This window comes from Homo sapiens, chromosome 6 (assembly GCF_000001405.40).
Source record: "Homo sapiens chromosome 6, GRCh38.p14 Primary Assembly".
NCBI classification, from domain to species: Eukaryota; Metazoa; Chordata; class Mammalia; order Primates; family Hominidae; genus Homo; species Homo sapiens.
The window spans coordinates 11,928,650-12,505,365 of record NC_000006.12 but is presented as its reverse complement, the minus strand read 5'-3'; the positions used below and the strand labels follow the sequence as shown (position 1 = coordinate 12,505,365).

The 576,716-nt window shown below is 39.6% G+C and overlaps 2 protein-coding genes, 4 long non-coding RNA genes and 2 pseudogenes across 29 annotated transcripts, besides 39 other annotated features; 3 read left to right on the top strand and 5 right to left on the bottom strand.

The window, feature by feature from the left end:
• Positions 10,492–10,991: an enhancer, noted in NCBI's record as "H3K4me1 hESC enhancer chr6:12494607-12495106 (GRCh37/hg19 assembly coordinates)". NCBI's record gives its function as "activates a minimal SCP1, AML or CMV promoter by ChIP-STARR-seq in naive H9 embryonic stem cells {active_cell/tissue: H9 hESC(naive)}" and the evidence as "EXISTENCE:reporter gene assay evidence [ECO:0000049][PMID:30033119]".
• Positions 20,712–21,911: an enhancer, noted in NCBI's record as "P300/CBP strongly-dependent group 1 enhancer chr6:12483687-12484886 (GRCh37/hg19 assembly coordinates)". NCBI's record gives its function as "activates an origin of replication core promoter dependent on BRD2, BRD4, P300/CBP, MED14 and CDK7 cofactors, with strong dependence on P300/CBP, by STARR-seq in HCT116 cells {active_cell/tissue: HCT116}" and the evidence as "EXISTENCE:reporter gene assay evidence [ECO:0000049][PMID:35650434]".
• Positions 21,593–21,672: an enhancer, noted in NCBI's record as "active region_24018". NCBI's record gives its function as "activates an Ori minimal core promoter by ATAC-STARR-seq in GM12878 lymphoblastoid cells {active_cell/tissue: GM12878}" and the evidence as "EXISTENCE:reporter gene assay evidence [ECO:0000049][PMID:35858748]".
• Positions 48,755–49,049: an enhancer, noted in NCBI's record as "tiled region #4078; K562 Activating DNase matched - State 3:PromF". NCBI's record gives its function as "activates a minimal TATA promoter and a strong SV40 promoter by Sharpr-MPRA in K562 cells {active_cell/tissue: K562}" and the evidence as "EXISTENCE:reporter gene assay evidence [ECO:0000049][PMID:27701403]".
• LOC105374931 (uncharacterized) lies at positions 97,438–109,892 on the bottom strand. Its single transcript, XR_926488.2, has 3 exons — positions 109,852–109,892; positions 106,633–106,745; positions 97,438–98,873 (listed from the first exon to the last, which is right to left on the bottom strand). It is a non-coding gene; the product is annotated as an uncharacterized LOC105374931 (long non-coding RNA).
• RN7SKP293 (RN7SK pseudogene 293) lies at positions 98,585–98,880 on the top strand (annotated as a pseudogene).
• Positions 121,664–121,743: an enhancer, noted in NCBI's record as "active region_24017". NCBI's record gives its function as "activates an Ori minimal core promoter by ATAC-STARR-seq in GM12878 lymphoblastoid cells {active_cell/tissue: GM12878}" and the evidence as "EXISTENCE:reporter gene assay evidence [ECO:0000049][PMID:35858748]".
• Positions 138,746–139,417: an enhancer, noted in NCBI's record as "H3K27ac hESC enhancer chr6:12366181-12366852 (GRCh37/hg19 assembly coordinates)". NCBI's record gives its function as "activates a minimal SCP1, AML or CMV promoter by ChIP-STARR-seq in primed H9 embryonic stem cells {active_cell/tissue: H9 hESC(primed)}" and the evidence as "EXISTENCE:reporter gene assay evidence [ECO:0000049][PMID:30033119]".
• Positions 139,443–139,643: a silencer, noted in NCBI's record as "peak5660 fragment used in MPRA reporter construct". NCBI's record gives its function as "represses an SCP1 promoter by STARR-seq MPRAs in K562 erythroleukemia cells {active_cell/tissue: K562}" and the evidence as "EXISTENCE:reporter gene assay evidence [ECO:0000049][PMID:32103011]".
• Positions 141,431–141,750: an enhancer, noted in NCBI's record as "active region_24016". NCBI's record gives its function as "activates an Ori minimal core promoter by ATAC-STARR-seq in GM12878 lymphoblastoid cells {active_cell/tissue: GM12878}" and the evidence as "EXISTENCE:reporter gene assay evidence [ECO:0000049][PMID:35858748]".
• On the bottom strand, positions 185,774–185,913 carry SUMO2P12 (SUMO2 pseudogene 12; annotated as a pseudogene).
• On the bottom strand, positions 208,172–274,850 carry EDN1 (endothelin 1). 5 transcript variants are annotated; one of them, NM_001416565.1, is made up of 8 exons: positions 274,692–274,850; positions 248,797–248,887; positions 244,009–244,152; positions 214,673–214,737; positions 212,857–213,025; positions 211,270–211,425; positions 210,962–211,105; positions 208,172–209,404 (listed from the first exon to the last, which is right to left on the bottom strand). In NM_001416565.1, the coding sequence occupies exons 4-8, from the start codon at positions 214,734–214,736 to the stop codon at positions 209,299–209,301; spliced, it is 639 nt and encodes a 212-aa protein (NP_001403494.1). In that variant the 5' UTR covers position 214,737; positions 244,009–244,152; positions 248,797–248,887; positions 274,692–274,850; the 3' UTR covers positions 208,172–209,298. The 5 variants fall into 5 exon arrangements, with proteins under 5 accessions (NP_001403494.1, NP_001403493.1, NP_001403492.1 ...); NM_001416564.1 differs by lacking the exons at positions 244,009–244,152; positions 248,797–248,887; positions 274,692–274,850 and adding an exon at positions 217,292–217,347; NM_001416563.1 differs by lacking the exons at positions 244,009–244,152; positions 248,797–248,887; positions 274,692–274,850 and adding an exon at positions 215,243–215,352.
• Positions 215,073–215,142: an enhancer, noted in NCBI's record as "active region_24015". NCBI's record gives its function as "activates an Ori minimal core promoter by ATAC-STARR-seq in GM12878 lymphoblastoid cells {active_cell/tissue: GM12878}" and the evidence as "EXISTENCE:reporter gene assay evidence [ECO:0000049][PMID:35858748]".
• Positions 215,153–215,252: an enhancer, noted in NCBI's record as "active region_24014". NCBI's record gives its function as "activates an Ori minimal core promoter by ATAC-STARR-seq in GM12878 lymphoblastoid cells {active_cell/tissue: GM12878}" and the evidence as "EXISTENCE:reporter gene assay evidence [ECO:0000049][PMID:35858748]".
• Positions 216,396–216,896: an enhancer, noted in NCBI's record as "H3K4me1 hESC enhancer chr6:12288703-12289203 (GRCh37/hg19 assembly coordinates)". NCBI's record gives its function as "activates a minimal SCP1, AML or CMV promoter by ChIP-STARR-seq in naive and primed H9 embryonic stem cells {active_cell/tissue: H9 hESC(naive and primed)}" and the evidence as "EXISTENCE:reporter gene assay evidence [ECO:0000049][PMID:30033119]".
• Positions 216,897–217,397: an enhancer, noted in NCBI's record as "H3K4me1 hESC enhancer chr6:12288202-12288702 (GRCh37/hg19 assembly coordinates)". NCBI's record gives its function as "activates a minimal SCP1, AML or CMV promoter by ChIP-STARR-seq in primed H9 embryonic stem cells {active_cell/tissue: H9 hESC(primed)}" and the evidence as "EXISTENCE:reporter gene assay evidence [ECO:0000049][PMID:30033119]".
• Positions 230,069–230,188: a silencer, noted in NCBI's record as "silent region_16922". NCBI's record gives its function as "represses an Ori minimal core promoter by ATAC-STARR-seq in GM12878 lymphoblastoid cells {active_cell/tissue: GM12878}" and the evidence as "EXISTENCE:reporter gene assay evidence [ECO:0000049][PMID:35858748]".
• Positions 239,990–263,919, top strand: LOC124901260 (uncharacterized). Its single transcript, XR_007059454.1, has 3 exons — positions 239,990–240,079; positions 250,318–250,362; positions 263,872–263,919. It is a non-coding gene; the product is annotated as an uncharacterized LOC124901260 (long non-coding RNA).
• Positions 274,851–293,317: 18,467 nt separating the features above from the next.
• Positions 293,318–497,673, bottom strand: HIVEP1 (HIVEP zinc finger 1). Of its 18 annotated transcripts, XR_007059258.1 has the most exons (12): positions 497,377–497,673; positions 496,709–497,087; positions 489,698–489,840; positions 484,948–485,118; positions 416,129–416,182; positions 379,496–385,476; positions 375,474–375,607; positions 374,424–374,599; positions 369,474–369,575; positions 325,693–325,785; positions 306,072–306,145; positions 293,318–293,432 (listed from the first exon to the last, which is right to left on the bottom strand). XR_007059258.1 is itself a non-coding variant. In XM_047418701.1 (10 exons), the coding sequence occupies exons 4-10, from the start codon at positions 485,012–485,014 to the stop codon at positions 340,905–340,907; spliced, it is 8,082 nt and encodes a 2,693-aa protein (XP_047274657.1). In that variant the 5' UTR covers positions 485,015–485,118; positions 489,698–489,840; positions 496,709–497,087; positions 497,377–497,673; the 3' UTR covers positions 340,367–340,904. The 18 variants fall into 18 exon arrangements, 15 of the variants coding, with proteins under 15 accessions (XP_047274657.1, XP_047274655.1, XP_011512850.1 ...); XR_007059259.1 differs by lacking the exons at positions 484,948–485,118; positions 496,709–497,087; positions 497,377–497,673 and adding an exon at positions 496,491–496,605; XR_007059260.1 differs by lacking the exons at positions 484,948–485,118; positions 496,709–497,087; positions 497,377–497,673 and adding an exon at positions 493,312–493,368.
• Positions 340,680–341,180: an enhancer, noted in NCBI's record as "H3K4me1 hESC enhancer chr6:12164419-12164919 (GRCh37/hg19 assembly coordinates)". NCBI's record gives its function as "activates a minimal SCP1, AML or CMV promoter by ChIP-STARR-seq in naive H9 embryonic stem cells {active_cell/tissue: H9 hESC(naive)}" and the evidence as "EXISTENCE:reporter gene assay evidence [ECO:0000049][PMID:30033119]".
• Positions 341,900–341,949: an enhancer, noted in NCBI's record as "active region_24013". NCBI's record gives its function as "activates an Ori minimal core promoter by ATAC-STARR-seq in GM12878 lymphoblastoid cells {active_cell/tissue: GM12878}" and the evidence as "EXISTENCE:reporter gene assay evidence [ECO:0000049][PMID:35858748]".
• Positions 342,010–342,069: an enhancer, noted in NCBI's record as "active region_24012". NCBI's record gives its function as "activates an Ori minimal core promoter by ATAC-STARR-seq in GM12878 lymphoblastoid cells {active_cell/tissue: GM12878}" and the evidence as "EXISTENCE:reporter gene assay evidence [ECO:0000049][PMID:35858748]".
• Positions 366,680–366,759: an enhancer, noted in NCBI's record as "active region_24011". NCBI's record gives its function as "activates an Ori minimal core promoter by ATAC-STARR-seq in GM12878 lymphoblastoid cells {active_cell/tissue: GM12878}" and the evidence as "EXISTENCE:reporter gene assay evidence [ECO:0000049][PMID:35858748]".
• Positions 385,916–386,210: an enhancer, noted in NCBI's record as "tiled region #8641; HepG2 Activating non-DNase unmatched - State 23:Low". NCBI's record gives its function as "activates a minimal TATA promoter and a strong SV40 promoter by Sharpr-MPRA in HepG2 cells {active_cell/tissue: HepG2}" and the evidence as "EXISTENCE:reporter gene assay evidence [ECO:0000049][PMID:27701403]".
• Positions 385,968–386,077: an enhancer, noted in NCBI's record as "active region_24010". NCBI's record gives its function as "activates an Ori minimal core promoter by ATAC-STARR-seq in GM12878 lymphoblastoid cells {active_cell/tissue: GM12878}" and the evidence as "EXISTENCE:reporter gene assay evidence [ECO:0000049][PMID:35858748]".
• Positions 386,088–386,197: an enhancer, noted in NCBI's record as "active region_24009". NCBI's record gives its function as "activates an Ori minimal core promoter by ATAC-STARR-seq in GM12878 lymphoblastoid cells {active_cell/tissue: GM12878}" and the evidence as "EXISTENCE:reporter gene assay evidence [ECO:0000049][PMID:35858748]".
• Positions 386,228–386,277: an enhancer, noted in NCBI's record as "active region_24008". NCBI's record gives its function as "activates an Ori minimal core promoter by ATAC-STARR-seq in GM12878 lymphoblastoid cells {active_cell/tissue: GM12878}" and the evidence as "EXISTENCE:reporter gene assay evidence [ECO:0000049][PMID:35858748]".
• Positions 390,987–391,036: an enhancer, noted in NCBI's record as "active region_24007". NCBI's record gives its function as "activates an Ori minimal core promoter by ATAC-STARR-seq in GM12878 lymphoblastoid cells {active_cell/tissue: GM12878}" and the evidence as "EXISTENCE:reporter gene assay evidence [ECO:0000049][PMID:35858748]".
• Positions 405,537–406,036: an enhancer, noted in NCBI's record as "H3K4me1 hESC enhancer chr6:12099563-12100062 (GRCh37/hg19 assembly coordinates)". NCBI's record gives its function as "activates a minimal SCP1, AML or CMV promoter by ChIP-STARR-seq in primed H9 embryonic stem cells {active_cell/tissue: H9 hESC(primed)}" and the evidence as "EXISTENCE:reporter gene assay evidence [ECO:0000049][PMID:30033119]".
• Positions 453,091–453,170: an enhancer, noted in NCBI's record as "active region_24006". NCBI's record gives its function as "activates an Ori minimal core promoter by ATAC-STARR-seq in GM12878 lymphoblastoid cells {active_cell/tissue: GM12878}" and the evidence as "EXISTENCE:reporter gene assay evidence [ECO:0000049][PMID:35858748]".
• Positions 453,191–453,240: an enhancer, noted in NCBI's record as "active region_24005". NCBI's record gives its function as "activates an Ori minimal core promoter by ATAC-STARR-seq in GM12878 lymphoblastoid cells {active_cell/tissue: GM12878}" and the evidence as "EXISTENCE:reporter gene assay evidence [ECO:0000049][PMID:35858748]".
• Positions 453,271–453,540: an enhancer, noted in NCBI's record as "active region_24004". NCBI's record gives its function as "activates an Ori minimal core promoter by ATAC-STARR-seq in GM12878 lymphoblastoid cells {active_cell/tissue: GM12878}" and the evidence as "EXISTENCE:reporter gene assay evidence [ECO:0000049][PMID:35858748]".
• Positions 455,805–455,864: an enhancer, noted in NCBI's record as "active region_24003". NCBI's record gives its function as "activates an Ori minimal core promoter by ATAC-STARR-seq in GM12878 lymphoblastoid cells {active_cell/tissue: GM12878}" and the evidence as "EXISTENCE:reporter gene assay evidence [ECO:0000049][PMID:35858748]".
• Positions 457,267–457,376: an enhancer, noted in NCBI's record as "active region_24002". NCBI's record gives its function as "activates an Ori minimal core promoter by ATAC-STARR-seq in GM12878 lymphoblastoid cells {active_cell/tissue: GM12878}" and the evidence as "EXISTENCE:reporter gene assay evidence [ECO:0000049][PMID:35858748]".
• Positions 458,017–458,086: an enhancer, noted in NCBI's record as "active region_24001". NCBI's record gives its function as "activates an Ori minimal core promoter by ATAC-STARR-seq in GM12878 lymphoblastoid cells {active_cell/tissue: GM12878}" and the evidence as "EXISTENCE:reporter gene assay evidence [ECO:0000049][PMID:35858748]".
• Positions 468,065–468,564: an enhancer, noted in NCBI's record as "H3K27ac hESC enhancer chr6:12037035-12037534 (GRCh37/hg19 assembly coordinates)". NCBI's record gives its function as "activates a minimal SCP1, AML or CMV promoter by ChIP-STARR-seq in naive H9 embryonic stem cells {active_cell/tissue: H9 hESC(naive)}" and the evidence as "EXISTENCE:reporter gene assay evidence [ECO:0000049][PMID:30033119]".
• Positions 468,565–469,066: an enhancer, noted in NCBI's record as "H3K27ac hESC enhancer chr6:12036533-12037034 (GRCh37/hg19 assembly coordinates)". NCBI's record gives its function as "activates a minimal SCP1, AML or CMV promoter by ChIP-STARR-seq in naive H9 embryonic stem cells {active_cell/tissue: H9 hESC(naive)}" and the evidence as "EXISTENCE:reporter gene assay evidence [ECO:0000049][PMID:30033119]".
• Positions 470,676–470,970: a silencer, noted in NCBI's record as "tiled region #4667; K562 Repressive DNase matched - State 5:Enh". NCBI's record gives its function as "represses a minimal TATA promoter and a strong SV40 promoter by Sharpr-MPRA in K562 cells {active_cell/tissue: K562}" and the evidence as "EXISTENCE:reporter gene assay evidence [ECO:0000049][PMID:27701403]".
• Positions 492,900–493,039: a silencer, noted in NCBI's record as "silent region_16921". NCBI's record gives its function as "represses an Ori minimal core promoter by ATAC-STARR-seq in GM12878 lymphoblastoid cells {active_cell/tissue: GM12878}" and the evidence as "EXISTENCE:reporter gene assay evidence [ECO:0000049][PMID:35858748]".
• Positions 493,220–494,129: a silencer, noted in NCBI's record as "silent region_16920". NCBI's record gives its function as "represses an Ori minimal core promoter by ATAC-STARR-seq in GM12878 lymphoblastoid cells {active_cell/tissue: GM12878}" and the evidence as "EXISTENCE:reporter gene assay evidence [ECO:0000049][PMID:35858748]".
• Positions 494,459–495,003: an enhancer, noted in NCBI's record as "H3K27ac hESC enhancer chr6:12010596-12011140 (GRCh37/hg19 assembly coordinates)". NCBI's record gives its function as "activates a minimal SCP1, AML or CMV promoter by ChIP-STARR-seq in naive H9 embryonic stem cells {active_cell/tissue: H9 hESC(naive)}" and the evidence as "EXISTENCE:reporter gene assay evidence [ECO:0000049][PMID:30033119]".
• Positions 496,077–496,196: a silencer, noted in NCBI's record as "silent region_16919". NCBI's record gives its function as "represses an Ori minimal core promoter by ATAC-STARR-seq in GM12878 lymphoblastoid cells {active_cell/tissue: GM12878}" and the evidence as "EXISTENCE:reporter gene assay evidence [ECO:0000049][PMID:35858748]".
• A 6,448-nt stretch (positions 497,674–504,121) lies between the features above and the next one.
• On the top strand, positions 504,122–515,023 carry LOC101928253 (uncharacterized). The gene is made up of 3 exons (NR_125853.1): positions 504,122–504,204; positions 513,328–513,451; positions 514,846–515,023. It is a non-coding gene; the product is annotated as an uncharacterized LOC101928253 (long non-coding RNA).
• Positions 526,683–526,912: an enhancer, noted in NCBI's record as "active region_24000". NCBI's record gives its function as "activates an Ori minimal core promoter by ATAC-STARR-seq in GM12878 lymphoblastoid cells {active_cell/tissue: GM12878}" and the evidence as "EXISTENCE:reporter gene assay evidence [ECO:0000049][PMID:35858748]".
• On the bottom strand, positions 544,364–571,336 carry LOC107986570 (uncharacterized). Of its 3 annotated transcripts, none has more exons than XR_001743976.2 (4): positions 570,975–571,336; positions 553,713–553,831; positions 548,602–548,685; positions 544,364–544,810 (listed from the first exon to the last, which is right to left on the bottom strand). It is a non-coding gene; the product is annotated as an uncharacterized LOC107986570 (long non-coding RNA). The 3 variants fall into 3 exon arrangements; XR_001743975.2 differs by lacking the exon at positions 570,975–571,336 and adding an exon at positions 560,955–561,320; XR_001743977.2 differs by lacking the exons at positions 544,364–544,810; positions 548,602–548,685; positions 570,975–571,336 and adding exons at positions 551,249–551,880; positions 560,955–561,326.
• Positions 566,754–566,813: an enhancer, noted in NCBI's record as "active region_23999". NCBI's record gives its function as "activates an Ori minimal core promoter by ATAC-STARR-seq in GM12878 lymphoblastoid cells {active_cell/tissue: GM12878}" and the evidence as "EXISTENCE:reporter gene assay evidence [ECO:0000049][PMID:35858748]".
• Positions 569,515–569,737: a silencer, noted in NCBI's record as "fragment chr6:11935862-11936084 (GRCh37/hg19 assembly coordinates)". NCBI's record gives its function as "represses an EF-1alpha promoter that drives an FKBP-Casp9 reporter gene in an ReSE screen in phorbol 12-myristate 13-acetate-treated (for megakaryocytic differentiation) K562 erythroleukemia cells {active_cell/tissue: K562(+PMA)}" and the evidence as "EXISTENCE:reporter gene assay evidence [ECO:0000049][PMID:32094911]".
• Positions 571,337–576,716: the final 5,380 nt, after the last annotated feature.

The window sequence follows — 576,716 nt, the reverse complement described above, 5'->3', positions numbered from 1 at the left end:
ATCTCGTCTCATCTGGGTTGTCTCGTCCCTTTTGTACACCCCTACTTGGAAATACTTGGAAATTCTATTGGAAGTTGAGAATAAAGGGCTCTTTATCTTCAAACATGATTTCCCTATTTATTATGCACTTTTTCTTTCCTTTGTTTCCAATCAAAATTCTGAGTTTCTCTCTGTTTATCTGTGAATCCCATGGCCTCAGACTTTAAAAATGGACTAAATAGTTAGAAAATTTGAATTTAGGGCTGATTCGATTCAGAAACCAAGTAAGCATTGTCTCCAAACATGAAGCCATGTTTCTTTGTAACCAAGGCTGCCTGTTTAGCTGGAATTTCTGTCTAAGATCACCCCTGGGTAACTAACAATTGAAACCTACAACGTTTTTGAAGATCAACTTTCCTCACTCAATGTATTGAAATTTTCAAATGTTCTCTTTGACAAGAGAAAAATAGCTTCAGATTTCATATTTGTACTAATGTGTTTCTAATTAATTGATTTTAATTTGATTCTCTGTGTTTTCTTCTTTGTAAGCTAATTCTGCTGTTTTCATACATGTTTTAGATAATGGCCTTACTTTTGTTTGCCTGCCTACAACAGAAATATCAGAAAGAAGAAAATCATCATTAGCATTAAATCATGGTCAAGCCAGAGAGTTCATGTAATATGGGGGTTTTATGGTTCACTGAATACAATCTCATCTCAAATTCATTTTCCAGTTGGTCTTGAATTTTCGAAAAGTCTAGAAGTGCAGCTGCGTTGTAGGTCATCATTCTATGCAGTAGTCATAATCAAGCTAGACACTAGGGGGCTGTGTGGAGTGAGGTGGTGGTAAGCTTAGTCTCCTGAATCAGGTTGACCAGGGTTAGCATATCTGCACTTACACTGTTGTCTCTGTGACCTTGTGTAAAGCACTGAACTTATCTGAGCCTCAGCATTCTCATCTGTTAAATGGAAAAAAAAAATGTGTATTCTGTCTCTATTAAAGGGCATTTACTGAAATCACCATCTTCACATAATGATAATAAGTGCTGTGTAAAAAGAGAAAAGCATCTTGTGGGTAATGCTTGATTAAATCCAATTAAAGTTAAACGGGGCTTTTTATTGCAGACGTTCCTGATGCATTACTGCATAAGATAAACCTCCACTGGAGGTATGAATTACATAGCATTGTCCAGACTTATTGGGAGACTCACAGAATACATGTTGGGAAGAGCTTATAGGCTTCCTAACACTGATGTGATCATTAAGCATAATTATGTACATTAAATGCTTATCTCAATATCTGCTGCATATCAATGCAGGCCGACATTTACTGAGCATTTCCTGTGTGCCACATGTCATCTCATTGCATAATCATGGCAATCTCGTGAGGCAGGTACCCTCATTCTCATCTTACAGGTAAGAAAACTGAGCCTTGGCGATGTTGACCAACTGCCCAGGGTCATATGGCAAGACAGTGTCAAACATGGAGCTTTTTGACTCCCCAGAGTCTGTCTGATACACTTTAATAAATGCTGTTCCCGGGTGGGTGTGTGGCTCACCCCTGTAATCCCAGCACTTTGGGAGTCCGAGGTGGGTGGATCACCTGAGGTGAGGAGTTGGAGACCAGCCTGTTCAATGTTGTGTGACCCCATCTCTACTAAGAATACAAAAATTAGCCAGGCATGGTGGTGTGTCCCTGTAATCCCAGCTACTTGGGAGGCTGAGGCAGGAGAATTGCTTGAACCTGCGGGGCGGAGGCTGCAGTGAGTCGAGATCGCGCCAATGCACTCCAGCCTGGGTGACAGAGCGAGACTGCATCTCAAAAATAAATGAATAAATAAATAAAAATAAATGCTGTTCTCAGTCTCTTCTTTTCCTTAGCTATCCCTGGGACAACTGTTACATTCTAATGCAAGCTATTAGCAGGACAGGCATCAAAGACAAAGATTCCCCTTAAGAGTACTATCTTGCTTTATAGCTTATCCAGAAATATTGCTAGACAATTCCAGGCCCCACATTCATTTCGTCATTCTTCCCTTCAACAAAGACATAGTAAGTAAGAACTTACTGTGTACGGGTCACTTCTCTAGGTAACGGAAATACGACAGTGAATAAAGCAGACAAAAACCCTTGCTCTCATGGAGTGCATACTCTCCTGTGAGAAAACAGACAAAAACAAGTAACTAAGTAAAACAAACAAACAGAAGTCATGGTAATAAGTGCAATGCAGAAAAATAAAGGAGGAAAAAGGAAAGAGAGTGACTTTGGTAGTGGGGAGAGGTTGGTGGCTGCACTTCTAAATAGGGTTATGCCAGAAGGCCTGGCTGAGATGGTGCCCTCTGGGCAAAGACTTGGAGGAAGGGAGCAAGGGATGGATCCAGATGGTATCTGGGCAGAATGTTTCAGGCTAAAGAAAGAGCAAGTGGAAAAATCCCAAGGTAGGGATGTGCCTGGTGTCTTCAGAGAATTGCGACATGCTCTCTTTTTTCCTATTTTTTTTTTTTTAGAAAAATCAACTTTTATTTTAGATGCAGTGAGTATATGTGCAGATTTGTTACATGGATATATTGCACCCAGGTAGTGAGCATAGTACCCAATAGGTAGTTTTACAACCCATGCCCTCCTCTCTCGCTCCCCATCTATTCATCCCTAGTATTTTTTGTTCCCATTTTTATGTCCCTGAGTACCCAATGTTAAGCTCCCACTTTTTTTAAGTGAGAACACATGATATATTTTGTTTTCTCTTCCTATGTTAATTTGCTTAGTATTCTGGCCTCCAGCTTCATCCATGTTTCTGCAAAAGACACGATTTCATTCTTTGTTATGGCCACGTAGCTTTCTGTGGTGTATATGTACCATATTTTCTTTATCCAATCCACCTTTAATGGGCACCTAGGTCAATCCCATGTCTTTGATATTGTGAATAATATGGCAATGAGCATACACGTGCACCTGTCTTTTTGATATGATAATCTATTTTCCTTTGAGTATATACCCAATAATGGGATTTCTAGGTTGAATGGTAAATCTGTTTTAAGTTCCTTGTGAAATCTCCAAATCACTTTCTACTGTGGCTGAATTAATTTACATTCCCACCAGCAGTGTATAAACTTTCTCTTTTCTCCATAGCCTTACCAGCATCTGTTGTTTTGGGGCTTTTTAATAATAGGTATTCTGACTGGTGTGAGATGGTATGTCATCATAGTTCTAATTTGCATTTCTCTGATGATTAGTGATACTGAGCATTTATTCATATGCTTCTTGGCTGCTTGTATGTTCTTTTAAGAAGTGTTTGTTCATATCCTTTGCCTACTTTTTAATGGGATTGTTTTTCGCTTGTTCCATTGTTGAAGTTCCTTATAGATTCTGGTTATTAGACCTTTGTCAGTGCATAGCTTGTGACACTTTTCTCTCATTCTGTAGGTTGTCTGTTTACTCTGTTGATAATTTCTTTTGCTGTGCAGAAGCTCTTTCTTTTAATTAGGTTCCACATGTCAATTTTTGTTTTTGTTGCAATTGCTCGTGGGGAATTTGTCAAAATTCTTTGCCAAGATCAATTTGTTGAAAAGGGTATTTTCTGTTTACTTCTAGGATTTTTATAGTTTAAAGTCTTGCATTTAAATCTTTAATCCATGTTAAGTTTTGTACACAGTGAAAAGTAGGGGTCTAGTTTTATTCTTCTGCATATGGCTAGCCAGCTATCCTAGCACCATTTATTGAACAGGGAGTCCTTTACCCATTGTTTGTTTTTGTTGGTCTTGTGGAAGATGGTTGTAGGTGTGTGGCTTTATTTCTGAGGTTTTTTTTTTTTTTTTTTTTTTTCTGTTCCATTGGTCTATGTGTCTGTTTTTGTTCCAGAACCATGCTGTTTTGGTTACTGTAGACTTATAGTGTGGTTTAAAGTTGACTAGTGTGATATTTCTGGCTTTGTCCTCTTTGCTTAAGATTGTTTTGGCTAATTTAGGGTTATTTTTGGTTCCATGTGAATTTTAAAAGAGTTTTTTTTTTCTTTCTAATTCCATGAAGAAAGATGTTGATAGTTTGATAGGAATAGCATTGAATCTGTAAATTGCTTTGGGAAGTATGGCCATTTTAATGATATTGATTCTTCCAATCCATGAGTATTTTTCCTACTTTTGATATGAAGAAGATGCAAAGACAGATGGGTATAAACTCACTATTCAGCCCATCTCCTAGGCGTACCTTCCTATGCTGCTTGGAAAAGAAAGAATCATGCCATAGAGTTTATTCCTTACCCAGAGGAGAGATCTTTCATGGGAATATAAATTTTAAAACTAACGAAGAAAATAAATTTACAACACAAGACAATTTTGTCATATATTTTTGAAAGTGATTTTGCTTTTGAAGGTTTCTGGTAGGCCCTGAGTTATTTCAAGAGAATTTGCTAAAGTTCATGGTAATTAATAAAAGATAATTTATAATAGTATTTGGAAAACTCTTAAGCAGGCTGCAAATATAAGGGATTATTTTCATTATTAAAGAAATGGACTTTTAAAAATTGCTTGCAAAGTTTCCCCAGCTACGAATTATGAATATATATATTCATAATTCAAATATATATATATATTTGTGTGTTACCATAAATTTTTTATTTTTATTTTTATTTATTTTTAACTTTTAGGTTCAGGAGTACATATGCAGGTTTGTTATACAGGTAAGCTTGTGTCATGGGGGTTTGTTGTACAGATTATTTCCTCACTCAGGCATTAAGCCTAGTACCCAATAGCTATTTTTCCTGATCCTCTCCCTCCTCCCCACCTCCACTCTCATAGTAGACCTCAGTGTTTGTTGTTTCCCTCTTTGTGTCCATGTATTCTCATCATTTAGCTCCCATTTATAAGTGAGAACGTGCAATATTTGGTTTTCTGTTCCTGCGTCAGTTTGCTAGGGATAATGGCCTCTAGCCCCATCCATGTTTCTGCAAAGGACATGATCTTGTTCTTCTTTATGGCTACATAGTATTCCAAGATGTATATGCAGCACGTTTTCTTTATCCAGTCTACCACTGATAGGCATTTAGGTTGATTCTATGTCTTTGCTATTGTGAATAGTGCTGCAGTGAACATAGGTGTGCATGTTTTTTACAACAGAATGATTTATATTCCTTTGGGTATATACCCAGTAATGGAATTGCTGGGTCAAATGGTAGCTCTGTTTTTAGCTCTTTGAGGAATCACCACACTACTTTTCACAATGTTTGAACTAATTTACACTCCTGTCAACAATGTATTAGCATTCCCTTTTCTCTGCAACCTTGCCAGCATCTGTTATTTTTGACTTTTTATTAATAGCCATTCTGACTGGTGTGAGATGGTATCTCATTGTGGTTTTGATTTGCATTTCCCTAATGATTAGTGATATTGAACTTTTCTTCATATGCTTGTTGGCCGCAAGTATGTCTTTTTTTTGAAAATGTCTGTTCGTGTTCTTTGCCCACTTTTTAATGGGGTTGTTTATTTTTTTGTAAATTTAAGTTCCTGACAGATGTTTGATATTAGACCTTAGTCAGATGAATTGTTTGCAAATATTTTCACCCATTCTGTAGGTTGTCTGTTTACTCTGTTGATAGCTTCTCTTGCTCTGCAGAAGCTCTTTAGTTTAATTTGATTCCATTTGTCAATTTTTGCTTTTGTTGCAATTGCTTTTGACAATTGCAAAATTGTGTCTTCATCATGACATCTTTGCCAGTTCTCTATGTCCAAAATTGTATTGCCTAGGTTGTCTTCCAGGGTTTTTAATAGTTTGGGGTTTTACATTTAAGTCTTTAATCCATCTTGAGTTGATTTTTCTATACGGTGCAGGGAAGGAGTTCAGTTTCAATCTTCTGCATATGGCTTGCCAGTTATCCCTGCACCATTTATTGAATAGAGAGTCCTTTCCCCATTTCTTTTTTATCAATGGACTTATTTCTGGGAAATTCTGTTCCACTGGTCTATGTTTCTCTTTTTGTACCAGTACCATGCTGTTTTGGTTACTATAGCCCTGTAGTATAGTTTGAAGTCAGGTAGTGTGATGCCTCCTGCTTTGTTGTTTTCGCTTAGAATTCCTTTGGCTATTCAGGCTCTTTTTTGGTTCCATATGAATTTTAGAATAGTTTTTTCTAGTTCTGTGAGGAATGTCATTGGTAGTTTGATAGTAATAGCACTGAATCTGTAAATTGCTTTGAGCAGTATGGCTATTTCAACAATATTGATTCTTCCCACTCATGAGCATAGAATGTTTTTCAATTTGTTTGTGTCTTATCTGATTTCTTTGAGCAGTGACTTATAATTCTCGTTGTAGAGACCTTTCACCTCCCTGGTTAGCTGTATTCCTAAGTATTTTATATTTTTTGTGGCTATTGTGAATGGGATTGCCTTCCTGATTTGGCTCTCAGCTTGGCTGTTGTTGATGTATAGGAATGCTAGTAATTTTTGTACATGAATTTTGTATGCTGAAACTTAAGTTGTTATCAGATGTAGGATCTTTTGAGCAGAGATGATGGGATTTCTCGATATAGAACCATGTCATCTGCAAACAGGAATAGTTTGATTTCCTTTCATCCTACTTGGATGCCCTTTATTTCTTCTCTTGTCTGATTGCTCTGGCCAGGACTTCCAATACTATGTTGAATAAGAGTGGTGAGAGAGGGCAACCTCATCTTGTGCCAGTTTTCAAGGGGAATGCTTCCAGCTTTTGCCATTCAGTATGATGTTTGCTGTGGGTTTGTCATAGGTGTGTCTTATTATTTTGTGCTATGTTCCTTCAATGCCTAGTTTGTTGAGGGTTTTTAACATAAAAGGATGTTAAATTTTACCAAAAGCCTATTCTGCATCTAGTGAGGTGATCATGTGGTTTTTGTCCTTAATTCTGTATATGTGATGAATCACATTTATTGGTTTGTGTTTGTTGAACCAACCTTGTGTCCCAGGGATAAAGTCTACTTGATTGTGGTGGATGAGCTTTTTAATGTGCTGCTGCATTCAGTTTGCTCATATTTTTTTGAGGATTTTTGCATCTATATTCATCAAGGATATCGGCCTGAAGTTTTCTTTGTTGTTATGTCCCTGCCAGGTTTTGATATCAGAATGATGCTGGCCTGACAGAACGAGTTGGGGAAGAGTCCTTCCTCATTATTATTATTTATTTATTTTTGGAATAGTTTCAGTAGGAATGGTGCCAGCTCTTCTTTGTTCATCTGGCAGAATTTGGCTGTGAATCTGTCTGGTCCAGGGCTTCTTTTTGTTGGTAGGCTATTTATTATGAATTCAATTTCGGAGCTCATTACTGGTCCGTTCAAGGATTCGATTTCTTCTTTGTTCAGTCTTGGGAGGGGGTGTATGTGTCCAGGAATTTATCCATTTCTTCAAGATTTTGTAGTTTGTGTGCATATAGGTGTTCATAATAGTTTCTGTTGGTTATTTGTATTTCTGTGAGGTCAGTGGTAATTCTAATTGTTTTTTTAAATCTCTCTTTTCTTCTATATTAGTCTAGCTAGCAGCCTATTTTTCTTATTAATTTTTTTCAAAAAGCCAGCTCCTGGTTTCATTGATTTTTTGAGTGGTGTTTTATGTCTCAGTCTCCTTCAGTTCAGCTCTCATTTTGATTATATCTTGTATTCATCTACCTTCGGGGTTGGTTTGCTCTTGTTTCTCTAGTTTTTAGTTGTGATGTTTGATTATTAATTTGATACCTTCTAACTTTTTAATATGGGCCTTTAGTACTATAAATTTTCCTCCTAATAGTGCCTTAGCTGTGTTCCAGAGATTCTGGTATGTTGTTTACCCAAAAGTCATCCAGGAGCAGAATATTTAATTTCCATGTAAAAGTATGGTTTTTAACAATTTTCTTCATATTGAGTTCTATTGTTACTGTGCTGTGGTCCAAGAGTGTGGATGATATAATGTATATTCTGTTGTTTTGGGGTGGAGAGTTCTGTAGATCTCTCCAGATATCAGATCCATTTGGTCCAGTGTTGAGTTCAGGTTCTGAATATCTTTGTTAATTTTCTGCCTCAGTAATCTATCTAATACTGTCAGTGAAGTGTTGAAGGTTCAAACTGTAATTGTGTGGGAGTCTAAGTCTCTTTGAAGGCCTCTAGGAAACTTGCTTTATGAATCTGGGTGCTCCTGTGTTGGGTGCATATGTATTTAGGATAATTAGGTCTTCTCGTTGAAATGAACTATTTACCATTATGTAGTGCCCTTCTCTCTCTCTCTCTCTCTCTCTCTCTATATATATATATATATATATATTTTTTTTTTTTTTTTTTTTTTTTTTTTTTTTAGTGGAGACAGGGTTTTACCCTGTTAGCCAGTATGGTCTCGATCTCCTGACCTTGTGATCTGCTCGCCTTGGCCAGGTGTGAGCCACCACACCTGGCCCTTTCTTTGTCTTTTTTGTTCTTTGTTGGTTTAAGCCTGTTTTGTCTGAAATTAGGATGGCAACCCCTGCTCTTTTCAGTTTTCCATTTGCTTGGTAGATTTTTCTCTATCCCTTTATTTTGAGCCTATAGGCCTCATTGCATGTGCGATGGGTCTCTTGAAGAAAGTATACCATTGGGTTTTTATTCTTTATCCAGCTTGCTACACTGTGCCTTTTAAATGGGGCATTTAGCCTATTTGCATTCAAGGTTAGTATTGATATGTGCAGATTTGATCCTGTCATTGTGATTTTAGCTGTTTATTATGCTGAGTTGTTTGTGTGGTTGCTTTATAGTGTCACTGGTCTGTGTGCTTAAGTGTGTTTTTGTAGTGGCTAGTAATAGTCTTTCCTTTCCACATTTTGTGCTTCTTTAAGAGCTCTTCTCAGGCAAGTCTAGTGGTAACAAATTCCCTCAGCATTTGCTTGTCTGAAAAGGATCTTATTTCTTTTTTGCTTATGAAGCTTAGTTTGGCCGGATATAGAATTCTTGGTTGGAGTTTCTGTTTTTAAAGAATTTTGGATATAGGCCCCTAATCTCTTTTGGTCTGCAGGGTTTCTGCTGAGAGGTCTGCTGTTAGTCTAATGAGCTTCCGTTTGTAGGTGACCTGTCCTTTCTCTCTAGCTGCTTTTAACATTTTTTTCTTGCATTTAGACCTTGGAGAATCTTATAATTATGAGTCTTGGGGGTGACCTTCTCATGAAGTATTTTGCTTGGGTTGTCTGCATTTCCTGAATTTTAAGTTTGGCCTCTGTAGCTAGGTTGGGGAAGTTCTCATGGACGACATCCTGAAACATGTTTTCCAAGTTTCTTCCATTCTCCCCATCTCTTTCAGGGACATCAGTAAGCACAGATTCAGTCTCTTTACATAATTCCATAATTCTTGAAATTCTCGAAGGTTTTGTTCATTCTTTTTCATTCTTTTCTTGAAAATTCTTGTCTGACTGCCTTATTCCAGAAAGCCAGTCTTCAAGCTCTGAGATTCTTTCCTCAGCTTGGTCTATTCTGCTGTTAATATTTGCAATTGTATTTTGAAATTCTTGTAGAGTGTTTTTCAGCTCTTTAAGGGGTCAGTTACATATTTTTCTATGTTGGCTATTTTGTCTGTTAGCTTCTGTGTGGTTTTACTGTGATTCTTTTTTTTTTTTTTTTTTTGAGATGGAGTCTCTCTCCCATCACACAGGCTGGAGTGCAGTGGCATGATCTCGGCTCAGTGCAACTTCCACCTCCCAGATTCAAGTGATTCTCCTTCCTCAGTCTCCCGAGTAGCTGAGATTACAGGCGTGCACCACCAAGCCCAGCAAATTTTTGTATTTTTAGTAGAGACACGGTTTCACCATGTTGGCCAGGCTGGTCTTGAACTCCTGACCTCAGGTGATCCACCCACCTCAGCCTCCCAAAGCGCTAGGATTACAGATGTGAGCCACCACGCCCAACTCTTATTGTGATTTTTAACTTCCTTGGATTGAATTTCAACATTCTCCTGAATCTCAGTGATTTTCATTCCTGTCCATAATCTGAGTTCTGTTTCTGTCATTTCAGCCATCTCAGCCCAGTTAAGAAAACTTGCTGAAGAACTAGTGCAGTTGTTTGGAGGAAAGAAGATATGGTGACTTTTTAAGTTGTCAGAGTTCTAGCACTGATTCTTTCTCATCTTTCTGGGCTGATATTTCTTCAGTCCTTGAAGTTGCTCAACTTTGGATGAGTTTTCTGGGTTTTTTAAAATCCTATTTGATGATCTTGGAGTTTGTGGTGTAAGGTGGATTCAGTTGACTGGCTTCCTTACTGGAAGATATTAGGGGATCAAGGCTCAGCTCAGGACTCCTGTACTGCATGCTCTAACTCTGGGAGCCTGGTATTAGGCCCTGGATTTGATCTCTGGCTCCTCAAGGTTAGGAACCTGCTGTGCTGGAGGGGCTAAGGTGCTCTTGGACTGCTGGTCACAACATTCTGATGGGTGGTGCCAGCTAAAGCACTTTGTAAGGCGGTGGCAGCAGGATCCATTCTTGTTTACATGTGCCAGCAGCAGTGGTAGTGGCAGTGTCACAGGGTGCGTGCTTGCATGCTTGTTGGCTGCAGCAGGGGGCTACCCAGGGCCAGGGTGCTGGCCTCCACGTGGGCCTTCCCAACAGTAGTGGTGGCAATAAGGCTCAGGGGGAGTGGGGACCCCCCCAGCAACTGTGCACACATTCACATCAGTGCAGTGGTGGTGTTAGCACAAGGGCAGGGTGCTGGTGGGTGTAGGACTGTGTGCACCCTTTGTGCTCATTCACATGAGTGGTAGTGGCCACTCTGGGCTGGGGGCAGGTCCACTGTTCTCCTTGCCTGATTTCCCACTAGCAGCTCCAGCGCAGAGTGAAGTGCTGGCAAGGGTGGGGCTAGAGGGCTCCATGACTGCCAATGTGCCCATGACAATGGTGGTATGGCGAGAGGAAGGAGGGCGGGGTGCATTCGCACTTGCAGCAGTGGCTTGGCAGGGTGCACATGCACCCACACACTGGCAGGGAAGGGAAAGGTAGGGCCACCCACACATGTGTGCTGGGAAAGCAATATAGGGGGTGGCCTTGGGCGAGTGTCTGTAGGCAAGGTGGCATGAAGGAGGCTGCAGTGGGGGCGGGGCGCAGGTAGGCTGGTTCCTGTCCACTGGGGCCACTCTACTGGAGTACTCTGCTGGTCGGGGACACAGTCCACCAGGGCAGGAACTATGATGTGGGACCCCAGGAGGTATCTGGGGGCTGCATTGCAAGCAGGCATGGCCAGGCTGGGGCTCCAGAAGACACCAGCAGACTGAGGGGTGCTCAGATCAGACTGGCTTCTTCTCATGGGCAAGATCGCCCTGCAGCACACAGAGCAGACAGTTTTCCTAGGGTTAAAGTCTCCTACAGGAGCAAGTCAAGCCTAGTGGGGCAGGCATCTCTGGACGTCCTCCACTACCAAATACTGTGGGCTCCACCATGGCTGGAGTTCTGCCCTTACAACTTCTCTAAGCAGCTTTCCCTGCCAACTCAAGAGTCTGTGGTGGTTGAGGGGTCTCCTCCAGTAGGGATTCAAGAGGCCTGTGGTGAAAGCTGGTTGCTCCTTGCCAGTTAACTCACCCCCTCCGCAGGAATTGTTGGGGGCTAGGAATAGTCCCAGTGCATGGCAGCTCTGTGTGGGGTTCTCAGCTTCCTCCCTCTCCAGCCCAGCTTCTGTGTCTTCCCTCCAACTGTTCTCAATGCCTTCCCTCTGAAGATCTGCTAGGAGTGTGCCAGTCTTCCCAATGTCTAGTCTCTTGGAGAGAGATGTTCCTTCCAACTGCATCTATGTGGGAGGAACGCGGGAGGAACATCCCCCACTGAGGGAGCGGGACATCGGGAAGACTGGCACACTCCTAGTAGATCTTTTTAAATTCTCAGCATTTATTAGCATTTTAAGGATGCCTTCTGCCTTCATTTTATCTTAAACAAAAATATTTCAATTGTTTATCTTTAACCAATGCTCTGTTTACCATAAGCATAAATTCTCACATGACTGTGACTAAATTAATGAAGCCTAAGGGCATTCTCTTTTTGTATTTTCATCAACTTCTGTTGGGGCATAAACTGGTACAACCTTTCTATTTAGCAGTTTGGCAATACATATCAATAGCTCCAAAAAGTTACACCTTTGACCTAATGATTTCACTCCTAAGAATCTCAATGAAATTATAAGTAACAAGGAAAGAGGTTTGTTTGAAAAGATGTTTCACACAAAAGTATTTATAATAAGAAACACTAGGGAGGCCAAGGAGGGTGGATCATCTGAGGTCAGGAGTTCGAGACCAGCCTGACCAACATGGTGAAACCCCGTTTCTACTAAAAATACAAAAATTAGCTGGGAGTGGTGGCAGGCACCTGCAATCTCAGCTACTTGGGAGGCTGAGGCAGGAGAATCACTTGAACCCAGGAGGCGGAGGTTACAGTGAGCTGAAGTCGCACCATTACACTCCAGCCTAGGCAACAAGAGCAAAACTCTGTCTCAAAAAAAAAGAAAAAAAAAAAAGAAAGAAAGAAAGAAAGAAAGAAAAAAACCCACTGCAAACAACCTTTATGTGTCAATTTAATAAAGATCACTCTTTATAAAAGTGATCTTTACATAGAGTTTTAATAACCTAGTAACCTGCTTATGGTATTAAAGTTAAGTGTAATAAAAGCAGGATGCAAAATTGTGGATAAATGTGGTCTAGAACAGGCAAAAATAAAATACATAACAAAATATAGCAAAATATTAGCAGTGACTGAATCTGGGTGTGGAGATATGTTATTCTTGCATCTTTACAGTTATTTACTGATTGTAGCAATAAGACATTCAACAAAGGTACTCATCTCACCCTCTTCTACTTTGATGCTCTCAGTAATGTTTCACAATTGTTGACATAATCAAATATTAAAAATTCTTTTCTCTGAGTCATGTCAACAAGGAATGACATCAATAATGTCTTAGCAAACAAGGAAGCCAATAATCCAGTGTCATGATTAAAAAGCTGAAAACCTTGACCATAAAAGAACCTTTGCATTGGCCGAGTGCGGTGGCTCATGCCTGTAATCCCAGCACTTTGGGAGTCCGAGGAGGGCGAATCACAAGGTCAGGAGATCGAGACCATGCTGGCTAACACAGTGAAACCCCATCTCTACTAAAAATACAAAAAATTAGTGGGATGTGGTGGCATGCGCCTGTGGTCACAGCTACTCGGGAGGCTGAGGCAGGAGAATCACTTGAACCCAGGAGGCGGAAGTTGCAGTGAGCTGAGATCGTGCCACTGCACTCCAGACTGGGCGACAGAGTGAGACTCCATCTCAAAAAAATAAATAAATAAAATAAAATAAAATAAAAAAAGAACCTTTGCATTATAACTTAAAGAATCTCTCAATGTACATATTTCCATATCAGCATGTGCTCAGACGGTGTGTTTTGAGAGATTTGTGTCTTAAATGGCCTCCTGGATTTCTGACCTAACTTTCCTGTCCTTTTCGGAGCTGCTGAAGAGGATAAACTTTAAAATGAAACACACATACCTCCCTAATTATGTTTGCTATTACAACGTGACTTGTGAAAACTTTGGGGAAGTATATTGTAATAGACCAGCTAGCTATTGTACTTGAAGTATATAATTTGTAATTAGCAAATATGTTCTGAACTAACTGAGTAAACCACTTCTTTGCATATTCAAAGAAAGATCCCTTTTAAGGCGACTGAGTGCTAGTTTCCATGGAAGATCTCATTGAGGGGAGCCTGGAGGTCTCAGGATCTCTCATGAGGTCTCATGCTGGAGGCATGAAGATCTCAAGACTGTAAACAGTCACTGGCAACTCTTCACCTGATTTTGCTTCAACCTCCAAGCATCTGACCTTTATTATGAATATTCATTCATACCATTGTCTCAATATTGGAATGCCCCATCATTCTTTGCCAATATCTCTGCTTACATCTTGTGTTTCCAGTGAACAGAAAGCATGAACAAGAAAATGCACATGGAAACATGAAAATGTTTCCTCATTCTTTGCACACTCTGGCATGTCTTTCCATTGTTTTGTCTACTCTTGGAGAGCATCTGAACTGTAGGAGTCTTAGGAGGCCACTAGAAATTGGCTTCAACTGCATAGTAACTAGTTAGGCTTTGCTGTGCTTCACAGTCAGCCTAGAATGTTCTTGGGGCAGAGTGGTCCCATTGAATGACCAAGGCTGAAATGGCCACATTGTTAGCAACAACTTCTTCTCTGCCAATTTGTCATTTTTTACCACTTACTGGAGTCATGACAAATGTATCTGAGTCTCCCCCACCAGAAATAGAAGCCGCAATGTGAGTCACCCAGCCAAGCCTGTGCAATAGACATTAATTTATATGTCTTAAACAGTACTTGCCACATGTCTTCAAAAAAAATCCACTATTCAGTTCTTATCTGGAAAACTACAGAAATAGAAGTTTTGTTTCCTGTTATTGCAGGGCTCGTGGAGTTGGAGAAATGCTCTTGATTTCCTTTCATAAAGTTTTCTTTCTGAAACAATCAGTACTGTAGTAAACACTGACCCAAAAAAGAGGGTTCATTTCATGAATTTCCAGTAATGCCTGTGCTCAGAGTATTGTTTTTGTCATAACAGATATGAAAGTTTAATGATTAATGTCCCAGAGATATTTCATTTGTTTCAATTGCTGATACATTCACCAAAGATTTCCCATATCCAGGGGGCTGCTATGTTACAGGGGAAGTAAGTGGGCAGAGCCACAGTTTCTGATCCCACTCACTCCAAGCTGAAATTAATCAGTTTAGAAATGACATAACTAAATTTTATTGCAATGGGAGGTTAATCCTCAGGTACGAACTTCTGACAGTCTTAAACACTGAGGAATTTTAGTCTTTCCCTGCTGTTTTTCATCTTGGTAGGGATTATGACCTCTGCGTCATTCTATGATTTCCTTGGGACTCAGTCTGAGCTTTCTCTTTTGGTCTCTTGAGTCTCTAAAAAAGTCTTATTAATCCTAATCCAAAACTCAGGCCCCAGATTATATTTTAGGCCTAATTTGCTCTTAGTGTCTCTTAGTTGACTTGGCAGGGTTTCATGGTTCTACTAGATTTCAAATCTGTTGAGGAGCTGCAAAGGCTAAACCTCCATCTTGACTGACACCATCTGGATTTCAAGCTTCCTCAGTTCCAATTATTCTTCTTCCTCTGCCCAGGCTTAATGCTGAGATTTTTTAATGAGTGCTTCAACAAAGCCCTGCCCCTCTGCATTCAGCTAATTTCCAGTTCTCCTGAGAGCCAGTCTATGTCTTTCTCCATGGTTTCACCAAAATCTTTTCTTTTACTTTTAATATTGCTTCCATGGTCACATTTGCATCCAAATGTGACTTTCTTACACTGTGGTTAATATGTGTCAGCAATGCAGCTCAAAGGACAAGAAAACATTAAAGACAACAGCCATTTTACTGGGAAAAAAATCCTACACATTTCTTCCCTTCAGTTCTCATGTTTACAATGTGGAACATTCCTTCCACTGCTAACATTCTAATTTTCATATCACAATTAGCTTGTCTTGTCCACAGGTGCTGATATTCTGAAGCCGATAAAGTCCATCTTGCTCTTGCTCATCTTACATGTCATTTCTAGAATCTTGGGCCCTGACCTTTCTTCCAGGGAGCCCCTGTCTTGATAACTGGCTCAGTAATACAATGTTTCTGGGAGTAGGGTCTTCCCTGGACCTCATGAAAACTGCCTGAACACTGCCAAGCCCACAATATGGGTCTGGGTCCTTTTCACAGCTCCACATCCCAGGCACAACACCCTGATGGCCAGGCTGGAACTCTCTCCCTCAACATCATTCCCTTTTGCAGAAGTGTACTGCCAGCTGGCTGGGACTCCTTCACATCACCTATGGCCGTCTCTGCCCACCTGACACTTGGGCTTACCCAGGGGCATGTTCAGTCTTCAGAGGCGGACTCTCTGCCTTCAGTCCGAGTGCCAACCGAGTCCTGATTTGTAAAAGTTCTGTCTTGGCTATGCTATTTACGTACAGAATGTGATATTAGCCAAATTTCTTTACCTCTTGCATCTTGGTTTTCCCTTCTATGTAAAATGTAGGCTGTGCTGAGTGCTGAAAGGTCTCCGTTAGGGATGATGATTCAGATGTGTGTAAGTTCTACCAGAATCTGTGGCCTGGAACCAAGGTCATGCCTTTATAGATAGAGGAACCTATATCTCCAGGTACAAGGGCACAGTGGCATAAAATTCTCCCACTGATGAGCCATGGCCCCACAACTTCCATCATTAATCTCTCTGGGGTAAGGCTATGGTACCCAAATACTCATCTTTAGCAAGTGCTGCTTTGGATAAAGCATTAAATGATCTCTGGCTAATTTAGGACATTTCAGTGAGTTTTCAAAACACGATGTAATTTTTTTAATTTAAGAGAGTTTCTTGTAATATGAAACTAAACCCTTTTCAAATATTTTGGTATTAAAATATCTTCTCTTTTATAATGCATTCATGGTATTAAATGGTAGTTTTGTTGTGGCTTTTTAAGGTCCTTAACTTGGCAAAATAAAATGGTTAAAAAACCCCAATTTTTTCCTTAATCTTCCCTCCTTTTTTCTTCCTCTCCTCCCTTTCCTTCCTCAGCATCTCTGAAGCCAGCACTGCTACCCTGATCCTCCTCCTCCCTTTTCTTCTTCTTCTTCCTCCTCCTCTTCCTCTTCTTCTTCCTCTTGTTCTCTTTCTCTCTCTCTCTCCCCACCCCCAGCCCTTTCTTTCTCTCTCCTGTACAAATTCCAAAGTTTGGAAGCCATAAGATTGAGGTCTGATTATTCTTAAAATGTCAGTAGTATCTTACCTTGTTACAAATAATGCTCATTTTAGTTGATATTAGTCATTGATTTCCCTGAAGGTCTTTCGGGTTTAAAGCATAGGGTAGGTCATTTTGGGAGAGAGTGAGGGGTAGAATGTTCATGCCATTGTTTAGCTGTGGGACATCAGGGTCAAATGGCTTGGGAAGTGTAAGTGCTCTCATGGACAGTGTTAGAAAGGAAAAGAAAACAGGACCACAAAAATAAGAGATAAAAACCCCAAACCCAAATATAACCGAGTCCACAGTGTCACTCAGGACCAGATCACCCAGTAAAAGTGCAGTGAAATTGCTTGAAATGGAGTGTGTTTAAAATCTAATCCCCAGCTCCACTTTCCAATTGACATTAAGATTTATGCAAGCTTCCTGTGGGATGCTCTACTTCTTGGAGCACCAAGACACTTTGGGTCTCTTTCAATTAATGCCTCATCAAGGTGTTTCCACATATGCAGAGGACATATTTTTTCTTGTGTGTCTGATAGATATTGCCTTAGAAAACAAACTCTCCCTGAATCTTCAATGATACTTTTCAGTCCAAGTGATCCCTAAGTCCCCACTAGCCTTAGGAATGAACACTTGATTCAATTCTGGCCACCCAGCTTGCTGGCCACTAAGATTGATTTAGGCATGGACATATGATTCAGACCAGCCTAATCAGAGCCCTTTCTTGGCCCTTGCCAGAGCTATTGGAAGAGATGGTCCTTCTTTCTTTGAGATCACAAGTTCGGAGATCTATGTCGGCTCAGGGTTGCTGGGGACCTGCCTGTGAATACAGGAGAATAGAGGCATACACTGCTGAAGACCGCCTTCAAATCCGAGGGTACAATCACGTGTAGACTTCCAAAACATTCTTCTTCTGTTTGCTCTTGTTATTTTGGCTTAAGCTGGATTGATTTAGGTTTCTGTCATTTGCATCCAAAAGTCTCCAGGAATCTACAGTATTTAGTATGAGAGTCTTTCCTGTGAGGGCCTTCTTGCCTTAGGACAGTTGATCTGAGGTCCCTGGGATTCCTGGAGCATTCTTGACCAGCTTGCTTCTGTCTGCATCTTCAGGATACTAACCTTCTTGAAATCCCATCAGGAAAAAAGGCTGGGGAATGAAGTGGAAAGAAACAGCTCTCTTTCCAGGGACGCTTTCCATCTTGGTTGGCATCTGGTTTAACTAGGAAGGAGGGCCTTGCTAGGCCAGTATCTCAGAGGACATGTTAAAAAAAATTGGCCCTGTGGAACCCTCATGACAAAGACTCAGAATGGACTGTTAATTTTTTCTTCTGCTTCTCTCTGGAATTATTTATATTTCACTAAGAAATGACAGCTGAGCTATTCTCTTCTAAGTGCCAAATCCTCCACTGAAATGTGCCAAGCCAGCTCACTGGACATTTCACTCAGAAGGCCAAGAAGCCATCGTGGGAGAAAAGACCCTGTTCTAACAGAATTGAAAGCTGGAGCAGTGCTTTTCCCACTGACTGTTGTCTTTCAGTAAACAGAGAGGAGGGAAGTAGACCACAGATGACTTGCCTGCTAGGGAGCTGGAAGACATTGTTGCTGCCTGCCTGAATGCATTCTGGTGGATCTTTATTGGCTGTTTCATCTTGGAAAGAGTAAGTCTTAACCACAATAAAATTTTGTCCCACATCAAGGATTTCTTGAATGCTTTATCCAAGAAAAAAAAAAAGACAACAAGGAGAGAAAGGAACAAACAAAAAACACCCTGTAGGAAAAGGTGAACCGTAGGGCCTAACAGTCTGAATATTTTGTCTCGGTGTCAACCCCCAACATATGGTAATTTTCAATGACTGCCAGACGAAATGACGAACTTGGAGGTAGAAGGAAAGTTGTTTATTCATGTTAGCAATGTGTAGAAACCTGTTTACAGAAATTTTTTAAAGAAGGGTATTGGCTGTTTCAGCCAATACTTGGGTAGGAAAGCTACCATAATCCTGAAATCTAAAGCACAAACACAAATGCACAATCAAAATTAAACTTTACAATAAAATGTATAAATATACTTCCAAAGAGACTTAGCATTCTATTCACTCATACAAGGAAACTTTTGCTTGTATCTAAAATTATTTAGGATCTGGCCAACAATGTCACAATAAGAAGTTAGGAAGATAAAAATGAAAAAAAAAAAAGTAGAATTCTTAACAGCATGGCAAAGAGAGTGTTTTAAAATTAATATTAGGAAATGTATTATCTAAAATTTAAAAGCATAAAAGCATAATCCTTAAAATATCATACTGATTCACTCTGCTGCTAATTCCTAACATATATATATATCCATAATAGTAATGAATTAAAAGTAATAATTGTAGATCTAGATTAATTTGGACTCAGGTATATTTTTTATTGGATCTCCCAGGGCCAACTTTAACCTTCTGAATTGCATCCTAAGTAAATAGGACCAAGACTGAAATATCACACCTGAGCCTTGACAATCCAAACCTTCCTAGTAAAAGTTTGACTTTGGTATGTACATATCTTTGTTTCCCAGGGTTCAATTTCAACAGTATGGCCGATATCTTGCCAGTCTTCTTTCTTCCAGGCTAATTTTCATGAAGCTTGCTTACAATGAGAAGAGTGCTTTCTGCTGCAAGTCCTAAGAAGAGAGTGATGATGACAGGGTTGTATCTTCTCATCATCAAGCCACCACCCGGAGAGGGGAAAATAGTGAATCCAGACATTGTGCTTCCCTCCTCAGAATTCTCCTTGCATTGCATTTTTAAAAAATCTGGGAATCAGTAACCATTCCTCTCCCCAACATCCGTCCTCTTTAAACAACAACTGTGATTCAAGCTAACAATCTGTAAAGATGAAAATTGGAGGTTATTGAGGATTGATCCTAAAAAATATTTTTTTCTTTCAACTCTCAGAGGAGAGCTGTATGTTGTCTCCCTGCTTGTTTAACTGCTTTCTCCCTTTTGCCACGGAATTTGCAATATCTGTATGAAATATAGATTTTTTTCAATTATAAATATCGTTATGCATCTGAATCTTCAAACGTTGCTGCCCTTGACTGACTCACACACACCAGTGTTCTGCCTCTGGCTATGAAAGCTCTTCTACTTACGCCAAAGCCAAGAATGCAAGTAGAGAAATAGGAAAGAAGAATCCAGAAGCCTCATGTTACCCCCAAGATTGCTGACAGATTTTTGTTTGTTCGTTTGGTATGTATATGCAGATGTAGTTGTCTTTAACTTTATCATTGATTTCCATCGTTATTACAGTGTTGGGTGAGAGAACCTGTTTATGTTACCTGCGACATTATGAGAAATGCAGATGTAGGAAAATAAACGTATTTGGCTTAGTTTCACAAAGCAAATTTACCATGGCACATGCCTCAGCTAAACCTGTTTTCAGACTCTTCAAGTTCTTTTTTTCTGTCTTCTTTTTTTCTGTCTGTTCATCAAGAACAGACTCATGTGCCCCTTTCGGCCCGGGATTTGTAGTAGAATTCGATGAGGAAAGAAAGTTGATATAATTATGCATCGTTATCAAAATTATAGTCAATAAAACCTTTCAAGTAAGTGGGTAGTTAATTGAGATCTAGAAGGCATTTGGGCTTTCTGGCTTCACTGGCCAGCTTGCAGTCACCTGAGTGCACAGAAAACTGCTTGTTTTCTGGAATATTTTCATGGTTGTGAAAATTGATAATGTATCACTGTTAGGTCTGATTTTGTTTCCTGTCCAAAGAGGAAAGGTCATCCTCCTCCTTATTAAATTTTGAAAAATAAATAACCACAGCAGTATCTCAACAGACTCAATGTGTTTATTTTACACTACAAGAATGTGAAATAATTGGACAGTATGTCACAGGGGGAAGAAAACTAGGAGAGCAGCTTGCCGGGTTTAATAAATTAACTTTGGCTCTATTTGCTGAAAAGATGATTATTGACAGTTGCGTATCTTGTTTATGAGCACACACCTTAAACTTGATCAGGAGGAAAGAGAAAATACTCAAAATTCTTGCTGATGAAAGAGCTTTTCCCGGCTTAGGGCAATTGCTTCAAAGAAAAAGTACAAAGGTTTGAACTTCCCACCCATGTGTTATTGGACAGGGAAAAAGGAAACATTTCATAGAGATAAGCTACCGTTTTGAATATTGAAGGAATTTAAAAGCAAAAATATCAGTATTGACACAATTACAGATACCGGTCTTCTTTAGAAAACATGCACCACTTTTTTTCTTTGTGGCTTAAAGAAAAAATTAACTTCGTGAATACCAGTCATCTACATGCATTAAATATAAGACAGGAAAACTTCTCTCTGCTCTTATCGCAAGTTAAGAATATTTTCTTTTAAATGCGACTTACCTTTTAAGATGAGTGAGGCTGAGTAAGTAAGGAAATGTTAAGAGGTGACTTTAAAAGAAACTTAACCATGCAATCTCTTATAGGTGACTCAACCTGTGATGGAAGTTAATTGCTATTATTAATTATAATTATTATTTTAAGTCTATGTTTTGAGGAGCTTCCAGAACTTTCTAACTCTGACAGCACCTGTCAGTAGGGAGGTAATGGGAAGGAGCATGTACCCATGGTATGAAATGCTTCTGCTGCTTAAGTCACAAAGTCACAGGGGGAACCGGAAGTACCCACAATTTCTCCCCAAGAAGCATGCACTTCAGCGGTGAATACAGACTTAGTCACAGAAGAGAGGTGAGGTCAGCGAACGACAGCAGAAACAGGAATCCTCCAGATACCAGACCTATTACCCAGAAGGTGGTTTTCTGCCAAAAATATCAGCTTGTAGACTGCTTATCTGAAAGGAGAGCTGCTGCCCATAGGTGACATATGGCTTGAGGACCAAACTGGAAAGTGAAACCACTGCTTTAAGAAAAAGAGCCCAAGAACCCACGAGATGCTCTCCTCAGAGGAAGAAGCTTCTTGATTTCAGTCCAAATCCATAAAACACATGAGAATCTTGAATATGTTCTTATCCAAATCGGTCATTATTGATCATCAACTGTAGTCCTAACTGCTGTACAATACCATCTATTGCTTTTATATCTGAAGTTCTGCACATCTAACAAATTTTTTCCATTAAAAGACTGCTGTCATTCGAAGCATTTTATAATTTATGAAGCACTTTCACCAAAATAAATCTGTTCCTTTCTCAACCTTCCTTAAAAATCAAGTGACCTGAAGTTAGAGTTAGGGAATAGGCCTAGATCTAAGACCTGAGAGTTTGGCCCTTTCCAAAAAATGTCATATAGCCCAATGGCACGATAAGAAGAACAACAAAAACTGTAACAGTAATAATAGCTGCCACTTGGTACTTAGACCAGAGAAAGAAATTTCCTACAAACCTTACAAGCAAAATCCCATTTTGCAGAGGTGGAAAGTGTTGTTCACATATTCGTGTAGCTCTCCTAAGGTCTTGGATCCTAAAGAATGGCAAAGCTCAGAGAGTAAACCAGGTCATCTGTATCTAATTTGTTCCTCTTTTCGCTGCATAGACTGTCAGCTAGTGCAACTTAACATTTTCAGAGAAGAGAAATTTTCATAATTCTTGTCTGGCTATAAAAGGTTGAGAGAACATACTCCCAAGCTGGGATATTCCTCTTTGAGCACGTATTGATATTTTGTTATTATTATTACTTTTAAAAATAGCTCTTCATTTGGTTCTATAATCTGGTAATTAAGGTAAACAATACACTATGAGTAGTGTGAACTCTCATGAATACAAAGGAAGTGCACAATTTTACGCACTTTAAGATGAGATGTGGTAAAGAGATACAGATTTTAAAGACCATGAAAGCTAAAGCTGTAACTATGCAGAATGGTATTTCATTAGCAAATTAAAAGTTCTGCAGCTCGTTAACATCTTTGTTGATAGGTGGGCAAGAAATCAGGAACTTAGGGTGCTGATTAATTTATACACCTGTCATAGGAGCATGTAACCTTCTGCCACCATTGTAAGACAGGCAAGAATAAACTATAAAACAGTGGATGATACTGTTTCCTATCCCTCTTCTTAGAAATTATCCTAAGTAACCTTTGAAACAGCTTGTCCTATAGGGGGCCCCTCTGTGCCTGTGCATTCAGGATCACCTTTGTCTCTTCATTTCACTTTCCCTCATGTTTTGTTGTTCTGTTCAGTCTTCATGCCAACATCTTCAGGATTCTTGCTTTCTTCCCCATCACCCCTGTTGTTACAAACAACAGTATATAATCAGCTCTCACTCAGATGATCAAAATCTCACCTAGCCTGACTTCCTGCATCCCTCTTTGAAATGCATTCTGAAGATAACTGCTAAAATAATTTTCATCAAATGTAATTCACATCTTATTAGAAGCCAGCTCCAAAGATCCCAATAACTCCCCATCACACTTATGATGAAAGCTAAGTTCTAGATTGTGAGCTGGTTTCTTTCTGCCTTCTTCTCAATACTTGCTTCCCTCGCTGTCCTTATGCTTTTTTCCAATAACGCTTCCTTCAACAGCCTCACTCATGAAGCTCTGGTCCAAGTTGCTAATAAGGAATAAAAGGTCACTAATTAGAGCTTTGTTTGCCTCACTCTCTCTCCCCACCCCTCACTGGGGAAGATGCAGCCATCAGCTTTCTGCATGTCACACCATCCTCAATAAATCTATGACTTGTTCTCTTTCACCATCTGCTGTTCACCCTTTTTTACAATTTGAGTTACTGTTTCTTTTTTTTTTTTTTTCAGCTGCCAGGGTTTTGAAGCCTCCATAGCTTTAATAGAACATATGTTCATCATCATCAATTATTTTATGATTATTTCTTCTCTAAAGCTAATTCTATGCATGGTAGAAGCTCAATAACTATCTTTTGTATAATCCATAGGAAATTGAAAGTGCAGTAAAATCTCATCATTTGGATAACTAGGGTAAAGGTCAATCTGAATTAAAAGCTTAAATTGTAAAATCCAGCCATTGCTTTCAAGGAGATGTAGAATGGATTAAATAGGCCTATGGGACAATGTCAAAAGGCAATCCTTAGGATTTCTATTTTGGTGTAAAGGTTAAAAGGTACTTGCGAGGCTGAGATAGGAGGGTCACTTGAGCCCAGGAGTTCAAAGCTGCATTGAGCCATGATCATGCTACTGCACTTCAGCCTGGGTGACAGAGTGAGACTCTGTCATAAATAAATAAATAAATAAATAAATAAATAAATAAATAAATATTTTAAAAGAGTAAAGGGATTCGCAATTGGAATATTAGTTGAAATTAACCCTGGCATTTTAAAGTCCTGGAAGTATTTATTTTGATGCCTTGTTTATTCTGTTTATTTCTTTGGCAAATCTTTTCTTCCTAGATGGAGCAAAGGTGATTGCACAGCAATCTCTTTCTAAATAATCACAAGTGTCAATGGGGTGGAATAGAATCGTAGGGTTTCATTATCCAGGTCAGAAGGAGTACAAAGAAATATTTTCTATTGGATAAAACATCCACTTGCCATAATAGAATTCATAATAGCCCTGATTGATTTTAATGGCTGGACAACTTTCTTCTGCCTCTGACAACTGGTGAAATTACTTCATTAATTTTTATGGCCATGGCTTATAAATATTAATCTACAGCTCTGACACCCAAAAGTGTTCTCTGCTGTATGCAAAGGGATCCACATTTCCAAGCTGCTTCTCCAATTGTCCTTAAAACGCATACTGCATTATCTACCTCCTTACCTTTGCTTTAATCTGGAACACATCTGCTGCCATCTTGTTTTCATATCCAGTCTGTCTCTGCAACTCTCAAAAATAAATCAATTTCACTTTTTCCTTGAAACCTTCTATGATCTTCCCAGTCTCAAGTTCCAGCTCTCCTTCTGGGAGGTTTACAGTCCTAACTCTTGAGTTCTCAGCATTTACCTGCCTCCTGGTTATATTTTCCTGTGCACACAAATAAACTCTTTCCAAATGATTGTTAAGTCCTTCTTGAGGATGGAGAACTCCTTTGCTTTCTTTTTCTAGAATCACTGATTCATTCGATAGAAAACTGTTTTCCATGGCCTAGATTCATAGTAAACGAAGATGAAATATCTCTGTGGTTGCCTCAAGGACTTCACAGCCCATTTTAGAGATGAGTAAATTGAGGTTCAGAAAGATTAAGTTGACTATGATTGTGCAAATCTAAATGGGAGAGACCTGGGCATGAAAACGTGGCACTACTTGTTTTTATCAAAACTTTTTACCTTCCTTATGACCTTTACAACAGTTTTAATCTTATAACTCTGAGTCACTGCTTTTCCACCTCTAAATATCTTTATTCTTTTGTCTCTGTATTAGTTATTATGGCTGCTGTAACAAAGCACCTCAGACTGGGTGGCTTAAGCAACAAAAATTTATTTCTTCACATTTCTGGCTGGAAGTTCGAGAGCCAGGTGTCAGTGGGGTTGCTTTCTTCTGAGGTCTCTCTGGTCTCTGGGGTCTCTGGTGGATGCCATCTTCTCCCTGTGTCCTCACATGGTCTTTTTTCTGTGTGTGTCTGTGTCCTAATCTCCTCTTCTTATAAGGACAACATTCATATTGGATTAGGGCCCACCCTCATGACCTCATTTTAACTTAATTACTTCCATAAAGATCCTGTTACCAAATATGGTCACATTAGAGCCTCGACATATGAGTTTGGTGGGGGATGGAGGGAGTGGAAATTCCACCCATAACAGTCTCCTTTAAATTTATTTTTCTTCCCTTTACTCTGTGGTGGAGGCTTTCTGGAACTACTAAAATAAATGTAAGCTACACATATTGTGCCCCAAGTCAATTCAATATCAGGAGCCAACTTTCCTCAATAGGTTAATTTTTCTGAAGACAAAAACAGATTCTTCAGATCCTAATAGAAATAGCAGTACTGTTCCAGGTTTGAAATGTTCTCTGACATTTTAATGTCTACTGAGGTTCCACCCACTCTCTCTTTATATAATCTTTGATCCCTAGGAGCTGTGCCGCTACAATTTCTAGCACAGAGTGGACCCCAAAATGGAAGGAACCAAGTCATATGGGGTTTTGTTCAGAGCTAAGCCTTTGCTGGGATGTCTGGCAGTTGCAAAGACATGTCAGAAAATGTCTATTGGGTTACCTCAGTCTCCACTCAATCAGGCAGGGAAACAGAACATCTGGATCAATTACATGGAAACACACCCCACCCCAGAGACAGTCTTTTCTACTCAAGAGCTTTCCAACCAAATTGCGTTACAAATAGGTTTCACCCACAGGTGATGGTGGGCGAGCTCTGAGCACCAAGACCTGGATGCAATGCCATGGCTCTCTGGGTTTGAATAACAGACCGTAGGAGAGTTGGACTGTGCATACTTTTATTTGTCGCCCCACATAATCTCAAATCTCAAGACATGTGTGACTGATATACTTTCCTTTCACCTTAATTATCCATTATAACTTAGGGCGTAGATCTGTCTTTTTCTATCCAGTTGGCCTGTGTGACAGCTAAATATCACAAGATTAAAAAAGTGGGAGACACACATTGATCCAAACCACATCAGGTTGTCTAAAAGAGGAAGGAAATTGGGGCTGACTAAAACGTAAATCACAGGGGCTTGACAGAATCCCACAGGCACTGGCTCAGCCTCAGGATTATTCTCCAAGTCCTTTCACTTAATTTTCAATCAAATTACTGAATTTCTGGTAAAGTGATAATAAAAAAATGGAAGTATGGCCTTCATCCATCTATATATTCATTTAATCTAGCTATTCGTTCAACAAATAATTATTGAATGTTTACCATGTGCCTGACACTGTGCTTACAGAATTTGTGTTGATGTAAATTTTTTTTTTTATATTTTTTGAGACAGAGTCTTGCTCAGTCACCCAGGCTGGAGTGCAGTGGCGTGATCTCGGCTCACTGCAACCTCTGCCTCCTGGGTTCAAGTGATTCTCCTGCCTCAGCTTCCCGAGTAGCTGGGATTACAGGTGCACACCACCACGCCCAGCTAATTCTTGTATTTTTAGTGGAGATGGGGTTTCACCATGTTGGCCAGACTGATTTTGAACTCCTGACCTCAAATGATCCACCCACCTTGGCTTCCCAAAGTGCTGGGATTACAGGCATGAGCCACCGTGCCTGGCTGTGATGTAAATATTTTTATATTTGCCAAGGCCTAGGCTTCACTCTGATCTGAAACAATAAAGGAAAAAAATGCCATTTTTGAGATAGTAATAGCAAACACTTGCAGAGTACTTCCTATGTACCAGGTACTGTTCCAAACATGTTACACATATGAACTCATGTAGTCCACATAGCAGCCCTCTAGGGTAAAAATTACTATTAACTCCACTTTACGGTTGGGGAAACTGAGGCATAGGCAAGTGAAGTAAACTGCCCGTGGTCACACTGCTGATAAGTTAAAGGGATGATTTGGACCTAAACAGTTTGGCTCCAGGATCAATGCTTTTATTCTTCGTTAGGGAAAAACATCCTATTTACAAACCTTCAGGCACTTCGATGCCAAAATGTAATTTTATTGATTTGTTTATTCATTTATGTATATGTGGTCACTAGGTTGGGAGAAAAGTATAAGGGATAGCTTTCTAGCACATTCAAGTTATAGCATATAAGAATACACAGGTCGATATTAACAACAGCATGGATTACAAAAAGATATTGTCTAAACTTCTAAAAATGCCAAAGCCAAAGAGATACACATTTATCTCAATAAATAAATGGAACAGAATAAACTCAGTTTACTTTCAACAGGCTAGGTTTTAAAGTTCTATCAAATACTATAGGTCGGAAGCACAACCCACTGAAGCTTTTGCTATCTGAATAAATGTTGTATATCTAAGATTTATCAGGTTATTATCTTTCCTGGCTTGGGATTTGGAAATCATGAGTAAGAAAAATGAAAGAGATAAGAACATGCATTTTAGTAAGCAAGTATTTCTAGCTGTAAAAAGACAAAAACAACAATGACAAAACATTAGTCGATCGGTATTTATCTATCACTGAAAAAAACCTTCATTGAACCAATTCCTTTTCTTTCCATCCCACATTTCTGGGGTATCCTTTAACATCAGTGAACTTTAGAGACAACCTCCTACCAACCAGCTGTGTCTCACAATTGGCCAATGCTCAGCTCAAGAGCTTCTTTCTCAACAGAGGAAAACAAACAACCTTCCTTCTGATTATTCGCTTATTCTGGTATGTCTCCATTTGAATCAACACTTTAAAAAGAGAAATTTTATCTATTTTTCTTCTAAATCTTGTAATTGAATGTATTTTGCAAAGGCCTCCAACTGGTTTTCTACTTGATTTCCAACTTAATAACCTCAATTCAAATATTAATTTGTCACTTTAGAAAAAAGGGACATTTCTTTATATTATTTATATAATAATATATTTTATTTATATTATTATTATTGTATGATTATGTTTCTAAAAGTATTAACTGAGAAGGGAATTCTGCATCACATGAATTAAGACTATATATTTGAAAGTCAAATTCATATTCCAGTGTTACTTTGGGGGGACCTATTGCATTTAATTTATATTATTTGATATGACATGGACATTTGCCTAATAAAAATATGTGTGAATGAGAACAACTCATAATGCAGATCTCATGTTCTGCACATTTTGTGAACAGAGGTATTGGCTGCCTTTGGGACAATTGTTTCAACAATGTTTTATAGCAAATGGTCTTTGAAGACAGAGATGGTGCCTCCTTCTGGAACACAGTGCAAACATGTTTACTGCTCATTCTAGAAGACTCTGGTTACCTATCCTGGTTTACTTTCTTGTAATGCAACCCACTGTGTGTACAGATGTCACTTAGCTCTCTTTGCTCTGCACTGTGGCAATTGGGACTTTTGGATCTGGTACTGGAGAATTCTGATACTCTGCCTAGTGTTTTTGCTGTGAGTCAAAAAGTTCTTCATCTCTGAGCCAAGAGTCTTGTGTCTTCTGCCAACCTATGATTTGGATGTTTGTCCCTTCCAAACCTCATGTTGAAATTTAATCCCCAACATTGGAGGTGGGACCTTATGGGAGGTGTTTCAGTCATGGTGGTGAGTGCTAGATGAATGGTTGAATAAACAGGAAGGGCCTGGGTAGAGAGAGGGTGAATGAATTCTCACTCTCTTTGTTCCCTTGAGAGCTGGTTGTTAAAAAAAACCTGGTACCTCCCTACCCCTTTATTTCTCTTTCACTAAGTGATTTCTGCACGTTCTGGCCCCGCCTCATCTTCCACCATGAGTGGAAGAAGCCTGAGCTCTCACCAGATGCAGATGCCCAATCTTGAAGTTTCCAGTCATCAGAATTGTGAGCCAAATAAACCTTTTCTCTTTGTAAATTACTCAGCCTCAGGTATTTATAGCAACACAAAATGGACTAACACAGCCAGCATCCATGAAACTGTGGCAGGTTCACTTGTTAGCTTGCAAGGTGAAATATTACACTCTTCTTCACAGTTTTTGACACACAGAAGACATAAAATCGTATCATTTTGAAGAGGTGCTGTTAATAATGAACCAAACATAAACATTTCCTCTGAGATCTTATTTATAGATGCAATCTATTATTTGATCTGAAATCATATTTCACAGAAGAATGAATGTCTATTTATTTATTTATTTATTTATTTTTATTATTTTTTTTTTTTGAGACGGAGTCTCACTCTGTTGCCCAGGCTGGAGTGTAGTGGCGCAATCTTGGCTCACTGCAAGCTCTGCCTCCCGGGTTCATGTCATTCTCCTGCCTCAGCCTCCCAAGTAGCTGGGACTGCAGGTGCCCGCCACCACGCTCGGCTAATTTTTTGTATTTTTAGTAGAGACGGGGTTTCACCATGTTAGCCAGGATGGTCTCGATCTCCTGACCTCGTGATCCACCTGCTTCGGCCTCCCAAAGTGTGACTATGTCAATTTAGCAACTGATTTTTCATTCCCGAAACAGTAGTAAAATATCCCTGAAAACACAGTTATTTCTGGAGGTAACAGAGGGAAGCAGAGGATGACATAGTTTATAAAAGTTCTTTCTTACACATTGGCTTTAATATTCTGATGATAGATTTTCCAAAAGCAACATATCAGCCATAGACAATTCTAGACATCTTCAAGCTTGCGGAAGTTGCAAGAAACAGGAGCAGCCTACCTGTCCATCTTTTTCCAGGTTTCTGATCTTTGTATTAACATAAGTATGATTTAGATCAAATGTCAAAAGATAAAAAAGAAAAACAAAGGTGGAGTTTGGAGGACTTATTTAAACAGGTGAAATCATTTCTTCACATGGTAATTTGTTTTTTTTTTCAGACAGAGTTTTACTCTTGTTGCCCAGGCTGGAGTGCAGTGGTGTGATCTCGGCTCATTGCAACTCTGCCTCCTAGGTTCAAGCAATTCTCCTGCCTCAGCCTCCTGAGTAGCTGGAACTACAGGCACTCACCACCATGCCTGGATAATTTTTTGTATTTTTAGTAGAGACAGGGTTTCACCATGTTGGCCAGGCTGGTCTCGAACTCCTGATCTCAGGCTGGCCTCGGCCTCCCAAAGTGTTAGGATTACAGGCGTGAGCCATCTGATCTCTTGATTAGAAGATGCATACTTTTATGTGCAGCTGTTAATGATTGAGAGTGGCATGTATTAACTGAATCTCCCCTTTATAACCTGCCTTGCTCACACTGCAATCAACCTGTTAACCTTTGTCTTACTTGGCCAGCAAGAGAGGGTGGCCATAATCAGCACAGTGTCTGAGGTCACTTGGAAAGTTCCACTTTATTTTTTATTTTTTTAGACATAGGTCTCACCCAGGCTGGTATGCAATGGTGCGATCATAGCTCACTGCAACCTTGAACTTCTGAGTTCAAGTCAGCCTCCTGCCTCAGCTTCTCAAGCAGCTGGGACTACAGGCATATGTCATCATGTCTGGTGAATTTTTAAAATTCTTTTGTAGAGATGGGGTCTTGCTATGTTGCCCAGGTTGGTCTTGAACTCCTGGACTCAAGTGATCACCCGCCTTGGTCTCCCAAAGCACTGGGATGACAGTGAGCCACCATACCTAGCCAAGTTCCCCTTTAAGTAAATACAGTACTTCACGTGAGAGCAATAGTCCACTTTACCAATGTTACCTAACCTCTATCAGAATGTTTCCTTCTGTTCCTATTCTCTTTCAGTCTGGGAATTTATAACCATCTTAAGTCATTTCAGTAACCAAAATCTTCTGAGGAGGGCAAATGTCATAGAAATGAAAAATGACGTTCACATTATTCACTTCACTTGTTCAGGACTGACACAGACTCTGAGCCTCTCCTCTCTCTCCACCCAGCATGCCCCTTCTCTGACAAGCTGTGTCCTGGAAAGAACTGCCTCACCACTGTTTTCTTCATACATGTTGGAGAAACTCCAAAAATCAGGTCAGACAAATCAGCTCCAACATGTGGGGGCAAATAAGGTAACACTGAGTAATAAGGTGAAATTTACTGGCTCACTGCACCTACTTGGACAACGAGGACCTCGCTCACCACCCCAGATCTCTCCCAGTTATTTGTAGGGTTCCCTTGGTGGTCCTCCCATGTGCTCAGCAGCAGCCCTCCCTGCTCTTCCACACTGGTACATGTGATGCCCACTATTGCCTGCTTGTGCCTGTCAGTACCTGGATCCACTGCCAGAGTTTTGATCTTATGTGCTTCCCCAGCTGCAGACCTGTGGGGCACCCAAGCTGTGCTATTTGTACCCCAAGTGTACATGAGGGGAATGTCCCTTTCCCCATTCCCTCCCTGTCCCTACTGTGTCCTGTTCTTTGTCACTGAGGCCTCAAAGCAGCTCTGCACCAGCCTTTGTATATCTTAAAGTCTCCTCTTCCTATTTTTGTTCAGGTTCTCTTTCGAGAATCCTCTCACCTAGTCCATGGGCCAGGCTGGGGGACAAGCATGGCTTCTCCAAGTCTAGCTTTTCCCCACTTCTAACTTAAGCCTTTTTGTGCAAACCTCTTCCTCAAAGGCCCTTCTCTGCCATGGAGATTGACATGCAAATAAGCCTTGGGGCTGTTTCTCCACCACCTGTTCATCATTCTGATGTTAATTTGAGTTCAGTCTCCCTAAAACCTGAGACTGTGTTTTATAATTCTTTTGTATTTTTCACAATAATCACAGAACTGAGACTAGAAGTCAAACAACATGAGACCTAGTAAATAAATGCCTGTTGTCTGGTTATCTATACTAATCAATGCCTCTCGTGCTTGAACAATCAGGAACTGAACATCAAGGCAAGACTTAACTTATAAAAACTAATGGCCGGGCGCGGTGTCTCACGCCAGTAATCCCAGCACTTTGGGAGGCTGGGGCGGGTGGATCACCTGAGGTCAGGAGTTCGAGACCAGCCTGGCCAACATGGTGAAACCCAGTCTTTACTAAAAATACAAAAATTAGCCAGGCATGGTGGCGCATGCCTGTAGTCCCATTTAATCGGGAAGCTGAGGCAGGAGAATCACTTGAACCCGGGAGGTGGAAGTTGCAGTGAGCCAAGATCGCACCACTGCACTCCAGCCTGGGTGACAGAGTGAGACTCCATCTCAAAAACAACAACAACAACAACAAACTTATGTGCCCATCCACTGAGCAAACGAGAACTTCTGTGGATTGTTTTACCATTTCTAGGGAACACGACGAAACTTCGTTAATCAGTATGACACAGAGAACCCCTTAGTCAGTGACACAGGGACTGTGCTGCCAACTGGCTCGTATGATCTCAACAAGTTTTTGTCCCCAAGGCCAACTCATGTGACTCATCTGTGCTTATATCAGGCAAGGCATCCTGGTTTTGAAATACCTGCCTCTTCATGTATGGGCAGGCAATCACTGGTTGTCTCTCATTCCTCAAAACCACATCTTCACTGGGTGTTCAACAGTAAACATGGGCCAAAGAGGGCCTTCTAATGGAGGTTACATGGTTTCAGCTCCTTCAGGGCTTCTGCGCAGGGCAAGTAGCCAGTGAGTCAGGAAGTTGCTAAGGCAACAGCCAATGCTCTCTTTGGCCAGTCTGCTCTGCCTCAAGTCCAAGAGGGGTTATAAAAGACTTGCAGCTTAGAGAGTGAAGTCATACCCCTCCCTCCCTCTTTTTTTTTATTTTTATTTTTTCACTGTTAAAACTTCTTTAGTCATCCAAGAACATAGAAATCTGAGGAAAATGTTTTGGAGTTCTGCTCTGAATCGTCTGGAAATGGGAGAAGTGAAAACAAGGCATACTAAACAAGGTTACGTAGGTTTGGAAAGAGATAGGACAAAGACGCAGAGGAAAACTCCCCTAGCTCTGAGTCTTTGGGAACCCATGTCCGTGAGTTCATGGGAGTGATAAGAATTCCTTTGAAAGGTTTTTGGTAGTATAGTTCGTGCAGGAGAGCATTTCAATTTTGTTAAGTAAACACAGTAAAATAAAGAGAACATTAGAATAAAGCATGAAGACATCTCTTGAGCCCCCAGGTGACTGTGTAAAAAGAAAACTAAGAGCAAATCTAACTTTCCCAGTAGTCATGTAGAGAATGTCACGAAATCAAGATGATGCCAAAAGACTTAGTGCAACTTGCAGTTGTCAAACACTTGGATGTTTCACAGTGTGCAGAAAAATAGGTAATATCTAAGAGTCAGGTTTGTTTATAGAAATCGTTAAGAATTGTGCTACATAGGATTGCTAGGTGTTAAGTTACAGAGTCTTCTGTCTCATGGCATTTAACAAACTAGGACGAATGTTTTATCACTATAGTCCATAACTTAGCATGCATGTTATTTAACGGCTCTAATAGGCAAAACCCCCACTCAGAGACAATGCCCACTCACAGAAGGGCCATTGCTTCTCCTTTCCTGCTTCTCTTTCATCAAACCAAGGCTGACCATTTAGTTCTCACCAGTCCCCTTCTCCAGAGGGCGGACACATGAACAAGTCTGCACAGACGCTTTCCATAGCTGGGGCTTCCAGAAGGGTGCTTCCAATGAAGCCTTCCCCTTAAGAGGGTGCTCGCTGCCCTCCTTCTGTCACATCTCTTACCTCCTCTACTCTCTGGTTTGATAATACCCCCACCCCCACCCCCACAGATTGTTAGGTTACAACAATATAAAGTAAAATGTTCAAGAATTCATTCATTCAACAGTAATGCATGGAACACATGCTGCATTTCAGGCTCTATTACAGGCCCTGGGAATACACTAATGAACAACAGAGATAAAAGCCCTGACCCTGGGGAGATTTCTGTTGTCGGGGAAGACAGATAATACACAAAGAAGCAAACTATATGGAGGTGGTAACTGCTGTAGAGGAAAATAAACAAGGAAGGATGAGAGAGGGCACTGAGGAGGTCCAAACTTAAGTGGGTGGGTTTAGGGAAGGCCCCAGTCAGAAGGTTTCAGCTGGGCAGAGGCTCTCTGAAGGTGAGGGAGCAAGCCAGGTGTGAACTGGGGAAACATCCAGGGACTTGGAAGAGAAGAGTGAAGCCTGTGGCAGAAGGCGCCTGGCTGGTGCAGAGGCAGCCTGGAAACTGGAGAGGAGGGAATGGGGTAGGCTGGCAGCAGGGGATGAGGTCAGAGATGGAATGGGCTGGGAAGAAACAGGGGAGAGACGGTTTTCTCTCTCCTGCAGACCAGTGTCAGAGCTTCCATTACTAGCTCTTACAGAGAGGGAGACCGATTACTATTACTAATAACACCGCCAAATGCGCTAGTGACCTACCAGGAACATTGCTCTGCCTGCATTTTCTCACTTCATCCTCACAGTGACCATAGCAGTTGGCTATCATTACCTCTACTTCACAAAGGGGTAAACTGAGAGCCGAGAGGTTAAAGGGATTTGCTCAGGATCACTCGGTTTGTAAGGAGCTGACAGCAGGACATAAGCCTGTGTAGTTCTCAGGCCTGCTCTTGCTAAGGTCACAAATCAATGAGGAAAGAAGGCATATTTGGTAAACACTGGGACAATTAATTTGATATCTTAAAAATTCCACTTAGAACTTAACTCACAAAGGGACTAGAATAAATTCCAGATGTATTAAGAAATTAAATATAACCTAAAGGCTTCAAAAACTAGGAGAAAATAGGAGTGTATGTTTAGCAGATTGCAATGCAGAAAATACACTAAGAATAGACGTGATAGAAAATAATTAGAAAGAAAGAGTGTGATCAACCTAAGGACAGTTTGCTCTCTGGACCCATGGGTTTGCATTCATGACTTCAACCAACCACCAATCGAAAATATTCCAAAAAATTAAAAATAAAAACAGTAAAAATAAAAATAATATAAATAAGAAATATGCCGTAACAACTACTTATGTAACATTTACACTGTATTAGGTATTATAAGTAAGCTAGACATTATTGAAAGCATATGAGAGGATAGGCATAGATTGTATGTAAATACTACTTCATTTTACATAAGGGACTTCAGCATCTTTGAATTTTGATATCCACGGGGTCCTAGAACCAATCCCCTTTGGAACCCAAGTGATGGTTACATGCTGAAATTTTAAACTTCTCTTTAAACAAATTCAGATATCTATCAGAGGATTAGTTTATTGTTTTATTTATTATTATTATTTTTTTGAGATGGAGTTCCGCTCTGGAGTGCGGTGGCACAATCTCGGCTCACTGCAACCTCCACCTCCTGGGTTCAAGGGATTCTCATGCCTCAGCCTCCCGAGAAGCTGGGGTTACAGGTGCCCGTCACAATATCTGGCTAATTTTTTTGTTCTTTTACTAGAGACTGGGTTTCACCAGTTTGGCCAGGCTGGTCTCGAACCCCTGACCTCAGGTGATCCGCCCAGCTTGGCCTTTCAAAGTGTTGGGATTACAGGTGTGAGCCACTGCACCCGGCCACTTTATTTTATAAGGAATATGCATACGTTTATAAGGAATATATGTAAAAAGGGAAAAAATGATCTATATCACTAATCATCAGGGAAATGCAAATTAAAACCACAATGAGATATCACCTCACATCTGTTAGAACAGCTATTACCAAAAAGACCAAAGATACCAATGTTGTTGAGGATGTGGAGAAAAGAGAAATGTACACTGTTGGTGGCAATTTGGATTAATATGGGAATTATGAAAAACAGTATGGAAATTCCTCAAATAATTAAAAATACAACTATTATATGATCCAGCAATCCCACAAGCAGACATTTCTCCAAAGGAAAGAAAATTAGTGTATCAAAGAGACATCTGCACTTTGATGTTTTTTTGCAGCACTATTTACAATAGCCATGATATGGAATCAATCTAAGTATCAATCAATAGATAAATGGATAAAGAAAATGTGGTGTATATACACAATGGGATAACATTTAGTCATGAAAATAAGGAAATACTGTCATGAGTGACAACATGGATGACCCTGGAGGACATTAAATGAAATAAGCCAGATACATAAAGACAAATGCTGCATGACCTCACTTATATGTGGAGTCTAAAAAAGTCAAAGTCATAAAAACAGAGAGTAAAATGGTGGTCACTAGAGTTTGGAGAACAGGGGTATGGGGAGATATTGGTCAAAGAACACAAAATTTTGGTTAAGAGGAGTAACATCAAGAGATCTATGGTATGTCATGTTGGACTATAGTTGATAAGAGTATCTTATATAGTTGAAAATTGCTAAGAGTAGATTTTAAGTGTTTGCACCACAAAAACATAAGTATGTGAGGTAATGCATATGATTTAGCCATTCCACAATGTGCACAAATATCGAAACATCATGTTGTATACCATAAATATATACAATATTTACTTGTCAATTTTAAAATATAAAAAATAAATATTTGCATATTGAACAAATGTGCAAACAAGGAAATATAAATGAAAATTCAATTAAAAATGTGCAAAGGGCATTAACAAAATTTTAAAGGGAATGGGGCAGGCATTTGGTTTGTGACATATAACTAGGTCACTAACATGATAACTAGGTTACAAACATAAAAAACCATTCAATCTCACTCACAGCCAAAGAAGGAATTAAAATATATTTTTTCTCCTATAAAACTAGTTTTTAAATGGTAATATTTAACAAATACTAACAAGGATGCCTAGAAGAAAGAACAGTTTAACTTCTGTTGTTGTCGCTAGTTATGTACCTTATTAAGGTCTGTGTTCCAGCCATAATCTCTCTTTGGCAGAGGTTTTGGCTTTTAGATTAAATGGAATTCGAAGTGACTGTTTTAGTCCACAAGAATGTTGGCTGTTGCAAAATCAGCACAACATAATAAAGTACACCTGGAGCTCTAGAAGGCCTTTTGCTGATGACTTCTCATGTCTGTGCTTATTTCTTCTTTCCTGGAGATAACATCCCGGGAGATAACAGGAAAGAAAAATCTTTGCAACCCACAAAATGGCTAGAGCTGACCACTTTACGTTTCCGAAGATGATTATTTCCTGTTTCAATCAGGGAGACCAAACAAGGAAGTTCCTTTAGATTGATGTGGATGGTTAGGACTTTCTACACATCTGTATCTCAATCTCATGTCTGTAAAGGCTCTGTGAATAGCACCAAGAGTTTTTTCCACTTGTAGTCAAATATATGACTTCCCTGCTCACTTAGCCTCCCCTGAGTCTGGAGAGTGATGCTGATAGAAAAATCACATGGCATGTCCCAAACGAGGCCATCCTGACCAAGAGTCCCACAGGAAATACCATTTCAGAAAAAAACAAAAAAAAACCTTTCCTTGCATAAACTGCTGCTCCTCCAATTTACACATGCAAGGGATTTTTTTACAGTGGTTTTGAAACATCACTTGGAATATCTTTATTATTCTGATGAACGATGTTTTGATCAGTCCTACTTACCACAAGCCAAGTTGACTTTGGCAAAAACAGCTTCTTGAGTTAAGATTGGGGCTGTTTGGGAAGCGTTTCCTAGAAACTTCTACAATTGACCATTTGGTTTTCATAATAAATAAGGGTGACCAACTTATTTTACCTAGTAAGATTTTTTTTTTTTTTTTTTTTTTTTTTGAGATGGAGTCTCGCTCTGTCGCCCAGGCTGGAGTGCAGTGACGCAATCTCGGCTCACTGCAAGCTCCGCCTCCCGGGTTCACGCCATTCTCCTGCCTCAGCCTCCCGAGTAGCTGGGACTACAGGCGCCCGCCACCTCGCCCGGCTAATTTTTTTGTATTTTTAGTAGAGACGGGATTTCACCGTGTTAGCCAGGACAGAATTGATCTCCTGAACTTGTGATCCGCCCACCTCGGCCTTCCAAAGTGCTGGGATTACAGGCGTGAGCCACCGCGCCCGGCCCCTAGTGAGATTTTAGTTTCTTATGAAATACATACTCAGTACATGGAGAAGTTAGTTTACTAGGAAAAGATACCTCCCAGACTTAAAGATAATTCACACATAACAAGCTTTTTGGATCCAAAGCCCTAATTTACAATTTGGATAAACTAGAGTGTTTCGAGGAAATAGAATTCAAAGATGTTTCCATACTTGGGTATAAGAAAACTCATCAGGAAAAAAATTGACACTAGATAATATGCCAAACAAAACAAAACTAAACAAAACAAAAACTCTGAAATTTCATAGCTTGATTTATTTTTTAAAATTATTATTCAAACTATTTTATGATAAATCAAAATGTAAATCTAAGCTTAGAATAAGTATCTTTTAAGGTGTTAAGACAAATAAAATATTGGTCCAAAAATTTCTTATTCTTGATCATGTATTTGTATATCAGATTATGTGATGCGAAATAAGATTTCAAATGACAGTTCCCACTCTGGCAATAGGAACGTCCCTGATTCATTTTACATTTTCCAAAAGCTAGGCTGGGGAGACAAGAATGGGGAAGAGAAAGATGGACATTTATTAAGTGCCTAATCTGTGTCAGGAACTATCACATACTTTCTTTCATTTTAAGCCTCTCAAAAATTTTGCAAGATATTTTTCTCATTTCACATGAAGGAATATTTTTCCTAAGATTACATATTTTATAGCCTAGGATTTTTAGACTCAAAGGTTTCATGCAATTTCCACTATCATAGTGTTTTATAAAGTAGTATATTCTGTTAGGCTATTAACATGTGTTTCACTGTATACTTAAAAAAAAAAAAAGATTCCATAGTTACATACATTTAGTAAAGAAAGTGAAATGAATCTCCGCCATCCGCCATCTCTAAGATTTCAATATACACATACAGATTCTGTGTGCTAATGAATGCTAAGCAACTGACTGTCTTATTTAAATCTTATTTGAATATATCCAAAATAACATTCCCTGACTCATAGCATTTGCTGATTGCCACATGCCTATTTCCATGGTGTAAATTCTCCTAACACAGCAGATTTCCAGAAATGTGGAGCTGGAAAGAGATGTGCACATTTGGTTCTGGTGAGCCAGTAGGAACCAATTCTAGCAGCCCACAGAGTCATTTTAGTATTTTATTCTACCTAAGAACACTTATTTCACTAGGCTTGGAATTCTACAGAACATATCTTGGGAAACAAGGAATTTTTAACAGGATTCTGACCCTCAGTTTACTACTTTTTTATAAACAAGATTCGAATTCAAATGTTGATTCATTTTCCATGCAAATATTATGCATACACAGTTGTTTAACTTTTTGAAAAAGTCCATTTCTAGGGAAAATGCTTCTTTTGATTTCTAGTATACATTTTCCATTATAATTGATAAGTTAAACTTTGGAAAACTCACACTTCTCCCTTGGACTAGAGTGAGGGATTGGTTGGTGATAGATTCTCTGTTTAACATCTGTAATTTCTTCGCAGAAGAGATGACTCTAACCTGTTCTTGAATCAGATTCAGTTAATTTCCAGTTCATTCGTTCATTCATGTATTCAGAAAAGACCTGTTAAGTGCCTACTATGTGTACATACTGTTTCAGGCATTTACAGTTATCACTGAGCAACACAGACAACATTCCTGCCCTCAGGAAGCCTATATTCTAATGGATGGAGGCAAACAATATACAATAAGCATAATTAATAAGTAAATTATATTGAATGTTTAAAAGGTGCTATGGGGAAAGAAGTAGATCACTTTAGGGAGGAATGGGAGTGCCGAGCATGTGCTGGGAAGCATGTGAGGTATTAAACAGAATGGTCTATTAAATGTCACTGAGAGATGACATTTGTATGAAGACTTGAAGGAGGTAAGGGAGTTAACCAAATGGATATTGGGGGTAGAATGTTCCAGGCAAAGGAATAGCTAGAGAAAAGTCCCTGAGGGAAAGAGTGTGTGGCCTCCAAAAATAGAAAGGAGGCTAGTGTGGCTAAAATGCATGGACAGAGTACAAGAAAGCGGAGACAGAGAAGAAACCCGGGTTATATGACATGGGACCTAGTAGGCCATTTTAAGGACTTTGGCTTTTATTCTTTGTAAAATGAAGATACACCATAAGTGACTGAGGAAAAGGGTGATGTGACCATCTCACATTTTAAAACATCACTCTGGATTCAATTTAGGGATTAAGGGTAGAATTTGGGAGGCTCTAGTGACAATCTAGGTGAGCGGATGGAGTCCAAACCAGTGGCCACAGTAGAGGTGGTGAGAAGTAGTCAGATCCCAGTATATTTTAAAGATGATTTCCTAAGTGATTGCTGTGAGAGAACGAAAAGTAAAGACGACTCCAAGGTTTTGGCTTTGAGCAACTGGAAGAACAAATTGCCATGGGAAAGGCTACAGGAAAAGCAGATCTCTGGGGATAGGGATAAGAGGCATTGGAATTTTAGTTTCAGACATATTGAATTTGAGATGCTAATTTGATGTCCAAGTGGAGATGTCCATTAGGCAGGTTGCTGCTTATGGGGGATTTATATTTAACAGTCACTCCCAGGGAGGTAGGAGAAGGTTGCTCCCAGAGATCTGGGTTCAAGTACCAGGCGCACCTTTTCTAGCTGTGGGACCTCAGAAGTATTTAATGGCTCTGAACCATATGTTTTTAACTGTAGATTGGAAAGAAGAATCTCTACCTTGCAGAATTTTCATAAAGGTTAGAGATAGCCAATAAAAAAGTACCATTTGGGGCATTCCATAAATTCTTGATGTCTCCCATATCATTAAAAGTGATCGAACCAAAAGAATCTCTCTTCTGGTAGAATGACACAATTTCAAGACATGTACATCAGGGGTATTCTTCACACAGAGAAAGATTCCAGCTCCTTCAAAGTCTGCCACACAACAAGGTGTTTACAAAATTAATCTGAGGTCTAGAGTCCAATTCCTTCACGTTTCAAGGGTAGGACCCTAGATAAGTCACATACCCTCTTTGAATCTCGGTTTCCTCATCTACAATATTGGAAACCAATGTTTTCCAATTGCTTAGTAAAATGAAATGGAATGAAGACAATGAGCAGAAGAAGTTCTGGCAGCCTTATTCAGAACTGGCATCTGGCTTTAGGCATTACCTCTATCCTTCTACGTTCTGAAAGAACCTGGAAATTGCCTTTGTGCTAAGTGGCTTTTGTGGGTAGGAAATGAAATTAGCTCTGAAGATGCTTTCTGAATGAATCCACCTGGTCACTTAGGGAAGGCTCTAGGTATCAAAGAAAGCCACTGATATCCAGATCCCTGGATATTATCAATATCAATGAGCCAGTTGTTCCTTTTGGAAGAGAATCCTTTCTTTTATTCTTTTTGCTGACAGTGTATACCTTTGTTAGATAAAGAGAATAGTATACATATTTCTGATTCAGATACTTTCACTGTTGTAGCTGTATGGCCTTAGGCTAATATTTTGCAGTATTTGTTATGATACATAAGAAATTTGAATTTATTTTATCTTTTGAGCTTCTATGACAAACACTACCTATGAGGTAAAATTTTACATTTTTTCATCAAAACTTTTACTGCCAAATACCAGGCTATTTCAGTTTTTAGAAGTTTCTGTATCTGTAGAACTCAAAGCTAATTCATCTGGCACAGACAATATAAAAGCAAATGCCATGCATCTTCCTTAAGTTTTGTATTTCCAATCATCGTTATTTCGCTATCACCTGAAATTGGTGGCCTGCTTTAGGTTGAATTGCCAACAGCAAATACTTATTTTAAAAGTTCTGGTTTTTTAGCATACCTTACACATAGTTGAGGCCTATGGCACTCATGGAGAAGAAGTGGAAGGTGAGGTAAAGTGGAAAAAAGAATTTACAGACAGGAAAGATAAGCTGGCTGAGAAAGTGTCATGAAGCGCTTGGCATATCTTGTTGAGTAAAATAAACATAAGAAACGTTTGAAGGTTGCTTACTTCCTAGTGGGAAATATCCAAGCTTTTTCACTCCCTTTCCTTATTAACGTGAATTTCTAAGAAACTAATGTGATTGTTTCCTGCTTTCCTCCAGTTATGTATTTGTGAGACCTCTGGCCCTCATTCAGGAGAGCAAAATTGCCACTTTCTAAAAATTACCCACAACTACTGCAGCTTTGACATTGTTAATTGTAGGGCCATGCATTAGAGTGAAAACAGTCTAATAGAAAATGAATCAACGCATGGCGATATTTTGATAAGATAGAATGGTGCCTAAAATTATGTTTTCAAAGAACCAGTGATTATATCAGAAGATGCCTAAAACAGATTAAATGAAAGTTGATATAAAATAATTAATATAAAATAATTTGGGCTGGGCGCAGTGGCTCAAGCCTGTAATCCCAGCACTTTGGGACGCTGAGGCGGGCAGATCTCCTGAGGTCAGGAGTTCAAGACCAGCCTGGCCAACATGGTGAAACCCCATCTCTACTAAAAATACAAAATTAGCTGGGCATGATGGCACGTGCCTGTAATACCAGCTACTCAGGAGGCTGAGGCAGGAGAATTGCTTGAACCCAGAAGGCGGAGGTTGCAGTGAGCTGAGATTATGCCATTGCACTCCAGCCTGGGCAAAAAGAGTGAAACTCCGTCTCAAAAACAAAAGAAAAAAAATTGAATTTTGGATTCATAGTTATGGCTCTATACATATGTATATATCATAAACATGTGTATAGATGTGTACATATAATAGGAACACATATGTACAAAAAAGTTCGGAAGCAAACTGACATGAATAACTTAATAGCTGTTTTTGCTGGGTTGTGGTATGAGAGGGACCTGCCACCATGCCTGGCTAATTTTTTTGTGTTTTCAGTGGAGACGGGGTTTCACTGTGTTAGCCAGGATGGTCTCAATCTCCTGACCTCGTGATCCGCCTGCCTCGGCCTCCCAAAGTGCTGGGATTACAGTCGTGAACCACTGCGCCCGGCCTAAATTGGCTAGTTTTAGGTCATTAAAAGGATCTAAATTGAGCATCAGGAAAGACTACAATGTTTCACAAACTAGAAAAAAAAATGTTTTCCAGGCTTTCAATGGCCACCATCTAAATCCTTCACACAAACACACTCACACACACTCACAACATACATAACCATATGCACTCACAAGGAAACAGCAATCCTTTATGCCAGGCATTCTCAAGCTCCTGTCTGTGGGCCAAATCCAGCCTAGCCCCTGTTGTTGTATGGTCTTATGAGATAAAAATGGATTTTACATTTTTAAGGTGTTGTCGAAGCAGGGCCCAGGGTTGGAGGGTGGGGCAAAGAAAAGTATGTGACAGAGACTGTATATGGCCCTAATATTCACTCCATGGCCTTTTGCAGGAAAAGTTTGCCAGTCCTTTCCCTATTTCCAAGTACAGTTCTGGAACTTCTGTAGCTCTTAGAAAAACCAGAAATACCCTTTGCCCTGGGCTTTGTTAAAAGGAAAGAATGTTGGGAGTTTATGGTATAATGTGAAGACAGTTCTTCATGTATTCCTATATCGTGACCTTTCAATTCTGAGAACTATAGAGGGCCTTCCTTAGATTAATAGAAAAAGAAAAAGCAATAAAGTGATCTGAATAGACATTTCTCAAAAGAAGACAAACAAATGGCTAATAAATATATGAAAAAATGTTCAACATTACTAATCATCAGGGGAATGCAAATCAAAACCACAATGAAGTATCATCTCACCCCAATTAGGGTGGCTATTATCAAAAGACAAAAGATAGCAAATGCTGGTGAGGATGCAGAGAAAAGGTAACTCATACACTGTTGGTGGGACTGTAAACTAGTAAAGCCACCATGGAAAATAGTATGGAGTTTCCTCAAAAAATTACAAATAGAACTACCATATGATCCAGAAATCCCACTACTGGGCACTTATCTGAAGGAAAGAAAATCAGTGTATCAAACAGACATCTGTACCCCCTTGTTTATTGCAGCACTATTTACAATAGTCAAGATATGGAATCAACCTAGGTGTCCAATAGCTGATGACTATAGTTATTCCAATACATACATAATGGACTACTATTCAACCATAAAAAAGAATGAAATCCTGTCATTTGTGGTAATATAAATGGAACTGGAGGAACTTATGTGAAGTGAAATAAGCCAGGAACAGAAAGTTAAACACCATGTGCTCTTACTCATATGTGGAAGCTAAAAAATGTTGATCTCATAGAAGTAAAAAGTAGAACAGAAGATATAAGAGACTGGGAAGGGTAGGGGGTAGGGGGATAGAGAGAGATTTGTTAAAGGATACGAAATTACAGATAGATGAGAGGAATAATTTCTAGCCTTCTACCGTACTGCAGAAGACTATAGCTAACAATAATATATAGTTTCAAAAAGCTAGAAGGAAACTATTGAATGTTCTCAAACCAAAAAATGATAAATGTTTGAGGTGATGGATATGCTAATTACCCTGATCCGATCATCATACTTTATGTGTATTGAAACATCACTATTACCCTAGGGAAATGTACAATTATTGTCTATTTTTAAAAATTTAAAAGTATTTAAGTTAAAATATGAGTTATTGACACATTTTAAGAAGCATTTTTTAATTATTTTAACATACATAAGATAATGGAGATAATTTTTGTAGGATGTTTCCAGATAGAGATTATGTTCATAACTGGAGAAAACTACACCTGATTAGCAGAATTGATTGTTTTCAAAAATTATTCCTTCTTTAAAAATTCTTCCTTTAAGGAGATTCACGATGATTTCAAACTATGCTACTCTTCAAGTTTATTTAGAAAACTTCATATGAATAGAGAGTGCAAAGTTAAACTGCAGCCAAACTGGAATTTCCATAATTGCCCAAGAAATGGAATTCAATGCAGAGGCCCACACAGAACATATTACACAAAGAACAGACAAGATAATTGCAGCAATGACTGGGAAGAACGAATATGCACATGTGGTACGAAGTGCAGGGGTGACAATCTGAATTACAAAATTGTGCTATAGATCAAAATAGAGTTAATATCCAAACAAACAGACAGACATTATTCTTTTCAGTGTGAGCAACATTTGGCTCCAAGCTAGAAGCAGGAAGCATGCACTCAGAGACAGATTATCTGTAACTTATTAAGAAGACTAAGATGTCTTCATTGACTCCTACCCTGACAGGAGAGAACATAGTTTAGGTGCCGATGACTAAATATTCTTAATCCTTGTCTCACTAAACAGTCACATCACCAGAACTGCCACACTGACAGACAAGGCGTTAGATTTCCCTATGCAAAGAAAAATTCCCCAACCAACTGCTGAAGGAAAGAAAAATAGGTACTAGCCCATTAAGCACACTCACATGCAACTTTATGGGAAACTGAAGAGAACAGAGACTAATCAATCAATCAAATCTAAAAGCATCCCTGAATACATCAGCATGATCAAGCAGCCGTGTTGGGAAGAGCACAGTTACACACTGGGAAGGGCAACCGATCCTCCTGCTAGGATTTTACCAACGAAATCCTTAGGCTGGGTTTGTATTACGCTACTGTGGATAACTTTGGGTTTTGATCCACACAGTTTAACATATGAATGCATGACTGAAGTGACAAATCAATTGGCAATCCAATCACTCATCCAGTAGTAATTCAGTAGAAATGGATTAAGGGAGGGTCTACCACATTCCAGGCACTACGCTGCAGTGTTAGGATTGCAGAGATGGGTGAGAAGAGCCCCTTCTCTTAGGAAGTTCACAGAATAATGTAAGGATGGTTGTGGACACAAATAGCCACCATCCTATATCAAAGTACTACAGAAGAGAATGCACAAAGTGCTGCATGATTATGGAACAAGAGGAGCAGAACCGCAAATTTTGGATGGGAACCTATAGGAAATTGAGTGGCTCAGTGGGTCTGAAGTTGTAATTGAGGTTTCTCTGGTGAACAAGGAACAAGTGTGGACTAAAATTGCATGGCAAGAGAAAGGGGTTAGCATATTCCTAGAGTAAATCACTGAGAATCACCTGTACCTTAAAAAGACCCAAGATAAATCGGTCTGGGCAGGGGTTTGGGGAAAGCATGACAGAGCACTATTTACAACTTAATGTTCAGTTTTCAATACAGAAATTGGCTGATTTCAAAATGGCTATTTTTTGAATAATCCTAATATTTCATGCTGTAGTCACATTGGTACAGGTGTTGATGCGTGCTGTGAAGTGTGTGGTCGATCTATACAGTGGTACATACTCTGCATATGTGTTGTGTTACTGTGTATGTTCATAAGAATATTTATGTACCTGAAAGTTAAGATCATATTTGCTTGCTCTAGGATCTGGGACAATGTTTTACCCTATGAGAAGATGTTGTTTGTTCCCATTATAATGGCCTTCTAAGTTAGACTGAATTAAAACTTATCTAAATTAGCATCTATGTGTGAGTGTTGCCCACGTGGCAGGTGAGACAGAGCTAATGTTTTCTGCTCCAGTTCCAGCTGGCAGACTGGGTTCCATAGGGGATACTGCATGTCTGTCATTGAAGGAGCATTTGAAATTAGGAGGAGGAAAAGTCTACGAAATGAGAAACTATGCTATACTGGAGAGCTAGTTTCCACACTGCCTGATTACCATGAAACTATGTCTTTCTACTCAGCACCACAGGACAAGATAAACGGTCCTCCAAGCCTGCTGAGAGGAGTCAGTGGAGCTGCACAAAGACCACAGAGATCTGAGAGTTGTGTGGCTGCTGCGGTCCTGAGACCATGTTGCTCTGTGTGGACTCTGCCACACAGACTGCAGAGCCAGGGGCTGCTCCATGGGGCCAGGAGTCAGTAAAAAACTAAAAACAATCAGGATGGCCCCGGAGAGAATTAGGAATGTGATGAGTAGAGTGTTTGGCACCGTAGCCCAGAGCTGAATCCCTCAGGGGCCATAAGTAGCAAAGCGAAGGAGCAGTCTTCCGTCGGAGAGGAGGGCTGTCCAAGGTGGACTCAGGACTGGCACAGAGCAACATGGGGCCTGAAGAAGGCACTACTCAATGCAGGCCTTAGCCCAGCACTTTTAATGATGGAAAGCATACAATTATATTGAAAATATCAGATTGTGAGCACATTCAAAAGGTACAGAGGGCTCAACATCAACGTAATAAGAACTAGAGAAGTACCTGAGAAAGTAGCAAGGCACAATCAAGGCAATGTCATCAAAGAAGCAGGCCAGGGGCTTAATATCTTGGTGCCATGGCAAGAATGATGCCATTCCTTAGTGAGGAGAAATAAGCGGGGAAGGAGGAAGCAAATGGAGGGGGAAAGAGAGGAGTAACAGGGAAGAGCACATGGGTATATGTCACAAGTCATTAGCTGGCATTAGCTACATCAATACATGGTATAAATCCTGCATCATAAGGACCAAAAATACTTGAATCAAGGACCTCATTGACAATTGGGCAGACAGGGCATGATGTGCACTGAGAGACTGCCATAGCAATGCCACCCAGCTACGAAGCTGATGGCATTAGAGTCTGAGCGGGTGGTACCTTTGTGCTGAAATGTTCAGTTCTACAGATGAGAAGCTCTCAAATCAAAGTCCAGATCTCACTCTAGCATAAAACCATGCTAAATGCTTACCTTCACAAGGATCTCAATTTCTTCTTTAAGGTAAAGGAGCAATTGGAAGGATGGTCCAGGGAAATAATGAGGTTCACACGGCAATGGGATTTAATCGAGGGAAAAATTAAAATGAACAACCTCTATAAGTAGGATTGTACTTAGCTGGAACCACTTAAAATGGATCACATATACACTAATCAATTACGATTCAAGGAGTCCAAAGTCATTTCATTCCCTGGAACCCTGACTTCTTCCAATATTTCATTGGAGAGATCCTGATGTAAGCATGGCCTTACTTTTAAACTAATTTACTCTGAAGATAGGGCACTATTTTTTTCAGCCCCAATCTGCAATTCACTTAGGCTCCTCATTACTTCTAGTCATGCAACTAAATTAAGTAGGGAAAAGAGTCTCCAAGCACGGACAGCAACTGATGGGAAGAATAATAGAATAGGGACCAGAAAGACAGCTTTGGTTAGGGTAGGAGTTGCAGTATTTTCCAAATCTGTCAGCCTCACAATGCAGTGTTTCAGTAGGGATTGAGTCATGACTCCATTTCAATTACTCCACAAAAGAAAGAAAATTGTACGTGACAGTACACCATGAACCTCTACAGCAGCTAAATCTGTGAATAGAGAGGGCTGGAGTTGTGTGCTCTATGGGTAATGTGGGAAAGGGCACCCCATTGTTTGAAATCCAGGCGTGCTGTATGTTGCTGTGTGTGTGTGTGTGTGTGTGTGTGAGAGAGAGAGAGAGAAGGAGGAGGAGGAGGAGGAGGGAGAAGAGGAAGAAGAGGAGGGAGAAGAGAGACAGAAGAGGGACAGAAACAGAGAGAAGAGAGTGGAGAGATGGCAGGGAGAGAGAAGATAGAGCAAAGACACAGACCCAGAAGTACAAACAATTCTGATGACATTGCGGATGGTGTATTGTCACTAATGATCTCTATGTCATCCTGCTAATTCAGGAGTAAATAATACTAATAGTAATAACATCATCATAATAATAATTATTAATATCTGAACAGAGACTAATGGCTGGACGTTGAAGAAATATAATTGTGAGACAGTGTCATTATATCTGATGAGGTAAGTGAAAAGCTGAAGGAATTAGGATATCCTCAGTCTGCATACTATAGAAGAGTTAGTTCTTTTGAAAGGATCGTCTAATTTAGGCAAATTCAATATACAAGTAAGATTTCTCATTTCTGAAACAATGCCTGGTAAGGAGTAGGTGCTCAATAAATATTTGTTATTTCATGATTCCTGCACTGGAGGGAGGCGTCAGCCTGAGTATCCCTGACTGGATAGAAATGCGCATGCTCAGGCCACATGCTTCCTGCTTAATCGCTCCCACACTATTTCTTTAGAAGCAAACTTGAACTCAGCCCAAGGGCGGACTTGCTCTTCTCAAGTAACAGTGACAGAGCTGGCAGGGCGCGGTGGCTCACGCCTGTAATCCCAACACTTTCGGAGGCCAAGGTGGGCGAATCACGAGGTTAGGCGTTTGTGACCAGCCTGACCAACATGGTGAAACCCCGTCTGTACTAAAAATACAAAAATTAGCTGGGTGTTGGCGCATGCCTGTAATCCCAGCTACTCAGGAGGCTGAGGCAGGAGAATCACTTGAACCCGGGGAGGCCGAGGTTGCAGTGGGCCGAGATCGTGCCACTGCACTCCAGTCTGGGTGACGGTGCAAGACTCAGTCTCAAAAAAAAAAAAAAAAAAAAGTGACAGAGATCATATTAGATGAAGTGAAACGTGACAAAGGAGACTTCAGACCCTTATTCAAGTCCCTGGAAAGTCCCTGAAAGAGAGCGCCTCAAACCTTGAGAGCAAAATACTCTTCCCAGCCCTGGTTTGTCCATTGACACCATGAGGCAGAGCTTCTCTCTTGACGTCTGAGCTTCTCCAAGGGCTTTTCTCTCTGTGCTCCAGGCATCTGACCACCAGCTTCCATGGTGAAAACAGACGAAGCTCTACTTGTTCACCAGATATTCCTTCTTTTCACTTAACTGTTTTGCTTTTTTTTTCCCCCAACTCCTGACTTTAAGCTGAAAAACTGAGCAATCCATGTGAAAAAGCTGAATATTCAATTATATGAAAAATAAAAAGCATAAAATAACTTCGCTATTAATTTGGATCTGACAGTGTGTATTTTCCACACTCTTCAGGTGCAGAAGAAGCCAGTGCTGTGCATGTGTCATCTGCTCCACACCCAGGTGCAGATGGGGACAAGTGTTAGGACTTTGAGGAACGTAACCATAGGTGACAGGATCATAAACCAGTAGTCCTAGAAAAGGTGGCAGGTGAACCTGAAAAGAAAACTGTAATGTTCTTCTAAAGGAAGGATTTTCTATGCATAAAACTACTGACAAAAGTCACAAGGAAGTATGAGATTTGACAACATGAAAAAATTAACCCAGAAAATATCATAACAAAATTAATAAGCAAAGAGTAGACTTTAAAAAGTGTAACAACATGAAAATTAGCCAGTAGCAATACCCTTGACACATAAAGGACACTTACAAATCAGTTTTTAATAAGTAACTGTGAAAGTACACAGGTAGAGAGATGAACAGAGAGAGAGAGACAGATTAATCTTAGATCTATCTATCTATCTATCTATCTATCTATCTATCTATCTATCTATGTATCATCTCTCTATTTGTCTACCTACCTACCTACCTACCCATTTTAGGCCATTTGGGATGCCATAACAAAATACCATAAACTGGGTAGCTTATAAAAACCAGAAATTTGTTTCCCACATTTCTGGAGGCTGGGAAATTCATGATCTTGATCCAAGGTCTTGGTTCCAGCAGATCTGGTGTCTGGTGAGGGACCACCTCCTCATAGATGGTATCTTTTCACTGTGTCCTCATGGTGAAAGGGGTAAACAAGCTCTCCAGGTTCTCTTTTATGAAGGCACTAATCCTATCCTCATCTTCTAACAAAGTCCTCATCTCCTAATACCATCAGCTTGAAGGCTGAGATTTTGACATATGAATTTGGAAATTGGGAAGATACAAACACTTAGACCCTAGCCCACTCACTCACTGTATCTATCTATCTATCTATCTATCTATCTATCTATCTATCTATCTATCTATCTATCATGTATGTATCTATCTATGTATCTATCTGTCTATCTATCATGTAAGAACGTATTATTGGCTGGAATAATGGAATCCAAACTGGAAGCAACCTCAGAGATCAACCCTAATATATATACTTGGTATTTTTCCTTCCCAGTCTTCCAAAATACCTCTCACACCTTCACCTTATTGTGGGAAGTCAGGGACCCCAAATGGAGGGACTGGCTGGAGCCACAGCAGAGGAACATAAATTGTGAAGATTTCATGGACATTTATCAGTTCCAAATAATACTTCTATAATTTCTTATGCCTGTCTTTACTCTAATCTCTTAATCCTGTTATCTTCGTAAGCTGAGGATGTACATCACCTCAGGACCACTGTGATAATTGTGTTAACTGTACAAACTGATTGTGAAACCTGTGTGTTTGAACAATATGAAATCAGTGCACCTTGAAAAAGAACAGAATAACAGGGATTTTTAGGGAACAAGAGAAGACAACCATAAGGTCTGACTACCTGCGGGGTCGGGCAAAAAGAGCCATGTTTTTCTTCTTGCAGAGAGCCTATAAACAGACGTGCAAGTAGGGAAGATATCGCTAAATTCTTTTCCTAGCAAGGAATATTAATATTAATATTAATATTAATTAAAGGAATGCATTCTTGGGGGGAGGTCTATAAACAGCCACTCTGGGAGTGTCTGTCTTATGCGGTTGAGATAAAGACTGAGATACGCCCTGCTCTCCTGTAGTACCCTCAGGCTTACTAGGGTGGGGAAAAAATTCTGCCCTGGTAAGTTTGTGGCCAGACTGGTTCTCTGCTCTTGAACCCTGTTTTCTGGTAAGGTGTTTATCTAGATAATACGTGCACCACTGAAGGTAGACCCTTATCAGTAGTTCTGCTTTTGCCCTTTGCCTTGTGATCTTTGTTCGACCCTTATCGGTAGTTCTGTTTTTGCCCTTTGTCCTGTTCCTTCAGAAGCATGTGATCTTTGTTCTGCTTTTTGCCCTTTGAAGCATGTGATCTTTGTCTATTATTACACCCCCTCCCCTTTTGAAACCCTTAATAAAAAGCTTGCTGGTTTGAGGCTCAGGTGGGCATCATGGTCCTACCAATATGTGATGTCACCCCCAGCCACCCAGCTGTAAAAATTCCTCTCTTTATACTGTCTCTCTTTATTTCTCAGCTGGCCAACACTTATGGAAAATAGAACCTACGTTGAAATACTGGGGGTGGGTTCCCCTGATATCACTTCTCTCTTCATACCACCCACATCCCCTCTTCCTGCCTCACACTCAGTGAACAACTTTGCCTCACACATTACAGAGGACACTGAAGGACTCAGAAGAGAGCTGTCACTCCTTTTCATCATCGCATCTCAAACTCTCTGCCTGTGCTTCTGGCAAGTCTGCCTTCGCCCCTGATCCAAGAGAGAGATGTGTGAAGGGATGTGCTGCAGAGGACCCAGGCTCCTGCTCTAGTCAAGGGGCAGCTCTTCTAGAGCCCAGCCCCTCCTGCCTACTCCAGGGAGTGGCTCTTGCACTTGAAACTTCTCTGCTGTAAAATCAACTTCTCCCAAAAAAGAAACCATGAGCTAGTGTTTTTTTATTTTTAAAAATATGCTTTAACCACTATCTCATCAAAACACTCATCTCTTGTCTTTTAGGAGCCCAGACTTTCCTGCTTTTCCATCTGACTCCTTTTCAGGCTCCCTCTTGTTCAGCCTCTAAAGGCAGGAGCACCCCAGGGCCAGGTGTTTGAAACTTTTCTTTTCCTAACCTTCTCCCAGGGGACCACATCCAGTGTCATGGCTTCAAATACCATCCGTTATGGGTTAAATTGTGTTCCTCAAAGGATGTTGAAGTTGTAAAACTTAATACCTGTGAATGTGACCTTATTTGGAAATAGGGTATTTGTTGATGTAATCAAGTTAAGATAAGGTCATGAGAGTGGACCCTTATTCAAAAAACTGGTCTCCTTACAAGAAGAGGAAAATTTGAACACAGAGACAGGAAGAGAGAAAATGGAGGTGGAAATTGGTCAAAAAATGCCAATTGGAAACTGGAGGTGAAAATTGGTCAAAAAATGCTAAGGAAGCTAAGAGAAAAGCATGGAACAGATTCCCCTTCTCAAGATGACTTGAGAGAGCATTGTCCTGCCAATACCTTGATTTTAGACTTCCAGCCTCCAGAACTGTGAGATAATAAATTTCTGCTGTTTGGGGTACTTCGTTATTATAGCCCTAAAAATCAATATGCAATCTATATACTATTAATTCTCAGATGTTATATCCAGCCTTGACTAACTCTGACTCTTTTTTTCTTTTCTTTTTATTTATTTTTATGGTTTTTTTTGGTTTTGTTTTGTTTGTTTTTTTTTTGTTTTTTTATATGGAGTCTCGCTCTGTCACCCGGGCTGGAGTGCAGTGGTGTGATTTCGGCTCACTGCAACCCCCATCTCCTGGGTTCAAGCAATTCTCCTGTCTCTGTCTCCCGAGTAGCTGGAATTACAGGCACGTGTCACAATTTTTGTATTTTCAGTAGAGATGGGGTTTCCCCATGTTGGCCAGGCTGGTCTCAAACTCCTGACCTCAGGTGATCCACCCGCCTCAGCCTCCCAAAGTGCTGGGATTACAGGGTGAGCCACTGCGCCTGGCCCTGAACTAACTCTTAACTCCACATTGCATATCCAATTGTCCACTTGGTATATATTTAAATTTCTGATTGGAATCTCAAAGCAGAAATCATGACTTCCATTCTGCAACCTGATTTCTTTCCAATTTTCCCTTATTAGTAAATAACCCATGATTCACCCACTTACTGATGATAACAACTTAGGAGTCATTCTTGATTCTCTCTTTCTTTTATTCTGTGTCCAATAAACACACAAGCAAGTCTTGTCAACTTTACTTCCCAAAGAGATTCCAGATGTGTCCACCTCCTTCCATCCTGACTGCTTCCACCCTATGAGGAACCATCAGCATCATCTCCTATCTGGACTCCTGCCACTGTGAACTAACTGGTGTTTCTGCTTTTGCTGTGGTTTGCCCTTAGAAACGGTGATTTTGAAAAATAAATAGTCCAGGTATAGTCCCTTCCCTGCTGAAAGCCTCCAGTCCAACCTCTCTACACTGTTTTTTTGTTTTTTGTTTTGTTTTGTTTTTGTTTTTGTTTTTGTTTTGAGACAGAGTTTTGCTCTTGTTGCCCAGGCTGGAGTGCAATGGTGCAATCTCTGCTCACTGCAACCTCCACCTCCTGGGTTCAAGCAATTCTCCTGCCTCAGCCTCCCAAGTGGCTGGGATTACAGGCATGCGCCACCACGTATGGCTAATTTTGTATTTCTTTTTTTCTTTTTTTACTAGAAACGGGGTTTCACCATGTTGGTCAGGCTGGTCTTGAACTCCTGACCTCAAGTGATCCACCCCCCTTGGCCTCCCAAAGTGCTGGGATTACAGGTGTGAGCCACTGTGCCTGGCCAATCTCTTTACACCGTTCTTTAAGACTCTACACGGCTCCTCCAAAATTCTCTGTTGTCATCTTGTGCCACACTCTTCTCTGCCCTGCCCTCTCCAGCCACACTTGCCCTATTTCTATTCAGCAAAACTCAAAGCTTTTCCTATTTTAAGGTCTATGCACTGACTTCTCCCTCTACCCAGCATGACTTCCCCCAGATTATTGCATGGCTGTCTCCTTATTATTCAGATTTCAATTAACAGTCTGTCAATTGTGTCATCCTGCTTTAATCATTGTCAAATCACTAGAACCAGCTAATAAGTTCTTATTTATCTCCTGTCTTCTTTTAATGTATTTTAAGTTGCATGAGATAAAATCTTATGTTGTCTTGTTCCTTGCTATATTCCTAGATTCTACAATAGTGTGTGGCCAAGAGTACTCACTAAGTAGCTTTTGTATGAATAAATTAATCCACTGCAGCCCCACTTCATTTTTTTTAACAGAAGAGAACATAGGAATAGTGAGTTCAATGCCTTTTCCAGGCTGTGCAGTAATGTTGCAGCCTTTCCTTTTGCAATTTGGTGCTCCCTCCAAAGACACACTTGTTATATCTGTCTGAAACTGGGAAGTCTGAATCTGTCCATTCAGTTAGTTCATCAATTAATCATTTACAGTGCAGTGCCTCCTATGCACCAGATGCTCTGCTCTGTGCAGAGAATATAAAGCTAAATCACTGAGGGCTCCCACCCTTAGGAGTTCAGACAGGTAAACTTCAATAACTATCAATATAAAATAAGTGATGTAGCGAAGGATACAGTTAAGTGCTGCAAGAGCAAAAATGATGCAATAAGAGAGTATTTCCTTCATGTGAGGATGATTAACTAAACCTATCCATAACATTTTGCACACAAAAATTTCTAAATGACTGTTATGACTAGTAAGTAGAAGAGTTTGTCACTCTCCTTCTTTTCATCTGAAGTAACTTTTCTGTCTATGGAGATCATTATCAGTAGGTAGATTCCCACTAATTTGGACAGTTCAGATAAAAATGGCAACAAATAAAATTTGAGTACTTTCTGTATCCTGGGGCCTGTACCTGTTCTTGGCATGCCCTGATATTTAATTCTCAAATGTCATAACTTTTCCTTTAAAAGAAAAAACCCACAAATTTCCTCCTGCCTTATACTGAACACAAACATTGTCAGGTAATAATGCAGGGAAGTATTCAACCATGTAATGATAAGAGGTGGGCTTAATGAGAACTCTGTTAGAGATACTGTTGCCTACAACACATCTATAAAAACCCATTTTTCACTTTGCGATTCCTGTCAATTCCCAGGGCTGCAAGAGGATGCCTGGAGACCTTGATACAAATCCATGTTAAGTCTCAACTTTCATTCTCACGTGGAGACTGTGTGAGTTTCCTATGGCTGCTGTAACAGATGATCACAAACTTGGTGCTTTAAACAACAGAGACTCAAGATCTCGTAGTTCTGGAGGGTAGGAGGACAGCACCAGTTTTACTAGGCTAAAATCAAGAGTCTGCAGAGGTTCTGGGGGAGAATCCATTCTTTGCCTCCTCCGGTATCTGATGGCTCCAGCATTCCTTGGCTGTGACCCCATCACTCCAGTCTCTGCCTCTATGATTACATTGCCTCTTCCTCTTCTGTCTGTCATCTTCTGCCTCTGTCTGATAAGAATGCTTGTGATTACATTTAGGCCAATCTGAAGAGATTTAACTTAGTCATGTCTTCAAAGTCTTTGCCATAGAAAATAACACTCGCTGGTCCCAACGATTAGGGCATAGGCACCTTTTGTAGGGGGTGGGGAAGGGGTCATTATTGAGCCTAGCAGAGAAACTATTGATTGTATCAGGTTAACCCTAGTAACAGGTGCTTCATTTTAGCCTGTTCTGTTCTGTTCATTTATAGTTCTAACCACAACTGTGTTACCTAATTTCTTGGTTATTTGTTTAATATCTCCCATCACTAAACTAAGTTTGTAAAAACAGAAAACACATTTGTCTTCCTGTCTGTTGCGTTTCGCACCATACCTCCATCATCACCCTCACTCCAGTCCACCACATTGAGTATCTGGCACATAATAGATACTCAATGAAATTTTTGAATGATAAAAAATCTTCATTTAAAAGATGAGGTTCAAGTGACCTGCTCAAGTGCATACAACTAGTAAGTGGCAAAGTGTGTCCCTGAGTTCCAAACCTATGAGCTCTATTTGCCTCCCTTGGTCTGGTTCTAACATTTTGATTGTCAAATATTATAACTTTTCCTTTAAAAGAAAAAAAAAAACAAATTTCCTCCTGCCTTATATTGAACACAAACATTGTCACGTAATAATGCAGGACAATATTTAACCAAATAATGAGAGGTAGGCTTAATGAGAACTCTGTTAGAGATACTGTTTCATATAAAACATATAAAAAACCCATTTTTTCACTTTGTAATTCCTGTCACTTCCCAGGGCTGCAAGAGGATGCCTGAAGACCTTGATACAAATCCATGTTAAGCCTCAAATTTCATTCTCAGAAGCTGATCCTTTGATATTTATTTATTTATTTTGAGACAGAGTCATGCTCTGTCACCAGGCTGGAGTGCAATGGTGTGATCTCGGCTCACTGTAACCTCCGCCTCCTGGGTTCAAGCAATTCTTCTGCCTCCGTCTCCCAGGTAGCTGGGACTACAGGCGTGTACCACCACACCCAGCTAATTTTTATATTTTTAGTAGAGACGGGTTTCACCATGTTGGCCAGGATGGTCTTGATCTTCTGACCTCAAGATCTGCCTGCCTCAGCCTCCCAAAGTGCTGGGATTACAGGCATGAGCCACCGCGCCTAGCCTGATATTTATTTTTTGAAGCTGTAAAACCACACCATCCTTAAAACAGAGTTGTAATAATTTAAAAAAATCTTTCTCTAAAGTGTCACAGGGGCTGGGTGCAGTGGCTCACACCTGTAATCCCAGCACTTTGAGAAGCTGAGGCAGGCAGATCACCTGAGGTCAGGAGTTCGAGACCAGCCTGGCCAATATGGCGAAACCACATCTCTACTACAAGTACAAAAAAATTAGCCTGGCATGGTGGCAGGTGCCTGTAATCCCAGCTACTCGGGAGGCTAAGGAAGGAGAATCACTTGAACCTGGGAGGCAGAGGCTGCAGTGAGCCAAGATCATGTCACTGCACTCCAGCCTGGGCCACAGAGCGAGACTCCATCTCAAAAATAAATAAGTAAATTAATTAATTAATTAATTAAATTAAATGTCACAGGTATTGTAAGACTGCTCGTGAAATCAGCCTAGCTAAAGCAAAATGAAAACTGTTTGATGGAAACAAAAAGCACTAGCTCTTTCTGTCAAGGTTCAGATCAGCATCTAGATCAACATCTATTCTGGTTCTCCTCTCTGCAGGCCATCCCTTTCAGAGAGGAAACCTGGCTACTATCAGGTGTGTGTAATATTCATTTCTCATATGTACTGCTGTCTCCAAGCATGAAAGGCCAGCTGCAGGGGTGGATGTTACTGGGGAATAGAGAGAGCTTGTCTGATATTTTCAAAGCTTGATTATAGTGTTTTTCTCCTGAGGCAAAACCTTGAGACTTAAAGATGCTAATATAGCTTTTTTTTTTTTTTGCCCTCTCCCTTCCCTAGTGGAAGAATACCACTTTATGATATTTTGAAAATAAAGTCCTCAAATAAAATGTGTTCACATGCCTGGTTATATAAAATATGTTCACATCTAAACAACACTAATTTAAAAATGAAGTCCCCTGGAACCTGAATTTGAGAACTGCCTAGACAAAGAGAAGCCCTTGAGAAAAAGGCCCCAGCAAGAATTTGAAAGGGCTTCTAGAAAGCACAGAAAATCCTGCAGAGGGAAAGGAAGAAGAGGCATTAGGAGGAAGAAAAAAGTCTTAAATTATTATTTCCTTCATAAAATTGAAGACACTTTTAAATTTTTCAAAGCAGGGAAGGCAAGTTCTTGACAGAAATGAGCAAATGCATGATGATGGATTCCCAGAGGATGGGAAGTAGGACCCATTACATCTTTTTCATGATGAGATGATTCTCCTCAGCTGCTTTGATTCAGCAGCTGCTTTTCTGGTGCTAATCACTAGGAGATGGAGAGAAGTGGATGAACTCAAAGGATTATTTAGGAAATATTTCAACAAAACATAGTGGTGGGTTGAATGTGGTAACACAGACAAATCAGCAGTAACTTCTTGGCTCACGTCATGAGCGTTATGTGGGTAGCAGCACCATGTATTGAGATGGAAAAATTGGAGATGGTGGATTTTGGTTTGTGGAGAAATCAAACTTAGAAAATTTTAAGTATGAGGTGACTAGAAGACATTTGAATGTGTAAGTCTATAACTCAAAATAGATGTGTGAAGTAGAGATGAAAATTGGGAACCGTCAACATTCCGCTGGTATTTATGTGTGTGGGAAGAGATGAGGTTGCCCAGGTAAGGAGCATACGCAGAGAAGAAGGTCCAGTCCACAGCCCCAAGGAACCCGATGTTTAGAAGTGAAACAGAGGAAATGCAGTCAGAAAAGGGGCTGGGAATGTTTTCAGAGGAGAGAGTGTGCTTTCCAGAGAAAAACAAGGAGAGTGTGTCTAGATGATCTCACTTGGGTTTGAGCTCTAGCTCTACCACTTAGCACCTTTGTTGTATGCTTGGCAGAATTATTTAACTTCTCTAAACTCAAAATCACTTTTGAATTTGGAGAAGTATCACACACATACTCACAAACCTCAAAGTGAGCCACTCATAGCTTCCTGAAGCACCTATGAAAGAGAGAGCAAATTTCTCTTTTGCTTTGATTAAAATAACATTTCTTAAAGTTTAAGGAAACTGATGAGACATCTATCTATCTGTCTATCTATCTATCTACCTACCTACCTACCTATCTCCATAGATGTTATGTAATGCTCACAAGAATTTTACTCCTGTTTTCAAGTGTTTGCTTTCTAAGGGAATGATTGACACATTTGCACAATAGGCAGAACAGGATAATGCAGAGATTGATTTATCTGTTCATACCTAAGAGTGATTCTCCTTACCTGAGGCACTTGAGAAATGGGGCTCACCTAATCTCAAAGAATTTCAAAAATTTCTTTGGAAAGACCAACTTGTCGGCCAAGGGGATGTCTCAATTGATTTTCAGTCAATTCCTATTTGAGAGGAGAAAATACGATGACTTTCCCTGTTACAGGGAAAATTCATCTAATTCGTTTCATCTTACATTATTTAGAGGAAAATGCAATGATGAAATTGTTTTGATCTCTGGGTATGTTTCCCAAAGCTTTTAAAATACACATTATTTGGGAGAATAAATTCACTGTCAAGAAAGAAATTTTAAATGTCCAATCCTTTAGGGTTGGATGATTTCTAACCTTGACCATGTTTTAGAATCACCCTTTGTATTGCATTTAACAAAACCCTTAGAGTCTTTTTAAAAACCCACTATGTTGCCTCTCTACAGTGTATTAGTTATATACATACTGCTTTAATTTATCAATATGTGTTGACTTGGACAATAATATAAGCAGCCAACAGTGGGTGATTACACACATTAATTTGTGTACATAGAATCTTGATTCTCTCAATAGTTCTCATTATGCACCCAGGATGGTTTTTAAAAGTCACTAAAGAAAGATAGTTTATCCTCACAGAGTTAGCAACAATTTATTTTTTAATATTAATGAAATTCATGTAAGTATCCTTAATGGCACATAAATTACACGTGCATGTCTTGATGGTGTTATAACTTAGATTCAATGTTCTGCTGGGACTCTCTGTACCTCATACATAATCATTTATACATTTCCTTTAAGGTAATATAAAGTTGAGTTTTCATTTTGTTTCTGAAAATAAAAAATGATGTATTCCCACATTCAGTTTTATTTTCTTAAGAGGCAATAATTCCCCATGGAGAAAACAGTGTATATTTGGTTTGGAGCAATTCAACTGATTTCTGAATTCTAAGTTTAGGAGAAATGAACACTCTTCTTAGTCTATAGTCATTTGATTGGGTGAGAGTCACTGATCTTGTATTAAAAGAAATACATTTGCAGGCATAACTGGCTAAAATAAACTAACAAATCCAAATTATGAATAAATGAAAAAATTCTTTCGACAAGGTTGAATTAGCAACCAACGAAGTAGATCAGAATTAAGGATGCTTTTCTTTAAATTAAATGCTACTCTCTCACTTGTACCTTGATTATCCAGGAGACAGTAAAGGTGGACACAATACAGGAAGATTGGGAGAAAAATTACACAGACCAGCCAAGTTACGCACCAGACTCTGAACACTCCAGCAAGGACGAATTCACTCCCACTTTATTGTTGGAATGCCTTGAAAACAGAAAAGTTCTTTTTTTTTTTTTGAAATGGAGTCTTGCCCTGTCGCCCAGGCTGGAGTGCAGTGCCGCGATCTCGGTTCATTGCAAGCTCCGCCTCCCGGGTTCAAGCAATTCTCCTGCCTCAGCCTCCCGAGTAGCTGAGACTACAGGCAAGCGCCACTACGCCCGGCTTATATTTTGTTTTTTCAGTAGAGACGATATTTCACTGCCAGGATGGTCTCGATCTGCTGACCTCGTGATCCGCCTGCCTCGGTCTCCCAAAGTGCTGGGATTACAGGCATGAGCCACCGCGCCCGGCCGAAAGCTCTTCTTTATAGTGGAGCAAAATTACTTCCCAGGACCTTCTAGACATTAGTTCTAATTCTTTGAAATAATAGTACCTACTACATGTTTTAATACCTGTCTTTTAATCTTCTCAAGGTAGGCACAATTATCCTCCCTTTATAGATCATGAAATTAAAATTCAGACAGGTTAAACAATTTGTCCAGCCCCACATGGCTAGAAAGTGATATGACAATAAACCCAGTTCTGACTTCTAGGCTCTTACTTTTTCCTTCTGTCCCCTGCTGCCTTTTTAAATCAAAAAAGCCACATAGAGTATTAACCCTTCTTCAATATATTGACCCACCATACTGTTCAGCATTTTACCTTCTTTTCATGTCTGCTGTCATCCATGAAAAATATTCTGAATTTACTCAGCCTTCCTTTCAATGACTCAAATTTGAATCTTCTAATCATTCTAGTTTCTCTTTTCTGGACACATTCCAAGTACTCAATTTCTTTGTAAAGCATGGCACCACCACAGCCCCAAGAATGATATGCGAAGGCAAATCTGGGAGGAACAAATATGTACCTTGTTATGAGTATTATGCTTCTTTGAATACAGCCCACATGTAAATCAGTGTGTACGAGAGTCTCTATCTTGTCTACAAGCATATTATACAAGTTTGTCAATATGCCTTGCTGAAACTCAATCAAGAATCAAATCGTTTTACAATCTCCTGGATATCCATCCCACACTAAGCTTATGAGCTCTATCATTATTAAAGAACATGTAAGTGGTTTTCAAGGTACCCCTTCCTGGCAATCAGGTAAGACTTATTTTCTTACTTGTCTTATCCCAGAGCATGTGCTGTGTCATTATACACAAATCGTTTTCCCCTTGGGGACAGTCACTTTCTAATGTAAGGGACAGCATACATTGTGCTGCTGATTATATAGATGGGAAAGATCAAACAAAGTGAGATGTTAAGTGGCAAAGCATTTCAGTAGCTGAGTCAACAATTCAAAGACTTTTGAACAAAAGAATATTATGGTGAGTTCTTTAACTTAGAAAAATGACTGATAGAAACAGAATTTATTGCTCTTAAGACATGATTTTTTTAGCTTGATCTGGAAGCCACAATCATACAAACATCAAAAGAATACTCCATACTCAAACAAGAGACACAGAAACAATTCTATTAAACAAGTCATTTGTTCACCCAGCAAACATTTTTGGAGAGAAAATAATTATTTTACTTATCCACAGAGGCTTAAGGAAAAGAGTAAGATTCTAGAGTGACATCTCATAAGTCAGAGCCAATTATTTTCAAACACTACCAATTCCAATGAGCTACAGTGAAGGTAATCTTGAATAAAGTTCAAGATTTCACTGTGTATGTTTGCAAATGATAGACATGACATACATAAGTCTTATGGGAGTTCAGATTCTAATAAGCTGGCACCCCAACCTGACAGCAACTCCTCTGAAGTCAATCTGTCTACGTAATGGACTTGGATGCCAGTTCCAAAATTCACACAGAAAATTCATCTGAGGAAGTTGTTCCCTGGAGACATCTTCTGTATTTACACTGGGTAAGACAATGTGTTTTAAAATCCATAGGAAAATCACAAGGGGAACAAAGACCACTCCCTTAAAAAAAATAAAAAGGAGTAAAAACAATCTAAGAATTAGATACCCTGTAGTCAATCATGCAAATGACTTTTTCTGAGTTAACGTGCTGCCTGTCAGCATCACCTCTCCCAACTACATTGTCTGAAAACTCAATCTGGCTGTTCTGTTCTAAATGAACAGGAAACTCTTCAACAGTATCCTCTATAGGATGTCTTGATAACATCAGTAAGCAGAGCTTTGGGCACACGCCTCTTGGTCACATACACACCCCAGATGAGAAGACTGAAATTCTTCTAGGTTCTCATAAGTAACAAAATGATAGCCTTCTTGGCCTCTGAATGCATGCGTGCGGGGGAGAAACTAGACTGTTATCACTGCAGTCAGAAGGAACAAAGTCATGAGAGACGTTAACAATTTGCAAAGTAGGGTGTGTCCACCATCCCACCCTTTCTGCCTGGCATCTGTTTCACCAGTCTCTCCCCTAGTGCAGGAGGGACCTGAAAGATACTTGAGAGACAATTCTTATTATTTATTTATCTAACAATGTCACAAAATAGTAAGTAGATATATTAACCACTACTAATTTTTAGAGAAATGCTTAAGCATTGAGGATCCCAGAAAGAAAAGTAGAAAAGCAAAATCCTGCAAATTACCCACAAATCACCACTAATTTTGAATACTACAAGCCTGTCTATTTTATTCCATTAAAGATGTGGCCAGGCGCGGTGGCTCACGCCTGTAATCCCAGCACTTTGGGAGGCCGAGGAGGGCGGATCACCTGGGGTCAGGAGTTCGAGTCCAGCTTGGCCAACATGGCAAAACCCCATCTCTACTAAAAATACAAAAAAAAAAAATTAGCTGGACATTGTGATGTGCACCTGTAATCCCAGCTACTTGGGAGGCTGAGACAGGAGAATCGCTTGAACCTGGGAGGCGGAGCTTGTAGTGAGCCAGGATCGCGCCACTGCACTCCAGCCTGGGTGACAGAGCAAGACTCTGTCTCAAAAAAAAAAAAGAAAGAAAATTAAAGCTCCGTGTGCTCTTATGCCTAAACTGAAGCATAAATAGAGAAGTATCATGGAAGTCAAACCTAAAGCCTGGCAGGTCCTTTGCTGGTAGGCATGTTTATATTTTGGTTCTGAGCAGTATTATCGTTTATACATAATAATAAATACACTAAAACATAAATTTTGATGAAAGATAATTAGCTAATGTTTAGGGCTATAAAATGACACCAAAATAAAAAATTCAAAGGGGTATTTATAGTGTCCTTCTGTTAGTTTCTTAGGGCTGCCCTAATAAACTACCACAGGCTGGGTCACTTAGAACACCAGAAGTCTACTTTCTCATAGTTCTAGAGGATAAAAGTCTGAAATCAAGGTGTTGGTAAAGACATCTGTTCTCTGGCAGCTCTAGGGAAGGAATCCTTCCTTTTCTCCTCTAGTTTCTGCTGCTGCCAGCAATCCTTGGTGCTACTTGGCTTATAGATGCATCACTCCGATCTCTTCTTCTAATTCTCATGGCCTTCCCCGTATGTCTGTGTCCAAATTCTCCTCCTCCTATAACAATACCAGTCACTGAATCAGAGCCAACATAATCCAAGGTGATCTCACTGTATTTCTGATTACATCTGCAAAGACTATTTCTGTAGGAGGTCACATTTACACGTTCTAGAGTTTAGGACTTCACAGTATCTTTTTGGGACACATGATTCAATCCATAACAGAACTCACTTAAACCACTGACTCACTCAACAAACTACAGCTAGCCATACTGATATGACTCTTGGGTGCTGAAGGGTGATAGAAACAGGGAAGAAGGCACATGGCTCACAGAGAACAGCCATGTCATAATGCGTATTTTTGTATCAGGACCATGGACAGTAGCTCATGTTCCTTCCACCACCTCCCCCATTTCACCCCAATATTGGTGATGCTTATGCTTATGGAGAGAAAGCCTCTACACTAAACTAGGCTTATTAAAAACTATTACTTGGTTGGTCTACTTTTTCTAAACATGTACTCTATAAATCAATTTATCTTACTCACTGTCACTTCGCCTGGTATGGTGAAAAAAGATTATGATAGTGGAAAACAGTTTACTGGCCTATAAAGGTTGCTGTTACCTTTCTTTAATCTAGGGTTCTATCTTCATTGCAAAGTCCTAAAACCTAAATACTTGGCTTAATAAATAATGATCCAGTGAAAGAAATGGCTTTTACCATTTAAACTCATCCAGAACTTATTTGTTCCTGAAAATAAATGAAATTGCTATAAGATACTTAAGCTATAAAAGTTATGTTGCATTTCTAAGATGAAGCATGTTAAAGCAATGTGTAAAGAAACATTAATGGGCTGGTATCAATATGTCATAAAGCCAGAATGGGAGGTTGGAAATGGAAAATGGGAAGGAAATGGATGGAGTGGCCATATCTAAGGGCTCAGGTAATGGACAGCTGTCTGTGTCCTTCTATGGAGCTTGAGCTTTTATCGCAGAAAATGGGGAACTATTGAGGAGTTTTAGGCATAGGAGTGATGTGGTTAAATTTGCATTTTATTTAGATGCTCTGTTGATTGTGTAAAGGATAATTTAGAGGTTGGTAAGACTAGAGGCAAAGCAAAGCTGTTAACTAGGGTGATGATACTGAAAACAGGAGAATGGAATGGACTTCAGAAATACCTAGGGGATGGAATCAGTAGGTCCATCCTAGTTACTGATTGCATAGAAGAGGTTTACATTTTGCCTTGGGTGATTAAGAAGAGAAATCTTCTTCAGGAGGTTGTGAATAATGAGTTTGTTTGCTGATACGTTAAATTTGAATTGCCTTTGGGAGTTCAAAATCTGTACTCTTAAAGTTACAATTATCTCAGAGGAATAAGCTCTGGTGTTCTATTGCATAGCAGGGCGACTATGGCTAACAGTCAGGTATTGTGTTTCACAAAATAGTTAGAAGAGAGGCATTTGGATGTTCTTACCACATAGAAATAATAAATACATGAAGTGATGAATACGCTACCCTGAGTTGATTATTTTACAACCTATATATGTATCAAAACATCACATTGTACCCCTATCAATATATACAATTAGAATGTGCCAATTAAAAAATTAAAAATCTGTACTATAGGTTCTATTAGAAAAGCATTGGCCCTGTTTCCTAAATCCCCGATATCAGCTTAAATCAATTCAAGCTATTCTTTCACTCTTGGGTTGTAACCTCTGTGAAAGTTGAGATCTGGTATCCCTTAGAGCCTGAGAAAATACTTGTTAACCATTTCTGTTACCAACCTCAAATTCTTAGGTCCGTTAGGTGGAGGGATTGAACAACTTATTTTCTAACACCTGGTAGCTTCTTATTGTCTTCAAGCCAAGAGGATCTTGTAGGTGTGCTTCCATCTAGGATAAGGACTTTCTTCTCAGGACTTTAGACAAAGAGAATGACTGGGGATGCTGGGTTTCTGTGGTTACTAAATTGCTGACAGCATTTAAAGGCATGTTTTTCTTGACACAATCTATATGCATGCAATGACTTGTCAGATCATCTGGTTGTTTCTGAATATCAGAGATTAGCATGCCTCTGACAGAGGGCAGGGTCTGGTGCCTTGCTGAGGAGGACTTAACAGCTTAAGATGGCAACCTACCCATTATCAGATTTAGATATGACAATCATGTGTTTTCCTGAAAGTCCCTACCCAAGGACCAGATATCTAAGACTCAATTCAGAGAGTCAAGGTTGCCATAACAAGACAGCTGGCTGTGTAGGTGGAGACCAGGCTTCCTGGTATTCCACATTCTCCACAAACTGGTGAAGGGTAATTGGAAGTGATAAGTGAATGGAGGCGATGTCTTTTTTAGATTTTCCCCAATTCTATAAAGTGAGAACAAAGGAATTAGAAATGAGTTTTCATAAAATTTTAGTATTAGAAGGCATCATGGAAACCATCTGGTTTTATAGCTTTCTTTTAAAGGCATGGAAAAGGACCCAGAAAAAACAAAATTAACAGTAGTTGCAATGTTCCAGTGAGAATCCAATTCCTTTGAGTTACAGAGCAGAGCTTTTTCAGCTGTATGTTACTTCCTACATCTTCTATTTCTTGGATTTGGATACAGGATGATATAGCCAGAAGTACCTCATTTGATTATTTTAACAAGTAATTATGCTCTGCCTTAAAAAATTTATTTGCAATAAGTTCTTAGTTTAGGGAAATCTTAGATATTGACTCAGCTTATTTATAAAAATCAGTTTTCCAGATAATTGAGGGTATAACTCGGTAAAAATTAAAAATTTTTCCTGTTTGATAATTTGATATGCAAATCTAAATTTTATTTAATTGTAATACATATTTTCATGCCTTCTTGGATCTAAGAGCTTATTCTGTGGAGAATGCTTATGTTTATGAAGTACCCATAGGTGACTTCTTTACCTCTGGTATTTGCACAGATATTTTTATTCTCAAGATACGAATGAGAAAACAAACAGAGAGTTTAAGTGACATCCAAGTGACAATGTTGGGGCTTAAGCTCCCATCTGTCATTCTATGGGAACTTGCTACTTCTATATGATGAACAGTTTACCTTTACTTGATGTCTTAGTTTTAATTCTGCAGTTATACCAACATGACCTTAGGACCTGCTGAGAGATGCAAAGATATTTAACACCGGTTTTTGTGCTTTTCAATATACTCATATAAGCTTTTAAATTAAATTTGCTATCTCTTTTTTTTTTCTTTGGGCAATTGCTTATTGCTGTTACTAGCATACTTGACTAATGCCCTTTCTTCAGTCACTGCTTCTGTTTTCTTCTTCAAAGCTGCTGTATTCAGGCCTGAACTGTATCCTTCCTCCTAAACTTATATGTGGAAGTTTTACCCCCAGTTCCTTAGCATATAACCATATTTGGAAATAAGGTCATTAAAGGGGTAATTAAATTAAAATGAGATCTTGAGAGTGGGCCCTAATGCAACATGACTAGTGTCCTTAATAAGAAGAGGAAATATAGATGCAGACATGTACATGCATAGAATAAATACCATATGAATACACAGGAAGAAGGCTGTCAAGGAAAATGGCCTCAGAGTGAAACCAACCCTGCAGACACCCTGATCTTGGGCCTCCAGCCTCCACAACTGGGAAGAAATTAATTTATATTGTTTAATTCACCCAGTCTATAGTATTTGTTAGAACAGCCTGGAGAAAACTAATACAAATAACAGATGAAGATAGCTAGTTTTTGGAAATGTGTGTGAACTAATAATGAACAGGTCTTGAAATGGGCTGGCCTCGAAGTCAAGTTCCTGGGCTTTAGTGCACAAACATTGTGATATTGCTTTTAGCCTGTGGCAATACCTTTTGCTTATTTTGTGTCTCTGGGTTATTTTCCGAATAAGAGGAGTTACAGAATAGGTGAGTTTCAGATAGCTAAAGTTATAGTTCTACAAACATTGAATCACAAAATATAAACCAAGTGGTCCTTTAAATAAAGAAGGAGTTTTTTACTTCACAAGAGTGTTTTTCTGACATGCTTTCTGGTTGCATTTAAAATGTAATTTAATTTCCTAAACCTTAATCTATCCATACTCTTTCAAGAACTTAACAGATGTAAATATCATAGCATATGCATCTATTTCATCTTTTATTTTCCTCTCCTAGGCTATATTGGTAGTTGCAAGTGTCATATTCCTATTATTCATAATGCCTGAGCTTCCAAACAAATGTTGAAATGGAATCTGTGGAAGTTCAGAATTGTTGACTAAAGTTCACCTGCAAATGAATTAGCTCTCCCTTTCCTCTTTGGGGCTGCTTCAGTGTTTTGGGTGGAAATTACAGACCTCTAAGCAGCAAGGGAAGAACAAATGCATTAAGTGTATTTCTGTGGTAGTGACACAGACCATTCAATAGAACCTAGCAAGCAGGAAAGACTGTATGGATTTCAAAAATAGCACCCATCTGTCTGAGAGCTGCTAAAAAATGAGTTTTCACCCTTGGAACCAAATAAGACTTAGGTTCTGGAAAAGCCATAGAGAAGTTCCTCAGAGAATTACAAAAACATGTACCTTTTTGCATTCCAAGAATAATAACCAGGCACAGGAGGACACACAGTGCCAAGTTTCAAATTCAAATCAAGCAGCACATGTTAAGAGTTGAAAGTTGAACTTTGGCCCTTCCCCAGCTGAATGCTGGTAAAACATAATACCTGGGTTCAAAGGTCAGCGCTTACAAAGGCATCTTGACAAGCCACCTTGGGCACCTTAGAATGCAACATAGAAACATCTATTCAAGGCATATATAACTTAGGGATAAATGAATAAAGAGTATAGTTTATGTGTTGTGTGTGTATGAATATATATACATAAAGATACATTTATAGAATTTAAAATCAAGGGGCAAACTTTAAGAAAACATTGGCTGGGTTTAACTAAGTCAAAGGCATTATTTTGCAGCAGGGAAGGGAATAGGTAACCCTAGGATGTTTTGTCAGAAATGAAATGCCATCATATTCATATTTCTGGCAACTAAAAAAAGGAAAATATCACATTTTTATGTCTGTTTTGAAAAGAACACGTGGTGAAATAGTATTCAGGATGTGGTTGTGGTTCCAAGTCATTTGCAAATCCAAACTTCCTTCAGTTTTGTTATCTCTCACCTTCATTTACAGAAATAGGAAGCACCATATCTATTTTATGAAGTGTTAAATTCACTGGTGATAAAATATCAGAATTTGCATGTTATGCCTAATGATTCAGTTTTTGATGTGGCAAACATCCAGATAAAAATTATCTGGTCATTTCATCGTGCTATGGAAAAGCAGAATGAACCGTCATTTTCTAATGAAATAACATGTGGGCACCCTTAAAGTCACCCTAGCAGACACCCTTAAAGGCAAACACACACACACAAATTCTCATGTCACCTACATAGTAATAACCTATATAAGAAGTTATAGCAAAGCACCAGGGAAACAGAACATCATCAAATGCAGTTCTTGCATTTAAAAACATCAGAGTCAACTATTAACATTCCTACAGAGACATTCATAATAGAAAAAGGATTATAATAAGGCAAGTGGTGAAAGTGTAAACAGCATTCATGCACTACGGGCTGAGTATCTAAACTCTCCCATCACTGGAAGTTTAGTCCATTGAGAATTTGCATGGCTTGGTAAAAGCCTGAAAACCTCCACTGATCTTATTTATCAGCGGAGCGAAATAGAGACTATAATCTGTTTTGTTCACCATAATATCTCCAGTATCTGGCACATCTGCTGGTACATAAGAGATCCACAATAAACATCACTGAATAAATGGAAATGCATCTTGGGACACAAAACACAGAGTTCAGTTATCAATACAGAGAAACCCAAATGTGATGTAAAATGGAATGGCCCATGAGATCCTGTCTCCATTGGGAGACAATTCTTCATTATCTCCCATATTTTGTTTCAGACCAAGCCCACCCAAAGAGATAGAATGTGGGCATCTACTGAGATCATAATAACTGAAAAATAATCATAGTAACTGAAAAAAAAAACATGAACCACCAATCTAAGAATCTCAGAGAACTGCAAAAAGAATAAATACAAAGCATCACACACATATACATGTATCTAAGCATACTATATTCAAACTTCTGAAACCAAAATTAAAAGCAAATCTGAAGGCAGTCAGAGAAAATGGACATACTACAAACAAAGAAACAAAGGTCAGAATCACCAGAGACTTCTTGTCAGAAAATATGTAAGCCAGGAAACAGTGGAATGACATCATTAAAAGGTTAAGAGTTTTTAAAAAAGGCCATCAATCTAGATTTCTTTAATCTGTAAAAATATATTTCAAACATGAAGGTAAAATAAATATTTGTGGGTAAGCAAAACTAAGAGAATTTATTTCCAGGAAACCTTGACTATAAGAAATATGAAAGGCAGTTATTGTGGCGGAATGAATATGATAGCAGACAGAAATTTAGATCTAAAAAATAAAAATTTCTAGGAATGATTAAATGGAGACTAATATAAAAGACATTAAACATTTTAATCACTGTAAAAGATGTTACTGTCTAGCTCAAAAATACTAGCAATGTACTTACGGGTTTACCCCGTAAGAAATACAAATATATGGCAACAATAGCACGAAGATGAGAAGTAGAATTCAAAATATATTGCTATAGAGAGTTCACATCTTACTTGAAGCTGAACAACCTTGATGGTAAATTTTAATTGATTAAATATGTATATTGTAAACCCTCAGGCAACTATTACTTATAATTTTTAAAAGATGTATAAATTATAAACCAATAGTGAAGATTAAAGTGAATTATAAAAATACTTAACCTAAAAGCAGGCTGTAAACCAGGAGAAAGGATAAAAAGAACAGATGAGATCACCGGAAAACAAATATCAAAGTAGGTGATTTAAACCCAATTATATCTGTAATTACATTAAATATAAATGGTTCAAACATAGCAATTAAAAGATACAGGTTGTCAGATTAGGTTTAAAAAAGTGAAACCTGACAAGAAACTAACTTTAAATATAAAGACAAATGGGTTAACAGTAAAAGATGGGAAAATATATACCATAATAATTCTAATCAAAAGAAATCTGGAGTGGCTGTACTAATATCAGACAAAGTAGATTTCTGAGTAAAGAATATTACAAGTAATATAGAAGGTCATTTCTTAATGATAAAAGGGTCAACTAATAACAAAGACCTAACACTCCTATTAGCAGAGCTTTAAAATATTTGAAGAAGACCTGATAGAACTACAAGGAGAAAAAGCCAAATACACAATTACAGTTGAAGACTCAATAGTTTACTCTGAGTAACTGATAAAAAAAAGTAGGAAGATAATATTCAGTAAGAATATAAAAGCCCTAAACATCACTATCAACCAAATTGACCTAGTTGATATCTGTAGAACATTTCACTCAGCAGCAGCAGAGTACACACTCCTTTCAAGTCATAAAATATAGACCACAGATCATATTCTGGGCCATTTAAGGAATGACCAAAACACATTCAAAGAAATTGAAAGCATACAATGTATGTTCTCTGATCACAATGGAATTAAACTAGAAATTAATAACAGGAAAATACCTGGAAAATCTCCAATTATTCAGAAGTTAAACAGCACTAAGTAGTTCATGGGTTAGTGTAGAATTCACAGAGGAAATGGAAAATATTTTGAATGAAATGAGAATAGTAACACAAGATATCAAATTGTGGAAAACGCAGGTAAAGCAATGCTTCAGGGAAATTTGTAGCATACATACATAAATGTTAGAAAAGAAGAAACATCTTTTCTTTCTTTTTTTCTCTTTTTTAACTTTTATCTTAAGCTCAGGGGTTCATGTGCAAATTTGTTACAAAGGTAAACTTGCATCATGGGGTTTATTGTACAGATTATCACCCAGGTAATTAAGCCTAGTACCCATTAGTTATTTTTCCTGATCCTCTCCCTCCTCCCAATGTCTGCTCTCTGATAGGTTCCTTTGTGTGTTGTTCCTCTCTATGTGTCCATGTGTTCTCATCATTTAGCCCCCACTTATAAGTGAGAAAATGTGGTATTAGGTTTTCTGTTTCTGCATTAGTTTGCTGAGGATAATGGCCTCCTGCTCCATCCATGTCCCTTCAAGGGACATCATCTTGTTCTTTTTTATGGCTGCATAGTATTCCATGGTATATATGTATCACATTTTCTTTATCCAGTCTATCACTAATAGGCATTTAGATTGGTTCCATGTCTTTTCTATTTTGAATAGTGCTGTAATAAACATATATATGCATGTGTCTTTATGATATAATGATTTATATTTCTTTGGGTATTTACCCAGTAATGGGATTGCTGGATTGAATGGTATTTCTGTCTTTAGGTCTCTGAGGAATCACCACACTGTAAACATCTTGAATCGAGGACCTAAGGTTCCACCAAAGAGGCTAAAATCAAGAGATTATACATTTCTGCTCCCTGTACTCCTGTCTAGCCAATACCCCTTTGCCCCTCCCAACTCCACATACAAGTAATTAATACAAAGCCAGAGCATTTTAAAATCAGTTTCCAAAAATTTATACATTCATTCCACCATAAGGCTAAGTTCTCCATTGTTATTAGGTTTTACTGAAATACTTTCTTCAAAGTAAACAAAGTAAGAAAAAAAATGCTTGAAATCACATGGATTCATTTGTCCTCAATGAGTCAAAGACTCAGCCACCAAAACATTTCTTATTTCAAGAAACATTCTCATTAGGCAGTTATCATAATTGGCCTAAGAATCTCATGCAGTTGAATCTAAGGCAATATAATATGTAGCCTAAGAATTGTGTTTGGTAGAGTGTTCTATAAATGTAGCTGTTACTAGTATTCATATAAGCACCATTTTTTTTCCTTTTTTAGTTTTAAGGTCTTTTTTTAAAAACTCGTATTTTAGGTTCAGGGGTATGTGTGAAGGTTTGTTATAAAGGTAAACTCATGTCATGGAGGTTTGTTGTACAGATTATTTCATCACCCAGGAATTAAGTCCAGTACCCAATAGTTATCTTTTCTGTTCCTCCCGCTTCCACTGACAGTAGTGGAAGAGAAAGGTAAATATAAATGCAAGGTTTATGTTTTTAATTTAATGTGCTGTGGAAAAAAAGAACCTTTACCATGCTGACTTGTTAAGTGAATGACATGAACTCTTGGGCATCTCTGCTCTTCTGTATAAGAAGTGTCATGCAACTCTGGATGGGACTGCTGGGCCTCTTGAAGCCATATTGCAAGTTCACCACCCAAGCCATTCCCAGCACTGTGCTCCTCTGAGTAAGTCTGGTGTACAATGTGGAGCATGTGAAGCCTGATTGTTCTAGGCACAAATTATAACTGCCTCCTCTTCAGTGGGAGAATTTAGAGTGGGCTTACAAGAAAAATAGGATCCAGCAAGAGTAAGTCTCTCTATGAATAATAGATAAAAGATTTTTTCAATAATCCCCAGAAACTGCCTGCTCTTTCCTCATCTGGCAACTTTGATTTGGGTTTATATGGATTTTATTAGTTTAAAATGTTATGCATACATAGAGCCCTAACTTGCCTTGTTATTTACTTCAAGTGCAGACCACATAGGTTTTGATGTATTATAAGTAATCCTATTATAATGTTTAGGTGGCCTGAGCTAACTTGAGCTTTCTGTCCAAACACATTACAGAAACAGCAATGCTTCCTTCCTCAGCAAATGCTTAAATGCTGATAGTGATGCCCGGGGCCAGACTCTTTGCTTGGGTGGTGAACTTGCAATATGGCTTCAAGAGGCCCAGCAGTCCCATCCAGAGTTGCATGACACTTCTTATACAGAAGAGCAGAGATGCCCAAGAGTTCATGTCATTCACTTAACAAGTCAGCATGGTAAAGGTTCTTTTTTTCCATAGCACATTAAATTAAAAACATAAACCTGGGGATTGCTGTTTGCAAAGTTCTGGTCTATATGCTGAGGGAATGTAAAGGCATAGTTTCTGTGCTCACAAAGCACACTAGTTTAGTTAAATAAACTAAACATGCAAACATAAAAAATTTAACTGACAATGCAGGGCAGTTCATAATAAACCCCAAACTAACAGTCTAGACAACGCATGTTGTAGATATTATAAGAAAAAAAAAAGAGAGAGAGAGAACTCTGAGTTGAAAAAGGCATCTCTCAAATGTCAAAATCAGAGTTGGACTTTTAAGATGGGAAGGCAGGGTTGAGAGGAATGTCCTGAAGCAAGGAGCATTTTCTCTAAGGAAAGGTATGGGAATGAGCTAGCCTAATTTATGTCAACTCTTCACATGCATTTCATAAACTTGCATGCCTTTCAGGTGCTTTGCATGCACCCCAGGTGTTTGCATACTTTCCAGGTACCTTTGCATACATTCCATTTGTTTGCCCACGTGTCAAACTCATTGTTTACATTCCATTCATAATATTTTACCTAATTAATGTATTTTATTTATATTCAGACTCATTACAAAGAAGGATTAGAAGCAGCTAACGTATATCATTTTATTTCGTACTCATCACAACACTGTATAGAACTATTATTCTCAAGTTTTTACAGATGAAGAAATTGAGGCTTGAAGAGATTTTCAAGTCACTTGCTCCAGGTCCCACAGAGCTGGAATTGGAATCCAGGTCTATCTGAGGCTAAACTGGATCTTCTGTGACAGTTAAGATATGCTTCCTTTTTTTTGTTTCTTTTTATTTTTATGGTTCTTTCCATCACACTGTGCTTGGAATAGAAACTAAAGCACAAATGACATTTGGGAGTGGTGAGAAATGAGTGACCATCCAGGATGGCACCAAGTTACAGATGCCCCTAAAGCCAGGTAGAGCAGTTTTCCTGTAAACGAAAGGAAATGGCACCCATTATTGACCTTCAGCAAGAAGATAACGTGATGCGAGTATTTTTAGGCAGATTGTGGAGATGGAGTCGGAGGCTGTAAAGAATAGTTGGATGGCGGAGAGAACCAATAGCAGGCTATGCAAAGACTAATAATAAAAATACCCGGTGCTGATAACAGTGCTTACAATGTGGCAGGGCTATCTCAAGTGTTTTACGTATATTAATTCATTTAATCCTCCAGCAACTCCATGAGATAGATATCATTACTCTATCCATTTGACAGATGAGAAAACCGAGACTGTGACAGATTATATAGCATGTTCACTATCGCATAGTAAAGAGTTATCTCATAGAACCCAGTTCAGAACCTGAGTTCTCAACTTCAATGCCATACTAACCAGGCATGGAGTATTAAAGTCCTGGGTCAAAGTAACAGCAGTGGACAGAGAAAGGTGAATATGGATGCAAGAAGCATTACAAAAGAAGAAGCTATGGATTTGAGTGGCCTATTGAATAAGCAATTGAGGGAAAGGAAGAATCAAAGGTAAGGCTTTGTTTCACAAAATGATTTCTCCTAGATGAAAACAGGCAAGGAATTTGAACTTTATTCTAAGCATAAGAGGAAACCACTGGAATATACTGAGTAGATGAATTACATGATTAAATTTAGATTTTAAAGGGGCCACTCTGGGGCCTGAGTATAAAATAGACTCAAGGAAGGCAAGGGCAGAGCAGAATAGTTGGGAGGTTTTTCTGATAGTGTCAAGGCAGACAACAGACAGCTGTTGACAGTGGTAGGAGTTTAGGCTGTGAGAGGTGGTCAGGTCTGGACACATACTGAAGGTGAGACTGTCAGGACCTGTGGATGGATGGGATGGGGAGTGTGAGAGAAAGAGCATCGAGAATAAATCCTAGGTTAGCAGTCTGAGCAAGTGAGCGAAGCAGCTGCTATTTCCTGAGATGGGAATTCAGTGGGTAGATCCGGTAAAGACTAAGTATCAGCCACCAGGTGTGACAATGACAAAGACAATGGGGACTTGGCAAGTATAATTACATTGGGACACGGGGAGGAATGTCTGACCGGAGCAGAATAAAAAGAGTTCAGGCATCACTACTTCCAGAAACTTTGCCTGAAGCCAAAGCTCCCATTTCTTTCTCCAACACACACATGTGCACACACATTTCACATATTCAGACACACATATTTACCATACCATAGCCACACACTTTATGCACACACACACACAGGCACACAGAAGGGTGTGCATGCACTTCATAGATTCAGGCACACATATATGCCACACCATATTCATACACTTTATGCACACACACACACACACACACACAAAAGAATGCGCACATACCCCACAGATCCATGCACACATATATTATATACCATATCATACCCACCCTCTTCATGCACACACAACCCCAAAGTGTGTGTATACACCTCACATATCCTACACACATATATCCCATACCATACCCACACACTTCTTGCACACATGCACAAACACACATTGTACACACACACACTCACACTTCACTCAGTACATATTAGGTGTCCCTCCACTGTGCTACCAGAGTTCCTAGTACATTTCTGCCCTTATTCACTATTGACTGCGGTTTGCACAACTCCAGGAAGACTGCAGCTCCCGAAAGCACCACTCACATAAACTGGAGTGTGACTGGTGCCATTGGAGTCAAGCTGCACACAAGTGGTTACCACATGACTATCTGTAGCTTCAGGACAGAGACTGTGTCTCCTTATATGCTCCTCCTATGGCCAATGTGGGAACCTAGTAGATAACCTGTACATAGCTGTTAAAAGAAGAAATTATGGCCTGGTGCGGTGGCTCATGCCTCTAATCCCAGCACTTTGGGAGGCCAAGGCGGGACTATCACTTGAGGTCAGGAGTTCCAGACCAGCCTGACCAACATGGTGAAACTCTGTCTCTACTAAAAATACAAAAAAGAAATTAGCCAGGCACAGTGGCAGGCACCTGTAATCCCAGCTAATTGGGAGGCTGAGGCAGGAGAATCGCTTGAACCTGGAAGGCAGAGTTTTCAGTGAGCCAAGATAGAGCCATTGCACTCCATCCTGGGTGACAGTGCGAGACTCTGTCTCAAGAAAAAAATTAATTAATTAATTAGTTACATTTAATAAGAAATTATGAGGAAAATTTGCCATAGTCCATCTTTCTCCCTCCACCCTGCCACCATTCCTGAAATGTAGATTCAAGAGTACGAACAATAACATCATAAAATGTGACAAACAAAAATACTTCCAACGCCATTTTTTCACGTACTGCTATGTTATAAGCACCTATTGCACGTTTTCACATAATGTTCTAAATTGACTACGAGTTGGAGTGGTGCTTGAGGATCAGTCATCTCAGAAATTCTGTTATGAATTCAAATCCAAATCTAACCAGATAAGACAAATACTACAGTGAAACATCCACCAGGGTTCAACGTGGATGCATTCAAACTTATTCACTGTAAAGCGAGTAATACTACACCAATTAACACTTTTGAATAATAAAAATGTAGGGTGAAGGGAGTGCATTTTTGTTACAGGAATTCCTCAGATGCCACAGACGAGGTACAGAAAAAATGATAAGGATGCACTCTACAAAGACTGGGTTGTGTGCACTCATAACAAATGCAACTATGTGATACGCAGCTCTTCTCAAACTTCTACATGCATACACATCCCCAGGGCTCTTGTTGAAATTCACATTTCCCTCTGTAGGTCTGGAGTGGGGCCTGAGATTCTGCATTTCTAACAAACTCCAAGGTAATATTGATGCTGCTGGTCCAGAGACCACAGTTGCAGTAGCCAGAGTTCATAGGATAGATTCTAAGTAAAGTTACTTCTCTGCTCTATATCTAAATTGAATTGACAAGTTTCATTACATGTAGAATCCATTTCTAGCTAACCAATGCTGATTTTGTGCATGTGGCATTACTTTACAGTCATCAACTTGGGTGAATGTGTGTTTTTGTGTGCAAGTGGAAGATTTAATTGAGTTAGCTCAAATGAGGCAAAGAGGTTTACTCTAAGTAAGCATGTTTGATAGAAAACAAAAAAAATAGCGAGCTGCAGTTCTTTCAGAATCTGTGGCACTGCCTTTGTAAAAGTGGTTTCTGGCCAGGACCACTCTAATCACATTTCATGCCTAATACTATAAGCATTTTTTCCTTTCTTAAGTTTATTTGGCAATGTAGACAGCCTCTCTAGTGAGATTTCCAGAGCTCCTTGGCTTCAGACAGCCAAAATCCTCTCTGATGTTGTGGTTATGTACCCAACTGAATTAAAACAGAATTTTATAAGGGGTGAGTAGAGACAGACTAAGGCAGAAACATGAAGCAAAGAAAGAGCTTGGGCTCATCAAAAGAGTGGGAACTGATCATTTGTCACGGCAGGATTGCTGCACCCAGCGGCTGCAGTGGCTGAGAAAGAAGTGAAAGGAAATGATCGTATGCAACGGTGATATTAATAATATCTACCTCACTGGGTTGCTCTGAGAATCAAACTTGGTGAAATTTTTGAAAATGTATTGAACACTTTAAAGGACTAGACAGATGTTTAGAGTTATTCTAAGGGCTTTGACATACTCTGGATGCTTCAACAGAGAGCAAGTCATAAAGCATGATCGTAAGACATATCTCAGTTTGGAAGACCTGGGATAACGCTACTCTGTCACTTAACCCTTTTTGAGCCCAAGGTTTCTCATATGTAGCATGAGAATATGAAATCAATAATGTGAAATATACACTTGATGTCATTTCTGTGTGCAGTCCTTAAAACAAACTCAGGAAGAGTCACCCCATGGCAGTCTGTTTGGTGGCAAGAAAGAGTCCCAGACTAATACGCACCTAACTAAATAGAGAGTGGGTGGCGTTTTTCTCACATGCCAGGAAATCGGGAGGGGAGGGTCAGTCACTGCTGGAGTCAACTCGGTTGCTCAGTAGTGTCTTCCCAGATGCGTTTGGCCGTCTTTAGCACATGGATTTTGTCCCCTGCTTGTCATCTCATGGTCACAACATGGTTGTCATGTTTTCGATATCACAGTTGCATTCAAGGAAGAGAGAAGGAAAAAATGGTTAAAACGTGTGTCTCCTTTTATCAGGAAAGTAAACATTTTCCGGAATTCTCCACCCCTTCATAGGATATAAGCAGACACCTACTTATATCCTATATCTCACTGGGTACCTACATCACTATTTACATCTATTTGCTACATGACATGGTCACCTCTAGCTGCAAGCCTGGCCTGTCTCTATTATAGAGTCTGTCAAAGCTAACTATGCTTTTCCCAGCCAGGCTTGGCACTAACTATGAGAAAAAAGGAGTGAGAGCAAGCGATAAATCAACACTGTCTGCTGCTGATGGGCAGCAATTATTCGCATTTTACTTTGAATGAAGGCCCCATGACATCGAGTGACTCACCTAAATTCACTGAATAGAGCTAGAAACAGAACCTGGTTTTTTGGACCACAGCAAGTTGATACTACATGGCCTTGCTCAAAATACGGCTTTAATTTTAACTTCTAATTTATGAGAGTGCTTTGCAACACATGTCTTTATTAGGTGATGATTTTATGTTTAATTTCTGCAAGAAATAGAGCAATAGAAATATACTGGGCTTAGTTGCAGTTATTTTTAGGACTTTGGCATGGTTCAATATTCCTCCAACACATATTTCATTAAAGAAACCCTAAGTAAATCATTTCGTTTTACATGGTCTGAAACTTTGCCCTCCAATGTACCCACTTCACCTAGGATGGTGCTTGGCATCTGATGAGTACTGAATAAGAATTTGTTAATCACTTGAATGGATGCAAACTAAAACCCAAATTTGACATGTTACCTTTCTTTTCTTGCTTAATATTTTTTTTCTTCTGAAAGATGTACATTCGTGCTGGAATCCCTCTTAGGCTTACCCTAAGGTGGTGGGTGTAAGAACACAGTGCCCCATCCCAACAGGTAGACCCTGGTCATGTTATAATTACACAGTGGCTCTCATTTAAGATGTGGCTGGTGCCATAAGGGACTGTGGTAGGCAACATGCACAATGGCCTAGGGAAGCTATGTACATCTCCTATGATGTTGGTTACCACTCATTGTGTTAAGCCAGATGCATCCGCTTCCCTGGTCTTGCCAGGCAATGCAGAATTCAAATGGCAACCAATTTCTTAGGAATAATGATTCTGATGACTCTGGTGTTCAAATTTCTTTTTCAAGCATTCATCCTTTCCACGTGTCTTTTCCAGCAAGTGACAGCCCTGGTTTGTAGAAAAGGAAACTGAAAGGCAAACTGAATTAGGATTAGCCACTCAAGAAAAATACTCAGAGTCTTCCCTTAAAAATATTTGATTTTCTTCCTCATTAATAAAGTGGCTGCATATTCTTTAAGAGGTAACTGCAGTTTGTATTAATCACTGACATTTTAAGGGCCCAGCCATGAGATAAATCATCTGTTCAAATAAAACAGAATAAAATAAAATAAGGAAATGTATTTATACATTGTATCAAATAAAAGACCATTCTAATAAATGGTCTACATAACATTCACTTAAAAATTGATCAGTGTAATACAAATGTTTTGGTCCCATTTAAGTAGATATAGTTGATGTTGAATCTTATTATAGAAAATAAACTCAAGCTACCAATAACAATTTTTATACTGTACCTTTCTCCACTGCAATATTCAACTTGTTTTTTTTCTTTAAATGTCAAATGTGGGACTATTTGTATAAAATTAAAGGATTTAGATTCTATCTTGCTTTTCTAAAAGTGAAACTTTATTGTGTGAAAAATCATACCTATTGTTTACCGGGGTGTCCTGGCTCTTAATTTTATCTGCTAATATTCTTCCTCCTTAACCCCACAAATACTGAGTTGCTTGAACATCTGTCATTTTTATGGATGAATATCTTGTTCCTGTATTTTATAGTTGGTAGTGAAACTTTACAAACTCTCCTAATTGTAAGTTCTTCAAGGGCAAGAACGATGACTTTAATTCCTGTATAAATGCCCCCACATCATCAAATAACAATCAACAACAAAAGATGCTGTTGACCAAATTACTCATCCAGGGGTCAAATTTTATATCTGTTTTCAGGATCCATGAAAATAATATTTATTTCAGCTTACTGAAGACGATTGATGAAAAATTCTTGAGCTGAAGTTTCTCCCCTTTCTGATGATCTGAATGTGGCATCTAGAATTAATAAAATTAATAAAGAAAGGTATTGCAAATAGCAGGTAATATGGCATTATGCAGACAGACATGTATGACTAATATTTCTTTAGTTTTTATTAGGTGGTTTTGCATTACTTCAATACAACCTTAACTCAGCCCATTCACAAATCCAGTTCCCTTTTCCTCTTGTTCAAAGATATAGAGGAAACAGAGACATCTAACTGGTTTTCTTAAGCAATTTATGAGAAAACAGTTATTGGGTTCCTAAAGACCCATTTGGCCTGCTTTCAGTTCAGACATTCTCCTTTTACATTCTTACTTCTCATTTTCTTATTCCTCCAAATTAAGTTCTGCATTCACCATGGGGCATCTAAGACTCATGTTGTCATGGCTCTCTGCTCATGTTTGGAAGCCAACTTTTAGATCCTTGATAAAAGGTGCTATCACATGCTCAAAATATTTTTCTTTTGTTACTAAGCAACACAAACAGAAATTGTTCCGAAGAGCTAGAAAGACTATAATATAAATGCATGAACAAACTCCATAGTAGAGAGAAAAAAGTCTAAGGATGGGCAGATCTGCTGCATTCAGGGTTCATTGAGAGTTCCAAATTCAATTTTAAAAAGGATTTAGGTATTAAAAAAACAAACAGGAAGTCACATTTTTGGCGAGTGCGAAGAAATCTAAATCCTGTGCAGTGGTCAAAAATCTGCATTCACAGCAACTGAATGGGCTCTAAACTTGGCAAACGTGCTCTCTGAGCCCCTTTTCAAACAGGGGAAAATGCTTTAAAAGGCTAAAAAACAAAGGCATCTTAAACGTTAAATGGATTTTTTTTCCAAAATAAAGACTTTGATGAGTTACGCTTAAAGGAATCAGAAACACATGGATTAAGCTTTACTTAAAACAAACATAGGTTTAAAATTGTGGAGAGAAAGCTATGAGCAAAGTCTGTTAAGAGCTTCCCTCAATCCCAAATATTTGCAAAAAGGATTGAGATTTTTCCCAACACACCACAAGTTTTCTAAGTCTAATTTGATGGTATAAGTCACTAGAAATTGTCATCCATCCACTATTTTTCTGGTTTAAATATAGCTGCCATTTTTGCTTGTCTTTCCCAGATTGTAACCAATTGTTCTCTGCAGCAAGCTAATGCTCCTTTACAAAAGCAGACTCAGAGCAGCAGGCAGACAGCTCCATGCTCTTAAAATTGAGGCAGGTTCTGTGCCTGCACAGCACCTGTGGGCATTACCAGGTACACCCTTCAGACATTGCTTCCAGAGCGGCCATGTTTTGATGCTTCTGATGCCTCTCCAACCACGCTGGCTAAATTGGTTTCATGTGCCATTCACTCTAGTTACGTGGAAAGCTGTTTTTTTTCTGGCAATGGGTGACATTTTCCTGGCCCAGCGATCACATGCCTAGGAGGTTTCTACTCTTGCACGAAGGCGCATTCTGGCCAAAGGAGCCTGGCTGACATGCTGGAGGCTTGAATCCTCCAGACAAACAGCACAGACAGAGAACAACTGGCGCCATGCTGCACATTCCTACCCATCTTCAGACTTCCCTGCACATTAAGACGAGTCAAAGGTCTTCCTTTTGTTTTCAACAAGTGATGTTAGGTCCCTAGGATCTAAATGCCGAGTAGAGCTCAACTCACTGAGGAAATGAGGGGACTGTAATACAGTCATCTATGTCAAATAACTAGAGTAGTGGGTCTCAAACTTGACTGCAGTGGGATTGCCTAAGAAGCTTAAAAACAATACTGATGACCTGTGCCCTTATGCCCCAGAGATTCTGACAGAGTTGGTCTGGGGTGTAGCCTGAACAATTGGATTTTTAAAAGCTATCCAGATGATTCTACTATGCAACTAAGGCTGAAAACCTCTCAACTAGGGTTCCAGGGCTTCTGATCACCATGAAGCTAAGTATTGGGATAGAAATATGATATTCAAAACTGGCTACATATTAATCACATGCAGAGATTTTTAAAATACTAATACCAATGCTCAGACCCCACTCCCAGAATTTTTGATTTAGTTACAACATTATTAATTGTGGTGTAAGCTCTGTTCTAGTATTCTAAGTGTGAGATGTATGTATATAGAGCTTTATATATATTCACATACAGAGAGATATGCCTTAATGCAGTCATCCCTTGGTATATACAGAAGACTGGTTCCAGGACCCCTGCATATACCAAAATCCATGTATGCTGAGGTTCCCCGCGTCAGCCCTGAGGAGCCCTAGTACACAAAACGTCTGCCCTCTGTATATAAGGGTTTTGCATCCCTCCAATATTGTATTTTCAATCCACACTTGGCTGAAAAAAATCTGCGTAAAAGTGGACCCGTGTAGTTCAAGCCTGTGTTGTTCAAGGGTCAATTGTATGTATCTTTGGAACAAGCCAATAAACTAGGTACTTGTGATAGCCATGTCCAAAACGGCTCCCAGTGATCCCTGCTTTCTGGTGCAAGGGTGTATTTCGCTCCCACACTGAACCAGAGTTGATCTGTGGGACCAGTGAAATACTGCAGAAGTGATGATGTGTGACCTCAAGGCTAAGCCACAGAAAGCATTACAATTGCCACCTTGGTCTCTTGGGTCACTTATTCTGGGGGAAGCCAGATGGCATGCGATGTGGACTCTCAAGCAGTCCTATCTCTATAGGCCTTTGTGGGGAGAAACTTAAGCTTCCTGCCAACAATAAGCCACATTTTGTCATTTATGTGAGTGAACCTTGGAAGTGGATTCTCCAGCCCTAGGTGAGCCATCAGATGACAGCAGCCCCAGCTCAGAGAAACCCCAAGCTGAAACTGCCTGACTAAGATGTTCCTGAATTCCTACCCAGAGAAACCAGGAGAGATCTTAAGCCACTATGGTTTCAGGTGATTTGTTACACAGCATTAATACAATACTATTATTATTCCCATTTTACAGTTGAGAAAACTGAGCCATGGAGAAGTTGAGTAAATTAAGATTACTCAGCTATAAAGAATATATTTGGGAATCAAAATTAGGTGGTTTGTCTCCAAAAATCTGTGTTCCTAAAAACTATGCAATAAAGTAACTCGTCTGTATTGTCATGTCCCAATTGGTAGAGAAGAAGTTACAACGGTGATGATAAGCCTAAGAAATTAGATTCATGCAAACACCTTTCAAGTTGTCTAAGTATTGCCAATTGTTTCAAAATTATTAGACCATCAAAATGCTATCCTTCTATTCCAGCCCTGAGGCTTTTTTTCACTGATATTCCAGAAACACAGACTATGGATTCTCTGCTATAGGTGGGTCTACAAATAGACTCTCATATCTCACATCACTTCTGCTTTAAGTTAAGCCTACATTCAGGTTTTTACCACCTTTGAAAACTAAGTGCCTGTTTATATCCTCAAGAAAATTTCCACATGGCATAGGAGAAGTCCAGGTGTTGAGGACACAGAAAAGCCTCTGTCTCTGCAGTTACCAGTTGTGTGACTTTGGACAAAGGATTTTATGCCCAGGTGCCATTCCCAGCAAATCTGATTAAACTGCTCTGGGATGAGGCCTAGGCACGGGCCTTTGTAAAGCTCTCTGAGTGATTCAGTGTGCAGCCAGCATTGCAAATTACTCATGTAATCTCTCGCAGTCTCGGTTTTCTCATTTGTTAAGTGGAGGCAGTACGACTGAGCCTGTGGTGGGTTTTTTTGTGTGTAAGGATTAAGGGTAAGCAATGAAGGCAAAGCTCCAAGTGTGGTGTTTGGCACATAGCTGGTACACAATGAATGCCATCCATCAGTATTTGTGGTTTGTTTTAAATGTTTAATGTATTACACAAAAGTATAATACTTACTCAGATGCAGCGATTGATTTGCTTTCCCTAGAGAATCCTTCTTTTATATTTAGAAATTCCTTCCTACCTGGAGAGCAAGTAAGTACACATCTAATTGTCTTCAAGTTTCTTATGATTTTATTTTTACACTCATCACATTTATCTGGAGTTTATCTTACTAAGTAATGTAAGATAGGGCTTGAGATGGATTTTTTTCCCCAAAGAGCTCAATTTTCCCCCAACAAGCATTGAATCCATTCCTTCCCTCATTGATTAGTGAGGACATCTTAGTTATTTATTAGAATTGTAGGCATATACTGTCATTTATTTCTGGTGTGACTACTCTCATAAATGGATTGCTTCTTTATATTTCTATTAGCTTTGTTTTAAATGCTTAATTATGAGGGTTTTGCAATGCCTTTAATATCTATTGGGTAAATTCAAATATTTATCTTTCTTCTTTTTCCAGAAGTGTTTTCAATATTCTTGATGGAGATACCTTTTAAAAATATCAGATTCTTAACCTCCCTTAAATCCTTCAGTATCTCCTCATCAACTAACTGAGTCACTAAACTTCTCCACTAAGGTAACCTAAATGGAAAGAAAAGTTAATTATTTACCCAGGATCAGGAGATACTGTACAAAGCAGGCCACCAGAAGACCAAGATAATACCTAGTGTTTCCTCTTTAAAATATAAGCAACTTTACAATCTATTTTTTAATACATCTACTTCTTTTTTTTTTCAAATAAAGTTTTTCAAATAAAATAGCACTTTACTAGAGATGACGTGTGTTTATTCTGTTGCTTTAAGTAGCACTTGTTCCCTGTGCCTACGTGCCTTGGGAGTAACCCAGTTTGAAAAGGAAGGACTTACTGCAAAAAAATGCAAGCATTGTGTCATGACATGCTGGGCCCATTTTTATTTAGCTCCTGTGTATCTTAAAGATTCTTTTTCTATCATACCTCAGATGTATCCAAAGCCACCACTACCGCACAACTTGCAGTGCCTTAATGATAGTGCTATGGATAATGATAGTGCTATGAAGTATGTGACACAATAGACAGCATCTTTTGACTTCTTCCTAAAAGCTATCTCATATACAAGGAATATTTTTTAAATGGCATGCCCTTTGAACCAGTAACTCCATTTCTATATATTTATTCTAAAATACTAGTCAAAAAAAGTAGACAAGTGTGTAACATGCATTAGGTCATGTGGTTGTTTGAAAATTAGTCCACAAATTCTTTGACACTCCTCTCTCAAAAGGTGGGGCCTAATTCTCTTTCCCTTGAGTGTAGGTCACAATAGCGACTTGCTTCTAATGATTTCAAAGTGGCAGAAGTGACGGTATGAGACTTTTGAGATTTCAAAAAGGCATTTCAACTTTCTCCTTGCTTTCTTTCTTAGGTCATGCTGAGACCAGCTGCCATGTTGGTAGGATGCTCAAGTAGCTCTAGAAAGAGATTCACCTGGCAAAGAACTTAAACTTCCTGCCAGGAACTAGTGCTGACTTGCTAGTCACATGAGCCATTATGTTGGAAGTGAATCTTTCTATCTCAATCAAGCCTTAGATGACTGCAGCCCCAGATGACTACTTGACCACAACCTCCTGAAACCTCAAACTAGAACCACCTAGCTAAACCTCTCCAGAATCCCTTACCCGCAGACACTATGTGAGATAATAAATGATTATTATTCTTTTAAGCAGCTGGTGGATTTTAGATACTGTGGTATGCAGCAATAGATCATGAATAGCATCTATTTCATTCTTCACAACCACCTAAGAGATAGTTAACATGATTAATTTCCCATTTTACAAAACAGGAAACTGAGGCACAAAAAGAAGAGTGGACTTGTCTAAGACACCCGCTTACCAGCACATGGAGTTAATATTTGAACCTTTACCCCAAAATACACTTTCTTCTATGCCTCTGTGCATTTTTACATGCTGAGTCTCCAGCCCAGCTAACTCCTCCATCATGGTTCAACCTGAACAAAGTATACAGAAAATGCAAAAGAAAAAGACTAAGATGACTGCACAAATGAGAATGAGATTTATTTGAAAAGTCAAAGCAGTTGTGCTATCAAAACTGAAAGCAGGCAAGTGAGAGTATACGCAGGCCCCATATGAAATTATAATGAATTGCTCCCACTATTAAGAACCTATTAGGTGCCTGGTACATGGTATATTTAGCACATGTAGTTCTTGCTGCAATCCCAGAGGATGCTTATTCTAACTACCTTCATATTACAAATGAGGACACTAAAAAATGTTAATATACTCCATATGCAAAGAACAAATAGATTTCATGCAAAGACTCTATTTAAGAAAAAATAATGAAGAACAATAGCAGAAGTGTCACAGAATACGTACTAAGCATTAATAAACATTATGGGGCAAAAAGGTTTCATATTAGTATTCAAGGTAATGAAAATTAAAGCAACAAATCCCACACTAGTCACATTAGCGGAGAATACTTCCTCCTTCCCAGCTTGATTGAAGCATAATTAACAAATAAAAATTGTGTATATTTAAGGTGTAAGATGTGATGTTTTTATATACATATTCATCGTGAGGTGACTACCACCACAATCAAGCAAATTAGCGTATTTTTCAGCTCAGTCACCATTTGTGTGTGTGGTGTGAGAATACTTAGGATCTACCCTCTTGCTAGGATACAGTTCTGGAAAAGACCCTTTTTAATATGTCAGTTCAAGCAACAAATTGCTACAACATCCATGGGAAGCAATTTGATAACATATACTAGGAATATTTCAAAATGTCATGTCCTATGAGCCTGTAACTCCATTTCTATTTACTTATTCTAAAATACTAGTCAAGGAAGTGGACAAATATTAACATATCAATATATTCAGTCTAACTGTATTTAGAATACAAGAACAGAAAAGAAAAAATAATGAAATATGAGCAAGTTAAATATTGAACAGAGAAATTCTAAAATAAATTACTGTGTCCATAAAGCAAGAATTATGTAACCCTTAAGTATAACATCTGCAAAAAAAACTATTGATAAAAGTATTGAAAATATTGAAAAATATTGAGAATTATTTTAATATATAATGACATTGCTGAATTTAACCAAATGGTTAATTCTACATTCCAGTTTATCTATATTTAGGGATCAAGAAAGGTGTATTAGTTTCCTAGGGCTATTGTAACAAAGTGCCACAAACTGGGTGCTTTAAAACCACAGAAATCTGTTCTCCCACAGTTCTGGAGGCTAGAAGTGTGAAATCAAGATGTCTGTTCAGATATCCTCTCTCTGAAGCCTCTAGGGGAAGGTCCTTCTTTGCCTCTTCCAGCTCCTGTTAGCCTCTGGCATTCCTTGGCTTGTGACAGCATCATCCAGTCTCTGCCTTCATCTTCGCTTGGGCTTCTCCCCATGTTTCTGTGTCTTCACATGGCTGTCTTAGAAGAACATCAGTCATGTTGAATCAAGAGCCCAGCCTATTCCAATATGACTTCATTTTCACTAATTACATCAGCAATGACCCAATTTCCATAGAAGGTCACATTCTGAGGTACTAGGGCTTAAGACTTCAACATATCTTTTTTTTTGTTTTAGGGGGGGTCATGTAATTCAACTCATAAGGAAAGAAAAGATATATGATACAAGGTTTGCTTGTAGATCTTGGGTCATTGAAGAGGTGTGATAATAGACGTCTGTCCAGAGATGTCCTCAGTTACCTCTTGCTCTGTGTGAATCTGGATGGCAGCTGGCCCAGCTATCAAAAGACATCTAGTTCCCTCGGTAAGAGTCAGGTATCAATAATTGTAGTGCAACTGGACCAGCATTTTGCCTTATTTGGAATACTCGGCATCTCTGCTTATTAACATTTGACCCCTCAGTTATTTAGATAAGAAAGTAGGACCATGAATCTACTTTAATTACAAATCAAGAAAAGGATCCATATTTCTGCCTCTTACCCTTGTAAAACATGAAAAATTAGCACACATTTCTAGTACCATTTTACATTGTGAACTTTCCTTCCACACTGAAAAACTCAGCAAACCTAGAACCTTTCACATAAAGGAAACCATTCTGTAAACTCATATCCTACTTAAAGGTGATGGGGTGGTTAAAAACACAAGCCCACCCCTTGTTCCCCTTCCAGAGAAGAGAGAAGATCTAAAGTTGTCAGTAGTCTGAAGGGCCCATCAACTGGCCCAGAATTTACAAGGATCAAAATGGGTATTATTTTTGGCTGCTGTGATGTGAATGTTTATCCATCACATACAAGGTTAAAATGACCTGTATATATTTTTGAGAATGCCAAGAATGATGGTCTGGGCTGAATAAGAATGAGGGCAATGTTTTACAAAACACACTGAGACCTGAAATTTGTAAAAGCTCTTTTCTTTAGAAGGCATAGCACAAGTGGAGGTTTTCAGATAAATCATCTTACTGAATCTTTTCAAGGTAATAGTGTGCCAAAGTAATCGGCAAATATTTACTGAGTTCCCCTACCAAGCGTAATAGTCATATATTCAGTATGCTGCATACTGAAGAAGTCAGGGAACTTATTCATGCACTTTACAGACTCTTCTTTCTAAATATTTGAAGAATTACTTTTTCATTGTGTCCTCTTGAGATTACTTTGCCTCCAGTATCCCCTGTTTTGGGTAATACAGACCCATCTCCCAGGCTCTCAAATGAAAAAGCTTGTACAAAAACTTCAGAGCTTCCAAGACCCTTTATGCTCAGGCCCCCACTTCACTCAGATGTCTCATTTCCTTCCTACCCCTTCTCCCCTCACGTGGATGCTACAATCTACAGAATGCTTTGCCATTTCTAAAATAGGCCATGCCCTATGCCCATGCCTCTTCCCAATCCCTCTGCTTAGAATAACCACCCTTTTTTATGCCCAAGGGGGAAAAAGCTTAACTATCCATTAAAATGCAACTTAAGTATTACATCTCTGTAAAACTTTTCTCCAGAATTAGTCATCATTTTTTTAAAATGTCATACATTTTAGAATATATCTAAGTAAAAAGGAAGTCTTCCATCAGTTTCTCTGATCTCCAGTCCCATTCCCAGGAGATAACTATTTTTGACCTTTTTGTGTTTAGATCTGTTGTTTATTGCCACATTTCTAAGTAAAGTTGATTTGTCAGCATTCAGCTTTTCTTTTTCATTTATCCAACTCGGTATTTACTCTGAAGACTTTGATACTATTACAACTTCTACTTCTTAGATTATTTCTTCCCCTCATTGTCTCTCTTCTCACTTTTGAAATGTTTACTAAACAGGTGTTGGATTTACTGAATTCATCTTTCAATTCTCATCATTTTTTAAATTTTGCACATTTCTATCTTCCTGTTTTTTCCAGTCCTTCTCTTAATTTTCAAAAATTTAATCATCATATTTTATTTTTCAAGGATACTTTTGTTTTCTGAGTGCTCCTTTTGGTCACAGCAGTATGTTCATATTTGAAGAATGCAGTATTATCCCCCTTCACTCTTAAAGTAAAATGCAAAAAGCAAAACCCTTTTCTATTATCTCTTTTTTCTATTATTTGTACCGTATATCATTTGTACCATTTGTTTTTATAAATATTTATTTTCTTGGTGTTGGTTTTCATTAATGTCTGGTGATGCTTGCTTATTTGATTACATTTTTTAAGAAAGATTATTTATTGTCTAACATTAGAAACCATGAATTTTCTTTGCCATTGTTTAAATATCTGTTTGAACTTATTATGAAATTTGTCAGTACTTTGTATCAACTGACTATCATAATAAATTGAGTGTATGTTTTTCGTATGATTGTGCGTTTTTGTTTGTTTGTTTGATTTTTGAGATGGAGTTTTGCTCTTGTTGCCTAGGCTGGTGGCGATGGCGCGCTCTCGGCTCACCACAACCTCTGCCTCCTGGGTTCAAGTGATTCTCCTGCCTCAGCCTCTAGAGTAGTTGGGACTACAGGCATGCGCCACCACTTCCAGTTAATTTTGTATTTTTAGTAGAGACAGGGTTTCTCCATGTTGGTCAGACTGGTCTTGAACTCCCATCCACAGGTGATCCTCCTGCCTCAGCCTCCCAAAGTGCTGGGATTACAGGTGTGAGCCATCGTGCCCGGCCCAACTGTATTTTTTTTTTTTTTTAATACAGGTTCTCGCTCTGTTGCCCAGGCTGGAATGCAGTGGTGCAATCATGGCTCACTGCAGCCTTGACCTCATGGGCCCAAGTGATCTTCTGGCCTCAGCCACCCAAGTGGTTGGGCCTACAGACACATTCCAGCTAATTTTTCATTTTTTATAGAGATGAGGTCTCACTATGTCGCTTAGGCTGGTCTTGAACTCCTGGGCTCAAGCAATCCCCTCTCCTTGTCCTCTCAAAGTGCTGGGATTATAGGTGTGAGTCACTGTGCCTGGCCCAAATATACTCTTACATAACATTTTTTGTGTTGTACTCATTTTATACTCTTATTTTCCCTCTGGATGATGAGCTCCTTGGAAGCAGAAACAGTGTCTTGTTTATCTTTTATAGCTACATTTTACATAGCACACTGAGACCTGAAAGTACATGGGCCATAGTTGAGACTTAATAAGTTAAAAACTATTGCAAATAATGAAGGAGAAATGAAATGAAATGACTGGATATAATTTTCCCACAAGCTTCCTATATGCACTAGGAAAAATACTTTTGGAAAATGAATTATACTAAATTCCAGATTGACTTGAAACTTACCTTTGATTATTCCTCTTTTCTCTGAATATTAGAAGACAAAATGTAGTTTAACTTAAATTACAATGATCCATATTCCGTATTGTCTTTCTGGAAGATATTTCTGGTGCTCTAATTAAAGTCTGTATTTTAAAAAAAATAGGTTTTAAAGTTCTTATATTTCTGTTGCAAAGAGAAAATCATTTGGCCAACGGCTTGCTTAAATTGGCATCTGATAGGATCAATAGTCAGAAAACATAACTTTAGAATGTCTGCTATTTTTTATGTTAGAAATATGAAAAATAAACACTTTTTAAAGCCTAATTTCACCTTACAATCTAATTCTTACATTGATTTTAGTGTATAACTCTTTCCAGATACATTCAGAAATATTTGGAGAAATTCCAAGGGTACAGTTTTCTCAATTATATAAATAATCTTCCCACCTGCCCCACCCAGCCTATTTTTAGAGGCTGAAGGTCATTTTTAATGGACACAAAGTCTCATGATTCAGAAAATCTACGCAAGTTATTTCCCCTTTGGTAAATGAGCCACCTTTCTCAACATTTCAAAAGAATTTATGATAATATATAGTTAGAATATTTTAAAATTTTGCTAAAAATATTGAAGCTCATTAAGAATACATAAAAAGAGGAAGTTAATATTAAATAGCAGTGCACTTGAAAGGACAGAACTTGGAACAGTCTTGCTTTAGCCATAAAACACCCCACTGTCCTGCCCTGGGTGAGGCCTTCATCTGTACTCTTTCAGTAGTCCGCAGGTAGATATCGCTGATACTAGTCCTGTCCCTTCCCACCCATGATCCCCTTAGTCCACAAGACTAACCTTTTTCTACTTGAAAAACTGAACTCTTTATGTGAAGGGTGAAGAAGTTGCAAAATACACCCAATACAAAAAGCTAAATCTAGCCGGGCATGGTGGCTCACGCCTGTAATCCCAATACTGTGGGAGGCTGAGACGGACGAATCATCTGAGGCCAGGAATTCGAGACCAGCTTGGCAAACATGGCGAAACCCCATCTCTACTAAAAATACAAAAAATTTAGCCAGGCGTGGTGGGTGGTTGCCTGTAGTCCCAGCTACTCTGGAGGCTGAGGCAGGAGAATCGCTTGAACCAGGGAGGTGGAGGTTGCAGTGACCTGAGATTGTGCCATTGCACTCTAGCCTGGCAAAAAGAGAGAAACTCTTGTCTCAAAACAAAACAAAACAAAACAAAACAAAAAAACTAAGTCTTAGTTCTAGACCAGTAGTTCTGAAACCTTAGCATGCATCAGAATCACCTGCAGGGCTTTTTAAAACACAGATTGTTGCCCCCTCCTTTGCCCTGAGTTTCTGATTCAGCGGGTCTGTGGTAGAGTCCAAGGATTTGCATTTCTAACACACTGTCAGCTAATGCTGTTGCTGGTGGTAGAAATCACATTCTGAAAACCAGTACATCGGAATTTTCAGTGCGACAGATTTGGACAAGAGCTGAGTTTGATTGAAACATTGCATCTGAGTTCTTTAAAAAAGTAATCAATTTCTGTTAGGCCATTGAATACGCAAGTTAAGAGCTAGAGAAAAGGGTCAGGTTTGGAGATAAAAAATTTGCACGCCAGCGTATAAGAAATACTATAAATGAAACCATGGAGATGGATAAGATTGTTTAGGAAAAATGTATACACCAAGAAGGAATGAAAGAGAAGAAAGCAAACTAATCTCCTGAAAAATCATTTTCATCATGTCAGTTTTTGAACAAAAATTATAATTGCTTCCCATTTTTGGCTTGGTGGTTCTCAAACCTTTTCATCTAATTCCTAGAGTTTGTAGTGTTCTCTGTAGATACAATAAAATGTTAAGTACTTAATTATGGTACGATATTAAGGACATTTGTGACTATAAAGTAATCATAGTTAATACCTAATTGATTGCTTCTTCTGTACCAAGCACTGTTCTAGTAACTACATAAAAACATAAATATAAATATAATAAATATACACGTGTAGTTCCATGAGATGGGTATTATTATTATTTTATCATCATTGTACCCATTTTGTATATGAGGAAACTGGGACCCAGGTAAATAAAATAACTTCCTCAAGGTGATATGCCTTTGAGAAGCAGACCTGGGATTCAGTCCCAATCTGCCTCTGACTCTAAGGTCTTTGTTCTTAGTCATTGCTCTGAACACTGCCATATCTGACTATAATAAATATGTGATAGATGTAATAAAATACTAGAGCCTGAAGCTCCAGTCTTCCTTAAAAACAAAGCAAAAAACAAGCTTTCAAATTCCAAATGATTGTTTGTCTCTTTCACTCCTAATGTCTTTTAGAATTAAGCTAGAAGCTGATCAGCAACAGTTATCAAAAGTTCAAGAAAAATTATGAGTTAAAAACAAAAATCCCAACACCACTTAGAATGAGATGACTTATTCCTAACTTACCTCCTAACTACTTCTATGATTAACTGAGACACCAAACAGATTATCTGATACTCTAGTGCAATACCTTGTCCAGCCTATCGTTCTCCAGGTTTCCTCAAAAGAACTTACGGGAGTTTAGGGGCCACCATATTGTGTCGCTCTTCTGTTTAAATTTCAGAGCCCACCATCACCTGACCACCCCTTGGCTACTGACTCACCTATGTCCACTATTCCCCAAGGGCACCACTGCTCCAGTCGGGAAGGATCCTTTTGTTTGTTTGTTTTTAATGTTGTTTCTGTTTGTTTAAGTGATTGTTTTTCACCAGCCTATACACATAGTGGCCTCTGTCCAGTGTTTGTTGATTTCATGGTTGTCCAGAATGAGGTTTATCTCAAAGATCGGTTCAGGTCCTACTTTCTCCTGGGCATTTCCCTGATGGCTCTGATTCCCAATTGTGTATCCCTTACTCCTAATATTGTTAGTCTGACTCACTCAAGTTCGCTCTTACTGGTTAATTAGGTCCCTTGCAGGGAGCCCTCTTTTCCTAGTAAGAAGGGAAGCTCGTTGAGGGTTTGCCCTAAGGCTCACTTCTTTATATACAAAGGAGTCATTAGCATCAGGCTGAGTACATGTCCTACAAATACATGTAAACGGTTTCATTTTCCCCAGGTGGATGAAGTTGGGTGCTTCCTGTACATTGATTTTGCTTCCTTCTGGCTCACCAAGAAAATCAAGACCAAAAAAGTGACTGAAACCCAATTACTTGGGGAACAGATGAAGTAAGTGGGAAGCACGTTTTATGAATTCTATTTAAAAGTTTAAAATAATTAACAGGTCAAGTGAAACTATCATTCTATCATGAAGCAAGTTCATAACCAACATTTGATTTCTAAAACATATTTTATATTGTTAAAAATATTTGCAAGAAAGAGAAATCTCTATATATGAGTGGCCCAGAGAAGCTGTTTTACTTTCAAAGTGAAAAGACTAGAATTTTGTTCATCTATTTAACTTTAACAGAATCTTAATTATGTTATGTCACTGAATCTGAATTATTTAAGGGTCACAGGAATTTTATGCTAATAGAAAATATGGCACATATGGTGAACAGAAAATGGAAGAACTTTATGTTTACCAAATGTTGCAAAATGCAGAAATTCAATCTAATCCCTAAAATTCCTCCTCATTATTCACATTGTATTAGAAGGAAACATACTAGCTATTTTCAACAATTTTAAAATGTTGCAATCATTGTCCCTTTGATGATTCTGACCTAGGGTTTCTAAGACATTAATTTGCCTCCTGCTGTTTCTTCTTATTTTGGCCATGATTTTGCTGAAAACAAGTGTAAACTGAAGGAATGAAATCAAGATGCTAAATAATTACAAAGACTCTTAAAACTGTGGGTTGTCAATAAATAACAGCCTTTCCCCATTATGTTTACCATTTGAAATTCTAACTATCCTTTTACTTTTTTTATTTTCTGAGAAACATAGAAAGCGGTAAAAGAAATTATTATTAATATATGATTAATATTAATATATGATTAAAAAGAAGCAGTAGAAACACATAGGTAAAAGAATTCTTCAAAGAGGACAGTTTAAATTCCACTTCTTTAAAGAAAGCTTTTAATATTGTAGTCTGGAATTTTCTCTCCTTAATCAGAACCCACAAATCACCTGCATAGAGTTTTAATCAACCATTTGGACTTTAAAAAGTAATTATCTATCGACCTACGACTTGTCTCCTCAATAGCTATTTCAGATTGAAGTGAGGTGCCTTTACCTTCTTGGTATCCAAAATATTTGTATCATGCCTTACACATTGCACACACATAATAAACAGAGTTGGTCAAAGAGTCATAAACAACAGTTTTGTTTCAGCAAACAAGCATTCCTACAGACTTGCATGGATGTTGAAATTTCTTTAATTTAATTATATTTTAAATATATAGGGATTTTTTTATTTAAAGGAGTTGGAGAAAAATTGGGTCTTAGAACAAGCGTTAAAAAAAGTCTAGTGTAGTTTCCAACTCACATAAACATATATCCTTCTAGAATGTTCTTGAAAATGGGAGTTGAGCCTCTGTTGAAAACTTCCAGCAGAGTAAACATAGCGATTACATCAGAGTCTGAAAAATTTCTGTCCTCTTTTTGTGACTCTTCTATAGAGCAAGGCATCATTTTCAATCTATCTTTTAAAAAACAATCTGGATTTCCTACATGTTTACTTAAATATATGTTATATTTAAATATAAATACATATTTGAAAACACAGACTACATTGTATCTGCTCGTGTACTTCTCACAGAGGTTTTCCTGAAACATTGAGACAGTGCAAAAGTCTTTCGAGCAGCCAGAGATTCATAGTTACCGGTTAGTAGTGTGAGAATGAGCCAGCTCTGAGACAATATCAATAATAATCCGGTAAGTGCCTGCAGCCTCTAGAAAATGAAGGAACAATGTCCTCCCTTGGCAAGGAGTCTAGGTTAGCCCCTTGGAGCCACAGGTAGAATGCAAATTTGGAAAATTATGCCGCCAATATGCTTCAGCTGTAGAAAAAATCTGTCGTAAGATGCTTATCAGACATCCTTTTATTGTCTCCCTAACAATGGAGAGCAGCTCCACAAGCAGTCGTTTCGCATGCTATTCTGAGCAGAACAGAGAACGCCAAATACTCCTAAGAAGAATACGGGCATGCACAATGGGAGGGTACCCAGGAGGAAGGTGATGCAGAGGTATGGGCGTCAGGATGAAACGCAGAGACAGTGATAAAGATGTTATGCAACTTGTGCCCATCTCATTTCCTCTATTCATTTTAAACCATTTCAAATAAGATCTACTTTAGATATGTAGTGCTAAAGACCATGACCCACCCCGAGAGTTTCTATTGTTGCTGTTAATGTGACGGCCAACAATTAGCTTCCAGGAACACTTGTAACAACCATAACTGATTTGTGACAACTTATAGAAAGATATAAAAGGGGGGCCAGGTGCGGTGGCTCACAGCTGTAATCCCAGCACTTTGGGAGGTCAAGGTGGGTGGATCGCCTGAGCTCAGGAGTTCGAGAATAGCCTGGGCAACATGGTGAAACCCCATCTCTACTAAAATACAAAAAATTAGCCGGGCGTGGTGGCTCGTGCCTGTAATCCCAGCTACTCAGGAGGCTGAGGCAGGAGAGTCTCTTGAACCCAGGAGGCGGAGGTTGCAGTGAGCCAAGATCGCACCACTGCACTCCCAGAAAGAATAAAGAACTCTCAAATCAGGAATGAATTTGGTTTTGATAGCAAAGGACCCATCTTCCCCGTTTGTTCTGATGCTGAAGGATTGGGTCCCTACCAGCTCCTTTGTAACAAGAAGCTCTTAATGCTGGGTTTGGCCTTGCTGGGGGTTTTCAGGTAGTATTGACCTGTCAGTCAACGCCAAACTTCATCCTAGCAAGGGAGAAATATGCTAAGCCACAATAATAACGCACTTTGGTGTTGTACCTTATTGCTACTACAGGTACTGGCGTGAACTTTAACTTTTCTTGCTGTATCTGTATTAAGAACTGTCACTCTCAGTGCTTACAGGATTAGGAAGAAAGGAAGTTATACATGGCTTCCAATTTAAAAATTTTAAGCAATTGGGCAAATGGAAAATATCTTTTTACTGTGTTTTATGGAGGAAATTTTACAGCTCTTTTCAAACAATATTTCTTCAACAAGGGACTGGGCTCCGAAGGTATAAAGATGAATAAGTTGGTAATATGCTTGAGAGGACTGATGTGTTTCCATGAGAAAGAGCCAACTTCAATGTAGTGTGGCAAGTACTGTGATAACAGATTTCCACCGGGAGCTGGGGGCGAAGGGAATGGCCAGGCTCAGGGAGGGAGAGCTGCACTGAGGGGTGACTTCCCATGCTGATGGCACCTCCCTTTCTCCATCCCTAAGAGGCAGGGTTAAAGGCAAGGAGGACAAAGATTCTAATAGGATATGTGGCAAATGTTTTACTTATTAAAACAGCATTTCTGCTCTTGGTCTTCACCATCCTTAGAATCAGTCTCTCACTGTCCTTTGCTCACAACTTATCTCCTTCCTTTTAGATTTCCCTCTTTGTGGATTACTTGTTGCTTTCTTGTCTCCCCATCTCGAGATAACCCTGAATTTAGAAGGTTGAGAAAAAATAAAACCACAAAAATACAGTGCTGTATCCAGGTGACTCAAACCAGCTCTGGTTAGTGCCTTAAAGATATCCTTTCTCTTGGGGTGTACATTTCTGTGCTTTTCTCACTAGTAATAGTGTGTGGTTGCTTGGAGATTTATTAGGGATGAGAAAGATGATTATGGTTGTAGATGGAGTGGGACAGGCCCTTAGATTTTGAAATATTGGCTGGCTCCTCTGAGATGTGACTTTCCATGTCCCAGGCACTGTTTCCAGGCATTGTTATATCTGTTGAAATTTTGTCACTGGAGTGAACATAAAAACAACCTTGTCTCAAATTCTAACTCTGATGATGTTTAATCCCATGGCATAGGCATGTAGAAAAAAAGGTCCCATTGGGACCCCATCAATAAATGCTGTTGTTTGTTTGTTCCCATCCACTTCAGGCACCAGATGAACAGCAGAAAAAATGCTGGGCTGCTGATCCTGGGTGGAGCAGACACATAGGTCCTTCCCCATCCATATCATGGCCCAGAAGCAGTCCATGCACATCCTACTTGGTCAAAGGAAGCAGAGGTAGAGGGTGCAGAAAGATGTTGGCACCATTCAAAGTTGACATTTCATAAAGAGATGGAGGATGTGAGGGTGATCTGGCTGTGACACTTGTCATCACATTGATCCCCAGGGTTGATTTGGCTGATCTGGCTGGCTAGGTGGGTGGCCCCTTCCTTCTACACAGCTCCATGTGCTGTGTGCTTGGTTGAAGAAGACGATCTTCCCCAATAGAGGAGGACCTTTCCTTGTTCACAGGTGTACAAGTAGCTCCTGCTAGAACTTCCAAACAAGGTTCATTTGTAGGAGAATATACAGCAGTCAAGACTCCCGGATTCCACATCCAGAATGAGGTGTTGCATTTGGCAGTTTCTGCTTTGAGAGAGAGACAGAGAGAGAAAGAGAGAGAGAGATTAGAGAAATGAGCTGCATCAAGGACATATCAGAGTGGAGATCCATGCAATCTGGTGTCAACACCATCCTGGGCTCCAGAAGGCACTGACATACCTGGCCTCTTTTCTTGAATACCATGTGATCCTCTCTCTCCTATTAGAATGTATATCCCTAGAATAACCCACATCTCAGCCCTTCCAACTACTCTCAGTAACTGAAGGTTAAGTCAATAACTAGGTAAGATGTTTGCACATACCTGTTACACCTTCTGTGCTGGCTTTAAGGGATACAAAGAGGATACAGGAGACTTCAGAAAGCTAAATCTAGCAAGATAGGCAGGCACATAAACATGGAATCACAATATTGAAGTGTTATCTGCACTAGGGCACTGCTATGGTTTAGATGTTTGTCCCCTCTAAACCTCATAATGAAATTTAATCTTCCAATGGGAGATGTTTGGGTCATGGGGACAGATCCCTTATGGGTAGATTAAGGCCCTCCCTTGATGTTGAGTGAGTACTCATGCTGATAGATACCAAGAGAGCTGGTTGTTTAAAAGAGCCTGACATCTCCCCGCTACCTCTTGATTCCTCTCTCACCATGTGATCTCCACACATGCAGGATCCCCTTTGCCTTTTACCATGAATGGAAGCAGCCTGATCCCTCACCAGATGCAGACGCCCAATCCTGAACTTCCCAGCCATCAGAATTGTGAGCCAAATAAACCTTTTTTAAAAATCAAGTACCCAGCCTGTAGAATTCATTTATAGCAACACTCAATTAACTAAGACAGACATCCTTTAGCAGAAGCAGCAGTGGCTAAAACATGTCTTGGTTCATTAGGATTTTGTGGATTAACATAATAATAGCATATTTACACGTCCTCAAAATGTATTCTTTCTTTTTCTCTCTCTTTCTTTCTCTCTTTTGTCATTTTCCTTTTTATCTTTTTTTTTCTTTGTAAGTATTGTATGCCAAGAGAAAATTTTGTTCTTTTTTAGAACAGTAGTTGAAATGATACAAACTAAAATTAATATATAAATGTACATGGCAAATCAAGCCAGTAAATTAAATGCGACTGTGTCCACATGTACTCTACTAGAGTAAGAGAACCTCTTCAAGGCCAAAGGGGCTCCTAGAGGTAGGTTCCTACCATGTGGGCCCCAAAATGCCCAAAGTGAGAAAAGAGGACCTGCTGCTTAATTTTTATCCTTTTGATTTTAAAACAATAGAAAACAAAAAGCCTCATCCTGTAGCACTATTCCAAAGTTAGGTCCCAATTCTGTACTCCTCAAGCCTCAGAAGTAAGCAGTAACTAGGCCTAAGAGTAATTTCTGTGTGTCGAGCCCTCTTCAAAGATTTTATACGTATACTATTACATTTAACCCTCCTATAAGATGGTGCTATTATTATTATTATATCCATTTTATGAATGAGGAAAACTGAGGCACAGTGAGTTTAGGTAACTTGCCTCAGTACTTCCCCAGGACAGTGTAGATAAAGGCATGATAGAAGCACTTCTGGATTGGCCCAGCTTCTCTGGGGAAAAAAAATCAGAGTTCTTTGTAGAAAGCCCTTCTACAGACAGCTGGAGGCAGCTGGTGATGGTTTACAGTTTGAATTCACACCTTGCAAAAATTCCCCCTGGAGTCAATCATATTTAAGGAAGTAGCAATCCTGTGATTTCAGGGAATTTGAGAAATCTTTCTAAATCCCGAAGTATTAACTAACTCCAGCCTTTCTAGGGGACATGATCATCTCTGCATCATTTGAGGAAAACATGAGAATGATCCTTCCATTTCAAAAGATAGTGGTCAACCTAAGTTTATCCTCAAATGTCAGGTGAAGATCCGTACCTTTACTGAGAGCAGGTTTGGGTAGGAGGAGCATCAAAAAATCTGGAAAAGACTGAAAAGGCTGCACAGAACAGACAAGACAGAAGGAGAGAGGGGGCCAGAAGACAAAATTCACAAATGTCCAAGGGTGCCAAGGCCTGACTCACTCTGACCAGGCAGTTTCAGCAGCCGTGGGGCCCCTGCAGAGAGCAGGAGCAACAGGGGCACCCTCAAGTCTGGTAGCCCTAATTAGCCTCAGAGCCTGGCCCTGACACCACACAGCTGGTGCCTCGGCCCATTGGCCCATTGTCCTCTCAGTGTCCATAAGACCATGAGGCCCCCAGACTACTGCTACTATTGTCATTATCCTCTGCCTCTGGAGGGAGACATGTAAATTGTCAGGGCCAGATGACATCTGACATGCCAAGCCATTTTTAAAGGGAGGAGGTTATACAAAGCCCTTTCAGATGCTGGAATTCATATCCTCCGCCCATTACATAAATCCCAGCTAATTCTTAAAGACTCCAAAGACTTGGGCACCACGGTGTCTGTCTAGTGGTTAGAATTCCTAGGTTTTCTCCTTGGGCCTAGTTAGGAATTTTCTCACAATCACGAATCCCCTGAAGATGGAGGCTATTAAAGAGGTTCCAACATCATCTCTTTGTTGGCAAAATCCTAAAGCTTCCCTTTTATTTCTGTGAAATACAGATGTGTAGGGAGCTGAAAAGGAAAGTTACTCCTCCGAGATGACAGATGGCTTGTTAAAGAACCAAGAAAATGAAAAATCAGCAGCAAAAAAAAGAAAAGCACTGGACTGGGATGTCCTCCACCACCAACCTTCCATTTCTGTCATGACTTAGACTATGAGCAGGGAGTGGGAGATGGAAAAGGACAAAAGAGCAAAAGGCAAATGGGGGAAAATGTCCTGGAGTTTTGCATATTTCTTCCAAAGCAGCCTTCTTAGCCTGCCCTCTGGCCCTGCAGTCTGAGTTCAGAAGTGCTGGGTGAGTCAGTGAATTAGGCTCTTGCTCATGTCCTGACTTCACATTGATCAAGAATGCCCTGAACTCACAGTGATTTAAAGTGTGAACCTGGGACATTGGTGGTCCTCAGAGAGCACTGATGCTAAAATGAGAGTCCTTTCCTAAATTCTTACAGGCAGATGGTGGTGCAAGGTTATCGATTTTACACAGGGCCACTTAGTACTAACCTGCCAAGTAAAGTCTTACAAGTTACACAGACTTCCTATTCATGAGCCAAGAAAAGCCACATGTTGGATTTTACTGAGGATTCTAATCCCATGCTCAACAAAAACTTGAGCTTCTTGGTGGCACTGCCCAGCTCCTGTGAAACCGGCATAGGCATCAAGATTTGGAATTCTGAAATTTTTGAGAAGGTGGCTTTCAGGTTAGTGCTTCAGCACTTTTGTCTTGATTGGGCAGTTTTTGATGGCTGTCATTCTTGCATTTTAATGACAAATTATTCTAGCTTCATTTATTAGTCTAGCTTCATTTATTAGCAATTTAGTTGGCCCCATAGTGTGTAGTGACGCACTTTTCCATGAAGTTTACTTTTGGCCTATAATTTCCCAATCACTAAACTAAGATATGTATGTGTTATGGTTCAAATATGAATCACCCACACTCTTGCACTAACACAAGTATAAGCTCCCAACATGTGCTTATAGCACTTCCAGGTGACATCTGCCATCTATATATGTGTTCCATTTAAGTAATTTTCAGCAAATTAACAAGATAAATATAAAAATACAACCGGGTGCTGTGGCTCACGCCTGTAATCCCAGCACTTTGGGAGGCTGAGGCAGGCAGATCACGAGGTCAGGAGATCGAGAAGACCATCCTGGCTAACACGGTGAAACCCTGTCTCTACTAAAAATACAAAAAAAATTAGCCGGGCGTGGCGGCGGGTGCCTGTAGTCCCAGCTACTCTGGAGGCTGAGGCAGGAGAATGGCGTGAACCCAGGAGGTGGAACTTGCAGTGTGCCGAGATCGTGCCACTGGACTCCAGCCTGGGTAACAGAGCAAGACTCTGTCTCAAAAATAAAAAATAAAAAATAAAAATAAAAATCCTACTGGGTTAGTTTCAGGTTTACATGACACAGCATCACAACGTGAAATCATGTGTATAAGCTCAGATGCTTTTCACATACATTGATTAGTGATTCTTATATATTGCCAATAAGTTTGCTGTAATGTGTTTGATCTTGTTTCTTTCCACTTTTATAAGACCAAGGTGTTCATTTTCCTAGTGGAAAGTGTGAATAGACAGACTGAGTAGGTCATGGACCTTTTTTCCTGCTTAACTTGGCCTTTGTCTAAAAAATGTTTGAGACTTATAAAGCACTGTAGAAGGTACCATTAAGAAAAAAATTTTGTGCTTGATGATACAATAGCCCAAGGGATTGAAAGTACTATATGTGATAAATCCTCAGACTATGTCTCTATCTCTGTCCCCTTCATTGTCACCACCATTAAAGGCCTGAAGTGCTATCCTACATCCTCAGCTTACTGGACTACCCCAGAGGCATATTGAGGGAGGAAATAAGACTTTAGCTTTAAATAATATTTTTAGTCTCATTATAGGAATAATGCATGTTCATATTCAAAACTTTGGAAAATAGAACAAAACTCTAAAGGCAAAAATATTAATGACCAAACATTCTATTGCTGACTCTTGATACATTGGGATATTTTATCTGAGTCCTTCTATTAAACAAATATAGGTATAAATATAGATTTTTGTTACAAAATAAGAATCATTTTGCACATGCTGTTTTGTAAGATACCTTCCTGAGCAACATATCCAGAACATTTCCCCAGGTTATTAGATGTTATTTTCTTGTAATATCATTTTTGTGGCTGTAAAATAAAATAAACTATGATATAAATATATCGGAGCTTATTTAAACAATTCTCTTGGGTACAGGATCTTGTCATTGTAAAAACAACTTTATGCCATTCTTGAAGCTAAATCCTTCCTCTCATCCAGGTTCTTTTTTTTAGTGATTAATTTCTAGGAGTGGAATCATTGGGTTGAAGGTCAAAAATAATTACTGGGCTTTTCAATCATATAATCAAGTGCCCTTCAGAAATGAAATCAGTCTCTTTTTGCATTTTCAAGAGAAAAATGGGATGTTGGGTGGCAGAAAGCCCAGTTTCCTGCCTCTCTTGGAAAGTCTGTCCTATGTCCAGGCTGAGTGAGAATTGGCTGGCTTGCTTTGTGAAGGCGACTCCAAATAGTCCTGCCATGACCTTGAACTATACGAACTGCCTTTACTTCATACCCATTGTTGAGAATCTAGAATACAGGGGAAGAGTACTGGGCTTGGAGACAGACTGTCTGAGTTCAAGTCCTGAGCCACATACTATCCATGTGAAAAACTGGGCAGCCTAATGCCTCTGGATTTATTTCCACGTCTGTAAAATGAAGGATTTGTTCTGGATGATCCCTATAACATCTTACAATTAACAAAATTAGTGATCTATTTTGTGTTTTAGACAAGCCATTGATCTATTCATCTGCACATGTAAACTTGTAGACTGGATGCTTAATCTCTGCAAAGTTTCAAATCTAGATCCCCTGAGGTTTGTTGACCATAAGAAAAGGCTCAAAATGAACTTCCATTAAAGAGGTGTTCTATATTTCATGAATGTCACATGAATTTAATCACTTCCAGTTGGCAATATTCACAAATAATAAAAGGCTTTTAGATGCCCATTTTATTTTATTTTTATTTATTTTATTTCCATAGGTTATCGGGGAACAGGTGGTGTTTGGTTACATGAGAAGGTTCTTTAGTGGTGATGTGTGAGATTTTGGTGCACCCATCACCTGAGCAGTATACACTGCACCCAATTTGTAGTATTTTATCCCTCACACCCTTCCCACCCTTTTCTCTGAGCCCCCAAAGCCCATTGTGTCATTCTTATGCCTTTGCATCCTCATAGTTTAGCTCCCACTTATCAGTGAGAACATACGATGCTTGGTTTTCCATTCCTGAGTTACTTCACTTAGAATAATAGTTTCCAATCTCATCTAGGTTGCTGTGAATGCCATTAATTCATTCCTTTTTATGGCTGAGTAGTATTCCATCATACATATACCACAGTTTTGTTATCCACTCATTGATTGATGGGCATTTGGGTTGGTTCCAGATTTTTGCAATTGTGAATTATGCTGTCAAAAACATGCATGTGCAAGTATCTTTTTCATATAATGACTTATTTTCCTCTGGGTAGATAACCGGTAGTGGAATTACTGGAATAAATGGTAGTTCTACTTTTAGTTCTTTAAGGAATCTCCATACTGTTTTCCATAGTGGTTGTACTAATTTACATTCCCACCAGCAGTGTAGAAGTGTTCCCTGATCACCACATCCATGCCAATATCTATTATTTTTTTGATTTTTTGATTATGGCCATTCTTGCAGGAGTAAGGAGGTATCACATTGTGGTTTTGATTTGCATTTCCCTGATCATTAGTGGTGTTGAGAATTTTTTCATATGTTTGTTGGACATTTGTATGTCTTCTTTTGAGAACTGTCTATTCATATTTGTTACAAATTCTGGATATTAATCCTTTGTCAGATGTATAGATTGTGAAGATTTTCTCCCACTCTGTGGGTTGTCTCTTTACTCTGCTGACTGTTCCTTTTGCCTTGGAAAAGCTCTTTAGTTTAATTAAGTCCCAGCTATTTATCTTTGTTTTTATTGCATTTGCTTTTGGGTTCTTGGTCATGAAATCCTTGCCTAAGCCAATGTCTAGAAGGTTTTCCAACGTTATCTTCTAGAATTTTTAGTTTCCAGATCTTAGATTTAAGTCGTTGGTCCATCTTGAGTTGATTTTTATATAAGGTGAGAGATGAGGATTCAGTTTCATTCTCCTACATGTGGCTTGCCAATTATCCCAGTACCATTTATTGAATAGGGTGTCCTTTCCCCACTTTATGTTTTTGTTTGCTTTGTTGAAGATCAGTTGGCTGTAAGTATTTGGGTTTATTTCTGGGTTCTCTACTCTGTTCCACTGGTCTATGTGCCTATTTTTGTACGAGTCCCATGCTGTTTTGGTGATTATGGCCTAACAATATAGTTTGAAATCAAGTAATGTAATGCCTCCAGATTTTTTTTTTTTTTTTTTTTTTTTTTGCTTAGTCTTGCTTTGGCTATGTGGGCCTTTTTTTGGTTCCATGTGAATTTTAGGATTGTTTTTTCTAGTTCTGTGAAGAATGATGGTGGTATTTTGATAGGGATTGCATTGAATTTGTAGATTGCTTTTGGCAGTATGGTCATTTTCTCAGTATTGATTCTACCCATCCATGAGCATGGGATGTGTTTCCATTTGTTTGTGTCATCTATGATTTCTTTCAGCAGTGTTTTGTAGTTTCACTTATAGAGGTCTTTCGCCTCCTTGGTTAGGTAGTCCTAAGTTTTTTTTGTTTTTTTGTTTTGTGTGTGTGTGTGTTTGTGTATGTGTGTGTGTGTATTTTGCAGCTATTGTAAAAGGGGTTGAGTTCTTGATTTGATTCTCAGCTTGGTCGCTGTTGGACACTCATTTTAAAAACAACTGCATAACCTATGTGCTGCTCCTCTGTCATGGGACACTCTAAAAGCTACTGCATGGAAACATGATGTTTTATGTTAGTCCTCAGAATCATGACCAGAAACAGAGGTGAGAAGCAGGATCCCATTCAGGGCAGTAAATTGTCCCAAGTCAGCAGTTCACTTACCTTGAACAGAGAGTGCCTGTTCTTTGGTTTTTCAACTGGAAAATAACCCATAAATGATGTAGTCTCTTAACCAGATTGAAGAGGCAGTTTGAAGGAATGCATATGAGCTGAGATCAACTTTTATTGTTTGCTATCTGTGCTAATTTATTATTCTCACCTGATTCATCATCATTTCTCAGGGGCAGGTGAGCACAGAGACTCAGCCTGCTCAGAGGTGAGCTCTGCATCGTTTCGTCAGCTGTCACACGGCTTGTCTTGCGCTTGGGCTTCCTAATTAGGAGAGTAAAAAACTATTTAATTTTCTTTCAACCATGAAAACTATCATTAATTGAGAGCTTACTATGTGCCAGAGACTGGGCTAAACACTTGACATACATTGGCTGATTTAGTTGTTAAAACAACTGTGTGTATGTACAAGTATCAGTTGTCAATTATAAATAAAATAAAATGTGTAAAATTGTGTTTGTAATTAACACCTAATAATTGTACATATTTATGGGGTACAGAGTGATGTTTTGGTACATGTATGCCTTATGTGATAATAAAATTGGAGTAATTAGCATAACCATCACCTCAAAATACTTGCCATTTCTTTGTGGTAAGAACATTCGAAATATTCTCCTCTAGCTATTTTGAAATATACAAGACGTTATTGTTAACTACAATGACGCTCCTGTGATATACAGCACCAGAACTTATTCCTCCTTTCTAACTGTAACTTGGGACCCATTGACCAACCTCTCTTCATTTCCCCCTCTTTCTTTCCCCTCCCCAGCCTCTGGTAACCAGTATTCTACTCTCCAGTTTTTGGAGATCAACTTTTTTAGATACTTGTCCTTCTGTGCTTGGCTTATGTCACTTAACATAATGTCCCTGTAGGTTCATCCATGTTGTTGCAAATGATAGGATTTCATTGTTCTTTATGGTGAATAATATTCCATTATGTGTATGTACTACATTTTTAAATTCATTCATCTATGGATGGACACTTGGGTTGATTTCATATCTCGGCTATTGTGTATGTGGCTGCAATAAACATGGGAGTGCAGATGTCTGTTCAACATACTGATTTTATTTCCCTTGGCTATAAACCCAATAGTGTGATTGTTGGCTCACATCGTAGTTCTATGTTTAATTTTTTGAGGAACCTCCATACGGTTGTACATATTTTCTGTACTAATTTACATTCCTACAACAGTGTTTAAGAGTTCCCTTTTCTCTGCATCTTCACCAGGATACGTTATTTTTTGTCTTTTTGATGACAACCATTCTCACTGGGGTAAAGTAGTATCTCATTGAGGTTTTGATTTACATTTCCCTGATGATTAGAGGTGTTGAAGATTTTTTTCATAGATACCTGTAGGTAATTCGTATGTCTCCTTTTGAGAAATGTCTCTTCAGATCTTTTGCCAATTTTTAAACCGAATATTTTTTCTATTGAATTGAGTTCCTTATATATTCTAGATGTTAACCTTTTGTCAGATGCATGATTTGCAAATATTTTCTCCCATTCTATAGGTTGTCTCTTCACTCTGTTAATTATTTTCTTTGCTGTGCAGCTTTTTAGTTTGACATAAACATGTTTGTCTATTTTTGCTTTCGTTGCCTGAGCTTTTCAGTTCTTATCCAAAAAAATCCTTGCTCAGAAAATTTTCATGAAGCAGTTCCCCCTAAAAAAACCAAAATCAAAAAACTCTGTGTGCAAAGTATGATTACCATAATTTTTTTTTTTTTGAGACAGAGTCTCACTCTATTGCCCAGGCTGGAGTGCAATGGCACAATCTCGGCTCACTGAAATCTTCACCTCCCAGGTTCAAGTGATTCTCCTGCCTCAGCCTCTCGAGTAGCTGGGATTACAGGCGCGCACCACCACGCCTGTGTTTTTAGTAGAGATGGGGTTTTACCTTGTTGGCCAGGCTGGTCTCGAACTCCTGACCTCGTGATCCGCCCACCTCAGCCTCTTAAAGTGCTGATATTACAGGCGTGAGCCACCGCGCCCAGTCTGATTACCATAATTTTAAAGATAAAGCAACTGATAGGTGTAGAAGGAGGCAAAGTAATTTTCTCAAAGTCAAACGTCTAGGGAACGGTAAAATTGGGCTCTAAATGCAGGCTTGTCTGTCTTCAAAGCCAATATTCAGTTTAATGAGATTTATTTTTTAAAAAAGGACTTTTAAGGAAACATGCTAGGAGTTCCCCAGTAGATGTTTGTATCTGCAATGAAACAGAATGTATTTTATTCACTCAAGATTACTAGATTTTCAATACTTATTACTCTGGTTTATCTATGCATTCTTGCTTTGCTTCAAGAAGATCAAAAACTCCCATTTACATATTAACGTATAAATATTTTGAACATTTAACCTAAAAGTAACATTTAATCCCTTAGCTCAATATTTTTAAAGTGTGTTACCTTTACAATCATTGAAAAATAAATTTTGTAGTGTGATTTAGTAAACACACCCCCACACATATAGTGGATAAGAAAAAGAATTTCATGAAACAGTATCTCTTCTTCTCATGTAAAATGTAGCCTATTTTCTATTCTCTTTAATTTCTTTCATTTTTTAATGCTGATTTCACGACCTTCCAATGGGACTTGTAGCTCAACACACTATACTATAAGAATTTGATCAGTAGAGGACATTTGCTCTAGGGTTAGTGGGTAATTGCTTCATCATCTTCATTCGCTCTTCTATTCCTCCTCTCTCTCGTGCTCGCCCATCAGAAGAGGAATCCAATGCTTCATATCAAATATTTTAATTTCTCAAAACTCTCCTTCATTTCCTACTCCAAGGGAAGTCTGCCCTCTAATGATGCAAAAGCACCATTGATTTCAAAGACTCATCTCTCAATAAATGAATGAAAGGGAAAATTTTGAAAGTCAAAGGATTGAAGGGACCTTAGAGTTCCTTTAATCTGAACTTCTTATTTAAAATTAATGGAAACTGAGGCACAAAGAGGCATCTGACACCTCATTTCTATGTGGGCTAGCAGCAGGTGAGACAGGGGTGACATCCACATCCCAACACGAATCAGCAGGACTGTACCTGGGACTCTGAAAACTGTCATTAACCCACAGCCCTGAGCAATGAGGATTGAGCAGGGCCTCTGCCAGGGCCTGGATTCAGTGGTAGAAATAAAATCAAATTCATATTTTAAGAAAGACCCATTAATTTAGACTCAAGGGAACAAAATAGGTGGATTAATATAACCTTGATTCTGAATATTTTGGCCAAAATCATATCAGATACTCTCCTAAGGGACTCCGAGGAATCAGTTGATACGTGGCTATGAAAACAATGACAAGAGAACATTTCTCTGTGTTTTAGAGAGGAAGGGCTGAAAAGGGGGCAGGGTAGAAGACAGAGCCTACCTTTCTTTGCCCTTCTACTCTCTGTTGCTGAAGCACCTGCCTCTCTTTCTTTGTCCTCTATAGTATTGATCACTGTATTATAATTGTCTACTTCTCTGTAGCCAAGTGACTACGTTATCTTGTGTGATGAAAACAATCAAGTCTATCTGCCTGAGAATTCTATCTTCAGTGTGTATTGAGCTTTTCCGCTGAATGAATTAATGAGTGACTGAATAAATGCATGACTAAATAATTGAGCATGCATACACTGTGCTAGGTGTATTTGGAAGAGTACTTCCACTTGCCTATTTCCTATCCACTTTTTAAGACCCAGCTTAAACATCATCTTTTATAGAAACTAATTTTCAAAATACCCAGAGAGAAGAAAAAATTATTCTACCGGGCTCTCTTTCTGCTCCATATGTCCTGCTTACAGCCAGTAGATTATTCAGGAATTTTTGACTTGCGTTCTACCTTTTAACGAATGTAGTAAAGTACTCATGGATGTAAGTGCTAGAGAGCTACCATTCAGAATGCAGCTCCAGGCTAATTTATTGACTCTGTTTTTTTTGTTTTGTTTTGTTTTGTTTTTTTGTTTGAGAGGGGGTCACTGGTTGCTAGGTGTCTGAGGATGGTGACATGGAGAATAATTTTTATGTACATGTATATACAATAGAAAATACCATTTAGGAGGAACAGCACTTGGTCTAACCCCTCAAAAACATAAAAATTTATCAAAACTCTCCTGGGATCAACCAAGGTGCTCTTACTTGTGATGGGAACAATGAACACTTTTAAAACAGATTTTATCAACTGTCATTCTAATACTCTTACGGGGACATAAAGGTATTTCTTAATAAGGGACATTTAACAGTACAATTCCTGCAAAACTGATTAAACCAAAAAATATTTCATTGTGTAGCATCTACAGTAAATCTTACCACCCTCTCTGCCCCTGCACAGCAAAAATAATCTATCCCTCCTCCCTGACAGAGCCTTAGAAAGGGAAAAGGAATTTGGTATTATCAATGTGCTGGTTTATCAGATATGAATTCATTTGTTTTTCTCAAAAAACAACTTATCAGCGTGAACAGAGCTGGCTGGCCCAAGTGTGAATTGTGCTCCAAATCCCCTTTCTGAGCTCCCCAGGGCTCAAGAATTTTTATCACCCAGTTTGTTTCCCCTGTTTGTGCTTTTTTAACCTCTTACCTATTGAGGTGACTTTCTGGGTCAGGATTCCTGTAAAGACACTAGGAATTAGCACTGCTGAAGGAAATATCCAGGTCCGGCTGCCTGATGGCCAGTCTGCCGGGTAGTATTTCAGCTCTGATGGGAGAACCCTGGACAGTTGGAAGTCAGATGAATTACCTGGAGATGGCCCCTCTTCATGCTGCCATTGTTTGTTTTCTCTATCTGGGCAGATTGGAAAATGTCCAATATGAAAGGCAGGGCTTGGGCCCAGCAGCCCTGTGCACTAAGTCAGCACACCAGGAGACAGAGAAAGGCTTCCTTCAGCCAAATCCCACTGCCTGCCTCACCTCACCTGGGAGGGCTTCTTCACATCCCACCATGGAGTGCCTTGGGGCTCATGAGCAGGGGACTCCTGGTCTCTGATGTCTGATATTGACTCATCTTGTCTGTGTTTTCAAGACATGCTCCCCTCTTGAAGCTTTTTGGCCACAGAATCACCTGTGGAATGTTGGATACCTATCTCCCTCACACAGATGTATGTGGGAAGGCTTAATTCAGAATGCCCCCCTTTTTTTTCTATCCCTTAAATAAAAAGCAAGCCAAAATAATTCAAATAAAAGAGACTGGAAGTACTCAGAAATCTCTCCAAAGGTAAAATGAATGATAAGTGTTGTCAATTGGGATTTCTAACTAGAAATATTGACAGAGAAGAATATAAGGCCTTCATTTTTTGTGTGTCTTTTGCTTTGGCTTCTATATATTACCCTAAATTGACATTTCTTTTAGTGTTTGTGAGACCTATATCCATACATACATGACACATCTTATGTGAGGGAGACCTGGAATTGAACCTGAGATAGGGTTGTCAGAAATTTTTGCAACTTACAGAAATTGTTTGTAGAATGGCACGGTATGGTTTGTAGTAAGAGTGTTGGTAAGGATCATAAAATTAGAAGGCTGCTGTTGTGTCTAAGGCTAGACTCATACTATCTAAGCAAGTTTGTTCAGCCTTTCTTATGAAAACTTCCCAAGGAAGTGACTCCATAACCTTCTGAATAAGGTCTTACAGCTGTATGGTGTCTGTGGAGAGCAGCTCAGCAAGGAAATCAAAGTCTAGGTCCCAACCAGCAAATCTGACAACTGTATGAGTCTGCACTCCTGGCTGAGGCAAGCATGAACCAGCTGTCAGGAGCCAGGTAGTCAAGGTAAAAGATCTGCAGCATATGGATTTAGCAGAGGTCAGAGCAAGGGAGAAACCAGGGATCCAAGGAGGTCAGTCATAGGTTATTGGGAAGACAGTTGTCTGAGGCCCAGGCACGGGAAATGCTGGAAAGCTAAGAAGAAATTCAGGTAAAACTACCTGCAAGTAGAAAATGATGCTGGAAACCTGATCCTTAGACAAGGGTCCATCACAAACCAAGGTTGCTTCTGTGGTCCTGGTTGTGGGCCTTCGATTAGGACAGGCAGGGAAGCATTTCACAATTGTCAGCCTGAACCAGTTGGAGCAGGAGCAGGAATCTAACTCTGAGCATTCTTACAAAGAGCAAACCTTACTGCAAAGAGGAAAACCACCTCGCCCCCGTAGGCCTTGCATGAGGACCTGCTCCTCGTTTTTTATTTCTCTAAGCTACCAAAGTCATTAACACCAAGTTATGCCTGCTTAGATTTTTCCAAGGTGGCTGCTGTCCAAGTGCATGACATCCTGCAGCTCCACGGAGCCTGGGAGACTGAGGAGCTCAACAGGGAAAGATTATCAAGCTCTCTTACAAAAGCAAAGCACCCCCCCCCACCACCCAAATTAAAATTCTGAATAGATTCGTTTGCTTGAAGTTCGTGTTTAAAGAAAGTTAAATTTCTAGTGAGGGCCAAGGTACCTCCTCTGCAAACATGGTAGAATTTAGTCTCCTCTTACTTGAAAGTTAAAAGACTGTGGTCATACAGTTATGAAGACGCATGTGTCTTCATGTGTATTTAAAATACCGTGATAGTACTCACCTCAGCAGCACATATACTAAAATACCATGATAATTCTTTACATTGCCAAAAATTAAATTGGTTACTTTTTGGCTCTTGCCATGCCATATATGGGGTAAAAATAATGAAATATCTCTGTATGTTTTCATTTTAACAGTTAAACTTTCATTTTCATTTTAAGTCACTAAAATATAAAGAAATCTTAATTATTTTCTATCATAGGTTCTGATTGAAGGAGAAACAATATTCATGTTCCATGTGTCAAGTATTAAGTAGTATGGCAACTTTTCCCTGTGATTTTTGAGGAACTTGAAAATTATTTAGAAATTTCCTACATGTCTTATGATAGATTCAGAAGCCTTCATAAACACTAATAATTAGCATTGCTAAGGTTTTCTGGTAGAACTTCAGCTCCAGTGGGGAAAAAGGGTCTACATGCTGCCATCATTTTCTTTATCTGGGAACAGTGGAGAATATCCAAAGCAAAAGGCAGGGCTTGGTCCCAGCAGCCCTGCGTGCTAAGTCAGCCTAGATAGATTCAACTACCACACTCTCATCACACACTCATTGGACCTATCACTTCCATGGCATGCACTGTGTCTATGTATGTCCTTAACTTGTGTCTCTAGCGTCTTGCCTGGAATTCATAAGTACCTGTTGATGATGGAATGAATTCTGTAATTGTACACAGTTCAACCTTGCCTATAGGATAAAGTCCAGATTCCTTTGGCATTGCAGACTTCCCAGTGTGACTCCAATCTCTTCTTCCACTCCTATTTCTCATCCATGTCCTTTATTTTTCTTCCTCTCCTAAACTGATCTCTTCACAATCCCAAGAACACATCTAATGTTCCTTCATCTCTAGGTTTTTTCTTCTATCACTAGGAGTACCTGCGAGTAATATCCTAACATCTTTTTGAGTTACTGAATTCCTACTAATTTGTTAATGTATAGTTCAAGTTCAACTTTTACCCTGAGGTCTTTCCTCTGCTGGACTTCATTAAAAGTTATCATCTGTACCACTTGCTTGACACTTACTATTCCACGTTTACGTCTTTATTAAACTATGCCTTGTCTACCCATTTACATTCTAAAGTTCTTAGAGACAGAGTCTATGTCTTTAATACTCATCTCTAATTCAATCTTTCATTTATTGATTGATTCTATCATTTAACTAAAAAACATTTATTGAGTATCTATCATGTACAAACACAAAGTTGTAAGGGAAGAAAGAGAAATTAAACATAGCTCTTACCTTCAAAGATATTAAAATTAGCAAGAAAACTCTTTCCACATAATAAATTTCAATATATAACAACTCATTATTGATGGATTACCATAGAAGGCAGTCATACTTCTCCATTAACACAGAATTTAAAGGGCTCTTGCATCAGAATTATGAAGGTATCATTACATTTAGGAATTTTTTTATTTAAAAAAATTCAAATACATGCATGATATCATACCAAGTTGAATTTCTGTCAATCCAACAATGCTATCAAAATAAAGATTGTATATCCTATAACTAGTGTCTCTACCTGAGAAAAATCAGAAACAGTAAAAAGTGATACCAATTATTTAGGAGCTCATTGATAACTTGGTTTTCTATAGGAGCTGCTGAAGAGTAAGATGCTGTTCAAGGGGTCTTCTGCGGGCAGAGGGAAAGTAACTGGTTTGTTTTTTGCAGTATCTCAGTTGTGTCCTGGAAATGTGGAACGTCAGGAATGTCCTGCAAGTTGTGTGTGCAACAGATGATAATTGGTGCATGACCCCTTTTCTGAAGGCCCGCCCTGCTGATGAAAGAGTGTTACTAATGGAATGGATAAAATAACTTAGGGCACCATGACTTTTTATTTCCCCCGTGACATTTCGGCCAGAATTACTTAGATTCATAAGAAAGAAAAAGACCTGTGCCATCAATTCCCTTCAGTGTGAGAAATTTCTGTGATGTTTGGTAATTACTTTGATTAGAATTCTGTAAAAGTTATTTGTCTTCTACCAATTAAACCCTGCTCTTCAGGCATTCCCTCGGTTAGCTCCCCTCCAAAAGATGGACAGACTGTTTTGTAAGAAGGAAATTATTCCCAACACTCACTGCTTTCTAAAGTGGATGTTACTCTAATGCTGTTTCTCCTCTCCACTCTTACCCACAAAATTGTCTTCTTTCCTCTATGAACTCACCCAGTCATGTTGCTCCCTGGATTATTCCATGGACTTTTAATTTTTCCAAAGATCTGGAGCCTCGATGATCCCATGGGTGAATTTCCTTTTTGTGACTTTTCCAAGATCAGGCAAGACTGGGCACATTCAGGTAGTATGGCCATAGACCCTTCTAGTGACTTTTCTATGCAGTAGAGTCAATGAAATCACTTCCTTAAATATGCTATTTTTAATTCCACTTCCTTGAACTTCCCTTTCTATGCATTTTCTATATAGAGTTCTTTCAATAATCTAAGAAAGAAATTTATCAAAAGAGAATTCCTCTAAATACATTTCCTAGGAATTTAAAGATGCATAGGTCTTCAAAATTAAATACTTTATGTGTTGAAAGCCCTAAATATTTCCACTGAAGTCTTCTGCCCTCTTCTTTTCTCCTGAAGTATTTTGCCCTTGATGTAGGTGCATCAAGATGATAATATTGAACACTTCCAAAAAGTCCTAGTCTTTGGGTAAAACAAACCTCTCTTTTCAAACGTTGTAAAACTATAATAGTTAAATTGTATAACAGTATAATACCAGACCATTCATTTGTTCATTTATTTAACAACTATTTATTAAGCCTGAGTAATGTGCCAGACGGTGTTTAGGCACTAGAAATGAAAATAAACAAAATTGCCTGCCCTCATAGAACACATGTTCTACTGGAAGATGACAGACATAAACCAGACAAAAGAAGTAGAGAGCATATTGCATGGCGATGAGTGCTTACAAGATAAATAAAGCAAGGGAAAAGGATAGAAGTTGTTTTGGTGGCCAATGAAGGCCTCACCAAGGAAGTAATAGTTGTTAAGAAAAGGTTTAATTAGGTCAGGGCTTCAACCCTGTGGAAATCTGGGAGCCTGAGAGAGGAGGGGCCTGACATATTAGAAAAGCAAAGGGCACAGGCAGAGGAAGCAGAGTCCTTGAAGCCCTGAGGAGGAGGCTGGGAAGAAGAGGCTGAAGTAGGAGGAGGAGAGGAGGCTGGGAGGGGGTGGGTGAGGAACAGCCTGCAGGGCTCTGAAGGCCATGGTAGGGATGTTGAGATGGGAAGACAGCACAAGGTGTGAAAGGGAGGTGTGACGTGGTTGGACTTCACAGAATTACAATGTTAGGATGAAGTTGGCTTGGCTTGTATTTTATTTTTTCTTAATTTTTTTAGATCACGGCCCATTATAGCCTAAACCTCTCTGGCTCACGTGATCCTCCCACCTCAGCCTCCTGAGTAGCTGGAACCACAGCTAATTTTTGTTTGTTTGTTTGTTTAGAGATAGAGTCTCACTATGTTGCCCTGCCTGGTCTTGAACTCCTGGGCTCAAGTGATCCTCCTGCCTTGGCCTCCCAAAGTGCTGGGATTATAGGCATGAGCTACCATGCCCAGCCTGGCATTTCAATTTAAAGGAGAACATAAGAATACAGATATTGAATTTAGAAAAGAATGAGAGGAAATACAAAGAAAATCAATTCTTTCTTATTCACGTGTAATGATTTAAAAATGTTCTGAATACACGTTTATCTAAGAATGTGCTGCCTTTCTTTTTCCTTTCAAAGACACTAACTCCAGCATCTTTTTTGGTCATGTGTTCAAAAATATTCAAGAAATACACATATGTAAAAACAGTTCATTATTTATAAATAATACACTTATATTTATATCATATATATAAGATATGCACAGAAAAATTGAAGTGTAAAAGGATAAAAGTAAAAAATATTTTTAAAGCGAATTTTTATTTATTGGTACCATTTTGTTAATGATTTTATTTTCTATTTATTAATGGCAGCACAATAGTTTTTAGAACCCACTGAAATATTGTTAATGTTTTAGATTCTTAACTTTTAAATGTCTTGCTAATTGTGTGATGGCTGCTATCTGAAAGCACAGATATATGTATATATCTTTAAGTGCAATTCATTCTCAACCATAATGACTTTAAATCCATATGTTAAATAGTTTTGTTTGATTATTTGGACTTCTTGTCTCATATGGGATTAAATATTCATTGTTTTTAGCTCCTAACTTGGTTGATGAGAGTTTCTACAGGGCACAGGAGAGCCATTGTTTCCCTTTCCCTTCGTCATCATTATTAGCGTCACCTTAGTGATCTCTTTGTAGCCATTTTTGTATGCCACTTAAACATTTTATGAGATTTAACTTAGTAATGCCAGATAGTATAACCTGTAATCCATGTAACCAGGCAAACACACATTACAGTATGTGCTACTCTGCTGATACCCAGCGGCCAAGTGATTGCCAAGCCCCGGCACATCTTTTCCTCAGAATCCCTCAGGGACCCTCTGTGATACAGCACCTTTTGTCATTCAGACACATGGCAACGGTGTTAAGACACAGAGGAAAGACCTATACAGTGCACTCTTTACCACTGTTCAGATGAAAAATCAATATAAACAGAAGCTCAATAGTTTTCTTCCTCTACCACCAAAAGACTGCCCTGCTTATCCACGAGGGTATGAATATCCCAATTTATAACCCTTTTGATAAGAGCAAAAGAGCTTCCAGAGGCAGAAGACTGGCTTGACTTCATTTCAGGAACGTAGACGACTTTATTGGACATCATGATATGGGACTGTGACTGAGGAAAGGTAATAGTGTAGAAACACTAGTCATGAAAGAGAGAAAAATAAGGGTACCATATTGGTTGGGAGTTGGGTGAGTGAAGGGAAGGGCTTTCAGAGTGTTAAGAAGATCTAACAGATGATTGTTGAAGGGAAAACACAGCAGGAAAAGTCATGAAAAGTAGGAGGCAAAGTTCCCAGGGCCTAAATCATGTGAGCATCAAGAATTCAGGAATGTCTGTGCATGTCTGAAGGACCAAGTGGTCTCAGGAAAGGCGCAGTGGCTAGAAACATGAAGGCTGAGGGCTGCAGCCCAGAAACAGAGCACAGCAATGGTACAGAGGACACTCCTTGACGTGCCAGGCCTGGCTCCTAATGGAAAGAGAAAGGCAAGGATGAGTGAGCTTCCTTGCGGCTCTACATTCAGTGTGAGTCAGGGCATGGCATTATCTTTAAGAATGTCCTTAGAAGAATGAGCCTGGTGAATGGGAACTAGGGGATCATGAAGAAATGGGAAATAAAATGCAGAGAAACCAAGAACTCAGCTCAGCTCAATGATCTAGGACAAAAGTATGAGTGTATTATCCATCCCCTTCAGTGAGCAGAATGGAAAGGCAGCTAGGACCACAATGATGTCATCACCAGTGCAGAAAGTGCATGGAAATGCCAACTCGGGGTGGAAGATGGCAGGGAGCGCTGGGGAAAGCAGAAAAGCCAGACCCCTCCCGGAAGCAGAAGAAGAAGAGTGCCATCTTGAGAGGTAGAGGGAAAGCGCCTTCTTGAGAGGTGGGAAGACACAGAAACGCCCCCTCACCCTCCCCCACCACCCCCCCCACACACACACACAAGGAAGGTTCACTAAGGAGCTTGGGATTCCAGTGATTCTTCTGCTGTGTACCAAACCATAGATGCATGTTTTATTGCTGTTATTTATCATGATCCCATTGCACCTCAGGCTGTTGTGATTCAGGAAACTTCTAGACTAAATATATCTGTTCAGGGGGTTGCTGTGGTTATTCTGGAAGATAGGCTAGTGGACAAACTTAATAAACAGGTAAGTGGCTCTCCTTTCCTTTATTAATTTAAATTTTATAAGAACAGATAGCACCTGCAGTCCACACTCGGTTTCAAAACCTTGATTAATGGTTAGAAGAATGTACCCTAGGTCCAACAGATATAAGATCAAACCTATTCACTAACCCTAAGACTGCGGCAAAGGTAACCTCTCTAATCCTTAATTTCTTCAATAGTGAAAAGGAAATCATAACATTATATACCTCTTAGAATAATTGGGAGTAATAAAAGATAGTATGCCTCCAGAATACCTACTATATTAACCCTTTGAAGCACATGGAGAGCTGGTAATTAAAATGGAGCAGCCCAGGCCTGGGGCTGCAGCTCGCACCTATAATTTCAGCACTTTGAGAGGCCAAAGGGGATGGATCACTTGAGCCTAAGAGTTCGAGACCAGCCTGGACAACATGGCAAAAGCCCTTCTGTTCAAAAAATACAAAAATTAGCCAGGCTTGGTGGCATGCACCTGTGGTCCAGCTACTTGGGAGGCTGAGGTGGGAGGATTGCTTGAACCCAGGAGGTGGAGGCTGCAGTGAGCCGGGAGCATGCCACTGCACTCCAGCCTGGGTGACAGAGTGAGACCTTATCTCAAAAAAAAATAAAAAATAAAAAATAAAAGGAAGCAGCCCAGATAAGGAGCAAATTTCCAAATATTGCCAATCAGATTCTATTCTGAGCTAAGTAAGGGCAACCCCAAAGAGTGAATGAAGCAGACAGAATGAGTTAGGAACTTTGGAAGTCTAAGATTGTGTGTCTGCTGAACGCAACACAAGATCCTCTACTGTGCCTGCTAAGCAGTCTAACCTAATCATCTTCAACGGAGACCTCTAAAATACCTCTCCTCTTTTCAACCCCTGTAACTGAAACATCCACAGATGGCTCTTTCACAAGGGCCAGCAGTGCAAAAGTGTTCCCTTTTCACCACATCCACACCAACATCTATTGTTTTTTGACTTTTTAATTACAGCCACTCTTGCAGGAGTAAGGACCCTTGCGATTACACTGAGCACAGTGGGGTAATCCAGGATAATCTTCCCATCAAGATGCTTTGCTTAGTCACATATACAAAGTTCTTTTCACCATATCAGATAACATACTTACAAGTTTCAGGGATTAGGATGTAGACATCTTTTGGGAAACGATTATTCTACCTACCACAATGCTATATAAATATTAGCTATTATATTACAGGTTACAATATAATATACAACTTGTCCTAATACTATTACACACAGAAATCCAAGATAAATGTCTTAATAATTAGAAGAAAATATTTTAAGGAATAGGAAATTGCATAATTTTGCCTTTGTGGCTGCTATACTAACTATTAAAGTTACCATATCAGAGAAGAAAGAAAAGAACAATCAAAGAAATCAGTATGTGTCATCATTTTGGACGACTGAATTCTGCCCATGAACAACTATATCCAAGAGGAAAATGGACATCTAGAAAGTAGAAAACTTTTTGTTAAATAGAAAATTAACTCACCAAAGAAAACTTCAAGAAGAAATAGTCATTGCATATTTTTAACCCAACTCCTCTTATCTTGTTTTTCTGATACTCAGTAAAATAATATATCACAGTGCTTTCATGCAGGTCTTTCTTTCTAAAGAATTCTTAATTAATATTCATATTAAAAATGCAAAGCCAATGAAAAATATTTCAGAAGTCTTAAGATCAACAATTAATTCTTATTAGTAAATCATATCAGCTCTGTTTATAGTGGTATTGATTTGTCACTCTTACCCATGGTAGCTACTGATGTTTTAGCAGAAAAAAGAAACGGTTCAGAGTTTTTGAAGTAAAAAGTAAATATGGGCTAGGAAAACAAATCCCACAGTTGTCAGAAATGAAAACTCCAGTCACAGAAAAAAAAAAAGTGGGCAGGAATGTTCACTTAATATAGATGCTGATGTAATCTCTTGATCCGAAAAAAACACACAAGAGAAGACTGGCAGATATTTTCTTAAGAAATTGTAACATTTAAAAAAAATACTGATAAAGGTTTTAGTTGGAATTAAGCTGTAGCATAAACATGACTTGTTTTTGTTAAACTTGAGTTTTGCTAAGAATAGACAGACATCCATAATGCTAAAACACTTTATGCCAGGGTGGAGGGGTGATTAGTGCTCAAGATTCCAGACACAGGCCATTCCCTAAAAGCAATGCTCTTACATCCAGTGATTATACACATGTGGAACAATCTCCACCATGACCAAGTGCTTACCTATGAAGACAGAGTCTACTTAATTATAAAAGCCCAAATAAGCTGCAGGTCTTGGTGTAATGACCAAATAATTCTGTGGGAATTGGAGGCAACAAGCCTCCATGCGGTAGACTTGTTTTTCTGTTTTTTTGAGGTTGCCATTAATCTTATGAGAGTAACAAATGCATAAGGTGATCAAACAGATAAGGAAAATAAAGAACACTCAACCCATCCTCAACCTTCGGGGAATTTAAACGCACTGCAACAATGGAAATGGCCACACCACGCTTCATGCTACCTGGTTTAAGTGAAGAGTGGTTTGTAGAGGTACAGATCGCATCTGATAACATTCACAGGACAAATAGCCTAGGCCATCCCAATCAAAACTGCTTGTATATCTATTGAAGATACCTTATAATGAACACCATTACAAGTCGGACTCCAGCCACCACTCTTCTTCAAGAGAAGGTATAATTGATTGAAGGCCTTTTGTGAAAGTGCAGAGATTTCCTAATTGGGCTGCTTATTTTAGCTCAACCTGAGAAATGACTCTGATCTGAATAAACCGGTAAAAGGAGCCCGCAAGGGAACTGTCAGACAGGACGGTGACACTGATGACCAGGAAGATGACATAATTCAGACTTGCATTTCAGCTGCCAAATTTGGACACAGAAACTGGAGACAGAAAGGAAACTGGAGGCTGGGTGGAGAGCCACTGAGCCCTAACTCCCAGGGTGACCCAGCTGCCACCTGCCCAGTTCACAGCCTGGTGAGCAGCCTGAGGAGAAGGATGCCTCAGTCCTGTACAAATCTCTATCAGCTGAATGGATGGAAGCTGCAGCCACAGGCATGGGTAGCTCAGCACTTCTCCTGGGGAAGTCCCTGCGACGTGCCATGTTGGGGGAATGTAGAGCCAAGGTACATCGGATCTCCTCCAGCTGCCTGTGCAAACAGATTGTGGAAGCAGTCCAGATGTGTGGAAGGCTGGTTATGCTTTACACATAGACCTCTTTGTGTCTTCTCACGGGAGGGAGTAAAAACACTCATGAAGACCCCCTCAGAGAGAGAGGAAGGCTTGGACGTTTCAACACTTAATTCTTCATGTCCTATGCAGACACCACGTTGTGGCAGCTTGTAAATGATCCAAATAGCTCCTTTAAAGTCTGTTTTTAGGCACTACAGCAAATTTAAGAGAAACTGAAAATACTCTGTATGTTAGTTCTAGAGAAGACAAGTGTCCCAGAGAAGAACGGAGACATGGTGCCACCCCCACCTCTTTTACAGGGTTCCATGCTGAATACAAAGGGGAAATACTGATGAAAGAGATGCCAAGTTGCCTTGGGTTGGGCAGGGGAGAAGAACAGCGAGACTAGCTGGTATCTCTAGAGTAAAGGTATCCTCTAGCTGTACTCAAGAGGAGAACAATGACATCAGCTTCACATTTTGGAAGTGTAACTCAGCAAGTAGTTTATATGTCCTATTCAAGAGCCTGCCTGAGAAATGGCAATTGAAAATGTGAGGACAGAAATCACCAGTCGTGGCGCTACAATGTTGTCTCATTCGTTTAGCCATCAGGGTGCCCACGCTGCTGTGCTGAATGCTAGCAACCTGCTTTGCAAAGTAGTGACTTTTCCAGCATTTCAGCAGCAAAGTTGAGTCTTACATTTTCTTTTCTGGACAATGATCACCTCCAATTATTTTATTGTGTGAAGAACCCTTGATTTGAGACCTATCTCTCACTTGAGCACCTAAATGAGTAATTAAGGGGGATTTAGTGGAGAGACTAATTACAAAGGTGGTGCAGAGTTTAGGGAAACCAGCAAGGGGTAGTGCATTACCCCAAGGCAACAGCACAGGGCCATTACTATTCCTGGGCCTGAAGGAGATAGAGAGAGAGAGTCCTCACTGGAAGACAGAGGGTCTCCTAATAGAAACTTATCTAAGAACAACACCACCAGCCTCTAGGGGGGTGTTTAGGGGCATAAATACCCTAACATCACTCTCTTCATGCCTTCCTGACTCCCACCTGGGCCTCCTATTAGTCAAACACAACAAGAAGGCAGAAGGAAATTGACACATTAATAGCATCCATAAAAATAAGCCATTTTAGGTACAGAATGAGATGGGAAAATGTGGAGAGTGGATTCAATGAGCAAAATAAAAGATCCAGTCCTCCTCTTTTGCCCCTTGGCATCTACACTGGTTGTTTGGGTGAAAATATTGTGATTTCCACACAGGGGACACACAAAACTCTTTCAGTGGTATCCACTCAGGATAAATTCAGTCATATTCCCCTTGAAAACTTAAAGCATTATTGTGAGTGTTCTTCCTATAAGCTATAAGGTAGCAGGGGAAAAAGAAACAATATAAAACATAGCTCCACCTTCATAGCTGGTCATGAGAACAAGTTGATTGTCATACCTGCCTTCTTTTACCCATCTCTTGTTTCCTGACATTCAGCTTGGCCTGTGTTCTCTATGAGGGTGTAACTAAATCTTCATTTTTGTGGGATCTGAGTGCTTAGTCATCCTGTGATTATTGGGTTGCTACAGTTCTTTTACCATAATTGTTGGGCAAAAGACAAGTACTCAGAGATATTCCAGGGAATCTGCTAAGTCCTAAGCATGGTCCTTCATGCCTCATTGTATAGTAACATAGGGTGGTGAAAGAAGGAGACTGACTGAGATCCAGGATAAGGGTGACTTATCCTGATGACTGGATTATTAAGCAGATTATCTGACATCAATACTGTCTGGGCATTTATGGGGGATACAAATATCTATATACTCTTTGCCCATTCCAAAAGTTGCCCATCTACTATTTCCCCCAGAACTTCTTGCAACTTTCCAAGTCTTTATTTAGCAGGTCAACTCATCAGCTACCTCCCATGATATTAATGTAGATCCATAATTGTAATCATCCCTCTTTCCACATGATGTGGACAACTATATATAGTGCATGAAGTTAGACCCTCTGGGAGCTTTTCCCTTCATTATTATCATTCAGGGATCATCCCACATGGGACTATAAGGCAAATTCTATGCAGATAATAGGCAGCTTCATCTATAAACCTAGCCCACTTGGTTTCCTCATCCATTGGCTGGTTTTAAGGAACTCCCATGGGTCGTGGGTATGGGTTCCTACAAAGCAGTAGGAACAGTTATCCTAGGAGTCTGAGATGCCGGCTTATAAGTATACTTGTGCCTCCTTACCTGCTCAGGTCCAGTTTTTTATATTCATTTTTATTTGACAGTGAAATGCTGCGATTCAATGGATCAGGTAATACCGAGTTCAAGAGAAGTCTGGGTTGCACAGTCATTTAGTATCCCACGATCAGGCATAATCTGGAGTTGCTTTTCAAATAAAGAATTGTTGGCTGAAGAGGACATGCCCTTACTCTAAAATCTAGAACTTGTCTGTGAATATCCTCCTGGGGTTTTCCAGAAACTTCTAAGAACCACAGATATTCCCAATACTATTGGATCTGGTGGGACATAAGACCCAAGTGTCAGGCCAGCTTGCAATACATGGCGTGAACCTGCTTCATAACCTTCTTGCTCTTGCTACTTCCTGCCAAAGAGGCCTAATTAGCATAATGACACCAAAGGTATTAAGAAAGAAGTGTTAGTGTCTTTATTACATTTTTGATTTATTTTACCATTTACTTTTTTCTTTATGTATTTTAAATTACATTTTTGGTACACATAAATATTCAGAGTTACAATTTCTTTTTGCTAGACTTACCACTTATCATGGTAAAATGTTTTTCTAACTAATTATTTTTCTGATATTTATATAGACTCCTCAGCTTCCATTTTTTGTTTGTTTGTTTGTTTGTTTGAAATGGAGTCTTGCTCTGTTGCCCAGGCTGGAGTGCAGTGGGGCGATCTCAGCTCACTGCAGCCTCCATCTCCTGGGTTCAAGCAATTCTCCTGCCTCAGCCTCCCTAGTAGCTGGGATTACAGGTCCCAGACCTGTCACCACACCTGGCTAATTTTTTTGTATTTTTAGTAGAGATGGGGTTTCACCATGCTGGCCAGGCTGGTCTTGAACTCCTGACTTCAAGTGGTCCACCTGCCTCCACCTTCCGAAGTGCTGGAATTATAAATGGGAGCCATTGCACCTGGCCCCAGCTTCCTTTTGATTGATGTTTGCACAGTATATCTTTTCATATCCTTTTAGTTTGAAACTTTATGCTCTTGTAAGTATTATATACTTTATTTTGATTTTCTTATGGAGTCTGACAACAGTATTGTTTTATTGAGAGTATGGTATGGTTTGAATGTTCCCACCAAAACTGATATTGAAATTTAACTACCAATGTAATGGTAATGGGAGCTGGATCTTTAAGAGATGATTAGGTCATGAGAACTCTGTATTCACTAGTGGATTAATGCCATTTTCATGGGAGTGGGTTTCTGATTACACAAACAAAATAAGAGTTTGGCCTGATTTCCTCTCTCTATCTGGCATGTGCTGGCTTGCCCTCCTGCCATGTCAGGATGGAGCATGAAAGCCCCTGCCAGGTGCCAGAGCTATGCTCTTGGACTTCCCAGACTCTAGAACTGTGAGAAGTAATTTTTTTTCTTCACAAATTACCCAATCGGTGGTATTCTTTTATAGAAGCAGAAAACAAACTAAGACAGAGTATTTAGTTCATTTATATTTTATATAATTATGGATAAGTTTGAATTAATATTAACTACCTTTTTGTTTGTTTTCCATTTGACTTACTATGGTTCTCCTTTTTTCTTATCGTTTTTGGAAGTAATCAATTTTTTATTTAATTTTTTTCTTCTATTGTTAGTGTTAAATTATTTTATTGTTCCCTTAGTGATTATAACAGGCATTCTTAATTTCTTATAGTACTAACATAAATGATTGCTTTTACCAGTTTACTTACATTGCCAGAAATCTTTACATTCCATTTACCCACAGTCACTGCTGCATTATTATTGTCATACATTTTCAGTTCTGCATATAATTTAAACTCCACCAGACATCAAAATTATTGTTTTGTACAGTTGGCATTTGTTGAAATTTCCATATATTTTCTTATTATACTATTCTTTCTTTCCTCCAACATTTCCATGTTTCCATCTGGAATCATTTTCCTTAGGTCTGAAGGATTGGGCTCATTGTTCTTTAGCTTTTTCTTTAGTGTAGTTTGTTTTTGATTAATTCTTTCACTCTGCCTTTGTTTGAAAACATGTATGTTTCTCCATTTTTGAAGGTATTTTTACTGGATATAGAATTCCAGATTGGCAGTTGTTTTCTTTCAACCACTGAAAAATATTCAGTTGTCTTCTAGCTTTTGTCACTTCAGATGAGATATACCTCTCAATGTTACTTAACATTGTTTCTTTAAAAGTAATAGATGCCCCTCCCCTCAGCTGCTTTAATGATTTTAAGTTTTGACTTTAAGCAGTTTGACTATAATTCACCTCTTTGTGTTTATCCTGTTTGGGATTTGCTATATTTTTCCATTTCAAAATATCCACCTAATTTCTTTTTATGAATTTGAATTATCTATTAAAATTATCCATGCTTTTCTCTACTTTGTCCTTCTTGTTCTATTTACTTGAGTAGAATAATCACAATTTTACTGGTTTGGTAACACCTGCGGGTCTGCCTCTATTTTATGATTTTTCTGTTGCTTATTAGTCATATTGCTTCCTTACATGAACAATAATTTTAAAAATGTTTTCCAGATAGTGTGTACTAAAGAACTGTACTCACTCTAGAAGATGTTACCTTCCAACAGAAAGTATTCCTCCTGTCCTATTAGGAAGACAAACCAAGGTTTTGATCAATTCAATTTAGTCAGAAATTGAGCAGGATTGCTGCTGAGTTGCAGTGTAGTGAGAACCAGTTCCTCTCTGGTTTGCCTGTGCCCCTAGAGCATTGACCTCTGGCTTTTTGACTGAAAGCCTGAAGAATCTCCATGTCCTTGGTACCAAAAGATTTGAGCCCTAGCTCTGCCCCATCAGGTTCCATCCTAGATCTCTAGCTTTCCGTCCCATGTGTCTTCAAAATCTGACAGAGATCTTGAGAAGAGTGGCTTTGTAGTGAGGTCAGTTGCTCACTTTGTTTCCCAAGCACAAGCCTGTGAGAGATTTTACTCTGCCTTTTAGAATCTTTCATCTTAGTTCATCAGTCTTCTACATCCCAGCACTTTGGGAGACCGAGGTATGTGGATCACCTGAGGTCAGGAGTTCGAGACCAGCCCGAACAACATGGCGAAACCCCGTCTCTACTAAAAAATACAAAAATTAGCTGGGCGTAGTGTTGGGCGCCTGTAATCCCAGCTACTTTGCAGGCTGAGGCAGGAGAATCTCTTGAATCCAGGAGGCACAGGTTGCAGTGAGTCGAGATTGCACCATTGCACTCCAGTCTGGGTGACAAGAGCGAAACTCCATCTCAAAAAAAAAAAAGGATCATCCATGCCTTTTTCCTTGTTATCAAAATACGTTCTTGATTGATACAGATCTAAACATTAAAAAAAGAAAACAAAACTATGAAATACTCAAAAGAAAGCAGGAGATTTTTTATATATACAATCACTAGAGTGAGAAATGCCTAAGAATAAATCAAAGCCCATATTGAATTAGAAATCATAAAAGAAAATATTGACAAATTTGAAAAATTTTGCCTGGTAAAGCATGATAATCTAAGTCTCAAATGAACAACAAATTAAGAAAAAATATTTGTAACTCATACTCGGCAAAGAGTTAATTTTCTTGATATACAACAAGTTCCTATAAATCAATATGACCAAGATCAACAACCAAATGGAAAAAACGGACAAATGATAAAATTAGTCACTGCAGATTCTTAAACATATAAAAAGTCCTCACTCACAATAAGAGGAATGCAAATAAAAATTTCCCTGAGATACCAATTGCAACTATCAGATTCGCAAGAATTAGGCAGTTTACTTATAAACAATGGTGAAGATGTTGAGAAATAAGCACTTTTCTCGCTTCAGCAAGTGTAAACTGATACACTTTCTATAAGGGACAATTACCAAGATCAGTTTCCCATTCAACAAATATTTATTATCATGTCACTATGTGATAGAGGCCATGATGTTCTGTGGAACCTTACAGGTGAGCTGAGAACACAACAATTCAATGAGCATCTGTGACAAAAGGTGACAAATTTAAAGTGAGGGCTGTTACTGGATACTATGGCGACATCAGGAAAAGCTTTCCAGAAGTATCATTTAAGCTGAATCCTGAAAAGAGGGAATTAGTTGGCTATGCAGATCACTTTCCTGCCTTGCTCTGTCCTGCCATGTATCAGAGGGGACTGCATTTCATGGGCCCCTTATCCTCCAGTTTCAATGCAATCCAGCCAAAGGAAAGCACAGTGGGAGAATGGCTGATAAGGGGAGGGGAAAAGCTGGATATTTCACTCCCTCATTCCTTTTTGTTTCAGGAGGATCCCAAGCAATGGTTGAGTCTCCTCCATGGCTCCAGAACTCACAGGATAGCCCCTTTCTCGCTGGTCCATGGCTCCTGCTCTGATTTTAGTATCTGGTTCCTGGGATCAAATAACATCATCTCCTCCTTCCATCCCTCCAGGACTAAGGGTAGCAATGATTTATTCTTCTTTGCAGTCTCTGAGTCACATCAGTTCCCTTGCTTGCTTTCTCAGCTTTTCTATTATCTATGTGACCAGTTCCCTGTATTAAATTTCTTCCTGTCTGAAACTACAGTTGTTTCCATTTTTTGGAGTAAACTTGAGCAGACTAATATACCAGATAAAAAGGATTAGTGCTCCAAGAAGGGAAAATAGAATGTCCTAAAAGTAAGTCTAACTGGAGGAAATATGGTGGAAGGAGGTGAGAGAAAGGAGAAGCAAAATGATTCAAAATCAAGTGTTTTCATGTGAGGACATCCATTGATGAGAATTTTTTCAGGAGGGTGACCCTAGTAGCAGTGTGTTGAATGGAATAGAAAGGGAAAGACTGGAGGAAGAGGGTCCAGTTGGGAGGCTGCAGTAGCAAAGTGGACAAATGATAATGACATCTGAATGGAGGCAATGCAGTGGAGATGAAAAAATGAATGGATTGTAGGGACATGTAGGGATAAGTATGAGTAGAGTTTAGTCATTATTCGGATGGATGGGTGGATGGATGGAGAAAGAGAGAGAAAGAGAGAAATGAAGCAACACTGGTTTTTTCCCTACATTATTTCTTCATCTGGTTGCACAGAGCGTGTTACACTATAGATATTTTTTCAGTACTCTCATTTGGAGGTTCTCTAAGTTATTAAAACCCTGTAATAAAACAGGTGAAACATTAGGATATTTCCATGTCCCTTTTTGATGACTGGGCTCATGAGAAAGAGGCAAGTTACTTAATGTCTAACAATTGATGTCAAAATTCTGAAGCAGGTTAGTGCCACTGTGCCAAAGACAAATGAAGCCTCTGTTCCATCCATCAGTTTATTGAGGTTGGTTATACAAAGAGATCCTTGTACAGTCCAGACATATCCATAATAAGGAAAATGCCTAAGTCGCTACTACAAAGCATCATTTAAAAAAATTTATTGCTGTGTCTCCAAACCAGCTTCCAATTATTTATGAATTTATTCTAGGAAATTGGAGTAAAATGTGAAAAAAATAAAAGAACAAAAGTAGATAAGAGCCATTCATAGTCCAGTTAAGAAAGGAAGGAAAAGTGGCACTCTAAAGAGAATAGGCTATAAATCTTCGTCAAGGTTCTAGCATTTGAGAGCTGAAGGTCTGTCGTTTAGAATTTGTCTAAACAACAAAGAAGGAAGAACAGGGAGGAGCAGGCAAAAACCACAGTAATCCTGATTTTCCACTGTAAATCGTCCAGAATTCTTCATCATCCTGAAGGCCCATGAGAATCTAGTCCACTTCCTGTAGTGATGCTGCGGTGGAGCACTCAAGAACACAACTGTGGGGTCACTTGCCTGAGTCCAAATCCTGGCTTTACAGTTTGGTGGCAACATCACTGTCACTACTAATGAGCCTAGTTACTTAATGTCTCTGGGCTTCAGTATGCTCATCTATAAAATAGAAGATTAACAGCAATATTAGAAAAAAATTCGAATTACAATAGCATCAAAAATAATAAAATAGGAATAAACTTAACCAAGGAGATAAAAGACTAGTACACTAAATTCTACAAAATATTGGTGAGGGCCGGGCACAATAGCTCACGCCTGTGATCCTAGCACTTTGGGAGGCCAAAGTGGGAAGATTGTTTGAGGCCAGAAGTTTAAGACCAGCCTAGGCAACATAGTGAGATCCCATCTCTATAAAAAATGAAAATTTTTTTTTTAAAAATGCTGAAAGAAATTAAAGACACAAACGGATTGGAAAGATATCCATATTTATGGATTGGAAGGTGTAACATTGTTAAAGTCTCACTACCACCCAAAGCAATCTATAGATTCAGTGCAAACCTTAACAAAATCCCAATAGCATTTTTTTGCAAAATTAGAAAAATTCATTCTAAAATTCATATGGAATCTCAAGGGACTTTGAGTAGCCCAAACAATGTTGAAAAAGAACAATATTGGCAATCTCATACTTCCTGATTTCAAATTTTACCACAAAGCTACAGTAATAAAAACAGTGTGGCACTGGCATAAAAATAGATGTATAGACCAATGGAATAGAATAGAGGGCCCAGAAATAAACCTTTGTCTATTGGGTTGAATGATTTTTGACAAGGATGCCAAGGCCATTCAGTAAAGGACAGTCTCTTTAGCAATTAATATCAGAAAAACTCGATATCCACATGCAAAAGAATGAAGTAGGACCTTACCTTACATCACATGCAAAAATTAACTCAAATGCACCAAAGACCTAAATACAACAGATGGGCTGCATACAGTGGTTCATACCTATAATCCCAGCACTTTGGAGGCCAAGGTGAGAGGATCCCTTGAGCCCAGGAGTTGGAGACCAGCCTAGGCAACATAGTGGGACCCCGTCTCCACAAAACATACAAAAATTAGCCAGGTGTAGTGCACCTATAGTCCCAGCTACTCAAGAGGCTGAGGTGGGAGGATTGCTTGGGCTCAGGAGGTTGATGCTGCAGTGAGCCATCGTCATGCCACTGCACTCCAGTCAGGGTGAGAGAGTAAGATCTTGTCTCTAAACAAATAAATAAACGTAAGACATAAAGCTCTAAAACTATTAGAAGAACAGCAAGACTAAAGACATGTGAAGCTCTTAGAACCTGGAACTGAGTAAATTCCCTGCCTCAGTCATACATGGATGGCTCCATGGGGCAAAGAATGGGCTGCTTACTTTACCCAGAGGTGTAGCAGATAGAAGGGCTTATTCCCTACATCTAGTGAAAACAAGACCAAATTATCAGGGGAAAAAAATGTACAAGTCTAAAGACAGAAGGACCACTAAAATCACGAACTCTTAAACTGAATCAAATCTTGTAGTTCATGCTGCCAGTGGGGAAAGACCCTGAACATCTGAAAAATTCCAGTGAAGGGAAACCTACTACCCCGAAGCACAATCCACTGCCTGTTGCAAACTCTACCTCCTTGCCTGTTTCCTCAGAGTTAATCTGCTTCTTTCCAGCAGTTACTATTGGATCTACTGCCACTCTCTTTCCAGACAGTCTTAAACTGTATTTGGAGATAACTATAAAACTGTATTTTGGCAGATGTCTTCCTGCTGACAGCCAGCAAAAGGTGGGCTCAGCTAGAAGCAGATCAGGACTGTGTGATGAAGCTGTTAATAAAGAAGCTAACTCAAAATAAGCCTGCTTTGTTGATGGCACAAGGGAGGTAACAGCTCCCGTGTTCTGTATATTTCAGAAAATCTGCTAAGCTTTGTGTGAATCAATGAATTCGTGATGAATAAGTGAATGAATGAAGGACAGCTAGCATGAGGGGTCTAGAACCATATCATACAAGAAACAAGCAGTTGTGTTCATATTCCAAGTATTGAAGAGAATACTAAATAAATCCATTCTTAATATCTATGTCTAAGCTTCCAGAGGACTGTTGTTGTGAAGAAAGAGCCTTTTCTTTTTAAACTTATTAATTCAGCTCTACTGCTGTAAGGGACATGCAATGGCCAGGAGGAGGATTGCTCTTAGAGGTGAGAACTAAGACAAATGTGTGGAGGTTACAGTGATGCTGACATAGGCTCAAATTAAGGAAGACCTACTTTAAAATTAGAACAAACAAAGGACAACTCTTCCCGGAGATCTGAGCTCTCCCTCAATCACAGTGCTATAGGAATGCTCACCAAGGACACCTGTGTTAGGTGAGGAGAACCCCCGTGTGGTACCCAAAGCTGAGATCCTATGAATTCTGTGATTTCTCAAGGCAGCTTCTTCAGTTCTGCCAGCTCTGTGAGATATTATACCCTGATCAAACTCCTGTTCCTCATAGATTCTTCTGAAGCCCACAATAGAATGGATTTTATCCCCGTTTCTTAGGGTTAGAACTGATTGGCCAAAGTGAAACTTTCTCCAGCACTCATCTACTCTTACTGATTTATATTTTTGCTTATCTACACCCTAGACATTATAGAGACTTCCAGACCCTGGAATGTGACCAAGAGATGGATAATCTCACCAAAATTTCCTTAGACATGTGTGGATCAGATTAAATAACATTGTGGCACTGATACACATGGCATCACCAAACACATAGACGGCATGTGTCTTGTCCCTAAATACCACCCCAATGCCCTCTGGCCATTTTTCTGTTTGCTGTACTACAAGGTGCAAAGGGAGGCATCACTAACATGCACACACCAGTATCCACAGCCCGTGGGCATCCCAGCACCAAGGAGAAGGTCAATGGTAACAGCCGATTTTTCTAAATGAAAACTAAATAAATACACAAGGCAAACGCAAACATTCATTATCTTCAGGATGTATATGCTTGAAACAGACCTGTTATTCTATCACACCCCATTTAGAAAAATTAAAAACAATATAATACATAAATTGCTTGCTGAATTTAGGAAGAGGAAAACTGTATGGCTGAGTGACTTGAAGCCTCTGATGGGGACAGAGATGCTCTGGTGCTATTCTTCTTCCCAGCTTCCCAACCTGAACTCACTGGGTGACTTTAGGCAATGGGTCTGTCCTTCTGTGCCTTCGTTTTCTCAAAATTAAGGCACACATGAATAGCACCTTGTCTCCCATTCTGGGCTTTTGTGAGACTTGACAAAGGTTGTATCTCTTCTCTTAATCCCACTAGATTACTTCAGTTGGCTTCATCGTGGTCCCTTGCCAGTAATGCACAAAGCCTTAGACTATCACATCTGACCTCTGCACCGACCATGGAAAATCAATATGACTTTTTGTGTATGTGTATTTTCACCAGTTAAATTTAAAATGAAGTGTTAAACAAGATTCTTGGTGTGCTTGACATCTAAGTCCAGATTTGGCAAAGGATAAGATCCTGCCCTTGGGAGCTAAGGCCTCAGATATGGTATCAGGTTAGTAGAGAAGCAGCTCCAAGGTTAACTCAATTGCTGAGACATTTATGGTACTTCTCTGTTGATTATTTACCTTGGGTGCTATTTTAGTGAGCTGCAATGACCTGAAAAGATAACACTGGGAAACTGATGATTCATCCTTTCGTAAGAACAGGGCACCTTCCCTAGGCAATACAGTAGATTTTACTAGTGTTCTTCTTGAAGCTCTGTTTTTAGAAAAGGGTCTGAGCTTACTGAGCTATACCATACTTCTGTCAACATTCATGTCAGGAAAATGGCCAGGTAAGACATGCTCAAAGATTCTCTCTTCTGTTACTTTTATTATTTTTATTACCAAGTCACAGTCCATACCGAATAAGCCTCTGGGTATGGGACACAGGCATCAGGATTTTTTGAAGCTCTCCAGGTGATTACTTGTCTTACCTTACTTGTCTTACCTTAAATGGAAAAATTAATCCAACTGTCCAAAATCCCCTATTGTCATTCATTCAACAGGCATCTGTCAAATTCCTGCTCTGTATTAGTCACTGAATTAGGTACTGAGTAGAACTTGTAGAGAAGAAAATAGACATGGCTCCTGGCTTCTTGGCACTTGCACTAGTGGGAGAGATCATTGAGAAAACAAGGAAACAAGAAAATGAATAAATAATTATGAGATGTGATAATTCTAGCAAGTAAGCACACAGTGATACAGAATTAGAGAAAGAAGGTGGAGATTATATTGGGTGGCGAGGTAAAACTGGAGGACCAAAGGATGGAGAGGCATCTTGGCTGGGAGTTTCAGGGAGGTAGTTCCAGGGAAAGAAGAATAGCATGTGTGGAGGCTCTGAGCCGGGAAAGTTGGACACATCTGGGAATAAAGGAACTTTATTGCTTGTTACTCAAAATGTGGTCTGTAGAGCAGCAGCATCAGGATTCCCTGGGAACTTTAGAGAAATGCTGAATCCCAGGCCCCACCCCAGACCAAATGAATCAAAATTTCCATTTTAACAAGATCCCCAGGTAACTTGTGTTCATATTAAAGTTGAGGAGCACTGTCAAAAAGCATAGGTTCCAAGTGTGGGTATACATTGAAATCACCCAGAGAGCTTCAAAAAATCCAGATGCCTGGGTCCCATCCCCAGAGGCTTACTTGGTATGGACTGTAACTTGGACATCAGGATTTTTGTTAAGCTCCCAAGGGATTCTAAAATGCAGCAAAATTTGAGAATCACTTATCTGAAGAACAGCGCAAAGGGTAGACGCTTGATAAATATTTGTGAATCAAATGCTTGACCCTATAGCTTTCCCAGAGATTCCTGCAAACAGGCTGCAGGCAGGCACGAATGTTACTCTCCTCCAAATGAGTGCACTAGAAGGGCTGCGTTTCCCAGAAAAATGAAACAAAATCATGAACCATTCGGAGAAATGAATTCAAAGATCACTATTCCAGGAACCAATTAAACTCTTCTGTCTGTCAGGGAGCCACTAATTTGGGCATTTTTGTGAATTCCCTGTAGTTGGAAGGGGATCTCTCTGGTGGCTGGACACAGGTGAGGGAATGCAACCCTGAGTTGGACTCATGGAAAGACAGCATGATTTTCAGATTTTCTTTCCCAACGACGGAGAGCTCACACCAGAGAAAACCCTCTTCAGGACAGTCTGGTGACATTCTTGACTAATGAGCTCAGAACAGAATGTCCCTGCCCTGGCATTATCAGGGAAGACTTGAGGGGGGGCGGGGTGTGAAAGAGTACAGGGTGTCATCGAATGGACGATGTGCATAGCACAGATCTGTGGGGAAGCCCCCTGGGTATTTCCTGCACCTGTGCGTCGCAAGTAATAACAGCCAACAACGCGTGCATACATTGGAGAGTTCAACACAAACACCGTGTCAAGGACCATTAGTGACCATGGGCACAGTCAGCTTCCCATTGCCCAAGAGTGGCCCAAGAACTGAGAAGCGCAGAGCAACCCCTGCACTCACCACAGGAGGTTGCAAAAGATGTTTAGGAGAATAAGGCTCACTCATTTCCTCCTTGCCAGGGCCCTCAGCTTTTAAGGCCTCTTCCAAATACTGCTATACCAGGTAAGAAATAGTCATGCAAGTTGAGTAATAATGTAAATTGACACTGGAGGAAGGGGCAAGAAGGGAAATTGGGATGACACAGATCGATCTTTAAGGGCTTCCTCAACCTTGTGGGAAAAACAAAAGATTTTTATTTTTAATAATAAAATAAGCAATATCCTGGCATGGAGGAGATACTATGAACCCCAGAAATAGCTGCATTAACCCTTTCTGGCTTTTCAGCACACTGCTGACTCAGCAGAATGAACAACTTTCTAGTTGAAAGCTGCCCACTCTGAAGTGTAGGCACTAAATAAAGTTACCATGTTTTAAGGGTCATGAAGATGGCTTGGCTAAATGTGCCTAAGCAAAATTGAAGAATTACATGGGCTGAAGAATGCATAAATATATCACTTTCTCATATATAAATGTCTTTGAAAATAAGAATGTCAAAATTCAATGTGAACTGAATAACTGAATATCAAGGAAACAGCTTATTCTTTGGGAGTAAATGATTTTCCTCAATAACTTGTATTCAGTGTGCTTCTTCTGTGGGCTTCCTAAAGAGCTGGAAATGCAGTCCCTGCAATGGCTGTGTGCACATGGTGCCCACCCATGAGTACAGCCGTGTAAGGTACAATTATTGATGAGTTTCACACCTGTGCCTGGACTGCAGCAAGAGACCAAAGAAAAGCATACTAAGACGCTGCCTGGTTCCACATTAAACTCATGACCACAAGCCGCACGTGGACCTGAATATTGCCCATCAGAGATTCCATGTGTCCAAACCCCACTCTCTCCCACCATCTTTGATGTTTATTTCCCACCTTCTTTCTTCTAAAACGCCTCATCTCGCTTCCTTATCTCCCTATTTCCATTTTTTAAGTAGAAATTAAAGAGAAACCCCCCATTCTGCCACCATCACCTTTACTCAACAACTGATATCTGTGCCAGTCCATACATTCTGCTTTTTCTCTGTTTTGCCACAGATACGCTGTCATTACTGCTAACCAACAGCAACGATGACACTTAGGCGTTAGATCCCACCCCCTCCTATCATCTTGAGGAGTGAGCCCTCTCTCCTGCCTCATTGTCTCTCTTCCCTGTTAGAGAATTCTCATAAATATGTCAACACATTATAAGGCCCCCCATCTTTTTAATCCTCCTTTGCCCTCTCCATCTCTCTCCGTGACCACCTAATTTCTCTGCTTCTCTTTAGAGCAAAACTTTTCAAAGGACTTGCAAAAGATTTGTTTATTCTCCTTATCTCTACTTTTCTTCCTTATTCCTTTTTGACCCAAATCTAATCTGGTTTTTGTCCCCACCACTCCATGTTAACTATGTGTATCAAGGTTACGAGAGAATTCTTCATTATTAAATCTAATGATCAATTCTCAATTTTTGTCTTGTGTAAACTAGCAAAAGCATCAAAACACTATTTGGTTTATTGGACTCTTAGGTCTTCTCCTAGCTTCTGGAGAACTTCCCAATCTCTTTTGCTGCTTCCTCTTCATCAGCTCTAACTTTCCATTTGGAAATAGCCCAAAGCTCTTCTCTCTCTGCCTACCCTCACCCGCTAGGTGATCTCATACAATTTCATGGCTCTAACCATCTCCTCTGAACTTTAACCTGTACATCCTCCTCCTTACTTGACATCTCCACTTGGATGTCAACTGAACAAATTGAACTTACTGTGTCCAAATCCAGATGCTCAATTTTCCTCTCAAACTTGCTCTTTTCCCCAATCCCACTAAACAACAACTCAATTTTTGCAGTGGCTTGGGCCAAAGACCTTAGAATCATCTTTGGCTCCTCTCTTTCCCTTATTCCCCAACTTCACAACATTTAATTATGCAGTAAACTTCATAGGCTGTGTCTTTAAAATATATCCTGAATGTATCTGAGGATTTATTGGCACTTTTACCTCTGCTGTCCTATGTCAAGCCATCAGCATCTCTCCCCTTGATTATTTTAGTCACATCCAATGTGTTCTACCTGCTTCAATATTTGCCCCCTTATTTCTCCATAGGACAGTTGGAGTAATCATTTTAAAATATATGTCCCTCTTCTGCTTAAAATCTTCTAGTAGCCAAAGCCTTTTAATGACCAACAAGTTCCCACACAACCTTGGCAGCCATGCCCCACCCTGCACCTGTGTAGCTCCACCCACCCACCTGACTGCCATGCTTCTATTTTCTCACTCTGCTTCAGCCACAGTGGCCTCCTAATGACTCCTAACATGCCAAGCAAGCTCCTACCTCAGGGCATTTGCACTTGCTTGTTTGCCTGCTGGTCTAAAAACTTTCCACCTTACCCTGCTGTTAGCTAAATAGTTTGCTACCTTTTGCCTAGTGGTGTCTTCTCAAGTGCTCCCTGATCAGCAAAACCTTCCCGATCACCCTTTGCAAAATACCAATTTCCACCCAGCATCTTCTTTCCCCTTTATCATGATTGATTTTATACCTGTAGCACATGTGATCACGTTATATATCATATGTATTTCCTTACTATTTGCCTCCCTTCGTTAGAAATTATCTCTTTAAGAGCAGAGATTTTGATTTGTTCTTGCCATATTTATAGCACCTAGAACAGAATTTGTCATGTCAAAATTTGTCATGTCAAATGAGTGAATGAAGAAGTATAGCCAATTTAGTCGTTGCAGCAGTGGAACAAATATCAAACAAGTAAAATCAGTCTTTGCTATCAAAGCAGTTGTGTGCATGAACAAAGATAATTCCACCATACTGACTAAGAATCCACTATATGCTAAGCATTGTGTTATGCAATGTAATGAGAAAACAGTGGTTGTCTTTTACTCTTTCTTCAAGAGAACTAAACAGCAATAAGGAAGGTAACGTGCAAATGGGTGGTGAGAAACGAGATAACACATTCAAGGAAAACATAGCAATTCTCAGCTGATAGGAGTATTATAGCATAAGCATTTATGAAGGTCCTGCTGTGTGCTTTTAGCTAACATTTATTGAGCTCTTGTGATATGCCAGGCAGGACACCAAGCGCTTCGCAGGTATTAACACATTCGCAGCTTAGAAGAATATTATGAGGCACATATTATTTTAAATTCCACTTTACAGAAGACAAAACTGAAGCACAGAAACTCAAGTTAGTGACCCATGATAGCACAGCATAAAAATAATGTAATTAGATAAATACGAAAACCACAAATGTGCAGACTAAAAAGCAGGAAGAAAGCAGACCTATCAGTGATCAAAACGCATTTATTTGCTTATCATGTACTCAACATCGGGTACTATATGAAAACAATCCCATATAGTAAGAGTATTGCACTTTTGGAGGTGGTCTCCCCTTTTCAGAAGAGTTGCTATTGGGGTATTAGGGCCTTATACCACTGATTCTCAATGTTTAATAAAAATAAGGGTCAACTGGGGATCTTGGTAAAATGCAGATTAGGTCTGGGTGGGACCTGAGATTCTGCATTTGCCACAAACTCCCAGACAGTGCTTCTGCTAGAGGCCCATCCTTGCTACCCTGAGTAGCAAGAACTCAGACAAATTAGTACCCACATCTGGTTAAAAAAATAGGATGGTGCGGTGGCTCATGCCTGTAATCCCAGCACTTGGGGAGGCCAAGGTGGGTGGATCACTTGAGCTCAGGAGTTTGAGACCAGCCTGGGCAACATGGTGAAACCCTGTCTTTATCAAAAATACAAAAATTAGTAGGGTGTGGAGCCGCGTGGCTGTGGTCCCAGCTACTCAGGAGGCTGAGGCAGAAGGATCTCTCAAGCCTGGGAGACAGAGGTTGCAGTGAGTCAAGATCATGCCACTGCACTCTAGCCTGGGTGACAGAATGAGACTGTGTCTCAAAACACACACACACACACACACACACACACACACACACACGTTGACCAATTTGTAAATGACAAGTAGAGAAGTCACCTCAAATGAGTGAAGTGTGGACTGTTGGGAAAGATAAGCTGTCTCTGTCCATTTTGACCATAAACCAAAGGAAAAGTTAAGATTGTCTGGAAAAACTTTTCAAGTGGACCACTGTTGCCAATTTTTATGTCATTTATAGTTTTCTAACAACAGTAGTCAGAGATGAAATTGGCTTCATCCCCAGGCCTTTAACTTATCTATTGTTCCCACTGGACCAGCAGCTCGCTTTTAAAATACCTTCTTGGTTTATCTTTAACCCAGAAGCATGGTGTTTTCCTGGTCTTTGGCTGGATCCCTGCTTCCTCAGCCTAAACAGAAGTCTACCCTGTGAGAGTCCCCTGCTGCGGGCACTTTTCCTGCTTGCTGCTAAAGGAATTCCAGAGAAACAAAAGCAAGGAGGCCGCTCACCCCTTCCAGCCCCCACCCAGAAGGCATTTTTGCTTTGAGATTCCACCTACAGGCTCCACTGGTGAAGTTTCCCCGGAGCAGAGTGCCTCCATTCCGTTCCTACTTAACAGTCATGGTGAGGTTAGAAGGTTAAGGGAGCCTGCCCTGCAGAGAAATTTGCAAAGATTAACTAATGCAGACAACAAGTGTCCGGAAGAGCAGAGAAATGTGAGGTCTACTTTATGGGGAAAGCTACCCAAGGCAGACAGGAGGAAGTTTCAAGCACAATTGGACAGTATCTCAGAATTGTGTGGATGTGTGTGTAATAAGAAGTATACATAAAAATCTACATAATATATATTTTATATATAGTATGGGTTTTTACATACTGTATATAACTGTATATATACACACACATAACAGTGTGTGTGTGTCTGCATATGTGTGTGACTATATATGTCTGTATATATGTTACGTGTATGTATATGTGTGTGTATATACACTGTTACATACACACACACACACACACACACTGTTGTGGGCTAAACTGTGTCCCTCTAAAATTCATATATTGAAGTTCTAATGCTCAGTACCTCAGAATGTGACTGTATTTGGAGAAAGAATCTGTAAAGAGGTAATTAAGGTAAAATGAGGCCATATGTGTGGGTCCAAATCCACAACAATTGATCTCCTTATAAGAACAAGAGATGTAAGACACAGACACACACAGAGGGAAGACCCTGTGAGGACACAGGAGAAGACGGCATCTACAAGCCAAGGAGAGAGGCCCCAGGAAAAACCAAACCTGCCAACACCTTGATCTTGAACTTCCAGCCTCCAGAACTATAAGATAAATTTCTGTTATATAGGACACCCAGTCTGGTATTTTGTTATGGCAGGCCTAGCAGACTCTCTCTCTCTTTCTCTCTTTCTCTCTCTCTCTTTCTCTCTCTCTCTGTCTCTCTCTCACACACACACACACACAGACACACACACACACACACACACACACAGGTTGGCCACTAAGTCTGAAAACACAGACAAACATATTTTAAAATATTTATTGTTTTCCTACTACAAAGAATGATAAAATGATATTATCTAAGAGTCAAGATTTTATGGCCCGCTCTATAGGCATAAACGTCTCGGCCTTCTCCCTGCACAGGGGGAAGGGAGGGTAAAGTAAATATCGAGTCAACGATAAGGCTGAGAAGGAGCCTAAGAAGTCTACTGCACAGTGCTTGGCCAGATTTGGGGGTGAATGTTCCGTTTCCCCAAGAATAGCTTCCTTAGAGTTCTTTTTCCTCAGATGCCATTAGGCTCTCTTCAACCTTGTCCCATGGCATGGCCACACTCGGCCCCCACTTGGCCTTTCACCAGGCACCCTCCATGCGGCTTTGGACGTCTCCGTGCTCTGTGAATGCCCTTCCCAGACATTCTCCAGCAAGGCCTCAGCTGAGGGGGAGGCAGGGCAGGGCTATGCCTGTCTTGAGTTGGTTAATGATTACCAAGAATCTGGAAATCCTTCTACCATGGTTATGCACAGAAACTGAAATGTCAAATTAAAAACAGAACCCCTGAGATAAGAAGAAAGTGGGACTGAGAAGCAAGAGCCCAGCTTGACCAGTGAGGCTCTGGAAAATCTGTGGTTTTGGGGGACAAGAAAAAGTTCCTGTTTTTTGCGGCAGTAGTGATTATAAAAATAGCAGTGTCATCATTTTGTTCAATGAGGAAGTCCAAAAATAAATATATGGGGTGAGCTAATGAAGGACTTTCCATGACATCTCAGGTCACAGAAAGGAAAGAAAGGGGAACTTCTATATTTAAAGGTCCTATTATAACAGGAGCTATGTTTCTTTCCTATTTTTTTTTTTTTTTTTTTTTTTTTGAGATGGAGTTTCACTCTTGTTGCCCAGGCTGGAGTGCAATGGTGTGATCTCCATTCACTGCAACCTCTACCTCCTGGGTTCAAGCAATTCTCCTGCCTCAGCCTCCAGAGTAGCTGGGATTACAGGCATGTGCCACCACGCCCCGCTAATTTTGTATTTTTAGTAGCAACAGGGTTTCACCATGTTGGTCAGGTTGGTCTCGAACTCTTAACCTTAGGTGATCTGCCTATCTCGGCCTCCCAACGTGTTGGGATTATAGGCGTGAGCCATGGCTCCTGGCCTGTTTCTATAGCTTATCTCATGTAATTTTGACCATAATCATATAAAGTAGACTTTATTATTCTTATTTTGTACAGGAAGAGCTGAGAAGTTAGGTAATACAGACATTGTTGGTTGAATGACCCAGCAGACCTTCCCATCCTTTTCTGTCTGCTGCCTTTCTCGATGGAAGTTGGAGATGGTACATATTCTCCTTTTCTGCCTTCTTTGCAGCTGTAGATGGCCTGACTACATGACAAAGTTCTAGCTAATGACATATATATGTATGCAGAATAATCCCAAATTTACATCTACGGCCTGGACTTCTAGTCTATATCAGAACTTAAGTATCCAACTGCCTACTCAACATCCCTATTTGGGTAGCTACTAAGAATCTCAGCCTAACATATCCACTTCTGTTCTCCTGTACTTCCTGGCTATAGCTGCCTCTGTTCGTTCTTGTCATGCAAGTAAAGAGCAACTCATTGCTCCAGGTGCACAGAACTGCAAACTCAGCCACCCTTGCCCCTCTTTCTCTCACACTCTGTATCAAGAGTATCCAATCTTTTGGCTTCCCTGGGCCACATTGGAATAAGCATTGTCTCTGGTCACTCATAAACACACTAACAATGGCTGAAGAGTTTTTAAAAATCACAAAAACATCCCATAATATTTTAAGAAAGCTTATGAATTTGTGTTGGGCTGCATTCAAAGCCATCCTGGGCCACATGCAGGCTGTGGACCGGTATTTGAGACCAGACTGGGCAGCAGCTTGTTCTATATCATCAATCAATCCTTGGTCTCTGCTAGCTCTACTGCTGCCATACTGGTCCAAGTCACCAGCATTTCTAGCTTAGAAGCCTCCTAATGGGTCTCCACGTTTCCATCCTGCCACTCCCTTCCACATGGTCTCAGCACAGTACCCAGAGTGAGTCTGTTAAATGTAAATCAGATGGTGTCCCTTCTCTGCTCACAACAGTCTCATGGCTTCTCATCTCACTCAAAGTAGAAGCCAAAATCATTCAGAAGCTCAGAAGGCTCTACAGGACCTGGCCCCTCACTTTCTCCTCTCCCATGCCCCAGCTCCCTCTGCTTCAGCTACGCTAATCTCCTTGCATCAGACCTTTGCATTTGATACACTGTCCTCCTCCCAGGAAAATATTTGCCCAATTTATTTGCATGGTTTACTCTTAACACCTTCTTGTCTTTATTCCAATGTCACCTTCTCAGTAACAGCTTTTCATTCCATTAAAAAAGGAACCTCTCCCCGCTACCACCACCTGGAACAGCCTCCCTTCTTCCTGGATTTATTTTGTCTATAGCATCTATCATCATCTACTACTACATTTTTCACTATTTATGTTGTTTACCGTCTTTCTCCCCCTTCCCACTAGAGTGTCACTTTCATTTCAACGAAGATTTTTTTCTGTTCTGTTAAAAATTCTAAGTGCTGCCGGAGCACTTAGAAAAATACCTGGCCTGTAATAGCTTCTCAATAAATATTTCACCAATTAATTAATTAGTTCTTTAATGCTAGGGGATTTGAGGGGAATAATTTGGCTTCTTAAATAAGGGACAGGCATCAGAGGAGTCATTCCTGTCTTTAGAAATGCTGAGAATACATAAGCAAAAGTATAGAAGGAAGTCTTATGTCATATTGAGCCACTGAAGTTTCACCTACACTCTCTTACCTCCAGACATCCCATTGTGTAAGGAAAACAACACCTTATTCACTTAAACTAGGTGTCAGCAAACTATGCCCCACAGGCAAATTCTGGCCCGCTGTCTGTTTTTGTAAATAAAGTTTTATTGGAATACAATCAGGCCTATTCATTCATGTCAATGGTATCTCTTGGGCTGCAAGAGTTACAAGGCCCACAGAGCCTAAAAGATTTACTATCTGCCCCTTTACAGAGAAAGTTTGTTAACTCTTTATTGTGGCAAGTGTCAGCTGAATTTTCTGTTGGTATCAGTCAAATGCATGGTGTGTTGCTCAGGTGTCCTGCTGCAGGGAGCTCACCTGAATGCTGGCCCAGCCGCTAACTTCTGGATCCCCAACCTCCTTGTCAGAACCACACTTCCTCCAAACTGCTCTTTCCCAGTGGCTGAGCACAGATGCCATTCCTGTGAGATGCAGGTCTTCTTGCACTTTGGCTGGAGGACTCCCATCAACCTGGCCAAAACATTCCTGCAACTGCTCTGGAATCTGAGAGTGCCCTTAGCCAAAACTTCTTCCTTCTTTCTTCCCTTCATAGGGGTCAGACCAACATCATGGCCTAAGGGGCTCCCTACCTACTCCTCCTTCTTTCTTTAACCTTCATGAGTTCTTCCTCCAATAAATCTGTTATCTTGGCTTCTGCTTCTTAAAGAACCCCAACTAATAAACATTCTTGCTTGATAGACTGCAGTCATGGAACTGGTACAATACGATCCTTAGATTCAAACTAACACCTCATGGTGTTGGGAAAGCATGCAAAACTCATGCTTTCCCAACACTGCTCAAATAGTACCATATCCCTGGACACTTGTTTTGCCTTCCTCCTTATGTTCATTTATTCAGCAAGGAAAACACAAGAGCATTTATGCTCATGGACCACATTTTATTCACATGTATACTCCAGCACCTAACAGAGTTTGTCAAACAGCTGGCAACTTTACAAATATTGCTTGGATGAATGAATAAGTGGATGAACAAACATTTGTTGAATATCTGAAATGTGTGCATTTGGTTTAAAGCTTTTCTGTGTTCCCAATTCAACTGAAGGGACAGTATACAAATGACAATGTTCAAGAACAGCTCAGCTGTGTTGTCTAAAATGTATGAATAGGTAAGAGCTGTAGACAATAGGATCAGCAAGGAGATCACTACAATAGTACTGACCATATGTGATAAGGGTCAGAATTTGGTATCATACAGTGAAAGTTGAAATAAAAGGAAAATGAAAGCAAGGTTTTAGAAAAATGAATAATTGACAGGCGATTAATTGGTCAGAGAAGTCAAGCAAGACTAGAGAGCAAGATGCCTCAAGGATTCTGAGCCTAGCTGCCTGGAAGAAAGATAGCACCATTTGCCAAAATGAAGATTTTAAGGAGCTACTATATGGGGCAGGAGTTTGTGAATTCTGGCAGGAAGCAGAGGATCATTTGAATAAAGTATTTAAAAGATGATTGAAGAAGTGAGATTAGCTCTTGGGAAGGGCTGTCAGGACTAGAGACAGTCTTGAAAGTCATGCCACTAAGAGAGGACAGTAGAAATTATGAGAATGAATGAGTTCTTGGGTGAAGAGTATGTAAAAAGACAAAAGTAAAATCTAGGGTGATCCCTGGGCCAGAGGTGGTGGCTCACAGCTGTTATCCGAGCATTTTGGGAAGCCAAGGCAGGACGATCGCTTAAGGCCAAGATTTTGAGACTAGACTGGGCAATAGAGTGAGATCTCATCTCTACAAATTAAAAGAAAACTTAGCTAGCATGTGGCATGTGCCTATAGTCCCAGTTACTCCAGAGGCTGAGGCAAGAGGATCGCTTGAGCCCAGGAGTCCAAGGCTGCAATGAGCTCTGATTGTGCCACTGCATTACAGCCTGGATGACAGAGTGAGAGCTCATCTCTATTAAAAGAGACAAAAGAGTGATCTTTGCATTTAGGAGGTGGGAAGAGAAGAAAATGCCAATAAAGAAAATGTAAAGTAGTCAAGGGAAGGATGAGAACCAGAATTGTGACATGATCCAGAGACTAAGAGAAAAGAGAATTTTAAGAAAAGAGCAGTCACTGATAGGAAAGGATGTGGAGAACTCAGAGAGCTTGGACAAGTTGGTTTAGATATTTGGGATCAAATGAAAGGGATTAAATGAATGAAAGCTTGAAGGGTCACCACGATCACCCATCAGCTTATCAATTTGGTATGTGTTTCTGTTTGTTTTCTTTTTCTTCAAAGAAAAGTAGATTGTTCAGGTCTTCAGCAGAGATTAAAGCCTCAACGGAGGTAAAAAAATTGAAGAGGATAAAGAAAGGAGATGAATGAGATAACAAGTTCCTGGAGGAGGCAGGATGGCAAGAGGATAGAGAATAAAAATGAGAAGTCTAGCTTTGGAAAGGAAAGTGAAACAACTGTTCCTCTAAGTCAGAAAGGAAGGATGAGGGCACATAGAGAAATATTCTCCATGGTATCGCTTCTCTACAACAGACCAGAGCTGTATTTGGAGTATTATTCAGCACCAGGGCTCTACTGTAACTTAATTCCCATGTTGGCCAACCCTGAAATAAGGTTAGGTCTAGTCTAAACGAATCTCTTATCTATGTACTATTATCCAACCATATTGACACGGAACCTTATAGATGTACTTTCCTTTTTTTATGTGAATATACTGTGTCCTTTTTTTAAAAACAGAATGATCATCCAGCTAAAACTTATATGACTCTCCAGACCCAAAGTGATATTTTTTAAAAAGTCATCACATATGAATGCAGAAATGTCCCTGATTATCTCAAAAAAAAAAAAAGAAAATGATAAAAAGCAGTAAGCAAATGAGCTATGTTCAGTGCATTTGGTTGAGAGATTTCTGAGAAGGTTGTTTACATTTGCTTCTAAATGGTGATCTCACTAATAAATTTCCTGTGGACAGAAAAGAGGCCATTAAAACAGACATTTATTCAATGTCTTACAAGTTGCACATAGGTTTCAAGTTATCATTACAGAGAGGCCTAAGGGCAAGTCAATTGGGCAGTGCGTATATTGCCTAGCGGTCTTAAAGTCTTAAGCCAGCTTGCAAAGATCTGATGAAGCCTTTTCTCAAATGGATGTTTTAAGATACATCAGTTTCTTCACTAGTCTTTTTCTGACTAATTTTTTGCTCATTTTTCTGGAATCTTGAATTATTATAAATTTTAATGTGGAAGTGCGCCAGAGCGATGCCATGAAGTCTGTTGAGTCAGAAGTATTAACCCAAGTGACAGATTTTCTCAACGGGGAGACAGGGACAGACTGGGGAAGAAGGGAATGGGGAATAGGGCCCGGGAGGGTCATCAACATTGTTTATTCATATCAAGAAAAAACTGGCCAGGTGCGGTGGCTCATGTCCATAATCCCAACAATTTGGGAGGCCAAGGTGGGAGGATCACTTGAGCCCAGGAGTTTGAGACCAGCCTGGGCAATATAGTGAGATCCCGTCTCTACAAATTCTTTTTTTAAGCCAGGTGCAGTGGCTCACACTTGTAATCCCAGCAATTTGGGGGGCCAAGGCAGGCAGATCACTTGCGGACAGGAGTTTGCGACCAGCCTGGCCAACATAGTGAAACCCCATCTCTACTAAAAATAGAAAAAATTAGTTGGTCGTGGTGGTACATGCCTGTAATCCCAGCTACTCAGGAGGCTGAGGCATGAGAACCACTTGAACCGGGAGTTGGAGGTTGCAGTGAGCTGAGATTGTACCACTGCACTTCAGCCTGGGTGACAAAGTGAGACTCTGTCTTAAAAAACAAACAAACAAACAAAAAAAGCCAGATGTGGTGGTGCATCACATGCCTGGGGTCCCAGCCTGGGCAATAGAGGGAGACTTTGTCTCAAGCAAAACAAAACAAAACAGAAAGAGTAAATTTCACCCTCCTGGTTTCTTTCTAATGTTTCCAGTCAGTGGGCTTGCTTTAACAAGTTCAAAGTTAGCTTAAAGCAATAGCTGCAATTTTTATTTCAAAATCTCTTAGCAATAATAATGCCTCCGTTTGAGGGAGATGAAGTGAAACAAACTAGAGGTTAAGAATCAGAACATCTGAATTTGATTCTAGGCTTGGATCACTTCCTCTTTTGTAACGTCAGGCCAGTGGTTCTTCCAGGCATGGGTAGACTGGACATCCTCCCTAGACGGTGAGATGAGCACCCAGCGGCATCGCCGTCGGCAAATCACTTAACCATTGTGACGTTCCATTTCCTTAACTCTATATAGAGGGAATGGAGCTCACTAGGGGTTTGGATTTCTCACTGCATATTAAAAACACCTGTGGCATCTTTTCTAAATACTGATACAGGGCCCCATCCCAGACCAGCTGAATCTGATCTCTGAGGATGGGGGATCACGCAATGGTATTTCTTTTGAGATGCTCCATCCAAGTGGTTCTAAGGTATAGCCAGAGTTTATTGTTCTTCAGGTTGAAGGTTGCTTTATACCAACCCTTCAGCATTCTAAGACTCGCTGACTCACCCCAAGGCTCACATGCCCAGGAGGAGACAAGAATTCATTCAGATGGCTTCATGCTCACTTCATGCCCACAAAATAAAAATAAAAATAAATAAGAAGGCATGGCCAAAGCAAAGTGTGTGCTTTTTTCCCTTCTTACCATTTTTTTTCAACCTAAAAAAGTTTTTGTTGAGGTATAACATTGGTACAGTTTGATGAATTTGTTTGATTGCTTGTTTTTGAGATGAGGTCTTACTATGTTGCCCAGGCCGGTCTTGAACGCTTGGGCTGAAGTGATCCTCAAGGGATCCTTGAGCCCAAGAGTTCAAGACCGGCCTGGGCAACCTAGCTGGAACTACAGGTTTATGCCATCGCACCTGGCTTGACTTTTTGCATATATACACACCCATGTAGCCACAACCCAGATCAAAATGTAGAGTATTTTCAGCCCCCACACCCCTCAGACGCTGGTCCTACTATTTTGAGAGGCTATAGGAGGACAACAGAATCTGGCAGATGCCTGTGTCCAGTGCCTGACATGTGATTTTCTAATTGTACTGTTGCATCCCACAGCTGTTCAAAATAAATACTTGGATGCAATTTTCTCATTTCTCTTGCCATTAGGTATGATGCAGAATTTGTTTTGGCTCCTGCTTGTGAAGTTATCGCACATGCTCTTTTTGTTCCTTTGGAAATCACATGCCTAATATTCCCTTTGTGTCTCAGAGATATTAATTGGATGAGCCCACTCCCCACTAGCTCTTGAGGGCAAGAACTAGTCCTATCTTTCTCACTCCTGCTGTATCTGCAGCCCCTATATGCTCATGAGCATTTGTTGCACGAAGGCTGAATAGAAGCATGGTATATGGGTAGTATAAAAAACAGTAGATGACATATTCTGTGACTTTAAGAAGTTTTTAATCATGTATATGGTGGAGGTATATTCCAAAGTTTGGTTGAGGTACATTCCAAATGCACTGGAAGCATGCTGTGAATAATTATAAAACAAAACATCGTTGGGTTCAAAATTACTTAATTTTGACTCAAATTTCAATAGACTAAAAACTTACAGGGGACAAGGAAAGCAAAATGAAGAAGTAATCAGAATGGTAGCCTAATTAAAGGAGAGTGGTTTCGTGGATGATGAGCTCAGGTCTTGAGAGATGCAGAGAGAAAAGACAAGCGAACACCCAGACTGGTGCAAAGATTCATGCAAAAATGTAAGGGCAAACATCTTGCAACACTTATGAAGTGAGGTGAAAGCACACTGAGTTGGATACAGAAAGGAGAAAATAACAGGGGAAAGAGAGAAGTTAAAAAGAAAACCAGTTGTTGGAGACCTTAAGTAATAGGCTCTAGTTTTTGGTAATGAATCGCTGGATGTGCTACAAACAGCATATGCAGGAGCTTGTTCTGGCAGCTGTGCAGAAAGCAGAGAGGAAAGCTGGATGTACAGAAATGATTAGGAGGCTGCTTTCCCAATCCAGACATGTACCAAATTGTGGGTGGTAGTAAGCAGGTACAATTAGTAATGGTAGTAATGAACATGAGAAAGAGAAGATAAAGGAGGTCAAGGTGTTCAACGTCATATTAAATATGCTGGTATTAGTCATAGAAATGGGAAATTTGGGACTGAGTGACCACCTAAGGGAGAAACTGACAGTCATACTCAGCTATTCTGTTAGCTGAGGGCATGTGAAATGCCTGGTGTTTGAGCAACACCAAAGGTAACATTCAGAATGACTGGACTGCCGTGAAACAAAAAGGCAGATAATCCCGCTCATTCCATTGCCAGGTCTGGGATATTTTGAGTCAAAAAGGCTAAAGTTGAGACTACTTAAACCCCACTTATTATCTTCTAGACATGTTTAATGTATTCATACACATGCCCTCCAGGAGACTTATGAAAGAGACAATTAGGATGCATATAGAGAAACGGGTGGGGCCACCACTTTCTGGCCAGGTAGATTGAGCCTTTGCAGCTTTAAGGTTTGGCTGGCATCTTGTCTGCAAACATTTGACTGTACCTGATTTGGTGCCATTAAAGGAAGACAACAGAGCTTCTTACAACTGCACATCAAACTTTAATAGCACTACAAGTTAGACAGTGGATGATTGTGTCCATTTAAAAGGTGCCAAATGGTTGATAACTGTGTTTATGTCTTGTTTCTAGATATGCAAGCAAAGATAAACACAATTGAAATGCATTCGTTGGGTTGGGAGCTGATCACCGGCTAGAATTTATAAAACCTTTGCATGCCCTAAACAGCATTTATTTCATAATTGTCCAAGTGCATAGCTGGTGGTCCTTTTTCCCTAAATTATCAAATACCAAACATTACTGGAGGCAGAAAAGCAGAATGCAAGGGGCAATCACAAGAATGGTAAACCCATTCTCAGACAGAGAGTGAGAGAGTAAGCTCTGCCTCTTGGGTATTCAAGCAGTGAACCATGCATGTGAAAAGAATTTAGCCCAGACAGGCCTCACCAGGCTCTCCAGGGAACATAGCGTTCTCACAGCAGCAAAGAAGGAAACACAAGAGTGACGTGGCCTTTTCTGCCAGGAGCATCTACAGTAAATTGTTCAGGTAATTTATGTCACTAAAGTATACAGTTTGTCATCTTCCAGACAGTAAAACAACACAAACACACACACACACGCATATTCTTTTAAAAAGAAAGGAAAATATAAAGGAGTCAAAATAGAGCAAATAATAATGCTCTTTGCAATATGAGTCTAAATGCATAATGTTGCCTCTATGATTTTTTAAAAATGAAATGAAATATTCCCAGTATAATATGTTTGTGCCCATTCTGCAGATATTAAAAAAGAAAAATATTTTCTTGTCACTAAAATATTTTAGTGCATTTTTAATTTGGGTATGTAATTTCATTTTGGAGGGCAACACCATAATAAATGGAGCACATAAATATAATATAATAAAATTCAGAGTTGTTGCTTTTTCATGATTACATGATAGCCAGGTACCCACTTTTGTGTAGAAAGCTACTTTGATCAATTGCACTGATTAAATGGTTGTTACACAAGTTCACAATAGGTTACAAATCTTGATGCACATAGAGACTTAGAGAAATATTAATCGTTTCAGACATACCTTGCTTCTGTAAGTCAATCTTAGATCCCAGTTGGTGAAAAAAGAAAGAAACAAGGAAAAACTGTTACAGTTCAAACAATATTGTGGGAATTGGCAAAAATGCAGCAAATGCCAAAGGAAATCCTGTGAAGGCTCTTGAGCCAAAGGCTGCATAACTGAAGTTGGAACTGGCCCCAAGAAATGTTGCACAACCACATTAAAAAGTGGACAAAGGGACAGGCACGATGGCTCACACCTGTAATCCCAGCACTTTGAGAGGCCGAGGCAGGTAGATCACATGAGGCCAGGAGTTTGAGACCAGCCTGGGCAACATGGTAAAACCCTGTGTCTGCTAAAAATACAAAAAAATTAGCCAGGCATGTGGCACACCTGTAATCCCAGCTACTCAGGAGGATGAGGCAGGAGAATCGCTTCAACCCGGGAAGCAGAGGTTACAGTGAGCCGAGATCGCATCACTGCACTCCAACCTGGGTGTCAGAGCAAGACCAAAAACAAAAAACAAAAACAAAAAACCAAACATAAAAGTGGACAAAGAATGCGAACAGACACTTTTCAAAAGAAGACGTACATGCAGCCAATAAGCATATGGAAAAATGTTAATTATCACTAATAATTAGAAAAATCCAAATCAAAAACCACAATGAAATACCATCTAACACCAATCAGAATGGCTATTACTAAAAAGTCAAAAAATAACAGATGCCGGCAACGTTGCAGAGAAAAGGGAACTCTTATACACTGCTGGTGGTAGTTTAAATTAGTCCAATGTTGTGGGAAACATTGTGGCAATTCCTCAAAAAACAAAAAACAAAACTACCATTCAACCCAGAAATCCCATTACTGGGTATATACCCAAAGGAATATAAGTCATTCTACCATAAAGACACATGCATGCATATGTTCATCGCAGTACTATTTACAATAGCAAAGACATGGAATCAACCTAAATGCCCATCAATGGTAGGCTGGATAACAAAAATGTGGTACATATACACCATGGAATACTATGCAGCCACAAAAAGAGTGAAATCATGTCCTTTGCAGGAACATGGATGAAGCTGGAGGCCATTATCCTTAGCAATCTAACACAGGAACTGAAAACCCAATACCGAATATTCTCACTTACATGTGGGAGATAAATAATGAGAACATATGGTGCTATGGTTTGGATCTGTGTCCCCACCCAAATCTAATGATGAATTTTAATCCCCAGTATTGGAGGAGGGGCCTGATGAGAGGTGATTGAATTGTGGGGGTGATTTCCCCTTTGCTGTTCTCATGATAGTGAGTGAGTTCTCACAAGATCTGGTCATTTAAAAGTGTGTAGCACTTCCTCCTTCACTCTCTTCCTCCTGCTCCAGCCATGTAGGACATTGTGGCTTCCCTTTCACCCTTCACCGTCCACCATGATTGTAAGTTTCCTGAGGCCTCTGTAGCCATGCCTCCTGTACAGTCTGCAGAAATATGAGCCAATTAAACCTTTTCTCTTTATAAATTACCCAGTCTCACGTAGTTCTTTATAGTAATGAGAGAATGGACTAATACAGAAAAATGGTACTGGGAGTGTGATATTGCCATAAAGATATCTGAAAATGTAGAAGCAGCTTTGAAACTGGGTAGTGAGCAGAGGTTAGAACAGTTTGAAGGGCTCAGAAAAAGACAAGAAGATGAGGGAAAGTTTGGAAGTCCTAGAGACTTGTTAAATTATTGTGACCAAAATGCTGATAGTGATATGAACAGTGAAGGCTAGGCTGAGGTGGTCTCAGATGGAGATGAGGATCTTATTGAGAACTGGAGTAAAGGTCACTCTTGCTATGCTTTAGCAGAGACTAGAGACATTGTGCCCCTGTCCTAGAGATCTGTGGAACTTTGAACTTGAGAATGATTATTTAGGGTTTCTGGTAGAAGAAATTTCTAAGTAGCAAAGCATTCAAGATGTGGCCTTCAAGATGTGGCCTGGCTGCTTCTAACAGCATATGCTTATATTTGTGAGCAAACAAGAGATGATCTGAAACTGGAACTTACATTTAAAAGGGAAGCAGAGCATAAAAGTTTGGTAAATTTGCAGCCCAGCCATGTTGTAGAAAAGAAAAACCTATTTTCTGGGGAGGAATTCAAGCCAGCTGCAGAAATTTGCATAGCTAAAGAGAAGCCAAATGTTAATAGTCAAGACAATGGGGGAAATGCCTTGAAGGCATTTCAGAAACCTTCACAGCAGACCCTCCCATCACAGGTCTGGAGGCCTAGCAGGGAAGAATAGTTTTGCAGGCTGGGCCCAGGGCCCTAATGCCCTGCATTACCTCAGAACACTGCTCCCTGTGTCCCAGACACTCCAGCTCCAGCCATGGCTAAAAGGGCCCCAGATATGTCTCAGGCTGCTGCTCCAGAAGATGTAAGCCATAAGCCTCGGCAGCTTCCACATGGTATTAAGCCTGCATGTGCACAGAGGACAAGTGTTGAGGCTTCGTAGCCTCTGCCTAGATTTCAAAGGATGTATGGAAATGCCTGGATGTCCAGGCAGACGTCTGCTGCAGGGGCAGAGCCCTCATGGAGAACCTCTACTAGGGCAGTGTGGAGGGGAAATGTGGGGTTGGAGCTCCCACACAGAGTGCTCACTGGGGCCCTGCCTAGTGGAGCTGTGAGAAGAGAGTCACCAACCTCCAGACCCTGGAATGGTAGATCCATCAACAGCTTGCACCATGTACCTGGAAAAGCCACAGGCACACAACACCAGCCCATGAAAGCAGCCAAGGGGGCTGTACCCTAAAGAGCCACAGGGGCAGAGATGCCTAAGGCCTTGGGAGCCCACTCCTTGCATCAGAGTTGCCTGGATGTGAGACATGGAGTAAAAGGAGATTATTTTGGGGCTTTAAGATTTAATGACTGTCCTGCTGAATTTCAGACCTGCATAGGGCCTGCAGCCCCTTTGTTTTGCCTGATTTCTCCCTATTGGAATTGGTATATTTACCCAATGCCTGTACCATCATTGTATCTTAGAAGTAACTAATCTTCTTTTGATTTTACAGGCTCATAGTCTGAAGGAACTTGCCTCATTTCAGGTGAGACTTTGGACTATGGACTTTTGAGTTAATGCTAGAATGAGTTAAGACTTGGGGGACTGTTGAGAAGGAATAATTGTATTTTGCAATGTGAGAACAGGAGATTTGGGAGGGGCAGAGGCAGAATGATATGGTTTGGATTTTTGTCTCCGCCCAAATCTCATGTCAAAGTGTACTCCCCATTGTTGGAGGAGGGGCCTGGTGAGAGGTAACTGAATCATGGGGGTGGATTTCCTCCTTGCAGTTTTCATATAGTGAGTGAGTTCTCACAAGATCTGGTTGTTTAAAAGTGTATAGGACCTCCCTCTTCATTCTCTTCCTCCTGCTCCAACCATGTAAGATGCACCTGCTTCCCCTTCACCTTCCACCATGATTGTAAGTTTCCTGAGACTCCGCAGCCATGCTTCCTGTTCAGCCTGCAGAACCGTGAGCCAATTAAACCTCTTTTCTTTATAAATTACCCAGTCTCAGGTACTTTTTTTTATAGCAGTGTAAGAATGAACTAATACACATGGACAGAACGAGGTGAACAACAGACACTGGGGCCTGCTTGTGGGAGGAGGGTGAGGAGAAGGAGAGGTTCAGGGAAAAAAATAAACTGCTAGGTACTATGCTTAGTACCCAGGTGATCAAATAATCTGTATACCAGATCTCCAAGTTACAAGTTGACCCATATAACAAACCTGCACATATACCCCTGAACCTAAAATAAAAGTTAAAATATTAATTTTTAAAATAGAAATGTTGTGAATGAGGCAAAGCATGTCTAGATGCCTCCCTTCTTTCAGCAAGCATCATTTCCAGGATCTCCATGCATCTTCAGATTGTCTCTGTCTTAGCCATGTGCATCCTATCAAATTCTGGTGATTATAGCATGAAATTGGGGCACCCCTCCCCAATGTTGTAAGAGGGGCCAGCTATAGTCCTTCTGCTGGGGAGTAAGAAACATGATCTTGATCCATGTGGGTGACTTACTTATGATTTCTGGAAACATTGGTTTCCATGGCATGAAAATAAATTTGAGGTTCATTTTCAGAGTGACTACTTTCAGTGTTCTTATATGGTATATATATGTGGTAATGACCAGAAAAGATAAAAGTGTAATTACACATGACTTCATAACTATCAGATACAAGTATAGCTTTCTCAAAACAAAATACAGAAATGGCATTTTAGGAGGTGATGTGGGAAAGCAGAGAGCTGACATAAGGAAGAGCAATGGCCATGGGTGGATTGGGAGTATGGAGAGTGAGAACTAAATTTCAAAGGTCTTTTTAAAAAGAATGAAGGGCAAGGAAATGTGATCAGTAGACTGTTCAGAGGATCATTAGTGGAGGAGAATGAAAAGACAAATCACTAGGCCCTCTTGCCCATCAGGATCATATATAGTCTCTGCAACAACAAAGGATCGCTGAGAAAGAACAAAACATGCCCCTGTGTCCATTCATGTAAACACTTTCTCTATTACTCTTGGTTTTCAGGGATCTGTCTTTGTTTCTTGCTTCTGTGGAAAGAGTATTTAAGTTAAGGTAGGGAGGAATGTACCCTCTAAGCTTCAAGCTACAATAGCAGTATTTTCTCACTTTGGTATTTTTTACTTCCCTTGCATTGTCTTGGCATTTATTAGAGGGTAGGTAGACTGTGTAGGAGTGCATCCTTTCTTAAGGCTGAGAATCCCTCAGCAAACAGAGGTTGGGGAGTGGACGTAGGCTAAGGGCAAATCTATTGTTTGTTGGGATCTTAGTGTACACTAAGTAAAAGCTTACTAAGATTACTATTACAACTGAAAATAAAACACTCATAAAAGTAAAAATAAGTGACCAAACCCACTTTACAGTCACTGCTGTATGAGCCTTTCAGTGAGAATAACACTGGGCAGGTTTCAATGCTTGCCCATAAAGTTAAGGTGGGGAGGAATTTTCTAGCTTACACTTCATCAGAAGGGCCCGGTAGTGTATTATAAGTAATTCAGAGATATGCAAAGACCCATGCAGAATGCAGAGTAGCTCCTGACCTCATTATATGTCTAGATGTTCGTGAGTTCTAATTCCGCCTCTTACTGCTACAGACACTACTGTTCCAACTCCCCCATCCCAGCCTACACTCAAAGCCAGCCTCGTCCACAGCCACATAGTCTTTCGTTGACTCATTTAACAAATATTTATTATGCCTCTGGTATGAGCAAGGCACTCTGATATGCTTTGAGGGTATAAAGATGAAAAGACTCTGAATCAAGTGTGGGAGGGACATGTAAACCAACAATTAGAGTGCAGCATGATAACAGGCTATGAGGGGGGGATGCCCAAGGAGACCACACAGGTGGGGGTACCCAACTCAGCCTGAGGTGGCAGGGGAGCTGGGGAATTGCATTCCAGGCAGAGAGAGAGCACTAGAGGCAAAAACAAGCAGGGCTGGGTGTGGTGGCTCATGCCCATCTCATCCCCAGCTTGTTGGGGAGCTGGGGCAGGCTGATTGCCAGAGCCCGGGAGTTCTAGACCAGCCTGGGCAACATAGTGAGACCTCATCTCTACCAAAAAAAAAAAAAAAAAAAAATTAGCTGAGCTTGGTGTCTCATGTCTGTAGTCCGAACTACTCAGGAGGCTAAGGCAGGAGGATCACTTGATCCCATGGAGGCAAAGTTTGCAGTGAGCTTAGATTGCACCACTGCACTCCAGGCTGGGTAACAAAGTGAAACCCTATAAAAAAAAAAAAGAAAAGAAAACAAAGAGAGAAAGAAAGAGAGAAAGAAAGAAAGAAAGAAAGAAAGAAAGAAAGAAAGAAAGAGGAAAGGAAGGAAGGAAGGAAGGAAGAAAGAAAGAAGGAAAGAAAGAAAGAAAGAAAGAAAGAAAGGAAGGAAGGAAGGAAGGAAGGAAGGAAGGAAGGAAGGAAGGAAGGAAGGAAGGAAGGAAAGGAAAGGAAAGAAAGAAAGAAAGAAAGAAAGAAAGAAAGAAAGAAAGAAAGAAAGAAAAAGAAAGAAAGAAAGAAAAGAAAGAAAACACAAGCAGATAGGAGTGAACATCGTTTCTTGAGATCAAGCACAGTTACATGCAGAACAGCAACAGGAGAAAATGTCATCTAGCTGAGAGGGTCTTAAAGACCCTGTGCCTCTGAATATTTCCTCATTGACTGGATGCTTAAAACAGTCCCATCTCTGATGTCCTTGAGTTAAGGAACAGTCTCTCTCTCTCTCTCTCTCTCTTTTTTTTTTTTTTGAGTTGGAGTCTCACTCTGTTGCCCAGACTGGAATACAATGATCTTGGCTCACTGCAACCTCCGCCTCCCGGGTTCAAGCAATTCTCCTGCCTCAGCCTCCAGAGTAGCTGGGATTACAGGCATGCACCATCACACCTGGCTAATTGTTGTATTTTTAGTAAAGACAGGGTTTTACCATGTTGGCCAGGCTGGTCTTGATCTCCTGACCTCCAATGATCCTCCTGCCTTGGCCTCCCAAAGTGCTAGGATTACAGGCATGGGCCACTGCGCCTGGCCCAGGAACAGTCTCTTTTAATACTAAAATCTTTATTTGAAGAGATGAAATATATGAGCCTTATTAGCCACCAGTATTTTAGCTTAAATTAGCAAACCCACAAAGAATAAAATATTAGACAAGAAAGTGTTGGGGGAGAGAAAAAGAAAGTTAAGAATAGCCCAGGCAGGCCGGGCGCAGTGGCTCACACCTGTAATCCCAGCACTTCCGGAGGCCGAGGCGGGCAGATCACGAGGTCAGGAGATCAAGACCATCCTGGCTAACACGGTGAAACCCCGTCTCTACTAAAAAATACAAAAAAAATTAGCCGGGCGTGCTGGCGGGCGCCTGTAGTCCCAGCTACTCGGGAGACTGAGGCAAGAGAATGGCCGGAACCCGGGAGTCGGAGCTTGCAGTGAGCCGAGACGGCACCACTGCACTCCAGCCTGGGCGACAGAGCAAGACTCCGTCTCAAAAAAAAAAAAAAAAAAAAAAAAAGAATAGCCCAGGTATAAAAGGTTTACAGTGGGCCAGTTCATTAGGATAGCCAAAAGTGGGGAAGGTGATCCTGGATCCTTGAAGAAATCCACACCAACAGAGAAAAGGAGAGTACAGTAAGTCCCTCCTTAATGATGGGTTCTCGGGAACTGTGACTAAGTGAAATGACATAGAAGGTACAATGAAACCAATTTGAACTTAGGCTAATTGATATAAAACAGAGTTATGTTTAGAGCAAAACACTTTTTATATTAAACATAGAAATAAGTGTGGGCTACACATACATTTAAGAAAGAGTGATAAAATTAAGTAAGATAATTATTTACTTGCTTCTTCCAGTTCAGGGTTGCAGGTGGCTGGGCCCTGTCCCAGCAGCTCATGGCAAAAGGCAGGAACCAGACCTGGATAAGGTGCCATCCCATCACAGGGCACACTCACACCTCACACACACGCCCACACTCCCTCACACCGGGGCAGTGTGGACATGCCAATTTACCTAACAGGCACAGATTTGGGAAGTGGGAGGAAACTGGATCACCTGGAGAAAACCCACACAGATGTGGGGAGAGCTTGCAAACTCCACACAGATAGTGGCCTTGGCCAGGAATCCATTTTTTTTTTCCTCATCAACATTGTAACATTATTTGAAGACCTGCTGTATAATAAGAGAAAGCAAATGGCACTTTAACAACAAACTATGCGGTGATTGTCAGCTGTTTAGGGAGAGGTCATGGCACCAGAATGCCCTCGCCATACCCACTGACCTGTTGAAGGGAAAGCACTCTTCTCAAAGAAAGGTCTCATCCATGTTGTTCTAGAAGGTCTCACCCATTTTATAATGCTTGAACACAGGCTCAGAGTCATCGTCCATTCCTTCCTCCATCCCTCTCCCAGGCAAGTGGTCTGAAAGCAGTGCTTCTGAAGTTTAAGGAGCATATGGATCCCTTGGCGATCTTTTCCAAGCAGATTTTTATTCAGTAGATCTGGGTTGGGGCCTGAGAATTCGCATTTCTCACAATCTCCCGAGAGATGCTGAGGCTGTTGGCCCAGAGACCATGCTTAGAGTCACTAGGGTCTAGAAGGCCGTCTTCCCTGGCATGTCTCACAGCGGTCTTCTTGTCTCCATCCCTCTGCTACTGCCTAGTTCAGGTCCTCTATGACTCTCCTCTGGAGAATTGTTTCTAGGCTCAATCTATTTTCTATGCAGTCTCTGGGCAATATTTCAAAAAGTGAATATGACGTGTTACACCCTGCTTAAATCCCTTCCAAAGATCCCACTTGCCAAGGAAGTTATTTTGAAACAAAATGTTTTCTTAAGCTGAACTTGAAAATAATAATAATAATGATGATGATAACAATAATAATAATAGAGAGGGGGGTTTCCCAATGTTGTCCAGGCTCGTCTCAAACTCCTGGGCTAAAGCAATCCCACCACCTCAGCCTCCCAAAGTGCTGGGATTACAGGCATGAGACATCATGCCTGGCCAAATTGAACTCTTAATACAGAAGCTTTCCTGGAATCCAATGTTGAAAATGCATACAAGCAGCCCTGTTCTGGCCGAAGCTGAGGGGAAATGCCTGGGTTCTTTATTAAGTCTTACTTGCTCAGCATGCTCTGTTTCCTGGTACTAGCTTTGAGATACCTCCATATAATCCTAGATTCTGGTGACCCCTAGGACCTACTGTCCACTCCAGAAGCCATTTCAGGCTGAAGCCATCATATACCTTGAGAGAGGTTACTCTCATTTTCCTCCTCGGTAAGATGAATATAAAACTGCCTCCTTGTAGAGTTGATTTTGAAGGTTAAATTGGATCATGTGCTCAGCATAATACCTGGGACATAACAGGTGCTCAATCGTTGTTTGTTTCACTTCCCTCATAACATTGACTTAAAACTGCTTTCCAGCTGGGAGTGCTGACTCACTCATGCGATCCCAGCACTTTGGGAAGCTGAGGCAGAAGGATTGCTTGAGTCCAGGAGTTGGAGATCGGCCTGGGCAACATAGTGGAATCCAGTCTCTATATAATAAATTTAAAAAGTAGCTGGGCATGGTCCCAGCTACTCTGGAGGCTGAGGCAGGAGGATCATTTGGGCCTGGGAGGTGAAAGCTGCAGGAGCCGTGATGGCACCACTGGACTCCAGTCTGGGTAATAGAGTGAGACCCTGTCTCAAACAACAACAAAAAACATTTTTCCCTTGATGAATATAATCATCATGCCCACGTTATTGGAAGGGATAACATACTGGCCTTATTAGTGCGAGTGGATTTAGCTTAGGCTTTTTTCTTGTGGGCAGGCTTTGCTCTGGTTGGAGGTGAGGGATTACTGGAAGAGATGAAGAAGCAACCCTGAGCAACAGAGAGAGGGGATGGAGAGGTGGCCAGGAGGGTAGACGGATGGACAAGACATGGCGCCGAGGCTATTGAAAGGTGCACCAGTTTCACAATAATGCTTACCACCAGCCTGGTGCCTTTCATATTAATTAACATGCGATGCATAGAAATTTTGAACAAGTTGAAAATTCCTAGACAGTGATCTTTGCTGTATACCCCAAATGGCATGTGCACTCAAGGGCATCAAGCTTCCTAGGAAAGAGTTCAATCCTGCTTGCCTCACTCAAGCTGTTTCTGATGGCAACAGTTAAGGATGAAGCATGTCCCTTAGACCTCTAGAGAGGTGCCATGGGCCTGGGTACTGTCCCCTCTGCTGGAATATTCGCTGCTCAAGGGCAAACAGCAGGCAGCTGTCTTACTTTAGGTCCTCTTGTCCACATCTCTCCCTACCTTCTATCCCCAACCTCCTGCCTACCTCCCAGAATCCATGTGAAGTGCATCCCAAAAGGACTCTCAATACCCCGTCTCAGCTAACTGACTTGGGACCCCTTTCTAGAATTGTTCTTCCCTAATTCTCCACAACAAGCAGGTTGCACAACAGGTGGCAAGGTGCCCCCGGGCAGTCCAGAGACCTGGTCCAAAATATACACGAATGGGCTGTTTATTTGCTCTAAACAGGACAGCCTGTGTGAAACCTGAACCTTGTCTCCTAAAGGATTTTGGCTACTTGAGGTTCCTGGTGTTAGATCAGGAGCCAGACTGAGGGCAGGGTGCCCTCCCTGCCCTCCATTGCAAAGGTCTTTCCTCCTCAGGAAATCGCGTCAGTACCAGTCTGGGGCCACTGTGCAGGTCTTGCATTCCTGGGAGCCTACAGAACAGCCTCAGAAGGTCCTATCAAGCTGCGGTATCTCAAAGCCTCCTGCAATGCTATTAACATAAAACCATAATCTACCCTGCAGAGTTAATAATTAGTTACAATCGGTTATAAGCCAAACACATCCCCAGTTCCAGTTGACAACAGGGAGGCTGTGGAAATGCCAGCTGGCTGGGAGGTTAGCAAAGCAGGTGAATGGCAAATAGGGCAAAGTAAAGCATCCACCTCAATTTGCAGACTGCTGAGGTTGTGCATGCCAGGAGCGTTGCATTCATATCACAGACATTCCTGCAGTCTTGCTCTCTGCCCCTGGAAATGTGTTAGCCCTACAAATTTGCACACCAGCAAGAACTGTGACTAACCATATATTTTTTACACAACGGGACTCATTGCAACAATCTGCACAGGAATTCCCATGAGAAATAGCTGGCTGTCTCACTTCCCTGTTTGCTAATGCATACAGGATTCATTCGTCATATACCCTTGATTTAAGAATATATATACCTTGATTTAAGAATCGTTACTGGACAGCTAACTGATTCATTCCTAATGCAGTCCCGAAGGGCAGGGAAGAAATGGATGTCTTCTTTCAGGTCTCGGGAGAGACCTGTAAGTCCCAACCTCACTGAGTGTCACTCACCCTTAGTGTCCAAAAGGTTTAAAAAGGAGCCGTCTCTAAACACTTTGTTATCCATGGAGGGAAGTTGATATTGCAGAAATGGAAAGGTTTAGAATTGCCTTTGGTTATCCTAAGTAGCTAGCTGGAAAGACCATTTTGGCTACATCACCTCATATAGTGTCATTTACAAACAAATATGTTTTGTTCATTGAAAATAACATTTCCAGACAACTGCCATGTACCCCACAATGCACGAACATGTTTTCATTGTAATCATTTTATTATTTGTTTTTCTGAGCAGTATTGCACAAGTTCCTCCCTTATTAACTAAACAGAGAACCAAATATGTGTAGCCTTTACATGATGACTATTGAAATGGTTATTTCATTGGAACAATGAAAACTTTTGGTCTACTGGGGAGAAATGTCCCCAGGGTCAAAGGGAGGTACTGAGACCTTTGTCTCTGTCCTCAGCGGCTGCAGGTGCTGTGCCTTCTGAATTCGCCGGCCTGCTCACTGGGAGTGGGTCTTTCCCTCACTTTCAACTGTCACTTCTAATCCTCCTGAATGAGCGGAAAATGGAAAATATCAGGCTTGTTCAAATTATGTTTCACATAAGTTTTACTCAGCCTTCAAGTAAAGGGTTGAATAACTGAGTACATCACAACGCTGTTTAGTGCATTAATTTAGTAATATTGACTTTATACATTTGGGAATCTTCTTATTCTCAGCTCTCTTTTGGTACAGTTGAGGTTGCCAGACAAACTACCTCAGGATGGGTGTGAGGCTACTGTGCATTGCAGCTGGTTAATAGGTGGAACCTATTATTTTACAAGGCTGCATGGAAGTCATTAGGAGTGGTGAGAAGTTTAAGAGTCCCAGGTATAATTAGGAAGATAAGGACTCAGATATTCAGCTGACACTTGAAGAACCTGAGGTCTACATGCAGAGCCTCCAGCTTCCCCATTGCTGGAGGAGGAGTGGAGAAGGAGGTGGCACCCAGGGATGTCCAGCCCCAGACTTGGGGCCATCTGCACTGTGGGGTGGGGATGGGGATGATAGAAATTGTCATGCACTTCCTTAGGTCAAAAAAAAAAAAGAGAGGAAAACAAAATACAAAGCTTGTCACTCTTATATTTAAAAAAAGGAAAAAAAAAACACACAAAAAAACCCCAGGACTTTTTATTTTAGGATAAAGTCCAAACTCCTCAACATGTAATATAATTCCTGGTCTAGCCCATTTCTAAGCCTCTCTTTTCACCACTTCCCCAAATGAAACAATGCCACTCCCTCTTCCTAGAATGCTCTCCTTCCCCATCAACTGCCTCTCCTCAGTATCTCAGGTACCCCTCCCACACTCCGCAGTGCGTGATGTGTCCCACCTCCGAGGTCACAGGCTCACTGGACCTGGGAGAGACGATTTGCATCCTGTCCCGAGATTATACATGGATTTAGCTGGCCCCTCATTTGACTGTGAGGGTCTGGGGACAGAAATGGCAGGTCGTTCATCTCAGCCATTCCAGTGCCTGCTGCAGAGACGCTTAATGTGGAATGAATGAATGAATGAATGAATGAACATTTTAATTTATGAAAGCAGACTTAGGGAAATGTCTGTGAAGACAAGCAGTCTTCACAGCTTCATCCCGGTGACAGTGGAGGGAGGGGCGGAGGGGAGAGAGGTGCTATGGGCTGCTTGTTTACAGACCACATGTTTAAGCCTCAGGCTTTTTTAGTGCCCGCTGCACTAAAACAGGGCAGATACAGCTTCTCCAGGCCAGCTTCTCCAAGTCTTTCCAGCATCTCTGCCTGTCTCGCTCTACTTGCTAAAGCTACAATTGGCTTTGCCTGCCCCGTTGGCGGGAAGGGTGGGAAAGACTTTAGTTTAGAAACAAGTTGTTAGTGACAGAGCCTTTTCTAATGCCGCTGACAGCGTCCCTCAAATGAAGCACTTCTTCTTCATGCTGAATGCGTTTGTGTTATCTGTAGGGGAATTTTGAGTTGGTGTTTTTGCCATTTTTCTTCTTAAATTTCATTCATTTAATTAAGGTATAATTTAGATACTATGAAATGCACGGATCTTAGTGTTATAATTCAACGCATTTTGACAAATGCATACACCAGTGTAAACTTACACCCCTAATATATCTGCCATCCCAGAAAGTTCCCTCGTGTCCCCTCCCTATCTCCACTGTAGGATAATTTTGTAAAAGTAAAAAAATGAAGTGTTGGCTGCGATGCCATTTGTGCACTAGTCAAAGCAGACTGGCTTTATGTGAGTGAAATCATTAGAAATCAACACAATAAATTACTTGATCCAGTACTAAGTGTTTTAACTTGACATGGATTTAGAGAAAAGAAATGCATTAAATGCATTAAAATGTCATCTGGGGTGCTGTTAGAAATTCGGATAAGTGAGCCCACCGCAGCACCATTAAGTCAGAATTTCTTGGCATGGCATCCAGGAATACATATTTTCAATAAAAGTCCCCAGGAATTCCAACGTGGAGTAGGGGCAGGAGGTGACACCAACGACGCTGTTGGTGTGGAGACCAAAATGGTCTGTTATGACTGGACAGAGATAATCATTGATCGATGGGGAAACAGAGTGCCAGAGAAGTATAGTGGCTTGTTCAAGGCCACGCAGGGAATTCATGTTGTGGCTTGCATTTCTGGGAGGGCAATAGGAAAGGCTGGGATCACAGTCATCCACAATGGCCCAGAAAACTATTTGCCCCTGAGTTGTTCGTAGAGGTGACCAGAACCCAGGGCCAGACCCAGGCCTCTACTGCCTCCCTCACCCCGTCCTGCTCAACAGTTCTGGAGGCCACATAGGGAAGGGACTCTGCGTCTGATGGAAAGCAAGAAAGGAAAGCACTGTTTATGCCCTCCAGCATTCAGCTCCACAGACCCACAGCCCTGAGGATTCACTGGTGACATTATAATCTGCCCCCATCCCAACTCTTCTCCTCTTGACAATGTACTCTAAGAGACTGAACTGCTTTGGTGCGGTGTGTGGGGGTGGGTGGCAGGCAGGCTTACCACTGACAGGGATAGGTCAGTGCAGGCAATTTATCACCCAGTGGAACTCCTCCTTCCCATCTGCCAAATACACAAATAAATCAGGCATCAGAGCGACACCACTGGCGAACGGTCCCGGTGGGACCACATCCAGCCGCCCAGCCTCCCCGGCTCCACTGCCACTCAGGCAGTGTTTTGGTGGCACCTCAAGCAGAACTGTCCTTTCTTTCCCCACCCAGACAAACCCAAACAGTTGAGAAATAATCAGAATGAACTGGTGTCCTGATGAACCTTTGATCTTCCCGAGTGTCAGTGTCCAGCCAGTGTGTGAGGCTCCCATTGAGGAGGCTGCAGAGTGAGGCGGAAAGTCAGTAGTGTTCAGAAAAGCATGGAGTCTTTTTAGCACTCTGTCCCTGTCCCCTCCACAAAAGATAGCACTGGATGACCAGAGCCCACTGGCCAGCTTAGAGGGACACCAGCGTCAGAATCCAAGGGAAGACAAGACTTCGGAGCAGGCAAGAGGACCTGCCCTCTGCCCCAGGTGAGGGCTATGACTTGAATCATAGGCATTTACCACGGCAGGGGGCCATCAGCCTCTAGCCTCTACCTGGCTGCTCTCACAGCCCCTGACAATGTCTGCCACTCCCAATATGAATTAGCGAGATGGGCTTCCATGCAGGGTCCCCAGATTTGCCCCAGTAATGCCTGAGGAGCCCGTGGGAGAGGAGGCAGATGAAGTCTCAAGAGCACTGGGGCCCCTCTCTTGATTCTGTTGGGATTCTGCTGCCCCAAGAGCCTGGCTAAGCCACTTTAATCTCTGGGCTTTGGTTTCCTTATTTGTAAAATGTAGGGGTCAAATTAAGGTGTCTTTCAGTTCACTCCCAACATTATGGGTTTCAGTCTACCCCTCCCAAACCAAGAACCTTGAATTTGTTTCGATATATTTTATTTCCTATTGGGTGCAGATCTATTGGGCACACAGCCGAGATGGGCAAAGGTCTAGCAATCATTCCGGGTAGGAAGGCAGACACCTGTGTGTAAGATTCTTAATGGTAGAGCTCTTTCCTTATTTATCTTTGCATCCTTAGGACAAAATAGGTGTTCAGTAAGTTCTTGTAACATGAATGTGCAACTCATATAAAAACCAGGGCTCCATTTGGCCTATTCCTGACTTGCTCTCTTATTCAGAGAAACACTGGGTATCCACGAACAAATATTTAAAACTCATTGCAATTATTATGGTGTCTCTTGAGAAACTTCTAGGGAGGATCTATGTACACGCCTCAGAAACCCTTCTTAAAATCCCTGCCCTCTTTTCTCCAGCTATCTTCCACCTGCTGCGGTTCAGGAACCTCTTACACTTTAAACATGCATTCTCAACTTACTTTTCCCCATTTTATGTCACAAAAGCCGGGTGTGAACCAACAAAAGACTACATTTCCCTTCCAGGCATGGGAAGTAGGAGCAAAGACAAAATTGTTCTCAGCAGACCATGGCTAAAGGGGGGAACACCACAAGAGGAAAGAGAACGAAGCCCTATTTATTAACTTTATCATGAGTAAGTGCTGTGTGCATGAAGGCATGTTGGAATGCTGTCTGCATCATCAGCTTTGCAGATCAGTTTCCCACACATCCACAGTTTTTTGTTTTTTGTGTGTATTTTTGAGATGGAGTCTCACTCTGTTGCCCAGGCTGGAGTGCAGTGGTGAGATCTAGGCTCATTGCAAGCTCTGCCTCCTGGGTTCACGCCATTCTCCTGCCTCAGCCTCCTGAACTGCTGGGACTACAGGTGCCTGCCACCTCGCCTGGCTAATTTTTTTTCTTTTTTGTATTTTTAGTAGAGATAGGGTTTCACCGTGTTAGCCAGGATGGTCTCGATCTCCTGATCTCGTGATCCACCCAACTCGGCCTCCCAAAGTGCTGGGATTACAGGCGTGAGCCACCACGCCCAGCCAAACATCCACAGTTTTGAAGGAGTCACCTAGGTGATCTGATTTCAGGAGTCAGATAGTGTCCACTGCCTCCCGTTATTGTAAATACGGTCAGATGCCACGTGATATTTCAGTCAATGCTGACCGCATACACGAGAGTCCTGTGAGATCCTCATACTGTATTTTTACCGTACCTTTTCTCTGTCTAGATACACAAATCCTTAACACGGTGTTCTAATTGCCTACAGTATTGCCTATATACCGTAGTAATGTAAGTGTAAATAGCAGGTACATTCTGTGTTGATTGCATGACAATGAAATCACCGCTGGACAAATTTCTCAGAACGTGTGTCTATCCTTAAGCGACACGTGAATGTATGTACTTTCATTGCTTTAAACTCAGAGGTTTTGGACCTTGTCAGTCAATTAGCACCAGAAGCAAGTGGTGGTAACTCTCTGTGTGACCTTAGGCTGTCATCCATCTTGCCCATGCTTCTGTTAAATTGAGAGGGTAAAGAAGTGTTAAGCGCCGGGCGCGGTGGCTCATGCCCGTAATCCCAGCACTTTGGGAGGCCGAGGCGGACGGATCACGAGGTCAAGAGATCGAGACCGTCCTGGCTAACACGGTGAAACCCCGTCTCTACTAAAAATACAGAAAATTTGCCAGGTGTGCTGGCGGGCGCCTGTAGTCCCAGCTACTCGGGAGGCTGAGGCAGGAGAATGGCGCGAACCCAGGAGGCGGAGCTTGCAATGAGCCTATATCTCATTGTCTCCAGCCTGGGCGACAGAGCGAGACTCCTTCTCAAAAAAAAAAAAAAAAAAAAAAAAAAAAAAAAAAAAAAAAGAAGTGTTAAGCAATGATTCTGCCACAGTGGGTTGGAAGAACGGGCTTGGGAGAGTTTTTAACTCCTTTACTTCCAGCCCACTCCTCCATTAAATAGAGATAATCAGGAATATTATGAGGTTTAAATAAAATTATAAAATACAAGCCAGGTGTGGTGGCTCACGCCTGTAATCCCAGCACTTTGGGAGGCCGAGGTGGGCGGATCACCTGAGGTTAGGAGTTCGAGACCAGCCTGACCAACATGGAGATACCCTGTCTCTACTAAAAATACCAAAAATTAGCCAGGCTTGGTGGCGCATGCCTGTAATCCCAGCTCTTCGGGAGGCTGAGGCAGGAGAATCACTAGAACCCAGGAGGCGGAGGTTGCAGTGAGCTGAGATCGCGCCATTGCACTCCAGCCTGGGCAACAAGAGCGAAACTCCGTCTCAAAAAAACAAAAACAAAAAACAAACAAACAAAAATACAAAATCATAGCAAAAGTCTTGGCCCATAGCAAGCATCTGATAAATGTTAGTTATTATTAATATTGTAATTCTCTAGTGTTTCTTTGAGCTTGAATAGCCCACAAATCTCTGAGTGTTGTTTGACTCAAACCAGGAGCTACCTAGGTGAAGAAGTTAAGTGAAACCAGCATGGGTAGCCAGAGTTGTCATTTGAGTGTCTGGAATGAAAAGGGCCTCATCAGTGCTTGCTTACGTAATTCATCAATTGAGAGGAGAAAATATATAAAATAGAACTACACAAGAGGAAATAAACATTCAACAGTAAATTAGTACTGGAGGAGTTCCCTATTTCACCTGTTAAAAGACCAATTTTCCCTGCGGAATGAAATAAGGGAAAGCCCTTATCAGTTGGCAACTGACACCAAAACACTACTTAGGTAAGTGGCGTGGGATGAAGGTGTGGAGGTAAACCCTCACTTCTTCCCCACTGTATTGAGGGTCATCTTTCTGGCCTGGTGCTGAGTGGGTGGGATTTAGTTGCCTGCTGTGGCTTCAAGGACTGTTTCTGGAGTCTTCTAGGTTTAAGGCCAGCAGTGTTGCGTGACAGCAGAAGCAGCTTCCAGCGATTTCTTGGCTTCCAGCTAATTCTCTGTTTGCACTTTTGTTATGGCTACTAGTTTAAAACTCCTCCTTTGTTTATTTGTTTGTCAGTAGGTATGTGAGATGAAGTCAGCCCTCAGCCAGGCTCTGCCCTGGAGGGCTCTGCAAGGAAAGGGGTCACTTTACTTCTTTTGGCCCACTGGGTGGTAAGTCTGAACTGAGGCCTTTCTTTATTCCATCTCAAACAAGCAAACAAAAAAAGAAACCTACAAATAAGGAACTTTTCAGAGCAGCAAAGACAGGAAGAATTGGCCTTCCCATCTTTGCTGCTCTGAAAATGGCTCAGTTGAAAAATCTGGGCCGTTGAAAAGAAAACAAAAGCCCTGAGTTAATTGCAGAATAGGACAGGTCTGCACCCCCTTCCCAGTGCAGGTGACCTTGGATGAGACTGGTACCAGCTCAAACCTCTTCCTTTGTGTGCTCAGCCAGCCTTTGAGATGTGTCCCCACCAACAGGTGTCAGAATGAATAACCCTTAAGAGGCAGGTCTACCAAAGGGAAACCCTGGAAGTCCAGAAGATTTGCTTTCTCAATGTTAACTACAGTGTTTTAAAGAGCCTTGAAGGTCTGATAAAAACCCACTATCACTCCCTGTGGCTTGTCAAATTTCTACTCTCATGAGATAAGAGGGTCTAATGAAGAGAACAAGGGCTTTGGACTCCACAGAGCTTTGGTTCCGTCTCTCCATGTACTAGTTTAGGTGAGCTACGGCCCATGATTTAACTTCTCTTAGGCTCTCATTCATTACCTGGAAATACTGGAAATAATACTAATGTATTAAAAATAATAATAAGTGTATTACAAGGCTGCTGTGAAAAATGAATCTGAGCTAATAGATGACAAGTACTCAGCAGAGTGGTCCAGGATAACCCTTGATCAAAGTTACACATTGATCACCAGCTGGTAAACTGCATACAGTAAACTGGCCCTTTCAGACTGGCCCTTCACCTACGATGGCCCTCAACTTGCAAAAAATTCTTGGTTGGGACTTCACATGGGGCCTTCCAGAAAGGAAGCAAAAGTAGCAGCCTATTAGCATACAGTGGGCCAATTTCTGTGGTTAAGTAAATAAGTTACTAAAAGCATAATACCTGCCTGGGAGCTTTCTGGTAGCTGTTTGGAATTGAAGGAGTAATATAATAATTGTCATAGGAATAAATATCCTAATTCAGGCAAATAAGTGAAACCTCTCAAGTTTTATTATTCACTTCCAAAAAACTTGATGTACCTGAAACTTTAAATATACAAAACCAAGAAGTAGAATCCAAAGGCTAGAATTTCCCCTGACCTTTGTTATGGTAAATCTCATACTTCAGATGCTAAGCATATCAGATTCCAATATACAACAAGTTGAAAAATGAGACATAAAACAAATATGATTTGGGGTGGGGATTATTTCTCTCAAAGACAAAATTGCTAAGGAATAATGGTGTGATACTCTGCCTCAAAGAGTTAAAGACTACTTCATGGAGAGATGTAGTAACCAGTTTTTATTTCACCATTCACAATGTCACTCATTGAGTCATTTATAAACAAAAGTGTTTATTCTGTTTTATGTACTGTGTGAGATGTTGGGGATACAAAGCTGAATTAGACACAGCATTGAACGTGGCCTCAGCCCTCCAGGAGCCATCACAGCTAACAAGCCCACGTGCTGCAGTGGGACAGTGGCCATCCGGATACACTGTGGCCAGAGCTGAGGGGAGGGGAGCTCCCCTCTCACCAAGGGCATCAGGAAAGGCTTGATCATGCACAAAAGAGCTTTTGAGTTGGCGCTTAAAGAAGGAACAGAGTTTGCTGTAAAGAAAAGAGAAAAAAAAATTAAAAATCCAAGCAGAGAGAACAGAATGAAGGTATAAAGGTACAATAGGTGGTCCAGGTATAACAATGGTAGATGAAGCATAGTGTGTGTGTGTGTGTGTGTGTGTGCATGCACACACACCAAGTGGGATACAGGGCTGAGAATATGGGTAGCCAGAATCCACTGTGAGAAGTTTAGAACAAACGAAAAAAGAGGAAGACACAAGTGTAAAATGTAAGAGGAAGATGAGTTCAACAAAGGCAGGAATTTCTTTCAAGACACAAATACCTGGAACATGAGGAGAGGGAGTATCTCAGAATGCAGATCATTCCTTGATGAACCCCAGGACCAGATAAACTGTGGTAGATTGTGGTAAATTGGTAATAAATTGTGCTGTGTACCTGCTTGGCCTTCTTTAGTCCTCTACCTACAGCTGTACGCAATTTTTTTTTCTTTTTTGAGATGGAGTCTTGCTCTGTTACCCAGGCTGGAGTGCAGTGGCACGATCTTGGCTCACTGCAACATCTGCCTCCCGGATTCAAGCGATTCTCCTGCCTCAGCCTCCTGAGTAGCTGGGATTATAGGCGTATGCCACCACCATGCCCAGCTAATTTTTCTATTTTTAGTAGAGACGGGGTTTCACCATGTTGGCCAGGATGGTCTTGATCTCCTGACCTCGTGATCTGCCCACCTCGGCTTCCCAAAGTGCTGGGATTACAGGCATGAGCCACCGTGCCCGGCCCTGTATTATAATCTTATGGGACCATGTAATATGTGTGATCTGTCGTTGACTGAAACTTCATTATGTGGCACATGACTGTATTCGATCACAGAGGCAAAAAACTTGCCATTAAATTGAATCTACTTCCTCTTGTGAGATTAATCCCTTATGCTTTCAGCTAAAATGGAATATCTGGTAGAGATGGGGTTTCACCATGTTGGCCAGGATGGTCTTGATCTCCTGACCTCTTGATCCACCCGCCTTGGTCTCCCAAAGTGCTGGGATTACAGGCGTGAGCCACCATGCCTGGCTCTCAGTGCAAACTTTTGAAGGTAGGGTAGAAATTTAATAGCAAGCAGAAACAAAAATATTAAAAAAAAAAATGTGCACCTAAAGGGGCACCCTAGTAACTCCAGTGGTTTTGCCTGGGTGATGATGTGAGATGTTATGGAATAAGTACACACCTTTTTTTTTTCCACTTTGGTTTAATTATTAAAAGGATGTTTTTTGTTGTATTCTTGATTTCAACAGGCATACATGTTGTGGTTCAAAATATGGAGATGGAGGCTTAAAGAAGGAAATGAAACTTTCTCTGTATATTTTATACATAAAACATAGGAGATGCTCTTTTAAATTAGCTTTCTACTTTTGCTTTTGTGCTTCCAAATGGTTTCTCATTGAAGAGATCAGAAAGAAAAGATTCTTTTATATTTTGTTGTAGTTCTTATATGTTTTTAGTTTTCATATCTAACTCTTAAGTCCATACTGAATTTGTTTTTAATGAATGGATCACCTGAGGTCGGGAGTTTGAGACCAGCCTGACCAACATGGAGAAACCCCATCTCTACCAAAAATACAAAATTAGCCGGGCGTAGTGGCACAAGCCTGTAATCCCAGCTAGTCAAGAGGCTGAGGCAGGAGAATCGCTTGAACCCAGGAGGTGGAGGTTGCAGTGAGCCAAGGTCACACCATTGCACTCCAGCCTGGGCAACAAGAGCAAAACTCTGTCTCAAAAAAAAAAAAAAAAAAAAGGTCTTACATAAGGTAAACTCACGGCACATTTATGAGCCTTGGGCCTATTTTTCCCTTTAAGCTAATCATTTATCCTTCCCCTTATCGTAAGTTTTGTCCATTTCCTGTTTTTGAGTTATGAACAGTCGGGCCTGTGTTTCCTGGGTGGTTTTCCTGCAATCATAATAAAGTATGATTGTTAAAGCCATTCCTCCTGTTCCTGTTATTTCTGTCCCCCAGTTGGCTAACAGAGCCTAGGACTTTTGCCCCACTGGCTACCTCCTCAAGTCTGCTTGTGTTGCCAGCAGTTTAGAAACGAGAACGTGGTCTGTGGAAAGTGCCCCCCATTTGGATCCCTCTGGAGGTTTTTAGCAACAGCTGGACCTCTCTGACACATTCCGATGCAGGATCTCCTGAGGACCTTGCAAACTGAGGATGGGGTGGGACTATCCCAAAACATATCACCCACCCACTCCCATCCCTTGAGCAATGACAGGGCTTCATTCATTCTTAAGCAAACGGTGTGCTCCAGGATACAGGGATGAATGAGATAGAGTCCCTGCCCCAAGGTTCTCATTCGCCCTTCTAGAATGCTTCAGAGGATCTGCCTACTTGAGCAACCTCATGAGGTGACATCATGGGAATCTGCACAATCTCATTCCATTTACTCACTAAATATTTGTTGAGCTCCTACTGTTTGCCAAGAACTGTGCTGGGTGCTGGAATACCAGGTCTCAAGGAGCTTGTTGCTGAATGGAGGATAAATAGGCGGTGACAGTGAGATAAAAGCCCAAGTAGGTGAAAGTGTTAGACCTTAGATGTTAGGAGTTTCTGGGTTATTCAGTCCAGCCTGCCAGGGGCTTATCAGCTGCATTAACAACAGCATTTCTTTTACATTCAAAGTAATAGCAAAGTCAGTGGTAATCTAGTGCACCTGAGATTCTTCAGCGTCACTCTAAACTCCCTTCAGACCCAACTTTTAGAGGTACAGAGGAAATCAGCTGGGGCAAATGAATGAATGGTTCAGAGATTTAAAAGAAGTAAGGGACGAGTAAATAATTGGGTCCACTTACCCAGGAACTGTGACTGGCTGCTTGGTTTCCTAGCAGTCAAAGCCAACAGCCACAGCCTGGGATGGGATAACACAAGCCAGGCACCAAAATAAATTTTTTCCCTTTTATCTCAGTGACCCAAATCCATGGGCCCCACTGATGTTTGTTTTGACTTCTTGGCTCTGAAGCCTAGGGCAGTTCTTGTGTGGTAGGCTGTTTGGTTGACAAATCTTTTAATGGACAAATTAGCAAGCTCCTTATGTGCTCACATATTAGCAGACCGCCTTCAGCCATGCACAAAACACTGGAGAGTAGGCTGTCCCCCTCACCCCAAACTGCAACCAATCCTTGATTATTCTACAGATAAAGCTTGGAATAACCTCAGATCCCTCTAGTCAGTTGATGGGAAAAAAAATGCTGTGTTAAGGATTGTCCATTTTTATTTTAAGGAAGGGAAAGGAAAAATACAGGAGGGTAAAATAGAAGTTATGGATGTAGCTGCTTTTTAGCAACCTTCCAAGCACATTTTCTGGAGGAAATTCAAAATTAAAATGAGATTTTAAGATTTCTTTTGCAATTTTATGGCCCCTGCCTTTTTTTGTTCTGGGCCACAGCATGATGAGTAATGAAGAGTTGGTTTTAGAACAGATCTTTGCTTCTCGCCAACCCCTTTTTTTGAGATATTTTCTTCAACCCCTTTTTTCCCATCAACTGACTTCAATGCTGGCTGCATGGCCTCCTTTGTAGCTCTAACACCCCAACCTCATTCCCCAAAGAAATAAGTTCTCTTGTGTCTGATAGTTCACACATTTTAACCACATAGTATTGTCCTTCTAACATAGGGGTTGAGGTGAGGTAGGGGATGATGCCTGTCTATGACTCCATCCTGTTGCTATCTGACGCCTCTTCCTCAACTCCAATCTGCCAGGCAGATTAAAGTACAGGGTTGCACACTATTACATTGTCAAAGATAATTCAAATCTCGTCCTTGAAGCTTTTCTACCTTCCCTTCAATTCATCACCACTTACAGTAACTATTGACTCTGCTCAAGGCTGAACGTGAGCTTCTGGGAAAGGGAAAATACCAAAGACGAATGTTTCCAAGCAACAGAGAGATCCAGATACATTTAGTGCTTCCCGAGACTCAATTTATTTATATGTAAAATGGGATAATCCCCCACTTCTAACACTGTTGTAAAGATTGGAGATAACATAAGGGCATTCTACTGAGCTTTAGAAGTGGAGGCACTCAACAGTTAGTAGCCATTTGCATTATCATTGTCACACACATCAATTTCTACTTTTAAAGTTGTGGCCCAAGCATCTCTGATCCAGCAAGAAGAAGGTCCAAGCAACTGCTCTGTGTCTTCTTATAATTGGTGACACAAGTAAAAGAAACAGAGAGAAGGGGGTTAGGGGGAACCCTCTAGTGGAGAAGTGAGTGAAAATTACCCCAACTCCCATTTCTTTTTTTATTTTTGTGATGGAGTCTTGCACTGTCGCCCAGGCTGGAGTACAGTGGCGTGATCTTGGCTCACTGCAACCTCCACCTCCCGGGTTCAAGCAATTCTCCTGACTCAGCCTCCCGAGTAGCTGGGATTACCGGCGTCCACCACCACACTCGACTAATATTTTGTATTTTTTAGTAGAGACCGGATTTCACCATGTTGGCCAGGCTGGTCTTGAACTCCTGACCTGGTGATCCGCCCCCCTCAGCCTCCCAAAGTGTTGGGATTGCAGGCATGAGATATTGCACCCACCACCCTCCCCCATTTCTATTCTACCTGGCTGCCTTAAAAAAAATCATATTTCATATTCCTTTCTTAGCTCCACCACTTTTCTCCCTCTGTCTTCTCACTCTGTTCTCTGCTCTGCTCCCTAAGTTGTCACAAGAACAATTTGTTATCTAGGTCCCCAGTGAAAAGAGCCCTGAGTCAGTCACCTGCACAGGAAGCCGTCTGAGCACCACAGCACAGGAGGACGGGCAGGCCTCATGGGTGAGTGTGCACACACAAGCCTTCCCAGGATGCCCTTGGCTTGGAATTCCATTTTCCAGAGTCCAATTATACAGACCCAGGGAAGAGGCCAGACCCACCCTCTCCTCACTGACTCCCTTATGAAGAATTCTTGAATAAAACAAAACACATCAGGCAGGGCACGGTGGCTCACGCCTGTAATCCCAGCACTTTGGGAGGCCGAGGTAGGTGGATCACCTGAGGTCAGGAGTTCGAGACCAGTCTGGCTAACATGGTGAAATCCTGTCTCTACTAAAAATACAAAATATTAGCTGGGCGTGGTGGTGGGAGCCTGTAATCCCAGCTACTTAGGAGGCTGAGGCAGGAGAAAAGCTTGAACCCGGGAGGCGGAGGTTGCAGTGGGCCGAGATCACGCCACTGCACTCCAGCCTGGGCGAAAACAGTGAGACTCCCTAGACAACCTCATTCATTCCATATGTGTTTATTAATTACCTACCTTGTGTCAGGGACTATTGTAGGCTCTGGAGACATAGCATGACACAACTGACAAAGCCCATGCTCCAGTGGGATTTACATTCCAGCATGGGAAAATCAGATAACGAACAAACATATGAATGCTGTGAAAAGGGACAGGTCAGGGGGTAGGGAGTGAGAGTGGAGGGTGCTCATTAAGAAAGGGGGAAGCAGGTATGTGATCACCAAGTAGACGCCACTTGAGAAGAGACTTGCTAGAAAGAAAGGTGAGTCAGGTGGGCGTCCGGAGGAAGAGCATCCCAGCAGAGCAAATGGTAAATGCAAGCAAATGCCTGGTGTGAGAAACAGCTTCAAGTGCTCAACAACAAAGAGGAGAAAAATGAGATTGCAGCTGAGTAAGAAATAGGGGAGTGGCAGGTGATGAGCTCAGAGAGGAAGCCAGGAACCTCTCAAGTAGGGACTTGTTGACCATGGCTAGGAAAGTGAATTTTGTTTAAATGAAAGGAGTGCTACTGAAGAGTTTTGAGCAGGTGTATGCAATTCAACTTAGGGTTTAACTTGTTTAGGCTATTCAGTGGAGAAAAGACCATTGGAGAAGCAGGGTGAAAGAGCAGAGCCCTGTTAGGAGCTTATTTGCACAGCACACAGTTGATGATGTTGGCAATAATTAGTGGTGTGGAGTCCATGCAGGCTGTTTTGCTCAGTCGCTCCTCCCACCAACCCAGAGAGAACTCCAAATTCCTCAAAAAGATACACAAAAGCCGCAGCAATCATTGCCTACTTTATGAAGATGTCTTCATGAGGACAGGAGGGAGAGACTATATCACAATCAGGGCGGCACACCATGTCGGAGGCATCATTTGACCTTCATGCTCTCCTTATCCTCTCTTTGGTAGACATCTCTCTTCTTCCTGCATCCCTGCTTCCTATCAACTTAAGATTGCTTTCCTCTCTGCTATGCAAAGATGTTCATCTCTGCCCCAGCTTCTGCTTTCAAAAAGCACGGCATCAAATCCCCCATAGTATTCAGAAAATGAAGTTCCCTTTCATTAACAAGATCTATTATCCCCTTAAGGCAATATCGGAGACATCTGTTGTTACTTGAGTGTGTTTTTGCCTTCTCCCTTCCTGCTTCACACCCTTCCTGCTTCACACCGTTCATCTGAACAAGGTAAGAACCTCAGTGAGACTGAGGCAAAAGTCTCAATCAGACAAGGTTTATTAAGCCAGCTTTACAGCACACCTGGAAAAACGTGGGCCACAGACACATCTGTGGCTATTTTTCCAAAGGGGTTTTTAGGAGGTATAGTATTTATACTTTTTTTTAAGGGGAGAAGACATGTAGGAAGAGGGGGCAAGCAGGCAGTAAGGGGGATGGTTACATTCTAGGGAGACTTTAGTTAGTACCCAATAAATCTACATTTTATGTAAGATAAGGTGAATGTTTGCAGAGAAAAAAGGGAGTAAAGGAAAAGTCAGGAAGTTTCTTGTCTTGTCTTTGTTCTGCACCTGGGAAGACAGGCCTGTATTCTATATTATCATATGTTAGTTTTAGGAGCTAGACTTAGATTGCAGACCTAAAGTTACAATTGGCATGACCTTGTTTATGGGAGGCCAGAAAAGAAATTCCCTATGAATGATCTGTGGGGCAGTCCTTTGCAGATGCCAGAGACCTGGCTAATGAGGAATGCTAGTAACAGCTATTTATTTGAAAGAGGGTGCTGCATGACTCAACCTCCAGGCTAAACCTTCCCTTTTGCTTAAGGAGTTTGGAGATCCTGAGATCTTTTGTTTTGTTTTGTTTTGTTTTCTTTTCTTTTCTTCCACTCTTGTTGCCCAGGCTGGAGTGCAATGGCATGATCTCGGCTCACCACAACCTCTGCCTCCCAGGTTCAAACGATTCTCCTGCCTCAGCCTCCTGAGTACCTGGGACTATAGGCACGCACCACCATGCCAGGCTAATTTTTGTATTTTTAATAGAGATGGGGTTTCACTGTATTGGCCAGGATGGTCTTGAACTCCTGACCTCGTGATCCACGCACCTCAGCCTCCCAAAGTGCTGGGATTATAGGTGTGAGCCACCGTCCCCAGCCGATCCTGAGATTTTTTAAATTTTGCTTTACAAAAGTATTTTTCCAAAAAGAATTCTGCTGGTTGAAATTTTTATCTCATCACACCTATATTTAGCATATATCTCTTTTAGTCTGTTAGTAATTCTGTTTGTTCATGATGATGTTTTCCAATAGACTTAAACTTCCTTAAAATAGGCAATCGCATTTATTTCCATACCTTCAGCATTGGCACAGAATCTGTCACTTAACCAACCTTGGTAGAATAGAACCAAACAGACAGAAATCTTTATCTTACTATTGTCTGATGAACTGCAATTCCTAGAGTTGGGTCTAATCAGTTGAATTTTTTTTTTTTAAGCTGAGCTTTGTAAAATTGCACACAAACTAGTGAAGCGGCGGCATTGTCTGAGCTAAATACCCAAGCTCCATCATCTTACACCAAGGAAATCGAGGATGTGGACACACAAGGAGTGAGCTTAAGAGCGGAAGTTTATAGGTGAAAGAAAGAGGAAAGCTCCCTTGTGCAGAGGAAGGGGTCCCAGATGGGTTTCCAGGTTCACAGCAAGATGCGGCTGGTTTTATAGATGAGCTTGAGGAGGTGGTGTCTGACTTACATAGCACACAAGAGATTGGTTGGACCAGGTGTTCCATTTACATAGCACGTGAAGAAACTGGCCATCCTACGCTAATCTTTTATTATTCAAGTGTGTTCTCTACATGGCTGGTGCCACGTTGTGTATTCCCTTATTGCACATGTGGTGACAAAGGAAAGGGAAGATGAAGACTCCATGTTGGATATGCCTGGCTCCTAGGTAGCCCTTTTCTATTGGCACAGCTGCAGGCATTCACCTGTGCAAGCTTCTAGCTTGCTTATCTGTGTCTGCAGCTTGATTTTTCAGGCTGCTCTTTGTTAGAAAAGAAATTATTTGGGGGCTGCTTTTTTTGAAAGGGAAGCTTTGCTGAGGACTCTCTTTCCATCACTAACTGCCTAAATTGTTTCTTTCTAGCTCCTGTATCACTAGGAACTCAGCATTTCTAAGTACAGCATAGAAATTTTAACTATCAATAGGTCTTTACTGAGATGGTAATAAACCCTCACCTTTCTCCTTCTTCCCTTCATCCTTGGATAGTTTGCCCCACTCATTGAGCCTCCTCTTGTTTTGTTAATTAAATCACCTGCAGTATTCTCCAGGGGGAGTTATCAGTGTTCCAAGGACAGTGGAAACTTCTTGGGATTGGGGATCTTGTCTCTCCATGTTCTGTTCGGCACCTGGGACACGTTGCTCTTGGTGTCACTCCAGGATATATGCTTTCCATAGCAATTTGTCTAATTGCGCTGAGCATAAAGTGAATGAAATACATAATTTGGTAGGTTCCTCTGACTGTGGTATCTGGCTACAGAGCTTTGTATGAAAGGTGTTGATTGGCTGTTATATATTCTACTGTCATCATCTCCCTGTCAACATCTCTTTGATAGAGAATTGGGGGTGGAGGGCAGCCACGAGGCAGCAGCACAGACAGCACTCATCTCATGTTGTCGGTAAGATGGGTCTTTAAAAAGGCACATTGCAAAGCATAGCAGATCTCTTGTGTCTAGCTTCATCTTGACATATATAATGCCAAGCATTAAATTCGGGTTTGTTGATATTACCACGTATTTTTTTAAATAATACCAAGGAACCTCAATAAATGGTCACTGGATTCCCTGGTAGGTAGAATAGAAGCCATGTGAGGGGTAAGGGCTGGATCCAATTTATCTTTGCATTCCCCAGACCAATCTTGCACACTGCCTGTCTCACGGCAGGTGTCTTCTGAGTGAATGAAGAAACCATCCCTTGTGCGTTTCCTTCAGGCTGGCTTTATTTTGCAAATGGCAGAGAAATAATGACGCATCATATTTTTTAAGACAGCCAGGGAATAAAATCTCACAATTTTCTTTAGTCTTAACATCCAGGGCTTAGTAATTCTTCCTGCTGGGAGTCTATTCCTCTCTTCTGAGTCTCAGCAGCTACTATATGTTTAAAAATTGTCATATTGTTACCCCATTCCCAGTCCTTTGTCTTAAACCACTTAAAAAAGAAATGCTTGTAATTCCACCAGAAAAATCCTAATTAGATGCTTAGCTTCTGAAACAAAGGCTTAATGAGTGAGGTCTTGTTCCACCCCCAGGGTGTTGACAAGGTCCCTCCTCATCTGTGAGTCTCCCACCATGAGCTGGCAGGACTCCTACCACCCAGAAAGTGATAGACCTACTCACTTTAGAGGCCTTGCCCCTAGGGGTAATACAAACTAAGAAGGCAGCAGAAGGCAGGGCCCCCTCAAAGCAATGAGATAACCTACCAGCCTGTGGGGAGGGGTTCCTTCCCTGTATTTCCTAACCACATCCTTTGTTGGAGGCACAAAGGAGAGAGATGAAGCCTCAGTTAGTTATTTGAAGTGCTCAGCTTTTACCTACTGACCTTATCTGTGTGATAATTATATAGTAACAGCTCAAAGCGCAAATACTCACTGAATCCTTCACCAGAGAAAGACCAGTATGGAGGAAATAATACTTTGCAATAGAAGATAATTATTGATTTGGGCTTCATTCTCTATTGATGAGCTCAGCATCCCTAAGTCCAGGTCTTATGAGTAATAAACAGAAAATTATTCCTCCTTGTTTTACAACAGAGCAGGTACACCACGATGAACATAGGTTCTGGCCTTTTGATTTAGAGATTGCCTCCTTCAAACTCAGAATCATACAGTTCTGTTTGCCAGTCTGGGTTTTCTGCTGACAAAAGGTGCTACAAGGACAGCAAATAAAGTCTGTAGTCTCCTTAGGTTAACGTAACAAATGCCATGTTCATGAGTCACAGCTGGGACACACCTAGTTCCTGAGCTCCAGAGAAACCAGACACTAGGCACTGTGTGTCTTCACTTTGTTGTACTTGCACAAACTGACTTCACCGGATATCGAGTTTTTCCTCTTTGACTTATATGGTCACTAAGAGGACCTCACTCACAGAAACCTAAATCAGAGGCAAATAGGAGGAGCATCACTGTAGCAGATGAAGCTAGCTGGGCTATTACTGCAGGATGTGCTTGATGGGAACAGGCCTGTGCTCTGAATATTCACCTTTCCCCTCAACCAGAACTCTTTCTTTTTTTTTTTTTTTTTTTTTTTTGAGGCAGAGTCTCGCTCTGTCACCCAGGCTGGAGTGCAGTGGCGCTATCTCGGCTCACTGCAAGCTCCGCCTCCTGCGTTCACGCCATTCTCCTGCCTCAGCCTCCCGAGTAGCTGGGACTGCAGGTGCCCGCCACCACGCCCCGCTAATTTTGTTGTATTATTAGTAGAGACGGGGTTTCACCGTGTTAGCCAGGATGGTCTCTATCTCCTGACCTCGTGATCCGCCCGCCTCGGCCTCCCAAAGTGCTGGGATTACAGGCGTGAGCCACCGCGCCCAGCTCAACCAGAACTCTTAACACTATAGTAATCTTAAGAAAGAGTTCTAAATCTCATGAAGCCAGGGGAAAAACCTGATGGAGAAAAAAGGGGGGTGATTATTCTAACATAATCCTATGTTAGAAAGATTAGTGAAAAGATGAAGAAAATACATTTCATCCATTTTTGTGGTTTTCAATATTAATTTGTCTAAAAAGCTTTTTAGAGAAAAGGGAAAAGTGCTGGAACTTTCTCATACAACTCAGAGCACAAATATATATGCCCACAAAGACACACATAGTTAAATTGTCTGAATCAGAATATATTTGAAAAACATTTCCTCACTAATTATTCAACCCTTAGTGTAAGAGCCTCAGGACTCAAGCATCATAATAAATCATCCACTAGGATATCTGCATCAGATAACTAGGGCAGAAATAAAAGCCAACAACTCACATCAGCCTAACTCATAGTCCATTTCTTTCGGAGTAAATTGTTTGTTAAGATTTGCATCTTGTCCCCAAAATGATTCTGGAAACTATACATTTCTGTTGATAATTGGTAAAATTAAAAATACTGAGTTTCAGTACATGATCGAAATTTATTAATCAAGATTATAGCAGACTTGCTTGTCTATCTTTTTCCTTTTCCAAATTTCAAACAGTGTTTAAGGCTATGCTTTCAGAATAACCATAATCACAAACATTGATCCGTATTTAATAATTCAAGGTATACACATTTTTTTAAGCATGCCCCAGGAAAGAAGTTTTTCAAAGGCAAAGTCCATGCTGTAGTCAATATATTATCTCAGGGCTCAACAATATGCCTCATGGTAGCTGGCCAGTAACAAATGTAGAAACAAATGGATAGTTTTGAAAGCACACCCAAACTAAGTGAGGAGATACTTCAACTAGTTAATTTCAAAGAGCAAAATATGAGTATATTAACTCATGGGACCATGTGGCACATATTTCAAATGCTCTAGTTTTTTGACAAGTAGTGGAGTGCTCAGGAAAAGGCTTCATAGATGAGGCCTGCCAGAGAGCAGGTGGCATCTTCAACTGATTCACTGAATCATTCACTCACTCTTTCATTCATGTATTCAATCAGTAAACATTTATTAATGACCTTACCATGACAAGTCACTGTGACAGGAGATGTGACAATGTGTAAGATCCACACACTGCCTTCCTGAAATCAGAAAGACAATACACACATTATTCCTTTCTCTTCTATTGCTTTTTGATTTGCTTGGTAGCCACCAGAATTTATTGGTGGAAAAACAATGACTGTATCTGCTACAGGCGATTGTTCATATTCCCTTAGAACAGAGTTTCTTAACCTCAGAACCATTGATATTTTGGACCAGATAATTTTTTGTTGTTGAGAGCGGTCCTACTTACCATACGATGTTTAGTAGCATCCCTGATCTCTACACCACTGGACTCCAATAGCACCATCTCCCCAGCTGTAACAATAAAAAATGTCTCCAGATGTTGCCAACTGTCCCCTGGAAAGAAAAATCATTAGCAATTGAGAACTACAGGTGGACAATAGAAAGTGCTGTGGATGACTGAGTAGGAAAAAAAAATAAAGAGAAATTAGGAAATGGAGTGTGTGTGTGTGTGTGTGTGTGTGTGTGTGTACTTAATTAATAGTGTGTAATTTCAGCTACCTAATAATTTTTAAGACCACTTTTAGACACTTGCTTCTTATTAGGATATAAAAAGTAGCAAGAAACCATTACTTCCACCTTTACAGCAAGATACATCTAGACAAGCTATATAATGATAGTTTAAAGAAACTCACCAGAGGCCAAGGCATGGTGGCTCATGTCTATAATCCCAGCACTTTGGGAGACCAAGGTAGGAGGATTGCTTGAGCCCATGAGTTCAAGACTAGCCAGAGCAACATAGCAAGACCACCATCTCTCAAAAAAAAAAAAAAAATAGCTGGGCGTGGTGTCACATGTCTGTGGTCCCAGCTGTGAAGCTATTCCAGGGGCTAAGGTGGGATGATTGCTTGAGCCCAGGAGGCTGAGGCTGCAGGCAGCTGTGATTGTGCCACTGTACTCCAGCCTGGATGACAGAGCAAGACCCTGCCTCAAAAATAAATAAATAAATAAATAAATAAACCTACCAAAGAACTGAGGATGCAAGACAATCTAAATGAAATGAATTTCAGCAGAGAGAAAACCGTAGCTACTGTGAACCTCGAATGAAGGTGGAGAAAGGAGGAATCTGCTGTGGATGGAGTGAGAATTCAGCTGAACTGTTAATGAACATTTTTTTTTTTTTGAGACAGGGTCTCACTCTGTCACCCAGGCTAGAATACAGTGGCATGATCAGGGCTCAACCTCCTGGGCTCAAGTGATCCTCCCACCTCAACCTCCTGAGTAGCTAGGACTACTGGCCTGTGCCACCATATTAGACCAATGTTTATTTGTTTGTTTTGTAGAGGCAGGGTTTTGCCGTGTTGCCCAAGCTAGTCTCAAACCCCTGAGCTCAACTGATACACCCACCTCAGCCTCCCAAAGTGCCGGGATTACAAGCACCAGCCACCATGCCTGTCCTTGATGAACTTTTGATGCCCGTTGGTTGGTTGAAATGATGGACTGGAGTCTCAAGGGGCTCTAGTCACAAATTGAGTTTGCACCCCCTCTCCTTGTTTTTTTATGGGCCTTTACTGAGTACACAGAGATAGTACACAAAAGGCTGAGAGCAGAGCAGAAGACCTGAAAGATATCTGCCATGAGATACATGGCGCCTTCAACAAGTGCAAGGCAGAGGCAGCCAAAGGCTGGAGACAGGGCAGAAGAGCTCATAAAACCCCAATAAAGCACTCAGGAACTTCACTGAAAGCAGGGCAGGAGAACTAGGAAATGTACCCTGAGATACTCCAAGTCCTCACCAGCAGTGGCCTGCTGAAGGCTGGAACAAGGGCAGAAGAACCAAGAGAGGAGTCTTTTCAAGGAACACTAGGCTTTCACCAAGGGCAAGCAGTAAGTGCTAATGTCTAGGGACAGGACAAAAGGAAGGAGAAAGACCTCACAAGAGCCAGAAAACTAGAGGAGTGACTGAAGAGAAAAATCTAATATAAAAATCCAGCTGCCAGATGGTCAAACACAGAGAGAGAGATACACCAAGGTTCAGAAAGCCGAGTTTTAAACCATAAAGAGATCTCTGGGATCTCATTGATATTTAGATCTCAAGCCCAGCTGAATGAAAAGTCCTGATCCTGTCTGTGGGCAGATCACCTGAGGTCAGGAGTTCAAGACCAGCCTGGCCAACATGGTGAAACCACGTCTCTACTAAAAATACAAATATTAGCCCGGCATGGTGGCGGGTGCCTGTAATACCAACTACTTGGGAGACTGAGGCAGGAGAATCATTTGAACCCAGGAGGCAGAGGTTTCAGTGAGCCAAGATCACGCCATTGCACTCCAGCCTGGGTGACAAGAGTGAAACTGCATCTCAAAAAAAAAAAAAAGATTTGAAACCAGTGGTGAACAGACTGTAACACAGTATGCCAGCTGCCTACACTAGAAAGAGAGCAGAGGAATCGAGAAAACTTTAATTTATTTTTAAACAAGAAGCTTAAACAACAACATGCTTGACTTGAAGAGAAAACTGTCTAGAATTCTTTTTTTTTTTTAAGAGTAATTTAACCCTACTTAAAAACAGATTGCCTTACATGTAACAGCTACGTACAAAAAAAGTTATAAAATTGTCCTTGGTTTTACAATAATAGATACGAAATCATTAAAATTATTCAATTGAACAAGGTATGCAAAGATTTTTATGTTTTTTCTGTTGTGGTGGTTGTTGTTAAAACAGTGAGAGCAAAATAACTTACTGGAATATAAAGATAAGAGCTGAATGAGCATGCCGGTAGTGGAGAAACGGGGTATTTTCACAGAATCAGTGTTTTCCCCCATCCTGTCTCCACTCGATGTCAATTAAAACATACCACTGGCCACTGAATATAATAAGAAAGTTTAAAAATGTGATATTCTTGTGCAAATACATTAGTTACTTTATGTGATTTTATAAAGGAATGAGGAAAAGGGAAAGGAAAGGATAGAGAAAACTGTACTGTATTAGTCTATTAGTCAAGATGTGGTGAAACCAAATTGCAGTTTTCTGACTGAGAATTTAATACTGGTCTGTAAGAACAGCATTCTGGAGGAAAGAGACAGGTGCCCCTTTCAGTAGACACCTCCTGCGTGCTGCTGGAGCACATCAATTGTATCTTCATCCTCCATTTCCAACTGTGAGGGTGTGTCTGTTTCATTGATTGGTTGCCCATCAATTGGAATCTGATCTGTCTCACTGACAAACCCTTGGGCCTTTCCTTGGCCATGGTGAGTTCTAAAGTCTCCTTAACTACTGCTTCACAAAAGAAGTGCCAGGTCCACACCGAATGAGAATATGGGCAGCACCAGGAGTGGCAGAAGAAGAGAGAAAACTTTCTCACCCTCCAGGCCTTACACTAAGTGGCAGAAAGTGACAGTCCACATATGGAAAAGGGTTAGAAATCCAGGGAAATGCAGGCTAACATGATCAACCTAAGAGTGAAGACAAAGCAGGAAAACCAAAAGTAATCTTGCTATGCTCCAGAACTTACACTGCCTATTAGGCAGAGCAGCCTGACACCAGGAAGGGTCAGGAGGTCTGAGAGAGACCTCCCTGAGCATAGTGGCACTGGGCCTGTCTAAGACTGAGGATGGAACAGGAAAGCCAAGGAAATGGGTCCAGCATTCAGAACTGTGTGCTAAGCATGAGGTGCCCTTGTCTACATCTGGGGGAGGGGCAGAGGAGCTGAGGAGCTGCAGGTGCAGAAGGGCTGCCTTAGTCTAATCGTGGATCAGGGGAACTCAGAGAAACCCTCCCACGCCCCTGCTTTACACCAAGTGCCAGGAAATAGCAGTTGGCCACTGGCCAAGGGGCAGGAATGCTGGGAGAGATCTCTCCTGAGGTGCAGGGGCATAGGGTCTCCTGAAGTCTGTAGTCATAGTGGGAGACCTGAGGGATGCTCTCTGGCACCCAGTGCTTATACTAAATAAAAGGCATCAGAGTGTAGTTTCATTTCAAATTTGGGTTGTATTACCATAACTAAAGCCACAACAAAGTTCAGGCCCACCTCAACGACAGACTTCATCTGCCAAACTCCTATACGAATAACTGGACAGAAGATGAGGCATGCCCTTTTCTGAGGGTAAATAAGTGGTGTCTCAGTCTCTACTGTTTTTTAAAAAAATACCTAATGTCTGGCGTTCAATCTGAAATTTAAAAACAAACACAAAAAAGCAAGAAGACAAACAAGCAAAAAAGAAAAAAAAGTCAATAAAACCAGACCCTAAGATGGCAAAAACGTTGGTATAGGTGGAATCCAACCTATACCTGGATCCATTCTGGATCCAGAATGATCCAAAACCTGAAACATTTTGAGTGCCAACAGGACACCACAAGTAGAAAATTCCACACCTGACCTCATGTGACAGGTCATAGTCAAAACACAATCAAAATTTGTTTCATGCACAAAATTATTTAAAATATTATGTAAAATTACCTTCAGGCTATGTATGTAAGGTATATATAAAATATAAATGCATTTTGTGTTTAGACGTGGGTCCCATCCCCAAGATATCTTATTATATTTATCTAACTATTCAAAATCCAAAAAAAGTCCAAATTCCAAACCACCTTGGGTCCCAAACATTTTGGGTAAGGGATACTCAGCCTATATTTTCGAAATAACTTTTAAACTTATAAATATATATATATATATACACACACACATATGTATATATATACACACATATGTATATATAGGTATGTATGTATATATATGTGTATATATGTATATATGTATATATGTGTATATATATGTATATATGTATATATATATATATGTGTGTGTATATATATACACACACACACACCTATATATGCCTTAAGGAAATATTGGCAAATCAAATCTGGCAACACACAAAAAGCTATAATGAAAAAATAAGTCATGACCAAGTGGGATATATTCAGAAATGTAAGATTGGTTCAATGTGTGAAAATAAATCAGTGTAAATTGCCACATTAAGAGAATAAAGGAGAAAAAAATCATCTCAATAGATGCAGAAAATGAACTTGATGAAATTCAACACTGATTCACGATAAAAACTATCAGCAAACTAGAAATAGAGGAAATTTTCTCAATCAAATTACAGATTATTCTTTAAACTAGTAACATTAAATCCTTTTCCACTAGGATTAGGAGCAAGGCAAGAACATTCACTCAACACTTCTATTCAGCAATATTCTAGAAGATATGGTAATTTTATAGAGTAAGTCAATGCAATAAAAAGCACAAACATTCTAAAGGAAAAAATCATTGTTATTCAAAGAACATGTGACATAGCAAACTCCATGGAATCTACACAAATATTTTTAAAAGTAATAAAAGAGTGCAGCAAAGCTTTAGGGTAAAAGTCAGTATATATTCTGCACTAACAATAAAAACTGGCAAATAAAAATTTTAAAATATGACCACACAATTAAATGGCTAGGAATAAATATAATGAAATATGCAAGATCTCTACATTGAAAACTACAAAACATTGTTAAAAGAAACTGAAAACCTAACTTAATAAAAAGCCACACTGGTTTCTTTTATTTAGTCTAGTTTTATCTGTTTACTTATTTATTTATTTTGAGACAGGGTCTTGCTCTGTCGCCCAGGCTGGAGTCCAGTGGCACAATCTCAGCTCACTGCAACCTCCACCCCCCTGGTTCAAGTGATTCTTGTGCCTCAGCCTCCCAAGTAGCTGGGATTACAGGCATGCACCATCACATCTGGCTAATTTTTGTATTTTTAGTAGAGATGGGGTTTCACCATGTTGACCAGGCTGGTCTCGAACTCCTGGCCTGTTGTGTTCTGTCCACCTCAACCTCCCAAAGTGTTGGGATTACTGGCGTGAGCCACTGTGCCCGGCAAAAAGGCATACTGTTTTTGTAAGACTGAATGTTGTTAAGATATCCATCCTTCCTAAATCGAGGATAAATTCAACCCAATTCGATCAAAATTCAAGCATCATTTTTTAAAGGAAGTGCCAAGTTGTTTCTAAAATAAATACAGAAACCCAGAGGGCACAAAACAGCCAAACGATCTTGATAAAAAAGAACAAAGTTAGAGATCTTACACTAATCAATCTGAAAACATACTCTACAGCTATAGATATTGTGATAGTGATCTATGGAAATGAAAGGAGTCCAGAAATAGATCAATGGAACAAAATAGAGAACCCAGAAATAGCCACACACACACATATACTAATGGCTTCTTAACAAAAGCACCAAGTCATTCCAATGGGGAAATGAAAGACTTTTAGACAAATAGTGCTAGAACACCTGGATATTGGGGGAAAAAATGAGTCTTGACCACCCCCCGCCTTATACCGTGCACAAAAATTAATTTGATATGGATCATAGACAAAAACATAAAGACTAAAAACCTAAAGTCTCTAAGAGGAACCTTGAGAATATAGCACAACATTTGGGAAGACAAAGATGTCTTAAGCAGGACATAAAAAGGAGTAATTTAAAAAAAATGATGTCAGACTTCATAAATATTAATAATTTCTGTTCATCAGAAGCCATCATTAAAAAATAAATTCTCAAGCTACAAACTGGAAAATACCTATGCAATACATATGTCTAATAAAGGACTCATATCCAGGATGTATAGAGAACTCTTAAAAACCAACAATAAAAACACAAAAAAGTCAATTTGTAAAAACAGGCAAAATACATGAACGTGCCTATCACATAGGAAGAACGAATGGCCAGTAAGCTCAACACCGTAGATCATCAGGGAAATGCCAACTAATGCCACAGTGAAATGGCATTTCACACAAATCATCATAGCTGAAGTAAATAAACTGTGATAATACCAAATGTTGGACTAAGTAAAATAAAAATATTGACAATACCAAGCATGAAGCAATTCGATATCCCAGGCACTGCTGGTAAGAATATAAGAATGGTATAACCAGTTTGGAAAAATTTTGGAACTTTCATATAAAGTTAACCATAAACCTACTTATGGCCCCGCAATTCTACTCTCAGATATTTATGCAAGAGAAATGGAAAAAAAGAACATAAAAAAGACTTTTACAAGAGTGCTCACAGCACTCTTAGTAACAGCTCCAAATAGAAACAATTCCATTGTACTCATACAGGAGAATTGATAAATGTATTGTCATATATTTGTACAATGGAATATTACTCAGCAATAAAGTAGAACAAACTGCTGACAAAGGCAATAACATGAACAAATCTCAAAAACATTATGTTGAGCAAAATTAGCAAGACCTAAAAGAATATATACTGAGGTGCTACATTTTATAGAAGCAAAGCTAACTTATGGTGAAAGAAATCAGAACAGTGACTTCTCCTAGGCTCTAGTGGGGCTGGGGGTAGGGCAGGAGTGAGTGTGTGTGAGGGAACTGACTGGAAAAGGAAATGAGGGGTTTTCTGGGTGAAGGAGGTGTTTTCTATCTTGGTTTGGATGGGTATATATAATTGTAAAATCCATCAAATGGGATCACTGTCTAGGCATTTTATTGTATATAAATTATACCTCATTAAGATGATTAAAAATTTTAAAGAGACCCATAACTTATAAAACATCTTTAAAAACCCGAGGCAAAATCTCTGAAAACATTTACTGGAAGGGAACAAAATAAAAACATCCTGAAACTAATGGGCTGCAACACCTTTGCAATCTGACAAAAGGATGACTCTTCACATCTACCTCCTCCGTACTTCAGTACAAGCCTTTTTGGTGTTGCAACATTGTCCAAGTTAGGAGAAATGCTATGTTCCTCTGGCCCTGGGTCAGAGAGCGATGGGATTGACCAAAAGGAAGGACCAGTGGAATTGACCAAAGGAAAGCAAATGCTTAGCTTGGTCTTGATGTAAAGGGTCAACCAACACACACGTACTGCCAATTGACGCTCATTGACATGGTCAGTGTCAGACTTCTGGTGGAGAGAAAAATGCTACTTCTGTCCGTGCATTCCAAGAGTCAAATTCGCCAAGCTGCAGAAGGCAGTCAGCAACAACAAGGAATTGCTTGCACACAGGCCAGTCATTCCTGATGCTCTTTCTTTTCCTGGATATTTCTGTTGGTGGGCACGAGCAAGCAAAGGGAGCTTAGAGTGAAACCCAAGCATTAGTGAGAAATTAGAGTTGACAGATGAGTGTGGGAGGGTGGGGAAGGAGGGAGTGAGGACGGCATCTCCTTCCCCATGTCAAGCATATTTCTCACCCGTTACAATGCTCCTTGTTCTCTGATGTGTCCTTTCCCATAGAGGAAGTTATTTGTGAGAGAGGAGGAGAGGAGCTAGCTCATGGGAAAAAAATGTCTCTCGGGCTGTGAGCAGTGAATTGGCTTGTGCCCAAGTAATGTCCTCAAGGTGTGCCATGAGAGATGAAGTCACTTGGCTCATTTTACCAGCTTCAGGATGGCATTAAGACCTGACAAAGCCAGGCAACACGTACAAGGAAACTAACCTGAGGCAGGACCGTGGCACTGAAGGAGTCTCCCTGGATGCAGCAAAGGTGGAGACCTTGTCCAAGAAAAATGCTGGACGGGCCTTTACCCCAAAGAGGAAAGCTGGGTCATGGAACAAGGAAATGAATTACATCAAGTGAAAATGCACATCTGATGCCCAGTCCAGACCAAGGCATGTACGCTTCCAGAGGCACGCTAGCATGCTGGCACCCCTTCAAACTATTATTCTTTGCATATTTTGTTTGTTCAGCGTGTATCTAGTTAAAAAAAAAGAGAGAGAGAGAAGAAGAAGAAGAAATAAAAAAATGAAAGGGAAAAAATGCTTTTTGAGAGGAGGAAGGGGTAAGCTTTTTTGAAACATAACACATACGGGAAAGAGCATATATCTTGATGTGCAGCTTGGAGCATTCCTCCAAAGTGAACACGCCTATGTTCTCAGCACCCAGACCAAGAAACAGAAGACAGAAGTCCCCCAGGCTCTCCTCTGCCCACTACCACCCCACCCCCTAAAGGGAGCTGCTCTCTTGACTTCTAACATTGAAACTGTTTTTTTAATTCGTGAAGTTGTAAAGCTTTTTATGTTCACACTAAATCGCTAAATTTATCATTTTAATTTATTTGGAGCTCTTTCATTTCGTGGCTTATGTTGTTGCCCATAGCCAGAGGACAATTTGCACTCACATTCCTAAGTAGAGGTCAGTGACACGTATATATTGCAAGGCGGTGTTCCCTAGGTAGAGCACTTCATCTCGTCTTTTTTTATTTCAGCACGTCTGTTCCTGCTGACTTCGAATGATTGTCAAGTGGCTGGACTCAGATGTTAGCCGTCTGTCATTGCTGCTAATAACATATTCATGTACAAAAACAACAGAGGTAGGTTGATGCTGGGGAGGAGTGTTTTTTTTTTTTTTATACTGGAAGACATCATCTACTTTGGTCAAAGTAAAACAATTTTTATTTCCAGTAATGAAAGGAGTTGCATGTGGAAACCTGAGTTACCAGGCACCGTTTTTCTGATTTATTATAAGGATGTGTTAGCACCATTTCTTAGAAACTGATATTCCAGAGAGATGCCCAGTCTTTTATCAGATATATGTATTGCAAATATTTTCTTCAGTCTGTGACTTGACAAACCTCTTAGTACCTTCTGGCCTGAAAGTCTCTAAGACTCTCAGTTCAGGCTTGTAGATGACTTTAAAGCCAAGTATGGGAGAGATTCCAATCATTCTCCTTGCAATATGGGGTTGGGATTGTCATCTCAATTAACAGACATTCAAAGCGTGCCTTCTCTGGATGCTGAGAACACAGAGATAAAAAAAAGATGCCGTGCCTCCCCTACAAGAGCTCTCTGTCAAGTGGGGAATCAGACTTGTTAACAAATACCAGAGGAGAGACCACAAAGCCTTTTTGCCTTGAGAAGTCCAGGAAAGCCTCACAGAAGAGAACACATTTAAAAAACAGCTCACCAGCAGAACCTTGAAGAAAAGCCATTCTTCTATGAGAAAGTGGCATTTCAAAAGCCTGGGTGGAGAGAAACGAAAGTTCACAGCCAGGGTGAGGAATAGCTAACATTTTATATATATCTATATATACGTGTATATATAGATATATGTATACGTGTATATATAATATATGTAACATCTATGTAATATATATGTAATATGTATGTTATAGAGGTAATATATGTGTTATGTTATATATGTAATATATGTATATATACACATATATACATATATATACACTTATATGTATATATACGTGTGTATATATACATTTGAGATGGAGTCTCATTCTGGCACCAGGCTGGAGAACAGTAGCGTGATCTCAGCTCTGCAACCTCCACCTCCCGGGTTCAAGCGATTCTCCTGCCTCAGCCTCCTGAGTAGCTGAGACTACAGGTGTGCGCCACCACGCCCAGCTAATTTTTGTATTTTTAGTAGAGACGGGGTTTCACCATGTTGGCCAGAATGATCTCTATCTCCTGACCTCGTGATCTGCCCACCTCGGCCTCCCAAAATGCTGGGATTACAGGCATGCGCCACTGCGCCCGGCTGCTCACGTGGTATATTTTTAAAATTAAACATAATCTAAAAAACACCTATGTCTGAACCACCTGGGTTCTTGCTAAAACAAAGATTTCTAGGTTCTATCATTTACTAGGTCTTAATTTCTGGGGTTTGTGACCTGGGAATCTTCATTTTATCAATTTTTCTAGGTTAACTCTGTTGCACACAAAATTTGAGAAATGTTCCCCTACGATAGTACCAATGTAGGGTGAAGATAAAACAGGAGGGCTGGGCATGGTGGCTCACACCTGTAATCCCAGCACTTTGGGAGATCGAGGCAGAAGGATTATTTGAGGCCAGGAGTTTGAGACCAGCCTGGGTAACAAAGTGAGACGCATCTCTACAAAAAATAAAAAAATTAGCTGGGCATGGTGGTGTGCACCTGTAGTCCCAGCTACTCAGGAGGCTGAGGTGGGAGGATCGCTTGAGCCCAAGAGGTCGAGCCTGTAGTGAGCTGTGTTCATGCCACTGCAGTCCAGCCTGGGCAACAGAGAGAGACCCTGTCTCAAACAAACAAACAAACAAACAAACAAAAACAGGAAAAGTAAGTTAGGGTCATATGGTGAAGGGTTTGTGTGATGAATAAAGGGCCGGTCTCCAGAGTTTCATATGGAATGGTAATCTACAATCACACTGTGTGGTAGGTATTATTATCTCCATATTATAGATGAATAGATGGAGACTTGGGAAGGTAAAATAGCTTCCCAAGGGGCTTATAAGCAGTGGAGCCATGATTTGAATCCAGGTATATCTGAATACAATGACCATACTCTTAGTCATTTTACTGCACTTGAGCCACTTTCCTGATACATTTGTGCTGACCAGGCTCCCTTTCTTACCCCATTCTCCTTACAAGGACTCCCTCTGTTGGGTGCAATAACTTGAATAGCTTGGGCCTCACTTCAGAGCTCTGTTATTCCACAGGGGTATCTAGGCAGCTGGAGCCCTCTGTGTTCCGGACTACAGATTCGGGGACCCAAAGGTGAGTCCAACTCATGTGACTTTTGTTCATCAGTAGCACAGTAGATTTGATTGTTACTTTTCCTGAGCACTTACTCAATTTCTAGCGACAACTTTTATTTTCATGGTCTGAACATTTGATGATCTCTTTAAGCAACTGATGGTTTATAGAGGTAATTGTCTCTGTTGAGTGAAAGGTGACAGAATTTAGCTAGAATCTCCTCTCTGTCTGTCTATTTTTAGTTCAAATCTATTAAGAATATTATGCCAACCAGGAAGTTAATATCTGGACTGGCGGGTTTTGTATTTGTTGGTTTATATTTGACATCTGACTGAAATTTTAGAAATGAAATTATAAGCTTTCTCTGTGAGTATGTCTGTATTTAGAAAGTCCTTTACTTCTCATCGTGTGAGTGTATAATATTTTTCTATCTCCTGATAATATCAATAAGCTAGATTAGGAAATGTCTTAAAGAATCTCTAGTCTGATTTGCTTAGAGATAAATAAGCATTTATATTGACTAAATATTCCTTTATTAAGAATATCCCTTTATGAAGAGAAAGAAATTAAGAAAATTGAACCTCTAATACTTTCAGTGTGGGGATTAAAAAAGGTATTGTTATAGATATTAACTCAGAAATAATTTAGAAATCTAATTTTATGTAATTTAGGTACTTTTTTGGCAAATGAGTCTAGCTTAATAATTTTGATTTAATAAATACAGCTAAGTTTTCTCTGATTTATCAGTGTTAAATATTGCATAAGCACAGATTTTGTTATATTTGTAAATATTTTTTAAACTTATACAGATTTACTAATTGAGGAAGCTAGCATCACTTCTACTAAATGTTTAAAATGATGAAAAAATGCGAATTTGTGTTTAAGTAATTTGAAGACTTATTTTGACAAATTTTATTTCAGCAGTAATTATGTTATACAATGTGTCAGCTTGAAGATAATTTGCAAAGTCTTTAGGAAACTTAAAACCTTGGGCCAATAATAAATTGAGTTAATGAATGGATATCCAGTAGCTGCCTAGATCATTTCTGAGAAAAGCAGAATACTGAACGTTAATTGCTAAACATCATTTTAAGTTTATATAATTTGCCTCTTATTTTATGTGGTAAAAATCTGTATATATCTATTAATGAATTTCTGGCATTTTGAGAAGTTACACTAGTAGGGATACACATGAACACAGAAAAGTATAGGAGCTTCTCAGAAAAGGAATTTTCTTTGTCATGGCCAAAGTTAGGTAAAGTTTAATGGGTATACATATAAAATTTTCAAAAACAGCTTTAGAGGCTGGGCACAGGGGCTCATGCCTGTAATCCCAGCACTCTGAGAGGCTAAGGCAGGTGGATCACCTGACATCAGGCGTTTGACGACCAGCCTGGCCAACATGGTGAAACCCTGTCTCTACTAAAACTACAAAAATTAGCCAGGCGCAGTGGTGTGCGCCTATAGTCCCAGCTACTCGGGAGGCTGAGGCATGAGAATCACTTGAAACTGGAAGGTGGAGGTTGCAGTGAGCTGAGATCACAGCACTGCACTCCAGCCTGGGCAACAGAGTGAGGCTCTGTCTTTAAAAAAAAAAAAAAAAAAAGAGCTTTAGAAAACTAGAATTTTGTTTTCTTTCTGTTAGATGAATTTTTTTCTTGGATTATTGGTTTGCTTTTGATAAAAGATTGTAAATGGTTATTCTTTATCTTCTGTGCAATCTGCCTAGAAAACAAAGTGTCTGTGTCTTACTAGAATAACCTGGTTTATGCTGACTTTATCATGTCTTAGTCTGTTTGGGATACTATAACAAAATACTATAAACTAGGTGGCTTATAAACAACAGAAATTTATTTCCCACAGTTCTAGAGGCTGGGAAGTCCAAGATCAAGGCACTAGGAGATTCAATGTCTGGTGGTGAGGGCCGCTTCCTGGCTCATAGGTGGTGCCTTTTCGCTGTGTCCTCCCATGGTAGAAGGCTCAGGGAAGCTGTCTTGGGCCTCTTTTCTAAGGGCACTAATCCCATTCATGAGGGTCTGCCTTCATGACCTAATCACCTCCCAAAGGCTCCATTTGCAAATACCATCACATTGGCAATTAGCTTTCAACATATGAATTTTTGGGGGGACACAAACATTCGAACCACAACAATGTCCTTGATTATTTAAGAAAACAGAGTTTCTTAGGAAAGAGCTAAGCTTCTTTAAAATCATGTTACCTCTTATATTTACTTTTTAAATTTTTTACTGTTGTTTTAGTCAAATACGTAGCCAAGTATTGTTTCTCAGTAACCCATAGTCTTACCTGACCAAGTGTTCAAATCGCCTAACAACTTTTGGTGTTTGTCTTCCCCAAACACAATCTTAATGATTTCTTTTGCACCTAAAACTATTTCTGTAATTTTTCAAGGGCAGGGGGCCTGGAAAAGTAACAAGATTTTTACTTTTATCTACAAAGATGAAAAAGAGAGATGCTGGAAATAATTAGGTGTATTTGATATGTTACAACTGATGAGTTAGCAAATCAGATTTGCTTAGCTTTCTCTAGCTAAAATGTGTGTTCTTAATATTTCAGAAAGTGTGTGCTGTAGAAATCCCTAAAGAATTGTCCATACCATCACTCTTCATATGTTTCTATTTGTCACGGTCCTAGTTCTGCTGTGCCTAATGTTATACAATAGTACAGTGCTATCAGTCATAATTTCAGTTATTTTTAAAAATATTAACTTGGTCACAACTTTGCTTCTTTGATTTGAACCTAGAATCTTCTAGGCCAGTGATTTTCAAATGGGGATACATATCACCTCCCTATGGAGTTTTATTAACATATAGATATTTAGGATGTACTCCAGACTCATTCAGAATATATTGTTGATATATTCGTGGTATATTCTAACTATATGCTTGATATATTCATGGTATATTATGTCAGGATTATTACAGTTATTTATCAAGATTTTTTTTCTCTGTAAAAATAATGTTTACCCGTGATACAGTTTGGCTCAGTGGAGGCAGACGTCCCCCTTGCTATTCTCATGATAGTGAGTGAGTTCTCACAAGATCTGATGTTTTAAAAGCACCTCCCCCTTGGCTCTCTCTCTCTCCTGCCACCATTGTGAAGAAAGTACCTGCTTCCCATTCGCTTTCCACCATGATTGTAAGTTTCCTGAGTCCTCCTTGCCATGCTTTCTGTTAAACCTGTGGAGAGTCAATTAAACTTCTTTATAAATTACCCAGTCTCAGGTAGTTCTTTATAGCACTACCTGAGAATGGACTAATACAACCCAATTTTATAAATCAAATGTAATAGCCACTCTTTGAAAACAGGGGAAATTATCTTCTTGTCTAAAACCTTTTGGATCGACTTCCTGATCTTGTTTTGTACTCCACACGAACAGCCAGATTTCCTTGTCAGTTGCATTATTGTTCTAATGACCTGTCACCAGATCTTTCACTTTTGAAAATTATCAGTAAGAAGTTAACCACAGTGCCACTTTATGTCTTTTGTCATCTACAGATAGTCTTTGTTTTACTCTGATGCATCTCAGTCTTTGCAAATCAGCTAGAGGCCATAGTGCTTGTCCTCGGCGTGGTATCTTCTCAAAGCCCTGTAGAAAAGGATGATGCCAGATTGTCCTTCACTTTTGCCAGATACTTTTGGGTACTGGCTTCTGATGGTGTCACTTAAACAATATTGAGAACATACCAGTGGACTGAGTTAGGATTCCTAGAACTCTAGCCAAGAAACAAAGGGGTTCATGAGACTCTTCACTCAAGACTGAGTGGAATACAAATTAACTACATAGCACTGAATGAGCTGACGAGGACTGTTTGTGCTTTTTGTTTGGAATATGATCATTCTGATATTCTGTTTTCTGGATATATAGGGAAGCCCTTTCTTTTTCCTCTTAAGTGGTCTATAATACATAATACATAGCAATTTAGATTTTGCTTTTATAAACTGAAACTCAGTTTATAAACTCAGAGAATAAGATATCACTTACGAAATGAAACATTTGATAGTGGTATTTGATTCTCTCTGCCTGACTCCTCCAGAATTTGGAAACTCTTATTGAGTATTTTTATTTTCATGGCAACATAATCATTTGCATAGGTTCAATAAGAATCTGTCCTTCTTGTTACCATGACAAAATTGAAAATACAGGTTATACAACTAAGGCAGTGCTTGGAATGTCATAGTTGAGAATGATGCTCATTTAATCAGATATGACCAGATGCTTTTAAGAAGCTAAGGTTGGCTTTACGGAAATGATGCTTACAAAGCCTTCCCGGGAAAACAGGCCTGATACCTGATTTACAGATCCTCTTCCTTTTAGGTGAGTAAAGAGGTAAAGAAGGTCCTTTCCTGGCATGCCTAGGAATCCTAGGATATTTGGGGGACTTGAAGAAAAAATAAATTTGCCCAGATTTATAGGTACTTGACAGGTGAAATCTGGTAGCAAGTTATTGGCTTGGCTTCCTGTCTAGAGAGATTTTTTTTAACAGTCCAATCTGAGCCTCCTTATGAAAATTTCCAAAAAGCAAACTTAAAAGGCCAATATGGTAAATTACCATTCTTGCTGTACCAATCTGAATAACCATTCTAGATCTAATGAGATGGCTTGTAATGGCAAGAATAATCTTTCTTTGAGATTATTCTTGATCAAGAGTCAGTGACTACACAAATAAATTTTGCATTTTAATGAAAAACTATACATCAGATAGCACAGTCTCCCAGGTTATCTCATTCTAACCTTGTTCATTGTTTTTGAGCTGTTTGGGTTTTTTTTTAATGTGAGTAATGATTAATAGGCAAACTGTCTTGTCTGGTGGAATTGTAATTGACTTTCTCCCTAGCTGTTAGTTTTTGTACCTATCTGTAAGTTGGACTGGATCCTGTAAACTTCCCAAATTATCAATCCTTTTCAGATCTTCAATCTTTCTGGTTTCCAACAGTTTTTTCAATTTTTCTCACTGCTGCCTGACTCAGTGTCACCGAGAACTAAAATCTGACTACCCGGATCCCTGTAAGGACTCAAGGTTGTCTTGTATCTGGGTCCTTTTCCCTAGGATCTGAAGAAGCATTATAAGCTAAAATTTGCTATATATACTTCAAAGGACTCACCACTGTAGCAGACCATTCATGGGCCCAGTTTCTCCCTGGAAAGGCACTGCCTGGGCCACTAAGAAGCCTGTGGAATGCTAGAGTCAGACATGCCCTGTGGACAGCACCACTGAAAGCACTGATGTCCTATTCAGTAGCTCTAAGAGACTCAAAGAGCAGTGTTACAGAACTGAAAGATTTTCCTCCACTGACCTCTTGGAATCCACTGAACTGGTTACCCTCATTATTCAATTTCTGGCTCTTTAGTAAACCTTTTATACTTATATTTCTCTTTTTCTTTTTAAGCAATCCTCTTTTACGGTGCCTAGTCCCCAGAATCCCAACACAACTGACCTTGACATTATCTTTCTACAGATGCTTCAACTGTCTTTGTCCGAATAACACTAAGACTCTTTGAGAAATGATTTCTGAGACCTTACTTCACCCCACTCAGGAGATTTATGATTGTCATTGAGTGTTTCCTTGATGAATGATATTCATCTTGAAAAAAACCAGGGACTGACAATGAAGAAATTTATCTGAGTCCTGTGTCCCTCAAAATATCTCCTCATTCTTTGTGTCCTGAGAAATGGCTAACTGCAAGGAAACACCCTGCTCGAGCCTCTTCCTTTCCACCCTTTCTTCATGGTTAAGAAAAGACCATCTCCATCCTCATGACTACCAAAAGATTCAGTTGCTCCCTTGTTTACTGTCTCTATGAAACCCCAGGTTTCCTTCCTTTCCTTGAGACAGTCTTCATTAATGAACATTTTCCTTATTGTAGTAGCCTGAATAAGATCATCTCCTTAATTGTCTAGGGCATTTTGTCTTTCACCAAACCAACGGTTACTGCCTGCCTGTGGCCGCTGATCAGGGCAAAACGATGAGGTTATATGGAAAGAACCACACCGGTGACCAATGTCAGAGCAGGGTCGATTGGTAATGGTACCTTAGCAAATTGTTCAAACACAAGGAAGACACCTAAGTTGACAGGTGGGTTATTCCTATCCATACATCAAGAGGGAATTCTTGACATGGTGAGAGGTCATTTGTGACCATGCATTAAAGAGTAGGAGGTTGATAGGGCATTTGAACTATAAAATAAGCTTACATTCAGTAAGTACAGTGATTTTCAGTGGAATTATTTCATTGTATTATAATGTTAAATGTAGTTAACTTCTGAAAATTTAGTGAAAATCTGTTAGAATTGCTTTCTTGCTATTTTTAGTCATACCTCAAAATTTCAGTTCAATCAATGCCACTTGAAAATTAGAGATTTCTGTCCTAGTGTTGTTGTGTTGCTTTAAGATTTCCAATATCATTGGATTATTGCAAGATAAATCATCTTTTAATGATCTAGATACCTGCTTACTTTTCTTATGAGTCAGTCACATGAGCATGTTAGGTTATGTTCTTTTTATCAAGTCATCTATCGACAAAGCATTTTATTGAGACTTCTTCACGCCTTTGATTCAGCTTTAAATTTCTCAAATGGTATCCTTCTTAGGAATTCAAGGCTGATTTTTCACTGTTTCTTTACATGAAACCTTCCCTGAAACCACCACTTCCCTTCCCTGTCCCCAGGCAGAGTTGATCACTGTCACTTTGATACCATCATAGGACTTGATTATCCCATAATGTAACCTTTATCACTTTGGATTCTTCTGAATCAAAAAAGCATAGTGAATGAGGTTACCTGGTTCTTACCTCTTCACTAGCTGCCTGACCTTGCATAAGTTACTACTGAATTTCTGTCTTCAAGTTTCCTCATCTGCAACATAGGATAAATACCTCATAGTGTTTTAGTAAGAATAAAATGAGCTGATGCATGCAAAGTTCTCAAAAGACTGTCTGGGATATTAGTAAGCACCACATAAACACAAGCTATCAACATGCATTGTCTCTTTCGTTATTGTGAGTTCCGTGAGGCGTTTGTTATTGTGAGTTCTTCATCCACTGTAAGCTCTAGGTCCACATATCTAGTTGACTATTTCACATTTTACCTGATCGAGCAAAGCATATCAAGTTTATTACAACTACACTGAAATATTTATAGGTAAGATGATAATGATAGCTGGGATTGGCTTCAAAGTAATTCAAGGAAGGAGGGCAGGATGCAGGTAGAGATAAAGCAACACCCAGCATATCTCAACAACTATATAAACTATATGCTAGGTATATTGGCTTTAGAGTTATACTATTCTCTCAACTGTTGGATATATTTGAAGATAACCACTGTCAACCTAGATAACAGACAGAGAGACTCCCTAAAAGAAATTGAGCTGGGCACAACAGCTCCAGTAATCCCAGCACTTTGGGAGGCCAAGGCGAGAAGATTGCTTGAGCCCAGGAGTTCAAAACCAGCCTGGGCAACATAGGAAGACCCTATCTCTACAAAAATGTTTTTTAATTAGCTGAGCATGGTGGTGTACACCTGTGGTCCCAGCTACTTAGGAGGCTGAGGTGGGAGGGTCACTTGAGCCTGGGAGGTCAAGGCTACAGTGAGCTGTGATTGTGCCATTGCACTCCAGCCTGGGTGACAGAGGGAGACCCAGTTTCAAAAAACAAATACATTAATAAATGAAAAGAAAATTATTTTTATTCAGGGATGGACATTGCAATGAAAATACACATGCCATAGTAAACTATGTGCGTATTCGAGGAGGTAAAGCAAAACAAAGATTGTTAAAGGAAAAATCAGGAGGATAACGTAATTGTTTTGAGATCATTATTCTTGGCTACAGTTATCAATAACAAGGGTGGCACCAGTCCGAGGCTAGACAGGCAGTTGCTGGGCAGATAACTTCACTGAAGTATTTTTTGTGTAAGGTTGTGATGGCCTTTGTGCAAGATTGTGGTTTTTGCAAAGTATTCTGTGATAGCTTTGGTTATCAGGCATTTGTGTGTGAGAATTCTCCCTTTATGGCCTTTCCTGGCTCCATTTGTCAGGGTTCCTAACACAGGTGACTTCATTTGACTCTGACAACTTTCACACTATGATGAAAAATTTAAAACTTAATATGCTCAATACTGAAATTGTAACATTTCCCAACCTTTCTTCCTAGTCTGGTGCCTGTCTCAGTAGATAGCATATTTTTATTGTATAGGCAGAGTGGCAGTGGAAGGTTTTTGAGATGAGGGTAATAGCCAAAATTATTTTTAATTTCCTTCTAGCTCTGTATTTATTGAAATTATAATTAAAGCATTTGGAGAAGATTATTGTTATTATGATTATGGTGAAATGCAGGATGGGTTGGAGTAGAAAGAAGTAGAAAGAATACCCCATTGTGTCAAATAATTTACCACTAGCGTGGAGCCTCAATAAAAGAAGATTTCAGCTATGGCAGCTCTGCAAAGAGAGCCCTGGAAATGGGTCTTATAAATCTTCTGTTGTCTAGTCGCATTCTGGCTAGAAGAGTATCACTTTCACCCCGCTCTTACTGAACAGTGGAACTCACCTCTGTATTTATTCATCCATTGAATAAGCATTTATTGAATGATATATTATGCCCTAAGCTCTGAACTTGAGGCTGTAGGCACCAGAAAAGGGGGAGGTGCTCTGCTGCAGCCTGGTCTGCAGGTAAAGGCATACAGACATTGCGTGTGCTTACACAGTGCCAAGCACATCCAAGAAGCAAAGGCGGTTCTGAAATTCTGAACTGATTCAAGGCTTATTTTGATCTAAGATGACCATATGTCCAAGTTTGTCCACAACAGTCCAATGTGTAGCTCCGTGAGAATTGTTAAGAATGTCACTAAGTGCTGTCAAATATGTCCCAGTTTAAATAGTAAATTATGGGGCCACCCTTTCCTAGTCCCAAATTAATCTAAGAGGGCAAGATTTAATCTTACAGGCAGCTCGTCCCTCTTGCTCCTTCCTATTGCAGAGCTAGGGCCCTAGGAAGACCTGGTCTAAGGCAGATCTTGACTTTGGCAACCACAAAATTGCCCTGCTAAAAATCTCCAAGAAGGATGTAAATTCATACACCCTCTGTGGAAAACAGTATGGAGAGTTCTCAAAGAACTAAAAAGTAGATCTACCATTCTATCCGCCAATCCCACTACTTGGAATTTACATAAAGGAAAAGAAGTCAATGCATCAAAAACACACCTGCGTGAGTATGTTTATCACAGCACAATTCACAATTGCAAAGGTATGGAATCAACCTAAGTGCTCATCAACTGATGAGAAGGCCAAGAAAATGTAATATATATATACCATGGAATACTCTTCAGCCATAAAAAAGAGCTAAATGATGTCTTTTGCAGCAACTTGGTTGGAACTGGAGGTCATTATTCTTAGTGAAGTAACTCAGCAATTGAAAATCAAATGCAACATGTTCCCGCTTATAAGTAGGAGCTAAGCTATGGGTACACAAAGGCATACAGAATGGTATAATGGACATTGGAGACCCAGAAGTTGGGGAGGATAGGAGGGGTTGAGGGCTGAAAAACTACCTACTGGGTACAGTGCACGCTACTTGAGTAAGGGATGCACTAAAATCCTAGACTTCACCACTACACAATTCATCCATGTAACTAAAAACCACTTGTACCACTTAAAGCTATTGAAATAGAAAACACATAAAATAAAAAAAAAATTTAAAGTAAAATCTCCAAGGAGACAAGGAGACCCTTAAGGTCTTTTTACTTCTCCCATAGGGCACCAGAGCACGAGGGAGGGGAACATGCAGAGAGAGGGGCATTGCCCAGAGATGACTGTGCAGCAGGACACCAAAGGTGCATGAGCAGAAAGATTTGGTGCCAAACCTCCGCAGGCATGAAGATAATGTCATCTCACTCAGTGAAGCTGTAAAGAGAATAATTTATCAAGCAGAGAATGGTTTCGATACTTTTAAATCTGACGTACACAGGAGCACATACCAGTGAGACTATTCTAGTCTGTAAAACAGTGAAATGATTTCATCCTGGTTAGTAAATAGCCCTAGCAACAAGAAGCTTGGAAATTCCACCCTGGCTGCCCACCCCTGTCCCAGATCACAAGGTCCCCTACAGGCCAACATCAGGAGGTTGAAGACCTAGCCCAGCCAGAGTCTATCAGGAGCCTGCCCAACAGCTCTGTCCCAGCTTTTTCTAATTGGTCAGTGCCCATGCCATGTCAATGGCCGCTTAATATTGTGATTATTAGCCCTGGATACTTCCACAGCAACTTACACAGAAGGGGACTGGAATGACTCGGAATGTGAAAAATAACAATAGGATGCAGAAACCCAGAAAACTCTAAACGGGCAAAACTGCATGCCGGACTCCCGATGTGCTGCCTTTCTGAGCTACGGGCAGCCTGTCATCCCTGGGACCCAACATTTCCATCATTCATTGTCTCCAAGGCCGAAGCCCTTCTCTTTTTACTACCTAGTGGCACCAGCCCTAGCTCTCTCTCTGATTACTGCCCAAGATTTGAGGAAATTTGATGGCCGCTGCCATCACATTCATCACTCTATTTCCTCCGATGTATTGGCTCTGTGGCCAGTAGTTGTCAATGAAGTTGTCATGGCTTCATGGCACCAGATTTGAGGCAAGCTTTGTAAATGCCAGCAAGTTTTCTGCCAACCATGCATTGTCATAACAAGAATGATGCAGTAAACAAATAATCATACGACAGAGACGTTCAAAACTAGGGCTCAGGGTACATACGGAGCTTTGATCTTCCTAAGAGAATAAGAACAAGTTCATTCCACTCACAGTTCACTCACAAGCTGGAAATAATCTACGTTAGTCCAAGTTGCAGGTCCAGTGTATCCCCTTGGCTCTGGAGGAGTTTAAGAAGAAAGGGTCAGGGGTCCCGGGTTCTGGTCTTGCTATTTGCCTGATGTTGGACTCTGGATGAGTCACTCACCCTCTCGATATGTCTCTTTCCTTGGTTGGCTGATGGATACATGATATGGTTCCAGCTTCCCGAAAGGATTGTTGTGTGAGGGTAGGGGTCGAATGAGAGAAAGGATGTGAAAAGCTACAGGAAACCAAATTATCTACAAAGATGAGAGGTTACTGTGAAATGTGTAACATTCACTTGCAGTAGATAAATTCTGAGCTCCAGACCCAAAGTCCCCAGGAACTGTGAGTATAAAGGTGAGATAAAGCCAATGCAGAAGGGACTCTATTAAGAACATAAGCTTGAAAGCAGTGTTTTACACATTGAGAACTTAAATGTGAAAACAGGCATTTTCAAGACCTTAGAAACAGAGAGGGGGAAAAAAAAAAGCAGACCACTGCCTTGCATTGTAGAGTAAAAGAGAACTGACCGGGCCAGGCACAGTGGCTCACGCCTGTAATCACAGGACTTTGGGAGGCCAAGGTGGGCGGATCACCTGAGGTCAGGAGTTCGAGACCAGCCTGACCAACACGGAGAAGCCCCGTCTCTACTAAAAATACAAAATTAGCCGGGCATGGTGGCACATGCCTGTAATCTCAGCTACTGAGGAGGCTGAGGCAGGAGAATCGCTTGAACCCAGGAGGCAGAGGTTGTGGTGAGCTGAGATAGCGCCATTGCACTCCTGCCTAGGCAACAAGAGCAAAACTCCATCTCAAAAAAAAAAAAAAAAAAAAAAAAAAAGAGAACTGACCGAGAGATTTCCCCCTTCACTCAGATAGATTCTTTGGTGAGTAAAGTCTAAAAATAATAATTAAAAATTCTTGGTTATATTCTATTTTATCCTATAGACATTTACTTAACGATGCCATGAGATAGCCTCCTTATAGTCCTTTTTTCTTCCCCTGCATTTCTTCTCTTTCCTCTTGAGGGGATGGGTCTGCTAGCACTGTCTACAAGGCTGGGAGGCAAAGCTTTCAGAAAGACTGATTTTGGCTTTAGTACCCAGAGCCTTCTAGCAAGGTTTGCCTGGGCATCTGTTTCTGCAGACCTCCAGGGGCCCTCTGGCTGAAATAGTCGTGCTTAACTTAAGTGTTCAGGCTCCAGAGATGCTACAGCTCCTTCTGTGATCTTAGGTGAGTCACCTCCCTTTTTGGGCCTTGGATTTTCACCTGGAAAGACAAAATGTTGCTCTTTCTTAATGTCAGCAAGAGTTCTCCTGAGGGAGCTCTAGATTAGTCCAATACCCAAGCTGTGTTTTGGGGGAGTACAGGCAGTATCAAAGCCAGTGGATCCATCAAAAAAGATGCCAATCTCTGGTGGTGCAAATGAAGTACCTATTAGTAGGTGTTCCCTCTGCCCTGGCAAAAGTTACCACATTCCACCTAGAGTTCTCTGGTTTCTGGAGTTCTGAGATCAAAGCTTGCCTGGGCTATCAGTGTAAAGAGAGAAAGCTGTCCTAAGTGGGTTTCCAGAAACCATGCTTTTACTGGAAACAGAGCAAGAAATGTGACAGACCATCCCATCAGTTTACCCTTCAAGCTGATGTGGACTGTAATATAATTGAATGTTTCGTCTTCATGTTTGAAAAATATTAATTTTCTGTGAGTCTCCCAACTTATTTACTGCAAATCCTCATGCCCTAGAGTGTCTACATCATCCCTTTCATTTTTCCTACTGGATACTGAAGCAGGAAGCATGGGAAAGGGGGGCTCAAGGGTTTGACTGATGAAAAACCCAACCAAAACTCATCAATCTGACTTACTATGCTGTCCTTTGGACTGTTTTGTTCAGTGGCTTCTCTGATTCTGACTTCCTCTTAAATGTATTAGATCCATGTCTTCTAAGCTCAGATCTTTATTTTTTTTCATGCCACTTCAACTTCTTTATGTAATCTCAAACTCTTTCTCAGAGGTATGAAAGAAACTCCCCTCAACTCCCTTGTTTCATAGATGAGAAAACTCACGATAGAAGGAAATTGAATCGTTTGCTCAAGATTAAATACTGGCCAAGTTCAGACCAAGCACCTTGTCAACATGGGCAAAACTTCAAAATTTTCTTCAGAGTCACGCACTGAGAAACAGTTTATGGATAAAGTAAGCTTTATAAACAATTCCCCAAAGACATTGGACTGTGCCTTAAAGAGAAAAATGAGGATCAATGAGGACGGAGACTCTGCACAGGACATTGATTACGCATGCCTGAAGACTGTTATTTGAAATCCTTCTGATGTGTCACTGTTAGGACGACAGTGATCACTACATGCTAATATTTGTTAAATGCCAGGAATTCCTTCAGACACTATTAGAGAAGGGCAAGGAAGATTCTCGAGGGCTAATCAAGCTCTTAGAGAATTCAGTTAGTAGTGACCATTTGCAATACTGCAATTGCAATACTGTGCTCTCCAGTGAGCTGACAAGGCCAGCCAAGGCAAAGTGGAGAGGAAGTGGTGCTTTGTGGCAGAGGACCTAGAATCAGTACCTGGTGTCTCTACCTCCATGGGCACACGGCCAGTCCTAGGCTATCACGAAGAAGCAATGGTACTCAATGTTCCTTAAGAAACAACATCCTTAATGTGAGAAAATAAAAAGCCATTGGAAACCTCTACTTGCTCTGAGCAGGCCATTTTCTAAAAGCAACTTTGGTATATAACTTTGTATAATTAGGTATGTTTTGGGGGGTTGTCTTGCCATTACTTCCTTCAGTCCATTAATATGGATAAAGCATCTCTCACCACACCATCAGCTTAAACTGTTGAATCCTGCCTAATAGCCTGAGCCAAGTTAATGGATGAAGTCCCTGGAGAATTTTTCAGGTGAAGGAGAAGCAGGAGGCTGCTACCCAAGAGAAGACAGAGGTGTTAAAGCTGCTTTTTTGTTTTGTGTTTTTACCTCAATGCAGTATAAAATCAACATTTAAGATACAGATAAAATTCTTTATATAATTAGCTTAGACCGTAATATCCTTCTAATTGTCACTTTTCTATGAAACCGTCTTTAACCATTTATTTGCCTTTATGGTACTTAATCACGTTGGCCCACTCCTTACAAATTTCAGTAATGATTCCAAATCAGTACAGTAAGGAAAAAAATATTTATTTTCTAAAGTCATTACCTTGACAGGCAAAACAAAGCATGTTCTCAATTTCATTTAGAAATACATATTTTAAAAATACATAGACCAATATGGCCTGCCCAAACAGATATTTAACATGGTAAATATAAGGAATAAATTGTTTGAATATAAATATCTATAAAAAAATAAGTACATCAAAATTCAATCCAACCTCTTTCATTAGCCGGTTATATAAAGGAAAATAATTTTACTGCTTTAAAGCGTAACAAACACTTACTTTTCAATATATTTCATAAACAACCCTATACCATTGTGTCTCCAAAAATCAAGGACAGGGAATCTCCTGATTTAATGATCTTTTTTTTCTTATGGATCAGAGCTAGTAGATTACCATGAAAATATTATATCTACTGCTGACACATTAGACCAGACTTCTACGAGGCTAGGATTTAGTATGGGGGATGGAGGAAGGGGCAGCAGGGGTGGGAAGAGTTTGGGGAGGCAATAATTAAATGTGGGAAATACTTCTGCCAGAGTGCAATATAGGTGAGGTAGACTCATATTCATGAAACATATCCTGATTTATGGTAGTAACAGTTTCATTCAGTTTTGCATTTTACAAATTTAAACAAAAGTCTTTCTTTTTTTTTTCTTTACTTGCATGTTTGTCTTTTGAGTGTGTTTTCAATTTGTGCATTCCTTAGAAAATCTTTGTGTGGACTTTGGAGTTTCTCCCTGAAATGTGCCAGGCGCCTGAGTCAGACACAAACACTCCCTTAGGACCTTCGTCAGAAACTCCACCCCTGTGTGGAATCTCCTTCCTCTCTCTCTCTCCGGAGGATGCCACCCGAATTCGAATGTGACTGTGTGTTTCTGCTGAGAGGTCCATTGTCATCCCCAGATGAAAGAAGAGACCAAAGCAGTTACCACTGATGGAAGCCAGTGAAGATGGTTGGGGGAACTCCTTAACCTTTCTTGGAATGTTTTGAACGAGGACGCTGGTCCTTTGCCAGTCAGGAACCAGCAGAGGATGCTCCTGCTCTGATCCCAGCCAGGGTGGAGAGTGCAGAGTCGGCCACAGGGCTCTCCGTGGAGGCTATGGCTTCAGACAGGCCCCGAAGGTCTGTCACCAATGTGCTCGGTTGTGGGTCACATAACGCTCTCTGGAGGGCTTGCCTTTCAGCTTGGGATCATGAAAAGATGATTTGACGCTGTTTCTCATGGTCTCCGACCTAATAAAGCAAGATAAGAGAAAACAAATGTTATTTTAAAAAAATCACCCTTTGGCAAAAGAAACATGTAAAATTAGAATCTGGCACAAACAAAACCTGAATCTGGTTGTGAACTTTCACCACCCGCCGCAACTCTTTGATAAAACCTCAAGTGATATCTATTACCATTGTAAAAATAAAGCCTGCCCCTATGCTTAGAATGGGAGCGAGGGGTCATATGGTCAAGTCTAAGGGGAAGTGGGCAGTAAATACAGGTTTTAAATAAACTAGAGTTGTTCTGGTTTCTTCCGTAGCCCCATCCCAACCTTCATCACTATGTGACCCTGCCTTGAGGAACTCAGCATAGGTTTTGAATAGTTATGGCCATCTTAATAAATTGACGGTGACTTAGTTGAAAAGAGAGAAAAAGAAAAGAAGCATACAGTAGGCCCAGAGCAAATACTTTATGGCAATTATTTTTAAAAAGATTTTTTTTTTTTGCAGGCCTAATGTTTTACAGGAGAAATACAGAGGGAAGAACTGTAATGTTGATTTAATAGTTGGCATAATAAAAACCCATAAAAAATTCCAGGTTAGTTCAGAAACTGATCTCGTGGGGAGCATTACTGGCCTGCGACCATAAATATGGATACTCTCATAAGCAGGTGTGAAGAAACCGATAGCTGAGGCTGCCCCACAAATCAGTAGTAAATAACTCAGAAGTAGTTCATGACTGCCTGGCCTGAGCTCAGAACACTTTAATCATAGAACTTCTTGCCACTGGATTTCTAAGAGAAGTTTCCATAGACCATGATAGAAAAATGCAGAACATGTGGTAGATCAGAGAGTAGGTTTCCTCCTTTGAGCTTGTGAATTCCAAAAAGTTTAGGATTTGGAAGGGTTATCACCAAAGAGCAGCTCAGAGCAACTCTATGATGTTGCCTAATCCAGATCCCTTCTCTGTCCCAGCACATGACTGACCAGGAAAAGAGAGAGCTTTTTGGAATGACATTGGCTCTGCACCAAACACATTTCCCTATTTAAAAAAAAAAAAAAAAAAAAGACCATAAACCTGAAAAACAGCATGTTCTAAATTCTACCAACCCTATCTAATGACTTTATTTTTCCTTTGGCCATCTGAATAACTGCAACTTATTGAAGAATTTGATTATCCATGACACTTTGATTCTTTTTCTAAATGTCCGCTCCCCAAAATGATTTTCGATTTCTCAGGGAAAGTGGTAAATACATTGACTCAGAGAGGCAAAGGCTGTATATAACCCAATGACAAAGGCATCTCTGGATATATTTTGGTTGGGAAATCTACCTGTAGATGAAATGGTATGTGCTAAAAGTACAGAGGACATCGGTTTGCATTCCAGAGCTTCATGGAAATATTTAAGAGGGATTCTTTTGCTCCTTTTAATCTATAGGATGCATAGATCTCCTCTGCTACTGTTTTCTAAGTCTTTCACCTGCCCGGGTAAGAAGGGCTGGAGGAACAGGCTGCTGGCATCACTGACTGGGGCTAGTTGTTCTTGTGAACCTCTTACCTAATTTTTCTTCCTTCCCTCTTACCTGGTTTGTCTTAGGTGTTCCTCTGAACTTCTTCTGATTTTTCTTCCTCTCACTAACTGCTGATAAATACACTTTTTCCCAAGCTTGGAACAGTCTTTTCCTTTCTTATGATTATTCCAGTCTTTCTCCATAATGTCTTCAGCCCTGTTAAAATACACAAGGAAAAACATTTCAGCAATGTTATATTCAGCTTTACCCTGACTTTCAATGTCTCTGTTAGTCTCTCTAAAACAGGAAGGCAGTACCATGATAGGAAGGAGTTCAGGAGGCTGTTAAACTGATTGAAAAGCAAAGGTGTTTCTGCTCACCTGAGTTCTTTTCCTGCTTGGCAAAAATTCCAGCACTTCTTGTCTTTTTGGCTAGCACATTGGCATCTATTTTCACGGTCTGTTGCCTTTGTGGGAAGTAAATTCTCCAAGGCTCTCTTGGACCTAGGGCTTCCAAGTCCATACGGAACAACGTGCCTATTATCCAAAGAGAGAAAGAAACTATATTAGTGTAATTAATAGTCTTTAAAATGACACATGGACACACCTATTCCACTGGGCACACAAGGAGCTCATCACATAGCACTTGGGAGCATCATTTCAGAGGGTAAAGTGTAACAACAGCCAGGAACACCTGTGCATCAATGGCCCTGACTGTATGTATCCAGGCAGGAGAAAACAAGTTTTTCTAATTCAGTGGAATTCCATTTCAACTCTTCACAAAGTTCAGTTTCTTCTTGACACAAGCAACATTGCTTTTTTGTCAAAAATTAGGACATCTCTGCTTGGCATCTGCTTTATATTTTCTTCCTTTTCTAATGGTCTATTTAGTTAACTATTTGTGGGTACACAGTGGGAAGAGGTTTCAATGCAAAACCATGACTCACAGGATTTTTAAAACTTATTTTCAACTCAAACCACGGAGGATACTGCTAAAAGTGCCACCGTCACCCCACCGACCCCAGTGGTTGGGGGAGGAGGAGGCACATGTTCACACATTTCTCCTGCCAGTCGGTGGTACCATATGGTTGTGGAAGGACTCATAGCCAGAGGGCTCTCCAATAATTTCCAATGTGTCCATTTTCATTCTCATCTAAGAAATAAAGTCCTCCCTTTGGAAGTATCACCTTAGTAATTATTAGGCTCCTTGTGGTTTTTGGTGTGGTTTGATATTGTTTGGATTTTGGTCCTCCTTTGTCATAACGGTACATTGTATGCATAGTAAATGTGTGCTTGTTTATGACTGCTTCCGACAGATGATGAACTAGTGTCCAGGGCAGAAGGAGGAAATCTGCTTTTCTTCTCTGTAGGTGAAAGAGAAGCCTATGGACAGTATTTCTATTTCAGTTCTGAAATGGGCATTTCTAAAGGGAAAATATAGCAGCAAAGGAAATCCGGGCTCCAGTTCTAGCTCTGCTACAAACTCACTCCTGCACAAATGGCTTCAACACTTTGAGCCTAGGTTTTTCTGTAAGTAAAATTAAGTGATTCTAACCCTCTATATCATCACTTCTGCCTCTCAGTCTCCACCCTCCCATGAGAAGCACAGGTTGCACTAACCCACATCTGACCTCGGCAATTATTCCCGAAACCCCATCAGATGCCACTGTGAGAGTGTCCCCCTGAGGCCCTCTCACTGAAAGTTCCTCATTTGAAACGTGCAGTGGCCTCCTGCTTGTCCCATCATGAGTAGCCTGAGCTACGGGGCCTCAGAAGACCCTCCCCTTGGTTGCTAAGAACGAAGCTGTCGTTATTTTCAGGAATAGAGGGAAACTGTCCCCACTGAGGCACTTGGATGGTGTTAGAAGGACTACCTTCAGAGTCCCTAGAAAAGAAACTCTAAAACTGGGCTCCAGTGGAGCCAGCGCTAATGAATGACTAGGGTTACAATGCCCTCTAGAGACTTACTCGGGAGTGTTGACCCAAATGATGTCCAGGTGGCAGAAGTAGACACACTCTTTATCCATCAGGGACGAGCAGGAGCAGCGCTTGGACCGGCGGAGCCGCCAGGGTGGACTGGGAGTGGGTTTCTCCCCGCCGTTCTCACCCACCGCGCTGAGCTCAGCGCCTAAGACTGCTGGGGAGAGAAAGAGCAGGTCAGTGGGGGATGTCTCCTCAAACGCCGAGAGACATGCTGGATCACAGTAGAGTCAGAGCTAGCAGAGCAGATAAAAGCAGATGAAGCACACAGCCTGCCATCAGCAAGAAACACAGAAAAAAGGGCTCTTTATTTTTTTCCCTCCTTAACATGAGTTCACCTTTTGCCTCCCCCTCATGCCCTTGGCTTATCCACCTTCAGGGAGATTACACAAATGCAGAGGAGATAAACACCTGAAAAGGGACTTCCCCCACCCCTCTTGAAGCAGGCTCAGGGAAATGCTGTGGAATGCTGCCTGTTGAAAATCCGGCTGGCTTCTACAAGGAACTTGGTAGGACAGCACTATCCACTGAAGCTTACTTAACATTGGCACATGACTAAAGACAAGAAATCACAGTTATTCCTAGCTTTGGGGCCACTTCCCCATTCAGGATGACCCTCTCTTTAGGGGGTACCCATCCACTTCACATGCTGTGTAGGGCACAGGGTACCCCAGATGATGTATATCTTTCAAAATTAGGTGGGGAAAATGATTGGAGAGAGAAATTAACTATTCAATATTCAATTCAGGAGGGTAACTCCATAGAAACCAGTGACCTAAGGTGGGGCTGAGAAGCAGGTCAGGGGACTGAAGGTAGGCTGGGGGGATTTTGAATTCCGAATCCCTGGGCATCAGGCTTGTGTGGGATCCACTGCCTCCCCCTTCTCCACTACTGCCTTGCCTCTTCCTCCTAACAATTTAGCCATGCAGCTTATCTGCCCAATTTTGTACATTTCAAATGATCAGACACATTCCAGGATTTTCATTCCCTTGACATCCTTTCTCTTTAGTCAGGGTCACGAAAAGACAAAAAAAGTGCACTGACCCTAAAAACGGGGGGGACCCGGGCAGATGCACACGCACTGCCTAAATCCTTCGGCAGCCAAGAATTATCCTAGCTCCCCTCCCAGCACAGGTGAATAAAGCTGAAAAGAGAGCTCACACTGTTTTGGGTGCCAAAAACCTGCCAAAAGAAACCTAAAGTCAATGATGACAAATTTTAAAGAAAACATCTGCTTCACCCAGAAACCGCCTGCGGGGGGTGGTGGCGGGGGGGGGGGGAGGCGGTAGTTAGTCAACAGACTTTTGCTCTGCAGGTGATTTTACTGAACATACATTGCTTGAACGACTGGATACAATTCCTTGGCTTCAAGCTGGAATGCTTAAATATTTTACACGTTAACACACTATTAAAATAGTGTTTAAATAAGATTTAAGTTCCTATATGGCCTGTGTACCTGTATAAACACATATATTACAAACATACATTTGACTAAATTGTATATGTCCATACTCTTCTCATTTTTTAAAAGCCAAGGAAACACATAATGGAATAATAATAATAAAACGATAAGTTATTTTAATGTCATGTTATAGTCAATTGCACCTAATTGTATTCAATAGAGGAATTTTACATTTTACACTAGAAGACTTAAAGTAGCTTTCAGCAATAATTCTCAGACACTTGCTCTCTAAGCTGCAGTCATAAAAAGAACGGGGAAAAATAGAAGCAAGAAAAGCATGAAGGTGGATAAGAACACACTAACTTGTAATTCCGAGACTTACAAGTCAACGAGCGTGCCTACCTGTTTCTGGAGCTCCTTGGCAAGCCACAAACAGCAGAGAGAAAATCATGAGCAAATAATCCATTCTGAAAAAAAGGGATCAAAAACCTCCCGTTCAAACTGAACCCAAAGGAAAACGAAGAAAAACAGCTTCAGGTCCCTCAAAGCGCTGCGGGTTCCTCAGATCTCAAAGCGATCCTTCAGCCCAAGTGCCCTTTTAACGGGGAGAAAAGGCAGCGCCTGCCAGGAGAGAAGGCAGCGAGCGGAGCGTCTGCAGGCGCACGCGGCGGTGGAGAGCTGGGACTGCAGGAGGCGCAGGACCCGTTCGCCTGGCGCAGATGCAGAGGCGCGTCTGACTTGGACAGCTCTCTGCCGGCTTTTTATATTGAACCCCTATTAGAGTGGGGGTAAACAGCTCCGACTTTATTCCAGCCCCAGACAATGTTATTGTGTTATTAGTCACCAACAGGCAACGTGCAGCCGGAGATAAGGCCAGGCCCGAAAGGAAATCACTGCTAACTTCAGAGGCAGACGCCCGCCGTCTGACAATTCGGGGGCAGGGCTAAGAAAAAGAAAATACCCATTAGAGACCTTTGCTAAACCTGCCCGTGCAGTGCTGGAGTCCGCTTCCCCTTTGCAAGCTGCCAGCCCCGGAGTTCAAGAATCAGAAGAGGGGACTCCAGAAAAAAAGTCATACCATTGGTATGAAAAGTATGAGCCACAGTTTAAATAGATTGTATTGTTGTGTGCGGGGAATTTTTTTTAATTGTTGCTCGCTTCATTTTCCTTTTATGTCTCTCCGATTCTAGTCTCAGTCAAACAAGGGAATGCTCTCCCTCGTCACTGCCCCACTACTGGGGGTCAGACTATTTTGGCAGATCAACGTACTTTTCTCTTCAAGCCCCTTCCTGCGGGTCTTTTTTGCTGAAGTTCTTTGCATCTATCGGAGAAAGATCCGTGAGGGATTGGCAAGAAAGGGAGCTTAAAAATAACATCAGAGCTCGTTTAGGCACATGCCCAGTCTTTTCCCTATCACTGATGAGAAGCCCCGATAAGTTCTTTTGTGTGTCCACACTTCCCCTGCGGAGGAGGCTGATAAACTGATTGAAAAGCAAAGGTGTTTTTCACACAGAACTTAAATCTTAAGATTGGTCGGTGCCACCAATCTTAAGACATGGCGGGAGAAGAACACCAGGGGGAGATGAAGAGCTACAGGGGCTGATGTTTTACTAGGACAAAAAGGAAAACCCTTCTAAATGGCAGAAAAAAACGCAACCTGGCTTGGGGGCCGAGGAGGGTCAAGGAATGTTGCCTAACATAGGAAGGAGGAATGCACCTCAGAATATTCTATTTATTCCCCGCACAAGCAGGGACATATTTTCTGGGACTCTTTTTTTTGGGGGGGTGTCTTCATTTAGGGCAAAAAGGTGTTCTTGTACAAGGTTAAGTGAATATGCAAGGAAGGTGGTGCTGAGAAGGAAATGCCATTCGAACAAGGAATCAGATAATACTTCACATTTAATAATGTGTTTACATTTTCAAAACAATTTCCTGTCTATCTAACCTTGAAATCCCCCCCTGAAGTACACACAGGGCAGTTACTGTACAGGTGACATCATGCCTTAATAAAGAAAGCAAAAGGTGCATGGAACACATTGGCTTTTTCCGCTAGTCCCATTTTTCAGGTTAGACAACTGAGCACCCAGAATTTTTGTTTGTTCTCCACCAAAGCGCTCACAGTGGCCCAGTAAGACCTATGGGATAAATTTAGAGTCTCTTCCCAGGGGATGCCATCAAATACACACTTTGTCCATCTCCTCTTTTTGTTTTACTCCAGTTTTTCTGGGGATGGAGGGTGGAATTCAAGCACGGATGAATTTCCAAGACTGGCACAACACACATGCTGGGAAACCTTTTTTCCCTCCTCCTTCTAAAATCAAAAGGACAGTTTTTATCCCAACAGCAAAGCCGTGGGTTTGGACAGACTCAGATCCCCAGACCTCCCTCGAAGTCACAGCTGGGGGAACAGGGACAGTGGCAGCGACAGGTCCATAATGACATGCATCCTCTAAAAGAGCCACTGAAGCAAGAGTTGGAGATGGGAGAGAGAGAGGCAAGAACTCTCCCTCCCACACCCACACCCACACCCACACCCAGAGATGCCTCCACCCTATCCCCAGGGCCTCTGCCGGGGCCCCTGGCCTCCGCTGTGCGCTTACCTCAGCCTAGCCCCGGGGCCCAGGGAGGCCACAGCTCCCGGAGGACAGGCGGCACTGAGCCGGAAGCCAGCGCTGCCGCCTGTGCCAGGCAAGGGTGCCCTGACCTCCCTCTCCAAAGCCGACCTTGGGAGAGGAGAGGAGAGCTGATGTCACATTCACAGGTTCCAAGCAGCGCCTCCCCCCCAACACTCCCGCGGAAGAAAGGTGGCCTGGGAAATATGTCTTGGCAGGGACTCCCCCTACTTTTTTTTTTTTAACCTTTTGGCAACTTTGACCAAACACTGACAACAGTCAGGACCAACATGTTCTCAAGGCCCCTACCCGGAAACCACCGCCCATGCCCTCCCCAATATTCTCAGGTCCAGCCTGGGTTCTACTTCAGCTGGAGTCCCTTCTCCCACCCCACTCCACGCCACCCCACCTTGCTGAGGCTGCCCCTGCAGGTTCCAGCAACGCCCAGCCTTCAGGTGGAGAAGTGGGGCAAAATGAAACTGCCCAAGCGCCTCCAACAGCACTCACCACGCCCCGTCTGTGTCATCCCGTGAATATGAATTGGAAACACAAAACGTGGCCAGCCATCCGCCCACACCTGGCCCTTCTCGAGCTCGGGGAAAGTAAATAGTAAGGAAGAATGCAGGATTTCAGACCTGGAAGGGCCCCACCGTGCCAAATATAATGGTGCCCCTGTCTCTTTGAATCCTGAATTTGCAAGACGTGTGCCTGCGCGCGCGCGCGCGCGCCTGTGTGTGTGTGTGTGTGTGTGTGTGTGTGTGTGTGTGTGTGAGAGAGAGAGAGAGAGAGAGAGAGGGAGAGAGAGAGAGATAGGAGAAGAGAAGAGAGAGAGAGAATTTCCGTGTCTTTTTCTTTGTGTGTCAGGGGCGAGGGGTGGCACCTGCCTTCTCTGTCCATCTCTCCATTTCTCCCTCTGGCAGCAGCTCCCTTTTCCTCCTGTAGGGGCAGAGGGAAGCCCCATTCAAGCCCACAGAAGGCAGCTAGGGCACTGCCAGGCAGCCTCCCAGCAAGACATTTTCCCAAGAATCAAGAAATGAGGGGAGAAGGAGAACCCCAACAAACCAGTTTTACAAGCTTGATGCCCCCACCCCTCCTCCACTTAAGGCACTGCTAGACAGAGATGCGGGGAGAAGAACTAGAGGTGAAAAGAGCTGGACAAAGGAGTGAATATGAAGGATAGCTTCATAGCCCCACCCCACCCCTCAGAGGACTGCAGGGGGAAAATGCTCCTTTTGGCCACAGTCACTCTCAGAAAGGGAAGGGAAGGAAGGGAGAGATGTAAAGAGGAGGATTTTTTTTTTTCCCCAATAGAAAGTTTGCTGTGGCTGTTCTTGCCTTTTTTTTTTTTCTCAATTTTAATTTTTTTGGGGACAGGGTCTCACTCTGTCTCCAAGGCTGGAGTGCAGTGGTGCAGTTATAGCTCACTGCAGCCTCAACCTCCTGGGCTCAAGTGACACTCCTACTTCAGCCTCCTGAGTAGCTGGGACAACAGGCTCAAGCCACCATGCCCAGCTAAGTTTTAAAATTTTTTCGTAGAGATAGGGATCTCACTATGTTGCCTAGGCTGGTCTTGAAATCCTGGCCTCAAGCAATCCTCTTACCTTGGCCTCCCACAGTGCTGTGATTACAGGCGTGAGCCACCACTCCTGGCCTATTCTTGCTTTTGAGGCTACACTTGAATGCTGGAAAGTATTTGATAAAACTATTTTTTATGTATTTCTTTCTGTATCTCTGTATTAATAGATATCTATAAATAAAACATGCTGAGCCCCCAATACAGATACTACACAGTAGCAAATTGTACTGTTTTTAGCATTCTCCAGCTTTCCTTTCTCAACTTTTGCGTAATAAAATTTGTAACTTTGCCAAGCCAATAAATTTGGTATGAGATGTTGCATTTAGCTCAGCAAAGCTAACAGTCGTTAAGTTGCTTGAAAATCACACAAAGAATGAGGAAGTATTTTATCATAGGCAAAGTGAAGCTATCCACACCACTAGGCCTGATTTAGTCTTGGGTTGGTAACTATTATACATTTCTACTCTATGTAGCACTTTTGTGAAAAAATGTGTAATATAGTTATTAGGCCTGTGACACATCACACATCTCCAGGAGCTATGAAGAAACACAGCTTCTCCCTATAGTCCAAAAAATAATGGTTGATTTAGCACAGGAAATATGATGGTCAATGTAAATTCATCCTGTACATTTTAAAAACATACAACATATGCATCTCTATTTCTTGGACACTCATCCATAGGATAATCATAGATAGCAAGTGTTTATTTAAAAGAGTATTTCCAATTCTCTAATCTAGCATTTCCCAAAGTTCAGTTATTCATTAAACTGCTTCACAATTTTTACCATATTTGGGTGCCACCTGTACATTTTTACTTAATATTTTCCTTTTAACTGACTTGTTTCTTTTACATGAATAATTTTAAGAAAATTTTATATCATTACTATCTTAAGCAATAATGTACATGAAATTATGGTTGGTATGCTTAAATAATCCATATGAAATCATGGTTGGTATGGTTAAAAAAACTACATGAAATCATAGTTTAATACATGCTAAACATTTAATCATTATACATTCATTAAGCTATTAAAAATAAAAATGTTTGGCTGGGCATGGTGGCTCACACTTGTAATCCCGAGGCCGAGGCAAGTGGATCACCTGAGGTCAGGAGTTCGAGACCACCCTGACCAACATGGAGAAATCCCATGTCTACTAAAAATTCAAAATTAGCCAGGCATGGTGGCGCATGCCTGTAATCCCAGCTACTCAAGAGGCTGAGGCAGGAGAATCATTGAACCCGGGAGGCAGAGGTTGTGGTGAGCCGAGATTGCGCCACTGCACTCCAGCCTGGGCAACAAGAGTGAAACTCCATCTAAATAAAATAAAATAAAAATGTTCGTACATGTATCTTCTATGCCCACACAGACATGCTCACCACCCTTGGGGAACATGCTCACCACAGTTCCATCAACTGCAATATCTTATACCTTCTTGTTTAAGAATTAAGCCCTGTTTCAATTCCTGTCTCTGACCTTTACTTTCAAGATAACTTTCAAATATTCCACACAAAAATGCTCCTACAGATGCATCTCAAAAAACAGATGTTCCGGCATCCAGAATCTAGAAAAACAAAAGGTTCACATCCCAAAAAGTTTTTAACGGATACCTCCCCTTGGCTTCTTGCTCCAGTGCTGCAGCAGTTATCTTTTATCTCCCTTCCCACTCTCTATTTAAATCTCCTCTCTGAGTGCCACTGACACACATGCATGCACACATCTGAACCTATAAATTAGACTAAGAGAAAATAATGATATGATTATGTATTAATAATTCATGATTAATAATTATATTAGGATATTATTGTTTGTTAATTATTATTATTAATATTAGAATCATATTTCACACATCTCAGAAAAATGTGATAGCCAGTGGCTGCCTCCTCATCTTTTAAATGTTCATTCTATGTCATGAGTGACATCCGAAACTAAAGGGACTCTGATGCAGGGAAAGACCACTTGAGGGTGAGGGGAGTTGAGTCAAGTCACTTCATTAAGTCTAATTTGTGAAGTCATTTTAAACAAGCTTTCCATGTGTCTGAATGAGATGCTAAAAGGAACTAATTCTGGAGGGAAGGTTTCATAGAAATACGGCAGCTACCTTCATGGTTTCTTTCTTTCTTTCTTTCTTTCTTTCTTTCTTTCTTTCTTTCTTTCTTCCTTCCTTCCTTCCTTCCTTCCTTCCTTTCCTTCTTTCTTTCTTCCTTTCCTTTCTTTCTCTCTTTCTTTCTTTCTTTCTCTCTTTTTCTTTCTCCCTTTCTTTTTCTTTCTTTCCTTTCTTTCTCTCTTTCTTTCCTTTCTTTCTCTTTCTTTCTTTCTTTCCTGCTTGCTTGCTTGCTTGCTTTTCCTTCCTTCCTTCCTTCTTTCCTTCCTTCCTTCTTTCCTTCCTTCCTTCCTTCCTTTTTAGACAAATTCTCACTCTGTCACCCAGGCTGGAGTGCAATCACGGCTCACTGCAACCTGGACCTCCTGGGCTTAAGCAATCCTCCCACCTCAGCCTCTTGAGTAGCTGGGAATATTATGCATTTCTTTTTTGTTTTTTAGAAGTTTCTTTGGCACATCAAATTTAGTGGCAAAAAATTAAGCAAAATAACTTCAATCATTCTCAACTTTTGTATAATAAAAGGTCTTTGGCAGAGAGCTATCCTAAAATAACAGTGAGAAATTTATTCATTTGAAATTTGTTTTCATGTAAGAAATCTGGACTCAGAAAACTCCTTTTCTCTAACGTGATGTGCATCCGTGTTTATCGAGCCACCACTAGGTGTCAAAAGGAATTCTAGGTACCTTATGTGTTCCAATGTAAAGGTAGCATGGATTTTATATTCATAAGTCAATAGACTGATGGAGGATTAACAGATACCCCCGGAGGAAAAGCAATACAAATGGAGAAAAGAAAACAATGATTGGGGTGAGGAAGCTGAGGTTCCTACAAGGCTGCTATGAAGACACTATGTACAAAGCAACTTGAGAAAGAGGCTGAATGGAGGTTCTAAAGGGTAGCAGGAAAGATTTTCAAAGGTAAGAGGATTTAGGAGCTGTGGCAAAGGACAGCACATGGATAAGAAGGGCCAGAGAATTTTAACAGGATGTTTTGGTTACTGGATTTGCAGTGTCAGTGAGAACACAGGTGGCTTATGATGATGAGAAAGAGAGTATGTAGACAACATGTGTGGTTAATATTTCCAGTATCTCTGTAATGTGTCAGTAGACTGTGGGAAGTCTATATAATTTTCACATATGATTCTCAAGTCCTAAGGATGAGTGTCCAGTCCCTAAAAGGAAAGGAAGATGCTAAAATTTGCCACAGTTCCCTGAGGAACCCCTTCCTGTACATTAGCTCCAGTGATTTTGACCATTCATGGTGTGGACTGTGTCGCCATTAAAAGGTTCAGATTTTTATTTGTATTAGGAAATATTGTATGAGTTCAAATCTCCAACTCCACATTTTGCAAATCTCCTTTTGGACTTGGATATTTACAGAAAAAAAAAATTCCCTACAGCGTTTTAGAAAAGTTCTCTGGCTTTCAACATTTCTTCTCTTCTTTCCAAGAGAAGAGATTGAATAAAAGGATAATCTGTAATTATTCCTTCCACACTCCCCCCTCAAACTCTAATTTAGTAAAAGTAAATTTCTCTTCAGATAATCATGTTTTCCCAAACATGAGTATGCTGGGAAAAGGGAAACAGTATATTTTACTGGTTGTCTTCGTAGGACAAAAGTTAGATGACTTTTTAAACGGGCATTTGTTTTTATTTGAAAATGCAAATTTAATTCCACATGCTCCAAAATATATTTCACACTAAGGATTTTGTTTGATTTGGCTTTTGCACTTTTTTCCATTTGTTCTTTTGATGGAAAGAAAAACCATTTGGGATAGTTACAAGAATAATTTTCCTGGAAATTCATGTCTTAAATTTTTTTTTCTGTGAAGCTTAAAAACCCCTGCATACATTGTGTTAATATTATTTAGCATTTATTGATATTGCTATTTCCCTAAGTACAGATTTTATCAAGGGCAGTCAAAAGGCCATAGAAATATGTTTCTTTCTCACACGTGACTTGCAAAAGCAAAGAATGAAGAGTAATGACATTGTGTGTCAATCTTTAATTTAGCCAGAACTCCAAATTATGACTTTATTATGTTGGTTTATTTTAGAGAAATGTGGGAAAAAGAAAAATGGGATCAAATGAAGGAATATACTTCATTTGTGTGTGCTTATAGCTCAAGATAAGGTTATTGCAAGACTTTAAGGGAAGCAGTACTGAAGACTTACTTTTAAAGAAGAAGAAGGAAGAGGAGGAGAGGAAGAAGGAGGAGGAGGAAGAGGAGAAAGGATCAGGCCTGGAGCCCTGGCCCCATTCTCAACCTCCCTTCTTCCTGGAGTGTGAGAAAAGCAATGAAGCATGATTTAGACAATCTCAAAGCTGCTAATGTGTATGTAAAGCACATAATCTTGCTACAAAGTGGAAAGGATCTCATGAACTGGAAAGTAGCTTGTTTAAACGATTTTTTCCAAACAGTTTCAAGATTAGCCAGGGAGGGCTAACATTTTCTAGATAAAGCATTTGCACAGCCTTGTTTCTTTCTGGCTGTTCTTTCTCCCACCACATCCATTCTATTTTTGTACATTATCTGGAAGAAACTATCTTTTTGGACTAATGACCAGGTCTCTGTACCAGTGGCTTCATTTTTCCCAATTCTCTCCCATACTCCTCCCCTTTCAAGGAACATTCTACCACTTTGTTATGACTTGGATCCAACAAAATGGAGCAAAGAGCAACTGTTTCTAACATGCATAGAAACTCAAGCAAATGCCCACCTCTCCACTTTGACTGGTTAGCATTTTTTCCTATATGTGTAGATCTACATATTGATTATTTTCTGCTCTCAAAAGATGACCAGAAAACATCTAGGACATCCTAATTCTAATTATGCTTTTCATTTTTTTTAATCTAATCTATACTCACTTTATTTCTTTACATTGAAAGTGATATGATATCAATTCAAAACCCTAGATAGAAAATGAAAGAAATAATCAATAAGTAATAAATTCTCAGTGATGTTTCAAGGGCTTCGATCCCTTCTAGGGAACACAGAATCTGAAAACAGCAACAACCTTTGGAAAAGCCACCATCCACTAATGTAGAGGTGGGAGCAAATATAACATATCAGAAAAATAGAACATAACTAAGGAAAATGACAATCTTTAATTTAGCCAGAACTCCAAATTATGAGAACACCTAATTTTCAGGAAAGTGAAACTATTAATAATGACATGGTCCAAATATAGATCATCCAACTCAACAGAAACTAATGTCTACTCATTAAACAGCTCCTTGGAGATCAACTCCTCACTCAGATAGTCAAGGCACTTAGCCTCTCTCTGCCTTTCCCCATTATAGAATGAGAAAATATCATGTGCCACTTATCTCAAGATGCCTAGAGGAAAGTGTTTCATTGAGGCTGTAGGTGAAATGATGGAGACAGTCATATCAATTGGAAAAGTTTAGTTAGTAAGATATACAGAGAGCTACACAAAGTTTTTTTCAAATCAAGGATTCAGAAGAAAAGGAAAGAGCAAAGTATCATCAAATGCAGAACATGAAAGAAAATGTGCAAAGGACAGAGGAAGAACTGTTTCACATAAGTTCTATTACTGAATGTTGACTGGGGTGAAACAATATCAAAATCCAATTTATGGAAGAGATGCTAATTTGAAGAGTCAAAAAGCTGAAACACAACAGACGTTGTACAGAGAGGTCTGTAAGAGGAAGAATCAGGCAGTCGGAATGTAGACATGGTTTTGAGGCTGAGCACACGAGCTCTTCCTAATTCCAGCTGAAATTGCCAGACTTGAGCTATGAAGTAGGCAGTGGAGAAAATGTAATTTGCAAGTATCTTAAAAAGAAAAAATTGATCTGAGAAAAAAGGCATTTTTACTTTAATTTCCTATCATTGTTTCTTCATTAGGGACTACATTTGGTTTTGTTTGTTTGTTTGTTTGTTTTTTGAGATGGAGTCTTGCTCTGTTGCCCAGGCTGGAGTGCAGTGGCATGTTCTTGGCTCACTGCAACCTCTGCCTCCCAGATTCAAGTGATTCTCCTGCATTAGCCTCCCGAGTAGCTGGGATTACAGGCGCAGGACACCATGTCTGGCTAATTTGTACTTTCAGTGGAGACAGGGTTTTGTCATGTTGGCCAGGCTGGTCTCCAACTCCTGACCTCAGGCGATCCGTCCGTCTCAGGCTCCAAAAATGCTGGGATTACAGGCATGAATCACTGCACCCAGCCAGGGACTACATTTATTACAGAAATTTTCTTTTGAGTTGTAGATATAAGGCAAAGCACTGAAGATTGTGTAGAGATAAAGCAGCACACTAAAGTGTCTTAAGAAGGTAGAGAGGGAAGACTGTTGATTTTCTAATTTATGAAAATGTGTTAGGAGAAAGTAGTTAAATATTATTAAATAAAATAGTGCATATAAAAGCTTATTGTGGGGTATAAAGTTATTAACAAAAGAATATGCTACTAATAAGTCTGAGTTATTATAGAATATACAGGAAGAAATTTTCTTTCCAGGCCTTATGTTTTTATATTATTAAAAAGTTACATCAATACTGGAAAAAAGCAGGCTCCTGCTGCTCGTCTTCATTGAGAATATAGCTTTGAAAGATCCTTTTATTGTTTACCCATTTCCCACAGCTTAAGAATTTTTGCAATATCTTCCACTCACTCTAGAAACTAGCTTTTCCTTTCTCTTATTTTGTCACAGAGCTAGTTTTTCACAGATAAATTAAAGCCATGTTTACATCTGAACTTGATTATATTCCCCTCCTTACATTATTTATGTATTTTTTTTTAAAAAGCAACTCTAATAAAACTTCTCCCTGTAGTTATACAGATCTCTAGTTATCTTTTTTCTTCTTCATCAAAATTGCTTTTGATTTGATTGCTTATAGTTATACTTTTGGTTTCAATTTTTAGCTTCCCATTCTTCTTGAACACTTTCCCTTTCAACAATCTCTGAAGGTTTCCACTTAATTTTTACTGCACATTTTGTAATCTACTTTTGGTAATCTCTAGTATCTGTTTGCCTTCATGCTGGATTTTCCTTTTTGGACTGTTGAAAGGAATGATAAGCCACAGTTTCATTTAAGGTTCTGATCATTTTCATTTCACCAGATAGTTTTTTTCCTATTCAGTTCAAATTTTCCTAGTGGCATCTTTCTGCAAAATGAATGTGCAAGGAGGCACAGGTCCTTGCGGGACAAGAGCATGCAAAATGGTTAATAAAAAAAGATCTGTCCTCAGACACCCTGACTTAGCAAAATTTATCCTAAACCAACCCTGATCGCTCTCTGACCTCTGACCGCATCCTGCCAGCTTCCCATGTGTTTCAGAGCTAGCTCCAGCTCCTGTCTTGGCTGAGACTTTCCTTTATCATCCATCTCAACACTTCATCTTCTGGCTCCCAGCTCATCTTCCCTACAGACCCAGCCCTCACACCAGCTATCTAGCGTGGAGTTTTCTGGTTAGCCTTAGGAGTGGGTAAATTTCCTAATTTTCCCATCTCTTTTCCAGGGTCCTTGTGTCAGGGACATACCTCCCCTCTCTGCCTCTGCTACCTGTATATTGTGGGAAAAAGAACACTGGACTTACAATCAAATAGGATTTACACTAGTAAATAAAAAAATACACAATTCCTATCTCCTTAGATCTTTAAGGTAGTGGAAGAGACTGCCAAACAAGTAAACAAAGAAATAAATAAAAATTGACAAGTTATGCTCAGGGCTATCCAAGCAGGTTTTATGACTACAGTGATTTTATGATGACTAAATTGGGAGTCCAGCTGCAAAAAGCACTGCCAGAGAAAGTTGGAGGAGGGGAGATGAAAATATAAATTCAGGAAAGAAGGTAGTATTCTTTCAAAAAATAAGCCAAGTGCTAAACTTCATAAAGGACTCAAGTATTTGAGATAGGCTTTTTTTGTTTGTTTGTTTTGTTTTTTTTACGGAATCTCGCTCTGTCACCCAGGCTGGAGTGCAGTGGCATGATCTCGGCTCACTGCAGCCTCCGCCTCCAGGGTTCAAGCAATTCTCATGACTCAGCCTCCCAAGTAGCTGGAATTACAGGTGCGCACCACCACGCCCAGCTAATTTTTGTATTTTTAGTTCAGACGGGGTTTCACCATGTTGACCAGGCTGGTCAGGTCTCGAACTCCTGACCTCAAGTGATCTGCCCGCCTCGGCCTCCGAAAGTGCTGGGATTACAGGTATGAGCCACCATGCCTGGCCCAAGCTGGCTTTTGCAAGAGATTTTTAAATGTAGGATTTGAATGAATGCGACATGTATGGTATGTGTGGCATATATGAGAATGATATATATGGCTCAGACTAAGAAGAAAGAGTGGCCAGACATTAGAGGTTAAAGACCCTCAAGGACCCTCAGGATGGGTCCCAGCAGTGTTATTGTGAGGACAGAAACCAATAGGATTATATCGCGTCTTCTGAAGCTGATACAGTTCAATAAAAGGAAAGGAAATTACTGGCTATCTAGTGGCTTGAGGAAGGCAGAGATCTCTGAGAACTGATGAGGTTTGGTGAATTTTAATCTGGGAAGAATATTCAATAAGCTTATCTTAACAGTTATTGTAAATAATAAGGGTTTCCAATAGACTTTCTGAAGGTTCACTATGAGAATGAATTTTTGGGGGATAATTGGGGTTTTCTGCTTCTCTTCCTAGATACTTTTTAGCTAATTCTTACTAAAGAGAAAAGAAGAGCTATAATTCAAAGCAAGTAATTTTCTTACTCAATAAATGTTCCAGTAAACGATTTCTTAGAGAAGAAATTAAATTTACAACCAGCATTTTAAGAAGGAGATAATATGATCTTTAATTCATAACCAAGTCCCACTCCTGCATTCTTCATCAATCCAGATTATCGAGTCCAAAAATAAAAACCACAGGCTTGTCCTACAAATGATGCCTTAATCCCAAAGGGGTTCTGGAGCCATGGGAAGAACACAAGGCTTCCAGCAAATCTCAGGGCTTCCAGCAAATCTCAGGTCTACCATTCCCCAGGTTCCATTTCCTTATCCAGAATAAGCAGGCGGTAGTCCCGCCCTGGAGGCCCTTGATGTCTATCACGCCATTGTCTTCCAGGGTCTCCAACCTCTTGTACTGGTCCAACTCAGTCCTCTTTCACAGGCTGACTCCTGACATATTGTAATATACGACTCTTCCTCTGCCGATTCCTGAAACACTGGAATTTCCCAGAGATTCGCCCTTGGCCCTTTCCTCATCCAACAGATACCTCCTGAGTAATTCTATCCATTGTTTTCGTCTGCAAGACCTTTATGAACTGACGACTCCCAAATCTATTTCTTACTAATTGTGTAACCTTGGGCAAGCTACTTATCCTTTCTGTTTCCATTTCCTCATGTGCAAAATGTGAAAAGAGTAGTACTTACATCACGCATTATTGTTAAGTATGAAATGAGCTCAGATATGTGAGGCGACATAGAACAGTACCTGGTGCGTAGTTGGTGCTCAATAAATGTTCACTATTGTTTTATCACTGTCCTCCTAGTTGCCCAAGCCAGAAATTCTCAAGACATCCTTGACGCTTGTGTCTCTTCAACCCTTCCTTCCCAATCTTATCAATTCTATCTCCTAGTAGCATTTCCACTCATTGGATTGCTCAAACAACCTCATGCTTGGTTTCCAGCCTCTAGTGTCATTTTCTCCTTAATCCATTCATCATATTGCAAGACAGTTAACTTAAGTCAGTTAATTTCATAACACACTAGATTTTCCAAAAAAATGCTTCATGGGAAGAGAATTAGACCAACAACCAGCATAATAATCAGGTGATCCTGTGAATGTCTGTTTACAGCAAAGTCCCTGTTCCTCCTTTCTTATCATTCTGAAGAAGCAAATGTCCAAAAAAAGCAAACAAAAATAATCATATGTCTATATTCAAAATGTTAACAGATTTATATTTATCAATGCAAAACTAATTCTATTTCTCCCCCACTTTAAATCCTTGACCCATTAACCACAGCCATCAAAATGAATCTGAACTCTTCAAAATGGCCCTGCCTCCCAGGCATTGGTGTTTGAGCAGGAGCCTTGAACTTGTCCAGCTCTGCCTCTGGGAGCTTGGCATGTTTTTCCCTCTGCCTGTAGTGAAGCTGTCCCTATGCTTCTGGACTGGCGTTTGAAGACTCAAGGTGAATGTCTCCTCCCTGGGGAAGTCTTCCCTAAACCCCTCCAACGTACATATTTATGAAGCCTTGTCTGGCTAAGACAAAATAAGGGTGCCTCTCCTAAGTCCTCCTGCACCATAACTCGGTACAAACGTCTTGCATAACACTTATTACACCCAATTAAAATCACCAGTTGTTCACCTGCCTCACCTTTCAGATTGTAAATTCCTTGGCGTAAAGGAATGTACTTTTTTCATCTTTGTTTTCCCAGCTTTTGCACAGTAACTTACTTTTAGAAGGTACTCAGTAAAACTTATTTTTAAGTACAGATTGAATTCATAGCATACGTGGAGTTCCCAGCACAGTGCTTGCACTAACAGTCACATCGTTCCTTTCTCTTTCTGCTACTGGAAAATGCCATCTGGATGGAAGTCCCCTTCCTAGAAATTTCCCTGAAACTACCAACATCTTTGGGTAAATAATAAAACTCCTTGTGTGTTAGGATTCTTTTTTTTTTTTTTTTTTTTTTTTTTGAGATGGAGTCTTGCTCTGTCACCCAGGCTGGAGTGCAGTGGCGCGACCTCGGCTCACTGCAACCTCTGCCTCCCGGGCTCACGCCATTCTCCTGCCTCAGCCTCCCGAGTAGCTGGGACTACAGGCACCCACCACCACGCCCAGCTGATATTTTGTATTTTTAGTAGAGACAGGGTTTCACCATGTCAGCCAGGATGGTCTCGATCTCCTGACCTTGTGATCCACCCACCTTGGCCTCCCAAAGTGCTGGGATTACAGGCGTGAGCCACCATGCCCGGCACGATTCTTATTTTTTAACTTATGTACAAATACAAATGGGCATGCATGCATCCACACACACACACACACACACACACACGGTGCCCCCAAACACACAAACCAAGTCCTCTCGCTCAAAGAGTGAGTCTGCAATCTAGCCAGCTAATTAAGAAGGGAGACACGGGTGCAAGGCCTCTACCCATAAAATGTCCCCTACAACTTTTAAAAATACCATTTCTTTAACCTGAAATTGTTTGCCCCAGATCTTGTTAAGAAGAAAGTGAGAAACGTTACATTTATAAAATATATATAATATAAACATTACATGAAATCTATTACAAATATTATATAAATATCTAAAAATGGTTATCATCTTCATGGTCAAGTCCAAAGGTTGGGGAAAAATTAAATTTTGGTTACAATAGAGAGAAAATAAACAACTACAGATCTGCTGGGTCAAGTAAAAGGTGTCTATTTTAATGAGGATTTTGTAACAAAAGAAATATGTGTAACCAGGCCAAGCCTCTCCCTTCAAGAATTCAGGCAAAGATTCTATCACATCCCTCTCCTGCCTCCTGAGTGACAAGTAGCTTCAGAGCCAAAAATGACTCATCAAGACAGTACTTTCTGTCTGTCCATGTGACACAAGGAAGCATGTCTATGAGGGAAGAGCCCCAAGCGGCCAACTGAGGGCTCTGAGGCCTGACAGCCCATTTATGAGCCAGAGTCCTGAGGGACCCCCGTGGGTACCATTAGAAGTGCTCTTGGGTTAGAAGTGTTTTGAGGTTGCATAATGTCTTGGTATATCAGTAAACATTGAAATCTGGAAGGAAATCCACTAGTAACCTATCTAGTTCATATCAGGGGTCTTTGGGGGAAAAGAAGGAAGGAAGGAAGGGAGGGAGGGAGGGAGGGAGGGAAGGAAGGAGCAAGGAAGGAAGGAAGGAAGGAAGGAAGGAAGGAGAAGGAAGAAATAATTCAAAAAGCTTTCTAGCAGCCAGTACCCAGTCCTCTCAGCAAAGAACCAGAATTGTTCCTTAAATCCAAGGTAGACAAGAAAACATTCTTGAGAGTGAAGTTAGAAGGCTTGGGCTGAATCCCACATCTGACACTTGCTAGCTATTTGTCCTCGGACAGTTAGCTCTGATCTCAGCTTCCACATTGGACCAATGGGACGTCTGACTAGCTCTGACAAAAATTGAGTGAGACAGATCTGAAAGCACCAGACAGTGTATGTCAAAGTAGGTGTGTAGATGATTCTAATTTATTCTGAAAATATTTATGGAGAGCCTATTACAGACCAGGTAGTGTTCTAGATGCTGGCAATACAGTTAGTTGTAAACAATACAGTCCCTATTCTCATATTCTAATTGGGGGAGAAACATATCTAAAAATTTGAGCTGAGATAAATAAAAGTTTTAAAAATAAATGGCCACTTTTTCCATCAGGGAGGTATGTGCTATTACTGAGGACTTTCCATGATATAGTAAATATGCCTAATATGTTTTGATGGCATCACAGGGCTCTGCACTAATATTCAACCAATTTACTCTTAGAATTGATCTCTGTCTATTGCACTCTCTGCCAGAAAGTGAAATAGCATTTTATTAGCAAGGTCTTAAGTTGCTAATTGCCTTATGCTTTTCTAAATTGTAGTACTTATCTACATCAAAATAAAATCCATTAGAATTAGTTATATCTCCTACTCAAGTTTTAGCTGGCCTAGTAAATTCCATGGTGGGTAGTGTACATATTTAAAAATCACTGGGCAAAGGACAATTTGTTTAGTCACAGTGATAATTCACCAGATACCTGCTCTGCTCTGAAGAGAAGGTTTTTTAAAATAAGAATGAAGACCAAGTGAAGATAACAGATGAAATTTCTTCCAGATGACGTGGAAGCCAAGTACAATATATGGGTAAGAAAATAATCCACCCTCTATTTAGCACCCCCAGGCCCATTAGTGTTATTTCTTAACAGAGACTGCTGTTTTATTGTATGACCTCCTCAAATGTCCCATTAAGGTCAATGGCTCTATTTGTGCTTCTATATTGTACGCTGGAAGACTTTCTACACAGTTCTAATTCTCCAGTATCTCTGAAAGGAAAGGCACTTACTGAAACTCAAAGACAGTGCCAGAGTCTCACTTGAATTGTATGAGTCCACTAAAGCCTTTCCTATGGTCAGATGAATTGGGGTGCTAGCTCACACTTCAGACATCTGTGGATTCCTGAACTACTGTTAGGACTAGGAACTTTGCAGGTAAACCATAACTGAAAAAAAAAAAAAAAAAAAAAAGTCCTGCCTACAATTCTAGTGCATCTCTCATCAGTGTTTAAATATATCCTTTTAAAAGGAAAAAAAAATTGCTGAATTTGGTATTGTCTTAAATTTTCTTTACTGTTATAGCTCTTGAATATATGTAAATCATCCAAATGATTTAGAGTATATATACAAATACATTCATTGCCTTATTAAAATTTTTAAGTTCTGAGAGAGACACTGTGCATCTCTCCCTTTGCCCTTCCTCCCTATCACTGAGAAAAGACCACATTTCAGAAAAATTATCCTATCCTAGCCATAATACCTACCTGCGGTTCCATGAATGAGTCATGCTCTCCCATCTCACAAACTTTCCACGGGCCTGAAATGCATTTCCACACATCTCTTTGCTGGCCTAGCCCCCACTCTCTATCAGGACTTGGATTGGATGTCACCTTTCCTGGGGAGGCCTCCTCTGACCCCCTTTCCCTTAGCACCGGGCAAGAGGTCCCTCCTCTGTGCTCCCAGTGCACACCATGGGTTCCCACCTTAGCACCTGCAAGTCTGTAGAGTCGTCACAATTTACTTAGTGCTCATCACTGGGCTGGGAGATTTTGGAGAAGAGGGACTGTGTCTTTCCTGCCTAGATCCCCATTAGATCAGTGACAGCAGTTCCAGGACATTGATTAACACCTGGAATAGCACCAGTCCCATGTGTTCTTCCCTCCTGCTCTGCTCTAAACACTTTCCCTGTTATCCCAAACTCTTTCTGTCCACACCTGACATTCCATTTTGAGTTTTTGGAGTATCTTCTCCACTTCTTTTCTCTTTCAAGGCTATCTTTGACACACATATTCCTTAAAGAGTATGACTCAGCTGGGCGCAGTGGCCCATGCCTATAATCCTAGCATTTTGGGAGGCCGAGGCGGGTGGATCACCGGAGGTCAGGAGTTCAAGGCCAGCTTGGCCAACATGGTGAAACCCCATCTCAACTAAAAATACAAAAAAAAAAAAAATTAGCTGGGCATAGTGGCGCATGCCTGCAATCCCAGCTACTCCGGAGGCTGAGGTAGGAGAATTGCTTGAATGAAGGAGGTGCAGGTTGCAGTGAACCAAGATCACACCTTTGCACTCCAGCCTGGGCGACAAGAGAGAAACTCTGTCTCAAAAAAAAAAAAAAAAAAAAAAGAGTATGACTCAATAATTATTATGTAAACTTATTTTGCATGTATGTAAGTGTGAGAAGAAGTCGCATAATTAATTTTTCCTCACTCCAGCTCTTCCTATGGTCTCTTTATTTTCCTAACCAAAGCTCAAATTCCAGCTTCTCTGCCTCATCACACCACTCCTCACCCTATATCTGAAACAATGAGTTAAAAAGGTAGCCCTGGTTTCTGTGTTCTCTTCTAATACTAGTGAATTATCTAGAAAAAAAATTTTATCAAGCAGTGACCAGTCTCTGAGTCACTGAAAAAGAAAGAGAGGATTCCCTTAACCTTACATTATGGTAGCCTTACACCATCTCAACTGTATTTTTTATGTAGACTTTTGTTTCTGTTCTCCAACTATGTATTGTCCTGCATTTCTCCAACTTCACCTTCTTCTCTCTTTCTAGCTTAGTCATTTATGACATTCTTAAAAAAAAGTTTTTGGATTTGGGGGCTTTTTGAGAAAAATATCAAGTCACATACACAAGAATTTCTATTAGACTATTAGCAGATTTCTCAAAAGAAACCTTACAAGCCAGAAGAAAATGAGATAATACATTCAAAGTGTCATTACAATGTCATGTATAATATTATGCTCAGGAAAGCTATCTTCAGAAATGAAGGAGAAATACATTTTTTCTCAGACAAGCAAAAGCTGAGGGAATTCATCACCGCTAGACCAGCCTTACAAAAAATGTTTAAGGAAGTATTCCAATTGGAAGCAAAAGGACAATAATTACTATCATAAAACATATGAAAGTCTAATCTCACTGGTAGAGGTAAATTTATTATCACATTCAAAATACTTCATTACCATAATGTTGGTACATAATCTTTCATATCTCTACTGTGAAGTTAAAAAGTCAACATGGTCGATGATAAGTCTAGCTACAATAAGTTGTTAGGGAACACACAATATAAAAAGATGTAAATTAAGCAGCAAAATTAAAAATTTTAGAAGGGATAGTAAAAGTCTAGAATATTTGTATGCAACCAAAGTTTATTATTATCAGCTAAAAATAGTCTATTATAACTATACAATATTTTATGTAAGCCCCAGAATAACTGCAAAGAAAAATATTACTGCAGATACACAAATGAGAAAGAGAAAGAAATCAAAGTTTATTACTACAGAAAATCACCCAAACATAAATGTAGCCATAAGAGAGGAAGAAAGAGACAGAAGATAAACAAAACAACCGGAAAACAATTAATAAAATAGCAGGAGTAAGTCTTTACATATCAATAATAATCTTGAATGTAAATGGATTAAATTTCATAATTAAAGTATATAAAGTGGCTAAATAGAGTTTAAAAAAAAAACAAGTATGTGTTGCCTGTGAGAGACTTACTTAACCTGTAAGAACATACATAAACTGAAAGTGAAAGGATGGAAGCTCATATTCCATGCAAAGAGAAACCAAAAGAGAGCAGGAGTAGTACATATGACAATTGTAAATATATGTGAAACTAGCAGTTGAGCACCCAAATGCGTAAAGCAAATATTATTAGATCTAAAGGGAGGGAGAGACCTCAATACAATGATAGTAGAGGACTTCAACACCCTGCTTTCAGCAATGGACAGATCATCCAGACAGAAAATCAACAAAGAAACATCATATTTAAACTGCACTCTAAACCAAATGTACCTAACAGTCATTACGGAACATTCCACCCAACCGCTACAGAATACACATTCTTCGCAACAGCACATGAAACCTTCTCAGGATAGATCATATGTTAGGCCACAAGCCAAGTGTCAAAAAAAATTTTTAAATCAAAATTATGTCAAGTAACTTTTCAGACCACAGTGGAAGAAAATTAGAAATCAGTAACAGGAGAAATTTTGGAAAACATACAAATATATAGAAATTAAACATGCTCCAGAAAGACCAATGGGTCAATAAAGAAATTAAAAAGGAAATTTAAAAATAATTTAATACAAATGAAAATGGAAATACAATATACCAAAACCTATGGGATACAGCAAAAACAATTCTAAGAGGGAAGTATATAGCAATTAACATCTATATGAACAAAATAGAAAAATCTCAGATAAAAACCTAACATTGTACCTCAAGAAACTAGAAAAACAAGAACAAACCAAAGCCAAAATTGGTAGAAGGGAATAAATAATAAGGATCAGAGCAACAATAAACAAAATAGAGAAAAAAATTAAAAAGATCAACATAACCAATAATTGTTCTTCTGAAAAGATAAACAAAATCAACCAATCTTTAGCCAGACTAACTATGAAATAAAGATAAAAGCCAAATACATAAAGTCAGCAGTGAAAAAAGAGACATTAGAACTGATCCTAGAAATACAAAGGATCATAAGTGACTTTTATGAAAAGCTAAATCTAGAAGAAATGGTTAAGTTTCTAGGTACATATGCTACCAAAATTGAATTATGAAGAAACAGAAAACAGAGCAGAACAATAATAAATAACAAGATTAAATCAATAATAAAACATCTCCCATCAAAGAAAAGCCCCGGACCAAGTGGCTTCACTGCTGTATTATACCAAACATTTTTTTTAAATGAACATCAATTCTTTTCAAATTACTCCAAAAAATTGAAAAGGAGGTAATTCTTCCAAATTAATTTTATAAAGCCAGCATTACCCAGATACTAACACCAGAGAAGAACATAACCAAAAAAAGAAACTACAGGCCAATCTCCCTGATGAACATGGATGCAAAAAAAAGTTAACAAAATACTAGCAAGCTGAATTCAACAGCACATTAAAAAGATCACTTATCATGATTATGTGAGATTTATTTCATGGACTCAAGGATGGTTCAGCATACCTAAATCAATAAACATTATAGAATCAAGGACAAAAACCATATAATCATTTCAATTGATGCAGAAAAAGCATTTGATGAAATTCAACATCTCATCATAATAAAAACTCTCAACAAATAGAAATAACAGACCTCAACACAATAAAGGCCATATATGACAAACCCACAGTTAAATCATGCTAAAGGAGGAAAAGTTTAAAGCTCTTCTCTAAGATCTGGAAAACGACAAAGATGCCCACTTTCGGCACTTTCATTAAAAACAGTAATGGAAGTCCTGGCAAGTACAATTAGGCAAGAGAAAGAAAGGTCATTCAAATTGAAAAAGAGGAAGTCAAACTGTGTCTGTCTGCAAATGATATGAACTTGCATATAGAAAAACCTAAAGACTCTATCCAAAAAACTTTTAGAACTGATAAACTAATTCATTTAAGTTTCAGGATGCAAAATTCAACATGCAAAAATCAGTAGCATTTCTATAAAACTATAAAGAACTCCCTAAAAAAGAAAGAAAGGAAGCAATCTCATTTATGCTAGCTACAAAAATTAAGATACCCAGCAATAAATTTAACCAGGGAAGTGAAAACTCTTTACAATAAAACCTGTAAAATATTGATGATAGGAATTGAAGAGGACACAAATAAATGGAAAGCGGTCTCATGTTCGTGGATTGGAAGAATTAATATTGTTAAAATGTCCATACTACTCAAAGTCATCTATAGATTCAATACAATCCCTATCAAAATACCAATGATATTTTTCACAAAATTATATTTCACAGGAATAGAAAAAGTTGATCCTAAAATTCATATGAAACCAGAAAAGGCTCCAAATAGCCAAAGCAATTTTGAGCAAAAAGAATAAAGCTGGAGGCATCACACTACCTGACTTCAAAATGTACTACAAGTCTATAGTAACCAAAACAGCATGGTACTGGCATAAAAATAGACACATAGACCAATGGAACAGGATAGAGGATACAGAAATAAATCCACACATTTACAGCCAACTAATTTTTGACAAAGGTGCCAAGAACACATATTGAGGAAAGGACAATCTCTTCAACAAATGGTGCCAGGAAAACTGGATATCCACATACAGAAAAGTAAAACTAGACCTCTATCTCTCATCATTACAAATATTAACTCAAAATGGATTAAATACTTAAATGTAAGACCTAAAAAGATAAATCTACTAGAAGAAAACATAGGGAAAACATTTTGTGATATTTGTCTGGGCAAGGATTTTTCAGACCTCAAAAGCATAGGCAACAAAAGAAAAAGTAGTTAAATGGGATTATTCTGCATCTAGAATGGTTAATCCTTTCCAGAAGGCTTTCCATTCACTTTGCCCAGATCCATCAGAGGAATCGCTGTCTATGGAAGCTATGGCATTATAAAATGAGTTTCTTAAATTATAAGGCTTGAAAGTCAAAATTACTCCTTGATCCATGGGCTACAGAATGGATGTTGTGTTAGCAGGTAGGAAAACATTAATCTCTTTGTACATCCTCATCAGAACTCTTGGGTAACCAGGTACATTGTCAATGAGTAGTAGTATTTTGAAAGCCATTTAAAAAAAATAGGTCTAAACGGTGAGCTTAAAATATTCAGTAAATAATGCTGTAAATAGATGTACTGTCATCCAGGCTTTGTTGTTCCATTTATGTGGCACAAGAAGAGCAGCTTTTAGCATAATTCTTAAAGGCCCTAGGATTTTTGGAATGGTAAATAGGCATTGGCTTCAACATAAAGTTACCAGCTGCATTTGTCTCTGACAAGAGTGTCAACCTGTCCTTTGAAGCTTTGAAGCCAGGCATTGACTTCTCTCTAGTATGAAAGTCCTAGATAGCATCTTCTTCCAATAGAAGGCTGTTTTATCTACAGTGAAGATCTGTTGTTTAGTGCAACCACCTTCCCCAATGATCTTAAGTAGATCTCTGGATAATTTGCTGTAGCTTCTACATTAACGCTTGCTGCTTCACCTTGCACTTTTATGTTATGGAGATAGCTTCTTTCCTTAAACCTCATGAACCAACCTCTGCTAGTGTCAAACTTGTCTTCTGCAGCTTCCTCACCTCTCTCAGCCTTCATAGAATCGAATAGTTAGGGCCTTGCTCTGGATTAGATTTTGGCTTAAGGAAATGCTGTGCCTGGTTTGTTCTTCTACCCAGACTACTAAAACTTTCTCCATATCAACAATCTGGCATTTTGCTTTCTTATAATTCATGTGCTAACTTGAGTTTCTTAAATTATAAGGCTTGAAAGTCAAAATTACTCCTTGATCCATGGGCTACAGGGACCTTTAAACCATAGCAATTATAATAGTAACATCAAAGATCACTGATCACAGGTCACCATAACAGAATAATAATAATTATAAAGTTTGAAATGCTGGAAGAATTACCAAAATGTGACACAGAGATAAGAAGTGAGCACTTCTGTTGGAAAAATGGTGCCAATAGACTTGCTCAATGCAAGGTTGCTACAAACCTTCAACTTATAAAAAATACAATATCTGCGAAGGGCAATAAAGGAGAGCACAATAAAATGAGGTATACCTGCATGTACAATTATGCATTAATTCAAAACAACATTTTAACAATATATTGCTGGATTTGGTGTTGTCCTAAATTCTTCTTTACTATAATCACTCCTGAATATATGCAAATCATCCAGGTGATTCATGGTACACACATATTAATTGCATTAACAAAAAAGAATTTTTAAGTTCTGAGAGAGACACTATACATCTCTCCCTTTGCCCTTCTTCCCTACCACTGAGAAAAGACCGCATTTCAGAAAAATTCTACTCCAGCCATAATACCTTCCTGTGGTTTGACGAATGAGTCATGCTCTCCCATCTCACAAACTTTCTGCAGGCCTGAAATGCATTTCCACACATCTCTTTGCTGGCCTAGCCCCCACTCTCAATCAGGACTCTGCTTAGTTGTCACCTTTCCTGGGGAGGTCTCCTCTGACCCCCTTCCCTTAGCACCAGGCAAGAGGTCCCTCCTCTGTGCTCCCAGTGCACACCATGGGTTCCCACCTTAGCACTTGCAAGTCTGTAGAGTCGTCACAATTTACTTAGTGCTCATCACTGGGCTGGGAGATTTTGGAGAAGAGGGACTGTGTCTTTCCTGCCTGGATCCCCATTAGATCAGTAAGAGCAGTTCCAGGGCATTGATTAGCACCTGGAATAGCACCGGTCCCACTGTGTTCTTCCCTCCTGCTCTGCTCTAAACCCTTTCCCTGTTATCTCAAACTCTTTTTGCCCACACCTGACATTCCATTTTGAGTTTCTGGAGTATCTTCTCCACTTCTTTTCTCTTTCAAGGCTATCTTTGACACATATTCCTTAAAAGGTATGACTCAATCATTATTAGCTCCTCTTTCTTCCTTGATGTTTGTTCTAAACTTATTTTGCATGTATCAAAGTGTGAGACAAAATCACGTAATTAATTTTTCCCCACCCAAGCAATTCCTATGGTCTCCTCAGTTACCTAACCAAGGCTCAAATTCCAGCTTCTATGCCTCATCACATCTTCCCCCACACTGGCTTATCTCTGAAACAATGACTTAAGAGGGTGGCCCTGGTTTCTGTGTCCTCTTCTAATACTAGTGACTTCTCTAGGGAGAAACTTTGTCAAGCAGTGACCAGTCTCTGAGTCATTGGGAAATAAGGGAAGGGTTCCCTCAACTTAACCAGGGTAGCCTTGCACCATCGCAACTGTAGACTTTTTCATGTATACTTTTGTTTCTGTTCCCCATTCATGTATGTTCTGCATTTCTCCAAATTTATTTTCTCCTCTCTCCCTAAATAAGTCATTTAGGACTGGTAAAAAATGAGTTACTACCATGGGACTAAACAACACATATAACTAAGACATCATTGTTATTTGAAGGGAAAGTAAAACAAAATGGATCGTGTGTGAGTTTATTAGGGCTGCCGTAACAAATAATTACAGACTGGGTGTCTTCAACAACAGAGTGTACTTTCTTACAATTCTAGAGCATAGAAGCCCAGGATCAAGATGCCAGCAGGGTTATTTTTCTGAAGTCTCCTTCCTTAGCTTGTAGAAGGCCACCAACTCCCTCTATCTTCACAGGGGCAACCCTCTGTGCATGCACATGTCTGGTGTCTTTCTGTCTGTGTCATAAACTCCTCTTATTATGAGGACACTAGTCACTGGGTTAGACCACACCCTGATAACCCCATTTTACCTTAATTACTTCTTTAAACACCCTATCTCAAATGTAGTGGCATTCTGAGGTGCTGGGAGTTAACCCTTCAACAAATGAATTTGAGGAGGAAGAGGACACAGTTCAGCCCATAGCAGGTAGATTCTTATTTTCATTCCCTTAACAAATTCAGAAATTATTACATATCAGGCACATATCGCTTGGCATTGGACAGGTATAGTACAAAGCTGTCTACAACCTGTCAAAGCTAACAACAAGACCTCCACTTGCTGCTGGCATTTCGGAAACTTCTTCAAACCCTGATTTCATCCTTGGAGCCTGCAGCCATACTCCATCCCATATTCATCTCTGACTCTGCAATCCTTTTGCACTTAACATCAGGCTAAATGGTGTAGACCTTTATTCTCTTTTATGTGTTGGACTTGTCTCTTCAAATAAATAGAGAGGGAACAGCAAAGTGGAGGATATGGCTCATAAAAGAAATCCCCAATTAAGAAATCAAGTGACCTGTGATATCAAATTCTAGTAAAAAAGATCCATTATTAATATTATGAATTTGTGGGCAGAGAGGACTGTCTTAGTCATCTTTTGCTTTCTTCATCTCCTCCTACTGCCCAGTTCATCTTCTCTAGTTCTCCCCATCTTCTGGCTCTGAGAATATCTTCATGCCACGCCTTCTGTCTAGAGCAAACTTGTTCAACCCATGGCCCATGGGCAGCATGTGGTCCAGGATGGCTTTGAATGTGGCCCAACACAAATTCATAGACTTTCTTAAAACATTGAGTTTTTTTGCAATTTTTTTTAGCTCCTCAGCTATCGTTAGTGTTAGTGTGTTTTATGTGTGGCCCAAAACAATTCTTCCTCTTCCTATGTGGCTCAAGGAAGCCAAAAGATTGGACACCCCTGGTCTAGAGCACTCTCTCTTCAATTCTTTCCCTTCCAACCCACTTACTAGATTTAAACAAAAAATTCAAATAATATTCTCTTATATATCTGCTCCTATTATTTTTGGAAAAATGATTATTCTGTCCTTCAGAACCATTATCTGAAACCCACTTTTCCATACCTACTTTAGTCACCTATAAACACTGAAAATCAGAGAGGTTAAGAACTTTATTTCATGTCTATACAGTTATTGTAGCTAAAGATTCAAGCCAGAGTTGCTCTCTCTTAGACTCCAAGCTCCTAGTCACAACCCTTGCTACCATCTGTACTGCTTCAGGTGCCTGGATTTCTTCTCTTACTAGAGCCATTGGGATCTTGATGAGCAAAGACCTACCCATAGGAAAAATGAGAATATTCGTACTATTATGAAAGCTTACATGCCTATTAATTTTATATTAGGAATTACTCTTCATTCTTCACTCAGCAAAACTCCTTGAGTATTACAGATAAAAATAGTTGTATTGGTAGAATGAAATTTTTTTCTCAATGGAAATAATTTTAAACATTTCAGTGAGGTTCAAAATAACAATTCATGAACTCAAACAAGTTTTAGGAAAGCTAGACCTTCGTGATCTTTAGAAATCAAGACAACAGAAGTATCACTTAAAATGCAAAGGTTAGTTGACAAAGACAGTTTCCAGGAAACACATTCCTTTCTTTTTTTTAACAAGGAACCAGAAAGGATAAAGAAAATGATACTGAAATTAAGAAGCCACTCAGAAAAAGAAAACACAGGAGAGAAATGTGAGGAGCCTCAATTTTCATGAAAGATGTCCAGAATAATCCATTTAACCCTCTCTTCCACGATCTCATTGTGTTTGTGTAACTCCAGGCCAAGTATCAATAACATCCAAGTTGATTTATGGTGGTGAAAGGTTTTTCCGTGAGAACTCTGATGATGGAAGTCAATAAATGAGTATTAGGAAGATAGAAGTCTCTCTACAAACCCAAACTGGTGGGGCTAGTTTATGTCAAAGGAATGAAAAATGAGGCTGGTCTGTGAATGCCTAGTACCCTGTGTGAAAGCCAAGCTAAAAACCAGATCTTGGGTGAATTTTTATTCTCCATCAAAAATTTGCATTTGTACACCCACTTTTTGTAACAGATTCTTTTTATGCTAACTCCTCAACGAAGTTGCTTCTACTGCTTTTGAAGACTGGACAGTGTTCCCTATATTTACCCAAAATTGTACATTTAGCAGGTGAAATTTGGAAACTCAAGTGCAGCTACCTAGAAATCTGGAATGAGATCACAAGCTGGCTTAAAAGTATTTGAGATTCCCTGAATCTTCTTTGTCTGTCAGAATATTCAATACATTTTCTTTTATCTGTGTGTTCCATTTCTCAAAATTTGGGCCAATAAAATATTTAAAATGCAAATATTTTTAAGATGATAGAGCTGTCTTCACAGTTATGTGTCCTGCTCTAAAGAAAATGTGCACATTGACTCCTTATAATTACCCAGAAATAAGAAAGCACATGTAAACACTCAGCTTCCACAACACCACCCACTTTGAATTGTGCCCTAGGTTAAACATAAACATTTGGAGAACTGGGAGAGTAAAACACTGTCAAGTGGTTAATTGAATTTTTTTTTTTTTTTTTTTTAAACAGGGTTTTGCTTTTATCACCCAGACTGGAGTGCAATGGCGCAATCTCGGCTCACTGCAACCTCCCCCTCCCAGGTTTAAGCGATTCTCTTGCCTCAGCCTCCCAAGTAACTGGGATTACAGGTGCCCACAACCACGCCCGGCTAATTTTTATATTTTTAGTAGAGACAGGGTTTCACTATGTTGGTCAGGCTGGTTTCGACCTCCTAATCTCTGGTGATCCACCCGCCTTGGCCTCCCAAAGTGCTGGGATTACAGGCATGAGCTGCCGTACCCGGCCTTGAAAATTTTTATGTGTCTACTTACAAACCATAAATCATTTTTATTTCCTATTTTAGTTTGTTTACTAATTTACTCTCACTCTTCCTCGAGTCCAAAGTCAGCGCCACTCCCAGCAGATTTGTGCTTCAGCAAGGGAGTGAGATCTACTCTCTGGGAAGCCAGACCTGCATCTGGTCGACCTTGACTCAAAACTCAGCCAAGATTTCACACAGTCCCGGAAGGCTCCCACACAAGCCTCTTGCTCCCTCAAGGCAAACAACCTGGCCCAGGTTTCTTGAGCTAATACTGCATTTTCTGTCTTTTGTTGGTGTACCCCAAAGCCTCTCTCATCTATGCTTTTACAAAAAAGGAACAGATAATTCCAAATCCATCTTCCCTACCACTTCATTCCCTTCAAGGCGTTTATTCAAATTACTTAGCCATCAGGTTTTCCCAAAAATATTTGTGCATGAAGTCAACCTCAAAAATGCTGATAGGCCTATGGCAATTAGGTGTACCTGAGATAGTTGAAACAATAGTTTGTGGAGGTATCTTCCCTAGTTCATTCCGAAGTTTCATTTGAAATGCTGGGGCTGCCAGTTCTGTCCCATTTGTTCTGTTGATGCCTTTGCTCTGTACCCCTCAACTCCCAGAATTTCTCCTCCCTAGTTATCTAAGGGACTAATTCTGGCGACCCCTCTCTCCATGTCTATAAGTCTCCATTCCATTGAGAGCAGCCTGACCTTTCTGTGACACATCCTTCCCCTTTTGACCCTTCCTTTAACTGTAACCATATGTCTTCTGGAAACCCTGCTCTGCTGCCAAGGAGCTCAGAAATTTGCAATCTGTTCTTTAAATACATGCGCCGCCGCCTCATCCCAGGTGAAACCTGGATTTCCCCTGATGACGTAATTCCCCTCATAATTCTCAACGTGCATCTACTCATCTCCCACACAGCCTTTCCTCAGCACCTTAGCATTAGGGGAAGTGTTCTGTATCCCCTGTGTGAATATTCAGCCTTTATTTAATAACACCGCTTCCCTTCCTTGTCAGTTTCACATCCTTACCTATTCCCTACGCCCATTCATCCACAGCTGCCCTCTTTCTCATTGCTTGGGAGCAGCACAACCATCATTACATTAAAAAATCAAGCACCTGTTACCCATCTGGAACATGCATGCTACATAGGGTTGCCCATGTGCACAGGCACACTACAGCAATTAATTCCACCCTTGAGATTTCGGAGCGTACCTGTTTGTATCCTTCAATTTGCAGATTCCTTTGAAAGCAGACTCTGTTGGCTCTGTTGTGGACTTGCTTGAATCACATGGTTCTCTTATTATACTTCAGTTTTAGTCGCTTGAAGATAGCTACTTTTCTCTTCGAGGTGTTTCCCTGAAGCAGATTTCAAAAGTGCTCTACCAATGAATTTTAATGAATCTAGAGTACTCCACAATCTACTAACGACTCACAAATAACTGGGCACTCAAGTTACTTCCACTTTTTCACATAAACATCATTACAGTTATCATCTTTGCACACAAATCTGAATGACATTTCTGATTATTTTCTTAGAAGCAATTTCTAGAAGTGAAAAGTAGGGTCAAAGTCTTTGAATGTTTATAGCTTTTGTCATATAGTGACAACTTGCTTTCTAGGGTGGTTGTAACAATTTATACTCTACCAGCACTGTTTGAGTGTCTCACCACTCCCTCTTTTCATACAGCATTTCAACAAATCTTTGCAGAGCAAGTAGCCAAGATTGGTGCAAAAAGATCTAGGTTTATGGAACAGTGGTCTAAGTCCAGGAGATAATTTGCTAACACACCTGATATAATCAAGAGTTTGAAAAAAACAATATGATAAAGGCAATTAGTGCTATAAAAAAATAAAGGCAATCAGAAACTCCAGAGGGACAGGGGGGCAAAAGACAGTAAAAGGCATATAATCGTAAAACATTAGTGAGTTTCGCAGGGAACAATATTTATGTGGTTATATGACATCAGTGATTTGAAAGTGATATAATTACATGGGTAGAATGGGAAAAAGAGGAAGGTATGCACTGAGAGCTGAAATTTCATTTGTTACTGCAGAAATCAATATCTAAGGTATAAAACTGATAAAACAGGAAAAGCAGTTTATGTTTACCACTCACAGACATGAAGGTAAATATAAGAAGCAACAAAGTTAAGTGCTTGCTTTCAGAGAATTGAACTCAGAGTAGGGAGGAGAAGGCAAGAAGCTTGATTTTCATTATGAGATCCTTTTAACCATGAGCTCCTTACTTTTGATTTTAAAATTTTAACAGTATTCTAAAACATGGAGATTATTTGAAGTCTTCACCAATTTTTAAAAATGGTATGACCTTGAATAAGTATTATTATCATAAATCTATCAGAATGTCATATTTTTGTCACTTGTCTGTGTTCTTTACTTAACAAGAACTCTTACTAATTTTCTTATTGTTTTTTAAGAGTTTTTTATATATTTGTCTACCATGTTTGCTAAGAAATATTTTACCCAGATGTTTGTTTGCTTTCTATTTTGTTTCCGGCATGGAACAAATGTACTAAATAAATCAATTTTTACCTTTTTTTGTAGAGAAATTCTCAAGTCACCAGTATTTATTTCTATAGGGTTAATTATTTTACTTTAAAGTTTTTAGATTTATCTTGGTATCTTATTTGTTTTCTTTATTTAATAAATACCTATATAAAGCATATTTGTGTCAGGCACTACTAGAAGCTCTTATTAAATATTAACTCAACTAATGGTAGATGAAAGAGAGGAGGTTCTTGATTGTTTCTCCCTAAAGAACTAATTATCCTTAAGGTATTTACAACAAATTCCTTCCCTTCTCCATAAGTTTGTAATATATTTCTATCTATTTTGTTTGAGAGCTATCTTTCCTTTTCTTTCAGTAAAATCGTACCATTTTACTTAATGTTACTTTGTAATATAGTGTCTATCTGAAAGATTAATTTTCTTTCCATCACTTTGATTTTTAAAAATTAGCCACTTTTACCCACTTATTTCTCTAGATGATATTTTGATATTTAAGCTCTAAAATAAATTCTGCTGGAAATCTGACCAGGAGTTTGTTAAACCAACAAATTAATTAAGAAGTATTTACATCTTTACAGTGCCAATTTTTTTCACTAGTAAAAGTTCTTTCTTTTTATAATAATCTTTCTAATTATTTAAATCTTATTTTTTATTATTTAATATTATTAATTATTTAAATCTTACTTTAAATCTCTATGCTGCTAACATTTTAGGTTGCTAATGAATGCTCATTAATTCTAAAACTATTCCAGTTGATGCTTATAGGTTTCCTAGCATTATATTTGTGTCATCTGTAAATAGTATTAATTTTATGTCCTCTCCTTAAGGAATTATACTTCATTTCTATTTCATGATTTAATGCATTAGCCAGTATTTTCAGGATACTATTAAGTAAAAGGACAGTGACCATACAATTTAAAGAAATACAGAAAGGCCAAATGTTAAGAATTAATATTTAGCCAACACCATGTATTGTCAACATAAAATAAATGACAGGAATATATAATTAACCCAAAATTTATCATAATTATATTATGAATTATAGTGATCATTATAAATGTCATTAACATTTTTAGTAGTTTAATTTTTTAAATTTGATGTTATGGCTGAGGACAGGAAATTCCATGGCCCTGTTAGTCACTAGATTGCTCCTGTGGGTACCATGCTGCACACAGATGATGTTGAATGAATGCTCAGTTTCATCATGGTGTTAGGGAGCTGTCTTGTCTAGCTCTATCAAGATAGGCACTGCTGATAGAGATAGAGATGTTGTCAGTGGGCTTTCCTTTCTCTCTAGCAGTACCAAAGAAGGGAAAGACACTTTGTTTTAAACTGCTAGCCTTGAAGATTTGGTCAATGGTGATGATGCAGTTCCACTGATACAGCCTCACCAATGTAAGGTTCACACACGTTGAAAGGAGATGCTTTCCGAATACTTTCAGAATCACGCTTTGGATTTTCACCTTCACTTATACTTTGATGTCTAGTATATTTCACATTTAAATAAATCCTTTGATGAAAATATGTCCTCAAACCTTTGATCTAGAAATGTTGCGACTGAATGTAATTGGCTTTTTTTTTTTTTTTTTTTTTTGAGACATGATCTCACTCCGAAACCCAGGCTGGAATGTGGTGGTGCAATCACAGCTCACTGGCAGCCTTGACCTCCCAGGCTCAAGCCATCCTCCCTGCTCAGTCTCCTGAGTAGCTGGGATTATAGGCATGTACCGCCACACCAGCTAATTTTTTTTTTTTTAAAGATGGAGGTCTCACTATGTTGCCCAGTCTGGTCTCGAACTCCTGGCCTCAGATGATCTTCCGGCTTTGGCCTCTCGGTGCTGGGATTACAGGCATGAGCCTCCACACCCAGCCAGCTTTTCAAATAAAAGAATAAGGTCTGATTTTCCCTCTGCACCTCCGCTTGCAATTATACTAATTAGTATACACTGTCTGTATACTAATTGCAGCATTTCTTCCAAAGCAGGGTGATAGGAGTATTTTAATAGTAGTAATCGTGTCAGAATTATTTGCACTCCTCATGTGCAAATATGTCAGAATTATTTTGCACTCCTCAGTTTGATTATTACTTGAGCAGTTTGCAAAGAACAAACTACTTTCTCTGAAAAAATAGTTGGTGGGTAATACGCCCTGCTAGACTGGGACGACTGGGACTATTATCTGCAGCATACAATATTGAGGCTTTATTTTGTTCGAGCAGCCTTTTTACATGTGAGAGGGGCTTCCTTATCTTTTATAAGCATGACAAACCGGTTCCAAAACCTCTTATACTCCGTGTAGTTTGTCTTCAATCAAAGAGTAAGAAATGAAGAGTCCTGTAATCTTTCTTAAGATAGGTAATTCTGTTAAAATACACTGTGTCATAATTATTTTCCAAACACAACTGGAAACTATGATTAAAATAGTGTATATTTACAATTCCTAAATCACTTGAGGCCTTCATCATGTGTACTCATTGTTGATTGTAATTGTCTTTACTGATTTTCCATTCTACAGATATTTCCACAGCCAGACTCATTATTTTGTTAGCTTGTATCCCCAAAATCCCTCATTAAGCATGTAAAAGAGAAATCTAGCAAATTCAGCATAAACTCACCATGAATCCTATTAAATTTAAAGGACTTCTGGTGGGTCCTGCTTGTCCCAACAACTGATACACAAGATGCAGAAAGGGCACATTTAGTTTGTCAATAACTTTTTGTGCCCAGCAGAATGGAATTTAGGAAATTTTTCTAGTAAAATGCATACAAAGAAGAGATTTGTACCTAGGCATCACAGACTGTGAAAATCTGAATACTCCTTCATCTTCAACTGCTTCAATTGTCAGTTTGCATAAATCATTTCAACAGGCTTTTAAATATATCTGGCCTTGGAGACTCAGATATATAGGATTATTTTCTTAGAGTAAGTTTGTTAAGTCTGCTATTTTGAAATTAGATTAGCAACATCAAATGTGTTTTTGGTTCCTCATTTTTCTCTTACTCTTTTTCATACTCTTCATTATATCGATATGTCATTGAGATTGTTGTACATGATTTTAGTTTTACCTCCTCATGAAAATTTGAGGTGATAATGTGCTATTCTGCCTTTAATACGTCTGTACAGAATGTGAAGAATTTCCAAGCAGGACCATTACTCCTGAAATAGTCACAGCTTAAGTAAAGTTCATTAACTGCAAATTAAATATGGTTCTTAATGATTATTTTATTTGACAATGAGTACTAGTATGCAAACAATTCTACAAAGATTACTACTACTATACAATCTAATTCTATCCTTCTATTATATTGTTATTAATGTTTTTTATAAACCTTGGATGGTTCAAAATGGATATTGTTGTGTCACAGACCCAAGAAAACCTCAGCCAGCATCACTTGGTGCATGCGGGAGCTCATAGGGAGAAAGTCTGCAGTTTGGTTTCCATGCTTTTGGCCTCTTGGGAAGACACATGCTTACCTGGGTCACAGACGGATGCACCTTGGGACTGTGCTCCAGCAAAGGGACCCCAGGCCTTGTTGCTCTCTCTTGTTATTAGGTTGATGGCTCACTGTGGAGGGTAGAGGTGGGCAGGTGAGGAAAAACATTTTAAACATTTTGAGTTCAGGTGCCTAATGGTCTTTTTTGGGTTTTAGGGGGCGGGGGGTCTTTTGTTTGTTTTGCGGTTTTGTTTTGTTTGACAAGATCTCACTCTGTTGCCCACGCTGGAGCGCAGTGGTGCAATCATAGCTCACTGTAGCCTCGGCCTCCTGGGCTCAAGCAATCCTCCCGCCTCAGCCTCCCAAGTAGCTGGGACTGTAGACGTGCACCACCATGTCTGGCTATTTATTTTATTTTATTTTTCTGTAGAGATGGGACTCTCGCTTTGTTGCCTAAGCTGGTCTCAAACTCCTGAGCTAAAATGATCCTCCTGCCTTGGGCTCTCAAAATGCTGGGATTACAAGCGTGAGCTACTGCACTGGCCAAGCCGTCTTGTTTCCTGTGCCAGCTTTTTAGAGGAGTTACAGTGGGTTACAGTGGTTCCTAAGCACCTTATCCAGGATGAATAAGAAAAGTTGAAACTAGAAGCAGATCCCTCTTTATTGTGTACCTTGTAACAACCTGGCTTATTTGTGAGACATTCCAACATATCTTTAGAGAGATTTACTGTCCTCTTTAAAGTTATTTAGCAAACACACTCTCTCTCAATATTTGTTTTAGACTAAGTCATAAGAAATAGCTGATATTCAATTGTTTTGACCTATAAAAATGAAGATGTTATAGGGCTTAGACTATTGGTCTGTCAGTTAATATTGGAACTCCCAATCATTAATGATTACATGTGATGGTAACCTAAATAGTCACATGATCCTTGACTAGGAACTATCTCAGGGACGCTAGAAAGCCAGTTGAAGCAGACATTTGTCTCTTCAGACTTCCACAGCCAAAATCAAAGCAAAAACACATTGGCAGACTTTGGTCAAATACAAGCACAAACTGATGTTCAGAGCATTCTTATAAATAGTCATGGTGATATTAGACTTCCTGGTCTTGTTCCTGCTTTTAATGAGAGAGAGTACCTCTACTCTTTAGCCATCAGATATCACTGACAATTTGAATAAATGCCATTTGTGTTTAAGTTTTCTAAGAATTGTTATTCCAAATGGCATTGAAATGACTTTATGAGCTTTATAATTTTTTTCTTTTTAGATCCATTGATGTAGTATGCTAACCTATTTCTCTCTGATTGAGCTATTCTTGAATTCCAGGAATAACCCTACTTGGATGTGGTGGATAATTTATGAAGGTGCTATTGTTTTGAAATTGTAATTCTTTTAAGGATTTCTGCAGTTGTATTCAAAAATAAGATTACTATTCAATTCAAGAGTTTTGTGTTTGTTATTTATTTGGCTTTTTGAAACAGAATCATTTCATCTTCATAAAATGAATTTGATAATTTCTTTCATCTTGTTTTATCCCACGGAACAATTTATCTGAAAGAAATTACCTGCTTCTTGAAAATGTGAAAGCTGTAAAGTTGCCCAGGTTAGTATCCATTTTTTGAAGTAATTATTGAGTACTTTTTCAAATTCTTTCTGAGTTACTGGAGATTTCAGATTTCTTAATTATTAAGACAATTTTGATCATTTATGTTTAGATAGGAAATTTGCCATTTTAAAAATTATTCTAAATCATAAGCATAATTTGTAATATCCTTGATATCTGTTGTCCTTTCTCATAAATTTCTCATAAATTTTTCAATTGAGTGCATACAACTTCTCTTGATTATATATAAAATGCTACAGATTTATGCACTTTATTATGTGCATGTTTTCTTTCAAAGAAATACAATTTTTCTACTTTCTGATTTATTTTCTTTTAATCTTGGTCAAATCCTTCTGATGATTTCTTTTGGCTTATTTTTCTCTTTTCCAAATTCTTAGGTTGCATTCTTACTTCTTTTTAAATAATATTTCTCATTTAATATTAAAACCCCTTCTGGATAGATCTTTGTCCTGGGGATATGGTCCACAGCTTTATGGGGTTTACAATCTGGTGTGGACTCCAGACATATCAACAGGCTGTTATAATCAAGTGGAAAGGTACTATGATAGGGGAAGTTCAAGGTTCTATTGGAACACTCAGAATAGGAACTCGACCAGATTTGGCAGAGTGGAGAGTGAGGAAAGGTTTACAAGGAGAAGTGGTGTCTAAACTCAATAGGAATTGGCCAGGCAAAGGGAGACGGAAGAAGAGCGGGTACCAGGCAGAGGGAAACACCCTCAAGGTGAGAAAGCGGCTGACCCAGTATTTGGGAATTGCAAATGCTCACGTGGCTGGATATAAAAAGCAACAAATGAGATACCAGCCTGGAGAGATAATCAACAGTTAAACTACAGAGGGTGACATTAAGGAGTTCTGGACAATGGGATGCCAAAGGTGTTTTACACAGAATAATGTTATAATCAGATGGGTAGACTGAAAGATAGTTTGGAGCTCCCCATGGATAGTAGATTTGATGAAAACAAGCAGGAGGCAAGGGAACCAGTTAGAGGGTTGAGGTAGAAGGCCAGGTAAGAGATGATGGTGTTCTAAATGAGCAAAATGTCAGAAAGCACAAAGGGAAGGAGATGGATTGAGATGTATTTAGGAGGTAGAAAAACAAAACGTCACGGGCGGTAGATTGGGTGTGCGCAGGGACAGAGGAGTAAAGAATGATGCCCAGGTTTTTGGCCTGGCTTTGGGGGCAGTAGGACAATACCCTCACTTAGAGAGGCAAGAGCAGAAACTGAGTCAGATGAAGAATAAGAAGATGGACTTTGAATGTGTTGACTTTTATTATTAGTAGTAGTAGTATGAGTTATTCTTTTTGTCCTATTTAATGCTGTTCCCTTTGACTTCTATTTTGTCTAAGCAATAATTTTTCTACCCTACATTTTGTGTGTGCACATGTGTGTGTAAATTCCTGGAAATTAAAGTCTTTTCTTCCTCTTCTACATAAGCTAAAATATTTATCCCTTTTTCACTCACTTTTTCTATCCTTTTATATCCATATGCTAGTTTTTGCTATTAAGACTTGAGGTATTATGTGATTTCATACTATGCATTTTTTGTATCTTGTTTATTTTCTGATTCTCCTGTAGAATATAGGCTTTATAAAGGCAGACTTTGCATTCTGCTTAATTTTTGTCTGTTTAATTTACTGTTGTAATCTCATTGACTAGAATGCTGTCTAGCATATAGGAGGGGGTCTGATAAATATTACTGAAAAAGTGATTATTTTTTCATTATGTATCTTCTCTCTCCCTTTTTTGACAGTTGCATGCATCTTTCAAATTGCTAATTTCATTGCTCATTGGGAGTCTGTTTCTAACTCAATTTAAGCTCTTCATTTTATGAAAATCTTGGCAGGCTATAGAATGTGTTCAAGCATTTTTTCCTTTGAGTGTGTGGGGTTATATTTTATGGTCCTCGCCACAAAGAATAAACATAGATTATAGTTTGGTCACAAACTTTTCCCCTATAATTCTGTTAGTTGCTTCATTGTCTTTGGCATGTAGAGTTTTAAAGAACTCCTCTGAGGTTAGTTGGATTTCAGTTTCTTCATAGGTGATTTCCTCTACCTCTCCTCTTCCTCTTCTTCTTTTTCTTCTTTTTCAATACAGGTTGGATATTTTTATCTTTATCTTCTAACTTTATAATTACTTGTTCCTCAAGGACAAATTTATTCATCTTTGTATACCTAGTATCTTGCAGAGCACGTGGCTTATAGTGAGTAGGGAGTGAACACTGCATGAATACACACATGAAAAAAAAGACATAAATGAAGTTCATGCAAACTTAACTATTCTTTCTCTACTTTTCTGTCAATCCCAAATTTAACTGGCATTGGTGTGGCTTAAGAGAAGTCAGGCCCCCACCTTGCGTTCCTGCAGAATTATCAAGTCCTGAAAGTTCTGGAGAGCCAACGTGAACATGCAGGATGCTTCACCACTATTGGCATCCAACCCAAATTGAACCCTTCTTTCAATATCTTTATTATCTAGCAAGCTGCAGAACCCTACTTCATAATGCTCAATTCTTTTTATATTGGACAGTTAACATGGCAAGGGACAGAAATGGAACCTAAATTTTTATTTCGTTTGTGTTTTGTATGAAACAAAAGCACTGTCAAAGACACAAATCATGTATGAAATTAAAACCTCAGTTTTGTTCTTTTCTTTATCCTCTTTCCTTGACTACCTCAAAGCTGGTTTCTGCAAGTAGCAACAGAGTCCTATTAGAACTTCAGCAGCAATGATTTATGTTTATGTAATATACCAAGAACTCTTACATTAGACCCAGATTTTAGTAAATGAAATGGAGAACAAAGCAAATTGAATCCAAGTCCAGCAATATCTAAAAGGTATATCGATTTGGCCTAATATAAATGCAGAAACCTAAAAGGATGCTGTTAATTACATCCTTACACATACACATTTATACAAAAGTGCTATCAAGCAAAAGGAACTTGCTGCCCAATGTTCTAGAATCCAATAATATAACACCAAGTTTTTGAGAAAGAAAAGCTATTTATTGCAAGTTGACTTACAAGGAGATATGAGTCAAGCTCAGATCCATCTCTCTGTGCTGGTTTTAAGGCAATACTTTTACTAGAAAAGGTTTAAGAGGGTGGATTCTGAGATTAGCAGGTAATTGGTGGGAGGAAAGGAGAGGTCTGAAAGACCCTCAGGCACGCACAGTCATCCCTTTGTGCTTCCTTATAGGTCCCATGTGCAAATTTGGGGAGGAGTTAATATAAAACGTGCAGTGGAAATCCAGGCTGTGACATCAGCAAGCTTGTTCTGTGCAAACTCCAGCTGGCCGTATCGGTTCGAAAAGATTTCAGCCAGTTTTGTTGTCTTACAAGTGGAGGGAGTTTTAGTGTTTCAGGAAGCTGTTTCTTGTTTTTAATCTGACATCCTGCAAACCCAAGAATTTATATGAGTTATTGGTTTCTTTAACTTTTGGGGCACGTTTCACAAGTAAATATAAAATGCACTTCTATCAGGGTCACCTAAGAGTGTGCTCATTTTAGACACTTGTAATGTCTTCTTGGAAATTTAGGAGACAGAAATAGCAAGTATTCCTTCTTGAATGACACCTCAAGTTTGATGAGATATCATTCACATTGATTCACGTTAAATAGTGTGCCAACTGGCTTTACTTGCTTTATTGATTTTTAGCAAGATCTATGTCACTTATTGCTTTCATTGTGTAAGTCTTTCCAATATTCCAGCTAAAGAGTTGTCTACCATTAATCTCTTCATTCTGTTAAACAGTAAAATAACTTATTAGTTAATTAGCTTTTTGGGGTATGGCTTAAGTTATCTTTGGTCTTTTGCTTTATTTGGATTTTAATATCCTTTCAGTTATGAATGAGTGTTGTGATATATCCTTTATCAGTATCCCTAGGTACAGCAGCTAAGGTGGTATCTCCTCTAATAGTCCTTTATTTTATACTTGCCATAATTTTAGAGGCAATTTCCTTAGCAAACCTTTCAGTCTCAGGAAGCATGGCATCATCTGTGTTGCATCAGTTAAGCAGAAATGACTTGTTGGATTTGATTATGCATTTGAATAGTATTAGAGGCAATTAATGTGTGGATAACCTCCAGTTGTTATATACAAAGATGCCAAGAGGCACTCAAAATTTGGGCTTAGGGAGTCCTTGACTTACCCAACAAAGAGAGTAATTGATTTTGTTATTTAACTCCCATCTCCTAAAGGGATATCTTTTGAAAGAAACCTTTAAAAGGAATGCTATTTTTTTTCTTAAAAGTGTATTTTTATGGTGCGATAAAAATTGTAGACAAGGAGAGTTAATGTGCTCCTAATTGCCAAATTTTAAATTTCAAATCTTTTTTCCTTTATAAACAAGTTACAAAGTTTGCTCAGATATAGGCATGAACAGGCATTTCCCCAGATTATGCAACATGGAATTTTTTCAAAACTCAATCTTACACAGAATTTCTCCCACAAAGCATAACAAACTCTTAGCAATCCTGAAAATTTCTACTCATTGATAGTGATAAGAAGACAAGAAATTTTGAATAATATTGGCAAATAATTGAAATAAATGGATTCTGAAGATACCTTCTTCAAGGCAATTATCCTGCAAAACCTTTAGCTATTCTTACCAGTGGCAACAGTGAAAGATAAAGAATTTATTGACAGAGTATCAATTCCATGGTCAAGTCTAACTAAAACAGAAAAAACAAAGGACAAATCATCAAAATACAAAAAAGTGCATCTTTTTAATCTAACTTAGGCCATTAACCACAAATATGACATCATATATTTTCCAGCAGTCAGTGAACACTTTTTTGTAACTCTGTAAATTTGATTTATCTTGTATGCTTCTGAGGGATCAGGTTACATAAGAGTGCATGGGTCAGGAATATTTTTCTTAAAGTCAAAAATGCTCTTGAATCTTAATTTTACTTTATTATAACCCCTTACATAATCCACATACATATGCGTGTGTGTATATGTACATTTCCACATATGCCAAAAGTGTTCAAAAAGTTGTTTCAAATAGAAGTTTTAACTTCCCCTTGATGCCAGGGAATTTGCTTGTTTCACTCACAGGTGAGCGTGGTTCTGGCAGTCTCTGGTGTCTGGAGAGAAAAAGGTAGGATCTAAACAACTTCCAACCAACCCTGAGGGGGTCAGAGAGGTATAATCAGCAGTAGGACTGTCGTAAATCACAATGAAGTAAATGATAACACACCCATAGGCTTACCATGCCTTGCAAATAAGGACTCTGGCTTTGCCAGCTCTTACCAAACTCGTTAATGCCTTTCCTTCACTCCAGGATGTACACAGCCATAAAATGATGAAATGAACCTTCCTTATCATATCCTATAGCACTTGTTTGCCCCAGGTGAGCAGCTATTTACAATGGAGCTGTGTTGCTGGGCTCAGATCACCCTTGCTTTCTCTCTGGCTCTGACACCATAAACTTTGTCTTGTCTCAATGCATAGCATCCTAGATCCCCTAAGTAGGGATGTATCATTTTATATTACTGGAAGACATTTGCCTTACATCTCTGAAGATCTACTTTTCAGAAATCAACCAATCAATATTTATTAAGCACATATTCATGTCAAGTACTTCCTGCTTAAGTCATTTTACAATCCATATAATGTAGTTCTTCAAAGCATGAGATTTTGAACAATTTTTAGAGAGGAATCCCATAGTATTGCAAAACAAAGCAACAGTTGAATCTCACGTATTTTATTCATGGAGAAAAACTAAATGTCTCATCTTTCCATCTGACACACAGTATTCTAGATCCTTGCTACTCCAAGTACAGTTCATGGACCAGCAGCATTGATATGAGCTGAAACTTGTTAGAAATACAAAATCTGAGGCTCACCCGAAAACTCACTGGCTCTTAACAAGCTCTTCAGATGATTCATAGAAACACTAAAGTTTAAAAATGAATGTGATAGATTAACTTTGACTCATTTGTGTCTAACTTCTTCAACATTTGTGCTAAATAATTAGAAGATCATGGCTCCAAACTTGCAAAAATTAGAGGTTGAGGATCAAACCCAAAATTGCCAAACTCAGCCTTCACACTTGTTCTATCATCACATTGAATATACAGTTTTTTTCACTGTCCCAAATAATCATTTCCCTTTGCACGTATGCTATAATATCACTTAATATACCCAACTAGCAACAGTGGTGGTGTAAGAAAAATCAATGTATCCAAACTAACTTTAGAAACCTTGTTTTGTTAAAACCTGATGCAGAATGTCACCAGCCTTAATCACATGGTTTGCAAAAAGTCCACAAGCTAATTGACATAACCTACACCCTTTCACTCTCCTGAAGCTTAGTGTAATGTATCAAAATTATCTCAGGCAAGCCAGGTAAAAGAGTTGCTCATTGCAATCTTTGACTTGTCATTCAGTGGAGTGTGGCTATTCTTGTCTCCTCTCTTCCATCATGCTTAGTTCACAAGGATATTTAGACATATACATTCAGTCTGCTCATAGACTTCAATGTTCTTTGCATATAGGAGAATGTCAGAATCATGAATTTCAGGATAGCTACCCAGAAATGAGACAGAGGAGGTGAGGGTTGTATTAGTCAGCTTGGCCTGCCATAATAAATACCATAGGCTGGGTAGCTTAAGGCACAGACATTTATTTTCACACAGTTCTGGAAGCTAGAAGCTAGAAGTTTCAGACCAAGGTGGCCGATTCAGTTCCTGGTAAGAGCTCTCTCTTCATGGCTTGCAGACAGCCTCCTTCTTGCTCCATGTCAAGGCTGTGTATTAGAATTAATTGTTCTGCCACTATGCTTTTCCTATCTCTTTTCCTCCTTTTGTATAATCTTTTGCCTTTTCTTTCCCTCGATCTTGTTGTTTCTAGCTTTACTGTTCTCAGTTTAGACTTGTGAGGAATATCCATTGATATTTCCTTTGTGGAGCAGAAGACAAGAGTGGAGGGAGAAAGAGAGATCTAGTATCTCCTTTTCTTCTTATAAGGACACCAGCCTCATTGGATTAAGACCCTAACCTTATGACTTTATTTATCCTTTAACATCTCCTCACAGACTCTGTCTCCAAATACAGAGGCTAGGGTCCCAACACATGAATTTTAGGGGGATCTGTCTCAGTCTATAAGAAGGATGTAAATAGAAATCATCCATTAGAGCTGCGTGTGGTTGCTGACACCTGTAATCCCAGCACTTTGGGAGGCAAAAGCAGGTGGATCACCTGAGGTCAGGAGATTGAGACCAGCGTGGCCAACATGGTGAAATCCCATCTCTACTAAAAATACAAAAATTAGCCCGGCGTGGTGGCGCATGTCTGTAATCCCAGCTACTTAGGAGATTGAGGCATGAGAATCGCTTGAACCCAGGAGACAGAGTTTGCAGTGAGCTGAGATCACGCCACTGCACTCCAGCCTGGGTGAAGGAGTGAGACTGTCTCCAAAAAAAAAAAAAAAAAAAAAGAAAGAAAGAAAAAAAAAAAGAAATCATCCTTTAGAATACTTCTAAATTCTAAATGTCTTTCCTTTGCCAAATACTGGTATCTTCCATTGTCTCTTGTTTGATCTGGTCTAGAACTCCCTTGAAATTTCCGAGACCAGCAGGATTCTCAATGCCATCATCTGTATCATTCCATGTTATACAGAAACATGTTACTCATTTATAAGACCAGGGCTTCAAGGTACCCACATTCACCCTCCAGCACCAACATTTACACACCAAGGTTCACTTAGCGCAAACTTCTAGTTAGTGGGTCAGATCCACACAGGAATTGGAATCACAGAAACCAAGTAGATGCTGTGGCCTGGAAAGAGATCCCCAGCCACCTGTGGCATGGCAGGAGCCAGCCTGTTTACACAGCCGACATGACAAGACACAACCCAAGGCCTAGAGCACTGCAGGCTAGTAGCATCATCTATGAAAAATGTCATAAAAACATGTGTGTAGTGATTTCATAGTTTACAAAATATTTCCAAATATAGTCATCAATTCAACAAATGTTTATTGGGCACCTTCTATGCACTAGCTGGTGTTCTAGGTACTGTAATGAAAGTAAGTACATATGTTCAATAGTGCTACATAATAACAATTGATTCTTACAAGGGTCTCAAAAAGCAATCAATATACAGATTATTATCTCCAGTTTGAGATGGAAAACTGAGGTGGAGATAGGTTAGTGATGTGACTGGACTAACGGATGAGAGTGTTACTGGGACTTAGGCCTTCTGGCCTATGATCCAGGGTTCTTTCCTCTCCAAGAGTTTACATCACTTTTCATCCCAAAGGCTCACAAGTCTAAACTGAGAACAATAAAGCTAGAAACAACAAGATCGAGGGAGAAAAAAAAAGGCAAACGATTATACAAAAGGAGGAAAAGAGAAAGGAAGAGCAGATAGTGGCAGAACAATTAATTCTAATACACAGCCTTGACATTTACACTAACCCCAAGCAGCAGGGTTACAGATACTGCTTGTGTGTGCACGCCCAGGATCTTGCCAGTGGCTCTCAGGAGAGGGACTTTTGAACTGATTGATATTCTTGGCACAGAAAGACAATGTCATTGCAACTCCTAGGCAAATTGCTGTCTGGGAAAATGGTTTTTCACCCAGGCAAGTTTTCTCAAATGTTAAGAAGTGATTGCCTCTGAGCTATGTTAAGAAGTGATTGCATCTGAGCTGCATGTGGTCTTGTTATCTCTTGGGCCCTAAGAGGCGGGCTGTGGAAGGAAGCCTCTCAGATGCTGCCCCTTGCCCACCAGGTGGCTTGAGTCAGGCAAACCACTCAGAAACACTTCCCTGCACCTTCCATTTAAATCGTGTGCTACAATCTAAAGGGCAGAGGAGGACATGATGGAAATTATTAAAGGAAGAGGCTGAGAGCATTTTCAAGAGCCATATGAGTAGGAAGAGGGAGGAAAGCAGCTGTTCTTCTCTACACACCATAGAGGTATATGCAATTTCTTTAAGGATCTTCTCTGCCTTTGTGGGGTAAAATATGGGTCATGTAAATACAACATTGTTATGGCAATTACTCACTGACGACACACAGAGGAGATTCTGTTACCTATAAACAGCTAGTAAATATGGGCATGACATTTTAAACAGTTTTCTGCTTTAACAAGACAAGAGGATGATACTTCCCATCTCTTTAGCTGATTGTCCCTCCCCACCCACAGCCTCTTTCCCTTCAACACTTTCTGCCTAAATCTCCAAATAATCACCCCACTCACTCACACCAGGCCAGTGGCTGGCAGGCTCCTTGGCCAAGTTTACTATCTGGTTCCAAAGGGGAAGGAAAAATGCATTTGTTCTTTCAGAATGAGAGCTCCCAGAACATCAGGGGTGGAGGGCTTGGTCATCTGAGGGTGTTTCTATAATCTGGAATCCTAAATTTAGCAAGGGACATAGCCCAGGCTAAGAGAATGTCTTCCTTCCTATGAACTTCCACCCATCAGCAGAAGTGGAAGCTGGAAAAGCTCACAGAGGTCACTCTTTCCCCCCAGGTTTTCAGTTACTTGGAACACTCCACTTTAGGGATTTCCAAAGTCACTGGGCTCATTGGAATATTCTCTTTTTATTGACATGAAACGTGTTTGCTGAGTCTGGCTGGCCAAGTGATTCCACAGGGTGAAAAAGAAAAGGCATTGAAATATTCATCAGGAGAGCTACCCAGTTCCACCGCCAGTTTCCTAGGCAATGGTGGGTGAATCTAGTCATTTTTTTCTCAGTTTCCTCATCTCTAAAACAGAGATGATATCAAGTCCTATGTACCCATATCACAGAGACATGTTAAAATAAAATAATACGTGATAAATGTTTAGGAAAAAAGCTGCTGAAAATGCATTCAAAGTGGAGTTTGTAGCCACTTATTATAATTATTGCCACTTCTTACATTCTGAAATATTTTCAGGGTAGAATTTTTTAAAAGACATTTTGTGACTTCTTTACACTAATAATTATGGGTGATATTGATAAGACAGTTCTCGTACATTGATCTTAAACTCAGTTATCACAATCTTTTGTAACATTTTGCTCTTGGCTTATTTGTTCCTGATAGGGTAGAAGTTGCAGGAAAAGTTGATTAATTAAAAGCCATATTGTTGTAAATTTCATCTGTGTGGGGTCAATGAGTCTTGTAATTTAATGTTAGAATACCCTAGAGCAGCGGCTCTCAAAGTGTGGTCTGTGGACCCCTGGGCTTCTCTAAGATCCTTTTGCAGGAGCATAAGATCAAAACTATTTTTTAAATAATATTAAGACGTTATTTGCCTTCTTTACCATGTTGACATTTGTAGTAATTGTGAGCATGAAGCACTTACAGTATACTCTAATACTTACACACTTGCTATGAGTTGTAGGCTGAAATAGCCTATTTTTGCATGGAAGCATTTTTTCCCTAAAAGACAACTGACTGCAAACTATTGTTATTCAGCCTTGGCTATTTGACAAACTTTTTCTTGAGACTAAATAGAGAGCCTGTCACTTCAAGGAAAATAACAAACATTATTCGTTGCTGAAAATAACATTTGAACCTTCAAGCAAAACTTTGAATTTTGGTAAACTTGTACCTGCTTGTGTAAACCAGACAGCTTCCCAATGCCTCAAAGACTTTTCTAATGAGATCAGTGATAGTAACAAATGTGATTTTTCAAAATATTGTATAGCCAACATTTGAAAGGTCAAATATTCACTCAATGAATTAATATTTTCCAAATGATTGATGCATTACCTGGCAAAATCATGCATGGGCAAAAGATCCATAGGAAAATATAATTAATTTTATTAAAATTAGTTAATTTATTTAATTTGTATTGAGTTTATTATTGCTTTAAACAAATAAATATTTTAAATGTTTTTAAAATATTTCTTTGATATAGTAAATATATTCTTTGATATAGTAAATGTAACCCACACAAATGAAAGCTTCCTGGGATCCTCAATACTTTTTAGAGGATAAATGAATTCTGAGAACAAAATCTATCAGAATGGCTGTGCTACAAGTCTTAACTTATAGTCTGCAGTGAGATAACATCTCTAATATAAAAAAAGAGAAAGTTTCCATCACGAGTAACTAAATACTTTCTCAATTGACAAATAAAAAAAGAATATTTGTATAAATTAGGTTATATCCAACATAAGCTTTTCTAAAGTAATTTTATTTATTTTCAAATCAGAATGTTATATGTTAGTGAATTAAATTCGAATCACTATGGTACAGTTTACTCATCCACATGACAAATACATTAATTTCTTGCTAACTATAGGCTTTTGGGGATATAACTATAGATGAAATGTAATCTGCCTTCAAGTAGCTCATAGTTTATAAAACCATCAGAAAAGGAAATTCTTCTCACATTCATTTTATGTATGTATGTATTAATTCAGCATTCATGTATTTGTTTTGTCCCCTCTGAGCCAGGCACCAGTATAGACATTGGGTTGAAAGACACAGGACTTGTTAACCATGCTTGGAACTCACAGTCCTGAGTACAGATAGGAATACAGTTGACCCTTGAATAACATGGGTTGAACTGTGCAGATCCACTTGCACAAGGATTTTCATTAATAATAGTTACCCCCAGTGTGCCTGCCTCTCCTGCCTCCCTCCCACCTCCTCCACCTCTTCCACCTCTGCCGCCCCTGAGACATCAAGACCAGCCCCTCCTCCTCCTCCTCTCCTCCTCCTCCTCCTCCTCTCCTCCTCCTCCTCCTCTTTACTCAATGTGAGGACATCACGGATGAAGCCCTTTAAGATGATCCACTTCCACTTACTGAATAGCAAATATATTTTCTCTTCTTTATGATTTTTTAAATAACATTTTCTTTTCTTAACTTACTTTATCATAAGAATACAGTATATAATACATATAACATACAAAATGGGTGTTAATTGGCTGTTTATGTTATCACTAAGGTTTCTGGTCAACAGCGGGTTATTACTAGTTAAGTTTTTGGGGAATCAAAAGTTATCTGTGGATTTTTGACTGCAAGGAGAGTTGGTGCCCCCATCCCTGGAGCTGCCTAAGAGTCAACTGTAATTATACAAATGAATACTCTAGCATAATTCTAAGTGCTCAGGAGGGTAGGTACAAAACTCCTTGAGTGATATCACAGAGACCTGAACCCAGCCTGGAGAACAGAAACAGCCTTCATGAGAATCATAATGGTTAATAGAGAGCATTCCAACTGGAAGAAATATTATATACAGGCCATGAGGAGGGCTGGAGAAACAGAAAGGTCAGTGTAGTCAAAGCATGTTCAGCCAAGGAGGAGCCAGAGGGACCTGGCAAGGTGAGCAGCGATCCAAAGCCACCTACCCAGGGAGCAGCAAGGCTGAGATCCAAACAAGGATCTACCTCATCCCAGTGTGTAACTAGCACCTCACTATCTCCCCTCAAAAAATAAATTACGCCACATACCATGGGATATACTTTATAAACACATTTGCATGTGCCACTCACAGCAACCTTATAAGGTAGGTCCATATAGAGACCTATTTTATAGAGGAAATGACTGAGGCACAGAGAGGTAAAATAACTTTCCCAGGGCTACACAGTCACAAAGTAGCAGAGGCAGAATTGGAGCTCAAGCAGTTGGCTTGAGAGGTCACACTCTTCAGAGGTCACTACTCACTCCACCACCTTCTAGTCCACACAATTACTGGGTGGTAGACCTGGTCCTTGCAATCAGGCGAGTCAAATCTCTCTACCACTTTTCAGCATGACCATTCTCATTCCCTGCGTTAGAAATTAGCCTAGAGAGAACTGGTTGTAAAATCACACTGACTGTTGGGCGACACCCTCAAATCCCTAGAGACTGCACACCTCCAGAAAGCCTTTGGTATCGATGGTCAAGGAATTCCCAGGCTGCTTCCTGGGTCTCACCTGAAGTGAAACAGCTTTGCAGCAAAGAGGAATATGCTGTTGAGGAAATTCTTTCAAAGCTGAATCTCTTCCTTCCTCATTCCAGATAAATTGCATTAATGCATAGCCTATTACCTAACGGGGTTATGGTTTAACTTCCTTCCCCCAAGCCTTTTATGGGAATGCAGTAAAGATGGGTGCAGCCTGCACAGCATGGGCTTGACTCTTTCAAAAGAAATTCCCACCATCACACCCTTGTTCTCCTTGGTTTATTGAGTTTAAATTTGTAGGAGGCAAGTATGTTGATGCAATTTGCAAAAGTTACTGAAGATAAACCACCTACTAGAGAATGCAAGAGACTGGAAACAATGATTGAGTCTCCAAAAAAAGTGTTACTCATAGGATCATCTTCTATGAACATGAGTAAGAGAAGAAAACCATAAGCTGGTTTCAATTCTAAATACATTTAATTTCCAAAAGCAAAGGTGAGCAATTATGTATTCCACTTACCATAGAGCAATGGGCCACCTCATCAGACAAAAACACAGACCCGTACTTTTTTTGCAAATAACTTTTATGAAGCTAGTGCTGGGCCTATAAAAACCCAGTTGTACTAATACCTCCCTCTTTTCCTCTCCTTGAGCCATCTCTCCCACCAAGATCTCCAAAGATGCCTGCTTATAAAAGTGTGTCCTTCCCAGCACTTTGGGAGGCTGAGGCGGGCAGATCACCTGAGGTCAGGAGTTCAAGACCAGCCTGGCCAACATGGAGAAACCAAAACCCGGTCTCTACTAAAAATACAAAAATTAGCCGGGTGTGGGGTGCACACCTGTAATAACAGCTACTCAGGAGGCTGAGGCAGGAGAATCGCTTGAACCCAGGAGGCAGAGGTTGCGGTGAGCCAAGATCACACCACTGTACTCCAGCCTGAGTGACAGAGTGAGACTCCATCTCAATAAAAAAAAAAAAAAGAAAGAAAGAAAGAAAAGAAAAAAAAGTGCATCCTAAGGTTCCCACAGTGTAAATGTCTTCCAAGAGCAGTAAGGATTGGGTTCAGCTGAGAGTGACTGAAAATTCAAAATCTAAGTGGCTTTAAGGGAATAAAAATTTGCACACTCATCTGAATGTAAATGATCCAGGGCTGGCATAATGGCTCCACCATGCTTAGAAGGTCCAGTGCTTTCTACCTTGATGTTCCATCTCCCTCAGCACACAGCAGGATCAACACCAGCCATCACATCTGTGTTCCAGGCAGCAGGATGCAAAAAAGAGACAAGATAAAGCCACATGATCTCCCATTAAAGACAATTCCTGGGAGTTGTACACCACTGCTCTTTATAGTCCTTGGTTCTTTCAGGTTCACAGAACCTAAGGGATAATAGATATTGAAAGACAGCTATGTCTCCCCTTTGGCCACCCATGTATCTCAGTGTACCCTTATTTCCATGTTTGAAATGTACTCAACCCCTGTACTCCCAGATAAAGAATCCCAGAGTTCCACCAAATTCATGCATCTGGTTCTAAGTCCAGGATTTTCAGGTACTATTCCATGCTCTTTATCAGGTCTGAGTGTAACTACTCATTTTCAGGGGCCCTACAAAATAGAAATGTAAGTTACCTAATACAACACACCTACAAGTCCAATAAGAACAGGACAAACTTTATATAAACAAACATTTCTCCCACTCAGAAAAATTAAAAACTGAGAATCACATAATAGTTCCTTATCTCTAAATATTATCAGATCCCACTGGGCAGAAAGAGAAAACAAAATCATGAGAGTCAGCTGGACTCTCACCTGCTCACTGGGCAAAACTTCTTCATTCACTGCCGCCTGTGGGTTTTCTCTCCCTTTAGGAAATGTTTCCCAGCTCATAATACTCCCAAGTGCGCGCCTTTCTTAAAGCCTTCACAGCTTTCACAGCCTTCCTGCTGGCTGTCTGGGAAAGGTGGTCACCTTAGGTATTGAATGGTCAAAGGCTTTTGCAGTCTAGACTGCTGGTCTCTTTGTCAATACAAAATTTCATGGCATCTGGCCTACCTGAATTCTACCAATTCTGCCTATAAGCAATCAGAATGATGATGTCTGAACATGGATTTTATCCATAATACCTTTGCTTTTATTTTACTTTATAACCTCTGTTCCACCAAATCCTCTCTCTCACTCAACCTACACTCCTTTTATCATGCTATTCTATTTTCTTTCTTTTTCCTTTTCTGTTTTTGTTTTTTGTTTTCTGTTTTTGAGACACCCAGGCTGAAGTGCCATGTTGCAATCTCAGATCACTACAACCTCTGCCTTCTGGGCTCAAGTGATTCTCCTGCCTTAGCCTCCTGAATAGCTGGGACCACAGGCACACACCACCATGCCCAGCTAATTTTTGTATTTTTTGTAGAGACCAGGTCTCCCTATGTTGCCCAAGCTGATCTCAAACTCCTGGGCTCAAGCAATTCTCCTGCCTCAGCCTCCCAAAGTGCTGGGATTAGAGGTGCGAGTCACTGCACCAGGCCTGTTCCCTCTATTTTCAACAGAGGATTTTTACTTTATGGTCCAAAATGGTTCTTCTAGCTTAAGCCATCATATTTAAGTTATTGCAGGTAGGGATGAGAAAAGAGGCAGGAGAAGGGCCTACCCCTACCCCTAAAAGATAGATCCTGGAGCCTTACACATTTCTTTTGTTTATATCCATTGACCAAAGTGTAGTCACTTGGCCGTATCTGCTGGAAGGCGGTCAAGAAAATGTAATTTCTTTTAGGTGGCCATGACCTAGCTAGCATTTTGAGGCTTTATTATAGAGTCAGAAAAAGGAACAAGAACATCCAAGTATAATTAGCAATCCTATTATGTTAACATGTGTATTTTTAAATGGGTTTATGGAGACAGACAATTACTATGGAGAGTGTAATATACATCACAGCCAGAAAGGAACACGAATGATTGAGGCAACATTCTCCAAGCAATGCTGCTTATCTCATTTGCCCTGTGACAACTCTGGGCCCAGAATTGTCACAGAACCCAGAACTGAGGTTCTTCAGTCAACTTGTAATGAGGCCCACTGTGTGCCAGGAACTGGGTATTCACAGGACTTGCTGAAAGTCTGCCTAATTTATACTGAAGAAGTTGCTATAAGTTGGAATTTTATTCCAATAACTAAAAGATCCATTGAGAAGAGCTAAACTCACCCAACTGATATAACACATGCAGTTTTTCAAACAATTGGCGTCAGTGCTGTATATATTTATACACCAATCCAGAAATAATCTACCGTATGGTTCTCATGTAATTTCTAATTCATCTTCACTGGGAAATTGGGATGCCTTTGGTCAAGAGGAGCTAAAGGAAATGCTTGGTTGCACAGCCTGCCTGGGTCCTATTCTTTCACTTTCCTCTTTGATTTTGATTTTGTGGCTACAATGGTGGTTTTCTTGCATCAGCTTACAAATTGACTGCAAGGGAAGAATTCTCCATCTCTCTTCCTACGATAACTAGATGTCCATGCTTCAACCACAGCTGCATCAGCCGTGGTTCTAAGCGAGGACAGCTGGCAGTCTAAGGGTTGGATTGGTTAACCTTGGAAAGTGCTTCCCCTCCGCCTCCATACATTTCACAGCTGGTTCTCTGACAAATGCGCTCTGACCAACCTCCTCATTGCATAGAGGTCACTGAGTCTGTGGCTCTTCCTGTCCTATGGTGCCTAATATCCCCCTCTTCTGCAGCCACTTGAGTGGGAGTAGAGTGGGCAGGGGAGACCTTCACTTTCCCCATGACGCAGGACTTGAGAAATGACTCCACTGGGACAGGGACTGGCCTTATCATGGCACAAATGTGCTATCACACCCCAGAGGAACGCCTACATCCCCTCAAGCCCAAACTCCCACGAAAACCAAATCACAAAGAAATAGAAGCACGGACTTAAATTGGTTTTCTGCTGCATTTTGGGTTTCCCTTTTTTTTTTTTTTTTTTTGAGATAGAGTCTTGCCCTGTCACCCAGGCTGGAGTGCAGTGGCGCCATCTCAACTCACTGCAACTTCTGCCTCCCGGGTTCAAGTGATTCTCTTGCCTCAGCCTCCCGAGTAGCTGGGATGACAGATGCCTGCCACAGGCCTGACAAATATTTTTTGTGTTTTTAGTAGAGACAGGGTTTCACCATATTGGCCAGGTTGGTCTTGAACTCCTGACCTCAAGTGATCCTCCCACCTCGGCCTCCCAAAGTGGTGGGATTACAGGCGTGAGCCACCGCGCCCGCTGGGTTTTCCTTTTTTAAGGCCTGAGATTGATTTCCATGTATTAACCTTTGAGTACATGAGAAATGCCCATTCTCAGACGATGCAGTTTGGGAGTGTTAAGTCACTTTCTATAGTAGAGACAATTCTCTGCACCAAGAATAGAAGTATATGAAACATTCTTCAACTGGAGCTCGGATCCCATAGGACAACAGTGTCTGTATAGCATCATTATAAAGCACAGGCAGCCCCGGAGTAGCAGGTCATCATATGGTCCTAGGATGAAAACCTCAGTCGTTCAGCAGATTATGAGGAAAGACACTAGGAGTTCCACTCTCTCATTCCAGAGCAAAGTCAGAATCTCTTGCTTACTGATGTCCCTCACAAATTCTAAAACACAGCAATATGTTTTCTCATGCAAGCATTTATCAAAATTTACCACATTTATAAAAAAATTGTAAGTTTACAATTTTGTAAGACTTTTTGGTCTTCTCTTCCAGCCTAGGTATCACTTTCTCAGGACTATCTCCGACCTGAAAACCTCTTTATATTCTTTGAGGTTAAAAGGTTTTATTTTGAGATAAGCGTGGATAATGTTACTCAATCTTTGTTCCAGTTAAGAAATACTGGCCTAATTACATTATTCACAATAGCAAAGACTTGGAACCAACCCCAATGTCCATCAATGATAGTCTGGATTAAGAAAATATGGCACATATACACCATGGAATACTATGCAGCCATAAAAAGGATGAGTTCATGTCCTTTGTAGGGACATGGATGAAGCTGGAAACCATCATTCTGAGCAAACTATAGCAAGGACAGAAAACCAAACACCACCGCATGTTCTCACTTATAGGAGGGAATTGAACAATGAGAACACTTGGACACAGGGTGGGGAACATCACACACCGGTACCTGATGTGGGGTGGGGGGAGGGGGAAGGGATAGCATTAGGAGAAATACCTAATGTAAATGATGAGTTAATGGGTGCAGCACACCAACATGGCACATGTATACATATGTAACAAACCTGCACGTTGTGCACATGTACCCTAGAACCTAAAGAATAATAATAATTAAAAAAAAGAAATATACTTGATAGAAGTTAAGAAGTAAAAGTTTCCTAACAAAAAAAAAAAAAGAAATATTGGCCTAATTAATTAGAAACATACTTGGACTGTCACTTGAGCTTACTCAGGATAAGAGATTTATAATAAAGCACTTAGAATTTTACCAGTTTTTTTCCTAATTTCATCTTCCATATCAAATATTTTAGGAAAAATGAATTTATATATAAAGCTCCCTTTTTAAAGTGAAAATCTACTTTTATTATTAATTGTTTGGCATCAGGGCCAGGCACGGTGGCTCACGCCTGTAATCCCTGCACTTTGGGAAGCCAAGGTAGGTGGATCACCTGAGGTCAGGAGTTTGAGACCAGCCCAGCCAACGTGGCAAAACCCCATCTCTACTAAAAATACAAAAAAAATAGCCTAGTGTGGTGGCACACGCCTGTAGTCCCAGCTACTGGGAAGGCTGAGGCAGGAGAATCACTGGAACCTGAGAGATGGAGGTTGCACTCCAGCCTGGGTGACAGAACGAGATGCCTTCTAAAAAAAAAAAAATTGTTTGGCATCAAAATTACTCATTCACTGGAAGCCATTAGAAAATGTACATTCAAATTTATTCTATTATTGAATGGAAAAACCTACAAAGTGAGATAATACTTTTCTTTTTATTCGCAACCAAGGAATCAGTTTTATTCCCATGGAATCAAATAGGGATTCCTTTTCAACTATTCAGTTGAAATAAGTCAAGAAACAATTCAGTTATCTCAAACAGAATACAGTTTAAAAAGACTGACATACCATTATTGTTATGAAATCTTGTATACAAGAAAAACATGGAGAAACAATCTTTTGAAAGTCTGCTTGTAAAGCCAGTATTCAGGATAGCCCTGTTATGATGTACGCTTTGTGTCTCAGAGAAATCAGAATGTCTGCAACAAAGGCCTATGTGATGGCAATATTGCAGAGCTGCACTGTCCAATATGGTAGACACCAGTCACTTGTGGCTATTTAAATTTAAATTAATGAAAATTAAATAAAAGTAAACACTTGGTCCAGTCTTACTGGCCACATTTCAAATGCTCAATAGTCACCTATGGCCACTGCAGAGCACAAGTAACATTTTCTACATTGCGGAAAGTTCTGTTGGACAGCTCTGTTTTAGAGTCTACTGTAGTACAGATTATCTGTTAAAAGAATGGCTCAACCAATAGCGATCTCAAGTAAGAAATTCGGAGTGAGAGCACAGGAAGGAACTAGAATGGGAGAGGCTTTGAAATGAACAGGCACTGTCTTGGCATTACATACTAGCCATTCAAGGGGAGACCGTTCATGGCAGTGCTTCCTCTTTTCATGGTACTTTTTGTATTTCTTTTTGGTGTATGGAGAGTCAGGGAGTTATGAACTATATGGATTTATCTACTTTGGAAAAACAGAGAAGCATATATTCCCGATAATCATTGTCCTTAGACATGTTAGTAAACATTGCTATGTGGAAGTCACCATGTTACCAAAATTAGCAGCAGATTCAGTGGAGAATAGGAAGGAAGCCTGAGCAGGACAGACTTTCTAAGGAAACGGAGAAAGCTGAGGTTCCTGCCTCACATTTTCCATACAATTGCGCTGTACTTTAGAACCATCTACCTCTTAGTGAAGTCCAACCCCTATTCTACGAATGAGAAAATGGAGACCCAGAGACAAAGAAGTGACTTACCCAAGAACACTTATGGTATCACTGGAACAAGACCAGGGGCGAGATCTCCCTTCTAACATGACTTGGCCCACATTACTACTACTCACTTGCCAAGCAGATACTCCAATCCTCCCCTTCAAACAATGAATATGATAAAATCATCCTTTTAAAGAATAACTGAATTTCAGTTCAGGAAGCACTGTAATTGTCCAAGTGAATGTTTGTCAAATATCTCTTTCTGGTTTTGTTTCTTCATGAATGATCTAGAGTCTGGTCACTTGCTGTCTGGCCCATCCTCAAAAGCCAAACTTTCTCCTAAACTCTGGCTATCTCAGTAGGTCCATGGACACCAATGAAGTCCCCATCTCTGAATGCAAACCTTCCTGATCAATGTAACCTTGGAGAACAGGTTAATTCTAGCACCTTGAGTGAGTTCCAGGTAGGATTCTGGCAGTTCTGGTTGGGTTTGCAGCCAAGAGCCAAAATGCCCCAAAAGAGCCTGAAGTGGACCCTGGTCTTGGTCTTGGCCTTAGAGGTCAGCAGAGCAGTGTTTAACAGCAGAGACTTTTGCTTCAGAAAGACTTGACTTCCAAGTCAATCCAAGCCCAGCCATTTGTCTGTGACTGGACCACTAAGTGACCTCCGCCTCCGTTTCCTCACTTAAAAGTTGAAGTAATAAGAAACACTTCCCTGTGGTTTTGAAAGGATTAAGTTGGCTACTTACTATACATATCTAGCATAATGTGTTAGTGTCAGGAACATGGGATTCACCCCATGAAAGGGGATGTCATTGTTAACTGGTCTGAGAACCCAGAGAAGCAGCAGAAAGACACCTTGGGGGTTCTTGCTTCCAGGCAGCCACCTGGGAGTCAGTTTTCAGATCCTGGCTCTCTACTACCAGCTGAGGGAGCATTTCCAGTTTCAGCTCTCAAATTGTGCCAGTTTAATAAATGCATCAGACCACAAGGTGGTGCTTGATTCTAAAGTTTGATATCAGGAGGCTTTTCTAACCACAAAAGTAGTGAATAGCAAAGTGCATTCAACATTGTTAACAAGAGCCAACTTCCTAACCCTGATACAGATGTATAGGTGGGCTCCTGGCCTCTCTGACTGAAGACCAAGGAGTGTGAGCCACACAAGGAGCATTTGGCATGTGAGGGGGATGGGGAGAGCCTCAGCAAAGCTGAAGCCTTTATTTGGTTTCTTTTCCTACAGCATTATGTAAACTCCTGTCAAACCTACACTTGTGCTGTGTGGTTGTCCTCCAATTTCTGTATTACTCAGGCTCCCATGAGCAGCAGTTCAAGGAGTACAGGGAGGAGGAGCGGAAGAAGGGTGTTCTTGGGACATCAACCCCAAGGTATTTCAAAGCCCACTTCCTCTCGTAGTGCAATGACTGATGCCTCCAGCTATGAGTACAGGTCATGAGGCTCTGTATGTAAAGCAGATGTCACCCCTTTTTATTTTCAACATGCCAGCGTGATGCCACTGGGTCTTGGTGAGTTGGCATCACACACATCATCAGCAGCAATCTTGCCCATGCGGTCGGCTCTGTATAATAACATCTGTATTATAATAATAATAATCATAGTGCCTTAGGTAGGTAGAGCAGCTTGAATTGTCCAAAGGACTTTGCAACCAATTTGCAGTTATTATTGACAGAGCTTTGGTCCTGGTGCAGTCGCTACCTGGACATGACCTTGGGCAATTTCGTGAATTCTGTTTACCTGTAAAATGGTGGAGGAAGAAGGCGGGTAGACTAGATAATTTCTACAGTCCTCTTTAATGCTAGAATTCTGTGAATCAGTCTTGTTTTTCCCTCAGAAGAAGTTCTCCATCCATGAACATTTAGGCTTTAGGGGATGCTAAGAGGGATTTAGGGGGAACCCCTGATGAAAACAAGCAAAATGGAAAAGATCAGGAAAAGGTAGGAGGACAGAGCTAGGAAGGGCTAGGCTTGGAGACAGAATAAAAGAGCTGAAAAGGACTCAGGACCTATAACTTTGGATGAAGGCAACTGAAAGGCTTTTGTGGGAAATACCCCTGTAAAGGAAAACAAAGAGAAAAAAGAGAAAACTTAAATCTGCTGGGTTTTCTTTGGATCCAGCCAAAGGATTAGCTCTAAGATTGTTTTCTAGCTGATCCTCTGATAACAGCTTTCTAAAGGCTTGTGTAGACATCCCTTCACCAAATTTTTTGACCTTTTAATCCTTCTGAAAGTGACCTGTCCCTCTTTCTACTAATGAGAACAGAAAAATAAAAGAAAGTTTGCCAGTCGTCTTTTCAAGAACATTTTGTTGATTTTCTCATTGATGTGAAGGCTGTACCCAACAACCTTTCATTATAAGGTAACCAAAAGGTATATGCATGAATCACAACAGCTACCGTTCATAAACTATACCACTAATTCATAGTTTGCAACATTTTCCTTTAGTCTATTAATACTTTGAGTGAAAGAATCATTTAGGATCAACTTTATTTTAATAGATGCAATTTCATCTTAACTAAGACATTTATGCATTTTTTTCCTTCTAATAACGAAACCACTAACACTGCGGTAAGGCAGAGGAAATGAAAGATGAGTTTGACAGCATCAGGCTGCTTGGCTCAGAGAAAATACAAGATTGCTACATTCCACAAGTTACTGAATTTGGGGGAGCGCTGCATTTGTCCTCTTGAAATGATCTGACTCAGCTTCTCTGAATTTTATGAGTACCCTGGTCATGTCATCTGGGAATCATATGACCCTTATTTATTTGATACTGGACATTTTATTGCTTGGTGAAAAAAAAACCCAATAACTAAAAATATGAACAGACTTCCCATATGGTGATCTAATCAGATATATGTATTGGTAGAGACTATGATCGTGTTACCATATAAAGTGTATATTATAATTATATGTTTTATATTTTATTATATAAAATTATAACATATACTTTATTATATTATATTATAAATATAATATAATATACACTTTATTATATTATATTATAAATATAAACACTTTATTATATTATATTATAATTTTATATAATAAAATATAAAATATATAATTATAATATACACATTATATGCTTCATATTAAGAGATTATATAAAAATGTGAAGAACTGGTATCTCTTAGGAAAATGTCAACATTTTACCCTTTCTTTTATTTAATCTGAATGCTAAAAAAGTCTTTATGGTTTTAAGTCTATTGTTTTTTGGTTTTTTAAAAACTTGTTTTACTAGGTAATAACCAGGAAATTATGACAATAAAGTTTACCTCCCTTAGAAAATCACCGTTAGGTGACTTTATCCACAGTCATCACTGAACACATTAAATTTATACAAGAGATGGAAGCTTATTATAAAGAAAAATTACCATTTATGTGTAACTTGAGTGATATCTGAGTAAAAACTAAAAAAAAAATCAGACAAGAATATTATTTCATGAAAATGTCAGGGTTATAGTGTCTTTCAGTTTCACCAATTCCTCTCTGTTTAATAAAATAAATTTATAGCTTTAACCTACAACTCTGCAGACAACCATGTGTTTGCTTTTGAAATAGTTGTCTAAAAAGCTACTGAAATATTTCCATTTTGCTTCTGTTCAGAGCACGACCCTGGAAGAATCTAGAAGTCAAATTACTATTTAGTTTTAGTAGAAGAAAAAAATAATGTTTAATAGTCAAAGCTGGGCAGCAAATGCATATGGGAAAAACAATAAAACGTGTCTTGAATGGATTTCACTCCATATGAGTTTCCTTTTCCATTGCTTTTCAAATTTGTTTCATTCCTTTAAGTTGATGCTTTTATCTTTTCCTGTTAAGCATGGATTTGACTTTTGATTCGTTGAATTGCAGTGTTGGTGGAACACTGGTTTTTACAATTAAAAATGCCAAGCAAAAAATGTGGCTCCCAGGAGCCCTTCCTGGTCAGTGGTGTTCAATCACCCACTCCTGGCAGAAAGTAAGTGCTGCGGAGAAGCAGGAGTGCCAGGGTTAGATGGCTGAAAGTTCACAGCCAGTTCTGGGCTGTTAATCTCACGGCTTATTGTTTGGTTATAAATCTATTTTTTATTAAAATATAATTACACTTACATAGTAACAAGGCTTGTATATTATGGCAAGTCATTTTTCACAGGGAGAGAACTGCAGACAGATTGCTGGAGATGCAAGGAATTATATTTCTCCACCTTAGGCCAATGAACTACTGTTTTGGTTCTGTGCCTTGGGCAAATCATTTTCAAAAAAGTCTCCTGAGTCTCCAAAAATCTTTCACCCTTTCTTTCTTCCATCTGCAACAGACCCCGTTACTTAATAGAGAAGAACAAATACAGTCAATTCTCATTATTCAGAAGTTCCGTATTTGCCAATTCACCTGCTTGCTTAAGTTTATTTGTAACCTCAAAATCAATATTCATGGGGCTTTCAGAGAGATTCATGGACATGCAGAGTGGTGAAAAATTCGAGTTACCAACCCACACGTTCCTACCTGAGGTCAAACAAGGTGACACTAGGCCTTCTCGTTTCAGCCCTTATCCTGTAAACAGGTGTCCTTTTTGCCATCAATTTTGTACCACGTTCTTCACATTTTTATGCTTTTTGTTGGTGGTTTCACTGTTCAAAATGGCCCCTGAGCACAGCGCTGCCTGGTGTCCCTAAATGCCAGAAGGCTGTGATGTGCCTTACAGAGAAAATACATGCGTTAGATAAGCTTCATTCAGGCATGAGTTATATGGCCGCTGGATGTGAGTTCAATGTTAATGAATCAATAATATATGTTACATAAGGTGTTTTTCAACAGAAATACACATAAAACAAGGTTATGTATTGGCCAGTTGACCAGAGGTTTGCAGGAACCTAACCCTATTTTTCTCCTAGGAGCAATGTAGTTCAGTATTCACTCATTCAGTGTTCGTAGTGATCCTGTAGAACATAACTGCAATGAGAATAATAATAATAGGAATCTCATGAATAATAAAAATCAATTGTAATTACCATTGGTAGCTCTTGTTTCCCAAAATGCATATACCTACATTTTTTCTAACGAAGGAAATTATTTGAAAGAAGATAATTCAAAGAAGAGAAATGAATACTTTTATAAAGAGAGAAAATGTAAGATGAAAAGTAAGAGGACCTGGGGTTTATTGAGTTTGGAGAAGAGACATCTGTGAGTCTTTCTGATCTCCATTTTAATCAAGGCTCAAACAAAGCACAGACGATCCTCCCCTAAAGCAGGTCTGATTGTGTTTGAAAGCAGGGGGCATTTTATTGGTCAGGGTGACAAAATTTTGGAACATGGAGTTTCTACCCCAACCAGCTTCAAAAAAAAGAGAGATAACTGACATTAATTTACAAAATTGCTTACCTGAACTTAAGAGTTCTAAAACAGACAGTCAGACTGGCTTTTCACAGCTCTGGGACCCTGTAAATGGCATCCACCTGTCAGAGGCTCTGCTAAGTTAAGAGACAAGGTCTGCAATTACAGAATGGTTTTCCCCAGGAAAGAATTAACTAGTTTGAATAGGCCCATATAGGGATTACAGCTAAGCCATTGGCCATGTCCTGACAAATATTTTCCAGACTGTGTTTCCTGAAAAGTAAGGTGGGTCGGGTTTTATTTCACTAGGGTATATGTGCATGGGTGAGTGGAAAGGAAGATAAAGGGGATGTGTGGGTGTGAGTGTGTGTGTGTGAGTGTGTGTAAATGTAATGATACATCTTTTCTATATTCATGTTTCAGGTTTTTTTTAAGAACATATTATTCATCATTTTGTTCTTATCTCTGTAGTACAAGGATATGGGATTTGAAATCACACCAAGTGCATTTGAAGCTCACTTGCGTGGTCTTGGATAAGTTACTTAAACCTCCCTACCTTCAGTTTCCTTATCTGGAAAACAGAATACCACGTTGACCTTGCAGGATTGTTTAACAGATTCTCCCTCTAGTTCAAGCTGCTCTCACGGTGTTCTGTCTCTTACTTGTCCCCCAGTATGCGTTCTTTCACTAGTAAAGCGTAAATTCCACCAGGGCAGGTACCGTGTCTCTTTTCCTCACCATGTGTACCCCCAGAACCGCATGTACTGGTGTGCCTCTTGCATAAGCAGGAGCACAATAAATGTCTGTTGAACGAACTTCTGTAAGAGAGTCACTGTTAGGTTAAAGTTCTTCAAAAGTGCATCGCTGCCCATAGAGCAAAGTTCAAACTCCTTAGAGTGCCATAAAAGCTGTTTTTGAGTCAGCTCCTGCTTACCAAGATCTAACTCAGCTCTCGGCACCCTCCTCCCTCCTCCCAAGGCTTCTGGGCATGCCTGTGCAGGTGGCATCCTACAGGAGGGCTCCCCGACAAAGGCTCATATAGAGGCTGACCTCAGCCTCCTGGTGCACAGCGGAGAGACTCAATCATCCCAGAGGAAGTCTCTTTTTTCTCATTGGTTGGCCTAGAGAGGGGACGCCCTTCTGCAATTTATTCACCTCGAGATGAGAAGTTTCTACTTTGCACAACAGCCCATGCACAGAGCAGCATCTGTAAGCTTCAGCCATGCAGTTTCGTTTCCAGTACCCTCAGGCTGCTCCAAGAGCTCTTGCCTCTGGGCTTTTGAAGCGTTGCTCTTTCTTTACCTGGCTAAATACCATTTCTCCTTCAGGTTTCGGCTTAAATATCACTTCTTCCCCAAAGCCTCTCTGACCCCCAGGATGGTTACTGGCCACTCAGCACGCCATGCTTGCCTCTTTTCTAGCATTCATTCATTTACCCACTCACTTATATAATGATTATTTATTAAGCGCCAGCCAGAGTAAGGTGCCAGTGTATGGCAGTCCACAAGATGGACACAAGTCCTGTCTCTTGGAGCTAACAAAACATCAGCGAAGACAGGCATTAAATAAATCACTACACTTGGCCAGGTGTGGTGGCTCACGCCTGTAATTCCAGCACTTTGGGAGGCTGAGGTGGGCAGATCACTTGAGGTCAGGAGTTTGAGACCAGCCTGGCCAACATGGTGAAACCCTGTCTCGACTAAAAATACAAAAATATTAGCCTGACATGGTGGTGCATGCCTGTTATCCCAGCTACTCAGTAGGCTGAGGCAGGAGAACACTCGAACCTGGGAGGCGGAGGTCACAGTGAACTGAGATCACACCACTGCACTCCAGCTTGGGCGACAGAGCAAGACTCCACCTCAAAAAAAAAAAATTACTGCACCAAGAAATGTTTTATCTTAATTCTGAAGAGGCTCTAGGATGCAGTGGAAGTGTGTATCAAACTGGAGTAAGAGAATCACCCTTTGAGACTGTTTTGGAATTTTCTAAGTTCTTGTCTGTCTGCCTTCTGGGCTGTAGCATGCCTGAGCTCTAAATCTCATTTTTCTGAGTTATAGCCCCAGAGTTTAGCATAAGACACTCAATATGCACTCCATAAATTATAAATATTGCCGATATAAATATTACCATCTTGGAAATAGTCTCTACAAAGCTGTGTACTTTCTCACCTGTGACGAAACAGATTTTGAAGTACTTCTGTCCACAATTTTTATATGTCTCTGAATAGAGACAGTTAGTGGGGTGCACGTGTGGGAGAAGTCTTATAAAACTTGGGGCATTTTCTTTTTTAATATCTAGCCCCCCTTTCTTCCTCCTCCTTAGGAGGTATGAATCCTTCCCTGCCCCTCATCCCCCAGGCCTGAAGAACCTTTCCCCTTCCAACCCTCTCATAACTGGCTGCCACCATTTATGCCTTGCCTGAAGCTCATTCATACCAACTTGTTGATTCCCCCTGGTAGCTGCATTTTTAGACTTCTTTTCAATATCTAGCATGAAAGTTTGTATGTTCTGTAAAAGGAATGTCATGTGACTATGAAAAGTTAGGGGCACTTGAGATACGGGGCTCAGCATTGACATGTGAACTTCATTGCCTCACAAGTATTTGTGTTGTCATTGTGTGACAATACTGAGATATGTTACATATATTCTTTTGCATGACCCAAATACTGCCAATAATAAAATGTTTTTCTAGTTTTAATTCTTATTTAATATTCTCTTATTTTTAATTGACAAATAAGAATTGTATATATTACAGGCCAGGCGTGGTGGCTCACGCCTGTAATCCCAGCACTCTGCGAGGCTGAGGCGGGAGGATCATGGGGTCAGGAGTTAGAGACCAAGCCTGGCCAACATGGCGAAACCCTGTCTCTACTAAAATACAAAAAAAAATAGCTGGGCATGGTGGTAGGCATCTGTAATCCCAGCTACTAGGGAGGCTGAGGCAGGAGAATCGCTTGAACCCAGGAGGCAGAGGTTGCAGTGAGCCAAGATCGTGCCACTGCATTCCAGCCTCTGCAACAGGGTGAGACTCCACCTCAAAAAAAAAAAAAAAAAAAAAAGAATTGTATAAATTACAAGGTACAATAAGATGTTTTGATATATGTATACATTGTAGAAAAATTAAAGCTAATTAACATGCTAATTAACCTCACCTACTTACAAATTTTTTAGGGTGAGAATATTCAAAATTTACTCTTTCAGGTAAACAGGAGAAATAAGTGTTAGGGATCTATTGCATAGCATGGTGACCATAATTAATAATGATGTATTGTATACTGCAAAATTTCTAAGAGTAAGTTTTTAAACATTCTCACCACATAATAAAACTTTTAAATAAAAAATTACTGTTACTGAAGGCAAACTTGGTTAAACCAAGTTAAGATGAAACTGGTTTTTAAGAGGTTGAGGAGTCCTGAGTTGAAGGTACTACAAAATAGCTGCATGAGTTTCTCACCCTCTCCGTTACCACTCCCTTCCCCTTTGCTCACACATACCCAGGGATCCAGGGATCTAGGGCTCCTGGGCTATGGTGCCATCTGCCTTTGTATGTCCCTATCTGTGCTCCTATCTTTGCATCGGAATTTTGTCTTCAATCCTGCAGCTTGGCAGTTATGCTTTATGGCCCCAGACAGGCTGCTGACAGCACCCTCTAGATTCCCGAATCCCTGGGGAGCATGGACCTTATGGATGGGTGAAGAGTGTGTGTGTGTGTATATGCACATGCTTGTGTGTCCATGTGTTGGGGAGTCGTATTCAAGAAGATGGGTGAGAAGGAAGGACATGAGAAGATACCAGGGTCCTCAACTCCGGTTGCAAGGAAGAGCATTTCAGAACTAGGGCATCCCAACTACTTGGGGAGTAAAACTGAGAGTCTAATGATCTGTGTGCTCATAGGGGCTCCTGGAGTCAGTAAAGATCTTGGACATTGGTGCCAGTTATAAGCATCGAAGGAGTAATTGAAAGAGAAGAGGGCCAGGTGTGGTAGCTTGCACCTGTAATTCCAGGCGTGAGCCAACACACTTGGGGAGTTCAAGGCAGGAGTATTGCTTGCAGTCAGGAGTTCCAGACAAGCCTGGGCAACATAGTGAGACCCCTTCTGTAGAAAAAATTTAAAAAGTAGCCAGGCATGGTCATGCACGTCTATAGTCCCAGCTGTCAGGAGGCTGAGGCTGGAGGATTGCTTGAGCCCAGGAGGTCAAGGCTGCAGTGAGCTATGATCACACCACTGCACTCCAGCCTGGGTGACAAAGTGAGACCCTGTCTCTGGAAAAAAAAAAAAAAAAGAAAAAAAGAAGAGGAAATACATTATTTATATGCACAAATAATATGCCAGTCATATATGCCTATAATGTATCAGAAGAAATGTACTATAAATTATATTGGAGTAAAACAGCAAACTCTATTCCCATTCATGAAACATACATCAATAAACAGAGCAGAATTAAACATGGGCTACATCAGACTTTGAGTCAAAATATTTGGCCACAGTGGAGAAATACCAACCGCAGTTTTGCCTTGTTTCCTAAAGAGATGATCTTTCTGGAGGGGTTTTCTGAGATGAGGGGTTTCTCCCCTTTTCCCTTCAGTCTCCTCAGCCCCTTCTTCCTCCCCTTTAATACTTATAATGGTGAGAGTCTGTCAGGAATAACTCAAACAATGGATGACCTCAGAGAGTATAAGCATTTAGCGAGAACATCAGGTAGAGAGAGGGCTCAGGGAATAAGCCTAGCTGCAAAGAGTGAGGGGAAAGAGAATGAGAGACACACTTTTTTTGCTATTTTCAGCATTCGAGAGGGGAAAGTCCCACAGTAGAAGAGAGAGCCTGCAACAATGGAAGAAGGCTGCAGCCTGTATAAAAAAAATATTTTTACATGTGTAAGACATGCAGTTAAAATGTGCACACACAAATAAGCCAGAAAAAGAGCCATCTGACTCAATAATTAGTGTAAATATAACACTAATTTTAGTCCTGTGTGAAATTCCTCAAAATTTGTGATTAAATAACATGCAGTACAACCCATTTGTTCTTCAGCCAACATATACCAAGTGTTAATTGTGTGCTAGGCATTGTGCAATGTGCGCTCTTGCCCTCATGGATCTGACAGTCAAGTGGGCATGACAGTCGAATCAGGGAACTGCCCAGGAGAGAATGTGAGGCTGCACCTTTGATGGAGAGTTCCATGGTACCAGAGAGCATCTCAGAGTGGGATATACTCTCTTAGGAGGAACAGGAAAGGCTCTGAGAAATCTCTCCTGACAAATTATGTTTCTTGAGAAACAAAAATCCTACGGTTAAGATTGCTATTGCATTTAATAACAGTTGGAATTCATATTCCCTGGACCTCTGTTCTAGTTTGGCTATCACAGCGATGAGCCTGCCAGGTGAATTGAGCAAGTTGGGAACTTATTGTAAATGTCAGCTTCTGGCTTCTTTCAAATCACTCAAGATTTAAATATCAAAGATGCAACTTCAGGACTTTCTCTTTTCTTCTAACTTTACATGCAATGTCTGGTTTTGCTCAATTGTCTACTTATTTACCCATCAATAAATATTGAGCTACAGACACTGTACCCTATGTTAAGTGTTCAGAGCACAGAGGCTAGTTAGAGATACCAGGGTGTTAGGAAATGTATGAAATGAATATATAATTACAAATTGCAATGACTATTGCTTTATGGGTCAAAGTTTGTAATTATGGACAACAGGATACACTATAGACAAATTAAGCAGACAGGCGTGCATTAAGAGTACAGCTAGCTCCATATTCTAAAGAGGCCTAAAGAAACAACTCTAGGCCAAAATTCCAAGATCATCGCCCCCAACTATTGCAGAACTAGGCCACCGAGGGAGCTCCTGCCCTTGTTAAGGAGAGAATCTCACATCCTCTGCCAGGACCCCGGCCAGTCAGATGAACCCCTCTATCCAGCTCTCTCTCACCATGTAGCAGCATGTCTAAACCACCTCCCACAGGTATGTCTGATGGGCAGAATCTCAACCATTTCTAGAACCCAGCTGCAATGGAGCCTGGGAAAGGCAGTTTGAGTCTTAGGCCCTGCCTTCGAGAAGGAGACTGGAATGCATGTTAAGGGAGCCCCACACAGTTGGCTACGGCCTCCGAGGGAAAGAGCAGGGAACTGACAGAGAAAAATAACACCAGGCATCTGCTTTAGTTTGAGTAAGAGAACAAGGCCATTCCTAGGAAGCAGCTTTTAAAGTCAGTGCAGAGGAAGGAATAGGATTCAGTTCATCAGTGTGTGCAAAGGCCCTGAGGTAGAATTTGACAGTGAGAACACACAGGAAAGTGAAGGAGGAGACTACGTGGGGAACATAGAGCAAGGCCTGAGAAGCTTGGAGAGGTGGAGGGGCTGATTGTTCAGGACCTCATGCTTTATTCTACCTGCAGTGAGAAGCCCTGAGGGGCCTTGAAAGGGGGATTTGGGTCTACGTTGTCATTAACGCATAGCCGACTAAATATGCTGTAATTCATTGTTAATGCTTTCTTCTGCAAGAAGCAAGATATGTGACTAAAAGGGCCCTAGAGAGAAGCAATTCCAGATTGGCTCAGTCATTCAGTGACTCCTGGGCCCTGGGGCAGCCTCTTCGTGGTCCTTGGTGCTGCTCCCACAGGTTCACAAGACTGTGGTTGCAGTGCCAAGTATCACGTGCTCCCTCGAACGAAGGCAGGGACCGGAAGAAACCTCTCTTTGAAAATTGGGGAAGAAAACCTGTTTTCCAGAAACCTTCACATTCCTTTGCCCAGGATTGGGTGCCATTCCTCTGCTGAGCTACAAACACACCAGGAATGTGATTATCTGAGATTTTCAGATTCTACAGTGGGAGGCAACCAGTGCCGAGAAAGCGTGGCTTTCGATAGGGAACCACAGCAAATGCCAGAGCTGTATTTTATCACAGCCATAAACTCCACACACACTCATGTCATCCACACAGAGCGAGCACAGCCTCGGAAAACACCCAGAACAAGACCAAAGTGAGTCTGGACTTGCCCAGCTAGAGAACACTAGAAACCCTAAGGCATGGAACGGGATGTCTAAAAAAAATCCACACTTGTATAAATCAATCAGTTTTTCCTCGGCAATTGCACTACTTAGAAACTTTGTTTATAAATGTATCGTTAGCATATCCATAGCACGATAAAACCCTAATGACAAGGTGCTTGTAGTATATACCAAGCCTCGCCATCAGACACAGGCCCGGGCAGGGTTAGGCTTGCCTGTGTCTACCCAGAAGCCACAGATAGATAGACTCCCGTCAGTCCTCCTACATTAGTGCTTGGCCATTTGCACACATGCGAATAAGCCTGATGTTCTTCCCCCTCTCTGTGACAGGGTGCCAGCGTCAGAGGAGTCTACCTGGATTGTACTCTTTGTAGTTGGTGTTACTACAGATCAATCATTTCTCTTTTTCAGACCAGGAACAGCATTTTACTTTCCTTATCTAGTTCTATTCTTTCATCATCTCAGAAGAGTTCCAAATTTCTCCCTCCATCAAGTAAGGGGCTAAGTCGTGTTTTCCAGTTATTGTTGTTTGCACAAGACAGAGGCAGGCAGGCACACCCCCAGATATATGTTATTTTCTGTTTCTTTCTAATGCTTGTTGGATAGAGACTAACGACCCTGCCAGACCCCAACGCCATGAAAAATCTGGACTGCTGCCCTCTTGCACACTAAGGTGGAGTGGGGAATATTCAGCTGCCTCTTTTGTTCTCATTAGACTTTCCCTAATGTATTCCCAACTCCCTCTACCAAAATCCCGGCTCCGGCTGCTCTCCATCTGGGAGAGCAGGGTTTACAGCTGTCTCTGGCTCTGACAGTGTGGTTTTGTGACCAACAGCATGAGGGGCTTGCTGTTACATAGAATGGACTCTACTCCAGAGATTTGTCTGTGAAATGTCTAGTTGGAGGTGTAGAGAAAAGGAAAGAGGCAGAGGGATAGAGAAACAGAGAGGAGAATTTCTATGAAAGCCTTCAGCTAAATTCAAGATAAAGTGTAGAGTATGATAATGCATTTTTGCAGGGAGGGGTGTGGAGTCTCGCTCTGTCGCCCAGGCTGGAGTGCAGTGGCGCTATCTCTGCTCACTGCAGTCTCTCTGGCTCGGGTAGTCCTCCCACCTCAGCTTCCAAGTAGCTGAAACTACAGGTATGCACCACCACACCCGGCTAATTTTTGTAATTTTAGTAGAGGTGGGGTTTTGCCATGTTGCCCAGGCTGGTCTTGAACTTCTGCGCTCAAGCAATCTTCCTGCCTTGGCCTCTCAAAGCACTGGGATTACAGGCATGAGCCACCAGGCCTGTCATAATGCATTTTTAACGTTGCAAAAGAAGTGTTAGCTCTGCTTTTTCCCTTGCCTGCTGCCCTGCAATTTAGAGCTTTAATGTTCAGCATCCAACCTGAGGCCCCGCCGTCTCTGTAATTCCAAAGCCTCCTATGAATAATGAAATAGAGTAGGAGAAAGGAAAGAGAAGGTAGAAGAGAAGTGAATAGAAAAAAAATGAAGATTGGATGAAAGAAAAGAGGAGAACATGATTATAAGTGTAAGTGATGGGATAAAATTGCTGGGGAGAAAGAATTCGCTCAGATAGAGAACTCTTGTACCAAACATCTGAGAGCCTGCTAAGTGCCAGGCCCTCTGCCGGGCACTGAACGCCGAATATGCAGAGATGATCAAGAAAGACAACTTTCCTGCTTTCATAGAGTGTGCATTCTACCAAGGGAAACCAAGAATAAACAAATAAACAAGTGTATGACGTAAGGTCAACAACCGATAAGTACTGTGAAGGGAAATCAGAGTAAAAAGATAGGGTGCAATAGGAGCATGGCAGGAGGCAAAGATCTCTCTAAGGAGGTATCATTTGAGAAGGGAATTCAAGAAAATGAGAGAGCAAAGGACTTCGATGTCTGGGAAAAGGGCACACCAGGCTTAGGAAAACGGAGAGAAAATATCCAGAGGTGGAAACAGTCCTGGTGAATGGAGTGAGGGAGCAGGACAATGAGGGGGAGGGATGAAAAGGGAAGGATGGCCCAGAGAAGTGCCAGGAGGAGCCCTGGGAAATTGTAGTCAGGAGACAGTTTGTGCTTTGATTTTTATGTTAAAAAATGACTACGACACTGAAGAATGGCTAAAATAAAAGTGTTGGTGAAGATGTAAAGGAACCAGAATCTTCGTATCTTATGTGGGAATATGAGTCAATAAAGCCACTTGGGAAAATGGATTGACAGTATCTACTAAAGCTGAATGCACATATACTTTAAAATTTTTTTAATTATTTTTATTTTTTGAGATGGAGTTTCACTCTATCATCCAGGCTGGAGTGCAGTGGCGTGATCTCGGCTCACTGAAACCTCCACTCCCCGGGTTCAAGTGATTCTCCTGCCTCTCAGCATACCAAGTAGCTGGGATTACAGGCACCTGCCACCACACCTGGCTAATTTTTGTTTTTTGCTTTGTTTTATTTTTATTTATTTATTTATTTTTAGTGGAGTTGGGGTTTCACCATGCTGGCCGTGCTGATCTCAAACTCCTGATCTCAAGTGATCCGCCTGTCTCAACCTCCCAAAGTGCTGGGATTACAGGCGTGAGCCACCACGCCTGGCCCACACATATTCTTTTGACCAAGCAGTTCCACTCCTGCAAATAAATATACCCCCAAAGAGGCCAGGTTCAGTGGCTCACACCTGTAATCCCAGCACTTGGGGAGGCAGAGATGGAAGGATCACTTGAGGCCAGGAGTTTGAGACCAGCGTGGGCAATAAAATGAGACCCCCATCTCTAAATAAATAAATAAATAAAGCTAAAAATAAATAGAAAAATTTGAAAAATATACCCCAAAGAAATAACAGCTTCTGTTCACTAAAAATCGTGTACAAGAGCATTCATAGCATATTTACTCATAATAGCCCCAAGCTAAAAAATAGACCAAATGTTCTTTAACTTTACAAAGGATAAATAAATTGTGGTATATTCATACAATGGAAGATAACAGCAAAGAAAAATCACAAGGTACAGCTAAATACAAGAGAAGAAATTTTTTTCAGACCTAATGAAGAGATGAAAGAAACCAAATATGAAAGAATACATTCAGTATTTCTCCATTCATACGAAGTTCAAAAAAGTGGAGGTCATCTATCATGATAGAAGTCACATTTGTTACATTTGGGAGTTATAGACTGGGAGAGGTCATGGTTGAGGTTTCTGGGGTGCTAGAAGTGGTCTATATCCTCACAGATGTTCCACATACAATGTCTTCATTCGTTTGGGCACTATAACAAAATGCCTTGGACTGCATAATTTATAAACAACAGAAATGTAATGCTTATAGTTCTGAAGTCTTGGAAGTTCGAGATCAAGGTGCCAGCAGATTAGGTGTCTGGTAAGGGCAGACATGGATGTTGCCTTCATAGATAGAGCCTTCTAGCTGTATCCTAGCATGGTGGAAGAGTGAAAGGGGAGGTAAGCTTCGTCTAACCTCTTTTATAAGGGCATTAATCTCATTCAAGAGGGCTTTGCTCTCATGATCTAATCATCCCCTAAGACCTCACCTCTTAATACTATTGCACTGGGGGCCGGGCTTGGTGGCTCACGCCTGTAATCCCAGCACTTTGGGAGGCTAAGGCAGGCAGATCGCCTGAGGTCAGGACTTAAAGACCAGCCTGGCCAACATGGTGAAACCCCGTCTCTACTAAAAATACAAAAATTACATGGGCACAGTGGTGCATGCCTGTAATCCCAGATACTCCAGAGGCTGAAGCAGGAGAATTGCTTGAACCTGGGAGGTGGAGGCTGCAGTGAGCCAAGACTGTGCCACTGCACTCCAGCGTGGGCAACAGAGTGACACTCTGTCTCAAAAAAAAAAAAAAAAAAATACTATTGTGTTGGGTTTAGGTTTCAACATATGTATTTTGAGGAGGGGACACCAACATCAGACCAAAGCAAATGCATCTGTAAAAACTGAGTTGAACATTAAGATTTGAACCCCTTACGGAACATATGTTATACCTCAATAAATATTTCGGAAGATGAAAGGAAACAAGAAAAGACTGGCCTGATTTTCTGTAAGCATGCTGTGTAGGGTCAAGAATGGAGGCAGGGAGATCTTTAGGAGGCTGCTGCAGTAGCTTGGGAGAGGGAAAGTGGCTTGGACTAGGATGCTGGTAGGGAAGGTTCTGAAAATGGGTCAGAGTCAGGGGACATATGCTAATTTGGGATGACAAGACACGCTAACAGATTGGTTGTGGGATGTGAGATAAAAAGAGGAATCAAGGATGACTCCCAGGTTTGTGGTCTGGGAAACTAGGTGGAGGGTAGAGCTATTTGTGGACAAACAGGAGGGAAGAACCTAGAATCCTGTTTGGTACGCATGCCCATTGATATCCAAGTAAAGATGTGGAGTATAAACAGGGGTGCATATCAGTGTCCCTTAAAGGGGATTGTTGATATGCTTTTGGGAGTTACCAGCATATTCATGGTATTCAAAGCTATGGGGCAGATGAGAGCTTCAGGCGGTGGACTGTAGATCGAGAAGCGAGGTCTGTACCTAGGGGTACTCAAACATTTAGAGGCCAGGAAGGAAAAGAAGATCCAGAAAAGGAAACAGAGAAGAAGCCGCAGTGGGGAGGCAAAGGCAGGGAGAGGATAACAGGAAAAGTGCCTTGGAAGCCTAGTGAAGAAAATCAGGTGGAGCTGCAGATTCAAGGCTCAACTCCCAGGATTCAACTCAAATTGCAGACCAGTTTGAATTGGTCAGCAACAGAGCTACAGCCTCTCTGAACATTCAGAGGTTGCTGGCTCAACTGTTGCTGTAAAGTTGATAAGAACTGAGAGCTGATCATTGGATTTGGTAACATGGAGGTTATCAATGGCTTGGCAATGGCGGTTTCACTGAGTGTGTCAAAACTCAGATAGGAATGAGGAAATAGAGACAATCGGTATAGATAACTCTTGATGAGCTCACCATACAACAAAGCAGATACATGAGGAAGTGGAAGACAGGAGGATAGGACATTTTTATTTTAAGACGGGAAATATTAGAGCATGTCTGTATGCTAATGACAGATCCTGAAGAAAGGGAGGAAATAGTGATATGGGAGCAGTGGAGAAAATTAGAGTAGAAAAACCTTTAGCGGTGTCAGACAGATGGAACCCAGTGTTCAGAAGAGGGGTTGGCTTTAGACAGGATCAGAGACAGTTCCCCTTTTGTGGCAGGTGGGACGGCAGAGGGTCACCGGCAGCAGGCTGACTGATCAGGAGGTGGGAAGACATGAAAGTTCTCCTCGGGTTGCTTTTTATAGTATTGTAAAAGAAGGGGAAACGGTCATCATTTGAGAGTGAAGACAGAAGTTGGAGGAGAAAGGTGTGAACAGTTGTCTGGGAAAGAGAATTGTTTAGGGAATGAGCTGGGACTGCCTGGTAGAAGTAAGGGCACCCATGAGGTCGCATGGGTGCAGCGGATCAGTCAGCAGAGCTCTGTTATTCTCTACATTCAGTTCAGAATAATAAGAATTGGATTAAGCCAAAGACGGGGCTTTGCTAGGAAGGCTCAGTGAAAGAGGGAAGGTCAGGTGGCCACAATATATGGAAAGGAATCACTTAGTGATGCTTCAGGGAATCTAACCTGGGCAAGAAAAGAAGCAAGGACGTGAGCTGCTTGAAGGGGAAAAGGTGGGAATTCACAGGAAATAATCTGACAGCACCAGTTAAGATGAAAATAAGTATGCCCGTGGCATGGCCATGTCTTCCAGAAAAAAAACACATTTATCTGTGCACAGGGAGGTGTTCAAAAATGTTCACTGTAGCATCGTTTGAAATTGAAAACAAACAAATGGGAGAACCAAATGCCCATCAACAGAAACATGTGTTTTAAATAATGATGGTATATTCACACCGTATAATAACACGTGGAAGTGAAAATGATGAACTAGTGCTGCAGGCCAGCAGGGACGACTCTCACATTCCATCAAGAGAAAATAAAAGGAAGTCATAAAGGAATACAGTCTGTATGATCCCAGTAATTATAAGTTTAAAAGCATGCAAAACGAAACAGTATTTTGTAGAGAGATAAAAGAAAAAAATTAATGAGTGAGAATGGTAGTTATTAATACAAAGTTTAGATAGTAGTTATCTAGGGGATGTAGTTGGGAAGGCTATGTAATGGGGTTTAATGCTCTTGGTAATATTTTATATCTATAGTTAGATAGTAGATATATGACTGCTGTGTTATTCTTTATATTGTTTGTATGTGTGAAATGATTCTTGACATATTTCAAAATAATAATGATGTTTTAAAATAATGCCAATGGATTGGCAGTATCTGGGAAGTCAAGATAGTGTTGGAGTGGGCATATTAGGGAAAGCCTGGAGGCTGTAATCAGAGACAGGGCACTTAAAATGGGGATTGCTGAGGTGGTGTAGTTACAGATATTGAAAAGCCTTGAGAATATATAGCAAAGGTGTGGTGGAGAAAAAAATGAGTGGGCATAAAGGGGTCTGGGAACTGGGAAGCCAGGGTTTTGGATGGATAATTTATGTAGATGCTGAAGGATGTGAGTAACAGGGCTAGAAGTATAGCACTATTCCTAATGTAAAATAAATTGACAATGAATGTTTATCAAAATGAACAGAATTTCTTCAATAAATTATTGATAATCCTCTTCATTCTAGGTCTCTTTTTAATTTTTCTTCAGTGTAAAGTATCAAGGGTTGGTTGAACATTGTTCCACACACACACAGACACACACACAGACACACACATCTATTGGACCATTGTGTCCTTTAGTAAAAACTCAGAAGTTATTTACTTCCCATGAGGGAAATAGTTACATGTGGATGTGATGGTACGGCTGACTGTCACCTGCATGCTTATGCCTACGATTTTTTTTTTTTTTTTTTTTTGAGACAGAGTCTCGCTCTGTCACCCAGGCTGGAGTGTGCAGTGGCATGATCTTGGCTCACTGCAAGCTCCGCCTCCTGGGTTCACACCATTCTCCTGCCTCAGCCTCCTGAGTAGCTGGGACTACAGGTGCCCATCACCAGGCCAGGCTAATTTTTTGTATTATTTTTAGTACAGACGGGGTTTCACCATGTTAGCCAGGATGGTCTCGATCTCCTGACCTCGTGATCTGCTCGCCTCAGCCTCCCAAAGTGCTGGGATGCTTATGCCTACAATTTTAAATGTCAGATGAAAGCATCTTGAATGGAGAGTGAGGAGTCAATGTGATGAGTGAAAGACCACTGGATTATTTGTACTGACCACAGCACCTATTTTTACAAAAGCCAAAAGCCAAACAACAACAACGACAACAACAAATCCCACACACAAGAGCATGTATGTGTGTTGGTGGCGAGGAGGGGTTGGTGCAGGAGGGAGCATCTGGTCAAAATATATTTTAAAAAGCATATTATATAAAATAAAATGCTCAGAGGGATAAATAAGGTAGTTCTTTTCTTTCATCCAGACTTCTGATCTCCAAATGGTGATAAAGCTTTCTAGATTGGGAAATTCTCTTAATCAGGTAGTCACGGCTGGGTATGGTGGCTTATACCCGTAATACCTGCAATTTGGGAGGCTGAGTTGGGTGGATCACTAGAGTCCAAGAGTTTAAGATGCCTGGGCAACATGGTGAAACCCCTTCTCTACAAAAAACACAAAAATTAGCCGGACATGGTGGCATGTGCCTGTAGTCCAAGCTACTTGAGAGGCTGAGGTGGGAGGATTGTTTGAGCCTAGGAGGTTGAGGCTGCAGTGAGCTATGATCATGCCACTGCACTCTAGCCTGGATGAGAGAGTGAGACCCTGTCTCAAAAAAAAAAAAAAAAAAAATAGGTAGTTGTAAATCAAGGGGTACTTTGTTTCTGAAGCTCTATTCCCTGAATCTATATTTTACTACAAAATCTGGAGATAGATACTGATATGGTTTGGCTGTGTCCCCCCACCCAAATCTCATCTTGAATTCCCATGTGTTGTGGGAGGGACCCAGTGGGAGGTAATTGAATCATGGGGGCAAGTCTTTCCCATGCTTTTCTCGTGATAGTCTCATGAGATCCGATGGTTTTAAAAAGAGGAGTTCCCCTGCACAAGCTCACTTTCTTTGCCTGATGCCATTCATGTAAGACGTGACTTGCTCCTGCTTGCCTTCTGCCATGATTGTGAGGTTTCCCCGCCACAATTGGAAAAGTTTAATTTTCCAATTAAACTTCTTTCTTTTGTAAATTGTGCAGTCTCAGCTTTGTCTTTATCAGCAGCATGAAAACGGACTAATACAGACACATTTTCACCGACCATGAAGGCCGGCACCTACCACACCTTAACACACAGGTAAGCAGCATCCATAGGCTTATGAAGTCATGGGCAGGAAGGTTGGTTTGAAAATGTGGAAAGCCTCTTCACTTACCGCCAGCAGCCTCTCAATACTGGAGTTTAGGGCAGCAGATTTCTTATTGGGCTTGATCTATCTGTAATCACACAAGGTGTGGTTCTACACACCAGAGATGAAAAAAGGAGTGAGGGTACAAAAAGCTTGAGTGATTTCCAGTCCCTTGAAGGACTTAAAAGCTTTTCAAATTGATCTCTGAGCTTCAATTGCATCATCTGTAAGATGAGAGTTGACTGATCTATAAGATCTATTTTAGTCGTAAAATACATTAAATTTTAAAAACGTAACTGGGGGCACCACTGTCGAATAACCCAGGAAATTGATATATAGTATATATGGCTATGCAGACATGTAATTACAGCCGCATGATATAGGATAGTATATGATTGCTAAATTAATGATACACCCACAAGTGCTTGAAAATAAACTTTATGAGTCACACTATCTGGTATGATAAATATTGATTGCATATAACAGTTTCTTGGTAAATATTACACTAGCTTTAAAGATAGTTGAGAAAAGTTTCTAGATAAATACAGCAAAATCTTGTAGGATTATAAAAACCACTTGCTTTGATACCTCTATATGAAAAATTGTTTTATTTAATTTCTTTATTTATTTGAGACAGGTTCTCACTCTGTCACCCAGGCTGGAGGGCAGTGGCACAATCACAGCTCACTGCAGCCTTGACACCCTGGGCCCAAGTAATCCTCCCACCTCAGCCTCCCAAGTAGCTGGGATTACAGGCACACACCGCCACACCTGGCTAATTTTTATATTTTTTGTAGAGACGGGGATCTGCTAGGCTGGTCTCAAACTCCTGAGCTCAAGCAGTCCTCCCACCTCAGCCTCCCAAAGTGCTGGGATTACAGGCATGAGCCACTGCACCTGGCTGAAAAGTGGTTTTTAAGAATGCAAAAAATTCTCTAGCAACAACCAAATAAGGAAAGGGCATAGCATTATTCCATAAACATCAAAGAGTACAGTCTATGAAAAGAAACAGAAGATTCAGAAGTGCTATGGTTCCGCCTCCGGAAGAAGTACTAAGGAAGGAAGACCACTTCACATTATGAGATTCTCATAATTCCCTACCATTCTGAGAAAAGTGGACTAAGGCTGATAAGATAGTCTTGGGACAAACCAAGGAAAAATTATTTAAGGAGTAGAAATCTTCTAAAAGTAGGAAGTCAATCTGTATAGTCTTAAACTAAAGCATATACCTGTAGTTAAAAATACAGTGATCATTTATTGTAATAATTAAGTCTCCAATCTCATAATGTTTTCCACAATAATTTTCTTAAGTTTAGAAGACTCTTTGATGGTGAAGAAATGCTTAATGAAGTTTAGCAACTCTTTCAGTTTAATGTCAGTTTCTTTTTCTTTCTTTTTTTTTTTTTTTTTTGAGACAGAGTCTTGCTTTGTCACCCAGGCAGGAGTGCAGTGGTGCAATCTCAGCTCACTGCAACCTCTGCCTCCCAGGTTCAAGTGACTCTCCTGCCTCAGCCTCCTGAGTAGCTGGGACTACAGGCACGTGCCACCACACTGGGTAATTTTTTGTATTTGTAGTAGAGATGGGGTTTCAGCATGTTAGCCAGGATGGTCTCGATCTCCTGACCTCGTGATCTGCCCGCCTTGGCCTCCCAAAGTGCTGGGATTACAGGCGTGAGCCACCACACCTGGCCTGTTTTTCTTCTATCAAGTTTAAGTAAAATTGTGATTTTTTTTTAAAAGTAAGTAGCTTCTATAGAATTATTTTATTTTTAAACAATCATTTGACTTGCTGGTTATTTATATATAGATCTATTGTGATTTTTAAAAAGTAAGTAGCTTCTATAGAATTACTTTATTTTTAAATAATCATTTGACTTGCTGGTTATTTATCTATAGATCTTTCTACCCATCCATTTATCTAACTGTCCCTAACAAATAGCAGTGAGTAGGCTACGTTGCAGCACTTTTAAACAATTTTTTTTTTTTTTTTTTTTTTTAGAGAGAAAGTCTGGCTCTGTCACCCAGGCTGGAGTGCAGTGGGACAATCTTGGCTCACTGCAACCTCCACCTCTTGGGCTCAAGCCATCCTCCCACCTCAGCCTCCTGAGTAGCTGGATACAGGCTACTGCACCACCACCACTGGATAATTTTTGTATTTTTTGTAGAGATGCAATCTCACTATGTTGCACAGGCTGGTCTTGAGCTCCCGAGCTCATGCAATCCTCTTGCCTTGGCCTCCCAAAGTGCTGGGATTAAAAGGGTGAGCCACCACATAGAGTCTTTAAACAATTTTGAGAAAATATTTTTAAATTAGAAAGTTTCTAGTACGAAGTCAAATGTCTCACTTCTAGCAGAACAGAAGTTCTGACAACACTGGGACCACATTGCCACTTGGCAATCACCTACTTTACCTGAGAAATACCTGTGCCCTCCGGACGGGGCATGTCTTCTTCAGTTTGCCAGAGGTGCCATCACTCTTATTGTTCTCCCAACAAGGAAAGCATTGGTTGCTATATATCATCTTGCTTGCCCTGTAGTTTAAAAAAAATTTTTTTTAGGGTACAGAAATATTTCTCCATACCATGTGGAAAGGCTCAAGGTAGACTGAGAGGATTGAATGAGTCTCCTCACATCAGTCTCAACCACGGAAGTTCCTCTTGACTCCTGAAAGCATTTTACTTTGCAATATAGGCTTAAAGTGACATCTAGAATGATGTTCACCATGGACCAAACTAATTTTTTTTCCTTGGGGAGATGTGATTTTGTGGGATTTGTTAGTTTCTTCTTTGCTCTTTCCTGCATTACATGATATTTCTTTATGGTGAAAATGCATCATTTTTAGTTTTCAAAATCGGGCAATACTAAATATATAGACACACACATGGATGTATGTATGAATATACATATGTGTTTATATAAATATATGTATGTGTATACATAAATATCTATGTTTATGTTGTGTGGGTGTGTGTGTGTGTATATATATATACATATATATATGATGGAAAGTGGTGAGGGAAAATTATTCAAAGTACTCTTTTTTCTTTTTCTTTTTTTTTTTTTTTGAGACAGAGTCTCGCTCTGTCACCCAGGCTGGAGTGCAGTGGCGCGATCTCGGCTCACTGCAAGCTCCGCCTCCCGGGTTCACGCCATTCTCCTGCCTCAGCCTCCGGAGTAGCTGGGACTACAGGCACCTGCCACCACGCCCGGCTAATTTTTTTGTATTTTTAGTAGAGACGGGGTTTCACCGTGTTAGCCAGGATGGTCTCAATCTCCTGACCTCGTGATCCGCCCGCCTCAGCCTCCCAAAGTGCTGGGATCACAGGCGTGAGCCACCGCGCCCGGCCTCAAAGTACTCTTATAAGAGAGAGGAGTACAGAACTCTTGGAGACAGTCTATGTAGCTTCCCCTGAGTTAATAAATCAAGATTTTCCATTAGTAATCTTCAGATACACCTCTAGGGAGTCTCCCACATATATATGTAAAAGTAAATGTGACTCATAAATGGGGCATTCATTTATCGGGCATTATGACTTTTCAGGATTTCTAAAACAGCAGCAGAAAAAAAAAATGATTTTTTTTAACACCACAGAAGGAAAACTTCTTAAAAAGTGAGATCTATTCCAGGGGAAACCACATCCAGATTTGGGAGCTGTTTCTTCTTTTTTTCTGTAGAAAGACTGATGAGGAACTTCATCTGAATCTATAATGAGGTTTCAGTTAAGTTGTATTTAATCAATCTTCCTGGCAGTTGTGTTTAATTTACAAAGGTGTATCATTTCCCCCCTTCAAATTATTCAATTCAGTCCCCAGACGCTGTCTCCAACATACTGCAAGCCGGGAGATGATGAATGAGCAGAAGGAGGAAAGGTAGCAATTTCACAGCTGTTATACTTTCAAATCATAGCTTTTCACTAGATTTTTTTCTATTTTTTTAAAACATCTAACAGCATTATTGATGGCTTTTACATTATAATTGACCCTAGCAACTTTAAACTACTCTAACTATGCTGAAATAGGTAATCAATAAGGATCACAAAACACAAAAGCAACCAAGATTAAAATCGAATATTTTCAAGAAATTATCTGCTTCAAAATTATACCAGCGAATCAAAAGCTCTTTCTTATCTTGAAGGCTATGGTGAGAAACGTAGGGAGTGTTTGGACGGAGGCATAACGTGCTTTGTAATCCAGTCTTTGCATTTCATTTCTGCACTTTCTACCTTGCAGATTGTTTTATCCATTCCTTCCCTGGTTGGCTGAGGAAGGGATTGTGCCTCCCACAGGGTAAGGACTGAATCATTGGTAACTAGTAAATACTAGTTCACATGTACCATAAACTCCTTTTTCTTTTTTTTTTTTAAGACAGAGTCTGGCTCTGTTGCCCAGACTGGAGTGCAGTGGCACGATCCTGGTTCACTGCAACCTCCATCTCCTAGGTTCAAGCGATTCTCCGAGTAGCTGGGCTTACAAGCGCCCACCACTACACCCGGCTATATAACCACCTTTCTGAAAAGACAAATCTTTCTTTGTCCTGAATCAAAGTTTCCCTACAAGCTTTATCACTGCCTACTCTGCTTTTAGAGGAGTTCCTTCACTCCCACAATATATAACAAAGAGGAAAGAAATCAAACATTTTTTAACCACACAGGAATATTTTTATTTTAACCATGAAGTAATTCATATATTAATTAACATAATTAATTAAGCTATACTACATTAAGTGTATCTATGCATGTATAATGAACCAATACACGTAAAGCACTTAGTATCTGGCACATATTGCTCAATTCACATTAAGTATTATGATGATTATTATTAATATTTTCATTCAACAAATACTTCTTGAGTTCCTACTACATGTCCTGTACTATCCCTACTGTGGGGCATATATCAGTGAATAAAACAGACAAAAATTTCTGCCTTCATGGAGCTTACATTCTAATGAAGAAGTTAAATGTTTAAATAAGTACATTATATAGGGTGCTGGGAGGTGATAAGCCCTCTAGAGAAAAAAATTTTTTGTTTTTTTGAGACGGAGTCTCATTCTGTCGCCCAGGCTGGAGTGCAGCGGTGCTATCTGGACTCACTGCAAGCTCCGCCTCCCGGGTTCACGCCATTCTCCTGCCTCAGCCTCCCAAGTAGCTGGGATTACAGGCTCCTGCCACCACACCAGGCTAATTTTTTACATTTTTAGTAGAGACAGGGTTTCACCGTGTTAGCCAGGATGGTCTCGATCTCCTGACCTTGTGATATAGAGAAAAATTTTAAAACCAAGGAGGATAAAGAGTGCTGGGGGATGGTAGGAGGTGGATGGTTTGTAATTTTGAATAAGTGGCCAGAGGAGACCTGCCGAGAAGGCAAGATGCCAGCAGACTTAAAGCAACCAAAGGAAGGAGCCAGGAAGGTATCTGAAAGAAATATGTTCTAGGCAGAGGGAATGGCACGTGTGCAGAACAGCGAGGAGGCCAGAGTGGCTAATGCTGAGGGAAAACAGGCAAGAAGTAGGAGATTAATCCCTCTGCATTCTATGAAGGAAAAGGTTGCATAAACGCAACACCCACTGTATTAGTCAGATAGGGCTTCAGTAACAAACATCACAGATGGTGCACCTTAGGCCACAGAAGTTTATTTTCTCACTGTTTTGGAGGAGTCTGAGATCAGGTGTCAGCAGAGCTGGTTCATTCTGAAGCCTCCCTCCTTGGCTGGTAGATGGCACCTTCTCCCTATGTCCTCACATGGGATTCCCTCTGTGTGTGTCTGTGTCCCCCTCTCCTCTTCTTCTAAGGACGCCATTTAAACTGGATTAGAGCCCACTCCCAGGATCCCATTTTAACTGAATTATCTCTTTAAAGACTCATCTCCAAATACGATCATACTCTGAAGTACTAGGGTTTGGGACTTCAACATATGAATGTGGGGCTGGGTGACGCGGTGCAGCACGGAACACTCAGGGTAACTTTTTCTGTGGCCGCTCATACTGTGGTGGAACCGCCCTGCAAGGAGGCTTCCTTCCTACTTCGCGAGTCTGGTTATGAGACTCCAGTATCAGGTGACCCACTGCTTCACTTCCCTTCTATGGGAATTGCTTAACTGCATATACTTCCTGACTGCTGTCATCAAGGTTGCAAGGGTTCCCAGGGCTCATCACAGGGCGAGTTTGGGGTGATGAGTCAGCTGTACAAAACAAAGTCATCACCAATCTTTTCCTGAGAAATTGCTCAAAAAGGGTGAGGTGTTAGGTGCTACAAGGCATGTAGCTAAGTTAATGAAACATGTAAATCAACAACTACCAAAAATTAACTACTATTATCTATGGAAATATCAACATGAATGAAGCATTGACCAGAATAATCACTATGAACTTTCCTTCTTTCAGATAATAAATTGCTTTTTAAGAAGTAAACTGTCTATACTCTTTATTAAAATTATTTTTAGGGAGCATGGCCCTCAGAAGGTATTTCTGAAACTGGTATAGTGAGTGACACAGCTGAATTCAAAGCAAGGTCTGATTCTTCCACATCCATGATCCATAAATCTAGATTTTTTTTTTTTTTTTTTGAGACAGAGTCTCAGGCTGGAGTGCAGTGGTGTGATCACAGCTCACTGCAGCCTTGACCCCCTGGGGCTCAAACAATCCTCCAACCTCAGCCTCCAGAGAAGCTGAGACCACGGTCATGTACCGCCACACCTGGCTAATTATTATTATTATTATTATTATTTTGTAGAGACTGTTCTTGCTGTATTGCCCAGGCTGGTCTAGAACTCCTGGACTAAAGTAAGCCCCTTGCCCTGGCCTCCCAAAGTTCTCGGATTTACAGGTGTGAGCCACCATGCCCCGCCAAATCTAGATTAATTGTGAGGTAGAAGGTATCAGACCTTCTGCTGGTGGCCCCGCTGGCTTCTGAGGCTGTTTCACAGCAGTTACAGGGAAATTTGACAGGTATTTCTAGCACAGTGTGTAAACTGCAGGAATTCAATAGCAATTATAGGTCCTTTTTTTCTATTATTAACATAGGGAATTTAAATAATCTAGGAGAAGAGATCAAGGTTAAGAGAAAATATTGTGTGATCATGAAAATTATATTTATTGAACATTCATATGCCACTATACAAACATTTAAAAAATGAATAAAGATGGTTCCTGACAAGGTCTTTCCAATAGCTAAATATGGTTAAATCCATCTTCAGCAGGCACATTACTTTTCATCATATATGCTAGGGAAATCATTTGCAGGAATTAAGATCTTAGGCTGAAATGAAACTATGCAACGGGCAATCAAAACGAGGTGCCTCACCAGACGACCCAGGTGCCAGCAATCTTAACTCATCAGGAATGATTTGTCTGACTTAAAAACTCAGCAGAATCAGAACAGATTTTTTTAAATGCTTCTGAAACTTTGATGTGACATTTTTTCCATAGGATCCAATTTCCTCGTGTTGTATTTGATCAATGTTGGCAACCCCCTAGGTTTATTAACAGACAGTGTTGACAGGTTAATTACAGGAGGAAATTAGCACACATCAGAGACCTAGGTGATCACTCCTACTCGCAATCACCCTTCATTGTAAGTGACTTGCTGCAGCTTCTCACCCACTCCTGGGGCAAAGGGTTTGGACAACATAGAAACTGCACAAAACCCAGCTGCCTTCCCTAGGGAAGGAGTCTAGCACTGTGTCTTCACTAGACATTTGGCAAAGGCTTCTTTGAGTGCATAAAATATTGAGGATAACTAAAGACAGCATTCTGGTTCCCTAGGACTGCCATAACAAAGCACCACAGACTGGTTGGCTTAAACAATATAAATGTATTATTTCACAGTTCTGGAGCCTAGAAATCTAAAATCAAGGTGTTTGGAAGGCCACGCTTCCTCTAAAGATGCCAGGGAAGGAGCTATTCCAGGCCTCTTTCCAAGCTTCTCAAAATTCCTTGGCTTGTGGCAACATAACTCCAGTCCTCATGTGGCATTCTCTCTCTCTTTCTCTGTCTCTCTCTTTCTCTGTGTGTGTGTGTTCAAATTTCCCCTTTTGGATGGGTGTTGTAGCTCACGCCTGTAATCCCAGCACTTTGAGAGGCTGAGGAGGGAGGATTGCCTGAGTTCAGGAGTTCAAGACCGGCCTGGCCAACATGGTGAAACCCTGTCTCTACTAAAATACAAAAAAATTAGCCAGGTGTGGTGGCGGGCACCTGCAATCCCAGCTACTCAGGAGGCTGAGGCAGGAGAATTGGTTGAAATCAGGAGGTGGAGGTTGCAGTGAGCTGAGATCGTGCCACTGCATTCCAGCCTGGGTGACAGAGCGAGACTCTGTCTCCAAGAAAAAACAAAAACAAAAACAAAAATAAATTTCCTCTTTGTACAAGGACACCAGTCATATTGGATTAGGGCCCATCCTAATGACCTCGTTAACTTGATTACATTTCCCTGTCTCCATATAAGGTCACATTTTGAGGTACCGGGTATTAGGACTTCCACACATAAATTTTGGGGCGGACACAATACAACCCATAATACACCCTGTTACTATCTAATTAATGATGGCTCCAGCAGCTGAGATTGCAGAGGAAAGAGGCAGGTGCCACGCTGTATGCTAAAAATATGGGTTTCAGGGTCACATAGACCTGGGTGTGGATCCTGACCTGTTCATCTATGATCTGTGCCCTTAGGGAAGTCACTTGATTAATTGTCCAAAAGCAGTTCATAATTATCTAGTACATTTTAAGTGATTTTTAAAAATCCATTCATTTTGTACACTTAACAAATATGTACTTTACAAATATTAATTTATATAACCCTTATAACGACTCAAGGGGTAGGTATGGTTGTCACACAGAAGGTGCACAGAAGTTGAGTAACTTAACCTCAGTCACACAACTAGCAAGAAACAGAGGCATAATTCCAAAATAGTAGCCTTGCCCAAGACCCGAGGACTTAACCACTGTACCGTGCAGTAGATCATGCCCCACGTAGCTTTGTTCAAATTTTTTTTTTTTTTGAGATGGAGTCTTGCTCTGTCACCCAGGCTGGAGTGCAGTGGCGCAATCTCGGCTCACTGCAAGCTCTGCCTCCCGGGTTCACGCCGTTCTCCTGCTTCAGCCTCCCAAGTAGCTGGGACTACAGGCGCCTGCCACCAAGCCTGGCTAATTTTTTGTATTTTTAGTAGAGACGGGGTTTCACCGTGTTAGCCAGGATGGTCTCGATATCCCGACCTCAAGATCCACCCGCCTTGGCCTCCCAAAGTGCTGGGATTACAGGCATGAGCCACCGCGCCCAGCCGCTTTGTTCAAATTTTTTTACTGGCTTCCCATTTGACTCAGAGGGAGAGCCAGGTCCTTAGAGTGGCTTATGAAACTGTAGGAGACATCACCCCTGCCAGCTGTGTGATCTCATCTCTGATCACTTCCCCCTCAACACCTCTGCTCCAGCCAAAACACAATCCCGAACACACAGGCGCTCTCTGCCCCAGTGCCTTTGCACCGGTTGTTCCCTCTGGCTATCATGCTTTTCCCCCAGCTTTCATAGGACCTGCTGTAGTTCTCTCCAGTGCCCCCGTGTCATTACATTTTTATGTTATTGATTACCTCCTGATGTCATACATGTTTATTGTTTGCTTACATATTGCTTCTCTCCCTTCACCCCACCGGAAGCTTCATGAGGATCATGAATAATATAAGTTTTAATACAGGTAATGCAAGTAATTGGACACTCATGAGCTTCAGGAGTCTTTGTGTGTTTATTCACTGCTGTAATTCCAGCACTTAACATGCAATAGGTACTCAATAAATAGTTGTGAATGGGTAAGTGAATTAATGAATTAGGTGACTATTACTAGGCCTGGTCTGTAGATCATGCTCAATAAATAATGACTGCAAATTTTTTTAGTGTGGAAACCAGAAGTTACTGAAAATAGCACAGAATGAGGTTAAAAACCAAAGGTTCTTAGTCGGGGGATTTTTTTTCTTAATATTTAGGAGATGCATGTTGCTGAAATTCACCATGCACCAGGCTTGGGCACAGTGCCTGGGATATAAGAAGCACTCCGTAGATGAGGGTTGAGGGAAGCGGGGGAAAGGGAGGGAGAAAGGGGAGGATAGACGGGGAAGGGAGGAAGCTTGAACACCTGCTATGTGCTGTGCAGGGTGCCGTGGTGCTGGCAACACAAAGATGAAAAACTGGGCTGAGCCCAAGAGAAACTCTGTGTCTGGTAGCTGGGAAGTGTCCTATGATAGACAGTGCAATATTACAAAGCCACTCTACTGGGTGTGTCCATCTGACTGTCTGCATGGAAGTGTCCTCAGAGTGCTTCCATTCTTCATTCCTCACTTATGAGGGGAAGGGATTTTCTCTGAACCCCTGAACTTCACAACTTCACTTTTTCTTTTTTTTTTTCAGATGGAGTTTCACTCTGTTGCCCAGGCTGGAGTGCAGTGGTGCAAACTCAGCTCACTGCAACCTCCGCCTCCCAGGTTCAAGTGATTCTCCTGCCTCAGCCTCCCAAGTAGCTGGGATTACAGATGCCTGCCACCACACCCAGCTAATTTTTGTATTTTAAGTAGAGACGGGGTTTCTCCATGTTGGTCAGGCTGGTCTCCAACTCCTGACCTCAGGTGATCCACTTGCCTTGGCCCCCCAAAGTGCTGGGATTACAGACGTGAGCCACTGCACCTGGCCTGAACTTCACATTTTAAGCCACAATTGTACCAAGATCCACGTGAAACTTCTTAGACATGAGTGACCTTCTGAGACATTTTCTATCCTCAGTGATACAGGGTAGATTGCTCAGCCTAATGGCAATTCATTTTCTCATTGCCTTGCAAAAGTCTAGATAAATTATTTTCTGAAGGACTTTTTTTTGTCTCTTCCTGCTGTTCTTAGCAAAGAAAAACAATAGCTTGCCAGGGACTCTGGGTGCCCATGTCACCTCTATAATAATAAACTATCACATGGAAAGGCTGGCAGAGGCAAACTCACTCACTCCATAGGAAATGCATTTTGGCTTGACAATTCCAAATGTTTCAAAGAAAAATAGGCCAAACTCAGGTTATAATGTCTGACTAATGAAAACTATGCCGACTGCCACTCTTCACTGGTGTGAAACCAGAGCCAGTGTTAATGGGTAACCGTTCACAGGGATCCTTCGTCTACCCGACCCCAGCATTCTCCTGTGGAATGTCCTTATCAGCATCAAAAGTCACCACATTCCATACGGATCTTTCTGGGACAGGGAGTGTAAAGCGAAGCTACCATATAAGGTCATTTCCAGCTGCCACAGTGCTGTTTTCAGGGGCAAAGCTCCCTGTGTCAGATCCTTCTCCCACCAAATCCAGGGCAAGATGGAGACACTTCTTCTGGGATAACATAGTTTAGAGTCCAACCACAAAATGCAGAAATGAGCTGTCACTAATGATGTCTGACATCACTGTGCATTCAACATCTGAAAATGTTTGTCCTTTTTTGGAATCTAGAAAGCCAACCCTTTGGGGCACAGTTCACAAATGCACATTCTGTGTTTACATTCATTACAGACTGTGGATTTCAGAAGGTGTGCCCTATGATGACTTAACTTTCAAAAACAATTGAAAGAAGAGGGAATTCTGATTTCTAGGTAGCTTTCTAGTGACTGTAACTCTTCTGACACGTGGCTAATGCTCATGCTACAGAGGATGGGTCAAGAGAAGAGAGAATGGGAACCAGCACCCATAGTGTTTGAGGTAGGGGGTGGGTGGGTTGAATTTACCTTCCTTGGAATATGTTTTTAAATTTAATATCAAAATGAATTTGCATTCTTGGGATATGTACCAACTCCTTGGTTTATCCAACCAACATTTATCTGTCATGAAAGGACTGGAAAAAAAGAGAAAAGGAACAGGAAGAGAAAAAGTAATCCAGAAATGTCCTAAACGAAGTATCAGGGGATAATTAAGAATGGATTCAACCTAAAATAGTCATTTTTCCATTTCCAACAAGAAAATCAGAAATGCATTCCAAATTATGAAGTAGAATAATCTCTCAAAATAACAAAATATGGGTCTGGCGCAGTGGCTCCCGCCTATAATTTTAGCACTTTGAGAGGCCAAGACAGGAGGATCGCTTGAGCCCAGGAGTTTGAGAACAGCCTAAGCAACAAGGTGAAACCCCATCTCTACCAAAAGAAAAAAAAAATTAGCCTATAGTCCCAGCTACTTGGGAGGCTAAGGTAGGAGGATCACCTGAGCCCCGGGAGGTCAAGGCTGCAGTGAGCCGTGATCGCACCACCGCACTCCAGCCTGGCAACAGAATGAGACCCTGTCTCAAAAAATATATAAATAAAATAAAATATAGAAGAAAAGAGTCTATGATAGAATGCAGTAGAAAATTAAAATTTGTCCTATGTAGTATTTAAAGTCGTTTTAATTCATTTTATTCTTAGGAAACTAGAAAATACATGTTTTTCCAAATCACTGAACTGCAGAAAAATAATTTCTTAAATGTAGAGGGAACCATTCTTGTAATAATGGGATGCATTTGGATTTTTTCCCATTTCCTTTTATCCTCCAACTCAGCAAAAGCTTATTTTAATGGCATTCTCATGAGATCCCCATACATAGCCATAAAACCAACCTATACTGTTTTCAAAAGACATGTTAGAAAGGACCTACTAGAAAAAAACTTTTTCAAAAGAAACTTTTAATATTGGATATACATAAGAGTTATTTTTTCACTCCCCAACTAAACTTTTTGCAAGCATCCCTTAATGAAAACAAAATACGATGAAAATAAATCTGAGAGTATACAATCCATAGAACAGAATTAGGATCAAAAGAGAAGAAGATAAAATAGGTTATCAGAGAAGCCTATTAGCAGCTTCTCAAGTCATTGGTGAAAGCCGAAATTGTAAGTATGGAATCCAAATTAATTCATCCTGGGATTCTCCAATACTACAGACCGTGCCTTATACATGTTCAAAAAAATGTTTTGTTTTGTTTTGTTTGTTTGTTTGTTTGTTTGTTTTAGATGGGTCTCCCTTTGTCATCCAGGCTGGAGTGCAGTGGCACAATGATGGATCACTGCAGCCTCCACCTCCCAGGCTCAAGTGATCCTCTCACCTCAGCCTCCCAAGTAGCTGGGACTACAGTTGTGTGCCACCACATCTAGCTAATTTTTGCATTTTTTATAGAAACGGGGTTTCCCCATGTTGCCCAGGCTCGTCTCAAACTCCTGGGCTCAAACGATTCGCCCACCTCAGCCTCCCAAAGTGCTGAGATTATAGGCATGAGCCATTGCAACCAGCCTTGTTTGATTTTAAATAAAGAGAAATAAGATTTTAGAGAAAGAAAAGCATGTGTTTGAAAATGCCTAGATTAAGAATAGAACATGAGAAGACCTATATCATTCAACCATGATTTATTGGCCACCTACTAGCTTCCCTTCTCTGCTCTAGGCTTGTAAACTACCAGGTCTCAAAAGAATGATGACACATTCAATCAATGGTTCAGTATTCATCTGTAGGTTCATGCTTCTCAGTCTGGGCTAGGCATGACTTAGGTCAAGTTGTGTGCCAAGGATTACATAAGGCCAAAAATGAATATGAAACATTTTTCTGCAGTGCTCATTTTATGTCAAGAATTTGGGGGGAAGGGTTATTAAAACAATGGTGATATTACAAAGTAGAATGCAAAAGTCGTGTAATTTTTAAAATAAAACAAAAAGATTTCAAATATATTCCAGGCATGAGGCAGACTGTTTGAAGCTACCTGTTTATTCCCTTTGGCTTGAGAGATGCTTTGGTGGAAAGTCTAAGAAGCATATCTCTGGGTCCCTTTAAATGAATCTGGAATGCACAGTGGAAGTGCTTGCAGGATGCATAAAAGAGAGCTACCTCCAATAATGGCCTTCTAGACTCCAGGCTCTAGGCTTTTTCAAAGCCTGCCCCACATTAGCATGGTTTTGATGCAGGGCAGGCAAGCCCCAAAGTGGAGCTTAGGCCACAAGGGTACTTAGCTTTGCCCAGGAAAGAATTCAAGGGCAAGCTGGAGGTAGAAGAAAACAGCTTTATTGAAGCAGCAGTGTTACAGCTCCATAACTGCGCCTGCAGAGCAGGGCTACCCCATAGGCAGATAGTAGCAGTTCAGGGCAGTCTTGCAGTCATATTTATGCGCAATTTTAATTGCATACAGATTAAGGGGCAGTTTATGCAGAAATTTCTAGGGAAGGGGTAGTAACTTTGGAGTCTTGCCATGGAAAGGGGAAGTAACTCCCAGGTGTTGCCATGGCAATAGTAAATTGACATGGCACACTCCTGGGCTGTCTGATAGAAAGCTGCTTCTGCCCCTGGCCCTGTATTTGCTAGTCCTCAATCTGGTCCGGTGTCTGAGCCCAGCCTCTGGAGTCAAGTCCTGCCTTCTATCTCAGTTTGACTCAATTCTCCAGCAGTCTTGGTCTCCATCTTTACAACATTTCTCATCTCTTAGTCCCCATCTCAAGCCTAGACTTCAAAATCAGAATGGGGATTCCCAAGTCCAACTTGGTCCATCTTCTCTACTATCTGAATACTGAAGGTAAATGGGTTTCTGTGCCCCACCACAGACAGGGCAGCACCCAGCTTCCTGGGAATGGTGATGAGACCAGCACAACCCTGATTTAGGTAAGCAAAGGTTAGGCTCTGTACTAGACATTCTACGAGAAGGGCTGGATGTGCACAACATATAGCTTTTATGTTTTCCACTTGTACAACATATAGATTTTATATATTCCACTCAAATACCTGACATAGTACACTCAAATTGTCTCATACTAGGTACAGAGAAGAAAATGTTTGTTTTTAAAAATTGATTGACAGTGGCTTATGCCTGTAATCCCAGACTTTAGGAGGCCGAGGTGGGCAGATCACCTGAGGTCAGGAGTTTGAGACTGGCCCGGCCAACATGGAGAAAACCCATCTCTACTAAAAATACAAAATTAGCCGGGCATGGTGGTGGGCACCTGTAATCCCAGCTACTCCGGAGGCTGAGGCAGGAGAATCACCTGAACCTGGGAGGTGGAGGTTGCGGTAAGCCGAGATCACGCCATTGTCCTCCAGCCTGGGCAGCAAGAGCAAAACAACATCTCAAAAAAAAAAAAAAAAAAGGATTGACAGTCATTACAATGAAAAGGCAGGGATTAGTCCGTTCTCACATTGCTATAAAGACATACCTGAGACTGAATAAGTATGCATCAGTCCTGTGTAGTGACTGGTGTCCTGTCTTCTGGTAGGTTCCAATGCCATTCTGTTGGAATAGATGTTAAATATGATTTGAACCAGGAAGGTATAATCAAGGTAATGAAGATGCCATGAACAAATAAGCAATTATGGTTTTAATAACTGTTACAGACTGTAAGGACCTTGACCACAGGAATCATTTCTTGTCATCTTTGGACTCCTGGCACAGTGACTGCTGCCTGCAAAGACATCCAGGCTTTGACCATTTCTCACTGCCTCCATTGTGACATCCTGGCTCAAGCCACCAACACCTCTCCACTGTGTTAACACGAGAGCTTCTTAATTGGTCTTCTTGCGTCTGTCGTTGGCCTCTGTGATGGTTAATTTTATTTGTCAACTAGGCCCAGATATTTGGTCAAACAGTATTCTAGATACTTCCGTGAAGGTATTTTTTTTAGATGAGATTAACATTTAATCAGTAGACACTGAATAAAGCAGATTGCCCCAGAAGCGTTCTTTCCCCGGAGATCTGCATGGTTCTCTCTTTCATTGCCTTTGAACTGTTGTTGCCTCCTCAGGAAATTCTTCCTTAATCACTATTTAAATCTCACATGTACTGTGCTCTCCACCAGCACTCTCATCCTTATTATGCAGCCTTGTTTTCCCCTGTAGCACCTGTCACCTTCTAACACACCCTATCATTTATTTATTTCCTATGGGGCTCTCCTTACCACTACAATGTAAGCTGCATGAGGGAAGGGGCCTTTTATTCCCAGCCTGCTAGAGGCACTCAGTACTTATTGAATGAATGAATGAATAAATAAATACCTTCTGCTCCCAGGAAAATTATTACTTATATGTTCTCTTTGCATCTTCAAATTTTCTCCTTTAACTTTTCTGTCAGCATTTAAAAGATCTGCAAGATTCCCCATTTTAACAAAACCAAATAAGACAACAAAGACCAACAATGAACTTTTTTCTATGGTTTTATTCTTAGTTCTCTATGCTGTTCATCTTATACCATCTCCCTGGGTGACTTCATCAAGACCCTGGTTTTCAGCCATGATATACTGATGATATCCATATAAAGACGTCCATATGTAACGACCATATAGAGACTATGGTCTCTAGCCCAGCCTGCTCTTCTGGAGTTGTAAGTTCAGGCCACTGACTAATATGCATCCTCTGTGTGCTTCACTAGCATCTCAAACTCAACATTTCCAACATTGAGGCCAATAGCATTCTCCTAGTCACCTATGCTTTTAGGCAGTAGCCTGCATGTGACACCCACGTCCAGCCAACTGGTCCAAGCCAGAAACCCAGGTTCCCTTATACCTCCTCCCTCTTCCTCACCCCCAAATCTAAATTTCTATGACATTCTTTCCATTTTACCTCCTAAATAGCTTTCAAACCCATCTGTTTTCAGGGGCCAGCTCAGACCCTCACCACTTTTTGTTTCTATGACTACCCATCACTTTAACAGTCCGTCCTTCCTCTTGTCTGTTCTCTACCATCTTAATTCATTATGGCTGCCACAAGTGATCCCTCTGAAATGCAAATCAGATCCTGCCATACCTCAGCTTAAAACCCTTCCTTGGCTCCCACATAATTCATAAGACAGTCTAAAATATTCTATGATACAAATCTAACCTACCCTTCCCACCTTGTTTCCTGCCATCTCCCTTCTGCTCTACGGTTTTCTTTTTCTTTTCTTTACTTTTTTTTTTTTTTTTTTGAGACAGTCTCTCACTCTGTTGTCCAGGCTGGAGTGCAGTGGCTCGACCTCGGCTCACTGCAACCTCCCAGGTTCAAGTGATTCTCCTGTCTCAGCCTCCCGAGTAGCTGGGATTACAGGCACATGCCACCACACCTGGCTAATTTTTGTAGTTTTTAGTAGAGACGGGGTTTCGCCATGTTAGCCAGGCTGGTCTCAAACTCCTGACCTCAGGTGATCTGCCTGCCTCAGCCTCCCAAAGTGCTGGGATTACAGGTATGAGCCGCTGCACCCAGCCTCTACACTTTTCCCATGTCAAAATGAACTCAGCTCCCCACACTTCATCCCAGTAGTCGTTCTTGCCTTCATTCATGCTGACACTCTGCCTGGAACTCCCAACTCTCTTTTAATTGACAAGGCCAGACATACTTATTCTTAAAGACTCTCCTCATGTGACTTCCTCTTCAGGATGATTTAGAGACTCTTTCTTTGAGGTCTCACAGCATCACACATGGTGCCTCTACTAGCATCTATTACCCTGAATTGAAGTTGATTTACTTACTACCTCCATCTTTCTAAACTTCACATTTTTTGAGAGCAAGGAATGTGTCTTTATACATTTTTTATTCCTCATTCTTAGCTCAGTTTCTGGCATAAAGTAAGTACTCAATAAATCTCATTTAATTGTAATAATGATTTTCTTGTCAGTTCCTAGCATAGCATAAAGCTAAATAAATCTTAGTTAAATGAAATAAATGGAATGTGACATGCCGGGCAGCTTGAGATCGAGTGAGGCAACTTCACTGAGAGCCTAGGAAGAGGATTCTAACATGGGGATGGCGGATGAAGGTTCCTCTTCTGTCTCTTCGGGGGCAATATGTCACAAATGGAAATCACAATTCAGAGCTGTAACTGGGGTCGCAAATGATGATGGGAAGGAAGGAAGGATTTTTGAAGCAGGAAGTTATGTCAACAACTAACCTCACATCACCCTAATGGAATTTTTCATTTGCATGGAGAATAAAAGAGTAGTTATTTGGAGATATTCCAGAGCTGTGGGATAGAGGCAACAGGATCAGTGGCTACAGAGGAGAACTTGAATGCATGCCAACGAGAATGCCTAGTCCACACCCAAGAACCCTTCTGGAGTAATGATAGAAATGGAGAAACTGAGATTCTGTTGGCTGAGGGCTGAACTGCCAAAGATGACTTATAATGTATATATACAAATTCATGGATTAAATGTCTAAATAGAACATACCTCTTATTGGAATTCCATTGACATCACTTCTACTAGAGGAAGCTTCTCAACCACAAAGTAGAAGAGGATGTATACAACCGTCTAAGTGTAGGAACTGGTATAAAATTGTGTGATCAGCTAAACATGGGAATATTATTATTTTCTCCAAGTCACTGGTCACATATTTCAATACAAAAAGGTCAAGGACAGGGCCCCTTGCCACAAGACTGAGGCTTCCTTTTAGTTTGACATCAATAGGGACCAGTGGTTCCACATACTACTAATTGGTCTGATTGTCATCTAGCCTTAGTTGCAAGATTATTACAAAAGACCTTATCAAATGCCTGGCTGAACTCCCCTTACCCTGTGTTTATGGTAGTGGGCTTTATGAAGTTCTGCAAAGGTGAACGGATAGTTATTCTGGTAGATCTCTGAACTTCTGTCTTATCCAGCAGAGTAGTTCTACTAGAAACTTCTTTATATATTCAGATACAGGTAAAGATCTCAATGAGTTTTATTTTAAGTACATAAACCAGTTATCTATGGCATCAACCAATTTAGCAATTTGATTTAAAAAGGAAACTAGGAGAGTTTAGCATACTCATGATTATCGTACACAGGTTGGTTCAGAGTCACCATGATTTCCTTTCTGAGGACAACCAGTAGTTAAATTCTGTATGCCAGCTTTTCTGCTTATAAGCTATATCACTCCCAGGCAAGTTACTTAAATTCCTCTTAGGCCTCAGTTTTATCTGTAAAATGTGTATAGGACCAGTTAATTGTGTTATTGTGTGGGTTAAACTAGATGTAAAATTGTAGAGGAATCCTGGCATATTGGAAGATTGTTTTTTTAATTAATCCATTCTAAAATTTTTTTAACCGCTGACATCTTGCCTGCATGTTGCCTGGGTATCTACACAAGTCAGAATCCTTATTTTCCCCATTTTGAAATCAGAACATTTCCCTGTTTTAATCTGGCCACTCTTGTGTTCTCTGTTCATGTATTTATCTGCATATATTTATTGAGCACTTACTCTATACCAGGAAATGTTCTAGATGCTGGAATACAGCAATGAATGAAAGAGATCAGACCCATGCTCTCAGGGAACTCGTCTAGTAGCTAGATTCGTCCAACTTTGGAACCAGTCAAGTGCCAAAGCCTATCAATGATTTCATGACCAAGAAATATAATTTATCTGGAGTCAGAGATGAAAACGTATTTCTAACAACTTGATATTCTCTTAAGTATCCTTTTCTATCTTGAATTCAGTTTTTCTTGTGAGGAAATTTCATCTCTCTTTTCTAGTTTGAAGATCATTCCTCTTTATAGAGGACAAAGACAAAATAAGAATTGCATAATTTGATTTTCTTTATATTAATATTTTCCCAGCTTCCCCTGGCAGTGTCTGTCCTTTTTGGCTCTTCTTTGTGCTCTGAATGTAGCTTTCAAAGCCCTTTGGCTTCCTCTACCTCATTCTGTTGTAAGAGTCCTGACAACAGCTACTTATGTTTTTTGTTGTTTGTTTGTTTTTGAGACACAGTCTCGCTCTGTCGCCCAGGCTGGAGTGCAGTGGCGCGATCTCTGCTCACTGCAACCTCCACCTCCCAGGTTCAAGTGATTCTCCCACCTCAGCCTCCCAAGTAGCTGGGATTACAGGCACCCGCCATCATGCCTGGTTAATTTTTGTATTTTTAGTAGAGACAGGGTTTCAGCATGTTGGCCAGGCTGGTCTCAAACTCCTGACCTCAAAGTGACCCACCCACCTCGGCCTCCCAAAGTGCTGGGATTACAGCTGTGAGCCACCGCGTCCGGCCTGTTTGTCCTTTGTGGTAGGCTCTTTGTAATCTGAATTTATGAATAAATATCTGAGTTTATCAGAGACCTCCTGGTTGGTCATAATGGTCAGTGCTGTAGCACTCCCTTTACTTAATTTAGTTATGTGGTAGATTCTCTCTCTCTCTCTCTCTCTCTGTACTCTCCTTTAGATCTCTTCCTGAAGAACTAAAATTTTATAACTTCCTTCCTAAAATCTGATATCATATAATTCCCTAGACCTGTGCTGGCCAATGGTAGCCACATATCCAATTATAAATTTTCTAGAAGTCACATTATACAAGTAAATGAAATAGGTAACATTAATTTTAATAGGTTTAATTCAATCCACTATTTTAAAATATTTACATTTCAACATATAATCAATAAACATCATTAATGATATACTTTGCATTCTCTTCTTTTTGTTCTGAGTCCTCAAAATCACATATGTATTTTTGAACATCTCAATTCAGACCAGCCCCATTTCAAGGACTCAATTGCCACATGTACCTACTTAACACTTCTCTAGACCCATCATGCAAAAGCTATTCATGCTACCTATTATTTCCTTTTAATATTGAATTAATTGTTTCTCATTAAAGCTTTTGGTTAGTAAAAACTATGAAAAAGAATTAAAATCCCTTAAGTTCTAAAACTGAGCCAGTTTGAAGTAGTATTTGTCGTATTATGCACTCAAGTCTGTGACTTTTGCTTCGTCTCTTTCTCATAACTTGCATATTAATGCACCTAACAATATATTTGAAATACTTAGCACCGTAGTAGGGGGTCACTAAACATCTCTGCTTTCCATTGCTTTTCATCTGTAGTGTCTTAGCTTGTCATTAAAAAACATAGCGGATTAATTGAGCTTTAAACGATATTCCACAAACAAACAAATTGCAAGATGTTTGATCTCATTAATAAGCAAATAAATGCAAAATGAAAGAACAATTGGGAGCCATTTTAGCCTATTAATTTAGCAATTTACTTTTAAATGACTACATCTAATGAGGATAAGACCTTGAAAACTGTTTTTCTGCACACGGTTAATGATATTGTCACAACATTTTAAGAAAACATTTTGACAATATGAGTCAGTAGTGTTAAAAATATTTATCGCATTGATTCTGTAATCATCCTTCATGGAATTTATCCTAGAGAAATTATCAGTGATATTGACAATAATATTCATATGGAATGCTTTCTTCAGAATTATTTATGAGAGCAAAAAGTGAAAACAACCTCACTGTCCAAAATGGGAAATAGGATAAGTAAATTACACTATGTTCATTAGGCAGCATATTGACTAAGTATTGAAATTATAATAATGAAAAACTTTCAGGAATAATAAAAATATAAGAATAATATGTTAAGCAAAAAGCATATAATTAAATTACATAGGCCAGCTGCTGTGGCTCACGCCTATAATCCCAACACTTTGGGAGGCTGAGTAAGCCTTATAACAGCTCTATAAAATTACCACTATTATTATCCCTATTTTGCAGATGAGAAAACTGAGGCCCAGGGAGCTTCTAGTCACACAGCTTCTAAGTGGCAGATGCAATAATATTAGGTGATGAGCTTACTGTTTGAAGTTACATGACTGTGTGGGACTAACATTTTTTAAATGTTTTACAAAACATTTAGCTGTATTGTAAAAAAAAAAAAAGTATGTTTCAAAATAGAACTTAAAATGTTCCTGTGTTACTCCAATCTCACATTGCTATAAAGAACTACCTGAGACTGAGTAATTTATGAAGAAAAGAGATTTAATTTACTCATGGTTCCACGGATTGTACTGGAAGCATGGCTGGGAGGCCTCAGGAAACTTACAATCATAGAGGAAGGGCAAAGGGGAAGCAAGCGCGTCTTCACATGGCGGCAGAAGAGAGAGCAAAGAGGGAAGTGCCACACACTTTTAAACCATCAGATCTCATGAGAACTCACTCCCTATCACGACAACAGCAAGGGGGAAATCTGCCCCCACGATCCAATCACCTCCCACCAGGTCCCTCCCGCAACACTGGGAATTACAATTCAACATGAGATTTGGGTGAGGACACAGAGCCAAACCATATCAGTTCCCAATACAAAAAAATTATAAATGCTTGAGGTGATGGAAATACCCTAACTTGATCATTACACATTCTATGCATGTAATGAAATATCACATGTACTGCATAAATATGTACAAATATTGTGTATCCATTTAAAAATTTAAAAATATGTACTTAAGAGAGGTGAAAAAATTACACACACACACACACATTTCTATGAAACATACAAATCAAAGAAAAATACTGAAGAAAATATCCAAAAATAAAAATAATGGTTCTATATGGGTAGTGGGATGTAGATTATCTTTTGGATGAACCATATTCCATGTTTTAAAAAGAAATATTGTAATTGATTTAAATCCTAAAATTAATTTGTACACTTAAGAAGTCAGTCATATGATATGAAGGTGTTGCAGAAGCATAGTTAGCAATTGTCTAGTGGCCCAAGAGAGGACTGAGATCCTGGTTCTAGCCCCTAATTAGCTGTGAGAATGGAACATACTTTATCATGTTTTCTGGCCTCAGTTCCCTCATCTATAAAATGAAGAATAGAAGTAAATGACATTATATATTTTTCAGGTCTAATATTCTATAATTTTACAAAAGCACAGGCCAAAATGATCTCTATTGTGTTTTCGTAGTGAGCATCAAATGAGATAACATTTAGGAAAGTAGTTTAAAATATGAAAAGCATTACCATGTTACATTGGTTCTATTATTAAAGTTCAGCTCTGTAACTACACCGTGTATTGGATTTTGGCAAAATTAATCAAACGATATTGACTATTGATTTCTGGACATATTTTATTATGTTCTTTTTATTTATTTTAAAAATTGTATTCATTTTTATTTTTATTTTTATTTTTTTTAGACAGAGTCTCACTCTGCTGCCTAGGCTGGAGTGCAGTGGCACAATCAGGCTTGCTGCAGCCTTGAACTTCTGGGCTCAAGCAATCCTCCCACCTCAGCCTCCTGAGTAGTTGGGACTACAGGCACACACCACGACACCTGGCTAATTTCTTTAAAAAGTTTTTGTAGAGTTGGGGTCTCCCCGTGTTGCCCAGGCTGATCTTGAACTCCTGGGCTCAAGCCATCCTCCCACCTAGGCCTCCCAAAGTGCTGGGATTAGAGGTGTGAGCCACTGTGCCTAGCCTATTGTGTCCTTTTTAGATTGGTTGACAACGGACAATGTTTTAACAAATCAATGTAGACAAAGTAACAGTGCTCCTAAACAAGTGTGGTTGCTCTGTATCTTGAATATATTAGCTTACCTCTTAGTTTACTGTTAGAATGCTATTGTGAGAATTAGACATTTTTTAGAATTTTTAAAATACTATTACTGGTATTATTAGCCCATTTAGTAACAGCCAAAATTATATTTTTCTGTGCTGTTTTTTTTTCTTATTTGGTTATCAAAACTTGGAGATTGTCAAGAAATATGCATATGCCAGCTGTGCCTGGAAGTTCAGCTTAGAAAGCAGTAGAAAATATTTGGCATCTTGAGAGTTTTAAATACTGAAAATCAGGGCCATATTTTTACACCCATATACCAATCAGTAAGACATTTATTCCTGCTAACTTGTAATACAAACTTTTGGTCTTAAATGGGTGAATTAATTTATTCAAGAGATGTTAGCATTCCAACCCAGTTGCAATGTGTCGGGTACTCTTACAGGTGTCGACAAGAGAATAAAATAGAAATGGTAACTCAAGGAGTTTACCATCCTGGGGAGGGGTGTGGAAAAACACTACAAGAGCCAACAGATAAAGAAATTGAGTATGAAAGGAAGGAATTAGGTGCCACAAGAAAAGACTAAGAAAAACGGGCTCTGTGTTAGAGTGGATGCCTAAGGAGGGTCTCTCTGAATGGGTGACCACCAAAGCCAAAAGAATAAGAAAGAGAGGGAGCCCGATAATGCAGAGTTGGGACAAAAGAGTTGCAGGCAGAAAGCAAGCAGTGCACAGGCTCCAAAGCGGCAAAACTGACTTGTGCAAGGAACTGAGAGAAGGTCAATAGAGTTGGAAACTGCGGAGTGAGAGGAGGTGGGAGGAACAAGGTGGGATTTAAGAAACGGGAATGAGCCAGTTCAAGGAGGGCCTGAACCTCTGGAAAGAAACTTTTGTTCTGGATTCAACGGAAAGCCACTGAAATGTTTCTACCCGCTTATTCAACTTTGAACATTTTTATTTTCTATTTTTAAAAATGATACATATGAACGGTAAATAATTCAAAAGGAACTAAAGGTTTTATAAATAGAGTGAAGATTCAGCCTGTCCCATTTCTTCCCGTTCCTACTACTCCCAAGTCCTGTATCCAGAAGGTACAAATGTTGGCAGCATAAATCTGCATAAAGGATAAGAGTAGAGATGTGTGCATACATATTTATAGTTTTTCTGAAAAGGTAGCATAATATACACATTGTTCTACAATTTGCTTTCCTTTTTACTTAGTATATTTCAGCAACATATCAATACAACACAACACAACACAACAATACAATGTAAGTAGCCTTACTATTTTTTCTTTCAGTGACTCCATAGTATTCCATTGAAGGCATATCTTACAGTTTATTGAATCTCTTCCTTATTTGGCCATTTAGCTTGCTTCCAACTTTTGCTGTTACACATAATGACATAAATATCATTGTTCACATTTTTCCCACATGTGAATATGTCAATAAGAATAAATTCCTAGAAATGGAATAAATTCCCAGAAATATGCATTTTTCATGTTTGATAGAAAGTGCCAAATTGTTCTCCAAATTGGTCAGACTAATGATTTTACTGTCATTAATAGTACATGAAATTAATTATTACTCAATATAGTCCTTCAAATAGTGCACAAACATTTTTGTTGTTGTTAATCGTTCGTGGAAAATGGATACTGTACAGAAATTCCAGTTGACATTTCACTTATGAATGAGGTAGAACATTTTTCAAAGATGCCAAATTCATTCACATGTCTCTTCCTATGAACTATTTCATGTTTTTGTTCATTTTTCCTTTGAATTATTGGCCTTTTCTAATATTTTCTAACAATATGTAGGTATTTTATCCATTTATAACTCATTTTGCATGTTGTATTTTTTATCCATGCAATTTTTAAAAAATTTCTATGTCATCAAATTTATTAGTCTTTTTCTATAGTTGCTGAATTTTGTGTAGTGTTTAGAAAGTGTTTTTTTAACTCTCATATTATTAAAAATAATTATCCAGTCTTTTTACTGGTATTTTCATGATTTATTAAACATTTAAAAAATATTAAATATTTAATCAATCTGAAATTTATTTTGGTGAAAGGAGTAAGGTGGGGTTCAAATTAATTTTTCTCTTGATTGGCTGTTAAAACACTCCACCGTTATCTACTAAATGAATCATCATTTCTCTAGTGATGTGAAATTCAAATATTATTATACACAAAGTATACATTCAACATATATTTATCTATTTTTATACTCTGTAGTTGTGCCCATTTATAGGGATATATATTTGTCAATAATAAACTGTTTTATTTCCTATAATATTTGGAGTACGGACAGGAACAGTTTATTAATCTTTCTTCAGAATTTATTTGTTTTTTCTTGCTTATTTATTTTTCCACTGAACTTAGAATTAGTTCACTTAATTCCAAAAGCAATTTTTTTCTCTGGTATTTTTATTGAGATCACATTAAACTTGTGATTTAATTTTAAGAAAATTGAACTTTACAATATTGAATCTATCAGCTCAGGAATAAGGCATACCATTCTATTTGGATAATATTTTTATGTTACTCATTAGCATTTGAAAACCTTATATAGATCTTATATATTTCTTATATTTATTTCTTGTAATCTTATAGCTATTATAAGTGGTGTCATTTTAAGTTCTGATTTTGATATAAGTAATTAACTGAATTTTGATATTAGCTTCGTATCTTATCAAATTCACTTGTTTTTATGTTTTTCATGTGTACAATCACAGAATCTACAAATATCAATATAGTTGCTTCTTCCTTTCCTACTTTTCATTTCTCTTTTTTTCCCCTGGCTGTCTTATACATGGTGGTGGTCCTAGAAACTTGTGTGTGTTTGTTAAGAAAGTATCGATCTATTCATGATTTGTTAATATTTTTGAAAGCTCAAGGAACATATCTAAAATCTCTATAGTTTCCATGAAGATGATATGATGAATTTTCACCTTTGTAACATTAATATGGTAAAACAACAGATTGTCTAATATGGAGATATCATTGCATCACTGGTATGAACCCCATTTGGTTGTGGCTTGTCATTTTTTAAAGATGCACTTTGGTTTGATTAACTAATATCTTATTTATGACATTTATATTGTTATCCATAAGTGACAGATGATCTTAACTTTTATTAACTGAAAATATCTCAGACTTTATTTTTAAAGGATAATTTTCTAGATGTAAGATTTTAGGCTGATAACTCAACTCTTTAAAGATGCTAGTCCCTGATAGGCTGTCTTGTATTGCTTTTAATGAGATGTTAGTAGTCATTTTCTTAGTCTGTTTGTGCTGCTGTAAAGGAATACCTAAGACAGGGTTATTTATAAAGGAAAAAGATTTATGGCCAGGCATGGTGGCTCACACCTGTAATCCCAACACTTTGGGAAGCCAAGGCAGGCAGATCACTTGATGTCAGGGGTTCAAGACCAGCCTGGCCAATATGGTGAAACCTCATCTCTACAAAAAAATTAGCAAGGCCTGGTGGTGCACACCTGTAATCCCAGCTACTCAGGAGGCTGAAGCATGAGAAACACTTGAATCCTGGAGTCAGAGGTTGCAGTGAGCCAGGATCATGCCACTGCACTCCAGCCTGGGCAACACAGTGAGACTCCGTTTAAAAAAAAAAAAAAAAAAGATTTATTTGGCTCATGATTCTGATAGCTGGAAAAGTTCAGGATTGGGGATCTATATCCAGCAAGGGCCACAAGCTGCTTCCAGTAATGGTGGACGGAAGGCAAAGGGGAGCTGGTATGTGCAGAGATAACATGGCAAGAGAGGACGCAAGGGATGGGTGAGGTGCCAGGCTCTCTTTAACAATCAGTTCCTGTGCAACTAACAGAGGGAGAACTCACTCACCACCCCACAGGGAGGGCATTAATCCATTCATGAGAGGTTTGCCCCCATGACCCAAACACCTCCCATTAGACCCCCACCTGTAGTATTGGAATCAAATTTCAACATGAGGTTTGAGTGGGACAAACATCCAAACTATAGCAGTAATTTTTACCTTTGGAAAATGTTCAGCCATTATTTTTGCAAATGTGTCCTCTGCTCTGAACTCTGCTCTCCTTCTATGACCCCGATTACCACTTGATAATATTTCAACCAACCACTGAAATTCTTCATTTTTAAGAAATCTCTCTTCTCTGTATTTAAATTTAGATTTTCTCTTGCTCTATATTTAAGTTTTCTGATACTTCCTTCTGCATGTTTCAATCTGCTATTCAGCCCATCCAGTGAATTTTTCATTTCTGACTTTTTTAGTTCCAGATTTTCCATGTATTTAATTTATATAGTTTTGATTTCTCTGCTGAAATTCATCTTTTCGCTAAAAAAAAAAAATGCTCATGCTCTTCTTTTAATCCTGAAACAAATTTATAATACTCTTGGAAAATTTCTATTTCATAATTTCATCATCTGGGTCATCTCAGGTCTGTTTATTTCAACTTATTTTCTCCTGGGTATTTGGTCACATTTTCTTGCTTCTTTGCATGTCTAGTAACTTTCATCGCATATGGGATATTGCAGCTGCTATGTTGCTGAGAGTTTGGATTTTGTTGCCTTTCTTTAGTGTTGAGTTTTATTCTGGCAGGCAGTTAATTTACTGGTGAATCAACTGACTTTAGGCTTTATTAGGTAGCATTTACCGTATGGTTAGTATACGCCTTTTTTTTTTTTTTAACAATTTGATGGTTTTAGTGAAATTATAGAATTGTGTCACCATCACCACAATCCTGTGTAAGAACATTTCCATCATCCCAGAAAGTTCCTTCACACTGTTTCCAGTCAATTTCAATTCTTATCTTCAGCCCAAGACAACCACTGATCTGCCTTCTGACTTCATAAGTTTGTCTTTTCTAGACATTGCATATATATTTAATAGTCTTTTGTGTCTGGCTTCTTTCACTTAGCATTTTTTCTAGTTTAATACATTTTATTATTAATTATATGTATATATGTATTATTAATATGTATATATGTAATATTAATACATATGCCAGTAATCATTCTACTTACTTGCTGAATATACAATTTCATTGTATGGATACACACATTTTGTTTATCTGATCACTAGTTGATGAAAATTTAGATTTTTACTTGCTTTTGGCTATTATAAATAACTGAGTTTACAATTTCATTATATGGATACACACATTCTGTTTATCTGATCACTAGTTGATGAACATTTAGATTTTTACTTGCTTTTGGCTATTATAAATAATGCTGTGGTGAACATTCATGTACATATCTCTGTGTAGATATGTTTTTAATTCTCTTGATTAGATTTCTAGGAGTGAATTTGCTAGGTTGAATGATAAATTTTTGTATAACATTTCAATAAACCAGCAAAATGTTTTTCAAAGTGGATATACCATGTTCATTTCCATCAGAATGCATGATGGTTCCCATTTCTCCACATCCTTGCCAACACTTGGTATTCTTGTTTCTTATTACAGCCACTCCAATGGGTGTATAGTGGTACATAGGCCACTGGTGTTTCAATTCACATTTCTCTAATAACTACTGGTATTGAGCAAATTTTCATGTGCTTATTAACCATTCATATATGTATACCTTTTTAAAATGAACTCTCTAATTCAAGTCTTTGGCTCACTTTTTAATTTGGTTGTCAGTCCTACTTTTAAGGTGTGGCTTTTCTGTGATTTCAAAACAGAATGCCTGAGGTATTACGTGAAATGACTCCACTCTGCCAGGTCAGAACGCCAGTGCCCCTCAGCACTGTGGAACCTGCAGTGTCCCAGTTCAACTCAGAGCCTCTTATAGCCCTTCTCTGCCAGAAATCATGGAGTTTCACATGTGCATGCCAATGACTCAAAAGAACCTATATGCAGATTTCTAGAGCTACGCTTCCGTGCAGCTTTTTCCTCTCTGGATATGCCTCTTCAAAAATTATAGCTGCGTCAGTGGCCCTGAACTCTACTGTTCCCTCCACCCAGCAAGACCACTGCTGTCAATCTGGGTGAACGCCTTACACCACAGTGTGGAAAGTGCCCCAGGCAGAAAGCTAAAGGCAAGGTGTGTCTGCCTGCCTGTGATTCCATCTTGAATGGACAACAGCCCTTTGTGGTAAGTTGTCCAATGTCTGAAAACAGTTACTTCATCATTTTTGTCCAGTTTGAGAGTTCATTACTTTTCAGTAGCTACATTCAAAACCTGTTATTTAGTCATGTTCATAATCAGAAGTCCCTTCCTTTTTAATATAAAAATGTTTCTTTCAGAAATTTTACCTCTAAATATTCATTGTGTGTGTGTACACATGTATGAATATTAAACCTTAGCCTGAAATGTGTAAAAAATATTTTAGAGACTTCCACTGCTTTTTATTTTTAAATAAATAATGACTTCTCCTAGGAAAGTTTTATAAAGTTGCAATGAAATAATAATACATATCACTTTTCAGCTGAACCTTTTACTCTATGGGACAATTGCATAATGACTCATAAAAGTTTTGATTTTATTGGTGGAATTTAAATGTATGATATGAAGTGATTTTTTTCGATTCTAACTGCTTCAGAGAAACAGGAAATGCATTCTAAGAAATTCCATCTGTGACAACAGATTGAGGCACAAAGGGCTGCGGTTCAAATTTAAGAGGCAAATGAAAGGGAAAATGGAAGAAACGATCAATAGCTTCATTACGTTGATTGCAATGAAATTAAAATGCAAACATGGTCTGCCCAAATGGGATTGTTTGCGAATGCCACATTAATCAATGGCAATAAATACAGATCAAAATATACCATTTTTGTGTTCCATTCTGGAATAGTGGAATGAAGAGAAGTTTGAGTCTGTGTTTAGTGTGATGATACTGTAATTGGTAAACAGGTGACAAAGAAAAAATTTTGACATTTGTGCTGAAAGTTCTTCAAGATATTTATATCTAAATCTTTTGTAGGTAACATTCTAGGAAATTCCAGATCCGAGTACAAAATAGAGACAAATATATCATCTGTATTCTCAATACAAAGGCTTTGAGAGATCAAAAATCATGATGTTTGCTGAAAACACTGCCTATTTTCTCTTGAAGCCAAAGGAAAAGGTAATCCTCCAACATCTAAGTGTTCCCCAGGTAAAATGATTTGACAGAATTCAAATAGTTCTCTTTTACGTTCTGACAAATTGCTCCCACTTCCCCCCAAATCAGTCTGTCTGTCTGTCTGTCTGTCTGTCTGTCTGTCTGTCTATCTATCTATCTATCTATCTATCTATCTATCTATCTATCTATCTATCTTTACAATGTGATTTGGCCTGGAATCCCTGCCACTGTAGCTCCTTAAAATAATGTTGAGTTTAATTATCTGAAATTCTTTTAAATTTATTTTTGTTAGCTATTTATTGTTCAAACTTCAGTAACTTCACATGGGCAAATACAACCATAAATTCTATCTCTTGCTTTTGTATATTGTATCTCAAGGGATATAACAAAATTATTACGATATAGTTAATTTGGGCTTATATATGAATATTAGAGGTATGTGCCACACTACGATTTTGAGTGTAGATGGCTAGACGAATCCAAAAATGAGTTGAAATCACTGTCCCATAATTAAATGATCTTATCTTATAAATGTGAAAAACCATGAAAGGTGGCAAAAAGATGAGAAATCAGGACATCATCTAAATTCTAGTCCAAGTAGGACAAGATTAAATTAATTGATTAAAACTTAGTTAACTCAGTTAAACTTCTCATCTAAAAAAGAAGGGCTTTTATCTGAAAGATCACTGTAGAACATATCTCCAAGAACTCCATAACGTAGCTGGCACCCCAGACATTTGCACACAATATTTAATAAACAGAAGAGGATGCTAAAGCGAGTCTGCTCCACAGAACAGGAGTCACATCCTTTAAATTTGCCTTTCCTTCTCTTTCTCTCACTTAGTTCTCCTTCTGGGTGTTTCATGTATCTAATTAATACTACAGAGGATGTTAGACCAGTAAAAACAACTTTGTTCTACCTTGTTTGTTCTCTTGTTCTCAAGTTTTCCTGTTTTTCAAAAGGATTACAACTAGGATTGGTAGACTCCTGAAGTTTCTCTTGTTTCGTTTTGGCTTAAATTTTTACTGGAATTAAAAAAAATCATTTTTCTTGCTGTTCTAGTTGAAAGCACATTTTCTTTTTTTATACGTAAGTTTTCTCCCTTTAAATGTCCTGTGATACAGACTCCCCCATGAATAATGTTATACTGCAGTTTGGTCTCTGGCATCATTTTTACTTCTTCACTTTAGAAAAATCAGGTCTCCTTCAGTGCTGAGATGTGCATCCTTTCTTGAGTCACCGGGGAGGGCCACCATGTGATTGGACGCCACATCCTGCAGTACTCATGCACACAGTGTCACCCACATTTGTAATCGCAAAGGCATTCTGATGTTATTAATGACACCTTCTACTTGCACAGTACTGTTTATATATTATTAGGCAATTATACACATTTCCTCACTGGATCTTCCTCGCAAGACTCTTTTGATGCAGGCATGGCACGCACTATTCTTTAAGAAGGAAAGAATGGAAGATCAGAGATAGCAAGTCACAAAGAACCCAAGAGGTGAGATTGAGGGAAGAACCCACGTACTCTGGCCCCTGGTTCAAGACTCAATCACTATGTCACATCATCTTTCCTCTCCAAAGAAACAGACATTTCCTTCAGCCCTGAACTAAACTGAAAACCTTCTTTGAAATCACTATGAAACCTGATTTCATATCAATTCACATGTCATCAGAACTTTTGCTGCTAGTTGGGGATGGGACAATAGATCTCTTAGAGTCACCAATAACCTGTCAGCTTTATGATCAATATGCCTGTTATTTTTTTGCTTCACATCCCTGAGGCACGACAGGAAGAAGCAATTTCTGAGTGTGATTCTTCATATACTTTATTTTCTCTTATTTTTCTCTTTTCTTTAAATAAAAGGGAAATTTTTGTTTTAAGAAAAAAAGGAAAAGATGGTACTGATATCACACATAAATTATTTTCTATTTGACTTTTCAACATGACAAGTTCATGAAATTGATTTTTAGGTGCGTTAGTTGGCATCTTCAATTCTTTTCCGATTTTTCATGCTATCTTTGTAATCTACTGTTAATACAGGAAGTGCTTGAAACTCTGGGCCCCATGTATGAACTTGTCTAATTTCCAAATCTTAGGAAAATACACTGAGAATAAACTACAGAATAATGAATTTGGATATCTGGGTAATCAGCTTTCAGGAGAAGAAATATGAGGTATTCCATAGTTTCCATATCTCGGCTCTGATCACTCTCAAGCTATTTTGGCAAAGAAAATAGCCTCTCTTATTTGTACCACAAAATGCATTATTATGATCAAAAGAGAAAAAAATGGGATTTTAAGGTAAGTCATCTAGATGTTAGCATCCATGTTTTATGATGTAAGAAGAACCACTTCTACACTTTGACAAATACAAGCTCTCACCTTTGCAACTTGTATCACTATGATGGCATCCAGGATAATATTCACATTTTCCTGTACTGACTGTAGCGAGGGCGTCAATGTTTCAGCATTTGGGTGTCTGTTGTTTTGAGAATCTACTCAAAGTCTCCGAATACTTTTCTTTTGGATTACTTCAGTTCTCTGTAATAACAGATCTGATAGAGTTTATAAGCCAAGTTAAAACACCTGGCATGGTGGCATGCGCCTGTAGTCCCAGCTACTTGGGAGGCTTAGGTGGGAGGATTGCTTGAGACCAGGAGGTTGAGGCTGCAGTGAGCTATGATTGTGTCACTGCACTCCAGGGTCTCACTCTGCTGCTCCATCCTGGGCAATAGAGTGAGACCCTGTTTCTAAAAAAATTTTTATTTATTTATTTATTTTTATTATTTTTTATTTTTTGAGACGGAGTCTCACTCTGTTGCCCAGGCTGGAGTGCAGTGGCGCAATCTCAGCTCACTGTAACCTCTGCCTCCCGGTTTCATGCCATTCTCCTGCCTCAGCCTCCCGAGTAGCTGGGACTACAGGCACCTGCCACCATGCCCGGCTAATTTTTTGTGTTTTTAGTAGAGATGGGGTTTCACCATGTTAGCCAGGATGGTCTCGATCTCCTAACCTCGTGATCCACCTGCCTCGGCCTCCCAAAGTGCTGGGATTACAGGCGTGAGCCACAGTGCCTGGCTCTAAAAAAAATTTTGCTTAAGTTACAAAAAATAAACATATGTATAGTCAGAATTATAAGACTGCCTGCATATTCAGAGCATGAGGTCTTACCCTGACAGATGTTTGTTGACCTATGAAACTGACCAAACTGCCATCATTGCAATATAGCTACGTCTATCTTAATGAAATCACATGTTGTTTACACCTGTACTTGAAGATACATCTTTTTCAAGCCTATTCAGCATTAAGCAGCACCTACAATAAAAGATCCTTTACCACAAATGAAAACAAAGATATGTTCACGGATTTGAATATTAATCTCGTGTGGATTTGTAACATTGTAAAGTAAGACCTGAGGTGATCCAGAGGGAAAAGAAGTTGTGGCTTCTTCTCATACACACTTAAGCCCAGAAGGTGGCCTAATGCTCTTACAATCTTTCAATGGAAATTTTGATAAAGAAAATGACGTGGTGTTTATGAAATACAGGAAACACCGAATATCTTTCTTATTTTTCATAACAACACATCTATTTATAATTACTTGTTAAGAGATTAAGAAACAATAATAATTTTGGAGAAACTGACAATTAGAGCAAATCCGTAGGTGATTTTTAAATACTTAGTATAAACAGATACATTTTCTTCCTCTGAAAATATTGAATGCTTATAATTATAGTTTATAAGAATAAAGAACTCTTTCTCCTCAGTAGATGAAGATTGAAGTTTGTGAATCGCTGCAAATGTATATGCCGAGAAAACAACTGAATTTATTTTAATTTAAAATGCTCTTATTCAGCTTAGCAAATAATGGGCCTGTAGTTAGAAAAGAATATGCATGAAGAAAAAGTAAGATAAATACACAGTAGAAGTGGGCCAACATTTTCCGGGGCCTCAGGCAAATATTTATCCATTCTCAGCCTCAGTTTCCTTAACTGAAAAAGAGTGCCAACCTCATAGTATTAATAGAAGGATTAAACGAAAAAAAATGTGAAGTGTTTAGCAGGATACCTAGCACACAGTAAATGATCAGACATTTTAATAATTTATTTTGCAAATGCTATTCAATATCTTGAGTGCATATTGATATAAAGCTTATTTGAAATTTCTACAAGATAAATGCTTTCCAGTCTTTTAAAAGAAAATTCATGTCATAGCTGTTTAGTTTCTCATGTTTTATATCTTAATTTTTGTTTTATATTAACAGGATCATTTTTGGAAGCATTATTTATAAATAATAAATAAGTAAGTATAAATAATAAATAAACAAAACATTATTTATAAGTAACTACTGTTGGGAAAAATGCCTAACATCATTGTAGATTTCTACTGAACTTTTGGTTTTGCTTATGTGTATTACATGGATACATTTTCTTTTTAAAAAAACATTACTTGTAGGTGATACTGTTACTTGTAAGTGATACTCACCTTCATGGAACAATAGTAGTCATAATGGTAAAAGCAGGAGAGCAACCTTGGCCTTGAGCTCCTTGTGTTCCACGACTTCCATCCTCCCTGCTCCTGGGGATGAGAAGGAGCAACTCATTAACTAATTGTTGGTGGTGACCACTGGCTCATATTTTTAAGGAGGATGGAGCCAATCTATGAAAATGCTGTAAGATTGAGCTATCCGTCTCTTTATTTTCTGGCTCCAATCAGAGGTTATGCAGAACTAAGCTCCCTTTCTCATGGACTGTCCCAAAGCTTAGCCTGCTGGTGGATGGTGCGGAGGGAATGCAGGGGAGCAAAAAATGATAGGAGGTGAGGAACAGGACCACTGCAAGCCTGCTTGATTATGAAACTAAGCCACCTGCTCCATTATCACCTTCCTCAGTCACAGAGCTGATATTTGGGTCCCTATCTATATATTAATCTGTTCCCAACTCGGGTAGAAAACAACTGTATTATTCATTTGCCTCATAAAACCCCATCACCTCCTGATTGCCTGTCCCACAACCTTCAGCGTCTCTCCAGGGACGTCCAGAGCTATGTGCTACATGTATCATTCCATGCCTTTTCCTGTGCTTTTACATAGAGATATACGACTCCATCATTCTATACTTCATTTGTTTATATCTTTCTATATTTTTAAAATAAATTGGATCCCATTGTATAAATTTTTCTGCAACTGGTTATTTTATCTCAAAACATGTCTTGGAGATCCATCCATCTATCTAACGCTTTCTTTTTAGTTCTGCTTAGCATTCTAGAAAAAGGAAAATACTGTCGTTTATTCAGACATTACTCTATTGAAAGGCATTTAGGTTCTTCACAATTTTTCAGTAGAGAAAAACACCACACAATGAATTTTTTCGTTCATGTCCCCTTGGCAAGTGTTCCTCTAGAGCTGATGTAAGGGAGTGGGGATTGCTGGAACATAGAGCCTGCACGTGTAGCTCTAATAAATACTGCCAGATTGTTTTTCCAAATGGCCCCATCAACTCAGACCTCCCTCTGCCAGTTGTGTCTGAAGACACTGCTTCCTCTACAGCCCTGCCATACCAGATGTGCTTAGGTTCTTAATATTTGCCTACCTGGTTATAAAAACCATATCTTGTTTTAATTTGCATTCCTCTCATTTTTATTAAAGATGTCCTTTATTTCCCATGTACCTGTTGTCCATTTATATTTTTTCTAATATGAATTGCATATTTTTACATTTAAACAAATATTTTTGTAGAGATGGGGTCTCGCCATGTTGCCCAGGCTGGTCTCAAACTCCTGGCCCCATGTAATCCTCCCACCTCGGTCTCTCAAAGTGTTGGAATTATAGGTGGGCACCACCATGCCCGGATCTTATTCTCACAGTTTGAACATTTTCCTAGTGTGTTATTTGACTTTTCCCGACCAACTTGTAAAATAATTGAAATAAGTTTTGGAGGAGAATCCTCTGTCAGACACATAAAGCAAATATTTTCCTCCAATTTAGTTTTTATTTTAAACAGTTTTGAGGGTAGTACCAAAGTTTTGCCTCTTGATGAACTTGACTTTACGAGCCTTCATGATTTTGGGGTTTTGTTTCTTACCTGCAAGCCTTTCCCTATCTCAATGTCATAAAGATAGCACTATATATTTTCCCTAGTAAACATATAGCTTCCCTTTTCATAGTTATACTTTGAAATGTTATCTTAAACATTTCAGATTAAAGTCACAAGAAACATAAACCCAACGCAAACACTTTCAAATATTCTTTATAAATTAATCAAATTCTTTTAAATATTTTACATTACAAGTATAAATTTTATGTATTAGTATCTGATTCTCTGAAGTACTTTGAATACTGACACGGGAGACATACAAATGAATAACAAATAACAAAAACAAATGTTACTAAACACAAAAATTCCCCTATCACTTATCTAGCTTATTAGAAAGACACATTGTGGTTTAGAGTCAAAATTTCAGAGCAAGAAGGGACATTTGATTGTCAGTTATTATCTTCTGGTTTCAAATTTCTAACGTTGGTCTCCCCAGATTAATAACAATCAATGCAACAATAATAATAATGAGAGAACTTTGAACACTTAATACAGGCTACACAGGTCCTTTACTAAACACCTACATAAGATCTCATTTATTCACAGCAATTTCTGAGGTTGACATTATCATTAGGCCCATTTTATAGATGAAGAAATTTAGGTACAGGAAGATATAATGACTTTCTCAAGTTTAGAAAACTTGTAGGTAGAGGAGGAAGAATAAAATCCCAAGCACAGTCTCCAAAGCCTGTGCTGGTAGCTACCATGAACATGGCCCCTTTGTATCATTTTATTTTTTTAACTTGTATTTTAGGTTTGGGGGTACCTGTGCAGGTTTGTTATACAGGTAAACTCGTGTCACAGGGATTTGTTGTACAGATTATTTCATCACCCAGGTACTAAGCCTAGTACTCAATAGTTGTTTTTTCTGCTCCTCTCCCTCCTCCCACCCTCCACCCTCAAGTAGATCCCAGTGTCTGCTGTTCTCTTCTTTGTGTCCATGAGTTCTCATCATTTAGCTCCCACTTATAAGAGAGAGCATGCAGTGTTTGTTTTTCTGTTCCTGCGTTAGTTTGCTGAAGTTAATGGCCTCCAGCTCCATCCATGTTCCCGCAGAAGATATGATCTCGTTCTTTTTCATGGCTGCATAGTATTCCATGGTGTATATGTACCACATTTGCTTTATACAATCTGTCACTGATGGGCACACATTAGGTTGATTCCATATCTTTGCTATTGTGAATAGCCAAAAGCAATGACAACAAAAGCAAAAATTGACAAATGGGATCTAATTAAACAAGAGCTTCTGCACAGCAAAAGAATATATCAACAGAGTAAACAATCTACAGAATGAGAGAAAATATTTGCAAACTATGCATCTGACAAAGGTCTAATATCCAGCATCTGTAAGGAACTTAAACAAATGTAAAAGAAAAAAAAACAATGCTTTGTATCCTTTTTAAAGGATGGAGAGTATTCACCCTCTTTGGACATCGCTTTCTTCATTTACTAAATGGGGAAACTGGAGGAGTTAGCTCAAGCTTGCTTTTTATATCTGAAGTCCAACGGCTCCTAAAAACATACCCAAGACTGGCCGGGCACGGTGGCTCACGCCTGTAATCCCAACAATTTAGGAGGCCGAGGCAGGTGGATCACCTGAGGTCAGGAGTTAGAGATCAGCCTGGCCAACATGGTGAAACTCCATCTCTACTAAAAATACAAAAATTAGCCAGGCATGATGGCAGGCGCCTGTAATCCCAGCTACTTGGGAGGCTGAGGCAAGAGAATCGCTTGAATCTGCAGGTGGACGTTCTGGTGAGCCGAGATCAGCCATCACACTCCAGCCTGGGGGACAAGAGCGAGACTTCGTTTCAAAAAAAAAAAAAAAAACCCAAGACTTACAAAAACAAAATTACCCCGAGTCAAACCAAATACCACTCTGACTAATCAACTGTTTCTAATTACTGCTTAACAATGTCACTCAGATACCCTCTTGTGCCAGTTGTGAGTAACCTGGAGGTTGCCAGGCCATAATAAGAATCCCGGATCCCAGCAGAACTGGAGATGCAGAGGCAGCTCACTAAGTGGCTGACGGGCTCCTCGCAGCCTCAGGAGGCTTCTTTGTTGTCTAATGCTGGTCTCCGGACAGGCCTGGACTCTGTGGAGGGCCCAGTAGCAATCATATGCAAAGATCACTCCTCTCTGTGACCAATCCCTGTTAGGTTGCACCAAGAATAAAGTCAACCCCAGAAGAGCCAGGCAATACGTACCCTCCCTTCTGGATGGTGCCGCGTCATCTACAAAGATCTCACACACTGTTCCGCCAGCTGACAGCCCATCCTCCCTTAGTGAATGCACAGAAAGACTCCACATTTTCGAACTTTTAGAAAGAAGACTTCACATAAGCTGTCAGAGATGACCTGTTTGGCTTATTTGACTTATTTCTGCCTTGTCTGGTTTTTCTGCAAAGCACTTAGGAAACATTTTAAACATAGCGCAGTATTTAAAAATAGGGTGTAAGTGGTTTTGAACATAGTCACAGATACACATCTGACCATGGACTTGCATGTGATACGTGCTTCATAAGTATTTGTTGAATGAATGTTAGTATCTGTTCTATTGGAAAGCATTTAAAATTATTGAAAAACTTGAATAACTAGTGCTAACATTTATTTGGATATTACTATACACTAGGATTTGTTAAATACTTTGCATATTATCTGTTTTTATCTTCCCAAAGGCCCTCTCATGTTGGCACTTTTGCCCTAACTTACAGATGAGAAAACTGAAGCACAGAAAATAAATAATTTGACAATTAGCTGGTAAATTGTTTCCATATGAAATACTTAAAAAAATTAAGCTAATGTTTTGATTTGACAGATAAACTAGAAAACACCAGCACTATTTAACAGTAATTAGATACGAATATTAATATTCATTAGATACCAATTAATTATTAATTCAATACTAATAATATTGTTGCAGTATGTAGATGACAAGCCTTGAGATAGTATTTGTAAATCTGTTCTCTCTTGCCCACACCCTATTTAGTCATAAATTTGTGAGATGACTCAACAGTTAGAGACACAATCTATGGTCATTGAAATAAACCTTGAACAGAGATTGAACTTATGTTCATTCACACCAGCCACCAGATCTAAATGGCCCCTAACTCTGGACCGAAGTAATGCAATGTACAGATTTTACAAATCATTCATTTACAAATCACTTAAATTACATTACAAATCATTTACAAATACATTTGGCATGTATTCTACGTGCTGAAGAGAGTTATTTAAATAGCAACAACAAGGACAACAACAACAACAAAAGTTGTAAGTGTCTCTAAGAGACAATACAAGTCCATCATGGAAATATGTTATCTATTTCAACTGAAATTCTAAAGAACATACGATTCTACCTGTAGCAGAAACTTGAAATGTTTTGTCGCCTGAATCTGTTGTGTCTTCCAAATGCTTCTTCTTTTTTTGAAGGATTTAGAAAAACGACAACAAAGGGTTCACAGGAATTTGTTTAGTTACAAAACAAAACAAACAAAACATTTTTCCAGGATTGGTCCCTGGGGTCCCTGTGTCAGTTCTGATCTTTATCTCCATTTAAAGGGCCTTCAGAGCACTGACCTGGGGGTACTAGGGTTGCTTAAGTATCAAAGAGGGTTGATGTACCATATACTAAATATTTTACAACTATTTCCAACAGAGCTTAATGCTTTCATCAAGCATTTAACTTCATTAGTTAAGTGAAGTTTTTAATAATTTGGGTCTGATTTAAAAAAAATAAATTTTAGAAATTATTTTTCTCCTCATAGACATATTTTTTGAAATTTGGTTTCTCATAATCAATATTATGAATTCAAAAGTTTCCAACCCTTGTAGATTAGAAATGATGCATATTATTTCATTAGAATAGTTAACATACTTTTAATGAAGACCAGATTGTTCAATCAATAATTATTATGATTGCACATGGTTGAGTATGAATAATAAGTAGACTGCATGAAGTCGTAAACTACTTCTGGCAAATAAAAATGTTGAAGGAACAGAAAATGTCTTGCTGTGTAATGAAAGTATAGAGATGTTCCGAAATAAATAAATTCAAATGTATTAAAGGGCACTACTGCTGAATCAAAACTGTTCTTAACATTTGACCCTACTGGGCAAAAATAAGCCTTGCTATTAGCAGAGAAAACTAAGCATGCCTGGCTAATTGACTGATCTCAGAGCTGGCTTTTCTTTCCATGACTGATCTCCAGGAATGTAAAGCCCTGATGTCTTTCACCTATCATGGTTTCCTTAGATCTCATTTGGCAACATTCATAGGTAGCTAGCTAAACATACTGTCTTTCAAGTAACTGAAAACAAATGAATGAAAGATGTCTTGTCTCAAGCAAATTCAACAACATAACAAATGTCTATTGGTCTTCGTGAAATATCTTTTTCAAGCCCACAGATATATAGACATCATAAAAGTTATCTAATTATTCACGTCTGCATTTCAGGACCAAAAGTAAGAATCAGACAAAGAAAAAAGTTACGTTTTATATGTAGGGACCTCTATTGCCTTATACTGCAATATGGGATCATCTGCTAAACAGAACAAATATTTATTTTTCTCTCTTACGCTTTTTATAGCTAAAATGTATAAACGCCTTCATTTCCAAGTTCCTGTCATCGCTTTCTTTCCCTCATAAAGTCTGCACATAAAAAGCAGTGCAATTTGCTGTCCCCTTCCTAGGAGAAATATGTTTAAATAATTATCTTCTTTATAAAATGTAATGGAAAATTGCTCCATTTCTTTTTGGAAATATTTCTGAAAAGATCAGACTCAGGAACTTCATAATATAATATGTTATGCTGTATTCCAACAATGTCAATACTCAAAACAATGTGAATCGCTGCTCCACTGTCTTCCCTCCAATCTTTTCTCATAAGACATGTAACAAAGACATTTTTCTGAATAATGATGAAGAACTGAAACCTAATATACTTGGAAGTTTACATGTGTTATGCTTGATTAGAACTGTCACTTTGGATTGCTCTTTTATCTCCTGCTATTTAAGTTAAATGTTTCTTCACTAAATATTTTTATGGCTCCTATTATATCAGTTGTGAGAAAGGGCAAAGAAAAAGGTTACAAAATCTATTATTTATACAAATATGCATGGCACTGGACATACTCGTTTTTGTAGAAAATTTAAATGGGATGTTTTATGAATACTAAATAGACTTTCACCTAGAAATGAATACAATACAACCCAATTATCATAAATCATTACTGAAAAAGCAGCATGGAACAGTAGAAAAAAAAAAAAAAGGACCGTGTTTTAACTCCCAGCCTCACTACTTAACTAGCTTTGCAACCCTGAGCAATTATCTCAACCACAATGTGAGAATGACTTCATATAATGCAATATCTGTTGTAAATGTTAAAATTAAAAATACTGCACTATATAAAATGTGAGTTTTTTTAATAAAACACTATCATACCAACAGAGCATGACCTATAATCTCAAAATTTAAATCTAATATCTTGTTAGTTTAAGTAAGAAAATTTACCTATCTTTGAAAAGTCATTTATCAATATCTCTTTGAGCCAGGAAAATTTCCTGTTTAATTTGAGGTGTCTTAATAATTACCAAAATCAGCTATATTTTTTTTCAGAATGAGATTTATGGTCTAGGTGGTGGGGAAATAAAACTTAAAACTTATTTAGGTCCTTAATTTCCACTTTTCCATCCTTACCTGAGCATGCAGTCCCCAGTAACAATCTAGTTCCCAGTAACAATCTAGCACCTCAAAAGAACAGTTGTTCAGTGTGCTGAAATAAACCCTTAATACAATATCTAATGTACACCTCAGGCATGATGGAATGAGACAGCCCTAGCTTCTCAGAGAACAAAAGCAAAGTAATTAGAAAACTTTTGTTAAATGTCATGGGGACTTTTAATTATGTCTGAAAGGCCAAATCTACAAAATGAACAAAACTTGATTCCTGACTTAGAGAAATGTCCGCCTGGTCCTTCTCCCAGATGATGGAATGTGGGTGGGTCATGGGTTTGAGTCCCAGGCTCTTCTCAGCTGCCTCTGTCTACTTTCTCAGAGCAGATCTAGTTGTCAGAGTCCGAGCTCTTGGAGGTGGTGTCCATTCAGAACTCGCTTGAGAATCAAGTGGAGGGGTGAACAGCTAAGCATTGCCTCCCCGGCTGATCCCAATACATCTTAGAGGATTGGCGTGAATCATACTAGAATGTTTAACCTTGCAGTCTTCCTTGAAGAGAAATCACTATGTTCTTCCATATTTATGTCTGATTATTATGCAAATATGAGCTTTAGCTGTGAGCCATGAATTCCCACTAGCTTCTTGCTGTGAGGTTCAGCTTAGTTTTACACAAAAATGAACGGGGACATGGCATTTCCCTCACAATAGCCCACTTTCTCTTCTTTCACAATCCCTGAACTCTCTCTCCTTCCACCAGAAAGGCAACTTCTTTTTTATTATTTCTGCTCTGTGACTCTCCCTAGGTGTGTCCTTAGCTATCAGGTGAGGAACCCGCCAGATTATCCTATTTCCAGCCCCTCTCACAGGGGCCACTGTGAGCTTGGCCTCAGAGCCTGATGGCCTCAGAATGTGCTCTTTTGTCTGTATCTTGTTCAAGCCTGGAGTCCGATTATGGAGGATGCTCCCAGAATGCTCTGATCATGAGGGTATAGAGTGTGGTTTTACATAATGTATTATGAAATCATGGATTTCTGGCTGGGCGTAGTGGCTCTGCCTGTAATCCCAGCACTTTGGGAGGCTGAGGCAGTAGGATTGCTTGCGGTCAGGAGTTCAAGAACAGCCTGGGCAACATAGCAAAATCCCATCTCTACAAAACATAAAATAAAAAATAAATAACGTATTTCTACTATGCCCCAGATTAGGCTTTTTCTTGGGAGAGGGAGGGATGAGGGTGGCACATACTGAACTTTGTGCAAAGCAAACTGCTGTTTTTTAGTACACTTAAATTTTCAATCCAAGTGCCAAGGCTTTTGCTTTCTTGTTAAATTGTCTTATTCATATTCAGCCCATCTCTCCACTTGGTTGAATCTTCTGGACACTGATCCTGACCTATTTGGGTCATCAACAAATGTTTCCTCTATTTTATTCAGTCCGCCAACTAAAAAGAAAGAATACTGTGGCCAGCTTGGCACTGGGTCACTCGTGATTGCTTCCACCCTCCTCTGCATTACTTCCCTTTCCTCCTTACTTTTGTGTCCTGTGACTGCTTCACTCTCCCGTAAGTTATTAACACATTAGAAAAGTGACAGTGATGGTTTCTGGAGTCCACAGCCCGTGCTCCTTTCCCTGTAGTGCTCTGACCCACTGATTGCTCTTTCCACTTGACGAGCCCACCGTACTAATCATCCTTAAATCCAACCATAATATTATTGCGGCTTCGTCAGATGCCTTGCTAAATCCCAAAATGTGGTTTATTCCCTTGGTCTCAATGCCCTTTCACGTTCCCTACTATTTGCTTATGTGTTATGCTGTTGCATCACACCATCCTGGCTTCAAATCCCAGCATCTGCATGGCAAGGTTTCATCACATCTGTGAGTTGCAGCCTCTCCACCTATAAAACGAAGAGATAATCCTTCCTGCTTGGAATGATTACATAAGATTATAGATGGCACGCCGTAGGGATAAATACGGATTCTCCTCCACAGTGCTTCTGTCTGTTCTGTCTCATCCACTGTCTCTGCTTAACCAAGTCCCTTCAAGGCCATATTTAAATGTCTCATTCTCTTTGAAGCACTCCCTCATCAACTCAGCCAGGAATTCTCCTTCATTCGCACTCCTGCTGGACTCGGTGGTACCTTCTTTTGCCATTCAAGATACCTTGCATCTTGCTTACTTACTCTTCTACTAGAACTGAAGCTCCTGAAGGACAGGCATCATTTAATTTGCATCAAATTTGCATTCCCAAAGTTTTTTTTTTCTTTTTGAGATAGAGTCTCACTCTGTCGCCCAGGCTGGAGTGCAGCGGCATGATCTCAGCTCACTGCAAGCTCTGCCTCCCAGGTTCATGCCATTCTCCTGCCTCAGCCTCCCAAGTAGCTGGGACTACAGGTGCCCACCACCACCCCCGGCTACTTTTTTTGTATTTGTAGTAGAGACAGGGTTTCGCTGTGTTAGCCAGGATGGTCTCTATCTCCTGACCTCATGATCTGCCCACCTTGGCCTCCCGAAGTGCTGGGATTACAGGTCCCAAAGTGCTTTCTACACTATTGGTGCTAAATAAATATTATCGAATGTCTGAGTGAATCCTCTCTTCCACTTAGACTGGTCCCTGGCACACATTTGTCTTAGACTTCATGACTACTATTTTTGTTCTACTCCTTAGCATCATGTATATTCTAAAGTCCCAAATCCCATACCTCCTTCAAAATACAGCAATCCCCTGTATACACAAATCATTCTTTAACTTCTTAAGACAATCACTTTCTTAACTCTCATACATTTTTAAAGTCTGTGGTCTCTATGATGTGGTCTATTGTCATGTCCTAGTTTACCTGATCTGTCTTAAGCAGGCATTCTCCTCTGGGGTAGAAACTGTACCTTCTAATTTCTTTTGGAGTTGGTTGGTACTTAAATTATTACTGGATTTTGGATGTCTGGGCGTTTTCTTCAAACCCAAGCCAGATTCAGAAGACAGTGAACACCTAGGAGCAGATAATGTCTCTTATGCCTACAGTGCCTTCCAGAGAACCTTTATAAGCAAGGTTCCAGATAAACCTGTGTGTGCAAAGACTAGGAATCCAATATATTTAAGTAAATGCATCATGACTTTCAGATTACAGATGTTCTTTGATTTACCATGGGGTTACATCCCAATGAATCTATTGTAAATTGAAAATATCCTAAATAAAAAATGCATTTACCGGGCACAGTGGCTCATGCCTGTAATCTCAGCACTTTGGGAGGCCGAGGCAGGCGGATCACTTGAGGTCAGGAGTTCAAGATTGGCCTGGCCAACACAGTGAAACCCCATCTCTACTAAAAATACAAAAATTAGCCAGTGTGGTGGTGTGTGCCTGCAATTCCAGCTATTCGGGTGGTTGAGGCAGGAGAATCACTTGAACCTGGGAGGCAGAGGTTGCACTGAGCTGAGATTGCGCCACTGCACTACAGCCTGGGCAACAGAGCAAGACTGTTTCAACAACAACAACGACAAAAAAGCATTTAATATATCTAACCTACTGAACAACATAGCTTAGCCTACCCTACTTTAAACGTGCTCACTTACATTAGCCTACAGTTGGACAACATCATCTAACAATTATTTATTTAAAAATAAATAAAGTCTAGAATATCTCGTATAATGTATTGAATACAGTGCACTGTAGTGTGTTTGTGGTTACAATCACGTAGCTGGCTGGGAGCTTTGGCTCCTGCTGCTGCCCAGCATCATAAGAGATCAAACCCTATATTGCTAGCACAGAAAGATATCAAAATTCAGAGTATGGTTTCTACTGAATGCTTATCATTTTCACATCAGTGTAAAGTTGAAAAAATCATTAAATTGAACCATAGTAAGTTGTGAACAGTCTGTATATAATTTGTATAGAAAAACATTTTGCTATTCTTGCTTTAAACCTTTTCTCCTTTTTTTCCCCACTTGGTAATGAGAGCAGGGAGTTATTGCCACTAAAATATATTATATAAAATATTATATATATACATATATACATGTATATGTATATAATATATACATATACATGTATATATAATTATATAATATATATGTATATAATATATGTATATATGTATATATGTATATAATATATGTATATATGTATATATACACGTATATCTGTATATATAATATATATGTATATAATATATGTATATATGTATATATGTATATATACACGTATATCTATATATAATATAGATATACACGTATATCTGTATATATAATATAGATATACACGTATATATGTATATATAATATACATATATACGTGTATGTGTATATATGTATATATACACATATATATGTATATATACACATATGTATATGTATATATAATATATACATATATACATGTACATGTATATATAATATATACATATATACATGTACATGTATATATAATATATACATATATACATGTACATGTATATATAATATACGCAGATATACATGTACATGTGTATATATTATATACGCACATCTATACATGTACATGTGTATATATTATATACGCACATCTATACATGTACATGTGTACATATTATATACGCACATCTATACATGTACATGTGTATATATTATATACGCACATCTACACATGTACATGTATATATTATACACGCACATATACACATGTATATATGTATATATATTATGCATATATGTATATATGTATATATATTATACACATATATGTATATATGTATATATAACATATATATGTATATGTATATATAACATGTATATATACATGTAATATAACATGTATATATACATGTAATATAACGTATATATAACATGCATGTAATATATACATATATTATATATATACAAATATATATTACAAAATACATATTTTGAATATTAAGTAGGAAATTTAGAATTTTAAGTCATGGGAAGTCACTTTGAGAGAAGATTCTTAAGGTGATATACATGCTGTATTTAGAATTTATAGATGGTTTTGAAACAAAATTAATGAAAATCATCTTTCTGGTATTATTTGAAGTTGACTGCAAAATGTAAGATGAAAAACAGAAAAGTCAAAAAGAACCCTGATGTTATAATTTGAACTGAGCATGAATCAAGATCTATTAACTATCTTGACAGTCTTCCAACAAAAATAATGATTATTTTCCATAATCCTTATTAACTGCTATCATTTAAAATTCAGGCCAGGGATTAATTAGTAAGAAACGTGTTACTTATACTGTTTCTGTGAAAGGAAAATCAGGTCTATATTATGAAAAATATAACTGAGAAACAAAATTTGTACATTCAATACCATCGGTTAATTATCATTTCGAAAGAAATAATTATCATTTTGGCTTAAAGTTTAGGGAATGAAAATAAGTTATTGGAACGCCCTCGATTTATGTTATAATACATTTTCATAAGCCAGATATAATAATCTTTAACTAGAAAAACGACCTGTGGTTCTTCAGCTGTTTTTTCCAGTACTTCTGATGATGGCATTGCAGTGGATTCACACAAGGTATTGAAATTGTTACACATTAAAACTTTCACCTGTTTTGTCAATAAATTATCTTACTATGTCATTGCACCCTAGTTCTCTACAGGCCTGGGTCTCCACACACGACAGTGCAACAGAATAAAAGTCAAATGTAGTCCCATTAGTTCTCCGAATTACATTATTTGGAAGTCGTTTATATTTGGGAGTATCAAGTGGACACTGCTCCTTGGGAAAAGACGACTTCGGAGAAATAGCACAAAATTATTGTTCCCTTGTCTATTTTGTGCATGTAATTTCAAAATATAATGGCTTAGACTTTGGTAATATTTTTTATAGAGCTGCATATTTCAAATACTAGCAAAATACTTGAAAGGCTACAATAAAGCTTGAAAGTTGCCAATAGTAAAGGTATTTGCACGATGCATTGAATTTTGAAAAGCCCAAAATAAGAATCTTGAAAAGTACAAAATAAGAGTAAGGTACATTACAGCATTATGAAAATTTCAAGGGAACATCCACTCACATCGTAACACTTGTCTTTAAGTATAGGAATTTTTTAAATTAAGAAAATTCTATAGAAACTAAAAAACCTCAATGCTAAAAACTCCAAGCATTATTTTTGAATTTAGAGAAGTCATCTGTACTTAATTATGGAGTTAAGAATATGCTTATTATACTGCTTTAAAATTTTAGGCAATAAAAAGTTCATGACACAGTTAAAACATTAATTTTGAGAAACTGGACAGAAAACAGACCTCATTTTCAACAGCTATTATTGATAGGGCAACGCAATCCCTAGAGCAGATATTTCCAGAATTCTTTCCAAAGCTATCTCAGAATATAAAAATGTAGTTTTATTGTTTTTGAGAGAATTTTGTTACTTAATCTATGGAAATATGTAAATGTAAATTGAAGCATTCATTTAAAGCATCACAGATCCACCAGTGCGTGCTGGGACTGCAGCACACCTTGGAGATCCTAATTGAGATAAGGATACGCAAGTTGAAATGCCAGGTCTTTGCAAAGTCACAGACGTGAAGCTGGGTTGGCTAGCAGCAGGTCTCCAAACCCCTTAGTAGATAGGCTGTCCCCTACCTCTCACCTCGCAAACCATGCTGTTGTCTTACTTATTTCATGTCTCTGCAATCTTTGTTAAGCAAGCCTTTAAAAATGTGAATACATTGACTTAATGATGTGCTAAGTATTTAAATTCCAACATTAAAATACTTTTCTCATAAACCTAGCATCTATAATCATTAATAATGCAAATCACTGCACTGGTAATTGGGGGCTCCCCATGCCGCCATATTTTCCTGAATAAGGATGGTTCAACCTTCCAGGACAGGAAATAGTAATGTCTAAAGAGAGTCACTTAAGTAATTTAGAAGTCTGAATTTGGCTCTTCGGTAATCTTGGACACTCTGTAGTTCAGTGCTGGACAGAGCTCTGTGAGTTTAACAGCATCAAGGGAAAGAAGAGCCCATAGCCCACGAATGGATCTGGTGTTGGAGCCTGGAAATGAGGTTATACGGGTCTCATCTGAGCCAAATTCTAAGGACAATGGGGTTTAACTCATGTTTCCCAGAAATTTCCATACCCTCATTTAGGAACGTTGCCCATTTTAGGCTATATGCTTTATGTATATACAGAAAGTATTCTTATATATTTAGTCTTCTAATAATAACTATGAAATGACTTCTCACAAATAAGAAAAATAGGTCAATCAGTTGTATGGATTTCAGTTACAGTTTCACATGGTAGAAAGGCGAGTAAAGTCTCTGTTTATAAAAAAAATGAAGGGTTGAGGGGAATGTGGAAAGAATGGAACCCAGGGCTATTTTCCAAATGCAGATCACTGATCACTGGATGATATAAAGAAGGCACAACTGAAGCAATGGTAAAGTCAGTAAACAATATTTTACTGAAACATTTCATAACACAGAAAATCTGTCTGAAGTGTAAAGTTACTGTCTTACACAAGGAGGACAGACCCATTTTCAAAGACTAATATGAATACAATAAATATGGAGTTTACATACTAATTTATACACAGAAACTCTGCCCCATAGCCATAAAATTTATATTCAACAGTGGAACATATAATTTAATCATTTGATTTATTTGACAGGTTTTCCTTACTAAACACAAATAACTACCTGGTTTTCATATACATATATAATATATTTTTATGTATATAGATATTCAACAATCTGTACAGTTTCTAAACATAAAGCTCCTAAAAGGCACAATTGTCTATACAACATGTACAAAAATGGCTGGAGCTGACACAAAACAACAATTATTGGTCAAAAGTTCATGATTGCACAAAGATTAGTCATGAGTTTATGTCAGAAAAATGTGCTTTAAGGAAAGGAGGGTTTTCAAAGAAACCTTTAAGTGTTATATAAAAAAAAAGCAAATAAAAAATAAAATCCATCAGGTTGCTATCACAAGCCTGTCCTCGTCATCATCGCTGCTCACGTCGCTGAAGTGCACAGTGGGCTGCCTCCGCGGTAGTGCTGTGGGCCTGGGAACCTGTCTGTCTGGAGAGAGAGTCTGCTGGCCTGAGGGCTTTGTAAAAACTTCAGAATGTGCCTTCAGCAGAGGTTGTGACGTGGACGCTGGTTGGCCCTGTATGGAAGTGAGTTCAGGCTTGGGCTTCACGTGATTTGCCGAGGCAGCCTTCTCTGTGTCCATTTTACTCAGGCCATCAAGCCTTGCATGGTCACCTGCAGGGGCAGGTGGATTCAGAACTTTTTTTGCATTTTCCCGCTGGACTGTAGGTAACCCCTGAGGAGACTCGGTCCTGCTGACCTGGTTTGCGCTGGCTACAGAAGTCTGCTTGGGTTGTGTCTCGCATGCTTTGCTTTGGGAAGCTGGCATTTCTGGAGCTCCCTGTGCATCAACGGCTACTTGACTGACTGAGGGGATTAAGGTGGGCAATGCTATGTTCAAGATCTGGAGACCTGGAATGTGTGCCTGAGGGGCGGGGCTGCTTTGTGATGAAGGGTTTGCAGTCAGAACCTGCAGTCCGACAGCATTCAGAGCCAGTCCTGGTGGATGGACTTGTGGGGCCATATTTGTATTGGCTAGGCCTACAATATTGACGGTTTCCATGCTTAACGAGGGGAGTGACTGCAAGCCTGGGGTACTTAGGTTCTGAAGGCCTGGCACGCGGATTTGGCCGATAGGAATACATGGCACAACACTGCTTAATTCAGCCACTCCAGCAGGGTTTGTAGTGCCAGACACTTCTGTGACCGTATTCCTATGAGTACCCAAAGTTCTGTGAACGACACTGACAGCAGGGATCGTGAGCTGCACTGGTCCAGCCTGAAGGGGCACAAACGTGGAGTATGTGAGGCCAGCAGGTACCACATGGATCCCCCCAACTGGAACCATATTATAAGGTGTCCTCGATTGCTGCTGGGAATGCAAAGGAAGGTGGCTAAACAAATGAGTGTGGGGAGAAGGCAAGCCTGGAGTCGGCTGTAGAGTTATTTGCTGCTTCTGTTCTTGAGGGTCAGGATGTGGTGAGGCCACAGAAGGCATCCCCGCTGCTGTCTGGGGGCTGTGCTCAGCTGCAGCAGGAGGAAGTCTTACAGATGATGGGCTCTAAATGACAAGAGAGAGCAATCCTTTTATGACAGGTCTTTTGTAATCACTGAGATATAAAGCTAGTGCTAAATCTATTTCTTCACAATGAGATAAAAGTAAGTATATTTGCATTGATAAAAATGATGTTTGCTGCAATGAAATTATTTTTCGATTTTTAAAAATAAGCTTCCAATTAAACAATTATTACATCTTTAATTTCGTTTCTGGTAGAAATAATGGCAATACATCTTGTATAGTCTTTTGCATGTCTGAAGCAAATTTCCTGGATTTTGTCATATTGTACACAGAGAATAACTCTGAGAAGTGGACACAGCTATATTCTTAAGCTGCTATTTTTGTTATTATTTCTGTTTCTGGCACTACCAGCTCCACCTTATTTTAGAGATTAAGAGTTACTGAGAAATTGAGATTCAAGTTGGCTATGTCAACTCAATGGGGAAAAATGAACTAAAGAATTATTTGTGAAGAGATGTTACTATGAAAAAGTTCTCTGGTTGTTTGTCTATCACTTGCAAGTTTATGAAATGTCTACTGAAAACCAGATTTCCAGGCACTGGTAAGTGTCTGAGAGGTTTTGGGATAGAGACGCTTACAGCACAATCTGCCACAATTAGGCATAAATCCTATTGCAATATTCAATACATACTAGAGGTAAGAGAACTGTCAATGAGGGAAGAATGTATTCCTCCCAGAATTAATCATTTGTCACAAAACAGCCAGAGGTAGAGCAGGGACTCACTCACAGCACATGGAGCGTGACTTTTCAGAGGCCTGTGCCTGCCTTGAGATAGTTCTTGGGCAGAAAGCTCTCCCAAGCTGCTGTAGCAATGTGATAATTCAAGCAAAGTGAACTTCTTGATGTGTTTTCGGGTCACATTAACTTTGCCATAGAAACTGGTAGCTGTCTTGCCAATGGGGGCAAAGTGCAAAATGTTTGGGTAAGTCAGTGAAAATCCATCATCACATCAGCACCAGTGGAGAAACTGCTCAGAAGGGGCCAGCAGATAAATCAGTTGCGGGACTTGTGTTCGCCACTGTCACGTTTTTTTTTTTTTTTAATTTCAAAAATTTTTCAAAAAGCAAATAAAAATAAATGGGTGTATTTTTCAAGAACCATTTGGTTCTTTCATAGATTTACAATAAAATATCTGAACTGCTTAAGATACTCAACAAGACTCCAAAGGGCAAAAATACCCTCTACCCTTAAATACAAGAAAAAAATAAAGCTATACAAACTGATTTGGCCTAAAAAAATCACTTAAGTGCATTATTTTCTTAAGCCATTAAGTTCTCCATATTTAATAGGTTAAAACGAAAAAAGAAATAAAAGAACAACTGCCAATCATTTACCTGTGTTATAGCAACAGCTTTTCCTGCCATAGAACTTCTCAGAATTTCTTCTGACTCAGGGTAGTCCACAGACATCTGATGACACGGGGACCTGGAAGTGTCTACAGACGGAATTGTGTCGTTTTCATCTCTCGCAGCACGCTGCCTGGCCTTCCCCGGAGAGAGTGTCTTCCTATTGTAGTCAGACTGTGCTGTGCTCAGGACAGTCATTCTGGTGAGCAGCGCCCTGGGCAGAACGTCCATTGGGTCCGTGTGTACCCCAGAAAAGCAATCGGTGATCCTGACATCCTCGTCAGTACTCACAGGGTCCTGAAGGCTACTTCTAGATGGAAGGTGCTGCGGGCTAGCTGTGACTGAGGGTGTGGCTGACAGGACTGATTCAGCCTGGCTGTCCTCATCATCGTCTTCATTTTCATTGTCATCCTCATCTGGGCCATCAGATTCTTCAAGATCATATCCAGATCGCTCATAACTGAATCTCTGTTTTTCATCTAATAAAAACAACCAAGAGGTATGTGATGGAATGCTTTCCAAGTGCACAAGTGCTATTTTAAAAATTTTTTATACGTTTGGCAACTCTGCAAGGATTATAAAAGACAAGGACCCTGCCCACAACGAGCCTCCGCCCTGGCTGAGAAGGCCCTGGGGAAGAATAAGACAGTTGGCCATCAGGATTCAGAGGAGGGCAGCTCTGCGGGAGGGGCCGGGGTCAGGGACGAGGAATGGGAAATGACTCTCAGAAGGGGAATGAGGCAGGTGGAGGGTAATCAAGAAACAAGGAAATGAAGGCCTCTAAGATTGCACTTGAAAATCTTTAAAACACAACTGAACTACATATAAAATTAATAAAGAGTTCAACGCAACTCTTTTCCTGAGCTTTTTCCCTATTTTGTATCTTCCTTTTACTGAACAAATTAAATCAAACACAAAAAACTGATGGCTGTTGGTATCTGTGAGCAACATACATTTTCTTTAGATTTGAATAGTATTATAGATGAGGAAAGAAAAGGACTTTTATCTGAGGAATGTGGGCCCTTTCAAATTACTAGGCCCCAAAGAGGCATTAAGATGAGACAGCAATCACATCCTACTCCACACTTTACTGAAGCTGCTTCCCATTGCCACAGGTAGCTGTGAATTAACCTAGTAATGTGGCACTGGACACTATATCCCACATTCTATAGCTTAACCGTGGACAGGCAGTCACTAATCACTGTTACTTCTGTATATCCATGAGAATTCCTGACAGAACTGTCTAACAGTCTACTCGGTAACACCGGCCCCCCTCCCCTGCCTCCTGTTTTTTTGTTTTTGTTTTTTTCTTTTTGCCTTTAAAAATCTGCCTGTAACAAAGGCCAAGCAAGCAGTTTGGGTGAGTCATCTGGGCAGCTGTCCTTATTCTGGCTCAAGTCAACTCTTTCAACCACACTTTGTGCTTTAGCTTCTTCTTTTGGTTGACACAGGCATGTTTCAATGGTCCTCCGTGTCGTCATATTCACCTAATGTGTAAGCCTTCTTATTTACTCAGAGAGATGCTACAATTTCCTGTCAATTTCTTCTGTGATATGATTCAACCCATTCCTCATAGAAAGGGGGATATTATCTAAAAGTCGTTAGTATCAGCCTCTTAACATCATGTGAAACTGAGTTTAACAAGGAATCTTCAAGATGATCCAGGAAATAGTTTCAAAAATCTCATAAGCTCATGTGGAACTTTTAAACTCTTCACATTTTCAAAATCTTGCAAATTAGAGGCTCTTTCCCACTGAAAGCTTAATAAAATTTAGTTATGGGGGAGGAATGTCACTGAGATATAATAAAGATGACATTAGACAATGTACAGTTTAGCTGTGATACATTCTGCACTTACAGGTATTTTTTTGAAAAGAGACAAACATGTAAACAGAGCAACAAGCAATAGGCTGCCTTTCCCAAATGGCCTAGATATTAATTTTTTACTTTTTCTTTGTATATGACAAAAATGAGTTTAGAGAAAAGCCTTAGAAGACCCATAGAAAAGATTGGAGGGTGATTATTTCTAGGGGATGAAAAGAACTTGACATTTTACATTATTTATCACAAACGTGTGCTACTTTTATAATTAAAAAACTCTAAGATGAAACATGCATTTAGGTTCTGTTAGCATGTGATTTCATAAGGCTTTTGCTTTTAGGGTTCTACTATTATGCTGTAAAATAAGTAATGAAATAAAATAATACCAAAGTATTGACTGGCTCTAGGGGCCTATGCTGGAGACAGAATGTGTGATTTCTGGGTAAATACCCAGACTCCTGCACCTCAGCTACTTCTCTACCTTGCCTATTTTAAAAATTTTTTATAGGTTTGGCAACTCTGCGAGGATTATAAAAGACAAGGACCCTGCCCACAACGAGCCTCCGCCCTGGCTGAGGAGAAGGCCCTGGGGAAGAATAAGACAGTTGGCCATCAGGATTGTTTGGCATTGTAAAATTCGAGTCATCCTCAATTTGACTTGAATTTGCCACATCAGTAGCAAATTAGGTATTTTTTTTTTTTGGAGACGCATCTTCTTTAAAGAAGTAAAATTTGTAAAAAGACTAAAGAGAACTGAATGACTGGGAGAATAAGTTACTGGAGAGAAAGGATGATTTCATTCAAGGCTGCTCTTGCTGTAAAGTCTAACAAGGATGGGACCTGTTTACGTTAAACACACACACAAGCGTGCACGTGCACGCGCGCGCGCACACACACACACACACGTACAGCCTAACTTTAAACTTATTAACTTTTTCCAAACCCATCAATAAGCCGAGGTCCCAGATAATCAACAGCCCAAAATCTAAGGAGACACAAGCTTGTGTCACCGAGGGCAGACACAACAGAACCCCAGTCAGGGGAGTCCCGCTCAAGTATCTGGTTAGAGTCAAGAGTGGGCTGCCAAGATTGTGTGAAACCTCTGAGGGTTACATTCTCACACAGGATCTATGCCATGACCATCACCCAGGTGCTCACAGGAGGGTGGGGTAAGAAGTGTCCGCTGTGTTCCAGATATGGGGGAGAGAAGCAGTAACTCTAGAGGAGTGGCAAGGAACTACACCTGGATCCATCTCCCCTGTCTCCACCAGGAAAACAAAAGACCTATCCTGTGAGGAGAAGGGCGGCACGCACTGTTGTCCTTAGGACACTGCTGAAAACTCACTGCAGTGTGGAAAGGGAACAGGAAAAACATACACATACAACCTGTCTCCTTGGGGAGGGACAGGATTACACAGAAACTCCCACAACACTTGGGGGAGAGGGAGGAGAACTGAGAAGGTCACAGCCCAGAAACCTAAGAAAATGGTGCAGGTACGAGACTGTAACTCAATCGGAACAGAGACAGCACCCCATCCTCCTCCTTGCCCCACAATGTCAAGCTAAGGAGCTTAGCATTACAGGTAACAAAACAGTGCTTGGAGAGAAACAGGAGAACAAGAATGTGCAGAGAGACCCTTTCTGAGGCATAGTGCAAAAGGAAGACCTAAAACTAGAACTGAACAGGTGATGTTCTTGTGATCCAACCCCCAGCCAAAACACAAGGTATCTCTACAGGAACATGAAGCCTTTCCTGCAGTGAGGATAGCTGCCAACAAATCTCTCAAACCTAGCAAACTCCTAACTAGATAAACTCTAACTCCCACACTAAAGGCCTCTAGGAAGGAGAGGCATGCACATTTCTAGGATACAAACAATTTCCATGGGTCTCTACTGTCTTACACAAGATGTACAGCTTTCAACACAAAATTACAAGGCATACAAGAAGGCAAGAAAAAAACATACTTCAGAGAGACAAAGCAATAATCAGAACCACAGTCAGATATGACACCTATGTTAGAAATGACTGAGAATTTAAAATAACTATGGTTCATATTTTGAAGGCTCTAAAGGGAAAGGTAGACAATAACAGATGGGACTTTCAGCTGAGTGCTGACAACTATTAAAAAGAATCCAATGAAAATGGTGCAAATAAAAAATATGGTAACAATATCAAGAAAACTGTTAAATCCAGAATTCTATGCCCATTGAAAATAATTTTCAAAGATGAAAGAGAAATACAGACTTTCTTAGAAAAACAAAAACTGAGGGGATTCATTGCCAGCTGCTTGACCTAGTGGACAATAAATGTTAAACGGAAGTTCCTCAGGCAGAAGGAACACAACATCAGATGGAGGCCCGGATCTACACAAACAAACAAAGAGCAGTGAAAATAGAATAAATGGGGACACAATTTTTTTTCTTATTTTTTAATTGCTCTAAAAGATACCTGAATGTGTAAAACAATGTACTGTGCGTTCACAGTAGATGTAAATGTAAAAAGGTATGGCCACAATAGCATAAAGCACGGAAAGAAGGAGCTGTGTATAAACTGCAGTAAAGTCTATAGGCTCCATGTAAAGCAATGTAATATTATCTGAAGGTAGATAAATACAATTTTTTAAAAGTATAAATAATAAGTCAGTAGAGGAAATAGAACAGAATCATAAAAAACACTCAGTTAATACTAGAGAAGGCATCAAAAGAAAACTGAAACCCAAAAATGAAACAAACAGAAAACGGTTGCCAATATGGTACATTTTAATCCAATTACACAAATAATAACATTAAAAGGGGTGGTCTAACACATAAATTAAAAGACAGAAATGACTAGGACTGAATAAAATGCAAGTCCCATGTATATACTGTATATAAGAAACGCATTTTAAATATTGATATAAAGACATAAGTAGGCTGAAAATAAAAGTTTGGGGAAAGATATACCATAAATCAATAACTAAAATACAGCTGCAGAAACTATACTAATATCAGACGAAGTGGACTTCAGAGCAAAGAATATTATGAAGGATAAACAGGAGCATTACATAATGATATAGGTCATCCCATGAACATAACAATCCTAAGTGTGTACGCAATAGAGCTTCGAAATAAAGGAGCGGAAACTGAAAAAAATAAATCCATAATCAGAGCTGAAGACTTCAATAATCCACTCTCGGTAATTAATGGGACACATAAATAGAAAATCAGGAAGAACATAAAAGACCCGCAAAACACTATCAAGACCTAATAGACATTTATAGAAATGTTCCACTCAACAGCAGAACATACTTTTTATATAAGGGTATGTGGAACATTCACCAGTACATACCATATTCTGAGCTACAAAATAAACCTCAACTATTTAAAATCAGTAGAAACCATACAGAGTGTGTTTTTACATGAAAACAGAATTAAACCAGAAATCAATTAATTGGAGGATATCTGAAAAACCATCAAATTATTGCAGAATTAAAGAACACATGCATGATACTGGTACAAGAACAGACACATAGATCAACGGAACAAAATAGAGAACTCAGAAATAAGACTGCACACCAGCAACCATCTGATCTTCAACAAACAAAAAGAAGTGATGGGGGGAAAGAGTCCCTATTTAATAAACGATGCTGGGAAAACTGGCTAGCCATATGCAGAAAACTGAAACTGGACCCCTTCTTTACAATATATATAAAAATTAACTCAAGATGGATTAAAGACTTAAATGTAAAATGAAAAACTATGAAAACCCTAGAAGAAAATCTAGGCAATATCATTCAGGATACAGTCACGGGCAAAGATTTTATGACGAAAACACCAAAAGGAAAAATTGACAAATGGGGTCTAATTAAACTGCAGAGCTTCTGCACAACAAAAGGAACTATCATCAGAGTGAACACACAACCTACAGAATGGGAGAAAATTTTCACAATCTATCCATCTGACAAAGGTCTAATGTCCAGAGTCTACAAGGAACTTAAACAAATTTATAAGAAAAAAAGTAACCCGATTAAAAAGCAGGCAAAGGACATGAATAGGCACTTCTCAAAAGAACACATACATGCAGCCAACAACATGAAGAAAAGCTCAACACCACTGATCATTAGAGAAATGCAAATCAAAACCACAATGAGATACCATCTCAGGCCAGTCAGAACGGCTATTATTAAAAAGTTAAAAAATAACAGATGCTGGAGAGGTTGCAGAGAAAAAGGAATGCTTTGACACTGCTAGTGGGAGTGTAAATTAGCTCAACCATTGTGGAAGACAGTGTGGTGATTCCTCAAAGACCTAGACCTCTGCAGAAATACCATCTGACCCAGCAATCACATTACTGGGTATATACCCAAAGGAACAGAAATCATTTTACTATAAAGATAACATGCATGCATATGTTCATTCGTAATAGCAAAGACATGGAATCAACCTGAATGCCCATCAATGATAGACTGGATAAGGAAAACGTGGTGCATGTACACCATAGAATACTCTGCAGTCATCAAAAAGAATGAGATCATGTCCTTTGCAGGGACATAGATGGATTTGGAAGCCATAATCCTCAGCAAACTAATGCAGGAAGAGAAAACCAAATACCGCATGTTTTCACTTATAAGTGGGAGCTGAATGACGAAAACACGAGGACACATTGGGGGGAACAATACTCACTGGGGCCTGTCTGTTGGGGGGTGATAGGGGTGTGGGGGAAGAACATCAGGAAGAAATGCTGGGCTTAATACTGAGATGATGAGATGGTTTGTGCAGCAAGCCACCATGGCACACGTTTACCTGTGCGACAAACCTGCACACCCTGCACATGTACCCCTGAACTTAGAAGTTGAAGAAAAAAAAGAACACATCTCTAAATATTCATTGGGTTAATGAGGAAGTCTCAAAACATGTCAAATATTTTCAACTGGATGAAAATTAAAACACAACATTCGAATTTTGTGGGATGTAACTAATGCAGTGGTCAGTGGGAAATTTATCGTATTCAAAACTTTCATTAGAAAAGAAGGTTCTCGGATAAATCTAAATTTTCAGTTTAAGAAATCAGAAAAAGAAGATCAAACTAAACTCAAAGCAAGGAGAGGGAAAAAATAATCAAAATAAGAACAGAAATGATGACATTGAAAAAAGAAAAATAGAGAAAGGCAAGGAAACCAAAAGCTGGGTTCTTAGAAAAATTCTCTGGTAACACTAGCCAAGAAAGAGAGAGAGAAGATACAAATTACCAACATTAGAAAAGAAAGGTGGGATAAACACACAATTTTTAAAAAATTTATTATACTTTAAGTTCAGGGATACATGTGGCAAATGTGCAGGTTTGTTACATACATGTGCCATGGAGGTATACATGTGCCAGGGAGGTTTGCTGCACCCATCAACCCGTCTTCTAGGTTTCAAGCCCCGTATGCATTAGGTATTTGTCCTAATGCTCTCCCTCCCCTTGTCCCCCACCCCCAACAGACCCTGGTGTGTGATGTTCCCCTCCTTGTGTCCATGTGATGAACATACAATTCTATGCATTTGTCAGAAACCACGTACTATACACCATAAAGTAAATTCTATTGTAAGTAAATAAAAACGGAATCAACTAGGATGTGAGGTGAACCTAAGAGGAATGCAAGCTGAGACAGACGGCTCTGACTGCAGCTGCATGGATGGCACAGCCACGCTAAGGGCATGGAAAGTAAGGTCCTGTCCTAGATAACCTTGGCAAAGAGGGTTTTGACTGGAGACTGTGAAGGCTAGAGACAAGAATGGCACACGCTGCACGTAATTTTAAATCTGTTTCTTACAGGAGTAAAGGTAAGGATTTCTGAAACTAGTTTATTTATATACTAGAACTGAGCAAATATGTAAACATACTGTAGGTGCGAACCAGGTTTCTCACTGTGGGTGAAGAAGAGAAGGAAATGGAGACGACTAGAATAAATTCAGTGGTGCTGGACTGGAAGTTATCAGTATGGATTCATATCTTCACTTGTATATATGGAATACACATGTACACTGCAACCTCCGCCTCCCAGCTTCAACTGATTCTCTTGCCTCAGCCTCCTGAGTAGCTGGGATCACAGGCATCCGCCACCATGCCTGGCTAATTTTTGCACTTTTAGTAGAGACGGGGTTTCACCATGTTGGTCAGGCGGGTCTTGAACACCTGACCTCAAGTGATCTACCTGCCTTGGCCTCCCAAAGTGCTGGGATTACAGGCGTGAGCCACTGCACCCAGCCCGCTCTAGGGTCTTTTACTCTACTGATACAGCTATTCTCTCACATAAGCTTGCACAACAAGCACCTCCCTATTAGCCCCATAGTCAAATCAAGACTTCTCACTAGTACCTTCTGTCTTCTGATTGTTTAATAGGACACTATCAATTCTTGAAATCAATTTCAACACTTCTACTGGTTAACTTGGAAGCACAGGAAATTTCACCCCAATTCACTCTAACCTAGATACACATTTTAAATTCTTAGAACCTAAAAGTGCTCTTATCTTGTATCTATTTTTTTTTTTTTTTTTTTTTTGCATTTCTTACTCTATTGTACATATGATGACTAAATGGCTCTATTCCGGTTGCAGCCATCTATAGCCTGGATCCTAAGTTAGCATCATTCTGTACAAACCAATACTATTTGATCATAATTCAAACAAGGACTAATTAAGGAGTTGACTTTTTCTCAGAGAATGATTTAAAAGATGAAAAATGCAGTTAATTACTTTTAAAGTGTTGAGCCCACAGCTCATAAATGTCACAGCTAAGATTCAAACCCATGTTAGTCTATGCCTAGATATTCCACATTCAATCATATTTTAAAAATCTAACTACAGAATCATCAGAAAGGTCAACAATGAATTATAGTCAATAAGCTACCTTATAAATATGCATGAATTCAATGTTTGTAGGTACAGACATTAAGAATGTCATATAATTATTTGATTACAAGTAACAGAATATATAAAATGTAGTTCCCAAGGAGAATGTAAATAATTGAACTTTTAAAATTTCAAATATACTGCATTATATAAAAGTTTAAGAATCAGTTATATTATAAATATTTTAAATTGTTAAGACATTTCAAGAAGCATGCTGATTTCTTTTTTAGCATATGCAAATAATATGAATAATTTAAAACGAACACCATATATTTTTTATGTACGTAAAAACTATTTGAAGTGTAAAACTATTTGGCTCCATTTTAATCTGATTTTGCCTTGATTATATTAAATTTCAGGTCAGGTCAGGATTAGCAGTATGGGTGAGAAGACACCCAGGGTGGCTTCTCTGCTCCCTTCTCCCCTCCTGGATGAGCCACATGCCTGTAGCTTGGAGAGGATGTAGGAGGGGCTGGGATTCCTTTCCTGGGTTTCTTTCACTGAGATAAGCACAGAATGATGTTTCTGTCTCTGAATACATAGTATCTGAAATCTCTGCTAGAGGAGACCACTGTCAAAGTTTAAAAACCTGCAAATGAATTTTGAATCATTACATATTTGTTAAACAGGACTGATATTCTGGGTAACAGAGAAAAGATAAAATGGGTAGCTTAAATGAACAGAAGACAATGGTATCCTTTTAAACATCCATGGCACCAAAACAAAGCACAGACAACTCTGCCCTCTGTTTGGATTCATAAGAATAAAAGTCCTTTATATACTTCCCTGTCCCCCTTAACCTCTGCCCCTGCCCCCTAAACAAGACTACTGCTGCTGAATCAAAAGTCGTACTGATAAAAGACCCAGAAAGGAAAAGTGCCTTGCCTGGGATCAACAAGTCTGCGAGGACAAGAACGAGGACTTGTTATGGACTCAAAACACTTGTCATATATGACTCTGTGATACTGCTTACTTTGCTACTGCATGTTACTTAATGTAACAACTATGATACTATGTTGAGTAACTGGTTTTTTTGTTGTTGTCTTTTTTTGTTTTTTTGAGATGAAGTCTTGGAGTCTTGCTCCGTCACCCAGGCTGGAGTGCAGTGGCATAATCCTGGCTCACTGCAACCTCTGCCTCCCAGGTTCAAGCGATTCTCCTGCTTCAGCCTCCCGAGTAGCTGGGATTACAGGTGCCCGCCACCATGCCTGGCTAATTTTTGAATTTTTAGTAGAGATGGGGTTTCACCATGTTGTCCAGGCTGGTCTCGAACTCCTGACCTCAGGTGATCCACCCGCCTCGGCCTCCCAAAGTGTTGGGATTACAGGTGAGTAATGGTTATATCAGGGATTGGCAAACTATGGTCACCAGCTGCATGTGGCTCTCCACTGGTTCTTGTGGATAAAGTTTTATTGGAACACAGCCAGGCTCATTTCTTTATATACTGTCTGTGGCTGCTTTTGTGCTACAGTCACAGTTTAGTATTCATGACAGAGAATAGGTGGCTTGCAAAGCCTAAAATATTTACTATCCAGCCCTTGACATTAAAAAGTTTGCCAACATCTATGCCACATCACCCTCCAGGTTTAAACCTAATTACCACCCATGACAGAGTTGATACCACACCCATCGTCCACAAGGAAGTTAAGACGCTTGTACTGTATATGATTAGAATGCATCAAAGCCAGGATTCAAAAACAGGTTTCTATGAACTTAGGAGCCCTGTCATTATGCCAATAAGATACACTGACTTTCTCCTTTTCTATTACAATTGTTCCTTTCTTGGTGTGTATAATACACACTAATACTTCAGGAGGGTAAGCACTGTGGCTTACCCCTTTGCAGCCATCAGAGACTCTAGAACAGACCTAAGGAATCTATATTTGCTTAGCAAATTCATAAATAAATGGTCCTAAAAGTTTCATTTAATTATGTCCTCCCAGCCACATTCCCCTCTCATTATAAACAAATGTTTCTAATACTCAATAAAATTTTATATCAGCACAAGATTAATTCCTTTATTTTCTGTGAATTTCAATTCATGAGGGAAAAATCAGGCATATGATGTAGCAACATTTTTGTCAAAGTTTTGATACATTTACGTCAAACAACTTCCCTAAAGATAAATTTTAAAAGTTATTATTTGAAGATGAGTCAGGTGAACCGCAACCTGCTCGCCCACTGCTGCCAGACAGTGACACCTGCTGGAAGAGTCGGAGTCGCAAAAGCAGCAGGAGGGGCTCCCTGAGAGAAGGGGCTCCCGAGGGTAGCAACCTGGCCCACGTACACTCAGTAGCAACCTTCTTTTGTTGTTGAAGTTTGCCTGTTTTTGTTTTTCACATATGTTTAGAAATATTGCTCTGAAAGCCAGATAAACAATGGCAACCTAGGGAAAAAATTTTTTTAAAGAATGTGAATACAATTATATATATATATTTTAAAGATAAAATCATCATTAAAAACATAATGGGGCAGAGTTTAATGTTTAACTTTAGGAAGTAAACCAAAATACTGTGTCACGTGCGTGTCATTCAAAATAATATTAGCACTGCTTTAAGTATAAATCCTAAAGCCTATTATGGTTTCATATTCTACACATGGAAGTGTTTCTTAAAAAGAGTAATAATGTGTTCTATAAAAATCCCGATGATAATATATTCTACAGGTTTCATTTGGAAAAAAAGCTTTGCTAGTAATTTTTAAAAATGCACCTAAATTATTTTTAAGAGTAAATGTGATATAGGTTTTAAAACCTGTGATCAAACATCATCTTTACTGTAAGTACTTAAACTCCAACAAGAATAATGCTTCTCACTGCACTTCGTCATATTAAACGGTTCTCCTAGCTGGCGGCTGAGGGTACACATTAACATTCCGTGCACTGAAGTCCAGCATTTGTTGACGAAAACATTCTTCGGATCAAAGGATGAAAAGCAAATTGCTGGCGGCTTGAATTTTGACACAAAAGGTGAAAACTAAAATGTAGTCACTAATACCCCAAGAACAGGAGAACAAAATTCCCGAGGCTATATCATGTTTTATGGCAAGAAAACAAGGGAATGTGCAGTGGAGCAGAGGGATTAGGCTTCCCATGAGCATTTCTTATCATTGCAGCTCAAGTTGCTAGTTTTAAACTAAATAGAAACTTCTTTTAAATGCCGAATGTCCACATTTTAATGGCTGGCTTATAAAAATGTATAATTCCTCCTGCTTCATTAAACGCAAACGTTTCCCAACATCCCCTAATTTATTCCATTGAGAATTAGAACATGAATTCCATCTGCTAAAAGATAAGACAGGTACCGCGCAGCCTGCTGTTGCTAAGGGTGGTAAAGAATTCAGAAGGGGTCTGTGGCCTTTCATCACATCATTTTCACATCACCCTTTAATGAACACTCTTTATCAACCAGGGACCAGGCACAATATGATGGTGAATGATAACCTGGGTATGGTGTGGTTGGCAGAGTAGAGAACAGGTCTAGGATCCTTAAAAGGAAAAGACTGAAGATAATGCTTGGAAAACACTGACATTAATTAGAAAGAAATATGGAGAAAACCTTTAGTGAAAAACAAAACAATGCACATGTAAGGGAGCAACTCAGCACAAACACAGCATAAGACCTGGGCTTTTTCCAGAACGCTATGAGCTGACGGAGATATTACCAAGTGGTAATGATGTTTAAAAAATAAGTACTATACTGGGGTGCTTTGTAGTAACACTGACTGCCTCTTAAGTGTTTAGTACATTTTGTTTAATGAATGAAAGCTCAGAGACGTTTCCTGGTGATGATTATGTTTATGCTACAGAAAAGATCAGTTAAATGACTAAGCCCCCAAATGTGTCCTATAAACCTAAAAACACAATCCTTAGGTTTCTGGCTACTGTTCTGCAAACTCTGGCAGGGGTTGTGACTTTTTAGATTTACAATCAGGTCTCCCAAATTTTGTCCTTTTTAAAAAAAGGTTTACCCCATTTTCCATGTCAGAGATCATCAAGACTCAAACATATAAGGCATGTTCTTAAATATCCTATTAGTATCAAGTATACATCACTTTCAGAAAAGCATGCTGAGTCTAATATTCCCTCTTCACATGCGGCAGGACCCCACTACTGATGTCACTACCACCCTGTTGTTAGGAAACAGGAAGTGTACCTACCAAAACAGAGAAGACAATTTTCATACTGATCAAGACTTGATGTTTCATAGTACTGGTTCCTGAAAAGACACGTGGCTCCTGATGTGGGACATTTTTCTTTCAGCACTATATTATCTAATAGTCATCTATAATCTGTTAGCATGATGAAACGACATACTTCGACTGTGTTTGGGAGAACCCAGGAAATAAAAGAGTTTCCTGGGTTATTTTGGATTTTCAGTTTTCATATAGCTAGACCAGACATCCTTCGATAACTGCAGGTGTGAAGACATAATGAAAGGTGTCTGAAAAGCCACCAAAATCACTGTTTGGAATAAAAGAGGCTGACTTTGATAACTGTTGTGGAAACTTACTGCTGGCAAAACCAGAGGATTGTCCTGAATTTCTACTGTTGACACACAGCAAATGAAATCCCGGTGTGGTTTCTAGCAGTCTGTTTGTGTAACATGACTAATATTCGAATTATGTTAGATTAAGAAGATGAGAGATGATATCAAGACCCCATGATACCACAAAAGGTTGTTCACCATTAAAAGGAAAAGACAGCAAGTTTGTGTGTTAAAATATCCCACTTTACACGATACAATGTTTTCACTTATCCTCACTGACTGGGCTAAGAAAATGGAGAATACACTGTCAGGCAGGACTCTCAAGAATGGCAGAGGCTTTACATAGTGGCTCACTTCTCAAAAGAGCTGCTGCCAAGAGCCTGCTCCCCAAGAGGGGCAGGTATCCCCTATGATGAGGGAGGTGGAGACGCATCGGGGTGTGAAGAGGATGCAGGGGGGAACCAGGCACATGAGCTCACTCGACAGTGACCAGCCCCCAGGTCTCCCTAGCTTTGTTCTGCTGGGCTGTCCACTTCAAAACTTGAAACTGTAGCACCAGAAACATTTTATTCTCCTTCATCATGTTTTAAGTCAGCCACTTCTTCTACTCCTACTGTATGTCTAATATAGTAATCATTTGCATTTTTCTTTGGAAAATAAAATTGTTAGTAAAATGAAACACTTCATAACACACTGCTCTCTTTATAACATTCTTATAGAGTTGATTGGGGCAAGGTTTTAAAACATATACAGAAGCGTTAAAGTAGGACAAGTACAGGCCTCATCTTTTACCAGAGGCTATTCTGTGGTGAAAGTTCTACACCACAGTGATCCTGGGCCAGAGCAGAAACTAATTCCAGGGGAAATAATGCTTCCTAGTTTAATAAATTGATAGCGCTATTTCCAAATTAGTCATTATACATTTATACATAGACATAAAAAACGGGATATCACAAGGGAAAATCATTTCAGACTTTCCATCCAAACTGTTAAACTCCATCTGGTGGAGAATGAGAGAGGCTGAAGTCCTGAGGTACTTCTTTTATAAAACACTCATCCACCCAGAAAAAAGGCTTTGGCTCTGTGGGAGTATTAGTATTATTGTTGCTGAATGGGATCATCCACTTAATGAAACATGCTTCTTTCTGTCATTACTGTCTAAATTCCCACTACAAAATAAAACAGCAGCAACAGCAAAAAACAAACAAACAAACAACAAACCTCAACAATGAAAATTCAAGGGTCACAGATTAAAAGCCCTATAATCTTTTGTCTCCAGAACATTTGAGAACATAACCCAGGATAAAAGTCAGATATATGTGGTCCTAAAGGGGCAATAGCTTTAAACAACTTCGGTTCAGACTTTTGTAATCAAAGAAACACTGTATGTGTCACTATTTAGAAAAATTAAAATACTCAAGAATCCTATCTAAAAAATAATAGTTTTCAAGTGTCAGAACATGAAGAAATGGGTATAAACTGACATGACAGGGGTGTTCATTGTATCCAAGCCCAGTGAATAGAGTTTAAACCTGAAATGGCAGTTCTCATGCTGAAACTCCCCTGCACAGCATCTATTACCTGTCCCCCAGCCTGCTTCCCAGCCTTGGGCCCTGTGGAACTCTCTTGTTTTTCTGTCCCATTCACACTCTTATACCCTATTCCTCTTCCCCAACCTGTGTGTCTTCGGTCAAGCAACTCCTTGGTCTAGAATGTTTGCCCTTCCTTTCCCTCCTCACCAACAGCCTTCCAAATGCAGCAGTGTAGGGATAAATAAATTCCTTCCCTTCCTTCTGGGACCACTTTGGCCATCACCGGTCTTTCCCTGATTCCAGCCTTGGGAAGTGAACCTTGCCAAATTTGGGCTCATGCCACATCATAGTAATCAGCCAGGAGCTCCTGGGCGATAGTAATTGTGCACACATTGAATAGGTGCCGAAGTGATACATAAAAAAAAAAAATCATTCAAAAAGAGAATAAACTTTTCTCCTCTGGAGCTATTAAAAAACAGAACAGATCTTTATCAACCTGGAATGATCATTACTGAGGATGAGAACACAGAATAGTCAAAAAACTTGAATTACCTTCTAGTAATCTGCTCCAATAACCAATAAATAACAAATTAATAAACAAATGCCATTATCACATTAACAATACCTATACTGACCTTGGCCATATAACATAAACACTATTTATAAGTAAAGGTATCAAGTAGCACAGTTACCATTTGATTTTAGTGAAGGAATTTAATGAAAAACGATTATATCTAATTACTATTATTATTATTTTTTTGAGATGGAGTTTAGCTCTTGTTGCCCGGGCTGGAGTGCAATGGCACCATCTCGGCTCACCGCAATCTCCGCCTCCTAGGTTCAAGCAATTCTCTTGCCTCAGCCTCCCAAACAGCTGGGATTACAGGCATGCGCCATCATGCCTGGCTAATTTTTATATTTTTAGTTGAGACAGGATTTCTCCATGTTAGTCAGGCTGGTCTTGAACTCCCGACCTCAGATGATCCGCCTGCTTTGGCCTCCCAAAGTGCTGGGATTACAGGTGTGAGCCACTGCACCCGGCCGACTATATCTAATTCGAAAATTAATAATATTGAATTATTTCCTAGATTATAGAAAGCTGCTGCCAAGAACAGATTATACTGTCCTTTTTAAAAAAAGGTTTACCCCATTTCTCCTGTCAGAGATCATCAAGGCTCAAACATATGAAGCATGTTCTTACATATCCTATTAGCATCACTTAAGTATATGTCACTTTCAGAAAGGCAGGCAGAGTCTAATATTCCTTCTTCACATGCTGCAGGACTACAGATTTTAGAGATTTTTTTCTAGTAATTCAATAAACAACTGTTTATTACCTACTATTTGCCAGGCACAATCCTAAGGAGCTGAAGATACAGCAGCAAGCAAAACATCATCTTTGCCCTTATATAATTTATTTTCTAGTTGGAAGAAATAGATAATAAACACGCACACAAGTGTCTGGTGGTGGTTAAGTGCTATGAGGAAAAAGAAAACAGAATAAAGGGCGTAAGTGATGCTAGCAGTAAGAGGGTGAGGTGCCTTTTGTTTTTATATATATTTATATTACATATATTTATATTCAGGAAGGCCCCACTGATCAAACGACATCTGCTAGAGAGCTGAAGGCAGGGTGGCGTAAGTCTCACAGTATCTGGTAGAGGGCGTTCTTTTTTTTTTTTTTTTTTATACTTTAAGTTCTAGGGTACATATGCACAACGTGCAGGTTTGTTACATAGGGTATACATGTGCCATGTTGGTTTGCTGCACCCATAAACTAGTCATTTACATTAGGTATATCTCCTAATGCTATCCCTCCCCCAGGCCCCCACCCCATGACAGGCCCCAGGGTGTGATGTTCCCCTCCCTGTGTTCAAGTGTTCTCATTGTTCAATTCCCATCTGTGAGTGAGAACATGCGGTGTTTGGTTTTCTGTCCTTGTGACAGTTTACTCAGAATGATGATTTCCAGCTGCATCCAAGTCTGCAAAGGACATGAACTCATCCTTTTTTATGGCTGCAGAGTATTCCATGGTAAATATGTGCCACATTTTCTTAATCCAGTCTATAATTGATGGACATCTGGGTTGGTTCCAAGTCTTTGCTATTGTTAATAGTGCCGCAATAAACATACGTGTGCATGTGTCTTTATAGTAGCATGATTTATAATCCTTTGGGTATATACCCAGTAATGGGATGGCTGGATCAAATGGTATTTCTAGTTCTAGATCCTTGAGGAATTGCCACACTGTCTTCCACAATGGTTGAACTAGTTTACACTCCCACCAATAGTGTAAAAGCGTTCCGATTTCCCCACATCCTCTCCATCATCTGTTGCTTCCAACTTTTTAATGATCGCCATTCTAACTGGTGTGAGATGGTATCTCACTGTGGTTTTGATTTGCATTTCTCTGATGACCAGTGATGATGAGCATTTTTTCATGTGTCTGTTGGCTGCATAAATGTCTTCTTTTGAGAAGTGTCTGTTCATATCCTTTGCCCACTTTTGGATGGGGTTGTTTTTTTTCTTGTAAACTTGTTTGAGTTATTTGTAGATTCTGGATATTAGCCCTTTGTCAGATGAGTAGATTGCAAAAATTTTCTCCCATTCCATAGGTTGCCTGTTCACTCTGATGGTAGTTTCGTGCAGAAGCTCTTTAGTTTAATTAGATCCCATTTGTCTATTTTGTCTTCTGTTGCCATTGCTTTTGGTGTTTTAGACATGAAGTCCTTGCCCATGTCTATGTTCTGAATGGTATTGCCTAGGTTTTCTTCTAGGGTTTTTATGGTTTTAGGTCTAACATTTAAGTCTTTAACCCATCTTGAATCAATTTTTGTATAAGGTGTAAGGAAGGGATCCAGTTTCAGCTTTCTACATATGGCTAGCCAGTTTTCCCAGCACTGTTTATTAAATAGGGAATCCTTTCCCCTTTTCTTGTTTTTGTTAGATTTGTCAAAGATCAGCTGGTTGTAGATGTGTGGTGTTATTTCTGAGGCCTCTGTTCTGTTCCATTGGTCTATATATCTGTTTTGGTACCAGTACCATGCTGTTTGGTTACTGTAGCCTTGTCGTATAGTTTGAAGTCAGATAGCATGATGCCTCCAGCTTTGTTCCTTTTGCTTAGGATTGTCTTGGCAACGTGGGCTGTTTTTTGGTTCCATATGAACTTTAAAGTAGTTTTTTTCCAGTTCCGTGAAGAAAGTCATTGGTAGCTTGATGGAGATGGTCTATAAATTACCTTGGGCAGTATGGCCATTTTCACGTTGTTGATTCTTCCTATCCATGAGCATGGAATGTTCTTCCATTTGTTTGTGTCCTCTTTTATTTTGTTGAGCAGTGGTTTGTAGTTCTCCTTGAAGAGGTCCTTCACATCCCTTGTAAGTTGGATTCTTAGATATTTTATTCTCTTTTTAGCAATTGGGAATGGGAGTTCACTCATGATTTGGCTCTCCGTTTGTCTGTTATTGGTGTATAGGAATGCTTGTGATTTTTGCACATTGATTTTGCATCCTGAGACTTTGCTGAAGTTGTTTATCAGCTTAAGGAGATTTTGGGCTGAGACAATGGGGTTTTCTAAATATACAATCATGTCATCTGCAAACAGGGACAATTTGACTTCTTCTTTTCCTAATTGAACACCCTTTATTTCTTTCTCTTGCCTGATTGCCTTGGCCAGAACTTCCAACACTATTTTGAATAGGAGTGGTGAGAGAGGGCATCCTTGTCTTGTGCCATTTTTCAAAGGGACTGCTTCCAGCTTTTGCTCATTCAGTATGATATTGGTTGTGGGTTTGTCATAAATAGCTCTTATTATTTTGAGATACGTTCCATCAATACCTAGCTTATTGAGATTTTTTAGCATGAAGGGCTATTGAATTTTGTTGAAAGCCTTTTCTGCATCTATTGAGATAATCATGTGGTTTTTGTCATTGGTTCTGTTTATGTGATGGATTATGTTTATTGATTTGCATATGTTGAACCAGCCTTGCATCCCAGGGATGAAGCCGACTTGATCATGGTGGATAAACTTTTAGATGTGCTGCTGGGTTTGGTTTGCCAGTATTTTATTGAGGATTTTCACATCGATGTTCATCAGGGATATTGGTCTAAAATTCTCTTTTTTTTGTTATGTCTCTGCCAGGCTTTGGTATCAGGATGATGCTGGCCTCATGAAATGAGTTAGGGAGGATTCCCTCTTTTTCTATTGATTGGAATAGTTTCAGAAGGAATGGTACCAGCTCCTCTTTGTACCTCTGGTAGAATTCAGCTGTAAATCCATCTGGTCCTGGACTTTTTTTGGTTGGTAGCCTATTAATTATTGCCTCAATTTCAGAGCCTGTTATTAGTCTATTCAGAGATTGAACTTCTTCCTGGTTTAGTCTTGGGAGGGTGTATGTGTCCAGGAATTTATCCATTTCTTCTAGATTTTCTAGTTTATTTGCATAGAGGTGTTTATAGTATTCTCTGATGATAGTTTGTATTCTGTGGGATCAGTGGTGATAGCCCCTTTATCATTTTTTATTGTGTCTGTTTGATTCTTCTCTCTTTTCTTCTTTATTAGTCTTGCTAGCAGTCTATCAATTTTGTTGATCTTTTCAAAAAACCAGCTCCTGGATTCATTGATTTTTTCAAGGGTTTTTTTGTGTCTCTATCTCCTTCAGTTCTGCTCTGATCTTAGTTATTTCTTGCCTTCTGCTGGCTTTTGAATTTGTTTGCTCTTGCTTCTCTAGTTCCTTTAATTTTGATGCTAGGTGTTGATTTTACATCTTTCCTGCTTTCTCTTGTGGGCATTTAGTGCTATAAATGTCCCTCTACACACTGCTTTAAATATGTCCCAGAGATTCTGATATGTTGTGTCTTGGTTCTCACTGGTTTCAAAGAACATCTTTATTTCTGCCTTCATTTCATTACTTACCCATCAGCCATTCAGGAGCATGTTGTTCAGTTTCCATGTAGTTGTGCGGTTTTGAGTGAGTTTCTTAATCCTGAGTTCTAATTGGATTGCACTGTGGTCTGAGAGACAGTTTGTTGTGATTTCTGTTCTTTTACATTTGCTGAGGAGTGCTTTACTTCCAACTATGTGGTCAATTTTAGAATAAGGGCGATGTGGTGCTGAGAAGAATGTATATTCTCTTGATTTGTGGTGGAGAGTTCTGTAGATGTCTCTTAGGTCTGCTTGGTGCAGAGCGGAGTTCAAGTCCTAGATATCCTTGTTAACCTTCTGTCTTGTTGATCTGTCTAATACTGACAGTGGGGTGTTAAAGTCTCCCATTATTATTGTATGGGAGTCTAAGTCTCTTTGTAGGTCTCTAAGGACTTGCTTTATGAATCTGGGTGCTCCTGTATTGGGTGCATATATATTTAGGATAGTTAGCTCTTCTTGTTGAATTGATCCCTTTGCCATTATGTAATGGCCTTCTTTGTCTCTTCTGATCTTTACTGGTTTAGTCTGTTTTATCAGAGACTAGGATTGCAACCCCTGCTTTTTTTTTTTTTTTTTTTTTTTTTTTTTGCTTTCCATTTGCTTGGTAGATCTTCTTCCATCCCTTTATTTTGAGTCTATGTGTGTCACTGCATGTGAGATGGGTCTCCTGAATACAGCACACTGATGGGTCTTGTCTCTTTATCCAATTTGCCTGTGTCTTTTAATTGAGGCATTTAGCCCATTTACATTAAAGGTTAATATTGTTATGTGTGAATTTGATCCCGTCACTATGTTAGCTGGTTATTTTGCCCGTTAGTTGATGCAGTTTCTTCCAAGCATTGATGGTCTTTACAATTTGGCATGTTTTTGCAGTAGCTGGTACTGGTTGTTCCTTTCCATGTTTAGTGCTTCCTTCAGGAACTCTCGTAAGGCAGGTCTGGTGGTGACAAAATCTCTCAGCATTTGCTTGTCTATAAAGGATTTTTTTTTCTCCTTCACTTATGAGGCTTAGTTTGGCTAGATATGAAATTCTGGGTTGAAAATTCTTTTCTTTAAGAATGCTGAATACCAGCCCCCACTCTCTTCTGGCTTGTAGAGTTTCTGCCGAGAGATCTGCTGTTAAGTCTGATGGGTTTCCCTTTGTGGGTGACCCGACCTTTCTCTCTGGCTGTCCTTAACATTTTTCCCTTCATTTCAACCTTGGTGAATCTGACAATTATGTGTCTTGCGGTTGCTCTTCTCAAGGAGTATCTTTGTGGTGTTCTCTGTATTTCCTAAATTTGAATATTGGCCTGCCTTGCTAGGTTGGGGAAGTTCTCCTGGATAATATCCCTAAGAGTGTTTTCCAACTTGGTTCCATTCTCCCCGTCACTTTCAGGTACACCAATCAAATGTAGATTTGGTTTTTTCACATAGTCCCATATTTCTTGGAGGCTTTGTTCGTTTCTTTCTACTCTTTTTTCTCTAACCTTCTCTTCTCGCTTTATTTCATTAATTTGATCTTCAATCACTGATACCCTTTCTTCCACTTGATCAAATCAGCTATTGAAGCTTGTGTATGCGTCACGTAGTTCTCGTGCCACAGTTTTGCTCCATCAGGTCATTTAAGGTCTTCTCTACACTGTTTATTCTAGTTAGCCATTTGTCTAAGCTTTTTTCAAGGTTTTTAGCTTCCTTGCAATGGGTTCAAACATCCTCCTTTAGCTTGGAAAAGTTTGTTATTACTGACCTTCTGAAGCCTACTTCTGTCAGCTCATCAAAGTCATTCTCCATCCAGCTTTGTTCCATTGCTGGCGAGGAGCTGCGATCTTTTGGAAGAGAAGAGGGTCTCTGGTTTTCAGAATTTTCAGATGTTCTGGTCTGGTTTCTCCCCATCATTGTGATTTTATCTACCTTTGGTCTTTGATGTTGGTGACCCACCAACATCAAATGGGGTTTTGGTGTGGATGTTCTTTTTGTTGATGTTGATGCTAATCCTTTTGTTTGTTAGTTTTCCTCCTAACAGTCAGGTCCCTCAGCTGCACATCTGTTGGAGTTTGCTGGAGGTCCACTCCAGGCCCTGTATGCCTGGGTATCACCAGCAGAGGCTGAAGAACAGCAAATATTGCAGAACGGCAAATATTGGTGCCTGATCCTTCCTCTGGAAGCTTCGCCCCAGAGGGGTACCCGCCTGTATGAGGTGTCAGTCGGCCCCTACGGGGAGGTGTCTCCTAGTTAGGCTACACGGGGGTCAGGGACCCACTTGAGGAGGCAGTCTGTCCTTTCTCTGAGCTCAAACACCATGCTGGGAGAACCACTGCTCTCTTCAGAGCTGTCAGACAGGAATGTTTAAGCCTGCAGAAGTTTCTGCTGTCTTTTGCTCAGCTATGCCCTGCCCCCAGAGGTGGAGACTACAGAGGCAGTCTGCCTTGCTGAGCTGCGGTGGGCTCTGCCCAGTTTGAGCTTCCCCAGCCTCTTTGTTTACCTACTCAAGCCTCAGCAATGGCAGATGCCACTCCCTCTGCCAGGCTGCTGCCTCACAGGTAGATCTCAGACTGCTGTGCTAGCAGTGAGCAAGGCTCTGTGGGCATGGGATCCACCAAGCCAGATGCGGGATATAATCTTCTGGTGTGCCATTTGCTAAGACTGTTGGAAAAGTGCAGTATTTGGGCAGGAGTGTCCCGTTTTTCCAGGTACTGTCTGTCACAGCGTCCCTTGGCTAGGAAAGGGAAATCCCCTGACCCCTTGTGCTTCCTGGGTGAGGCGATGCCTTGCCCTGCTTTGGCTCACCCTCTGTGGGCTGCACCCACTGTCCAACCAGTCCCAATGAGATGAACCAGGTACCTCAGTTGGAAATGCAGAAATCATCCGTCTTCTGCGTCAATCACGCTGGGAACTGCAGACTGGAGCTGTTCCTATTTGGCCATCTTGGAATGGAATCCTCCTAGAGGGCATTCTTAACAGAGGAAAGGAGTGCAAAGTCCCTGAGACAGGGGCCTGCTGCGGGTGTTCAAGAAAGAGGCAGGAGACCCGTGTGGCTGCAGCTGAGCACGCGAGGGAGGAAGGTTGGGGAGCTGAGCCTCAGGGAGATGGTAAGGAGGAAGACAGAGCTCCTGGTGGGTGCCTGACCAGTGCTCCAAATGAGTCAGGAAACCCCTGGGGCTTTTAAGCAAAGGAATGACACAATTGTTACAAGGCCACTTTGGCTGCTATGTGGAAGATAGTCTGTAAAGGAACAGGGTAGAACCACAGAGACCAATCAGGAGCTATTCCAGAAGCAATTTAGTAGAGAGGATGTGGCTGGGGTGGGGTGTTGGAGGTGATTAAAAGTGGATGGATTCTGAAGACATTTTGAAGTGAAGAGCCAAAAGGTTTTACTGGTAGATTAGAGGCAACACGTGAGAAAGATGGGCATCAAGGATGACTTCAAGATTTTTGGCCAAGCAGATGGAAGGATGGCGGAAGACTATGGGGGAAGTGTGCTTAGAGGTAAGGGGTGAACCAGGGATCTGGGACACATCAGACCTGAGATGCTAATTAGACACCCCAGCAGAGACTGGTGGGGTAAGTCAGAATGATACCCACATGTGGAATGAACTGGGGCATCATCAGCACAGAAATGGTATCTGAAGTCAGGAGACCGGATGAGACTACCTACAAAGTGAGCACAGACAGGAAGAGAAGAGATCAAAGGCCACAGCCCTGGGGCCTATGTGAGAGGCTGGGGAGGTGAGGAGGAGCCAGCACAGAAGACTGAAAAGGAACAGCTGGTACCACTCTGGGCTAGTGGAAGGCTAGAAACAGTGCACCCTCCAGACACAGCATCATGCTGCAGGCTTCTGACTTGTCCCCTCAAACAGGGACATGTGCAGAATTGCTAAGCAAAATCCCATCTCCAGCTATCATCAGTTTAATGGAGTAAAAGTTTGTTTTAAAGAATAATGAGACCCAATCTTAGTAATCAATAAACCAGAAAGACAACAAACAAATCCATCAAATTGGCCAAAAATTTAAATTCTAACAATATTAGGTATAATTAAAGAGGTGAGGAAATGGAAAGTCTCTTCTGGAGAACAATGTAAAATTATAAAGCAAATATCTAGGTATCTACATACAAAGTGGTACTGTTTATGCAAATTTAAAATACAAACATAAAATCACATACTATTCATAGATATATACATGTACGTTGAATGAACTGAAAGGAAAACCCCCAGTGCAGTGAGAGCTCCTCTGAGAGGGACAGGAGAGTGGCAAGGAGTGGGGAGTAACGGAAGCTGCCCCTCAGCAGCAATAACCTTGCTGAGCTGGTTTTTAAAAAATATATTGAATTTGTGAAAAGAACGTGAAGCAAATATGAGAAAATATTTATAATCAACTCTGCTGTTAATACATGAGTACACACAACAAAATACTTTGTACTTTTTTGTATGTAAAAAAATCTCCAAATATGTTTTAAAAGCACAGAAAAGCACAATAAAACAAGATCATTTGTTTAAAACAACAACTGTTTACTATATTTAAACTTACACTGCAAGCCTATAATAAAGCAAAAGGAGAGGAATAAATTCTGCTGGTGTAGCAACACAGAATGTTAGGTCTCTAGCACAGCATGACACAGCACTTGGCAAAACTCCACCTCTGTGTTCTACTTCACTATTATTTGACAAACACTGTAAAAAAAAAAACTTTGAGCACACTACCCACAAATACAGTAGTTTTAAAAAAAAGTAAACTGAAAGGAAAAAGGTAAAACTACGCTGTTTATCAGAAGTTCTAATCTAAATAGGGAATTAGGATATCAACTTTGAGTAATAATCTAAGACCAGGTTCAAATGCTTTTGGAATTAGATGAAAATACAACAATGAATAAATACATAGGTAGGTCAATCAGTCAGCAAATGTAAACAATCCATGATAATTAACAGAAACTATAATTCTCCTATGCAAATTTAAGATATAAGTACTACCTTCCCTTAACAATTTAGAGAATTCTACAGACATATTAATTTTTATAAGACTCATCTTCTTGAAGAAGATATACATGAGTATATACTATAATAATAGCTTTACCTTGTCCCTTTTCTAGTCAGTGGGTAATGAACGTACTTGCTGAAACTCTTACACACTTTTCCACTTTTCCTAGCTTTTTACAACTGAATTGCTCTGTATCACTGAAGACGTGAGTCATTTCTCTTGTATATTTATAAGTAAATTCAGGCTGATTCATTTCGTGTGTTACAGGGATTAAATGCCTTTGAATTTTTACCTATATATTCAATGATGTCCTCATCACTTTCTCTTTGGAAATTTTCTCTAGACCAAACTCATACATGTTAAGAAAAATATAGCAAGCACGTAAATGTTTAATTCAGGGCATTTTAAAAAGCAGAATACTTTTTCAATTTTTTTTTTCTTTTGTCAATAAATCCTTGGGTTAAAAACAAGTTTCACAAAAACATATTTCTATTCTCTGATGAGTTAGAACACATGAACAGGTTTATTCTTCCTCAAAATTGGTCAGAGATAAATACTTAAATTTGTTAACACCTTTTAAAAAAAAACAGCCATTTAACCTTTTCGGAATAATAAACACTTTGGAGAAGTAAACAAACGCTTTATTCCACAAATATGGAGCTGCTGAGCAGTGCAAGGCACTGCGCTAAGTGCTTCTGGTGAGCACACGTTAAGCACTCACTGGCTCTGCTCATGACATGCTGAATCACTGTGGTGGGAGCTCAGGTGAGTGCGTGAATAATCTCAGAACAAGAGGGGGATTAAATGCTTTCAGGGAGGAAATTGTAAAATACTAGAGGAGTCCAGAGAAGGGAAGAATTGTTTCCTGCAAGAGGTGTGGAAAAGGAAAATCAGAGAAGGCTTCATGACAGCAGTGGACTTGGCTGGATCTTGAAGGAAAGTGAGATTTTGACCAGGGCACTGGGAGCCACGTTTGTGTGGGGAGTGAGGGCTGGGGTTTTAAGTGAGGGGTGTAAAGGTGAAGAGCGATCAATGTTAAGTAGGCAGGAAATTCAAGCATGAGGGTAGGTAAAAGAGAGAAATGAGAAGGGTAGAGAAGTAGGTAATCAGCAGATTACAAAGGATTTTGATCAAGGTCAAGTGTTCACATTTTATTTTCTAGACAGATGGGAACCGATGAGAACCTCTGAGCAGAGGAGAGGTATGATCAGACACATGCTTCAGAAAGATGAACATCGTGGGGGATAGATGAATAGGAAGGAGGAAGGAGGACAATCTAGACATGGAAAAACTAATTAGGAGTCTACTGCATATAAATAAGAGGTAATGAAAACAGAATTAGGCAGAATCAGTGGGAATGGAAAGGGTATGGAAGCAAAAAAATTGTACATTATAAATAGCATTTATGAAAAATATGGTATAAAGCCTTACCTGATTCTTCTGTATCCTGTTCATCTATTAAACCTACTGAGACGCCTAAATCCACACATTTCTTGCTATGTGCCTTGGACTTCATGTGTTTTGTCAGATTTCCTTAAGGGAAAAGAATGTTTACTAAGCTTAAGTAGTATGATTTTGCTATTGCATTTGTAAACACTGGCAAATTTCATTCCTATTCAAGCAAAAGTACAGATTGTGGTCGTACAACTCCAATGACTAAAATGTGAACAAAAGAAAATTTGGTATCTATATGTTCTAATACCTTGTTATTTATCAGTTTATATTTTCTTTTTAAAATCTGCCTCCTCTACTTTGATAACATCTCCTTTACCTTATGTTTTCTATTCTCTAATCCTTATTTATTTCTTGGGACATTTTATACATACTTAATTTAAAGTCCCGTTCAGACTACACTATGATCTGTAGTTCTTGGAGTGTGAATTCTCCACTTGTTATGACTGCTGGCTCTTTCTCATTTGTTTCTTTGCATGCTTTTTACTTTTAATTGTAAGTTTATCCTCAGCAAGATTGTTTTCCATGGAATCCTAAGTACCCTGGGTTGCAGAAACATCTCTATAAAGCAGTTTTCCAATTGCTTCTGCCTGGGACCTTAACAGTTTCATTGGCTTCAGACAACTGACTCTGGGCCAGTTTTTTTGTTTGTTTTTGCATGGTATAGATATAGGGTTTTACTTTTAAGCGGTTAGGGTTTTTCCCACATGGCCCAAAGTCACTGGACAGGAGGACTAGGCTTATTTCAGGAACCTCAGATGCTATCTCAGGACAGGTAAGCCTGTAGGCATATATCTGGCCTCGATTCCCATAAGGCCTTTTAATTTTTTTGTTAGTATCTGTTCACCATGTTAGCTTTGAGCTTCTTTTTTCTGGTACCTTGGAATTCACCTTTTAAAGTTTCAAGCTTGACTATGAAAAACTATTTTGGGTCATTGTAATTTTATAAACAGTATTTCTGGAATAAGAGAAAGCATTTCCTGTATTAATTTCATTTCACATACAGAGTATAAGTCTCAAAATAGTACCAGTAAAGGAGTGTTTCCTCTGGCAGCTGTTGTATCGACCTCTTTAAGTATGACCATGCTAGCTGAGAACCACTAGCACACCTGCCTCAAGTGATCACTGAATCCAGGGGAAACAGCTCATATTCTTCTGAGGATAACAAGCATCTCCAGTGGATAATGCCATACACAAAAGCATTGCCAACAAGGGCAAGTCATCTTTTTTGAGAAACAAAAACAACTCTAAATGTTGAATTTAGTGGGCAGAGGCAAAGTAGTATTTGAGAATAAGTCTTTAGAAGAGCTCAAAATGTCTGAATCATTGGTCCAAATTTCGGGCTTGCAGTAGCCGAAGCACATGGAAAATAGCTATATCTATTCAATTTCCTGATAAATGCACTAAGCCTGTGAAACTGGTCATCCCTGTACAAGCTGATTCTTGCACTACATAGTACATTCTTGTCTCAGCCAACCACGCAGGACCCCAGAGCTTAGTACTTAAGGAGGTCAGGCTTAAGAGGATGCCGAGACCAGATGATGGCTAAGGTCCATCAAACCCTGACTTCTGTGATTCTGGAGATAACACCTGGATTAACACTTGGCTATCTCTGATATTTACATTAAATATACTGAAAAAAATATGAAGCAAATATGGCAAAATCTTAGCAATTATTAAAAGATTATGCACACAATGGTGTTCATTATACAGATCTCTACTTTTATGTGACAGCTTTAAAGTTTTCACATTAAGAAATTATAAAAATGGTTTAGATATCTTACTGTGGTTGAAATTTCCACTTGTAAGTCAAAATGTTTTCAGTGTGTTAATACTAACAATATTACAAACCAAATTATAAGGTCCACTATAGTCCTCTTTTTTTTTTTTTTGGTTGAGACGGAGTCTTACTGTTGCCCAGGCTGGAGTGCAGTGGCGAGATCTCAGCTCACTGCAACCTCCATCTCCCGGGTTCAAGCCATTCTTTTGCCTCAGCCTCCCAGGTAGCTGGGATTACAGGCGCCTGCCACTGCGCCAGGCTAATTTTTTGTATTTTAGTTAAGACGGGGTTTCACCATGTTGCCCAGGCTCAATCTCCTGACCTCAGGCAATCTGCCTGCCTTGGCCTCCCAAAGTGCTAGGATTACAGGTGTGAGCCACCGCACCTGGCCCTCTTTTAAAATGTTTTTGCTCCCTAGATAGACAGCCATTGCAGGTTATTTACTTTTTAAGAAACTAATGTATAATTGTAACTAGACAAATTCAGAAATATAAGTTTTTAGTAAGCATATTTTCTCATAACTTTAGCTATTACTTATTATGAATCAACTTCCTAATGTAAAATAAACAAAAATCTGCATTTCAATATACAAAATATTGAAAGTGTGCCCATATTGAAATGCAAATATCTCCTAGCAATTTTATAAACCTGGTGTTAATTTAATAAATAATTTTTCTGATAGATTTAATAAACATTTATCTGAATCCTCTGGAAAGCATGAGAGGTTTTGTTTCTTGACTCCTAGAGCTACATGCAGTCTAATTTTCTGTGATATAAATGAGACTAAATCTTGCAGAGATACAAGCTCTCTATATGTTTTCTGCTGACTGACCTTTAACGTAGAATCATGAAAACAAATCAATTAAAATTATTTTGAAAATGTACTCACAAAATAAACTCAGAGGGCAAATAATGAATTATGGATTTGTAAGCATTACCATCAGAAGCATCAATTTTTAGCTCTACAGATCATTTTTCTGAGAGCGTTTTGCTGTCTTTGCATACCATATTTATACAGCATGCCATCACATCACTATTTCCTTCTGTTAGTAACCCGACACTTTCAATAATAAGTGGAGTCCTACTGGCTAGTATAGCAAGTAAATCAGAGAAGGTGAAAATCTGGGGCATAATTCAAAAAAAGGTCTACTATTATTTAACTACCTTTAAAAGGTGCTGTGGAATCTGTTTTACATAGATTCACAAAAAGTAGACTTCAAAAAGGAAGCTGACCGTAAAAAAAAGAGAAGTGTCATGCCAAGAAAAGGGAAATCCTGAATTTCTAACATTTTCTTCACCAGTCTCCTTAGCAAGGATAGCCTCCTTCAAATAAATATTTACCATATAATTCCACATGACATCTTACAAAACAACAAATTTAATGCAAATTCAGATATACAGCATATTAGAGATGTGTAAGACATGAAAAGTGCTAACAGGCAATGCTCACTCTTCAGGGGTCATTATGGACTGTCCACCATTTAGTTAACATTTATCTAAAATCTTCGAGTTAATTTCACTAAGATTAATATTTGTGACTCATCATATTTTTCCTTGCCAAGAAATCTCTGTAGTTTCATTTGGTTTACCACATCTAGGTTGTCCTTCCTTTTTTGCCCTTACTTGATAAATATTTTTTAAATAGCCTCATTCTTTTTCTTCTTTCTATTGAGAAATACCCATTTCCCATTGTATCTTGATCTTCTTGTATTTGATAACATCCTTTTGTACATGATAATCTTTTATTAGTAATATTAGCTTTCTAAATATGCTTCTTGTCTCATAAAGGAAGCTAATAGATGTTTCTTAATCATAGGATCAAAATGAGTGAAAAAGCAATAAATTCAGTTAAAAGACCAAAGTACTTTACCCTATCAGAGTCCTCCCTCAGGACCAGGAAGGAAAATCATCCTTAAACTCACCCTCCAATGACAGAGGGAGGTTCTACATCACAATTAAAAAACTGCATCCTGAGTATCCCTCCCAACCTCTCTCATTTCTTGAAACTTTTTTGAAATATTCAAAGCCATATGAAGAATATTTTGTTTTTCCATCATTCTTGTTTCAGACACCACTGGCACTTAAAGAGTACTAATTTGAAGCATGTAGTTGTTACAAGTTATAACTCTCTTTAAATGCCCATAAATACTAGCCAAAAAATGTAATAAATTTTGCTAAGAAGTTGATCAATCTTTAAAACAAAAACTGCAAAGACAACCAGCATAAGAAAAAAGTAAATGTTAACTCAAAGGATAAAAGTTGTTTCTATTTTTAAAAATCAATTAATTTTTTTTTTTTTTTTTTTTTTTTTTACTGTTTTCTCAGACATGTTTTCACGATTACCTTGCTTTGTTAAAGAGAGATCTTTGGTTTTTAGAGAGTGGCATATAAAATTAAAATCTCAAGTAATAAATTGTTCATGAATAAGGAGCCTGACGGAGGAAGCAAACATTTAAAGTAGTATACCTATTATATGTATCAAGAAACTTGTACAGGGCAAAATTAACTATGAGTGAGGCTTATAAATAAAAACATATTTAAAAAACCAGAAAGGGTCCTAAATATAATTTTAATGATTAGTTCTGAGACTTCTTTATAAACATTAATAGAAACTATAGAAAATTTTTGAAGCTAAAATTTAACAGTATTTATGTAAAAAAAAGCATTGTGAAAAAAAATGGCTATGTATTCCTAAAATCAGACAATAAAACAGAAGTGTAATTATTATAGAAGTTTACTGTAGTTATTATTTTAAATCTTTCTTCAATCTTTTAGCACCCAGCGAATTTACTTGTGATCATGAAAATTTCTTTTTATTCTTCAGCCCCAAATTAAATATTCTTGAAAAGGTATATTAGTCATCATGTTGTACAACTGCAATTTAAGGAGTTAAGTTTTTTAAAAAGGGCAGTTGCTCTTTTAAAAATATTATATTTATTATATATTTATTCTAAAAGTGTACAATTAAAAACTTTTCCCAATGGGTCTAAAATCATATAAAGTAATAAGACTACAACATTGACAAGATGTAATTGACATTAGTCTATTTAAGCTGCTATTTCATCGGTCAAAGAAAACGCACAGTTGGGTTTTAGCTTTCCCACCTAAATACATATTAAAAGGACCTTGAAGCAATGTGCATCTCATACCTTTAGTCTTAAAGGAGAAGTTACAGTAAGTGCAGTGGTAGGGGCGGACATCTGTATGGGTTCGTATGTGTTTCTTTAACATGCTAGGTTTCTTACAACGTATTCCACATTCTTCACAAATGTATTTTCCTCTTCCCCTGCCTCGGACATATACATACTCTTCATTTGACTTATATCTAATTTAAAGAAAAAAAATGAATAGGGAGATTGGACACTATGCCTCTGAGAAAATATTGATGATTAAAATTCAACCCAAAGATAAAACAAGGCACAACTTTTATACTCAACCAATAACAATTTTATGCATGTGTAACAGAATATTCCAGCTTTTTACATCAACACTTAATATAGCTAATTCTAATCAAACAAACTTTTGCAATATTATATTTTGTTTTGTTTTTTTTTTAGAGACAGTCTTGCTCCATTGCCCAGGCTGGAGCCCAGTGGTGTGATTGTAGCTCAATGAAGCCTCAACCTCCCGGGCTCACATGATCCTCCCGCCTCAGCCTCCCGAACAGCTGGGACTACAGGCGCGCACCACTGCGCTGCACTACTGCATGTAATTTTAAAATACTTCCCTGTTTCCAAGTCATTGGTTAAAATTTGTTCTTCTTTGCTAAATTCAACCACAATAATTTTAAGTACTGAAATATTTTGGAGCTTTACTATAACTATAATTGGCTTTTATGATGTTTTTGTTCACAACAAAATACACAAAGATATCTAATGGGCAATGAATTCATCTGAGAGCAGATTCTCTAGGTCATTCCTTACTGTAAATCAATGTGAAAACCAAGGTTCACTCTAATAATTTAGTTTTTAGCTGCCTTCAAGGTTGTACAGTATTTCCCAAATAGTCATCATTTCTCCATCAAAATAAAATGATTTAACATAATGTTAACATATTTTGCTATGGAGATTCTGTTAATATGCTGAGAAACCTTGCAACATCGATACTAAATTGGCACTAAGTCTTCATTCACATGAAAGCAAATGTACATTTAAAAAGTCAGTTTAAATGTACATTTAAGAAGTAAAATTTGTACTTGCCCTCCATCAAATATTTTAATTCTTCTTGGTTCACTTTTGATTAAGGAATTTTCTTTATCTTGCTCACTGTTAATTTCAGAGGCATCTTTATTGCTGAATTCAACTACTGTGGACTTTTGATTACCTAATGCTCTCTGAAAGGAAAAAAGAGAGAAACTAATTTAATAAAACTGAAAACACAAGCATGCTAATCTTTCACTGGAAATTAAAACATGGCAGAGTACAGAGCATATGGTCAACGAAATGCATTTCAAAGTAGTAATAGGTTCAAAGGGCATTTACTTTATCTCCTCCCTTATGAATCTGTCTCAATCACAGCAAACTGATAAATCTTATGTTAATTTAAAATTCCACCACAGTTCACTGACACCCCCAAATAAAGGCTTTACAACCTCCTATACCATGGTATTTCTTAAGTTTAACAGAAACTTTTTTTAGTAGACTAAATATTTTTTCTTCCATTTAACCAGCCACTCATACTACCATTTAAGTACATTTCTTAAAGAGTTTACTTTTGGAGATGGAAAAGAGCTAGCTACTCCTTTTGGTAAAATAATGCCTCATACCCATTAGAAACATCATTAAGTCTCCTTCAGCTTCAGTGCATTATAAGGTAAAGCAGAAGCCCCATTTCCCAATATTTTACTTTTTCTTCCTCCATTATTTTAAATCATAAATCTTTTTTGACATGGGGTCTTACTATTGCCCAGGCTGGAGTGCAGTAGTACAATCATAGCTCACTGCAGCCTCAAACTCCTGGGCTCAAGAGGTCCTCCCACCTCAGCCTCCTGAGTAGCTAGGACCACAGGCCTGAGCCACCACACCTGGCTACCTTTAAAATTTTATAGAAATGGGGGTCTTGCTCTGTTGCACCGACCAGTCTTATACTCCTGACCTCAAGTGATCCTCCCACCTCAGCCACCCAAAGTGCTGGGATTACAGGCATGAGCCACCATGCCCAGCTAAAACCATAATTCTTTCTATCTTCTCAAAAGTTTACTGAATACTGATAAATGTGGCATCCAGGTCTAGCCAAAAAGTTAGGTTTTGGCTTGGTAACAATTAAGTCTCTGGAAAAAAGGTAACGAACGTCAAAATCAAAATGATAAACGATGTGTGGTTTTCCTATAGGAACAATATAATAATATAATACCACCTTATGATTTTATGTAAGATTTTATGCTACTACCCATTTGATAGTATGTTGTCTCACTTATAGTGCCATTCCATTCTCTCAGGTCCCTGTGAGGCAGGCAGCACAGGTGGACTATATATCCCAGTGAGGAAGGACGCTCTCAGGGTGAAGTTCCTTGTCCCAGGTCAAGTGTTAAGTAAAGGCTCAAACTCTAATCCTCTGGCTGAATCCAACGCAACGCACAACTTTTCCTACCAAGGGCTTCTTTTATACAAACCTCCTTTAAGAAATTACATTGTCAAGCAGACAGCTGTGGTGCTGAAATGACTTAATAATACTAAGAGATAAGAGTCTGTTCATTATGGAGAGGGGTATGTGTGGCCTCAGAATAGTACCTTGGGAGGCCCATCCTTACACAGGCAGGAGGAAAGAAAAGCTGCTGGCCCATGTTCCTCAAAAAGGCAGAGGGAAGAGCTACTGATGCAACCTTTCCTTCTCTTTTCCTGGCAAACAGATTGGCTTCCGCATAATTTAGAATATATGCACACACCTTCCTTTGACTTTATCCCTTTAACAGTAATCCTCTTTATTTTCAATATCAAATTCCCCTTTATCTTTTGCTCACTTTCGTACTATTAAATCTGGCTTCTACTTGCCAAAGTTATCAATGAGCTAAATGCCAAAATCTTAGTCTTTACATGCTTGAGCACTCTATGTATTGTATGTTGAAAATGCCATGTTTTGCCTAGAAATCCTTTTACTTTATAGCATCTATCTGTTCTTTCCCATTGTGAATCATAAATGCATTAACATTTGAGTTGTGGATAAAAGCCCAGTAATCCATGCTCCATAGCCACTTGCTCATAGACTCAACTCTCCAGTGATCTGCGCAGTCCAGATATACCCATTTGCCTTCAACTTTATTTGACCTAACAACTCTCCTTGAATATCTTCTTCTGTGTTTTGTGTGATGCCACTTTCTGCTCATTCTTATCCTTCCTCTATGATCAAACTCTTTCAGTTTCCATACAGGAGTGTGGACTTTCTTCAACCATTCAACTTTTTAAATAGTAGTGATCCCCAGTATCCAGTCTAGGCTCTCTCCTCTTCTTTATACCCTGAGCAATCTCATTAATCACACCTATGCACTAAAGAATCTCTACTCTACACAAAAGAATCTCTACTCTACACACTTCCATCCAGAGCTCTCTCCTAAGCTCCAAATCTAGATATGCATTTCCAGACATTTCTTCCAAGGCATTTGGTACTCAAGGAGAGCCACTTCTCTTCTCCACAAACACTTCAGGAACATACACGGAGTTTTGTTTAAATTCTAACTATTAGGTCTTAACTTCCAAGATTTAGTAGATTTAGAGCCTGAGAACTTAACAAATTCCACAGGTGGTTTGGATGCACTTTCCTTCACTGAGAAAGTATCATTGGTTCTCCACCACCATACACATGATTTGATTTTTACCTATGTTTCCAAATTATAACTCTTTTTAACCAGGCCAGACTCTTCAGAGTTCTTTAAATGAACCAAGTTTATTCTCATTTCCATGTCATTTCGTGTATTATTAATTTTTTTTTTTATTCTTGCTGGGCGCGGTGGCTCACACCTGTAATCCCAGCACTTTGGGAGGCCAAGATGGGTGAATCATCTGAGGTCAGGAGTTCAAGACCAGCTTGGCCAAACCAGACATGGCGAAACTCTGTCTCTACCAAAAATACAAAAAGCCAGGCGTGGTGGTGGGCACCTGTAATCCCAGCTACTCAGGAGGCTGAGACAGGAGGGTTGCTTGAACCCGGGAGGGGAGGATGCAATGAGCCAAGAGCGCACCATTGCACTCCAGCCTGGGTGACAGAGTGAGATTCTGTCTCGAAAAAAAAAGCTGCTTCTTCTTTGCCTGAAAAATCCCTATTTTTTTAAAAAAAATTTGAACAGTTAGCTAAAGTATCACCACCTTTGGAGTATGTTTGCTGAATTCTTCTCTCTTCCACCTACCAGTAATGTTAGAAACTTCCTTCTTTAGAATTGTTCATAATTCTATGGTAATACTGATACTGCAGTATTTTCCTACTGACAGATTTGTAAATGTTTATTAACCTGTGTTGCATGCTTATGAATCTGCAGAGGCCAAATACTTCTGAATATGCAGAGTCGAACGTGATATGCTTACCTATTATTCTAATCAAGTAAATGACTTTTTCCCATTTTATAAAGCTGATAATTCTAATGAGACTGATTCCACAAATTACCCCAAGTTACAGTTTCATGACCTTAAATTACTTTATAAATCTTGACCAAATCAACTTACCAAGTATATGAATTATTTTGTGAAACTTCTCTCTAGTGCTAATGGTTCTCACAGCTACACTGGAAGACAGCTACATAGCATGACAGGGGCGTGTAGCTAGTAAGCTCAAGACAAGTCTAAATGGCTTTCTGCTTATATTTCAGGATGAAATACAACTATCTTTGATTATCTACACCTGTTTCCCTGCATGAGGAGGAACAAAGCATAACCATGATTTCCTTTCACTTAACAAGAAAAACAAAACCTCAATATAAGTAAAACATCAAAGTAAAACCATGATCATCTGTACTACTAAGTAAAGACTTATATAGTTAGCTGAGAAAAAGAAAAGTGCTCAGGGTAAATCATTTCTAAAATCTTTCAAGATAGAATCACTGCAAGACTCTTGGTAACTCTTATCAATGTAACTCCTGGGGTAAATATATCACCCTGTCTTTCAAATAAGACATTTACAGCACAATTTGTCACTCAAAATTAAAATATTTCCAGTTAAAATATTTAAAGGTATCAAGACACATGGAAACAAATTTGCGCAAACCATATCTGAAGATAAATTATATTTCAAGTACCTTGCTTAAGCTGCTTTTCCACTTGCTTGAATAGACCAATAAGTCTGACTTGGAATGGGTAGTTATTGCTTGACAGTATAGTGATTTTCCAGTGTTCTGTTTTGAATTAAGGAGAGCAAGTGCAACTTTTGTGGGCAAACCGAGTGGATTTGGATTACTGGCGCTTACTGTCCAATCAGTATAGGCTGAAGTTTTCTGGTCCTTCTGAGGCAAATGCAACGACTTCTGCCTTAAGAGATAACACCATGTAAAGTTGGTTGTAGTTTTCAGGCTAGGGAAAGCCAGCTGCTGGGTGTCCTTGATGTTAAACAATGAAAGAGAAGTGACTGGCTGTTGACTTTGCTCTTGGATGTTCACTTTGTCACCTTGATTTTTAACCCCTGGAGACTTCCTTTCTTGGTTATTGTCTGTACATTTCAAAGGAGAAATATGAGTATTTTCTGAAGGAGCAGGTGAACTTCGAACTGTAAGAGTTAATGATGTGGATGACTTGATGTTTTCAAATTCCTGCAATTCACTTATAGGTTCTATAACGACAAATTTAGAGCATCCTGTTGATGAATTATCAGCTGGTAAAACATTTGTCAAATTAACAGCCTCATTACTAATTTCAGGTTGAGAAAAAACATCCTTTTCCAACATCACACCGTCCAGGGGCTCTGTAGTACAAACCTGTCTCACTAAAATAGGCTTCTTCTGTTTACTAGCTTCATTAACTCTCGAACTCAAAGCCTCTAAAGGTCTCACGTCTGTTGCACAAACAGCTCCATTTTCATCTTTGGCCCGCTTCTGGTGCTTTTCCATGGCAATGTCTAAACTATTTGCTGGGGAAAGCATCCTTTTACTCGAAGCTGAAGATTCTTGTTGAGGGGAAAGTCGACCAACAGATATTTTCTGAGTTATGGGCAAGGATTCTGATAGAGAAGAATTTTGGCTCATCTCTGAAAAAACATTTTCACATAGAAATTCCTTCTCTGGGTTTGGCAAAGCATTCTGATGACCTTTTTGTAATGTTGGCACAGAATTTTGTTCTTCACTGATTGGCACTACACTATGATTAGTCTGGCAAATTGGCTGATTGGGCAGATCTTGGGTCACTAGTATTTGTGGCAGGGATGTGAGTGTAGCAAAACAGTAAGCAGGAACACTACTCTGCAGGCGTATGGGCAGCATGAATGATGATGGCACCTTCTGCACCTGACTTCCAAGGGGCCTGAGCTCTGGTGGTAGCAGAGGATGCGAATTAGACATGCTGTCAATTAATTTGGTTGGTAATGTTGCTGATGTCACACAATGATCTGTTCCAACTGGATCTGAAATAACTTGATTTGGCAAAGAATGCACAGGATTAGAAGAGCAAGATGGGCCTGAAGTGAAAACCTGACAATGCAATTGGTATTTGGGAGCAAAGCAATCCTCACTTTTAGAAGACCCAGATAAAACAGAATTTTTATCTGGCTTGCTACCCTGCGTAGACACTTGCAGAGATAGCTGTGTGCTCTGGTGGCTAGGCGGTGCATGGATTTGATTTAACAAATTGATATCACAGAGCTGTTGAACAGGAAAAACGTTGGTAGAGCTGGAGTTTGATGTTTCTGCCTGCAGATCCTTAACCTGAGTCTGAGAGTGCAAAGTATTTGCAGAAAACTCAGCTAAAGATGTACTAGTGAGCTGAGGCCCCTGATATGGCACTGCATTCACACTGGGAAGAGCAGTATTTTGGAAAGATGTTGGGTGTACAGGAGACAGATGACTATCTGGGGCTATGTTTAAAGATATTTGCCGTACCAGTGGGCCTCTCCTTCTTTCTAAGAGAGGCACATGCCCAGTCACTCCCACTCGAGAAGGTGAAGATGGAGGCTGCAATTCAGTAAGTGGTGTTGTCTGGGGTGGGGTGATGCTTCCACAATCGAATGATTTGCTTCTGAGATCAGAGACCTCCATTGACGTTTGCGTGCAATTAATCTGTTCTGATGCAGTACGCCTCATTTCCCGGTGACATCCAGGAACATTCAGAGTATTCAAGCCAGCTGGAATCATAAGAAACTCGGCTTTATTTAGAAAATCGATTTTGGGGGAAGCCTCCGTTTTAGAAACGTCCTCTATGTCTAAAGAGGCTGAGAAACTTGAAGTGTGAGATAAACTGCTCTCCCTACTTAGACTCCTGGAGAGAGTGGAATCAAAGCTCGATTCTGTTGAGGAATGTTCTATCTCAGCCAGACGGAGCCTTTTCTTTTTGGGTGGCAGTTTCTCTGTTGGCAATTTTGACAAGGTTTCACTACGCTGGGGCCAACTGAACTTCTCTGACTTTTCTTGATCATGGCATTGAGCTTCCAGGTCTCGATCTGGTTCTTCTGTGACCAAAATCTCTGGAACTTGGATGTTGTGCTGCCGGACAAGTCTTGAGGGCTGTCCTAACACATGTCGTTCACTTGGACTCTTTCTGGAGCTTTCCTGAAGTTCTCCTCTGAGAGCGTCTGATAGTGCAAGCTGGTGAGGATGAGACCCGTCCCGAGAAGGGTGACTTTCCTCTTGGGAGATTCCTATCACTTTTAGAGACCCGGACTTCCCCGTTCTATTCAGCTCCTGGAAAGAAACTGGGGAGGCTCTTTCAAAAGGCTCAGGCTTGTCAAATGAGTTGGGCCTGCTCAGGGAGTTGGTGTGCTGGATGACAGAGATTCCAGTTCCGTGTCTCTGCAGTTCTATCTTGTCCTGGGCTGCTGAACTTATCTGTTGTTCCATGATGGTCGACAGCTTGGGATCCATGGTCTGCTCAGGGCCCCTGGCAACAAGGTGAATATGGGAGTTTTGCAACTGTATATTTTTATGCTGCTGGTCACTTCTTATGGTAACATTATGTTTAGGCAAACTGGGATTACAGCCCAGAGCATTCTGAAACTGAAGGCCTTCAGAACTTTTTGGAGATGTTCCACTTTCATTTTGCTGAAGTTCTTCATCATCCCCAACACTTTTCATTTTCCTCCTTTTTCTTATCTGGGGCGTCTGTTCCCAGATGCCGGAGGACCCAGCGACTCTGTAGTGTAGAATCTGAGGCTGCAGACCGCCGGGCACAGGGCTGTGCTCAGGTTCTCTCATGGCTACCTTTGTTTTTGGTCCATGTAACTCAGAACAGTAAAATTTCTTATGATTTTCAAAATTTTCCAGTTTCCTATACCTGTTTCTACAAGTTTCACACTCAAACATTGTCCCTCGCCCTTGATGAGACTTCTTTTTTTCTATATGTGGGCCTTGTGCCAGTGCCTTGCTCCTCACTGACATGGCTTCACCAGCAGCATGGCATCCTTGGTGGCTCTCATCCAGGGACTGTCCAGTACCAAGAACATGACTTTCATTTGCTGAAGAGTCTTCTATGGCTGCTTGTCTCACAAGTGTACGGGGATGCCCACTCTGGGGCACAGGAGCGTTAGGTCCCGATACAAAGACATCATCATAGAAAGCGCCAATTTTGTCATCAAATGACTGACTTCCTCTTAGTGGATGAGGAGGAGGTATTATATTTGCAGGTACTGCTGAATAACCTGTGGTCGGCATGGAATTACTTCTTGTGATAGGTAAACAGTCAAGTGAAGGTACAGACAGAAGAAACACTTGCTTTGATTTTTCAGTAGGGGTGAAAGGTGACTTCGGTATATCAGAGCTTGAACTTGTTCTCCGTCCCACTGGTTTTAAATCAAACTGGAAAGAATCTTTAAATATGTATGATTTGGGGGAATCAATGCTTCCTCGTCTTGACAGTGAGGTTCTCCGCGGCTTCACACTATCCAGTTGCTTGTCATCTACCAAAGCTTCATTGTCTGAGATAAGCTTCGATATCCGCTCCTCAAGTGTTTTTGTGGCCAAAGGTGGGCGCATCTGACCTGGTAAAAGCAATGCCTTTTCCCCTGTGGGCAAAGCAGAGGGTGTTGACGTGGTGACAAGAGCTGCAGAGGGTCCGTTACTCCTTCCAGAGTCTTGTTCTGTGCTGGGTAACCTTCTGGCAAAGGGAGTTGGTGGACTCACTGTTTGATCGGCACTTTCAGAACGTGAAAAGTAACCAGAATCCGTACTTCCTAAACTTCGAGGACTCAGGAGCTTTCCTTGCTGCTCTTGGGAGTAATCGGTAGCCTGCTGCCTTTGTAGCTGGGCGTGTACCGTTCCTACGTGAGAGTCTTGCTTTCCTTCCAGTGGATTCATGTCGCCTTTCTGGTGGGAATTCTCATTAGTCTCCAACCTGGAGACTCCACCCTGGGACATGTTGGCTGAAAGTGGCTGTACGTTTGTCACCTGAAGGTCCTTCTGCTTTTGTGCACTAGAAAGTTCAGGCTTGGGATCCATGGCCTTTGGACTGTCAGTTCTTAAGGGGGACACAGTGACATGGTGGACCACAACTTTCGGTAACTCTGTCACAGCTTGTGATTCTGCAGATCTGTCCTGTAGCAAAAAGTCACCTATCACATTTTCTGGACTGCTTGGAGTGAAGCTTGATTTTAGTAAAGTTTCAGCATTTGACATCCTCTTTATTATGTGCACAGGCTGCAGCTCCATGGCGCCCAGGTCATGCTGTCTCTCATCAGTGGCGCCTTCCTCCTCGCTCTCCCCACTGTCTTCTACGTCTGAATGAATACTAAGTGCTTTGGGGGACTCGTGGGACAAGAACAAGCCACCAGCATCTGGTTGCAAGACAAGACCCAGTTTGATAGTATGTGCGTGGGATTTCTTGTGCTTATACAGATTACTTTTAGTCTTAAATGAAAATCCACAAGTCACACAGGGATAGGGTCGCTCTCCAGTGTGGGAGCGGATATGCTTTAAAAGCACACTAGGCTTTGCACATGCTCTATTGCAATACTCACAAATATATTTTCCTTGTTTTTTTGGCTTCTGATCTTTCAGAAGAAGATTGCACATTTGCTCTACGCTTTGATTAACAACAGAGGCAACATGAGTTGAATTATAGATTGGCATGGGGGGCGACTGTGTAGAATTAGCCGGACTTATTGACAAAGGTGAAGCAGAATCCATTTGCTGGTTTTGAGGAGTAACCTGAGATCTACTGGAAGGTGAAGTTAGGCCTACAGATGATGTCACTGCTATATTATAAACCTGTTCAAGTTTGGCATTCTCTTGATTTTGCAGATTTGTCAGTGATCCTGTGAAACCTGAACACCCCGGAAGCTGTTGATTATGTTGGTTGGATTTGGGAACAAAGTGTTCATGTTGATGATACAAATGAGAAGCTGACTGCATTGCCCCTTGCTCATTCTTCTGAGCAGCAGACATATGGACTGTGTATGAGGTACAAGAAGACTGTGATTCAGCAACCAATTCCTGTGAAGTCTGATTTGGGGCATCCATTGAACTGTTTTTTAATTTGGGAGGGGAACGTGCAGTTTTATTTGGCCTCAGTTTTTCTGTCTTAATTGCACAAGGTGAGCCCTTTTGTGACAAGGTGCTCAGTTCTGGCTCCATTGCTTTCAGTAAGACATCGAATGCAGTGTTTGTATAGGAGGGGGACGTAGTGCCACAATGAGAAGAGATGCATTCGCTATTGTCAGTCCTGGTTTTACTTGACAAGGAACTTGAGTCACATTGTTCATCGAGGTCACTGAATTTGGCAGGATCAGCGCCTTCGGATCTCCATCTACGCAGTTCAGATGGTTGCTGCAGAAACAAGGGCTTCTTTGGGGAGACAGATTCTTCAGATTTTGAGGCTTCAGCAATTATTCCAGGTGTTTCTCCATTTTGTTTGGTAAACTGCTTCCCATTTTTTACAGGAATATAATTCTGTTTCTTGTGAGACTCCGAAGCACTATGAAGAACGGCGAAAGATGACTCTTCTGTATTTTGTTTATGTTTTGCCTGAAGAGGATTTCTCAGTGGGGATTTTGGTATTTTTTTCAGGTGATTCTCAGCTACGATCTTTTTGCGTTTCACACCTTTAAGGGATTCCGAAGTTCCTTTAACACCAGCCTGTAAGATTTCTGGAAAAAACAACAACAACAACAAACAATTGGTAACATTGTACATACACCAACTATAATTTTTTGAAAATTAAGATTACTATCATAAGGACATTATGACAAGTGAAGAAAGTATTTAAGGAAAGTCTATTTTTTAAATAAAATTGCACTTCTGCATTCCGGAAATTGAACAATGATGCCAATCAAAATCTATTGAAACACTCATTCAAAGACCTAAGTGTGCATTTCTAGAATGCTTATGTTCCTTTCTTGAATAATCAACATCCTGGAACTAGATCTTTCAAAACTGAATTATCTTTCCCCTTTTCACTATCATACTTAAACAGTGCTCCATGGGGTTAAAGAAACTGGTAACTAACAAGAAGTTTTGAGCTTGTCTTACAGCACTGCAGATAAAGAAACAGCTTGTTAGAACTCCCTCTGCTTGTAACAAAACTGGTTGACTGGTTGAAGCTGGTTGGAACTGGTATGGCTGATTGGGATCTGCACAGAATAGACTTCTTGCCAGATGAGGGACTTTCTGATATCAAAGCCAGTATTTTCACCACAGGTTTCACACCAACTCCCTCCGAATTTGCAAAGGCAACCCATGAGGAAGCACGAAGAGACAACTGTGCCTGCTCAAGGGACTTTCCAAACCTCCCCTCCCTTTCCAACAATCATTAACCAACCCCAAAACTCCTCCTCCAGCATCTCCTCCTTTTATATACTGCTTTAAGCTGGTAAGGGAAGACAGAATTGAGCCCATCTCCTGCATGGCTGCCTTGCCATTAATCTTTCTCTCTATAAAAATCCAGTGATTCAGTGTTTGGCTTTTCATTGTGTGCAGACAAATGGACCTAGATTGGCTTGGTAGCAATACCTGAGGACTCTGTCTACACAACAGTCTGAGAAGGCTGGCCAAAAAGAAGAAAATTCAACCCTTTAATGCTGAGTATTTGACTGTCTTATCTCATTAAGGTTCTTTTAAAACAAACTTTTCAGCAAATTTCTAAGTATGCAAAACTGATATTTTCAGGAGAAAAGGGGCTGCTAATATAATTTCTAGAGCAGACCATAGTCAGGACAGCCATGAAGTATTGCTGATGTAGCAATTATATCAATGAACAGAAAATTATGAAACTAAAATAATCCACTTATTTGTGGTTTCTTACCAACAAAATTAAAAAGTCATAAGGTTGTAATGGGCCTTGGTTTAAAAAAAATCACCACTTTAACTCAACAAAATATTCAATGGCTATGTTTCTTTGTCATTAGCAATAGGTAGGGCAGGTAGGCAGGTAGGGAGATAGGCAGAAAGAAGGTAAAACTTATTGCAAGAGAAATGAAATCACCTTAATTTCTAGTTGTGTTGGAAATAAATCAGTATTTAAGTGACAGTGCCCACAATCTATCAACTACTGTATTTTTGAGCAATAATTACTTGCCATGATTTACTTTGGTTTCCATTTGTTGGATTGTTGGGCATATGAACAAAAAATATTCAATCGTATATTACTCTATTTGTAGAAAGCCAACTACTTAATTCTCCACTATTTTCAAATAGCTGTTGCAACGTACATATTTGAAATTCATATTAGACCAAAATGTCTACACTGTAATAACTACTTATTGAGAATAAAATTTACATTAGAAATATTCTAGTAATATTGTGACATCAGTTTATATGCTCTCATATCATAGTTTAATGAAAAAAATGCATACTATTCCATTAAAGATATATTTACCCACCATAATAAAAAAAAAAACAAAAGGGGGTCTCATAACTAAAATATTTGAGCTAAAGAACAATAGAAAAAAGTATCAGTATTATTCACTTTTACAAAATGTTGAACAAACATTTTTTTATTCTCCAATCCACTCACTCATGAAATGATGTTTTCCCACTGGTTTTCCCTTATTAAGATGAATGTAAGAAAGTCAGTGATGCACTTTTTGACTCTCATTAACTCTATCAGGCAAGTAGGCAAAGTGAAAAATGATGCTCATCAACCTGGGCTGAGTAGTCTCTCTATCCACTTCCAAAAGCTAGATGTGGGTATCATAAAGGTGAAAGCCAGGAGGCTATTAAAATAAATACAAAAACAGAGATGAGAAACCACTTGGATGAGAAGCTAGCAGAGCTGAAACACCATGGACTTAAAAATAATCTACCCATGTCAGGCCCCATCCAGGACCTATTCAACCAGAGTCTTGGACAGGGTAGGTATGCCTGTTTTGCTCTGCTTCACAAACATTTTAAGATAAACTTTTATTTTTAGATAAAGTTATGTTATTCAAAATTAAATAATGTCTTATACTCCAAAGAAAAATGCAAAATTTCAACCCAGAAATACTGTATGTGATTTAAACAACAACAACAAAAACTGTAACCTTGTACTTAAAAGAAAATGACATTGAAGTTAAGATAAAGGAATTGCTAAACTTAAGATCCATATTTCTTTATAAGAGAAACTATTTTCTATAAATCTACTGGGAGTTAAGAATTGGAAAAACACATATGTTAAATGGAACTTTTGAACTACACGTTTTGATTTTACATATAGATGACCTCCTCTCTCATTTGTCAAAGCTTATAACACTTACATTTTATCTGTATCGTTGTTTATACTTAGTTATCTATTTAATTTTAACACTTGACTGGTGCTATTCCCTTCAAAACTTTGCATACTCCCTTGTTTTCTGGCAATTTGGTTTACACCTCAGAAAACTTTTCTTCTATGATATCTTCATATACGTTTTCTGGTCAACTTTTTTTGGAATAAAGTTCTTTTATTTAGGGAAAAGGTTTTTACCTTTTGTTTTCTCTACAATTTTCTAAAGCTTTTCTCTTATGTTGACAACTGAATTGTCACACCATTAAATTCTTTACTGTTTCATATTTATTCATTAGTTTTGGACTGATAGTATTTTGTTCTCATTTTATTCCCTTAGTTCCATATTTCCCATTTCATCTCATTTTATTGTCTCATATTAAGTTTGAACTCTTGCTTAAATACATTTATGATCTTTAGTTCTGCACTTAAAAACACTTGTGTTTCTGGAGTAATATTTCCTTTAAGGCAGAATTTGGGCCTGTCTTCCACATTCTCAAGGCTCTTCTACTGCCTGAGATCATGGGGAATGGTGATCTCACTCAGCACTCAGCTGAGAACATACTCCTGACAGTCTTTTTTGAGTTGTGTTCATTCTTCTGGATTTTGTTGGATCTTCTTTCTTTAACAGGTTCACTGTCCTTGTTCAAGGGATAAAGCCCACTCTACCACTGGTGCTTGGGAGGGGAGGAGGTAGTGAGATGACCCTGGACCTTGGATCAGTCTAAATTCAAGGACTTTTTTTTTTATTGTAAGGAGGGGAGAGGCTAGTGGAGGGGATGTGAGAGATGCAAACAGAAGGACGATGGCAGGCATATGTGAGAAGAATACTGCACTATCATTTTAGAGGTGGAAGTGAAAGCAAGGTGCCTGCCTCTCCATACATTTTTCACTCTCCACCCCTTGATTCTCAAGATCTGGGGCTGAACAGCTCAGAGTGGGCAGCTAAACCATCAGGCTAGGAATTATAGACAAATACCTTCTCTCGAGAACCAAGGCCCTAGAGTGGAAGGCAGCAGACCCTTGGGTTTTCAGATAATGAAATACCTGGAATAGTTTTTTAAACTTACCCTCATCTTGATTAATTTTAAATCTATCTATTAAAGAGTGACTGGAGTTATTTTCTCTTGTCCTCTTATCTATAGAAAAGAGCACAATCATCAAACCTTGTGGCTATATCTACAACATAGTCAAGAGGATGCATAGACCATAGTGCTTCAAAGCAGAAATAAAATTGGTATGAAGAGAAGGAGGAGACAGCTGTTCACCATTAGCACTTGTGCTTTTCCATCATTTTAAAGGCAATTTGTTGTTAAGGTGAATTAAATATAAAATACATTAGAGGACACAAAGAGAAAGACCAAGCAGTAGAAGGCAGCCCAAGGATTCACATGGAGCTTATGCAATGTGATCACTCCCCACCAACCCCACCAACCAGCACCCCCCGCGAGCCTCTGCCTCAGAGGAAGTACACTGGCTTCTATTCACCACCCTGATTCCAGAAATGTTGTCATTTTGCATGTTTGTTTTTACCATTACTAAGTTTAGACATACTTGGTGTACACCAGCATTGAAACACAACCCTCTCTCCTTACACAGGGAGAACTTACAGTCAGATTGGGAAGGGAAGAGAAAGATTCAAAATAGGAGTCAGGCAGCCACTGAAAACTGTATTCTCCCACTTGTCAGTGTGCTACCGGTAATGACTGAAAATCAAGCAGAAACTCTGAGGTATCAACACATCAAAAATCCAAACACGACTTCATATAACAGATACAAAGCACACTCAGGAGAGGGACCAAAATCAGCAGCACTGCCCCTGTCAGACCACTGACCTGGGCTTCGAAAGGAAAGCCAGCACTCTTCATCAGTTAGGGAGTCAAGAACAGCTTAGAAAGACCACAGGGGCCACTTTGTTAAAAAAAAAAAAAAAAAAAAAAAAAAAGAATAGTTGGGGAAGTATAAGTTAAGATTCCTGTGTTCTATGTGAAGTCACTGACACTTTATTTTCCAAGGCACAAATCTATTTATTAGGGCTTCTATGTTTCTTTGAAGAAGAGCACCAACGAGTTTGAAATATCACTGTCAGCTGTTTTTCAGGATTACTTCTAGAGAGTAACAGATTAAAAGCAAACAGATTAAAAGGCTCAAGAGTGCATCTTAGTTGCCAATAAAGTGTGGTAAAGCATATTCTTATGGTAAGTAGTAGGGATGATAAACCACAGCTCAGAGTGTGCTTAAAATCCTGTCTTGATTGAAGGTGAACCTCCAAATAAATCTCTTTTCAGATTTACTCAGAGACATGTCAGCTGAAAAACTTCAGATCTCTTTTGGGCCTTAGGAACATAAGTAGTACCTGTTTTCTAACAATTGAGATCATGCTCGGCCAGAAGGTCAAGAGATCAGACCAGGAGGCCATTCAGAAGGCTTTTTTCAGTAGTTTGTGCAAGAGTTAAAATGCTACCCTGAACTCAGGCATCAATCTCAAACTCAATATACATGCACAGAATTGTAAACTGTAGCTGGAAATTCAGGACAAGAAATTTTCAATAGGAAATGGTTAGGCTAATTATGGCACAGCCACTTAACATAACATTATACATCCATTTAAAATAATTACAAAGATTACACAGCAATATGAAAATTATGATACATTAAGTGTACGTGCACATTCTTTTTTTTTCCCTCTAGAGAGAGGTCTGGGCTAGAGGCACAGATCTGGGAATATGCGGTGAGAGCTGTTTTTGTAAAAGGACATAAATGATAAGCCAAAGAGAATATGCTGTGGAGAGGGGAGGTCTGACATGAGAAGGATGGGTAATCCCTACACTTAGGGGTGAGCTAGAAACAAAAAGAAACAAGGGGAAATCAGAAAGATGAGACAAAACATGTGATAGTGGAACAGCCAGGAAGTGGGGGTTTAGAAACTTTTAAAAAGGAAGATGTGGCCAATAGTGTTGAATATCACATTCAGATACACAGATGAAAATTAACAAGAGGTCCCTGGGCTTGGTGGTCACTGGGACTAGGAAGACATCATTATCTCTGAAAGCAGTGTCAGCGGGGTTCTGGAGGTAAAAACCCTATCATATACCAGTAAGGAGTGAAGGAGGGCATGAGGACGCGCAGGGCCCGCAAATACAGGCGCTCTCCTGGGGATATGGCTGTAAAGTAAAAGAGAAAGACAAGACGTCAGAGTCAGGGGAAAGGAGGGCAAGGGAAGTCTTCTTTAGGATATGGGAGGGTTGAGTGTGTTTATAAACAGGTAGTGAAAGTTGGCAGAGAGAACCAGAATAAAGATACAAGACAGAAAAATTAATTAAATAAAACAAATTTAAAAATTAATTAAACAAATTAAACAAATAATGTGTGATAAACAGGTATACTCAAGAAGCTACCACATAGATGTGGGAACAACTGGTGAAGATGGAGGTAAGGAAATGCCTGGGAGAAGTTTCGTGGCAGCAGCACATCTGACTAAAGCCTACAGAGACAGGCAGAGAGGGACAAGTCCTTTCCAGTTAGGGAACAGCATGACAAGGTGAGCAGGAAAATGCATAAGACTCACCTAAGAGCAGGAAGCCAACCTTGCTGTTCATCTATTAGTAGAGTGGGAGATAGGATGGAAAAGGTATTCTACAACCAGGTTACTCTAGGCCTTGAACACAAAGCAGAAGAGACTGGAATTCACTTAGCAAGCAAAAGGAAGCTACATTCAGATCATCACCAAGTTCTTCCCATTCCTCATGCAATGTAATTCAAGCATCTTAACATGGCCAAAAGACTGCAGGGACATCTGACTCACAACTCTCCAACCTCCCTCTACACCATTTCCCCTGACTCACTCCGCTTCAGCCTGCGGTAAACTTTCTCCTCCTCGAACTGCCCCATCTCGTTGCTGCCCCTGGGATTTGTACTTGCCATCTCCTCAGCATGAAAAGCCCTCCCTACACCCAACTCTCAAGATGACAGGGTCATTTTCAACCTTCAACTCACCGCACCAGTGTTACCTCTGGGCTGTTCCTCCACTCTACCTAAGGTCGGTGTCCCTGTCCTGCCCACCCCACCCTTCTTTACAGTCATAATCTAGAATGCCCTGTTTGCCTGTTTACATGTGTATCTTCTGCCTTTGAATTAGGATGGGCTGAGGGAGTCCACACTCACTTACAGGCTCTTTAACATGGGCCCGCACCAGGTGCTCACATGAGGGGCAGGACGAGGCCAGAGAAGTGCCCCAAGCGTGTAAGCAGAGTGGACAGGCATGAAGCCAACTCTCCCTGAGAGCTTCCTCCCCCTGAGCAAAGCCTTGGGCTTTAAGCTGATAGGGAAAGGGCAGCAGATGTCACCACAGGGACAGACAGAAACACCCTGCAGCCGGGAGAAGAACAGAGGAGGACACCCTCTACCCCAGGGGAGGCAGGAAACTGTCCTGAGACCAAAATCCCACACCAATAAAATTTCAGTCCCTTGCCATGGGGGAGGGGCTGGAAACACAGGGACCGCCAAGACTGAGGCTGGACCAGGAGATGGAGCAACCCTCCCCTCCCCACCCCATCCAGAAGCCCAGCCCTGTGGGGGAAGCAGCAGCAGCCCACTGCTAGGGGGGCGGTGAGGAGGTGGGCAGGGACTCCCCCAGCCTATGGCGCAGGAGGCTGCAAGCTGAGCAGGGGCACTAGCACTGAGAAAAGCCCCCAGAGTCCCAGTCCCCGCCATAAGCACAAGGAACCGGCAGGAAAAGGAAGAATAAACAGGGTAGTAGAAATACATGAAAAAAATAATGGCCAAGAATTTTCCCCAAATAATGAAAACAACAAACCATACATCCAAAAAGCCTAAATAACCCATAACTAGGATGATTAAGAATATGATACGAAAGAATAAGCATAAAGAATAAAAAAAATACTGAGAAAAAGAAGAAAAGGGAGAAAAAGAATTTAGACAATATATTCAAACTGCTGAAAACCAAAGATAAAGAGAAAATCCTGAAAGCAGCCAGAGGGTAGAAAAACATTACACACAGAGAATAAAAGATAAAAATTAAAGCAGACTTCTCAACGGAAACCATGGTGTGATATTTTTACACTACTGAAAGAAAAAAAAATTGTCCAACCCAGAATTTCATATTGAGAAATAATTTAGCTTTCAAAAATGAAGGCCATAGCAAGATTTTTTTCAGAAAAACAAAAGCTGAGAGAATTCGTTGTCTTCAGGCCTATACTGAAATGTTAAAACTTAAATGTGGATCTATACATATAAATGAAGAGCTCTGAAAATGACAATAATAAAATTATAAAAAGAACTTTAAGAATTTTATCACTTCAAAATTTCACCGTTTAAAAGATAATACAGTGTAAAGTTGTACTGTCCAATATGGCAGCATGGTGGGTGAAATAATGGCCCTATAAAATGGCCACACCCCAACCTCTGGAACCTGTAAATGTTTCTGAATGTGGCAAAGGGGACGCTGCAAATGTGATATGGTTACGTATTTTGAGATGGGGAGATTATCCTCGGTTACTGCAGGACTCTTTCAAATTTAATTACACAATCCCATAACAATGGAGAATCTCTTAGGGCTGAAGTCAGAGGTATTGAACAACTGAAGAGGCAGGAGAGAGACAGGAAATGAGACCTGACCTGCCATTGCTGGCTTTCAAGACGGAGAAAGAGAGCTCCCGTCCAAAGAACATGGTAGCCTCTAAAAGCTGGGAATGGACTTCAGCTGACAGCTCACAAGAACATGATGACTACAGCTACAGGACTAAATTCTGCCAGTAACCTGAATAAGCAGGAAAACAGAATTTCCCCTGGAGCCTCCAGAAGACAGACCTGCTGACATCATCATTATAGCCAGGTCCTGTGTCAGGCTTCTGACCTACAGAACCACAAGACAGTAAGTACTGTGTCAACTGCTAAGTTTGTAGGAATTTGTTACGCAGCAAAAGAAAATGAATACAGGTATACCTTGCTTTGTTGAGCTTCGCAGATACTGTGCTTTTTGCATTAAGGGTTTGTGGCAACTCTGCATGGAGCAAGTCTGTCTTGGCACCATTTCTCCAAACATATGCACTCACTTCTGGTGTGTGACATATTTTTTCTAATTCTTGCAATACTTCAAACTTTTGCATTATTATTATATCTGTCATGGTGATCTTTGATCAGTGATCTTTGTTTTTACTGTTGTAATTATTTTGGGGCTGCATTAATTGTGCCCATGTAACACAGTAAACTTAATAAATGTTGTGTGTGTGTTCTCACTGCTCCATCAACTGGCCATTCCCGTCTCTCTGCCTCTCCTTGGACCTGCCTATTACCCAAGACACAACAATGTTAAAATTATGCCAGTTAATAAGCCTACAAGGGCCTCTAAGTGTTCAAGTGAAAGGAAGAGTTGCATGTCTCTAGCTTTAAGCCAAAAGCTAGAAATGATTAAGCTTACTGAAGAAGGCGTGTTGAAAGCTGAGATAGGCTGAAGGCTAGGATGCTTGTACCAGCCAGTAAGCCAAGTTGTGAATGCAAAGGCAAAGTTATTGAAGGAAATTAAAAGTGCTACTCCAGGAAACACCTGAACGACAAAAAAGCACAACAGTCTTATTGCTGATATGAAGAAAATTTTAGTGGTTTGGACAGAAGATGAAACCAGCCACAACATCCCTTAAGCCAAAGCCTAACCCAGAGAAAGGCCCTAACTCTCTTCAATGCTATGAAGGCTGAAACAAGTGAGGAAGCTGCAGAAGAAAGGCTGACAGCTAGCAGAGGTTGGCTCAAGAGATTTAAGGAAAGAGGCCATCTCCATGACATAAAAGGGCAAGGTGAAGCAGCAGGTGTTAATGTAGAAGCTGCAGCAAGTTATCCAGAAGATTTTGCTAAGATAACTGAGGAAGGTGGCTACAGAAAACAACAGATTTTCTATGTAGATAAACCAGCCTTCTATTGGAAGAAGATGCCATCCAGGGCTTTCATACTAGAGAGAAGTCAATGCCTGGCTTCAAAGCTTCAAAGGACAGGCTGACTCTCTTGCTAAGGGCTAATACAGCTGGTGGCTTTAAGTTGAAGCAAACGCTCATCTACTATTCTGAAAATCCATAAGACCCTTAAGAATCATGCTAAATCTACTCTGCCTGTGCTGTACAGATGGAACAACAAAGCCTGGATGACAGCACATCTGTTTATAGCATGGTTTACTGAATATTTTAAGCCCAATATTGAGAGTGACTACTCAGAAAAAATAGATTTCTTTTAAAATATCACTGCTCATTGAATAAACCTTGTCATTCAAGAGCTCTGATGGAGATGTATAAGAAGATGAATGTTGTTTTCATGCCTGGTAATACAATGTCCATTTTTCAGCCCACGGATCAAGGAGTAATTTTTACTTTCAAGGCTTACTATTTAAGAAATTCATTTCATAAGGTGATAGCTGTCATAGACAGTGATTCCTCTGATGGAGCTGGGCAAAGCAAATTGAAAGCCTTCTTGAAAGGATTCACTATTCTAAATGCCATTAAAAGCATTCATGATTGATGAGAGGAGGTCAAAATGGCAACATTAACAGGAGTTTGGAAGAAGCAGATTCCAGTCCTCAAGGATGACTTTGAGGGATTCAAGACTTCAGTGGAGGAAGTCCCCGCAGATGTGGTGGAAACAGCAAGAGAAGCAGAACTAAAGTGGAGCTTGAAGATGTGACTGAATTGCTGCAATCTCACGATAAGGCTTGAATGGATAAGGAGATGCTTCTATGGACGAGCAAAGAAAGTGGTTTCTTGAGATGAAATCTATTTCTGGTGAAGATGCTGTAAACGCTGCTGAAATGACAACAAAGGATTTAGAGTACTACATAAACACAATTGATAAAGCAGTGGCAGACTTTGAGAGGACTGACTCCAATTTTGAAAGAAGTTTTACTCTGGGTGAAATGCTATCAAACACCATCCTATGCTACAGAGAAATCTTTCATGAAAGTAAAAGTCAAGGTGGCAAACTTCACTGCTTTAAGAAATGGCGGCCGGGCCCTGTGGCTCACGCCTGTAATCCCAGCACTTTGGGAGGCTGAGGCGGGCGGAACACGAGGTCAGGAGATTGAGACCATCCTGGCTAACATGGTGAAATCCCGTCTCTACTAACAAAAAATTTAAAAAAATTTAAAAAATTAGCCGGGCGTGGTGGCAGGCGCCTGTAGTCCCAGGTACTCGGGAGGCTGAGGCAGGAGAATGGCGTGAACCTGGGAGGCGGAGCTTGCAGTAAGCCAAGATCGCGCCGCTGCACTCCAGCCTGGGCGACAGAGCGAGAGTCTGTCTCAAAAAAAAGTAAAAATAAAAATAAAAAATAAAAAGAAATGGCAATGAGAGGTGACAGCATGCTGGCAGTCCTGAGAGCCCTCGCTCCCTCTCGGCGCCTCCTCTGCCTGGGCTCCCACTTTGGCGGCACCTGAGGAGCCCTTCAGCCCACCGCTGCACTGTGGGAGCCCCTTTCTGGGCTGGCCAAGGCCAGAGCCGGCTCCCTCAGCTTGCAGGGAGGTGTGGAGGGAGAGGCGCGAGCGGGAACCGGGGGTGCGCGCGGCGCTTGCAGGCCAGCTGGAGCTCCGGGTGGGCGTGGGCTTGGCGGGCCCCGCACTCGGAGCAGCCGGCCGGCCCTGCTGGCCCCGGGCAATGAGGGGCTTAGCACCCAGGCCAGCGGCTGCAGAGGGTGTACTGGGTCCCCCAGCAGTGCCAGCCCACCAGCGCTGCGCTCGATTTCTCGCCGGGCATTAGCTGCCTTCCTGCGGGGCAGGGCTCGGGACCTGCAGCCCGCCATGCCTGAGCCTCCCACCCCCTCCGTGGGCTCCTGCGCAGCCCAAGCCTCCCCGATGAGCGCCGCCCCCTGCTCCATGGCGCCCAGTCCCATTGACCACCCAAGGGCTGAAGAGTGCGGGCGCAGTGCACGGGACTGGCAGGCAGCTCCACCTGCAGTCCTGGTGCAGGATCTACTGGGTGAAGCCAGCTGGGCTCCTGAGTCTGGTGGGGACGCGGAGAATCTTTATGTCTAGCTCAGGGATTGTAAATACACCAATCGGCACTCTGTATCTAGCTCAAGGTTTGTAAACACACCAATCAGCACCCTGTGTCTAGCTCAGGGTTTGTGAATGCACCAATTGACACTCTGTATCTAGCTACTCTGGTGGGGCCTTGGAGAAACTTTATGTCTAGCTCAGGGATTGTAAATATACCAATAGGCACTCTTTATCTAGCCCAAGGTTTGTAAACACACCAATCAGCACCCTGTGTCTAGCTCAGGGTTTGTGAATGCACCAATTGACACTCTGTATCTAGCTACTCTGGTGGGGCCTTCGAGAACCTTTGTGTCCACACTCTGTATCTAGCTAATCTGGTGGGGACGTGGAGAACCTTTGTGTCTAGCTCAGCGATTGTAAACGCACCAATCAGCGCCCTGTCAAAACACACCCCTCAGCTCTACCAATCAGCAGGATGTGGGTGGGGCCAGATAAGAGAATAAAAGCAGGCTGCCCGAGCCAGCAGTGGCAACCCGCTCGGGTCCCCTTCTACGCTGTGGAAGCTTTGTTCTTTCACTCTTTGCAACAAATCCTGCTGCTGCTCACTCTTGGGTCCACACTGCCTTTATGAGCTGTAACACTCACCACGAAGGTCTGCAGCTTCACTCCTGAGCCAGCGAGACCACGAACCCACCAGAAGGCAGAAACTCCGAACACATCCGAACATCAGAAGGAACAAACTGTGGACACATGCCTTTAAGAACTGTAACACTCACCGTGAGGGTCCGCAGCTTCATTCTTGAAGTCAGTGAGACCAAGAACCCACCAATTCTGGACACAGCAACAGCCACCCAACCTTTAGCCACCAGTACCCTGATCAGTCAGCAGCAATCTGCATCGAGGCAAGACCCTCTACCAGCAAAAAGATTATGACTGGATAAAGACTCAGATGATCATTCACATTTTTGGCAATATTTTTTAAATTAAGGTATTCTCATTGTTTTATTAGACATAATGCTATGAAAGCCAATGCTCATCTGCACACTTACACGGATTACAGTATAATGTAAACATAACTTTGATATGCACTGGGAAATAAAAAAAATTCACGTAACCTGCTTTATTGCAGTATTTGCTTTACTGCAGTGGTCTAGAACTAAACCCATGGCATCTCTAGGGTATGCATATTCAAGGAGCACTAGGTACAGTGCCTATTGGCTACTTAAATTTTAAAACAAAGTATGCAGTTCAAAAAAGTTAAGAGGACATAGAAAGTATGTTCCCTGAACACAACAAAATTAAACTAGAAATAGCAGAAAGATACCTGAAAAACCTCCAAATATTTAGAAAGTTATCAATACAATTCTGAACAGCCCAGGGGTCAAACAGAAAGTCACAAGAGAAATTAGAAAAATCAAAATAAAACTAGCAAACTAAGAAAATACGATAAAGAATATCTCTCATGCCAATGATACGCAATACTCAAAGCCAGATCCTAGAAAAATCTCCTTCTGAGGTCTGGGATAATAAGAGGATTCCTGCAATGGCCACTTATTTTTAATCACTTCTGTAGACTATTCAACTAACACAATGAAAGAATAAAAATCAATGAAATATAAATGACGGTAAGAAGGAAAATAGCATTATTTCCTGATAATAAAATGGTCTCCTAGAGAACCCATAAGAAATCACTGACAATCTATTATACCTAACAGAAGAGTTCAGTACAGAAACACACAAATATCAGTCTTTTTCCTTATGCCATAAATGATTAGTTAGAAAATACAATGGAAAATATTCTTCGACTAATATTAATAAAAATATTAAAATGCCATGAAATAATTTCGCACAGAAAATTCTAAACATACAGAAAATTTTAAAGTTTTCAGTATGAGTTTTTGTTTAAAAGTGGCTTACATAATAAAGAAACACACCATCCCCCGGAAAAAAAATAATATTTTGAGTACGTCAATTTGCAAATATCCAAGTTTTATAAAATTTCAAACAATAAAAAATTTTACTCTTTTAAGAAATGTAACATGCCTCCAATCTCCATTTGAGAAAATAATCACTCTAAATTGAACAATAAAATGCTGAAAGAAAATTATGTAAAGACAGCTTCATGGAAAAGATATTAAATGGTTAAGACAATATTTTCTCAAGATCAGATCAATGGATAAACCAAAAATACATAAAAAGGCCCTATCATGTATATGTATATATGTGTGTGTGTATATATATGTATATATGTGTGTGTGTATATATATGTATATATGTGTGTGTATATATATGTATATATGTGTATATATATATGTATATATGTACTTAGTAAATGAAAAAGGTGCCATATTTCAAAATTTTTGGGAAAAGAGATTCAAGTCTCATACACTGGATGATAAAGTAGAAACAGATCTTAAGCAAACAGCATGTACCAAAATAAGTTCAATAATTCAATGTAAGAAAGAAAACCACAAAAAGAATAAGAAAATAGGAATAAATATTTAGCTCACCTTGGGCTGGGATTACACTTTCTAAGCAAAAAAGCAAGCAAAGCAATTTGAATACATAAAAACTAAGGAGTGTGTCTGTGTGAGAGCGTGTGTGTATGTAATTTTCATTTTAAAAAGCAAGTGAGAAACTGAGAAAGTATCTGCAACATGTAAGGCAAAGGTTAATATGATAATGTATAAAGAACTTTTATAAGGGACTTATAGTAATTAAGAATTAAGTAATTAAGTAATTCAGATGATCCTCCTCTCAGGACAACAGATTACCTAGACAAAATATAAACATGATCAGCTTGAAGGCAATTAAGCAATAAAAAGATAGTGAAAAGTTACTGAGCCAAGATCCTGGAGAGGATAAAAGTCCAAACAGGGGAGATCAGTAGCTGGGGCTCCTTTTGATTAGGGAGGGTTTGTCTATTCAAAAGAGCAGCTAAAAGGCTGGGCGGTTCTGACAATCTAAAGGAGCTATAAAGGTACAAATGACAGAATCCAGGGCATGCCATGCATGGAGTCCGCATTAAAACCTGCATGTTTTCAGCTGAGAACCTAAAGGGCTTCATTCTAGGAATAAGGGAAAATTGCATAAAGATCAAGCTTCACATAAACTGCAACTCACTTTCAATGGCCCCAAAAATCTCACACTCTAAAACTCAATTAAGATGAATCTTAGATTGTCAGTTCTCCTAGAAGCCTGGCGAAGAAAACTGAAATCTTCTTTGAAGGAAGATATTGTCAACTTAGGCTTAAAACATTTCTATAATTTTTAAAATAAAATGTCCATCATATATTCAAAGATAACCAGGCATCTGAGAAAAGAATTCAACATGAAAGAACCAACATTATAAACAGATTTACAGGGGTCCAATATATTGGAATGAATACACAAAGACTTTAAAATAAATGTGCTTACTTAAGGACAAGAATACTGAAAATTTCAGAAAACTGGAAGTATAAAGAGACACAGCATATTTGAAAAGCCAAATATAAATTACAGAATTGAAAAAAATACCATAATAGAACTAAGATAGATTTAAATTTAGATTAGAACAACTGAAAAAGACAGTTGCTAGGTGCAGTGGCTCACAGAGGTTGCCACTCCCAGCTACTCAGGAGGTTGAGGCAGGAAGATTGCTTGAGGCCAGAAGTTCAAGACCAGGCTGAAGAATATAGCAAGACTTTGTCTCTAAAACAAAAACAAAAACAAAAAACAAATATAATCTGGGTGCAGTGGTGCATGCCTTCAGTTCCAGCTACCTGGGAGGCTGAGGCAAGAGGATTGCTTGAGCCCAGGTGGTTGAGGCTATAGTGAGCTTATATCAGCCTGGATGACTGAGCAAGACCCTGTCTCAGAAAAAAAAAAAAAAAAAAAAAAAAGGAAAGAAAAGGAGAGAGAGAGAGAGAGAAACGAAGAGAGAGAGAGAAAGAGAGAGAGAGAGAATAAGTCAGATGAAAACAACACAGAATAAAGTATTAGGAGACCAAAGGATACAATATCCAGAAAGTAACAAAACAAAGAAGGTGGAAAGATACACAATGAGGCAGAGGCAATATGTAAGGAGATAAAGTCTAAAAATTGTTAAAAATGAATGAAATGCATGAATCTACAGATTCAAGAGCACTCTAAACCACAAGCAAGACAAATATAGAGAAATCATACCTGTACACATCACTTTGAAACTATGAAAGTCAAAGACAAGGCCCAAAATCTTAAAAATAATTTTTAAAATTACTAGTAATTTTTAAAAGCCAGATTACCTTCAAAGAAGCAATAGAGTGACACCTCTACACCAACAATGTACTCAGGAAAATAAAATGCCAGGCTAGATTTTCTATGCTTCCAAACCCAGCAAGAATATTTTCCAACAATGAAAGTGAAATAGACCTTTTCTAATATATGACACTTGAAAGAATTTGCCACAACAAACTTGCACAAATGGAAAACTAAAAGAAACTCTTTAAAATTATGAGAATATTGTATTCTATTTTAACTTAGACAACCTGAATAACACATAAAATTTAACTTATATTATAAATAAAATTAGCCCAAGAAAGCAAAAACTTTAACAGGTCTCTGAGGAAGAAAATAAGAATACACTATTGAAGACCTACACAATACTCTTCTCCTTCCCTCAAAAACACTCAAAACTTTCAAGTAACGTATATTAAATTTTCCAGAATATTAAATATAATAACAGCTGCCTAATACAGTTAAGTCCAGATAGATAAAAAAAAAAAATAGTAAGTCTCCATGTGTGGCACAGCCATTCATGCAGTTGTCTAAACTAGAAACTATCCTGGACTCTTGCATCCAGTTACCACTTCCGCTCACTTTTTCTCAAATCATCACTGTTCACATATGTCCTCTGGTGAGCTCTGAAGACAGGGAAGCCAGGGTCTAGGTTCTGGCTCTGCCGCTTCAGCTATGTGACCTTGGGTAAGTTCTATTATTGAGCCTTCATTATCTGCAAAACACAGATAATGGCACCTCATGGGGTTGTGAGAATTATTTGAGATAATGCATGTAGACAGCTTGGCATTGTGCCCAGAACTTCAATTTTAGTTCATTATTATTGCTTCTGTTGATATTATTATTATTATTATTATTATTATTATTACATAATCAACACCATCGCTGGTTGCAATTGCAATACTAGGACAAAATGGCTACACCACTATTTCAGCATGTATATTTCTATCATACTACAGGGCCGGGATTAACACTGGTATTTTAGCTTCAGTGAAACTAAATGTTTAATACCCTTCTCATAAAAAAACTCATAAACATATATTTTATTTGATGTTTTAAAATAACTTTCTTTAAAAAGCTATTATTCTAATTATTAAAATACAAAATATTTAAAGTAGACTGAACACTATTAAAATAAAACAAACATAAAAAAACAAAATCATTTTATAAGTATGTACTTAAGAACTGACAACATAACAACACTGGGTCACAAGTGTATTTCTGTACTAAAAGTTTCAGCTCTTAACATGCTCTGACTCTACCTTAAGAAAATGAGATCAAATGTTATTTCTGTATCTTCAAATAATGCGCTTCTTGCTTGATATTTACGAAGATGTTTTTTACTTTGAGGTTTTTCTTGGAGGAATTGTAGTTGTACATCAAGCTGTATTTTTGTTTCAAAGAAAACATTTCCAGAGGCACTTATCTTTGCTAGTTTCCTCATGTAGAGGAATTCAAATGCAGAATTACCTGTTATCAGTATGACAGCAATGTTCCTAGTCTACTTGTCTGGAAAGCCTTGGTGTCATTTGTACAACAGAAGTTTGGTTTGCTGACTGACATTTCTCCTCCTCTTAGGGACAATGTGGGACTGGAAGAATTTTTTCACATCAGTACATTTTTCTGTTACTGAGTTCTAATTTCATTCCATGGCAGTTGGAGCAAACTATATTATTTCAATTCTTTTTGATTTAATGATCAACTGTTTTATGGCCTAGGTGATGGTCTATCCTGAAGAATATTCCATGTATACTGGAGAATAATGTGTATTCTGTTGTTCTTGGGTGGAGTATTTAGGTCTACTTGGCTTACAGTGTTGGTAGTCAAGCCTTCTATTTCCTTGCTGACCTTCTGTCTAGAAGATTCCATCCATTGTTAACAGTGGGGTAATGAAGTCTCCAACTGTTATTGTTGAATTGTCTATTTCTCCCTTCATTTTTATCAGTTTTTGCTTCATGTATTTTAAGGCTCTATTATCAGGTGGATACATGTTTATAACTGCTATACCTTCCTGATGGATTGACACTTTCATCATTAGAAAATGTCCCTCTTTACCTCTAGTAACATTTTTTATTTTGAAGTCCCTTTTGATATTAACATAGCCACTCCAGCTTTCTTATGCTTGTTATTTGCATGATACATCTTTTCCTATCCTTTCACTTTCAATATATTTGTGTCTTGGATCTAAAGTGAGTGCCAGTGCAGACAGTGTATAGTCAGATCTTGTTTCTTTAATCTGGTCTGACAATCTATGCCTTTTGATTAGACTGTTTAATCCATTCATATTATTGATATTATTGACACAGCTGAATTTGTGCCTGCAATTTAACTTTTTGTTTTCTGTATGTCTTGTGTCTTTTTTTGTTCCTCTACTTCTCCTTTAATGTTTTCTTTTACATTAAGTGAATATTTTCAAATGTAATATTTAATTTCTTTAATAATTTTTTCATTTATAGAGATTTTTGATTATTTCCTTTGTAGTAGCTCTAGGACTTACCTCACATCTTCAGAGTCTCTTTAGATTTATATTAACTTAATTCCAGTGAGGTTTATATTAACTTAATTCCAGTGAGATGTGGCAACATTATGCCTATATAGCTCTATTTTCCTTTTTCCTCCTTTTGTTATATACATATTGTATTTATACATGTTATATACATATTGTATTTATAAATGTTACAGTTCAAAAATACACTGTTATCATTACTTAACTATGTCTTTTAAACACTCCACTAAGAGAAGAAAACCAAGTATATACTTAGAGTATTTGTTATACTAACCTTCTTATTTGCCTTTTCAATAAGCACTTTGCCTGACTCCTGACAAGTACTTCACAGAAAGTGGTAAGAACAATTTTGTAACTCAACACAGGTCCTCTTTGGCTATGATATAGCTGGGTTAGCACAAAAGGTAATAGAAAAGTGACAACTGATGTGAAGTGTCATGAAATAAATACATTTTCTATTTTTATAACTTGCTCTAATGTTGTACAGTATGGTTTGTACAAAAGTAGCAGAAAGCTGAAAGACAAAAATCTAAATGTTGCTAACAAGATAACTGACACTGATGAGAAAACCAAACACATACTATCTCTCATCCAAAATGCTTGGGACCAGAAATGTTTTGGATTTCTGATGTTTTTTTCAGCTTTTGGAATATTTGCATTATACTTGCCGGCTGAGCATCCCTATTCTGAAAATCTGAAATCCGAAATGCTCCAATGAGCATTTCTTTTGAGCATCATATTAGTGCTCAAAAAGTTTCCAATTTTGAAGCACTTTAGATTTCAGATTTTCAGATTAGGGATACTCACCCTGTATTCTGCTGTTATTTTTACAGGTTTAAGAAAATCACTTAGCAGAAGGTTGATTCAGCCTTCAACTAAAACACTAGGTTTACAGAATAATAGTTACATTTCTCTGCCCTGAGTCTTTCAAATTTATATCCTCTTGCTCCACTTTCATGAGAAAGATTCCAAAGACTTCAGTGATTTTTCTAAGAAAGTTCTAGGATCTCTAAACTTAGGATTAGCGTCCAGTCAGTGTTATGTCTGTCTCTTACTGTATACAGTAGCTGAATCCACAAGAATATAGTATGATAATGATTTTTCCAAGCAATGTGTGCTGTGGACCACTCCACTACTAAACAAATATTCAGGAATTCTGCAAGCCGCAACCATTCGGTAGGTTGAAATCATCCATGGTGGGGAGTATTTTTACCACTTTGAAAAATGCTATAAATTGTTAACTCCCTCCCCAACCAACCCCTCTAAGCCTGCCCCAGCTAGCAGATAGTTTACTAGCACTCCAACTGACCCTACATCAGCAAGAAAAGGTTAAATCCAGGGCAATACTGTCTATTACCAGAACAGGGAAATGTGAACTCCCCTTGATTAACATTTCTACCACCAGGACGTTTGAGTTGTAGTGTTAACACCAGAAATCTGGAATCCTCAGTTCTTCACACTATCACAACCTCCCACCAGGTTTACAAAGATGTTATGATATCACAAAATAACTACACTGAGAGTAGTCTGAGTCTTCCTGATTCAATGAAGTCATAAGAAAGGATTCATTTGGAGCTGTTAAAGAAGGAACCTTTTATTTTTGTGACGACATACACAAACTATTTGTATACATCACTGCATTAGATAATTTAATATGACAAAAGAAACAACTTACTTCAGAAAAGCAATCTAGATTACATATCTAACCACACTTAAGAAATCAAAGCAATAATAACGCACTGTTTACAAATCCTGCCTGTTAAGTAAAGGAATCCATCCTTTCTGACACCTCTACCATCCATCATCGATTCAATAAACATTTGTCAAATGCCTACTACATGCACTAAGAACTGTAGTAAGTGCTGTGCTATGACTGTGGGCAAAACTGTATAGGGGAAGATGTGAGGAGACCCCAGGCAGAGGTGAGAGGGTGAGGGTGTGGAGAAGTGAGTTGCATCTATGTTACCACGTTTTTTCTTCACATATAAGGGTCATGTTAAACAGTTACTAAATGGCTAACTACATGATGTGGGGTGGGCCTGCTGAAATAAACACACTCCTCCAGGCCAAAAACTCAGTGAGGCCGGGCGCGGTGGCTCACGCCTGTAATCCCAGCACTTTGGGAGGCCGAGGCGGGCGGATCACGAGGTCAGGAGATCGAGACCATCCCGGCTAAAACGGTGAAACCCCGTCTCTACTAAAACTACAAAAAATAGCCGGGCGTAGTGGCGGGCGCCTGTAGTCCTAGCTACTTGGGAGGCTGAGGCAGGAGAATGGCGTGAACCCGCAGTGAGCCGAGATCCCGCCACTGCACTCCAGCCTGGGCGACAGAGCGAGACTCCGTCTCAAAAAAAAAAAAAAAACTCAGTGACATTTCCCTCTGGCTCCTGCTCCTTCACAGTGGGCTGGACTCCCAAAGCGTCTGCTCCTCGGGCTCCTGCAGTCCACCTCCCACCGCAGATCAGGCCATGCATGAATGTTACTACATACATTTGTTTTCATTGCAATGCTTTTAAGTCCTCTTCTTGCCCTTCCCACTCATCCACAGAATCTTATTTGCTACTTCCAACGCTTTTCTTAAATAAAATAATTTTATACCCCATTGCTTGGTGGTCAGGGAAAAATTCTAAGCTACATCCTTCAAAGTTTGATAAATTTCCTGCATATAGCATAGCTCCACAAAATACCCTTTGCACAGTGAAGCAATAAAAGAACACCATATTGTTGGTTAAATACTTTGTTATCTCCATGCTTTGCTTTTTAATTTTTTAAATTCATTTTATAGACTTCCTCCCAGTTCTTTATCTGTCTTCAATTTATCTGCCTCCTCTCACTTTTATTTTCTACTATTTCTGCCCTCAAATTATATTCTTCAGGTTTATGCAACATGTCTGCTCTCTTCTCTGAGGAAACATGAGAAAAAGAGCAAATCTCTACGTAGGCAAAATATATACAAGCTTATCTCTTTCTTTCTTTTTGGTCTCATACAGAGAATACAGTAGCAAACCTGGGGAAAAGCCTAAATAGATGAACAGCAACACATATTATCCTTATAAGTCACTCTGTGGCATTATTTATATAGAAAATACTCAGATATATGGCATGAAGTCAATTACCTAAGAAGCAAAGTGAAACAAACAAAACCTGGGTTTTTCTCCCCATACCACTCTTCCGTGAATCCCCAAATGAGCCTCTAGGATAAGATTCATTTCTTTGTTTTTCACAGTCCTCAGGGATTCTGTCAAAGCAGCTCAAATCCATATGCCATTACCTTAAATACTTTATCTTTCTTGTCAAAAAATGTACCAGTGGACATAAATATGTATTTAATATAATGTAAGACAAATTTTAAAAAACATTTTAATCCCTCTAAAATCAGGATGCATCTTCTAATCAATTATAAGAGCACTGTGTCATAACTTAATTGGCAGTGACTTTTCTCCTTGCTAAAGGATGCATAAAATCATTGTGCATCTTGCAATCAATAGCATTTTGAAGTCAATGAAATATGCTATAAGTATGCACAAGAATGTGAGTCTTTCTATGAATCATCCTATAAAATTAAAATCAGGTTAGCTACTTAAGTCTCTAATGAATGGCTCAATAGACCATGATAAGTAACACTGTTAGGAAATACTGAGAATTTTTGCTTTCATATTTCAAAAGGAGCAATGTTTTAGGATTCTGAACTTAAACACAGTGAGGACAGATATTTGAAGACATTTATTTTACATTAATGTACTACAAAATGCTTTGTTTATATCATTATGCAAATCATCTTTCATAAAGCTGGCAGTCTATCTGAAAGGCAATGATCTCTTGGGATTTGGGATTTTCAAATTTCTCAAAATATTGACATGGTTAACACATGATACCTTTAACTTATATAAATGACACAAATAATTAAAATACTAATTTCCCAGTAATTCAAGCTCACAGCATTCACTGTCTATTACACTAAGAGAATACTTCGTAAGATGTGAATATTTAAATTTGAAATTTTAATAGTAAAAAAAGGAGATGACTTTCTTTTCTAAAAAATAAAAAATCTGTTACTGTTTTCCCAAGGGAAATTTGTTAGGCACTGCTGCCAGTCTACCTCATGAATTTTTGCTCTACCAATTCAGGATTTATGATGATTTGGGTAAGAGCTGGGTTAAAGCTTGCGGGCTCCTTTAAGGTTTAGACTTTTTCTTTCCTATCTATTTCTCAGGGCAAAAAAAAAAAAAAATGGCTGGTGCACAACAACAATTTACTAAATAAATTAATGAGAGGTACAAGGAAAAAACATAATTTTTAGGGCATTTAACATTAAGAGACTAAGATGTACAAATACTGTTTTTTAAAATAAACCTCTATTAAACAGATTCACTAAAATATATTATTTCCTAATAAGAAACCCAAGGACCACACTGGTTAAAAAATAAACTAGTTAACATCAATATAATATTAAAATAATAAAACTGCATTCCATTTAAAATACAGAATTCCATTCAGACATCTCACAAAAATACTATACTAGCCTTTCCTCTAGCCATATCCACATGAGCTTTCATTTTGTAAATTGTCAATACCCTTCTAAGGTAAGCCTATCAAGTTTTGTTTTATTGTACAAATGTTCTCCCAGTTTTAAAACATTTTCACCTTCTCTCTTATGGTATTGACATTCTTCATTTTAATTTAATAAAATCTGTCCATCTTTTCTACTATACTACCTAAATTTCAGTATTACATGGGAAGGACTTTGTCATCCCTAATTACAAGAATATGTCCTTGTATTTTCTTAATTATACTCAGCAGAATTTTTAAGGAAGAGTGTCATTGGCAATAAAGCATGGCCTTATTAACATAAAATATTTATTCGAAATTAGCCTTCGTTTTAAAAAATGTTATGTGTGGTAATTAAATTTTTTTTTAAATGAGAGTCACCATTTTTCACCCCTTGGAAACTCATTCACATTATCTTCAAAAATATTATTATATTTTTTTAATAATATCATTGTAAAATGAATAAAAATATTCATTTTTTAATGTAGAAAAGTAGGCGAGAAACTAGCATTTTTACTGACACACCAATTAGAGTTCATGATCCAATGGAGCCACTCTCACTTCTGACTTAGTCTCATTTTCCACAGGAACCTAACTTCCCTCAAGCTTCCCCAGACAAGAGAAGCATATTTCAGGGCATAAATCATGCCTATGTTAACAAAAATCCCACTTATCAACTGACTTTTCAGAGCAAATATGAATATCATTCAGTATTACTAGAACAGTTTTCCTTACTATATTTCTTAACTCATATAAACTACCTATGTATATTTAGGCCCTCTTACTCTTATATAGATGGTGATATTCACAGAAATTATTTAAAAAATAAAAATGTTCTGGGGCTGAAGTATATAATGTAAGAGTGATACCACTACTGCTGAAAAGAAATTACTGGTAATGATAGTGGCAATTGTAGGTTCTTATTGTGAGACAGAAAATAATGTTAAAAAAAAATCATAATGCAAGCTGACCTAAAGTCTCTACCTTTCTCTATGGCCATTGTCTGAATCCTAACTCTTTTATCCTGGATCATCGTAACATTTCTGTAGGTGACTGCTATCATAATCTCATCATTCAAAAAGGTAAGTTAGAACAGAAATAAAACTGTACCAGAAATTCAACTATCACTATAACACAGATCTTATCTAGTTATACCAGGGAATAATATCAGAATAGCACAGTCCAAGACATGGGCTTGATTTTCCTCATGTACTTTCTTGGTTGCACTCCCTTGGGTTAAGTTATTTAACATTATTCAACTTCAGCTTTTTCATCATGGCAAAATGATTAATTTACTTATAAAATGCTCAATTTCTAACATAAAATCTATGAGTACTTTTATACTACATTCTCAGAAAATTTTGATTACATGGTATTCAGAAACAGAGAAGAAATAATTTTGGATATCCTAAATGGTTTTAAAAAACAATTAACAATACAATGCAATTAAGTGAGAAATTACTAAAAATAAATAAGATCCCCATCCATGTGGAGAAAAAAAAATTCCAACATGATTTGGGGTGGGGGGAGGGTCAGAGAAGAAACCAGCATAGAAAAGAATGAAACTAATAAATATAAAATTGTGTATGATACATCTAAGCAATACTTACAAGGAAATTAACAGCTTTAAGTGATTCCAATAGAGCAGAATAAAGGCTTAAAAATGAATGAGCATTCCAAGTTAAGAAATTTGAGTAACAGAACAAACCTGAAGAAAAAGACAGGAAAAGATAATAAAGAACAAAATTTAATGAAACTAAAAAGGATGAGGCAAGAAAGTATCATGAAAATCAGATGTTGGCAAAATAAAAAGAAAGTAAAACAGAAAACTGGCAACACTAATCAAGAAAGCGAGGAGAGGCACAAATCAATGATAGAAGCAATAAAAAACAGACATAACTACACACCCAGCAGAAATGAAAGAGAGTAAGAAAATACTACGACTGATTTTTTGCCAACAGATGTGACTGTTTAGATAAGATGGATAAATTATAAGAAAAATACAACTTCCTAAAACTGAAGAGAAAATAGAATGTTTGGATAATCCCTTATTGTTAAGTACACTTGGGAGTTAAAAGTCTACCCTGCAGTCCCTCCCAAAAGTCAAAATATGTTGTAAGACTTGCCTACAAAGGTACAGTTCCAATATCAAACAAACAGCTCCATGGGAATCAGAAGCATATAGTCCTCAGATCATCCTATCAAACTAGCATAACCTTAAAACAAAATCAGGCACAGAAAATTATAAAACATAATAAAAATATAAACCAATGCCTTGAACATGGATTCAAAATTCTTCAATAAAATATTAACAAATCAAATCTAGCAGTGATTAAGATTAAACATCATGACCAAATTGGTTTAAAGATACGTAAGTCACTTTTAAACATCAGAATGAAAGAATAAAGGACATAGTAAGATCATCTTTACATAGAAACAAAAGGTGATAAAAATAAAAATCCATTTATGATTTTTAAAAATAATTTCAACAAATAAAAAATAGAAGATAACACCTTTAAGCAACTAAAAAATATACAGACTCTCTTCCCACAAAAAAAGATAGCAAACATTTTAATGGTGAAAAATTAGAAGCATTTTCTTTAAAATCAGGAGCAAGTCTAAGATACCAATTTTACTGGAGCCAACTGAGCAAGATAAGAAAAATAAATAAAAGAAACAATTATTTCAAAATGAAGAAACAAACTTTCATTATTCCCAGCTGATATGACAAGAAAATCTGAAAACACCAGCAGACAATTTTCATAATGAATGAGAATCCAGCCAAGTAGCTGGATATAAAAATAAATATTCAAAAATATATTGCATTTTTATTTGCCAGGAACTAGAAAACAATTTTACAAAAGAAAAAATCATTAAAATGAGGAAAACACCAAATTCTAAGAAATAGAGCAGAAAAAAATAAAGATTCATATGGAGGAAAATGATAAGACACTAAAGAAAACACAAGTATCAGAAATATACAATCTTTTTTGAATAGAAGGCCTGAAAACTGTGAAGATGGTCAGTTTGCCCCAGATTCAATCAAACCCAAACAAAATTCCAACAAGTTTTTTAAAGACCTGATTCTAAAATTCAAATAGATGAGCAAAGGACTAGAAATAGTGAAAACATTCCTGAAGGCAAATAACACAAGGAATCTGCCCTACTGTATATAGTATATACTAGTTATTGCACACTGTATATATCAAGACAATAAAGTGGTAAGTAATTAACATACTGTGATATTAAAATATGGGTAAACAAATTCACAGAACAGAATAGAGAGCTAAGAAGCAAACCCACACAAAAATGAAAAATTAATACGAAACAGTAAAAGGAAAACATACTAAATGTTTCAGGGACATTTAACAATATTAGCAATGGTTACCCACTTGAGAAAAAAAAGAAACTTGAATCCTAACTTACACTACATTAAAAAACTAGGTATATTTTTTTAAAAAAACAAACTCCAGATGGGTTTTTAATCTGAAACGTGAAAGTCTTTTAGAAGAAAATATAGAAAATATATATATATACTTAAGACCTTGTGATAGAGAAGAATTTAAGACAAATAAAAATACAAAAAAATGAATCACAAAATCAAGAAATTAATAGGTTGACAGTATTAAAATCAAGAGCTTCTATTCACTTTAGTGAATAGAAGGCACTTTAAATGAAGTAAAAAATAAATCTGAAAAATAAAGCACATAAAATGAATAGTTATTCAAAATATATTAAGAAAAAGATAACTCAATTTTTACAAAATGGACAAATAATAATAGCAAGCATTTCAGTAAGGGGGAATACAAATGAAGACATGTTTGACATTATTAAATTAAATAAGCAGGAGGCCATTTGCCTGAGGCTGTCTCCTTACCTCGAGTTATGACCTAACAAACTACAACCTCATTTAGTGCGCAAACACAAACCTAATTTAGAGTATTTTTTGTAAAAAATAGCTACTTTTCAGCCAATCACAGGAAGTCAACTGATCAGATCATGCCCAAATAAGGCAAATACTTCATCACACCCTACCTGAACAAGGCAGGTGGCTAGTTGCAGCCAATCAGGTGATTTCTCACTTTGCTTGCGAGTTCAGCCTGTACGAGCTTGCTGCTCACACTGCTCGGCAGAGCTCTCTGAACCTCTTCTGGTTCTGAATGATGCCTGATTCATGAATCATTCTTTGTTTAAATAAAATCAGTTAAACTTTTTGTGTCTAAAGTTTTTCTTTTAACATTAGTAACCAGGGAAACAAAAATCAAAGCAGAATAAAAGAGGATTTAACATCTATCCAATTAGGAAAAAAAAGACTAAACATACCATGTACTTGATAGTACAAAATGAATTCTTGGACACTGATAGTGGGAATGCAAAAAGTTTCCCCAAAAAAAACTCTGGAAAACAATATAGCATCATTTTGTAGAGCTGAACATTCACATTCCCTATATATGCTCTAGAAACTCACACATAGGCACTAGGATATAAAAATATTCATACCTGCATTGTTTATGATAGCAAAAAGGTGGAAATAACTTAAATATCAACAGAAGAATGGGCCAACAATTTCATACAGTGCAATATTACAACAATGAAAAGTAACAGCTATGTGCAACGGCATGGGTGAATCTTAGGAACAACGTTAAGTGAAAAAAGCTGCAGAAGACTACGTACAATATGGTTTCATTTAAAAGTTCAAACTCAGGCACAACTAGAAAATATATTGTTTGGGGGTACATACTTATATGACATAATTGTTTTTTAAAAGGACTGAAATGATGAACACAAAACTAAGGACAGTAAAACCTCTACAGAAGAGACAATGGGATGAATTGCCGATCAGCATGTGGGTGGATACAATGGTACTGGCAACATTCCCGTTCTTAAATTGGGTGTGAGAATCAAAGATTACCATGTCATTCTTATGCTTTGTAATTTAATATGCTACATATATTAATTTATATGTGTCAAACATTGTATGATAAAAATTTAAGAGTATTAAAATTAAAGCTTGAGAAAGCCATAAAAGCTCTCCTAATCGATCTATTTATTTCTTCCCAGTTAATTTTATTCATATTCCATTACCACATCTGTGACAGTCACTATTTCATTTAAATCCCACTCAACAATTTTAAAAATAGTGTCAAGCACAATGTGTGTTAAGAATCAGGAGATAGCACTGTAAGGAAAAACATAATGACTTTATGGAGACTTGTGTGAATGTTGCATCCTTATCTCTATCCCTAAATTGATTAAAATCAAAATAAATCAAATTAAAGTCATCTGATTTTCATTCAAAAGAGAAAAAGAATAAAATAAGTACATTAACATAATTTAGTGCATTTCTTTATTCTATTGGTGTATGATAGGCAAAGTCAGTTTCTTTACTTCCATATTACACTAAACAGATTTAATCCTCCTTAAATTATTAAAATACAAGAGGAAATGTCTTTTTTAATCTATTAATGAGGAAGTTGCTTTTAAGAGCCTACTACTATGCTAGATACTTCTGAAAATAAATTAGTTACTTGTCCTAATAATTACAAAAAAGAGAGAAAGGGAGAAAGAGCCTCAAATAAGTTAAAGACCACAGAACCTTTAATGGAGACAAAGCCTTAGAACTACAAGCAGTGTTTAAAAATAATTTTTTTAAAAAGCAATGTGGCTAAACTTACAGGGTGAAAAAACCCAAAGTACGTCAGAAAAACAATGAAAAAGAGATCTATTGTAGATGACTTACCATAATCTAAAATGAACGTCTATATTTTTAAAGTATATTCTTTGATGGAAGAAATGAATATCCTTTAAAATAAAATAGGTATCAGCAAGAAAAGGTTTGAAAAATCTCAACACCACTGTTACTCAGACTTTTCATGTTGTTAAAGAGAAACTGATATTATTTCTTACTTATATTTGAAAGGGAAAACTATTTTATTTTTAATTTCTGTATAAAAATGAAAGCCAAGCAGTAATTCTATGCAGTGAACTGCACAGAACAATGCTCACTTGGTATTCATCCTAGCTCTTAAATAAGTGTAGCCTGCCAACTGTAGCCCAATCCATTATTCTGAACCTCATTATCCAATTTCTCTTTCTAGAACCTTTGTTTCATTTCCTCCTTCCTATCAGGCATTTAGTTCACTGTTCTGAAAACTCTTGCCAAAGAAGTAACAAGGAAAAGGAAGACAGGCTCACATTTGCTTTGCTACTAGAAGCAGCTCTAAACCATGACTAGATGTAAAAAAAAAAAAAAAAAAAAAAAAGGCTGGCTATAGAGAAAGAAAACTTTAAAAGTATGGCCTCTTATAACCTGAGTGTCTCAAATGCCTCATGCGTTTAAGTCAGTCAACCCTTCAAAGGGACAAGGTGGCCATGGAGACATCTTTACTCTTCTATGCTTGTTTTTCTGTAAGAATGTCATTAGAGGGTCAGATATACATGGCCCTTCCAGAGCTCCCATGGAAGGAGCGTGGGGTGAGGAGAAGGCAGACATGAGGGGTGCTACATAGTACCCCATAAATGTAAGACCAACCCCAAACCATCCTGAAGGCTTCACAGGCTGGTTTAAGGGATGGAGAACTGGGATGGCAGGAAATTATTTCCCCTACAGATACCTGCTCAGTAGTCTAACTAGATTTAAAAGCTATTTTTTGTAAAACGGCTTTCAACTGGAATCCTATTTAGCTAAATTACTCTGTCAAAATAGTCTGCTGTAATTTGAAGATACAAGGCAAAATAAATAATAAATCACGGAATACAAATGTCATAAAGAGAACTTTATTTGCCCACAATATTAAAAGCACATAATCAATTTTGCTCATTAACAGATAGTGTTTCAACAGTATTTACCTCACTACCTGACCATCCCTACATGCTCTTCTGCATCACATCTATTTTTTTATATTACTTGGAAAGATAATCTATGTTTTCTATGGTGAAAACCAATTTTTTCCTTTCAAGTTTTTAATTTTAATACAAAATTACACCCATTGCAGCTGGTGAAATAATACAAAGGCATATAAATGAGTGGGTCATCTTCCCTTGCTCCTCTTCCCACTATTAACACATATCTGTGTATAAATCCTTTCCAACATTGTCCAATCTCACAGAAGCCTCTGTGTGTGTATGCGTATATATATATACATATAAATACTTGTATACACACTTGACTTTGTTAGTTTTCACAAAAAAATAAGATATTTTACATACTACATTGCAATGTTATTTTTCTTATTTGATAAGTTATCACCATCAACTAAAGTAATTAACACTTTTTCAAAGCTGCGTGATACCCCAAAATATGAGTATACTACAAATGATTCAACTGTTCTTCCACTGACTGGTATTCAGGCTGTTTTAGTTGCCTTAGGTTTTTGTCGCTACAAAAAAAAAAAGAAAACTGCATCACATGAATGCACACATGAACACACATGCATGGACACGGCCAACTGTGTTCCTTATATTGGTACTTTTATTGCTACAGGACAGTCTCACAAACAGGACTTTCAAAAGAGCTGCAATAACCTTTCACACTTCTACCAGTCATACATTAATATGTGGGAAACAGTTATAGAATGTGCTATGTGGCTAAAATGTTTCATGAAGCAAAGTCCACAACATTTTAAGTATCAATAAGTTCAAGGGGATTTCTAATTTTGTGATATGTCTATACTGATTTATTTCATAAGGCTACATTTATGAGGTATATGTATAGGCATCATTGCAAGAATAAAGTTTACATTCAAGCTGATTTTAATTTACCTTTTTTTGAAACTTCTGCCCCATTAAGTTCTTTTTGTGCTTCTTCAATTTTGTCTAAGAAAAACAGAGAAAAATTTATAAATTAATTTACCTTAAACAAATAAGAGTACAGTAAAGCAAACATACTACTTTTAAACAGTGTCAGATACCTAGTAAAAAATGTGTTGAATAAATTATGATACAGATGTGTATAAACTGTTGAAGGATATATTCCCTTTTAAATTCATAATTTTAATCATTTCTTAGTCACAAGGACTATTTCCAATTAATAAATGTTTCCATAATGCAAATAATTAGTACACTTTAGATACTGAACTACAGCTTTAAAAGTCTAGTCATCTAATCAAAGTATCTAAAAATAATACTATCTTTACATACAAAGTACCTAATAGGGATTTTAGAGATATAACAAATGCTTACTAGCTTAGAAACAACCAGATTAAGCAAAGCTAAGACTTAAGACAGAAGACAGAAAAGGATGGAAAAACAGAGACGAGGATGAGCTGAAATATGGCATGGCAGAAAGTGTCTATATCCCTTGCTGGCAGCATAGAGCTGACAGCATCTATGAAGTATGAGGACAGAGTACTGCATTCAAGAGGTACTATACACAACTCACTGCAGAACTGCTACACATGTGCACAGTTTTGTCAGACAGATGTAACCCAGGAGCAATAACTAAGAGAATTGGGAGCAGTGCCTTGCTCCTGCTGTTCTTTGACCTGGGGCTCTGGGCACAACTGGATTTTGTAAATATGTGCATGCTCTATTTCAATAATAATTAATTTAAACTTTATAAGGATATACATACTTCATGACATGGGCAGTAATCGATTCCAAATTTAACACACTGGTCTAGGTACTTATTAAAATGGCAAAAGGAACAAATTCCCAGGGTACTATTTTGTACTGAACTGAAGACAATATTGATAATTATATAACATTCTACATATCCCAAATGTGTAAGTACAATTTAAATAAACGCATCAGCTCAGAAGTTGTCTCCAATGCTGACCCTACCGCTGCTCACTGGCCATGGAAGATGTAACCTCCAATATGGTATCCTACTCCAAATAAATAAAAGGCAGACACCGCACACCATGGGCCCTTCAAACTCTGATCTACCTGCCTCTCTCCCTATCTTGCCAGAAAGGCCAAGAAATTCAGAGAACCTTCTATTTACAGATCAAACGTCTTTCAATTGCATATTGATCCAACTTGCCAAGGCAAAGTGGGAGAACAGAACAAAGGAAGCAAGCTAGTTTGAAATATAGGACATTACATCTCAACAATAGTCAAAAATAACTAAATTTTCATCCTGATAAATGTATCGCCCACAGCAATGTCTTATTTGCTTCCTGCGAATTATCAGATCCAGAATATAATTTGAGAGTAGTACAGGCAATCTTTGGAATAAGACAATTTTTCTTATTTATAAACTTTAGTTACTGCTCATGAAACGATGAGTGAAGTTGAAATAGTCCTGGAAAAAAACACACATTAAATGCAGAAACTGGATCCTGTGCTCAGTGGTAGTTTTGCTTCAGACAGAAAAATATGGAATGCTTGCATGAAATCCGTATTAACACAGTGTAAGTAACAAAAGGCTAAGACCCACTTTTAAAAAACGAAATACATGAATTACCTGCAGATTTTCAAACTATAAATAATAAACAAATCACATAACATATAGTACTTGAAAAACATGTAAAAGGACTTTTATTACCAAAGCACTATTATTTCTATGCCAGTAATTCACCCAAACTTAAGAATCATAAATAATATATATGTATTATATATTCACAGTAGTAACAACTGTGCTTAATAGTTTATGTGCACATAATTTTGCATTATATAATCAAAACAACTTTTCTTAATAGAATCAGTTGTGGCTTAAAGCAACAAGAACTCATGATTAACAAATACTTACAGAATAGCTGTTGTTAAGTAATTGAAGTTTGGCCACTTTCTGTTTGCACTTCAACATAACAAAACTCTTACAAAAATAACTTGTTTATATCTGCTTACAAAATACTAGTCTCTGCTTTTAAAATTTTCAACTAAGTTACCTTTTTATCTTGATAATAACAGTATATAAATTTAGACTACTGATTTAGGACAGCTACTACAATAAATATAATAAGTACCTCCTCAAATGCTTCTACCTATAGCTCCACGTCAATAGGTAAACAATCTCCAATTAGCTTGTAACAGCCATTATAAAAGCTTTTGCTTTGGGCAAGTTTTATTACAATTCCTGTTTATATTTAGTGTGTTTTTATAATTCTCCTGGTAAATATGATGTGTTTTAAAGACACTCTCCAAAATTACAAAGAAAGTAGTCATTTACTACACGCTCTTAACTGATTCATACAAGACAGTTTACTGATATGTAAAGCGTTATTTATATTTTTTCACCGTGACAGAGAAAAAATATAGTTTTACATTTCAACTAATATCCCACGTGCATACATATTATGCATACATGTAATTCCCTATTAAAAATGAAAAATCCTGCCCCTTTCTCAACTACATTAATTTCAGGGCTGCCTGCTAGACTCTAAAGCTACAGCTTTAAGTTCATCAATATAAGAGGCAGTTTCCAACACATCCTTTTTGCCAAACCTTTACCAAGGGTAACACTCCCCAGCAATCACATCTCTCACCGTAAGTCTTGATTTAGGGGAGGGGGAGCAAAGGGAAAAAAATGGCATGTTAGACTCTAAGACATCCCCCATCATGCCCTCCCACCACCACTGGGATCTGGGTTAACAATTTCCCAAAGAACTATACATTCAGAAATAAATAATAGTTTCTCTGTTGCTGTTACCTAAAAATAAAAATAGTTATACAAACAAAAAGAATACTCATACCACGTCAGTAAATCTGAAGCCCATAATATGCATTCTTACTATAATGAGTTCTTACTGTATTTAAATTAACATGTAATCTTAATTCATTCAATTTTTACATTAAATACACTTGGAGGAGCCATCACTTGGAAGAAAGATCCCAGCAAACACGTGAATGGATCTGTAATCTTTAAGATCCAGAAAGGCCAGTGGCTAAAACAGCAATAGGCTAGAAGAGAAGTAACTAATAGTATAGACTAAATTTTTGTCCTACAACTATTAAAAATGTATACTATTAAAAATGTATACACAGAAACTGTTAATGATAAAGGCTATAAGAACTATCTTGTGTGATACCTTAAATTAAAAATTTTGTGTAAGAAAATGATGCAAAAATATCTCATTTTCAACACTCACAAATAATCATAAAAGAAGTCTCTTTATTAGTGAAACATAATCTGAAACCACTGAACAAAAGGAAAAAGTCCTAGAGCCGTTAAGAAATAATAATCTTTCTTTTAGGGTTTCTGGAAGAAGACTGAATTAAAAACAAATCATTTATAGAAATTACATAATCTTCAAATAAGGATTTACAGTAGCCCCTTGCTCTCTGACCATTCTTCAGTCTATGCTAAAGTGCGTGTGGGGAGGGTCTCCCTCACCATCTCAGAGGCCTGCCTCTCATTCCCCAAGAGCCTTGGGCTCTAATGCATCACAGGTTGGAGGAGCAGCCCACTAAGTTGTTAGGATTTGGTTCAATGAATGCTGTGTTTTTACTGCAATTGCATGCCTGCTCTGTGTCAGGTCTAATGTGAACAGTTACAGGGAAAAAGGTATTAGGCCCTCCCAGAGGGGCTCCTACTTTAGTGTATCCTTACAAATCATTTTAATATCAATTTGATGATAAATAAGGCTCAAACTCCCCTGTGTGGTTAACGAGGTTCTTTGTAATCTAGTTACCTCTTTGCCCTTTGCCACTTCTGTTCTCTCTTCAAGATCAGGCACAGTGAAGTCCAGGCTCAACCAGACCCTAGGACTTAACCCCTGCTTTGTCCTCTTCCCTGAAGGTGCCTCCCACACTGTCCCTTCTCTGTGGGGCGTCCTTTCAAGATGGGGCTTCTCTGGGCAAACTTCCCTAACACCCTTGTCCAGAGCCCATCACTCTCTCTGTACCACCAGTAAACGTTGTGCACAGAACCCTGTTTCTCTAGAGCTGCATAGCTCATAATCGTTAGTAATAATGGCAATTAGATGGAGCTGAGTGGTTTACTGATCATATAAACACTGACAAGACAATAACCTGTGACACAGAACCTGCATTCTGAAGAGAAAAAGAGAAAAAAGCACCTACACACAAACTGAAAACTGGCACTGCGTGGTTTCACTTAAGAATCTAGCATTTTATCATCTTTAACATTATAAATTATGTCAACATTTGGGAAGCTGTATCAGTACCCCGAAAGCACTCGAGTCAACTATTGCTCCCTTAGATCTATAAGAGATTTAAGTCATGTCTCACCTACTTCTATCAGCTCATCCTTCTCTCATGCTGTTCTGCTGGGTACCATATAGCCTCTGCGCTAGCACCCGTACGTCCTCCCTCTTCGTTTAGCCTTCAAAACTCACATTGGTAACATTTTATGAAGTAAATCCTAATGAACTGTAAAAGGCACCTCTGTTTACTGACAGAGGTACCATCTGATTGAAAAAAGATCACCATATGTAACTGTACTATTTTTACTACTGAATAAAAACATAATTCCTACTTCCTCTCATTATATGCCAGTGCAAGCACCTTACTCTTACTGTGAACTGTAAGTGTTATTTCAATAGCACTAAATAAATGACAATGGCATAAAATTAAAATTGTATCCAGCACACACAGCCATTTATACATGCTCTTGTAAGTGAAGATTATTCCTAGTCTTCACTACTAAGTAAACTGAGTAAACCCACCTTTACAATCAACCCATTTTAACCTCCGAGTTTCACATCTCAAATACCGCTGGACTTACCTGTCTTTGAGGAAGATGACACGCTGTTATAATGCTGAAAATGATAGTCTAGACTAGCAATATTTCAAACAAAAACACTGCCTGCAGTAAGTGAAAAAGAAATCAAAGACTCAACTCTGTGCTAATGAATTTGAAAATTGTGATGAACTAGTAAAATCGTAGAAAAACACACAACTACCCAAACTGATCCAGAATGAGGAAAGCTTGACCAGAATAACCAGCACTGACAAAGCTGAGAGAGTTGCCATAGCATTACACTGAATTTGCTTTTTAAAAAAACTCACTGGGCCTGGAACCTTATTATCAACTTCTTTCAAATTTTAAAGAATAAAGCATGTCCTAAACTGCTCCAGAGCCCAGGATAACACAGAAGGCATTCTACAGTATTTCATACAGCTGGCATGCCTCAGATACCAAACCCAGCCACAGGGGCAGAAAAACCAACACCACACATGAACACAGCTTTAACAATCTATATCAAGAAGCACATTCACAGAAAATAGGAAGCAAAGCTATTTCAATATTCAGAAGCAACATATTATAATTTTTCACAGCAACAGGTCAAGGAAGGAGAGTAAAGATAAGTTAAATAATGTCCCAAATGTACTTGATTAAATCGTATCTATCTTTAATGTTTCAAAAAACCCTCAATATTACATAGAAAAGGATATTCTTCATCATACTAACCAAGTGTTATCCTAACAAATATCCTGAGCAAAGAAATCAGTCAATAACCATGTTGTCTGTTCCCCTGCAGCTCTGGTAGGCAGCCTTCCCTGACATCTCCCTCAAACTCCTCTGTGTCCCTGGCATTCTTTTCCTAACCCTAGAGCAGCAGCGGTCCTCACAGCATATTCTGAGAGTCTGTTTGCTTGCTTTCCACATCAAACTGTATCTTACTCCACAGAGCACATAGTTGCCAGGGTCACTAGACCCTTGACACACAGTTGTCTAATAAATGAACTGCTATTGCGATATTACTCCAGCATTTTTGTTAATAATAACTTGGCAGGAATTCTATATACAAAACAATATGGAGCTGGTTAAACAAATACTTAAATATTTCTATACAAGAGAATGTTGTTTAGCCATTAAATGTATTTTTTACAAAATATTTATTGATGGAAAATGCTCAACATATATTATATTAAAAAGACATAATTCTAAACATTTTGCGCCATGAAGATGAATGTGTAGAAATGTACAGAAACACACACACACACTTGACAGACATATACACTCATATGTCTATGAAGAAGGCCAACTGGGTATCTGAAGGTAGTGCATTAACAGGCAGTTTTCATTTTACCATTTATATTTTCTCCAATTACTAAAGTACCTATAATGAATACATATCTTAATATAAACTGTGTAATTTAAATCCAATAAAAGCTAACAATGTGCTCAATTATCTTTTAAAAAATGTTGGCTATAGATTCCAAATTGCGAAGTTCCAATCATACAGAAAACTACAGAATAATTCCTAAAACATGGAAACATTTACACACATAGTCCATTTGGCTCAGCATGTATTCATTAGCTCCTGTGTGCCGGCACTAAGGATACTCGAAGATGAACAACCCTGCATGCAGGAACTTAGGGAAATAAATAAGCAATTCCTAGGCATGCAGTAATGCAGTGACTATATCCAAAGAGTCAAGGGCATTCAGGTAGAGGGGCATTAGGGTTTGGAAAGGCAAAGAGGCAAGTTCATTGAGAACTCAAAGCAGTTTGGATACATGAATCTAGAGAGAGCAGAGTCTAGTGGTAAAGAGTTCAGGAGCCACTTTCTTACATAACTGGCAGTTAAAACCATAGCCTAGAGTTGGTAGAAGCAAAAATAGGGCTTTCTATGAAAAAATTTGACCGCGGGTATCAAGATCTTAGAAAACCCTATCTTTTAATAGAGTAATCCGGTCTATCCTGAGACTATGAAAGAAGTGAAACAAATGCTACCTATCAGAGTGCTTTTCATGACAGACAAAAACTGAATAATCAGTAGCACCTGGGATTTGAAGGTGCTCAATGAATATCTGTTGAATGAATGAATATTTAAGAAATGGTTAAATAATTTATGGTACCTGCATATGACAGAATATTACAGAGCCATGATACTGTAGGTTTCTAGAAGGACATACTGAATCAGATACTCCAGGAATGACACCCCAGACTGTATACATTCTTTTAAGCTTTGACAAGTGGTTCTGTTGGGTTAATTACTCTCCATTTAAGGCAGAATGGGAAGTAGTTCCAAATTTTAAGGAGCAAGTAGAGGAAAAGAAACACACAAAAAAAAGAGGTAAAAAAGGAATGGTTAAAAAAGGAGAACAGAAAGTATTTTGGCCACAGAAGTCAAGAGAACAGCATTTCAATGTCAAAATCAGTAGAGGATGCAAAAGGTAAGGACTGAAAAAGCTTCCTATGAATGCAGTGATTAAGAGGCCACTGGTGGTGTTTCCCGAAGCATGCAGGGTATGGGGAAGCCTGGAGGGAAGTGGGCTGAGGAAGTTATGGGACAGGACAGAGGAGAGAGGGGAGAGAAGAAAGCAAAGTGGAACTGTCTTACAAACTCCTGAGCTTAAAATGAGAGTGAACTGCGAAGGAGCAGGGGATAGAGAAACACAGGGTCAAAGGAAAACAGTTTTGACTATTTGATTTGTTTTGTTCTTCCAAGATGTTCATAGGCCCAGTGGGAGGAGCCAATAAAAGAAGAGTGAAAATACAAGAAGAATAAGAGGTGTGGAGCGGCAAGGTTTTGGAGAAAGCAGAGCAGGGCATCAAGAGTCCAGGCCGAGCATTGGTTTAAAACTGGGGAAGACTCGAGGCTGTTCTCTGAGGCCAGAGGGAAGGAAAAGAGGACAGAAGGAATGTTAGGTGAAAGGAAAAGTCTGCTAGTGGAAAGGATGAATTTAAGGCAATTCATATCCAACTGCCTCCACTGTATTGAGGTAAGAGACATCGCTGTCTACAAAGAAAAAGGAGTTTAGTGAGTGTGTAAGGGGCTACAGAGACTAGTAAAAACATGGCAAAGTGACTGATGGGAACGCAGGAGCCAACCAAGTGTGAGGACAAAAGCACTGCTGAACAGGAACTAGGCAATCTGTGAATGTGGAAATCCATGCATTTTTGGTGTCTCCAATCTGCACAGCGGTTTCATCTACTCTTACAAAGCTTGGCAACTCGGATGAAGAAGTGGAGAAGGGATGCCACGTTTGGATATTTCCAGGAGGAAAGACAGAAAATTCAGTGAGATGAAGGTGCTAGAGAGGAGTTCATCTGATGGACCAAATATACAGGATGGATAGAGGCTAGAAAGGCAGTGTGAAGAGTGACACAGGTACCAAGAGCAGATGGCTGAATAGGAGGGGGGAGCTGGAAGTCAGAGCGCCCAGAGATAGAGGGAGCTGCAGGTTTTAATTAATTTATAGGTAATGGTTCAAGGGTTTTTAGAAGATCCAGAGTGGTTATGGACAAAGTAGAGTAGAGATAAAAGTTAAATGGACATGAACAATGTCTACCCTAGTGTGATAATGAGCTGTGGAATAGCAAAGGTGATTAGGAACAAAACATTCTATAATAAAATTTAAAATGTGAAATGCCTCATCTTGCTACACTTTTATGGTCTGCCCTTTGCAAAACTCTTCACTTATCCTTTTCAGAAAGCATGTTTCCATTGTGATACAGAAAAAAACTTTTAAAAGTTCAAAGAGAAAAGTAGATATGAGGTCCACTGTACTTTAAGATCATAGATCAACTAAATGTTGTTTCTTCTTTATGAAAACCATCTTGATATCAAAACAGACCATGAAAATAACAAAATGTACACAGACACACAACAAATGTGTTACACTGAGCCTTCTAAGGATTTTACATTATTTTGTCTCTTAACATATCTAATTATTTATACATACAGTATATATCAATCACCTGGTTTCATTTGGCAGCCTTGTGAGACCACCACCCTTAAACTGCACTTTTAATAGTGGGGGAAAGAAGTTCCCCCTTATACTAAATATGTTTTTACCCATAGAAGATGCTAGGAAGACCACTGTCTTTTATGGTTGAGCACACATTCCCTAAGAAGTAAAAATAAAAGCAAACTCCCAAAGTCTCCTTCCGAAAACCTCACACTATTTCAGAGCCCACAGGAGCCCAGGTGAGGGGCCGAGCTAAAAGTCCAAAAGCACCTTCTTTAGACAGGTGTCAAATCAACTTAGCCCAAGGATGATTCTCTTAGTGCCACTCTTTTAGCTCCTGCTTTGATGACCCTTTCTACATCCCCTAAAACAGTAAAACCCAACTTTTGCTGCATATTTTTAAAGATTTAACTCATTTATTAATAAAACAGCAAGACACTATAACTCATTCAAAGGAGAATTCAAAGACCAGATATAGATAGATAGATAGATAGATAGATAGATAGATAGATAGATAGATGCCATCAGGAATGTCAAAATAAATTTGCTTAATTATGTGAAAATAATCAACATCCACAGGGCAATAATCAATTGCATCTTCACCAGGCACAATTTGCATTTCCATGGACAAGAATCAAATTTGTTGTATTAATTTCTATTACAGAGTTGTTAAATAATTGCTGCATATTTGATTCACCTAATATTAGTCATTTAAAAATCTTGATACTCAGGCTGCACCCCACTCCAATTAAATCAGCCTTTTAAAAAGTTTCCCAGGTGATTCCAACATGCGGCCAACCTTGCAAATCAATGTTCTCTAAATTACAGATATTATCTGGTCAAGATTCAAAATTGTATAAAATGCAAGTAGTTAAGGGAGAAAAGTCTTATCAGCCAGCTCTTCGAAGCAATATTTTATCAAGTACCAGGGGCAGCAGCAGCATCTGTCTGCCTTATCAAAGCTGCTGCTGATGTTAGTGGATACTGAGGAAGATAAGGAAGGAAAAGTTCAATGTGCACTTCATGGCTAAGAATGTCTAATTAAATTATACCTCTAAAATCCAAAGCCAGAGCCTATATTTTTAATAGGTATTAAACCAAAAATAGATCTAATAATTATTACTGTCAGCCCTAAACTAGAACATAATTTCCCAGCTGAAAATTTAATGCTTGAAGATACAAAAACTATTTAAATATATAAACTATTGTTATAAAGATGTTGAAAATTGATAAGCTTTCCAATACATATTTCTAATAATATAGTTTTCTAATAATCACAACAAAATATGTTGCCCACTGTGGGATGGATATAATTATTAGAGTATGACAACATTGGTTTCCTCTTCCCACTGGATGATTTCTGATGTAGCGAATGGAAGGAGGTAGTCATCGTAACCATGGTGGGAGAGCAAGAACAAGACAGTATTCTCACCCTGAGAGGCTACACGCCAGGGTCCACTGAACTTGGGCTACTAATCCAGTATGGATTCACACATGCACACGCATACACGCACGCACACACACGGGCACATGCATCCACACCCTGAATTTGGGGCTAAGGATGCAGATTTACGGATGGTTGGGAGAGACCCAGGATCTCAAAGACTTAAAAAAAACAAAACAAACTCACTGGCATGCTCCTCCAGCTTTTCAGGCAGGCCACTACCCCACCCCTTGTCAGCAAATAATTACATCCATTTTCCCCTATAACAAATGTTAAAAGTATATATATATGTGTGTGTGTGTTTATATATATGTTTATATGTGTGTATAGTGTGTGTATATATATGTATATATATGTATGTGTGTGTGTGTGTGTATATATATGTATGTATTTTTTTTTTTTTTAAGGAGGACTCAGATACAAGGTGCTGCTATTACCTGGGGCAAAAACACAGAAACTAAGCCACTAAGTGTAGTGAACTCTGACTGCCTCTCCAAATCCGAGCCGCTCCCCTTCCTGGGCCTTGTGCATTTAGCTCACTGCAGACCAGGAACCATGAGAACTGTACTATGTGTTGGAGCAAATCCTTTCTGATATTTCAGATTTCTGGTTCTGTTGGAACAAGACACATTCTGAGAAAAGCTTGGTCTACTGGTACTGGGGCAGAGGATCTGAGCAACAGAGACGGGGCAGCACCAAGCCTGACAATGCGGACCAAGTCAAACGAAACACAGACCACCGAGACTATTCTTTCAGACGTTCTTAAATGCTAAGTTGTCAATTAGTGACTATGTTTTTTAGCTATTATAGCTGAGTCAATGCTTTGCTTGGCATCTTTCACATCCCTTCTCTAGGAGTATTGAGATCAACAGACCTGCCTGTCAGATATTAATCCTACAGTCACTATTCACAACTGTCCCATTAACTTGCCATATGCATTCTTCTTCACCATCTTCTTACCTAAACAATGTCCTCTTCTTTTGTAATCCTTTCCAGAATTGGTAATTCTCTGTGGGGGAAATACAACAGCAAGCAAGATATAGCCTCTTTTCAAGATGGTACTCCATCGCATTCTGTGATCTCAAATTACTACAGATACAAACACATCCATACTCTCTAAGAGAAAAAGGAAAGGATGAAGATTTAAAATGTGGGAGTAGCAGAAAAGAAACAGTGAAAATAACTGTCCAACCCCCTCTTGAGTAAGAAGAGGGAGACTGAGAGGCACAGAAGATGAGAAAGGGAAGAATGCCATTACATTTCTTCTAGAAGTCTCAACAGAATTAGATGTCAATTTGAGATAAATAATATACTGATGCTTCAGTTTTCTACTATAGACCCAACGACCAAACCAACAGCTAAGACTTAAGACCTTCCAGCCCCAGACACCGGACTTATCATCACTGTGTTGGCACCTTCAGCTGGTGGATCTCCAGCCCCATCTTCCCCTTGTAAGTTTCACACATTCCCTGAGAAGGCTCCTTACTTCAGGAAGCTCTCACTTCCCCATCACATGCCTACGAAAGATGACAAGTGCAGATGACTTATGACAAGGACGCCAAGGACTTCAGAGCTCCTGTCCAGGATCCCATGGCACTAGAGCACCCACCTGGAGTCTTGAATGTAACCCTGAACAAAGCGTCCCTCTGGACACAATGGCATCGCCACCAGGGATGACGTTAGCAGGATGAGCTCTGTATTGCCAGTGACAATAGTCAGGTACATCGCAAATTAAATACCTTTTGCAGGCTATGCTGAAAACCTAATCTGATATGACACATTATTACTAAGGGCAAATGTGGTCTGGGCACCAAACCACAGATTTAAAACTGAATTTTTGTTACATAATCCAGTTATAATTGAGGCCTCACTGCATATGACTCGGGTTCACAATGCTTCAGATAATTCACTTAGGAAGAAAACTCTGTCAGTAAGAGAAGTTTCTGGGCTCCTCCTGGGGCTTTGTAAGTTGTAGTTTAGGGCCCTGGCTTCCTATTTGATATACATCATCCCTCCAGCAAGATCCACCTCTACGGAAAACTTACTCTAGGTAATCTATGCTCACATCACAGAGACTCTGAAAAGGCCTCTCTCATGTAACGTTAAGTAGCTGACTATATTCTAATTAAAAGTGAAACAAGAATTCTCTTTCCTTCAGCCCCAATCAGAAATTTGGCAGACAAATTCACTCACTACCTGTTGCACTGATATGGCTGTCTGCTGTGGTCTCGATGTTTTTGTCCCCTCCAAAATGCATGTGTTGGAAACTTAATCCACAATGCAACAGCAATGGGAGGCAGGGTCTACTGGGCGGTGTTTAGGTCATGAAGGCTCCACCCTCATGATGGACCTATGCTGATATAAAAAAGGACTGCAGGAGTGGGTTTACTCTCTTCCGCTCTTCAGCCATGTGAGGACACAGGGTTTGTCCTTCTCTTAACCTTCTGCCTTCCTCCATGTGAAGACACAGCAAGAGGGCCCTCACCAGTGCTGCCACCTTGATCTTGGAATCCCAGCCCCCAGAACTGTGAAAAAGAAATTTCTGTTCCTTTATAAATTATCCAGTCTCAGGTGTTTTGTTACAGCAAGCACAAACAGACTAAAACAGCATCTCTCTCTCTAAGATGTTTTCAAAGTAATTTTATCTGATTTTGAACTATTTTTTCTTGTGAGTTTTTATTTCAAAAAGTATACCCTACTTCAAATCAATAAACATGTGCTTAATTAGTAACCCATACAAGTCAAAGCCATAAACAGAGATATGTTAGGCAACAAATGTATATTCAAATATAATCTGATATTGAAAGAATATCTAAAAACTTAAAAGCAATCAGTTAATATTCTTTAATGAAGCATATTTCTATATTTGACTGTTTGAAAAAACAAAGACCAATGGTAAAAAAGCTATAAGACAAACAACTCAGTTCCTTTCAAAAATAACCTGCAAAAAAAGCAAGAAGAGAATTGGAAAGGGTACCCACAGATCAAAAGAATACAAAAGATACATCAACTTATAAAACAGGTGGAGCTTATTTGCCCTCATTCTAACGAAATGTTTAAAAAATTACACTACTGGGGACAACTGGAAATTCAAATACTGACAGGATATTTGACCATATTATTAAGGAAATTACTCTTCTTTATTTTTGTTTGTTTCACAAAGGTATTGTGATGACATGAAAAGATATCCCTTATCGTTTGGAGCTTATATAATGAAAACATAGGAATGAGATGATATCCCCAAGGTTAGCTTTAAAGCAATGTGGGAGGGTGGAAGTAGCCAGAGTAGTAAATGCAACCAGACTGGCTACCAGCTGTTAGTTACTGAAGCTGAACGATAGGTAAATGGAGGCTTATTACACTATTCTATTTTGTAATCATTTTAAAACTTCCATAATGAAGTTTAGAAAAAAAAAAAAGGCCCAATCTGAAATTTTTTAAAAACTGAAAGATTACCAAACTCAACACGTGTTGTTGTAGTGTTAGTAATAATAAACAAGAAATGACATGTGACAGTGCAAGACGAGTGAGGTGAAGCAGCTAAAGGCCAGCGCAGAGTGGGCATTCAAAAGGTCACTGCCCCTAAAAATCATCTGAGCCCAAAGGAAAGGAAATAATTTCTGAACTACCACTAGGAGTCAGGTTTGCACACACCAAAGCTGAAAAGGATAACAGAATAGAAAACAATTTCTAGACATCCAAAGTTCTTCATTCCTTTCGAGGGGATTGGGAGATAGGGTCAAAGACCTCCCCTTTAAGAATCTGAAAATTGGAAAGCCTTCAAGATACAAAATCTAAAACGCCAAACCCAAGGAGCAGAGCAATGTACATGGTACACTTCCATCTGTGTCATGCACGTGTCTACGTGCCTGTGCGTGTGCATGAAAGGATACACAAGTCACTGCTGCAGTCAGCCCTGAGGAAAGGGGCGGTGTGAGAAAGACACAGGTTTCACTGTACTTTTTTTACTGTCTTTTCTGTTTGAACTAATTAACTTGTGAGATTTAACTTTGGTTTTTGAAATTTAAACGATATCTAATACAAGAAGAAAGTATTTCAACTATCCCAATTTGCCACTGTTAACATATTACCACATTAGTTTCCAGGTTATTTTTCATGTTTGTGTATGTATACATACATACTATCAAACATGAAAAGACATAAGAAAACATGGATACATTCTTTCTATCTTTATAAATTACATCTTCATAATCCTACTCCAATACTGATCCATCACTTTTTCTATTAAAAAAGTGATAATTTTTTAAAAAGAATAAAACTTCAAAAGATCTCTATAAAAAAAAAAATCTCATGACCAGCGTACAGCCTCTCTCAGAAAGAGAGACAAGGACATGCACGCGCGCGCACACACACACACACACACACACACTTTTTCATACAATTAAGGACTGCAGCGATCTATGGAGACCCCTAAATCCATGTCAAGAACCCCTGCTACAGACCTACACTACACTATCATTATTCTTGCACTGTGAATGAGGATTCAAAGATACATTTTTATGGTGCTATTGAACACTAACTTTTCTGCTCATTTTCATTTTTTTCAGTTGTTAAATTTCTCCCCAAATAATATAGTAATATAGCTCTTACTAGTACACACTATTCTTATTTTGCCATACGGAAAAATAAGTTTAAAAAGTAGGTATATAATCTTTCCTTTTCTTAATTTCCCAATCCAATTATTTTTAACAACTATCATAGAGTGGAAGAGAGTAGACAGGAAAGAAAAAATCACTGGTATCGGTGCATCAGGCATTGTGCTTGGCATAGGACACTCACATCATCTTTAGAATCGGCCATGTGCCAACTTTTGAGTAAGGCAGTATCCCCCATTTTAGAACCTAAGCTTTAGTGGAGATGAAAATATTTTAATCAAATAAAATGTTTTCATGCATAAGTACCTATAACATACAGTAAACAATGCAATTTCTACAAATGCACAAGGAAGAAAGAACAGTGATGTACAGCTCTCATGGTGCACACCCACTCCAATCAATCTACTTTTGTTCCCAGCAGTAGTGAGGTGGGGAGTGTGTGGTGCAGGGACCTCTCACCAGCTCACCCACAAACCCTGCCAGCCAACCGGGGGCACTCAAATTCACCAACCAAAAGGATCCCAGCACCATCTTATTTTTCCGCCTGCCAGCTCAGGAGGCTTCCCAGAGTGTCTTAATCCTTTAACATGATGAAAATCTGGATGGCAAAGGTTCCCCAAGATTTTAATATCTACTCACTTAGGACTCAGGCTTCTGGTAATGGCAGAATAGCCTATATGAGACTAACCCTCCTTCTAATAACAATAAAAATGTAGAGAAAATATATATTTTTAATGAAAGTGCTGGAGAGTGACCAAGAGCTGGCAGAAACTAGATGTGTTGACCCTTAAAGGCTGAGATGCGAAGGAGGTGAGGCCACATTTAAATGGTCTTTCCCCCAGGGCAACGGCCAGTCCCCTAGGAACAGTGAGGCAGGAAGCAGTATTACTGAGCTGGAGGACACAGAGATGGGGTCTGGGGCAGCTGGAAATTGGGAGGAGGTAGGTACAGTGAGCGGAAATCCCAGAAAAGAGGGAGACTCAGAGGAGGGAGTCTAGAATCTAATAACAAACCCTCAAATCCTTGGCTGTCTTTTGAACTGCTTGTGTAGAAGACAAGGAACCCAAAGTAAAGCCACCCAAAGGAAGACTGGAAGAACTGAGCAAAGTATCAGCAGTGACTCAATATGGGGGACAAGGAGCTAGGAACTCAAGTCCTGCCAGGGATAGAGTAGCCAAGCAAACATCTTCTATTTCCACTGAAACTTCAGACTACGGGCAACTCAACAGACCTACTCTAAAAGGCCTCAAAGCAAGCCTCCACCAGTCTATGAAATAATCTGATAGTAATTTAACTGCCTGCTAGAAAACACATGATAATCTTCAGATGCAGATGACAATAGAGAGCCTCTAAAACATATCCACATTGTTCTCTATGTGATTAAAAATTATTAGGCACGCAAATCACAAAAATGTGACACACAGAGAAAGCAGTAAAAAGAATAAGAACTACACAAGACAAAGATGTTGGAATCAGCAGACAAGGGATGTAAAATAACTATAATATATAGGAAATAATTTACAGAAAAAAGATGGGTAAAGAATGAATGAAGAGTAGAAGATTTCAGAAGAGATATAGAAACTCTAAAAAGAATGGAAATACTAGAACAGAAAAGTACAATAGCTGAAATAAAAATTCACTGGATGAGAATAACAGCAGACAGGGCACTGCCGTTAGGAAAGGAGTCACGAACTTGAAGACAAGTCAACAAAAATTATCCAACCAACGCATACAGAGAAAAGCCTGAAAAAAATGAACAAACTGTGGAATCATATCATGTAATCTAACACAGATGCAACGAAAGCTCCAGAAGAGAGAGCTGGAAAAAGGGAATAGAAGAATATTCCCCAAACTTGACTGAAAATATCAGCCTGCAGATCCAGGAGGCTCGGTGAACCCAGGGAAGATGACTCTAAAGGATACTACACATAGACCTATCACAGCAAACCAGCAGATTAAAACAGGAATAGAGATGAGGAAAGGGAGGGGCACGAAGTGGGAGAGGGGAAGGGGAGGGAGAAGCAGCGAGGCAACAGGATTTAAAAATGTCTAACTAGAATTCTATATCTAGCCAAATTACCCTTTGAAAGTAAAGCAAAGTGATGATATTTTTAGAAAAAAGTTGAGACAATTTCTTGCCAATATTATAAGCAATGCTAAAAGGGGCTGATTCAGGCTGATGGAAAATGACAACAGATGGAAATAAGCACCATAGCAGGGGACAGAGCACCATGGTCCACAGGCCAACTTCAGCCTATCGCTGTTTCTGTAGTGCCCATGCATTATTTATTTAATAAAAAAAAAAAAAGAAGAAGAATATGTGACAAAGACTGCAGACTATGAGGTCCACAAAATCTGTAATATTTACTATCTTGTGCCTTACAAAAAAAGGTTGCCAAATCCCAATTTATAAGAAGAAAAAGACAGAGGCAAATGTAAGACTATATCTTTTTCTTTAGTTCTTCAAAAGATAATTGTTTAAAGCAAAAATAACAATGAATTAAAGCATTTACAGTATATGTATAAATAAAACAGATTACAAAAAATTAACTCATCTAAAAATGCCCTCAAGCCCAAGGCCATCCCATAAATATGAACTCATACAACCCTAAATCTTAGTAATATTAAATTATTTCACATTATTTCTGAAAAGCCTTAAAACACTAGGCTGAAATGATTATTTTTTAATAACACAAAACTGAAATAAAATAGATGGTTTGCTCCCAATCTATTTTCTAACATACACAGCAAATAGCAAGTATGTTATCAGCTATGAAAATCTTTTGAAAAACTGAAAGCACCTTCTGTTTAAAGTGCTTCTTAAAAAATTAATAATTTGTTCTCTTTCAACCTGTTGAATACTGGCAAACTGTGAGGGTTGACAGGAAACACTTCTTTGAGGAAAGAACATGAAGAAGGGTATAAATAGGAAAAGGAAGACAATATTTGGGGAACAATGGTGTGAGTCAGAAAGTAAATACACAAGGTGAGAGGAGAGTGGTGAAGAGTTAGTATATCAGGAGAGCGATCAGAGTCTCTCACAAGGCACAGAGGGCTCTGGCTGGGGGGCAGGAGGTATGGCAATGCCAGCCCCCCACTATCAAGGAGGTGACCCACTTTCAGCACTGCACATCCAGTGGCTTGCACAATTTACACACATAACCGAGGGAAGTGTCTGGAATCAACAGGTTAACTACTACATGAACAAATGAAGAAACAGAAATGGTCTATTAGGGATGAGAAGTCAATGTGTACACATAACAATGAATTTGGAACATGAGACTAAGGGGTGGGGGCTTATTCCAAGAGAGATGCTTCAAAAGAATGCTGGAACAGAACACTATAGACTGATGAAGTCAGGACCTACTGATTCTGATTTGTAATTCAGAGTCTCGAGTTCTCATTTACTTTAATAGATCCTGGTTTGTGTTTTATCATGTTTGGTCACTAGAGAAAATTGGGAGTGCTTTGTTCTCATTCTATTTCAAATGCATACTATGTAAATAAAATTACTATGAGTGAGAAAATTAAAAATCAGCAAGAAACTGATAAAGATACTGATCAGATGGATGGGAAATAAACGGTAACCTAAAATCATGGAGGCGGTTGAGTGGAGCCAAATTTTATAAATGGTCAGGTCACTAGCTGGTGTTTTCCTACTGGTAGAGCTTTAACTTTCAATTTAAGTTCAAACTGTAGAAATATGGATAGTGACTTTTTAGAGTATGAGAATCCTAAATTTTTTAAATAATAGACTTTCATATTAGTATCCAGTCAAGCATTCCATAATGACATTTCAGTTAACAACAGACTAAATGTACGATGGTAGTCTCACAAGATTATAAAGGAGTTGAAAAATTCTTTTTAGTAGAGGCAGGGTTGCACCATGTTGGCCACGCACTGGTCTCGAACTCCTAACCCCAAGTGATCTACCCGCCTCGGCCTCCCAAAGTGCTGAGATTACAGGCATGAGCCACCGCACCCGGCCGAAAAATCCATATTGCCTAGTGATATTTGGGCTTTCTACATCATAATGCAACACAGTCATCACGTATTTGTGGTGATGCTGGTGTAAACAAACCCACTGCACTGCCAGTCATATACAAATACAGAACATGCAATTATGTACAATACATAATGCTTGATAATGATAGTAAATGACTATATGACTGGTTTATGTATTTACTATACTTTATTGTCATTTTAGACTGTACTCCTTCTACTCATTTTTAAAAAAAGTTAATAGTAAAATAGCCTCAGGCAGATCCTTCAGGAGGGATTCCAGAAGAAGCACTGTTCTCATGGGAAATGACAGCTCCATATGTGTCACTGCCCCTGAAGACCTTCCGTGGGACAAGATGTAGAGATGGAAGACAATGATACTGATGAGCCTGAGTCTGTGCAGGGCTAGGCTAATGTGTGTGTGTGTGTCTTAGTTCTTAATAACAAAGTTAAAAAAGTAAAAAATAATAATTCTAAAAATAGAAAAAAACTTATAGAATAAGAATATAAAAAATATTTTTGTACAGCTATACGATGTGTTTGCTTTAAGCTAGATGTTATCATAGAAGAGTCAAAAAGTTAAAAATTAAAAGGTTATAAAGTTACAGTAAGCTACAGTTAATTTATTACTAACACAATTTTTTTCTTTTTATTTATTTATTTATTATTATTATACTTTAAGTTTTAGGGTACATGTGCACAATGTGCAGGTTAGTTACATATGTATACATTTGCCATGCTGGTGCGCTGCACCCACTAACTCGTCATCTAGCATTAGGTATATCTCCCAATGCTATCCCTCCCCCCTCCCCCCACCCCAGAACAGTCCCCAGAGTGTGATGTTCCCCTTCCTGTGTCCATATGTTCTCATCGTTCAATTCCCACCTATGAGTGAGAATATGCGTACTAACACAATTTTTTAAAAAATTGAGTATATCCTAAGTATACAGCATTTATAAAGTCTACAGTAGCGTGCAGTAATGTCCTAGGCCTCCCCATCCACTCACCACCCACTCACTGACTCAACCCAGAGAAACTTCCAGTCCTTCAAGCTCTATTCATGGTAAGTGTCCTATACAGGTTGTATGAATTTTTTATCTTTTATACTATACCTTTTCTGTTTAGATACACAAATACCACTGTGCTGTAATTGCCTACAGTATTCAGTAAATGAACATGCTGTGCAGGTTTGTAACCTAGGAGCGATAGGCTATACCATATAGGCTACGTGTGTAGTTGGCTGTACCATCTAGGTTTGTGTAAGTACACCCCATGGTGTTTGCACAATGACCAATGAGGAAATCACCTAACGACACATTTCTCAGAATGTATCCCATTGTTAAATGATTAATGACTTTGTACATTACATAAGTCAATTTTTGTGTATGTGCACACATGTTTTAAAGAATAATATTATCATAGCTGCATTTCTGGGGAAAGTGACAAGAAATTGGTAAGGCTGATAATAAGGATAAAGAGCAGAGGCAAGTAAAGGGAGAAAACACCAATTTTTTATTGTATATGCTTCTGTATTAGTTGATTTAAGTTCATGTATTACTCATATTAAAGATATATTATTTACTCATTTAAATACACAGGTATGTATAATATATATGAACATATGTGTAAATATGGACAGCCAAATAAAAAACAAACTTGGGTGTCTCAATTCCCTGAAAGTATATAAGTGCCTGCTTGCTTATATGCTTAATACACATATTACATATATGTGTGACGATTTACACATATATCTTCACAAATACGTGTGCACATATATGAATATATACGCATACTGTCAGATTCTTAAGTATTCTCCCTTAAACTCAATACATTATTCCATACTTCCAATTTATTTGATGCCTGTTTCCTCCTTCCAAATTAAGAATATTTTAACATCATCTAACTGACAATAATACTATTATAAGTATTACAAAACATGATTCTTTACCCTTTACATTCCTTTAATTTAGTTAAAAGTGTTAGTTAAAGTATTCTAAGGTCAGGCTGGGCATGGTGGCTCGTGCCTGTAATCCTAGTACTTTGGGAAGCCAAGGTGGGCGGATCACCTGAGGTCAGGAGTTTGAGACCACCCTGGCCAACACGGTGAAACCCCGCCTCTACTAAAAATACAAAATTAGACGGGCATGGTGGTGTGCATCTGTAATCCCAGCTATTTGGGAGGCTGAGGCAAGAGAATCACTTGAACCCAGGAGGCGGAGATTGCACTGAGCCAAGATCGTGCCACTGTACTCCAGCCTGGGCAACGAGGGCGAAACTCCATCTCAAAAAACAAAAAAAGTATTCTGAGGTCAGTTAAGAAGTCTGCTCTTTCATCTCAAAATCTGCATCTCTTCTAAAGCACAGCCCCCTCACCAGCACGAATCAGAAATTAAAAAGGTATGAAAAATATAAGTAGGTCTTAGAGGGGAGAAAAATAAAATGAATACAATGGATAAAATCTAACAGCTTTAGTCATCAACTACAGATATGATCTTTATTTGGGAATTATCATCAAAATAAACCAACAAACACCCTAACATCTTACAATTCCTCAAGACTACATTGGGGGCCATTGATTTGTACCCCACATAACCTAATACCTTCCCTTCCCTACCAGAGCAGTTGTTTCCTTTCATCATAACAGCCCCTCACCAGACCATGGAGTGCATGGTCTGGGGAGGACAGGCAGGAATTGGGGACACAAGCAGGAGTTGCTCACCACTGTCCTCAGCACAGAGCTGGACACACAGCAGGCAGGGCACCCAATAATCTCCAGCTTGGCATCAGATAAATGCAATAAATCCAAACCATTCTACGCCATTGGCGCCTACTCAAAAGCAGGGAAGAATTAACATTTTATAACCACAAGAAAAATATACCTTAAAAAAAAAATCCAAGCTCAAAAACTTTAAAATTAACTACATTGTTTAAATAGTCCTTATTATTATTTCTGTAAAATAAATGGCTAAACGGCCAGTCAACTTCCTTTAAAGAATTCATGAGAAAAGTTCACAAATTTTTTGTAGTTTCACAGAAATAGATTAAATATGTAACATTCCAATTATTAATTTTCCATGCTACAATTTTAAATGTAAATGATAGTAACTACTAAGTGATACACTTCAATAAAAATAGAAAATGGTTAAAACATAAAGAAATTTATAGGTAGTCAACTGCAAGATCCATAATACTAATAATTAATCATTATTTAAAAGTTAGTTTTTTAATTAAACTTAAACCCTAACCCTATCCCTAACACTAACTCTAACCAGCCAACACATTCAGAGATATATTCCCTAAACGGATTTTCCAAAGACTAATACTTAGAAAATGTACCACCAAATCTGCTGATGAAAATACACTAAATTATATTTCAGGAAAATAAATTATCTGGAATCCACATTACTATTATTATTGTTGTTCAAAGCCATTAGCCTAACTAAATAACAGTACATATATTTTGTATGTATGTATATATAATAAAGTGTATGTGTGTGTATATATATATACACACACACACACACAGTGTCTTTGTTTGAAATATATCCACCATCCCATTATATATAAACATAATGCCTTCTAGTTATTCGTTTTCACTGTTACCTTGAAGAAATAGCTCAGAGAAGACAATGATAATATTGGGCCCATCATACATTAAAGTGGTTCCGAACAAATATTTATTTATGATAAAATTTATAATGCACAAAATTCCCCATCTAAATCTTCATAATCTAAGCAGTCAAAAAATTCATATGCTTTGAGAAATCATCACAATTCAAACAATGAACAAGTGTCATTTCTTTCACAAAGGAAGTACTTGGCTAAGTCCAACACTTCCAAGGACTCTGGCCAAAAATAACAGTAATTAAGCTTGTAACTTCATATGTATGGATCTGAACTAGTCAAACCAAAAATAGCTTTCTGATCATTTATCAGCTGCTGCCATTTGCCTAAGAAGCTAACTGCAACAAAGAGACTAAGTTAGACAAATCATGGTGAAAACACACAGAAATATAACTGAACTTAAGACTTAAAGCTCTTTTCAGTTATTATGTGGTAGCACAAGAGGGATGGTCATCATGCAATTATTTGGATACTTAACAAGATTAACTATTTCTTAAACTCCCTAAGATACATGTAAAATACACAGCAAAACACAGAATTAACACACACGCACACAGCTCTTAAAACCAATGGAAACAGCGCACAAGCTATCTGTTCCCATCCAGCGTAAGAATCGCTCCCCTTGAAAATTCTCCTCTTGAATGAACAACACTGCCTTTTAGGGATGCCCACAGCACACAGCTTGCCTTCCCCCACTGCTGCCTCAAGCTCATGGTGTTCCTTCTCATGAGAATCACCTCCCCAATGTTCCTTTACACCTGCCTGGGAAGCCCTCATTCTCCTTACTCACAGCCGCACCCTCGCACTTCAGGCCCTACTGGGGGATATCCAACAGTAACAGCTTCCTGTGTGCTGAGTGCTGTTCTGAGGACTTCACATCTACATCTGAACCAGTCAAACCAAAAATAGCTTTCTAATCGTTTATCAGCTCTGCCATTTGCAGAAGCTAACTGCATCATAGAAACCAAGTTAGGCAAATCACAGCAAAAACACACTAAAATAAAACTGGACTTAGAGCTCTTTTCAGTTATTATATTGTAACAACCATTCAATGCACACACACACACACACACACGCACACACACACACACACACACAAAACCTACCTGGGAGGAGACCACCCTTCACCTCCATTTTCCAGAGGAGCAAACAGTGGCACACAGAAGCGAATTCACAGAGCCCGTCAGGGGAAGAACCAGCTTGAACCCAGGCAGATTTGCCTCCAGAACGGGAAGTTGCTGGTACAGTGATACTCTATGCCACATCCCTGTATTCTATGTGTGTATCAAAAGGGCGTCCTGCCTGACCTGGCAACTTCTCATCTTTCATGTGTGAGCATCAATGTCACATGCTCTTGAAGCTCTCTCCTGACACTAACTGGGAGCACTCCAGTGTGCACCAACAGCACCCCACCTCTTCTTGTGTTAAATGTATGTGTGTGACCTTGCTTGTTTCATGTCTGCATCACCCTCTAATATCAAACGCCATGATCAGAATCTATCATAGTTATTCTCCTATCCCAGGTCCCAACATTTATCCACAACTCACCAGTTTTTCATGACATGCTTTAACTCCAACTCTCAGAAACACCTACTAATGATTCCAGGAAAGTAACAGTTTCTTGCCTCCCTATACATTGCACAGACCTTTACCTAGTTCATACAATTTGGCATTTAGTTGCATCCAATTTGTCCACCATGATTTAGGTCTTTTTTGGGCCTTAAATTATCTATTATGTGTGAATCTCTTTTCCATCTGAGATGTTTTAGCAACCTGAAGATAGAAGAGCCAACCCCACAGTATGTGTACAGCCCTAGAAACACAGCATATGCTCAATATGGCTGGATTCACATCTGTTGGAGGGAAAGAACATACTGAAAATGTCTTGACTGCTTCATGAAGGCCCACTGGGAAATCGGGATGGAAAATCAAATTGAAAAATTCCTTTTGCAGGGAAAAACAGAGCAGCCACTAACTGATCTAACTGATCAACAGAAGTGTAATGGGAATATGTGTGTGTACGGCGTGGGGAGGGGACACACAAAAAATGAAAACTCCATGAAGCTGTCAGGAAAGGTAGCCTCTCCCTTCTCTTCCCTTTTGTCTTCTCTTGGGCTAGACCTAAGAACCAAGAGTTCTCAGTTCTGGCTCAAAACTGAAGTTTCATTTTACTATGGTAGAAATCACAGACAGACACATGCAGATACATACAATTTCACCAGCATAATTTTGCAGAATAAAAAAAGGTTTTATCACCACTACTGAAATAATGAACACTAAAAAGTACCTTATAATACTATCATTTAAGTTGCAATTACAATTCGTGGTGATGTCACCCACTGCTGTTAACAAACGATCATTAAGTTCTGCTTGTGATGACCTTATTGAAATAGCTCCCAAAACAGCCTGCTGAGGTTATTTGCTGAGAAAGAAAGAAACTTCATCTGGTTTCCCTGACTGTTGTAACACAGAAAGAGTCTGGAATACTTTAGTCATTACCATTTACAAAATTTATGATACATATGCCGTTCCCACTATAGGGATGCATTGCTTCCAGAAATCCGTAAACTTCAAAATTGTGACTCAAAAACACTGAGTCACAATACATTAAAAAAAATTTATTTGGTGTCCAATGAATTATTTAGTTTACAAGTAGATGCATTAGAGAAGAAAGCTCTAGGGTCAAGGCCAGAAACCTGGGTAGGAGCAAGCAACCTGGCAAGAATCCAGGAAGAGGGAATATTATATATTATACCAAGGCATGTTCCTTGCCAAAATCTGAGGTCTCTCATTTTCCAAGATCACACCTAATCTTCAAACCAAGGCAAATCATGGAAGTTTTAAATATGGGAGTCACTTGGCAGTCCCAAACTTAAGACCCAAGGTTTGCAGTGCTCAGGAAGGTCTAGGACATGCAATGATTTTTACCACTAAGAAACATATGTGAATCTCATGCATGGTGAAGCTGGTACACAAGAGGTTTCACTTGGTTGGAGAGTCAGTCTTGCAGACTGCCCAGTGACCACCTCTCAAAACCTTCACTGTTCTTTATTAAGTGCTGTCAAATGTGTAATACTCTGGCAATCCCCAAGTCCTCTGATTCTTCCTCCAAAAACCTCTCCAAGCTGCCCACTTCAGCCACCCAGATCCAAGCCCCTTCTCTCCCCAAGACATCTGCCTCTGCCTCTTTGCAGTCCTCTGCATGGCATCTGCTCCTGCCCTTCCCTGCCTTCCAACCCACCTTCCACGTGCAGCCACACCTGCCAACATGAGCCAGCTCCTCCCTCCCCACTTTCCACCAATGTCCTCATCCCAATCTTGTTTAATGCCATATAACTCCACTAGTGGTTTTTAGGTTGGGGTGATTTTGCCCCCCAAAAGGCATTTGGAAATGCCTGGAGACATCTTGGTTTACAACTGAGGGAGGAAGACTGCAATTGGCATCTAGTGGGTACAGGCCAGGGAGTCTGTCAAATATCCCGTGACACACAGGACAGTGCCCAAGACAAAGAATTATCTAGGCCAAATCATAAATGGAGCTGAGGTTGAAAAACTCTGCTAGAAATCAATAAATATTTTAATGATAACTGAAAAGCATTCAATATTACTTTAATCATATCCTCTTTATTCCTCCTTTTATTCTATTAACTATTTCCAAAAAGAGTAAAACATAATTTAGATTAGCATATTATATTTTTAAATCATGAATAATGATACGTGTTAGCAATAACTACTACTAACAGGGGAGTCTTCACATTTAGCACAAGAATGAAAGTACTCACATGTATTCTTCTAGTAAGTACCTGTGAGAAAACTAAGGCATGAAGAGGCGTAACTTCGGTCACTCAGCTAAGACAAGGAAAGCTGGGATTCCATCCCAGGACACCTGAACAGAAAGCTTTTCCCACTATGCCAGACTACACTATACTTTCAATACGCAAAATGACAGTAACGTGTGGGTGTTAGAAACTTCTCTCAGTTCAAATCCTGGTCTATCCCTTTCTTATCTTTATGACATTGAGCAAGTTACTTATAAGCCAAACCTCAGTTACCTCATCTGTAATGGGTGAGAAAATGGTACCTACCTCACAAAGTTGCATGAGATTCAGAAAAAACAAGAATAAGAATATTTAGAGTAGCACTCGGCATGTAGCTGGCACTCATTAAAGATTACTTCTTATTGTCTAACAAATACTCAAATATTTTATTCCCCATAGCCTTTTGACTTGCACGAGCAATTGAAAAAAAGAAAACCAATTTTGGCTTCCTTGCTGAATAGATGTAACTTAGAATTAATTTAAAAATTAAGAAAAATAATGAAATGTTTAATTACATCAATATCTGTATCTAATAACTCATAAATGTTTATACATTTAAATATCGTACTCAAAAGGTAAAGAAATTTAGACTTACTATACAATATTCCAAATAAAAAAGAAATGGAAGGTTTAGGAAGCCAAATAAGGTTATCATTAAAGGAATAGTTTTATATATATAATCTCTAACATGTATTAAGTAATTTCTGAAATATTTTAACTTAATGTAATAATTTCTAAGTAAATTCTAAGTAAATCTGAACATTCTACAAATTTGTTCAGTGGCACTATGTAACACCATCACCTAGATTTTACCTAACACTATACTTTTAAAAAGAAAAGATTTGGCATTCATTTCACAGATTTGACTTAGGCAACTAGTTATTCTTTAAATAAGTTGTAATATGCATTAAGCAGTCAATGACTAACAAACTGACAATGTATTATTTCACCTAAACTATTTTTGACTCTACTATAAAACAATATTAATACTTGGCTCTCATTCAAATTTCATCAGAAAACTAAGAAGTCAAGTAAGTTTCTTTATATTTGGTAAATTTAATACATCATAGGATTTCCTCACGAGAAATAGATTTTTACTTAGAAATTTTTTTTAAACTGTAGCTTGGTGTTTAAGTTAAAATTACCAATCACATTTATTTTTAAACAAAGGCAATATCCACAATGATATCCACAAGAAAACAAAAGACAAATATAATTTTCATATTCAATTTACCACTTATGTCAACAAAAGCCATAAAATGATCATACTATAAACTTGTTAGCAATTTTCTATTTGATATAAAAGTATTTCCAATAAAATATACTATAACAATGATCAAAATTCTCAAAATTCATCTCTTCAGATATAAGCATTTTATCTACAAAACATGCAAGTGATTTTCTTCTACATTTTATGCAGAAAAAAATCTTCTAACTTTCATTGTTTCGTTTTTCTTCTATTAGCCAGCTACACCACTCTGTAATATCTGTATAACAATGATACCAGGTTAGTAACACAGTCATTTCTGGTTACAGTTTAACCTACCATATTAGATTTTTCTGAGTGTATTAGTCCCACAGTAATTTATTTGACCTGCTATTGATGTCATTTACCTATATGCAAACGTGCCAATTGAAGTTAGTCTCTTTTTATAACCAGGGTGTACATTTGGTTTAATTGTTTAAACTCTTTTCATCAAATCACATCAAGTGTAGGAAATCGCATCAAAGGGTGGGAACACACACAACATTACAATCCTTTCATTTCACATAGAGAATCCACAGGCACTTGCACAAACACATCCGTCACACCCAGGGGTATGTGCACAGTCACGTTACCAGCCATGACAGGTCGGCCATCCCCATTATCTGTGCCGCCGCGGCACACCTGAGCTCCCTGCCCCTTCACGTCACATCTAGGAGCAGCTCTAAGGCAGACTCTCGCTCATGGGCTGCCTCCTGGAAGTCCTCCCCCACTACCTCTCCATGGCAACCGCAGCCACAGAGAAGCCAGTCCATCTCTTACGCAAATGAAAGGAGGCCACAAATGTCAGCAGTCACAACATCCCCATTTTCCCTCCCTACTTAATTTCCTTCTTAAAGTCACAGTAATGCATTCTTCTTATTCTGCATCCGAGAGTACCTTCCCAACCGTTTAATGGCCAGGAAAGCAACTTAGGAAAATCAGAGTTAAAAATCCATCTGTGTGACCACTTACATAACATGACTGAGAATCCAAAGATGATTATGATTTGCTGAGTTTCATTTACTGACACAGTATCTCAGCAAGCCCCCTTTATGTCTCAGCATCCTAGTATTTGAGATAAGAGTCCTTTAAGATATTAACTATCCTGTAATTTGGCTTTCTTAAAAACGACAGAGAGAGAGAGGCCATCCATTATGACAGTCAAGAAACAATCAGTACTTAATATGCATTGTTTCTTTTGCAGATTCTCATTTATTTAGAAAAGTCAAGGTTTTAAAAAATATTTTTACTTTTAAACCAAATCATCAACTATCTAATTCTACAGGAGGGAAAAACTGAACAGATTATCATTCATTATTCAATTGTTATCAGGTTTAGTTTATACTGTAATTGTCTGAAGTTTTATTTCCCAGATATATATTTAAAGAAGCAAATATAATGGCTAGTTACACTTCATATGGCTACAGAGATTGGAAAGCAGATGTAAATCCCCATTAACAAAATCATGCTTACAATAACTGTTTAATATATAGATGTCAGATTTTAAAGTATGTTTTAATCCATGGGATGCACCAAAGTATCAAATTCTGTAAGTGGTTATAAACATGTGATGGTCTAATAAAAAGAATTCCAATTGAAATAGCTTGGAACAAGATACTACTGGTGAACAATATAAACGTGGTGGGTTTAATATTCTCCAAAACATGTATTCGAAATCAATTGAAATCCAAAACAGTTATGTTTACATGAAAAACAATACAAGAGAATTAGAACATTAAAAAGTACATATATATGTATACATGTATATGCATACACATTTTTTAGTTGTCCAATGAAAAGGGCAATTTAAAAACTTGAATTCTTCAGCAAAACATTTACTAAGTATCTACCAATGTGCTACGTACCCTACAGTTTAGGGACACAGAGACATGAGGCATTTTCATGGAGGGCCACTCAGAGGCAGTGGGAGCTGTACCTCAAGCAGCCCCAACCCATCCCAGCTGAGTATTCCAGGAGGCTGCCCAGAGGGACTAGAGGTGAATCTCAGGATCAAGTTTCAGTCCACAGCAGAAAAAGACTCAAGAGATTCAGGGAAAAGCATGATGGTTAGAAACAGCACAGTAGGCGAGGAGAACCCCAGGTAGGTGGCAATGCAGGGAGCACCACCGGAGGGATGTGGCAGAAGAAGCAGTCAAGATCATGGACACAGTAACGTGAAAGGAATCTAAGCCTTTATCTTGAGGTTTAGGGTTAGAGTATAGTGTTCTAGATAACACAATAACACAATCACATTACAAATTACTCAAATTATTCATTGCTGTTGGTTCTAAATGTTTAGCGGGAATCCCCACCCAACCTCTGTACCCCGCCCCCCAAAAAATGTAGGATAAGAAAGTATGAATGTTGGCTGGGCGCAGTGGCTCACGCCTGTAATTCCAGCACTTTGGGAGGCCGAGGCAGGTGGATCACTTGAGGTCAGGAGTTGGAGACCAGCCTGGCCAACATGGCAAAACCCCATCTCTTCTAAAAATACAAAAATTAGCTAGGTACAGTGGTATCAAATTCTGTAAGTGGTTATAAACATGTGATGGTCTAATAATAATAATTCCAATTGAAATAGCCTGGAACAAGATACTACTGGTGAACAATATAATGTTCAGCTATTTGGGAGGCTAAGGCAGGAGAATTGCTTGAACCTGGGAGGTGGAGGTTGCAGTGAGCCAAGATTGTGTCACTGCACTCCAGCCTGGGCAACAAACAGAGTGACACTCTGTCTCCAAAAAAGAAAAAAAAAAAAGTAAGCATGAATGTCTATGTCTATGCGTCTCACATAAAGCAGCTGTTAACTACACAGAGCAAGGTACTAAATCAATACATATGTACATACTTACATAGATATTTACATGCATACATGCATGCTTGGTAAAATTTTCTTTTGCAAAGCTTACTAGGTCAGCCCCACGTGACTTGTATCAAGAGACCAGGAGTCTAGTTCCAGCAATACCATCACCAGTACGGAGCTGTTTGCGCCTGGGCTGCTTGCCCAAGCTGCTGGAGCCACACCTAGGAAACATGGAAAATCTACCCCCTGCCTAAAGCTTCCATTCCAGAACTTACTACCCCAAAGTAAAGTATTTGTTCAGGTTGTCTATCTTTTAGGCTAGACTTTAAGGGCAACAGCCATATTTTATTCATTTTTATATCTCTAATATCTAACGCAATATTTGTTCCAACAACAACAACAAACATATTTTGAATCAATGCTCTCCAGGTTCCTTTCAGCTATAAGATCAATGACTCTAGGATTTTAAGAGTCAACTTCAAAAGAGCCAGCCAACTTGGGAGTGGAACTAAAATGTAAATGACATCATCAACCCCTTTAACTTCCTTTTGACAATTTCTATTTCTCTAAACACATGACTGGATGAATGCTATTTTCAAAACACTAACATTTGCAGAATTACCACTAAGCACTTTATAAATGCAGTATATATAAATTTTACACTTTTTTTTTTTCCAAATCACTGGCAATATTGACACTGACAAACACTCTCAGACCAAAGCCCCCTTACATGACAGCAGCATTTTGGTTTGAAACAATCAGAATCAATCTGATTACCTAGATGCCTTCCTTCTCACACTAAAGCGATGTGACAACTCAACATGCTGGCCTCAGGGACTTATGTACTCTAAACATCTGTTTAGCAAGAAAGCCACAATTGGTTTTCTTTTTTTCAATTACTCATGCAAGTCAAAAGGCTATGGGGAATAAAATATTTGAGTATTTGTTAGACAATAAGAAGTAATCTTTAATGAGTGCAAACTACATGCCGAGTGCTACTCTAAACGTTCTTCCCCAAAATGATGCACACTATTCTTCACATTTTACAGTTACTGTATTACTATTAGAAAGGATTCTACTGACTCCCCTCCCATTGTCCAAATAATTATTAAATTTTATATTCATCATTCTAATCTATTTAGAAAGAGTTATAATATCAAATATTCAAGAAAGAAGCCTCTTAACCAATCCTGAGCATATCAGAAGAGCCTACTAACTAGAATACCCCAGAACATCAAAGTTAGGAGATACCAACTGATGGTGAAGCTTTAGAATGAGTTACTTCATGAGACTATAACACAGTCATCATCTCTGAGAGTCTTTGATAAACAGAAAACAGAACAATGGAGGTAACCTCTTCAAGTTCCTCTTATTTCTGAGATTGCGGAATCTGCAGATTAATATCAAGATCATCTCTAGACCATATACCATATACTCACATGCAAAACTACCAAAAAAGGGGTAAGGAGGAAAATATGCATTTTTTCTAAGTATCTAGATTACTGACTGCCAACCATTTCAAGCATGAGGTCTTCTTTCCAACAAACAATGCTATAGTCCTCCAGGTGACAGTAGTTATATTTTTACTATCTGTTGATTTAGCAAACATATCAATAATAAAAATACAGGCAATACTTTTAAATGCACCTGTTATTTCATCAGTCACAATAGCATCTATATTCATTAATTTAAAATACAGTTGTACTCAAGTATATAAAAAGACTAAAATATCATCACCAAGTTAGAGCTCCAGAATATAAGGATAGCTTTGTCATCAGAAAAATCTATGCTTACAATTCATTATACAGACATGTTAAACCAAAACACTGATAAAAATTCCATACCCAGACTAGGCAACATGGTGAAACACCATCTCTACCAAAAAAGATTTAAAAAATTAGTCAGGTGTGGTGCTGCACACCTGTAGTCCCAGCTACTTGGGAGGCTAAGATGGGAGGATCACTTGAGCTCAGGAGGCAGAAACTGCAGTGAGCCAAGATCATGCCACTGCACTCCAGCCTGGGTAACAAAGCAAGATTCTGTTTGAAAAAAAAAAACAAAAACAAAAAACCATACCATTATTTGCAAAATACTCAAAAAGTTATGATTAAAATAATTTCCAAAACTATGTAAACAATGTCTGAGAAGCTAACTTGTATTTAACTGTGAACTACCAGAAGCATTGCCATTAAAGTCGCGTTTTTACCAATGATAGTATTTGATACTTCACTAGAGTCCTGGACAATGTAATAAAATTACAAAAAATTTAAAAGATGCATAAAAATTGTAAAGAAACAAAATCATTTTATTTGCAGCTGATATGATAATCTAATTAGACAAATCCCCCCAAAATCAACTGAATCGATAAGAATAAGAATTCAGTAAAGTGGCATATTCAAATTCAACTTACAAAAATTGATAACTTTAATACACTTTCAAATGTACAACAAATAAATGAACAAAAAAGTACATATACAGAGATAAGGCAAATGTGGCAAGACATTAACTGCTATGAATTCGACTGAAGGAAACACAGATTATTATTATTAATATTAATCTTTCCACTTTTCCTTAAGAACATCATACTACCTCGAGTCTAAGGCTCTATACAACATAGTAAGTACATTCAAGACACTTCCTTCATCTTCAAACCTCACATTGCCCAGTAACACACTAGTAATTTATTGATCCTATTTCACCTCCAAATAAATCCCAAAGACATTTAAACTTATTTTCTGCTCCAGACTCTTCACTTCCGCTTCTTCATTAATCTTTTTTTTTAACCTTAGTTTCTCTATTCCAGCCTTTTACCAGATCAAGGATAAAACTAGGGCCCCTAGAACAAGTGCCTAGAGCCATTTAATCCAATATATGACTTCTGCTACCTAAGGTGCTGAGCAAGCGCATATAAAATAAAAGGAGCAAATAACAGCTCATCTTTTGCACGAATATTACATATAGTACAGTTCCCCAAAATGATGCACACTAGCCTTCCATATCTCCCTGTGCTCACTTTATAACAGCACTAGCTTAATAGAACACTTGTCTTGGGCTTTATGGACCAAGCACGTTTATCTCCATCATCTTGCTGATTTTGTTTAACTTGCTTTGTGAGCAGGGAAAGGCTCTTTTAATCATAGTGATGAAATCTCATGATTCCAATCCAGGATGCTGGCAGAAATAACTCAATTTGTATCCTGAAATTTGCTAGCTTAGAAAAAAATTCCAGCTCAGAAATCAAATATCCAACCAAAAGGATTAAAGATTTCTTCTCCTGTAAACTGGATATTGGTGAGAGAAAAACATATAAATACCATGTCCATATTGTATCCTCCGGTTTGTGCCAACTGGTCAGATGAGGCATTGTGGTTTTCTATTTTAAATAGAAACAAAAAAAGATAACAAAATAATGACTTTTTATTTTTTTTTTGAGACGGAGTCTCACTCTGTTGCCAGGCTGGAGTGCAGTGGCGGATCTCAGCTCACTGCAACCTCTGACTTCCTAGTTCAAGGGGTTCTCCTGCCTCAGCCTCCCGAGTAGCTGGGATTACAGGCACGTGCCACCATGCCCAGCTAATTTTTGCATTTTTAGTAGAGACGGAGTTTCACCGTGTTGGCCAGGATGGTCTCGATCTCCTGACCTCGTGATTCGTCCGCCTTGGCCTCCCAAAGTGATGGGATTACAGGCGTGAGCCACTGAAAATCATGATTTTAACTGAAGAATTTTCTTTCCTGTTTAGATTCCTCAAGTATACATTCTAAAAACATACTATAACTTTAGGTTCGTAATGTTTATTGCAAGTATAATTCTATAATAATGTATTAATTACTTAGTATTATACTTTCCCACTAGGCAGTAAACTCTACAAGAGCAGGAACTTGCCCATCTTGTTCTGCACAGAAGTCTGACTACCTAGCGAGAAGACAATCTACATCTCACGAGAAACTGAATGAAAGTAGATCAAACTGAAGCTAACAAAGGTAACTTTCTAAAATGGGTATTTAACATGTAGATAATTTTTTCCTTAGAAGTATTTCAGGATAAACATACAAATGAATATCACAACCCTGAATTAGGTTCTTCTCAAATGCTCAGATTTTTTAATGAGCAAGAAGCACAACATCAAATAATATGCTATGTCATGAAATCATGTATGTTAATCAGAAAAGTGAAAAAAGAGGTTCCACGATAACCAAATAAAATGGAAACAAACTAATAACAGCAAAAAAAGTTCATTATGGTGAAGTCATGTGATACAATATTATGCAGTCATTTGAAACTGATGTTTATAGGGAATTTTAATGACACCGAAAAATACTAGTAATAGATAATATTAAGGGGAGCATCCCAAAAGATATACTGTATGATGCCAACTGTGCTTTAAAATTCATGTGTAGTTATATATTCATATGTATATGTGTGTAAATGTGCATGTATATATAGTCTAGATACATATGTAGGTATATGCATATATATCCATATGTATACATATAAATGAAAGATATCAAATTGTTAATAGTAGTTATTTCTGGATGGTACAGTTATGAGTGACTATAACTTCTGTATGTGGATCTTCCAAATTTTCTGAAACAAACATATAGTGTATGTTTTCTTGTAAATATACCTATAGACTATATACTGTTTTTCATACCATAGTTTCCACAGCATAAACCTTGGTATCAATCCAATTATTTGCAGAGTCATCAGGCAAATGAGTGAATCAAATGTAATAATCCCAAATATCTTGAGTTGGCATCACAATTGACAGATTAAAGTAAATAAACACAGAGTGGGCATGTTTTATATGTTGCTGAGAGTTATGGGCAATGCGAGCCTGAAAGCTATTAGCTTTCAAATATGACAGACTATTTGAAATGGAGAAGGGAAAGATAACCTACGTTTCTGATACTAACAAGTTGTAGCTCACATTTCCACATGGAGAAGGATCAAATGTACGTTCCCTTTCTGTTATCCTATTTGTCATATTCTTTATTGAAAAAAATAATGACCTTAAGTAAAAGATACGTTATGTACCAAGATGTTCATCCTATTTATTCTGGAAAAGGGCTGAAAGCCACCATATAACAGAGCTTGGCAGATTTATCTCTAGGGTTCTCTTGTCAATTTCTGTTTTGTGGGGGAAGGGGTTTGCTATGATTGAGAAAGGAAAATTAATGTTTTCTTTTCTCTCCAAATATATCCTAGCTTAAGCAGTACACAGCCCCCAACAGAGCATCCCCCTATCCCACCTCCACTTTGGTTTCAGTCAAGACATGGAATCAATTCTGCCCTTACCTAGGGCTATGGACTCAGAACTCCCCCACACCATCTCCACAGGGCCTCAGAATATTTCTATTAGTCTTTTGCCCCTTAAGACTCACAGGTACCTATTTATGTTTTTTTTGTCATATCCTAAAATTTTAGTTAATTTATAATTAATGGTGTTTTCTTATAATAATTTTCCATGGCTTATAATACATTTCTATACTGCTTCTCTTATTTGTATCCTTGGTAAACTTTATCTTCTAACTTGACTAGAAAAAAATCCCACTCTTCTTTTAAACAAACCACAAATTGACAGTCAGGACATCTCAATGTTTAAAGAACAGCAAATAAAATTTGGCTATATATGCCACAAAATATCCCTACACACACACAGACACACACACACACATGAACAGCATATTGGGAAATATTTATAATAATTTTATACCTTGTCTACTGCAAATCTTTATAATGAACACCATATACTATGGACATGTGTTATATTTTCCCCAAAACAGATGTAAATTAAAGCAGCTGCTCAGAAAGTCTTCCGATCTTGAAGAAAATTATAGCTGTGAAGTGTAAAGGCAAATACTCCAATTACAGGAACTACACAGCTTTGCAATAATGACAATCAAATTATTTTAAAAACTGTGATGAGAATCCCCGCCCAACCCCAAGAAATTACTTTCTGAGCATTTGCTACAAGTCTCCAAAAGATAGCATTTCCTAACCATTTTAGCCTGCATTTTTAAAGCACAGGAATGATTGTTTTATCAATTAAAATTTCTAGTTTACAGATGGTTACCTAGTCTTAATCTGGTGAAATTAGAACCTCAGACTTCATTTTAAGACAAGAAAAGAAAGTAAATTGTGGTAACAAGGTACACTGGGAACAGTAAGAATTTGTTTTCAGACAAAACTGAGGCTCAATTCCTAGTTTGGCCATTTACTAGGTACATGATACAAGGCAAGAGACTCCAACTCTCCAAGTCTCAGCCTCTTTCATAACAAAAAATTAAATAGTGCTATCTGCCTCATAAGATAGTTTTAATTCCTGAAAGAGATGACTGATGGAACACACCAGACACAGAGTAGATACTCAATGTATGTTAGCTCTTGTACCCTTCTTCACAAATACTACAAAATTTTCCAAACTGACCAAATAACTTTACACACATAAGGTTCGGACACTATTGTAACAGTTTCATGTACTATTGGAGGTATATTTAGAACATTAATTTTTTAAATGATGTTTAAGAAAGTTAAAATGTATTAATAAAAACCCTCAGATATTCCATCATGCTCTACAAAGCTATCTCTAGGTGGCCCTCTAAGTGGCTTACTTTGGGTGGTTCCAGTAAGATGCATTTCATTATTTAGATGTCTCCTTGTTGAGTAAATATAAGGTGAAGTAAAAGAATCAATACATTCATCATCTGCCTGTATACATATGCCGTGGTCTTGATTCCGTAAGAAGACATGTCTTTATTCATCTAAAGCCATGTACAAATGGAAGTAGAATTTCCAAAGACTGCTTTTAAAATTAAAGGCATGTTTCACAAGTTAGCAAAAGCCGTGCAGCCTCTTAGATCTCTGTATTGGCTAACCACACACCACGACATGCTATCCTCAGTTGGAAAGTCCCCCCACACAGTATGTAAACTCATTTTGAAACTGGAGAGAACAGTTCCTCCTATAACTCATCTGGGCAAGTTTATATAAAAGAATAATTTTTCAGAAAGCCACAGAGGTTCTCTCCCAAGATTGCTGAAGTATAATTATGGACAAGTGTAAATATGGAAAGAGAAGCTGACTAAAAGTAAAAAGCACAGTGAATAAGCGTTTATAAAGATTTATATAAAAAGAAACAAAAACAAATAAAAACTTCAGCCCACCTAATAAAGTAATTTTAGTAATACCCATTCATGTACCACCCTCCCCACCACCTCCCTTCCCGAGAAACAAAAAAAATGGTTAGACTGCATGTTAACATGTAAAGATACCTGTATCTATTTATATTTTATCTATATATTATATTTAATTAGGGTGAAATAATAAAATGCACTAATTATATAGTATTTACATACATACACTATGTATACACACACATAGTAAAGGCAAAAATGGAAAGATAAAACATAATATTCTTAAATGGTTACTTACTGGAGGGGAGAAGGCAGAGATAGAAGATGGACTTTTTTGACAGTATCTTGTTTTCTAGATGCTACTTTGGAGTCATGTAAATATTTTCTGTGATTGTAAAACAAAAATTTTAAATAAAAACTCCTAAAAATCAAAAATAAAATGTGACAAATGAACCCTGCATTTATAAGGTGGTAGCATAACCACACAGAGAAGAATGACTGACAGTGAAATACATTAATCCTATATCCGTAGTGGGACATAAACTAATGACAAAAGAAAAATGGTGGTATTGGTGCTGGCATTAGTAGTCTGAACTGCTGTGTATATCAAAGCAAGTAAGTAATTCTGCCATTCCAGGAGTACAAGCATTCTCGCTGTGAGAGAAAGGAGACAGAAGTATAAGATCCAAGAGGTGAAGTAAAAACCCTGTCGTCCTGATATTTATTTTAATATACATATATATATATATATATATATATATATATGCACTTGTGTATCTGCTACACACATGCACTCAGCGTCCACTGAACAGGCCTGGAAGCAACGGCCAACCCAGTAGCAATGAGCATGCCTAGCGCCTGGCCTGTGGTTCCCCGATACCATTTCCCACCACTTCTACCTTCATCAATAGAACATTTCAATAGGTGGAGATTAAGACCCCCCAAAAGTAGGAGCAAAGACTTGGAAGCAGGAAAGGCCTACTTAGGATGAGCAAATGGCCCACCAGGCCAAGGGCTAGAAAGCAAGGGCATCTACAGTGAGACTGTCTGGAGGGGCCTGACAGGGCCCGACTGCGAGAGCTAATCTTGAAAGCAAAGAAAGATGTTTATGATTCTTGAGGAGAGGATGGGAGTCGCCCAGCTGGACCCATGGTGTTTAATTTTTTTATTTTTTTTTTTTTGAGACGGAGTCTCTCTCTGTCGCCCAGGCTGGAGTGTAGTGGCGTGATCTCGGCTCACTGCAAGCTCCGCCTCCCGGGTTCACGCCATTCTCCTGCCTCAGCCTCCCGAGTAACTGGGACTACAGGTGCCTGCCACTACGCCCGGCTAGTGTTTTTGAATTTTTAGTAGAGACAGGGTTTCACCGTGTTAGCCAGGATGGTCTCGATCTCCTGACCTCATGATCCGCCCGTCTTGGCCTTCCAAAGTGCTGGGATTACAGGCGTGAGCCAGCGCACCCGGCCGATGGTGTTTAATTTTTACAGTGCCCATGTGTGGCAGGCATGAACTCTCGTTATTCACAGATGAGGATGCTAAGGCTTATCTGGCAAGTAGAGAGCATGTGGAACAGTCCCAATTCTAAACCCAATCGCGGTTTACTAATACAGGCTTGTTTCCACTGGGCTGGCGGAGTAGGTGCCTGGCATTTAGGGCAGTTAATGGTGTCAGTGTAAGAACAAGTTAGAGAGTCATGGACAAAGCTGATCAGATAGGAGGCTTTGTCTTTCTTAGGAGCAACAGGGGCAGACTCTGAGCACCTCCGGATATATATGCTCCAGAGAGCCCATATCATCGCCAGCAACACCCCAGAAAGTGACATTCATTTGGTGAATACCTTGTAATTTTTCATCTTCATTTTAATGTTACAAACCAGTTCATCAAATTCTAACAGTTACATCAAAAAGGAAGAAAAATTTCACAACAAAAATATTCCCTCATTACATAATAAAAATTGTTGAAATCCCAAATAGAGCATACGAGAAAAAGGAAGTTTAATAAAAACTACTCAAGTGTGCCATGAAAGTATAAGCTTATTAGTGGAAATCCACAAATTTGTTTTTAAATAAGTTTGAGTCATCTGTAAATCATCCCTCCATCTTTCTTTCTACATATAAATAGCATTTATTATCTGAGCAAGCAGACAGAAAAATACCTTCTTTGATTATTTGTGTTGATTTGTGAACAGAGAACTGGACAAAATCTAAATATCTAAGAGCCCTCCTTTAACTTTAATATCGTATAGTCATTTAAAGAGACACATCCGATCAGGCAGAGCAACTGGCATGATGGTCACCTCCTCGCGCAAGGTCTCACACACTCTGCCGAACACAGAAAGCCAGTGCTGTCACGCCACAAGCTCCCTGAGGGGTTAAAACACCACTCAGATCCCCTTTCTCCAGGTGCTGACCCACTCAGTAGCCAAATCTTAGAGAGAGGAAGAGAGAGGGTCAGAACCCTGCAGAGGAAGGCTGCTCACGAGGGGGCCTGCCAACACTACCTGCACCTTAAAAACAGGTGAATCCTGACATAAGAAATGTCATTAATCTCAAGCCTCTGTGTACCAAAAAGATTTCAACATATTAGCACCTGTTTCAAGGGTGTTCCTGTTATTTGGTAACCCACACCCCATAATAAATGTTCTGGTTATAAAGGCTTGGGAGAATCACCCCATACTCTTCCCCCTGCCCACACCCACCTTTTGCTGTATTCTCACCTCTTTTATTTTCCTTTGGGTAAGCCAGAGTTGGCTAGACTTTGGAATCTAAAATCTCATCATAATGCCCAATGAGTAACTATCTCCACATTTTCTTTTACTAACATCATATTAAAATGCATTAAGCAGCCAGTGTGCCCAGTAGATACCACATAAACACTCTGAGGCTTGATTTTGGTTTGAATTGTGCAGACTAGGAGAGAGAAAATAATACAAAACTGTCCCCAAGCAGAAAGAACAGCTTCACCATTTTGCTCAAAAGTGAGCCAGTAACTGGAAAGAAAGGGTCACAAAACAAGCCTGTATCTCAGTTTCACAAAGATTGAATAATTTTGATGTGAGTAATACTAAAAAGGAGACAATCTCGTTTTAGCCTCTATGGTTCTTTAAACTGGAAAGGTATTTTTAAAAACAAGCATTCTGTATTCGCCCTTAAATGTTGAATTTTCAATTAGAGAGTGTATCCAGGTACCATGAACAACAGATTGTGCATGTTTTTAAATACTCTGTGACTCACAAGTAGAATCTTGATTACTAAAAAATAAATTTTAAAAAAGGTAAGATTTTGGGGTGGGATGATGGGCATATTGGTTGGAAGGCCAAGAATTGCTGGAGAGAGGTAGAGTATTGGAAATGTATGCCATCTCTTCTCAATTCTAAATTATCATTTAATGTCTAGGTGACAAAGTTCAGAAAAATATGACCCTAATTTTTTATTCAAGCAAATGTTCTTTCCCTTATCTAAAGGAGCAAGAAGGTGTCCACTCTCCAGCCTTGACATACCCTGCTGCCGCGGACGGCGCACAAGTGCCTTCCCAAGGCCTTACGCTTCACCATGGCCCACCTACTCTTATCACTGGGCCCAATGGCAGCTAAAATTTATGACTTTTGAAGCTGGGACAAAGAACTGGCTGAAATGGAGATGCCCGCTTAACAGAAATCTTGTAAGAAGCTGAAAAGCCCATGGTCATGAAAGCTAGTGAAAAACAGAAGAGTCCAGATGCATCCTACCTGCAAAATGGAACAGCAACAGTTGAGCCTACAGCTCACTTACAAATTCAGAGGGCCTCTAGGCACGTGCCAGAACCACGCAAACTGCTCAGTACTCAGATGTGAAAAGCAAGGAGGGTACTGCTCTGAAAAGACAAGTGCAATGAACCCAAAACAAAGGTCTGAAATTCTTTCCTGACCAGCTTATCGAGGAAACTAAGAGGGTTCCATGACTGCAAGCGATCTCTCATGATGGAAATACCACTGAATTAAAAAGCTACCTACCGGGTGCATCCACAGGAAAAAGGTGCCCTTAGAAGTGCCTAAGAAACGTAAGGGTGAAAACCGAAGGAAACATCCACACCCTCAGCCAATCCCACTCCAAAAGCAGAGTGAGGGAAAGGCCAAACTCTTAACAGCAATCAGCAGTGTGACAGGACGGAAAGAAGATGTGTTTGTGGCAGAACACCTGCTTCTGAGTAGCACCTCTGCTCCAGTGGCTGTGAGACCCGCGATGTGACCTAGGCTGCCCAGGGCTACCATGAACCTGTCTCCCCTCCCAGCACCGTGGGGACCACGAGGTAGCAGCACATGCAGGCAAATCAGCTTCCTCCCTTCGCCCAGTTATGCCTTCCGAAAACACCATTTCACCCACTGGCCAACCGTCCAACTTCCTGATTCCTCTGTGAAGACACTGACAAAATGTCTCCAGTCGTTTAAAACTGCATGGTCTTTTAATGCTCATGTACATCACTGTACAAGGGCTACACTTGACACTAGCATGGTCCCAAAACGTTACAAGACTTACACATATTTGTAGGCATTTAGAATTATGTCACTTATTTAATGTACAAATTACTGCTAAAAGTATTGGAATAGTATTTTATGCCTTTAACAATGTGGTCAGCTGGGCGCGGTGGCTCACACCTGTAATCCCAGCACTTTGGGAGGCTGAGGCTGGTAGATCACAAGGTCAGGAGTTCCAGACCAGCCTGGCCAACATGGTGAAACCCCGTCTCTACTAAAAATACAAAAATTAGCCAGGCGTGGTGGTGGACACCTGTAATCCCAGTTACTCGGGAGGCTGAGGCAGGGGAATTGCTTGAACCCAGGAGGCGAAGATTGCAGTGAGCCAAGGTCACGCCACTGCACTCCAGCCTGTGCTACAGAGCGAGACTCCATCTCAAACACACACACACACACACACACACACACACAGTGTAGTGGCAGTAAGAAGAAGTGTAAAGCTTTGGATGAGGCCACCCAGAATTCTTTTTTTTAATTTTGAGACAGAGTCTCGCTCTGTCACCAGGCTGAAGTGCAGTGGCACGATCTCAGCTCACTGCAACCTCCACCTCCTGGGTTCAAGTGATTCTCCTGCCTCAGCCTTCCGAGTAGCTGGGACTACAGGCACGCGCCACCATGCCTGGCTAATTTTTGTATTTTTGGTAAAGACAGGGTTTTACCATGTTGGCCAGGATTGTCTCGATCTCTTGACCTCGTGATCCACCCACCTCAGCCTCCCAAAGTGATGAGATTACAGGCGTGAGCCACCGCACCTGGCCAGCAACCCAGGATTCTAACTCCAGTGTCTGCTCTGACATTCACTTTCTAGGGGGGCTGCAGCTTCTCATTTCTATAGGCCTTAGCTTTCCTCTTTCTGAACTGGGGACAATGAACATAGCAGTGTGCCACAAGACTTTTTTTGCAGGGTTAAATGTGGTAATGAGAGTTGAACAGGTCCAGAAATGCAGTAAGAACTCAATAAATGTTGGCCATTATCCCTAATAACACAGACAAAATATTACCATATGGTTAATTTTTAGACTGCTACTCAAGTTTAGAATATCAAAGTGTTTGTAAACACATAAAATTATTTTTTGAACATAAAGTCTATAAAATCTACAAAGGTAATTCAGATACTTAAAACAATCAAGGTGTAATTTTTCTCATTAGTTTTTATATTGCTAAAATTATTTAAAAATTTCTCCCAGTGAATTGTGGGTGATTTAAATTACATGAATCTCATCTCTTCACTTGACATTTCAAAGAAGATACTTAACATTCTTTTCAGACTCACATTCATTCACAAAAAAATTTCAAGTATTAGAAATATAAACAGGTGGATTTCAAATGGGTAGAATTTTAAAGATAATTATAAAGCATAAAGACAATTATTGGCTTCCAAATATTTGGGACTATTCGTTATTATCAAATTTTTATTAGGCACGTATTCACCACTGCAGATGTGATGGAGAACATTTTAACAGGCATACATTGTTAAAATTATAAGGCAATTTTAATTGTCATTTAATAAATGAGGTTTGAGCTTTGTCACCAGAGGCATTTATGTGCTAAAATCACCATGCTAACATATCTTCCATGGCACCAGTGGGTTACAATCAATCACCTCTAACAAACATTCCCTAACATAGCAGGGTACACTTCATTACCAAGCATTAACTCAACATGCATTTACTGAAGAAATTAATGGGCTATCTCAAGGCTGTGCTCACTGCACAATCCCAGGAGACACCATTCACAATGTATTCTAAAGCTGGCAGCACAGTGGTCCTGGGCCTCCTTTCTACCCTAACAGCACCTTTAAAAATGTGCCCAACTCATGAGATGTTAAAGGAAATATACAAACAAATACATCTGCCCTGGCATGTTAACATAAACCCCACCATGCTCCACCCTCCTTTCAGGTGAATCTAACGTATCAGAAGCCAATAGCTGGTGTGAAATAAAGCTGCCCTGCCTCTCCATCCAGTGAGCAATACAGGGCACCCTCCCAGGACCCAGGTGATGAGCTGCTTCTCTGAGATGAACGGTGGATGTATTTGGATCCACACACACATTCACCCAAGCCAACTTCTGATCAAGCATATGAATAAAAATGCCCAGTAGATGGCGAGGGTTAGGAACAGAGCTGACTGTGCTAGAAGAAAGCCAAGATCCACACAATGTTTCATCACCCTGGTGATCTCATTAGTCTAGTGTTCTAAACAACTCATCTAAATAGCCACAGAAGCCCTAGAACCAGAAAATAAACATGAACCTTCTTAAAAAGCAAATTTGACTTAGCTCTATTGATGGGTTACAGGCAAGCATCACAGCGGAGGCTCCAAAATGTCTACACAGGAGGGATGTGGGTCCAGTCAGCTTGGAGAAGGAAGGAGGAACTGGCTGAGGCACTTCACTGCAAACACACATGCACAGCAAGCCCTCAGCTGTACACAGGTGCGCTGGCTTTGAGGGGGGCACAGTGAGCCCTCAGCTGTACACAGGTGCACTGGCTTTGAGTGGGGGACAGCAAGTCCTCAGCTGTACACAGGTGTGCTGGCTTTGAATGGGGGACAGAAAGCCCTCAGCTGCACACAGGTGCACTGGCTTTTAGTGGAGGACAGCAAGCCCTCAGCTGTAAACAGGTGCGCTGGCTTTGAGGGGGGCACAGTGAGCCCTCAGCTGTACACAGGTGCACTGGCTTTGAGGGGGGCACAGTGAGCCCTCAGCTGTACACAGGTGCACTGGCTTTGAGTGGGGGACAGCAAGCCCTCAGCTGTACACAGGTGCGCTGGCTTTGACTGCTTTGAGGGGCGTTAACAGGGCGATAGGATGGTGAGGGGTGGGGAAAGGAAAGCTTCCCAAGGTACCCTTTGGTGCCAACAAAAAAAACTGCTGTTTTAAAATTCAACTGAAAATATTATTGTTTAGAAATTAGAATATATTTTCCCCCTTAGGAAAAATTATACATTTGGTTGCTATCTTGACCAGTCCATAAAAGTCCATAAATTGATCCCTAAAATAGTAAAACATTAACACAGAACCCAATAATTGATTAAAACAGCGTTCTATGGGGGTGGTGGAGATTCACTTAGAATTCTTATTCAGGAGCCCAGAAACCCATTTGCGCCGTGCCATTCACGGCTTTAAGATAGTGGTCTCCACACGGGCAGGCTCACCCCATAGAAAGCATCATTTACACATGCAGGGCCTTGAAAAACATAAACATTCCCAATGTATATTTAAAAAGAGAGCCCAGAATAACCACACATTCACACGCTCCCCATCTTCAACAATTCTCCATATACTCCTCCACACCCGAGATCCACCCCTCAGATTACTCTGAAGCAAAACTCTGTGGAAACTTTTATCATAATGACTGGAGTGCCACTGGCATCAGAGGACAGAGACACTAAAATTGCTAGAAATCCCACAAAACCCAGACAGTCTCTAGACATAAATTACAGAAGTGCCACGAACAACACAGCAAGGGGACGCTGATCAGCGTCGGTTCAACGAGAACTTCTGCACTTGATGCTGAAGCCACCAGTGCCACCGAGCTAAGAACAAATCCAGGAAAATCATGAACCTTCTTAAAAAACAAATTACACGGCTGGGCACGGTGCCTCACGCCTGTAATCCCAGCACTTTGGGAGGCTGAGGCAGGTGGATCACCTGAGGTCAGGAGTTTGAGACCAGCCTGACCAACATGGTAAAACCCCGGCTCTACCAAAAATACAAAAATTAGCTGGCTGTGGTGGCAGGAGCCTGTCCTGTAATCCCAGCTATTTGGGAGGCTGAGGCAGGAGAATCACTTGAACCTGGGAGGTGGAGGTTGCAGTGAACTGAGATCATGCCATTGCACTCCAGCCTGGGTGACAGAGTAAGACTCTGTCTCCAAAAAAAAAAAAAAAAAAAAAAATTTTCACTTAGAAAGTGGGAATAGGAGAAATGCCATTACATGAGCACTCATGCGCATATAAATATCACATAAAATGCCTGCCTGGATCAACTCATTTTGTAAGTAAAGAGAGTAGGTAAAAACAGAGACTTGAGAATCAAAAGTTAGGGTATTTCAAGTAAACATTAAGAAATGTTTAAAATAAAAAAGTACAGTGAAGGCAAACTTACCCTTTTGGAATTTAGAACTAAAAACCACTGTTGTCAAAAGAGTATAGCACAGGAACAAATAAATTAGTGGATCAGGCCAGGAGTCAAAGTATATATCAGAAGTTACTACATGGCAATTCTGCGAGAAAAGATTCTTCATTTAGTAAACAACACTGAGAAATCGGCTTTATTTGTAGGGGGAAAAATGGACTCCATAACCTCATGACATACACAAAAATAAGTACAAATGGATTAAAGATCTAAGTGCAAGAAATACCAATTACGCTGAATTCAAAACATCAATTATAACAGAAACCATTATTTTATGTATCACTGAAAGAAAAAGTACTATTAGCTAAGTTATGATACACTATTATAAGAAATAACTTCAGATATATGAAAGTTTTTTAAAAAACTACATATTTTGGAATCAATAAAATATTTGATAAACTAAACCTATTTCTATTAGAAATATTAGAAGAAACTTTAGAAGGGCTATTTGTATAATTGCAGGTTAGAATAGAAAACATGTTGACGGATTCAACTACAAAAAAGTTTTAAAATTCTGTATAATAAAGGCACCACTAATAGAACTAAAATATAGATTGAGAGAATCACTGTAAATAATATATATTATAAAAATAAAAGCATAAGATAGGGTATGGGGGCACACACCTATAATCTCAGTAGTCTGGGAGACCTGAGGCTGCAGTGAGCTGTGATCGGGCCACTGCACTCCAGCCTGGGCAACAGAGGGAGACTCTGTCTCAAAAAAAAAAAAAAAAGCGGCCGGGTGCGGTGGCTCACGCCTGTAATCCCAGCACTTTGGGAGGCCGAGGCGGGTGGATCATGAGGTCAGGAGATGGAGACCATCCTGGCTAACAAGGTGAAACCCCGTCTCTACTGAAAATACAAAAAAAATTAGCCAGGCGCGGTGGCGGGCGCCTGTAGTCCCAGCTACTCGGGAGGCTGAGGCAGGAGAATGGCGTGAACCCGGGAAGCGGAGCTTGCAGTGAGCCGAGATTGCGCCACTGCAGTCCGCAGTCCCGCCTTGGCGACAGAGCGAGACTCCGTCTCAAAAAAAAAAAAAAAAAAGCGTACGAATATTAACAAATACAATCTATGTACAAAGGATGTAAGGATGTTTACTGCAGTCGTTTGTAATGGCAAAAATAAAAGCAAAACTGAAAAGAAATAAAAAACAAAACTGGCCAGGCACGGTGACTCACACCTATAACCCCAGCACTTTGGGAGGCCAAGGCGGGCGGATCACAAGGTCAGGAGATCAAGACCATCCTAGCTAACACGGTGAAAACCCGTTTCTACTAAAAATACAAAAAATTAGCCAGGCATGGTGGCATGGAACTTTAATTCCAGCTACTTGGCTGAGGCAGAAGAATTGCTTGAACCTGGGAGGCGGAGGTTGCAGTGAGCCAAGATCAAGCAACTGAACTCCAGCCTGGGCGAGAGAGCGAGACTCTGTCTCAACAAAACAAACAAACAAACAATTAATTTGTTCTATCAAAGAAATAACTAAATTAGGTAAATTCTTACTAGAGATGATGTAACAAATTAACAAATTAAAATCTGCATGTAATGACCTGAAGGACATGAAGGATGTCTACACCAAATTCTTAAGTTGGGGGGAAGGAAAAAAAAAAAAACATGTAAGCTAGAATGTAATGTATACAGTAGCCCATATTAGCAACCCACTTTCTCCGGCTTTTTTTTTTTTTTTTTTTTTTTTAGACGGAGTCTCGCTCTGTCGCCCAGGCTGGAGTGCAATGGCGGGATCTCGGCTCACTACAAGCTCCGCCTCCCGGGTTCACGCCATTCTCCTGCCTCAGCCTCCCAAGTAACTGGGACTACAGGTGCCCACCACCATGCCCGGCTAGTGTTTTTGAATTTTTAGTAGAGACAGGGTTTCACCATGTTAGCCAGGATGGTCTCGATCTCCTGACCTTGTGATCCGCCTGCCTCAGCCTCCCAAAGTGCTGGGATTACAGGCGTGAGCCACACTGCGCCCGGCTGGCTATTTATTTCTAAAAACAGAAAGATGCAGGAGAGAGAGCAAACTGTCAACAGCTCAGAGGAGAAAAAGAGACAAACAGACCGACTGATAGTTTGGATATTTGTCCCAACCCAAATCTCATGTTGTATTGTAATGCCCAATGCTGGAGGTGGGGCTGGATCATGGGGACACACCCCTCATGGCTTGGTACTGTCTTCGTGAGAGTGAGTTCTCCTGAGATCTGGTTGTTTAAAAGTGTGTGGCACGTCCCCCCCACCACTCTTCACTCCCCCACCTTGCCATGCGATGTGCCTACTCCCTCTTCACTTTCCACCATGATTGGAAGCTTCCTGAGGCCTCCCCAGAGGCAGATGCCAGTGCTATGCTTCCTGTACAGCCTGGAGAACCATAAGCCAATTAAACCTCTTTTCTTAGAAATTACTCAGTCTCAGGTACTGCTTTATAGCAATGTAAGAACGGCCTAATACACTGACCAACATGACATGAGTTTTATCTTCAAAAATTTAAATCACACAAGTTATATGCATTGAGCAAAAAGTTATCAGAATTGGGTGTTTCACAAAGAGTGTGTGAAACAATTAATATATTGAATATATTACTGTTTTTCCCAGTCATTGCAGTTTCTTTCTACAAAAAACAAAACAGTAGTACAGCCTCAAAAATCTACAGATAATTTAGATCTATAGTTACGTATTTAAAAAGATATGTAAATCTACCTGTATCTTTATTAAAGACAGAAGGAAAGCAAGAATCAGATCAACAATGCTTCACATTGTGTGACAGGACTAAACTCTTAGAGAAAATTACACAATTTTAAATTATTCTTATTTTTGAGGATTTAACCTCTATGAACATCATAAAAGATTTGCACCACCTGGTGGAAAAGCAAAGATTCGAACACAGTTAAATCTCTTTATTACAGTGTTTCTTAACTCCTGGATCAAAAGACCTTTCAGGACTTTGATAAAAGCCCAGATCCCTTCCTCTCCAAAATGCAGGCATATGCATGCACGCCCACACAGGCACACACACATACACAGATAATAAGCAGTTCCAACAACTGCTGAGCCCATCTATAGAAAACCTTCATCTGTTGTTGGGCTTACATTTCCCCTCGACCGCCCAGCATCAGAATCCTCGCCCCACAGTTGGGGACTCCACTGCTGTTGAGTCCTGCTCAGCAGGGCAGCCAGGCCAGATGCCCGCCCTGCCTGAACTCCGGCCAGGGAACCACTGCAGGTGCTCACAGGGGTCCAGTGCTCCCTGTGGAGGCAGCATCCAAGATCCAGGCTGCTCATGGGTGGTGATATCCCCTGTCCTGGCTGCATAGCTTCTTCCCCTTGTTCCTCACTGTCTTTTAAACACAGATATCCACCTGTGTTGGGGGTTATGACAGCAACCTGACACCCCTTCCAATGAGGTCGTTCCCTGAGTCAAAGAGGCTACTTCTACTCTTTGCAATCAAGAACTCTGGCTTTACGCTTCTACTTGATTATAAGCCTCTGCCAGGACCTCCCTCTAACCTCCTACACACAAACCAACGCTATGACCTTCTAACCAACTTGGCGTCAATAGAACAAATGAGGTTTAAAGAGCTACTGGAACTGAAGGTAAGGACAGAGGATGACCCCTGAAAATACACAAGAATATCACTTTCATTAGACCTAAGGCAGGGTTCCTACAACCCAACCCCAAAAAGAGGCTTGTTTACCTGCATAGCTTCCACATGGCTCTGACTGGTATTTAAGACAATTAAGTAAATTGTCCTTTACTTTAAGTCATGACGTTGGATAAACAGCATGGTTTCAACCAAATGTGACTGACAAACATTTAATGAGAGAAAACTGGTAGAGAAAAGTTAGGTGGCATGGACACAAAAGACAATGCCTGTTGATATATGCATGTCTTTAATCAACAAAATAAAAGCTTAGCTGACCAAGCATTCCAATTTGAAAAAGGTAATCCTGGTTTTTTACATAATCACAGATTTTTTTTAGCTGAAGTAGAAATATACAAATCTAAATCCTTTCAGTGTAGATAAATAGGTAACAAAGATCAAAAAGTGGTAAGTAATTTGGCTAAGGACATAGCTAGTTCATGATAAGACTAAGGACCAAAGGGGTAACAACATTCATTCTATGTGCCTGTTACTCTGCCAGGTATATTATATAAAGTGTCCATTTTAACTCTCATCACAAATCTGTGACAGATATATTATACTCATTTTATAACACAGAGAATGACAGTCAGAAGTAAAACGTCCCATCCACAGAGCTCCTAAAAGGCAGAGTAGAGATCCAAAACTCTATTTATTAATTTCTAAAGTTAATCTTACTCCCTTCCTGGCTTTAGGGTTTGGGGAATGGAGAATGATTCTTTGTTGTTGTTGTTGGTGGTGGTGGTGGTGGTTCTTTGTTGTTGTTGTTGTTGGTTCTTTGTTGTTGTTGTTGTTGTTGTCGTTGTTGAGATGGAGTCTCGCCCTGTCGCCCAGGCTGGAGTGCAGTGGCGCAATCTTGGCTCACTGCAACCTCCGCCTCCTGGCTTCAAGCAATTATCCTGCCTCAGCCTCCCAAGTAGCTGGGACTACAAGTGCATGCCACCATGCCCAGCTAATTTTTGTATTTTTAGTACAGACGGGGTTTCGGCATGTTGGCCAGGATGGTCTCAATCTCTTGACCTCGTGATCTGCCTGCCTCAGCCTCCCAAAGTGCTGGGATTACAATCGTGAGCCACCGCGCCCATCCAGAGGATGATTCTTAACTTTTTCTGTGTACCCTGTATGCCTCTGCAGTTTAGCCAAATTGATGGACCCCTTTTCAGAATGTTTTAAAATGCATAAAATACACAGGATTAAAAAAACAATTACACCAAAATATAGTTCTCAAATATTAAAAATTACAGTTGATAAATAGTAATATCTGTGCTTCTTTATGAAAGCATTAAATAAAATCTAATAAAGCCCCGAATAACTATTGTTCCTTGCCTTCAATAGAAAGGATATCAATAGATCAAAACACTAAAACATACTGAATTTGCACGGTATTAATGTCTAACAGATACATCAGGTTCCTTAATTTTTTTCTGCACAGGATGTTTAAAAATAAGAAGAAGAAAAACCACAGACTAGGTGCGGTGGCTCATGCCTGTAATCTCAGTGCTTTGGGGGGCCAACACAGGAGGTTCACTTGAGGCTGGGAGTTCAAGACCAGTCTGGGCAACAAAGTGAGGAACTCCCCTCCCCTCCGCCAAAAAAAAAAAGTAGCTAGGCACACTGGCATGTGCCTGTAGTCCAAGCTATTCGGGACGCTAAAGCAGGAAGGGGACAAGCCTTAGCTTGTCCCCAGAAGTTTGGGGTTGCAGTGAGCTACAACTACACCACTGCACTCCAGCCTGAGCAAAAGAGCAAGACCCTACAAAAAAAAAGGAAAAAACAATAAACAGAATTATCATTTAGATTTCATTCTCCCTGTTGAAGAACATTTAAAAAGAAAACAGGAAAACACTCACTGCTACTATCTATTTCATATACAAAATTCTTTTCCATAATATCCAGTGCAACCTCTCAGCCACATACAACTACATTATCCACAAATATGTTTATATTCAACATAACCTACAGTCCAGCAATAAAATGCAGAAAGGAATATGGTTTCACAGATTGGGAGTCAGAAAATCTAATTTTTGCCACCAATGCAATAAACGGTCTCAGGAAAATCATCGCTGATCAATATATGAATGACCACAGTAGCAAACACACGAAGAAACTGACACAGACAAACATCTCTTTTGATTCTACACTTATGTTTACTAAATAGCCAGGCAACCAAAAAAGGTGCTCAAAAATTATGAGAATGTGGCATGATTAACAAGACAAATAATACATACTGAACTTTGAAAGATGAAAAACCTGCAAGAAGTGAAAATGAGGCACTCCTCTTCCAACCAAAATACGATATACACCCACCCACTCCAAGACCCGGGCCTCAACACCCACTCCGTCCCCTCCATCACTGCTCCTGACTGTTAAGGTCACCCTGAGATAACTTGGTCCTTGTAAATATCCACATCCTCCAAAACTTGAACGTCACTACTTTATTTCCATGGTTGCCTCCATTCAGCCAGCCTCCACCCAAATGATCTGGCCAACTCCTATTCATTCTCCAAGACCCAGCCTCCACACCATCTTCTCTGGAGGGCTGTTTTTTGTTTGTTTGTTTTTGGTTTTGGTTTTTGAGATGAATCTTCTGTTGCCCAGGCTGGAGTGCAGTGGTGCAATCTCAGCTCACTGCAGCCTCCGCCTCCCGGGTTCAAGCACTTCTCCTGACTCAGCTTCCCAAGTAGCTGGGATTACAGGCGTGCGCCACCACGCACACCCAGCTAATTTTTGTATTATTAGTACAGATGGGGTTCCCCCATGTTAGCCAGGCTGGTCTCGAACTCCTGACCTCAGGTGATCCACCTGCTTCAGCTTCCCAAAATACTGGGATTACAGGCGTGAGCCACAGCACTCAGCCAGAAAGCTGCTCTTTCATACTGTGTTGTTAGCTGCTTATGTGTCCGCCTACAGGACCACAGAGATCACCCAAGGGGCTGTGCATCCCTGGAGCCTACAGCAGTGCTCAGAACACAGATTGATGAATTAACTGAAGAGTCACAGGGTAAATGCTCAATTGATGCCTGAAATTACTTAAAATTCTCATGTTGCTGTCACCCTAACAAAAGTATTTCCACAAAGACCATACAATTGTATATCCTATACATACGTGGATTTTTACATATAATGAACATTTTTCATGTTTCCACAGGATTTCAAAAATTATCATTTTTAATGTCTGCCAGAGCATAAGATCAATTTATTAGTCTGCACTGAAGGGCATTTAAGGCACTTCTACTGTTTTGCTATTAAAGATAACACCAAAATCAAGCTCTTTGAACAAATATCTTTTTGCTTCAGCTGAATTATTTCCTTAGGATAAATTTCAAGACATAAAACCCTTTAAAGCTCTACTATGTCATCAGCAATAAATGAGTATACTTGTTCCACACAACCTCAGCAGCCCTGGGTGCCATTTCTTTAAAATAGCAAATGCGTGGGTAAATAAAAATTGTCTCCACATTGTTTCCATTTTTTCTTATTACAGAGAACGATGTTTCCATATAATACTTTAGCATTTGTAATTCCCTTTGTCCATTTACCTATTGTACCTTTTCTTACGTATTAGAAAAGGCTACCTTTTTCATACTAGTTCTGAAATAAGCAGTTTATATTTTTCTATCTGTCATGCTTTTTGTTTCTGGACTGTAATTCTCTAAGCCCTAGAATGAAATCTCAATGTTTTTCTATATTTCCTACTTTCTATATATTGATTTTCTACATATCTACTCGAAAATGTATGTTGATTTGTGGGATGAATTTCAGTACTTTCCCCTCCAAACATCCACTCCGTTAATCCCAACATCATATTTAAAAGATCCTTCCCTGTTTATGTATCTGCTTATGTGGGTATACAAATAATTCTAAAACGATTAAATGTTAAAAAATAAGATTCACTTTAGAAGTACATTTCAGAAACAACAAATTTTGCTGATATACACACACAGGTTCAGAGTACAAGGAATACATAAAAAGCAAAATGTACTATGTGTAATTTTTCATTGAAATTAGATTTTTCTAGAAAGACCCACCTATCAATGGGTCCTGACACTCCACCACTCTGAACTATTCTTATTTCATTAAAAAAGAAGAAAAAGCATGCTTGCAGTTTTTTCCTCAAACAGTATGCATCTAAACTTGAAAAAGATAATGCATCATTTACATGACACCTGCTCTTCACTTCCAGTAAGTCCTATCTGCAGAATTCTGTCAGACAAATCAGGATACACTTAGAAAGATTAATCTGTGACTCCTGAACAGATACACTCCAAGTTTATTTTCAAGCAACTGAGGAATATACTGAACAGCTTTCTCTGTCACAGATTAAACTCATAGATCAATTTTAGCCAAGACCATGTGCATATACCCACCATATATAGATCCTGGTACATACACATACACACTTTCCGTAACCAGAAATAATAACATCCACATCCATGAGGTGTCAGTAGCTCTTCATACATCTGGTACCAAGCGCTTGATTTACACAAATGGTATTTTTCCCAATTCTAACATGCTGCCAGCCCCAAGCTTACCCGCATTATTTTTCCAACTACATTTTCGTTGAGATCCTGCACTTCCAGGCTGTTTCAGTGGCATGTCAGATCAGGATGCCACACACAGCCTGGTACAACGCCCAGGTCAAGAAACCACACTATTTGACCAGGTTACTCTCCTTACCCAAGTCTCTGACCCCAAATTCCTTTTTCCTCTCTTTCAAGTACCCACAATGAGAAGAAATCAGAAATACATGCATAGGTTTTACGAAACTGGGACTTAGAGAATTAGCTCAATGTGGGCACAGAAAGTAAAGAGAATTCTTGGGGTTGAGGGGGTAGCTTTCACATGGAATCAGAAAACACTGTTCTCCTTTCCCAGTCTCTCCTGACAGTTTTCATTGTTCCATAGCCCTTATCACTTTGCAGCTGTTACAGTTTTGGGCTTGTCTTAACTCTCCTATTGAACTGCAGCGTCAGGGTCGCTGAGGCTACAATGTATGCCAGAGTCACTCAGGTAACCTCCACAGCACTCAGCAGGCACAGTGCCTTGCAGGGCTATTTATCAAACATTTGCTAAGTGTACAAGAAAAATTATCCAATCTGCAAAGAATAAAAGGTCTAAACTTTTACTTAATAAAACTCATAGATTCGGTTGCCAAAAATATGATTTTTAAAGCCTAAGAAACAGTAATCATTTTTATAAATCTGTTACAGACCAGCCTCAAGAGACACATTTATATCAGTGTTTAACAAAAGTACAAGATTCAGACCAAAATGCATACATACATAACTTCTTGCTTGACTCTTACAAAAAAATGCAGGTGCTAAAAGACTATCTAATGTTTATAAAATCCATTATTTAACTACAGCAATTCTGCTCTATCATGTATGTTACTGGCATGGGTGGGTTATTAAGTCAGACCGCATTCCAGACAGCACACGGCTGCAGTTCAGGGTGAAGAGACTGCCTACAAAACGTCTGCTTAATCCCATCCAATCTTTAACCAGAGACTTCCTGATTTCACCTTACAACAAATGAGCCCTGAATCCTGATTTCCTGTATGTCTAAATTCTGCAATGCCTATGTTGCGAAATTTAAACCTATCCAACTAGTTTAAGAATTACTCTTGAGGAACACACTATCCACAACAAATGTACTCTTCAGGAGACAAGAAGGTTTCCAAGGAACAAGAAGTGTCTAGAGATTTGGCTTTTAAAAACTTAATATTTTTTTAAAAAGTATTCTAGAATAAGGTACTCTGTCAGTAAGTAAAATAGTAAGATAAACTATACAATTCTCAGTTCTAAAAACTCTATGAAAATATAGTATTATTAAGAGGGTTTGGACATACTGGAGTCCAGTTGTGTCCACCCCAAAACTAAAGGTGACATTAAAACCTGATGTAACCAAAGTTACCACTTCTTCCATATTAACTTAAATATCACAGAAGAGAACCGCTGAGGTTGAGCAGAGTGGGCTGTGGTCCAGCAAGGTTCAAGAACGTTTCTCAGTACATTCTTTGATAATCTCTCTTAGAGACCTTGCTTTGCCCCTTCTAATCATGGCCTGAGAATGTCGACATAACAATGCTACTGTCTCTCATTGTACAGATGTTCCACCTGATAATCTTTTACACACACACACACACACACACACACATGCTCCTCTACTTATAATGGGGTCATGAACTGATAAACCCATCATAAATTGAAAATATCATAAGTCAAATGCATTTAATACACCATAACCTACCAAGCATTGTAACAACCTAGCCTACCTTCAATGTGCTTAGCACATTTATATTAGCCTACAGTTGTGCAAAATCATCTAATACAAAGGCTCTTTTATACTAAAGTGTTAGATATCTCACATATTGAATACTGTACTGAAAGTGAAAAACAGAATGGTTGTATGGGTCGAAAAATCATAAGACAAACGATTGGTTAAGTCAGGGACCGTCTACATATGAGTTCATTCACCGTAAAATAACAGTGAAGTTTCATCATCACTTGTAAGCACATGAAATTTATACTTTAGAAAGGAAATCACTATGAAATGTTGGGAAATTTTGGATATCTGGGAAGAGCATTCAACCAAAATGTACCCTGAAAGAAATACACTGTATGTTTCAGTTAGTATATAAAATAGCAAAATTATTCTACAAAAAGGAGAAAACGTTAAGAAGCAAAGCTAGGTAAAGCAAGAAGATAAATCTGGTGAAGAAAAAGTTGCCAAAAACACACCCACAACCACAAACTTTCTGGGTGGGTAAACAAACGTTTGCTGAATAGCTACTAAGTACCAGTTTTATCTATGTTATATTTAATTTTCAAAATAACCCATAAGGTAGGAATATTATATCCAATTTAGGATGAGAAAACAGGTTCAGAGAGATTAAGTAACATTCTGTCAATCACAGACCTAGTAAGTTGTACCAGGATTCAATCCCAATCCCACAACTCTAAACTCCAAACTCTTGCTTTTTTTCCCCCACTAAACCACACTTTCAGTTATAGAAGTTTAAATATAAAAGTTATCATGGCCGGGCGCGGTGGCTCACGCCTGTAATCCCAGCACTTTGGGAGGCTGAGGCGGGCGGATCACAAGGTCAGGAAATCGAGACCATCCTGGCTAACACAGTGAAACCCTGTCTCTACTAAAAAAAAATACAAAAAATTAGCCGGGCATGGTGGCGCTCTTGTAGTCGCAGCTACTTGGGAGGCTGAGACAGGAGAATGGCGTGAAACCGGGAAGCAGAGCTTGCAGTGAGCCGAAATCGCGCCACTACACTCCAGCCTGGGCGACAGAGCAAGACTCTGTCTCAAAAAAAAAAAAAAAAAAAGGTTATCAGTGAACTAACATTTGCATCAGTAGTAGGGATTTTAAATATGCAGAATGCCTGCAACAGTATTTTAAAAACACAATCATCACACTATTTGTATCTTTTAAAAAGCATCTAGATTTTCTGCCAGCTTGATGGGTCTCTACATGCAGTCTTAAGTAAGAGGCCTGTCAAAACACACTGTGCAACTTGATGTTATGAGGGCCCAGGACACTGCCTGCTGCAGGAGGACAGCATGGTCCACATTCACGGTCCACAGGAGGACAGAATGGTACACATTCATAGGAAATGCAGCAAGGACAAAGTGAGGAGTGACAAATCCTCTCCACAAAACGCAACCATAAAGCCACACAAAACTGTCAAGAACCACCACTGTCAGCGCTCTGGCAATCACCCAAAGCCGTATACACGTGGAGGGGCATTTCTTCGTGGAAAGTACTGAACTGCAGGTAAGACTAGCACATTGGCATTTTTTGCCCGGGGCTGTTCCTGTCTCCCTATCCCAGTTCTGTCAGTGCCAGGGTTCAACCAAGAGGGGAAAGCTGGGAAAAGCAGCAACTTCACTGCTTTTGCCAGGCCAGGTTCACCAGATTTGGAGCACAGTCAGTTAAACTGGCAATCCCAATAGCAAGAGAACTCAAGAAAATCAATGGCAATGTCCGCCTGAGGCTGAGGTCCTGCTGAGGGCAAGCAAGAGACTAGAAGACTAGCCAGGGACTTACTAGGGAGTTCTGGTAGGTGAGCCACTTACAGTGTGCTGGGTAAACTCTCCACATGTATCCCAGGTTAACCAGAGACTCTGCACATGTGTCACCAACACTAGGGCAGTCTCCTAACCTCTGCACACTCCTGGGCCACAGAGCCTGGGCATACACACACAAAGAAGACATAAGAGGGTCCAGCTGAAAGTTAAAGCCAGGACAGATGTGAGAACTGCCTGTGATTTGAAAGTGCTCCCCAGCCCACACACAGACCCACAGGCAGAGAGTCAAGGTTCAGACTGACTCACAATTAAGCTCTGATCTACCTTTGGCTTTAAAACAAAACTACACAGGGTAACCCTCTAGGAAGCTAGGATTTAAAGTAAAACATAAGAAAACAAAAAAAACAAACAAACGAAAGCAAACCTGGGCAGAGCCATCAGCAGCCACACAACATGAGAGAAATAGCCTTCACATATTTAGTCCAGAAAAGCTACTAAACCAAAAAATAACTCACAAGGGAGCAAGGATCAGAATCCACAGTTGCTACAATCTATTATCTTAAATGTAAAATATTCAACAAAAAATTGGAGACATGAAGAGAAATAAGAAAGTGTGACCCATACTCAGGGGAAAAATTGAGTCAATAGAAAGTATCTCTAGTATCCCCAAATGCTGGATTTAATAGGATGAGATTTCATAGTAGCTATTATATGTTCAAAGAACTGAAGGGAACCATATTTAAAGAATTAAAGTATGATTATAACAACAAATAGAATCTCAATAAAGTGATAGAAATTATTTTAAAAAGAGACAGAGAAGCAAATAGAAATTCTAGAGTTGAAAAGTAAAGTAAGTGAAATGAAAAATTTACTAGAGGGACTCAACCGCAAATCTGAACTGGTACGAGAAACAATCCATATATTTGAAGATAGCTCAATGAAAAGTATCCAATCTGAGGAACAGAAAAAAATTAAAGAGATATTAACAGACCCTCAGAGACCTGTGGAACAACAAACATAAAAATAAATGTGTGATTAGAGAAAAGAAAGGTACAGAAAAAATATATGAAGAAATAATGGCCAAAAACTCCCCAAATTTGATAAAACAAAAATACTGATCTACATATCCAAGAAGTTCAATAAAATTCCAAATAAGATAAACACAAAGAAATCCACAACTAAGCACATCACATTCAAATTGGAGAAAGATGAGAAACAAATGGAAAGAACCATGAAAGAAACAATTCATCTTGCAAAGAAAACAAACACAACACAATAAACAGCTGACTTCTCAGAAGTAACAGAGGCCAGAGAATAGTGGATGTTCAGAGTTCAGAAAGAAAAACAACAAAACCCTATCAACCAAGAATTCTATATCCAGAAAATTATGCTTCAAAACGGAAGGAAAAATAAAGACATTCCATAAATATTAAAAAAGCAACGTTGCTGCTAGAAGACCTGACTTTCAAGAAATGCTACATGAAATATTTCAGGTTGAATAAAAGTGGTACAGGATGATAACCTGAATCCATAGAAGAAGAGGAGAGTGCTAGAAACAATAAATATGTAGGTATATGTAAGACCTATTAGTATGTTTCTCATTTCTTCTCTTAAATTATTTTTAAAAAAGATTGTGTAAAGGAGTGATTTAACACTGTGTAACCTGCTTTATAATATAAAGGGATTAAGCATATATCACAATAATAGCATAAAAGGAGAAAGAAAAGGAGATACTGGAGAAAAGTTTCTATATTTTACCAGAGTTCAGTTAGTATTACTCTCAAGTAGGCAGTGATACTTTAAGATGCATATTATAATCTCTAGGGCAACCACTAAGAAAATTAATCAAAAGTATAGTAAAAACAAAAAAGAAAGAGAAATCAAAATCATACACTAAAAAATTTAACACAAAAGAAGGCAATTAAGGAAGTACAGAGGAACAAAAGTATGAAGCAAACAGAAAAGGCAAAATCACAGATATAAATTCAGTAATAATAATAAATTACATCAATGTGATGGAATAAACACCCACCCAAAAGGCAGATTGTCGGACTGGATGAAAAAGCAATCGCGGCAACACGCTGTCCACAAAAGACACACCTGCAACAGTGGCAGAGGTTCAAAGAAACAAAAAGTTCAACGTGAAAGAACAGGAACACACATGCCATGCAAACAATAACCCTAGTCTCTATAGTAATATCAAGTAAAATAGGTGTTAATGGCCAGCTTGACCTGAGACTTCTAGAACACTCTATGTAACCACAGATTTGTATGGGATTGCTTACAGCAACATTATTCACACAAGCCAAACACTGAAAACAATACAAATGTCCATCAAACGAGTGAATGAATCAATACAATCAGTGCATTTATATAAGAGAATATTATGTAGCGATAAAAGGTAAGGAAGATCCTGATACATGCTACGACACAGATTAATCTCAAACAATGAAAAAAAGCTACATGTAAAAACTATATACTGTATGATTCTACTTATTAAATGTCCAGAATAGGCAAATGTAAAGAGCCAGAAAACAGACCAGCAATTGCCTGCAGCTGACAGTGGGAGCAAGGATTGGTTGCAAATAAGCTCAAGGAAATTTTGGGGGTGACAGACATGTTCTAAAACTGGACTGTGGTAAAGGTTTCCCAACTCTATAAATTTACTAAACACACTGAATCATACACTTAAAACGGGTGAATTTTATTGCATGTAAATTATGTCTTAATAAAGCTGTAAAACAAATACAGTATACAGTAGTATAACTAAGGCAGTAAACTGGAGACTGAAAAAGGTAATCTTTCCATGAAGGAGCATATCCATCAAATACAACTTATTGCAAACCCTAGCTCTTCCAAGAAGATATTAACATGAATGCTGAATATATAACTCATCACACGTATGGCATTAATTCCATCAAAACATGATAGATCAACCTAAACTGTCAACATACAGAAGGATAAATAAAGCATTTAACCCCTTGGCTATGCAGTCATACATCTCCTTACATATGTTAACTGAGTATTTCCTTATATGCTCACTCATCAAATATTCATACAGCTGTCTAGACTTTCACGTGAAGCCATTATGGCCTTTATGTCTTCAACTATAAATTTCCTGGAAGACAGGGACAGAGGTGGTGAACTCCACAACATGTCCAACACCTCAGAGCCGGGCCACAGAAGTCCAGACGGGCTTATAAGTGACAGCCACCAAAGTGGCCCTCTGATTCCACCATACTTCATGACCACTATGGGCTCTTCCTGTCGCTGGGAAAGGAAACATGTTAACAGTTACCGATTCTCATACTATTTTGAGCCACGTGCTAACACCAGCATGGACCAAAATAAAGAGGTTAACGATCCAATTCATCTGTGGAGAATTAACATGCTTTCCAAAGTATTCCCCAAACAACTCAACAGTTATCATGAGCTCAACTGAGCCTATCCTTAAATTTAAACTTAAGCAAAATAAATTAAAACAAAACCATAACACGAAAATATCATTTACTTACTCTCATCCCACTACCCCAAAACCACCAGAAAAAAAGAATTATTAGGATATTACAGAAAGTGTTGTAGGGACTACTGAGAATTCAAACATATTGGATGTTTAAACATGTTTCCCACAACCTAAGGACAAATTATAATGCTTAATGTGCTAGCAGCAATTATCAATCACTCAGATGACCTGGTCCCATTCTCAAGACCTGGCACTCCACTCACAGGGGAAGACCTTCCTTGTAGGGCTCATTTGTCAGAAGGCGCACCTCTCAAAGACAGCTCTATTTTGCTGAATAACAGTCCTTCACAAGACGTTTCATGTACAGCATTGGAAATGGATTGCCTGCAGTAGTTTTCTACCAAGTTGAGTTAAATACAAAGGTGACTAGATGGAGACAGTACAATTTAAAAAAGGAGAGTACGCTACCTGACTCAACAGGTGGCTCCCTAACAATCTAATCCTTTTGGGTTGAGACCCATGACCTTGGTATCAGAAAATCAAGAACTAAATATTTCTGGCAAGACTAACTTGACCTCTAAGGCTTTCCCTTCATTTTAAAACCACAAGTAAGTGGACTTCTTCCCAACCAAATGTGAATTCCCTTATGCTTGGCAGGCAGCGGACCCTCACATACTAACTAAAGCAGTACCTAGGTTCCCCTAATAATAATTCATTCCTACAGCAATCCTCCACAGAAAGATAAAGCATTCTCATTTATTCCCAAACAGAAAAGGGTTTACAAATAAATGTGTTAACTCTCTATTTCCCAGGCAGGATTTGGCAAACTTTTCTGTAAAGCATTAAATAGTAAATATTTTAGGCTTCGTGACCACAAACAGCCACTCAACTCTGCCACTGTTGCATGAAAGAAGCCATGGTCAGTATGTAAATAAATGGGCATGGCTATGTTTCTATAAAACTTTATTTACAAAAACAGGTGGAGGATTGGATTTAGTCAGGATTTACTGATCCCTAGAATAACAGCCATTTACAACTAAAAAGTAAATTGCAGATCAACATCACCCCTACCAACCCCTAACCACCTTGTTCTCTAAGAAGAAACTAAAGATATTTGCTCAAAGCCATATTACTCTTTTGCTGGTTTATTCATACACATGATGATCTTCTGAAATAGGAAAAACAATAAAAAATGGCTGCCTCATTCTTTTAAACTGTTACCAGTTTCCTGGGTGTCAACAAATCATACTGACCTTGGGTGAAGGTTGTTTTTTAATGTTAACATAAAAGATACTGCCTAGCCACCGAACGATCTTCTTTAAATACTTATGACCTTATGACCCACCTGGCAGTATAAAAGACCTTGACCTGGTAATTTTATAATTACCATAAACAGAAACCAAACACATTAAATCTAATAAGTTTCCTTTCCTCTTTTCTTCCTTAGAGTTTCAAGTTCACTGGGAAATCCACTCTAACCAAGCAATCTAAACCAACAATCACTTCTGCGTAATTTTTCCCCCATTCATTCTTCTACCAAAGTCTAAAAACAACTTACTTTCTCTGCCAATATATCCTTCCTGTCTTTAAAAACCCGTCTCAAAACTCCTCCTCATTCAGGTTTTAGTTAAGAAGAAAGTTGACTCCTCCGCGAGGTATTTCCTCATTGCTTTACTCCACTCCAATTATTTTTTGCTCCACTTTCCCTTGGGGAATTCCATACTGCACATACTAGCCTGAAATTATATTTGTTCCTTTATGTTGCTCTTAGATCTTTTATTTTCCTGTGTTTGGAGACACAATGTATTAAAAACTCTAAGAGGGCAGGTACAAGATTTTTTGTCTAGGCATAGCCTACTAGCATTTTCACTGCTCCCGGAAGACAAACAGAATTCTCTATGATCCCTTAAAAATTGTTCTTTTTTTTTTTTTTGATATGGGGTTTCACTCTTGTTGCCCAGGCTGGAATGCAATGGTGTGGTCTTAGCTCACTGCAAACTCTGCTTCCCAGGCTCAAGCGATTCTCCTGCCTTAGCCTCCCAAGTGGCTGGGATTAGAGGGACCTGCCACCAAGCCCAGCTAATTTTTTTATTTTTAGTAGGGACAGGGTTTCGCCATGTTGGCCAGGCTGGTCTTGAACTCCTGACCTCAGGTGATCCACCTGCTTCGGCCTCCCAAAGTGCTGGGATTACAGGCGTGAGCCATCGAGCTTGGCCAACGATGGTTATTTGCCCTTTACCTGCAGTGTGGAAGAAGAGTGCCCATACGTCTAAAATAGCATGCTTTTTCCATATCCTACTGTACCTACCACATGAAGACAAATTATAGAATGTTATCTACTTTATTTTGCTTAGAATTTTAATGTTTTCACGTTAGTTTCCCCAGAAATATTTTCTAAGCCTTCAGGTCCGAAATTTCAACTGTTAGGCGGAGATTCCCACTTAAACACTGCCATTCTCCATTTTAAGTAAAACATCTCTACTTCCAACTATAAAATTAAGCAAATCATGTAAGCAAACGTCTTGGATGAGACAACTATTCTTTCCCTCTTAAAGAGCTTGGAAATTCCCTAGACTGTTTGTGATAGCAAATCTAACTTGGAATAATATATACATATACAACTTGAAATAGATTCTAAACAATTAAAGGCTTAAGAAAAAAAAAATCCTTCAAATTCTGACCTCCTGAATAACCTCAGCTCTGTGTGCTATGCTTAGCAAGTTAACTGGGATGGAGAGCATTTCTAAACTCTTACTAATCAGGAAAGAACTTTCTACTATCAACATCAGCAAGTATAAGCATGATGGTTAGAAGCAAAAGCACTGCAGACTCCTAGCTATGTGACCCTGGGCAAATAGCAATCTTTCTGTGCCTCATTTCCACATCTATAAAATGGGAATCATAAAAGTACCTGTCTCAGGTAGCTGTAGGAATCAAATGAGAAAACATGAAAAGCCCTCTGAACAGAGCCTAGTAGAGACCTGTGGAAAGGTTCGCCCTTTTTATCATCGTAAGACCTATATAAAACCACCTCCCTCTTGCCACTGGGCCTTCCCATCTGCAGAATGAGGAGGCTGAACTAAATGACCTCCAAGGTCCATCCTTCCTGCTGTAAAATGTGTAATTCTCTCAGAGAGGCGCACAAGAACCCAGCAACACAAGGGAGAGCCTTGGTTCACTCCTGGCGTGGCTTAACCAACCACCTTCCAAGTCCCTGTGTATCAGCCCAGTTTATTTTTCTCTTTATCTTTAAACTATCAAATACCACCCTAATTGTATATTTAACCTATTTCCATCTGGATACTATATTAAGCAGTTGTATGCTCACCCTATCTTTTTCTTCACTGGCAAATCTGAAAGAATTTGAAGATAAACCTATGTAAGCACACTTCAAAGTACAAAATAACAAGTATGCTTGGTTAAATTCATACTCTAGTCACACAGGCACACAGAAATTCTGTGGACAGAAACACATAAGGACCATAAAAATCAAGCTTTGTATTAAGTAGGTGTAACTCTTAAATCGTATGGTTCCAATTCATGCTTAGGGACTGCTATCTCATTACACAGCAGCCAACCGTTTTGTTATCACTTTCTATTTTTTCAATATGTTTGCATCACAGCACAGCCTTAGAATATTTTCTAGAACAAAATTCATCATAGAAAATTTCTAAAAACCTTTTGACAACTTCTCATTAAAATTGTAAAAAAAAAAAAAAAAAAATCAAAATCAATGCAACTGTATACCAAATGTAAGCCTAAAGCCTCATGATCAAAAAGAGCTTCTTTCTCAAAGAATGACTTGAGCACTGAGAAGAAAGGTCTCTCTTTGGTTATAAGTTTTTGTGCTATAGTGAACAATGGTTAACAGTATAACAGCATCACCTGTAATGAGCATAGTATTAATATGCAGAAGAGTACTGCAAAAATGTTTTTAAAGAGTTAAATATGTACATGAAAAAGTAAAGCACTTAATTTATTCATAAAATATTTTTCTGCATAATACAAGAATCAACTTTAGCCCAGACTTGCTCAAATTATCACCATTTTAAATGTGAAGCTTAAAAATGTTTTTCTATGATAGGAGATTTTACACAAATTATGTATTTTTCCGTTCTATGGTAAGATAAGATTGTACCTCATCAGAACATATTTTGTACAAAAATGTTCTAAAATAAAATCATTACTCTGGTTAATCATATTACTACATTTTGTATTTGCTTTTAAAAAGAAGCATTTGGCTAACGTTAATAAGCATTCAGAAAGCATCAAATAAGCTCTCAACATGAGCCGAAAAATAATTATCTGCAAAAAAAAAGGAGGCTTGCTATGTTAACTCCATTTTCATATTTTTATCCTCCTCAAACTAAGCACTGTCAGCTATCTACATGATCGCTCCTAGTAACTTTTTCACCCATATTAACAAAAACTATTTTTTAAATTATTACTTATTTCCTTTCTAGCTACAATATAGAGAATTTCTTTTGTTTTTGTTTTTGAAATAAGCCATGGGGTTGTTTCCACTACAAGATTTTTGATTTCTCAAATCTTAAGGCTGTCAGCATGGAACTGCTGACCTAACATTCAAATGTGAAAAACGATGCTTAAACAGCTGGAATTCCATCTGAAAATCATCAAAATTAAACCTACTCCACTTATCAGCTCAACAAGATAATCCCTACATAACAAGTAAACGTAAGATTTTATTCCTGGTAGTAGACTTTGTAAAATAACCACTGGAGTAGGCCCACAATTGATAGCAAATGAAAACATTCATCTTAATCAGATTAATTCTGAAACCCCGGCTGGGCTTCTCTTGTGTCACACAGAAGCGGAGGAGGGGACAGAGAGATGGCTGCCATCTTGGAACCTAAGGAGAGCACTTCACTTCAATCCCGCGTGATCTGTGACACCGACATTTTTTAAAAGAGTTCAACAATAAAACAGAAGCCCTCAGAATCTGTTTCTTGAGAACTAAGTGAAGACAAATATTCTGTTTAACCTCATCTAACACTGTCAAAAAACGAGGCAAGGCTTAAATGAATTTAAGTGGAAAAATGGAGGGAGCAGCACATTGGTAAGAATATTCCCAAATTATTTTCTGCACTGACCTCTCTCCCCCAGATCCCAACCTTTGAATAGTCAGAACAAGAATGGGACATGTCAGTAATCAACATTGAGCACATGAGAAGCCTAAAATGCATTTACAGATTTTATGTAGATATTCCTGTTTCCTGTGTTTATAAAGCATATGGAACCAAGGAGTCTGACATAAACCAGTTTTTTACAGAAAGTAGTAGCTCTCTGGATTGAGCGTGTACCCTGTGTCAGGCACTGTGGCAAATGCTTACATTTGCCATATCATCTCATCTTCACACATCATCTCCATTTTACACACAAGGAAACCAACCACATAGCAAGTCAGTGACTGCATGAGGCCAAACTCTTTGTCTTTATAGTAATTAAATGTACCAAATGGATAAGCTATAAAAATCCTGTATATGGGCCAGGCACGGTGGCTCATGCCTGTAATCCCAGCACTTTGGGAGGCCGAGGCGGGTGGATCACGAGGTCAGGAGTTCAAGACCAGCCTGGCCAAAATGGTGAAATCCCATCTCTACTAAAAATACAAAAAATTAGCTGGGTGCGGTGGCAGGAGCCTGTAGTCCCAGCTACTCAGGAGGCTGAGGAAGGAAAATCATTTGAACCTGGAGAGTGGAGGTTGCAGTGAGCCAAGATCGTGCCACTGCACTCCAGCCTGGGTGACAGAGTGAAACTCCGTCTCAAAAAAAAAAAATCCTGTATGTGAAGTAAAATTTCATATAAAACAAAAGTTAACAATAACCACCTGGTTTATCTGTTCAGGCAATTAAAATTATCACAAGTTTTTAATCAGAAGCTACCAAATATTGGAAGAAGCATTTCCTACTCGAGGTTCAAAAATGTAAACAAATTCCCTGAGTATAAATCATCTCAACCCTCTAGTTTGCTAAAAAGTTGACACAACCAGGCCAGGTGAAGTGGCTCATGCCTGTAATCCCAGCACTTTGGGAGACCAAGGCGGGTGGATCACTTGAGGTTAGGAGTTCAAGACCAGCCTGGCCAACATGGTGAAACCCAGTCTCTACTAAAAATACAAAATTAGCCGGGGGTGGTAGCACAGGCCTGTAATCCCAGCTACTCCGGAGGCTGAGGCAGGAGAATTGCTTGAACCCTAGAGGCGGAGGTTGCAGTGAGCCAAGACAGCACTACTGCACTCCAGCCTGGACAACAAGAGTGAAACTCCGTCTCAAAAACAAAAAGTTAACACAACCAAATATTCTTCTGTTGCACACAGATGACCAAAATGGTCTCTTCTAACATATTATAATCCCGCTAAGATAAGAGACCTGGAGAAGAATGATCATGATGTAATATTGTAAGTACAAGAAGGCACATGTGGACACAAGCAAAGGAGACCCAGGGCATGTCTGTGGAGGGGAGGAGGATATCTGACAAGAGAACAGAAAATGGGGGAAAAAACTCAGAGGTGAAATCTTTAGCAGAGACATCTCCCATACAGAGTAAGAAAACAGTAGAAATGGAAAAGGAGAAGAAGTAACTTCCAGAAAGACAACCAAGCACAGAAATACCGGATGTGCATGCTGAGCTCCTGAAATGGCAAATGGCTATGCACAAGATGCCGTGGAGAACAAGAAGGCCAACCGTGGAAAGCGACCCCATGTGTCAATCAAGGCCATGATCTGATCACATTCCTCAGTGCTACTTCTCACATTTTAAGGAGTCTGGGCCGGGTGCGGTGGCTCACGCCTGTAATCCCAGCACTTTGAGGCGGTTGGATCACCTGAGGTTAGAAGTTTTGAGACCAGCCTGGCCAACGTGGTGAAAACCTGTCTCTACTAAAAATACAAAAAAATTAGCTGTGCGTGGTGGCAGGCGCCTATAGTCCCAGCTACTTGGGAGGCTGAGGCAGGAGAATGGCTTGAACCTGGGAGGTGGAGCTTGCAGTGAGCCAAGATCACACCGCTGCACTCCAGCCTGGGTGACAGAGTGAGACTCCGTCTCAAAAAAAAAAAAAAAAAAGAAAGAAAGAAAGAAATCTGGTTCTCAGACAGGAAAAGAGTTCTCATTTTTTGCAGAGTGTTCGGAGCCAAATGAACTCAACCAATAAAAATGAAAAACAGCTACACCAAATTTTCAAAACATGTTTTGCAAAAGGTTAATACTTAGTATTTTCCACACTGACTTCCAATCTTAAAGGAAATGAAGCTCTGAAACCCTAGGCCCAAATACAACTAAAGTAAGTAACACCTCTTTTCCTTTTTTTCAAAGCTTTGAAACACATTCACAAGAATGAGTGGCAAAACACGAATAGAGCCCTTTATCACAACGGAAGAGGCATGGAACCCCCTGCAAGTCACCAACTCCTCCATTCCATGTTACTCAAGGGTCCAAGCGAAGGCCTGAGAAGGTGGTGGAGATAACCCCTCCACAGAGCAGCGATGAGTAAGGAATGATGGCTGGGAGACACAGCGCTGCCCTGCTGTCAACTCACCAAGACCATGCGGAAGAGCCACCCCGTGCAGTCCAGTGACCCTTCTCCACGGAACCCAGGACAACATGCTAAGCCTTTCTTCTGAACACCAAGTGCTGCTCTCATGCTCTTCCAAAATTCTTCAACCTCACAAAGGATAGGTCGGTGTCAAAACGGCACCCACCACGTTTCCTGCAGATGGGAAACAGGCATGGAGAACTGATTCTATCTGGTTTAACGCTGGGCCAAGGGTGAAGAGACTGAATTCAACAAAACCACAGTCCTACACAGTATACAGATCACCCATCAAGTCGGACACTGTCTCACTTATGTCCCCAATTTGTTTCCTGCCCTTAACCTAACAATTCTTCTTATACCTTTTCTAGTAAACAACCTCTAAGAGCAAAGAAGTAGATACTCCATCTCCTTATAAAAGCAGTCTATGCAGGCTTAATTTTCAAATCCATGCAAACTTTCTATACTCTTCCATGATAGATTCCGGTATTGCACATTTTTATGCTTGCCTAATACTTTAATATGTGTATACGTGTGCACACACAGACAAGTATACGTATTTTTCCCCAAGTAAAATTCACATTCCTGAAAGATACATGTTACCCTGTGGCTTTGCACATCCGTAGGGATATATCTGTCCCAGCAGGAGAACCAAGAATAAATCAAAGAAAGATTACATTCTAAGAGGTGAAACTACCATGGAAGCATAAGAAAAATATAATTTGAGAAAGTATCAGGTATCTGCCTTTTAATACGGACTTGATTACCAAGCACAAGACAAACATTTCAGACTATTTCCCCCAGGAAGCCTAAAAAGAGGCGATGGGTTTCCTGAAAGCTCCTGAGCTGACGGCAGAAACAGTAGGGGCAAACTGGGCTGTGACTCCTCTTCTGGTCTCCCAATTTCCTCTCCCCGCATTTCTTATCTCATCGCATTAGAGATGTCTTCTAGTAAAGCAAAGCAGTGGATCACAGGTAGGGCACAACAAACCTGATATTCCAAACTGTCACAATGAGATATTAAAGATACGCTCAAAAATTAATCTCAGGAGCTGATGGTTACCTGCTTACTCTAACCCCCACATCCTTCCCAGGGCTCGAGTCCTTACAGACATTGTGAGGAGCGCGGAAGTTTCTAGGTGTCACCGCCGAGCACCAACCCCTCTGTCCCTTTGCTTACTCAGGGTTTCCCATGGGGACCTAGAGCTTCACTCCCGTCCCCCGCTGCTGAGTGAGCTACACTGGCTCAGAAGCCGCCGCTTCCCTGAAGTCTTCCCCTTCCCCATCAGAAGTCCCACTGAGGTGGCTTTAGTGTGCTTACTAGAGCTAATCTATTCCAATCTTTTCTTTAGTGGCTGTGAGTTCTTAACTACCTTAGTCAAACAACTTCCTAAACGCTCACAGACAAGTCAGACACAATTTATTCCAAGTTCTCTTTGAAAACTTTAAAAATATCTTAAAGAAGCAAGTTTTCTTATTAAAACTTTTAACTCTACATATGAAATGTAGGCTTAAATCTGAGGGCCTTTCCTGATCTGATTCCTCCTGATTCTCCTGCTCCAGTATCCTGCCTCTCTGTCTCCTTCTCATCCCTCCTGAAGAGAACTTCTTATGCTCTAGAAGTAGAGAACCATTTAAAGTTGCTCAGAGTCCCCAAGTTATTTCACAACCTGCTACCCCAGGATGAAATGCACTCACTTTGCCTTGTCAGCTTCGCAGATAACTTCCCAGCCTTAAGAACCAAATCCAGGTGTTAACTTTCCTTCCCTAAATCATCATTCTGCTTCACCCCAAACTGCGCCCCCTACAATGGGGACAAAATAATGACTCCCTATCTCTGTGGAATCTCCATACTATTCATTTCTCACCATAGTACATAGTTACATGTTTACCTATCAGCTCTTCAACTCCATTCTTCTTTCGAGACCTGTGTTTTATCATTTTATCCCTATCATAAGAACATGAAGTACATGAAGGTAGTAATGAGAGGTGACACCGTGCTGTCAGCCCTCACTCGCTCTCGGCGCCTCCTCCGCCTTGGTGCCCACTCTGGCCGCGCTTGAGGAGCCCTTCAGCCCGCCGCTGCACTGTGGGATCCCCTTCCTGGGATGGCCCAGGCCAGAGCCGGCTCCCTCAGCTTGCAGGGAGGTGTGGAGGAAGAAGCGCGGGCAGGAACGGGGGCCGCGCGTGGCGCTTGTAGGCCAGCTAGAGTTCCCAGTTGGCGTGGGCTTGGCAGGCCCCGGGCAGTGAGGGGCTTAGCACCCAAGCCAGCAGCCGCGAAGGGTGCGCCAGGTCCCCCAGCAGTGCCGGCCCACTGGTGCTGCGCTCGATTTCTCGCCGGGCTTTAGCTGCTTCCCCGTGGGGCAGGGCTCAGGACCTGCAGCCCGCCATGCCTAAGCACCCCCCACGCCATGGGCTCCTGCACGGCCCCAGCCTCCCCGATGAGCGCTGCCCCCTGTTCCTAGGCGCCCAGTCCCATCGACCACCCAAGGGCTGAGTAGTGCAGGCACAAGGCGCAGGCAGCTCCACCTGTGGCCCCAGTGCGGGATCCACTGGGTGAAGCCAGCTGGGCTCCTGAGTCTAGTGGGGACCTGGAGAAACTTTATGTCTAGCTAAGGGATTGTGAATACACCAATCAGCACTCTTTATCTAGCTCAAGGTTTTTAAATACACCAATCAGCACTCTGTATCTAGCTAATCTAGTGGGGACCTGGAGAACTTTTGTGTCTAGCTCAGGGATTGTAAACACACCAATCAGCACCCTGTCAAAATGGACCAATCAGCTCTCTGTAAAACAGACCAATCGGCTCTCTGTAAAACGGACCAATCAGCAGGATGTGGGTGGGGCCAGACGGGAGAATAAAAGCAGGCTGCCGGAGGCAGCAGTTGCAACTGCTTGGGTCCCCTTGCAGACTGTGGAAGCTTTGTTGTTGTGCTCTTTGCAATAAATCTTGCTACTGCTTGCTCTTTGAGTCTGTACTGCCTTTATGAGCTATAAAACTCACCGCAAAGGTGTGCAGCTTCACTCCTGAACCAGCGAGACCACGAACCTACCAGAAGAAAGAAACTCCAAACACATCTGAACATCAGAAGGAACAACCTGTGGACACGCTACCTTTAAGAGCTATAACACTCACGGCGAGGGCCTGTGGCTTCATTCTTGAAGTCAGTGAGACCAAGAACCCACCAATTCCAGACACAGTAACAAACATGTGCTGAGTTGAACATTTATTTGATACAGAAAGGAAAAGAGCCTATGGCCTGTAAATCTGTGTTTCTCAGGATAGTCATTTTATCTAGAATGTTATGAACATATATTTTAAATATGAAAAATGTTTAATACTTATGGCCTAATAAATAACACCTTCAGATCAATCATGCACTCGTTCCTTCAACAAATATTTGGGCTGCCATTAGCTGCCAGGAACTGTGCTGGGCTAGGGCTGCTGCTCATCTGTATGCTGCACTTGTGCAAACTAGAACAGGGTGCCCTCCCTGGACAGATAAAGCAGGGCCCATGTCTCCAAATGCCCACCTCAGCTGGTACCCTTGGGTCTGGAGGCTTTTCCTACAGTAACAAATGAGAGTGAGTCTCTAGGGAGTTCAGATTCTAGTGAGGGGGACGGGCAAACACATTCAATTTTCAACGTTTTCTATATGACTATAAAAAATCAGATTTCCACACACCACACTTGTTCTCATGTAAATCTCCACCTCATTGAACACTGGTTACTACAATCATCAATTTGAACTTAGGCTGAGGCATCCACCTGAGGCAACAGAGATTTCTAGACAGGAAACAAGCACTATTTCCAGATTCACGGAGGCCATAAAATTGACTGCATTTTCAAAGATCACCTTATGGTGACTAGCCAAATTGATTTTACCAAAAAACATTTCAAATTAATTTATTTGATTTTTAAGTCACTTCTCCCCTACATACGCTTCAGAATTTTTTTTCTGTAATGGTAAATATTTCATAAAACACCATAGTCAGTTTGGAATTATTTGCTTTAATAGTTCTTGTTTTTAGCACTACTACATTCTTATCTCCTGAAGTTTAATATAAAAGATAATTGCTATTCACCATTGATATAACACGAGAACAATACAAATCTTTTTAAACAATAAGCTAGAATACACTTACTTTTCTACTATTAAAAGTATTCGCGGTTGATGGAAAACACACACTTTTCTGTCTTTGCATGAAATGTGTATCATATATATATTTGTGACCCACTGCTTCTTCGTGGAAAATAACTCAGTTTGCCTCTGACTTCTGCAAGTAATGGTCTGAGTGAATGCCTACAATTCTCTTCACTTCTTATCTTGTTAATCTAACTGATGGAGTGGTACAAAAATAAACCTCAAAAGAACTATGGAGGAAGAGTGAAAAAAAAACATAAAATTCTTAATGATCCAGTTGGCAAAGAATATTTAACCATTACTTTCAGATTCCTTGACCCAAATATGGTTCCTATTAACAAATAGCAACTTTCAGCCTTTAATACCCCATCTAATGGTTTGGAAGGAATGCACTGTAATTTCGTCAAATTCAATTCATTCATTCAACAGATATTTATTAAGTATCTCCTGAGAGACAGGAATTGTGCAGGACTGCTGGAAATGAGCAAGAGAAATAGCGCTCCTCACCAGGCAGGGTCAACATCTAACAAACGGCCATTCCTGTCACCAAAGAGATACTTTGTTAAAAGATTTACAGCAAGCCTTACTTCTACTTAATGCAATGCTTTACCTCTTAGATTTCTGGGATGAATTTGTTTAGTTCGAGGCATCTTCTTTGACTCAGGGCCTTCTTTTTCTTCTTAAAAACTGCAGATAAAGCAAGCCACCAAAAGGCAGCTCCATAAACTCAACATACATCAATTAATCCATGTGCTGAAAAAGAAAAAAACGGAGAAGCACATTTTACTACCTTCAGAGGAGAAAGATACTTTAAAAGTTACTGCCTAGCAGAGCACTAACCTAAACTCAAGAAAAAGTAACCAAGCTGGGCACCACTGCAAAAGATTACTAACTTTTAATTAAACAGAGGTCATTTTGTCAGTATCGGGACTTCTCATTAAGAAAACAGAAAAAAAACACCGTATCTTTATCAGACAAGAGTAAAAAAACTCACTTTGTGTTTTAAAACAACAATACCAGGAACAAGTAAAGTATCGCATCAGGCTACAAAAGGATTATGTTAGGCATGTATAGTAAATCTGCCCATTCATAGGGGCAGGGACAATGTCTTGTTCATCTTGTTTTAGAGTTAACTCAGTTAATACAAGGGGTTGCTACTGTGGCTACTCCAGTTATTCCAGACCTCTAGGTTCATGGTAGGACCACACTTTCTGCTTCCCTGTGTTTCCCAGGAACGTGTGAGGAGCTGTAGCTAACGACCTGTGAGCGGATGAGACTTCACTTCCAGGCTGGAGCATTTAGTTATTACCACAGCATGATCCTCCAGAGCTCTTCTCTCTCTGCCATGGGATCAGCACTGCTCCAGACAGCAAATCTGACACCACCACAAAGTCAGCTCTGGCTAACCCACGTGATCACACAGCATACGCCAGAAACACCTTTTTGTTTGCTTAAATAAGTGAGGTTTGAGAGTTATTTGTTACTGCAGCACAACCTAGCCTGTCCTGACTTACAGATTTTAAAACACAGTGATCTGAAATATAATAGGCCAAGATAAGAATGACCCAAAACCGAATCACCTATCTCCCCAAATCAGCCACCTCAGGCTCTTCCACAAGATTCTCAAGGATCTTAAAGCTGAAATTTTAACTTACTGCAAGAAAACTGAGAAGCAAAGCCCACTGTCACTGTTAAACATGAAACAATGTTTAGTCATTAAGCAAAGACACAAGAATAGAACAGTAAGGAAGGCTTAAAGCTTTTGTTATTAGTGGTACTGTAGAAGACAAGAGAACACTTATGAGCACCTACTATGTGCCTGTGTACTTTCTACACATTCCCTAATTTAATCTGTTAACTAAGAAGGTAGCTATCATTTATTCATTTTACAGATTAAAAAAAAATTGGATAAGTAACTTGTCCAAGATAAACAACTAAAGAATGTGGTACTGCATGACTCAGTTATATCCAGTGCTTATTTTGTGGAGCTGATAACATCTACTTTCAGGATTTCTTTCAAGAGGCGCAGCAAGTCATGACGACTTATCTTGGTGTCAAACCGGAGTGGGTTCAAAGCCAGGCTTTACCCCTTACTGTGTGGCCTTGTTCAGGTTACTTAACCTCTCTGAAGATCAGATTTCCCAACTGTAAAATTAGGAAATATTATCCACATCAGAAGGTTGTTATAAGGACTAAACTAAACATTGTAGACGCTTTGCCTGTCACACAAAAACGCTGAACTATTAATTCTCCTTAAGAAAGCCTATATGGGAAGGAATGTGTCTAACATCCCAGTATAAGGTTTTAGAAATTTATGGTTTCATTACAGCAAAGAAACAGAAGGTAAAGAAGGCCACGATTAACTTCAGTATTTTATCCCTGATCTGGCTGTATGTCAGCTCAGCACAAAATTATTTGCAATTTTTAACTACATGGTAAAATAATACAAAAAAAAATGATGGTCTAAGTATTTCATCTAGCATTGTGCTAAGTGATCTATAAAAGATAGGGTTTCTCAGCTCCTTGCTCTAAAGAAACATCCACTATCTAATTCAGGAAGGTTCTGATTCAATAAAGAATTGAGACACAGCTGAACCAAATAAATTGCATGAATGCTTAACTACGTTCGTTGTTAAACTTAAAGCTTTTAAATGGTAACGATATTTGGAAGTTTTTAAAGCGTGAACTCTGACTGTAATCCAATCATGTGATCCCATGGGATCCGGAGCATAAATGTAAAATATGCACATTCCCTGTCCGTAAAGGCTTTCTGCTACCCCGTTCATTGCCTACCCACTGTCCCTAGCTGTCCATCCCATATTTAAATCCTTGTGGGGGGAAGTGGGTATTTCCAAAGACAGCAGCATTGTAGCGACTAGGACGAGTGATAAACCGTTCCTTTACGGGAAAGAAATAAATACTACATGGAGCAAAAACATGACACGATCAAAAAGCGTAAAGACAGTTGCAAGGAGAAAAAACATGAATGAATGTGGAGGGCGGAGCCTGGGAAAACCCCTCTGCAACGCTGCACTGAACAAAGCGCTTCGCATGCCAGGAGGAGGGGGGGAATGGAAGTGCCAGCTCAGGAAGGAGCCTGGAGTGGATGCAGAGAGCTGAGGAGGAGGAGGACGAGATGAGGCGAGCGCGGCAGCCCTGAGACTCCTCCTCGCCGCCTGCTCCGCCGCCGCCCCCTCCCCTCTCCAGCCAGCAACTCCTTCCCGAGCCCGACCCCAAGGCGAGCCCGAGCCGACCCGCACCCCAACCCACCGCCCCCTTCCCAACTGCAGCTGGCGCGCACTCCCAACCCGGAAAGAAACTACCCAGGTGGCCGGGAGTAAACAGGCACTTAGAGCAAAGAACGAAAGGGAAAGAAACCCACAAAGCCGGGAGGTTGGGATGCCGAGGCCTGGTCTCTTTCACCCCCCACCCTCTTGCAAAATGCGTCTGCGGCTGGAAGGCGGCTGGGGAGGCTGGGTCCCTCTGTACCTGCTCGGCTCGCGCGCGGCGAGGGCGCCCAGAAGTGCCAAGGGTCTCCCGCACGCAGCCATCCCCTCTGCAAGGTCGGCGGTTGCACACACACGCACACACACACACACACGCGCGCCCGCACGCCCCCCGCCCGCCGAAGGGATGTGCTCCTGCCCCCCCCCCCCTCCGCCCCGCCGCCCTCCCCAGCTGCAGCGCCCCCGCCGCGGAGCCCGCGCCGAACCTGCTGCCAGGACGCCCGGCGGAGCCGCTGCCGCTGCAGCCGGCCCTGGAGCTGCGCTGCTGATGGCGGCGGCCGCGGCTCGGGATCTCCGCGACCCCCGCGCGGCGGCGGCGGCGGCGCCTGGGATCCCTCCTTCACTTGACAACCCCAAACACAAACATAACCTCCTCCGGCGGCCGCCGCTCCCCGGTCCCCCGCTCCGTCCGCCACCCTGCCGCCGCCCAGCAGCCGCCACGCTGAAGGCCGGCGACTGGCGCTCACACCACCCAGCACTGAAATATTAAACAGGGGAGCGGGCCGGGGGGCGGGGGGGGGAGCGCGGGGCGCGCGGGCGGGGGCCGCAGCCGCCGGGCGGAGGAGGCGGCGAAGCTCGCCGGCGCCCGGAGCCACGGCATGATCGCGGCCGCCAGGGAGCCGGGCAGCCGGGCTGGGGGGCGCGCGCCGCGGCGGGGCGGGCGGACAGACCCTGGGGCCGCGGGGCCCGGGGCGGGAAGGACGGGCGCGGGCTTTACCTCTCCCCCGGGGCAGAGTAGGGCACGTTTAGCGTCTTTGGGGCCGGCGGGAGGAACGCGGGCCGGGCGGCGCGGGGGAGGCAGGGCGAAGGTCGGAGGCTTTCCCGCGGGTGGGCGGGGCGGCAGGGGATCCCCGGGGGCGGGAGGAGGGGAGGCCGCGGGCGGCGACGCGTGGGCGGGGGAGGGGGCGTCCCCGCGGGGGCTGGGGTTGAGGCCGGGGCGAGGGGCGCGGGACGCCCAGGCGCCGGGGCCCAGCTGGGCCGGCGCGGCCGCCAGCTCTGACCGGGTGTAGGGACTGGATGGGCGCCCGGCCCGGCACGAACCCGGAGCCAGTGCCCCGGGTCTCCCCGGCGGGGCGGGCCCCAGACCGCGCCGGCCCCGCCACCTACCCGCCGCTTCGCCCCTCCCCGCCCCGCCCGGCCGAGCCGCCGCAGGGACGGGAGGGGGACGCGGGAGGAGGTGGCAGCGCAGCCCGGGGGGGAGGGGCGGGGTTAGGGACGCGGGGGGCGGGAGCCCTGGGTCGCGACGCCTGGGGAACCAGCACACGGCGGGGGCGGAGGGGCGGGCCCGGCCAGTCACGCGGCCCCGGGAAGGCCTGGCGGGGTCGCTCAGTTGGGGGCGGTTGGTCCGGGAAGAGGGACGGGACGGGCGGGGCCGTAGTTTCTCTTTACCGTCTCTTTACTTTCTACAGCAGGATGTGGGCCGGCCGCTGACGTCATGGGGTCTCCCGGCCCCGCCCCTCGCCCGGGCAGAATGGGGGAGGGGGAGGCGGGGGGGGGGGGGGACCCCAAGGGGGTTTCCTCAGCAACGCGTAGAAGGAAGGGGAAAGTCATTGTGAAACTTAAAACTCATTAACTTTGAAAAACAACTTTTAAAAAAACGGAGGGGGCAGGGTGTTGGTTTGGAGAGTGGAAGGGGACATGTTAACCCTGAACTGAAACCACTTTTTGGTGGCGGATGTTCTATTAAAAGAGCGAGGAAAGCCAAGGTTATTCCAGAGGCCGCTCCAAAGCCCCGCTGGTGCTTCCCAGTGCCGAAGCTGCGAGCGCAATTAACCCCTGCCTGCCAGCCTGACAGCTTATAGGGCCAACCCGGGAGGGGACTTCGGGGACAGAAAAGGGGGGTGCGGGGCTGGTCGTCGGACCGGGCTCCAGGGAAGAGGGGAGAGCGTGAAAGGGGAAGAGGGAGTAATTAGCATGAACCAAGGTGTGACCCCGGCTGCTAGAAAGCAGTAGAGAAAGCAAGGAGTGGAAATCCATGGCAAAGCAGTGAAGAGGGGCTGGACCAGGGTAACGAAGGTTTTCAGGGTTAGACCTAAAGAACGTTCGCAGTTTGGGGCACAGAAATTCCACAGGTCCACCTCAAGAAGCAAAAGTGGCTGGTTTAACGGGCCACCTCAAACTTGAGAGGAATAAGGTGAAACAAAATTGATGCAAAAAAAAAAAAATCCCTGATGAAACTAAACTGGTTTCCCCTTTTAAGGAATAAAAATGCTAAACGACCATACAACCACTAAGACAGCTGGCCATCTGTGCAAACTTGAATTGTTTTGTTCCCTTGGGCTTCCATAACGACGTCTAGGTTTTTCCTGCTGGAGTTGACCCCTAAAATTCCCCTGAGGAAATCGTACCTCTGGCTCATTTGAGCTAAGAAAAGCTCAAACCACCAGAATGGGAATGATTAAAAATGGAATACTCAGTAATGGCGAGTGTGTAGCCAAAAATAATATCATGTAAAGGGAGAAATATGCCTACTACAAAGTAAATTTGGTTATAAAAGCAAAGATCATCCAACTGTGTACATGTACAATTATGTCTAGCATACTAATGCTAACCCTACGATGAAATAATGCAATTTTTATTTTCATTGTGCTATAACCATCTCTCATTTGTGAAATGAAATGATATCCAATAGGTTGCAATCACCAAAAAAGTATATAATGTAACTTCCCAACTGGGTTATTTGAATCCAAAAGTAAACATGCATTTAACTGTGAACGTATAGCTATTAATCTGTCAGGAGAAAGGTAATGTGATAATGAGTGAAGTTTGTATCACTTTGGAAGTGAAAAATGCTAACTGAATGAATAACGTTTAACCCAATAATTGTTGAGCACAACATACTGTCAACACAATGTTTATGTAGGATTCAGCATTACTACGAACTTTCTAACAAAACATACATGCAATTTCGAATTACGATAGGTAAATTTTGACATTTCAACTATTTCCTTGAGCAGCAAACCGATATTAAACTTTTATTTGAAATATATACAATACAGAATAGTTTCCTAGTAAGTTTTTGAATTTTCTAAATGCAGTTTCTTTTCCTAATTCTGCCTACAATTCTTCCCAGATATCAGGATGCAGGGAAACCTGGCTATACTATAAAGTAGCTTCTTTAGGCTTGTTTTGTGGCAAATCCAATATATTTTCTCAAAATGTATCAAATAAACACAGCGTGGGAAAAAAATGAAGCAGAGGGTGAATGTGGAGGATGAATGTGAATGGTAAACTGCAGTTTCAACTGTCAAAAATCCTGGGACAATGCAGGAGCAAGTGACCATTCTCTGCCCCCAAAAAAGAGGGGGCTCCTGGAGGTCCATTTCTCTATGGTTCCATCCCCACCGTCCGCGTGAACGCTTCTGGAGCCCCCCTTGGGGAAAGTGGGGTTCGAGGGAGGATAGTGTCACTGAAAAGCTCAACACACGTTTTTCTTGGCGAACAGTTTGGAGAGGGCACAAAGTCCACCCCGGAGCCGCGTCCACTGGGCCCCGCGCCACCCTGCCCGCCCCCGCCGCTGCGTCCACGGCTCGGGTTCCCACGCGGCCGCCCGGCCGGGCCCGGCTCAGGCACCCCCCTGGCGCGGCCCCGCGGCCCCGGCCCTCCGCCCAGCGCGCGGCCCGGCAGCGCCGCCGCCGCCGCCGCCGCCGCCACCGCCACGCGGAGATCCCGGAGGTTCCTCCCCGCCGGCCGCCGGGTCACGCCGCTCGTCCCTCCCCTCGGCCCTCCGCCCTCCGCCCTCCGCGCGCGCTGGGCTTTCCCATCCACCGGCCGAATCCCCTCCTCCTCTGGGCAACCCGGCGACAAAACCTTCCCCGCACGCCCTGCCAACTCTGCCCCACGCCCAGGCTCTTCCCAAGCCAGGCGCCAGACAAAAGAACCGAGAGAAAAACTTACCCGAACTGCAACACAAAAGTCTGATCCAAAGCTTCCTGGGTTTAACTTTTAATTTTAAAAACAAAAAAGCAGAAACCAAAAGCCTCCTAGGTTGGAAGTGGGCGTGAGAGGAAATGCTAGAGGGAGGCGCTTCATTCCCCGGGCTGCCTGTGCCCCCCTTTCTGGCCCCTGCCCGGGGCTTTGATGTTATCTAGTGCACCGCCTCCATCGGTTTCTACCTTGGGCTCTGCGCCGCCGAGAAGATAGACAGATCTTCCGCACTTCACTTGCAGGTTCTGAGAGAGGCAAGCAGGTAGTCGCGGGAAAGGACCCACACTCCTTAGCCCCGCAGTGAGAGAGGAACATTTGCACGGGCTTCCTGTTGCTACCTGGACTGAAATGAACAATCCACCCCTCTAGTGATCCTGGAGACTTGCACCGTATGGTCTTTCCTGCTAGACGCACAGCGGGAGGCCTCCTACATTAGATTCATTTTCCCTCCACCCGTAGCACAAACTTGTAAGATGGTGGTGGAGTATGTTTCCTGAGGCTTTGTTCGGGTTTTAGATCTCAGTTTGGAAGGTAAATATTATTTCCCTTCTGAGACAGTCCTGCAGCCTTGAAAAGACAAGAATAAAAATCTAAAGGCAACAAATTCTATAACATGCTTTCCATACACCATAAATTCCCTTATGGGTCAAAATATCCGCACACTTTCCCCTCACGTTATGAAAAGCTTGTAACTGTTGATTTTCTTTTGTCTGGACACTAGCAGACACTGGATATAGTTTTTCATTAGGTTAGCAGTCTCGGGACCATCACTAACAAAACACTACAACAAAGAATTTTTTTTTTTTTAACAGATTACTAATAAAGAAGGACGGCAGTGTCTAGCAATCAGCCTTACCTGTGCCTCCACTTTACACCAACAGAAGCTTGTGTTCAGGCCTTGCCCTCTGGAAGATTACAAATTAATGGAGACAGGATAAACACATGGAAAAATACCTAGAGGGAAAAAAAGATATAAGAGGCTTATAAACAGAGCCAATTAAAGTTATACAGTTATTTACATGATCGCTGAGAGGCTTCTGCTTGAGTAGAGGACGGGGTGAGCAGAGTCCCATCCTGGGGGTGAGTTCTCAGTGGGATATTGAAGGAGAGAAAGTTCACGATTTGGCAGTGGTGGAAGTACAGCATTCTAGAGGAGGGAAATAACTTGAAGGTGAGAGCAAGTGAACTGTGTGTGATGGTTTTTCCACCGAGAGCAGAAAGTCTAAGCAAATGGGAAACAAGTAACACCCATGCCAGGACACTTGAGAGTGAAAGGGAAGGTATTAATAATTATACTCAGGGCCGGGCGCAGTGGCTCACGCTTGTAATCCCAGCACTGTGGGAGGCCGAGGGGGGCGGATCACAAGGTCAGGAGATCGAGACCATCCTGGCTAACACAGTGAAACCCTGTCTCTACTAAAAATAGAAAAATTAATTGGGCGTGGTGACGGGCGCCTGTATTCCCAGCTATTCGGGGGGCTGAGGCAGGAGAATGGCGTGAACCAGGGAGGCGGAGCTTGCAGTGAGCCAAGATCACGCCACTGCACTCCAGCCTGGGCCACAGAGCGAGACTCCGTCTCAAAAAAAAAATCATGCTCAGATGAGAGATGTACACCTGGATTGCCCCGGGGCCATTGGGAAGGGTGGGTTCTCTCGTAATGAGCTAGGAAGACAGAATGGGCAGGCAACAGGCAACCAGAGAAGAGCCTACTCAGTCATCATTTGGAAGGAATTAAGACATGATATTACAAACAGTTGGTAGCTATTTGGAGACATCTGGCCTGAGAATGGTCTTTTTAAGGAAAGTTATTGTTACTGATGGATTTAGGATCGATATGGAGGCTGGTTACAAAAACTGCAGTAACATTAGCAGTTGTAATAATGGTAGTGGTAGTGATTAACAGCTATTGAGCGCTTACGACTTGCCGGGTTTTCCTATATAAACTCATTTAGTCCCCGCCATAAACCCACACTGTAGATGAAGAAACAGAGGCTTAGAAATGCTACATAGTCTTCCGGAAGCTACAGAGCTGGTAAATGATAGAACTATGATGGGGATCCAGAAAATATTCAGATGCTCAAAGTTTAAAGATTATATTTTGTGAAAACCAGATTTCAATAACTTTATAATATTCTACATCAATGGAGAGAATAAGAAAAGGGAATTTTTTAAAGTTTTTCAAATTTCGATGTGTCATGAAAATGATGGGCATCCTGGCATGGTGTGAGGCTTAAGGAAAAGAAGAGAAAATGTGTTTGATTTTAACCATGTCTTGTTTTTAGAAGGATGATTTAATTCACATTTACGCCAGTACTGATACTGTTACCTGTAGGAGACGTGCTATTAGAGCAAACCACATCTCATTGAAAAGCCTCTCTTTCAATGGCAAGTAACGACAGTTTAATGGATATTATTTGGTGTACTATCTGTGAAGAGGGGAAAGAAAACTAGATGTGATTGATACCTGCAGTTCCTGAAAGAATTCCTCATAAGCTATGTCCACAAGTGGCATACTGAGGAACCCTAGAGGAAGAATAGCATTCAATGAAAATGACCCAACCTCATCTGTGATCTAACAAGGTGGTATTTTTGTTCCAGTGGGCCCTGAGTTAATACAGTGTCCCACAGTTCTAGAGGCTGGGAGTTCAAGATCAAGGCATCAGCAGGGTTGGCTTTCTCCGAGGCCTGTCTTCTTGGCTTGTAGACTGCCACCTTCTCTCTGTGTCCTCACATGGCCTTTCCCAGGTGTAGTGCTTATACAGAGAGAGGGAGCACTGGCTCTTTGGTGTCTCTTCTTTTAAGGTCGCTAATCCCATTAGATCAGTACCCCACCCTTATTACCTAATTTAACCTTAATTACCTCCTAAAGACTCTATCTCCAGATACAGTAACATTGGGGGTTAGGGCTTCAACATATCAATTGGGATGCTGGGGGGACAATTCAGTTCATAGCAGATACCAAGAGTATATTTACATAGAATTGTAGATAGAGTTAATGCCGGCCTAGGAAAGGGGCTTGTCAGTTGCTTGAGGAGGAGCCGAAAGACTTCATTCTAGACTTTCTTATTTCCATGAAGAATTACTCCTAAATAACTCTTAAAACATTGTTGTGTAAATACTCTTTCACATTTCTAGTAAAATGGTTCTCAAACCTCCTGTGGAAAGCCGTCTTGGTGCACACCTTTAGTGTGTTATAAATAAAGTGATTTTGTCGATTGCCAAAGGATTTAAGGGTTTTATTTTCCCCATTGTAATCACAATCTGAACACATGTAAATTAAACATGATATGTCCTATCTCAAGTGTGGATACCCCCTCCCCTATCCCATAGTCTCTGCCTCATCATCATTCATTAATTTCCTTTATAACATCGCACAGTCTACAATTATCTTATTGGTTTCCATGTTTATTATCTCTCAACCCTCTACTAGACTATGAGGGCCATGAGTGAAGTGGCAATGCTTTGTTCCTCTCTGTCTCCCCAGCACCTAGAACAGTGTTGAAATAAATGTGTGTTGAATGAATGTTGTAGTCTGAGGCCTGCTCACCTTCCAGTTTAGTTGCTAAGCCTTTCATATCAACTTAATTGCTTTCTTGCTTTTGCATTTTTCTTTAAACATCCTTTTTAAATGTTCTGGACTCAAAATTATTATATATAACACAGTTAAAGGGGATCTGCTCATTTTATAGACTGGGAAGCCAATATAAGGAGTCAGATGAATTAAATGACAGCATAACCAGCTGGTTCCTGGCAGAGCTTGACTGGAGAGCTCCCAGTCCATCCTCCCTCTTCCCTTCTTTCTGCTCCCAAATCCTTCCTCTTTTATGCCTTTCCTGATTCTTACCAGAAACTCCATTGCCTTTTGCTTGCTCTTAATCTTCATTCCTAGATTTTTTTAAAAAGTTTCTTTTCTGCTGTAGTTTTGATAGAGGTTCCATGGCTTAAACATGTAGTATGGATGGAAGGAAAGAAGGGAGGGAGGGAAGGAGAGAGGGAAAAAAGGAATATATGTGTATAAAATTAAGAAAACGCCAGGCACAATGGCTCATGCCTGTAATCCCAGCACTTTGGGAGGCTAAGAGGGGCCGATTGCTTGAGCCAGGAGTTTGAGACCAGCCTGGGCAACATGGGGTAACCCTGTCTCTACAAAAAATACAAAAATTAGCCAGGCATGGTGGTGTGCACCTGTAGTTCCAGCTGCTCAGGAGTCTGAGTTGGGAGGATCCCTTGAGTCTGGGAGATCAAGGTTGCAATGAGCAGTGATCGCACTACTGCACTCCAGCCTAGGCTACAGAGTGAAACCCTCCCTCCAAAAAAAATAAAAAATTAAATAAAAAATTAAGAAAAAATATGGCAGAGTAAGCGTTCAAAAAAGTGATTTATAAGAAAAGCTATGAAACATGTACTTCTGGCTTATTCAATCCACATTCCTTACCTTTTCTTTTTGAGTTGCTATAACTTTTTATTTAAAGAGGGTTAAGAATCAGGCATATTTTCAGTGACTAACAGAGAACTACTTAGTAATATTCTTCTGCCCTAGAGAGAATTCACCAGTTCCAGAGTCTCCTACTAATAAAGAGTACATATGATGCACATACAAAGAGGCAACATTGTGACTAAAAGCATGGGCTTAAGAGCCAGCAAGCCTGGGTTGAAGCCCAGATCTGCCAGCTGCATAATTTGGGGCCATTTTTTTGACCTTCCTGTGCCTCCATTTTCTGATCTGTAAAGTAAATGTAATTGGAGTCTTCACAGAATAGCTGTGAATATTAGATGAATTGGTGTTTTGAAAGTGCTGAAGACAGTGCCTGTCACATAGTTACAACGATCTCTCAGTGTTGACCAATGCTTTATTACATGTTTCGCACTAGACTAAGTGTGCTTTACGTGTGTTATGTTTTAAACCTTGAAATAAGTCTCTGGAGACTTATCCAGAAAGGACCTGACAACCAAATCTAACATGATCCTTGATGGGATCCTGGAATAGAGAGAAGACATTAATGGCAAAACTGTTGACATCCAGATAAAGTCTGCAGTGTAGTTAACAGTAATGTCAAAATGTCAATTTCTTATTTTTGATAAATGTATCCTGGTAATGTAAGATGTTAACAATGAAGTAAACAGTAAGGGCATATGTACAGAGCTCTCTACTACAATCTTTATAAATTTTCTGTAAAGCTAGAATTATTCCAAAATAAAGTTTATTTTAAAAAATAATAATAATAGCCTGCTGCTACAGACACAGTTACCCATGTTTTAGTGATTAAGGAGCTCAGGCTTAGGTTAAGTACCAAGCCAAAGGTACAACTAGACCTGGCCTCACAGGGACCCTCACTGTCTGCAGAGAAGACCACATCCTAAATCCCTAGGCTACCCCACCGCCCAGTAAGCCTCAGATTTCTTTTATATTCTCATTCATGGCAGGCTGGGATCTGGAAAAGCAGGTGTGATCTAAACACAGTTATGAAACAAACAGTGTTTTTCTTTAAGCTCCCTTTCTCTTCTTTGCGATTTAATTCCCACCCTGATGGTCTGTCTACTATAACCCGATTTCGGGTTTTAAAAAAATTATATATGTACATATGAAAAAATACATGCACACATCTCTGTATATATTCACCTTTCCATAGTTTCAATTACCCACCATTAACCATGGTCCTAAAATATTACAGTATTTTAAGAGAGAGAGACCATATTCATATATAACTTTTATTACAGTATATTACAATTGTTCTAGTGTTAGTTATTGCTAATTTATAACTGTGCCTAATTTTTAAATTAAACTTAATCATAACTATGTATGTATAGAAAAAAGCAGTATATATGGGCCGGGCACAGTGGCTCATGCCTGTAATCCCAGCACTTTGGGAGGCCAAGGCAGGCAGATCCCCTGAGGTCAGGAGTTCAAGACCAGCCTGGTCAACATGGTGAAACCCCGTCTCTATTTAGCCCGGTGCAGTGGTGTGCGCCTGTAATCCCAGCTACTCGGGAGGCTGAGGCAGGAGAATCGCTTGAACCCGGGAGGCGGAGGTTGCGTTGAACCGAGATAGCGCCACTGCACTCCAGCCTGGGCAATAGAGTGAGACTTTGTCTCAAAAAAAAAAATAAATAAATAAATGAAAGGAAAGAAAATAAAAAGAAATAAAAAAACAGTTTATATATATATAGGTTTCAGTAATATCTGAGGTTTCAGGCATCCACTGGGTGTCTTGAAACATATTTTATAAATGAAGCTTGAAACTATTTTATATATATATATATATATATATATATATACTGAAACTACTTTGTGTATATATATATATATACACATACACACACATATATGCAGACACCTGTATTATATATTTATATATGTACATATATTTTAATAAGGGCTGTATTTATATGTCTATATTTATGGGATTTCAGCATCAGCAGTTGGGTATACTGGGCACATGGACCAGACTACAGGACAGTATTCCACACAATCCTAAAGCATTTCAAATTTCCCATCTAAATCATTGATTACAAGTAACCTTTCCTTCTTGTTAATAAACTGCCAACACCACAACTTCACCACCACTAGCTTTACAAGTACCTCTTTTTTTGCAAACACATCTCAATTCCCAATATCTACCTCCTACATTAACATCTGTTTCCCCAAACCTTACCAGATCTCAAACTCACCAGCTTCTGACTCTGTAAGTATGTTGCCAACATAAGAAGCTTTCTCCAGATGCCTGTTCATGGGATCAAATTTTGCAGATGAATTGTTTCTGGTAAACAACACTTAAACCACTCATTTTTCCCTTCCCTAAACTTTCTGCTATACCATTCCGTACTATTTTGTTTTTGAAAGCACACGATTAAATTTACAGTTTTGAATGTATTGGCATCTCCTTTTCATGGCAGTTCCTATTGTACCAAAATGTCTGTGGACATCAATACAAAGGAACCCACGAGTCTAGAGTCAAAGTCCAACTTGGGAAAAGTTGGAGAAAGGGCAATTGATAAAATGGACTTTCTGGAAGCTAAGGAAAATGAAAGGGACATGATTTCACAAGTGAGAGAGATGAGCCAGAGAACGGAAGATAAGAGTAAGCCGCTAATAACAGGATGACAATAGCCTATGGTGAGCTTTAACATGTTCTAAGCGCTTTTTAAATTTCAGCTGTTTTAATTTCTGCAAAAGGAGGTAGAGCTTGATTTATGGTAGATGATTGAAAATGGAACTAGCATTATAATAAGGCATCTAAATAAGGGTATCTGTGTGTGTGCATATGTGTGTGTGTGTGTGTGTGTGTAGTGCATATCAGCTAGCCAGATGGCTGTCTAACCTAAAGACAGTGTAGATGTTACTTGTAAGATTTTTTTTTGCTACTAATGGGTTATGCACATGAGGTTTGGTAATTATAAAAAATATTGATGCAAGCAGGAAATCTTGGCACGGCGGCAGTGTGTAGTTCTCAGAGCAGGAGTAACAGGACACACACATTTGTCTTCGGCTTGCTACTCACACAACTGTCGTTTCCAACTGTTGTGGAACCTTCTGGTTGCAAAATTCCATCCCTCACATAGTAACAAGAGAGTCAAAACAGTCCCTCCCTCCAGAGCTTTGATCACACAACAGTTTTGTAACCATGTTCTCTCAGAAAGTTCCATAGTCCACCCATCTGGAACAAAATAGTGATTTCCAGAAAGGTAAATCAGACATTCTCTCACAGGAGTTTTCTGCTATTTTTATTATTCTAAAAGCATAGTTTTCTATTGCCTCAGGTTTGATTTGGGGGAGCAGGATGGCTATCCTATGAATGTTCTTCAAAAATATTTTTCTACTGTCTTAATAACCATTCCTTTTGGTATCTAGTCTGAGCAACTGATTATCTTGTATCCATTTTCATACAATTAAAACAAATTCACACAATTTAAAATTGAAAACTCTAATGTTATTTCTTATTAAGAAAGCTCCTAATTTCTTAGTAAGGGGGAAAAAAAGACTTGTCCCAAACCAACTATTATTCAAAAAAGTTTCCAAACATAAGTTGTTTTATGACAGTGACCCATGATTCATATTCCCCAAAGGCCAAACTGCCATTCTGCAATAAATTACAACAAAACATTTTGTTTCTGTATTCACAAATGCAAAGAAAGCCAGAATAATATTGGGCAGTACTTAAATGAGAAATTCTGGGATGCTGAGGAAATAATAGCAGGTGTCAAATAATACGGATTTCTTGCTACTAAAATCTCCTTGAAGCATGCTTGATTTTTCCTGGAAACCTAAATCAATGGTAATTTTGAGAAGTCATCATGCAATATTGACCAGTTCTATAGCATATAAGTCAAAGAAATGGTTCTTCTAAGTTACACTGAAGGTCCTGAAAACAAAGAAATATTAATGTTTCTTACCACTGCCAAATTCCATCTCAAATACATTGCTAATTAGCAACCTAAGTTTAATGTGCTGAAGTACCAAATGACATTTGACAGTGTCCCCATCTGTAAAATGGGGTGATAATAACCTACTCCTTAGGGATACTTTGCAAAAGAGCAATGAGTGCTTTTTAAGTAATCTGGAAGAATCTGCTTCTGTGAGTATCTAAATAGCTCCTTTCCTTTATATCTTTCTACTATGTGTAATGTCTCCTTTATCTTATTCTTCTATGTCTCTTCATTATATCCTCCTTTTGTTTTTTACTGATTAGTAATTGGATTTCTTTTTAAGCAAGCATTTATTTACATACTCATAACTACTCGCCATTCTACTCTATTTTCTTTTTTCTTCTTTGCTTTTTAATTTGAAGAGAATGACTTATGTTAAACCCAGGACAAGATTTTTCTAGATGCCATGAAGATGGTGACTTGGATATCTACCCTTCTAAATTCACTTACAATTACTTCTATTAATATTAATAGTTCCAATGGCTTTGATTTCACTGGATGAAAACTACTACACACTCTCTTTTTCCTCTAGTTTATATTGCCCTGACTACCTGGCTTCTTGAATATAGATGATCTAACTGATTAAAATCAGAATTATCTCTTTACAACCATCCATAACCTACAATTCTGACATCATTTCCCCAAAACATTTTTATAATCCCTCTGTTTTTGCCTTAACCAAGGCCTTCCTATTTTCTCAACTCTAACTCATTGCTTTATTTCATTTAGAAAATGTGGGATTTTTATTATTATGACCATAAAATGTAGAGGTCCAATGTGACATATTTTCAAACTTTTCCTCACTCTTCTTTGAAAAAATTGCTGAAGGTGAAAAGCAAGTACATCTCGTATTACATTTCATAAAAACTGCTCAACAGATTCTTCCAGTGTTGCCAATATTAACATCTAAGAGTGTCTGGGGAGAGAATGCAGTTGTCTACCATGACATCAACTTGGAAAAGATAGGGCTAGAGTCCAAACATTCCTAGCTTCTCTGAATCAGGCACACCACCCTAATTATCTCCTAAAAGGAATGCTGTCATCATGTAACTCCCTCACTGAAGAAACCGAGTCGCTTCCCTCTAACTACAAGATACACATTCCCTAGCTGGTCTTTAAACCTCGATATGGTGGAAGCGATCACCTCAAAACATTATGTTTACTTACTTCCCTAAACAAAGCCTTCACTCCAGCTAAATGGGTCCACTCACTGTTCTTGCAGTAAGTTTGGTGCTTCCTTTCTACATACTTCTGTTTCAGTCAACATCGTTGCACAGAATGCTTGCTTTCCTCCTCTTTGCTCATCCAAATGCTCTAAGCCATTCTCTCAAAGATCTAGGTGAATTGTACCTTTTCTAGGGGCACTTCATGAAGTGATCCACAAGACTCATGTAAAATTCGCAGACTGGGCGTGGTGGCTTGGGCATGTAATCCCGGCACTTTGGGAAGCCAAGGTGAGTGGATTGCTTGAGCCCAGGAGTTGGAGACCAGCCTGGGCAACATGGTGAAACCTCATCTCTACAAAAAATACAAAAATTAGCCAGAGGTATCTGTAGTCCCAGCTACCCGGGAGGCTGAGGTGAAAAAAATCACCTGAGCCCAGGGAGGTCAAGGCTGCAGTGAGCTGTGATCACGCCACTGCACTCCAGCCTGGGTGACAGAGTGAGACCCTGTCTCAAAAAAATAAAAAATAAAATAAAATTGTCATACTCCCAATTAGTTAATCAATTATGCCTGTCCCTTTAAGTGCTATCGTTTCACTTTTTCTAGGTTTCCATTTTCTGATCTAAACTGTTTAGAACACACAATTCTATCTTATACATACAGCCTTTCCTTCCCTTAAGTCTCCCTTATTCATTAATTAATAATCAACTCTACATGTTATCCATGAACCGTCCTTCCAGGCAAATGAGATCCATAGTCTATTGATTATTGTATCTAGGGTTTTTAAAATGTGTTTGTTTGTTTTGTTCCTGTTGAGAAATATAGATAAGTGGTACCTTCTACTGCTAACATTGACACCTCATTGGGTTTTACTTCCTACCTGCAAAGTGTCTGCGTTAGACTAGCTCACTAAAGTCCACTCTAGGTTAAAGAATTGTGGTTTGGTTGGTTCTACTTCAAAGATTGGTGAATATTTTCATCAAATACTTTGAGGATATAAAAGGTAATCACGAACTTCACCTTTTTAGATTTTAGTTGCCTTTTCAGTTGTCTCTTGACCTCCAAACTTCTTAAAAGTTTAATCTGTAATAGCCCCCATTCTCTCTGCATCAACGTAATGCCCTTTCCTCTGACGCAGTAGTAATGTCTTTCAAGCTTCCACTACATCGGAAATGTCATAGGTCAACCACATCGAACGTTTGTCTAACTCTTCATTTTCCAAAATGCTTTCACATGACTTTGTGTGTTATGGTGGATTTTTAGCTCCACTCCTGGCTATGTGTTATGTCTCTCTTGCACTTCTCTCTTCTTTTATCCTCATGTCAATTTATCCTGCCTTAACATATTGACATATCCTTGAGAGCTACCCGATACCCTTTAGACAACAGGTGAAGTATTTGCAAAAACTATTCCTGATTTTACTGAGGAAATTGATGTTCCTAGGAGATGTCCTAGGACTTGTCCAGATCTCCACACCCATTACATGACAAAGACAGGATTTAACTCAATTTTTTCTGACTTCAAATTTACTACATTTCCATAAAATCATGGCTTGCTTCTGCAGTAAGTGGTCTGTTTCTTCCTTTCTAATTTAGTGGTTAATGGATAAAACTCAGGCCTTTATTTTTCATTTCTTCCTAACTGACCCGACACCTCGCATGCTTCCAACCTGTCCTAAACTCAGCTGTCAAAATTAGAGCCATCATGATCTTCTCCTCAAATATTTTCCTATTTACTTACAGTCTAAATTCTAAATTTAACATGGAATTCAAAGCCCTCTGTTATCAACCTCTAACTATCTTTACAATCTTACCCATCCATTTATGGGGCAAATGTTTACTGAGTATCGTTATATGCCAGGCAATGTTCTAGTATTGGGAATGGTGAACAAGGCACACAAGATGCCTGCTCTCTTGGAGTTAACATTCTTATTCTTTGTTCTTCATTATAATTAAAGAATTGCAACCATCCAGTCATGCTGAGACACTTCCTATTTTCATAGTTTTTCTCATGTTGGTCCCAGCTATCTGGTCTACCTCCTCCTTCAAGCCTCAATTCAAATTTCCATATTCAACAAGCAGACTTCTAGATCTTTTTTCTTTTATACTGTCATATGTATGTACTGTCCTTTCTGTCTGCCCTAGTTCTTTTTTATTTATTCATATAAACACATCAAACATATTTTAAATATATGTCATATTCACTTGCAAGCAACATAAGGAAGAAAATCATGGTGTATTCCTTTCATATTTACCTTTCTCATGGAACTTTGCATGTGATAATCATTCAATAAATGTTTATTCACACAACCCTATGAATGAATTAACAAATAGAAAGGTATAATCATCATCAGATAAGTTATCACCTTGGCCGTATCACCTAAAATGACTCATCCAAAGATTTTAGGAGTGTATCTTTTCATCTCAATGCTTTCTTTTGTTTTTCATTTACATCAATGTATAATATTTCATCAGAGTTTAAAGAGTCAGATTGTTTTATGGCATGCTAAGAAAAAAAGCTGTTTCTTGCCATCTCTGCTGTCACTGTTTCCCACTCCCTAGACAAAAATATTTTCAACTCTTTTACCAATTGTTTAATACTTACATTTGCATCTCTAAATAAAATGTAACTTTTGACTTTTCAATTTTAGACTATCTATTGCCTTCTCACTCTGAAATGTGGAGCTTTAGCTCTCTTTTTGTGCTGCGCCCTCTGTCCCTGAGCACACACAGTTACATTGCTGTCCCCTCTGTGCCCCACGTAGATTAGAGTTTTGGTTGGGTCAACAGTCGGTGTTTAGAGGTACATTATCACTGAGACTAAGAACACTATTCACAACGAAGCCATACGATACACTGCGATTATTTTTCCCTTTTTGTGCTTCCATAAAGAACATCATTGCTTAGTTTGTGTATTTGCTTGGCTTTCTGTGTACAGTCATACACTGCACAATGACATTTCAGGCAACAACAGACAACGTATACGACAGTGGTCCCATCAGATTACAATGAAGCTGAACAATTCCTACCACCTAATGAGGTCTTGATGATCACGCGTGTGTGCAGGCCAAGGCCAATGTCTGTGTTTATGTCTTAGTTTTTACCAAAAAAGTTTAAAGAGTAAAAAATAAAAATAGAAAAAAGTTTATAGAATAGAATATAAAGAAAGAAAATATTTTGTACAGCTGTACAATGTATTTGTATTTTAAGCTAAGTGTTACTCCAAAAGAGTCAAAAAGTTAAAAAAAATTAAAACGTTTATAAAGTTAAAAAGTTACAGTAAGCTAAGGTTAATTTATTACTGTGGAAAGAAAATTTTTAAAAATAAATTTAGTGTAGCCTAAGTGTCCAGTGTTTATAAAGGTCTGAAGTAGGGTACAGTGATGTCCTAGGCCTTCACGGTCACTCACCATCATTCACTGACTCACCCAGAGCAACTTCCAGTCCAGTGAGCTCCATTCATGGGAAGTGCTCTATCTAAGTGTATCATTTTTAAAACTTTTTATATCGGCCAGGCGCGGTGGCTCACGCCTGTAATCCCAGCACTTTGGGAGGCGGAGGTAAGCGGATCACGAGGTCAGGAGATGGAGACCATCCTGGCTAACATGGTGAAACCCCGTCTCTACTAAAACTACAAAAAATTAGCCGGGCGTGGTGGCTCACGCCTGTAATCCCAGCTACTCAGGAGGCTGAGGCAAAAGAATCGCTTGAACCTGGGAGGCAGAGGTTGCAGTGAGCCGAGATCGCATCACTGCACCCCAGCCTGGGCGACAGAGCAAGACTCCATCTTAAAAAAAAACCCAAAAAAACCCAAAAAAATCCAAAAAACCCTTTTATACCATATTCTTACTGCACCTTTTGTATGATTAGATATGTTTAGATACACAAATACTTACCCTTGTGTTCCAGTTGCCTACAGTATTCAGTACAATGACATGCTGTCCAGGTTTGTAGCCTAGGAGTCATAGGCTGTCACATACAGTCTAGGTGTGTAGTAGGCTCTACCAAGTATACTCTACGATGTCAGCAGAACAAAATGGCCTAATGACACATTTCTCAAAATGTATCCTTGTCATTAAAAAACACATGACTGTACTTAGTAATTCAACCTAAGATGGGTAAATGTCATCTCAACACATTCAAAATAACCTAATATAGTATTAATTGGGTCCTATCCAATAAGTCTCACCCAGAGCTTTCTGACCTGTATTCTGAGTCATACCCTAGGCCTGACTCAGCAGTTTTATGGGATCCCTTTCACCATCATCCTTGGGGTTGACTTCTCCCATTCCTCAAGTGGGTCACGATTTCCCGGATCCCATGCCTTCCTTCTTTCTGAGTTTATTCCTGCATTTTGGGTGGTCCCATACTCCGGGGCTTCCTAAGAAAGATCCACAGCAAACAAAAAATTTTGAGGTCTTGGAAATCTGAGAATGTCTTTATTCTACCTTCCTGCCTAATTTCTAGATTGGCTGGATAGAGAATTCTAGAATAAAATGAATTTTTCCACATAATTTCGAAGGCATTAAATTCATTCTCTTCTAGCTTCCAGCATTTCTACTATGAGATGTCAAGCCACTCTGAATCTTGATTCTTCTTATAAAATCTCTTCTTTCTAGAGGCTGATAATATATTCTTTTCATCCCAGAGTTTCAAAAATTTCCCAATGATGTGTCTTAATGCTGGAGTGCAGTTGCACGATCTTGGGTCACTGCAAGCTCTGCCTCCCGGGTTCATGCCATTCTCCTGCCTCAGCCTTCCGAGTAGCTGGGACTACAGGCGCCTGCCACTAAGCCCAGTTAATTTTTTTTTTTTTTGTATTTTTTTTTAAACAGATGGGATTTCACCGTGTTGGCCAGGATAGTCTCCATCTCCTGACCTTGCGATCCGCCCACCTCGGCCTTCCAGGTGGGCGGCCTTGATGCTGGTTTTTAAATTATTTCTAGTGCTGGATCTGTGTGGTTTATTTTGATCTAAAAACTCATGTTCTTTCATTTGGGCGAAATAGTTTTGCATTGTTTCACTGATGATTTCCTATTCTCTATTTCTTGAGTTCTTTCTTTGTGGAACTCCTATCATATAGACGTTGCACCTGCTGGACATGTCCTGCATTTTTTTCTTATCTTTTATCCCTTATTTTTTATTTTTGCTCTGCTTTTAGAAGATTTCCTCTAATTTATCTTCCAACTCTTCTATTGATTTTTTTACTTCCACAATTCTATTTTTAATTATTTTAAAGTTCTTATTCCTCAAAACATTATTTTTCTAAAATAGCATGCTTTTCTTGTTTTTTACATGCAATATATTATCTGAATGTATTAAGGATCATTTTCAAATGTTATCCTCCCCTCCTGCTTCTGTTTTCTCCCATTGCTTTTTTCCCTGATTGTTTGTTTCCGTGTCTCTCATATTAGAATCCTATCCTAGTAATCCTTGTGTGGCTACTCCTACCAGGCAGGGGTGCACTAAAAGCCGATCGGAGGCCAGGTGCGGTGGCTCACGCCTGTAATCCCAGCACTATGGGAGGCCAAGGTGGGTAGATTACCTGGGGTCAGGAGTTTGAGACCAGCCTGACCAATGGTGAAACCCCATCCCTACTAAAACTACAAAAATTAGCCGGGTGTGGGGGCACACACCTATAGTCCCAGCTACTTCGGAGACTGAGACAGGAGAATTGCTTGGATCCGAGAGACGGAGGTTGCAGTGAGCTGAGATCGCACCACTGCACTTCAGCCTGGGCAACAGAGCAGACTGGGTCTCAAAAAAAAAAAATGCCGATTGGAGGAGGAGTGTGTGACTAGTTATTGACCAGGGACTTCACTGTATCATGGCCTGCCTTTGCTCTTCCTAGTGGAGCCCTCATTGGCAGTATTTTCAGATCTTTTCTATTGCGCTTGTCAAATGCCCTGGAGAAGACTTCTAGTTGTCTGCCTAGGGCATATGTGTCTGTGTATGCGTGTGTATGCACTCACAAGAGTGTGTGTACTTAGCAAACGGTATTCCAGCCTAGAAAAGGTTAAGAAATATGAAGGGTTTTTGCATTTAGTGTGTAAGCTCAACTCCCCTCTTTTTAGTTCGAACCCTCTGTGTGTCTGTCTGCAGGAAATTAATCTCTTAGATCTTCTGCTAAGATGGTTAGTTACCTGTTGCATGAAGTGGGGAGGAGATGAGAAGGTCCAGCTGCTTCTTCAGCAACTCTCCTTGCAACAGAACTTCCAGAGATATTTGAGGATGCCCATTGTTGGATCTGTATTTGAAATTAAAAACAAAACAAAACAAAAAAAATCAGTCTGCTTCTCAGCTCTCTCTGCAGTTGGCTGAGAATCCAACTTTCTCAGATCTTCTCCCAGCTTCCAAATTTCTGTTGCTGTTGTCTCCATTCTTGTTTATTTTATCTTTGTAAGCTATGCCTTTAAAAAAAATTATTGTTATTTGAACTGTAGCATTGAGCTAAATGTTAATGGCTAATCTGCCATCTTTAATTAAATATCCCAGAGTATCTATTTGCAGTGGAAAAAATACCTGGGTTATTGTTTAATAATAAGTTATTTTTGAATGTGAGCTTTCATAAAAACAGAACTTTAAGAAAAATGTAATTGTTCTTGTAATTCCTATTTTGTCTGGGAGAAAAAATGATTGCTAGGCAGTTACCATCAATGACCAAAAATTTAAGAAAAACAAATAATGTTTAAAATTTTTTAAAAGCAAAAGAAAAACATTTTTCTTAATGTTAATTTTTTTATTGTTAAAAAACATAGCTTCATTCTTGTTTTATTTAATCTGTATCCTGTTAAAATGGCCATTCTGAATCTATGGCCTTTCAGAAGGCTGACATTGCTATTCTAAAATATACCTGTGCCTCTGAGGTTCCTGTAGGTTAGTTTTTGCTGCTCAGAAAACTGCCATTACCAGCACTGAATTTCAATGACTTCCTGCAGGAAAACACCTGGAGGCAATTACCTGTACTTGTCTGCAGCGGACGCAAATAAGCTTTAGGATAGGAAAACTATGTCTGACTTTTAAAAAATGAATCTACCTCCTTTGTGTAATGTTTTACTTGTGTCAGAATAAAATGCTAGCTTATCCAGTCCAGGAATTTATCCATTAACCAATTACATGTTGGTCAATCCACTTTTTCAGCACAGAATTTCCAAACATTAGTGATTTTCTATTATCCTTACCCATCTTTTGATGTCAAAGCTCTTTTGCTGTCTTACAGGATATGGGTCAATGACAGTGTGGGAAGAAACAAGAAAAATCAATAACCTACATTTTAATGTGAAATGACAACATGTTTAACAACAGACTTCCCAGGCATGCTTCAGGAGAGAATGCGAGAACATGTAAAATACATCATATTTTATATTATGTTGATGCATAAGTAATTGTTGTTTTTTCCACTAATGTACATGTGGACTTGGCAATATTTTAATTTAATTTAGATTGATTTAATTAACTAATTTATTTATCTATTAGTTTCTTTTTTAAAGATGGAGTCTTGATCTGTCACCCAGGCTGGAGTATAGTGGTGTGATCACAGCTCACTGCAGCCTTGAGATCTCGGGCTCAAGCGATCCTCCTGCTTCAGCTCCTGAGTAGCGGGACTACAAGCACGTGCCACTATATCTGGCTACTTTTTATTTTTAATTTTTTTGTAGAGGCAGGACCTGGCTACGTGTTCCAGGCTGGTTTCACATCCTGGTCTCAAGTGATCCTCCTGCATAGGCCTCCCAAAGTGTCGGGATTATAGGAGTGAGCCACTGCACCTGGCCAATATTTTATACACCTAGATATAATCTCTGGAGCAAATCTTGGGGATGACTGCTACTTTAGCTAAGCCACGAATGCTCTGCACTTAAATTTAAATGTAGAATTAGGGCCAAGCATGGTGATGCATGTCTGTAATCTCAGCTACTTGGGAGGCTGAGGTGTGAGGATCCCTTGGGTTTAGGAGTTCGAGATCACCTGGGCAGCACGGTGAGACCACTGTCTCATATTAAAAATGAAAAAAAAAAAAGATACATGTAGATTTAAATTGCACTCTTAGAAATATCAGACCATAAAATACTTTTATTTGTACTAAATAATAATGATTTATGGTTTTATAGACTACTGCAGTTAGGGAAGACTATTCAATCATTATGCATGCAAGAAGACCTGTTCTTCTTCAGTGCAAGTTCAAAGTTTCATGTCTTTCTGATTTTATTCTTATTCAGACAAAACTATAGATGATTACCACGCTTTAAAACTTCCTTATTTTCAGTATAACCAAACCATTAGATAAATTTTGATGGAAGTTTCATTTCCTTCCTTCATTCTTCTTTCTGTAATAGCTCGCATTTTTACATTTAGTGAATCATTTTATTTTAAAAATATTCTTATTTTTTCTGCTATTTATAAGTACAGTTTCCTAGAGTCTTTAATTCTTGTTTTATAGACATATCTAACAGTTTTCTTCCTCCTAGTATAGCTTTCAAATTTCTACTGTACACATTACTAATGTATAAAATTTCTGTTTTATTATACAAGGCCTTCTAAGAGCTCCTGTCAAAAATATTGCTGTAAATAAATCCTGTTTTTTATAATTCTAGTGTTATAATTAGCTATTGCATTCCCAAAAACTTGATGTTAAATAAAGCAAGGAATATGACCAACAATATGCTGTAAAAATGAAACTATGACTACAGATTTCTTTAATGACTTAAAATACTATCATATTTTCTTCCAACCTCTACAGAATTTTAGAACCAGAAGGAAACTTAGAGATGATGAGAACTTAACACTGGATTTCACAGGTGAGAAATGGAGACCCTGACTGGAGAACTTTCTTGGGTCACACAACTAGTTATCCACTTTCAGCTTGGTCTTCTTTCAATCTTCATTTGCCTCCTAAATAAAAGATCTGCTGGCTCGGACTCAATGTTTGGCCCAGTGTCTCATGTTGTAATAGCCTCCATCTTCAGTCGGGCACAGTCGCTCACGCCTGTAATCCCAGCACTTTGGGAGGCTGAGGCGGGCAGATCACCTAAGGTCAGGAGTTCAAGACCAGCCTGACCAATGTGGTGAAACCCCGTCTCTACTAAAAATACAAACATTAGCCAGGCGTGGTGGTGCACACCTGTAATCTCAGCTACTTGGGTGGCTGAGGCAGGAGAATCGCTTGAACCTGAGAGGCAGAGGTTGCAGTGAGCCAAGATGGCGTCATTGCACTCCAGCCTGGGCAACAAGAGCAAAACTTCATCCCCTGCCGGCCAAAAACAATAAAATAAAATAAAATAAATAAATAAATGAAATAGGCTCCATCTCCTTCCACCCCTCAGTGGAGTCTCTTCTTATTCAAACTCTGCCTTTCCTTGACGATCAGATGATGCCCCTTGGCTGAAGCATTGCCTGATCTCACTCTCCTCAGAATTCCTGTGAAATTTTATTCACACTTTCAGTGGTTAAGTGGTTAAATACAAATTCTAATCTTTTGCCATTTATAAAGCACCTAAAACATCATGATGTATTATGTGTAAAAATGTAAAAATGAGTAAAATATGCCAGGTGAAACTTAATTTAAGGAATGCTGGTTGGCAAGAAAAAAGGAAGTACTGATAAATGCTACAAGGTGGACATATTTCAAAAATATTGTGCTCAGTGAAAGAAGCCAAGCATACATGTTGTATGAGCTCATTTATATGAAATGTCCAAAGGAAAAAGGCAGATAATAAGAGACAGAAACTGCATTACTCATTGTCTATGGCTGACGATGGAATGGAGAGTGATGGTGTGAAGTTTCTTCTTAGGATGATGGAAATGTTTTAAAATTGGATTCTGTTGATGGTTGCACAACTCCGTAAATATAGTAAAATTTATTAAATTGTACACTTAACACAGTTGAGTTTTATGATATGTAAATTATATCACAACAAAACAGTTTTTGAAAACATCGGTTTAAGATGATAAAGATAAAATGGGACCCAAATAGATTATTCTCTACTGGTATAATAAAACTTTGAAAGTCATAAACTGTTATATGCCAAGTAGCATTGCTTGAAATATACACATTTAAAAATTAGAAAAATTCACCTTCAGAGAAAATTACGGAATTCATATCTATAGCATGATTCCTTTTTTTAAAAAAAAACCTCAATATTCGTTTGTATGTATCTGTTAAAAGACAACATTAAGTTAATACTTCAGGAGGAAAGAACTGGAGGGGGCTGCCTGGGCAAAGATGTTAAAATTTTCTATCATCTCTTATTTAACTTTTACAATGAGCTTATTACTGTAGTAATTAAAATAAAATCCTCATCAACTCAGTCTTTGAGTTGAGCCAAGCAAAACATCAAGCAGGCAGTAACAGAAACATGAATGTGAAAGATCGAATAGTAAAATTAGTACTGATGGTTAATGGACATGAAGAAAAACTTCGTTCCTTGGAGAGACCTACTTTCCTGGCACCTGCAGAATCACTGATTATTTACATCGGTTATGCACATCGGGCCACCAGCTCTGATCTGTCAGAGAGAAGCCCTGAGCCTGTGAGCCAATGCGCTTTCCCTCCAGCTGCATACCAGATAGGGCATGCCTCAAAAAGATGTCCATCCTGCGGGTGCAAAATAAAAATAAAATAAAACGACGGTTTTTATCATTAGTTTCCAACGTTTTTGAGCAGGCGTTTTTGGAGAGGTCCTATGTTTCCAGAACATCCATTTGAGAACATGCGTTGTGGAATGTGCCCCCTCCAAGGCCAGGTCACTCAGCGGCAGTTACAGCTGGGCAGGCGCCTTTAGGAGGTGGGTGAGATGGCTGACTAGTACCATCAGTTCTATCACACGAGTTACCAATATTTTACCGCCCCTCCGTCCCCCACCGGCTTTGAAGCAAAACGGAACAGCCGGGCACGCACAGGGAGGATGTCTGTGCCGCTGTTGTTCTAGGTTTGTCAGCCGGGGCGGCCAGCAAGGAATCCAGGGGCTGACTTGTCCTGCTCCAAGAAGCAAAAGAGCCCACACCATTGCTGACTGTGGTACTGTGAATTTTGTTATCTTCACTGCCTTCCAGAATGGACCTTTTCTTTGAGAGTGGCCTCAATAAATCATAGTGAAGCTAATGTGATGTTGGTTATGAGTTGTTGTTGTTAAGAATTATGCCACTCTTAAGGCTAGTGAGGAAGAACTAGAGATTAAATTCGGAAACCAGGACCCATCCAGAGAACCCATGACAGCCTATTTCAGAGGAAAATTTTTCAGAGAGAAATTGTAATACACTTCCCAAAGCAGAAGTGGTATAGAAAATTTTTTAAGACCACAATGCTATAAATGCAATCAAAGATTTTAAATTGGAAAAAACACTCCAAAACTGTTCTTTCTTCCCCAAATCCAACTATTTGAAAATATCAAGACATCCTCCTAAATAAGACTTAAGTCAAAAAAGGAATCAAATATGCTGTTACGGATTTAAACATTATTAATATATTCAGACATCGGCATAAGGAAAACATTTCTTATCAATATAACAAAAGCTATATTCTGAGAAAGAAAATCATTTTAAGATGTTGGTCAAAGGATACAAAGTTTCAATTGGGCAGGATGAATAAACTTGGGAGGTCTAAGTTTACAAATGCCGTGGCAGCATCAGGAAGTTATCCTATATTGTCTGAAAAGGGAAGGCATGAATAATCTGCTGCTTGTTTAGTATATCATCAAGCATTAACCACAAAAATGGGCAACCAGTAGCCCTCAGGACTGCCCTGCCTATGAAGTAGTCATTATTTTATTCCTTTACTTACTTAATAAACATGCCTTCACTTAAAAAAATAAAAGTTTGCGAGATCTAGTATTGTATAGCATGGTGACTATAGTTAATAAAAGTGTATTGTATATTTAAATATTGCTAAGAGAGTAGATCTTTATTCTCACCACAAAAAATAACTATTGGATATATTCAATAGATTGATTTAAACATTTCACAATGTACTTATATATCAAAACATTACTTACATTGTACACCATAAATATAATATATACAATATGTATTTGTCAATTATACCTTAACCAAAAAAAAAAAAAACCTAGTGTTTAACTCAAGAAGCTGATATCACATGAAAATAAATCTAAGAAAAGGAAGAGGAAATAATTATTAGGTGTAAAAGTGTAATAATAAATTAGAAGGATAGAAAAAGTGATAAATACAAAAGACTATTACTTACACAGTCCAATAAAATTAATAAATATTTACCAAGGGCCGGGGATGGTGGCTCATGCCTGTAATCCCAGCACTTTGGGAGGCAAGGTGGGCGGATCACGAGGTTAAGAGATTGAGACCATCCTGGCCAACATGGAGAAACCCTGTCTCTACTAAAAACACAAAAATTAGCTGGGTGTGGTGGTACATGCCTGTAGTCCCAGCTACTCAGGAGGCTGAGGAAGGAGAATCACTTGAACCCCAGAGGCGGAGGTTGCAGTGAGCCGAGATCACGCCACCGCACTCCGGCCTGGCGACAGAGTGAGACTCCGTCTCAAAAAAAAAAAAAAAAAAAAAATCTACCAAGTTTGATTAAGAAAACCAAAACGAAACCATAAAGACCTAAAATTAGGAACGATAATGTTGAACCACAGATTAAAAGGAAATTTAATAGGAATGTAGAAGACAGTATTCTCTCAGTTTTTTTTTCTGAAATGATGTTGATGTATCCTAAGGGATGATCTATGCCAGAATGGTATGCAAATAAAATATTGGGACACTTATTTTTATGTTGTTATTATTTTAAAAATGGAAAATAATCTGTCCAGATACTGCAACTACTGTTTCACAGTGGACCCCTGCTCAGTTCCTAGGTCAGGCCTGTGTTCTCCTTGGTAGAGGAGGGAAGGGGAGGGTTTCACTATCCTAAGGAGTTGGTGTTTATGCTTTTGGTTCTTTAGTTTGTTGGGACACATATACTTAGCTAAATAGAGTGCAGAATAAATTATTTAAAATAATAGAATGTTTAAAATTAGGCAGGCATGGTGGCACACACCTGTAATCCTAGCTACCTGGGAAGCTGAGGCAGGAGAATTGCTTGAAGCCAGGAGGCAGAGGTTGCAGTGAGCCAAGATCACACCACTGCACTCCAGCCTGGGCCACAGAGCGAGACTCCATCTCAAAAAAAAAAAAAAAAAAAAAAAAAAAAGAATGAAAGAAAGAAAAAGAATGTTTACAATTTCCTGAAATGAGATGAGGAATTATCATGAATACATGAATATATTTTCCATGGAGATTCCCTAGCTGTGTTTTGTCAAACTATTTAAAAGAATGTTTTTCCCCCTGGACAAATGATCTTCAAACTGGGCTAAATAGAGACTCTAAAAAGGTATACAATGTGGGTAGTTTAAAGGTCTCAATATACACGGCACAACTTTGGTATATACTCTTCCCTTCTATAAAGTGGGCTCTCTTTTTCCTTAGCTCATCTTTCAAAGTAAAACTTTTCCCATTTTAAAAAAGAAAGTTGAATTTGTCAGGATGTTGTGGGAAACCATCCACTCCAGAATGTCACTGTTTCTCTTTACAATGCATTCCCTTGGCCCCACAGAGCCTGGCAGACAGAGAGCCTGGAAAGGTTCAGTGAACAGCATCACTGATCATCATGAAAGATTTACCTCTCACCGCTCCGAGATTTTACCATAGTGGTATCTGGCCCCTTAATGTGAGGTGCCGCCAGAGAACCAAACCAAGGGACTTCTGAAAATATTGTTTTCTTGGAGCCTTCCTTTTATAATTAATCCACGGATCAATAAAAGTCCACAAGTTTTCTAGTATTTCACTCTCTTCTACATATTTCTTTTTAAAGATATAGAGGTGTATTGGAAGCAGAGTCTTTTGCCCTTGGTGGATCATCCTGAAACCTGACATTTCCGAGAGGGGAAGGAATGACAGTTATCTTTTACCACCTCTTCTTTTACTTCTCAAAAGGATTGGCAAAAAGTGCATTGCTCTCCAAGGGAGAGTTTGCACCCGCAAAGCAAAGGGAGCATTGGTAAAACACACTGATGCCAAAAATGACTGTCTTTTTTTCTCATTTAAATGTAAGCAGTTTTCTTCAGCTACTTTCAATTCTCCTCCCAAGGATGTGACATTGACTGGGAAGAAAAACATCTTCAAGGAACAAGCAGTGGAGATTGGTGATACCATTTGCTTTAAAAGTAACTGGGGTCCAAATGTTTCAAATGATAGCAATTTTTTTTTTAGATTTGGAATGTATTATTCAATTATTGGTTAACATATATTTTATCAAGTCAGATCTTAAAAATATCTTGTTCATTTTCTAAATTGTTTACATTTTCCACCTATTATTAAATATTTTATGTTATGTAATAGCTGCTAGAATAGTTATTTTTTAGCAGTGTATAGAACCTTTCATTGATTACAGAAAATGTTTGCTAATAATGCAAACAAAATTAAGGAAGCAATTTTTGGATTTGTAAATATGATTTTTAGTTAACTGTTCCAAAAAGCCAAATACCAAAATTCAATACATAAGATGCACACACATATAATAAACATCATGTTTTTATCACATTCCTCCCTTCATAACATCACTTTATCTATATATTACATTTTATTTTTAGAAATTAAGGTATAAGAAACAGTGTATAGATTTACTCTTGCTTTTTAACTTGTAAAGTGGATGATTTCATTATATTGAATCTACACAATTTTAATCTTAATCACCTTTAGTAAACTCTGTTGCAAAATGTGCTCCATAATTTATTTTGCAGTGTTTTCATCACATTCCTTGAAATATTAACATGTTTATGTACATGTTATTTATAATACTTGTAAATCAATATTGACACTTATTTGATTTGAAAAATGCAGTGAGTGATTTTCTGATGCAAACTAAATCTCTATTAGTTGATAGATTTCAAAATGAGAAATAGCTTTGCTAATTAGGTTTCATAGCAGACATTTTCCATAAATTGAATGCTCTAAAGCTATAGCTTTCAATAAATTGGTTCCATTATTAGTTGTAAATACATAAAAATACATATTTAAAGCATTTAATAAGATAAAAGGGATCATTATAAATATATTCCATTAGAAAATTTTTGATATAAAAAGTAATTTGATTTTCTCAACTCCTTTTTAAGAATAAGCTTTTATTTGGAGTATAACATACAGAAAGAGTCCATAGGTTATGAATGTACAGTTCACTGAATTATCACTCGGTGAACTCACGTGCATATCCACCACACAGGTAAAAACATAAAGAAACACTACTAGCATCTCAAAAACCTTTCTCATATCTCTTCTTAATCTGCCAATTCTTTTTCATATATTGATTTGAACAAGTTATTGCTAAGTGAAAACTAGATTCAAAGCAAAACAATATATACAACAAGAATAATAGCTAATGGGTATGTTATATTAGATTATTCCGCAAACATTCACTCCCCCATCTCACACATCCATGGTAAGAATATTCATCGGCCCATTGATGCTGGGCATGCTCTCTGACTTTCTTTGGCCAGTGACCATGTGCTCATTCTAAGAAGTGTAGGCTTTAAGATGTACTGTGTGTTTTGACCCCGACACAAGGAGTGTATGCCTCAGGGAGCCACTGCGACTTCATCCTGGACCCCAGAATGAGACACACGGAACAGGCTGGCACTGACTTGCAGCCGAACCCAGGTTTGCCCCAGTTCACCTGCATACTTGCTAGGGAGAAAAATAACTGCTTTTTTTCTTACATGCCACTGAGATTTTGTTGGTTGGTTACACGGAAAAGGCTGACTCATATAATAATCCTTTGATAAATCTCAAGGAAGCCTAAGTGAACAAACTCTAACCACTGGGGAGCACATTAATTCTTTTCTTTTGTCACAATTGAAGAATGAATTAGAATTGTCAAAAGATAGATTATTAGAACTAATTTCATCAGTTGGTAACTTCTCAGCAAATAACCCAGAAGTGGGTAAACACATTGAGCAGCAACAGAATTTCCATTTCTGTCTATTTATATGAACAAGGTTTCTCAGGGCGTACATCTAGAAACATAAAATATATGAACAGAATTGATGTGAGCCCCGTCTCACTCAAATCATGAACAATATTTATCTAGGGGCAAATGAAAATAACCTGACCCCATTAATCTCATTAAGAGCTTTCTTTTTGATAATTTAAAAATTGTTGTTTGATGATTATCTGTGAAAATCTATAATGTAGTTACGTTGTTTTGACTAATTATGTACTACTAACAGTCGCAATGATAGCTCTCTCTGAAAGGCAATTAACACTTAGAGCCTTGTGTTCACAGGTAATTAAAAAATTAATCTTTCAATTTATATGCATATTTTTATCATAGAAAATATTGATGATTAACAGAGTTTCAAAAATAAATATATACTAAATACATTCTTGGGAATGGGGGCTTGAAGTGGAATAGGAATAAAAGTCCGGGAAGAAAAAGGGATAAAGTACAATTTCCCATTGTTAGATAAAATCTGATACATATATTTTTAAGAATGGACAGTGTGGGTGTCAAATTGCTATGGTATTGGAATGTCACTGAGTATGATGGGATTTAAGTTTTATTTTTTTAATGTCTGTGGTTACCATATTCCACAAATTACATCTTTGCAAACTTGTAATTTTTTGATAACAGTTATGAGATGGCCATCTAAAAAAATCAATGAAGAATACATAGAATTTCATTTCCTCTTGCAGGATGTCTGGGATTTAAATTTGAAGAAAAATTTTAAGCTATTTTAATTTGTTTACTGATTTAAGCTATTGGTGAGTTATGTATATGTCCTTTATAGACAGACAAGTGTCCCAAATTAACTGATCATTTCTGTGAAGGTAAATGGCTGTCAGTTGTATCAACCCAGCCAACACTGAAAAAATATTAGCACAAACTGCCACTCAAAGGTAAAAGTGATATGCTTTTACAAGGGAATAGAAAATAATTGGCTTTTTAAACAAACTTCTGCAATGGAGACAGCATTTTGAGAATAATTGGAAATGTTCCCATCATTATGTGATTTTTGTTGCTGAAAACGATGTTTGTCACTTACAAAATTTCTTAAATCTGCCTACTCTAAAAACAGGACCACAAAATATATAACCTGCTTTGTAACCTGTGTACAGTCCCAGTGGTATTTAAACTCATTTGTTAAAAATTTAAAAATTCAACAGCTTCTGACTGACATCAGGAAAAGCAAATATTTTTTAATATTTCAACCATTATCTACATGATTAGTAAATGGGACTGAAAAGAATGCACATGATGACTTAGTAAGACTGACAATGATGCACTTACTTTTTCCAATTTGGACCTATGTGTATTTGTGAGGTATCTTTAGAGCTAGGGTAACTTTTTAAAACGAATACCAAAATAAATTGAATTTAGAAAAATATCTTTGATCACTATGTCACAAATTATTAAACCAAGATTTAAAAAAAATAAAACCTATTTAATGACATAATTCTTACTAAAATATTAATATTAAGACTATTTTAGAGAAGCAACAAGTTTTTTATTTCATGATTGAACTAAATATAAATTATTTTTAAATAGTTTATTTCATCTTTATCTTATCTTTAAAATTCTTCTATTTACAAGAGTGTTTTATACTTTATGTAATCCACTAGTCTAGTAGTAAATACATGCAATTATTAAATAAGTAAATTGGGGTGCCTACTCAAGCATTTTTAACTGATAGGAGGCAAGAACAAAACATTGGGAGCTACTTCTCCATAAAACTTTATGCAACTGAGTGAGAATATCTTGATGAAATAGATTGTCTGCCTGGAATATATAAATAACCAAAATTGGCTCAAAATGTAGAAGATCCACCATGAATAAAATTGAAAAAGATGATAATTATCCCTTCAAATTTGCCAAAACCAGATGATTTTATGGATGTTATTTTAGACTCTGAAATTATAGATTTCTTTTGCAATTTAAAATGTCCCAGAGAATAAAGATGGAAATCTTCCCAGTTTATTTTAACCTCATACCAAAACCTGATAAAATTATCACAATGAAAGAAAACTATAGCTAAATTTCACTTATGATTATAGAGAATTAAAAAATCCTAAATAAAATCACCAACCCAGACGTATTAAAAGAGCAATAAATTATCCCCGTACTAGAGTTTATTCTTGGAATCAAGAAGTATAAAGAAATCTATTAATGTAATAGATACAAATGATTTTTAAAAAGACAGTATCAATAGATATCTTCCAAAAGCACCTAATTTAGTTTAACAACCATGTTTGACAGAGTATTTAAGGAAACTAGAAAGAATATTCCTTCAACATTTCATATATACATCGATAAATACATACATATCAAAATGGACCTCTCTGTTTCTCTCTCAGAGGTATTCCATTGGAAATCATAAATACTTGGTGTAAACAGTTACACTATTTTGTGAATCTTGGCCAATATCATGGGAAAAGCTAAATAAGTTTCAAAATACACAAATAAAGAAGTATCAATGTTTGCAGCTGATTTCTTTAAATAGGCAAGTTCAGTAAAATGGCCATTTACAAATCATACAGACGTTAATTTTAAAACAGTTTTCTAACAACTAATATCAACTGCCTAGACATATACTTAATTAGGAATGCCTAAAATCCATTAGACAGTATTAACATTTTCCGAGGGACATAGACAACTACAAAAAAACGACGCTGCAGATAAGACTTAGTATTGTTAAGATGTCAGTTCTGCTAAATTAATTATAAGTTGTCAGAATTTTAATGAGTTTTTTTTTAAAAAACATGTAACAGTGATTTCAAATTTCAACTAGAAAAATAAACATACTGCAATAATTAAATTTTTGAAAACTAAGAATGAGAAGACATTTGCACTAATGGTTTTCAAAATATATTATCAAAATATAACCAATTAAAACAATGGTACTGGAATAGATAGAACAATGAAACAAAACAAAAATCCTAGGAGGATTTCAAGCATACTTAAGAATTTATGCTAAAGTGACTTTTATTAACAATGAGAAAATATATTACTTAACAATGGTGCTGGAACAGTTGGCCTGCTTTGAAAAAGTAGGACAAATTTTCCACCCTATACCATAATCTAAAATAAATTCCAGATAGATTAAATATTTCTTTCTCTTTCTTTCTTCTTCTTTTTTTTTTTTTTCGCCCAGGTTGGAGCGCAGTGGCGCAATCACAGCTTGCCACAGCCTCAACCTCCTGGGCTCAGATGATCCTCTTTCCTCAGCCTCCCAAGTAGCTGGAACTGCAGGCAGATGCCGCCATGCTTGGCTAATTTTTTAAATTTTTCGTAGAGACAGATTCTCCCTGCTTTGCCCAGGCTGGTCTTGAACTCCCAGCCTCAAGCAATCCTCCTACCTTGGCCTCCCGAAATGCTGGGATTACAGCCATGAGCCACTGCACCTAGCTTCAAGATTAAATATTTTGAATACAGAAAATGAATTATGTTTATAATCAAGAATTCTCTAAGCCTCAAACAAGGGTTGGATACAGATTTTGTGGGAACCAAGCTTAATCAATTTTAGAACTTTCATTAAATGAAGTAATGTAAAAACGTAAATGCAAAATTAGAAACAAAACTGGATATCTGCTTAGAATGAGAAAACAAAGCTGATAAATACCATTGACATCACAAAATCCCAGAAAAATAACATAGCATTTTTATTAACATACTCTACAATATTTTTTTCTACTTTTTTGGGCTGTATTTTGCTTCCTCCTATGACAATGATTTTGTAATATAATTTTCTAAAGAGAAAAATAAAAATATACACCAGTCCTTTTTGTCGTGGTTCATCAAATCACGTTCTTTAAATTGATAGACTGGAAACCTTTCTTACAGCTTCACAACTCATAATAGATAATATCATGTAAATTTTTAGTGTTGTTGCTGAATTGGGAAAACCTCTAAGTTTCTTCATATATGAAGTGGAAGACCTTGGGGCATTTCAAGTTCTCCTCTATAAAGTCTAACCTTAAGACATTCTTTGAATTGGTTACACTAATTGAACAAACTGTCCTTGGTGGTATTGCAATGTTGTATTTTTTTACATTATTTGTATTTATCTTTCTTGATGTTTGTATTTCCTGACAAATTAGTGAAAAATGTATTTTTTTTTCAGCTTGTTACACTCCTCTTTATTAACTGGAAAATCAAACAATTCTATGGTGTATTCACCACTTACATTTCAAATTTATCTCTTTATTTTAATGAATTCTGTTTTCAGTATTGGGTGAGGGGTTTTTGGCTATATTTTGCTTCTAAATGTCAGAATTGTTTCTACTGACATATTGAAATACACAGCACATACTTTTATTGTATGGACATATACAAAATTATATATATTGCATTATCAAGTTGGAATTATTTTTGTGCATTAACAGGAGAAAATTTCTGTTATGGCTAGGTATTGATGAAAACCAAACCCTGTGCTTATAATTTTGCAGACTAGCTCCCAGGTCTGTATATTTCCAGCATATTGTTATTCCTGGAAGTCATTGCTACAGAGACATAGCTAGAAAGAACTAAATTGTACTCAGAAATGAGAGCAAACTACATACATGCATACTACTAAACTAAATGTATCTTAAGTTCAATTTCCCTTAGTTAGACCTCTAACTGCCTTTAGTCTCTGATGTCATTTAACATGAAGTTCAGTGTAATGGACCGGAAGTAAAAGTGAAAAGAAACTGAATGTTGTTAAAGTATCTGACTTTTGGAAGATTTATGACCAGAATAACACATGACTAGGACTCCTTCCAGAGCCTTGAAAATGGCCCATATAAGTGAGGATCCCTGGAACCTAAAGTTTATGGTAACTCTTTTTCTGACATGTAAAGGCAAGCTGGTAAAGAAAATACTGATCAGTTAAATAAGATAAGCACTATAAACAATGGTAACCCAAGTATGCCATTTATAGTTAAGAGGCAAATGACAAATGAGGGAAGTGACAAATACACACACAACCACACACATACACATACACATACACATACAAGTGAGTGTGGCAAATACATAAATGTATATGACTTTTTAGTATATATGTGGCAAATAAATATACATGGCATATATATGCTATGTATACATATCAAATATACAAACATTTTAGAAGATCTTCTGGTATCACAATGAAATACAATTATTTACTGTTGTTTATTTTAAAACAGAAGTGCTAAGATCTGGTTGCCTTTAAAATTTAAAATTACTTGAGAAATTCCTAATATGCATTTTTTCTAAGCAACATGTATAAAGTAATAGATAAACCCTACTATAATTGTGTTTGAACATATTGTCCAAAAATGATGTATAGATAATGCTGACATTTCCAAATGATCATCTCGAAATTTAGCCAGTATCATATAGACAATAACATATAAAAAGAGAAGGGGAAATTAACAAAGTCATGGAGAATAAATAATAGAAAATGCATTTTAGGGTTGGGCACAGTGGTGCATGCCTCTAATTCTAGCATTTTGGGAGGCCGAGGTAGGCGGATCACTTACCATCAGGAGTTTGAGACCAGTCTGGCCAACATGGTGAAACTCCGTCTCTACTAAAAATACAAAAATTAGCTGGGCATGGTGGTGCACACCTGTAATCCCAACTACTCAGGAGGCTGAGGCAGGAGAATCACTTGAACCTGGGAGGTGGAGGTTGCAGTGAGCCGAGATCACACCACTGCACTCCAGTCTGGGCGATAGGAGCAAGACTCTGTCTCGGAAAAAAAAGAAAAAAAAATGCATCTTAGGAAGATGCAGAAAAAAATAATCAGAAACAGGGAATTGAAGGAAGTGGAACAGATGTACACCAACGAAACTAATCACTCTACTGGTCCCAGCTTGACCAAGAGGTGTCATGTCTGACATCAGAGTGAGGGCCAGGCCTAACCAAGCGCGGTGATCTGTGTGATAAAGAACTCCACACAAAAACTTAAAAACAAATTTTGGGAAAAGACAGGCCCTGAACTGAGGTGAATGGTAGCATGCAGATAATTCTTTTTTTTTTCTTCATTGCTGTTTAAGTCACTCCTTTTCTCAATATTTACTTTGTGTAAATCCTGATTCCTCCCTGGATTAAGTCTTTTTACTGCATATCATTTGGTATTGTAGGGAGAACAAATGCTGCAATTGTAATATTTGCAGTATGCTTTTGTCATATTTCATTGTCTATCATCTCTTCTGGTTTGAGGATGCTGATAATATTACCTTTTCCCACAAGTACTTATAATGTTCAAAGGAAGAAAAATGCCAGCCAAGTTATCCTTATTTAATTCAATTAGTTCCTTCTATTCAACAGGTACATGCTGAGGCCAAGAAGTATCATGTTCTTTGCTGGTTTCTGGGGATACCTAGAGTAGGTCTCCCTGGCCATGTGATAGTTACATACACTAATCACAACACTGTATGATAGGAACTATAATGGAGATATCTGATCAATTATATGGCAAATCAGATGAGAAAAGTGTTGATTCTCCCCAAAGGGACACAGTTGAGCTGAGTGGAAAGAATAAGACATCATATGTCCACTGTGGGGGAGAAGGGGGCAAGCAGGAAGTGAAAATATCAGAAAAACATAGAGAAGTGGCTGATCACAGTGCACTCAGGGATGGATCTGGTGTGGACAAAGCAAAAGGGCCCCCATTCGGGGCTAATCTCACTGTCCTCTGGAGTGGTCTTTCTCTCAACTCCTAGAAAAACTAAAAGCACAGAGAAGCCACTTTCAGAGAAACAGTGGAGGCCAGAAAACAGTGCTTTGTTCTCAGAAGGAAATGTATTACACTGGCTTCTTTACTCCTGGGAAGAGGTGAGCAAGGGAAAGAGGAAGATCTCTGTTGCTCTCTATCTGAAACCTGCTAGGGCTTTTCTTTGCCTTCTAAACACAGTTCAGCCTCCTGAACAGCACATACAAATCTCTTCATAATATGAAACTAGTGTAGTATCTATTTGCTATTTTTCCAGGTTTATTATGGCACAAGAAACATCGTTTCAAGAACTTCTTGGCAGAATCTGAGGTAAAAAGTAAATAAATACATAAATAAATAAATAAAATAAAACTTTTATAGTTGAAGATGCTTGCCTTTAGTGAAAACACCAAATTCAAGATTAACATGTTATAAAACCATGGTTTTTGCAAGTTGAGGCACTTGAACACTGCAGACTTGTGAAATGACTGAAATTGGGAAGAGCCAGGACAACACCCCTCATTTCGCCCTCGCCAGAGGCAAGAAGGCAGTGGAGTGGGAACTCCTAACTCTAAACATGCCAAGTGCAGGTGAGAGCCCTGTTGCTGAGGCAGGTCCTTTGGCCTCTGAGAAGAGAAGCATTGTGGTGCATGTTAACAAAAGACTAATTTTTATTGGGTTGTTAACTTGGAGGATGAGAAACATTAAAAGATTGGCAAGAAACAGGTCAAGGAAAATACAGTTCGGTAGAGAGCTGAAGAGGTAAGCTGTGACTTTAGCCCTGGCCGCAATCTGAATGTGGTCAAACAAGCAGTGACTCTGCAGAGCCCTCACCACAGAGGAGATGACAACCTTCTGCGAAGACGGAAGTTAGAACAGCTGCTTCCTACTCTGAGGGGACAAACAGCCACGTGCACTGAAGGACACATACAAAGTCCTCTGAAACATGAGTAATATGTGAATGTGTGTGGGTGGTATACGAAAGATTTTGTTTCTTTTATTTTTCTTTTCTTTTTTTTTTTTTTTCTGAGACGGAGTCTTGCTCTGTCGCCCGGACTGGAATGTAGTGGTGTGGTCCCCGTTCACCGCAACCTCTGCCTCCCAGGTTCAAGCGATACTCCTGCCTCAGCCTCCCGAGTATCTGGGATTACAGGCATGCACCACCATGACCAGCTAATTTTTAAATTTTTTTTTTAGTAGAGACAGCGTTTCACCATGTTGGTCAGGCTGGTCTCAAACTTCTGACCTCAGGTGACCCACCAGCCTCAGCCTCCCAAACTGTTGGGATTATAGGCATGAGCCACCACTCCCAGCCTTGTTTCATTTTTATAATAATAAGCTAGATGCCAAAAATGCATGCTCAAGTCAATGACTTTCTCGATAAGTCAATGTTAGGGCCACTCTTGGGGCCATACATCCCACGTCATCTTCATCATCATCTCTAGAACTCACAAGTGAGCTCGTCATCACTCCCTTAGTGCTCATCCTTGGGGGGACATTCTCATTCCCATCACAGCAAACAGCTCCACAGTCTACACAGTAACTTGGACCAGAAACCCAGGAGTCATTCTAGATATCTCTTTGTGTCTTTACTTTAACATACAGATTACAGTTTACATCTATATCTTTGTTTACCTCTTTCTGTAAAAAACTGATATAGCTACTCCATCATCAGAGTGTAAGCTCATTGAGAAAAAGCCTTAATCCCATTTCTGTATGTCTAAGACATCATGCACTATCTTGAACACAAAACATGTTTGTGAGCTGAAATAATACTTTTACACCCAAAAAGGTTTAATTATATACCACATAATGTATGTAAGCATTCAAGCATTTTCACCTTGTTTTTTTTTTATAAAGTTCAAAGATTTTAAATGTTCGTAGTCAAAGATCAACACTCCTGTCCTCTATAGGATGGTTTGTTCCCTAATGGCTATGCAGAATAAAAAGTTCTATGGTACTCTCCTGCGATACTGGCAGGTCAGATATTTTCACTCACTGGCAGTAACACCTCAAAGTGTCATTCAGGCCTGAGGATGGTCCCTTTCTATTTGGGAGGTGTTCGGACCATCCATATTCTTAAACAGGCTCACTCAATAATTACACAGCACTATGTATCTGAAGACAAAAAATTAATAACTCTTCTAATTAGTGCAAAGAGAATTGTTTGTAGATTTATCCACCAAATGTTATTCCATTACACATAAATAAATCATGATTTTCATCTTTGAGAGTCTTCTAAAAATAGAAAACACTGACACACCTAGAGATAGATAAGAATGTAGACAAGCAGAATGAGTATTTCTGACTTCATTCCAATGGAAACATTCCAAACTAAATTAAGAAATCTCTAGCTCTCTACTCTCTTCTTTCTTAAAGCTTCCTCCCTATCTTTTTTTTTTTTAGAGAAAGAATTATTTATTTTGATTAATCCTATTCTCCCATCATTCTTTTTCTTTCATTACTGTCATGGCAGTAGGAAATTAAGGGAAATCTCTCAATGCAAATGATGGTGTGGAAATTTTCCATCTAATTATGACAGTTTTTTTTAAAAGGTTCTTTATCACTTAGAACCATCCTGCATTTTAATTTTCTTTGTCTTCATCCCTATTCACATGTCCCCTTGAATCAAACTTTTTTGAGAAATTGAAACCACTACTTTTCATTACAGAATCACTTTATTGTATTTGGTTTGAGTGGTTGATCTTTGCTTGTGAATTTCTTGAGCCGAGCTTCATGTGTTGAGCCTAGTTTATGCACTGGGCTCCTGAAACATGAAAACATCTTCCCTCTCACACTATGTCAAGTCTTGGCTGCCATCTTTCTGTAAGGTTAGCTGTAGACAACTGCTTATTTAAAGGTAAATTTCCAACAGGGTATTTGCTTGATTGTTTTTGATTGATTAATTTCCACTTAATCATTGAAACCAGAACCAGCTGCTTAAGACTGTGACAAAATGGTGTTTTTCTCACTTTCTAATGAGTCCAATGTAGTTATTTCTTTTTTTGATGAAGTAAAATGTCTCTGATAAAATTGATTTGTAACATGCATTTATTGCTTTGTTTTCTCTTGAATGCCTCATTTATCTCAGTGGTAGTATAAATGGGAAATACATGGAGACCCATTGTATTGTATATGGTGCTCCGAGGGTGAGGCTTAGTACCAATGAACAGAGACCCACAGGTGGCTTCTTCAGAAAGTGAGAAAATGATTTGCCTTTTAGATTTGCTCAGCTTGCATTTCATTTATTCTGTAAAGAGCCAACAATGACACATACACTTCGGTTCAAATTTAATTTATGCTGTTTGTTGTTAAAAATGACACAGTATCTGTTCTGTTTACCAGGGGGCTGTTGAACAAGGCTGGCCAGTTTTCTTTGAATTCCAGTATTTTCATGCTATAGGGAATTAGGTGTTTAGCTAAGAGTCATGTTTGCCCAATGCCCCACTGTCAAGACTGGGCATCCCCAGACACTCCAACAAACATCTGGTCTGAGGATGCAGTTCTGTTAAAAATAGCAACAACAACAACAATCTGAGGAGTAGCCGGTGTTGCAATCCCGCTTTCATGTTTGCTGATTGTCTCAGTTGGCGTTCTCTAGCGCACTTGAGACAAAGACATAGAAGGTGGTTTGCTGGGTTGACCCAGGAAATACACATGAGGGCATGGGGAAAGGGAGGAATGGCAGTGGGGAAGGAGGAAAGAGAGGAGTCATCCCTGGGTAGCTAGGGCATTTGTCCCCCCACCCCCACCCCGAGGGTCTTACATCCTCAGCAGTCCCGCTGCCTCGCATGCTGGCTGGGCAAGCTGGCATGACTTGGGCACCTGAGAAAAACCCAGGCAGGGCCGCTGAGGGAGAAGTTGTCGGGTGCTCAGAAATTGACTTCTGCCAATGCAGAAGTGAGCTCAGGTGCAGCGGACATAGAGCATCTGCTACGCTAATGCATGAAGCTTCCTTGCAGAAACCCGGGTAAGCCTTGTTCTTAGGGCGACTGCTTTGAACACACTGCAAATTTGATGTTAGCTTTACTGGCGTTCTCATCTGAGAAATGTCTGCCCTGTCTGGAAGGGAATGGCATTGCATCCCAGGCAAATTACCGACCGTGATGAGTAGCAGTGTGGTCTTGTGGTGAAGAACACAGGCTCAGGGGCCTAACTGCCTGAGTGTGAATGCTGACTTTAACACTTACTACCTGTGTGATACTAAGCCAGTTACTGAATATCTCAGTCCCAGGTCCACATCTGTAAAGCAGAGAGAAATCAGAGTGTCTGTCTCTCAGAGCTGTTGGGAGGACCAACCGAGATCCTAAATATAAAGCTCTTAGCACTCTGACTGGCACACTGAAGCAAAGATGAGCTGTTATCCTGATGAGGTAGTAACGTCTGCTGCTACTTCTCAGCTGAAGGGAGGTACGGTTGAGAAACTGGTTTTATCGTTAAAAGCATATTACTAACAAGTCCCAAAAAGACAAATACTGCATGATTCCACTTATGTGAGGTACTTAGAGAAGTTACATTCATAGAAACAGAAAGTGGTTACCAGGGGGCTGGGAGGAGGGGAGAATAAAGAGTTATTGGTTAACGAGTATAGAGTCTCCACTTTGCAAGGGGAAAAAGTAGTGGAGATTGGTTTCACAACATTGTGAATATACTTAACACTACTAAACTCTATGTTTAAAAATAGACAAGAAGGTACATTTTATACAATTTTTTTACCACAATTAAAAGTTAAATATTTTAAATAACATTTTGTAGAGGGGCTGGGCGTGGTGACTCACACCTGTAATCCCAGTACTTTGAGTGGCTGAGGTGCACGGATCTCTTGAGCTCAGGAGTTTGAGATCAGTCTGGGCAACATGGAGAAACCTCGTCTCTACTAAAAATACAAAAATTAGCAGGTCATGGTGGTGCACGCCTGTAATCCCAGCTACTCAGGAGGCTGAGGTGGGAGGATCACTTGAGCCCAGGAGGCACAGGTTGCAGAGAGCTGAGATCTCTGCACTCTAGCCTGGGTGACAGAGCCAGACCCTGTCTCAAAAACAAAACAAAACAAAACAAAAAAGCCATATTGTTGATAAGCTTCATCAGCCATCATTTGGACTTTATATTTATCAAATGGAATCCACAGTCTATTGTAAGCACTGCTCTCATTTTGTGGTCAACTGCTTCAACATGGAATCTGGACGACATTTCAGATAATCCTGTGTGTAGAATCCACATCCCCCAAAATGCCATTAAAATGATTCATTTGGGGCACGCAATTGAAGACTCCAGCCAGTGAAAGAGCTTCACTGCCTGCCACAGAAAATCAAAGCAGTTGTTTTTAATATAAATGCTGCCTCTTAAACAGTAAGTTTCCAATAAAGTCAGGAGGATACAAGAAAAACAAAATTCAGGAGCTTCTGGATAACTGAACATGTGGAGGTTCCTGGAAGATGGCAAGTCCAGGGAAGGCATGGAGGCCCTGCGCCCCTTCCCACATACCTTACCCTATGCACCTCTTCATCTGCATCCTTTGTAATTCCTTTATAACAAACCAGTAAAAGTTAAACAAACAAACAAATAAACAAATATAATTCAGAGGGTTTGCAGATTGAGACAGGTAACTCTCCATTCGGTCAGCATTCACATTCAGGATAGATTCAATTTTCCGACTGCAAATTCAGGAATGTGGAAAGCCAACTCCTTACAAAGAAAGATTATTGTACAAAAGAAGATGTCAGGCCAGGCGCGGTGGCTCATGCCTATAATCCCAACACTTTGGGAGGCCAAGGCAGGTGGATCACTTGAGGCCAGGAGTTCAAGTCCAGCCTGGCCAACATGGTAAAAGCCCGTCTCTATTAAAAATACAAAAATTAGCCAGGCATGGTAGTGCATGCCTGTAATCCCAGCTACTCTGGAGGCCGAGGCACAAGAATCACTTGAACCCAGGAGGTGGAGGTTGCAGTGAGCCGAGATTACGCCACTGCACTCCAGCCTGAGTGACAGAGCGAGACTCTGTCCTCAGCCTCCCCCACAAAAAAGATGTCATATAAATTAAATCAGAATAACGTACAGAACTACCAAAGCAGCCCTGGCCAGTAAAGCCCCAGGAGTTGTATTCTAGCTGTAGGTCCCAGGATGAGAAGACCCGCAATCCTGTAGAACACTTAAGTGACTAAGAAGGAAGTAAATTGCAGGCATGACCCATTATTTACTAATATTCTCACTTTTAAAGAATTTTCTCTGAGGGATTTTTGCCATTAGCAAGATCACGATGATATCAGAGAAGTACAGAACAATCTCTCAAAAGTGTCTCTTGAGATGGTAATGCCTGGGCGTGGCCCCCATTTCTCAGGCCTGGTTCTTAGTTTCAAAATCCAATTTTTTTACTTCCCAGTTCTTTCAAATCTAAGGACCAGACCCTGAGAAATGACCTGCAATCCTCTAGACTGTCAGTAATATTGGACTGTAGGAGTGTAGGATTTTTCCTAGGTGATTATACATCTTTTCTGAAACTGACTTAGGTTAATCAAATTTATAAAAGACTGATGTATACGGTAGACTTACAAATTAATAATTCGTCTGGAATCCAGGCTCCAATTTTTCTTTTTTTTTTTTTGAGATGGAGTTTCACTCTCGTTGCCCAGGCTGGAGTGCAATGGTGCGATCTTGGCTCACTGCAACCTCCGCCTCCCAGATTCAAGAGATTCTCCTGCCTCAGCCTCCTGAGTAGCTGGGATTACAGGCATGCACCACCACGCCCGGCTAATTTTTTGTATTTTTAGTAGAGACGGGGTTTCTCCATGTTGGTCAGTGTGGTCTCGAACTCCCGATCTCAGGTGATCCACCCGCCTCAGCCTCCCAAAGTGCTGGGATTACAGGCGTGAGCCACCGTGCCCATCCCAGACCCCAGTTTCTTATACCCAAAGTCAAGATATTAATTGGAAGACTGCTTATGTAGATGGAATTAGAAATAAAGAGGGTGGGATAATCTTAAGACCCATATGAACCAGAAAAAAAAAATCACCCTTGTCTTCCAGCAGCCCATACCTCTGTAATGATTTTAATATATGGCTTCAGTTGGCAGTATTAGATTAACACTAATAAATTCTCAATCTGTACTATAATATCCCTTTTTAAAGCTCCAATCAGACCATCTTCTCTTAATACATTTTCCCAGATGGGATAAACTCATTAGACTCCAGCTTTCCTAGTTACAATCATATTCTTTCCCTGCTTTCTTTAGATAACAATGAGACGGACTTTTTGGGCTTGGATCTTGCCCAAACTCTCCCATGTATTTACTGGAAATCTCTTGGCTTCCTTCTGCTGATTCCATTTGGGTCAGCTGGTCTACTTTCACTTTTAGATGAGAACAATTCCTTAGGATGTCTCACTTAAGAGGGTCAGACTATTTACGACCATTCTTGAAGTTTGCAAAGGCTTTTGCAGTGCAGTAACAGCAAAGGAATTAGCATAGGTGTGCAACAGGACTGTTTTGGTGCCTATGGCATTTCTGATATCCAGCATAGCGCCTGAAGCATAGTAGGCATTCAGTAAGCCTGATGTGTATGTCGTGATTGCTGCTACCATAGAAAGTAGAGTTCACAGAAATCCCTGCTTCCCCTTGCTATTACTCTACAATGTGTTCCCCTGGATCATGGATTACAAGGCAAAGAGAAGCAGATAGCTTCTGTATAGTGCCTGGTATGCAGTAGGAGCTCGGGACATTTTCATTCAATAGACTTGGTTTACTCGTCATGGAGTCATCAGTGCCTCTGTTAAATAAGCAAGGAACCATCAGGAAATAACACGGCGGGTGATGTCAATCAAAGTCACTTAAATTCTAATTCTAACACTGTCACTTCACTAGGTATGAAAAGATAAGTCATTTATCCATTCAGAGTCTTCTCAATTTCTGCATTTGTAAAGTGGAGATGATAGTACCTAATTTTGCAAGGCAGTTGAGAAGAAAATGCATGGCAGGTGGTGACACCTGATAAGATATAGAAAATCAGTAAATACAAGTTCCCCATTGTAACTTTCTGTGGTTTTCCTCAACTGTTCTGTGGTCCTCAATCTTCCCAGCTGTCCTATCCACTTGTTGTTGGACCCCAATAAGCCAACTCAGTAGCTCTCAGCATTGGATCTCAGTTTGGCATGTTACTTCTAGTCTCGTTTCTCCTGCCTGGCCTTCACCCAGTCCTGACCTCTCTTACTCACCCACTGAATGTCAGATCTGGAAGAAAGTCTGAAGTCATAGAACCCTGACCCCTTAGGGACTGTGGGGTGTTTCCTCTTCCTCTGCCTGCTCCTCTCAGTACCTTGCTGGGTCTGGCTGAAGCAAATATCATGCTGCACCATAGCCACATATCAGCACTACGAGTGCTGAGCTTAGAGCCTGTAGATCCAATTCTTCCCCCACTAACTTCTAGCACAGCTCAAGGGATTGAAAAAGATCCTGTAGTTTCAGGGTTTTCCGAATATCCAAGGATCTAGTTTTAGATCTGGAACTCTAAGAATTTCTATGTTATTTTATAGATACCCGAGATGAAGAGAAAAAAATATGAATTTGAAGCATTCAGCATCACCATTTCAGGCTGTCACACCAATGTTATTAGGATTAATTCCTCTAAAGAAAGGAAGAGGTGGCCAGGTGTGATGGCTCACGCCTGTAATCCCAGCATTTTGGGAAGCTGAGGCGGGTGGATCACCTGAGGTCAGGAGTTCAAGGCCAGCCTGGCCAATATGGTGAAACCCCATCTCTGTTGAAAATACTAAAAATTTAGTTGGGCGTGGTGGCAGGTGCCTGTAATTCCAGCTACTCGGGAGGCTGAGGCAGGAGAGTCGCTTGAACCTGGGGGATGGAGGTTGCAGTGAGTCGAGATCAAGCCACTGCACTCCAGCCTGAGCAACAAAGTGGGACTCTGTCTCAAAAAAAAAAAAAAAAAAAAAGGAGAGGATTGAAAGATCGAAGCAGGAATTCCTGGCCTTGCTGGGCTACCACATACATTTAATTCTTTCCTTCCATAAAAGTATGCCTCGAACAGTCCCAACCTCCTCTCCAGAGTCCAGACAAATGGGAACCCAGTGTGCTGGATCCAGACTGGGATTCAGAGTTCAGGAAATATCATCCTGGCCCTGGGGTCAGGAAAGTGGGGAGAGGATGGTTTCAGGTGAGGGGATAGTCTGCTCCTTGTGTGGAAAGTGGTGAGTCATGGATGACCCAACGAGGAGCAGGACCCAACGAGTAGGCCTCCCAGCCTACATCTTTCTCTGGTGCTAGATACTTCCTGCCCTCAAACATCAGACTCCAAGTTCTTCAGTTTTGAGACTCGGACTGGCTCTCCTTGCTCCTCAGGCTTGCAGATAGCCTATTACGGGACCTAGTTATTGTGTGAGTTAATACTTAATAAACTCCCATATATATATATGATATATATATATGATATCATATATATGATATCACTTCCTGTGTTTTGAATCTCTGGCTTCTTCTGAGAGGACACTGGAGAACACTCTTTTTTAAAGGACTTATGTGACTAGGTCAATGCCACTTGGACAATTTCCCTTCTTAAAGGCAAATGTGTCACATATCCTAACCTAATCACAGGATATCATATATCATATATATATCATATATATATATCCTATTAGTTCTGTCCCTCTAGAGAACCCTAATACAGAACAACACCATTTCTAATACTAATACGAAACAACACCCATTTATTAGCTCACAGCTCTTCAGGTGGAAAGTATAGCACAACATAATGAGATTCTCTACTCAGGGCCTCCCAAGGCCGAAATCGAGATGTCAGGCACATTGTCTTCTCATCTGTAGGCTTTGGGTAAAAATCCCCTTCCAAGCTTGTTCTTGTTGTTGACAGAATTCAATTCCTTGTAGTTGTTGGACTGAGGTTCTCATTTCCTTGCTGTTGTCAGCTGGTGGTCACACACAGGCTGTCTTGAGATGTGACCCCCTCCATCTCTAAACCAGCAACAGCGTGTCCATGAATCCTTCCTGTGTTTTGAATCTCTGGCTTCTTCTGAGAGGACACTGGAGAACACTCTTTTTTAAAGGACTTATGTGACTAGGTCAATGCCACTTGGACAATTTCCCTTCTTAAAGGCAACTGCGTCACATATCCTAACCTAATCACAGGAGTAAATTCCATCACATTCACAGGATTACATAGGAGGTACATATGGAGGATGGAGGGAAAGGAAATTTGGGGGGCTATCTTAGACTTCTACCTATTAAAGCATCTCATATGATTTGTTGCATCAATAGGATACTTCCAGCTATTATTGACATATGAATCTGGGCTGCATTATGCAAAAATTCATATATAAATATGTATCAATGGTAATTCACTTTGCTATTTTGAATTTGTGTCTCACCACAAAACTTGAGCTGTCTCTGGACACATCAATTTCCTTTTGAGGGCTGATGGAGGATCCAGCCTAGGGCATTAGCCAGGCGAGCCAGGGTCAGGGACTGGGCCTCAAAGAGCTGGAAATAGAGCGGGGCATGCAGCTCAAGGCAGCCAGGAGCTCTGGGGGAAAGTCCTAACCAAGTTAGTAGTGAATACTGAAATCCAGCCAGAAACCAGAATCCAAGTACCAATTCTAAGAGGCCAGAAAAAGACCAAAATATGAGATGAAGGCAAAGGGCAGGAGCTTGGCAGCATGGAAATGGAATAGAGCAGTTAGAAGCCAAACACAGACAGGGACAAGGTGATTGTTTCAAATGCCACTGTCTGTCTAGGGGAGCCGAGGTAGAAAGAGATGTGGTCTCTGCCTCCTTGTGAAGGAAAAGGGCACCTACAGAACGGATCCCTGACCATATTGACAGAGGAGCATTTGATGTCCAAGGGACAAGGTCCACAGTAACATTTGCTTCTGACTGTTCTGGCCCCATGCAGGCAGTCAGCTCTTTTGCAGTCTGTCATGTGAGCATGTAGAATTCATAGACAGCACATTTCCACATGTTGTGACTGCCCTTTACCATGGCTGAGCTAGCCAAGCTCCTTTCTTCTCCTACACTAAATCCCATCTGCTCTGATCTACTCCTGCAGTTCTCTCCCTTCTCTCTCCTCCATCGTTTCCCCCTTCTTCTGGGTTATTTTGCGTTATTTCTGTTGCCTAACAAAAGCCTTCTCTTGACGTCCACTCACATCACTTGCCCCATTTGTTTGCTCCCTTTGGCAGCAAAACTCTTTGAGTTATTATTACTCTCTGTCTTTCATTCCTCCCCTAGTTCCCTCTTTAACCTGTCTGTTGTCATTTAAATGTGTCTCTCCACAAGCATGTGCAGGAAACTCAATCTCAATGCAACAGTACTGAGAGGTGAGGCCTAAAGGGAAGTGTGTAAGTCATGAGGGCTCCATCCTTATGAATGGCTTAATGCCAATCATAAAAGGGCTTGGGGCTGCAAGTTCAATCTCTCTCTCTCACCTGCTCTCACCCTCTTGCCTTCCACCATAGGATGATGCAGCAAGAAGGCCCTCACCAGATGCCAGTACATTGATACTGAACTTTCCAGCCTCCAAAACTGTGAGAAATAAATTCTTTAGAAATCCCCCAGTCTGTGGTATTCTGTTGTAACAACACAAAACAGACTAAGATACCATCCAAATAGGATTTCATCCCCAGCCCCCTCTTACTGAGGTCATCAGTGGCCTCTACATTGTGAAATACATTGGTTGGCTCTCAGGCTTCATTTGACTCTGCGAATCACTCCACGTTCTTACACGTTCCTCACCTGCTGTTCAGGACTCCACACTCATTACCCTGGGGAGGACACCAAGCCATTCATGAGGGATCCACCCCCATGACCCAAAACCTCCCACTAGGTCTGATCTCAAGATCACATTTCAACATGAGAGTCAGAGCGGACAGACATCCAAACTATATCACACTCCTTGATATTCACCCAAGTGAGTTGAAAACATGTCTACACAAAAACCTGCATAGGATGCTTCTAGCAGCTTTATACATAATTGTTAAAACTTGGAAGCAACTTAGATGTTCTTTGGTTCAGGATAAATGAACTGTGGTACAACCAGACAATGGAGTATTATTCACAGCTAAATAGAAATAAGGCATCAAGTCACTAAAAGACATGAAAGAAACTTAAATGCATATTACTAAGTGACAGAAGCTGTATTAGGGTTCTCCAGAGAGACAACAAACAGGAGATAGATCGATAATAGATTCGATGGATGAGATAGTTAGATAGGTAGATAGATAATAGATTAGATGAATGGAATAGATAGATTAGATAGATAGATAGGTAATAGATTAGATGAATGGAATAGATAGATTAGATAGATTAGATTGATTAGATACATAGATAGATAAATAGATTAGATGAATTAGAGATAGATAGATAGATTCGATGGATGGGATGGATGGGATGGATAGATGGATGAATATATAGATAATAGATTATATGAATGGGATAGACAGATAGACAGACAGACAGCTAGATAGATAATAGGGGATTTACTATGAAAATTGGCTTGCATAATTATGGTGACTGAGAAATCCCACAATAGGCCATTTATAAGCTGGAGAACCAGGGAAGCTGATAGCATGGCTCAGTCCAGGTCCAAAGGCCTCAGAACCAAGGAGTTTGATGGCATAACTCTGTTAGAGGCCAAAGGCCTGAAAACTGAAGGATTGCTGATGCAAGTCCTTAAGTCTAAAGACTATAGAACCTGGAATTCTGATGTCCAAGGGCAGGAGGAGGGTGCCCCAGCTCCAGGAGAGACAGAGAGAGAGAGAGAGAGAGAATTCACCTTCCCTCTGCCTGCTTGTCCTATCTGAGCACTGCCCACATTGGTGAGGGCAGATCTCCCTTAGTCTACTGACTCAAATGCCAACCTCTTCTGGAAACATCTTCACAGACATACCCAGAAATAATGCTTTATCAGCTATCTGAGTACCCCTTAATCCAGTTGAGTTGACGGCTAAAATTAACCATCACAGAAACCAATTGGAAATGGCTGCATACTGTATGATTCCAAATCCATGACATTCTGAAAAAGCAAAACTATGGCGACAGTAAAAATTTCTGTCATTACCAGAGGTTGGTGGGGGAGAGAAGGATGAATGGGTGGACCACATAGGATTCTTCTTAGGGCAGTGAAACTATTCTGTATGATACTACAATGCTAGATACATGTCATTAGACTCGTCAAAAAACACAGAATGTACAAAACCAGGAGGAAACTTTGATGAAAACTGTTGACTCTGGGTGATAATGATGTGTCATCACAGGCTCATTGATTGTAAAAAAAATGTACCACGCAGGTGGGGGATGCTGAAAATGGTGGGCACTGAGCATGTGTGGGGGCAGAGGGTCTACAGGAACTCTCTGTACCCTCTGCTTAATTTTGCTAAAAACTTAAAACTGCTCTAGAAAATAAAATTCATATTTAATAAATAAATGAATAAATATAGTATGTTTTTTAAAAAGTCTCCAGACATTGCCAAATGTCACCTGAGGCCAAACTTGCCCCGGGTTGAGAATCACCAATTAAATTTTAGGCAAGTTATATGAACAGTGGTTACAAATAGTGATGTGGTGATGAAGGAGACAGCAGGTGATGTGATCAAGAGTTAAAGAGAGTCACTTTATGCAGCATAGTAGCTAACCCTCATTTAAGGGAGGAAACATTTAAGCTGAGGCTTGAATTCTAGAAGGAGTTAGCCATAGGCATAGAGAGAAGACATCCAGGCAAAGGGAGGAAACTTGCAAGGCTTTGAGGCAGGATGGTGACTGGGACAGCTGAGGTGCTCCCTGTACAATAGTGACAAGTATGGCAGCAGGAGATCAGGCCAGAGAGGTGCCTTCTGAGTCACATCAGGCTGTGCCATTTCCAGTCGTGATAGGGGACTGCAAATTTAAACTGAGAGTGATGGCCAGCCCCAGAGGGTGTTAAGCAGAGAACGTCATAATCTTACTCACTTAAAAAAAATGAGGGATTTAACATTGAAACCTTGATGTGATGATCAATTTTATGTGTCTCCTTGGCTAGGCTATAGGGCCTAGCTTTTGGGGCAAACACTAATCTAGATCCTTCTATGAAAATTATTATTATTTTGAGATGGAGTTTCACTCTTGTCGCCCAGGCTGGAGTGCAGTAGTGCGATCTCAGCTCACTGCAATCTCCGCCTCCTGGGTTCAAGCGATTCTCCTGCCTCAGCCTCCCGAGTAGCTGGGATTACAGGTATGCTCCACCACACCCAGCTAATTTTTTTTTCTTGTACTTTTAGTGGAGATGGGGTTTCACCATGTTGGCCAGGCTGGTCTCAAACAACTGACCTCAGGTGATCGGCCCTCCTCTGCCTCCCAAAGTGCTGGGATTACAGGCATGAACCACTGCACCCGGCCTATGAAAATTATTTTGCAGAAGTGGTTCATATCTACAATCAGGTGACTCTGTGTAAGGGAGATTGCTCTCAGTAACGTGGGTGGGCCTTACCTAATTGGTTGAAGGCCTGAAGAGGAAAAATGAGGCTTCCTAGAGAGGAAGGAATTCTGCCTAAGACTCTAACATAGAAATTCTGTCTGAGCTTCCAACATTCGGGCCTACCCTGCATATTTTGAACCTGCCAGCCCTCCCAATTGTGTGAGGCAATTCCTGAAATTAAATCTCTTAGTGTATATCCTGTTGGTTCTATTTCTCTGGTGAGCCCTGACTGATGCACTTGGCTGCAAAGAAATTGTGGCCAATGATTAGATTTGATAAGTCCTTCAAGGACAAGGCCTGTGGCTTATTAAGCCGTGAAATTCCACCTCTTCTCTCAGCAGTTTGGATAGATGAAGCTGACATTGAGGTCTGGATTCTGGGAAGGCCTGGAGGGCTAACATTTGATGGCCAGAGAACTTGTGTAACCCAAATGCTCAGTTTGGAGACTTTATGAGACTTTGAGACTCAGCCCTGCATCCTGGGGCCATGTCTGTTCGTCATCCACTGCTCTGATATGGAGCGTTGTATATCACAGGGGATCAACAGGAAGCCAACTCCCAACCCTGCACCCGGTCCACAAAGGAGATCAGCAAATCTGCAGCACTGTGGACTCATTCAAAATCCGGTTTTTTCAATGGGTTGCTGGCCACAATTGTTTTTTCCACTGAGTCTGCATTTACCTTAGGCATGCAATCATTTATTCACCCTGTCAATCTTTCAACATAGTTCTGCAGTACCTGCTGTTTGTAAGGTTCTATTCTAGGTCCTCAGGATCCGATTGAACGGAAGTGAAGCCCTACCCTCATGAAGCTTTCATTCTAGTGGTGATGATAGGTAGAAAAGAGGCAAACCAAAAAAATAAACGAAATGATTGCAAGTTGTGGCACGCACTGTAAGGGAACCAAAAAAGAGGCTGAGAAGGGAGTGGTTACAGAGTGGTTAGAGAAGGTGTCTTCAATTCACAAGTTGAAATCTGGAAAACAGGGAGAGGTTTGACCACGTGGAGGGTGGAGGAAGCATTCCAGGCAGAGGGTGCAGGGTTAGAAAGGCTCCAAGGGAGGAAGCAGCTTCTCACTGTGAAGGATCTTGTGGAAATAAACGAAGACAAAGCAGATGAGAAAAGCAAAGGCTGTTTATTCCAAGCTTGCGGTAGCAGGGAGTCGGCTACCATCACTTGAGTTTTGGCAGAGGCTCAAAGGCAGTCAGAGGAGTGGGGAAGCTTTCATCGTGGAGAAAAGGGAAGGCTCCGAAAGTGTGCTGATTGGAAGCTGTTGGCGTGGGAAGCTGGAGGCGGCTCACTGGAAGTGGGGCATCAGGTGCATACTTGGCTTTCTCTGGTTGTTCTTCTGTTGGAAGTAGGGCCAAAAATTAGGGAAGCTGTCAGTTACTCATCAGTCAAGTCCTGGCCACTTTGGTCCTGTTATTGAGGTGTTCTTTTCTGTCTTCCTGGATCAGTTGCTAGAGACAGTGGTCTGGCTTCCTACAAGTCTAGCTTCTAGAGAGCAGGCTGGCTTCCTTGGTTGGTTCCTCTGGATAATGGGCTGGCTTCCTGGGCTGGTTGCTGCAGGTTGAGGGTCAGAATTCTGTTTTTATTTATGATCTAGCCATTGCCCATTTCTATAGTCAGACTCTCAAATCTGAACACACACCTCTGTGTTGGGGAGTCTGGAGTGCTGGGGAGAGGGGCACTTGATGAGGCTGGAGAGGAGGCAGGGGCCTGATCATACCAAACCTTACAAACCACAAGTCAGGGCTGGAGCTCCTTCTCATATAATGGGGAGCTACTGAAGGGTTTTGAATAGAGGAGGGACCTGATTGGATTTGCGTTTTAAAAGGAACACTTTTGTTGCTGGGTGCCTTATGGATTTGAGAGGCAGGCAGTGCAGAGAACAGTCAGGAGGCTGTTGCAAGAAACCAGACATAAGACAACGGTAGCTTAGACTAAGGTGATGGTATCTCAGCTGCATAGTAATCTGTGACCAGGAATCTTTTCTGAGCAGTTAATCATTTGGATATAATTTAGCTACCTGTCTCTCTCCTATAGGTGGTGATTGAGCTGCATGTTGACTTGTTATATTATTATTATGAATTAATAAGTTGGCATTGCAGTGCACACATAAATCTGTCAGGAGTTTATTCAGTATGAGCCAATTGCTAATCACCATGGGTGCGTTTACAAAATTATCCTTAGATCCAATCAGTGCAGCGCAGACACAGTGGCCACACTGTGTTCCTACCACACTGTTTGTGCAGCCATTTGGCTTCCCAAAAGGGCCCTATATCTATCCCTATATCATCATTAGTATCTTGAAATCACACAAATAATAGTTATTCCTACTAACCTTCTTCTTGCTAGGCATTTATATCCCTTCAGCATATTTCTGGGTCCGATTATTCTGGCTTGTTTACTCATTCATTCATTGAACACCTACTGCATGCCAGATACAAGGCTCAGCACTGGGAACATAATAGAAGACGAGACAGGCACGGTTCCTGCCTCCCTTCAGTCTATACGGGAAAGTGGGGGTTGGGGGAGGGGTCATTAAACAAGCATACACTCAAGTGAATATATAATTATACATGTCTGTAAGTGCTATAAAGGGAAAGATCAGGGATCAAAATGATGGAAATGGGGCTATTTTAGATTGTGTGATCAGGGAAGCAGTCACTGATAAATATTTAAATTGAGGCATGAATGATGAGAAGGAATCAATGCAGTAAAAATCTGGGGAAAGTGAGCATGAAGTCTCTGAGGAGGGAAGCGGACAGGGAAAGGAAGCAGCGCTGGCTTGGAAAGTAAGGAGAGCAACTGACGAAGAAGGTGGAGAATGAGAGTGTGTCTGGGCGAGAACTGCTGTCTTGAGGGTCAAGGCAGCACAATTCCCTTAAACAGAAATGGACAAGGCTATTTAAATTTTTAAAAGATCGCTGTGGTTGTTATGTGGATGGGCCGTGGGGAAAGAAGTGAAGGCTGAGAGAAGGTTGGGAGGTCATTGTGGTTGTCCTGGTGAGACGTGTCAGTGGTGGGACCAAGCATGGAAGGTAGAACTCAGTAGAATGACTGGAGAGATGTTTTGGAAGTTGAATTATTGGATAAGATGTGAGGGAGAGGGAAGGGAAATAGAAAATATGATCCCCAGTTTCTGGTTTGAGCAATGGGTGGATGGCTGGAGAATTCTGTTTCTAGACTTCCCCCCATGGGTTTTCTTATGGAATTCAAAGGCTTGCTTTTAAATGGTGCGATCATAGCTTCATCATCATCCACTGCTTCTCAAGTATTTCCTCTAGTTTTGTGTTGGTTCTGCAGTCTTACTCTCTAATTTTCATGTTACTTAATAGTTTATTTACACCTGGCTTTGTAGAACTGATATCTTGCTTCTTAATTTAGTCTAATATTTACTTCCATGTGTACAAGAAATGCATTCACATAATTAAATTTGTTTTGCTTTTACCATTCCAATTTAGTGAACTCTAGGAGTGTGGCTGTGTGAGTCCACAGAACACACCATGTGAACAGCTAGGCTATTAATGGGAGCTGTGTGGACCACTGGCCTCTTCCTCCCTATTTTGCCTTCCAACATAAAATTATATAGATATTCCTTCCATCAATTTACCTGACCTATATAGCTCAATGAACTGTGTTCATTCATATTTTCAAGCTTTACCAAAAGAACCTTTTCCTTAATTTAATCTTAGATTAAATCTAAGATTAGTTTAATCCTAGATTAAACCAAGGAATACATATTTTTGGTTGCATATTCTACTTTTAGCCCATTTTTCCCCCTTTTAAGGTTGATCTTAAAAGTTGAACCGAACAGCTATATTTACATAAAGCTGCTCTAAATCATACAGAAGCTTATTTTTTACTTTATATTTTTAGTTCCATATATCATAAATGAATATATTCCCCATGTAAAAATTCAAACCAAGAATTACATGAAACAAATCTAAATTAAAGTATGTAAATTCTCCTTTGTCTGTATCTATGTATGCATGCAAATATATGTATGTAATCATACTCTATCAACTGATATGCAACTTGTTTGTTACACACACAGCAAAATATATTGAAGATCTTTCCATATCTATACATGTAACACTATCTCATTCTTTTTTTAATAACTGAAACGTATTTCAATGCCTGGATGTTCTGTAGCTTTTTATTAACCATTCTCCTTTTAAGGAATATTAATGCTGTTTCCAGTAATTTGCTGTTACAAACAGTTCAAATGACCTTTCCTGTACGTGCTTCTTTTGTACACATTTGAGTATTTTGGTAGGTTCATAGAAATCAAGTTCTTTGGTCAAAAGTTATGTGCATCTCATCTACAGCAACAATCTGAGTTTTTGATTTCATGTTCATACAATCAACCCTGAGTAGGAATAATCTTCAAACACTTTTGCCAATTTGGTGAAAGCATCTCAGTAGTGTTTTAATTTGTATTTATTTCTTTATTAAGAGGTTGAGTATATACATTTCCCGTTGACTTTTTTTTGATAAATTGCCAGTTTATATTCTTTCCCCATTTTTCTGTCTTTTTATTTATAGAAACTTTTTATTTATTTTATATTCTAATCGATCTTTTATACACATTTAAATGCTGTCAGCCTGTTCCACATCTTCTAATTTGTTTATGGTATATTTTATCTGTAAACATTTAAAATTTTATGAAATTACATTTTTCAGTTTTTCTCCTTAGACCTTGCAGATTTTTTAATGCTAGGTAGAAAGCGCTTTCCCAACTCAGGATGATAAAAACTATCCTCTAGCTATTATTAAAAAGTCAGAAAACAACAATGCTGGAACGGCTGCAGAGAAAAGGGGACTCTTATACACTGTTGGTGAGAATGTAAATTAATTCAGCCACCATGAAAAGCAGTTTGGAGATTACTCAAAGAACTTGAAATGAAACTATCATTCTACCCAGCATTCCCATTACTGAGTATATATCCAAAAGAAAATAATTTGTTCTACCAAAAAGACATACACACTCATATGTTCGTTACAGCACTATTTATAATAGCAAAAACGTGGAATCAATGTAGATACCCATCAGTGGTGGACTGGATAAAGAAAATGTGGTAATAGACACTATGGAATACTATGCAGCCATGAAAAATGAATGACATAATGTCCTTTGCAGCAACATGGATGCAGCTGGAGGCCATTATCCTAAGCAAGCTAAGCCAGGAAAAGAAAACAAAATACTGCATGCTCTCACTTATAAATGGGAGCTAAACATTGAGTACTTGGGGACATAACGATGACAACAATAGACACTGGGGACCAATAGAGGAGGGAAGGTGGGGGAAAGGGTTGAAAAACTAACTGTTGGATACTATGCTCATTACCTGGGTGATGAAATCAGTTGAACTCCAAAGCTCAGCATCACACAATATACCCAGGTAAGAAATCTGTGCATGAACCCCCAGAATCTAAAATAAAAGTTAAAATTATTTAAAAAAAAAGTTCTTCCGTGTTTTATCTTAATACATTTTATAGATTAAAAAATGACTTAGCTCTTTATGATATTGGATATTTATTTTTGTACATGGAGTTGGTTAGAGATCAAATTCCTGTTTCCAAAACATGTGAGCATTTAAATATCTGTTGAGTAAATAAATGACCTTAATTTTTTCCCAAAGGATTCAAATTATGCCAATACCATTTATTGAATAGCAAACTGTTTCTTCACTAGATGAAATTATCATCAATATCCTCTACTAAATTATCATAGAGAGATAAGTCTGTTTCTGGCCCTTCATCATGTTCCATTGATGTCTGCTTGTGCTCCTATGTTACCATTTTAATAGCTATAGATTTCAAGTATGCTCTGATATTTCCTAGGGCCAGTTATTAAAATTCCTTTAGCTATTCTTAACATATTTTATCTTCCAAATGAACTTCAGAATCCATTTATGAAGGCCTATATAATTTGGTGAGGATTTTAAAGTTGGAATTACATCAAATTTATAGATAATTTGATGTATGTTTAATCTTAATTACTCTTGTCATAAGACCACCATTATAATTAGAGATGTTTGGTTCTCATTTCTGGAAAAATAAGAATGCTTGTCTTAATATTAGTGATTAAGAATTGCTTAAAATAACTGGAAGAGTGTGTGTGTGTGTGTGTGTGTGTGTGTGTGTGTGTGTGTGTGTGTGTCTTGTGCATCTTTAGATGTCTCTTAGTACAGTGCCTAGCAGAGGGAAGTCATTCTATCAGTACTTGTGAAATAAATGTTATTGATTAAAATCTGCAAATTATTACAACTCAATCCTTTTTGCGCTTTTAAAATTGAAATAATTTTAGGCTTAGAAAACAGTTGCAAAAATATTCCAGAGAATTCCTGTCTATCTTCACCTACCTTCCACTTACATAGACATCCTATATAACCACAACACAATTATGGAAAGGAGGAAATCAATATTGATGAGACACAATTAATTACTTCACAAACCTTCACATTTCACCAGTTTTTTCACTAGTGTCTGTTTGGATCCTGGACTATATGGTATTTAATTGTCATATCTCCTAATCTCCTTTCACCTGTGACAATTTCTCTCTCCTTGTGTTTTCATGGCCTTGATACTTTTGAAGAGTGCTCCTGGGTCATTTTGTAAACTGTCCCTTATTTTGCATTTGTGTGTTATTTTCTCAGCATTAGATTGAGATGATGCATTTCTGGTATGAATGCAGGAATGATACTGTGTCCTCAGTGTAACACACCAAGACATACACGATGCTGCTGTCTTATAACTGATGATGTTAACTTTCAATACTATATAAAGGTGGTGTTTGCTGTGTTTCTCCAGAGTAAAATTAGGATGTTCTCTTTTCAATTAATAAATATCTTGTGGGAAGATACTTTAATGCTATGCAAATATTCATCTCATTTTCTTTTCATGGTTTTGCCCAATAATTTTATCATTCTGGGGTTGTTCTTGTGTTTGCCTAATGGTCATTTTATGTGTCCCTCATTTCTTTTATGTCTGTGAAATGAAGTTCTATTGTAAGGAGGAGTATCTTTTTCTTCCCTATTGATTGATTGATATAAGTATAGACTTTTAGATATTTAGTTTATTTCATGGGTTATAATCTGATATTATCATTATTTATTTTGTCACTCAAATTGTTCCAGCTTTGGCCATTGGGAATTCTTACAAATTGGCTCCTCTGTTCTTCTGACATGGCTCTATCATTTTTCAAACATGTCTTTATTTTTTGGCACCACAAGATGTTCTGGGCTTATCTTATATCTTCCCTGCCAGAGCCCTAAATCAACAATTTCTCCAAGAAGTTGTTATTCTTTTTATCAGAGAATCATATTTAGAACCAATATCTTGGCTCTAGGTATGCTAATTGCTACCAGTTTGTCGTTTCTAGGTTTTTTCAGCAGACAGAGCTAGGAAATATGTTTGTATATTAATCTGTGCATAAGCACATACCTATATATCTTTGTCTATCCATATATATATATACTTACATACATATATTTACATATGTATACACATATATACATATGTATACACATATACACATATATACACGTATATTTACATATGTAAATATACGTATATATACACATACATACATATGTATACACATATACATCTATACACATATATACACATATATTTACATGTGTATATATGTATACACATACACACATACACATATATATATACATAAACCATGAATTCATACTAATACCTTTAGTTTTAATACCATACCACACAGTTCATTCTATTCTCCCCCCTTTCCTTATTTGTAACTTTTTTTCTCCAAAAGTGAAAAACCCAACTTTCATTGTCCACATTATATTTACATATTTGTTCAATCCCAGTATAAACTTAAGTAGTATTATGGACATTTTTATTTTAAAAAACCCTCGGATATTATTTGACATAATTCCTTTATTTTACAAGTGAGAAAATCCAGGCCCGCAGTGATTAAGCTGCCAGAAGAAAGAAACAAATTACTAGAAGAATTATAAATGTCAGGATTTTAAATTTTAATATTGTATATATTTTACAGGAGAGTTTAGAAAAGGCAGGAAGTGTAATGTCAGGTCACTGCTGAGAAGAGGCATTAATTTATTTTTTTCTCCACTGTTGCTATTTAACTGAAGCCATTCTAGTTAACACAGTAAGGCATTTGGTGAGCATGGCTTGTATGAATAAAATAACCAAAGGTCAGAAAAATTAGACACCCCACTCATGTGGTGTTAAAACAGCCTCTGGAAAATGGAAGAACCAGTGTTTCATCACCGTGTCTAATTTCCACAATTATAAATACAGCTTAATCCACAGAGGTCACTGAGGTTTTCAGATCTGGTTACAGGAAGTAGACGTAAAGTAGGGATTTTATTTCTTCTTTCTCTTGTAAGTATTATCAACATCTTGTCTTTCATGACTCTATTTCAGCCACAGTGATTGAAAGTTGTAAAGGTGAGTTGAACAGTATGCCTCCTAGAAAGCCATTCATTTTTCCAGCCTGAAAATGGACAGTTATATGTCACGCATTGAAAACCCGATCTTTAAACTGCTTCAGTGTCTCATCTCTCCTCTGCTATGGAGATTTGGGATCCTGTTTTAATGATGCCTTAGGATTCGGATTTCCTTTGAGGCTGGAGAAAAGAAGAGTTTATTCTCACTAAAAAGTGGGCTATGGAAAGAGGTGCTCATGAAGCATCTGGGAATTGAAACGTGAAATTTGTTTTCCCATAAAACAATGGCACACGTGATGATCAGGCTCTACTAACTGTTAATAACACAATGTATATATCTTGTGGGTTGAAATTTAAATTCCACATGTATTGTTATTGCTGTGGGAAATTGTTTCCAAACAATCAACTTGGAAATCAGCTCATAATTGGTGACACCCTGTTGAGTTCATGTATCTGTAGAATTTCAGCAATTCTATTTTACTATATTTATAATTTGTTATTCCTAATTTTTTTTTTTGAGATGGAATCTCACTCTGTCACCCAGGCTGGAGTGCAGTGGCATGAGCTCGGCTCCCTGCAACCTCCATCCCCTGGGTTCAAGCAATTCTCCTGGCCTCAGCCTCCTGAGTAGCTGGGATTACAGGCGCCAGCCACCATGCCTGGCTAAGTTTTTGTATTTTTCAGTAGAGATGGTGTTTCTGCCATGTTGGCCAGTCTGGTCTTGAACTCCAGACCTCAGGTGATCCACCCGCCTTGGCCTCCCAAAGTGCTGGGATTACAGGTGTGAGCCACTGCACCCAGCCAAATTCCTAAATCTTAATTCATGTTCTAGACACATTTTTTTTTCTTTTGTCTTGGCTAGAACAAGACCTAGGAAATGGTAAATTGGATCATTGCCTTGAGTTTTAGGAGCTCTGAAAGCTGGTAGAAGAGCCTAGCTATTTCCAAGGAAAGTTAAAAAGATTTCATGCATCTACAGTCATCTCACAGATAATCCTCATCTTCTTCAAATCAAATACTTCTCCCCAGTTTCAGACTTGCATAGTTACCCTTCCGAATTTTTTCTCCATCCTTTTGCATTTGATATATTTTTAACTTCACGTCATCTATAATGAAATATTTAAGTGGAGATGAGTATGTGGTATTATTGTAACCAAGACTACACTCTGGGGATATGAGTTAGTCATGAATTTTTATCCTGATTCAAGATATTTATAAACATCAAAATGTGGAAAATATGATCTTGCTTTGTGTGTCTTAAAGAACTAGAAATTATTTCTGAGTTGTTTGATTGAAAAGGAGATCTATAAAATTGCCACCTCACAAAACATTGAAGGGTTTGCTGCTTAATTACAAAATAAACCTTCTTACCACAGCATAAGTAGTACACTCTAAAAGGGGTCTTCATATTGCAGAAGACATTATAATAAATCTTTTTTAGAAAATATACTGATTTTTTATGGTTGTTACTTTACTGAATCCCTTTTCTTATTTGTCAACGACAAAAATAGTTCTCAGAGGATGTTTTCTTTCTTTCAGTCCAACAAAGTAAAAATGTTTATAACAATACAAGCGAGCTTGAGACAAAAACAAAAGCAAAAACAAAACAAAACAAAAACCCCAGATGCTGTTATTTTGAGGAATGCACCAAGGGGAATTGTGGAGGGTTGTGAAGAACTGATTTATACACATATGTTTGCAATAATAATTGAACTTAAAATTATACTCCAAATCGATTATATTTTATGTGTTTTCTCTTTTCAAATGTGTTAAGATGAGAAAGTTTCTCTTTAAATTTACAAGGATTTTGAATGCTTAAATTGTTCCCACGACTCACATTAACATCAAGTGGCCTCATGGTGAGAAAAGAATAGTTCCCAGAGTGTCTAAATGACATTCTGAAATGGGTCCTATCAATTTTACTATGTCACTACTCTTCTCATTTTTGATCCATTTCACATTTGAAACAGGAAATGAAGTTATGGTAAAAACATTTGTAAAAACCAGTCTACCTGTTGATGATGAGTGTAGACCCTTCAAAAGCTAGAGCTGGCAGGGCACAAGTCATTGAAAATATTCCGGAGGACAACATGGATAATATTTCCAGTCTTCAAGGGAAAAAGATTTTGCCCTAGGAAAAAATTGAGATACTGGGATGAGAAGTCAGGTAACATTTTACTTTGTTACCAAAGAATCTTATTTAGAGAATTTCTTAGAAAGTTTCTCTCTGAAATAGACCTAAGTGACTGACCCCTCCACAATTTATATCAAAAAGGACTTGCTAAGATTCTAAGCTATTTCAAGTAAAATGTAACTCATTATCATAATTTTTCTGTATTTTTCAACAGTGCTATCTACAAATATGATTAAACATGCAGGGCTAAAATAATCTACGAGTAGTCAGTCTTGATATATGTCCCCCCAACTCAAATTCATAGGTTGAAGCCCTAGACCCCAGTGTGACTGTATTTGGAGATAGGGCTTTTAGGAGGTAATGAAGGTTAAATGTGGTTATAAGGGTGGGGCCCTAGTCTGATAGGATTGGTAGCCTTTTAAGAAGAGGAATAGAAAGACTTATTTCTCTGTCTCTGCCATGTGAGAACTCAGTAAGAAGATGGCCACTTGCAAGCCAGGAAGAGAGCCCTCACCAGAAACTGAATCAGCCAGAACCTTGATCTTATACTTTCAGCCTCCAGAATAGTGAGAAATAAGTTTCTCTTAAGCCACACAGTCTACGGTATTTTGGTGTGACTACTTGAGCAGATGAATACAACTTCTTTAGCAATATTTCCAATAAGCAGCCAGAACTTGTGATTTAAAATATTTCTGACCCAGCTTCTACATGTCCATACACAATTCACAGTTCATAGTGTAAGGACCAAACTGTGATGCAGGCTGAGTTGGCTTTTGGAACCATGAAGCTCCAAGCTTTCTGACTTTTGCTTTTGTAGTGTCTCCCCTCAGCTTGATTTCAAGCTACATTTTACTTGAAATATCAAATAAGGGTCTGTTACCAACAAGTTTCCACTAGAGTACAAGTAGGCTCTCAGCATTGTTCTGGCTTTAAGTCTCTTAAATTCAAATTTTTAATGAAAGGCTAACAAAATGGTGGTTGTAATTGTTTTTGGTTGTTGTTGTTTTTACAAAGGTGGATTGTTTTATCATTTGTTATCATGGAAATCATACCACTTTTACAGGAAGGACTTAAAGGCTAATTTTAGAGTGATGTGGAGACTGAGGTATCAGAAGATAGAGGGCTTATTTCCATGTGCAGCTCTGCTCTGCTCTTTCTGGAAGAATAATCTTTGGGCTGGTCCAGCTGGATTTATTATAAGCCTATTAACAGGAATGACGAGAGTGTTGAGGTATTGCTCAATGTTTTGTCTTTATTTTTGAGTTCCAGCCTCAGGATTAAGAGACTGCTTTACCTTGTAGAAGTGTTTCCGCAATGACAGATTTTTTTTCTCCTTTTCTTTCCCCAAGCACAAGACCAGCTGCCTTCTTTTATACTCTTTTCTTCTTCTGTCTCCTAAGGCTCAGATTCCAGCAATTAAAAATCCATTATTAACTGTCTCCTCTCTCTTTACAGCATAGAGTTATTGCTATCGATGTCTAAGGCAATTTTTCAGTGATTGGATCATCCATTGCTTCAGGCCCATTGATATCCAGTGTCTTGGTCTGTTTGGGCTGCTATAAGAAAATACTTTATTTGGGCTGGACAATTTATAAACAACAGAAATGTAGTCCTCACAGTTCTGGAGGCTGAGAAGTTCAAGATCAAGGTGCCGGCAGATTCAGTGTCTGGCGAGGGCCCAGTCCTCATAGATGGTGCCCTCTATGTGTGCTCACATGGTGGAAGAGACAAATAGGTTCTCTCAGGCCTCTTTTACACGGGCATTGATGCCATGAATGAGGGCAGAGCCCTCATGACCTAATCACTCCCCACAAAGACCCCACCTCTTAATGCTATCACCTTAGGAGTTGGATTTCAGCACAGCAATTTTGCAGGGACACCAACATTCAGGCCATGGCATCCAGCACACAAGAGAACAGCCTTCCTGGATGGTACTGAACAATGATGTTCTTGTGAGCGAAGATTAAGCCTTGTACGTGTCTCTAGATCCAGTTCTGTGGTCCACGGCTTGTGGGAAATATTTGTTACTGACTGGTTGAGTAACTGATGCATGAATAAAAGTAAATGGGTGGGAAACAGCTAGGTGCTGCCTAACAGCCTCAGGAGTGAGGTGGAAATTGGATAGAAGAAAATAAGCTCAGTAAATATGAAGAACCATAAGAACCAACATTCCTGGAACATAGGGCATTGTGTGTAAACAGGAGCTCCCAGAATTCTCTATAGAGTTATGTAGGACTCCAAGTTATTTTTCAGGGAATGCGGCTATGTATAGATGTGTGCACATACCTATGTATGGATTACACTGTGCAGAACATAAGAGATATGAGTTACAAAAACAACCCTAACAATGAGAAGCGATAAGCTACAAAATGTGTTTTGAATATGTAACAGTTACATTGATTGTAGCCACTCAAGTCTCTAGTAATTATGAAGCATAATATCATCTGTGTAAAGCAGTAATTTTATTGTGAATGATAGAATACTAAATTACATTCAGCAATATGTGGTTTTCATTGTGTATTATGCAGGTAGCAGGCTTTGGCGGCATAAATTCAAAAATCTGTATGGATATGACCACTGATAAGTCTCACATGCCACAGTGCCTGACACATAGTAGGTCTTACTAAATATTTATTGTTGAATGAAGCTGTAGGCAATTATACAGAAATCTTCAACTACGGAATTTTAGTAGCATTGAACCACTTGTGTTCTCTCTTACATCTCTGACAAAATCACTTGGAAAACATTTGCATTAGGATAGGTACATTTTTCAATAAGATTTTTATTTTTGTGCAATTTTGTCTCTTTGCCTATGACAATTCTATATACCTATCTGCATATATACAGTTTTTTAAAAGGACAAAGCCTGATGGCCAGCCTGAGACAGCAATTTGATTATTATCAATAGTGATCCAAAGGAGTTGGAGATCTAAAAATATGTAACTGTGTGTTTTTGCAGTGAGAGAAAATTTGATAGCCATTTCAATTTATTTTTTTCCAGCTTGATTAAAGTATACTTGAAAAATAAAAATTGTGTATATTTAAGATGTACAACATGATGTTTTGGTATACATATACATTGTGAAATGATTACGACAATCAAACTAATGAACATATTCATCATCTCACATAGCTATGTTTTTGTGTGTGTGTGTTGAGAACACTAAAGATGAACTCTCTTAGGACATTTCAGATATACAATACATTATTATTAACTATAGTCACCATGCTGTGCACTATTAGATTTCCCAGTACTTACTTATTGTGCATAACAAAATCTTAACACCCTTTGACCAACATCGCCACATTTGTCCCAACCCCCAGTTCTTGGCAACCAACATTTTACTCTGCTTTTATGAATTTGACTTCCTTTAGATTCCATATATAACTGAAACCGTGCAGTATTTGTCTTTCTGTGTCTAGCTTATTTCACTTAAAGTAATAATGTCCTTCATGTTCATCCATGTTGTTCCAAATGGCAGGATTTCTATCTTTTCTTTAAGGCTGAATAATACTGTATTATGTGTATATATACATATATGTATATAACAATTTATTTTTAATTTAAACCGGAGAACAAAAATAACTAATAGCCTACTAAGTGAAAGGTGCATACAAGGTAATTCTCGTGCTCAAATCCAAGTCTGGGTAAAAAAGCCATAAAAACAGTCATGTGTCACTTAACCAAAGGGAATATGTTCTAAGAAATATGCCATTGGGCAATTCTGTCATTGTGCAAACATCATAGAGTGTATTTACATAAGTCTAGATGGTACAAGCCTACTACACACCTAGGCTAGATGGTACAGCTTATTTCTCCTGGGCTACAAAGATGTTGTACAATATGTTGCTATACTGAATAGGCTAGGCAATTGTAATCAGTGTTAAGCATATGTGCATCAAAACATACTAAACATAGAAATAATGTGTTGTGTTATGACATTATAATGGCTATGATGTCACTGGGTGATAGGAATTTCTTAGCTCCATTATAATCTTATGAGACAATAGTCATATATGTGGTCTGTCATTGATCAAAGCATTGTTATGCAGCACATGAGTATATATGGAAAATGATTGCTAAACGCAAAAGGCAAGGGGTTCAGATTAGAGAGCTGGACCTAGACCACATCTGAATCAAAGCAGTGGAAGGCCAATACTAAGCTAGAAAAGTAGCATTGTAAACAACACAATTGGGTTGACAGGAACAGAGAACAGAGATGAGAACTCTAAAGGCACAGCATCAAGTCACAGAATTTAGTACCTCCTTTCTCCTAGTGGATGACCTCCCTCACTGCACTCCACATAGAGAACAGCTTTCACGCAGGAGGTCCTGCAACTTCCCACCCATTCAAACCATTCTGAGTTCCAAATAAAATGATTATAAGCAATCCATTCCTAGGTAATAGTAAATTTTTTTAATTTCACAGATAAAGAAAATAAATTATATAGGCATGAAAGCAGAAGAAAAAACCTAGGTAATGGTAACATACTATCTCAGAGTTCTCAATAGGATGTGAGTGTGTGTGTGTGTGTGTGTGTGTGTGTGTGTGTGTATAAAGAGATTTATTATAAGGAATTGAGTCAGTGGGCTGGAGAATCAGGAGAGCCAATGGTTTAAGTTCCAGTATGAACTGAAGGCTGGTAGGTGTGAGTCCCAGGAAGAGATGATACTTTAGTTCAAGTCCAAAGGCAGGAAAAAACCAATGTCTCAGTTTAGAGGCCACCACACAGGAGGAATTCTCTCCATTACTCAGGGAAATTTTGAGGGTTCCAATCAGGCCATCAAGTGATTGGATAAGGCTCATCCACAAAAGGAAGTGAACATTTTGCAACAAGTCAATTTAGTGATTTAAATGTTAAGTGCATCCAAAACTACCCTCACAGAAACACCCAGAATAAGAGTTGACCAAATAAATGGATACCCTGTGGCCTAGTCAAGTTGACACATAAAATTAACCATCACACATACAAAGGCTAGCCTCAGACTTTGTCTCCACTATTCTGTATATCAAACAACAATAGTTATACATTTGTGAAGGAAAAGATTGCAGTGTAAGAATTCTGTATCCTGCAAAGTGTTATTCACGTGTGATAGCAACAGAAGGGATATTGTATATGTGTAAAGGCTCAGAAAGTACCCCTGTACGCTTCCTAAAAAATTTACTGAAAGATATATGATAGCCAACTTAGACACAAGTAAAATCCAATAACTCAGCAGTTTGAAATACAGGGTAAACAAGCACTGTGAATAATTATTACAGATAAATGGTTAATAATCTTAGTGGTCTTGAGAAAGACTTTGAACAGCAAAAAAAAAAAAAAAAAAGGCACTAAATCCTCAAAATATGACCAAATAAACATTGCTCAGAAAGACCTAAAATGCTATTAAATATTATATATAATAAAATTAGAATTAAAAATTGTTACATGTCAAATAGGAAAATTTAAAATATGAATAAGATCTGAATGTTGTGAAACAATACCTCTCATTCCACTCATGAGTATTTTTTTGAAAAGCCATTTTACAAAATGAATTAAAAGTCATAAAACATGTTCAAATCTTTTTACTCAACATTTCCATTTTGGCAATTTATCTCAAGGAATTCATGAGAAGCATGCACAAAGATGTTAATGTGAAGATGAAAAATTAGAACGAAACCAACTAGCCGATAATACAGGAATGGTTATTTAAAACGGCCCATTCATATAAGATGTTATGCAGCCCTTACAAGCCATATTTTGAAGACTAATTAATGATCTCATACAACACTTGCTCTACAGTATATGAAAAAGGCAAAATATATACTTACAACCAGTAGGTCTCAATTTTGTTAAACGTATTTAATGAGAGACAGTTTAAAGACTAGAGGGCTAAATACCAATATGTTGCCAGTCCTTAGTTATAGGAAATAGAATTGAAATTATTTAATTTTTCTTCCTTGCATTTGTATATACTCCTCAACATTTTTTCACTGGACTTTGATTTAAAAATTCTTTTATTTAAAAAATCAAATTTTATTTAACAAAGATTATCTCTTAAAATGTCCATTAAAAACTTAGTTTATTAAAAAATCTAACAAGCTTTTCTAATAAAAGCAAATAATTTGTCTCACTGATAAACCTATAAAGAAATAGAATATTTACACTGCTACTGAGGCAAGACAGAAAGGTGTAAATAAGCAAAATTTTTGTGGAATTAAATTTAGATATTAGTAAAACATAGTCTCAAAAGAATTTACTCATTCTGACATAGCAATTCAATTTATGAACTCTTTCTTTCTTTGTTTCTTCTTTTTTTGAGACAGGGTCTCACTCTGTCATTTAGGCTGGAGTGCAGTCGTGCAATCATAGCTCACTGTAGCCTCAAACTCCCCCTGGGCTCAGGTGATTCTCCCACCTCAGCCTCCTGAGTAGCCGGGACTACAGGCGTACTCCACCACATCTGGCTAATTTTGCTCTTTTTATTTTTTTGTAGAGATCAGGTTTGCCACGTTGCCCAGGCTGGTCTCTAACTTCTGGGCTCAAGTGATCCTCCCACCTTAGCCTCCCAAAGTGCTAGGATTACAGGCATGAGCCACCGCACCCAGCCTGAACTCTATCTTAAAGGCATAAAAATGCACTTTTAATTAAAAAGATTTTTATACATGGATGCTTATGCAAAGCATTTGGAACAACCCAATTGTTAGCAGTAAAGGAAAGGTTAAACAAAATTAATAGAGTCATTTGTTGTAATATTGGTCACTCATTAGAAATCATGTTGTCAGAAATTATTCAATGATGCTGGAAGATACAGTATAATAGTAAGTAAAAATGTAGAATATGAAAATTGAAGTAGGATAAAAAGTGTATAAATATGTAAATAATGGAAGAAAATACTCCAGAATATATTTAGTAATTCTCTCTGGATAGTGACAATATAAAAGGTTTTTACAAAATATTATACTATTTTTAAAACATATATATAAACATAAGAGCAATAATCCTTTTATTTTACTCTCAATGGCTTAAAACATTCTCCAGTTTCCTTAACATGTCACACAGGTCTATTTCCAATCTATGTTCTGAGTACCTCCAGTCTCATTCCCCATCACCACTGAATATTACCTAATACTCTTACCAAGCTGGATATTTACAGCTCTCTGAGAAGTTGGGTTCTTCTGTTGCATGACTTTGGGTTAAATAGCTTTGCTTCCAAGAATAACCTTCACCCTTTTTCAACCCATTCTGGTTAATGGTTAAATAAAAACATCAAACATTAGATTAAGTATCACCTTCTAGGGAGGCCTTCTGGATCTTTCCACGGAGGGGAGGTAATGTACCTTTACTCTCTGATCTAATATTACTATTTACATTCCTTTTATAGCACTTGTCACACTGTCTTAAGATTAGTTATTTGTCTGCTTCTTTCTCTCATATGTAAAAGGCTTGAAAAAGTAGCGTAAAGATTTTTGGTAGGGTACTGTGGATACTCAAATATAGGCACTCACTTAAATAGTTTTAATTAATGGATATCTGATTACACACACTTTAAATTCCTAAAAACATAATCACCCATCAAATCAATCACCAATGAAAATAATTAACAAGGATTCAATATTATATTAGAATTTTTATTTACAATGTAAATCATATTTACCAACCTATGACTTATGTATTAGTGTCACAGAGATATTTACATGTATAGGCTTATTGAATGAGATAGATTTTACAGAGTGCAAGGAAAAATAAACTTTTTTTTTTCACCACTGCTTCTGCAAACCTTGCTGTGTGGGTCCATGTCTTCCTGCACCTTGGTAAAGTATCAGCATGTCCTAGAACTATTGGCTTCTCTCTCAGATAATGAGTCCTTTGTCTCTTCCAGAGGGAAGAAAGTCCAGGACAATGTGATGTCAAAATGCCAAGATTTCAAACAATTTGAAACTTTTCCTCCTTCCTTAGTTCATATCTGATTACTCAACCCATTTTTAATTTCTCTTCTTTCCCCAGGTCAGGTCTAACTGACCAGATAGTTCATGAGCTTCCCCTACCTTTTAAAATTACCAATTTTCCAATTACCTCTCTTGCAATTGGGTTGGGGCTATGTGACTAGTTCTGGCAAATGGGCTAGATGCAGTTAAGAGTGATGTGAGTGGCACATGCTCTTTCTTCCTCTCATACAGCTCCATGTTGAGGTGGCAGCATCACAACATGGTGCAATACCCGTTATCCTGGATCCACCTGAATGAATCAGTGGAAACGAGTTCCCGTCTAATAAGCACTGGATATACAGCATGAACACATAATAAATCTTGGTTGTGTTAAGCTATTGAAATATGGGTGTTTATTTGTAACCATGGATACCTTATCCTTTTTTTTTTCTTTTGAGATGAACTTTTGCTCTTGTCCAGGCAGGAGTGCAGTGGCGCGATCTTGGCTCACTGCAAACTCTGCCTCCTGGGTTCAAGAGATTCTCCTACCCCAGCCTCCAGAGTAGCTGGGATTACAAGCACCCGCCACCATGCTCAGCTAATTTTTGCATTTTTAGTGGAGACGGGGTTTCACCATGTTGGCCAGGCTGGTCTTGAACTCCTGAGCTCAGGTGATCTGCCTGCCTCGGTCTCCCAAAGTGCTGAGATTAACAGGAGTGAGCCACTGCGCCTGGCCCCTTATTCTATCTTGACGAATTCAAATAGAATTGATGAATTAGTCTTCACTCTAATTGTAATTAGCTGGAATTTGACCTGTGATCCTTCCTTGTATTTATGTCTGCCTTCTTCCTCTTCTCCCTCACTCTTGTTGCTACATTGGGTTATCTTTTTCTCCTTCATGATTTTCCCTGTCTCATAACTCCAGTCACCAAGATCATCAAACTTCTTTTGATCCAATCCTACTCATTTAATGCTACCCCATCACTCTGTCATGTTGCTCAGCACCTCTTTTTGTGATGACTAGACTATTGTAATAAGCCCTCATCAATCCATTGCCTCTTTTATCTTGTATAGGGTGCCACACAGCTTTGATCGTATTATTTGCTCAGAAACCTCTTGTTCACCTGTGTAATATCTGAACTCTTCTTAGGCTGACATTCAAGGTCTTTCATATCAGTTTCAACCACTCAGCAATAATAACTCCTGTTTTCTCCTATATGTTCCTGCTATCTCTGATCCTCCCTACAAACGTGTCATTTCCTGCCTTTGCTCATATCAGATGCTCTCTAGCTAGACTATCCAAATACTGGCCACCTTCTGAGCACAGCTCAGGTGCCTCCTCCTCCAGGTAGGAGCCCTACTGGCCCTGGTGCTCTCTCCTTCCTCTGAACTACTCATACGTACTGTCTAAAGCACCTGTTTAATGCGCACCTGTGTGCTGCTTTTTCACATTTCAAGGTTCCAAAACCTGCCAAGAAAATCGTGGAGTATTTTTCCAAAAATTGTTATAGATGCCTGCATTCAGATTCTAAGAAATAATCATTTCATTAGTCCCATGCTTTAATAAGTCTTAAGAAATAAAATATGTAAATCAAATTTAATTTTCTCATCTAAAGCATCAATCGATGATTTAGAAAAGATAGAAGCCTGAACAATAATACTGAATTGTAAATGTGCATTACCAAGTCCTATGTGTTATTTTACTTATGAACTCAGTTTTTCTTTCCATTGCTCTTAGATACCTGAACAATTCAATCTTGTCATCAAGGTAATTGAACTGACCTCTCTGAACAAAGCCAAGGCACATGATCTCATTTAAAATTCACTTGCGTAACAGAGGAGTTGAAAACCGAAAACCGTATGTTCTCACCTGTAAGTGGGAGCTTAGCTGTGAGTACGCAAAGGCATACAGAGTGATGTAACGGACTTTAGACATTCAGAAGGGGGAGGCTGGAAGGGGGGCTAGGGATAAAAACTGCACATTAGATACAATGTACACTATTTGGGTTACTGGTGCATTAAAATCTCAGAATTTACCACTATGTAATTCATCCACGTAACAAAAAAACCCACACATACCCCAAAAGCTATTGAAATAAAAAAAAAAAATTCACTCGCATTGTTGTCCATTTACTAATTATGTTTATGTTTTTTAAAAAGCCAAGCATTATTGAATTGTGTACCCCAAAATGATTTGTTGTTCAACAAATAGGAGTACTGGGGTACTCCTAACCCACAGTACCTCAGAATATGACCTTACTTCAAAATAGGGTTGTTGCAGATATAATTAGTTAAGATGAATCATCCTGGAGAAAAAGGTGGACCCTTAATGCAACATGAGTGGTATCCTTGTAAAGAAGAAGGGAGAGACACAGGGAGAAGGCGGCCACGGAAACAGAGTTTGGGGTAATGACGCCGCAAGCCAAGGGTGGCTGGCAACAATCAGAAGTGAGGCTGGCGGCATGGAACACACGGCCTCCCTAAATTCCCAGAAGGAACCAACTATGCCAACACCTTGATTTTGAACTTACAGCCTCTAGAAGTATGAGAAAAATTAAATACATATATTTATATATGTGTATGTGTGTATTATATATTATATAATTTATATTATCAATATATTATATTATATATTAATATAATAAATATAATTTATTATATATATTTAATAAATACATTATAATTTATTATAAATATAATATATAATAATATAATAAATATATATTGTATACATATTTGTTGTTTTAAGCAATCCAATGGCATTTTGTTACAGCAGCCCTGGGAAACTAGAGCACTAAGTATTCAAGATTACTACTTTTTTTTTGAGACAGAGTTTCACGCTTGTTGCCCAGGCTGGAGTGCAGTGGCGCAATCTCGTCTCACTGCAACCTCTGCCTCCCGGGTTCAAGTGGTTCTCCTGCCTCAGCCTTCCCAGTAGCTGGGACTACAGGCACCTGCCACCACACCCGGCCAATTTTTTGTATTTTTAATAGAGACAGGGTTTCACCACGTTGGCCAGGCTGGTCCCAAACTCCTGGCCTCAATTGATCTGCCTGCCTTGGCCTCCCAAAGTGCTGGGATTACAAGCATGAGCCTACATGCCCGGCCAAGATTATTACATTTAACAGTGATGCTCTATCAGAGGGGGAAGTGAGCTGTGGCCTGTGCATCAAATTCTGCTTGTTACCCGTTTTCATAAATACAAAATTGAAGCATACCCATGATCATTACTTTATGAATTATCATGGCTGCTTGCATGCTGTAATGGCAGAGTGGAGTAGTTATGAGAGGGATTATCTGGCCTACACAACCTTAAAATATTGACTTTCTGGTCCTTTGTAGAAAAAGCCTTCCAGTTCTTGATACATGCTACTAAGCCTTTAATTAAAACGTTGAAATGTTTAAGAGTCTAACTAGATTTTTGGTTAGCTCTCAAAACTGAAACCCATTCTTCTCTGTATTAGAACAGGCTACGCTTGCTACAGTAAATAACAGCTCCTAAAGTTCAGGGTTTTTAAAAATACAGTAAAAGCTTATTTCTCACTCAGGTAATGTCCACTATGGGTCTGGGAAACACTGCCCAATGCAGTGATTTGCAATGCAGCTTGCTTCAATCTAAAGTCTCTATTATCTTATAGACTTCTGTCAACCTTGCAGATTTAAAGAACTAGAGAATTGCTCAAGGTTTTTCCATGCCTTGGCCTGGAAGTGACACACTTCATTTCCTTTCACATCCATTGGCCAGAAACAGTTATGTGACCCTGTCTAACTGCAAGGAGGCTGGAAGAAATAGGAGGATGAATAGGATATTCCCGAGTACTGTTATCACCACGCTACTAAATACCTTGACTGAGTATTATTATAAAATTAGCACTTCAATGACTTCTGGAATTTAAAATAGTGAATATTGTTGTAATAGTGAATATTGTTGAAGAGTCACAGGTAAGTACTCTTATTATCAGGTAATTTCTTGGGAATCTCTATTAGCCATTTGTAAACTTGTGAACTTTATAAATGGCGAGACTGAGATTTTGTGAAACGTCATAAATGATATATATTTTTTTCCTTTTGCTATTGTCAAAGAAATACCTAATGTGGCTTAAAAGGCATTACTCAAATTAAGAAATAAAAAAATCTGAATATGTACACCTGGCACTAGGCTGTAAGCACGTTTAAGCAGTATTACTAATCTCTGTCCCTCTTCATACACGTGAAAGGAACTGGCTCCAGAAGTCACACACTTTATTTGTATATGCAGAAACAGATATCCCATATTTAGGTTTTTTTTTTTTTTAGACCGAGTTTCACTGTTGCCCAGGCTGGAGTGCAGTGGTGCGATCTTGGCTCACTGCAACCTCCGCCTCCCGGGTTCAAGCAATTCTCCTGCCTCAGCCTCCTGAGTAGCTGGGATTACAGGTGTGTGTCACCACACCCGGCTAATTTTTGTATTTTTAGCAGAGAGGGGGTTTCACTATGATCCACCCACCTCGGCCTCCCAAGGTGCTGGGATTACAGGCGTGAGCCACTGCTCCCAGCCATATTTAGGGTTTTTTACATATAGAAGTATAGAGTTTTTTTTTTTTTTTTTTTTTTTTGCTGGACACAAGCAATTAAAGAAAATGAAATACCAAAAATAAATAAATAAATACATAAATAAATAAACCTTTGCAATCCCAGCAGTTGCTCCCTAGCTGGAAGAGAATGAAGGAATGAGACAAGGACTCAGGAGATTGTTGGGCCATCTACCCCCTGCCTTACAGAGGGAGTTGTCAAGAAAAGAGATCAGCAGGTGCTCCGGAGGGAAAGTGGCTTGGCCAAGGTTCACAGCCTGCGTTGTTCAGATACCATGACTGCTGGGCTTGCTCCCCCTATAGCGGTGGGGGAGGTTCAGATGTTGTCAGGATAAGGAAGTTCCTTATTTCCCTGTCTTCCTGCCACTGGACGCTCTCAAGCCCTTCATGCTCTGTCCCAGCTTGTGCCTCTGCTCCTTTGGCAACTGCTCCCTTCCACTGTTTGTGTGCCAGCCTGGCAGACCAGAAGGGACAGTTTGGTTCCTTCTGTAGCATTTCTCCAGCTCTCACCAGCATCCATCCTTTCACTGTGTAGCCCCAGGGAATGGATCGGGGACTCTGTGATCTTTGCTTTCCTTTAAAAAGTTTGTTTTTGCACGTCCACTGGAGCCGATCATTTTCTCCTATTCGCCTTGGTGACATCTTAGCCTTGAGGTTTATCTGAAATGTGATTGTTGCTGATTGATTGCTTCTAAACATGCTGGTGCAGCCATTTGAAAAATTAGTAGAGTCAGGGTTTTTCTTTTGTTTTGTTTTGAGAACAGTCAAACCAGTTTGTGCAAAAGTATAATTATATACTTCAATTTTCCTCATAAAAGCTCAAAAGCATGGTGTAATCACTTGTACCATTAAGCTATCTAAATGTGCTTATTCAGACCAAGTGTAAATAATGCCAAGAAAAGAATATGCTGGAAAAAGAAGAACTGCATCACACATAAGACTATCCTGCATGATGATTGTACATAAACAGGTATTAAATCTATGGAGAGACACTGTGAATTCATGCTTCTTACAGAAGACAAGCTTTTAAAATATAAAATCAAGTTGTGTAGTAAGAATGGCAATACAGATTCATTTGAGCCACTGAACTCAATACATTTTTAAATTGTATCCATTTACAGAGCAAAAAAATTAAGTGGATCTCAGCAGCAGATGAAATTAGTTATACTTACATGAATTTGACTAATCATATATGCATGGTTGCAAAAAATTGACTACTTCCCAACTCAAGTTTAACTGCTGTCAATGCTAGAATCTATAGGACCAAAATTATAACTTTATAATTTGTAAACTTTGTCCATGTACATAATCTCATTGATCTGCATTGATTTCTTATGAGGCAGGTATTATGATTCTCGTTTTGCTGGTTAAGAAACTGAGGCTTCACAAGGTTTGTGACCTCCCTAGGATCACCTGAACATTAAATGATCTTGGAGAAAAAAATCAAAAACCTCTACTGTCAGTTCTTAATTAGCAACCAAAGCTCTTTGTTCATTGAAATGTTTAGATATTTTCCTCATTTGAGAATTCATAAATGGTTCTAGGTGTATTTTCTCAAGTTACTGTACATCACTGTTGGAGGAAAATTTCTTATACACAATGCCCACATCTACTCTAGGGGTCAATCAACCATTCCAGGTATTTTGATCTTCTTCTTACGTATTTTTCATTGGTAGGAGTTTGGGGTAGGCTTTTGGTTTGCTTTAGGCACAGTTTATATGTAAAGTTTATAATCTCAAACAGGGAAGGAATTTAATCAGTTCTAAATTAAAAAGGCTAAGGAGGTTTCACTTTCAGAAAGATGAACTTTTATTTTTTCATAAGATTATTCGATGCTTTCCTTTTTACTACAAGTACCCAGTGTATGCAAAAAAAAAAAGTAATTTGTGGAATCAATATTTATTATCCCAAAAAATATGTAATTATAAATGGAAAAGGCCTCTAATGTAGTAAAATAATAATAAAAATCTATTAGTATGGGAGGCTGAGGCAGGCGGATCATGAGGTCAGGAGTTTGAGACCAGCCTGGACAACATGGTGAAACCCTGTCTCTACTAAAAATACAAAAATTAGCCAGGCGCGGTGGCGGGTGCCCATAATCCCAGCTAACTGGGAGGCTGAGGCAGGAGAATCACTTGAACCCAGGAGGCGGAGGTTGCATTGAGCCGAGACTGTGCCATTGCACTCTAGCCTGGGCGACAGAGTGAGACTCTGTCTCAAAAGTAGAGGAGAGTAGAGGAGAGTAGAGAGTAGAGGAGGGGAGGGGAGGGGAGGGTAGGGTAGGGTAGGGTAGGGTAGGGTAGGGTAGGGTAGGGTAGGGTAGGGTAGGGTAGAATAGGGTAGAATAGAATAGAATAGAATAGAATAGAATAGAATAGAATAAAATAAAAATATAGGACCTATCACTGTTTCCAATGTACCTTGGCAAATTTTCCTCCTACTCTGGCTATCAGGAAGCTCAGAGTCTAATTTATAGCCTAAATTTGCACTAACTACATCTTAATATCTTTCCCGATTTCTTCTGCAAGATTTTCCCAGATACTTTGAATTTGATACTGATGGGATAAACCTTTTAATTATAATTTGTCTCAATTCCATTAAGAAAGTTGGTGTAATTTGTTTAACGTTATTTCAACATTTATTAATCACCTACTATCTACGTGATCTTATGATACAGAGGTAAGCAGAACACCAGCTTCTGCCCTCAAGCCAATTATGAATTCCCATACAGACAACTAAAACTAAATAAATATGCGAACAAACAAATAGCTCATGCATAGATACAAGCATGGGTCTAGACTACCACATGAATCAAATATACCTTTTAGTTGTTAACGAAATCAACAGACCTTCCATCTCATAGCATGGTAGGTACATTTTATATATATATATACCTGTTGAATAAATTAGTTCATTCATGCCTGGATGAAAAAAACTATAAAATATAAACATGAATATATAATGAAATAAATAAAATTTCAGAGAAAACAATGTTATAGGTTAAAAATCCAGGAAAAAATAGAACTAATTCTAGAGTGATCTCGAGAGTTTTTTGTTTTCATTTTTCTTTTGAGACAGAGTCTCACTCTGTCACCCAGGCTAGAGTGTGGTGGTTTGATCTCGGCTCACTGCAACCTTCACCTCCCAGGTTCAAACCATTCTCATGCCTCAGTCTCCCAAGTAACTGGGATTAAAGGCACCCACCACCACGCCTGGCTAATTTTTGTATTTTTAGTAGAGAGGGAATTTCACCATGTTGGCCAGGCTGGTCTCGAGCTCCTGACCTCAGGTGATCTGCCCACCTCGGCCTCCCAGAGTGCTGGGATTACAGCTGTGAGCCACCGTGCCCAGCCGAGAACATGGAGTTTTTAGGTCCTCCCTGTCCCAGCATGTCAACAGGCAGCAGGGTCATGGAGTGCAGTCTGCCTCTTGGTGCCTCACGGTCCCATGTTACCCTCTCCATGGTCCCGTGTTACCCTCTCCATGGTCCCGTGTTACCCTCTCCATGGTCCCGTGTTACCCTTCACCACATTAGATACAGGTTGAGATCTCCGTTATACCAAGGACCTCACCTACCTTGAGCATGTCATCCAGAGAGACCTCTCTGAATCATCTTAAATACTTCATTGACATGTCATGTTCAACTACGCTACCATACAGGGCATTCCTTCATCTGCTGAGTACCTATCATGTGAAAGTTCCTTTGAGGTGGGGGATAAAAAGAATAGAAAGGGACTAAAAAATAATTCATCAAAAGTGAAGTACTGATGGTTCTAACCAGCTGGATCACTGATATTATATACTTTTATGAAACTAGGGATGTCGTAACAGATACATAAAGTACTCTAAAAACTGATTTGGGGAGAAAAAATGTTTATGGAAGATGTCTCATAATGCTTTAGGAGTATCTACTGCTGAAATCACTGAAAAGGTCATGTATTAAATAGATCTGATGTAGTCAAAAGCATCTCATATCTTCCAACAAAATGAACAATGGATCCTTCTTAGCAACAAACCACTGAGAAAAGAATTGTGCTTCTCATTAGGCATTCTGTAATTCCGCAGTCTATCTTCTGAAAGGCCTGTACAAGGTAAATCTTTCTTTCCTTTTTCTATCTTATATTGAACGTGGGGAAGGTTAAGGCAAAGAGCAAGAGCTTTCTTTGTGAAGGCACTACAGATAGGGCTAAATTGAGTTCCTCCTACCTCCGCTTGTTATCAAAGCTGCCCATAGTACAAAAAGTACTCTTTGCCACACAGATTTGTACTTGTAAATATGTTGCAAAACCTCGGTGAGACTTGCTAGGGCAGACCAATCTCGTTTGTGCAATAACAATCATAAGTGAAGGTTTAAAAGTATTCTCGCATCCAAAAATTATCCCATAAACTGGATTCTACCTTACTTACATTTTCCCAAATTCGCTAGGCCTTTCCTGAAATTCAATATTTTTAGCTTAAAAATGAATATGTGAACGGTCTACATGTTCACAGGATGCTCAGGAACAGAAGGAACCAATGAAAGAGCCACCAGGTTAAAGCCTTCTTTGAAAACAATTTGCAATTAAAGGGCAATTGAAAAATTGGTGAAGGGTTTGCATATAGAACCTGCTTGTTTTAAACTATTGTGTCCGGAATTGGTCGGTTCTCGGTCTCACTGACCTCAAGAATGAAGCCGCGGACCCTCGCCGTGAGTGTTACAGCTCTTGAGGTGGCGCGTCTGGAGTCTGTTCCTTCTGATATTCAGATGTGTTCCGAGTTTCTTCCTTCTGGTGGGTTCGTGGTCTCGCTGGCTCAGAAGTGAAGATGCAGACCTTGGCGGTGTTATAGCTCTTAAGACAGTGCGTCCGGAGTTGTTTGTTCCTCCCGGTGAGCTCAGTGGTCTCGCTGGCTTCAAGAGTGAAGCTGCAGACCTTTGTAGTGAGTGTTACAGCTCATAAAAGTAGCGTGGACTCAAAGACTGAGCAGTAGCAACACTTATTGTAAAAAGCAAAAAAAACGAAGCTTGACCTCAGCGGGTTGCCACTGCTGGCTGGGGCAGCCTGCTTTTATTCTCTTATCTGGCACCACCCACATCCTGCTGATTGGTAGAGCCGAGTGGTCTGTTTTGACAGGGTGCTGATTGGTGCATTTACAATCCCTGAGCTAGACACAAAGATTCTCCACGTGGCCACTAGATTAACTAGATACAGAGTGTGGACACAAAGGTTCTCCAAGGCCCCACCAGAGTAGCTAGATACAGAGTGTCGATTGGTGCATTCACAAACCCTGAGCTAGACACAGGGTGCTGATTGGTGTGTTTACAAACCTTGAGCTAGATACAGACTGCCTATTGGTGTATTTACAATCCCTGAGCTAGGCATAAAGGTTCTCCAAGGTCCCACCAGAGTAGCTAGATACAGTGTCCATTGGTGCATTCACAAACCCTGAGCTAGACACAGGGTGCTGATTGGTGTATTTACAATCCCTGAGCTACCCATAAAGGTTCTCCACGTCCCCACCAGACTCAGGAGCCCAGCTGGCTTCACCAGTGGATCCCGCACCGGGGCTGCAGGTGGAGCTGCCTGCCAGTCCCACGCTGTGCGCCCGCACTCCTCAGCCCTTGGGTGGTCAAGAGGACTGGGCGTCCTGGAGGAGGGGGCAGCGCTCATCGGGGAGGCTCGGGCCGCACAAGAGCCCACGGAGGGGGTGGGAGGCTCAGGCATGGCGGACTGCAGGTCCCGAGCCCCGCCCCGTGGGGAGGCAGCTAAGGCCCGGCGAGAAATCGAGCGCAGTGCCGGTGGGCTGACACTGCTGGGGGACCCAGTACACCCTCTGCAGCCGCTGGCCCAGGTGCTAAGCCCCTCAATGCCCGGGGCCGGCAGGGCTGGCCGGCTGCTCCGAGTGTGGGGCCCGCCAAGACCACGCCCACCCGGAACTCCAGCTGGCCCGCAAGCGCGGCGCGCAGCCCGGGTTCCCGCTCGTGCCTCTCTCGCTCGCGCCTCTCTGGCTCGCTCCTCTCCGGGTTCCCGCTCGCGCCTCTCGGTACACACCTCCCTGCAAGCTGAGGGAGCCAGCCGGCTCCGGCCTTGGCCAGCCCAGAAAGGGGCTCCCACAGTGCAGCGGTGGGCTGAAGGGCTCCTCAAGTGCCGCCAAAGTGGGAGCCCAGGCAGAGGAGGCGCCGAGAGCGAGCAAGGGCTGTGAGGACTACCAGCACGCTGTCACCTCTCACCATTTTGCATTAAAGCATCATTGACTAATCCATGGCACCAACAGCAAAGAAAGTGAGTAAAGCATACATACTCTTAGGCTATTTCTGGATGAGGTTTTTTGTTTGTTTGTTTGTTTTATAAGATACCCCACAATAGGTAATGGCAGAATGGCCAGGCCTAGAGCCTAGAACCTTCTCCCTCTGGCTCCCTGCTTCCTGTACCACCTGGCCAGGAGAACATGCAGACACAGAATTTCTTCCTCCAAACATACTTTGTAGGTGAAAATGTGGTTGACTTTGGATCTTCTAACTTTTTCCATGACCACTTTCATGCTTATTTATGTAATCATTCTAGATCATATTTATAGGATCACTCTTTCTGGTTTTAAAATTTTCTCTGTAGCCGGGAGGTGGGGATGGTTAATGGGCACATATGAAAAAAAAAAAAAAAAAAGAACAAATAAAACCTACTATTTGATAGTACAATAGGATGACTAGAGTCAATAATAATTGTTTATTAAAGAATGTAATTGGATCTGCTTATTTCACATTGCATGGTTGTATCAAAGCATCTCATGTACCCCATAAATATATATACCTACTATGTACCCACAAAATTTAAAAAAAAATTTAAAAAAATCTATTTTTTTCTCTGCTTATGTTTCCGGGGAGTCTTCATCAGAGCTGGCCTTTTGGACTGAATTCAGAGTCTAAATTGAGTCTTCACTAAATCAAGGCTTGGAGCTGGCTCTAAACAAAACTGGGGGTGTGAAATGTTCAAAGTTTAGCCCTCCTGGGCCCTCATGTCTGGAACCTCCTTCTTAACCTGGTATTTCTTCCGTTTTGGTCTCCCTTTTCTTCCTCTTACCTTCTATTAGTCACTATTCCCAATGAAAAGACTCTCCAAGGCCCTGGAGCACCTGGCCCACCTCTCCTTGCACCGGCTCCTGTATGCTTGGGCCCCCTCCGAGGCCTGACTTCACTGGTAGGTGCTGGGGGCTGCCCCGGTCTCGAGCTTCCTTTGATCTCCAGGCACAGACTGTGCCTTCTGGGGACAGTGTGCATCACGCGTCATGGAGGGAGCTTGTCACAGAGAGCAGACATGCTCCTTTCAGCTCTGTGCTATTGATTCTTTAGGTCTAGTATGAGGCCTGGGAACCTTCATATTTAAAAAACCTCCCAGGTAATTCCGATGCAATCAGAAGATACTTATTTTCAAATGGCCGCTTGTAGTCCAAGAAAAGCTCAAATATGATGAATTTTAGACAGGCAGGTGGAGAAGGTGGGCCTCTTTGGAAGCACTGGCTTAAACTGATTAAGCTTTGAGGAGGCCCAGGACCCAGAGCAAGTCTTTTCCAAGAATAATATGCTGTTGGGTCCGAGCCCCCACCAAGTCCTTCTACTTTGTTTGCCTGAAGGGAGCTATAGAGGATGTTAGAGATAAGGTCAGATGGAAACTAGCTCAGGTGCAGCCAACTGATAGCCAGGCAAGAAGCTTCTCTATGGAAAACTCCCCTCTGAGTCACAGAAAACATTTTTTTGAAACACTATTTTTTAGGAGAGAATGCTTCCAAATTGACAGTAAATGTACTCAGCCATTTGTAGAGTTCAGCCATCCTCAGGCTTTTTGGTCTCAGGAAACCTACATTCTTAAAAATAATTGACGACCCCCGAGAGCTTTGTTATATGCAGGCTGTTTCTATCAATATTTATTGTATTCGAAATTAAAACTAAGAAATATTTTCTTCCTTCCTTCCTTCCTTCCTTCCTTCCTTCTCTCTCTCCCTCCCTCCTTTCCTTCCTTCCTTCCTTTTTTTTTTTTGAGACAGAGTCTCACTCTGTCTCCTAGGCTGGAGTGCATGATCTCAACTCACTGCAACCTCTGCCTCCTGGGTTCGAGAATTCTCCTGCCTCAGCCTCCCAAGTTGCTGGAATTACAGGCATCCGCCACCACACCCAGCTAATTTTTGTATTTTTAGCAGAGACAGGATTTCACCATGTTGGCCAGGCTGGTCTCGAACTTCTGACCTCAGGTGATCCACCTGCCTCGGTCTCCCGAAGTGCTGGGATTATAGACATTAGCCACCGTGCCCAGCCTAAAGCTGAGAAATCTTTTCAATTATTATTTAATTCATTTAAAATAACAGTAATAAACCATTATTTTAATGTAGATGACATATTTTTATGCAAAACAATTTTATTTTCCCAAACAACAATAATGAGGAAGAAGAATGGCATTGTTTTACATTTTTACCAATCTCTTTAATATCTGGCTTAAGAGAAGAGAGCTTGATTCTCATATCTGTTTCTGTATTCAGTCAGTTGAGCTGGTTGTGATGTCACAGTTCATGTTTACTACACCCTACACACTCGTGGGACAATGATACTTACAATGCAGAGTAACATATTGACATTCTTATCAAACAGTTTTGACCTTGAGGAGCCTCTGAAAATGTTATGGGGATCTTGGCACCCACAATTTGAGAACCACTGGATAGCTCATCCTCCCCTTCCTGTCTTGTTTTTTGGATCTTGTATGGACAGGACTTTAGGTGCAGATATAGCGGAATATTTTTCTTTGTGAACACAGCTTACTAATAGTAGTTCTTGATACTACTTTTATGAATGTTCTTAAAAAAACATGTTCCAGCTGTGTGAAAATCATTTTCTTTTTTTTTTGGAGATGGAGTCTCTCTCTGTCACCCAGGCTAGAGTGCAGTGGCACGATCCTGGCTCACTGCAACCTCTGCCTCCAGGGTTTAAGCAATTCTCCTGCCTCAGCCTCCCAAGTAGCTGGGATTGCAGGCATGTGCCACCATGCCTGGCTATTTTGTATTCTTAGTAGAGACAGGGTTTCTCCATGTTGGCCAGGCTGGTCTGGAACTCCTGACCTCAAGTGATCCGCTGCCTTGGCCTCCCAAAGTGCTGGGATTACACGCGTGAGCCACCACACCCGGCCACGTGAAAATCATCGTCTTTTGCAAATGTCTCTGTGTTGAACAATCTTCATGAGTTGAATTTAATCTCATATTGATTATTTCAAGGCAACATTCTATTTCAAAAAGCCTGGACTTTCTGGGAATTAAATAAGGAATCTAGGAGCTGATAATAAATGATGAAGGAAGGTGTGACTCACTCGACTCCTTGGGGGCATAATTCGCTCTGGAGATGAGTTTTGACGAGTCGCTGGAATGGTGCATCATGGAACAGCAGCTGGATTTTGTTTGCCAAATAAATGTCAGAAGTGGAGGGATATCCCTTACCCAGTCCACTGAAGATTAAGAATAATGCGATCATGGAAGTCTATCATTAACCTTGTGGCTAATATAACAACTATATGAGAACAGACTCATTCTCTCTCTGTCTCCCTCTCTCTCCCTCTCTCTCTCTCTCTGTGTGTGTATGTGTGTGTGTGTGTGTGAGTGTGTTGGAGGGTGTGATGCAGTGGTTCACAGTATTGTGACACATACGTGTTTATGACACAAGTATAAACAGTCTAGGGAAAATATAGCTTACTCTATTAATGTCTTAGGAACATGCCAATGGCAAACCTATTTATTCTGCCTTTATGGATAACTCGTCTCTTCTCTCTATATGCGTGTATATAGTTATTTGTTGTAATTATCTTTCCAATTAAAAAAAAGGACGGGGCGTGGTGGCTCACACCTGTAATCCAGCACTTTACAAGCTAAGGTGAGAGGAAAACCCAGGAGTTCAAGACCAGCCCTGGCAAAATAGAGAGACCCCATTTTACAAAATAAAATAAAATAAAACAAAATTTAAAATTAGCCAGGCATGGTAGCAGGCACCTGTACTCCCAGCTACAGGAGGGTCGCTTGAGCCCAGGAGATCAGGGCTGCAGTGAGCTATGATTGTACCACTGCACTCCAAACTGGGTGACAGAGTGAGACTCTGTAACTCAATAAAATAAAATAAAATAAAATAAAATAAAATGTTACTCTGGGTCAGGTTGTTTTATGTTCAGTGCGCTGGTTTAATGGGAACTGTGGTATTAAGTGCATGTCAGAAGTGTGTCTTCTCTTGTGATGTCTACAGGGCCTGGGCCTCTGCTTTGCGCACAGCTATCCCCCAATCAAAGCCAGTAGAAAACACATCTTGATTGTGATGGACATGCAGGTTCCATCAACCATTCTGCAGTTACAGAACTGTAATAAAAAGCCGATCTTTTTATTATACCTGTATCAACATTTAAA

Excerpts from the sequence above, each read along its gene's own strand:
- EDN1 (NM_001416565.1), bottom strand. The coding sequence starts at position 214,736 with ATGGATTATTTGCTCATGATTTTCTCTCTGCTGTTTGTGGCTTGCCAA. Across the intron at positions 213,026-214,672 it reads CCAAGGAGCTCCAGAAACAG|CAGTCTTAGGCGCTGAGCTC; the intron begins GTAGGCACGCTC and ends TTCTCTCCCCAG. Across the intron at positions 211,106-211,269 it reads CAAGCAGGAAAAGAACTCAG|GGCTGAAGACATTATGGAGA; the intron begins GTGAGCAGAAAC and ends GTATTTTAACAG.
- HIVEP1 (XM_011514548.3), bottom strand. The coding sequence starts at position 485,014 with ATGTTGTCCTGGGTTCCGTGGAGAAGGGTCACTGGACTGCACGGGGTG. Across the intron at positions 385,477-416,128 it reads GGCAGAAGTTTCAAAAAAAG|AAATCTTACAGGCTGGTGTT; the intron begins GTAAATTAAAAT and ends TGTTTTTTCCAG. Across the intron at positions 374,600-375,473 it reads ATTAAAATATTTGATGGAGG|ATATAAGTCAAATGAAGAGT; the intron begins GCAAGTACAAAT and ends TCTTTAAATTAG.